The 568042-nt window shown below is 48.8% G+C and overlaps 15 protein-coding genes and 1 pseudogene across 55 annotated transcripts; 9 read left to right on the top strand and 7 right to left on the bottom strand.

Annotated features, from left to right (window-relative positions):
* The first annotated feature begins 2968 nt into the window (after positions 1 to 2968).
* On the top strand, positions 2969 to 39679 carry PPARD (peroxisome proliferator activated receptor delta). Of its 5 annotated transcripts, XM_048826513.2 has the most exons (9): positions 2971 to 3037; positions 7212 to 7300; positions 22505 to 22678; positions 26375 to 26605; positions 27648 to 27799; positions 28739 to 28877; positions 30385 to 30587; positions 33539 to 33989; positions 34421 to 39679. In XM_048826513.2, the coding sequence occupies exons 4-9, from the start codon at positions 26476 to 26478 to the stop codon at positions 34666 to 34668; spliced, it is 1323 nt and encodes a 440-aa protein (XP_048682470.1). In that variant the 5' UTR covers positions 2971 to 3037; positions 7212 to 7300; positions 22505 to 22678; positions 26375 to 26475; the 3' UTR covers positions 34669 to 39679. The 5 variants fall into 5 exon arrangements, with proteins under 5 accessions (XP_048682469.1, XP_048682471.1, XP_048682470.1 ...); XM_048826512.2 differs by lacking the exon at positions 7212 to 7300 and having other exon boundaries at positions 2969 to 3037; XM_048826515.2 differs by lacking the exon at positions 22505 to 22678.
* Positions 39680 to 48825: 9146 nt separating this feature from the next.
* Positions 48826 to 55990, top strand: LOC125625019 (uncharacterized). The gene is made up of 8 exons (XM_048826518.2): positions 48826 to 48963; positions 50663 to 50782; positions 51691 to 51998; positions 52291 to 52385; positions 53192 to 53400; positions 53875 to 53985; positions 54185 to 54317; positions 54956 to 55990. Exons 1-8 carry the CDS (start codon positions 48890 to 48892, stop codon positions 55109 to 55111), a joined length of 1206 nt encoding a protein of 401 aa, XP_048682475.1. The 5' UTR covers positions 48826 to 48889; the 3' UTR covers positions 55112 to 55990.
* Positions 55991 to 59917: 3927 nt separating this feature from the next.
* Positions 59918 to 73849, top strand: FANCE (FA complementation group E). Of its 6 annotated transcripts, none has more exons than XM_048826779.2 (12): positions 59918 to 60015; positions 63786 to 64019; positions 64650 to 65325; positions 66077 to 66121; positions 66886 to 66945; positions 67106 to 67249; positions 69389 to 69512; positions 69976 to 70051; positions 70598 to 70664; positions 71301 to 71426; positions 72277 to 72377; positions 72643 to 73849. In XM_048826779.2, exons 1-12 carry the CDS (start codon positions 59981 to 59983, stop codon positions 72644 to 72646), a joined length of 1692 nt encoding a protein of 563 aa, XP_048682736.2. In that variant the 5' UTR covers positions 59918 to 59980; the 3' UTR covers positions 72647 to 73849. The 6 variants fall into 6 exon arrangements, with proteins under 6 accessions (XP_048682736.2, XP_048682737.2, XP_048682734.2 ...); XM_048826780.2 differs by having other exon boundaries at positions 59957 to 60030; XM_048826777.2 differs by lacking the exon at positions 59918 to 60015 and adding an exon at positions 61373 to 61628.
* Positions 73850 to 78833: 4984 nt separating this feature from the next.
* Positions 78834 to 88550, top strand: LOC125625271 (large ribosomal subunit protein uL1-like; annotated as a pseudogene).
* Positions 88551 to 93199: 4649 nt separating this feature from the next.
* Positions 93200 to 120143, top strand: LOC125625175 (inositol 1,4,5-triphosphate receptor associated 1). 12 transcript variants are annotated; one of them, XM_048826906.2, is made up of 19 exons: positions 93200 to 93418; positions 94280 to 94367; positions 97969 to 98154; positions 100917 to 101100; positions 106565 to 106676; positions 108056 to 108108; positions 109056 to 109133; positions 109503 to 109578; positions 111516 to 111591; positions 112807 to 112834; positions 114326 to 114466; positions 115423 to 115554; positions 116392 to 116539; positions 117348 to 117397; positions 118050 to 118100; positions 118540 to 118622; positions 118752 to 118889; positions 119107 to 119220; positions 119845 to 120143. In XM_048826906.2, exons 6-19 carry the CDS (start codon positions 108103 to 108105, stop codon positions 120002 to 120004), a joined length of 1281 nt encoding a protein of 426 aa, XP_048682863.1. In that variant the 5' UTR covers positions 93200 to 93418; positions 94280 to 94367; positions 97969 to 98154; positions 100917 to 101100; positions 106565 to 106676; positions 108056 to 108102; the 3' UTR covers positions 120005 to 120143. The 12 variants fall into 12 exon arrangements, with proteins under 12 accessions (XP_048682863.1, XP_048682860.1, XP_048682865.1 ...); XM_048826903.2 differs by having other exon boundaries at positions 97972 to 98154; XM_048826908.2 differs by lacking the exon at positions 94280 to 94367.
* Positions 120144 to 124504: 4361 nt separating this feature from the next.
* MICAL1 (microtubule associated monooxygenase, calponin and LIM domain containing 1) lies at positions 124505 to 170725 on the top strand. 2 transcript variants are annotated; one of them, XM_048827086.2, is made up of 25 exons: positions 124505 to 124760; positions 143839 to 144130; positions 145547 to 145754; positions 146510 to 146626; positions 147456 to 147557; positions 148869 to 149024; positions 149218 to 149318; positions 150689 to 150946; positions 153146 to 153261; positions 156669 to 156795; positions 157412 to 157481; positions 158287 to 158434; positions 158953 to 159140; positions 159916 to 160025; positions 160321 to 160371; positions 160965 to 161084; positions 161948 to 162122; positions 163958 to 164040; positions 164243 to 164936; positions 165544 to 165623; positions 166055 to 166156; positions 167817 to 167910; positions 168109 to 168208; positions 168948 to 169021; positions 169507 to 170725. In XM_048827086.2, exons 2-25 carry the CDS (start codon positions 143867 to 143869, stop codon positions 169653 to 169655), a joined length of 3687 nt encoding a protein of 1228 aa, XP_048683043.2. In that variant the 5' UTR covers positions 124505 to 124760; positions 143839 to 143866; the 3' UTR covers positions 169656 to 170725. The 2 variants fall into 2 exon arrangements, with proteins under 2 accessions (XP_048683043.2, XP_074978104.1); XM_075122003.1 differs by lacking the exons at positions 124505 to 124760; positions 143839 to 144130; positions 149218 to 149318 and having other exon boundaries at positions 145618 to 145754.
* Positions 170726 to 171866: 1141 nt separating this feature from the next.
* On the bottom strand, positions 171867 to 191198 carry SMPD2 (sphingomyelin phosphodiesterase 2). The gene is made up of 11 exons (XM_048827089.2): positions 191111 to 191198; positions 185261 to 185483; positions 183606 to 183702; positions 183395 to 183471; positions 175813 to 175906; positions 175603 to 175692; positions 174870 to 174952; positions 174443 to 174575; positions 173998 to 174102; positions 173001 to 173157; positions 171867 to 172433 (listed from the first exon to the last, which is right to left on the bottom strand). The coding sequence occupies exons 2-11, from the start codon at positions 185308 to 185310 to the stop codon at positions 172099 to 172101; spliced, it is 1221 nt and encodes a 406-aa protein (XP_048683046.1). The 5' UTR covers positions 185311 to 185483; positions 191111 to 191198; the 3' UTR covers positions 171867 to 172098.
* Positions 191199 to 196279: 5081 nt separating this feature from the next.
* On the bottom strand, positions 196280 to 253458 carry TEAD3 (TEA domain transcription factor 3). Of its 3 annotated transcripts, XM_075122004.1 has the most exons (14): positions 253268 to 253458; positions 226718 to 226972; positions 217745 to 217809; positions 213637 to 213699; positions 213449 to 213511; positions 209909 to 209920; positions 209182 to 209319; positions 208684 to 208727; positions 207768 to 207829; positions 205553 to 205686; positions 204990 to 205163; positions 203228 to 203368; positions 202512 to 202664; positions 196280 to 201132 (listed from the first exon to the last, which is right to left on the bottom strand). In XM_075122004.1, the coding sequence occupies exons 2-14, from the start codon at positions 226851 to 226853 to the stop codon at positions 201019 to 201021; spliced, it is 1299 nt and encodes a 432-aa protein (XP_074978105.1). In that variant the 5' UTR covers positions 226854 to 226972; positions 253268 to 253458; the 3' UTR covers positions 196280 to 201018. The 3 variants fall into 3 exon arrangements, with proteins under 3 accessions (XP_074978105.1, XP_074978106.1, XP_048683047.1); XM_075122005.1 differs by lacking the exon at positions 213449 to 213511 and having other exon boundaries at positions 253268 to 253455; XM_048827090.2 differs by lacking the exon at positions 213637 to 213699 and having other exon boundaries at positions 253268 to 253454.
* Positions 253459 to 261920: 8462 nt separating this feature from the next.
* On the bottom strand, positions 261921 to 301192 carry TULP1 (TUB like protein 1). Of its 3 annotated transcripts, XM_048827088.2 has the most exons (14): positions 299949 to 301192; positions 294359 to 294407; positions 278465 to 278594; positions 277779 to 277928; positions 276077 to 276190; positions 274632 to 274745; positions 273241 to 273381; positions 272571 to 272668; positions 271806 to 271976; positions 269709 to 269821; positions 266922 to 267030; positions 266371 to 266469; positions 265789 to 265960; positions 261921 to 262755 (listed from the first exon to the last, which is right to left on the bottom strand). In XM_048827088.2, exons 1-14 carry the CDS (start codon positions 299993 to 299995, stop codon positions 262622 to 262624), a joined length of 1641 nt encoding a protein of 546 aa, XP_048683045.1. In that variant the 5' UTR covers positions 299996 to 301192; the 3' UTR covers positions 261921 to 262621. The 3 variants fall into 3 exon arrangements, with proteins under 3 accessions (XP_048683045.1, XP_048683044.1, XP_074978067.1); XM_048827087.2 differs by lacking the exon at positions 299949 to 301192 and having other exon boundaries at positions 294359 to 295260; XM_075121966.1 differs by lacking the exons at positions 294359 to 294407; positions 299949 to 301192 and adding an exon at positions 282775 to 283039.
* A 13623-nt stretch (positions 301193 to 314815) lies between these two features.
* Positions 314816 to 365658, bottom strand: FKBP5 (FKBP prolyl isomerase 5). Of its 13 annotated transcripts, none has more exons than XM_075121969.1 (12): positions 365585 to 365658; positions 348035 to 348176; positions 340348 to 340455; positions 338790 to 338934; positions 336836 to 336978; positions 335282 to 335396; positions 325939 to 326095; positions 324641 to 324731; positions 323194 to 323277; positions 320945 to 321130; positions 317703 to 317942; positions 314816 to 316413 (listed from the first exon to the last, which is right to left on the bottom strand). In XM_075121969.1, exons 3-12 carry the CDS (start codon positions 340447 to 340449, stop codon positions 316327 to 316329), a joined length of 1350 nt encoding a protein of 449 aa, XP_074978070.1. In that variant the 5' UTR covers positions 340450 to 340455; positions 348035 to 348176; positions 365585 to 365658; the 3' UTR covers positions 314816 to 316326. The 13 variants fall into 13 exon arrangements, with proteins under 13 accessions (XP_074978070.1, XP_048683051.1, XP_048683050.1 ...); XM_048827094.2 differs by having other exon boundaries at positions 340348 to 340473; XM_048827093.2 differs by lacking the exon at positions 365585 to 365658 and adding an exon at positions 364287 to 364421 and having other exon boundaries at positions 340348 to 340473.
* Positions 365659 to 392725: 27067 nt separating this feature from the next.
* ARMC12 (armadillo repeat containing 12) lies at positions 392726 to 399113 on the top strand. Its single transcript, XM_048826957.2, has 6 exons — positions 392726 to 392867; positions 395017 to 395165; positions 396322 to 396456; positions 396721 to 396894; positions 397829 to 397900; positions 398741 to 399113. Exons 1-6 carry the CDS (start codon positions 392729 to 392731, stop codon positions 399077 to 399079), a joined length of 1008 nt encoding a protein of 335 aa, XP_048682914.2. The 5' UTR covers positions 392726 to 392728; the 3' UTR covers positions 399080 to 399113.
* Positions 399114 to 400980: 1867 nt separating this feature from the next.
* CLPS (colipase) lies at positions 400981 to 405506 on the bottom strand. Its single transcript, XM_048827133.2, has 3 exons — positions 405393 to 405506; positions 403974 to 404096; positions 400981 to 403190 (listed from the first exon to the last, which is right to left on the bottom strand). Exons 1-3 carry the CDS (start codon positions 405477 to 405479, stop codon positions 403059 to 403061), a joined length of 342 nt encoding a protein of 113 aa, XP_048683090.1. The 5' UTR covers positions 405480 to 405506; the 3' UTR covers positions 400981 to 403058.
* A 5604-nt stretch (positions 405507 to 411110) lies between these two features.
* On the top strand, positions 411111 to 422087 carry LHFPL5 (LHFPL tetraspan subfamily member 5). The gene is made up of 4 exons (XM_048826956.2): positions 411111 to 411877; positions 420226 to 420462; positions 421363 to 421396; positions 421793 to 422087. The coding sequence occupies exons 1-3, from the start codon at positions 411466 to 411468 to the stop codon at positions 421377 to 421379; spliced, it is 666 nt and encodes a 221-aa protein (XP_048682913.1). The 5' UTR covers positions 411111 to 411465; the 3' UTR covers positions 421380 to 421396; positions 421793 to 422087.
* Positions 422088 to 423426: 1339 nt separating this feature from the next.
* SRPK1 (SRSF protein kinase 1) lies at positions 423427 to 468650 on the bottom strand. Of its 3 annotated transcripts, XM_048826482.2 has the most exons (16): positions 468289 to 468650; positions 466797 to 466857; positions 449477 to 449595; positions 444694 to 444802; positions 444148 to 444235; positions 443420 to 443507; positions 441561 to 441667; positions 440599 to 440764; positions 439296 to 439321; positions 438219 to 438432; positions 436890 to 437327; positions 435000 to 435100; positions 433211 to 433318; positions 431124 to 431193; positions 427100 to 427192; positions 423427 to 426046 (listed from the first exon to the last, which is right to left on the bottom strand). In XM_048826482.2, the coding sequence occupies exons 1-16, from the start codon at positions 468620 to 468622 to the stop codon at positions 425862 to 425864; spliced, it is 2307 nt and encodes a 768-aa protein (XP_048682439.1). In that variant the 5' UTR covers positions 468623 to 468650; the 3' UTR covers positions 423427 to 425861. The 3 variants fall into 3 exon arrangements, with proteins under 3 accessions (XP_048682439.1, XP_048682442.1, XP_048682440.1); XM_048826485.2 differs by lacking the exons at positions 466797 to 466857; positions 468289 to 468650 and adding an exon at positions 454277 to 454434; XM_048826483.2 differs by lacking the exon at positions 423427 to 426046 and having other exon boundaries at positions 427132 to 427657.
* Positions 468651 to 475841: 7191 nt separating this feature from the next.
* Positions 475842 to 507973, bottom strand: SLC26A8 (solute carrier family 26 member 8). Its single transcript, XM_048826502.2, has 19 exons — positions 507707 to 507973; positions 504026 to 504165; positions 501185 to 501301; positions 499835 to 500010; positions 498570 to 498734; positions 497924 to 498073; positions 496583 to 496665; positions 495414 to 495561; positions 494250 to 494363; positions 493459 to 493536; positions 487499 to 487594; positions 484917 to 485023; positions 483412 to 483481; positions 482617 to 482709; positions 482392 to 482526; positions 480609 to 480992; positions 479031 to 479085; positions 478714 to 478901; positions 475842 to 476276 (listed from the first exon to the last, which is right to left on the bottom strand). Exons 1-19 carry the CDS (start codon positions 507865 to 507867, stop codon positions 476055 to 476057), a joined length of 2682 nt encoding a protein of 893 aa, XP_048682459.2. The 5' UTR covers positions 507868 to 507973; the 3' UTR covers positions 475842 to 476054.
* A 3224-nt stretch (positions 507974 to 511197) lies between these two features.
* MAPK14 (mitogen-activated protein kinase 14) lies at positions 511198 to 557737 on the top strand. Of its 2 annotated transcripts, none has more exons than XM_048826498.2 (12): positions 511198 to 511895; positions 521180 to 521309; positions 531984 to 532042; positions 537402 to 537513; positions 538064 to 538093; positions 538597 to 538644; positions 539139 to 539253; positions 540056 to 540127; positions 553011 to 553090; positions 553694 to 553772; positions 554620 to 554793; positions 555307 to 557737. In XM_048826498.2, exons 1-12 carry the CDS (start codon positions 511780 to 511782, stop codon positions 555372 to 555374), a joined length of 1083 nt encoding a protein of 360 aa, XP_048682455.1. In that variant the 5' UTR covers positions 511198 to 511779; the 3' UTR covers positions 555375 to 557737. The 2 variants fall into 2 exon arrangements, with proteins under 2 accessions (XP_048682455.1, XP_048682454.1); XM_048826497.2 differs by lacking the exon at positions 553011 to 553090 and adding an exon at positions 547704 to 547783 and having other exon boundaries at positions 511200 to 511895.
* Positions 557738 to 568042: the final 10305 nt, after the last annotated feature.

Consider the following 568042-nt stretch of genomic DNA (forward strand, 5'->3'; position numbering starts at 1 on the left):
GGCCTCGTCTGGCAGGGGCCGGCAGACGGAACCCCAGGCCAGCAGTGGGCTGAGTGAGGCCAGCGGCCGGGACCCCGGCTGGCAGGGGCTGGCGGATGGAACCCCAGACTGGCAGCGGGCTGAGCGGCTCAGCGGTTCCATCTGCTGCCCATGCTGCCAGTCGAGGGTTCTGTGTGTTCTCTCTTCCCACACATGCTCCCTACTCAAAACAATACTCAGCAGAAAGCTCCTGGTCAGGCTCACGCACCCCTTTTGTCTTTTAGATGGGGGCTTATGCTTACAGTTATGTTAATTGAAGGGTGAGTTCACACCTATTGATCTCGATGGGGCTCATAACAATAATTATATTGAGATGTCCCATAGTAAGGAGAGGACAATTTGCTGCAACATAAAGATGTTTGGGTGGACTGTTGTTATAATGTATAGCACCTGGCTTTTTAATAGTTCTGTTTCATTGGTAGATCTGAAAGCATAATGCTTTTATCTTCACAACACCCCTGTAAGGCAGAGCTGGACTATTATCCCCCTTTTTACAGATGGAAAACTGAGGCACAGAGATGCTAAGTGAGTTACCCAAGGTCACCCAGGAAGTTTGTGGCAGAGGGGGGAACTGAACCTGTTACAGGCTCCATGCTACTACCCTAATCCCCCAGCCCATCCTTCCATCTGCTGATAGCAAGCCAAGAAGATGTCTGATGTGACACGAGGTTCGGCTCCAGGGGCCTGAGAGTGTGACAAGCCGAGTGATGTCTGGATGCCATACTCTGCTGTATTGTGCTCTGAGGACACAAGCTGATCGCATTTTTTTTCAAATGAAAAACATTTTTGTCAAAAAATCGTCTTGTTGCCCAAGTGCGACATTTCACACAAACCATTGTGGTTCTCAAATGTTTGATCATTTTTACTTTTAATTGATCAGTTAGGGGGGATTGTTTACGATTTCGGGGAGTTGATTTTTCCCCCTTTGTTGCTAATTAATTATTATAAATTAATAAATTCTAAATGGACCAGGACCCCACTGCACTAGGGGCTCTACAATCACAGAATGAAGAGATGATCCCTGCCCCTGTCACTATCTAAGACAAGAGACAACAGATGAATACAGACAGACAGTGGCTTAGTCCTCTGCCACTGACCTGTTGCATGACCTTGGACAAATCACTTTCTCTGTCTGTGCCTTCGTTTCCTTTCCCACCCATTCTCTGTCTTGTCTCTTCAGACTGCAACCTCTTAGGTACAGGGACTGCCTCTTACTTTGTGTATGTACAGTGCCTGGAATAATGGAGACCTCTATGCGTGACTGTAGGAGAAATAAGTCATTTGTGTCCTGATCCTGCAAGCACTATGGGACGTCAGTGGGGCTTCTCATGAATACGGTGTTCCAGGCTGTGGTTTGTCTTGCAGAATTGGGCCATGCTGGGTCTCTCCTGCACCCCAAAACAACTGAATTAGAAAAAAGTTATTTTGAAAAATTCTACATTTTAAAAACAAACAAAAATTTCAAGAGAAAAATCCACAGAAAAAGTAGAAATAGGAGCAGTTTAGTCCATTTGGAAAGCTAGTGGAAATAAATGTGTATATGTATATATATATATATATATATGTGTGTGTATATGTATATATAAAATTAATCATCCAGCCCTAGTGCTGGCATTTTGATGCACGGTAGGCATGCTGGCCCAGTGTAAACACTGGAGCACGAATGTTTATCCTATTGCATAAAAGGTGACATCCTAGTTAGTTCCTGCTCTTTTGATATCCCTGTGTTTTTCTGATGAGAGCCTCATACTAATTACCCTCTGCTCCTACCCCTACAGGAGCAGTCCCTCCAAAGCATGTATATATGCCTTTCATCTCAAACGCCTACAAATTTCCTGCTGTCTCCTATACATAACATCCCGCATTCTGCAGCCTCGCCCCAGATATATGTCCCACTGATGTTCTTCCTACCCCCTTAAGAAGCATCCCATATAGGCATGCTCTCATGGAAGCATCCACCACAGATGATTCACACTCCACCATGGGTCATTCACACATGAAAGGCATCCCTGCCTGGTTCCCTACAAGGTAACACCCCATGGATCCCCCCCCCCCCCGTATCTTCTATAGGGTATCACTCCTCTAGGCGCATCCTCTGTCACCAGCTCTGGCCAGTGCCTCAGTTTCCCTGTGGGGTGGGCGGTTTGACTTCGGGCTGACCCAGAAATAGCCCAACTGGATGACAGAGGAACTCCGACCAGGGGTAGAGGGACAGTGCAACCTTTGCAGACCCCTGTACCCCTTGCAGGCCTCTGATTTGGCTTGTGGAGGCCCAAGTTCCACCTCGCTTAAAATCTACTTGCTTACAAAACCAGACCTAAAAGGACGGAAGGGTCGCAGCTTGCTTGTACTGCAAAATGGCTGACTTTCTCGTGTTTACCATATAATTATAAAATAAACCGACCGGAATGTAAATGGTGTACTCAGATTTCGGCGTATGGTCTAGAGCGCCGGATAAACAAGTCACGGTCTGTGTGAAACGGTTAGTGCGTGCTGACTTTGCTAGGGCTTTTTCTGTAGCCTGTTGTAAAACTAGGCAAGTATCTAGATGAGCCGATGTCCCCCTGGAAGATCCCTGCGTACCCCAGGGGGACACGTACCCCCCTGGCTGAGATTGAGACCTGCTGCTCTAACAGACTCATTGCCCCCAGCTCATTCCCTACCCAGCATGCTTTGCTCACAGCCTACAAGTCCCATGATCCTCCTGGCATAGTTTCCCCGCTGACATTTCCGGCTTTGCCTGGTCCTGAGCGCCCGCCAGGGGGCGCCGGGCCTCCTCCTGCAAGGGGAGGGGGGGGCGGAACGGGCTTGGGCCGTTGCTGTGGCGATATGCTAATATAGCCCAGGCGCTGCTGATTGGCTGGATGGGGCTGGGTACCTGGTGGCGTCAGGGCGGATGCGTGTGACGTATTGACGGGGGGGTGGGGCTAGGGGGAAAAGTTCTGGGCTGAGCTGGAGCTTGACGGGGGGCGGGTTGGAGCCTCCGCGTTGGCAGCAGGTGAGGGGGGGGGGAAGGGACCTCCCCCGGGAACCCTCTGTCCTGAGCCCCACTGGGGGGAGGGGTCCCCTCTGCTGACACCCCCGCCCCCAGCCCTGTCTCCGGAGGGATCCCCCTCTGCCCGCCGCCCCCCCCAGCCCTGTCCCCGGGGGGGGTCCCCTCTGCCCGCCGCCCCCCCCAGCCCTGTCCCCGGGGGGGGTCCCCTCTGCCCGCCGCCCCCCCCCAGCCCCGTCCCCGGGGGGAGAGACCCCGCAGCCCCCCCCCAGCCTTGTCCCCGGGGGGGTCTCCCTCTGCCCGCTGCCCCCATCCCCTTCCCAGGGGACTCCTCTGCCCCCAGCCCTCTGTCTGCGGGGGGCGGGGGGGCCCTCTGTCTGCCAGTCCCTTCCCGGGGGGAGGGACCCCTCTGCCTCCAGCCCTGTCTCTGGGGGGGATCCCCCTCTGCCCGCCGCCCCCCCCAGCCCTGTCTCTGGGGGAAAGGGGGCCCCCCTCTGCCCGCCGCCCCCCCAGCCCTGTCTCTGGGGGGGGATCCCCCTCTGCCCGCCGCCCCCCCAGCCCTGTCTCTGGGGGGGATCCCCCTCTGCCCGCCGCCCCCCCAGCCCTGTCTCTGGGGGGGGATCCCCCTCTGCCCGCCGCCCCCCCAGCCCTGTCTCTGGGGGGGGATCCCCCTCTGCCCGCCGCCCCCCCAGCCCTGTCTCTGGGGGGGGATCCCCCTCTGCCCGCCGCCCCCCCAGCCCTGTCTCTGGGGGGGATCCCCCTCTGCCCGCCGCCCCCCCAGCCCTGTCTCCGGGGGGGGATCCCCCTCTGCCCCCAGCCCTCTGTCTGCCAGTCCCTTCCCGGGGGGGGACCCCTCTGCCTCCAACCCTGTCTCTGGGGGACCCCTCTGCCAGCTGCCCCCAGCCCCTCTCTGTCTGCAGCCGACCCCCTGCCCCGGGAGTAAGGGGGGAGGGGGAACCTCTCTGTCTGCAGCTCCCAGCGTTCTCCTGCTGTTCTCTCTGAAGCAGGAGTGTGAGGGAAGTGGGCCTGTCTCTGGTAATGGGGCGTTGAAAGGCAGGTGGAGGGTCTGAAGCGAGTGTCATCTCAGGTACAAGGTGCTGGGGGGAGAGGTGTAACCAAGGAGGGATTCGTGGTCAGAGCAGGGAATGGGAGAAAGAGGGTGCCTGGGTTCTAGCCCGGCTCTGGGGCAAGGGTGTGATCTTGTGGCTTGAGTAGGAGACTGCGGACATAGGACTGGTAGGTTCCACTGGCTGGCTCAGTGACCTGCCACAAATCTCATTTCCTCTCTGTGCCTTGGTTTTCCTGTCTATAAACGGAGGGTGACGCTTCCTTATCTCTCTATTGTAGTCTCGAAGCACTGTAGAACTATGTATAGAGATCACACCGCCCACCTAGGACATACAGCCATGTCTGGGGTGGGATCCAGTAGAAATAGAGCAGCTGTGTATCAATGCTACATGGATGTTTAGGACAGCAAGTAAAGAATCTTGTATCTAGATGAAACTGCTTGTAGGTGAGGGCAGAAAAACAGCCCTTGCTTATTTCCCAGGTAGGCTGCAAGTTTTAATTAATTGATTAATTATATGTTAAGGGCCTGGAGATTCTTGGATGGAAGACAAAGGAATGTAAAGATGCAAGACAGCCACCCAGCTTCCTAGATTAGAGACTGGTTTCTTTCACCCCTCACCTCCTTACTCGTTTATTGACTTAGGCTTGTTGCATCTTTTTTATTCCATGCTGACCAGCTCCCAACTCCTTGCTGCAACAGCTGACTCCTTTGTGATACAGTGTTTAGCTCTACCTCAGAACAAGAGAGCTTTCCCCATCCAAGTGTAATAGCCTCTTTCCCAAGCAGATTTCCTCCTGCCTGTCTGCTGTGGAAAGGGATGGTCAATCTGCCTTCCTGACCTTGCTGCTCTTTCGACAGCTGGTGCTGAGTGACTACCCATCAGATCCTACAAAACTGCCCTCCTCACTTTCAGTGAGAAGATCTCAAAGCACTTCAGACAGTAGAGAATTAAGCCTTGTAACTTTGATGTAGGTGTGTAGTACTATCTATAGGTGGAGAAACTGCAGCAGAGAGAGGGGCTAGGACCTGCATCTCTTGATTCCAATCCTGTGCTTTAAGTGCACAACTGTTTTTCCTCGTTCTTATTATTAAGAAATCCTGTCTCTTATTATTTTGTACGACTGTAGTTTAGTAGCTGAATTGCCTGTATTGACTCAGTCTGCCATGGCAGACTAAAACAACTTAGAGTGACCCTTTAACAGCCCATCTTGTCTGATCAGACAGGCACACAGGTGTAAACATCTTCCCCTCCAACTGCCATGTCATGGGCAGAGCCCTTGTGAAAAGGGGCTGGCTAGACAGCCACGGAGGCTGAAGATCTCTTCTGTACTGTAAAGCAGGTAAGTGGGGGCAGTAGCACAGCAGATTCTCCCCCGCCCCCTGGGTTCCTGCCAACGTACATCAGCGCTGACCTGGAGGGATCGTCTTAGCATGGAAAGGGAATTCAGTCTCCAAGGGCCAAGTATCTCTTAGTCCCTTGTTGGTAGGGAGGCCAGTGGTGATGGTTCTTGTCACCATACACGTGTCCTTTAGAGGCTGGTCTGAGACCTGCCATCTTCATTTCCCATTGGCCTCAGGACAGCTGTCAGATAGTAATGATTTCTGGCCATTCCCCACCTGGATTTTGAATGGGTGGCCCTGATGTGACCCTCGATATCCTATTTCCAATTGCTGGAACCAACTCAGCCTTCTTGCGGGGCCTGTTTTCTTACTGACGCCTTCACTTTCTCACACCAGGTTGAAGGCCCCCAGATACAAATGTGCTGAAAGCTGGGTGAGTTTCTTCCTTAACAGTTTGAGCCTGTCAACCTCGAAGAATAGAGGAAGCTTTGGGAGGAGCTGGGATGTTCGCTGAGCTTTCTTTCATGCTCTGTTGAGTTGGTGCAGGTATCGCCTTGCACCAAGTGGTGATGGGGCATGTCCTGACATTGGGTTGAGAGCAGAGCAAGGTGAACTAATGACTTAATATTGGTTTTCAAACTTGTGTCTGTCTCTGTTGGCAGTTGGAGCTCGGACAGTGTCATAAGGTGTGTGCAGTCAGGGTGTGTCGGCACTGGATCTCCTGTAGAGCTTTGTGTTACATGGTCTAGGAAGGTTTTTACTGGTAGCAGAGATGAAGGAAGTGTACTTGAGTTCAAGGCACCTAGGTGTGTGTGATTTATCTTACTACCCAGAAATAATAATAAATTTGCAGACTTGGACTTACGGTATAGTTGTTTTCCCTTTTGGGAGGAATATTCTGCAACCCTAATGTCCTGTTTACAAAGGCAATTTATTTTATGACAGGTTTCAGAGTAACAGCCGTGTTAGTCTGTGTTCGCAAAAAGAAAAAGAGTACTTGTGGCACCTTAGAAACTAACCAATTTATTTGAGCATAAGCTTTCGTGAGCTACAGCTCACTTCATCGGATGCATACTGTGGAAAGTGTAGAAGATCTTATTGTAGACACAAAGATCTTCTACACTTTCCACGGTATGCATGAAGTGAGCTGTAGCTCACGAAAGCTCATGCTCAAATAAATTGGTTAGTCTCTAAGGTGCCACAAGTACTCCTTTTCTTTTTATTCTAATGCATAGATCTTCTCACCTCCCATACTGACAGGACACTCCCTCAGCACCTGGGCTAAGGAAACCCCTCCTAACATTTCTAAGAAGCGTCAGTGTCTTTAATACCAACTCTCTATGTTGTCCTCAAGGTCTGATGTATTCAGGCTGTAGTTTCTTATAGTGTAAGTCAGTTGTGAAGGTCTAGTTGAGGGTCTTCCAACATTACGCTTGGTCTCAGACCAGTGTTCTCTTGATATTTCAACTTCGAGGTCTATGACTTCCGCTGTTGGCAGCTGTACTACAATCCATAGAAACCACGAAAGAGTCTTTAATAAACGTCTGCGACTGCTGAACAATTCTGTTCTTCTCAGGCTTTTGCCTTCCACAAGACCAGGGGCATTACCCTAGAGTTCAGTCTGAGCGTGCAGCAAGGGTGCGTATAAACTTTAGAGTGCATATACACTTCAGAGTTGCAGTTCGATCTGCTCCCATTCTTCCCGTGGCATAGAAATAGCTGGACTTCATGCACATCAGTGGAGATTTGTGTTATGTTGTTCTCTTGCAGTTTTCTTCAATATGCAGCTCTTTGTGGTGATATGGTAACTACGTGGTAGCTTTCACCAGCAGGCGAACAGTGACAGCAGCTCCAGAGAGGTAACCCTTCCCTTCATGTGCAATGTGGTTGACAAAGACTTTTGCCCTATCGGGTTTTTTAAAAACTCAGTGTAAAAATGTGTGAATTATCTTCAAGATCTGTTCCATGCATTTTGGAGGTCTTATTAGAGTCTGCAGAATTTAAGCTTTCCCTCTTTCTTTAGTCCGTTTCTATCCTTATGTTTATGTAATTTTCTGACTGTGAACTTTATGGGGCTGCATAGACAGACAGCCTGTTCCCACTCATCTCTCAACTATAATGAAGACAGGCTAAAAATTGTTAGCTGTTTTTAGTGACTGGAAGTTGAAGCTAGACTGGAAATAAGGTGTAGATTTTAAACATGAGAGTAATTAACCATGTGAACAATGTACCCAGGGTTGTGGTAAATTCTCCATCATTTGCGATTTTTAAATCAAGATTGGTTGCTTTTCTAGAAGACATGCACTAGTTAAGCAGTGATTATTTAGAGGGAGTTCTCTGGCCTGTATTATGCAGAAGGGTAGACTAGCTAATCACAATGCGTCCCATCTGTCCTTAGAATCTATGAATTTCACTGCATTTTAACAGAAACATCAGCTGTTCTGAGATTGTGGGTGGGGCCTGGGGATGTAGAAAGAGCTTAGATAAACTCTATGACTGTTTTTCCATCACTCCGACTACTGCGTATATTCTTATGTAACTGTCTCCTTTACATGAGACAAAAACAACTGAGTTAACTGCAGAGATGAAATGCGGTTTGTTAGGACATCATGGGACATGTGCTCTGAGAACTGTTGTTGTTTTCCCTAGGCTTCTGAGTTGGCACACAAAGTACAACGCAGTCACATGGGAACCAAAACGTTGTGTGTAGGCTTGATTTCTTTCTGCCACAGCGCACATCATGGTAACTTAGCTGAACGGGCTGCTGTTTGCTAGTGCACACACTTTAGGAGAACTCACATTTTATTTTACATCTGTTTCTGCTGGGTTTTTTTTTAAGCATTCAAGACATGAGCCTCGAAACATGTTTATAGCATGTGGAAAAGATTTTGTAATGATCCTGTATGAGGCTTTGTTGATCATAAAGCCATTGTTATACAAAATAGCTTATTGATGTTCACTGGTATCCTTTTTCTAGGACGCTGCTTAGGATTTCTTGTTGACAAAACTGTGTGTTTATACAGTACATCTGTTATGCTATGGGAAGTGTATATTCTGTGGCTTTAGAATTATGGATTGGAAATCTGCATTCTTAGAGACCAAGCGACTAGCAGTAAAGGAGATAAGTGGAGGCCTTTACTCAGCAGATCCAACTGCAGTTACCTTCTCTGTGAAATTCTTTAAATTGGGAAGGAGGAGGTCCTAGCATTCAGGACTGAGAGATCATTCTGCTGCCAATGAAACTCAGCCTTGTTCTGAATGCAGAACTGTGAGGGGCTTGGTTTGATTTGTGATTTGGATTGTTGTCTACCCAGGTCCAGCAGAGCAGCAAGTTTGCTGAAGTTCAAGCCACAGGTTGGAGAGATCCTTGGCTAGGTATATAGCCAATTCATTGTAAGGTACTTAACAGCAGTGTGCTCTTCTACAAATTAAATGTTCAAAAATGACTTGCCCTTCTTGCAATAAGCTCTTAAAATCTTGGAAGTCATGGAAGAGCAGAAACAACTTCTAGAGCTAAGGATTAGCAGAGATGTCTAAGAGTTGATTTTTTTCAAAGAGCTCTAAAATGCACTGGTAGATTACTTCCAAAATTCCTGTGCCACACCAGGATTCTGGGTAGAGTTAGTAGTATGAATTTGGGACCTTTGGGTCAAGGGACTATGAAATACGCCTCCCTCAATGACTTGATTGTAATGTGGGTCTGTGCGGCACTGCTGAGAGCAAGAAAGAGATTGCAAGGCAGAGAGGTGGGAGGCTGGAAGAGCATGTCAGTTTCAAGACCACTTTTCAAAATGCTGTAAAACATTTGCGTGAAGAGTGGCTGGGAATGTGGTATGCCACTTGAGGGCCTGGAGAACAGTTTGTGGGATGAACTTGAGGGCATTTGGTCAGGCATGTTCCTGAGGTACAGCATCTCCCAACCCTCTCCAAATCATTTAGTCAGTGAGATACTGAACCACACGCTGTACCAGTAACAGATGTCTGGAAGTTAATTGCTGGTGGCAGAGTGAGGGAAGGGGCAGGAGGCCTGCCGTGAATTATAATGTGTCTCTAGATACTGCGTTGTGCCCATGTTTTCTGGGCTCCTGGGTAGCGATAACTGAGTGGGATGTCTGTATTATGTGGGAAGTATCACCTTAATTCTGCATGTTCTGGCTTGCCAATGCTTGTGTTTTGGCAACTCACATTCTTGAGGAGACCAGGGCAGTGCTGGAACTCCATGTTAACAAAGCTTCTCTAGGTGTGATGGGGATGGTAGGTGGTTTATGGACATTTTCACCTCTTGTCTTTTGTGTGCATTTGGCTCAGGTTGTGAGACCATGAAAGCTGTTACCACGTGGTGACTGACATGTGATGCAAGTCAGATGAGTATGTGGATTCACTGTAGTTGTAGTAGATGCTGACAGAGCAGTTGGCACTAATTGATATCCTTGTTGGCATTAGCATCTTTGACAGAGATTTATTGTCTGGTTTCAGCAAAGAACTGGGAGTCGGAGCTCTTGGGTTGTACTCTGAGCCCTGCCACTGAATTCCTGTGTGACCTTGGACAAGGCACTTAACAGCTCTGTGCCTCCATTTCCCCATCTCCAGAATGGGGATAATACCTAAGTCGCAGGGACGTTGTGTGAGGTTTTACCAAGTGCTCTGTGCTTCTGGAAGGTGTCATAGAAATTCAAACTGTCAGGAGCATGGACAGCGATGAGAATGATTTTATGCAACTGTTCTGATTGCCAAAGCTGCTTTTGCAGGAACAAGGTAACAGAAGAGCTGAAACTTTGGTCAAACAAAACCTCCACCCCTGTTTTAAAAACGGGGAAATCCCACTCCCCTAGACAGTGTTGGGAGAGAGACAGCAAGAAAACTGCCTTACCTTCAAGCTTCCTGAGAGGGGTTTTACACTAGTGCATTTAACAAAGTAGTTAAAAACCCTCTCAGGAAGCTTTATAATTGGCTGTGCCCATATCCTTATGGCAAACGTTAATGTGCTTTTTCTCTCCTGTGGTTTGAATGGAGACTAAGTGAACACTGTGGTTTTGTTCTAACAATTTCAGTCTGTACATTCCCTGGCCCTGCTAAATCCTCTTTCTTTCGGCACAGGCATAATCAATCCATGTCAGCAGAGCCCTGAGAATGGGGTTTACCTGCTGTTGCACAGGGTATTTTGGTAGGGTCTACAAAATCAACAGCCGTTTTTGGTGAGATGAGCGTAATCTCAATAAAATCTGCAGTCTGAAGGATTTCCTCATTTGCAAATGAATGCATAGGACCTAAAATTGGAACTGTTAGGTTAGCTGCTGCAGCAGAGGCCAGGAGAGAGGGACGTATCTGTAGGAAGGGAAAAGGAGTAGCTTTACCTTACAGGATTTTGTTGGCCAACACAACAATGGTGACTGTTAGTGCAAATGTCTTTGGGACTTGCTGGCGAGTGGATAAAATTGCCAGGTTTGCTCCTGTAACTGATGAAACGGGCTCAGTGAGGTCAAAAATACACAGTTTAAAAGCTCTTAAAATGGTAACTGCCTTGGGCTTGTGAACTAGTTTTTACTGGGCTGTTCTGGGGCCTGCTCCTGAGCGTCGCTGTCCACCTACATCTACAGTCCTAGGGAAATGCCGGCACTCAACACCCTCAGGATCTAGCGTGTGTTTAGAGAGGAAGAATGGGCGTCAGGACTCTGCCTGTGTTCTATTCCAAGCTCTGCTCCTTTGGCCTAGACTCTTGTCTGCAGCTCAGTTTTCCCCATCTGCAAAATGGGGATAATGTGGAGCTAAGACTCAAGAAGCTCTTTGAGATGCTTGGGTGAGAGGGTCTTCAGAAATGCAGGGTGGTATTGTTATTGGACAGCACTTGCTGGGGATGAGTTAGCGAGTGCCATGCTCGAAGTCCGACCCAAACTGTGGCACCGAGCATGGCAGTTTGTTTCACTCACCACTTCCCAGCTTTTCCGTTCAACAACCTTGCTGCACTTGTCGTGCTCTGAGTCCCCTGTTTGCCTCAAGAAATGTTGCGGCTTTGCTTACTCGCACCTCTCCGTCTTGTTCTATAATTACTGATCTTGAAACCAGATCCTTTCACGTGGTCCGTTCAGATCTGTGAGGACAAGAGGATTGTAAGCAAGCAAATGCCTCGGAATAACACATGAGGGGCCTGCAGGAACTTCAGAAAGTTTGTTCGGTTCAAAATATCAGTTTTGTTGTACTCCTGGAGCTCCTTAGCACCCCTCTTCCTTTCGCCTCCCCCAAGACTTTAGGGAGAGGCAGGCATACATACAGTCCTCAATAGGTCTCATTGCTGCCCTCTCCAAGAGGACTACAGTGGAATCGCATCGTACGCACATTTAACTTACACGAATTCAACTGTATGCGCTTGGCAAAAAAAAAAGAAAAATAACAAGATACCTGTAAATTGTGCGGGCGATTCTGCCCACCATTCCACTCAATGAGTATATGCCCCAGAGTGAGCGTTAGATGGGAGATGTGAATCTGCTGTTCCCTCAGTCAGTCTCAGTTCCCGCGTGCCTCTCATAGTGTGAGCATCTTACCGCGCTGAGTGTGATTCTAGTGTTTAAAGATACTGTATGGATTTTTCGTACAACATGGCCCCTAAACGCCAGCCAATTACTTCATCTGGTGCTCAACCAAAGAAACCGCGATCTGCTCCAATGCTGGAGGAAAAACTGGCTGTGTTGGACTTATTGAGAGACGGTATGTAGCGCGTAAATATGGCTGCAACGAATCTAACATCCGTGCCATCAAGATTCGAGAGAGAGTAATTAGTCAAGCCGTGGCATCAAGTGCTCCAGTAACTGCTAAGGTGACGAGTCAGGTGCGTGATAAGACTTCAGTGAAGCCTGAAAAGGCATTAAACTTATGGCTGGAAGACATGAAGTGTAAACGTGTGGCTATCAATGGCAACACGTTGTGAGAAAAGGCTCTTAGCCTCTACGCACTGTTCAAACCTGCTGCCGAAGAGGGTAATTTTGACTATACGCGATTTTTGCCTTACGCGCTGACTTTAGAACCTAACCCCACGTAAGATGTGACTCCACTGTATAGCTTAAAGTATGGTTGCTAAAATTTGTAAAGCACTTTCAATATGTGAAATAGCATAATCGGGGCTGGGGATTTATGTGGATAGGTGAGGGAGAGGCAGAGGCTTGCCTTTGTCTAGTGGTCTAAGCAGAGGGCTGGGATCCAGGAACCCATGAATTCTAATCCTATTCCTGACACCAACACCTTCTGAAGCCTCCACAGGCAAATCATGGAAGGTTTCTGTGTCATGATCCCCCCCCTCCCCCACCTTAGGAGTGAGGGGAGGGCTCATTAACGTTTGCAAAGCGCTACTTATAAAGTTGCGAATGTCTTATTCTTATGGGTGTTGTAAAACTGCTGTCACTTGGAGCTCTGTGGGATGCTAGCCCTGTGACAGTGAGCTCAATCCCATATTGTCGTCGTCAAGTCCAGCGGGGAGGGCATGTTGCTTTTTTGACTCGCTGACTAGCACTGTTGGTCATACGCAGTGTGGGGTGTACTTCAGTTTGTGAACAGCCGCTGTACAGAGGTTCTCTGCCTTGCTGCTAGTGCAGTGGTAGGTAGAACAGGTAGGAAGGACTGGAGAGACAGTGCAACCAGCTGGATCCCTTGGCTGCCTGTGCATTCCAGCACCTCCAACTAGATGGGAGCTGCCTGACCGTGCCATGGAATTACTAGGGGACTGTTCCATCAGCACAGTTAATTGAAGATCTTCTACAACATTGATATTTCTCTTTATTTTCAAACACTGTTAAGAACCCTTGTGCCTCTAGTCCAGGAGTTCTCAACTTTTTTCTCTTCGAGGTCCCCCTCGACATGCTATAAAAACTCCAGGGCCCAGAGGGGCCTTGGGCATAGGTGTAGTTTGACTTCTATTTTGGGGTGGGGCTTGAACCACCTCCACATGGTGGGGTCCAGGGAGGGAGTGCCGCCTCCACCCCCTGATTCACCTCAGCCGGCCACCCAGCGTGTCTGTGTCGGGGGGTGGGGGGGTGCAACCAAAAATTATAACTCAAAGGTGGGGGGCTTAGCTCAGAAAATTTGAAAACAGGGAGGGGTTAGCTGGGGCTGTGTGCACCCAGAGAGTGGCTGTGGGTGCAGGGATGGGGGGGCTAGGGGCTATGTTCGGGCAGGGGGTAGCTCAGGGTGTAGGGAGAGGGGTATCAGGGAGTGTGTGCTGGGAGGACGTCCCTGTTCCCGGAGGGGTCTGCCAGCCACAGAGCCGGGGCTCCCAACCCAAGGGGATTCTTACTGGTCGCCTCTGCGGGAGCAAAGGGGGCTGGGAGACGAGGAGCAGCTTCAACCTGGGGCACCAGCAGGAGAGGAGGACATGCTGCTGCTGTCTGCTCCATGGCAGCAGCTTCCCCTTGTTACCTGGCTCCAGCTTCCCGCCTCCGACCTTGCCAGGGAGCGGGGAGAGGAGATGGGGGTGGAGCTGCCCCCGGGACTGCTGTGATCTTGTGCTGCAGTTTTGGTGCAGGGGGAATGCCCTCCATGTCCCCAATGCTGCCCTTGGGCTCAGGGGGTGCTGGGGATTGGAGCTTCACCCCTGCGCTTCCCGGCTTCAGCCCCATGGTGTCGGGGGCACTGAGGACTGGGGCTTCAGCTGCGGGGCACTGCGGGCCCCTTGAAAGGGATCGCAGACCCTTAGGGGACCGCAGACCCCCGGTTGAGAACCGCTGCTCTCGTCGAACGCCTCTTCTTGGCAATGTCTCGCTTATTCTGGATATTCCGGCTGTGTGCCAGTGAGACAGAACTGCCCAAACTTTCCCTCCCGTCCCTTTTTCACTGACTGCTCGTGTGGCCATGCTCCTCATTGTGAGCAATGTTGTCAAGCGCAAATACAAGAAGCAGCGAGGCTAATATTTAAACTGTTTAACTGCGAACAATGGTCCAAGGAACACTACTCTGTGTTTATAAAGAGGGAGGAGTCTGTGTTGCTGGCGTTGCTATCTGGTGGATCAAGGGACAGGGAGCAGGGACTCTTGGTGTCTATTCTTGTGACCACACTAGCTTTCTTCTTGCCCTTGGGCAAGTCTCATAGCTACCCTGTGTGTAATTTGGGAATAAACAATAACATTTGGAAATGATTTACCCCCTTGCATTTTCAAAACTCTGCCACTATTAACTAACCCTCCCCTCTCCCCAGTAAAGCAGCACTCTCCTCACTTTTCACACAGAGAAGTGAAGTGACTTGCTTTTGCACCTGGCCATGCTGCAGGAGGTTGGATAAGAACTTGGAAGTGCTGGATTTCTCACTCTTTGCTTGCTCCATTCACCCACTGATACCGCTCTTTGTAACAGGGGTGTTGTGAAGCTCCGTTTGTTACTGAAGTTGAGTTCCTGGGATGGAAAGTGTTTAGAAATGGACAAGGGGAAATACTAGTCTTTTCTAGTAACCGCCGTCTCAAGATCTCACAGCACTTTACACTCCTACATTTCCCCTCCCTAGGGTTAATTTATTATGATTTCACAATTGCAGTGGGGACTTCTAGCCTTGGCTGTAACCGAGGGAATGCTTGGACTGGCAAAGCTCTTTTAACTGCAAGGCAAAAAAGTAACTTCTGGCAAGTAGTGCCGTGGAATGTGTTTCTCCTGTCTAGGATTGTGAGTCCAAGAAGTCTTTTCTTCCCTCCTGCCAGCCCAGGAAACTCATTCAAGAGAAGAGAGCAAAGAGCCCTTGCAGGAACCTGTCCACTAGCTTCTCTCAGCCTGGATGGAAATGTGGTGTCAGGGCCTTGGTGTGAGGGAGGAGAGGATCCAGCATGTTTCGCAGTTTTTCAAAGGAGTCTTTCAGGAAGTGGGTGAATTTTAAATAAAATAAAGCAAAATGTACATCTGATCTGTGACTCACCGTGGGTAGTATCTGGTCTGAGTGAGTGAGGAAAGCTCCCTGTGCCCCATCGTCAAATGTGTCTGAATAATTGGCAGTAACATGATCATTGCAGTGTCGGCAGCTCCCTGCTTCTTCCTGTCTGGGTTCGTGCTTCACAGCAGCCAGATATAAACGTATCATAAAGCTGTACTGGGGAGAAGGTCAAAGAACTCGAGTGCACTTGTGGACAGAGAAGTGACTTTGCAGTTTCTTTGACACCCCCTCCCCCCCCCGCAGTCTATATGTGTTCGGGGCAGATTGCTCTTTTGGTCACCCTGTGCAGAGGAACAGGTTTGAACACAAACTCGTATGCTCTTCTGAAACCCGTCAACGTCTGGGCATAAGTGTAGTGACCATGTGACAAATGCTGCATGTCTTTTTCTTTTTACAGTAACATTAAAGGGAGAAGGGTGTGGAGTTTTCTGGCACAAATGTCTCTTGTACACATCGTGGGATTTCTGCAGAGGCAGTGTTGTCTGGTGATTGGAACAGGTGACTGAGCGTTGGGGGCTGGGGTGCAAATATCAACTGTTAGTGCATGGTGTAAACTCCAGAAAAAGCTTGGAGCAGGGAGTTAGGAATTTCCTGAGTTCTAGCTCTGCTACTTACTCAGACTTGGGCAAGTCGCTAGCGCGGTGATTTCCTTTGGAAAGGCGCTGAGCACCCGTGACGCTCGTTGAAATCAGTGAGGGTTGTCAATGCTTGAGGTTTCTGAACATCAGACCATTAACCTTTCTGTGCACCGGTCTGCTCATCTGTAAGATGTGGATAATGCTGACCTACTTCCCAGGGGTCTGGTGAAACTCGCTTCCATAATGTAAATTGCGTTGAGAGTCCCTCAAGAAAAAACGCTATATGGATGTAAAGAATTATTTTTCTTGGTGGGCTGTGTTTGGACGGAGAGATGTCAGCAACTATTTCTTAGCTCTTAAGTAGGGTATTAACATACCACCTCATAGCAAGTTATGCTGCTATTCGTAGGGTAGAGATGTAAGCAGTTTACAAAGTTTGAGCTTGATCTACGACCAAGTTCATTGCAGACTTTCAGACGCTTGTCTTGTCCAGTCCATTCTTTTAAATATCTGTGGTGTTATGAGCAAGAGAGAGCACCCAAAACTAGAATATCTTTGGCACTTACAACTTAAAATGTCCCAACAGATTCTTTTAAGGACTGAAACGTGACATGCCAAGTAAGCATCATCTCTGGAGAGGGCTGTATAATGGAAATGCTGAGGGAAGGAACAGTTCTAGTGACTGCCACTCAAGTGCCCTCTGTTGCAACGTGCAACCTGCATTGCAGTGACTTCCAAGTAGGTGAAAGGGGTGAGGCATGCTAGACTCTGCTGAGAATTCATCTGATAACGAAGGCAGTGTTCTGGGTTTTCAGGACTGAAAGCCGACAAACGGCAGTTTTGTTTGTCCGGGCTGCTGTTTTGCACCTTCGTTACCTCTCCTGAGTCACTCTGTTAGCTTGAGGGAGTTTATTTGGCTTTTACAACTCTGTGTGCAGGGAGCAGTACATGTTAGCATGGTGTAAAGGTTTTACCAGCCTGGGGTGGACCCCTTATTTGATGGACTTCAAATCAGCATTAACAAGTGCCAGCCAAACCCTTTTTATTCCACCACACGCCGTTATGGACTCAGTACATGCCATGTGGTACAGAAACAATTCGCTAGCGCATCATCAAGGATCTACAACCTATCCTGAAGGGCGACCCCTCACTCTCACGGACCTTGGGAGACAGGCCAGTCCTTGCTTACAGACAGCCCCCCAACCTGAAGCAAATACTCACCAGCAACTACACACCACACAGCAAAAACATCAACCCAGGAACCAAACCCTACTACGCACCCCAGTGCCAACTGTGTCCACATATCTATTCAAGGGACACCATCATAGGACCTAATCACATCAGCCACACCATCAGGGGCTCATTCACCTGCACATCTACCAATGTGATATATGAGATCATGTGCCAGCAATGCCCCTCTGCCACGTACATTGGCCAAACCGGACAGTCTCTACGCAAAAGAATAAATGAACACAAATCAGACGTCAAGAATTATAACATTTAAAAACCAGTCGAAAAACACTTCAATCTCTCTGGTCACTCGATTACAGACCTAAAAGTGGCAATACTTCAACAAAAAAACTTCAAAAACAGTCTCCAACGAGAGACTGCAGAACTGGAATTAATTTGCAAACTGGACACCATCAAATGAGGCCTGAATAAAGACTGAAAGTGGATGCATCACTACAAAAAGTAATTTCCCCCTGCTGATACTCACGCCTTGTTGTCAACTGTTTGAAATGGGCCACCTTGATTATGTTGGCCTCTGTGGGGAACGGGGATAAAGAGGGACCTGGACTCTGACATGGAAAGCAGTACTGTGGACTTGCCAGGCACTGCGTCTAACTTACGTATGCATTCTGTGAATGTCTGAATTGAAATAAATGCATACACCGTCAGGCTTGCACTCCTGGGTGGAAACTCGTTTGTGTTGGGGCCTGCCTCAGTGGGTGCAGAGAAACTGCCTGTTGGTCAAGTTCATCAGCACCAAAATGGTAACGGGAGGACGTCAGTCACTAATTGTCTTTACGTTTCCAGATGATATCGTCGTTATTACTAGCCCTTCCTTGCCCTCATCACTATGTCCGCCGGCTTTCTGGCTTCCAGCACTTTGTGTGTACATGCCTGTATGCATGTACCTTTCTCATGATGACTTGCTGATGCATTGGTTTAATCGTGGAGAGAAACTGGGACGTCACTCCATTCTTCCTCCTACGCTCGGACACAAGTGAAACGGGCACTTCCTCATTGAACTTCCAGCTGCTGCGAACCTAGTCACAAGATCTGGATGCTCATGAACTGCGACCAGCCTTAAGACCACGTTTGTGAGCTGCAGTTACTAACTACCAGGGTGAGAGCTTAGTCCTATTTGAAGTCAATGAAGTCAGTTTTGCCATTCACGTCAGTGGGGTCAGGATTTCACCCTGGGTGTTGGAAACTGCATCCTCTATGTTGGAGTCCCTCAGACCTTTCTGAATAGCTTATTACTCTTTGGAGGTGGAGTCCCCCTTTAATGGGTGGCCAGCTGTGCATCAACGTCTCTTCCCTGTGTTTCATGCCCTGGGCACAGCTGCCTCAGGCTGTCTTTCTGCATGTTTACTCTCCCGTTAGCTGGCTCTGTTCCCTGTTTGCCCTCTGATTTACCCTTTTTGTCTTGTGCCTCCCTCTCCTTTCTCTGTACTGTTCGGGGTGGCGTAGGGGGTCCATGGGTGAGTTTGCATGTGCTATTGCAGCTTAGCTGAGAGAAGCTTGGGCCAGCAGGCTTCTGCCCGAGCCCGCAGCCTTGTACAAACAGGCGGCGCTCCGGGGCTGCTGTGGAAGCAGGGAGAGAGGGTGGGTGGCTTTCGAGGATCCACCTACTGCTTTAACTACAGCCACAGGGGCCTATTTGAATGGGGGGGGGGCGGGGGGGAGGGGGAGGCAGGAGGCATGGCAGATCAGGGGTCACGTGACTTTTTCACCCCTTGCTATTTTAACTTTGGGTTTGTGTCCCCTTCCCCCCCCCCCCCCCCGCCCCATCTCACAAGCTAAGAAACAGCTTTGAGTCTGATTCCTTTCTAAACTTCCCTGAGCCTCCCTAAGGAGTCTTGAGTTCAAGGCTCCTTGGAGATTGTGTGGCTTTCTCCTAACCTCTGCACCCCCACCCCCCCGTTTTATTACCGTGCCCTTGTGTAGTTTATGTAAAATGGGTTTGTTCTGGTAGAGAGAAATCTCCCCCTGACTATGCAATACCCACCTCCCGGGCCTAGAATCCCCATCTGCTGGTCGTGATACTGCAATGGGAGCATATTAGGGCTCCTCCCTTGTCACCCCCAACCCCCTCAAGTTCTTTCCGATTGTGCTTTGTGTGCTCAGAAGCTAGACAGACAGACACTAGCTTGACTGGGTGTCTGTTGTATGTGACTTTCTCCCTGGCTTTCATTATTCCCACTGGGAATAAGCAATCATGGGATGTTACAGGTTCCCTAGTTAGCTGGGGCAGTGAAAAGCATGATAAAATACCAGCGTTGCAGAAGTAAGCTGTTGGTGTGGCACACATCTCCCCTATCCAGGCAAGGAAGTAGAAGAGAGGACCGGTTTCGGTGTTGAACTGAGCCAGGTAAAACTTCCTCAAAGCCTGAACCCACATTGCAGTTCTTGGAGAGAGTAACTTACGCTGGAAAGAAACTGGAAGATGTGGGGGAGTAACTGGATTATATTTGCTGAAAATCTTTGTAATCCTAAACCCATGGTCCTATCAGCCAGCACCATTCTTTGTGCTTTAAAGGGATTTGTGTGTTAGGAGTTCATTCTGAATTTCATTCATTCATTAGGATTTCATTCATTTTGTCCTACTGCCTTGGGACCATCTATATAAAGCATCTTTGGAGATGGAGACAATTGTCATCAGCTTGCTGGGTATTAAGGCTGCAAATGAACTTTCAGTGCGCGGTGGAAGATTCCAGTTCTGAAAGAAATGGAGAAGCTTGCTACTTTTCTCGATTTTAATTAAAGCGGACTTTGGCATCTTTTGCATGGCACTTCAAACCTTGTGCCTGACCCTTTCAAACTTGAGTGCCTAAAGTTAAGCATCTAAATCTGTATCTAGGTACCTAAATAAAAGTGACCTGAGTTTTCAGAGATGCCGAGCACCTGCACTGGGGCTCATGGCTGCTTAGCACCTCTGAAAATCAGGTGACTTATTTGGGTGTCCTACAGAAAATTGGTCTGTGATTCTGTAAAGCTGGCTGGAGAGGCAACTGAAAGGGGAGTGGTTGTTGTGCTTAGGGACCTTGGTTGGGATGGGGGCCCTGCTGTGTTAGGTGCTGTACAAACATAGAAGATGACCGTTCCTGCTCCAAAAAATTTACCCCAAGTTTTCTGTTGCTCAAATAAGTGAGAAGCCTATGGATTTTACCCCTTCCCTTGGGAGGTTGTTCCACGGAAGGGGTAAAAGATCTCACCATTGGGAAGCTTCCCTGGTGTTCTGCCTACCTCTGGGCATCAGGGGCCCCTGTTGGCTCTTAAGATTAGGCCCTGTATAATCAAACCCACATACTGAATGTCAGTCATCGGAGCAGGGCAGGCGCTGGGCCGTGTGGAGGCAGCTCTTGAAGTGTCATCATGTTTGTTTGTTAAGCCGCTTGTAACGAACACGCTTAAATATTTTCATGAAGCAACCTCTTCCTTAATGGGTTCACTACTGTGGCTTCGACTTGGTGCTGGGGAATGCGTCACGCTGACGGCCCTCTGGCCATGGGACAGGTATGGTATAGGCAGCAAGCTGCCCCCACGAGCCCATGACCTCGGGTTTTTGTGGTGCCATTTCTAGAGACGAAAAGGGACTTCAGCATCTTGATGGTTAGTTAGCCACCTAAGCTATGGTATTTGTGTTGTGGACACAATCCCCTGGGAACTATGTAATCCGAGTCTGTCTTCATCCTCATCACACCCCTGTTTGAGGCAGGGCGGTGCTATTATCCCTGTTGTACAGGTGGGGAACTGAGGCACAAAGACACTAAGGGCATGTATACACTGCGGTAAAACACCCAGGCCTGGTCCGTGTCGGCTAACTTGGGCTCAGGCTGCAGGGCTGTGAAACTGAAGTGTAGACATTTGGGTTGGAGTCTGAGCTTGGGACCCCACAACGAAGGAGTGTCCCAGGCCTCAGGCTCCAGCCTGAGTCAGCTGACATGGGCCAGCCGCGGGTGTTTCGTTGCAGTGTAGACATATACCCTAAGAGGGACTTGCCCAAGGTCCCAAAGGGAGTCTGTGGTGGAGCAGGGAATTAAACCAGGGTCTCCTGAGTCCCAGGGTAGCATCCCAACCAGTAGGCCAACCTTCTCTATCACTAGCCTGAGCCTCACCAGTTCATTTTATAGAGACCACCAAGCAGCCAGCAGATCACTCTGTCACTCCCAGCTAGCAGCCTGGAGGCAAGTCCCCACTAACCACACAGCCATGTAGAAGTCTGTTTTTTCTATGTTGTGCTCTGCGCGCCAATCATTCAAAACGTTTCACAGCTCTCACTCTGTCTTTGTGCCCCTGCTCCCCTCCACTTCCTTCACTTCATATTGATTGCTTCTCTGTTAACAGCTGCTTTCCTACTTACCGCGTTCGCTTTCCTTTGGGTGCTGTTTGGCTTTACTTTCAACCAGTGAAATTGCGGAGGTTCTTAAGTGCGTACTCCTTTCCAGTAAGAAATTAATCCCTATTTTTATCTCCTTCGTTAATTGTTTAGAATGCAGGGAAATGATGACCAGAAAATACAGGAGTATAAATAATACTGTGGAATTTCCACTGATCAGCTTAAAAAGCTCTTGGCTTTCGCTGATGGGCTAGAATAATACCATAATAGTATTACATAGACAGAGAATGCCTCTAGGAGTGCTAGCTGGATCTCAAAGCACTCTTCGGGGGTGGGGTCAGGAACATTGTCCCCATTTTACAGGTTGGGGACATGAGGCATAGAGAAGGGAAGTGACTTCCCAAGGTCACACAGCAGGTTATCGGCAGCGCGGGGCCTAGAACCAGGTTGTCTTAGCACTAAGCACATTACTGGGAGTAATTTACAACTTCCCCATAGGTTCCACCTCTAGGCTGGCAGTTCATGTCCAGCCCCCACTGATAATGACCAAAATTATTCTCAGCTCATCAGTGGCCTTTATGAAAATGGTTTCATGGGTCTCAGGAGCCAGGTCCATATTACAAAAGCTGCCATTGCAACTGGCATTAATTGGCGGGCGAGAGACCAAGATCAGTATGGGCTGTGAAGACTGATCTTTCTTCAAACCCAAAGAGATTGTGTCCCTCCCAGATGTGAAGTCCTGTAGGGAAGCAATGTGGGTTGAAGCTTGTAATATCATTCTCTCTACGTTTCCTGTGCTGTGGTTAAATAGTAGACTTCAGGCTTGTCAGTCCAACCCCTTTCACTATCATAACATTCACCCCCAAAAAAACCTTCAGGAATTTAGCTTGGCCTGTGTTGCTCTAGGCAAAACTGGCCCACTTAAAGCAATGGGTGAAGACGATGCTGTCCCTGATTCGGAGTCTAAGTAATGCCTAGCCAGAGCAGCCAGCCATCAGTGATGTGCAATATTATTTTACAGACTGCCAAAAGGTGTGAATTACTGCACGCCTAAAACACATCTGGAAGAATGTGGCAGTGTTGTTCCAGTGGCAATGTACTGTGAAGATGACGACGCTAAAGGGAACGACGTAGACGTTCGGTTTAAAATAAGTCCTCTGTGCTTGCCCTCCCAGATGGATCCCAGAGACAAAAGGTAGCTAAGCAGAGGCTGAACAATGTGCTTGTGTGTGGGTTCCATTTGCTTCTCCTACACAGACCTTTCCTCCCAGCCCCCCACCAGATGTTCCAGGCAACAGGATTTTCCTGAAGCTTGTGCATTCATTTATAGATAGATTGTGGGGGAGGGGTGTGTGTGTGTGTGTGTGTGTATACACACACATAATCTGTGTGTAGAGAGAGATAGGTATTAAAAAAAATTCCGCTCCTTGCACACAAACTACGGTGAATAGTTTTCCCTCCGCATGCGCCACATCCTAGCCGGCGGGTGTGCCAACAATAACACCACATGTGAATGGCCCCTCAGTATTCTTGAGGAGGCACTGAAAGGAGGGGTCTGCACTTGTTTAAGACCATACACTACTCTGCCTCTCTGCACGGCTCCACCGTAAAGGAAAACGGGATAGTTATGCTTACCAGGAGCCTGGAATGTACCTTCCCCAGACGCTTGAAATGTATCGGTGCATAGTGCTAAATCCCCGGGTAGAGAGAGAGTTCAGACTTTGCAATCAAAGCACTCCTGCCTTCAGCATCTTGCAATTTCTAGATCAGGGGAACTCTCCCTGAACAGGGACTGCAGGGTCCGGAACTCCTGCCTGGGACTTGTGCTCCAAGTGCTGGCTCTCTACGTGATTCAGGCATAGAGCTTGATGTGCATTTGCAGTCATCCTCTAGTTGGTCTTGTGATCTTTCACCATCATCTTGGGCTTCCTCTGTCTCACAGATCTTTCTCCTTCCACGCGAGCTGTGACCTGCCCCGTGCTGCGAGCTCTCATACAAATCAAAGGAGCTGGATGCAACCCACGTGCACCTGCAGTGGAAGAAGGGCAGTGTGCGTGCACATGTGCACGTCTCCCAGGAATGTGGGATGCAATGAGCTTGAGGATGGGACTGTCTTGTTTCCTTACTCCAAATGAATAATATGCCCAAGGCAATGATGGCATGGACCACGTACAGCGTGGCAGCATCAGGGCAAGCTTGCTTCTACTGCCCTGCCAGTGTGTCTAATTCTGCTCTGGGAGGGTCACCGCTATAGGGGTGGGGAGGTTCAGGCTCAATGGTCTGTCCAGTCCTTGGCTTCTCTGCCAAGGCTCTTGGCAAGGGGGGCTGATTAGTGCCAATTCCAGTGGTGGGCTTTTGTGGTATGGCCCCCTCTCACCTAGGACCTGGGCCAATATCCACCAACTCACTTCCCACAAGCCACCCCACTGCCAGCGGATGGCAGCCCGCTTTCAGGGCTTGTCTGTGCGCAGGAGTAGCACTGGTTTAACTTAAATGGGTTTAAAAAACCCAGTGTAGTTCAAGTGATGCGAAGCCGCCTGGGGACGCTCATTAATGGATGTAAATGGTTCTGTGGTTTAACTTACGCGTGTAAAGTTACTCATTCAGGCCAACTTGAGGTAAGGTTTCGATTGACTTGGGAGAGTCCGCATCCTGAGTCGCACCGATGTAACAAAATCGGTTTGAAAATTACACCTTCGCTAAAGCTGTGCAGCTTTGCATGTAGACCAGGCCTCTGTGGGTGTGGCACTGAGCCTCAGAAGGTGGGTCAATTGACTCGGAGTGTAGCCGCCTGGGCTCTGAGACCCTGCCCCCTTGTTGGGTCTCGGAGCCCGAGTTCCAGCCCCGCGGCCCAAGTCGGTTGACCCAGGCTAGCCATGGCCCTTGCGTGGGTCTTTGATCGCAATGTAGACGCACCCTGTCAATGTTGACATGGGCTGGAGAATGAATACGTTTGGGATACGGCGCCGATGTCCTGAAACGTCAGGGCTCGAGTCGGTTTTGACTTTGAGTTCTAGGACTTGACAAGAGGTGGGGAGTGGTGTTTGTGCACAGCCTAGCCAAGGGGACTAAGTACCCAAACCTTAGCTAATGGGCTGGCGGTGGAAGAGGTACCTGACTCTGAGGTTTCTCTGTACGAATGACGCACGACTTACACTTTGTATAACTCTGTGACCATGAGGTTTTTTTTATCAACTGTATTGTGTGGCTAGAGCACATCTTAGCCCTTGCCCCAGTGTGTCTTGGGGAGGAGATGGGGGCGTCAGAGGGAAGGGAGGGCATGGGGAGGCGAGGAGCTAGTTTGCTAATCCTCCCAAAGGAAGGCTGGGATTAAGACACTAGCTGGACTGTACAGCAGATTTTGTCGCTGTTAGACTTTGTGGTGGAGCGCGGCTCGGCAGCTGCATGGAGCAATAGGAAAATATTTAAATGACTGATTTTTGGCAGAGCAAGGGGGGCCAGTTACAACATAAATGAATAAAAAGAAACATGCAGCAATAGCAATGATGTAACTTCTCGCAGCATGACTGAAACCAGTGTGATCCCAGAGGCCCACAGGAGGCTGTCGCCCTAGCGAGTAGCCAGTAGAGAGACCTGCGGCTTCTTGCTAGCCACTGGGTTCAGTGCTATTGCATTGAGCCTTTGTCTGGCGGTGTCTGTCGCATGGGGCACTAAATTTGTTTCCCTGTCACTCTCCTAGTAACATCATTAAAGCTTTCGGCTTGGTGGGTGTGGCAGGATCAGACCTAATGAGTGGAATGTAATATGTTCAGACAGGCCTTGTGGTTTAGTGGACAGGGCATGGGATTCCCAGCCCTGCCACTAGCTCCCTGTGTGACTGTGGGCAAGTCACTGCATTTCTCTGTGCCTCAGTTTCGCTGTCTGTTAAATGTGGTTCATGATCCTGGCCTTCCCTTGTGAAGTGCTTTGAGAGCCTTGGAAGGAATGTGCAATATAATCCGGAGTAGTGGTGGCCTCTTGTATGCCTTCCTATTCTCCCTGGCCTCATCTGTGTTTGCGCTTGCCTGTAAATATAAATGAACTAGGCAGTAGCTCCGGTGTAATTCATCCATCGTGGCTGCTGTCTCAGTCCCCGGTTTCAGCAGTGTTGTTCTGGAAGGACCCAACGTGATGATATGCCCAGCTTCTGCCCCGCAGCTTTGGATAGGATTCTGCAGAAACGTGGATTGCTCTGGCCTACTCTGGTGCCTGATTCAGGCAGTCGTGCAGACCAACAAATGTATAATTAGGCTGAAGGACTCTGGTTTACTTTCTCCTTTCTTCCTTCACCCTCATCACACGAATCATTCTTCCAACTGAAGGTGGTTAGCTACAGCTCCTGAGCCACCGACTCTGGTAGCTCCCTTGTGACATCAGACCCTCCGACCCCAAGTTATAGTGGGACATCTCCCTAGCATTCCTAGTACCTGCAGATCTGCAAAGGGAGGAATGGGGCCAGGTTCTTGGGCTCCCGTCTCCTCTGCTGTGTTGCTGTGTGTTTCCTCTGGGACAGCATGCAGTCTGGAGCCATGTGGCCATTGGGCTCTATCTGGGGACTGAACTAGAAGACTTTCTGTGGATTTTAGAGTGGAGAAAATCAGTGCTTTCTGAATGAACTACATGAACATGGACCGTTTGTACTGGAAGCTCGTAATTATCCGGGTCTGGAGAGAGAAGCGTCTTTCTAAGGAGGAAGTCGGTGTCTTGGCCATAGCAATAACCTGCCAAAGGTCCCTGGCCCGGCTTCCTTTTTTGGATAGGTAGGAAAGCCAGAGTGGGACGAGCAGGGTTGTAGTCAGTCTCTCTCCTTCTCGGCTGCTGTGTGATAGGAGCTCAGCACAAAAGCTGCTGTTCTGCTGATGGCCGCTGATGTTTCCCATCTTTCCCACAGGCTAGCAGGAACAACCCGGGAGGGGTCCATCTCCGGACAGACGCGGATGATGCCAGAGCTATGACAGGGGCTGCAGTCTTGGCACTGAGGGGTGATCAGTTATGGAACAGCTACAGAAGGAAGTACTTGAGGTCAAGAAGGAGGAAAAGGAAGAGGCAGTGATAGCAGCAGGTGACACCTCAGACCCAAGTGGAGGACCAGATAGTTCGCTGCCTTCTAGCAGCTATACAGGTAAGTGGGAGGGGCGCAGCTGGGCATCAAGCAGCTGTATCCAATGAACAATGGGTGCTGGCTTCACAGGGTGAAAACCATTTTTCCCAGGGAAAATGCCTGCATTAAGGAACACATCATGCAGGGGGGCCAGAGTGGCACAGCCCTGTCAGGAGTACGTTCCCCAGCTCCAGGCTTTTGGCCGAGAGTGCTCGAACAAGAGGCTGAAAATGACCAGATGTTTGTATAACTAGGAATAGAATTTCCAGCTTAAAGTGAGAGGAATCTTGCCCTGTGCCACAACTTGTCTTGAGATAGGAAGGAATTTTCTGCCCCCTGGACAGTGATGTGAATGAAGGGCTGCAGAAAGCTTGCCTCCCTTTGAAGCAGCAGCTGTTGGCTCCTGCCAAATGTGCCGGGCACTGGTCTGTTCCTGTGTGCTGAGCTGCACAGGGACTTACGTGTGAATGGAGTCTGGCTTGTTTTAATCTTTTTTTCTGAACTGATTCATTGGCAGCCAAGCTCCTGGAAGGCTTAATCATTTCACTAAAAAGAAGGTGATTCGCTCTGCTTGGCCATTTGCTGAGAGTCAGAAGACAAAAATTAAAGGAACGCTCAAGTAATTTTAGGCCCAGAATTTAGTGCCTGGGTTTCAGTGGGGGGAGGGAAAGCTCGCTGTGAAGCAAGTATTTTATTATTGCTTAAATCTCTCTCCTGCCATCCTGAGGAGCCCAGCACAACAGCATCGGGCTAATGCCTAAGAACTGGGAATATGGAATTTACCCATTGGGTTTCATTTTCCAGCCTGAATCCAAATGCCAAAAGGAAGAAAACCTAAATGATTGAAATTGTTACATATGAAAACTGTTGTTTCCCATCAATAACGTGCAGAAGCCAGTAGCCTGACCATAGAGAGCTTCTGTCATGGGATCTGATGACCTGGAGAGGAGAGGAGAGGAGATCTTCTCTGTTCAGTCACTCTTCTGTAGGACTGTTAAATGCTCATGTGCATTCTCCACCAGCCTAGAAACGCTTTTTTCGTTTCCTCTTTGTATCCCTTTAGACCTCTCCCAGAGCTCTTCTCCATCCCTGTCAGACCAACTCCAGATGGGCTGCGAGGAGACATCTGCTGCAAGTCTGAATGTGGAATGCAGGGTCTGTGGGGATATAGCATCAGGATTTCATTACGGAGTGCATGCATGCGAGGGCTGCAAGGTACGGAGTGCATGCGATAGACCCTGTCCATTGCGAAGGCAACAGAGCGAGGCTTTGCGCCCTTCTGTGTCTCCCCTGGAGAACTAAAACTGAAACCCACTGAGTTCCTAATAGCCTGGGCTTCTGATCTTGCCCTTAACTCTGTGGGGCTGTGGTGTTAATGGATCATGATTGTGGGGGAGTGGAAGGACAGACAGTAACAGAAAGGGCAGAGGCTCTGCCTTGGGAGAGGCAAGAGCTGCCTTGGGTCCTACATTGTGCAGGAGTTGAGCAGCAACGTAGCTCTGCTCTTGTCCCCTCATTGCGCTTCATATAGCAAAACTCCGGGACCACTGGGCTCACTTTTAAAGCGGCTCCTTGGCTGATCTCTGCCGCAGGCCAGCAGTGGACATGTGTTCTTTTCGCCCTGTGAGCATGCGGCCCTTGCTTGACTGTGGCTATAAAATTCCTTCCCCCACAGCAGATGCCGGAGGGGCTGCGTTAGCCAGCGCCTGGGTGCTGCCAAACATTCCTTAGGGCTAGCAAATGCTGGAGTCGACAGGGAGGGAGTTGGGAAGTTAGAACTTGTTTTGTTCGTCTCTCCCTCCTGGCCACGTGTGGTATTGCAACCACCTGGTTTCTCGACTTGTGTACAAAACATCAAGGCCTTCCCTGGCCCTCGGCAATGCCTTCTGCGTCGTCCCCCTTGTGACAGAGGCTCTTTTTGTTCCAAGAGGACTGAGTGGAAAGTGATCTCTTCGTTTGGCAGCTTCTCTGCTTGCTGCCGGTACCTCCTCTCCACCCGGAGTGAACCTTTAAGAGGGTCAGAGCGGCACGAAGCCCGGAGCACCGCAGGCAGCCTTTTGCAGGCGTCAGCTGATGCTGTTCTGAGGCACTGTTAGTAATGCTGCTTTCTCTCTCCCGACTCCCTCTGCAACACCCCCCCCCCTTCCCCCGCAGGGTTTCTTCCGTCGGACGATCCGCATGAAGCTGGAGTACGAGAAGTGTGACCGGAACTGTAAAATCCAGAGGAAGAACCGCAACAAGTGCCAATATTGTCGCTTCCAGAAATGCCTCTCGCTGGGCATGTCGCACAACGGTGAGGGGCGCGGGTGGCGATTGTGCGTGTGGTGCGCACCGAAAGGATCGAGGGCACCCAACTGAGACACCGCATAGGGGCCAGGTTTCAAGAGGCCAGGTGCCTAGCAGGTTCTGACAGTTGGTGCCGCTTTAAAATGTCTCGAGCTGAGCTCTCAACATCACTAGTCCCTTGTGCAAACAGAAATTGTCCTGCCTGGCCAGACCTCGGTCAGGTCTGCAGTGCAGACAGAGGCAGTCTCATTCCTGAATGAAGCCAAGCAGCTACAGAGGTCCCTTCAAATGACAACAGAGCAAAAGGGCATCCAGAGGAAAAAATAGCAAACAGCATTTTACCTTCCTGTAGCTCCTTTCACCTCCAAAGCTGTGTATGCCCAGTCCAGCCTCTTCTGGGGGGGAGCAGCAGCTGTGTGCACAGAATGCTCCACGGGGGGGCGGGAAGGGGGAATAGGGGAAACTTTAGGGGGCGGACACCAGAGCAAATCCCCTGCTCTCTTAAAAAGTTCCCTGGGACTCAAAGGTTTGCCTCAGGGATGCTGAATGTTCTGGGAAGGGGCCTGGGTGGGTGTAAGTGCTTTTCTACCATATTTCTGTTCTGGTCCTGAGAGGGGCTGGAGGCCAGCTCAGGCCTGGGAGCAAATCAGAGCAGCTTCAAGGTTGCCCCAACCACACCCCTAGCATGCCCACCATATCCGAGGGGGCCAGGAGTGGGGGGCAAAGAGCTGTCTCTGCCCCCTTTACACCACTCAGGGGTTCTCCTGTGCACAGGGACTCTTCACATCTCTGGAGCAGCGCAAAGGGAATGGTGCAGAGGCCAGGATGTGGCTCAGAGTTGACTCAGAGCAGAGAGGACCCACGCAGTACGCGACTCACTTTATCCTAAGGGCTGAATTGTCTCTGGATTCAGCCCTGTAGCTCTGGCCGTCTAGCTAGTTCCAAACCCAGTGCTTGGCCTCAACTTTCCCCTTGGTCTCATTCGTCTGGAGCAGCACGGGCTGTGGTCCGAGTGCCAATCCCTTGCAGTATTGACTACTGAGCCAAGCAACTACCTGTCATTGCTGTCTGTTCCTGGAACGTGTAGCGTGCATAGGAACGGGCAGTTTTATCCAAAACACAGTAGTTTAAAGCCCAACAATCCTCCTATTGAACGAAGAGCAGTGCCTGTCCGAGGAGCAGGTCTCTGTCTCTTGAGAGCCCAAATTACCGCAGTGGAGAGCTCGCACTGTAGATCTAAACAGAGTCTTCATTGGAACATGAGGTTATAATGACCTCACATTGATGCACTAGGCAGTGTGTAGCCTGGAGGAGCTCTGCACCATGGTGCCTTGATGATTCTGTCACACCGAAGGCTTTAAACAAGAGGTTCCCATGGGAGCCAGGGTCCCGTACGCGCAGGGTGCTTACTGTCAGGAGCTGGTGTCATTGATGCCAGTGCAGATGTGTGTGTCCCTAGCCCCTTGCGGTTTCTCCCAGGACTTGTTGATCATGCCCACTTTGTTACGTAACAGCCATTCGTTTTGGCCGCATGCCAGAAGCAGAGAAGAGGAAGCTGGTAGCGGGCCTGACGGCGAGCGAGATCAGCTGCCAGAACCCGCAGGTGGCTGACCTGAAAGCTTTCTCCAAGCACATCTACGACGCCTACCTGAAAAACTTCAACATGACCAAAAATAAGGCAAGAGGCATCCTCACTGGGAAGACCGGCAGCACCCCGGTGAGTGCTCCTCGCAGGTGGGCAAACCAGAGGGCTAATAACAGCGCTAAAAGCACTGGCCTTTATTTCCAAGGCAGGGCAGGACAGGGCATGTTGCTAGGGAAAGAACAGGTCAAAGACTATTTAAGTTACAAGTATTCAAGTCAGCAGGGTCTGAACTTCACACTGCGGTACTTTGAAGCAATCTCAGAACTATTAGCGATGGTCTTTGAACTCATGAAGGATGGGTGAGGACTGGAGATGGGCAAACATAGTATCTATCATTACAAAGGGGAACAAAGAGGACCCTGGAAACTATAGAGCAGTCAGCCTAACTTTGATACTTGGAACAAATTATGAAAGAATCAGTTTGTAAGTACCTAGAGGTTAATAGGGTTCTAAGTAATAGCCAGCAGAGATTTGTCAAGAACAAATCATGCCAAAGCAACTCACTTCCTTCTTTGACAGGGTTCTTGGCCTAGTAGATGGGGGAAATTTGTAGACATGATATCTTGATTTTTAGTAAGGCTTTTGATGCAGCCCCATGTCACCTTCTAATAAGGAAACAAGAGAAACGTGGTCTAGATCAGTGGTTCTCCACCAGGGGTACGCAGAGGTCTTCCAGAGGGTATGTCAACTCATTTAGATATTTGCCTAGTTTTACAACAGGCTACATGAAAAGCACTAGCGAAGTCAGTACAGACTAAAATTTCATACAGACAATGTTCCTACAGACAAAATTCAGACAATTTTCATACAGACAATATACTGCTTTATATACTATATCAGGGTTTCTCAACCTGGGGTTGTAATTTGTTTTATAATTATATGGTTAAAAATGAGAAAGGAAGCAATTTTTCAGTACTAGTGGCTGTGACACTTTTCTGTATTTTTATGTCTGATTTTGTAAGCTGGTAGGTTTTAAGTGAGGTGAAACTTGGGGGTCCGCAAGACAAATCAGCCTCCTGAAAGGAGCACAGGAGTCTGGAAAGGTTGAGAGCCACTGGTCTAGATGAAATTACTATCGGGGGTACACACCTGGTTGAAAGACTGTACTCAGAGTAGTTATCAATGGTTTGTTGACAAAGTGGGGTGACTTACTTAGACTGATAAGTTTCAGAGTAGCAGCCGTGTTAGTCTGTATTCGCAAAAAGAGCAGGAGGACTTGTGGCACCTTAGAGACTAACCAATTTATCTGAGCATAAGCTTTCGTGAGCTACAGCTCACTTCATCGGATGGATACTGTGGAAAATACAGAAGATGGTTTTTATACACACAGACCATGAAAAAATGGGTGTTTATCACTACAAAAGGTTTTCTCTCCCCCCACCCCACTCTCCTGCTGGTAATAGCTTATGTAAAGTGATCACTCTCCTTACAATGTGTATGATTGGAAATGGCCCACCTTGATTATCATACACATTGTAAGGAGAGTGATCACTTTACATAAGCTATTACCAGCAGGAGGGTGGGGTGGGGAGAGAGAAAACCTTTTGTAGTGATAAACACCCATTTTTTCATGGTCTGTGTGTATAAAAACATCTTCTGTATTTTCCACAGTATCCATCCGATGAAGTGAGCTGTAGCTCACGAAAGCTTATGCTCAGATAAATTGGTTAGTCTCTAAGGTGCCACAAGTACTCCTTTTCTTTAGACTCATAAGTCTTCAGATATATTAAGGGCTGTTATAAAGAGGATGGGGTTCAGTTGTTCTCTGTCCACTGAAGGTAGGACAAGCAGTAATCTGCAGCAGTGGAATTTTAGGTGTTATAGTAGGAAAAACTCGCTAACAATAAGGGTAGTTAAGCTCTGGAACAGGCTTCCAAGGGAGGTGGGGAATCTCTGTCACTGGAGGTTTTAAGAACTGGTTAACCAGAGGTAAATTAATAGCACTGACTATCAAATCCATTCACGCTAGTGATTTCCAGCACGTCCATTGCTGGCAATTTTCAGACTCCTGGTGCCATGGAGTTAATGATTTGCATATGCCCAAAAGGAATGTCTTTCTGAAATAGACTAACTGTCAGGAATGGTCTAGCTGTACTTGGCCCTGCCTCAGCACAGGGGACTGGACTAGGTGACCTCTCAAGGTCCCTTCCAGTCCCACGTTTCTACGATCCTATCAAGTATTTGACATTGTTGATGCATTTCTTCGTTACTTTTTCTTTTGGGGGGGTGGGGTGAGGATAGGGGGTTGTATTGGGGAAATGTCTTTCTAGATAGATTTTCCCCAGCCTTAGAAGTGCTTTGCCATTCAGAGATGGAGTTATAACCCTGCACCAACACTCTCCACTACCTGTTGTCATGAACTGCAGCAGTTCCATTTAAAACCAGCTGGGGAGTTCACCCACTTCTCCTCCTCCTTTCCCTGCTGACTTGATTCATGTACAGCACCATGCTCCCACCATTCAAGGTTCCTGATGCTCTGCAAAGGTTTGCCTGGAGTCGCGGAGATGATCAGCATCTCCAACAACCAGGGCTAAAAGTAGCTTGGAGGAGTGATAGTTGTCCTCCGCTTCCTGACGTGCTGCAGCCCTCCTCTCGCTGTTCCCGTTCAATGGGCTTCTGGCTGCGGCAGCCCCGTGCAACATAAAACGCTGACGTGCCGGGTGGAAGCTTGCCACAGCAGTCGACCGACATGCTATTACTGTCTCTGATCTGGTGACTGTCTGGTGAGCTTTACTGTGAATGGAGGCCTTGGTGCTTCCAGGCTTCCTATGACCTGCTAATAGCACACAACCTTGGTTGCTCTGCAGTGCTTGCTGCTGGATCTCCAGGGCACAGCTGCAGGCTTCTTGCAGTTGGGAGGCCCGGAGCTGCAGCTGCCATTACTTGCAAGGGAAGGCTGGGGACACATGGGGTTTTGAATGATCTTCCACACCAGGGCCAGGTAAAAGCACAATCGCTCTGTACGGCCAGCAGCTCGAGTCCCCATTGCAGAGATCCTGACCGTTTGCTTCTCTTCCATGCAGCCGTTCGTGATCCATGACATGGACACCCTGTGGCAGGCAGAAAAGGGGCTGGTCTGGAAGCAGCTTGTCAACGGGATCCCCCCATACAAGGAGATCGGGGTCCACGTCTTCTACCGCTGCCAGTGCACCACGGTGGAGACAGTGCGGGAGCTCACCGAGTTCGCCAAGAGCATTCCCAGCTTCCTCGGCCTCTACCTGAACGACCAGGTGACGCTGCTGAAGTACGGGGTCCATGAAGCCATCTTCGCCATGCTGGCCTCCATCATGAACAAGGACGGGCTCCTGGTGGCCAACGGGAACGGGTTCGTCACACGCGAATTCCTGCGCAGCCTGCGCAAGCCCTTCAGCGAGATCATGGAGCCCAAGTTCGAGTTTGCCGTGAAGTTCAACGCCCTGGAGCTGGACGACAGCGACCTGTCTCTCTTCGTGGCTGCCATTATCCTGTGTGGGGGTGAGCTGGGGCCCATCGACCACGCACCCGTTAAAAAGGCCAGGGATGGGGCTTGGGTTGGGGGGAGTGGGTCTGAGGTCGTTCCTGCTGGGAACAGGAGGGGTGCACCACAGAGTGGATTAACGGGGGGGAAGAATAACGTACAGCTGAAACTGAAGCCTTCCAGTGACTCCCAAGATCTGTGTTCCCTGGCACCGCTGTGCGGTTGGGCCATGACCAACGCAGGCAGACAGACCGGGAAGGTGGGGGTGGAGCTCCCATCCCCAAAATGCCCAGTGAAGGGAGTTGCCTGAACACAAGGCTAGGGACCACGAACTTCTGATTCACTGTATGACCCTAACCCTAAGCAGCTGTCTGTTTCCCTCTGGGTAGCACTCAACAGGGGAGTGGTGTAGGTAGCGCTCTGAGTCACGTTAATCCTCTCCCTGCAGACCGCCCTGGCCTGATGGACGTGAAGCGGGTGGAGGGGATACAGGACAACATCCTCCAGGCCCTGGAGTTCCACTTGCAGGCCAACCACCCGGACGCTCAGTACCTCTTCCCCAAGCTGCTCCAGAAGATGGCTGACCTGCGGCAGCTGGTGACCGAGCATGCACAGCTGGTGCAGAAGATTAAAAAGACAGAGACGGAGACCTCATTGCACCCGCTCCTGCAGGAAATCTACAAGGACATGTACTGAGGAGCTTTAAAGCCATGGATCCTGAGCAAAACACTTTGAATGGTGACTGAGAAGCCTCCCCTTTTCCCCCAACCAACGTCTTCCATTTCTTCTACTTGGAACTATTTTCTAGATGATCTCTGCATCTGGTACCTAGGCCTACCTGCCACGAGACTTCATGGCTACTGCGTGCTAAGCCCGGGCTTCCGTTAACACACACTTATGAACCTCAAAGGCAAAACATAAGCGAGGCTTCTGTTTCCGCAGCCCAGCTGTCACGCCGCTCCCTTCTGCCTTCCAAGCGACCCGCGTGTTTACGTGCATTGCAGAGGTGAGATTACGGCACCAGCATTGTAACAAGGGTATGGTCTGATGTAATGAGACCATTCCATACCTCGATTATCCGGCAGATCCAGGAGCAGCACTTACATCACGTCTCCGTTGTGCATTGGTTTTGTATTGCACTCGGAAGACTCTTAGGCCAGAGCTGTAAAGCCTAGAACATTGGAACAAAAGGAAGTGTCTCGCATCCATCCATCGAGAGAGAATCTCCCAGAGAAAGGCCAGACTGTTTGATGAAGGGTACTGATGCTTCATCCGGGGAGAGACCTTTGGTTAGTCCCCTGAATTCACAAGACAGGCATGCCTTCCTCGGGAGATGTGCATTCTCCTCTGCCTTGTGAATCACTCCTGTGGGTTGTAACATGGAATCCTGTACCTGACCCCCTGCTGGGTCTGAGCTGGTCCTTCGTAGCCCTAGATTTCAAAGGGGAAGGCTGCTTTTCCTGTCTCTCCTATATTGGCTTAGAAAATGGAGTAGGGGGGATGGTGGCGGTGGGCGTTAACTCTTTAAGAACCAACTTAGTCTTCAGAGCAGATGCTAAAACTGCAGTTGCTCCCAATCTTTGATCCAGGGTGTCCAGAGGAGACTTGAAGTGTCAGAATGACTCAAGTTTCTGCTGATCTAGGAGGATGAAGGGTCGGCTGTGCTGTGAAGGGGACAGTCGTGAGCAGAGCCGGGTGAGGCAAGGGTGTCACAGAAAACCAGTAATAGTAATTTCTCTGTCTTGCTGTTTCCTTTCCCACCCCGTTGATCTTCCTACTGTAGCCTGTGGCATAGCCAGAGGAGGCCTCTCAATGTAAGGCCAACAATGGTGCCTTCCCCATCAACACAGACACTGTAGTACACTGGTGTCCTCCAATCCCTGGGGTCCCGCCTCTTTCTGCTGTGGCTGGTCGCATCTGTGCGGTTGGTGTCAGCAATGGCCGGAGCCATCACTAAGCTACGTTGTAGCATCTCTCCCCCGAACTATCCCAGCATGGGTTGCTGGGGTGACCTGGAAGCAAGTGTGACCTGTGACTGACTTATTTCGGGGGCTTAAGTCATCAGACTGAGGCCATCCAAACTGGCCCAGCTGAGGGGCTGCTTTGGTAATTTGCCAAGAGCCCAAGACCCACCACTGCAGATCCCACTATGCAACACTCCAGCTTGGTCAGAGCAGCTGTTGAAGGATGGGTAAGTGGCCTTTGGCCTCCAGGTCATGCGCTCAGATCCAGCCCCAGCCTGTAGTGAGTGGGAAATCCAAAGGCTCTTGAGTGGCCTGTGTGCAATGAGCTGGTGGTTCTCAATCCAGTTCCTGCACTGCTACCATCCTTGGCACTAATCGGCACTTTCATTGGCAGTCTCGGCAGGGATGCCACAGCGTGAGTGGGCTGAGGAGACAGAGTTCGCCTAGTGGGGCGAAGGGCGTGACCCCTCCCTGCTCAGAACTGGACATGTGAGAGGAGCACGCCGGGGGAAGCTTGCCCAGCCGCCACCTGGGCTGCCCCGGCTCTGTGGACAGGCCTTCAGTCTCTGGGGCAGCCTAGACCCTAGCCAGCAGTAAATTCACTTTGACTCTAGGTTCAGGTGCTGGTGTCGTGTGTGAAGCTTTCCACTTGCACCAATCTGCTGAGATGGGATGGGCGCGCGCAGGGGCGGATCTAGCTTTGCAGGCGAGACCTTTTGAGGGCATAGGGCGGGTGGGTCGTGAGGAGACCCTTTGCTTGCCAAGTGGTCTGCAGAATGAAACTGCTGGGGAGCCCCTGGCATAGGGCAAAATGTAGCACCCTGCAGCTGTGCCGTTCACTGAGCTCCAGCGGGGCTGGTGGGGGCTGTGAGGCCCGTTCGCTTTCCAAAGTAAAGGGCTGATGGGGAATGGGAAAGGCCTTCGTGAATGCACAGCTCGAAGCATGACTCCTGCTCTGCAGATCAGAGTGCCCCCAGCTGATCCCATAGAAGAGGTTAGAGTAGCATGGGGAGCAGTCCTGCAGCAGCCAGGCCCATGCACACGATGTGTGCCCTGTTGGAGCTCTTCCATGTCAGATTTCTAGGAGAGCGGCAGGCACTGATGCTGCAGTGTGAGGGAAACCTGCTGCTGGAGAGTGACGAGCACTGGTCTGAGATGCCTGAACTCCCGGGTCCTAATCCCAGCCCTGCCACTACCTTTTCTGTGGCCTTAGGCAAGTCAAACTATCCTGCCTCAGTTTCCCCATCTGTAAAATGGGACTAATAGTTTAATCTCCCTTGCAGGGGGGCTGTGAAGGTTAACTAGTTAGTGTTTGTAAAAAGCATTGAAGCTGTAAAGTGTGATATAAATACCAAGTATTATTTATTTTGGGGGCTGGGAAGCAAAAACACTGCATTTATCATGGTGACAAATGGGGGTTTATGATGGGGTAGAGAGAGAAGCCTGTTCGAAGAGGCCAGGCCAGGCACGAAGCAGCTGGACCCAATCTACTGCCACCTAGCAGTTCTCTATTCATTGATGCCATTTTGGCAGCTGCAAGTACCAATTTAGCTTTCAGGCTTCGTGGTCTGATCCAAGGGCTGGGCACCCTAATGAACCTAGAGCGATCTCATGTCATGACTTCCTCGCAGCTTGTGGTACTGTCTGCCTCTCCGAAATGGAAGTCCCATGTTCTCTCACTTTGTATCCCCAGCGACTCGAGGCTGAGTCGGGTTTTCTGGCTGGGACCACAGCAGTTGACCCAAGGTCCCGTCTGCATGCAGCACTTACGCTCCGCCTGTGGCTTTTGGAGTCTGTCTAGTCTTAACCTGGGACAGTTGGACCAAAGCCACCTGAGATCCAGCTCAGGACCAGTAGAGGGGAGGACGGAAGGAGGAACGCCACCTGCCCAGGAGCGGGGGAGGAGGTTGTGCTGCTGTTTGGAGCTCCCAGGTGACCGTGGCGCTGCGGTGATATTAACGCAGCACCGCTGCAGGGCCTAGTCCCATGATCGCTCTGAGATGAGCAGGTGGCTGTCTGCTTACACTGTGCTACCCAATGTGAGAGCCACTGGCTGGCACAGTTCCTAAGGTTTTGGCGCTGGGAGTTTACCTCGATGCTCTTCTCCAGCTTTCTCTGTGTATTGGGGGCAGAGGGAGGCCTGGACATGCAGTTCTCTTCTGAGAAGTGGCAGGCCAGATGGCAGCCTGGAGCTCCATCTTTGTGTCTCACAGATCCCAGAGCAAATGGGCTCAGCTTGACAAGTGGAAAAAAGTTTTCCCTGCAGCCTCAGCCTGGGATCTGAGAGCTCAGCTGGGCTCTCTTCTGCTCCTGCATCCTGCCTGGTAATAAAGGTTCTGTAACAAATCTGCTGACGCACAAGGCAGAACAGACTCCAGCTCCCTGCACAGCTAATGGGGTGTGTGCGTCTCTGTCTCTAAGGTAAGCAAAGGGACCTCTAGAGACACGCATGGAGTAGGTCCCTGGAATAAGGCAGTGCTGTTTTTGCGCACGCTTCAGAGAAGACCTGGTGGCTGTGAAAGGACTGGGCAGGGCACATCTGGTGTCCTGAGCAGGCTTGCTAAAGGACCTGGATTACACTCCTTCCCCGCCCCCTTGGGGTAACGGGTTACCCTGGTGCAATAATGTCTTACTGAAGCAGAGGAATAATCTGTTTCCCTTCCATAACTGCTTAGCAATCCCACCTCTTCTGTCCTCCCTAGTAAGCACTCATATCAGAGGTTGGGGCTGGTACAGACCCCGACGTGTCATCTGCACCAAAACTGCAGCCCTATTCCACCCTTATGCTCCTTGTCTTACACACACTCTCTCACTCCTGGGACGTTACCCCTCCTAGGTATGGTTTATGGCTGCACACACTAGTACTAAGCAATGTACATTTAATGGAAGGAGGGTTGTGTAGTGCAGCAGTTCCCAAACTTAGCTGGTTCCCTTAGCACCACCCGTAAAAATCACTGTGAAGTGAACCAATAGTCCATCAAGCTCCCAATCTGCTGTTTGGAAACCCCTGGTCTAGTGGCTAGTGCAGGAGGATGCTCTGAGTTGAGACCTTTGTGGCCTGTTCCCAGCTCTTTGCCAGCTTGCTGGGCTCCTTTGGCAAGTCATACCTCCCCTCTTGCTGCAGTTTCCCCACCTGTCTCATGAGGCTAGTCCTTTTCCTTCCCTACTTCACAGAAAGAAAAGGAGTACTTGTGGCACCTTAGAGACTAACCAATTTATTTGAGCATGAGCTTTCGTGAGCTAAAGCTCATGCTCAAATAAATTGGTTAGTCTCTAAGGTACCACAAGTACTCCTTTTCTTTTTGCGAATACAGACTAACACGGCTGTTCCTCTGAAACCTACTTCACAGAGGCGTTGTAAGGCTGGATTGAATTCCCGTTTGTAAAGCACTTTGAAGTCCTCTTGTGAAAGGAGCCAGAGAAGTGTGAATGACGGACTGATGGGTTTGTGATTGGTACCTTTCCAAAGTGTCTGTACTGACCCTCCAGTCCCCTGCTCTGGAGTGCCCCGAGGCTGTGAATGGAGAGGCTGCTGTGACTCCCCGCCAGCCCTCGCCCCCAGAGATGCTGGGCTCTCGTTCTCTTCATCACTTGAGGAACTTTTGCTCGTTGTCAATGTTGTAACAAGCCTCAAACTGAAATGTATATTTTTGCTAGAAGTACAAACCTCCAAGTGTTTTTAATATAAACGGCGTCACAGACTGACTTACCTTGAAATAAATCTGACCTAAATATTTAAGAAACTTTTAGCGCATTGCCATGCTTTCTTCAGCACTTTGTAGTGTCTCCCAGCCCTGCCTGTGGGCAAAGTTTCAACAGCTCTTTCATTAGATGAGTCACTGGGAGTTACCGTTTTTTGGCGGAGCTTTGTGAGGGTCCCTCTTAGAGCCGGATCCTGCCATTTGCAATGCACAGAGGGGTCCTTGCACCCACATTAATGGGACTCTGCGCAGGGGCAGGAGTCCATCCACGCAAAGCTTGTCGCAGGATTCGGGCCTTGGGTGCCAATCATGTGAACGCTTACTCACTCAAGTAACTTTACTCCCACGGCTAGTCCCATTTATTTCAATAGGACTGTTTGCATGTATAAAATTAGGCAGCTGGCTTGAGTGTGTGTTTCATAGAAGATTAAGGTTGGAAGAGACCTCAGGATATTCTAGTCCAACCTCTGCTCAAAGCAGGACCACCACCTAAATCATCTCAGCCAGGCCTTTGTCAAGCTGGGCCTTAAAAACCTCTAAGGATGGAGATTCCACCACCTCCCTAGGCAACCCATTCCAGTGCTTCACCACCCTCCTAGTGAAATAGTGTTTCCTAATATCCAACCTAGACCTCCCCCACTGCAACGTGAGACCATGGCTCCTTGTTCTGTCATCTGCCACCACTGAGAACAGCTGAGCTGCATCCCCTTTGGACCCGCCCTTCAGGTAGTTGAAGGCTGCAGTCAGATCCCCCCTCATTCTTCTATTCTGCAGACTAAATAAGCCCAGTTCCCTCAGCCTGTCTTCTGGAGGAGCAGGGATATGATTTATCTTACCGTAGCATGTAGGAGTCCAAGTCATGGACCAGGACCCCATTGTGCTAGGAGCTGTACAGAATTACTTCGTAATCAATTTTTTCAAGCCACTGTTGCATTGAAACAGACTCAGCCAGTCCCTTGGTAGCTGTGGGGCCATCTGTGCTGGACAGTTGTGCTAAGGGCAGTGCTTAGGAAAACAGGCCACCTGTCTAGTGGGATACAGAATATGTGCCAAAGAACGGTGTGCAAATAATATCCATCTTCCCCCTGGGGAAGTTGAGCAGGAGCAAATCTGCTGTGTTGGTGTAAATTGTGCCGACAGCGGTTTCCTGTACTACTCTCTCGTTCTTCCAACCGTGCACAAATACAGGGTTGTGATGCTCCATTTTGTGTTGGATTTTGATGGTTTAGTGACTGGCTATTTTGTGGAATTTTTTTAAAAGCATATTTTTAGAAGAGGCCTGGGAGTATCCCCACACAGGCCACCAGCGGCATTCCCTGCAAGACCTGTGCCAATCTAATACAACCTTAAATCGTCTTGTCGATGTAGCACCTCTGTCTGTTTGGTTCACAGGCTCCTTGAAGAAGAGCGTTCCTGAGCAAAGGGAAAATTCTCTGCTGTGTTTTCTCCCCACAGGCAGAAACCTCACGTGAGCAAAGGTCCATCAGATTTCAAAAATATTTTTAGGGCAAGAATTCTTTCTATTCTGCACATACGAGAGGCCCTTAAATTCTCTCTGCTGGAGTCCCAAACACTCCCCTTACCACAGACCCAGTCCTCCTCACTGAAATGAATAGCAAAACTCCTGTTGACGTCAGGGCCGGGTCAGGCCCCCACAGCATCTAAACCAGTGGTTCTCAAACTTTTTTTACTGGTGACCCCTTTCACATAGCAAGCCTTTGAGTGCAACGCCCCCCCCTTATAAATTTAAAACACTCTTTTATATATTTAGCACTATTGTAAATGTTGGAGGCAAAGCGGGGCTGGGGTGGAGGCTGACAGCTCACGACCCCCCCCATGTAAAAACCTCCCAACCCCCTGAGGGGTCCCGACCCCCAGTTTGAGAACCCCTGATCTAAACCCACCAGGTATTTTGTCACACTTTTTCATAAGTGCCCTAAGCACCTGAGCCTGTGCTGAGTGCTCCAGTCTCCCATGGAGGTAATGGGAACGGAGGGTACACAGCAGCCTGCAGAACTGGGCCCTTAACCATGCAGCTGGAAGAGCACCTGGGGAAATGCCCATTCAAACAAAGCATGCTAAGTACCAGAGCTGTTGTAATAAACAAACAAGAGCGGCTGCGTGTGTCTCTTCTGAATGGAATGGGAGCTGCTCTGCTGCGTTACATGCCCCTACACGGCTCCTGTCAGAGATTCTTTGTTACAGCAAAAAGAAAAGGAGTACTTGTGGCACCTTAGAGACTAACCAATTTATTTGAGCATGAGCTTTCGTGAGCTACAGCTCACTTCATCGGATGCATACCGTGGAAACTGCAGCAGACTTTATATACACACAGAGAATATGAAACAATACCTCCTCCCACCCCACTGTCCTGCTGGTAATAGCTTATCTAAAGTGATCATCAGGTGGGCCGTTTCCAGCACAAATCCAGGTTTTCTCACCCTCCACCCCCCCCCCCCACAAATTCACTCTCCTGCTGGTGCTAGCCCATCCAAAGTGACAACTCTTTACATAATCAAGTCGGGCTATTTCCTGCACAAATCCAGGTTTTCTCACATCCCCCCCACCCCCATACACACACAAACTCACTCTCCTGCTGGTAATAGCTCATCCAAACTGACCACTCTCCAAGTTTAAATCCAAGTTAAACCAGAACATCTGGGGGCGGGGGGTAGGAAAAAACAAGAGGAAACAGGCTACCTTGCATAATGACTTAGCCACTCCCAATCTCTATTTAAGCCTAAATTAATAGTATCCAATTTGCAAATGAATTCCAATTCAGCAGTTTCTCGCTGGAGTCTGGATTTGAAGTTTTTTTGTTTTAAGATAGCGACCTTCATGTCTGTGATTGCGTGACCAGAGAGATTGAAGTGTTCTCCGACTGGTTTATGAATGTTATAATTCTTGACATCTGATTTGTGTCCATTTATTCTTTTACGTAGAGACTGTCCAGTTTGACCAATGTACATGGCAGAGGGGCATTGCTGGCACATGATGGCATATATCACATTGGTGGATGTGCAGGTGAACGAGCCTCTGATAGTGTGGCTGATGTTATTAGGCCCTGTGATGGTGTCCCCTGAATAGATATGTGGGCACAATTGGCAACGGGCTTTGTTGCAAAGATAAGTTCCTGGGTTAGTGGTTCTGTTGTGTGGTATGTGGTTGTTGATGAGTACATACCACACAACAGAACCACTAACCCAGGAACTTATCCTTGCAACAAAGCCCGTTGGTGAGTACTCACCAACAACCACATACCACACAACAGAACCACTAACCCAGGAACTTATCCTTGCAACAAAGCCCGTTGTCAATTGTGCCCACATATCTATTCAGGGGACACCATCACAGGGCCTAATAACATCAGCCACACTATCAGAGGCTTGTTCACCTGCACATCCACCAATGTGATATATGCCATCATGTGCCAGCAATGCCCCTCTGCCATGTACATTGGTCAAACTGGACAGTCTCTACGTAAAAGAATAAATGGACACAAATCAGATGTCAAGAATTATAACATTCATAAACCAGTCGGAGAACACTTCAATCTCTCTGGTCACGCAATCACAGACATGAAGGTCGCTATCTTAAAACAAAAAAACTTCAAATCCAGACTCCAGCGAGAAACTGCTGAATTGGAATTCATTTGCAAATTGGATACTATTAATTTAGGCTTAAATAGAGACTGGGAGTGGCTAAGTCATTATGCAAGGTAGCCTGTTTCCTCTTGTTTTTTCCTACCCCCCGCCCCCAGATGTTCTGGTTTAACTTGGATTTAAACTTGGAGAGTGGTCAGTTTGGATGAGCTATTACCAGCAGGAGAGTGAGTTTGTGTGTGTATGGGGGTGGGGGGGATGTGAGAAAACCTGGATTTGTGCAGGAAATAGCCCGACTTGATTATGTAAAGAGTTGTCACTTTGGATGGGCTAGCACCAGCAGGAGAGTGAATTTGTGGGGGGGGGTGGGGTGGAGGGTGAGAAAACCTGGATTTGTGCTGGAAATGGCCCACCTGATGATCACTTTAGATAAGCTGTTACCAGCAGGACAGTGGGGTGGGAGGAGATATTGTTTCATATTCTCTGTGTGTATATAAAGTCTGCTGCAGTTTCCACGGTATGCATCCGATGAAGTGAGCTGTAGCTCACGAAAGCTCATGCTCAAATAAATTGGTTAGTCTCTAAGGTGCCACAAGTACTCCTTTTCTTTTTGCGAATACAGACTAACACGGCTGTTACTCTGAAACCTGCCATTTGTTACAGCAGTTACTGGAGGCCTCTCCTTTGGAGCAAGAAGATCTGCGTTCGGTGTGCGTCTCTGATCCGTATGTACAGTGATGGCTAGGAAGGCCAAGGGCACCATGGGCTTGTTACTGTGCTACGTAAACTTCTTAGTTTAAGAGCATTGGGAAAAACCCTCCAACTTTTCACATTTGCTTTTCCACTCAGCCCAACCAGACCCATTGCTAATTGTGAGCTGTGCCAGTGACCTGCTCCTTACGCTACCTCCGGCATGAGGTTTTTAGCCAAAGGTGGGGAGTGGGGATAGACAACCCCATAAATATTTGGCCAGGGCCCAATCCTGACCCTGTCAAATAATTCCTTGCTCTGGGCTCAGCTCTGCCCCGTGGAAGTTTTTCTGTTGACTAAACTAGGAAGAGGGGCAGGTTTGTTTTTGGAGCAGATCATCTGATTTCACCAAATAGTTTTGTCCTTGAAACCAAGGAGGGAGAGGAATTTGTGCCACAGGCTTGAGCACGACCTATGCAGATATCTGCCTGAGTCTGTAAAGAGCCTGAAACGATAGCTCTGTGTGAACTGCCCCATTCATTCCAGCGGGTGCTAAAGCCAGTGTCAAGGAGGAGTCTGAAGGGCAAAGTTGTTTCACTGCCTATCGGGGCATGTGGGAAAGGGGAGGAAGTGACATACTTTGCTCTAAAAATACAGGTAAGCCTCTAGGGGCTAAAGGGGGCATAATTGGCTTCATTTTCCTGAAGTTGAAGTTTATGTACACCAGTAACAAACCCATGGTGCCCTTGTCCTAAATGAAAGTCAGGGCTTCTCTACAGTGTGAGTTATTGCAGGGTAAGCTAAGGGCTGAAGCTACAGTCCACCAGTTTGCCATCCAGTAGTGTCCCGTGTGCTCACCGCTGCAGCTCGTGAAAGTCCAGCACGTGCCAATCCACGCAGCAAGGTACGGTGCAGCGAGGTGGTGTGCTGTAAATTCACACCAAGCTTGCTGCCCAGTGACTCACCGGGAAGAGGAGCCCTCAGCTTTGAAAAGTTTGGGAAGGGATGTGTCTCCCTTCCACAGTATCCGAGGGGCTTGGGATCTCTGTGGCTGTGGTGGTGGGGTACATGAGCTGCTGCCAAGAGTCTTGTTCCAGCACCACCCCATCTGCAAATTAAAAAAAAAAAAAAAAAAGAGCCCAGGGCTGTATTTTATTTTGGTAAAGGTAACTTTCAATCATTATGTAGCACTTTGCATTTGCAAAAACCTGTACGAATGCCAACTAATTAATCCTCACGACAACCCTGTGCACTGGGGAACTTCTTAGATCCATTATAGAGGGTGGGGAAACCGAGGTAAAAGAGGTGAAGTGACTTGCCCAAAGTCACCCAGTGAGATGAAGTGAGCTGTAGCTCATGAAAGCTTATGCTCAAATAAATTGGTTAGTCTCTAAGGTGCCACAAGTACTCCTTTTCTTTTTGCGAATACAGACTAACACGGCTGTTACTCTAAAAAGTGGCAGGGGAGTTGCACCTCTAGGCTCATTTCACTAGCGCATGCTGCCTCACTGAAGTTTTAGAAACCTGCACAACACTGTCAAAAGACAAGCCTTGGGAGCTTACATGCATGACTTTGCTAGGCACTAAAAATCATGGACTGAATAGAGACACTGGATTTATGGCCTATTGTAACAATCTATAATCCACTAAAAAATAAATTGGTTAGTCTCTAAGGTGCCACGAGTACTCCTTTTCTTTTTGCGAATACAGACTAACACGGCTGTTCCTCTGAAACCTAAAAAACACACATCACTCTTTTCTTTTCTTCCTCCATTCCCCCCACCCCCCATGACTGGAGAGGTGTTAACACTCCGCTCCACTTTAAACCACTCCTTGAAAGGTGCTAACTACTTATGTTAAACAATCTATTTCTCCCAGAGCTGAAGAAGAGCTCAGTGTAAGTTTGAAAGCTTGTCTCTCTCCCCAAAAAGAAAAGGAGTACTTGTAGCACCTTAGAGACTAACCAATTTATTTGAGCATGAGCTTTCGTGAGCTACAGCTCACTTCATCAGATGTATACCGTGGAAACTGCAGCAGACTTTATATACACATCTCTGTATGTATATAAAGTCTGCTGCAGTTTCCACGGTATACATCTGATGAAGTGAGCTGTAGCTCACGAAAGCTCATGCTCAAATAAATTGGTTAGTCTCTAAGGTGCTACAAGTACTCCTTTTCTTTTTGCGAATACAGACTAACACGGCTGTTACTCTGAAATCTCTCTCCCCAGCAGAAGTTGGTCCAACTAAAGGTATTCCCTTGTCTCCCTTAAGTTTTAGAACTCAGGCCCAGATCCTCAAAGTTATTTCTATTAATTTTAATGGGCATTCGGTGCCTTAGTCGCTTTCAGGATCTAAGGCCCTGTGAATGGTCTATGTATGGCCCCACTGGAGGTTGAGTGCCAGTTAACTTGAGTTAAAGCGAGTGTGTTTGTATGTGCTAGTCTGGATGCTCCACAGAGCTTTCTGTTCTGGAAGGCTAAGCAAATGAATTCAGTACCGGGCCTTGGCAAACAAATAACACTTAGCATTTAGCTAGTGTGCAGTACGTTCAAAGTGCTTACGATGATTAGGGCCCTGATTTTGCAAATGCTTCCGGGGCATGCTTCCGTGTAAGCAGATGACTAGTACCATCAAAGTCAGTGGAGGGAACTTTTAGGCACCTAACTCCCCTAGGCCCTTTGGCACTACTTTCGTGCTAAGGTTAAGCAAATGCCTCAAGCCTAGTTCCTCAAGGTATTGAAGGGCCTAACACCCATTGAAATCAATGGGCATTAGGCACCTAACTGCCTTTGAGGATCTGGGCCTAAGGGTTCGCAGGACCGGGGCCTGACTAATTATCAGCAGTAGCAAACACGCAGAAATAAAAGTGCCTGGGTCCAACCAGGCTGCAGCTGCAGGGATGCATGTCCTATGTGCCCATCTTTGTTATAATACACACAGACGTGCATGTGATATGATGCAAGAAGCTGAGGGCATTTCTGAGCAGGCACGGACTATAATGTAAGGTGGTGTGTAAAGTTTTGCTTTGTGCCAAACCTGGACTACTCCCTTCACAGGCTAGTAGCCTCCCCTCTTCCCCCTGCCCCTCAAGGCACAGGGTTTTACACCTCCATAAATAAATGGGGACAAACAGCAAGTCTGATCTGAAAGGGTTTGGGGAGGTAGAACTAATAGGCAGCAACCTGCTATAATGGTCAGGACAGCTGGGGCCCAAGGGCAGCGGCTAACAGGTTAGAAAAGGACAGAGCCGAAGCCATTATCCCATTTCCTTGCATTTACTGTGCTTTGTGCACAGAACAGGTGTGAAGCAGGAAGTGGCAGGGGCTCCCTGGAGCCCCTTCCTTTGTGCTGTTGAAAATTCCAGGGCGTCACATCCGATGAAGTGAGCTGTAGCTCATGAAAGCTCATGCTCAAATAAATTGGTTAGTCTCTAAGGTGCCACAAGTCCTCCTTTTCTTTTATCAGTGAAACTGAAACTCAGGCTCTATCTACATGTGAAAAAGCCACCCTGACTGACCCAAGTTACACTGACCTAAGCGCTGGTGTGGACAGCGCTGTGTGGGCGGGAGAGCTTCTGGGGCTGGAGTAGTTAAGCCAACGAGCGATCTCTTTCCCGACTTCGAGTGGTTACGTTAGAGAGCTTACAGTGGTGCAGCTGCAGCTCCTTCGCTGTAAACTCTCTGGGGCAATGCTTTCAGCTTATTTAAATCCAACCTGCCTCTCTCCCAGCCCAGTAGACACCCTCACAGAGGCCCTGTCCAGATTAGGCAGCAAAGAATTGCAACAAACCATTGCAAGACACTCGGAGTAGGCACCACCTCACTCCCACCCAGCCCTGGGGTTTCATTATTGTACTGAGGCCCCCAGAGTGCTAGGTGCTGTACATACCGGGAGTTCCTGCCCCAAAGAGCTTACTGCCTAAACAGAGAAAGGAAATGTTATCCCCACTGATCGATAAGGAACAGAGGCACTGAGAGATTAAGACTCAGCTCCTCAAATGTATTTCGGTTCCTATTGATGGATTTCACTGGAAGTTAGGAACCTCAATGCCTTCGAGGAGCTGGGCCCAAGTGATTTGCCCTCAGCCAGAGTAAGGTTTCTGTGGGAGAAGCAGGAATGGAACTCAGAGCTCCTGACTCCTGGCCCCGTGCTTTCTCCACAAGACCATCCTGTGAGGGTGCCTCAGGAGCAGCAGCCCCATGGGAGCTCAGCAGAAGATTCTGCCTTTGTTCCATTCTGTCCAGCTTTTTGGCTGGATGCTGTCCTTGGACTGGCTCGCGCTCCTCAGGCTCTGTTTATGTCTATTTCACACACGGCCCCCCTGGGAAATCAAGCCTTTTTTCAGTCCTTCTTTGTTTCCCTTTAATGCCGGTGTCACGAGGGCCAAACATCCGTGGCCCTGGTCTCGGTTGCAGTTTGAGGTGTCAATAGACTCCTTTGGTTTTGCAATGTTCTGTTTTTACAGGAAGAAGAGGAGTACTTGTGGCACCTTAGAGACTAACCAATTTATTTGAGCATGAGCTTTTTTACAGGGACATGTTGGATGGGGGTGGGGGGGAGACCATCCTGCCCTCTGCAAGCATTGGTTGTACCAGCTGGCTGCAAGATGAGGCGGTCTTTCCCTCTGGTCTGGCTCTGGCTGCAACCTAAACCAAATTCCAACCTCTCCAAGCGCAGCAACGAAGGGGTTATGCCCTGTTCGCTCGCCCATTGGCTCCCTCCTGTCCTGCCCCAGCCCCTCTGCACCTACCGCAGGTAGCCGATCAGTGGAGGGGTAGGTGGGTGGGGACCATTCCTTACTCCTGCAAACCGACAAACGAATGGGCAGCTGGGTGTGTCCTCACCTCGCTGTCTTGCCAATGGGCTCGGCCTTGGGGAAGGCTGGTTTAAACCCCTCCCCGCCCCGAAAGAGGTCTTGGGGGTGGGGAGAGGCACTTCGGCTCTGTGCTTGGGCGAGGATGGAGCCTGGCTCGCTGGTCGCCGCTGGAGGGGTTCAGCCCAGCAGGGGCCCCTGCTCTAGGGTCCTGTGCAGGTAGGGGCGGGGGGGCTTGCAGATCAGCTCGGGGGCAGAGAGCGGTTCCTGAGCTGGGGCTCCGGGCTCTGGCATCTGCCCCTGCAGCCCCACCCAGACAAAAGCCCAGGTGTGGAGGGAGGGCTGCAAGCGGCTCTCCCCGATCCCTTTCTCCCGCGCTATGGGGCGGGAATCCGCAGCAGGTAACGCCTCGTGGGGGAGATGCCTGTGGGCAGAGCCACCATTGTCTGGCTGGGGCAGGCTCTTTGCGGCGCTGGGGGGGGGGGGCTCTCGGTTTGCCTGGAGTGGCAAAGGCCAGGCCAGGACCTTGGATCTTGCCAGCTGAGTCTGCCCAGACAGCAAAACCTCCAGAAACGGCTGCGTCTGCTTTCTCTCCCCTTGGGTTTCCCCACCGACCCCGGTTCTGACTTCCCTTCTTGTGCTAATTTCAGGCAAAACCGAGCTTTTGTTGCATCGGGCTCTCTGGATGGTTTGGTGTTTAACAGCCAAACTTCTTGGCCTGCTTCTCTTAAACTTCAGGCGTCCCTTCCCCGTCCTCCCCCCCCCCCCCCCACACACCTGGGAGGGGCTCATGCCTGGGGGAGGCCTGAGGGGCTGCTGACTTTGAAACGATCAGCGCTCCCTGTTAAGCATTTGGGGAAGTTGTATCAGGTGCATTCCCAGCTCTCCTGTTGCTCTTGTTGTTGGAGCCAGCATGTCTGAGACTGGGACTCTCCCTGGTAAAATATTCCTGTGGGTTTTCCCTCCTGCCTCACCCAGCCTGGCCATGCTTCTGCTCCCTGAATCAGATCTGCTAGGCCGAGTGCAGTGGCCTTTCTCCCGCGCCCCTGCCCCTGGCTCTTCCTCTGGGGGCTCGCTGACTCCCTAGCAATCTTCCTCTACCCAGGTTCTGTTGGCAGTGGGGTGGACTCTCTCTCTGTGTGCTGAGATGGGCTGGAGGCTGGGGGATGCCCCTGCTAGCTCTCCCTGCTTGCTCAGCCATCGCATGTAACTGCCCACCCAGATCAGCCAGGCTGCTGTACACCAGCTCTTTCCCCAGGCTGTGTGATGTGCACTGTGCCCTACCTATAGGACGTGTCCACCCCCTGGGTTTCCAGTGCACCTGAGCTGAGCTGCAGCCTGAGCCTTCTGCATCTCACTAGTGGCTGCTGTCTCCACTCTCTCATCTCCACTGGCCCCTCATCCATGGGCTTCTCCTCAGTGCACCCCAGACTGTGCAGCAGGCCCTGAGGCTGGGGGTTTCATGGCAGCCCAGGGGAGTTAAGTGCTCAAATCCTGAATTTCAGTGGGAATTGGCTGCCCAGTCCCTGTCAGCTCCCTTACAAATCCCAGTCCCGTGTTCAAGCTTTGTTGATGTTCACAGAGCGCAAGGGAGCTGCTCTGCTCCCCCCTGGCATGAGAGCCTGGCGTTTGATGCCCATCACTAGGGTATCTGGGCATCTCACAAGGCCTACAGAGTGAATCCTGCTGTCAGTGCAGCCCCCGCTGAGCATCCTTTACCCCCTAGTAGGAAACGCTCTCTAGTTTCTGCAGCCTCCCCAGGCAGGGGAAGGTGCTGAACTCCTCTGGGAAGTAAGGAAGTGTCAGGGTGAGCTTGATGGATGAGTGGGAGCTGTATCCCTTGAGGTCCAAAGGAAGCTGATGTGGAGCTGGAGGGGCGGCAGCCTGTGAGTCCACATGGATTCTGTTCTCTCTGCAGGAACTTTGCCCGTGGAGCCTGCAGATGGGGTCAGAATTGCCGTTTCTCCCATGACCGGAAGTCAGCCCAGATCTGCAGGTATTTCCAGAATGGGTTCTGCGGCTACGGAGATCGTTGCAGGTAAGGATGTTGCCTGGGATGCTGCAGATCTGGGCTTGAGACCAAGGTGATGGGCCCCTTAGAAATACCCTAGACCAGGGGCAGTCACTTATTTTTTTGTCAAGGGCCGGATTAAAATGGCTGGCGGGCTGTAGTTTGCCCACCCCGGGTCACGAGCAATGGGGCGGGGCAGAAGGGGCAGAATCTCTAGAGCCTAGTCTAAAGTGGAAACCGTAATTCTCCAGCCGGGTGGAGATTTGGTTAGGTAGGTTGGAGAAAAACACCTGAGACCTGTTTCCCCAGTGGAGCTGCGTGGGTGGAGGAATACAGGGTCCACTCCTGCTGGTGTAGACATAGACACAATCGCAGCCAAGAGGTGCAAGATGGCTGTAGCAACCCAGAGCTTGGGAGACTGTAGCTTGTTCAACTGCTGAAAGCCCTCGGCTGAGGCACTGATCTGTTTTATGTTGGGCAGGGACATGGAAGTGTTTGTTTTTCCCCCTGGTGCTGTAGCTAGGCTGATAAACCCCCTGGAAGAGTGCTAATGTGGTTTAGGGAGGCGGTATGCCTCCACTGACCAAAACCCCCCCTCCTGTTGGCCTATGTGGCGTCTACACTAGGGCTGTGCCAGCAGAGGCTGGGTAGGGTAGACGTGGCCCGAGACTTCCACAGCAGTGGAGGGGCTTTAGACGCCGCTGCCATGAACTTGAATGGAAGAGGTGTCTAAATCCTTTAGACTTGCTCTGGAAAGCTCCATTGTCATGGTGACCGCTGAGGAGATGAGCTGTTCCCTGGTGTGTCTCTGTCCTCGCAGTGGCATCAGATTCTGCGTGGAACGGGGCGACCCAGTGACCCAACCGATAGGACTGTTTCTTTCCCCCCCCTCCCCCGGCCCTCCCTGTGTAGCCTGTAACCTTTGACTCCTCCAGCTACCAGCACATCCAAGACCCTCCAGCCCCTGCGTGGAGCAGATGTGGCTCACAACCTGCCTTATCGCTGAGCCGCCGGGGCTCAGAGCCAGCCGTCCGGCCAGAGGCAGCAGCTGGGAGCCGGGGAGGAGCCAGGCGGGGCTCGGAGCCCTCCGTCCCCAGCGTGACGCAGCTGAACTTCAGGCAGCTGAGCACCGAGTTTGAGGAGGAGGAAGAGGAAGGTCAAGAGACGGCCCCCGTCCCCACGTATCCCCCAAACGGGGCCGTCAGCAGAGCGTTTGTCCCCAGGCAGGCCCGGCGTGGATCAGGTGAGGGCTGCTGGCACGTTAACGGTGTCAGGAGGGAGGCTGGGTGGGCGTGCCCTAGGGGGCTCTAGCATGGATGGGGCGTGCTTCTGTCCAGCGTACCCTATGTTTCTTCCTGCTGACGAGACCACCTGCCTGGAGAAGGTTGCAGCTGCTGATGGGTCCCACTAGGGAGGTGCTGTATGGAGCCGGGATCCAGCCAGTAGGGATCTGCCTGTGCTTTTGTGGGCTGGCTTTTGAAGGCCCTCTGTCCTGTGTGAATGCATCTCCTCCGAACTCTTGTGTTGCTGGTCAGGTTCCCGACCACGGGATCTGGGATTGCAGAGAACTTCCCTGGCACCAGAGGCCGCAACTAACAAGGCGATTGTCCCGGCACCTCAAACCCTAGAGGTGGGTGAGACTCTCTGGGTGGGAGGGTGGGGGAGAAGATGATATTGCCACTCAGACGTTCTCAATGGGATGCTCTTACGATGTCTGTCTATTGTGCTTACCTGGCCCTTGTCACCATGGTATCTGAGCACCTCTCCATCCTTAATGCATTTATCCTCCTGACCACTGTCAGGCCGGGCAGTGCTATTGTCCCCATTTCACAGATGGAGAACTGAGGCACCGAGAAGCTAAGTGGCTTGCCCCAAGGTCACCCAGGGAGTCTGTGGCAGAGCAGGGAATTGATCCCAGATGTCTCGAATAGGCTAATGCCCTAGGACCATCCTTCCTCTGAGTCCTCCCCCCAGACACTTGCAGTATATGGCTGAAAGCAATTGTTTCTGTAGGGGGAAGCTGGTGCAATCCTCCCACTCCCCTGTCTGTGGGCCTGTTTGTTGCCTGGCAGGGGTCTGCGGAAAGCCGGCTCTTCTCATGCCCAGAGCTGAGGCACTGGCCCTCTCCAAAGCAGGGTGGCTATTCAGAGGAGCCCGGCCTAGGGAAGATGAGGCAGCCCACCTGTGTGGAAGGGGGGAGAGAGAGAGCTCAGGGGTTCGAGCATTGGCCTGCTAAACCCAAACCCAGGGTTGTGAGTTCAATCCTTGAGGGGGCCATTTAGGGATCTGGGGCAAAAATTGGGGACTGGTCCTGCTTTGAGCAGGGGGTTGGACTAGATGACCTCCTGAGGTCCCTTCCACCCCTGATCTTCTATGATTCTATCAAGGAAGGGGACTCTGTCTCCGAGTGATAGCTGGCTGTATTGCTCTGTGCAGGCAGCTGGTGGGCTGGGAGCAGCTGCTGCTTCGGTGGGGGAGCTGCGGAGCGAGGACGTGGTGTGCGGCATCTGTATGGACAAGGTCTACGAGAAGGCCTTGCCCGAGGAGCGCGTGTTCGGCATCCTCCCCAACTGCAGCCATGCTTACTGCGTCGGCTGCATCCGCAAGTGGCGCAAGAGCAGGGAGTTCCAGAACGCGGTGATCAAGTACGTACGGGGATCTGGAGTCCTGTTCCTGGCTATCCCACATGGGTCCCACGTGCTAACCTGGTCCCATTTCCCTTGTTACGAAGAGCCGCGATCTGATGGGTGGCTTGGGCTTGGCAACTGCACTGATTGCAGGGGGGGAGAGGAGCTTTTAGGGCAGGCCATGGAGTGAGCAACCACGGTGACAACCATCCAGCCCCCGTCTTCCTTAAAGCTGAAGCTGGTGGAAGTCCTGTTGTCTTGGCCCATCCCTGTTGTGGGAAATCTATTCTAATGGCATCTAGGGCACAGCACAGACCAGTGCAATGGGTCTAGAAGGAGGTAGCAGTGTTAGCTGCCGAGGGGCTGGCCTGGAGTCGCTGATTCCTGGAGCCGGCGCTCTGCCGGCCTGGTGGAGCCCCCTTCTCTGCCTCACCCTCTCATTCACGCTTGTTGGCTGCAAATGGCCCATGCACACTGTATCTCTGCCCACAGGGCCTGCCCCGAGTGCCGGGTCACATCCAGCTACTTCATCCCACACAAATACTGGGTCTCCAACATGGATGAAAAGGAGAAGCTGATAGAAACCTTCAAGGCGCGGACTGGGTAGGTGGCTGGCTCCTCTGCTTGCTGGGATGGGGTTTACATGATGGGCTTTGCTGTTCAAAGTGTTCCCTTACAGAGATGGCTCTTGCTAGAAGGGTGAGAGGCTGGCTCTCTGGGTCTAGTGTTGACAGGTACCTGCAGGAAGAACTAACCCCTGAATTTCCATCTGAGTTTAACACAACTCTTCTAACTCTCCCAGGAAAATAAGATGCAAGTTCTTTGCCCGTGGCCGCGGCCGCTGTCCCTTTAAATCGGAGTGCATCTACCTTCATGAGCTCCCGGCCAGGGTGTGGCCCTCTCGACAGAGACCTCCATGCAGGACAGGCCCGGTGGTAAGCAAAAGCAGCTTGAATCTCTCCTAAGTTGTGATCCCCGTTGACAGCTGTTGGCACTAGCCAGCATGGGGTGGGGAGACTGCATCCCGCCAGTCTGGCAAATGTGTTCTAGTTAAAAAAATAAACCGATAGTGGCTACCAAGGTTTTACTCTGGAGCCCTAATTCAGCAAGATACTTAAGCATGTGCCCAACTTCCAGCACCCGATCACGTCCCCTGACGTCTGTGATACTCCGTACTCGGCTGGATCAGGGCCTAGAAGAAGAGTGACCATCTGCCACTTAGCACTTGGAGGCCAGTCCTGCCTGCCACAAAGCAACTGCTGCATGTCCCCTGAGGAAGCTGCAGCCTCCTTAGCAGGGGGATGGGCTGGTGAGGAGCTCTTGGCTGTTGCTCCTAAGTCTTGCCCGGCTGGTCCTCCCTCAACATCCCGATGTCCGTCTCCTGCTAGTGGCTGTCGGGACACCCTAGTTCCCCAGGGCAGATCTGTGGGAGATAAAACTTCCACCCAAGTCGTGGCTGGTGAACAGGATATACCACACCTTGCAGGGGGTGGGGCCGGTTCCATCTTCCCCAGCTGGGCTCTGTGGGCTCCTGCCAGTGTGGGATAAGCACGTTGTTGGTGTCCTGTTGCAGGCCTTCAATCCCTCTCCCTCCGAGAGCTCCGAGGAGGAGGACGATGATGTGTGCTTGTTCCAGTGGGCTCTCACCGTTGCACTGCTGCAGGGGGATGTCGACGATCCGGACTACTACCATGAGATTTTCCTCTTGGATTCCAGTGACTCGGACTAGAAATGCCACTGGATGCTGGGCCAGGCCTGTCTCGATGGAGTCGGGGTCACTCCATGGCTTGTGAACCTATATCTTTGGGGGGGTGGGGGGGATGGGGAAAGACAATTGACTTCTTTTTTAATCTGTCTAGTTGTGTGTCTGGCAGGACTCCTAGTGATCCGAAAGCACTCTGCGCAAGCTGGGGGAGCGCGGTGCCAGCAGTGGGAAGCGCTCCCGTTCCACGGAGCGGTGGGATGCGGTTACCACTGCCAAGCTGCTCTTCCATCCATCCATCCATCCATCCTGGGGCTGATGGGACTGACAGCTGACACGTCGCACGTCACGTTTCCACTTCCCTCCCGAAACGGCACATCTCCCTCTCCACACGGGTTCCTCCCCACCATGGCTTCCCAGCCTGGGATCTGGTGGCGTCCCCAGTCCTATGGCCTCCCAGCTGCCTTGCTCTAGGAGTAGGCTGTACGCCAGGTTTTGTGGTGGTCCTGCAGTCTCGGTGGTGTGGTCGGAGGCAGAGCGTGCTTGCTGCTGAGGCCACGTTGGCGTGAAGGAGAGTCGTTGAGCAGTGCTATTGGCCACAGCAGCAGGCAGTGTCTGTGTCTTGGCAGGTTGATCTAGTATTGATTGCAGTGCTGCCAGGCATCCATAGCAGGCTTAAAAGGGGGAGCAGTCTGGGATTAGTGGGTGGGGGGTGTTTGGCTTTTTTTATTGACCCAGGCATCTGTCTCAGAGGTTTCATAATGTAAGCAGGGAGACCCAGCTCCACGTGAGCCAGAAGGGTCACTGCCTGGTCGTCAAGCTGCCTGTGCACATACTTAGCAAACCTTTTAACTCTTTCAGAAGAGATCTGGAGACCATGAAATAAAAATCAGCTTTAAAAACTAATTCGCCGAGTCTCTTCTTCCCGAGGGGTATTTCACAAACCAGCAATGCTGGCTCTTGTTCCCTCCTTTGTCTGCCTGCAACTGGAAAGCAGGCTGTTGCTAGCACTGGGGCAAGGAATGGGCTAGGGTAAGTGGCCCTTGTCTATTGTGGAGCCCAGCACTTGGGCCCAGTGGCAGGGCTGCTGTCCAAGAGGGATGTAAGGAGGGAGAGGGGGGAGTCATCCCTTCTGCTTTACCCTCCTTCCAACGTAATGCACATTGGAAAACATAATCCCAGCGATACACGTAAAACGATGGGGTCTAAATTAGCTATTAACACTCACGAAAGATCTTGGAGGCATTGTGTATAGTTCTCCACTCCATTCCAAAGAATGTTGGGAATCATTAGGAAAGGGAGGGATAGCGTGGGTGTGGGGGAGGGGGGAATCCATGGTACGCTCACATCTTGAACATGTACAGATGTGGTTGCCCCATCTCAAAGAAGACATAGGGGAAAAGGTTCAGAGAAGGGCAACAAAAATTATTAGGGGTGCGAAACAGCTTCCCTCTAAGGAGAGATTAATAAAAGGGGGATTTCTCAGCTTGCAAAAGAGATGACTAAGGGAGGATATGATGATCTATACAATCGTGATGGGTGTGGAGAAAGTAAATAAGGAAGCGTTACTTATTCCTCAGAACCAGGGGTCATCAACTGAAATTAAGAGGCCAGAGGTTTAAAACAAACAAAAGTATTTTTTCACACAACGCACAGCCAACGTGTGGAACTCCTTGCTGTGGGTGTTGTGAAGGCCAAGACCATAACAGGGTTCAAAAAAGAACTATATAAATTCCTGGAGGATAGGTCCATCAATAGCTATTAGCCAGGATGGGCAGGGATGGTGTCCCTAGCCTCTGTTTGCCGGAAGCTGGAAATGGGCAACAGGAGATGGATCACTTGATGATTCCCTGTTCTGTTCGTTCCCTCTGTGGCACCTGGCACTGGCCACTGCCGGGAGCCAGGATGCTGGGCTGGATGGACTTTTGGTCTGACTGTCCCAGTCTGGCCGTTCTTAAGTCCGTTTACACTTCACTTGGGAGCGTGTTTCCCAGGCTGAGGAGACGTGGGCTAGTTCTGCTTGCACTAGTGCATTAAACACAACAGCGGGGTCAGGGGTAGCTGCTTGAATCTACGCAGTGGGTCTAGCTGGGTTTGTGCTCGGGGGCTAGCCTAAGCTGCCCCCTGTGTTGCTCCTGGTTACACTGCTAGTTTTAATATGCCAGCTTAAGCAGAACTCCCACTTGTCTTTCCAAGCTGGGAAGCTCTCTTCCCTGAGCCGCCCCCTGGAAGGCTCGTGTGTGTCCAGACGTTCCAGGCTCCACTCTGCTCACATACACTTACGGAGGCCAGCCCGGCCTCAAATTCTGATGGTGGGACGTCTGAGGCTGGTGTCTCACCACCGAAAGTTACTGGGATCTAGGACAGACTCTCCTGCTGTGAGAAAAAGATGATAAAAACAGCCCCTGCTCTTGCCGGGGGGTCTGATGAGAAGTCTGTGCACAAGGCACTTCATTGTGAGCATGCACTGAGTTGGCTTGTCCCATGCAGTCCGTTTCATCCCCGAAGGGGCAGGATCAACAGAGGCTGTGTCCCAGCCTTCCATAAAGTATGAAATGATCCATCTTGCCCCTGTCTTTGCTGGAGCCATCGCCGGAGCCGTAAACACATATCTATGTAGCACACAGTCCAGTTCCAGAGCCTCCGTTAAGGCAAAGGGAGTGGAAAGAGAATTCTGCAAAGTGCAAGTTGCTTCCAGCCCTTCAGCCAGGGAGCCTATGGCAGCGGGGCAGGGGAAATGGGCAGGCCAGGCTGCCTCTCCTTTCTGGGAGGCTGCACCTTTCACACTGTTTTGTGGGGCAGGAAAAGGGGGATTGCTGGGGGGTGGGGCGGTGGGAAGAGGAGAGAAGCGGTAAACTACCTCCCATCCCCTGAAAACTTAGTGTGCTCAAGTAAGGCATGTTTCACTACGGTGTATCAGGGGCTGGGCCACTTTATCCGACAAGGGCTGCTGTACTTATAAATACTAACTACAGGGATGAATTACTAGCTCATGACTAGAATATGCACCCACTTCATCCACAGCCAGTTTTGAAATGTCACAAGGGAGCCAGTCTTCCTCCAGGGCGTGGGCCTGTGGTCTGCTCTCCTTTCTGAACTGCAAACATGCTCTCATGCACGGCTTGCGAGGAGCACTGGGCCAAGCTTACGGCTGCTCTTCGAAGATGTAGCAGACTCTGCCCTAGCAGCTCCGAAGCCAGCCGGGGCTGGCAGGGTAAAAACCATCCACCCACTAAGCACAGCACAGCCCAGGCCCTTCAGAGTTGAGGTTAAATATAAAAGCCATCGAAAGCTGGCACCAAATCACTGTAACTTCCCTGTGCTGCTGTTATACAGGCGTTTGGGGCCCTGCTTACATAAAACCAATTTCGGAGGTTTGTCACTATAGGCCCGAGTTATTTCTCTGGGGAGGCCCATGTAGCCTTTGGTGGGAGGGGATTCAGGGGATGGATCTTTCCTCCTTGTTGTTGTGGTGGGAGCACCTGAAGGGAACCAGAGTCTTTGGTATGTTTGGGGGTTATGAGGATGGGCTGGATCCCACAGATTCATGTGTGGGGCGAAGGGAGGCTGCTGAGTCCGATGTTTGTGGCACTTCAGTGTAGAGTTGGGTGTGTGTGTGTGTGTGAAAGAGAAACTACACTGAAAATTGGGCTGAAACACGCAATCTTTTCAATCAGGTCTCCCCCGTGCCAAGCAGCACCAGATATCAGGTCAACTTCCTACCGGAGAACGAACTGGTGAGGTGGAATTCGGGTATATTTTGAGTGCAATTTATTTACCCTCTAAAAGAAAAGGAGGACTTGTGGCACCTTAGAGACTAACCAATTTATTTGAGTATAAGGGCCTAATCACATCAGCCACGCTATCAGAGGCTCGTTCACTTGCACATCCACCAATGTGATATACGTCATCATGTGCCAGCAATGCCCCTCTGCCATGTACATTGGTCGAACTGGACAGTCTCTATGTAGAAGAATAAATGGACACAAATCAGATGTCAAGAATTATAACATTCATAAACCAGTCGGAGAACACTTCAATCTCTCTGGTCGCGCGATTACAGACATGAAAGTTGCTATATTACAACAAAAAAACTTCAAATCCAGACTCCAGCGAGAAACTGCTGAATTGGAATTCATTTGCAAATTGGATACAATTAACTTAGGCTTGAATAGAGACTGGGAGTGGCTAAGTCATGAGGCAAGGTAACCTATTTCCTCTTGTTTTTTCCTACCCCCCCCCCCCAGACGTTCTTGTTAAACCCTGGATTTGTGCTGGAAATGGCCCACCTTGATTATCATACACATTGTAGGAGAGTGGTCACTTTAGATAAGCTATTACCAGCAGGAGAGTGGGGTGGGAGGAGGTATTTTTTCATGCTTTTTGTGTATATAAAAAGATCTTCTACACTTTCCATAGTATGCATCCGATGAAGTGAGCTGTAGCCCACGAAAGCTCATGCTCAAATAAATTGGTTAGTCTCTACGGTGCCACAAGTCCTCCTGTTCTTTTTGCGAATACAGACTAACCCGGCTGCTACTCTGAAACCTGCCATTATTTACCCTCTGTACCCCAGCCTTAGACCAGTGGTGGCCACAAACAGCACCCCGGCGATCCTCTCTGCCAGAACTCTCAGCCAACCTCCCGTGGCCTGTTTGCGGGCCCCAACTCCGCTCCGAGCGATGACGCCAGAGAGCTAAACGCTCTTGTTGCTTGCCACAGCTCCCGCTGAAAACAGGCCGACGCCACACCCCCAAACAAACTACACCACAGCGAATATCTTCCAAACCGAAATCCTGCTCCGGCACCGGAAAAGAACTGAGCGAATATTACAGCGCCACCTGGTGACTTCTGTTGTCTCAGCACTTCGCATTCAGCACATCCGTTCATTCAGTAATGCGGGAGAGAAATCAAGCCTGTCGTTTAGCTGGGTAAGCTCTTTGTGGGTAAGGATTGTCTTTTTGTTCGGTTTGTACAGCGCCCAGCACAACGGGGGGGCTGCGAAGTGCAGTCGTGATACAAGTAACACTGGAGTGCTGAAGTTGTAGCTGCTGGAATAAGGGCGATTTCACACAATTGTGAGTGAGCTTAGAAATGTTTCATTGAAGTGCAGGGGGCCAAATCCTCCCCCCGGGGAGCCTTAAAGTCAAAGGTGCTTAAACTGATGCACTATGCAGATTACTAGCAGTGCCTGCGATTAGTGGAAGGGAAAGAATTGTAAACATCACCTTTCCTTTTTGGCATCTTTGCTGCCTCGCAGTCAGCTTGGACAATTCATTATTCATTTTGCAGCGATGCCCCGAGCCTCCAGTTGAGATCAGTGCTCCAATGGGCTAGGCGCCGGACACATATTAAAACACGTCTCTGGCCCTAGAAAGAGCCTCACAGCTCGGGGGGCGGGGGGTGTGTGTGTGTGTGTCAATGGGCTCACCGTTACTCCGCTCTCTTTTCCTGCAACACCACACCTGGGGAGTGGAAGAAGAGGACCTGGCTGCTCCCCCACCCGCCCGGGGAGCGGGGAGGTGAAGAGCCTCTGGAGTGGAAAAAAGAGCAGGGGTGAAGCTGGAAGAGTGGGAATTGATGTGGGGCCTGGGGTACAAAAAAAATTGGACATCTGGGAAGATCCTGAGCCCATAACACTAGGCAGCTGGGCGTGTGCACTGAGCATCCTTACACATTTCCCAGGCCAGCGGCGTCAAGAAAGGGACAATTCTGAGAAAACCTGAACAAGCTGCAATGGGGGGGGGGGTAAATAATTGCTGCATGGGGAGAAGGACTGATGTGGAGTTAGGGGGGGGCCACGGACTGAACGGATTATAATATGGGGGTTGGGGGGAGGCTGGAAGCGCCGTCTCATCAGGAGGCAGCTGGGGCCAGACTGGCCTTACTATAAATTTGGGTGAATTCAAGCTGGCTAAGTCTGTGTGCGTTGGGGGGGGGCGTTCAAAAATCAAGCAACCCGCCCAAAAAACACAATAGCAACACCCAAAAGGTCTCAATATTTGGGGGGCGGGAAAGATGAGCATGCGGGCTCTGATTCTGGGTGGATCATATTACCCCCCACCCCTTCCCACCTGCCCCTGAAACCCCTTGATCTTAAAAGCACTGCTCCCAAGCAAAGGTTTTGTGTCCTCGCCTGGCATTTCCGCAAATGATGGGGAAGTGATTGTGGGGAGCGGGGGGCCGGGGTCTGCGTGTTGGGGGCATGGGATGTTTTGCTGGGGGGGGGGGTGCGGCGGAGGGACGCTGCTCCTTTAAGGTGTGGAAGGAAAAGACTGGGCCTGTGAACCAGGAAGTGGAACATGCTGCCCCACTGGGAGCTGGGCCCTGACAGATGGAGGCCCTGCAGAGCTGCTGCTGAAGCTGATTTTGCCTCCAAGGCCCCGGTAGCCGGGGGGGGGCGGGAAATCAACCCCCTAGCAGCTACCCCCAGCGGGCTGCAGCTTCTCTCTGGGGCCTCCCCGGCCTGCTGCACGCAGGCTGCTCAGTCCAGAGCCAGTGGCCTGATGGTCAGCGCTATAACGGAGGCTAGTAGGAGCCACAGGTACGCGGCGCCTTACTGCACTGGTGGGGCTCAACCTTTGCGGGCTCCTGGCCCCCTTTCAGGAGGCGGATTTGTCTTGCGTACCCCCAGTTTCACCTCACTGAAGAACGGCTTGCTTACAAAGCCAGACGAGCATGTCACAGCCGCTGGTACGGAGAAAGGGCTGGCCGTCTCCGGTTCACCATGTAGTTATAAAATAAATCGACGGGACGATAAATATTGTACTTACTTTTCAGCGTACAGCATATCGAGCAGTATGCACGAGTCACGGTCTGCGTGAAATGTTCGTTTGTACTGACTTCGCTCGTGCTTTTTATGTAGCCTGTGGTAAAACTAGGCAAATATCTCGCTGTGTTGATGTCCCCCCCCTGGAAGAGCTCTGCGTACCCCGGGGGTACACGTACCCCTGCTTGAGAACCGCTGCTGTACAGAATCAGGCCCCTTCTGTGGCGGAGCCTAGCTCTGGATTTAGAACTGCAGATTGAACGTTTTGGCCTGAGGTTTCCCCCTTGGGCGTAGTCCGGGCTCAGATTTGGAAGGGGCTGGCGAATATGTGTACAAGGGCCTGTGCCTTTGGCATGCATGACACAGGCTGAGATGGCAGTTCTTAGCTGCTAACACGATAGCCTGCACCTTTCAAATCCTAGTCTAGATAAAGCCTGATGTGCCCTCTGTCTCCCCCAGTTCCATTTTGCAACCATGGGGGCGGGGATAAAAATGGTCACTCCACGGTCTTAAATCGTGACTGTAATCTCTCCCAGACATACAGGGCTGTGCCCCACCCCGCTGATCTCTTTGGAGTTATGCTGGGTGAATTTGAATGGCCGTGCTGGAGAGCTGACGTCTCATTTGTGGGCTGTCAGGACAGCGGCCATCTCCCTGTTCCATTCGTGAGCTGGCAGGACAGTACCCATCCACCCTGTTTCACCTCCAGAGCTGGGGGCTCTGTGGTGTCCACAGCTACGGCACCTGCACCGCCCAAGAGTCCTGAGAGTTTAGAGGCTTCCCTGGGGGCCTGGGAGCTCCCCCAGAAACCATTCCCAGCACATTTTCCCCTCCTGTCCTCTGTGCACACCACAGCAGCGTGGTCTAGTGGGTGGAACAAGGCGGATGTGGATTTGGGTGACCTGGTTTCTATGTATTTTTAAAACCCTGCGATCAAGGCCTCTACAGATTTTGTGGGTGCATTTGTGGATTCTTATTTGTAAAGCAAACAACCCACTTGGCCCCAAATGTGGCCCTACAGGTGGAATATTTTTGTTATGCATTAGATGTTCCCTGTGCCGTGTTTGCAATGTGGAGGTTGCCTCTAGGCTCCAGTAACGACCCTGCTTGACTGTGGGTGGCATGCCCAGCAGCTCCCTGCCCCTACCTCCAAACCGGAAAACAGCTGTCCAGGGCTCTATGGAGTTGACTGTCTGCTGTAGCATTGTGTGCCAGGCACCCGGTCGGGCATAGCTCTTCAGCAGTGTCTTGGGGGTAGCTGAGGGGCAGGGGGGTGCTGTGAGTGACAAGGGCTGTCTACACAAAATGAATTTGCTCTTCCACCTTTTGTGTTAGCTCGTGAGCTGCTGCTGCTCCTCTCCCTTGTGTCACGGCTACAGGAAGTCACTGAGCCAAATGCCGTGGCTGGATTTTAAAAGGGGCCGTGTGATTTTATGACCAATAATAGTTGGGGGACCTAGGAGAAGGCTAATCCAATCAGTGCTCCAGGGCAGAAGCCAACTGCCCCAGGTCAGGAAGGAATTCCTGCCCTTCCCCATGCAGCGTTGTGCAATAGGCTAAGTCTCTCGTGGGATGTTTTCACCCTGCTCTGAAGCTTTTCTGGGAGATGGGAGATCTTACTAGGCAGACCAGAGGTCTCTTCTGTCTCCTGGGGTATCTTACTGTCTCAGCTGGTACATGGAACGAGACAGGATGATTGGATCCACTGTGACAGGAGATGGGGCACTGGGCTAGACAACCCAGTGGTCTGATCTGGATGCTGGGTACCACACTAGATGCACTAATTGTCTCCTAGGCAGCCCTTTTATGGCCTGAACCAATATATGCCAAATCCTGTTTCCCCCTCACCTCTCCTGGCTGCTTGGGGGGTTTTATTGCATCGCTGGGGGGCCTTGGAATGTGCCCTACCCACACCGGCCGTGTCCTTTGCAGGGCCAATGCGATGGAAGCTCCCTCAGCGCCCTGGCTGCAGAGGTTTGACAAGCCTTCCCGTCTCCTCCTCCACACGCTGACGTCCGGGCCGTGCGGGGCGCTGGCTGCCTTCCGAGCCCTCCAGCGCAGCCGGGCCTGCGACGAGCCAGGGCAGGCGTTCCACTGGCAGATCTTCACCGAGACCTTATGTGCTGAAGAGCCCGTGCTGCGGGGGCCCGAGCGGACCCTCACCCTGTGAGTCACTTACATTGTCTATTTAGAAAACTTGCAATAACGTCTCCGTCCGGCAGTTGTTTCGGCTCTTTAAGGGCTAGATCCTTCACGGTGCTGATTGCCCTGAATTCCCATTAAAGCCAGTGGGAGATGAGGCAGCTCCGCATCATACAGGACCAGCCCTGGAGTGCCAAACCTCTTGCTCGTTACCGCACTGGGAGCGTGGGTTGAGTTAAGAGGGCAGGCTTGGCCCTGGGTGCGGAGAAGAAGCAACGTACTGGTCTGTGTATTAATAATGCTTTGCACACACGCGTCTGCATAACTAACCGCTGCAGCACCTGCGGGGGGCAGGGGGGGGCTCCCTGTGTCACGCGGGGAAAGGTGAGGCGGACAGATGGAAAGTGCCCAGTTCCAGAGCAGGGCTGTTGTGTGGTCAGAACGTTGGGGATCTTTCGGGCTCAGACCAGATCCAGTTTTCTATAACCGCTATATCTGACCCTGTCATGGCCCATCTCTGCTCCTCTGCCTGCTCCTTTCCCCCCGCAGCGGACGGTGGCAGCACCCGGGGCCTGGCCCTTTCCCTGGAGCAGATCTACAAGTGAATTCCTTTCACTCCTCCTTTTTTTCCTCCCCCTTCTGCCCCCTGCTCAGGAGACCAATACTGCTGCTGCTTCCTGTGATGTGCCAGAGAAATCTCCTCTCCCTGCTGCACATGGTGCAGGGCAGCATGCCGAAGGACTGCCTCAGCCAGCTGCTTCAGGCCACCCGCAAAGATCCCAGCCCAGACCTCTGGGTGCAGGCCCTGCGGGATCTACTTCAGAGGGGGCTGAGAGAAGAGAGGAGCTGTTGGACTCCACTTCCGCTGACAGACACGTGCCAGCAGCAGCTTAAAACGCTGTGCCAGAAGTTCGTGGGTGGCACTGAGAGCAAACCGGACTTGGAAAGGAAACAGAGCTGGTTCATCCAGGAGCATCTAGGCCCTGAACTCTGGCTTGCTGGGGATGCGACCGACTCTGCATCTCAGCTTAGGAAACGCAAGCAAGTGGCTGAGGAAAGTCTGGACCCCGAGGGGGAGCGGCAGAGGAAAAGGTCCCGGTTGGAAGAGGAGGAGTTAGACCTGGAACCTCTGGCAGGATGCGCCTTTGTGAAAGGAGCTGGTGCAGGGGAGGAGGAGGAGATCGGTATAGAGGCATCTGGACATGGGTCTATTCGGAGCCAAACCAGGGGTGCCAGTGAAAATGCCCAGCCCGACGCCGTCATGGAGACAAGAGAGGCCAGTCAGGGTTCCCAGCAGGACGCAGCAGCAAAAGTCCCTGATTTTATGCAGGTACCAGCTAGTGTTTGGGTTCCTTCTAAGTGAGTTATCTCCCGTGCCAGTACAGAACGCAGAACCCCGCCTTTCCAACAGCCAAAGCAGGCTGGCCACTCGAGCTCCCCGTTCTCCCCTGTCCACGCCTCACCTGGTGACGCTGTATCCCCTTCCCCTATGAACAGCAGACACTTGTCCTGTACCGTAAAGGCTACCAGAATTGGGCTTTGTGGAGCGACACGGGCAGGAGTGGGGCCTAGAGCCGCGGGCCTGCTCTCTGGGAATAAACGGTGTAGGTGTGAAAGGGATAATCTTGTAACTCCAGTTTCTCAGCCATTTTTTTTAGCAGCTGGCTTGCTTTCCATAGATCACTGCTACTAATGGCTGCCTTTAAGTGGAATAATGACTACCGTGGGTATACCTCCTCCCACCCACAGATCCCAAAGGGCTCTGCTGACTGATTGCAAACTACGTGGGGCATTTTTAGGGGTCCTGCTGCCCACTACCGAAATGCAGCTGCTTCTGGGATGAAGCACAGCAGCCCTTTAACAGCGCACAGCAACGTAACACAACAGTTCAGAACAGGCGAATGAAGGAAATGGCCCAGAGCACTGAGATTTGATTCTCTGCTTTCCCATGTCCCATCCCAGAAACCAAAGGGGAAGTAAAATGGGCTGGGGAATTATCTGGGTGGCTCTGGGAATTTTGTCTCCCTCCTGGAGGTTTTGTTCTTTCTAGGCTTTAACTATTTTTAAAATGTTTTTCCCAGATGCATGTGCCTAGACTTAAGATGCTGCTGGAGATGGAGTCAAATGTAAGTATTTGCATCTGCTTTCCACTAGGAGCACTTAGTCTAAACCAGCTTGCACCAGGGGCTCCAGAAGGGGAATGCATTTGATCCAAGGAGACAGGCTTTGCAGGAAGAGGTGGAGGGGGTGACCTGTGCTGGGAAAAAGACAGTCCTGCTGCTGCGTCCTCCAGGTTCACACACTAACAGCTGTGTCCAAACTGGACTACCTATTCAATATCACTGGACAGTTGATACAACACCAGTGCACATCCCCTCTCTGAAAGTGGATGCTCAGAGGAAGGCATTAAGCCCCCATAATACACAGTGTTCTCATCTCTCTACAGCTGGGGAAACTGAGGCATAAAAAGACTGAGCAGTTAGCTCAAGGTTACGTAGCGAGTCAGTGGCAGAGGTGGGAACAGAAGCTGGGAGCGGAGGCATTCAATCCTGTGTTGTAACCACTAGGCTATACTGCCTCTCAGTACTATCCTTCTCACGGCAGGAACATATCTTCCTGCCCCACAGCAGTTACCTGATTAACTCCTGACACCTGAGAATTGATTCCCTTTGTAAGTGTTCATTTGGGCTGATGTCACTGCAGATGCTGCTCTTCTTCCTGTGCATGAAGTTGGACAACTCTTGGCTTTGCTGTGCCCTGAACTCTGACCCTGGGTCTGTCCAACCATCTGCATTTAGCGGCAGCAAATGGTTTCCTTTGAAACCAACTGGGGGAACAGGGATAGAACCTATTATTCAAATGGCCCAATTGATCTCCTGCTTCTCTTTAGCAAACAGACGGGACCGCCCCTCCCGAACTGCAGATCCTGAATGAATGCACCCCTGGCCAGGTGAGCGGGCAATGGTAACACAGGGAGGGATGCTGATTGCAGCCCGTTTAAAAATCATCCTGAGGGAACCAGCCTCTAATCCCTCTCCTCGTTCTTCAGCGCTTGGGAAATGTCCCGCTGCCGTCTGTAACGCTTGTACGGCCTCTCTCCCCTCTTCCAGCTGGAGGGACTGTGCTCGTTACTCCAGCTCTCGGAGCGCCCGGAACGCACCCTCGTGCAGTTCTGCACCTGGCTGCTGGCTCTCATGCCCGAGGTCAGCTACACTAACGCAGCGGTTCTGACGGAGCAGCTCTTCCTCCAGCGGGTAGGTACCGATGGCCCACGCCTGGGGTGCTGAGCTGGCAGAAGGCCCCCAGAGACAGTGTCCTCCCGGATCCATTCTCCTGATTGATAGACCCACCTTATGGGGAGAGAAGGGGTTGTACGTTGTGTTTCATGCTGGTGAATCCTGGGACACTGAAGTCCTGCCTGTACCCACAGAACAGGTGCAGCACTGGGCAGTGACAGCGCAAACTTTCCACGTCTGGTTCCGTCAGTAGGGGTGGGAAACCCTATGGGCCCTGCCCCAGGTGCTTATACTCTGAGACAGAGCTAAGAGCTGGAACCGGAGCTGAGCATAGGGAAAGTGTGGACAGTTACTGGTGAGCACAGGAAGGATTCCCAGCAGAAGTGGATTTGAAGCAGGAGGCAGTGAGACAGTCTTTGGAGGATAAGAAGAGGGTAAAGATTTGCAGACATGGGCCCCAATCCTGCCAAGAAGCATGTACATGCTTAAAGCTAAGCACATGCGTCAGACTCAGCACCTGATAGGCTCTGGGTGAAGAATGGGGAGGAGAGAGAAAGGGACAGAGAGAGCTGAAGAAGTCAAGAAGCTGGGAGGATGGGTTGGAGCGTAAGGAGCAAGAGGAAGTGAGTGGAGATGGGGACAAGGTCACATACGGCCTTGGACATGAACCGAGCGTGAATATGTTGCAATAAGAGCTAGAAAGCCAGTGAAAGGAATCACAAAAAAACAGCCATACTGGGTCAGACCAATGGTCCATCTAGCCCAGTATTATGTCTTCCAACAGTGGCTGGTGCCAGATGCTTGAGTGAATGGAAGGAACAGGGCAATTAGCGAGTGATCCATCCCTTGTCATCCAGTCCCAGCTTCTGGCACTCAGAGGCTTAGGGACACCCAGAGCATGGGGTTGCGTCCCTGACCATCTTGGCTAATAGCCATTGAAGGACCTGTCCTCCATGAACTTATCTAGTTCTTTTTTGAACCCATTTGTACTTTTGGCCATCACAACGTCCCCTGGCAACGAGTTCCACAGGGTGACCGTGTGTTGTGTGAGGAAATACTTCCTTTTGTTTGTTCTAAACCTGCTGCCTATTCATTTCATTGGGTGACCCCTGGTTCTTGTGTTCTGTGAAGGGGTAAATAACGCTTCCCTAGTCACTTTCTCCGCACCCGTCCTGATTTTATAGCCCTCTCTCATATTGTCTGCGTCAGCTGTCTCTTTTCCAAGCCGAACGGCCCCGGTCTTTTTCATATCTCCTTACACAGAAATTGTTCCATTCCCCTAATCGTTTTTGTTGCCCTGCTCTGTACTTTTTCCAATTCGAATATCTCTTTTTTGAGAAGCAGTGACCAGAACAGCACGCAGGTATTCAAAATGTGGGTGAACCATGGATCTGTGTAGTGGCATTTTGATATTTACTGTCTTCTGACCTCTCCCTTTCCTAATGATTCCTGACATTCTGTGAGCCTTTTTTGACGGCCGCTGCACGTTGAGTGGATGTTTTCAGAGAACTCTCCCCAACGACTCCAAGATCTTTCTTGAGTGGTAACAGCTCATTTAGACCCCACCCTTTTGTCTGTATAGTTGGGATTATGTTTTCCACTGTGCATTACTTTGCACTTATCAACACTGAATTTCTTTTGCCCAGTCACTCAGTTTTGTGAGATCCCTTTGTAACTCTTTGCAGTCTGCTTTGGAATTAACTATCACTGGTGCAGATGATGTGGTCGGAGGAGGGAATGGGGTCTCCGGTAGGGGTGTCAAGCTTGGATCTGAGATCACTGCCCATGGCACTGGCTGGGAGTTGCTCTGTGAGATCACTGGTTGCTGGCAGTGCCAAAGGGCCTGAGCGGCAGAGAAAGGGACCTCGGCCTGGCTGGAACAGAGTCTCTGTCCTGAGCCCACAATGTCCCCTGACTTCAGAGAATAGAGCAAAACAGCATGGAACAGGTGCTGGTTCCTCCTTAGCTCCCTTCACCTTCAGCAGGGGAGGCTGTGCCATTTCTAAATGGTATGCACTAGACTTAATAACGTTCCCTCCGTAGGCCCCTAACACCTGGGCTTCACTGACCCGCCCAGGGATGGAAAGGGTCCAGGCAACAGGGCCTGCATTTCCATGCTAAGCTGTATTTGTTCTGCAAGCCTCTTCCATGCTCTAGGTTCTCTCGCTGACCCAGCCGGCCTCCCGTCATCTCATGGCGGCGCTGACCTCGTTCTGCTCCAAGTACGCTCGCCCAGTCTGCTGTGCCTTGATTGCTCCAGCCCTGCGGGCCCCGGGGGCAGGTGAGTTCGCAGCTCGTCCTACAGGGAGAAGGGCCCCTCTGAGGCTGGATGTATGTGCTATGCAGCCAACTTGCTCTCACTACACCGGAGAGCTGCGTTACCTGATCTGTGGGTCACCCCGTACGGTCAGAGACCACAGATCTGCTCGTGTTCGCCGTCTCTGTTGCAACCAGCCTGCTAAGTCACTAAGAGTTAGGACTCCTCAGTGCACGGGAAAGCCCTGCCAAGCATTGAGTGGCACCTCCTTTTGAAAGTGGTATCAGTTATTCCCTCCATGTGGCCCAGGTTGGGGGGAGCCAGCCTCTCTCCAACACGGCAGACAAGGCCTTTGCCCTGCAGCAGGTCGAGGAGCCAGGGCTGTGAAGACATGCCCAGTGTGCGGCGGTGGAGCTGTCTGTGGGGGCGGGCTGAAGGGGATGGGATGTGACTGCTTGTGGCAAACGCTGCCATCTCGTCCTTGCAGGTCCCGAGGGGACGAAGCTAGTGTGCGAGCTGATAGAGGACAGCCTGGAGCCGGAGTATGTGAGGCTGGTACTCAGGTAAATGCTTACAGCAGGGGAGGAATTTCCACCCATTCTGTGTCCCCTCGCACAGGAATGACTGGGGTGTGATATTGCCCACTGATTCATATAGGCACCCCTCCCTCACTACAGGCTGAGGGCCAGGTACCGTCCTGGATCCACATAATCCACTCCATTGCACACATGGGAACTGTGCGGCCAGCATGAGGGCCATGGACCCTGGAGAATTCTGAGGCCAGAGGCGGGCAGGTAGCACCGATCTGTTCCGAATAGTGCCCGCAGTTCAGCCATGTCTCTTTCTCAGGCATAGACGACACTAGAAAGGGTTTGCTGGGATAGCTAATCCAGCAAACTGCCCCTATTGCAGACACAGCTTCTCCTGGCAAAGTAATTCTCATATCTGTATAGCTGATACCAGATCCTCTAACAAAGTAAGAGGTAAAACTCTGTCTGCGCTGGGGCCTTTTGTCGGTATAGACTTGTCGCAACTACTCACACCCCTACCCAACGTTATTATACCGGCCAGAGTTTCTGGTGTAGCCCTGGCCTTAGTCTCCTCTCCAGCCAGGTCCTGGAGATGCCGTGGTCAGAGGAGCTCATCACTGTAGTGCAGACATTGCTGGGAAGGCAGGTGAGCAAACACATTCTCTCCTGATCTATTTAAATGACCCTTTTGAAATACCTGGGTGTGAATTTAGTTGTGGTGAAAGGTGCCGGCTTGATGGCCTGGAGTCCTCTCTCTCCTCAGAGCAGGACTCCATCTTGACCCAAGCCACTGCTGTTATTATCCACTGCCCGTGCTACCGTGTCTGGGCTGTGCAGCTTGAGATGGAGCATTGCGTGTCTTCATGGGCAGCTCCTCCATATTCTAGATGAGGGCAGCTGCAGTCTGTGTCCCTCCCATGCTGCCTTCAGGCACCTGGCAATGTCCCTGGGTGTTTTGGGTGCCCCTGCTGTTCGTGGGTGATGACTGCTCTTTGGTTCAATGTATCCAGAACCTGCAGTGAGCCAGTCTGGGACTGTGCGGGGAGGAATAGCTCAGTGGTTTGAGCATTGGCCTGCTAAACCCAGGGTTGTGAGTTCAATCCTTGCGGGGGCCATTTAGGGATCTGGGGCAAAAATTGGGGATTGGCCCTAGCTTTGAGGAGGGGGTTGGCCTAGATGACCTCCTGAGGTCCCTTCCAACCCTGATATTCTATGACTTGGTGTCTGAGGTGGCCCTTGTTCCTTGTATTCTCCTTGCTCCATGTCCACATCTCTCCTTCAGGTGGAGCTACCCCCTGAGCTATTTAACCTCCTGGTCCTGAAACTGTGCCGGCTGGCCCAGGAGTTTGCTAAGTCAATGAATTACACGAAGCTGATGATGGCTGTGCTGACCATATACAGCAGCAATGTGAGTCCGAGCTGAGAGTCCCATGGGGTCTTGCTTTTATGTGCACAGGGCCAAGAGGAAATTGCACAAACACTAGCTCTGCTTAGGGTGTCCATTGCTCCATCTCTTCGGTGAAAGGGATCTCAGTTTAAATACCTTTCAGTTGGACGGGATTTTCTTCTTCACTTCCTGTCTTAACTGTCTGTACACCACACATCTGGAATTCCTGAGTTCCAATCCACCTGGAACTTGGGAAACGTCACTTAAATCCTGATTGTTCAGAGGAGCTGAGCACCCACAACTCGGCACATCTGGAAAACCAGGCCCAAGACCCAAAATCAGTTACCCCTTCTGAACAATGGACTCGGTGGGTTAAGCATCAGGTTTAGAACCGCTACAATGCCTGGAACCCCAGCAAGTAGATACGCTGACTTCTATGCGTGTATACAGTCTGGGCCTTTTGGCTGAGACCTTTAAAACGGAGCTCCTGCCTGCTGGAGGGGCCTGGGAGGGATATTTTGAAATGTGGCCCCTGCGTTTGGGTGTTGCTGTTTTGGGGAGCTCTGCGTCTGGCACCAAAGGCCTCCTTTTTCAGAGGCATTGAGTATTTCTTGAACGGAAAGCTCTGCAGAACGACACCCCCCACAGCTCCAGCAGAAATCAGTGGGCACTGCAGGTGCTCAGCACCTCTGAAAATCAGTCCCAGCACGTCTCCAGTTGGGCTCCCAAATTCAGGCTGTTAACACAGGGTAACACCTAGCTCCGTGGAACTCGGTTGCCTATGAGAAAGGAAACAAATCTTACCAGCCACCGTTCCTTTAAATCCAAGCCAGAGTAACCTAAACAGCTTCTTTTCCCTCTTCCTTCACAGATTACTCCAGCCCACCGGAGACATTTGTCTGGTGCTCTGGATCTCAACCACACAGCTCTCCGGAAATCTCTGCAGGCTGCCCTGGAACAAATGGCTCCCAGGTGAAAAAACAAGTCCGTCCCCTACATTCCACAGGGATGGGAGAGCTTCATGGCCATCTGCCCCAGCCGGGAACACCACAGGCCGCCCAGGAGGGCATGTGAGAAGTTCTTAGTGTCGGTGTGATGGAAACGGGTGGGAGATACCCTGAGATGCTGACATTTGCAGGGGTGGAAACTGCACTGAATTCTTGCTTTAGCTATTACTCCATGTGTAAGTTTCCCTGTCCCTCAGCATTTTCTGATTCCTTCTCTCTCCCCCTCCCAGGTGAAGTTGCCCATGCATAAACATGAGCTATCCCAATGGAACGGAGTGGTACAAATGACTGCCTTCTCAGACTCCATCCACCAAGGGTCTGTGCAGCTTGAGGAGGACCTTCATACCTCCCGTGACTGTGATAAGCCCCCTCTGGCACAGGAGAAGGACAGCTTCCAGAGCTGGAGTTAGAGCCAGCATAATGGAGCCTCGGAGAACAGGTCAAGTAATGTCAGACTGGTGCCTGCAGAATACACCTGAAACAGAAACATCTGTTGAGTTACTCTAATGGGCAAACCTGGATGCCCCTTCACCTAAAGATTCTGTGTATGGAAAATCCCACAAAGGAAGAAACTACAATTCTAGGAGAACTCCCAGTGTAACTCCCCTTATTAATAGCCCACCTGTCCCAGGTACCCCTGCATTCCCACTTGGGCTGTTTTCTTGCATAAAAACCCTTCACACGTTGGGGGCTCACTGTATTTTTGGATCTCCCAAAGTTGAGGGTTTTCCTGGCTAAGCTAGCTGAGAGTTGAGTGAACCACCTCTCATTAGACCTAGTGAAACTAGTTTGGATTAAATAACTTCCTCTCTTTGAACTGGACCTTCCTTGTGGTTCAAAGATGGCTCGGCCTTTTAACTTTCCCTGCCTGCGGCTGCCTCCATGTTCTCCTTGGAAGTGCCAAAATATCTGATGAGGCCAAACTATGAGCAAGTGGTGCGAAAAGTCTTTTCTCATGAAACTTGCAGCCCAGTTTTGAAGGGAGATGGTTTTGATAAGCTTGTGATCTCTGGGGTGTTTATGTGACCTGGAGATGTTATTGGTTATCCCATGAGTACAGTTTATAAAGTGAGCCCTTTACATCTGCTTCTCCTCCTTTCTGCAAAGGAATGAAATGCTCTGCAGGGCAGGGCCTGCACATGGGGTTCTGAAGTGTCCGTTCCCTCCACTGCCCCCAGAAGAGGGCTTTATCCTGTGTTATCTCAGTAAAGGAGACCACTTGCCTCTGTGTGTCTTCAGGATTCTGTCTTGTCCCTTGCGCTCACTCCCTTTGGGTTCATTAAACTTCCCAAGTGCCATTAATTGCTCATGAAAGCATTTGTAGCCGTTGTGTCCATCTAAAACCTGAAGGAAAACACGTGTATTCTTTTGACTTGGGTGCACTGTCTTTTTTACTTTGTCAAAGCAGTACAATAAAACAGATCATTTCATAACCCAGCCATATTCCTCATGCTGTTCTCTCTGTGTGATACCTTGGGGCCTGAACCTGCCAAAGCCTGAGGAGTTATCCCTGAGCCAGACTGCAGAGACAATTACCATTCAACCCGGGTTCAGCCAATCCGCAGGTGGGGACCCACCCAGGCGATCCCAAGGCAGGTATATAGGCTCCTAAGGGAAGCAGACTGTGCTTGGTGTCACTACCTGGCCCGGAGCATTCCCCTTTCAAGTAGTTTTAACAGGCTGCCCTTGTTCCTGCTCCTTCTCTAGCCTGAGCCTGTTTCCACACTAGCCAGCCCCTGCTGCAGCCTCAGCTGGCTGCTCAGCGATTGATGGGGCAATGCCCTGAAGAAGTCTTGTGCGTAGCTCAGAAGCTTGTCTTGCTCACCACGAGAAGCTGGTCCAATAAAAGCTATTACCTCACCTGTCTTGTCTCTCTAATATCCTGGGCCCAACACTGCACGACTTTGTCACTTGGTCCATCCTCTGGCTCTCTCTTCTGCCAGAGGCCGGGGCAGGGTTGAGTTAATAAATGTAGTCTTGAGACGCTGACCACAGTGCAGTACGGTATGATCTCTATGGACTGACGCACGTCACATAGCAATAGCGATGGGAGTACAAAATCACGGAGCAGCTCCGTCCCTCTCTGCAGAGGACGTGATGGGAAACGGGCCTGTGGGTCTGAGGTTTTGTTAAGCCTTTTCTCCCAAAACACAGACTTCAGATCCATTGTGACTTGACGCTGTCCCTTTAATGCTGCAATTAATGTAGGCAGAGATTGCAATTAATGTAGGCAGTGTTTAAACCAGAGGATTTTAAACTGTGGGGTGTGGCAGGGCCTGAGCCAGCCCACGTTGGGGGTGGGTTGGGGGCACCACTCAGACCTGCTCTGCCCCCCAGCTCTGCTCCTGGCCCTGGCCTCTGACAGTGGCTTGGCCAGAGCTTCTGGCCCCAGCCACAGCTCCAGTCCCACCCCCCCACCAGCCTGGGCCCCCGCTGCAGCTCTGTTCCTGGCCCAGACCCGGCCCCCAGCCTTGGTTCCCTCGCTAGGATTGCTGACCCTCCAAGATTGGCCTGGAGACTCAGGAATTAAAGATTAATCTTTAATTAAAGATTATGGCATGTGATTAAATCTCCAGGAATACATCCAACCAAAATTGGCAACGCTACCTCTTACCCCTGTCTGCATTTCCTCCCCCACCAGGAGCCGTGGCCCTGCTCCCAGCTCTGGGGCATAGGGGGTGGGCGTGGGTAGGTGGGGGGGGCACTGGTTTAAACGCTCGCAGCAGTTCACACACGGCTCATTGTACAGATGGCCTCTTCCCAGAAGTTGGCATTGCTGCCGTTAACGCATTCGCTCCAAACCCATTTCATCCTTAGCTGGTTTGAGTTTTGTGTAGCCACGGGCAATGCTGGTGAGCGTTCACACACACATGCTGCATCGTTCTGCGTGCTGGGCAGGAAAGACGGAGCTGCAACAAGCAGGGTGGATTTATTTTCAGTGCTAAGAATCCTGGGGCCTCTTTGGGTCAGGGTGTCCCTCTTTTGCCTTGTCCCAGCCTCAGATATCTTTATGGTGGCTGAAGTTCTTGGGCATCATCTCCTGAAGTGGATCATCAAGGCAACTATACTAGTGTCACGGATCCACAGGATCGGTGCTACGCCCCCAGCTTTGGAACAGTCTCGAGGAGGTGCTCTTCAGTGTGCCTGCCCTCCTAGGGTCTCATTCTTCCTCCAGGGTAACCCATGTGGCTTCACCACCTCCTGAGACTGGACCTCTAGGCCTTCAGCACGCCTGCTTCACACTGCAAGCTCTGTTCCGCGAGTCCAACAGCGAGAGACTCCTGATGGAGATTTGTACACTCTTCAGGGATTAACGCACCTCACAAGCATTTGCAGTGACACTCAGAAAGCATTGTCAAAACAGACGGGTTTATTAGTCCACTGGGACACAGCAAAGCATAGCCCATTCCGGTTTGCCCAGAGCCCAGTCAAGCTGCAGTGAGCCCTGTGTTCAAGCTCTTTGTGTCTCTCAGTCCGTCCTCCTTGGTCAGACGCCACCTGAGAGCCCCGGGCCTTTCAGCAGCCAATTCTTTCGTTCTGGAGCTGGGGAATGTTGCACAGCTTCCCTGCTGAGAGGTGGGTGTGATGTTCCCCTCTGGTGTTAGCTGGACGGGTGATCTGCTAAGCCACTCCAATCCTTGACTCTGGGAGCCAGCCTTACCCTGCTCTGCTGTGAGAACCCCCCCTCCTGGGCCGGTCACGCACTGCCTCTGGCATGTAAGCTGCTCCCAGCTACTTGAAAGCGAATGACACCAGCCAATATCTCCGGTCCCAGAAACAACCCTAGGAACCTCTGTCTTGCAGTGTCCAGTTATGCCTACTGAATGCTGCAAGCTTATATAAGTTTGTCAATTTAACAAAGAAATTGATATGTACCAGGCTTATTATCCCAAGGGGAGCCTCTGACACTCTGCAAACCAAACACACTGCTTCAGGTAGAATAAAAAACAGATTTATTAACTATAAAGATCGATTTTAAGTGATTATGAATCAAAACACAAAAGGTCAGATTTGGTCAAATGAAATAAAAGCAAAACACATTCTAAGCTGATCTTAACACTTTCAATGTCCTTAAAAACTTGATCTTCTCACCACAGGCTGGCTGGTTACTTTTCAGCCAGGCTCTCCCCTTTCATCAGCATTTCAGTCGCTTGGTGGTGGTGGTGTCTGTAGATATAGGTGGACGAGAGCGAGCATGGCAAAATGGCTCTCCCTTTTGTCATGTCCTTTCTTTCCTCATGGCTTTGCGCCCCCCCCCCCCTTCAGAGTCAGATGAGCATTACCTCATCGCAGTCCCAAACTGCCCAAAGGAAGGGGGGTGAGTCCCTCAAGGGCCTAACAGATTCTTTTGTTGCTGCCTGAGCCAGTGTCCATTGTTCCTGTGAGGCTGGGCTTGTCCCATCCATCCCCTGACGAGGTATGAACTGCCTCCCTGTTTTTAGAGAGTTTTTGCTTATGGGCGTGCTTTAAGCCATGAGGATACATTTTCAGCCTCATAACTATATACATGAAATTATAACCTCTACCCTTACTGTAACATTACTGTAACAATTACTATAACAGCCATGCTCCGTGCATTATGGGCCTTCCAAAGACACCCAACATGACAAACTTTGCATTGGCTACCACACAATCATTTTATAAAGATGAACATGGGGGTGTAGGATGTTTCCCCGAGGTACAAAGCGTCACAGTGGGGAACTCCATCTCTCTCTGTGTCCTTGGGTGTTAGGTGTGAATGTCCCCGGGACTGGCTTTGCCGTTGTCTTTGTGGGTTCTCCACTGATACGGGGTCTGCCTCAGCCAGTCTTTGTCCAATGACCCATTTAGTCTCAGGGCTCATCTACACTTAAAATGCAACAGTGCCGACACTACCTATGCCAAAGGGAGGGCATCCCCGATCAGCGTAGGTCCTCTGCCTCCCCAACAGGCGGTAGCTAGCTCGACAGAAGAATTCTGTAAACCTAGTGCTGCCGATGTGGGCACTGAGATCAACTGAACTCTGCCGCTCGGGGTATGTGTGGATTTTTCACACCCTGAGAGACGTCGTTATGCGGATCTAATTTTCTAATTTTTCTCAGAAAGCCAGGTGCCAGCCATACCTGTATCTCTTAGCCAGCCTCGAGAGCAAACAGTCCTTTTCCAGCCATTGAGTAACAATGCAGCATACAGTGGAAATTGAGGCTCATGTAGGATTCATACAAATATTAGACAATTTCCATTTCATCACAACTGGCTCTTACTAGTTAAGCCTGTAGAAGTCACATAACCATGTGTCCTTCTGATGGCCCCCTGAAGTTGGTGGTTAGCAGCTAGCTTGCAGGGAGGAGAGTTCTGATAATTAACCCATAATCCTTTCTGTGTAAAACAAAGCCTGTGGGGTTGGGGGGCAGATGGTGGCATTGTCCATGTGGCTGTAATCAGCTATATTGCATTGAGGGAAATCAACTGCTCGGGATTTCCTTCTTAACCCCCTTAAGCCCAGGAATGCCGCAAAATTAGGTTTATACTTAAAGTGAAGATATCTGACCAAGGAAATGCCTGCTGGGTCCTAAATTTGATAGAAGCTGTCGGTGTCTGACAGATGGGGACCAGGTTACCTGTCACAACTCACTCGGTAACACTCATCACACTGTTGTGGTTCAACTTAAAACTACCAAGCTCTCCCCACTGCTGCTACTGTTTGCCTTTATATGAATTGTTAGGCTGTTTGGTCTAAGGAAACATGCCTCTAGTTGGAGCATTTTAATTATTTGTTGAAATAAGAACGTGCTTAAGAACAGAAGAACGGCCACATCGGGTCAGACCAAAGGTCCATCCAGCCCAGCACCCTGTCTTCCGACAGCGGCCAGTGCCAGGTGCCCCAGAGGGAGTGAACTTAACAGGTAGTGATCTCTCCCCTGCCATCCATCTCCCATGAGTCTTAAGCGAGATGTAAATTCTTGCTTGTTGTGTCTCAGCTGGGAGACGTCTCTCTATGTACGTAGTGCCGCTCTGGCTTTACCGTCTATGGGATCTCTTCCGTCAGCGATCTCAGCCAGTTAATAAGCATCCCTGTCCTCCTCTAGCACCGGGACTTCACCGAGGACATTGCCTCAAGGCAATGCTAGTGGGTCCTTGGAGGTGCTGCCAGGCTCTGGGTATTGGCAGCGCACAGCGGAGGGTGAGTTTGGGCACGCAGGGTGGAGCCGGCAGGCTGTGTACCCTGGACCACGGCAGCCCGCTCCCCAACTTGCTCCATCCCATTGCCCGGCCCTCAGACAGGGTTAAACCTCCCAGCAGAGCTGCGAGTGCACAGCTCGGCTCCCGCTGGCCTTGGCCTCTGGAACGAGGGGTGCTGGTTTGGTCCAGTGGCTCTCAGCACCCCCCCACTCTACACACTGTTCCGGCCCCCCCGGTCTCGCCCCGCCCAGCGCTGGGCATGTGGCTCTCAGAAGAGGCAGCAGCCGCGGAGGGAAGGGAACCACGCCGAGCGGCCGGCCTGCACATCAACCGGCCAGTGGCCACACGCCACCTCTCCCAAGATGGCGGCCGCACAAAGCTATTCCCCATTTCCCTCCGCCTCTACCAAAATGGCGTCCCATTGGCGCCCACGCCCAACTCTCGTGAGAGCAGGCCCCCTGTTTATGAGGCGCGAGTGGCAAAAGCTCGCCCCCTTCCGGCTAGCTGAGGCGAGAGGTGTGTCTGGCCAGGGGGGCTCGGGACTCAATTCGGGGCCTACATGAGCCTCCCCCATTGGCTGAGCCAGGGGTCAGAGTGGCGATGTGGGGAGCAGGGACCTCCCTATGGGGCCCTTGGTGGGGGCCCCTCCCCGTGCCCCCCACCCCGGCCTGGGGTCAGTGCTGGCAGCCCTCGGCCAGCCCCGGGCCAGCCCGGGCGGCCTCTGTGCAGGGGGCTGGCATTGAGCCCACCTCTGCCTTGAGCCGGCCGGGGCCAGCTGTGGCAGGGGGAGAGAGCAGAGCCGGGCCGCCCTTGGGATCGGTTCTGGGGCCGGTTCTGTTCAATATCTTCACCAGTGATGTAGGTAATGGCATAGGGAGCACACTGGTAAAGTTTGCAGACGATCCCAAGCCGGGAGGGGTTGCAGTTACTTTGGAGGCTAGGTTTAAAATTCAAAAAGATCTGCACAAACTGAGGGAATGGTCTGAAGTCAATAGGATGAAATTCTCTGAGGACGAATGCAAAGGCTGGGTGCTTTTGACACGGTCTCCCACAGTATTCTTGTCAGCAAGTTAAAGAAGTATGGGCTGGATGAATGCACTATAAGGTGGGTAGAAAGTTGGCTAGATTGTCGGGCTCAACGGGTAGTGATCAATGGCTCCATGTCTAGTTGGCAGCCGGTATCAAGTGGAGTGCCCCAAGGGTCGGTCCTGGAGCCGGTTCTGTTCAATATCTTCATAAATGATCTGGAGGATGGTGTGGATTGCACTCTCAGCAAATTTGCGGATGATACTAAACTGGGAGGAGTGGTAGATACACTGGAGGGCAGGGATAGGATACAGAGGGACCTAGACAAATTGGAGGATTGGGCCAAAAGAAATCTGATGAGGTTCAATAAGGATAAGTGCAGGATCCTGCACTTAGGACAGAAGAACCCAATGCACAGCTACAGACTAGGGACCGAATGGCTAGGCAGCAGTTCTGCGGAAAAGGACCTAGGGGTGACAGTGGATGAGAAGCTGGATATGAGTCAGCAGTGTGCCCTTGTTGCCAAGAAGGCCAATGGCATTTTGGGATGTATAAGTAGGGGCATAGCGAGCAGATCGAGGGACGTGATCGTCCCCCTCTATTCGACATTGGTGAGGCCTCATCTGGAGTACTGTGTCCAGTTTTGGACCCCACACTACAAGAAGGATGTGGATAACTTGGAGAGAGTCCAGCGAAGGGCAACAAAAATGATTAGGGGTCTGGAACACATGAGTTATGAGGAGAGGCTGAGGGAACTGGGATTGTTTAGTCTGCAGAAGAGAAGAATGAGGGGGGATTTGATAGCTGCTTTCAACTACCTGAGAGGTGGTTCCAGAGAGGATGGTTCTAGACTATTCTCAGTGGTAGAAGAGGACAGGACAAGGAGTAATGGTCTCAAGTTGCAGTGGGGGAGGTTTAGGTTGGATATTAGGAAAAACTTTTTCACTAGGAGGGTGGAGAAACACTGGAATGCGTTACCTAGGGAGGTGGTAGAATCTCCTTCCTTAGAAGTTTTTAAGGTCAGGCTTGACAAAGCCTGGCTGGGATGATTTAATTGGGGATTGGTCCTGCTTTGAGCAGGGGGTTGGACTAGATGATCTCCTGAGGTCCCTTCCAACCCTGATATTCTATGATTCTACCCCACTTAGGAAGGAACAATCAGTTGCACACATACAAAATGGGCAACAACTGCCTAGGCAGGAAAGGGATCTGGGGGTCATAGTGGATCACAAGCTAAAAGAGTCAACAGTGTAACCCTGTTGCAAAAAAACCAAACATCATTCTGGGATGTATTAGCAGGAGTATTGTAAGCAAGACACAAGAACGGGTTTCAGAGTAGCAGCCATGTTAGTCTGTATCCGCAAAAAGAAAAGGAGGACTTGTGGCACCTTAGAGACTCAATAAATAAATTTGATAGTCTTTAAGGTGCCACAAGTCCTCCTTTTCTTTTTGAAGACACAAGAAGTAATTCTTCTGCTCTACTCCGTGCTGATTAGGCCTGGAGTGTTGTGTCCAGTTCTGGGTGCCACATTTCAGGAAAGATGTGGACAAATTGGAGAGAGTCCAGAGAAGTGCAATAAAAATGATTAAAGGTCTAGAAAACAACATGACCTATGAGGGAAGATTGAAAAAACTGGGTTTGTTTAGTCTGGAGAAGAAGACTGAGAGGGGACATAACAGTTTTCAAGTATGTAAAAGGTTGTTAGAAGGAGGAGGAAGAAAAAATATTGTTCTTAACCACTGAGGATAGGACAAGCAATGAAGGTTTAGGTTGGACATTAGGAAAAACTTCCTAACTCTCAGGGTGGTTAAGCACTGGAATAAATTGCCCTGGGAGGTTGTAGAATCCCCTTCATTGAAGATTTTTAAGAGCAGGTTCGACAAACACCTGTCAGCAAAGGTCTAGATAATCAGTCCTGCCGTGAGTGCAGGGGACAGGACTAGATGACCTCTCGACGTCCCTTCCAGTCCTATGATTCTACTCCCAGCTCCTGACAGTCAGAGGCTTAGCGACATGCAGAGCATGGGGTTGTATCCCTGCCTGTCTTGGCTAATAGCCACTGTTGGACCTGCCTTCCATGAATTTAGCTCGTTCTTTTGTGAACCCGGCTATATTTTACAAACCCTTTATACTCTTGCTCCTAGTATGGGCCCCTCCTTGGTGGGGTTCAGGCTTTTGGAGGACAAAACCTTCACTGTGGCTGCTTTTCTCATCTTGGTTTTGTGGCTTCAGCATTTCGGGCGGTGGAATGAAATGGGCTGAAAAGAGAAATGGTTACTGTATTGAAAAATAGGGATTCCCCATGCTCCGAGCACCTGAGATTATTGAAGATGAAACAACAAAGGATCTAATTTAAAATTTACCATTGTTGCTGTTTAGCTATTTTTGCACTTTTCTGGGCCTGCACAGTGAACATGTCACTTCCATTTTTATCACTGCTGTACTAGCCCCTGTTATGTTTGGGTTCAAATCATTACACGGGAGTGTTTCATTCCACCAGAATGCTGCAGGCTAACCGACTACCCTGGTTGATGGGATTAAAGGTGGTTTTAGGTGCTAATGTACCTGCAGTTGCAACCTGTCCAGAGTGATTAATTCAGTTGATCCTTTCAAGTTTCTGATCTGCTCTTTGTCTTTCAAATCTCCAGCAGTAAAGTTTCCCATGACACTCTGTAGGAAGCAGTGCTGGAGATCCTGCAAGGGACTCAAGTGAAACCACAAGTAAGAACTCTCCTCTGTGCTGTGGGTTGTGCCCTTCCCCAAATGCCAACTCCATGACTGGAAATCTCTGGCGAAGAGAGAGAGGGATTTTTGGCAGAGTATTCATGCTCTGCTAAATATCACTACAGCTTTTCCTATGCATATTGATATTCATCTTGTTTTACTGGGTTCTTAAATTCTAACTTTGGGTGAATCTGCAGTTACTTGAGGCTTCTTTTGTTTCTTCTGTCTTTCAGGTTTGCGGAAACAGTGGAGCTGCTGACCAGTCTGAAAAACTATGACCCGCAGAAGGGCAAACGTTTCTGGCACAGTCAGGCTTGGCACCTCTCTGATTCCACCCAGCCTTTGGCCTGCATCCTTCTCCCTCCAGGCACTTTGAATGTATATGTGGTTGGCAACACACGGACTGCTTGATACAGTGGCAGGAGGGTGCAGTGCTGAATTGCCCGGGTCGTTCAGACCCCCCATCTCCAAGTGGTGTGGCTGGACAGACCCGTCTCCTGGGTCTTACAATGTGAGGGGAGGTGTGCTGAGGCTCCTGTGCTGATCCCTGTGACCAGCTGGAGAAGCCAGATTAGAGGCAGGTGGGTGAAGATTCACGGGTGATTGTTGTAAGGTTTCTGGGCCGCAGCTCTGCCTGTTCCCTCAAGGTGTAGGGGGCTGACAGTGCAGCAGAACAGTGTGGGGTGTCCTCTTCCCTGCCGGACAGGCTCAAGTCCTTCCTGTGCCGTGAATTCTCAGTCTGCGTGCTGGGGGTCCAGCAACACTGTGATGAGGCCAAAGCAGTCAATATCCCTCACATGAACATCGAGCCTCTGAAGAAACTCAGGAACAAGCTAGTGAAAAAGCTGGGTGAGTAGAACTATGCTGCCAATATGCCTGTGATTTGTGTGGATGGAGGCTTCCTGGAAATACCAGGTCATGTAATGCAGACAGTGGGCTGGTATAAACTCAAAGAGATGGGGGAGAAATGCTTCTGTTAAAATGTGATAGAAACTTGCCACAAGGGAAGATTGTATCTCCTGGAGGTGTCAGACTTTACATACACACTACTGTATCCAACGTGACCATTGCAGAAAATTCCTGTAGGAGTAATTGACTCCTATTCACTACATTGCTAGTGAGAAATTGTTTAAAAGTGACTTGTCCAAGGATCCGAGATCTAAAATGTAGTTCTCTCAACAAGAAAACATAGCTTTCTCAATTACTTTTGTAATCAAGATGGATTAATTCTTTAACATTGTCATGGTGTATATCCCATCATTGAGGACAAGCTGCTAATATGACCAGCCTTTGTAGAATCATAGAATCATAGAATCATAGAATACCAGGGTTGGAAGGGACCCCAGAAGGTCATCTAGTCCAACCCCCTGCTCGAAGCAGGACCAATTCCCAGTTAAATCATCCCAGCCAGGGCTTTGTCAAGCCTGACCTTAAAAACCTCTAAGGAAGGAGATTCTACCACCTCCCTAGGTAACGCATTCCAGTGTTTCACCACCCTCTTAGTGAAAAAGTTTTTCCTAATATCCAATCTAAACCTCCCCCACTGCAACTTGAGACCATTACTCCTCGTTCTGTCATCTGATACCATTGAGAACAGTCTAGATCCATCCTCTTTGGAACCCCCTTTCAGGTAGTTGAAAGCAGCTATCAAATCCCCCCTCATTCTTCTCTTCTGCAGGCTAAACAATCCAAGCTCCCTCAGCCTCTCCTCATAACTCATGTGTTCCAGACCCCTAATCATTTTTGTTGCCCTTCGCTGGACTCTCTCCAATTTATCCACATCCTTCTTGAAGTGTGGGGCCCAAAACTGGACACAGTACTCCAGATGAGGCCTCACCAATGTCGAATAGAGGGGAACGATCACGTCCCTCGATCTGCTCGCTATGCCCCTATTGTAAATCCTGTATGCGTATTGTATTGTAAATCCGCCATGCCTGTAAATCCTTCCCATTTCCATCTGGACAGGGGAAGAGAGTTACCCTGTTTACTCAAAAAGAAAAGGAGTACTTGTGGCACCTTAGAGACTAACCAATTTATTTGAGCATGAGCTTTCGTGAGCTACAGCTCACTTCATCAGATGCATACCGTGGAAACTGCAGCAGACTTTATATATACACAGAGAATATGAAACAATACCTCCTCCCACCCCACTGTCCTGCTGGTAATAGCTTATCTAAAGTGATCATCAGGTGGGCCATTTACAGCACAAATCCAGGTTTTCTCACCCTCCACCCCCCCACACAAATTCACTCTCCTGCTGGTGCTAGCCCATCCAAAGTGACAACTCTTTACATAATCAAGTCGGGCTATTTCCTGCACAAATCCAGGTTTTCTCACATCCCCCCCACCCCCATACACACACAAACTCACTCTCCTGCTGGTAATAGCTCATCTAAACTGACCACTCTCCAAGTTTAAATCCAAGTTAAACCAGAACATCTGGGGGGGGGGGTAGGAAAAAACAAGAGGAAACAGGCTACCTTGCATAATGACTTAGCCACTCCCAATCTCTATTTAAGCCTAAATTAATAGTATCCAATTTGCAAATGAATTCCAATTCAGCAGTTTCTCGCTGGAGTCTGGATTTGAAGTTTTTTTGTTTTAAGATAGCGACCTTCATGTCTGTGATTGCGTGACCAGAGAGATTGAAGTGTTCTCCGACTGGTTTATGAATGTTATAATTCTTGACATCTGATTTGTGTCCATTTATTCTTTTACGTAGATGTGATGGGGGGGATGTGAGAAAACCTGGATTTGTGCAGGAAATAGCCCGACTTGATTATGTAAAGAGTTGTCACTTTGGATGGGCTAGCACCAGCAGGAGAGTGAATTTGTGTGGGGGGGTGGAGGGTGAGAAAACCTGGATTTGTGCTGTAAATGGCCCACCTGATGATCACTTTAGATAAGCTATTACCAGCAGGACAGTGGGGTGGGAGGAGGTATTGTTTCATATTCTCTGTGTATATATAAAGTCTGCTGCAGTTTCCACAGTATGCATCTGATGAAGTGAGCTGTAGCTCACGAAAGCTCATGCTCAAATAAATTGGTTAGTCTCTAAGGTGCCACAAGTCCTCCTTTTCTTTTTGCGAATACAGACTAACACGGCTGTTACTCTGAAACCTGTTTACTCAGATTCCTTGTAAATTCAATCATGTAGCAGTTGCTCCCCTCAACTGCAGTATGGAGTACCAAACAGATGTTTGGGGTGCACGTGGCTGAGCAATACTAGAGGAGAAATTTACCTACTTGGCAATTTCAAGTCCGCAACGTATCTGACTGGACAGTAAGCAATTGAATTGCAAGGGTATGGTTTATTATGCCATGCTGCCGGGCAATGTGACTTCAGTTAGCTTGACCAGTGCTGCTTTTGCAAAGCACTTACAACAGATTTGATTTGCTTGAGTTCCGTTGTCTTAAGTCTTGTCTATATTACTATTAGCCAGTTGAGTAGTTGCATCACCGTGAACTCCTAGTGTAGACATAGTGTCCAGGTTGGGGTAAATTGCAACTGCACTGGTGGCTAAATCCTAGTGTGGATAAGACTTCAGCAACAGCCCTCAATGGTTAATAGTACCTCACCCACCTTGTCTCTCTCTCTCTTATTGGACCAACTTCTGTTGGTAAAAGACAAGCTTTTGAGCTCCACAGAGCTCTTCAGGTCTGAGTCTGTGGAGCTCAAAAGCTTGTGTCTTTCACCAGCAGAAGTTGGTCCCGAAAAAGATAATACCTCTCTCATATCCTGGGACCCACATGGTTACAACGCTGCAAACAACAAAGTGTACTCTGTTCCAGTAAATGCACAGAGCTCTTATTGTAATGAACAGAACCCTTATCTCTCACTCCCAACATCAGGTTGATGCTGATGTGTGTTGGGGGTGGGGGGGTAAGGAAAGGAGGAAATTTCCCTGGCTTGTTCCAGAAACTGTCTTGTCTGGTACTGGGATTACCTATGTTTAAGAAACATGCCAGATCAGTAGTGAGGGGCGATTACACTTGTTCAACCTAGGCTTGTCTCCAAGTATAACTTGTTACCTAATGCGAGATTCTCTGAAGTCTGTAAATATACAAACTTGTGAGCACTTAATAGTTCTTAGCAACAGTTTGCAGGTTTCTCTAAGTGAGGTGTAAATCAAACCCTGTATTAAAATAGATGTGGACAGAACTACAGTGTTCTGGGCATTAATCTTTTTTTCATAGCTAAGTAGTACAATGCCTTTCTGGCTTCAGAGTCCCTGATCAAACAGATTCCTCTTACCTTGGGTCAGGGTCTGAACAAAGCTGGTAAGTTCCCTTCCCTCTTCACTCACAATGAAAAGATAGTGGCCAAGGTCGATGAAGTCAAGTCTACTATCGAATTTCAAATGAAAAAGGTAAACAAAAAATAAATGCAGAACACCAGACCTCAGAAGCCAGTTACACAGCATGTGGTCGGAGTCAGGACTGTAATGAAGCTATTGGCTGCCTGCCATTATACATGGATTTGCACTGTCAGGGCTGGACTGCAGTTTTCCTCCAGGGTTGTTAAGGAGGCTGCCAGTGGAAAATAGCTAATCAAACTCAGTTTGTGCATTTAGGGAACACAATGCATTCAGATGCTAACCTGAGGGTGGAGGGAATTTACAATTTGTTTTAAATGACAGATGCAAGTGAAGAGGCCTGAACTTGGAAAATGCAGAGTGCTCCTGGTGCTCACTGAAGTCAGTGGGAATTAAGGCTGTGCTCAGCACCTGTCGTGATTGGCTCCTGCAGTTAGGGGGGATCAAATGGTCCAAGCTTCAGTTAGCCAGGAATTAGGATAATAGGTTTGTATTATACAGATTGATGTATGTAGTCACTGAAGCTTTATGCTTAATACTGTGTAAATGAACTTCAGTCTTACAGGTGAAACAGTGAGTTTTGAGTAGTGTTTTCTTGCATTTGCTTTAAAACTGTTTTTGTTAACTTTCAAGAAAGTTAATGGAGAGGATGGAACCAGAGTTTTAAATGAACACAGCCCTAATCCAAATTCACATTCATGATGGTCGAAACCTGATTCATAGCAAATATTGCTCGACTGAGTATTCCCCCTCAAGCTTAATTGGCCACTTGATTTTAAAACAACTTGAATGAACCAAGAGCAAAAGTGGCCGGCTTTGAACATATAAATCTTTCACTAAACAGCTTGAGCTACTGAATTCCTGACACTGCAGCATGGATCTATTGTTTTCATTTTAAACTTTCTGTCAGTCTGTAATCTGGCTATATAGCATAGATTTGAGCAAATTTGGTACCCAGGGTGTGTTCTTAACAGAATGAAAAGCAAAGCTTGGTGGCTGAGATGCAAAAAAAGCAGAAATTAATAGGATCCTAATGATTTTTCTGATATGAAAAATATAAACAAAATTATTGTAAAACGTGGGGAGAGTGTACTGGACTGGGTATTAATAAACGGGAGTTCTCTTCCCTCGTCTGCCATTGATCTTGTGATATAGAGCAAGTCACTTAGCTTCTGCCTCAAGTTTCTGATCTACAAAACAAGAACAATTATACTTATAACCTTTTTAAAAGTACTTGAGATCTGCTAATAAAAAGTACTGGATAATCAGCTGACTAGTTTCATCATCAACAAAGATTGCACCCAGCTTTTTAGCATGGTGTTTAGTTACAGCATGTGGAAGCCAGTGGCAAAGTTATGTCTGTTTTTGATAGAGAAACTGAAAAAATTAGCTTGGTAGAAAGTAAAGCTGTTCAGATCTCAATTTCACAAATGGTGTATTTAATGGAGTCTTCAAGTGTCAAATTCTGGAATTCCATAAAGCATTTCCAGGCTGCAGAGGAATTGGGGAATTGTAAACCCTGTAGTATAATATTTTATCTCTTTAAAAAAGGTTTATGAAGAGACTCAATTGCAGCCTGCAGATGGATTCCAAAGATTTAAATCAGACCTCTTAATCTAATTATATACATTTTTTGATGACTGAATTTACTTAAGCTATTGTATGGTTGTCTTTAAACTGACTGTACTATAAAGTCTGTACCACTGGAGTTGAATGATGCCCTTGTCCTTCTCCCTGCCCCAGGTGCTTTGTCTGGCAGTGGCTGTTGGCCATGTAAAAATGACTGAAGATGAGCTAGTCTACAAGTTTCACCTGGCCATCAACTTCCTGGTGTTCTTGCTGAAGAACTGTCAGAATGTGCATGTTGTACATCAAGAGCACCATGGGGAAAGCACAGCGCCTCTACTAAACTGGCAGTAATAATTGTTTCAGAGCACCCAGTCACTCTGCATCTCTCTCCTCATCTGCAGAGTCTTCAGTCCTGTTAGGACTCTTGTTCCCAATCATTCTGAGTAGTCGTCTCACTCTACTAGACTGAAACCCCTGCTGTCCCTTGCTGTTGTCTGTCACCTCCTGCATACGTGTGTGTAACTTAACCTATGTTGGAGCTGCTTGTGATTCAGGGTTTTAGAGCAGTGATTCTCAACCCCAGGGATACGCTTACCCCTGGTTATGTGTAGGTCTTCCAGGTGTACATGAACTCATCTAGCTATTTGCTTAGCGTTAGGACAGGCTACGTGAAAAGCACTAGCGAAGTCAATACAAACTAAACTTTCATTCTGGGATAAATGAAGGGCGGGGGGGAGTAGCTCCTTTTTAAGGACAGCCAGCCAGTTAGCCTTAAAATCACTCTTGGTAGCTGTTCTCTGCTTGCTTTACCTGTAAGGGGTTAAAAAGTCCCCCAGGTAAAGAAAAGGGAGTGGGCACCTGATCAAAAGAGCCAATGGGAAGGCTAGAGCTTTTTAAAATTGGGAAAGAAGCTTTTCCTTTGTCTGTTGTGCTCCAGGAAAGAGGGGAACAGAGCAAAATCAGGGCTATGACTATTCTGTAAGCAGCTTTAAGCCAGGTATGAGAAATCATCAGATTATACCTAGAATTACTTATTTAACCCCCCCCCCCCCATATGTAAGTAAATTAGGAATGTTTAGAAAGATGCAATTAGGTTTTTCTCTTTATTTTTTTAAGACTTGTGGACTCCTCTGTACTAACAGCAGATGTTTTTGTTTGCTTGTAACCTTATGCTGAACTCTCAAGAACACTATTTTGGGTGCTTGATTTTTGGAATGGCTCTTTTAAAATCTAGCAAAAGCCTAAGTTCCGGATGTATTTTCTTCCTGTTTGTTTTTAATAAATTTACCTTTTTTAAGAACAAGATTGGATTTTTGGTGTCCTGAGAGGTTTGTGCATGTTGTTTGATTAGCTGGTAGCAACAGCTAATTTCCTGTGTTTTCTTTCTCAGCTCTTCCCGGGGGAGGGCAGTGAAAGGGCTTGAGGGTACCCCACAGGGAGGAATTCCTAAGTGTGCCTTCCTGGGTCCAAGGGGTTTTTTTGCATTTGGGTGGTGGCAGCGTTTACCAAGCCAAGGTCAGAGAAAAGCAGTAACCTTAGGAGTTTAATACAAGCCTGGAGTGGCCAGTATTAATTTTTAGAATCCTTGCAGCCTCCACCTTCTGCACTCAAAGTGCCAGAGCGGGGAATCAGCCTTGACACATACAGACAATGACTTGTTTATTTTGCTCTATATACTATACACTGAAATGTAAGTACAATATTTATATTCCAATCAATTTATTTTATAATTATATGGTAAATATCAGAGTAAGCAACTTTTCATAACTGTGTGCTGTACCGCTTTTCTATTTTTGTCTGACTTTGTAAGCAAGTAGTTTGTAAGTGAGGTGGAACGTGGGGGTACACAAGACAAATCAGCCTCCTGAAAGGGGTACAGTAGTTTGGAAAGGTTGAGAACCAGACAGACATCATCTTCCTTTCCAAATGCAAACAGATGGACATCATACCAAAAGGCCTTACAATGTGTATTTTTTTCATGGTCTGTGTGTATATAAAATCTCCTCACTGTACTTTCCACTTTATGCATCCGATGAAGTGAGCTGTAGCTCACAAAAGCTTATGCTCAAATAAATTGGTTAGTCTCTAAGGTGCCACAAGTCCTCCTTTTCTTTTTGCAAATACAGACTAACACGGCTACTACTCTGAAAACTGTTTTAGAGCAACCCATATGCCATTGAGAGAGTACCTAAAGTCAAATGAGGAGGAGCAGCTGCAGTTAAATGACAGGGATCAGCAGGGAGGCTTCTCATAAAGATGAACTGCAAAGCCAGATGAGATGAGCAGATTCCCATCCTGAAGGCTCTCACTAGCTAGTCAGGAGCCTTCAACATGGAAAGATTTCTTTGATGAAACCTTCTTTAAGCCCTTCTTAGAATGATATCTTCACAGAATTTTATAAACCCTGCAGCCCCCCTGCCACCCAATCAGTTTTAAAATCCAGCCAGGAGTGTAAAAAAAGTAAACTCCAAAGTAGTCGTAGTATTTTATAGCTCAGCAAAGCCTGAGCATGGATAGACCCATAACTGGTCTTTATCTTGAGAGCACTGGGAAGTAGGCACAGGTTTGAACTAATGGTAGGGTTCATAGAGCCACCATGAAGAGAGATATTAAATCTGCCTGAATTTTGTTTTCTGAACGCTTATGACAAGAACTCAAGATATGAGAAGGGAAAATATTTTTCCCTATTTTTCAGTTGGTTTACGTTGTATATTTGACTATGTGTATTGTCAGTTTCCTCTGGTGGGTCTATTTCACAGTAAGAGTGAGAGAAACTTCCTAAAGGAGTATGACTGTAAAATCTCAGATTTGCGAAGGGGCTGAAATGACTTCTAACTAACCTCTTGGGAAAGACATGAATTTGACTGTCTATGAATGGAAATAAACATAGCAGGTTATGTTCCCTTCCCAGTGAAAATTCATTGGGAGTGGCAAACTCATCAGTGTGCCTGTGTGAAATGGGGAGGTACCTCGTTGTTATAGAAGAAAGGAAAATGGTTGTAAGGCTGTTTTACTGTACTTCATTCTAAAAGGATAAAGAAATAAGGTTTAAATACAGTAAAAATAAATGCTCACTGTTAATGGATTTTTCAAACCACACTGACTAGTCTTGGCAGAGATTTTCTGCTTCATTGAAATCCTCCCATGGTGTCATTGATCTTTTAATGCGTTTTAGTGGGTTTTTGGATTACTAGGGATCACTGGATATATTTGAATTCAAAACTGCACCTCCAGTTTCACTGGCCTGTCACCTGCTTTGTTCCAAAGAAAAAGCATGCAGAAAATCCACGTCTGTGGATGATTTGAAACAACTTTACCTGCGCTCAGTAAAGGAGAGAAAGATGGCAGGTAGCCCTACACTGTGTATCCACAGAGAACAGGACCAGAAGGGCTAGTCAAAGAAGATTCTCCTCAGCCGGCTCTGCCAATATGTTTGAATTTTGGAGGAGACCTCATGTACAGATGGCAAAAGTCAGTTGGACTCGCTTGGCTGAGACTGCCAACAACGGGGTTAATTACTCAAGACTTTTAGTGGCTTTTATAATGGCACCCGTTTCCTTAAAACTGGACTGAGCACAATTCCGCAGGCTACGGAGCAACAGTTAGTTTTAAGAACCTGATCCCTACCAATCTGCACTTTGGAACAAGGTGAGTAGAAACCCACAGGTGAAATTCTTCATGTTCTATTACCAAGTCCCTGATCCCATCCCCTTTCCTGGGATCTGTACTCTGCTTTCGCGGTTCATCAGGTCACTGATAAATCTTCACCTTCATTTCCAGAATGTACTGAAGCACCATCAAGGGAACAAAATGCCTTATTCATTTTTTGGGGTTTCAGGAGGAGAATCAGTGCTTGCCAAACACTTGCAAAAAAAGACCTATTAATCTTTCCAACATTCTCAGGAGTCTCTCTAACTTTCCAAGAGTTAGTGAGCAGGATGTACAGCACCATGCTGACAGAGGGAGGAGGTACCGGCTCTGCAATTCTCTCCTGCTGATATACAGACAATTCCTTTATTTTAAAAGGACAGACGTCAGATCCTGCTTAGTAATGTTTACTCCAGTCTCCTGGAGCCAAAAGAGTATGCCTTCTTGTAAGAGTTGTGATGGCTTCAGAAATCCTTTAGTGGCTTCAATGGGCAGCTAGTGGCCTGAGCTGAGCACTGACATCCTATGAGCTTTCAATGCTCAAAGAAAATATGGCAAGAGCAGCAGTCAGCTGTCTCCCATGGTGACTTGGGGATTATCTTTCGGCATGGTAAAAGGCTGGCGCAGGGTTCAGTCATTACCTTGACGCAGTTAACCTAGTGCATCACTGCCTACTGTTGATAGCCTAGAAAAAGGATATAGGACTACAGCTGTGTGGCGGTGGGCTGTGATCCTGTCTTCTCACCAAAGGGTTAAAGGTATTGGCTCCGTTATTCTGGCCAAACTTCAGTTTGGGTGTTTACATTCTGTCTACCTCAAGTCCCCCTTTCTTTTACACAGTACCGGTCACTTCCTGCTCCCAACTGTTAAAACAGCTGCCCTGTTCCACCCTGGCCATGGCTGCGTTTCAGTGGCAAGTACTCGCTCAGGTATGGTTTATGCCCCTGTGCCTCGGGTTCAGGTTTTGTGTCAGAATTATGTGGCATCTGCAGTCATAGGAAATTGGGTGGCGCTTAGCTGTTTTGGGGAAGTTTGAGCTGAGATTTTGTTCAGGCCTGAAATTCCAAGCAAGAGCAAGGAGAATGGGTACGTTTCCTATGGCTCTGCTAGGAACCTTCTTAATCCTGAAATTCTCTCTCCTCCTGGCTGCTTGTTTTACGGGGGCTGTTGCTGAAGGTGTGATGGCTAATAGATAGTTGCCAGCTGGGGAATTTGAGGGCCATGATAAGGTGCATTGGCTTGTTTCTTGCTTGTTGCTGAGCCATGCCCTCTGCACAGACCTAACCAATCATGCCTGCAGCATCAGCAGCCACTGTCATCTGAGCAGCTTGCTTTGCAAGCAAAGGACTGGATAATCCCCCACCATCACAGTTATTCCTGTTTGCAAGCAGGCTAAGGAAGCTTTGAAGGGAGCCTGGGAAGATGTGACTGTAGCAGGCTGCATCGGTTAAGGGGGTGGTAGATCTCGCAGCAGAGCTCGAGGCGTGTAAACCCAGAATCCAGAGAAAGCGGCTGCTGTGCTGCTCATGCCTGAGGGAGCCTGTGGAAGTCTTCTATCAGGTTATTACTGTCTCTGTTAATGATGCTTAGCTGGAATGTGTGTCTGCATGGGGTGCTTTAATGCTTTCATTTGGGGCAGGCTCCATTATGTCTAGATTTAAAGCAAGCTTTAAAGGGAAATCTTTATTACTAGACCCAAGGCACTGAGAGAGCAGAGTACAGAGGCTTGGTCTATAAGGTCTCAACCAGCCAGCCGGGCTGGTACTGATCAAGTGGGAACATCTCTTGTTCATTTCAATGCTGGGCTTTGTAAATCCTCAGAGGCAGCTAGAGCAAATGCCCCCTTCGTGCCCACGCCACACTGATTACTAGATTGTAAGCGCTTGGGGACAGGGTTTGTCTTTATGTTTGATGCACCTTCTAGGTGCTGCAAAAATAACATTTGACCCTTCCAGCAGGACCGGGCCAGCAGTTCAGCTCATGGATGGAGCATGGTACTGGGGAGTTCATGGCCTGCTTTAGCTGTTGATGTGTATTAACCTGGGCCCTCCCCTTTTGGCTTCTTGCTCACAACTAGGGTCCCCCCTATGTGGGAACAGTGTGGGTAAGGCCTGATCCAACAACCTTAATAGCAAAGGTGCTGTCTCCGGGGGATGGACTGCATGGAACTGAAACCCCCGGAGGGGTTTGCTCAGGAGTCAATGGATGTTTGGTCTTTCTTGCCCTCCAATATGGAGGTGTCTCTGCACCCCTGTGGTATTGGGGTGTGTGGGGAGGCAGGCTCTCATGCCAGGTCCCTTTGCTGCTCTGAGCCCTGGGGGGCCAGGGTGGGGGGATGGAAGGAGGCTGTCTCTACTCTCAGCTGGAGGAGAGAAGCTCTGAACCACTGCAGTGAGTATCCTGTCTTGTGTTTTGTGGCAGTTATCCATGCAAATGCCTGATCCGGCCAAAGTGGTCTACAGTGGCAAGGAGTTCCACAGGTTCCACAACACTGGACATCGAAGAAAAAGTCAGTCTACAGAAGGGTGTCCCATTTACTTTCCCTAAACCATCTATTTTATATATTTTGGTCATGTCCCCTCTTTTCCATCTTTGAAACGCCTGACCCTTCAGTTAAATCTCTCGATCCTGGTGTATCTGTCGTTGTTACCCTTAGCTGACCTCCTCTTTCTGTTGAATTCTTTAAGATTATCTATTTACTTGTTGCTCTTCCTTCACATTGGATCATGAAAACAAGCCCTTCTCACTTCCGTGCCCTAGTATGTACTCCTTTGGTTGCAACTCCTAAGGAAGTGAATATTTAAGTTTTTTATGTAAATTAAAATTGTACTAGACAATTTTTTTGCTAAATCTTACCTTTTGTGTCTAACCTATCTCACTGTGTTGCTAATTGATTAGAGAAGACAGAGTTCAGTGGAGAGGGAGCCAGATGGATGGTCTGGACTCCTGGGTTCTGTTCTCTAGTTTTGTTACTGACTCCTCAGTAATTGACTTGATCTCTCTCTTTACTGCCATTTCTCCGTTTTAAAGCGGGGATAATGATATTGACCAACCTTTGGAAAGAGCTTTAAAACAGCCAGGCACTAGATTTTAAAGATGGATGTTTAATGTTCATGTATAGAAGCCAACTGGAAAATGCGGAGAGCTACAGGTAAAAAGCACTACACAGGTGTTAAAGTATTCATAAAGAGTTATGCTGCTCTATTTTATTGCTTATCAACAGCACCTGTGACTTGGCTTCTGCCTATTGCAGATCTTGGGATTCTAACTCAGGTACTTACTTGGTTCCCCTCACCCTAATGCCTGAGCATCTTTCCTGTATTTGTCCTCACAACATGCCTGTGAGGGAGGGCTGGGCTATTTCCATTGTACACAGTGGGAGCTGAGGCACGCAGAGACTAAGTGACTTGCCTAAGGTTGCCAGTGGTTGGTTGTAAGGCAGGGACTTGAACCGAGGTCTTCCAAACCATTAGGCCATCTTTCCTCTCACCCACTTGTCTAATCATGCACTTCAGTCCTGAGCTGCAGACCCCTTCCCCTGCTTGCTATTCCGTGCCCATGCTAGTGCCCTAACCTGTGGATGATCTGGCATCTATCAGATGTTTCCTGCCTTGCCTCCAGTTTCTCCAAAAACTTGATGATGAAGGAGTGCTGTAGGGAGAGGTTCAATATTGCAAGGGCTTATGTGCTGGGAGATGACTTGCATTTTCTTTCTTGGGGCTGGGTTGCTCTCTGAACTGTATAGTGGACTAATGCAGAGTTGGTGTGACCCTAAGGCATCAACATCAAAAGAAAGGAGAGAGAGAGAGAGAACAGGGAGAGGGTGAGGAGAAATCTTGCTTTCAATAAAGACTTCAGAGTATGAAAAGAAGGGGGTGAAACTTGACAATTACGCCTTGCAAAATGTCCAAGCGAGATCTCAGTCCACCCACAGTAATTATACTTAGCTCTCATATAGCTCTGCTCAGCTCTCAAACATCTCAAAAATGTTTACTAATTGTGATGAACCCTCATTATCAATCACAAACCCTCCTAAGCTTTTATTACTAATTACTAGTATTACTGTACCCCGGGTGGCCCCCAATGATGACCAGTGCCCAGCTGTGCTAGGTGCCATACGGACAATCCAAACCTGGAAGGGTTAACAGGCCTTTAGAAGGCCATGATCTTGCAGATAAGACAATGGGCCTATTTCCAGTGCATAAGAGTAGGTCTTTTTATGATTAGGGCCTTAAGAACATTTCTGGGGTTACTTCCTCTAAGAATTCAGTATGTTCTGGCAGTCCTGCTTTTCTGGGTGGGGTGTGTGGCGTTTAAGCAGTAACCTCCCTCACCCCAATCCTCGGGGGATGTTTTGAAACCTTAATCGAGGTCTGAACATCGAGGTTGTTTTGGAAGCCTGATCCAAATTTTGCGCCTTGAGCCAATCTGAAGTGTCTTAACTGGCAGGCAGCTTTTGGGGCATGGAGAGCACGTGGTAAGCAAGTAGGTAGAAGATACAGGGACAGGGAATTGTAGAGAGGAGTTGGAGGACTGTGTAAATGGGAGCCCAGCTACCTGGGCTGTTGCTGCCTCCCCATTGCAAAGTGGGCAGGTAGGGATGTGGGCACAGCTCAGCAGGCTCTCTGCCCTACTGCCAAGCACACCAGCATGGGTTCAGTGCATGCCTACGTGTACCTGTAAGGGTTCTCAGTGTGGCTGTCTGGCAATAACACACCACGCCTACTGTACTATTTGCAGGGCTGGGACAGGTGGGTCTAGGCCTGTCCAAAAGTAAAGGCCCAGCCCCTCAACTAAAGAGGTAGGAACTGCCAAGTCCAGGCTGCAGTTGAGTCCTGGGGACAACGAAGGGGAATGAGTGAGGTCCAGAGGTTAAAAATCAGGGAACCAGAGGGGGACACTGAACAGGGGTCCCCAGGCAGTGCCCACTGCCGCTCAAAGGCGTCTAGGGAGTCAGGGGACGCCACAGAGGAACTCAGCCTGGAGGTGTGATCCAATGAGGGAACAGATACAGGCCCCACAGCTGCAGAGCACCCCCTGTCCTCCGTCGTCGTCCTCCTGCAGTGCTGGATGGACGTCTTGACCAGCCGAGAAGGTCCCACGACTTCGTGAGGCCGGGGCTGGGGTGTGCCTAGATCAGGAGGTGCAGCCAGAACCTCAGTGAGCGTTTCCAGAGGAGCCGGAAGAGGGGGCCGAGCCTACTGTGTGGACACACCCTCCAAACAGCGTGATCTTTCTGCATACTTCTTGGCTGGTCATCTGGGGAGCCGTTGGCCTGTTCCTCCCCCTGCAGCAGCACCAGGAGGGTTGAGTGTTACAGTCCTAGGATTTCAATAGCAAGTCTCAGAAAGGGCAGAGTTGCTACTCCCCTTGGGCCGGGAGGCTTGGGTGACTGTGCTCTAGGGCTGTATCTGCCCTGAGACTGCACAGGTCTCTCTCTCCTGCCTGGGGCAGCTGCTCCTCTTTAGCTCCTAAGGCCATCCACCAGACTGCAGCTTTAATCTTATTAAGGGAACAAGCTGCTTTGTGGGCTGCAATGGGATTTGATCAGTTGGGGCAGCTGCATTACGCTGCTGGCAAGAGAGTGGGGGGTTACAGGGAGGGCAGGTGCAGTGCTAGGGGAAATGAAATCTGGGGCCTGTTGTGGCAGGGGATGGGGTGAAATGGCGGGGGGCGGGGTGCACTAGGCCTGCTGCATTGCTTTGCTGGGGACAGCTGGGTTTACTGTACAGTGGGGGCAGTAGTGGTGCAATGCTGGGGGGGGGGAAGATATGGGGTTACTATGGAGACAGCTGCAGTATAAACATCTTGACTCGTGCTAATGAAATCCTTGGGAGACAAATGTCCAGTTTTCTGGAGAGAGCAGCTGGCTTCCCTCACCATTTCTCTGCTGGGTCAGTACCACGGTCTCCCCTGCGACCCGGCAGTAATGCCTCACCTTCCCAGGTGCGGAGCTTCCGCACTCTCCCCTTCCAAGTGCCACGGGCAAGAAGCCCTTTCCTGAAGGGGTTTGAGCTCTGCTGGCAAATGGCTGGAAGGAGCCGAAAGCATCGCAAGCGCGCAGTGTTTACAAGGCGGCAATGCAGCTTATAAACAAGGGGCTTCTTTAGCAGCTGGGAGCAGTGAAAGCACATTCCAAGGAGAGCAAGCCTGAGATCAGCTTCTTGGAGCGGCCTGGCCTGACTGGGAGACGTCTTGCTCTGCCCCGAGCAGAAACAGCATCTTCACGAATGCTTAATCCTTGACCGCATTAGAGCACGCTCCAAGCACGAATGCATCCTCGCGGCCCCTGGAAGGTAGGTCCTTCTCGTTATCCAGATGGGGGAAATGAGGCACAGAGACTAAGGGATTTACCCAAGGCCACAGAGACAATCGCTGGCAGAGCCACTGGGCCGTCATTCTCGGTAGCAAGCAGAACAGCACGGAGTCTGCTGGGTGCGGCGGGAGGAGAGCTCAAGGAGGTGGAGGAGTAGTCCAGTGGGCGTTACCCTGCCTGAGCCCCCCTCGCCCCCACCTGCCTGCTGCCTGGAGTCCCCTTGTCTTGACACAGTGCCATAGAATGGTATGGCACCAAATGCTTGGCCCCAGAAAATGACCATACCTTGTCCTGCTCCAGCGTCTTCCTTGGGAAGATTGCAAAGTGCCTTCATGAACTAAGATTCACGTCAGTCCTGTGAGGCAGGGCAAGTGTATATTTTAGATTGTAAGTTCTTTAGGGCAGGGACTGGTACTGACTATCCTGCACCTAGCACAATGGGCCCTGGCTTGGTTGTTACCTAAACGTTTCTACCGGAGGCAAGTGTTACATCTGGGGAAACAGGCCCACAGAGGGGAAGTGACTTGCCCAGGTCTCCTGAGTCCCAGTCCAGCGCTTGATCCCCCTATTCACCCTCCCCTGTAACGAACGCTAGCCGGGATGGGAGAAGTTAGAGGCAAAGGTGTAAGGAGGAGTTTGCAGCTGAGCTTTGAAACAAGGTGGACCACTGAGGTGACCGAGGGAAACAGGGAGGTTGCAGGCTGCATGGCAGGAGCTGCAGGGGAGGAGGGTCTCTCCCTGGTGGTGGAGAGGAGTGAGCTGGGATCAGATGACGCCAAGACTGGCTCATACACAACAAGAGAGACCTGGTGGTGCAGGGGAACAGGGGCCACTTGAGAGCGTGGGGGTGACAATGTTGCGTTTCTCTCTGTCTGAGACTCGGAGGAGTTCGATTCCTTGTGGTGGGAGCAAAGGGCTAGCAGCAGACCTGGGTTTGATCCCTGTCTCTGCCACTGACTTAGAAAGGAAGTGACTTGTCTAGGGTCATGTATTGTGTGCCTCAGTTTCCCCAGTTGTCAGAAAGGGATCAGTTGGCTCCCTCCTGGGGTGAGGGTGGGGGGAGCATTGTCAGGCTTAGTTCATTAGTCTGCCAAGTGATTGGAGATCAGTAGGTGGAAGGGGCTAGAGGGTTGTTAGCTTGCCTAGCGCCCTGCCTGCCCCCTGCCCTGGGCTTGTGGGCTTGGCAGGGGAGGGGCAGCATGGCGGTGAGCTTTGTGTATATAACTGAGAAAAAGCCAGGCTGTGGGAAGGGAGCAGCCGTAAACAGATGCTCCCACAGCAGAAGAATGTCCCACTGGGCACAGCGCTGCAGCGGCAGGGAGCTCTCCCGAGGCCCACCGTCTCCACTGCCTGCTTCTCCAAAGCCCTGTTCTAGGGGACGGTCCCTCCTCCCAGAGCCAAAGACCTGCTCGAAGGTAGGCGAGGAGGGGAGGCTGGGCGGAGGGCTCTGGGTGGGGGCATACTTGGAGGCAGGGGGTCATCTGCCGTGCACACCCAGGGCCTGCCTTGAGACTCCAGGCTTCTAGGGTGTCTCTCAGGGGGCACCCCAAACCTCAGGCCTTCTCCGGCCTCTCTGCTGGCAACAAGGGGCAGGGCTGGGCTTGGGCCCCTTCAGAGTGCCAGCTCTCTCAGGCTGGCCCCCCTTCCCTGCAGGGTTTATCCATGAGGGAGGTGGAGTGGCTCAGTGCGCCAAGGCTGGGCAGGGGAGGGATCTGGCATGCAGCCCTGGAGGAGTCTGCCCTGGGTGTGCCAGCACTCTGCCCCGGGGTGCAGGGGAGCCGGCAGGGGGGATGGCGGGGCCAGGGACGGCCTTAGAAGAGACCCTGACAGGCCACATCAGGGTACAGGCAGCTCTGGACTGGGGCAAGCGGGCTCAGAGGAATATTTGGTCCCCAGCGCTGGGAAGGGATGGTGGTGACAGCGGCCGTTGGAAGAGTTGGGGTCCTCAGCCAGGCTGCCCTGTATGTCCCCCTGGCAACAGAGACCACAGGGAGCAAGGGTAACGGGCATCGGCAGAGCAAGCTAGGAGGGCAGAGAGCTGCTCACTCCCCAGCGGGTCCAAAGAGGATCTGTAGGGCGTTAACCACAAGAGAGGCCCAGAGGGGGCCTGGGGTCTGTGGTTTAGCACGAGGAGGGCAGAGTTGCAGGTGTGGTGTGAAATGGGGTGTCTGTCACAGACTCCCAGGGCCATAGAGATGCTACAGATCACAGTGCATTGCTCCCACAGGTTTGTGGGGTGCCCCCCTAAAATGACATGTGAGGCCTTCGTCCATAGCCCCATCAGCCTTGACGGAGGTGGGGTGCCTGTGTGTCTGACTGGGTTGTGGAGGCTGCTCAAAAGGGCCCTGTGTAACCCCCATTAGGGGAGTGTGGGTCCTTACCCTGCCGCTGCTTCCGGCTGATGGATGTAGCTCTCTAGCTCCAGCAGGAGGAACCGTTTGGAGGTGACTCCTGACCTGTCCCTCCCCTCAATGAGCTGCCCACGCCAAGGCTGGCTGGGGCTGAATTGAGTTCTTGGTCTGTCCCCGAGATCACACTGGGGTTCTGCAGTGAGGGGACGGCAGGACAAACCCAGAATCCCTGTCCCTCTGGAGTAAGGGGGAACCCCTCCTAAAGGAACCCCCAGATCAGCACATTCCCTGCCTGCTTGTTCTGTTTCAGACGCTGACTTCTTCCCAGACGAAGAATTCTGCTCCCTGTCCATGGTGTTGGTACCCCTCTGACTGTCTCTTTCACCCGTAGGGCTGCGCAGCACCCGATGAGCTCCAGAGAGCGCTGTCATCCCTCTGCAGCACTCCTTCTCTTTCTCTGTCTTTAGCTTCCCACCTCACTCCACTGACGGATCCCCGGCAGGCTGGAGTTCAGGAATCAATGTAGGGTCACCCCACAAAATCTACATATTGATCCACCTGGCAGGCTCCCACAGGTAAGTACCCGGGGAGCTACTTGGTAGTCACTGAACTGATCGATAGATATCGGGAGGAGAGATTTAGGTCTTACAGATGTATTAGCTTTTGCCTCGGTTTCTCCAGCTGTAAAATGGGGATAATGATACTGACCTTTGTAAAGCACTTTGAGATCTACTAATGAAAAGTGCTCGATAAGAGCTGGGTATTATTTATTAGGTTGGAAGCTCTTTGGGGCGGGACCATCTATCTGTTCCGTGTCTATACAGCACCTTGCACCAAAAGATCCTGGGCCACGACTGGGGCTCATAGGTGCTACCGCAATGCAAATAGTAAGAATAGGCAATTTGCACGTTTCTGATCATCATACTCCACTGTACCAGCTTTGCTCGTCTCATACTCTACCATATAAGTTTGGCTTGTCTTGCTGTTTCTAGATTGTCACTCATCTAGAAATCGCCTGCTCCCTGGCCTTCTCTGCTCTAGGGACACTTTCCCAGGACTAACACTAGTTCTGCCCCTCTTAAGAACATTGGGCTGCCTGGCCTAGGCTGACTGCTGGCTTTTAAGATCTGTCGGACTGGACCCTGGGGGTCTGATCTCTCTCCCGTTGTTATCAATAACCATCTTTCCGCGAACTTCAGTGGGAACTGGACTGGGGGACAGTGGTGCTTCGAACACTGGTGGACGGTCGGTGCTAGGGATCCCAGTCTTGCTAATACCACAGAGCTGAACCGGTGTTGGCATCAGCGAGGAATTGTTGCACGGATGAGGTTTTGGTCCTTCCAAATCCTGGGCGCAACTGGCCTGAGGGCATATGGCTTGTATGCAAGTCACTGTGTAACATACCATTACACTGTCCTGCATCGACTGTTAGATTGACATGGGCTTTTTTATTTCCTTTTTCACTCTTTAAACCATTATGAAACAGATTTCCTTAAATCACATACCCAAGCTATACCTTATAAAGAGGCTTGGTAGAATTCAATTTTTTATATAATTTCAATGGATAATGTCTATTTATTTTAAAGCATTTTTTCTGATTTTTAAACCTTCACAATTGCGGGAAACTATGGGGTTGGGTGGATCAGGTAATAATTTAATGACTGTAGATGTTGCAATTCAATAAGTGAAAGCTTTATAACTGTAAAAACAAATTGTCAACATCCCATGTCAAAATATACAAGTTCAATATCCTTAAATCAAACTCCACGTTTTCAAGCAGCATTTTTCTTTCTTTCCTATCTGTACATTTTGATTTTGCATGGAAATATTTTGTAGTCGGTTGTGTGTAGGGTGAAATTGATGTTTACTGACAATTTACTGATAAAGCTACTCCTTCCAAGCCTTATAAAACATACACCAGAAATCTCACTTATTTATTCTAACAGTGGGAGAATGCTCAGCAATATGCAATACTCAGAGATCACACCTTTCCAGAATATACAACAATCCTATTCACAAACTATTCTGCTCTGCGCCAGGCACCCTCCCCACCCCAGCCCTGTGGATCTAGTTGCAGAACTGGGGCCTTGAGTCCTGTTTGACATCAGTAGGACGACTCATGTTGATGATGTTTAAAGTGGGGCCCTAGTGGAGAATAATGATACTTGGCACTTGCCAAGCATCGTTCATCTGGAAAGGGAACTTTACAAAGCAGGTCAGGGTCATTAGCCCCATTTTACAGATGGGGAAACTGAGGCACAGAAGTTTCACGTATTCGTTCATTATTAAACCTAAGTAGTAGCTTCCATCCATAGTTCCCAAAGTTCTTTCCGAAGATGATTAAGTGGCCTCATATAAAGAGCCATAGCCCTATAATGAAAGCAGTAACCTAGTTATGAAGGAAACAATACCAACTGTAATCTGATAAATACGGGGTCTGTATCTTCTTACATGTCCCTGGGTGTCCTCGTGCGCCAATGCTTCCTTCCTTTAATCCTCTCTAATACTGAAGTGGCAGAGTCCTTTATCCAACTCTTGTTGCATAAATCCTGGCTGCTGACAACTGGGATTCCCATACATCTCCTCTGCTGTATTGTATGCATGATTTAAACCCACTTGTTGGGATTAAATTAACCCCAAAGCTCCCTGGTGTTCTTGCATCAACCCAATATTGTTTGAGGGAAATGCTGCAGTGGTTTTCTGTGGGATTTTCAGTCCTGCTCAAGGAGTGCCAGACCCCATCCAGATGCCTGGAGCTGGCCTGCCCAGTACCACTAGCTCTGCCTGCCACACCTGGATGAGCTGTGGGGTTTAATCGGATTTCAGAACCAGCTGGGTATGGAGGAGTGGGCTTCCCCTGTAAAGGGCAGTAGGAAGTTGCAGAGGGAGGGGGAAGCTCAGGAGGCTGTGGGGAGACTTCAGAGCGAGAGAGGCTCCTGCAGGGAAAACCCTGAAACCAGGGGAGTTGCTCTAGATGGGAAGGGCTGGGAGTAGCCTGCTTGGGCAGAAAGGACCTGAACCTGACAGGAGTTTGGGACGGTGCACATCTTATGGCTGGAGGGGAGATTTTTTTTGTTTAATTTAGAGCTGTAAGTTACTAAACAAGACCCTAAGGAGGGCTGTTGTTCCTTGCCAATACTTTGCCACTGATCCCAGGACTAAATGTCCCTAATAGCCTTTGAAAGCCTAAGGGTCTGTCTACACTGCAGTCCCAGGGTGTGATTGCAGCTTGTGGTATAGATGTACTTGAGCTGGTTTTAATTTAGCGATCTCTGGTGCCAGGGCAGCGAAGCAGCGGTAGGACGGGCTTCAGGGTGGGCTGTCCAACCCCTCCCAGAACTGTGGGTCATTCTAGGGCGGCTAGCCCACACTAATGCCCATGTTGCCAGGGCTTACTCTGCTCTGGTACCTGAGGTAGCGAGGTTAAAGGTTGACGTGAGCTGCAGCCATGCCCCATGATTGCAGTTTACCCATAGTCTTAGAAATACATGGCTGGAAGGGACTTCGAGACGCCGTCTAGTCCAGCCCGCTGCACCGAAGTAGGACCAAGTACATGTAAACGTATCCTTTGCAAGCTACGTCCGCTCATTCTCCTGTATCCGCTAGGTCACGGACACCTTCAAAGAGCTCTAATAGGTTAGTGAGACACGATTTTCCTTTGCAGGAGCCTTGTTGGTTAGATCATAGATCAGACTCTTCCAGATGTTTTCTTAGTCTATATTTTTAATGATTGTTTTGGTCAGTTGTGCCCCTCTGACTGCGTGCCCCCTTGATGCTGTAGTCCTCCAGGTGTACCATGTTCCTCTCCCGAACAATCCTATGCCCATCACACTGGCTTATTTGTTTCTGCAACATTTTAACAAAACAAAGCGCTGATGTAAACCCTCAGCTGCTTCAGTGGGACGATATAGTTGCAGGGAAACTTATTAACGATAATACGACTAATAAAACAGCAAGAAGACCTTTGGCTCCCTTCTGTACAATACAGATTAACTCTTTCCTCACCAAGTCTTACTACCTGTCTATACCGACTCATTTACCTCCATATATACTTATCTATCTCCATCTTTTTCTCTCTCCCCATCAGTCTAGCCAACCATCCACGGATTCCCTCTTTTGTTCATCAGTATATCTATCCACTCCTCTTCATACATACTCATTGAATGTATCTACCCTGTGCCCATCCTTGGGGTATCTGGGCTCCTGCTGCATTTCCAGCTCACTGCAGAATGTGCCGTTTTTATTTCCAGTGCCAGGAAATGCGTCTGTCCGTGAGACCCGCTTCGGGGTAAACTGCTTCGCTTTCCCCTTTGTCAAGGGAAAAGGGTGGGTGCAAAGTCACCAGCTGTAGTCGCTGCTTGGAAAACACATGTGCTGGGCTCAGATGTTCATTTTGGAGCTGGCTCCTTGAGGGTGGCTGGCAAGGGGATGCAGCGCCAGTTCCCTCTGCAATGGCCGTTTGAATCCAGCCCAGGTTCGCGCAGAGAAAGTTGTTCCCACGTGATGGGGGCTTGGTGTCATGAGTCAGGTGGGCCTCAGTTCCCAGTAGACCGGTCCATGCTGCCAAACCCACCACCGCGGGGGCACTCATTCCTCCCCTTGTTGACTATCTCAGCTGCTGGGGTGGTCCCAGAGACTGAGCTCCTTTCCCATCTCAAGGGAAAGGGTCTCTCCTAGCCCTGATTAAGGCATAGGGGCAGAGGTGCATTAGGAGCTTGCCTGGTCACAGGCCAGGCTGTCCATGTTGTGGACAGACAGAGAAAGCAGGGCTGTCAGCCTGCCACCTTTCTGTCCGCACCAGATCTGCTGATTTAAAAAAAAAAAAAAATCCTCCAATTAAAGCTTTATGATTAAGCTGGAGCCATAAAGTAGACAGAACAGTAGGTACCTGGAACACACACAAGTGCCTTCTATTAGATGAATCAAAGCCATTAATCCTCTCATCCCCTCTGTAAGAGCAATATCATTACCCCACCCTCATAGGGAAACTGAGGCACACAGAGGGTAAGCACCTGAAGAAGGCCACAGTTTAAAGGAGCCCAAATTATCCATGGTTGGTGGGGTCTCTAGGACTTTTTCTGGGTAGAGTCTCTGAGGCAGGTGGCTGGCTGGTGATTTCAGCAGGGGAGTTAAACAGCAGGATGGTGAGAATGGAGCCACTGAGGGAAACTCTGGCGTCAGAGCGGCGCAGAAATCTCCCTCGTCTCTTTCCCTGCCATGTCAATAATGAATTCCTCCCTGAGGAACAGTGTGAAGCCAAACAGCAAAGCAACAGCATCCTGAATTCAAACGTCCCCCACCCCCTCGTTCCCCACTGGCGACTCCATGCTAAGCAGAGGAGTGGGGAGTCATTGCTGGGTGAGAAACAGTTTAAAAATACCACATTTGAGAGGCTTTCTCTCTTCCGTATACAGCAGAGATGTAGCTCTTGTGTAGGTGCCGTGTGTCCATAGATCTCAAAGTACCGTATAAAGGAAGGCAGCAACTTAGTCCCCTTTGTAAAGGGGGAAACTGAGGCACAGAGAGGGATGTGGCTTGCCCCAGGTCATGCACTAGTTGGTGGGATGCAATCCAGGAGCCTGGACATGGAGCTGCTCTGTTGACCAGGTTATTGGGAGGTTTACTGTCTGCATAGGTTGGTTATGTTTATAGGGGTCTGTCTGGAAAAACAAGCAGGCAGGAGAAAGCCACCCCTCAACAAATGGCTGAGAATTTTTAAGGGACAAGGGCAGAGCCAGTGGCTCTGGTGACTCAGGCATGATCTCCTGCTGGGCCTGTCTGAGGGCAGGGGAGGAGGCGTTGTCCAGAAGTGTCAAAGCCCAGGAACAGTGGGGTGGGGGATGACACTCTAGCAGGGCTTAAAAGGGGCACGCGCTCTCAAGAGAGGTGTTATGGAACCAAACTGAGCTGCGGGCACCTGCTGCGGGTTTCTGAAGATGTCAGGCCTGCCCCAGTTGCCCCAGTAAGCCGTTGGGTAAGACAGACCTGCACGCAGCCTGTCATTCTAAAATTCTCTAACTGCTTTGTTTCTATTGTTAGGGTAAGCAATACTTGGGTTTGAGAAGGCTGCTTGGTCACTCCGATCTCTGCTGATCCGCCAGACTCCTGAAGAGAAGAACGGCAGGTGCCTGAATCCATTTGGACCTGCAGGGTACGTGTAGTTGTTACGCAGGGTGCTATAGCCCAGGATCCAGCCTCGGAGTGGGAAAACCCGGGAGAGGTAAAGGCACGAAGTGGGGTCACCCACTCCTTGCCTGAGCCAGGAATAAAACCTGGGAGACCCCGGCTCTACCTGCTAGGCGTCACACTCTGCCATGGCCAGTTTTCAAATCTGTTCCCTGCTCCAACCACTAAACACCCGTGGCTTGATGAGACTATGCACTGGGGTCTGAACGTACCCATGCAAGAGCTTCCTTTGAGCCAAACGCCTTTTGGTACCTTTGTCCTTCTCTCGCTGGTGACGAGGGATGGGTGGGTAAGGCAAGGCAGCATGGTATGTGTATTGCTCCCCCCTCCCCCCCGATTGTCTATTACACCCGGTTGGCAGCCTGGCAATGGCAGTACCTGTGTGTGTGTGTGAGAGAGAGAGAGACTCTCTCCTGTGTGTTTGAACATCAGTCTGCACTCTTAAGGAAAATAAATGGCTTGTTATCAACTCCAGTGGTGAAGCACTGGAATGGGTTACCTAGGGAGGTGGTGGAATCTCCTTTCTTAGAAGTTTTTAAGGTCAGGCTTGACAAAGCCCTGGCTGGGATGACTTAGTTGGGGATTGGTCCTGCGTTGAGCAGGGGGTTGGACTAGATGACCTCCTAGGTCCCTTCCAACCCTGATATTCTGTGATTCCTTTGGGCTCCTTGCCGCAGGGCAGTGAGGTCTATGCCTAGGAAATAAGAACATGCCTGGGGGGAGATGCCTGCAGTGTGGCAGTTTTCCCATCAGATGGCACTCTTGCTCCATCGTCAGCTGCGTTGTTTTCATGCCTCCTGGAAGGACGCTGGCGCTTAAGTAGCCAGGGGATGCTAGGTCCGTTTGGCAGCTGGGTGAAAAGCGATGAATGCGAATGTCGTCGTGGGCCGGTGACTCATTCCTTTTTGGAAATGGCTTTGGAGAGCGTCTCTGTGCCTCGCTCACCGGGGAGGGAGAGGTCATAAGCAAGGAGTCTGCAGCATTGGTTGGCTTGCACCTGCTGCAGCGGGCGTGAAAGGGTGACATCGAAAGGGTAAGGACCGCGGCGCACATGCCAGGCGAATGGTGTCAGCGGAGTGGGCTGGAGAGGGGCTAGCCTCAGGCTTACCGAGAGGTGGAGGATCCAGGAGGACTTCCTCTCCCCGCCACCACCTCGATGGCATAGCGCTGCGGAATTGGGTTCACGATGGGGATGCCTTCTGCCTGCCTCTGGGCATAGGTCTGTGCTGTGGGTCAAGCCCATGGAAGGGCAGCTGTGGGGAGAATCCATCACTGGCCCTTTAAGGGCTTCTTGCTGCTGGTGGAGTGTCTTGCTCGTTAACCTTGACTCCCCCTTCCTTTCAGTGAAGAGCAACTGAGGCAGCAGCTGGCCAGACTTGCGCTACCTTCACATGCAGGTAACAGGTTAGGGGCAGGAGGGGTTTGCAGCCTGTGCTGGGGAGAAGCAGAGAGCTGTTACGGTTTTCCAGGGCAACTCCTGCCATATCCCACTGGTTCTGCCAAGCATGAGCTGCCCCCGCATTCGGGGTGCCTCCAGGCTCAGTAGGAGGCTGGTCGGCACAGATCCAGTGACCTGCCGTGCCCTTGGTTTTGGTAGGCTGGGTGTTTAACCCAGAAGGACATTTGGGTCCCTCTGTGCTCCCCAGAAGTGCCCTAACCCGTTCCCATTGGCCCCATTCAGCCGTTTTCAGTGACTCTGCCCTTGTCAGCAGTAGTTCACATCTCTCCTCCCCAGTAGGGGGCACTGTGGTGCATCAGCTTTGCCTTGCCAACAATGCACACTCCAGGTGGTTCATCTCTGCTCTCACCAGCAGGGGGCAGTATAGTTGGCTTGTTCCCAATGGCATCTGAATAGCCTAAAACCAGTTTAGAGTATGTATAGTGACGTTTGTCTCCGAGTTGGACCTGAATTTGGGAGGAGTGTGGGGGCTTAATTTCCTTCCCCCCTTCCATGGTCAGGTCGGCCACTTGGTGCAATTTGAGGTGTGTGCCTCCCAGCCACTAGGTCACCTTGCGGCCCATGATGAGCTGGTTAACTCCCATCGCTTGCTCTGTCTCATAACACCAATCAATACATTTCAATAATGCACCAACTCTGGATTTCTCCAGCCACCTTCACCTCAAAGGATCCCAAAGCACAGGGGTGTTTATTTCTGTACGGGGATTTATTTATTTCTCCACCGGCAACGTGAAGCCTACGCATTACTGAGGGCTCTTCATTGCCTGGCTGGTTTCTGGTGTTAGGTTTAGTAGGAAATGCGCCACGTGTGTTTCTCGGCTCTACCCCGGGATAGAGGTGAACTCCTTCACGTTCTCATGGGCCTGGCTCCTGCCTTCTCTCTAGGAACAAATGAGCCATTCCCAGGAAGGCTCTGGAAGGTTTTCGGCTGCGAGAAGGCAGAGCACAGAGCATACGGATGAGGTGAGAGGGTGGTGGTGGGGTATGAACCCTCCCCCCACCACGGAAGGGATTTCACTTACCTACCTAATGTGTGCTCCCCTGCCCCCATGGACTTTAGGGCCAAATCCTGCTCCCATTAGAACAGATGCAGAATGGAATTCCTCCCTCATGTGGGAACCCAGGAGCTCCGCTGCCCCGCTCCCTCCAGCACCGCCTCCTGGGAGTGGAGTAGCTGGCAGCGCCCCTCAGCTGTGTGCCCCTCATGTGGACCTCTGAGACGCGGCCTTGCTGCCCCAGCTTGTTCGCTTACAGCCTCCCCTGCCATTGTGGGGCAGGAGGCCAGATTACTCCTCGGCCCGTCGTGTTAACTGGTGTTTTTCTGCTCCCCAGGAGCAAGGCCAGGTGGATGGTGCTGGGAGAAGGGAGCTGAGCGTGCAGTTTAGGGACAGCGGTGAGAGTGATGAAGGTTGGTGAGTGAGTCTCTGTCTTTGCTGCTGCCATTCCCCTCCCCTTGCAGAGCCTTGTCTCCTTTCATCTCCCTCCTTGATCCTTTTTCTCCCTCTCTGCCTTCTGATCTCTCCCATCCTTTCCCCCTTCACTCTTTTTTTCCTCTTTCCTTTCTCCCTCCCCATTTCCTGGGCTGTTGGGTCCCATTCCTTTCCGTGCCCTGCAGAGCTTTGGGGGTGCCAATGGGGCAGGTACCTGTGAGCTGCAGGCTGCTGGGAAAGCCCGCTGCACTGGGCTGTGGCATGAAGGGTCTGAACTTGGTTGCACACTGGCTAGGAAGGAATGTAACCCGGCCTGGACCCTCTCCCCTCAGTCAGACATTCCCCCCCACCTCCCTCTTTAAAGCAGGGGGTGGATTAATCCACAGCTCCCACCCAGCGAAGGACCACCCTCTTCCCAATAACTCTCCCTTTCGCCCACCCAGTTATCTTTGCTGGGAGCAGATGCAGGTGCTTAAAGGTGTCTCTTGGACCATGGATTGAACCCCTCCGAGCCAGAAGAGCCAGGTTGAGTTTCCAAGGTGCCCCTGGCCCCACCCCATCATCCATGGTGCTTTTGACCAAGCTACCTGCCTGGATTCTTGAATCCCTTCCTTGGGGGTCAATCCTGCCAGGCCTTTATTGTTTTCTCCCTGGGTCCCCTCTGGTTCATGCGTACGTTCGCACGTGAAGGAAAATCCTCTCACGCAGCGTTTCCAAGCGTGGTGGGACCCGAAGTTGCGTCATCAGAGGCTCTCTGCACCCTGGTCCGGAGCCAGGCCTTTGCGTTCAGTGTCTGATATAGCATGATCCTAACTGGATTAGGATTAGCACCGGCAGAGCCTCATTGGGTGGGATAATCTTTGGGTAAGAAGAGACCAGATGTGGGAGGGGCCATGCAGGGGGAACTTGGAGTCCAGATAAAGATTGGGAAAGGATTCTCACACTTAGGGATAGTTCAGTGAGGAGAAGGGGCTACACCCCCAACCGCCAGCATCACTTCTCCTTCCCCCACAATGGGGCCATCCCCCAGATCCAGAAACTCCCCTGGACCCAGAGTGAGGGAGGTGGGATCGGTTGGGTGGAGGATCCGGTTGCCTTGAGGAAAAGGGGGGAATAGGCTATAGAAGAGAGTCGGAGGAGAGGAGCCTCGACAAGCTTTGGAAGGGGTGTTACTTGTCTGAACGGGGCATCCTGGGGTTGGGGCCCGTCTTTGTGTAGGAAGCCAACATGCACCGTGGTCCTCGGAGCTCTTGGCTGTGACATCTCACCAGCTGTTAGCCAGCGGCCAGGCCATTGAGGGGTAGAAGCCCAGTGTGACTCTCGCCAAAGGAGGGCGGGACCTGTCCCAGTAATGCGAACGGATGGGCCCTTCTCTATCCGCCACTGTGTAATTTGCTACCTGGGGCTGCTTTGCAGTCTAGGATACTTCCCTGGCCTCCGTTACCACGGCATCCCCACTGAGGCAGGGCTTTTGTCCCCTGCCGTTACCACGGCATCGGAGCACCTCCATCTTTATTGTATTTATCCCGCGGTGGGGTGGGGCAGGCCTGTTATCCCCCTGGTACAGATCAGGGAACTGATGCACTGAGAGGCTAAATGACAAACCCAGGGCCACACAGGGAATCTGGTAGAGCAGAGAACTGAACCGGGGTCTCTTGCGTCCCAGACCAGTGCCCAAACCACTGTGGTCCTTTACCCAGCATCCAGGGTAGGCTGGTCCAGCCTGCGCCAAAGCCCTAGCTGCTGCAGTCTCACTACTCCAGCACCTAAGCTCTGGTCACATCCCCTGATTGCAGCATGCACGGATGCTGAGTGAACATGAGAAGCAGCCTGGCCCCATGGAGACCGCCAGGGGGTTACTGTTTCTCCTCCTCTCGGGCTCTCTGGATTAACTGTGGCCCTTTTTCCTCCCCAGATCCTGACCCTCCCAAGGACCCGCTGCTGAACTCTCTGCCTGAGCTCTCGGTGCTGGAGCGGCTGGGCCTGCACAGGTAGGATTCCTGCCCTTCCTCCTCTCTGGGGTTAAACTCTGTGTGTGCCCAAGATGCTGGAAGGTTTCAAGCTTTAAGTGAGCTGGTTGCTGGGTGGGCCTTGCGCAGGCAGTCATAAGAATAGCCAAGGTGGCAATGGGGTACAGAGCCTTTCACCTCTGGGTTGCTGGTTCAAATCCCGTGCAGGGGCCCCCTTCTCCTCCTGCAGCAGATGGGAGTTGCTCATATCCTGCAGGAGGTAGAATCAGGCCCCGGGTTGGCAATGACTGGGCAGTCCCCATTTTCTGGCAGGTTGGCCCCAGGGTGAGATGTTTCCCAGCAGACAGGTTGCCACAATGGGCATCAATTGCAGGAGGTGGCTGACTGGTCTGTTTCACGGCCACTTCACAGGGTTTTCAACTTGTTCTAGCTGGAATGAAACCCAAACCTTTGGAGTCCTCTTGCGGAGACAGGCTTGTGCCGGGGGCGAGGTGCATTCACATCAGTCACTCTACAGCCTGCTGGATACGGTCCTGGTCTGGGATGGGGGGAGCCCAGGTTCAGGTCCCTGCTGTGCCTGATTTGAGTGCTTCCCAGATGACTCCAAATCAGGCAGAGCTGGATTGTGAACGTGGCCTTGCAGGCTGGGGCCCTAACAGCCCGGCTACATTGTCAACCACTCTCTGTTCCTCTTTCCCAGCCCCCAAAAACCTTCCCGAGGACACACAACCGATGCATCACCGCACTACAGCACAATGCAGTGCAAATGTCCCAGCCAGCTCTGCTCCGGCCCCAACACTCAGCAGAGAGGCCAAGGAAAGGCTCCTCCCTCAGCCCTACAAGGGGGTCCCTCCCAGGGCAGGTTTGGCTCCCACTGGTGGGCCTGGGAAAGCTTCCCTGACTAGCACCTGCTGTGTGTATAAACGCAGGACTTCTGTCAAGCCAGCCCCTGACCTGTGTATCCTGAACCACACCCAGCCTCCCTGAGCGTGCCCAGTTCTACTCGCTCGGGCCGCACTACTCTCTCCCGGGACACAGGGTGCACAGGGCTCATTGGCAAACCGTGTCCCAGAGGAAAAGGGCACTTCTGGGAACCGCCCTCTACCTGCTGGGCACCGCCAGGCCATGGGCGCTGGCTGCAACCAGGCTGGCTGGGTGCTAGGACGTAAATTCTGAGTGGTGCACGTCGCTAAGTCACCCGCGTCACTGACGGCCATGTGTGCTCTTCCTTTGCAGAGTGGCTTTGACCGAGCAGGACGTGGAGGTAAGCTCTGCCCATCAGCCGTTGCAATGAGAGACCGATGCACTTGAGAACTGTCCCCTCTAGCTGGGTGTACGGGCTTTCATCACCCAGGCTGCCTCGTGCATCTCCCCCTCCAACCCAGACACTGGGGTGCATTCTCACTGAGGCCAATGGCGACAGTGAATGGGTTAAACCAGGGTCCCCATGTGCAGCAAGAAATATGGTTACAGCCTGGAACAGCCCCCTTGGGTCAGCGCCGGCATTTGGGACATCAGGCCACTGGCCAGAGTGGAGCTGAGGCATAGCCATGCTCACCTCTAGGTCACAGGTCAAATCCAGCAGTGACCAGAATTGGTTATTATGGCCATTTGAAGGCTGTTGGGGTTGCCCTGCCCCAAGAAACCCATTTTTTGCAGGCTCACCAATTCACAATCTCAGTAGAGACCCCAAGGATTGAATGGTCTGTATTTTACAGATGGGGAAAGTGAGGCACAAGAGGGGAAGCAACCTGCCCAGGGTCCCAGAGCCTAGAGTTCGTGATTCACGGTCCTGGGCCAAAACCACAAGCTCATTCTTCCTCCTTTCGTTCATACCTGAATTCCCTTAGCCATTTCAACCCCATACAGAAATGCTCCACTTACCCTCCTCCAAACAGTGACACTGACGCACACATTTAAATGACTGCTGTGTTCCAGCCCAGAGGTGGCTGCATTTTAGTCCTAAATGAGGTGATCCTTCTGTGCACATGTACAGTACTTGGTAATTCTTTCAAGTGCTCTGAGCCTCGCAAAAGGCCCCACTAAATCAGTAGATGAGGATGATGGCTGTCCCCTGAGTGCCAGGGTGGCCTGGGGCTTTGTTTCTCAGTTGGCAGCTGCTCAGATTTCAGTTAATGAGGATGATTGGGTCTCTGGCTTGTGCTGTCTGCAGGGGAGGAGCTGCCAGCCTCCAGCAGGGCTTCCAGCACTCAGCTGCTAGCTCAGCAAAATGCCACTTTGTTGATCCAGTTTAGGCAAAGACCTCCTCTCCCCCAGTTAGACCCTGAAGACCACCCTTCCCGCAATGCTGTGTGCGCAGTCCCACTGGGATAGCGGCACTGATGTGCCGGTTAAAGGGCCCCATTCTCCTCTCCCATTACCCCAGTGTAAACCCACCGGTGTGACTGCAGTCAGGCGCACGTAGAACAGAGGGGGGCTGTGCAAACAGCTCCCAGCGCTTCCCGTTGCCTGCTTGAACAGAGCAGGAGGGGTGAGCGCTGAGGGGTGGGGTGGTGCTGGAGCTGTCCAGGATGGGGCGGTGGGATTGAGGGACTGGTTGGGGTGAAATGGGAGAAGTGGCTTCCCCTGGCTCTACCAAAGGAATCCAGCCAAACCTATTCCTTCCCCTGTGCCTAGAAACACCTGCCCCACTGCACCCTTAGTGCCCCGCTCCTGGCCACATACGGTGTCCCTGTCCTTTGTGGACATGGATCAAAGATGACCTCTGACCCCTGCCCCATTCTCCCCTCTGCAGGCAGCGTTCACGCACTTGGCACTGGCCTTCCGCTGCGACATGTTCACCCTGCGGCGACGGGTGCAGGTGGAGGAGCGGGCGCGGGACGTGGCGGAGGAGAACATTCAGCAGGAGCTGGAGGAGTGCCGGGCAGCGCTGCAGGTCAGTGAGGCCAGGTGAGGGGGCGCCTTGCTGGGGAGGGTGATCCTGGCTGTGCGTGCCCCAGGGATGCCCGGGGCTTGATTTCGATCTGATCCCAGCTCTGTTGGCCAGTCTCCCAAGTGGGGAGCAGGCGAGGTCACTCATGTTGCCCCGCAGGTGCCGATGATGCAGATTCTCTTGGCAGTTTTAAGGCTCCCCCTGGGGGGGGCGTTTCTTTCGCTGGGAGAGGTGCTGACTCCTGCATGGCCGTCACTGTCACGCCCTGCGCTCCGGATCGCCCTGGCTTCGGATGTGGCCGCTGGCGCGTTCCAGGGCGCAGGGAGTCCTCTCCGGCCTGGGGAGTTGGCTGGCTCGTGGCACTGGCAATGGGATCCCGAGCCTTTCGCTTCAAGGCTGTTGGTTCAAATCCTGCCCTGCTGGGGCAGTGGCCCAAAGCCAAGTGCGGCTCACTGGCTCTTTGGTGGCCGGTGTGCAATTTAGCCTGTGGATCCCAGCTCAGTTCCTACTGGCGAGTTGTCCGCATCCTAGCACCTTCCTTCAGTGTTGGTAACTTCAGCAGAGAGGCTTGAACGCTTCCACCTGAGGATGTCCCGCCGGGGCGGGGGGCCAGGTTCTCAGCTGCTGTGAATCGAGCTTTCATTGCAGCTGTGGTGACTCCCACTGGCCTCGGCAGTGATCTGGCTCAGTGGCGGGAGCTGGTCCTGCTGCTGCCCGGGCTGTCCTGCTCCGTGGATAAGGGACGTGCCTAGGCTCTCCTCTGGCCACATCCACCAACGCTGGATGAACGGCTGGGCTGTTGGTGCGGAACTGGCTGGAACTGGGGTGTCCTAGTCCAGCTGGGGCATTTCCTGGGCTGAATTCTTTGCAGGCTGCTGCTATTATAGTCCAGCGAGGGAGGGGCCTGGTTCCTGTGCAGATCATGCAGAGCTGCTGCTGGTTTCCCTCCCCCCCCACAGAGGCTGGGCCTGTCCTGCGTCGACCCTAAGTGCAAGGAGCTGGTCAGGCAGTTGCAGCTCAGCCTGACGGTGCTGGCGGGGTCCATTGAGCGGGCGACGAGCGCGGCGGAGAAGCTAGGCGCCGTCCATCAGGTGGGTCCAGCAGCTGCAAGAGCCCAGGGTGGGAAGGTGTCCAGGCTGCTCCCCAGCCCCATCACTGGAGAGCGTGGTACAGGGGACCAATGCTGCATTGACCGTGGGGAGCAGGGAGGCTCATCGCAACGAGGCTAACCCAACACACTCCTGCTGAGCTCTACACAACCTGCTCTCTTGGGCTGGCTTCACAGCCCCTGGCCCCCACCCTCCTCAGCTAGCTGGCAGATCTACCCCTGGGCTTGCTGGCATTAGTGACAGCTCCTCTCCTAGGCTGGCCAGCACAGGGGCAGATGCTAACCATGTACCAGCTGGCCTGTTATCTCACATGCTCCTGCCCCAGCTCCCACCTCGCTTTGTCTTCCTCCTGCTCGCTCTTGGGTCCCAGATCCTCCTTGTGCCTGAGCCCAGCTGGCCAGGGCAATGGAATCCTGCCTTCCTCTGCCCCTGGCAGTGGGGGAAGCAGGAAGGGGCTAATCTGAACATCTGCTGGCCCACGGGAAGCACTTGGGAGTCCTCAAGATGACGATGCAGCAGTGGATGTTCGCGTTCAAGGAGCTGGGGGTGGGGAGTGCCAAGGGGGAGGGAGCCCCCGGGAGGCCTTCGGGTTGTCTGAACAGCGCTGCTTTGGGCTCTGTTGGTTGGCTAATTGGTCTGCTCCCATTAAAGTCAGTGCCATTATCGGGCTCTGCGTGAGCTCCGACGCCATGGCGATGGGCCTGGTCTAAGAACCTGAATAGAACCAAAGGGGGTGGCAGTCGCCCGGGGAGGGGGCTCAGGCTTTGCAGCAGTGTCCCTGCCGGGCGGCCTGATCCCACTCCCCGCTCTCTGCCCCAGGAGGCGCGGATGAGCCGGGCAGCAGAGGTGATGGTGCAGCATGTGGAGAACCTGAAGAGACATCACTTGCGGGAGCACACGGAGCTGGAGGAAATGAAGCGGCTGATCCAGCAGAACTCCCGCAACCGGCAGCTGGCTGAGAACAGGGGTGCGGTGGGCCCAGCAGCCCCGGGGGTGGGCATGAGCAGCGGGAAGGGAGCGTGGCGTAATGGTTACATCTCGGGGCTGGGCGTCAGGATTCCTGGTGCTGCCACTGACTCACTACGTGACCTTGGGCGGGTCACTTGGTCCCCAATGGCCTGTGTGACCCGAGTCCCTTTCAGCCCAGGCAGGCACATGCTAGAACCATTTGCTCCCACTCGCACCAGGAGTCCACCTGGTCCCTGGCATCCACGTGCCGCTGGTGACAGCTGTTGGCTGCAGTCACAGGGCTGGATGTCTAAACCACAGAAGGGCCCTATCAGAGGGGGCTAACCGTGACCTCCAGCCCTGAGTGTCTGCGAGTGCTCGGTCCTGGCCGCAGCGGGCAGCCAGGTAGCACCGCTGGGAGTGCAGCAGCATGCGGGGTCAGTGCTACAGGCCCCTTAGCCCTGGGGCAGGGGGTGCAATGCATCCGATATCCCCTTCTCCGCTTCCACTCCCCAGGCCCTTGTGTGGGAGGCTCTAGGATTTCCTGGCTGAGCAGCCCTTTGCCTTGCGAGTTACGGGGACTTCGACCATCCAACCAAATGGACCTTTGGGACAACAGCCTGCTCCGTCCACACTGAGCTTCTCCGCTGGGCAAATTCCCCCAGAAGCCACTGGGGACACAGCATGTCTACAGAGCTGAGGGGGCAGCAGGGCACTGAGCAGGCCTGGGTGGTTGGTATGCAGGTGGCAAGACGGAGCTAGTCACCCAAGGCGTGAGAAGCAATCGGGCCACCTCTGGAGCAACCCCCACCCCTTTGTCTCCTTAGATGACGGAGAGCAGAGATTGAAACTGCCCCTGATGCGAACGTTCCAGCAGGTAACGAGGGCGCCTGTCTCCCAGCCTCTGTCCCTGCCCACTGCTCCGTGGGCCCGTCTCGCGCAGGGCTGTCCAGCGCCAGTATCCAGAGCGAGAGGCAGAGACTTGGCTAAAAGGAGGTGGTTCTCTAGCAGCAGTTTGAACATAATATGCAGCAATTTCCCCTGCAGCTCGAGGTGACGGGCACTGGGCCAGGCCCAGCCTGGATGGTGGCCTGCATGGGTTAGTGTAGGGGGGTAGAGTGGGGCAGTTGCAAAGCCTTTCCTGAGGTGGTAGGTATGGGGGACCGTTGTGGGCCTCTGCCTGGCCTTTGATCTTCTCCTGGGGGTTGGGCAATCTTTGCCCTTGCAGCTGAAAATCCAAGGCCCATTAGTGGCCCCAGAGTGAGCCCAGAGGAGGGTTGGCCTGGACCAACTCTTGCACCCACAGCGGCGGGGATGGTATGAGTGACATCCCACCCCCTCATCATGCCGTGCCACTCCTGCTGGCAAGCAGGGGGGAGTTAAGGGGAGGGGGATGGGGAGACAAGGATGGCAGGACCCTTGAGTGGGAACTGTGCCCTACGGGGGAGTTAGCGCCCACCTTCCATTTGCTGCCTGGAGCAGAACGGGGGGATTCAGCACTAACAGAGCTTCCCCTCCCTCCCTCCCAGGCGTCGGCACGTCGGAGAGTCAGCATCGCCGTCATTCCCAAACAGCTCATGGTAAGGAACCCCGCTGCGTGCCGGCTGGGGCAAAACCGTGCATGGGATCATGCCTGCTCACGCCATACCTACGGGTGCTGTCCCGCCACGTGCCAGAGACGCGCTCCTGTTCCATCAGCCCACTGCACGCCTGCTCATGAATACTCGGACTGGACAAGCTCGCAGGCTCACTGCCACGCGCTGTCCCGCAGCCCCCGCGCTCCTTCCTGGCGCCCCAGGTGCACATGTCAGCACGTGTGTCACATGCAGCCCCCACGCTCCTCCCCGACACTCCCCTGCGTACACACGGACACCGGCTGCATCAGCACATCCCGCTGCCGTGCGCTCCTGCCTGGCCACTCCCACCCGCCCCTCCTGGACACCCCTGTGCACGCACAGCTCTGGCTTCCTCTCCGGTTCTTTCGTTTCGCTCACGCTGTCCCTTGGGTTTTGTCTGCAGCCGCTTCCCAGCCCCGAAAGCGGGCGAGCGCCCGAGGGGGAGGCGGCCAAGGCGGCGTGGGAGAGCAGCCCTAGCACAGAGAGGTAACGTGTGACCATTAATAATAAATGTAAGGACGTGGGCGGGGGAGGGGGGGCAAAGCCCTCCACTCGCACACAGAAGGGCAGAGGCTGGTCAGCCCAGGGCGTCACTGGATCCCCTCTGGTCCGCAGGCGAACCTGCTGCCTCCAGGAGGACTCTCCTGATGGATACTTCATCCTACACTCAGACTCCTCCAGCTCCTTGCACCAAAGCCAGCCGGAGGCAGACAGACTCGAGTGTGAGGGCAACAGAGGCCGCTACGCAGAAGGGTAAGGGTGCGTCAAGTGCTCTATCAGGCCAGCTCCCTCCTGACCCTGCCCTGATTGGGCTGTGCCCCACACCTCAATGTGGTCTGGGCTTCAGTTTTCCTCTGAAGCACCTGATGTCAGTGGAGGCCAGAGAGGGGATCCTGCACTGGATGGACCACTGGCCTCTGAGGCTCAGGGGGCATTGGCAGTAACCATCCCTCCTGTGTTTCCTCCCCAGGAGCGAGCCGGAGCTGCGGAGAAGGGGAAGCACCAGCAAGCCCATGAAGGAGGAACCTGACGGGGCATCGGACAGCAGCGGGCTGACGGAGGAGCGGGAGCAGCTTAGTCTGACGTGAGCTCACGCCATCTCAGACCCACATAGCGCCCAGCCCCTCCCCTTGGACTCCAGAGCCCTCCCCCCATGACGTACTGTATACAGAGAAATTCCTGCATGTGCATCTCTGACCGCAGGAGACCCTTTACATTTCAAACATTTGTGTGGGTGGGGTGGGGTGGAATTAAAGGGATGCAGATGACAGCCTGAAATCTAGTCAGTTTCAAAAGCAGAATTAAAAGCAGTGTCAGGTCCTGTCCTGGCCCCTTGATCCTTTTCACAGTTGGGCCGTTGTACAGCTGCCTTGTCATATTCCTTCAAATCTTGCTCCCTTGGTGCCAAGACCCACACCAATTGCTAGGGCAATCAGCACACCTGACTTCATAGCAGGTTGCGTGCAGTTCAGAAGAGCTGGTGAAAAGAACTTCCTCTATCGTCTTTCATATACAGTAAGATTAGGTGTTACTTCTACATGAGTAGACAGACAGGATGTGGTCTATTTAAATAGCAGCCGGAAGTAACCCCTGCTTTTGTACCCTTTTGCCAGCTGCTTAGTGTTTTCATGGGATGGGAGATGTGGGAAGTCTATTCTATCTGCTCTGCGCCTTGGGATGATAAATGTCCTAATCTCATTCTTGGCAGGTCTACGGCATGTGGGAAAGAGACCCCCTGGCCTTGGGTCTTTCTGCCCCAGCATTATTGGCTTTTCCTGGGGCTGCTTTTCCTGGGGCTCTCATGTCTGGTTCTGATGCGGATTCTGGAGCTGCAGAAACAGCAGCCAGCACCAACCCCCAACTCCTAGCATGAGAGAGGACGAAGACGCAGCCCGCGAGAGACAGCATGCCACCCTGGGCTTAATTTTAAAAATAAAATAATAAAAATAGGGGGGAAAAGGGGTTTGGATTTTTGGAGAAACACAAACCTCCCTCCTACAAGCTGCAGGGTGGCTCCAGGAGGCTTATTGATGTGAAAGGGACCCCTGCCCCAACTTGGACCCATGAGAGCTGGGCTCAGCAGTATCAGATTGTCCCTTGTCAGCCGAATCCTAGAAGATCAGGGTTGGAAGAGACCTCACGAGGTCATCTAGTCCCACCCCCTGCTCAAAGTAGGACCAGCACCAACTAAATCATCCCAGCCAGGGCTTTGCCAGGCTGGGTCTGGTGCAAGGGTCCCTTGTACTATGATGGGCTAAGGGGGGGTGTGATAGTGGAGGGGTGGGAGGCTGTAGGTACCTCCACCCAGCTCCTGGCCTTCTCTTCTCTCCCCCCACCCCCAGGTTGAGCTGCCCTGAAGGGCCTCAGCCCCTTTCTCTCCCTTCTTGACTAGATACAGCCTCCTCTCCCCAAGCAGCTGCTGGTTTCTGCTTTAATCCTCCCCCTGGGGGAAGGGCTAGGGGCACAAGTGCCACTTTTGTCTACACGCTCTGCGTGAGTGTGTAGACTCACTTCCTCCCCATGGGGGGGAAGGGAAAAGAGAGACAGATACCCCCCCCCCATCAGGTACAAGGGAGATGCTTTAACATATGGACTCCTCGGAACAAACCGTGGTGCTACCTTTACTTCTCTGTGGATCTATCGGCTGGTTGCTATTACGATCCTCACGGGGGCTCTCACCTGAGCCGTTTGCAGAAGGGTCCCATACTTGTAACCAAGCCGCTGAAGGTGTAAGGTTCGGACACCCTGGGGGAGGGAGAGCACAGTGGCTGGAGCATTGGCCTGCTCAACCTAGGGTTGTGAGTTCAATCCTTTGGGGGGGGCATTTAGGGATCTGGGGCAAAAATTGGGGATCGGGCCTGCTTTGAGCAGGGGGTGGGACTAGGTGACCTCCTGAGGTCCCTTCCAACCCTGCTATGCTATGATTCTAGGACATCAGCTGCTTGCTCAATGGTATGCTCTGCCATCTAAATCTGTCCCATGCTTGGCCCCAGGGCTGAGCTGCTGGAAGGCAGCATCCAGGAAGGGGCACCAGGTGCATCGCACAGAGAAAGATGCTCTCCCTCCCCTAACGCTTACAATTGAGTAATCAGTGGGGGTGGGCATTAAAGGGGGCAGTTTCTCTAGCTGCCTGCGAGGAGCTGGGGAAAGCCCAGCCAGGAAATTAAGGCGATGTCCAGGCTTAATGTGTCTGGCTGAGCACAGCCCAGGACCCCTGCACTCTGCTCTCCCTGCCTTTGATCGGGTAAGAAAGAGGAAATCGCCGATCGCCTGATTCGCTCCACGCCCCGGGGATTGTCCGCACCTGCTGGAGGCTGCCCGGCCGCCGGGGCGGGAGCAGCGCCGGGGCGCGGGACGGCCCGCCCTGCGGGTGGGGAAGGTCTAATGGAGTCCAGCAGAGGATTTCGGGGCCGGCTTGACCCACAAGCTGTAAGTCGCCGTCCCGTCTTTCTCCTGGCCCTGCGTGACTGATCTCGGGGGAGCACGTGGGGCGAGCTACCCCGGGGAGGGGTCGGGGGGGGGGGGTCAGACATTCAGAAACACACCGCGCCGAGTCCGACACAAGTAGAACACCCCCCCCCCCCCAGCGTAACTTCGGCAAATAAGCAGACCAAGGAAGGGTCCCTGCCCCCCCCGCCCTCCCCCAGCTCTGTCAACAAACGCCTTAAAGTTTAACCTGCCCCTATAAAAACCCTGCAGGGCTGCTGGAGGCAGGGCCAGGAGCCAGAGAGGGGCCTACAGGACTTGGGGGGTGCTTGTGAAATTGGGGGGGGGTGATGCCTGTTAAGTTGGGGGTGCGTGTGTGTGACATAAATGTAACTGCGTTTTACAGCCAGCTGGACCATCTCCCCTCCGCCTAAGCCAGGGGCTCTCAACCCTACCCCTTGCAGGAGTCTGATTTGTCTTGCGTACCCCCCTCCCGCCCCCAAGTTTCACCTCTCTTCAAAAGGACTTGCTTACAAAATCGGACATAAACACAGAAAAGCGTCACAGCCAGGAGTACTGAGAAATGGCTGGCTTGCTCAGGCTGACCATGTAATTACAAAATAAATCCACTGGAATGGAAATACTGCACTGACATTTCGGGGTACAGCACGGAGAGCGGTATAAACAGGTCCTTGGCTGCAGGATGTTGTCATTTGTGCTGACTTCCCTCGGGCTTTTATGCAGTCTGTTGTAAAACTAGGCAACTGTCTAGGTGAGCTGAGGTCCCCCCGGGGTACACGTACTGGTGGTTGAGTACCACGGCTCTAAACTAGTCAGATGAGCACAAGCCAGGGGCGGGGAGAAGGGAGGGCTGTGGACAGTGCGGCTCAGTGGGCTGGGAGTCAGTGGGGCTGTGTTTTGTGAGAGCCGCTGGGCGCGCTGCTGCCCCTTGCCGTGCCTCAGTTTCCCCACCCCGCTTTTGACCACATTATCCATTTGGAACGGAAGCTCTTTGGGGAAGGGCTGTCTGATCCCGGGTGGAGCCCGCTGGTGCTACTGTAAGATAACTAATAATAAAGGGAAGGCAGGCTTTAAGGAGGGATGGGGGAGGGGCGTGAGAGGTCAGGAATTGGGCTAGGCAGAGCAGGGAGATCAGAGTAAGAGAGATGAAGGATGGGGCTGGGAGGAAGTAGCTGGGGGATGCTAGCAGGTCTCTGTCCCCTAGCTGTGTTTGCTGGTACACCCTTGGCCTCACCCGCTCGGAGGCATGTGGGGTACCACATTGGATGGTGCCCTGCCACCTGCCCAGAGTCACCCCCTTTCTGTGGTCTGCCTGCCTGGCAGGTGCCTCATTACACGAGGCATAGGGCTTCCCTCCTCTTAGCTACTGCCTGATCCTGCAACATGCGCTAGAGGGGGTGCCTATGGGCCTCAGCTGGGCTGCTCCCAGCCTCCCACTGAGTTCAATGGGGCCAGCCCCACAGCAGGGGAAGAGGGCTTGAGAGCACCACAACAAAGGGGCCTCACAAGGTCTCAGATGGATAAAACCCCATGGCTCCAAAGAGAGCGCCAGGGGAGGGTTAAATATGGCGCACGGCCAGCCAGGGAGCAAAGGATGAGGGGCTCCTGCGGTGGGAGGCTTCCAGATTCCTGCATGTTCTGCTCTCTTTGCCTGAGGGACAGGCCAGGGAGCAGCTCCCCAGTGCGAGGGGGTGTCTGCCCTTGTGTGTGAGCGGGGGTGATGTTGCCAGCAGCAGCCTCTCCCTGAAGCCAGAGGGGCTGGAACTAGGGGCAGTGCCCCCCCCCCGGCTTGACGTGGTGTCCATCACTGACAAGGTTGACAGTTTGGTTCAATGGCTCTCAGCACCCCCACTATCCACATGGTTCCTGCACCCCTGCCTGAAGCCCTGAGACTAGAAGGGAGGGGCAGATAAAGGATTCTAACAGCCCCACGCAGCAGCATCCTGGGCACTGGGCTTTGCATGGTCTCCTGTGCCTCCTACAGGCGGGGCACCCTGTTCCTCCAGGGGACCCTCTTCTCTTCACCTTGGGACCTTCCCCACTCCCAGGGCTGAGGAGCATGTGAGGTGAGGGTGTCCTTGGAGCCTTGTAAAAGGTACAGGCTGAGTGACATTGACAGGGCTAACTTAAAGGGCAGATGGCTCAAGCAGGGGCCTGGGGGTCAGGACTCCTGGGTTCTGTGCCCAGCTTGGGGAGGAAGTGGTGGCTAACAGGGTAGTCTGAGTGCCCAGCTGGGACTGGAACTAGCCAGATATTTTCAAACACAATTTTTTTCTCCCCCATCCCAAACAATTGCCTTAAAAAGACCAAAAAAATGGCAAAAAGCTGTTGTCTTTTTTTTGGGTGGGGGGGCTGGTATGTGTGTGTTGGGGGAAGGGTTGTGACATTGTCTGCAACATTTTGCAACCAAACCGTTATAGAAACAGTTCTCAGAAATTTGTGTGTGTTGAAAGCTGAGTTTTCTGCAAGCCAAGAATAGTTTCAGTGACAATTCTGTTTGTTTTTTTTTAAAGGGAGTTGGTCCATTCTGAACGCCGCAAAACAGACACGCTTTTGAAAAATGTTGGCAACTTTTAAAGAACTTTTTTCCAGCCAGCTCTAGCCCCGAACCCTAGGTCCTAACCCCAGCTCCAGGAGGGGAGGGAGGGCTCCTAGTCACAGAAGGGGCCAGGGACTCAGGACGCCTGGGTCCCACCCCCAGCTCCGGGCGAGGCGGGGGGGGGGGGGCTCCTAGTCACAGAAGGGGTCAGGGACTCAGGACGCCTGGGTCCCACCCCGGCTCTGGGCGGGGAGTGACAGCCCCTCGGAGGCAGGCTGGGCTAATCCTGCAGCTTTTCCATCCTGCCCCGTAAGGATGCTCCTGGCAGTAGCTCCGCAGTCTCGGCTCCTCCCCGGGGGCCGGGTCTCTGAGCTGCCGGCTTCTCCACCCCCCAGCCCGGGGGGGCTGCACAGCCTGGACCGCGCTCGCTGCCGCAGCGAGCAGGAAACGGAGAGCGGGTTTAATTTCCATTTCCTGCTCTCTTACCGAGACTCCCGCACGGTCACACGCAGCCCGGCCCTGCCCAGCCTCGGCAGGCAGGAAGCGAGCTCGGGGCGGACCCTGGGGGGCCAGGATCTCCGAGCCAACCCATGCGCCTCCGCAGGCCGGGGCTGCCAGCTCTCCGGGCGCCTCTGCATGTAAGTCGACTTTTGGGGCTTTAAGGTGGGGCCTGCCCCTGCCAGCGTTTCCCCCGGCCACCTGCAGCGGGGAGAGATCCAGGCAGCTCCTGGCACGGCAAGAGCCTCAGGGTGCCTCTGGGTGGCTGCAGGGTCGGGGTGGGGGGCAGTGATGTGGCTACCGGCCAAGTGATCCGAAAGCCCACCACAGCTCTCCACCGGAGCTGGATCCATTTGTACAGTGGGTGGGGGGCTGAGAGCCATTGAACTAAACTGTATACGATTCAAGCCAGGGGGTGCGGTAGCATCCCTCGTTCCAGCACCTCTGCGGCTCTGTGCTGAGCACCCGGGGAGTCCGGGGCCTGATTCTGCCCTGCACCTTGCGGGGCCGTGCAAAAGGCTTGCGGGTCGGCGGCTCCTAGCGCTGACTGCGCTTGGAGGAGCCAGGAGCACGCTGCACCCCCAGGATCTGGCCCCGCGTTTGTCCCTGGAGTGAAGTCCGGCACTTCCCAGGACACGCCACAGCGTGGCTATAGCCTGGAGGAATGCGGCTAGCTGGCTCAGGGATTCCTCGCCGTCCCCCTTCCCTCCCCCCCACCTCGGTGACATGGCCTAGCAGTGAGTGATGGGGCTTTGGAGGCTGAGGCTGCCAGCCCAGGTCCTTGAAGGGGCACTTGGCCCAGCTCCTCGCAGCAGGGAGGAGTGAGATGCAGGGAGGCCAAGAGCTCCTAAAGACACTGGGCTGGGACCAGAAGGAGCCTTTCCTGTCACCTCGCTTGTACCCCCAGCTCGGCCTGTTTCCCCTGCTCTGGAGAATGACTGGCTGGTTTGTCTGACTCCCTAGCACCCCGCCCGGCCTGGGCCAGGAGCCCCAAGGCGTGTGTCAGGGTATGCACACACTCTGCCGTGGGGACGGGCTGGGCGGGGAGGAACGTCAGGGCCGGGCTGCTGAGTCTTTCAGATGGCATTGTGCAGTCGTTTATCTGCCTGGACTCTGCCCACGGGCTGGCACCCACATGATCTGGGGGAATCTTTCCCCAGCCGGGCTGCCCTTTGTCTCTGCCTGTCTTTGGAGGGTAACCCTGTGGGGTCCCTGCCAGGAGCCAGCCCTGTTTTCCTGTGGGGGAGAATAGCCTCAAGGTCCCTCCCCAAGGTGGCTCCTCCCTCCCTCAGGGAACTAAACCTTCCCTTGGTGGAGCACGACCCAAAGCATCACCCTTCACTTCTCCCCCTGCGTGGGCCGAGACAAAGCATCACCCTTCACTTCTCCCCCTGCGTGGGCCGAGATCCCCTCCCGACTCCTGTTTCATGCTGCGTGTGGGGGGGAGGGTTTCTTGCCAGTCTCCCTCCCATCCCACCCGCCTCCCCCCTTCCGGCACTTTGCCCCTCTTTGCATTTGCCCCCCTTCTCACTTGCTGCCGTTTCTGCTCCCTTGGGAAAAAGGGGATATTTTCCTAGTGGAGGGGACAAGCTCCCTGCCTCCACTTCTCAGGGTTGAAGGGTTGTTATCCCTTCCCCCACAAACACACCCAGTGTTGAGGTGGGGGGCCTATTTCTCCCATCCCTTCCCCCCTCCCCTTGGAGCTCCATTCCAGGAGCCTGTTCCTAGGAGGCCGCTCCACTCCCGTTGGCATTAATGAGCTGAGGGTGCAGATGCAGGCTGGGGCTGGGGGCTCCCGTCTCTCTCCAGCCCAGGTGAGGAGCTGCATTCGCCACCTTCACTTTCGCTTTGCCCAGCCCCAGAGGCTGCAGGCTGGACTTTGCCCTGATAAAGCCACCCCTCCTGCTGGCACGTAGCTGGGCTACGGTTAAGTCCGGCGCGCCCTCCGGTCTCCCTCGCCAGGGGCCAGGCAGACCGTCCCCAGCATCACACTCACCCGCTGGGATTGCTGTGGGCCACTTTAACGATTCCCCTGTTTCCATAAAGCCCGTCTCCATCAGCTGCTGTTTTGCTAGCTATAGCTAACGTCTGCCGTGGCTCCAACCGCGAAATGGGTCAGAGGGCCGAGCCCGCTCCTGACTGGGTCTGACAGCTAGGGATGGAGGGACAGTTTCTAGGAAAGGGAGATATGGGACTGGCTTTTGCCGCACATCGCATCCCCCCGGGAGCTCACGGTGGGGGGGAAATGGGTGCAAGACAGCACCGGTTTTGTGGCGTTCAAGCCCGGAGCTCCTGAGCGTAGCAGGTATGAGATATTAATGTGGGCTGCAAGCCACAGGGTATCTCCAGCTCCTAGCAGCCCAGAGACGGCTCATCAGGCAGACAGGCCCCCGTATTTTTACGTCCATGTGGCGAGGAGCGTCTTGTGATTAAAACGCCATTGGGAACAACCGAACGAGGGAGAGCTGCAGGCCTCCCTGCCCCAGGCCCGCGCCACTTGTGTCCCTGCTGCTGAGTGGGGGCAGAGGGCAGGCAGTTCTTGTGTGGCCTGTTGCTTTCTCTGGGGCTCTCCAGTCCTCCCAGGGCAGCTTGAGGTTCTGCTGGGTGTGAGCGGTGGGGCAGGGGGCATATAGACTTTGTGCGTTGTTGCCGCTTGGGAACGGGCCATGGCTGTTTTGGCTGGAGGCTGCCTGTTTCATTAGCAGTAAGTGCTGTGGCAGGCAGGCAGAGTTGTAGGAAAGAGATCTATACTGAGCATACAGAGAGGCCAGGGTTCCCCGCGGAGAGGGACTGTGTATGTCCAATAGCCACCAGCTTGCACTCCTGAGCTCCAGGTGTCACCCCAAACTAGATCCCTCTGGAAACTTCTGGCTTCCTTTCTCCAGTCCTGTACACCCAAGTGAGCTCAGTCAAGTTCCTAGGGTGCCCACATCCCCCCAGGCCACCAGACCTGTTGCTGGCAGTCTTGGCCGGGAGGCTTAGAATCAAATGGGTCATGGAAACTGAATTCTCTTGTCATCCCCTAGAAGTGTGATTGCTCCAGAGCCAGGTAAGAGGCACCATTGATGGTGCAGGAGAAGCTTTCACTGTTCTGGGCGTACATTGGGAGATGCCATGAGAGACCAGCATGAGCCTCAGAGCCTGGATTCAGATGGAAAGATCTGGGGTATCCAGAGCCAGGTTTTTGGTTCAGCCCATCGAGATGGCAGTAGAGTTAGGCTTTGGATCTTATCTTCCCCAAAGATCAGGGGGAGTTTGGACAAGGCGTTTGTTGGAGCCCCTCCCTCGCTCTAGCAGTAGCTACTTCATAAGGGTAACAGGCAGCTCTAGCCACATCACAAGAGATAACTTGTCCTGATGCTGAACGGTAGCTGATTGCACAGAGCAGGAGAGAAAGCAGCTAGTTACAGGCTGCCTGGTTAGGGCCCACAGGAGGAAATACTGAAGAGGAAGAAGAACCAGCGGGGGAGGAAATGAGGAAAATGTCACAAAGCTCAGTCACTCTGACTTCCCCTAAAATTTTGTCACAAGTAGAAACTCCTATATGGTCCCTTTTATAGCCATGTCTTCTTAGACTGTCCTCCATGTCCTCTAGTTCCAGAGCCAGGTGCTGGTCGGTATCATCATATATAATTCACATACAAGCTATGTTAAAAGAACTTTATTAAGGTTGCAAAGTCAAGCATTCAAAAATGTTCTTGGCTAGCCAGTCCCAGTTTCCCTCTCTCATCCTGTGCCCCTTCCAGTCCCTGGGCCAGCTCATGTCAGACCCCTCCCCTCCCCCCCGGGTTCTTGCCCCGGTCTACATCTGTCCTTTACCCCGAACTTCCCCAGGTCCAGCTATTGTTCCCTATGCATTCATGTCAGGAACTCCTCCTCCACGCTGCCGGACAGACAGGCTCCCTCCTCTCAATTCAGGTGCCCAGATCCAGACCCGGCTTGGCTCACAAAAGCCCAGAACTGCAATTGCTGAGAAAGTTCTGTCCAGTCCCGGGCTGGAGCATGCTCAGTTCATGCAGAATCTTCAGGGAATTAAGCTGCTAAAATCTAAGAAGTCTGTACTGAGCATAAGTGAACTGCGATTTTTTCAAAGGCTTATAACTGGGCCAAATTTGGGCAGATTTTCACATGGCCAGCAAAAGGCAATCCCTGATGCACAGGCCACCCTTCTGCCAAATTGCAAGACCCTGTGCCAAAGCATCAAGGAGAAAAGGTCACCAGGATTTTTTAATGTGGGCAAAACAATGGATTTGTCCTTAGCCCTGTTCTTGGGTATGGCCACACTGGTTTGATTGGGATTTTCCAAAGATATTCAGCTTGAAGTGGACACCTGGCATAGAAAATTTCAGTCCAAACTGTTAAAGTTTGGCAAAGGGATATGCAACTGAAAACAGGGTCTTATAATGGGAGGCGTTGGGCAACCTTGATAGTAGGTGGTCCTACCAGCCGCACCTATCACATAGAACTTCTGAATTCATAACTTAGTGGGAGAGTCAATGTGTCATGTGGGAGACATCGCCATCTAGTGGTTAACGCACAGGCCTGTCAAGTCAGGACTCATAGAATCATAGAATCATAGAATATAAGGGTTGGAAGGGACCCCAGAAGGTCATCTAGTCCAACCCCCTGCTCAAAGCAGGACCAATTCCCAGTTAAATCATCCCAGCCAGGGCTTTGTCAAGCCTGACCTTAAAAACCTCTAAGGAAGGAGATTCTACCACCTCCCTAGGTAACGCATTCCAGTGTTTCACTACCCTCTTAGTGAAAAAGTTTTTCCTAATATCCAATCTAAACCTCCCCCACTGTAACTTGAGACCATTACTCCTCGTTCTGTCATCTGATACCATTGAGAACAGTCTAGAGCCATCCTCTTTGGAACCCCCTTTCAGGTAGTTGAAAACAGCTATCAAATCCCCCCTCATTCTTCTCTTCTGCAGGCTAAACAATCCCAGCTCCCTCAGCCTCTCCTCATAACTCATATGTTCCAGACCCCTAATCATTTTTGTTGCCCTTCGCTGGACTCTCTCCAATTTATCCACATCCTTCTTGAAGTGTGGGGCCCAAAACTGGACACAGTACTCCAGATGAGGCCTCACCAATGTCGAATAGAGGGGAACGATCACGTCCCTCGATCTGCTCGCTATGCCCCTACTTATACATCCCAAAATGCCATTGGCCTTCTTGGCAACAAGGGCACACTGCTGACTCATATCCAGCTTCTCGTCCACTGTCACCCCTAGGTCCTTTTCCGCAGAACTGCTGCCTAGACATTCGGTCCCTAGTCTGTAGCTGTGCATTGGGTTCTTCCGTCCTAAGTGCAGGACCCTGCACTTATCCTTATTGAACCTCATCAGATTTCTTTTGGCCCAATCCTCCAATTTGTCTAGGTCCTTCTGTATCCTATCCCTCCCCTCCAGCGTATCTACCACTCCTCCCAGTTTAGTATCATCCGCAAATTTGCTGAGAGTGCAATCCACACCATCCTCCAGATCATTTATGAAGATATTGAACAAAACCGGCCCCAGGACCGACCCTTGGGGCACACCACTTGATACCGGCTGCCAACTAGACATGGAGCCATTGATCACTACCCGTTGAGCCCGACAATCTAGCCAGCTTTCTACCCACCTTGTAGTGCATTCATCCAGCCCATACTTCCTTAACTTGCTGACAAGAATACTGTGGGAGACCGTGTCAAAAGCTTTGCTAAAGTCAAGAAACAATACATCCACTGCTTTCCCTTCATCCACAGAACCAGTAATCTCATCATAGAAGGCGATTAGATTAGTCAGGCATGACCTTCCCTTGGTGAATCCATGCTGGCTGTTCCTGATCACTTTCCTCTCATGTAAGTGCTTCAGGATTGATTCTTTGAGGACCTGCTCCATGATTTTTCCAGGGACTGAAGTGAGGCTGACTGGCCTGTAGTTCCCAGGATCCTCCTTCTTCCCTTTTTTAAAGATTGGCACTACATTAGCCTTTTTCCAGTCATCCGGGACTTCCCCGGTTCGCCACGAGTTTTCAAAGATAATGGCCAATGGCTCTGCAATCACAGCCGCCAGTTCCTTCAGCACTCTCGGATGCAACTTGTCCGGCCCCATGGACTTGTGCACGTCCAGCTTTTCTAAAAAGTCCCTAACCACCTCTATCTCCACAGAGGGCTGGCCATCTCTTCCCCATTTTGTGATGCCCAGCGTAGCAGTCTGGGAGCTGACCTTGTTAGTGAAAACAGAGGCAAAAAAAGCATTGAGTACATTAGCTTTTTCCACATCCTCTGTCACTAGTTTGCCTCCCTCATTCAGTAAGGGGCCCACACATTCCTTGGCTTTCTTCTTGTTGCCAACATACCTGAAGAAACCCTTCTTGTTACTCTTGACATCTCTGGCTAGCTGCAGCTCCAGGTGCGATTTGGCCCTCCTGATAACATTCCTACATGCCCTAGCAATATTTTTATACTCTTCCCTGGTCATATGTCCAACCTTCCACTTCTTGTAAGCTTCTTTTTTATGTTTAAGATCCGCTAAGATTTCACCATTAAGCCAAGCTGGTCGCCTGCCATATTTACTATTCTTTCGACTCATCGGGATGGTTTGTCCCTGTAACCTCAACAGGGATTCCTTGAAATACAGCCAGCTCTCCTGGACTCCTTTCCCCTTCAAGTTAGTCCCCCAGGGGATCCTGGCCATCCGTTCCCTGAGGGAGTCGAAGTCTGCTTTCCTGAAGTCCAGGGTCCGTATCGTGCTGCTTACCTTTCTTCCCTGTGTCAGGATCCTGAACTCAACCAACTCATGGTCACTGCCCCCCAGATTCCCATCCACTTTTGCTTCCCCCACTAATTCTACCCGGTTTGTGAGCAGCAGGTCAAGAAAAGCGCCCCCCCTAGTTGGCTCCTCGAGCACTTGCGCCAGGAAATTGTCCCCTACGCTTTCCAAAAACTTCCTGGATTGTCTATGCACCGCTGTATTGCTCTCCCAGCAGATATCAGGAAAATTAAAGTCACCCATGAGAATCAGGGCATGTGATCCAGTAGCTTCCGTGAGCTGCCGGAAGAAAGCCTCATCTACCTCATCCCCCTGGTCCGGTGGTCTATAGCAGACTCCCACCACTACATCACTCTTGTTGCACACACTTCTAAACTTAATCCAGAGACACTCAGGTTTTTCTGCAGTTTCGTACCGGAGCTCTGAGCAGTCATACTGCTCCCTTACATACAGTGCTACTCCCCCACCTTTTCTGCCCTGCCTGTCCTTCCTGAACAGTTTATAACCATCCATGACAGTACTCCAGTCATGTGAGTTATCCCACCAAGTCTCTGTTATTCCAATCACATCATAATTCCTTGACATCACCAGGACCTCCAGTTCTCCCTGCTTGTTTCCAAGGCTTTGTGCATTCGTATATAAGCACTTGAGATAACCTGCTGATAGCCCCTCATTCTCAGTATGAGGCAGGAGCCCTCCCCTCAGAGACATTCCTGCCTGTGCTTCCTCCCGGTATCCCGCTTTCCCACTTACCTCAGGGCTTTGGTCTCCTTCCCCCGGTGAACCTAGTTTAAAGCCCTCCTCACTAGGTTAGCCAGCCTGCTCGCGAAGATGCTCTTCCCTCTCTTCGTTAAGTGGAGCCCGTCTCTGCCTAGCACTCCTTCTTGGAACACCATCCCATGGTCGAAGAATCCAAAGCCTTCTCTCCGACACCACCTGCGTAGCCATTCGTTGACTTCCACGATTCGACGCTCCCTACCTAGGCCTTTTCCTTCCACGGGGAGGATGGACGAGAACACCACTTGCACCTCCAACTCCTTTATCCTTCTTCCTAGAGCCACATAGTCCGCAGTGATCCGCTCAAGGTCATTCTTGGCAGTATCATTGGTGCCCACGTGGAGAAGCAGGAAGGGGTAGCGATCCGAGGGCTTGATGAGTCTCGGCAGTCTCTCCGTCACATCGCGAATCTTAGCCCCCGGCAAGCAGCAGACTTCTCGGTTTTCCCGGTCAGGGCGGCAGATAGATGACTCAGTCCCCCGGAGGAGCGAGTCCCCGACCACCACCACCCGCCTTCTCCTCTTGGGACTCCTGGGTTCCATTACTGGCACCTGCTCTGTGGATTTGGGCAGGTCCTGTCTCTCTCACTTTTCCCATCTGTGAAATGGAGATAGAAAGATGGAGGGACAGGGAAATTAATGTGCCTTGAAGCCCCTGGGTTCTGTTCCTGACTCTGGTAGCTCTGAGGATCCAGTCCCCTTTTCTCCTCCAAGACTCAACAATAAACCAATTCTTTCTTTTTTTCCCAGCTGAACAAAGAGGAACCACAGGGAGTTCTCTGCTGAACTTCAGAGTGGTGTTGTTATTGTGGACTCCAACCAAGACTGAGGGTTTCCACACAAACCTAGAGGAGTGACAGTGGTTCTGCTCTGAACTGCTTGTGAACTCAATATTTTAGACAGACATAGGGTGCGTCTACATTGGAGATGGGGGTGTATTCCCTTCTTGGGTAGACGCATGTATGTTAGCTTTGATCGGGCGAACGCGATACAAGTAGAAGAGTAGCCGGGGTGGGACGGGCTAGCATCCGAGTCAGTGCCTAGGGTCCCTGGGAAGGACTGTACTCAGGCAGCCAGCACTCACCCCACTGTAGCTAGAGGTCTATTCTCAGTGCATTAGCGTGCATCTACCCACGCTGGAAATTACGCCTCCGGCTGGCATGCAGATACGCCCAAAGAGTCGGGGAAGGGGTGCCCGCATCCTGGCAGAACACTGGGTCGTCAGAATCCCCCCTGGTTTTAAGTAACCTCACCTGGAATGAGTGCGAAACGCTCCCGTGAGCACTGCCCTGTGAAGGGAGAGTGATGTCTTTTTGTCCAGTTTTACATGTAGATTTGAACCCACATTTTCTGCCTCGGTCACTCAGAGCCCATGTCCTCTGTGTGGGGTTTTCCTGGCCTCTTCCACCATCTAATTACTGTTCCTGCCTCTCGTCAGTTATTCATTGTTCCCGGGGCCGGTCTGACAAGCCACAACACATTCTCCATCAGATCCCAGCTAAAGACTCAGGGCCTGGTGTTCAGAGGTATAGATTATTACAGAGAGCAGTGTTTCCCAAACTTTTTGATACCAGGGACCGGCTTGCTGTCTTCCTAGACTATGTCAGAGAGATCTCAGGGACCAGCGCTGGTCCACGGACCGGTCATTGAGAAACGCTGACTTCGAGGGCCCCAGACAAGGTCAGGGCCCCATGGTGCTAGGTGCTGTACAAACACCCAGTAAGGGACATGCCCTGCTCTACATAGACAAGATAGATGAAGGGTGGGACAAGGTAATTGGCGGAGCTGGGATTAGAAGATGGCTTTCTTGGGTCCTGCTGCAGTGCCCTATCCCCTGGATCACACTGCCTTTCAGCCTGAGCCTCTGAAAGTCCAAGGGCCTGATCCAAAGCCCAGCGAAAACAATGGATGCTGTGTGCATCCAGCATCTCTGAAAAACCTTTCACAACTTCTTCCATGAGGCCTAAGAGAAATGAGTCAAGGCTGGTAATAAAATCCAACTCATTCCCTCTTTGAGGCTTGCCAGAACCGTCCGTTCTCCGTGTTTATTGTCCTAACCACAGCAAAACCGGAGGATGATAGACACGCAACATGGCCTTGAATCACAGCCCTGTCTGACAACGACTCACGCTGTCGAGGAGGCGGAAGGGGAAAAGCAAAACAGTGGCACCAGAAGCAAATGAAAGAGACTGTTCCCCTGCGTAACCCAGCTTGCTTTCCATTGGGGTGGGGAGTTTGAGGCTTGGTGACTTTGATATAATGCCATTCGCTGTTTACACTGGGCAGCATGCTCACTGAACTCCTTTAAAATTCCGTCTCCACATGGTTCGGGCCTGTCCCCATAGTATGTTGTAAACCAGTTTGGAAAATTAGAAGGGGGGGCCAGATTTTGATCTCAGTAGTGCTGCTGTGAGTCTGGAGTAACTGAGCAGAGTTACTAAGACTAGAATCTGACCCAAACCTTACCCACTCAGGGCCAGATGTTCAGCAGCTCAGCTGCACCCGCAGTGGGGGGCCAGATTTTCACAAGAACTCACCACCCTCTTGAAAAATGTAGGCCCTTATTGGGGCGCTGAACTCTTGGGACAATGTGGCCCCAGGGATGGGTCTTGAGTTCATTTGAAATGGTGGCCCTAAGATTCTAAAATGCTTTATACTGCCCCCGACCCTCGGGAAAGCTCCTTGGGATGGACAAGTGAAATGCGTTGTATCAGCACTAGGTCGTATGAGAATGTGATTTGGCCCCGTTTGTATTTCCCAGCCAAATCTGTGCTCTGAACTGGGTTAGCTGCTGGAGAAGAGTTTAAAGCCAGTTCCAGTGTAGACAGAGGCCTGGATCTGCTTGCAACGCTCAGTGTCATGGCACCTTACTTTTAGGCACCTAGAAAATCACAGGAACACTGTGAACCACAAAGTGGAGCTAAGCACCGGGGCCCCTGTACAATCACTAGGGGAAATGAGGCGTGTCAGAATGTGATCCACAAGGGCCAGCATGCTGTGGGGGGCATTCAAGCTGGCCAATGCGAGATGCCGACGAGAGGGATGTGTGCTGACCCCTGCCCCTCTCTCTCGGAGACCCTGTTCTAGGTTCCTAGAACTGCTGGGGGAGAGAGGATTTGAACCGGGGTCTCTCCAGTGTGCCTTGAGCTAGGAGATGGTCTGATGTGGTGATCCTTAGTCTCGATTGCTGAAGCTGTTCCACTGTGGATAAATAATGAAACAATGATCTGGCCTGGACCAGAGAGGGAGGGAATTAACCCCGAGTCTTCTACTTCCCTGGTGAGTGCTCTAGCCACCGGGGATAAGACTTAGAAGGTGGGTGGCTCCACTGGGTTGTCCCCAGCTGGATTTTGAATGGGACCCGACCCGATCTGGGCTGCAGCCTCTGAGCTCGCCTTCTGGATCAGGCCGCATGTGCAATGTAGGTTGGCCGAGCGCCCAGTCCTCCCCCCGTTTGTGACTCGCTCTGGGGCTTAGGTGGGAGATTGGTCCCGGGTGCCTAAGGGAGGCAGCCGTGCCCATGCCCAGAGGCCAAACCTACAGGGGACGGTGGGTGGTATGTGGATTGCAACGGAGCCAAACCTGGGACTTTTGTGGATCTGGGCCGGAGGCTGTAACGTCCAACTGCCTTTTCCCATTGTGCTTTCCTTGTGCATTGCATTGTCCCATTGTATTGTTCAGCATTCACAGTGACTCATTTCCTGGCGATTGCTGTCTGGCTGAGCAGAGCAGATGGGCAAAGACGGGGATGAGAACGAGCTAGCCCCAAATAGCCCTCAATCCCCAGGAAATGCCCTGCGCTGTTTGTTCCAAGCTGAAGAGGAGGGACAACACCAGTGCGTGGCTCTCGACTGGTTGATGCAGTGGTGCTGGAGGTAGGGGTTCTGCTGCACCCCCTGGCTTGAGCTGGTAATAACGAACACCAAATACATGGTTTCCATCAGCAGCAGCCCCATCACAAAAATTGTTCCAGCACCCCCGGGTTGATGTGGTTTTAATTGGGCTGTAGATCGCCCTGAGTGATTCAGGTATCTCCAGTCACCTCTTGGCAGCGAATTGTTCTATTTTTGTGTGTGCCATAAATTACGTTTCATAACAGCGACAAACCACAGCAGGAAGTGTGTCTCACGGCGATTACTGAGCATGTTGGCTAGCTGCTCGCTCTGCCTTTGGCCCTGTGACGCCATGCCCCTGGGAAGACAATATAATTGCTCAAGTATGTGCTGCGTGATGCTTTCGAGGCTAGAGGGCCTGCTCCTTCCTAGCTTATGGCAATGTTCTACTGCTTAAAAGCCATCCCACGGGGGGGGAATGCTGGGGCACTGGGCTGGGAATCCGGAGAGAGCTGGGGTTCAATTCCTAGCTCTGCCACAGGCTTCCTGCACAATCTTAATTTCTCCGTGCCTCAGTTTCCCCATCTATAAAATGTTTCCTTAACTCACAGAGCACAGCACCTTGGGCAGAGCGCCGATTCTGTGGCCCTGATATCTCAGAAGTCAGGGACTCCCACCACTCCAGTTGAAAAACAAGTCCTAAGCTGAATAGGTGTCTAGATGGTTCTCATTCTGGCAATGAATTGATTAGGGATGTGGGAGAAGAGCCAGGGCAGAGATCTGCCCCAAATGAGTATATTACACTGACACAGTGGTCATGCTAAGGGATGATTGTGCCTCCCTGGTATGTCTCCTCAATCTAGGGCGGCATTGCTCAACCCAAGTACTGCTGCAGAGGTAATCTCTAAGGTGCCACAAGGACTTCTCGTTGTGCGTGCTAGTCAATTACCCCATTGCTTCTGGAGGCTGATTGCCTTGCAAAACTGTTGTGGATGGAAAACTGCATTGTATTTCTTCGGTGCCTTTCCTCAAGAGCTCCCAGGGCTCTACAAACAGCAGGTAATTACATTGCATGAGACCCTGGGCTTAAAAGAATTAATAGTGAGCACCTCGTTACTCTTGGGGGTTGATAAACTCCATAATGACTTAAAAGCCCCCTTGTAAACATGGTACTTTCATTGGATCCTGAATTCTTTCCCCCCTCCAAAGTTTTGTGCCATGTTGCATTGCGCTGTTAAGCAATTGCTGTGTTTCGCCCCAGAGACACTTGCACTTTAGACTGTAAGTTCTTTGAAGTAGGGACTGTCACTTATTATTTGTAAAAAGAAAAGGAGTACTTGTGGCACCTTAGAGACTAACCAATTTATTTGAGCATGAGCTTTCGTGAGCTACAGCTCACTTCATCAGATGTATACCGTGGAAACTGCAGCAGACTTTATATACACACAGAGAATATGAAACAATACCTCCTCCCACCCCACTGTCCTGCTGGTAATAGCTTATCTAAAGTGATCAACAGGTGGGCCATTTCCAGCACAAATCCAGGTTTTCTCACCCTCCACCCCCCCACACAAATTCACTCTCCTGCTGGTGCTAGCCCATCCAAAGTGACAACTCTTTACATAATCAAGTCGGGCTATTTCCTGCATAGATCCAGGTTTTCTCACATCCCCCCCACCCCCATACACACACAAACTCACTCTCCTGCTGGTAATAGCTCATCTAAACTGACCACTCTCCAAGTTTAAATCCAAGTTAAACCAGAACATCTGGGGGGGGAGGGGGTAGGAAAAAACAAGAGGAAACAGGCTACCTTGCATAATGACTTAGCCACTCCCAGTCTCTATTTAAGCCTAAATTAATAGTATCCAATTTGCAAATGAATTCCAATTCAGCAGTTTCTCGCTGGAGTCTGGATTTGAAGTTTTTTTGTTTTAAGATAGCGACCTTCATGTCTGTGATTGCGTGACCAGAGAGATTGAAGTGTTCTCCGACTGGTTTATGAATGTTATAATTCTTGACATCTGATTTGTGTCCATTTATTCTTTTACGTAGAGACTGTCCAGTTTGACCAATGTACATGGCAGAGGGGCATTGCTGGCACATGATGGCATATATCACATTGGTGGATGTGCAGGTGAACGAGCCTCTGATAGTGTGGCTGATGTTATTAGGCCCTGTGATGGTGTCCCCTGAATAGATATGTGGGCACAATTGGCAACGGGCTTTGTTGCAAGGATAAGTTCCTGGGTTAGTGGTTCTGTTGTGTGGTATGTGGTTGTTGGTGAGTATTTGCTTCAGGTTGCGGGGCTGTCTGTAGGCAAGGACTGGCCTGTCTCCCAAGACTTGTGAGAGTGTTGGGTCATCCTTTAGGATAGGTTGTAGATCCTTAATAATGCGTTGGAGGGGTTTTAGTTGGGGGCTGAAGGTGACCGCTAGTGGCGTTCTGTTATTTTCTTTGTTAGGCCTGTCCTGTAGTAGGTAACTTCTGGGAACTCTTTTGGCTCTATCAATCTGTTTCTTTACTTCTGCAGGTGGGTATTGTAGTTGTAAGAAAGCTTGACAGAGATCTTGTAGGTGTTTGTCTCTGTCTGAGGGGTTGGAGCAAATGCGGTTGTATCGCAGAGCTTGGCTGTAGATGATGGATCGTGTGGTGTGGTCAGGGTGAAAGCTGGAGGCATGCAGGTAGGAATAGCGGTCAGTAGGTTTCCGGTATAGGGTGGTGTTTATGTGGCCATATGCAGGAAATAGCCCGACTTGATTATGTAAAGAGTACTCCTTTTCTTTTTGCGAATACAGACTAACACGGCTGTTCCTCTGAAACCTGTTATTATTTGTACAGCACCTAGCACAATGGAGGCTGTAGGCATTACCACGACGTAAGTGTTTAAATAATAATAATTTAAAGAGATGAGACCTTTTACTCCCTAAACTCAATGGAAAGGAGTCAGGACAGCGGAAGGGTTTAGAGGCAATCCCTTCTAATGCCTCTTCCTTGGAGGAGTCCCCTAATTTGTATCCTGATTGCTTTCACTTGTCAGTTCCATTCCAAGTCTGTGTAATTTGCAAGTCAAATGCAGGCATTCCCTGGCTGGAAGCTTAGCAGGAGAGCCGGAAACAATACTGACAGGTTTCAGAGGAACAGCCGTGTTAGTCTGTATTCGCAAAAAGAAAAGGAGTACTTGTGGCACCTTAGAGACTAACCAATTTATTTGAGCATAAGCTTTCGTGAGCTACAGCTCACTTCATCGGATGCATTCAGTGGAAAATACAGTGGGGAGATTTATATACACACAGAACATGAAAAAATGGGTGTTACCATACACACTGTAAGGAGAGTGATCACTTAAGATGAGCTATTACCAGCAGGAGAGCGGGGCTGGGGGGAGGGGAGGGGAAGAAACACCTTTTGTAGTTTCAGAGGAACAGCCGTGTTAGTCTGTATTCGCAAAAAGAAAAGGAGTACTTGTGGCACCTTAGAGACTATACTGTGTGCTTTGTGCTTCTTGTCTCGCCTTCAATAAAGATCCTGGAATTGGAACTTGCCTGGCAGTGAGTTTGTGTCCGAGGTAGGAGAGAACACATAACAGGCTGGGGTTTGCAGTACTACCCAGTGTAGTGTATTGAGGACTGTGTTGGAATTGCAAGCTATCATTTTAAGAGCAGGGAGGGGTGTTCCCTTAGCTTGTAGGCTAGGGGCCAGGGTTCTGTGGCAAAGAGCATGCGATCAGAGTCAGACATCGGAGTCAGTTTGGGGCCAGCCAGCCTACAGTAAGGTGGGGTGGGTCGTTCCTTGCTGTTTAGGGAGCAGCCTGCTTTGTTTCTCTCTGTTTTGGGTTCTTGTGTGTTCTGGATCAGTGGCTCTCAACCTTTCCAGACTACTGTACCCCTTTCAGGAATCTAATTTGTTTTGAGTACCCCCAAGTTTCAACTCACTTAAAAACAACTTGCTTAGAAAATCAGACATAAAAATAAAAAAGTGTCATAGCCACTAGGACTGAATTGCTTCCTTTCTTGTTTTTACCATATAATTATAAAATAAATCCATTGGAATACAAATATTGTACTTGCATTTCAGTGTATAGTATATAGAGCAGTATAAATGTATGTATATGTGAAATTTTAATTTGTACTGACTTCGTTAGTACTTTTTCTGTAGCCTGTTGTACAACTAGGCAAATACCTAGATGAGTCGATGTACTCCCTGGAAGAGCTCTGCGTACCCGCAGGGGCCTGCGTACCCCTGGTTGAGAACCACTGTTCTGGATTCTAAGACATAAAGCAGTGTTATGTTCCAAGCTTCCAGCAAGAGTATGAAATATTTTTTATCCCGATAACACCCAGAGCAGCAGTTAACTCTAAACAAAGGCCTTGGGGCTTGCTGGGGTTTCTGCACTACTGCAGTCAGGCCAAGGTGCTATTCATGCCGGCAGAGCTCTGCCCTGCTTGAAACCAGGGGAAGCTGCACCAGTGCAAATGGCAACTCGGAGCCCGTCTACACTGGGGATTTGCCCCGGGGCAGCTAAACTGGTGGCTGGACTCTCACGTATGGACAAGGGCTAAACAGAAGGCGCTGGAGGAGGGGGTAAGATTCCTGATCCCATTGAAGTCGATGACAAAACTCCCGCTGATTCTGGGGGGAAGGGGAGTCAGATGTGGGCAGCGCAAAAGGGCAACTTATACAAAGTCATTTACTCTAACCACCAGCCGCCACCCACTTTGGGTAGATTCCAGACACCTCTGCTGCTTTCTGTTCTCTTTCCTAATCTTCCCCCTCCCCAGCTGGCAGCCAGCTGGTCTCTTGGGGAGCTTGAGAGGGGCATAAATCCGCTCTGCTGTTTAGATTGTAAGGGGAGAGCTCTGCCCTCTTGTTATTCAGACCCATGAGCACCCATGGCTCTGCATACACAATATCCATAAAGCCTGCAGCACTGAAGCCAGGTCGGTGGCCGCTGGGATGCAGTAGATGCGGACTGAGAGGGGCCTGAAGTCTTTTGCAAGGCTGCTGAAATCTGGAGCTGCGGCTGGTCCCCACTCACGTCCGGCCCGCTTAGAAATTCATGCAGTAGCCCTGGGCCCCTGTCTGGCAGGGAAACCTCCTGCCCTCCCGAAACTGAATGGGTGATAAAGAGGAAGAAGAATGGTCCCTCTGATGCCACAGGAAAAGACTTTGAAACTCCCCAGATCCACTTTTTTCAGAGTAGCAGCCGTGTTAGTCTGTATTTGCAAAAAGAAAAGGAGTACTTGTGTACTTGTGTACAGATCCACTTTGTGTGTTTCAGGTGCACAGTGCACACAAGAAATTACCCAGCACTGAAGCCGACTTGCTGAAGAGGCTGATTGCTACAATTCTCTGGTCAGAACTGTCACACTTGGCTCCTAAATCCCAGAGGGGATATCCAGAGGGGCTGAACATCTGCAGCTCCCAAGGAGGTTGGTGGAGTGTGTGGGTGGCTTAGATTCAGGTGCCTAAATGTGGCCACAGGAGCCTTGCTCTGTGCACCAGATCTGAACGCTCTGCCTAGAGCTTTTTAGCCTACGCTCTCTCCGCTCTTCCTGTAGCGGATGCTAGCACAGAGCCGCAACATGCCCCCGGCACAGCCTTGTCCACACCCCCACACACAACCAACCCCTGCCGCAGTGTGCCAGGCACTATCCTGTCACCCAACCCCAACACCCGCCCCCACACACCCATTTTGCGCCTGACATCCCTGTCCCCAGAGCTGTGCCCGCCCTGCTTCCCTAGCCCCACTCACTGATGTGGTCCAAGGCCCCGGTGCAGAAGCGCCCATAGAACTTCTTGGCACCCAGCACCTGCAGGTCGTGGGTGGTGAAAGGCCAGAGGTGCAGCACGTTGTTGCGGAACTCACTGCCACAGGAAGAAGAGGATCTGGATCTTTATCTTGTGGCATATCGAAGACTGTGTTGCATCCAATGAAGTGATCCAATGAAGCTCACAAAAGCTTATGCTCTAATGAATTTATTAGTCTCTAAGGTGCCCCAAGTCCTCCTTTTCTTTTTGTGTTGGAAGTGCAAGCTATCCCTTTAAGGTGGGTGTGGGTTCCTGATCCGGCTTGCAGGCCAAAGGCTCTCTGTAGCAACAGTGTGATCCAGCACTGAGTCAGTCTGAAAAGAACCAGTGTAGAAATGAACAAGGCGGGGTGAATTGTGCCTCTCTGCCTTAGGGAGCAACCTTTGTTTTGTCTCTCTCTCTCTGTTTTTTGTTGCTGCGTGTTTGTGACACTCTGTATTTCAGGGGAACATCCTGCACCCCCGTGTTCATCCTTATAATATGATTGTGTGGTATCCAATGCAAAGTTTGTCATGTTGGGTGTCTTCGGAAGGCTCATGATGCACTTGAGCATTGTTGTTATAGTAATGTTATAGGTTGTAATTTCATGTATAGAGTTACGAGGCTGAAAATGTGTCCTCATGGCTTTAAACAAGCCCAGGCAAAACTCTCCAGGAGCAGAGGGGCAGTTCACACCTCATCAGGGCATGTATGGGACCAACCAAGCCTCACAGGAACAAAGGACACTAGCCTAGGCAGCAACAAAGGATCTGTTGGACTCTTGAGTGAGTCACCCCCCTTCCCTGGGTCAGTGCGGGACTATGATGAGGTAATGCTCACCTGACTCTAAAAGGTGGGGGGGCAAAGCCAAGAGGGAAAAAAGAACATGATAAAAGGGAGAGACGTTTGCTAGGCTCTCTCTCTCTCTCTGTTCCACCTCCACCTACAGACATCACCACCAAGCGACTGAAGCGCTGCTCAAAGGGGAGAGCCTGGCTGAAGGGCAACCAGCCAGCCTGTGGTGAGAAGCATCTAAGTTTTTCAGGGCACTGAAAGTGTTAAGATCCACTTAGAATGTGTTTTGCTTTTATTTCATTTGACCAAATCCGACTTGTTGTGCTTTGATCTATAATCACTTAAAATCGATCTTTTGTAGTTAATAAATTTGTTTGTTTATTCTACCTGAAGCAGTGTGTTTGGTTTAAAGCATGTCAGAGACTCCCCTTGGGATAACAAAGTCTGGTACATATCAATTTCTTTGTTAAATTGACAAACTCATATAGGCTTGCGGCATCCAGCGGGCATAACTGGACAGTGCAAGACGGACGTTCCTAGGGTTGTGTCTGGGACCGGAGATATTGGCTAGTGTCATTTAGTTGCACAATCCAAGCAGCGGCTGGCCAAAAGTGCTCACCCATGTATCTGGGAGCAGCTTACATGCGAGATGCAGTGCGTGAACAGCCCAGGAGTGGGGGGTCTCGCAGCAGAGCAGGGTAAGGCTGGCTCCCAGAGCCGAGGACTGGAGTGGCCTAGAAGATCACTGGTCCAGATAACACCAGGGGAATGTCACGGTGTTATCTTTCTGGATTCTAAGAATAAAAACAGTGTTCTTTTGCAACCTCCCAGCAGAGTATTTGATGTTTCTATCCAACATCTTTGTGTGTAAGCTGTGAAATGTAACATAGCTGAAGGCTATATTAGGCCTTAATCTTTTGGCACAAGCAGTAGACACTCATGCTTTTAGCTCTGAAGCTCTTGGGTTCAAATCCTGCCGTTGCCCAAATGGGGTCTGTTATAATTGGACAATTAGCTTGGTACATCGTGGGTTTCGGTGTGGGTATATGTGTGTGTCCCTTCTCTGCAGCATCAGGGGTTGGCTATCTAGTGGCAGCAGACCGGGCTATGTGGTCCGATCCGCTACAGCGAGCCCGTGGTCCTGGTTTCCCTTCCCCTGTGTCATGCCTTGGGGTAACGTCTGTGAAATGGGGGTTGTTTGAGAGGTGGCTTCTCTGTAGCGCCTCCCTCGCTCAGTCTGTGCTTTGCTCACTCTTTTCCAGACTCCCTTCTTGACCCCGAGTACCCAGGATGAACACTCAAGATGGGGAGCAGGGTAACCCGGCTCACTCCCTTTTCGAAACCTTCCTCCATGCCAGCCACTGCCAGGAGGTGCTGGACAGCTTCCAGGCCTTATGTGGGCAGCTGGGTCTGGAGCACAAGGGCCAGCTGCCATTCTACCGTAAGCTCAAGTCCTGCCTTAACGACTGGAGTGCCAAGGACCTGTGGGGCAAGCTGGATAAGAAGGCTGGACACAAAGACTATGACCAGGGAAGGGCATGTGCCAACACCAAGGTGAGAAGGGAGGGCATGGCTGGTATAACCAGGGAAGGGCCCCTGTTGAGAGCAAGGGGGAGGTATTACACAGGCTAATTGTGTGATTTGCCTCCTTCTAGTGGCAGGTCCAAGTAACTGTAACAACTTACTACTAAGTTATAGCTAATGGAGCTGCTCTTTTACCTCAAGTGGTGGGGGCTTGTGCTTCCAGTATGGGGAATCGTGGGTTCGAATGTCAACAGTGGTGTTTGTCTGAAGGCAGCTGTGGTTCGTTGCACCTAGACATTTCAGGTCAGAGCCGGGGGTGCGTGGGGCGCATTGCTGGTGCGGGGTGAGCCCAGAGCGAGGTGATGACCATGCTGTCTTCAGGGCTGAAGTGTTTGTCCTCTCCAGGCAGAGCTGAGCGGATCAGACAGGGTATCTGAGCACCCTGGGTTGCTCCTGATAGGATGTGCAGTGGCTTGCGATGTTGACACTGTGAATAAATAGGTCTTGGCAGTTCAACAACCCCACCTGTGATGCAAATCGGGCCCCTGGCTCGAAGGGCAGGCATGGTGCAGCGTCCTGGTGAGCTCTGCCTGTGCCAGTATGTTTCGGGAAATCTCCTACTTGGACCCTGTCTCCACTAGTGCTCCAGGCGGGAGTGTTCCCGAAACCCTCATGCTGGCTAGGCCGGGGTCGTACAGCGTGTTTGCTCTGTCCAAGGCCCCAGGGCGTGCAGGAGGGGTGGGGGGCTAGGAGCCAGGAACTCCCACGCCCCAACACTGATTCCTTGGGCGGTTGAGCTCTCTGCTTATGTCCCCTTGTGGAGAACAGGGAGTTAATGGCTTCCTTGCAGGCAGTGTCAGTGCTGGGGGGGAGTAGGGGGTGGTGCTGTTCAGTCTAACTTGGGAGAGATTAGATCCCCCATTATCTGTCCTTGGATGAGAACAACTGGGACCGAGACTAAAACACATTGTTTTAAAACCTGCAAGGGTTCAGCTCGCTGAATTCCCAGCAGGGGGAACGTGGGGCTTCCTTGTCTACGCTGAGGAATTCAGCCATCAGTGTGTGGTACCCCTTTAAGGGCTGAGCTTCCCAGGCAGAGAGTCTGCAAAGAGATCTTCCACGAGCATCTCGGGCACTGAGTGTTCATTGGACACCACCCAGCATAGCTGCACTGGTGCAAACCCACAGGACTGACACACCGAGCTGCTGCTTGTGCTGGGGGTAGCTCACCCCTGCTCGAATCCGGGGCTAGCTGCACGGGTGAGATCCCAGCCAGGCCTAGTCTCCCCTCCCTCAGCTAGTCAGGCCCTTCTGCCCCCCAGGGGGACAGACGTGCCCGTCCCAGGAGATCAGCAATGGGGTACCTGGTGGGCTTATTCCGACCTATAAGCGGGGAGCCCCCTGCGTTCTGCCCCGGGCACCCAGCTCTGACACTGCCCCTTCCAGTGCCTGATCATCGGGGCAGGCCCCTGCGGGCTCCGCACCGCCATCGAGCTGGCCTTCCTGGGGGCCCACGTCGTGCTGGTGGAGAAGAGAGACTCCTTCTCCCGCAACAACGTGCTGCACCTCTGGCCTTTCACCATCCACGACCTGCGGGTGCTGGGCGCCAAGAAGTTTTACGGGCGCTTCTGCACCGGGACCTTGGATCACATCAGTGAGTGGGGCTGGGGAAGCAGGGCGGGCACAGCTCTGGGGACAGGGATGTCGGGCGCAAATGGGTGTGTGGGTGTTGGGTGACAGGACAGTGCCCGGCGCGCTGTGGCAGGGGTTGGTTGTGTGTGTGGGGGGGGGTGGACAGAGCTGTGCCGGGGGCATGTTGCGGCTTGTGGGGATTGTTGCAGTGAGGGGCACCTGCGGCTGGGGTTGTGGGGGAGGCTGGTGGAATGGCCAAAGTGCCCTGTGGTTGTGGCTGGGTGAGCTGGGGTCTGGGGCCCGGCTGTCCCAAAGGGAGCCCCATCCCAGCGTGCCCCCGGAGACGCTACTGTGGATTTCAGCTCCCCCCACGCTCCGTTTCACACCAAGGGCAGCTTTGCCCCCGGCCTGCACAATAAACACAGCTGGCACCTGCCTTCTGGGGCCGAGCCCCATCTCCCATGCTCTTCGACCTGTGTCTGCACATCAAAGGGGTCCCCCCACCCCAGCGCTGCTCCAGGGGATTCTGCAGTAGCAGCTGCCCTCCCTGGTAAAGCATCCTGCATCCCATGGTGGGGAGAGGTCCGGGCCCCAAGTCTGTAGCTGGCAGGCAAGTAGCTAGGGAGCTGCCTTGGGTCAGATAGCAGGGAGTGGTCGGAGTCTGTGACCCACAAGGCAGGGGAGCCGAGTGGGGGATGGACTCGAATGGGCTTTGTCTGCGGCTGAGCTCTGGGGAGCTTTGATTTCTGCTCACTCGCTCTGTCTTTCTCTCTCCAGGTATCCGACAGTTGCAGCTGATCCTCCTGAAGGTCGCCTTGCTCCTGGGGGTTGAAGTTCATGTCAACGTGCAGTTTGAGGGGCTCATCCCCCCCGCAGAGAAGGGAAGCGGACGGGGTAGGGAAGCCGGAGCCTTGTGGCCTGGACTCATTCCAGCTGTCACTGGCTGAAATCCAGCCTGTCCTGTGCTGACGGTGCAGCTCATCGCAGAGGGGCTGTCCTGGGGTCGGGGGATGCAGAGAAGTGCCCCAGGTGTGCGTGAACTTTTCTGAGATCACACCGAGGGGTTCAAGCCGCCCCATCACACTGCTGGCACCTCCACCTAGGGCTAGGCTGTTCCCTGGAGTTCAGGGAGATCTGCCTCCAGACAGAATCATAGAAGATCAGGGTTGGAAGAGACCTCAGGAGGTCATCTAGTCCCACCCCCTGCTCAAAGCAGGACCAACACCAACTAAGCGTAGGTTGAGGAGGGGTTGGGGGATTTATCCCCTTTGCCTGCTAAATGCTGCTGACCAAGACTGAAATCTCTGCAGAGGACTAACGCACTCGTGACATGGTTTTGAGCTGTGGGTCGATTTCCCCTCAGTCCCCTGAGGTTTTTGTTTTATTTGAAATAACGATACCGGTGCCTCCACAAATGCCAATCCAGCTTCACAAACTCCTCCCCTCTCCGGGGTGTGGGGCCAATACCATTATCCCCATTGTTCAGATGGGGAAACTGAGGCATGGAGCGGGGGAGTGACTCACCCAAAGTCATGCAGTGAGTTACTGGTAGAGCTAGGATTAGACCCCAGAACTCCTGACGATGAGCCATGAGCTCAAACCACTAGACCGCACCCCCCTCGTTATGTATAAACGTTCCTGGCAGGGGGACGGGGGAGTTTTCATACTGGGGTGTCGCTCAGGCCCCCTCCGACGCCCCCCTCTCCATTGTCTTTCTCCGCAGGTGGTGCCTGGAGGGCTGCGCTCCAGCCCAGCTCCTCTCCCGTGGGGCAGTATGAATTTGACGTCCTCATCTCAGCTGGAGGAGGCAAATTTGTGCCTAAAGGTGAGGGCTTGCTCCCTTGTGAGCTGCAGCTAGCGTGTTCCCCTCCCTTCCAGCCTGGCTAGAGCGCGGCGGGGGGCACTCCATCTCCTCTGTTGCTTGATGTTCCTTCTCCTCTACCATGAGGGCAAGTACAGTCCCCACAGGGCTCGGGGGCTGATGGCGGGGCCTCTCTTGGGCCAGACGCACCCCCGGTACCCAGGGGCTGGCCAGCAGCATTGGCCGAGGAGGGGCCAGTGCTCGCCACCCTTCTCAGGGTGGCCGGGCTAAGGGAAAACAATGGAGCCTCTGGTCACGTCAGCTGGGCCGATGGGCCCCGGGACCCTGATCGAGTCTCTTCTCACGGGTGAGGGGGGCGGAGAGAGAGGCTGCAGGGCCTGCGTGGGAATGGATGGGGGTCGTTCTCTCTCGGCTCAGTTCCTCGTGGGTCCCCACCCAGTGGGGCTGGAGTCTCTCGGCCTGGGGCGGGCTGGAGGGGGGGAAATGCAGCGCTCTCTGGAGCAGGGCATGTGCATGAGCCAGGCAGCTTGGAGCCACGGCTTGTACCGTGAAGGGTCTGAAATGCAGCTGCGGGGGAAACGGGGGAGGGGGAGAAGAGGCCTTGAGACAGGTCGGCTCCTGATAGCTGGCGCTGCTCACGCTACCCGCTGAGGCGTGCCCCGAACATCTGCAAGGCTGTGGCTGCAGGGCTGGCCAGCTGCTGCCTTAAAATGCATGTAGCATCATGCAGCGGGGCATTCCCAGTGCTTGCACCGGGGCCCCTACAGCCCAGAACTGCCTGGCCTCCAGGCCCGCCCCTTCCCTGAGAAAACCAAACAGCGGGGGACCTCCCTTCCTGGGCCACTGTCCCCCCAGTCTCCTAATGGTGCTTCCCTCACTCCCCAGCGTCTGTGCTGGGCCGGGAGCTCCTGGGGGCAGGGAGCGATTCCCCCTCAGTGCTCAGTAATCGGTACGTGGTCCTGCCCTCTGGCTGCACATTGCTAGCTTGGTGCTGGCCCAAGGAGGATGGGGGGTTCAGAGCTGGGGCTTGGTCCAGGCCCTTCTCAAACCCTGCTCCTGCCACGGCTGGCACTTGCTCCAGACGCAGCGCCCTAGATGTCGGGCTGGGTGGTTCTTGGAGCAGCCGAATAGCAGACAAGGACGCTGTGCCCCTGGGGGTATGTCCTGACCCTCGCCAGCCTGATTTGGCCTGCACCCCTCTTCTCTGCCTCCACACCCCACAGGCTTTTCCCTGCGCTGCCAATGCCCCCTTTCCTGGGGGCTAGGAAGGGCCCCAGCAGGCCTGACGGGCGCGGTGTCTGTGTCTGTCCCCAGGGTTCAAGCGGAAGGAGATGCGTGGGAAGCTGGCGATCGGCATCACCACCAACTTCGTCAACCGCCACAGCCGGGCCGAGGTGGAGGTCGCCGAGATCAGCGGTGTGGCCCGCATCTACAACCAGCAGTTCTTCCAGAACCTCTACAACAAAACAGGTTGGCAGGGCCTTCCCCCGTCAGCTAATCCCCTCCCCTGTGCATCCCCCAGGGCTGCAACAACCCGCACCCTGTCTGTCTGTGAATGGAGCAGGTTGTAGGGCAGCTGCCTGTTCTTGGACGGCATTCTCACGCCAGCTCTCTCGGCCCGGCTCCACCTCAACCCTCTGTTTATACCTTTGCCCCGTGCCAGGTATCGACTTGGAGAACATTGTCTACTACAAAGACGACACCCACTATTTTGTCATGACGGCCAAAAAACAGAGCCTGCTCAGAAAGGGGGTCATTGTCCAGGTGAGGGGGCCCAGCGTGGACGTGGGGAGGAGACTGGCCGCCGTGGGATGGGAGAGATGGGACCAGATAGCTGAGTTCACCAGGGCACCGGCTTGCGTTTCATGTGCCCAGCCTGTTGGAACATAAGGAACATGTACGTGTAGGCGTGGTGCATTGTGCTACCATCCCGGCGGTGCTTGCAAGGGCTGGGGGCAGTGCCTGGCTGGGAGGCCTCCAGAGGACAGAAATAGTGCTGGGGATTCGCTGAGGGGCACTTCTCTCTCTCTCTAGGGCATGGCTGGCCCACAAGCACTGGGAGTGACTGCCGCTCCAGCTGACATACCCGAGCTAGCTTTAACGCAGGTTGCTCGGGTCCCTGCCCGGCGGAGCTGTTTCAGTGTGTGAAGTTCCAGGTGGGTGTGGACAGCTCATGCTGCCATGGCTTCAGGGCTCCAGTACCCAAGCTAGCTAGATTAAACAGCTCAAGTTGCAGTCACGCTCAGGGGCTGCAGTGTAGACGTACCCTGGGCCAGTGCATCAGTCTGGTGCTAAGAGTAGAGTGCTGCTGGAAAGACCATTTTTCAGATGAGACCTAAAACGCAGGTGCCAACCACTAACGCTCTATGGAACTCCTTGCTGGAGTGGGTGTGTCCTGGCAAATTTCCATACAGGTGTTAAATCCTGCTGACCTACATCGCTCCTTGTGGTTTCAGTGGGATACGTTATGTCAAAGTTTGACTCAGGCTCACAATTTATCAGACCACTCTGTTTTATTAGCAAAGCTGCTCTGCTAATACATTTAGAAGTGAGCCCCCCGAGTGGGGCTTGTGTCTCTTAATTTATACAGCTTGCTGGAGAACAAGTTACAGAGAAGTTACAGACAAAAGAAGAAAAAGATTTTAGTCACCACCCTTCGAGATCCCTGAGACCAGTCACGTATCTTCAATTACCTGCCACCCTTAACAATCTCCTTTAACAGCTTCCAGTTAACTTAACTAATTGCCCTTCACACCTTCCATTCTGATGCCTGCTTCTTAGACGTGCTGGCTCTATCTTAATTGCTTCTCCATTCAAAAGCTAACTGTCCCTACGTGTGCTCCCTCAGATACTTTGTAACATGTTTTGGCATGCCCTCTCATATACAATGTATCCAGCATGTCCCCTTATACAATGTTATACTTATACAATGTTATACTTCCACAGTTATAACTTTATATTTCCTGCCCATGCCTGTTGCTGTGTACTCTTATTCAGCTGCCATGTTCCACCTCAGAGGTGGCTGCATCTTGATAGGTGGTGAAGTGATCCCTTTGCTTTACAAACAAATACGCTTTTGGGCACCTGTGCCAGGAATCCCCTTTTGAGTAACACCCTGCCCCCCATTCCCGTAGGACAAAGCGGACATAGAGAGCTTGCTGTCTGCTGAGAACATCAGTCAAGAAGCCCTCCTCAGCTATGCCAAGGAAGCCGCCAACTTCTCCACCAACTACCAGCTGCCTGACTTGGAGTTCGCTCTGAACCACCGGAACTGCCCGGACGTCGACATGTTTGACTTCACCTGCATGAACCGCTCGGAGAACGCAGCCCTGGTACGCGAGTGCCACGGGGCCCGGCTGCTCATCGGGCTGGTGGGAGACTGTCTGGTGGAGGTCAGTGCCCGCCTAACGAGAGACGAACAGGTGTGGGGGCAGGGGAGGATGGGCTCTGGCCAGGATCCCTTTGCAGCCTCAGCTTGCAAGGCTGGAGGCATCTCCTTCCCTGAGAGTGTCCCCTTGGCAGCGCTGCCAGCCCAGGGGCAGAGTTTATGCAAACCCTAACTCTCCCCGTCAGGCAGCAGACTGGCCGGCCACACTCCCCACTCCCGCTCAGGGCAATGCTCGTGTTTCCCAGCTGTGGTGATTCTTCCCCTAACCCAAGACAGCATCTTCAAACACGTGCTGTAGCAATTGGGGCAGTGCGGGTGTCATGCCAGGAGCCCAAGGGCTGCTCCTGATTTAGGCCATGGCTTTATGCTTGGCCCGGCTAAGCCATGCTCTGCTGCCGTGACCTGCGCCACCATGGCTGTGCTGCTGTTCAGACTCACGCTAGCTCGATGAAAGCTAGCGTGACTGCGTGCACACGGACAGGGGAGCCCCACCCCTCACTCGCAGCGAAGGTGGAGCCTTATATAGCATGGAGCCGGCTAGTAGTTTGAGCAAGGGCTGAGTGTCAGGACTTTGGGTTGCCATTCCTGACCCCGCCTTGTTACGGAACATTCACCCCTGCGCGCCTCGGTTTCCCTCTCCGTTGAACTGGGATAACGACCACCCCTGTGAGGCCGAGCAGGTTGGTGAACGTGCGCAGTGCTGAGAGATCCCTAGCAAAAAGCCCTGTCCATGTGCAAAAGATGACTGGGCAGTGGGCCCCGAAGTGCTGAGACTACGGGTCCCAGCACCGGGCAGGGTTCTGTGTTGCCCGGCAACTCGCTGGAGCCTGGGGTCCCTGTAAGCTGCATCTGAGTCACAGGGCAGAGCCTGGCCGGGGTTTGGAAATTGTCCAGGCCTCGTTTCACTCGGCAGCTTCACACGGAGCTCTGTGCCTATGTCTCCAGTAAGCTTTTCTTTTCTGAGCCGCACCCTGCCCAGGGCCCCAGGCTCCGCTGAGTCTCTGGGCTGGATGCTGTCTCTGGATCGTGAGGCTGAGGGTCGTCCTTCCGGCCAACCAGGGAGCAAGCTGACTCTCTCCTCTAATCTCTCCCCTTTGTTTGGTCTGTAGCCTGGGGTCCCATCCTCGAGCTGGGCCCCATGGCTCTGTCCACTAGCAGCCCTTTGTCTGGGAGGGCTCAGCTCCCAGGCTGACACCCAGGTTCTGGTTTTTCGGAGGTCAGGGGTGGGAGTAAGGAGGGGAGAGGCTTGAAGCAGGAGCCCCCCAGATGCATGCTTCCCTCTGCTGACCTGCAGCTCTGACTTCTTCCGTTGGCAGCTACCCAGTTTGGCAGCAGCTGTGTGAATGCTGAGCACTGTGTGAGAACCAGCGGCGAGTTATATGGGCCCATGCTGCCTGTGCTCCAGGAATATTCAGGGCCCGGGGGCCCAGCTCCACCAGTCTGTCCCCCGGCCCTGCCTGCTGCCCCATGGTGATTTAAAAGGGCCCCGGGGGCCCCCTGCCGCCACCACCGGCAGCACAGCAGGGCTAAGGCAGCTTCTTGCCCAGCCTCGCTCCGTGCCACTCCCGGAAGGGGCCAGCACGGCCCTGGGTGTGTGTGTGTATGTCTCCGCACGCTGCCCCCATTCCGAGCGTCGACTCCGCAGCTCCCATTGGTTGGGAACTGCGGCCAATGGGAGCCGCGGGGGCGGTGCCTGTGGGCAGCGGTGCACAGAGACCCCTGGCCCTCCTGCCTAGGACCCACTGCAAGAGGGGTGTGTGGGTCGCTTTTGGGAGGTGCCCGAGGTAAGGGCTGCACCCCTCACCCTCTCCCACACCCCAACCTCCTGCCCCAGCCCAGAGCCTGCACCCAGCACCCAAACTCCCTCCCAGAGCCCGCACCCCTCCCACACCTGAACTCCCTCCCAGAACCTTAGGCAGGTGTGTGTGTCTGGTGGGGGGGACAGGACTTGGACCCATTCTGGGCACCACCAAAAATTATACAAACCTGCCACCCCTGAGAACCAGCCTGGGTGGTTCCCGATCACAGCACCAACCTTCCGGATCTGAGGAGCAGGTTGGTTTTTGTGCGTTCAATTGCGCTCGAAGCTGGAGGCTGTTGTGTGCCAGGGACCTCAGCCAGGACTCTGAAAATCCTCCCGTAGGGTTACTGAACACATGTGCAGCTCCCATCCCCTCCACTCTCTCTGTCTCGTGTTTTGTAGCCATTCTGGCCGCTGGGCACCGGTGTGGCGCGGGGTTTTTTGGCCGCCTTTGACACTGCCTGGATGGTGAAAAGATGGGCAGCAGGAACCTCCCCACTGGACCTTCTGGCTGAGAGGTGAGGACTCTACTCCTGCAAGGGTGGGGACGGGGGCTGTTCACGGGTTCCAGATTGTGTGTGTTTGCTTGGTGCAGTACAAAAGCTATCAACCCTCATGCATCAGGGCACAAGCCAACCTCTAACGATAGAGGGTCAGGAGGAAACTTCCCCTGGGGGCAGGTAATCCCATAACTGCAGGGTTCTTGCACCTTCTTCTGAAGCAGCAGGTGCTGGCCACTGTTGCAGCCAGGATACCAGTCTAGATGGACCCCTAATCTGGCAATCCCCGTGTTCTTAAATGTAAAGACAATCCCTGCTTTGGAGAACTTAGTGCCTTTGTACAGCAGGAAGGATACGGCACATCAGGTGCTCAGAGCACAAGGCGTCCTTAGATCCATGTGGCTCAGCTGTTTTGAGCCCCCTGCAAGGAAGAGACCTAGGAAGCGTGGCTGCTGTGAGGGGCTGGGTCAGGGCAATGTGGAGCCTTTCACTTCTAGATCACCCCCCGGAATCTGGCCCAGGGCAGTAACGGTGGCTGTCTGGTGCCCTGTGTGAACTGAGTTGGGTCTGTCTAGTTCCTAGTGGACAGGTGTCTGTGTGGCACAACTCACATGCACAACGGCAGCCTCAACAGAGAGGGCAAGGAGTGACTGAGTTCCCTTCTGGCTCCTGGAGGGGTCCCTGCATGGTCGGGCTCGGGCGTGGGGGAAGTCTGCACTGTTCCTGCTGACAAATAAAGGACTTTGGTCTCAAGCTGGCACCTTTGCTTAGCACTAAATTCAGCCCTTCTCAAGACCATTGACTGCCAGGAAGCGCCTGATTGCAGGTTGTGTCTTTAGAGCTGTGGTGTCTGTCTAGATCACTCACACTCTGAGCTCTTAAGAGCATAAGAACGGCCAGACTGGATCAGACCAATGGTCCATCTAGCCACTATCCTGTCTTCCGACAGTGGCCAGTGCCAGGTGCTTCAGAGGGAATGAACAGAGCAGGGCAATTTTGAGTGATCTGTCCCTGGTCATCCGCTCCCAGCTTCTGGCAGCTGCAGGGTTAGGGACACCCTCACCGTCTTGGCTAATAGCCATTGATGGACCTATTCTCCATGAACGTATCTAATTCTGAGCCCAGTTATACTTTTGGTCTTCACACCATCCCCTGGCAACGAGTCCCACAGGTTGACTGTGCGTTGGGTGAAGAAAAACTTCATTATATTTGTTTTAAACCCGCTCCTACTAATGTCATCCGGAGACCCATAGTGCTTGTGTTATGTGAGGGGTAAACAACACTTCCTTCTTCACTTTTTCTCCACACCAGTCATGATTGTATAGACCTCTATCATCTCTCCCCCCTACCCCCAGTCGTCTCTTTTCTAATATGAACCTTCCCAGAGTTTTTAATATCTCTTCACACGGAAGCTGTTCCATTCCCTTAATCATTTTTGTTGCCCTTCTCTGTACTTCTTCTTATTCGAATATATCTTTTTTGAGATGGAGTGACCAGAACTGCACACAGTATTCCAGGTGTGGGTGGGCCATTGATTTGTACAGTGGCATTATAATATTTTCTCTTTTATTATCTATCCCTTTCGTTAGGGCTCCTAACACTCTGTTTGCTTTTTTGATTGCTGCTGCCCGTTGAGCAGAGAACTCTCCACAAGGACTCCAAGATCTTTCTTGAGTGGTAACAGCTAACTTAGACCCCAACATTTGATCTGTGTCGTTCGGATTATGTTTTCCACTGTGCATTACTTTGTATTTATCAACATTGAATTTTATCTGCCATTTTGTTGCCCAGTCACCCAGTTTAGTGAAATCCCTTTGTAGCTCTTTGCAGTCTGCTTTGGACCATTTATTCCTACCTTTTTTTCTGTCTTTTAACCAGTTACTGGTCCATGAGAGGACCTTCCCTTCTACCGCATGACTGCTTAATTTGTTTTTAAGAGCCTTTGGAGAGGGACCTTGTCAAAGGCTTTCTGAAAGTCCAAGCACACTATATCCACTGGATCACCCTTGTCCACATGGTTGTTGACCCCCCTCAAAGAATTCTAATAGATTGGTGAGGCATGATTTCCCTTTACAAAATCTGTCTTCACTCTTCCCCAAACATCACTCTGGGATGTATTAGCAGGAGTGTTGTAAGCAAGACACGAGAAGTAATTCTTGCACTCTACTCCGTGCTGATTGGGCCTCAACTGCAGTATTGTGTCCAATTCTGGGAGAGACATTTCAGGAAGGATGTGGACAAATTGGAGAAAGTCCAGAGAAGAGCAACAAAAATGATTAAAGGTCTAGAAAACATAACCTATGAGGGAAGACTGAAAAAATTGGGTTTGTTTAGTTTGGAGAAGAGAAGACCAAGAGGGGACATGATAACAGTTTTCAAGTACATAAAGTTTGTTACAAGGAGGAGGGAGAAAAATTGTTCTCTTTAACCACTGAGGATAGGACAAGAAGCAATGGGTTTGAATTGTAGAGGAAATGGCGGTTTAGGTTGGACATTAGGAAAAACTTCCTAACTGTCAGGGTGGTTAAACACTGAAATAAATTGCCTAGAGAGGTTGTGGAATCTCCATCATTGGAGATTTTTAAGAGCAGGTTGGACAAACACCTGTCAGGGATGGTTTAAATAATACTTAGCCCTGCCATGAGTGCAGGGGACTGGATTAGATGGCCTCTCGAGGTCCCTTCCAGTGCTATGATTCTATATCATGTTCATCTATATGTCTGATAATTATGTTCTTTACTATAGTTTCAACCAATTTGCCTGGTACTGAAGTCAGGCTTACTGGCCCGTAATTGCCAGGATTGCCCCTGGAGCCTTTTTAAAAAATTGGTGTTACATTAGCTATCCTCCAGTCATCTAGTGCAGAGGCTGATTTAAGCGAGAGGTTACATACCACAGGTAGTCGTTCTGCCATTTCAGATTTGAATTTCTTCAGTCTTGGGTGAATCCCAACTGGTCCTGCTGACTTATTATGGATTAATTTATCAGTTTATTCCAAACCCTGCTTAATCTGCAACAGTTCTTCAGATTTGTCACCTAAAAGGAATGGCTCAGGTGTGGGAATCTCCCCCACATCCTCTGCAGCAAAGACCGGTGCAAAGAATTCATTTCGCTCGTGTACAACGGCCTCGTCTTCCTCACGTGCTCCTTTAGCACCTGGGTTGTCCAGTGGCCCCACTGACTGTTTGGCAGGCTTCCTGCTTCTGATGTACTTTAAAAATGCACTGTTGGTTTTTGCATCTTTAGCTACTTGCTCTCCCAATCCTCTCCTGGCCTGCCTCATGATGCTTTCCCACTTGACTTGCCAAAGTTTATGCTCCTTTCTATTTTCCTCTTCTGAACCCTCCGTTCCTTTACCTTCCTCACTTTTGAGATCAGTGGCGGAGGAACGTCCGTGTTTAACCTGGCTCGTTTCCTCTGTGCAGGGAGAGCATCTACCAGCAGCTGTCTCAAACGTCCCCCGACAACACCAACAAAAACACCAGCCAGTACAGCATTGACCCTACTACTCGCTACCGCAACATCAACCTCCAAGCCATAAAGCCCAACCAGGTAACTCGTCCAGGCCAGACGGAGATCCCGCCCTGCCGGGGCTCCTTGCGGCTGGTGTCAGAAGCACCAGCCCTTGTTCCTAAAGCCATTTCTCTCTCCCTGCCTGGTTTGTTACCTCCACCAAGGGATAATTGTGTCCACTTGGCCGACATGGCGCTGCACACTCCTGGGAACTGAACACGGAGTGAGGTCTCTGCTCTGTTCTCATAGGAATGATGGGATAATCCAAGTTGTAACCTCACACCCCATATTGATTCCACCCGGCTGTTGCCCTCTGCCCCAGGGACAGGTGTATATCTGCACAGCTTGAGAGCCGGTGGGTAGTAGAGGAATGAACCATGAATCCACGATGCAGCTGACTGTGCACAGGCCCAGTAAGCAAGCGAATGCAGCCAGCTCTGGGGAAGAGCCAGCGGTGAGCTGCACAGGTCGCTAGCCAGCTTGGTCTCAGAAGGAGAGAGGGCATGGCTGGGTGCTCTGTCAGAGGGCCGCACACTCCTTGTGTTCCCTCTACTGGGGTTTTGACCTCCCTTCACCGGGACCGGAGGCCTTTTCTTCTGCAGATTGCCTTGTCCTGCAATGTCAGTAACCGCTCTCGGGGTGTCTGTCTCTGCAGGTCCGTGACATGTATGTGGTGGGGATGATCGAGATCGACCATAAGAAGAGAAACAGTCGTGAGAGCACAGGCAAGTCTGGGGGGCCCACCCCTGGGCGTCCAACTGGACGGATCCCCCCACAGACCTGCTTTCCACCCCGTGCATGCATCGCCCTCCTCACCTTGGAGAAGCAGCGGCTGGTGGAGCTTCCCCCACCACCCAGCCTCGGTGCTGGGTGCCTGCCTGACTTTTTGCTCCCTTTTCTGTCGGGCTTTCCACCCCTATCGCTGACTTTCCTGGCGCCCTTTCTCCATGTGCCCGCTTATACCCAAGCCTTGGGCGTTTGGCTGAGGCTTGGTGCCCCCGGGGTGGGACTTTGTGCACCCTCTGGCTCCTCTTTTAGATCCTCTCCTGTCTTCTCCTCCCCAGGGCGCCCCCTCTTTCCTCCTGCCCCACTTCCGCTCACCCCAGCAGCGTCCCAGGAGCCTTTGGGGGCCAGAGTGTCCGAGTGCTGCAGAGGGGTGGGGAGCCGGGCATGGGGACTGTGGCTCCCTCCCTGGAGGGGACATGAGCAGTTCTTCCCTCATTTTTTGGGAGGTGGCCTTGGGAGCCACTTGAACCTGTCCTCGGCTGGGCTGGCAGGCTGAGTCTGGGCACGCTGTCGCCTCAGCAGCAGCTAACAGGAGACACGGTCTCCCCGTCCTCTCCATGAGCCCTATGCCCTTGCTCCCACGTTCTGCGGCCCAAGGAAGCGACCCACCTGCTGCCCCCTGCCCCCCAAGGCCCTTGATGGAGGTGATTGTAGGTTTCCCAGCTCCGATCCCCTGGCTGCTCCCTTTTACAGCTGTGCCCCACCCCAGTCCCAGCCCCGTGCCTTATCCTCTCTCTCCTCCAGACGTCGGCAGGGCCTACGAGGAGCTCCTGAGCTGGTGCCAGACCCACACGGCGGGTTACCGCGGCGTCACGGTGACGGACTTCACGCACTCCTGGAAAAGCGGCCTGGCCCTGTGTGCCCTCATCCACCGCTTCCGGCCCAACCTCCTGTAAGGCTCCTGTCCCCGTGGCTTGGGGACGGGAGGACGACCCCGGCTGGGCTGCCACACAACACTTGGCCCCGGGCTGGGAGCGTGTGTGTCCCTGCGGTGGCTGCCGCTGGGAATTCCTAGGTGCCGGTTTGCGGGGGGGGATGATGTGTGTTTCGTGGCGGCTGGATGGTGCCTCCTACTACCCCACCCTGCACCCCCAAGCCTCTAGTTCCCGCCACAACCTGACCTTTGGCCCCCCCGCCCTTGCTGAATGTTGCTGTATTTGGCCCAATGGATGATCCCCCCCCGCCCAGTGCCGAGGGGTGCTTCTTCCACAGAGGCTGCTTCCATATGCGGTCAGCGTGGGGGGCATGAGGCAGGCGTGCAGCTGCCTGACTCTCGTGTGCTTAGTTTGTTCCTTCACCGGACAAGGAGGGGGAAATCTGAACCGGGTTCGCCCCTGGCCGCCCTAGCTCCTGAGCAGGCATCGCCGGCTTTCCCTCCCCCTCAGCCTGACACCCTGTTTCTGTCCCTAGAGATTTCAACTCCCTGGACCAGCACAGTCCCATCAAGAACAACCAGATGGCCTTGGACATCGCCGAGCAGGAGCTAGGCATCCCGCCCGTCCTCTCCAGCACTGAAATGGCCTCCGTGGCCGAGTCCAACCAGCTCGGACTCATCACCTACCTGAGCCAGTTCTATGAAGCCTTCAAGTCTTCTGCAAGTGAGGATCCTCAGGGGCTCCAGGGCTGGATCTCTGGGGGTATCCGCTCCCAGCCCTGCATCTGCTCTCCCCCAGCCATGGTCAGGATAGTCAGGGTGGGAAGGACCGGGGGGCGCTGGGCTGGACTCTGGAGTTGGCTGCTGAGCGATTCCCTTTGCAGGGGACTCTCTGGTTTGAAATGGACAGTGGGGATCATGGAGTTGGTTTTCCCCATCTCGATTTGAGTTTCCCCCAACCCTGGGGGCTTATGTGACCTGTGGGGCAGGCTGTGCACCCTGCCCCGTGCGGACAGAGGAGGAGCCACTGGCGGAATGATCCTGTTTTGGGGGGCTGGAGGGAGGGGTTCTTCTGCCTTGCTCTGGGAACCTAGTCGAGGCCCTGTGCAGTGCAAGTCTCTCTCGTGGTTGGAGCGGGCTGCGAGCCAGCAAGGCAGGTCCCAGCACCCTGCAGAATTAGCTCCCCGGGCAGGCTGTTACCTCCAGCGCACCTGCCAGCCTCTGGAGCGAGAGCTGGACTTGAATCCTGGCCTCTCCTGTGTTGGCAGGGAGCCCAGCTATCAAACACAAAACGCTCAGCTCCCGCATCTGCACGCTGCAATTCGCAGCTCTAGGGAGGCCTGAAGATTGCCCCCCTCCTCCGCTGGCTGGAGGGGTTGCGGCTGAGATGGCACATGCTCCCTTTCCGTGGCATCCTGCCGAGGAACGTGGCCGGCCCGTGCGCTAGCTGCCAGGCTGGGCCCGGACCCAGTCACGAGCCTGTTTTCTCTCCCTTGCAGAACCAGAGGAGAGAGTGGGGAAGCTGCTAGCTCCTCCCAGCACCCGGGGAGCCATCCTGTTCCTCAGCAAGCTCCAGAAGAGTCTGAGTCTGACTCGCAAGCGCAACCAGGTAAATGCTCCGAGTGTCTCCCGCTACACAGCGGGTGCTGTCCCCGTCTACGGCCCAGGTGCTCACGAGGTCCTGGACGAGGTGTCCGGCACCCTGAGCCAACCCACTCCTGGTAACACACATGCCTGCAGCTGGCTCTGGTGACCTGGCACTGTTCCCTCCCTGAGCTGCCCCGGGTGGGCTGGGGGACCCTACTGGTGCGAGGGGAGCGGAGGAACGAACACGGCTCTACCATAGGCCCAGAGCGTCCTCCTGCCGCAGCGTCTCACTCAGGGAGCCCCGTCTGTGATTTCAGGACAGTGCCCAGCAGGACGCCAAGACCAAGAGGACGAGGAGAGAAGCAGGGGTGAGTTTCCCTGCTCCCGTCAGCATATGTGGCCGGGGCCAGTTTAGGAGCTAGGACACGGGGGATGTCGTATGAAAGACCTGGGCCCCGGGGCTTGTCACGCTGTGAGGGCAGCAGGTTGCGTCCCAGGGAAGGGAACGCTTTGCGTTGCTCAGCAGTGGCCTCTCTGGATGCCTTGAGCGGTGGGAACCGGCGCTGGAGGGAGTTTTATTATGGAGAGTGTAGAGGGGGTGATGTCCAGGCACCAGCCCATGATCTGACATCTAGGCACTGAAATCTGTGTCCATTAATCTCCTCGCCTTCTCTGGAGCCATTGCCCCAGTTCCAGAAGGGCACGTGGGCATCTGCTTCAGCGTGTGGGTGAGTGTGATGCTCTGAGTCCCGTGGCTGTGCAAGGAACACGTGTGCAATGTCTGGATGGATCAGATCATGGCCGACAGATCGTACACATGCATGTGCAGGCCACAAGCCCCTTCTGGCCCAAGGACACGCATTTAAGGGAGGGGCTCCTGTAATAGTTACTGCAGAGGCTGCTGGCCCGCTCGCTGGCCGTAGTCATGTGTTTCGCTTTCCCCCGTTGGGTTGCTGTATAGGTGGAATCAGGGGTGGGAGGCGACTTGTTCATCGCTGACCTTGGCCGGGGGACAAACCGCCAGGAGCAGCCTCAACCCACCGAGACCAGCGCTTCCGATTCCACGCTGGGCAGGCTGCAGGTTAGTCTCCACTTCCCAGGAACCGTCTGTCACACCAGCCGGGGTGGCTGGGCGGGTGGCCAGGCATCGCCTGCGTTTGCTGTGACAGGGCTGGGGGGCTTGTGAGGGAAATCCCAGCTCAGTTTAAAGAGCTCCAAGGGTGGGTCCTGAGGCAAGGAGCCATCTCCCTGCGCCGCTGGTTTGAATCTGGGCCAGACTGGTGGTGCCTGGAGTATTTCGAGGAGCGGAGCCGAGCATTGCAGTGGGTGAGGGGACATCTACGCTGAAGATGTGAATTCCAGCTCGAGGAGACGTACCCGCTCCAGCCGGGGTTGAGCTAGTGTGCTAAAAACGGAGTACAGATGTCTATGCAGCAGGAGGGGCTGGCCACCTGAGGAGGTGCCTAGAGGCTCAAGGGGGAATGTACCTGGCAGGGGAGCCTGTTGGCCCAGCGGGGCTATGTTCTAGCCCGAGTACGTCTCCTCTAGCTGGAATTTACACCTCCCGACCCAGTGCAGATGGACCCGTAGTGCCAGGCCCCGGGGGGGCTGTACTAGGTAGGGTTGGGTGGGATGTGGCTGTGCAAAGCCATGCTCGCAGGGAGGGACCCCTCTAAGCTCCTCTCCACCAGTGACTAGCCATTTCCATCCTCCTGCCTGTGTTCCTATGCCGGGTTCTGCTATCCCCACTCCGGAGCTGTCACAACCTCCCTCAGGGCTGTGGCAAGCCGGGGGTGGAGCCCTAGTCCAAACTCACAAACAGGGAGCCCAGCACAGTTCGGGCCTCACGGGCAGCTGGCACTCGGGTGGGCCCATCAGGGTTACGAGTGAGTAGCTCAGGGCAGCTGCTGGCCTGGCCCCAAGGCTGTCTGGCTTCCTCCGCAGAGCTCGCTCACCTCCCCCACGGAGAGCAGCGACGCCTGTTACTTCTGCGGCAAGCGGGTGTACATCCTGGAGCGGGTCAGCGCCGAGGGGCACTTCTTCCACCGAGGCTGCTTCCAGTGTCATCAGTGTGGAACCACGCTGCGCCTGGGGGACTTCGCCTTCGACGAGGATGACGGTGGGTCCCAGGAACAGGGCTGGGTACAGAGACGAGCCCTGAGAAACGACAGGCCTGGGGCAGTCTGGGCTTCGTGATCCAGCCAGGCAGCTCCCAGAGCTGCCTCGTAACAAGCCCTGCCAGTCTTGAGTCAGCTGAGTCCACCTATCCCAACGGAAAGGTGGCTCCATGTGGCTGAGTACGTGAGAACCACGTAACCAAGGCCCTGTCTGCTCTGCGCAAAGGGTTGTGCCGGTGTCTTCATCGGGATTTCCCACCCGCTGCCTACTTTAAAATTCCAGGGACTTAGTCTCGTATTCGCCGAGTTTTATGAACTCACTAAACTATTCATCATGGCAGAGCACCAGCAATTCCATGTAGGATATTCTGTATGGCACTTGCCCTAATGCTACATCGGTGCAAAAACACATGTGACTAGCAGAGACCAGCTGTGGGGAGGAAGGTCCGAGTTAAAGACTGGGGCAGTAAGAAATGCAGGCCTTCCGCCTCCCAGCTCCATTAAGTTTACAGCCTGCTTTAAAGCGTCCACTTAAAATCATGTGATTAACCACTATCTTCACCTACCTTACTGAGAACTTGCGGCTTTTAAAAAGGAAGAGAGCTGTAAAATCCAGTCTACCTGTCACTGTTCCTGCTGTTTGCTTCCCGAATCTTTGCATTTCTTGCAGCGTGGCCGATAAGAACCAGCCAATGTCAGTTTCCTTTTTGTTTGAGGGTATGTCTGTATTGCACAAAAGTTGTGTTCTTTAATTTGGGCTAAAGCAGCGTGAAGATGCAACAACTGGGCTGCTCACTTGGGTTAGCAGCTCAGGGTAAAGCCCATCGGGCCGCCTGGGATTGGACTCAAGCGGCTAACCTGAGATGCTGGGTCCACACTCCAATTTTAACCTGAGTTAGCCAACATGAGTTATGAATACGCTTTTTTTTTTTTTTCCAGAGTAGACAAACCCTTCGTCAGTTTCCTGCCCAGGTTTTTAGCCCTGGGAGATATTTGCCTGTCAAACAATGGCAGGGGGATGTTTGCTTAAAAACAACTGTTTTCAGTAGACAATAGTTTAAAAACCAGCCACATGGCACATTTCTGCTGGCTGTAGGGTTTATAAAAGCTGCTTTTGTGTGTTTAATGTAGTTACTCTTGGGATAACCAGAATCTCTGAACGGACACATTGTTTTCTTCCCTAAGGATTGAGACAGTAACAAAGAGAGAGGAACACAGCAGAGCTGACGCAGTGTAGGAGGGGAGCTGCAGTAAGCAGACGAATCCTGATTAGAAAAGTCGTGTGACTTATAATATTTATATATTTAATCCATTTCAACCCATTTTTGCCACCTCCCCTCGGATTCCGCTGTTAATCTAATACAGGCAGGAGGTTGCTCCATTTCTCTTAATTCTTTTATTCTGATCCCCTCCAGGTGGTGGTTGTTACTGCAACCCTAGATCCTGACCCTACCCTACCCTTACCCCTCAGCTTTGATTATTTATTATTTGCATGGCCTCAGGGCTCAGGAGCCCAGTCATGCCCCATTGCGCTAGGTGCTGTACAAACAGAGCAGAGAGACAGACTGTAAGCTCCTTGGGGCAGGGGCTCAGTATAAGACAAGGGACGTCAGATGGGGGAGGACAAGGTAACAATGAGATGCTGTTGACCATTGTGGAAGGCGGTGGCCTCTGCCCACTAAGTCGGCCCGTTGAAATCAGTGGTGGTAAACCTGTGGTAAAGGCGAGGGAGGGTAGCAGAGGAATCTGATCCATAGCGATGAGAGCATGGGGCTGAGTGCGAGTTGGCAGCATCCCCACGAGTCCTCCTATGACGCTGCCTGGTTTCCCTCCCCAGGACACTTCTACTGCATGCTGCACTATTCCAGCCCCCGTAGCATGGAGGTGCCGGACAGCGGGTCCCAGGCCGCACCACATGAGGTAAGTGGGACCCCCGCCGCAGCTGCACCATTGGGGATGTGTCCAGCACTGGCCGGCTGGGCCCGTCCCTGCAGATTTAGCCCTGTCCAGTAGCAAAGCAATAAATGGGCTCTGGGCTGATCTGGTAACAAGCTAGCAAATGCAGTTCTCCATGGCGGCTTCCCAGCTGCGCTTCTAACCCTCGGCATTTGGCCCCTGCTAGGACCCCTCCCAGGGCGCCCGATTCTGCTCTCCCTCCGACACCAGCAGCCTGGGCTTGGCCACTGAGGCGGCAAAGCTGAGAGTGGATTCTGATGAGCAGGGCCCTCCTGGGAGCCCGTCCGCCTTCCCGAAACAGCTGGCAGCGGATCAGCCTTCAGAGCCGTGGGAGGGAGCTGCAGGAGCCAGGGAGGGCGGCGTCCCAGCCAGAGAGGACAGAGGCGCTGGCATGGCAGACATGCAGCAACCTGCTGCTCTGCCCTGCACTGTGCTGGCGGAGGATATGGGAAGGCCCGTCTCCTCCCATACGGCAGGCAGGGCCCAGCCTCAGGACCCTGGGGCTGGCCGAGGAGATGGGGTCAACGGCTGGTCTCAGCAGGAGGAATGGAGCTCGGGTGCAGCACTGTGGCAACCCACCCCAGGGCCTCCAGAAAAGGGGCCCGCACCCCCCGGCTTCAGGCAGGCCGAGGAGGAGGGGGAAGACACCAGGAAGAGGAAGAAAATTCAGCTGTCACCCTCGGAAAAGCTCAAGCTGTCCACGCTCAGCCTGGACTCCGAGACAGAGAGCCAGGAGGGTCCTGGGACGCACCGGGCAGGCTCAGAGCCGTTGCGAAGCGCCGTCCCGGCGAAGGACCAGGGTGCTCCGGAAAGAGGGCAGGTCTGCTGGGCTGAGCCCAGATTCAGCGAGGAGGCCGAAGGTAATTCCCGCCTCTGAGTCTCTGGTGCAGCTGAGTGCTCAGTTATCTAGCCAGGCTGTGAACCCCCCTCCCGCCTCTCCTCCAGCACCATGTGTCTAGATGCTTTCTCCCTCTTCCCCAGAGCACCTGTGGGTGCCCCCAAGAGTTACAGGGCAGAAAGCTGCCGTGGTGGTGGCTGATCTCCCTTTGCCTGCAACTATACTGCACAAGGCTGGAATTGAGGCCCAGGAATTTGGGTGGGTCCAGAGTGGCCTGTGAAGGCTCCTTCCCCTGCTGCTACTGTCTGAGGTGCTGTGTGAGGCGAGGGGGGTGGGTCACAACCCAGTTCCTCGTGGACAGGCACCCAGCTCACAAAACCCACCATCACGCTTGGTTCCAACTGGCTCCCCAGCCGGCAGACTCGGGCCCTGAACGAGCCATGGAGAAGCCTGGCCAAATGAGACTGAATGTGCTGTTCCCATTGCCAGCCAGTTCCCCGCTCTGAGCCCTGATGTTCTGGGTATCTCGGGTCCACCAGCGATTTACAGCTGGGAAGGCGAGTTGTACCACTGATTGCCAGGGGACCTGCCCAGGGTTAGTCCTAAATCAACTGCTCTTCTCTGCCCAGACATAGAGGAGACTGACAGTGATGGTGAAGAGGAGGAGGAAGAGGAGGAGAGCCAAGATCTTGGATACTTAACAAAGAAGGTGAGTGTGATGAGTCTGAAGTCCATAGAGGTGTTCATGCAACAGACTAATACTAATGTGGCTACGTGGGTGTGACTGTGGGGCTAAGAGGACTCGCCCAGGGGCCCTGTCTACACTACAAGGTTTAACTTGCAGTAAGTGGGTCCCAGACTCTGTCTCGCCCTCCCCCCCTTGATCACTTTTCCTTCTGCCCTAAACTTCACCTGGTCTAACTAGATTGTAGGCTCCCTGGGGCAGAACCCTGCCTCTTGCTTGTTACTAAAGGGCTGGCTGGTGGGCGATGCTTTAAGAACAATAAAGAATAATCGTGGCTCATTCAATCAGCCCCAGGCCAAGGCCAGCCCGAGTCTCTCAGGGCTTTGTGGCTGCTCTGTTGAGCCCCATGGGACATGTGCCCCCTTCTGACCCTGGCTCTTGTGCTGTGCTTCCAGTGTCTCCTAAGTTTGGGCGAAAAGGAAAAATATTCCACCTTGAAGAGAACGCTGACCCGCCGCGCCAAAGAGGCAGAGATGAAGAGGTTCTGCAAAGCCCAGGTAATGCCCATGCCCTGGAGCTGGGGGGAGAGGGGGCCCCTACCCACTGCCTGTCCTAGTAAGGAATGACGGGGGTGGGAGAATCTCCAAGAGTCACTGCAGACACTGGGCTAGGACAGCTCTCAATAGGCCAGTTCAGAGCTTCCTCAATACCAGCCACCATACTGTCAGGGATTTTCTCAGTCTGGTCTTCTGTTCCTGTCTACACCAGTGGCTAGAGCTAGGAACCTAGAAATGGCTGCATGAGAACAGACCAACGGTCCATTGATCTAGTCCCAGTGAGTAACGCTGGATGTTTCAGTGGAAGACGAACCCCTCACCATCCCCACTGATAGTGTATGCAATTGTGCATCATCCATTTAACATGTTGTGTTAACTCCTGAAGTTTCTTGCTAACATTCCTCCCCCCAGCCCCCCCCCATTATTCACTCACTCTCTTGGGCATTGATTTGGAGAATAGACTGGAGAGGGTGCTTATAAAATTTGCAGATGACACCACACTGGGGAGGATTGCAGGCACTTTAGAGGCCAGGATTAGAATTCAAAATGACCTTGACAAATTGGAGAAGTGGTCTGAAATCAACAAGATGAAATACACTCAAGACAAGTGCGAAGTACTTCACTTGGGAAGGGAAAATCAAATGCACAGCTAGACAGTGGGGAATAGCCGGCTAGGGGGCAGTCCTGCTGAAAAGGCTCTGGGGGTGATAGTAGATCACAAATTGAGAGTCGTCACTGGGGTGCAGCTGTGAAAACAGCTGAGGCGTGTTAACGTGAGTGCTGTAGTAAGACATGGGAGGTAACTGTCCCGCTTTACTCAGCAGGAGACCTGGGTCCTATTCAGGGCGCCGCGCTTTAGGAAAGATGGGGACAAATTGGAGAGAGTTCAGAGGAGGGCAACGAAAATGCTAACAGGCTTAAAAAACCTGACCTGTGAGGGAAGATTAAAAAACAAATACTGGCATGTTTAGTCATGCAGGGGGATCTGATAACGGCCTTCAGATATGTGAAGGGCTGTTAGGAAGAGGACAGTGATCACTTGTTCTCCGTGACCACTGACGGGCGGACGAACGGCAGTGGGCATCATCTGCAACAAGGGAGAGTTAGGCTGGCTATTAGGAAAACTCCCTAATCACAAGGGTAGTTACGCTCTGGGACAGGCATCCAAGGGGGGTTGTGGAATCCCCGTCACTGGAGCTTTTTAAGAACAGGTTGGTCAAACTCCTGTCAGAATTAAGTTTACTTGGCCCCACCTCAGTGCAGGGGGCTGGACTCAATGACCTCTCGCGGTCCCTTCCAGCCTTGCATTTCTATGATTCTACGACAGGGCTTCTGGGCTCCGTTCCCAGCTCTGTGGCTGACTTGCTGTGATCTTGGCCTAATCCCCGAGCTCTGTGCCTTGGCTAGCTGCAGTTTACAGATGGGGAAAGTTAATGCCTCCCTCGCAGGGGTGCTGAGCTTTACATGATTAAAGGTGCTGTACAAGGGCGACATTATTATTAATTCCTGGGGAAGTTCCTGGCTGCTGAGAATTGGCCCTTGGCATCTGTTCCCCCTGGCCAGCAGCTGGAGAGGTCATAATTTGACGCTTCCCCAGAGGTTACAGTTGATAGGAAAGGAAGACAAAGTATCCAAGTGACCTTTCCCCGGTGCATTCCAGTCCATCCAGAGGCGTCTGGAGGAGATTGAAGTGACGTTCCGGAAGCTGGAGGAGAAGGGGATAAAGCTGGAGAGATCACTGCGGGGCGAAGGAGGTAGGAGGGATCCCCACGTACCAGTGCCTGCAGACAGGCACCACTAGGATGCCCTGTCTCAGTGTCCCACGGGGACCGGTATCATCACCCCAACCCCCATTCACCAGCCCTTGTCTCCGGATCAGTGACATCCAGTTTGTCTCTGGGGCGCCTCTCTGTCCTACCCATGCAGTCTCCCCTCTTCCCCTCCGCCCCCAGGGACCCAGTCTGAGCTGAAGACCCAGTGGATGAACCAGTTACTCTCTCTGGTGCAGAAGAAGAACAGTCTGGTTTCCGAGGAGTCGGACCTCATGATTGAGTAAGACGCGGTTGTGTGTGTCTGGGGGTGGTACACTGGGATTCATTGGATCAGTGCAATTCAGTGCTCCTTCAATAGCCCCACCTATGCTCTGCCCCCGACCTGCCCCAGCCAGGATTGTCTCTAACAGTCCCAGCAGCTGCCCTTTTAAACAGAACTGCAGAGAAACCCTTCCTCTTCCATTAAAATTGAGTAGCCTGCAATGTGCCTGTCCCTGACCAGTGGCATGGTCTGATGCCCCAACGGTGGAAGTGAGAGGAGCTCTATCCATTAGAAAGGCCAGGGCTCTTCCTTGCTGGGGGACGGTATCTAGCTCTGGCCAGATTCAAGACTGAACCTTAAAATCCCAGCAACCCATCGCAGTGGCCTAAAATGGCGGTTTCTATTTTCCAGCGTGCAGCTGGCCTCCCCCTCACTTGCATCTCCCCAGCCAGCGGAGGGTGACCTGAGCTCCCCCTTTTGTGCACAAAGTTGTTACACGTACGTTATGCCAAACGTGCTTACAGTATTGCACAGTTCCAGCCACCCCAACGTCCTGCCAATCCACCCACCCAGCTGGGAGCGTTACCAGCCTCCGTAAATGCACCTGCTGCCTCTGAGAGAGAGAGAGACCCGGGGCAGAGGACTTCCTTCAGGCTCTTGCTCTGGGGAGTGGAGATCTGCCCAATAGTAAAGGCCCACGGGCTGCTGCAGTCCCGGCCCTGGGGTCTGACACAGCTCTTATTTTCTCCCCCTGCAGGGTGCAAGGGCTGAAGCTGGAGGAGAAGCAATGCCAGCTGGACCAGGAACTGCGGCGGTACATGAACATGGAAGGTGAGAGGGAGCATGGCCTTGCGCCTTCCTTTTCCGGGCGGTCTGGTCACACGCGCAGGCGCCTGGGGAACGGAGGCACGAGGCAGCACGGCTCCTTCCTGCCTCGCCAGTGGAAACGGGACGGTGGCACAAGCGATCGGCACGACTGGATGTGATTCCGGACATCCTCCAACCAGAGGGCTCCTGGCGGCCTGTCTCTGATTGCTGCCTCCCTTGCCCCCGCTGGGAAGCAGGAGGCTCCTAAGTGCCAAGTCGATTCACTTTTCTGGAGCAGTGCAGATGAGCAGGGCAGTTGCATCCCATTCAGCCTGAATATGTGTCCTGCCCCCCTCTGCTCCCGTATCGCTGCAGGGAAGGAGGGCGTCTGTGCAGAGGGACAGATTTCCCTGCCACGCGGCCTTGGCTTGCACCGCACAGCGCCTCGGGGCGGGAGAACCGAGGTCGCAGGGCGTGCGAGGCACTCACTCCCTGCTCTGTTCCTGCAGAGACGCTGAAGATGCCCCAGGACAGGCTGGCGGAGAAGGAGATCCTGGCCCAGCTGCTGGAGGTGGTGAACCAGCGAAACGCCCTGATCCATGTGCTGGACGAGAAGCGCCTTAGCGAGCTGAGCGAGGCTTTCCCAGGGTCGGCCTGATGAGCCGCCGGCCCGATCCCTGCCACGGACCGCTTCCCCACGTCAGCCTGGCTCCTCGTTCTGCCAGGACACGATGGGACATGACGGCCCAAGAGACAGTGCGGGCCTCTCCCCAGCAGTGTGAGAGCTGCTGGCAGGGTCAGGTCACCCTGGGAGAGGTAAGGGGGCATGTACGGAGGCAGCATGCCCCTGACACTATGGCTAAAGCCTCACTGAAGGGGGTGAATCTGCTGCCTGGAGCGCCAGGCCCCTCTTCCGCCTGCTCTGGCAGAATGCAAGGACAAGCCCAGTTCTTGGAACGGGGGCTTCTGTTGATGGGGCTGGGCCCCTAACCCAACAGGCAGGCTTAGCAGGTTCCTCTCTCGTTTTAGTGCTGGAGCGCTGCTCCCCAGACCAAAGGGGAGCAGATTTGGTTGCGTGGCAGAGTTTGCCTTAGGCTTCATCTCCAGTAGGTAACAAGGCTGACACCACACCTGGCTTGTAGCATGTTAGAAATGCACAAGGCAGCTGTCCTGTTAACCCCGTGTTGCCAGGTGGGGGTAGAGCACTTAGTGTTTTAACCCCGTAGCTGATGGATACACGAGACTCCCCATCAGGGTTTACTCCAGCTGCCTTGCAGCGTGGATGTTTAAGCCAAGTTAACTAGCCCCTTTTTCCCCAGTGAAGACACAGCCTTGGCTTTAATGCTTTATCGGCACGATTAAGTTATTCAGGGCATGAGTTCTCAGGTTCCTTTTAAGCCCAGTCCTCAGGGAGTTGCTGGATTCCTTTCAGATCAGTCCTGTTAGAAATGCTCTTGGTGTCCCCCAAAATGTTTTCTTCTGCAGCCCAGACAAGGGGGCCTATCCAGAGCCAACCAAACAGCTACAGGCTGCAGTATCTGGCGCACAGCGCCTCCTGCTGGTCCCCCTCCCTGCAGATTCCTGTAACTTCTCCTGCTCCCTGTCGTATGCAGTGTTGTTGTGGCCATGTGGGTCCCAGGGTACTAGAGAGACAAGTAGGTGAGCTCTGGGTAAGCTCAAACTTGTCACTCCCTCGCAGAAGTTGGTCCAATAAAACATTTTACCTCACCCACCTTGTTCCTCCCCTCTGTCAGCAGATGTCTTCAGTGTCCATGGAAACTGGTGGGACTTACTAATGCTCAGTGTGATCTCCGGGAGGCTAACAGGATCCAGCCACAGCCAGCGAAAAAGACTAAGGAGCAGGAATTGAAGGGTAGGGGGAGAACGGCTGGGTTTTGTCCGCGGGTGCGTCACACACAGGGTTAGCTTTGATCTAGCTAGCTCCATTTGCAGGGAAGCTGTGGCTGCATGGGGCTAGCCATCCAGTGCATACCCTGGGCAGGGTCATATAGCCCGTGGTGCTCCTGTGGTTGGAGCTAGCGAGATCAAAGCTAACGCCAGTATATCTACGCACCCCGAGAGATGGGGGGACAGGCGTTGTAACTCCAACTCCTTAAGGCTTTGCAGACAAAGCTACACCATGTGCCTCTCTTATTCCTGACTAGGGAATTGCTCACAGGTGGTTCCCTCTTTGCAATGAAGCTTCACGGAGCTACCCCTGAGGGTGCCTGGAGCCCTGCCCACCGCTGCCGGGAGCAGTAAAGGCAGAGCTGTAACCATCAGGAATCTCTGGCCAACCCTGCCCCCGCCCGGCGTAGATGCTCTTTTAAGATCGCCATGGAGGCGTTTGCTCTAAAGTGCTGCTGGCCTCAGTGCGGCGCGTTTGCTGATCTGGCGCGGTCACGCTCTGCTCAGTCTCCCCAGTCCAGAAGTTACGGAGCCGCACTACCAGTCTGTCTACACTGTAGACATGGGCAGACATACGCAAGCTAGCTGTAACTGACCCAGCTTGGGTACTGGAGCGGGGAATCTGGAGCGGCACAGGCAGTCCGCACCGGCCCAGACCTGACTCGGGTTTCACTGCCCTGGTATCTGAACTAGCTGGCTGAAAGCTAGCTCAGGTATGTCTACACACGCTACAGTCGCAACCAGCAAAGGCCGTGTAGACACGTACACTCAGTCACAGCCAGACAATCCTAACTGTATTACCAACCGTCCTGTCCTATCCCCGTGTGTGTCGAGGGGAAGAGCAGTCTCTGCTCTTTCCTATGAAAATGCCCCTTGAGGGCAGCCTTCGCGAGATCTCCCGTGACTAAGCCCCCACCTCCTGTTAGCTGTGTTAAAAGCACTCCGTCTCTTGAATACAATAATCTGTTCAGAAAGTTTATTTAACTCTATAGAAAACCTGCTGTAATCGGTAAGATACCAAATGCCTCTTGTTTAAAAATCAAGTTAACCATGAAAAGCAATCTGTGGAGCAATCCAGGGCCAAGGAAACCGCCTGCCCTCCCCCTGCTCTCGAGCGCAGCTGCCGCCAGCTGGCAGCGCCATCCACTGAGGACCCAGAAGCCTCTTGATCCCCTTACCCCCCCGCTGCTGTCCTACATGGAGCTGAGCTTGTCCTGCAGCGCCAGCCGCATCTGCTCCTCGGTCCCCTGCAGCATCCTCACCTCGATGGTGTGGAAGATGTACAGCCCCATGGAGAGCAGCAGCACCACCGTGGCCAGCAAACTCAGCAGGGAGGAGGAGAACTTGGGGAAGGGCTGCGGGGTGTCCCAGCCCACCAGGGAGCTCAGGCCCATGGCCGCCTGCAGGAGCAGCAGGAGCAGGGCCAGGCTAGCCATGCGGCCGTTGGAGTCACGTTGACACTCGGCCGCGTGCAGCCGCGCCCTCACCTCTGTCCGGGCCTCGTTCACCACATCCACCAGCTCCGGCCCTGCAAGAGAAAACAGGGGCTTAGCCACAGCTTGGGACGGCTCCTCCCAGCCAGCCGGGCCACCTCGGACACAGCCCCAGCCTCTCAAGGGGCTCAAGGCATCTTACCCGCTGGAGAGACACACCATGCTGATACGGCAATCCGTGGGACAACTAAGGCCTTGTCTGTGCGGGGCAGGGGGCTTAATTCTGGGCAGGTATCCCATGGTGCTTTGCTTCGCTGCTGGGCTCTGTGCACCCTGGGTCTTTTTCTCGCCACGCGGGGTGAGATCCCTAGCGCCGGCTGGACGGAAACGATTGGGCTGTGGGATCAAACCCAACCATTCACCTGATGGCTCTCTCGGGGTTTTCAAACAGCCTGCACGGTCCACTTGCCACCGTGGCCTCCTTCCTGCAGAGCCTGGAAGAAGGAGCCCCGAAGCGGCTGCGGTCGGAGGCCCAGCTAATGCCTTGGCAGGCGGGGCTCTCTCAAGATCCCAGCGCTCCAGGTCCCAGGCTGCCGCCTGAGCTGCCCTCCCTGGGCCAGCTGCGCCCCCGTTGCCGAGGTCTGAGCGGCCAAGGCACTCACCGACATTGCTGCCACTCGAGCCCTTGGCCTCCTCTCCTCGCCGCACGCTCAGCGTAGCGATGACGGCTTCGTGGTCCGAGTAGGGAATGCTCTTGCCGGGGGCGGTGCCCGTGGTGGTCACGAGGCTGTCACACTTCACCACGAAGCGAGACAGTCCCTACGGGAAGGGATGGCGATGGGGCACAGCGCTACGCAGGCCCCGGGGCCATTCTCCCCGCAGCCCCTCCCCGGCCTGCCATGGGACGTGGCCCACACGATGGAAGTGAAGTCTGCTGCTCTGTGGCCCAGACGCTGCAGTGGGACCCGGGAGGCCGAGTGCCCTGCTCTAACCACACAGAAACAGCTCGAGATAGGGAGTTTTTACTGGCAACACTGCCCCACCGTCCAGAGGGCTGACAGAGCTGAGCTCCGGCTTCAAGTTACAGACAGACCAGGGCAGCGACGTCGCTCAAGCAAGTGGCAGGAGCTGGGATTATAACTAAGGCCTTCCTGCGTCCCAGGCCTGTGATCAGTCCACTGTGCCCACCTGCTCAGATCTAAAAAGCAGGAAGACCCACACAGTACAAGGGCTATGGCTAAGGGACTTCAAAACCAGCAAGATCTACTATATAATATGGGAGGCAGTGTTGCCTAGTGGACAAGGCCTCAGAGGTCTATTCCCAGCTCTGCCCCTGGCCTGCTCAGTGACCGCGGGCAAATTGCCGCCCCATGCCTCAGTTTCCCCCCTGTAAAATGGGGCTAATGCTATCGACCTCATTGGTAAAAGCGCGCTGAGGTCTACGGGTGAAAAGCACTGCACGTAAGAGCTCGGTGGTGGGATGGACCAGACCCGGACAGGCCTCTTCCGCCTCTCCCGTCCAACTCGCAGTGGTAGCAGGCGGGAGGCAGTGCCCAGCACCAGGACGCAGCCCGGGGCCCGGTTCTCAGCTCTGTCCCAGACGCGGCCTGTGGTTCGGGCGGGTCACCTCCCCTCGCCGCCCCGCCGTGCTGCACGTACCTTGTAGAGAATGTAGTCGATGCGGATTCCCAGCGGGAAGGGCTGCAGCTCCTTATTGACCGTGAAGCAGTTGGCTGGGACCAGGGTGTAGCCGTCCTCGCAGCCCTGGGAGCCAACACAAGGTCAGTCAGTGTCCCTCCAGACAGACCAGACCCTGCCCTTCTCCCGGAGGGGGCCGGAAGGAGAGCCAGCGTCCTGCTGAAGGGCAGGGGCTCTGGACTCTTACAGAGATGGCAGCCTGGCTGGTGGCTGGGAAGGGAGGTTGAGGTGCTGGGGGACAGCTGGCCGGGGCGAGGTGCTGGGGTGCAAAGGAGGATCAGCAGGTGGGAGGGGAAGCCCAGCTTCTGGGTTCACCTGCTGCAGGCATTTACTGTCTGTGCGCCAGGCCAGTCCTGAACACACGCCCATCTCCCTCCCTGCCCGGGCCCTACAGGGAAGCGCTTACCTCGAACCTATCGGCGTCGGCGAAGGAGTCCCGCAGCCCTGTCCAGCCTCGCAGCAGCCGGATCCCCATGTCTCCAGGGTGCATGTTCAAATCCCCACCGAGCAGCACCACATCCGCTCCCTTCGAGGTGTGCCTTAGGGGACGGGACAGAGTAACTTGGCGGGGCCAGAGCGAGCGAGCTAGCCCCCACCCCCGGCACGCTCCCTACAGCACCCCCTGCTGAGAGAGGCAGGGACTGGAGTAGCTGGGGGTTTCTCCCACAGCTGACGCACCCCCGGCGTTTTCTACAGCGCCCCCTGTGGGGCGTGGCTGGGTCTGGGGCAGTTCCAAGCTCCCCCGCTAACGCGCCTTCATTCCCTAGATGAGACGCCGGGGCACACACAAGGCCCCACTGGCGATGAGCCCGCGGCGTCTCTGCTCTACTCACTGTATGAACTGAGCCAGCTCCCAGGCCTGCACCACTCGATGGGGGAGGTAAGCGTCCTTGTCCCGGCAGTACTCCGCAAGGAGCTGGATGAAGGGAGAACAGGCAGTGAGTCCAGGCGCTCGGGGACAGACACTGGAAACCTAGCTCTTATCCGCCCTATACCAATGCCAGGTGTGCTCCCAGGCTCCAAGCAGTCTGGCTTTAGACGTCTCAAACCAAGGAGACGAGGCAAGAGGCGCTGGATGGAGAACGAGAGGTGGCTTTTCACCTCTAGGTCTGAATCCAGCCCTGCTGGATAATGACTGGATATTGCCGGTTAGTGCTTCGTACAGGCTCCCATCACACCTGGCACTAACGGAGCGCCTCGCTGGCTGTCTTTTGTTTCCAAGCTCTGTGCCGGCAGAGGGTGCCCCGAGCATCCAAACTTCTTTCCTGTCCCATGTCAGAACAGCAATGCTGCTGTGTGGGAGGGGTGACTGTCAGGGGTGGGGGGGAATTGATCGTCTAAGGGGGCTCAGCTGGGGCTAGTGGGGTGAAATTGAGCAAAGAGTGATCAGGAATCCTTTCCTGCTGGTGAGGTAGATCCGTTTGTGGAACGGTCTTCCAAGGGAAGTAGTGAGAGACCCCTTGGCTTGAGGCATCTCAAGCTAGACTGCACTGTGTTTTTCCAGTGACTCCCAGTCTCTGTCAGATCCTCAGCCCTCTCCCCCACCTTCCCCGCAGTGAGACTCACGTGGGTCACGTACACATGGAAGATAATCCCACAGATCTTGATGATGAGGAGCCCCACGGCCTTGCCGCAGAACCAGTCCCCGTGCTGGAGCTGCCGGGACAGGAGAGGAGAGAGAGAAGGCTGGTTACAATCACAGTGTCACCGCAGAGGGCCCCCCGCCTGTGACTTTGACATAAGCAGACCCTGTGGCAGCCGGCCCCCTGCACTCACCATGTAGGGGTATCCGTTCAGGGAGTACTGGTACAAGAAGGTGTCCAGGATTGGGTATCTGGAGAACACGCAGAACCCACTGCCAATCACCCCACTATGAAAGAGAAACTACAGTCACCGTCTTCAGTCACTCAACCCTGCCCTGCCCTTGGGGACTACTAGGTGGGGTTTCTGAGCAAAACTCCCGGAGGAAAGGAGTGGGGGTCTAGTAGTTAAAGCAGGGGCTAGGTGTCAGGACTCCTGGGCTTTATTCCTGGCTTGGGGAGGGAGTGGAGCTGGGGTTATATAGCAGGGGACTGGGGGTCAGCAGTCTCCCAACCAGATTTAAAAAGGGGTCTTCTTAATGAGTTAGGGTAAGCTAACAGCTAGAAACATATCATTGCTATCACATGTGATACACGTATCTGGTGGGCATCACCACGGTGGATACAGATGCTGGAAGTGGTGCAGTTTTTCTATCTCACATAAATGTTTAAACGTTGCTGGGCATCGAGTCGGAACAAAACCCCCACGAAATCCCCCAAAAGGCCGTAACTCGAAGAAACACAGTCTTAATTTTGACCAAAAGTGGCGGAAAACTTCTAAGTACAATTGGTAATGCAACTCTGTACTCACAATGGTATTGTCTGGGAAATATTTAGCACCAGGTGATATATTTGATGCATGTTCCTGTACCTTTTTTGCCTGCGGTTAAAGCAAAAGTCTGTATGTACCATGTAACGCATCCAAATATTTGTCACTATTCGTAGAAAGGACTGATTGGAGAAAAGTTTTTGTGGCTGTTTTATGTTTTATGACTATTGGCTGCCGTCCAATGCTTGCTGCTCCTGCCACTGGTATTAATACAGCGTACACCCTGATGAAATACTTTCTGGGTGTGTTCTGCTCTCTAGGTCAGGTCTAGACTTATGATGAAGCAACCTCCTGCAAAGCACAGTTGATTAAATGGAGGAATCAAAGGGAATTTGACAATGGCCGCCTTGAGACGGGAGGCATGCATCGTGCAATGAATTTCATGGGCGATGCAGGCAGCGTGATGCAGGAAAGTGGGTTTGAAGACATCCTTGCATGCTGTGTCAGTCACGCTCTAAGAGGGACAGCATATAACCCTGGCGTTAGAATCCACAAGCTTATGAATGAGGCAACGCATCGCTGGAAATGGATGGCACCTGGCGAGCCCATGAACAATGTTCTTCCGGAAGAGGAGACGAGCCACATCTTGGGGAGACAGAATGCTCTGGCAGAGCACCCAGCCACTCTACCAGCTCGTGGACACACATGTTATCCAAGGGGAAAAACCGTTCAGAGACTGTCAGGAACTCAGCTGGTTCTGGGCTCGGGTACCTAGCAACCTAATGAGCTTGGCTGGGCCCAGTAAACCCTCACTAAGTGACTGTGCTCTCTGATTGGACAGAAGGGCCAACCGCTCCCTATTTAAGCCTGGTAGATGAGCTTCTTGTCCGGCCCTTGCTTCATCTCATGCCTCTGATCCCTACCTCCTGGCTCTGACCACTAGCTTGTCTCCTGACCACACCTCCGGTTCTCCCCTGGCCACTAGGCCAGACTTCTGCTTCGACCACCGAGTCACACCGCCTACTCCTTAGCGTGGCTGCTCTGGGAGAGCTATGTAACATAATTCTCCCAACTGCTAGTGGATGACGTAGCAGCAAAGAGAGATGATAACAAGTCCACGGAGCTTGTGACGTTGGCAGAGATGATTCCACTTGACTTCCAGTGTGGTCATGTGAATGATGCAAGATGGGGTTGTGTAAAGGTAACAGAAGACAGACTTGTGGGGAAAGAGAAACCAGATATCTATCCTGTCCTAACTGATAGAGAGCAGAGTCCTGGACTGCCAGGCCCTTCAGTGGTGTATGGCGTGAGATGGCTATCAAGCAATCTCTCAGCAAGGACTGTGGGAAGCATCCGCATCTTTGCACAAAGGATAAGGCTCTGACCAAGTATTACCTGACTACGCATTTTAAGGCAGCTGTAACAAACAAAGGTGTGGAATGCAGCCTGCTGCAGTAGATCTCCACAAGGAAGCTACCACAAAGTGCCTGGCAGCTGCTGTCCCAAGATATTATAAAAGTCAGGACTGAAAGAATGACCCTGGAACAAGCCCAGACAACAGCCAGCCACTTGTGAACGCTGCAACGTCTACTGTGGCCCCCACTTGAAGCTGCAGAAAGCTTGTGCATGACCAGAGAGAACGGCACACAAGAAACAAAGCAGTTTGTAACCAGGAGCCTACAAAGGGCGGAAGTAGGCCTCCTTTGATCCATAAACAGGCATAATCGCAAATCACTTGGTAATCACCGTCGAACAAAAGAAGATGCAGACAGCACAAGCAATTCTTATTGATGGTCAGATATCCAGCAAGCTGACAGTTAGTGTCCAGTCCAGAGATGCTGATAACCAGCGTCTGATGAAATATGAGCTGGCACCTGCCCTGCTTTCCCTCTTCAACTTGGATGGATCTCTGAGAAACACCCAAAAGAGCAACATACCCTGTTGGCTGGAGAAAAATCTGTCAATGGTTAAGCTACCTTGTATCACAGGTTGGCTGTACATTGTGTGAGGAGGTACCTGCTGCCTGTCAGTTTCATCAGGCGACCTGGTTCTTGTGTTCTGTGAAGGGGTAACTAACACTTCCCTAGTCACTTTCTCCACCCCAGTCCTGATTTTATAGACCTCTCTCATATTCCCCCTCAGGTGTCTCTTTTCCAGGCTGAACAGTTCCCAGTCTTGTTAATCTCTCCTCGTATGGACGCTGTTCCAGACCTTTAATCATATTTGTTGCCCTTCTCTGCAGCTTTTCAACGTCTAATGTATCTTTTTTGAGAGGGGGGCGACCAGTCCTGCACGCAGCATTCAAGGCGTGGTCAGCTGCTGAACGGTGTCCATGGCTGTCGTTGGTGACAATTACACAAATGAAGAATCGATCACATTTGGTGAGAGCACCCCCAGGTGCAATGTCCAAATGCAAGACGTTTGGAACCCCACTGTGCTAGCAGCATTACCAAAGCATTGCGTGACGATGATGCTGTATTCAAAGACTAAATCTAACTTGCAAATTTTCTCTTCACGGGCTGGATCGTGAAGCGTGAGCAGATATTGTCAGCTGGACGGGAAGTGCCCCTTGCCAGTGGGTTTCACGGCATCGAACGAACAGCACAGGTAGTGCCTGGCCACCATTCTGCAATACCAGAACTCGAGGCAGATCACGAGGAAGCAGATTCACAGATGTTCTTGCACGTTTCTCATGCAAAGCAAACACCCAGAGTAAACAGGGTGCTTGGACTTAGATGCGGAAGCTCCGTGCCAAAGATAACGCTCTGTTTGTCAGGCAGCTGGTGTTGGCCCAAAGAAGAGCTTCATTCCCACGCACAGAGAGGCTATGGAGCTGGGCATGGACGTGTGTCTTAGGCAGCCAAACCGTTGTGCCCTCAGTGGGTGTGACTACTTCAGCGATCAGTGGCGTGGGAAAAAATAGCTGGCTGAAGACAGCAGCTGAGCACCCGGAGAAGTGGGTGGAGGAGGAGTTTAGAGCTCTTCTTCCCACCCGTCGCAGCAGGAGTGTGGAGGAAGGGGAGCTCTAGAATGTCTCCCACACACACCCATTTGGGCACCCCACTCCCCAGGCTCAGGGCTCTGTGTCTTATGGCATGCATTGCGATTGTTTGTTCTCAGTTCCCCACTGTGTTCTTGGGACTGAGGCAGGGGCCTGCGCGGTGTCTATGCTTCCCTCCCCACCCTGAGCTCAGTGCTTCTGGCATTCACAGCACCCACCCCGCCTCGGCTCCCTGGCTCTCAGGGAGACGTCTGGCGTCTGAACCGAGCACGTCCCCGCTGCTGCTCTCCGGGCTGCATGCCTAGTCTCCGCTCCCTTACGGTCATAGCGCTGTTTGCCTGTAATATGGACCAAGTCTACCCACTCTCAGCTCCCCGACTCAGCCTTGTGGCCCAAAGGGAATCAGGGGAGGCAATACTCAGCACTGCCCCCCCACACACACTTTGAGATGCCTAGAAAATCAAGCACAACAACAGGACCCCTTCAGGCCTGAGTTAGGTGGGGCCGTGCCTTCCTCAGTGAATAGGCAGAGACCGACATTAAGAATGGGCTTGTTGGCCTAAGCTGGGAGTGGGGGCTCCCTCCCGCTTGCCTGGTGTACCTTTTCCACTTCCACTAAGTAGGAGTTAGGCCACCAGAGGGTTAGAATCACCCGCTAGTCCAGCGGTGAGGGAATGATGCTCATTCAAATCCCCGGGCTGCCTGCCGAGGAGAAGGGCTTTGCCAAGGGTGCTCCCTTGAGCTTTCCCTTGATGCTGGTCCACTTTAACTGGAGGGCCAAAGGCAGTCTCAGGGGCTCTGCTATAGCCCTGTGGTTGAGGTGTGGGCCTGGGGTGTTAGAGGCCCTACTTTGATTCTCCTTGTGCTGGGGGGGGGCTTTGGTCTTTCCTCTTGAAATGGTTCTACTTGAATTAAATATTAGTTGAGCCACAGGAAGAGTCCACTCTCTCTAGGCCAGTGGTGAGGGTATTGGCTTGGGATGCTGGAGGCCCTGGTTCGAGTCCTCTGCCCACCAGAGGGGGCAAGGGGATTTGGAGGGGGAGCTCCCCTAGTCTTTCCCTCTTGAAGCGGCTCCACTTTAATTAAGTATAAGTTCCACAAAGGCTAGTGCTAGGATCACTCTGTAGTCTACTGGTTTCGATGTTTGCTTGGAATGGGGAGAACCAGGTTCACGTCCTCCCACTGCCTGTTAAGAGGGGACTGGAACGGGGGTCTCCTTCCCTCCCAGGTGATCTGGCTGAGAGGTGGGAGCTCCCTGTTTAAGTCCCCTCTTTCTCCCAGGAGGCCATTGTTCTCTTGGGAAGGGGAGAGGATTTGAACAGGGAGCTCCCACCCCTCAGCGGGAGGAGGGAGATCCTGGTTCCAAGCCCCTTACGGATGGGGGCATTGGAACAGGAATCTCCCACGGCCTGGGGAGCGTTGGGACCAGCGGGGACAAAAGAGTGATTTGTATTTTGTCAGTGGCTCACTTAATATTTTAGCAAGAGGGGCAAAACCTTTTACTGCCCCCAACAGGAATGGAACCAGGGCCTTCAACATGCCCAGCTCACCACCTTAACCATGGGACTACAGAAGGCTGCTTACTTTAGCTCTTGCTCTGGCCCATTAATAGTGAATTAAAGTCCAGTCACAAGAGGGGGAAATTCTCCCCCCACTCTATAACTTCTTAGTGGTTGGTAACAATGACGCTAAGCGGTGGAGGAGGAAATGCTGAGATGAAGGTAAACACAGTGGGGCATGTGTGGGGTCAATCTACTACCCCTCTCTCCCCAGAGAGCCTGTGGTGATGCCCCATCGCGATTCCCTCCAATGACCAAGAGTTACTCCCTGTAACATTGCAATGGGAGGTAACGCCAGACATGCCCTCCAGGCCACAAACCCATAGACTTCCCCAGGACACTAGTCCAGTATCCTTAGGCTTGGAAGGGCCAGATTTTTATCAGTAAACGTCGCTTTCACCACGCACACACAAACTGATGGAAAGAAATATGCAATAAGTGAAATCTACAGACAGGCGGAGTCAGACAAATGCTGCTTGAGAACTTCCTAGAGCTTGACTTAAGGATAGTAACTTTGTAGATTTCGACCTGTGGTGTTGACAATTTGTGTTTTAACGGTTATAAAGCTTTAACTTGTTGAATCTCAGCCTCTACTGTCATTAAATAAATTATTGTCTGACCTCTCCCCTCAAGTTCCAGCAAAGGAGATGATTTCAAATAGATACCACACTTTAAAAATGCTTAAAATCATAATTCTGTGCCACTGTGAAATTTTAAATCAATCATTATTGACAAAATAAATATCAACACTACTGGTCGAAAGGATAAACAAATCAACATCGAATTCTGGCCATTCTAAGTATCCTTTAAGCATCCTCTTCTGGCAGAGGAAGATGGGAGAGACACATGGGACGGCTTTAAGGCTATTCTATCAACTCTAATTGTTATACCTCTCCGCATGGGAGAGTCTCCAGGGGAAAAGGGGGGTTCACTCATGCAAATGCCCAGACAAGTAAACAGATCTGGAAAAGGCTCAAAACCCCACCGCCCCCAGCCTGGGAAATTGCACAGACTGGTTTGAACAGCTTGAAGGCAGTGACCAAATAAAGAACTGGGAAGGGTAGGAAGCGACCAGTCTGACATGGAGAAGGGGGTCACTCTCACTCGACCCAAGAGGGGATGTGTCACTGTGACCAAGAGGCACAGACCCGGTGGGGAAGGTCTAAGGGACTCTGTTCCCATCAGGGTGTCCGTGTGGAAGGCAGGTGACACTCCATAGCAATTGACTAGCTATATATTCACACCTCAGTTAATCCTGGATTAACCCCTTACAAGCAGACCTTTAATATCAAGCCTGCCCCAGGCTGTATCTGATGGGGCAGGAGACGTAAGGGCTGGGTTAGCACTAGAGGGGATGACCCTGATTGCCTTTTTCCCTGACAAAGTCCGCTTGGGTGCTCCTGAGAGATGCTGTCTCAGCAAGTAGCTATCTGCTGCCTCCCGTCTCTTTGTGCCTGCTTATTTATGGCCATGCCACAGCTACCCCATGGGCCAGCTCCGCCCAGAGAACGCCAAGAACCTAGGGTCACTGCCCCTGCCAGTGCAAAGACAGCTGGAGAGCGTCACTTTTCCCTGCTGGGATCTCAGGGGAGCCTCAAAGGGCCCGTGACAATCTCCTGAGATAGCAACATTCAGCCAATACCCAGCCCTCGGGTGATAGGCTACCCGGGGGGGGCGGGGAGAACATTCACCAGTCCCCACCCTAAGGCTCTGTGCCAGAGGGGCAAAGGCTGCTCACCTGCCGTGATGCCTTGGGGCGGGGACACAGCATGGAGCAGGCTGCCAGGGTTAGTATAACAGCAGCAAACTTGGTTATGATTAAGAGGCGATGTTTTCTGCTGAGCAAAAGCCAGGGTGTCTCCCATTGCCAGAGACCCTTTCCTCCCAGTGTGCTTCACAGACCACTGCATTCAAGGGTCACTGAAATGCAGCCGTCTCTGGGGTGGAACGTGACAGCTGTTTAACACTGCACCCCATCAGGTTCCTCCACCACCTGACATCTCATAGTGAGCTGTAGCTCCATAAAGCCAGCCTGAACCCATGCAAACTCCAATGGCTTCCTTCGCCCAGAGCTCACACCCCTCGGCATGACGCCGCACTGCCGATCCCAAGGGTTCAAAAAATCACGAGCTCAGCTTAGCAGCCATGAGATCTTTAAAAATACCTTCCCGGTTCTTTTCAACTCCCGGTGTCGTAGCTACCAGGGGCTACGTTTTCTGACTTTTCTCTGCAACCACGAGAGATGGACTCCCCCCCCCCCCTTTTTTTTTAAAGCCGAGATTCTCAGAGAATCTCACGGGTTGAGGAGCTGGGACTTCAGAAAAACCATCAACGACCACAAGGCTCTTGATAAGATCTCGAGAGTTTGCAAAACTGAGGACGACCTGCTGCCAGGGCCCCTCTGATACACCGATAAGCAGCACCCGGGGACTCCAGCCGTGCCTCTTACCTTTTGAAGTAGTGGGAGTAGGGGTAGCAGGCAGTCAGCTTCTGTTTCAGCTCACAATAGTCCCTCTCGCTCCACACCTGGAGAAGCAGGAGAGAGCCTGAGAACGGCGGGGACTTGAGTCACGGAAGAGAAGCCAGCCCAGCCCACCCTGCTTCCATGGCCCTCGCCCTCTCCCTCCTTCACCCCCACTCCAATTCCCAGCCCTCATCACCTCCTGTAAGAGTGCCAGGTCGAACCCCTCCTGGCTAAGCGTGTCGCCAATCATCCCAATGCGCTCCTGCCGCACCTTGCTCAAGTAGCGAATCGCCCTGGGGGGGGGAAGAAAGCAGAGGCTGTGAGGGGCATCCCTGACAGAGGCTCGCCTCCTCCTCCAACCAGTGCAGATCAGACTCCTAGTGCCTTGAGCAGTGATAGGGAAAGGCATCTAGGGAGGGGTGCCCATGTGCTGGGAGACCCCTGAGTGGCAAGGGTCACCCTCCAAACTCGCGGCGGTATAGAGCCCCAGCCCTGTCCTGCTTGAGACAGGGATGCAAAAGGGATAGGAAGTTTCCCTCAGCCTCTTGCATGCTCACCTCAGCTTCAAAGCAAGAGAGACACCTCCAGGGGTGGCCTGTGGGGACAGAGGGGCAAGCAGGGTGGCTGCCCTGGGCACCAATTTCTGGCATGCGGGAGGATGCCAAATCGGAAGTTTTGGGGTTTTTTTGGCTCAGCCATTCGGGGGACATGGGAAGCATTTTCTGCCCCAGTTAACAAAACACCCAGGGCCGGCCCTGGACACAGCGAAAGGAGAGGCAGGAGGAGCCGGGTTTAAAATCAGACCAGCCACAGGACAAGGAACGTAGAGAGGAGGGGTGGAGGAGATTTGAATTCAATAGGGTTTCATGGCCCTGGTTGCGTCTAATGCCTACGATTCCACGAAGCCATGCACAGGATGAGAGCCCTCGTGGGAGGCCGTGTTTGCAGGCCTGGCCTGGCTCCTGCATGGCTCATGGCAGGTGCTTTGCATGCATGCGTGGGAATCGGGAGCAGCATGTACCCAAAACACACTAGCTGAGCTGGTTCCCTTGCCCAACCAGCAATGCGCACAGTCTGCCTGCAGGCAAGAGCTGCCGTTGCATGCAACAGGAACCAAAGATCGGCTGTGCCCAGGGCAGGACTGGCAGGCTGGCACAGAGCCCACAGCAGCGCCGAGATGAGGAGCGTGAGGCTCCCTGTATGGGGGGGTGGAGGGGGGCCTGCTCCAGGAAGGCAGCTCGTTGCAAATGGACAGGGGAGGAGCGACCAAGGTGGAGCAGGATGGAGATCCCGGGGCTGAGTAACTCCTGACTGCAGGGTGCAGATCTGCAGCTAAGTTGGGAGCGATGGGTTATCCGAGGCCCTGCTTTGCCCCTGGCCACAGATCCCTCTTCCCCTCAAGACAGGGGCATCCAGCTTTTTGACACTTCACTCACACATCCCAGTGGCCTGGTTGTGAACAACGGGCACCAGGTCCCAGACCCAGGCACCTGCTCCTCGGGGAGATGAGGGAGATTGAAAAGATCCAGAGAATGGCAGCTCCAGGGCTTAGAAGTCTGGAGGGGCTTGCGTATGATAAATGACAATGCTGACACGGCCAGTGTCTCCCACCCCAGGAGCTCCCTACACTTTGCAATGGCCTTCGAGTCCTCTGCTTTAACCCCTAGATGTAATAACTGGGAACGTGCTGAGAGAGATCAGAGGGACTCCCTGGCTGCTCGTCATCCCTGTGCTAAGGTATGTCATGACTCTCCTGGGTGAAACTGCACCCACTGCCCAGGAGAGCCACCCTCCACCAGTCTGCTTTGACCTCTGCTCGGTCAATGGAAGAGCAAACAAACGACAACTTACCAGCAATTGAGGTCGAAGACGCGTAGCTGCAGTGGCGGATCCGTGTCCATCGCAGCCAGCTGGTGGGTTGCCGAGCCTTCTTGCCGTTCAAGGAGCAGTGGGCGGAAAGCGAGGGGAATCCTGCTCTGAGGACAAAGCCAGCGAGCAGTGGGTTGGAGGTGGTTTGAATCAGGGTCCCCCCTTGGTCCTGGACATCTACAGGTTCTCCGTCCCCGGAGCGGAGCTGAGTGAGGAGAGAGGCGTCAGGCTTCAGCAGGCAAGAGAGATTACGGTTGCAATAGGGTAACTCAGACTGCTGCGTTAGCAGGTTAGCTGGAGAGGACAAGAGGGTGGGGCGACTGCTGGCAGGGCACTATCTCAGGGCAAACACCTGTGCTTATGTATGCACCTCTCCGCTGAGACCTGCAGGCAGCATATGGAAGGCGACAGTAGGAGGGAAAGATGCAGACCTAAGACTGGCATCTTAGAGGGGTTCAGGAATTAAAGGGACATGCACAGGTGAAACGGGGCACATTTACACTCGCTAAACCTGCACGGACACGCTGCACGGCTTCTCTTTTCCAAGGATTCCAGCTGAAGCAGGTGAAAAGATGAACCGCAACCCAGACGCACAGCAGCCCGGCAGGAGAACCAGGCAGTGAAATGGATTATGCTCCGAAGTGAAACTGACCGGCCAGGTTTCCCCCCCCCCCCCCCCCACCAGGCTGAGAGAAACAATCAATCAGGAGAAGTGTATTGGATTTTTAAAACTATTCCGGTTTAAATCTTCTCACAGGCGATTTGTAACATAGGGGAGGACTTTGGGTTTTCCCCTGACAATGTCAATTTAATTGTAAATGGAACAGTTAGGATGCTTACACAGTAATACAAGACCCACGGAAAAGCTGCCACTGGCCCAGGGCAGATGACTTGGGCTTGCAGGGCTAAAAATGGCAGTGCAGGGTACATCTACACAGGAATTAAATGCCAGCTGGCCAGGGTCAGCGGGCTTAGGCTTGCGGAGCTTGGGCCCTGGGGCTAAAAATGGCCGCGTAGACGTTTGGGCTTAGACTGGAGCCCGTGCTCTGCGACCCTGCAAGAGGGAGGTCAGGTTTACACGGTGTTTAGGTGCCTAAAGTTGCAGACAGGCACTAAAGTCAGCTACTGTTAATTTGTGCCTAGCACCTTTCATCTGGGGGACCGGAAAGCGCTGCACAATTCCTCCTTCTTCCCCATCTACACCTCTGTCACCACCAGCAAGGATTAGCACAACCTGTTCTTTTCAGGGTTCCCCTACACCAGGGCTGGGCAAACTTTTTGGCCCGAGGGCCACATCGGGGTTGCAAAACTGTATGGAGGGCCGGGTAGGGAAGGCTGTGCCTCCCCAAACAGCCTGGCCCCTGCCCCCTAACTACCCCCTCTCACTTCTCACCCCCTGACTGCCCCTCACGGAACCCCCAACTGATTCAACCCCCCCTGCTCCTTCTCCCCTAACCACTCCCCGGGACCCCACCCCCCTATCCAACTGCCCCCTGCTCCCTGTCCTCTGACTGCCCGAACCCCTCTCCACACCCCCGTCCCCTGACAGGCCCCCCAGGACTCCCACGCCCATCCAACCTCCCCCTGCTCCCTGTCCCCGACTGCCCCGCAGGGGCTGTGCCAGTCAGGGCATCAGTTTCAATCTGTAAAGCCCTACGTGATTTGGAACCTGGCCATGTGTGAGACTATCTCTGCCCCTAAGCACGACTGCAACTGTGGGCAGTCCCTACACATGAGCTCCCCACAGGCCCAAAATGCTCTCAAATAGATGGTTCTGTGGCACTGAATCCTGCAACCAGAGCCCAAGTTTATTTGCCTTTGGAGCTTATTGCCAGGCTCGTCTTTTCAGACAGCGCTAGTTAAGAAGTTGCCTTCTTTTCCACTCCCAATTTCTTCCCAGGTAGGGGGCTGGTTAACTGCGGGAGGCTTAACATTTCTGCCCATTGAAAGGAAGTGAGACATGCCACGGAAATGGGCAAACCATAGATGGTTCAGACAATACACACATGTACGTACAGCACATATAAGTGCAAAACCTTACATTAATGCAATGTTGACATTTGCACATTTAAACACAGGCCATGCAGGGAACGAAAGAGTTAAAATGAACCCAGTCACGTTAATTCACTCAACACGGCAAGCACTGTATGAAGTCAGGGGAAAATATGAAAAGCCTCAGTATCCAACAAAATGACAAGATACGAACAAGGCGGTGGAATTAACGGTGCGCTGAGATCAATACACGTTTTCGTTTCCTGACCTGCCTGTGTTTAAATTTGCAAGCTCTATGGTGTATTAACACAAGCATTTGCATTTATCTTCTTTAGTTACAAGAAAGAACCAACCTGACACGTGGGACGACGGGGTTGCGTAACTGCCTATTGGTACAATTTCAAGGTTTTAACTCAATTATCCACAGACACCGCCCCCGCAGCATTATGCAACTGCGCTGTACATAGAACCCCACTACTTCAATCACAGTAAATATTCTCACTGTGCATGTGTAAGGCTAACCTTTCAACTGCTTGTAAACTCTCAAGGCGATATTCCTCCTTTAAGAGGAACCACAGCTTTAACAGCCTAAAGCGGTGTTATAGAACAGGACCACCTCCCTGTCCTAAACTATTGCAACAAGGGTGTCGCTTTGCAGTGTGAAACAGCTTCTCTGTTCCTCCCCAGAGGTGGCTGCATTTCAGGGTCAGCTTGTGAAGCACCTTGTCTCTCTTTCTACCCACCCCACCGCCCAGAGCATTTTCAGAGCATTCTAAAAAAAGAATCCTTTGGCCTGGAGCTTTCTTAGCACTTGGCCTAAAGGTGACTATTTTCACAGAAAGTTTGAAGACCATGTGATCTCCAGCAGGCTGCCATGCACACTGGTAACGAACGCATGGCTAGTCGGAACATCACGGTCAGGGATGGTCTTCTTTAACGGCGCACCCACAGCCAGCGGACGCGATGTTCAACAAGACATGTACCTGTCCACACTGGCTGCAAAGTCACGAGTAACACAGTGTTAATTAACACAACGTAGACAAGTGTAGACAAGCCCCTAGATGGGCACAACTTTTCCTGAGCAAAAGGACAGGCCCTCACCACTATAGATAGGAGATTCTCCATTAGCTATAGGCAGTGGAGGGCTGATGCCACAGAAGTGACTCCAGCCGGCAGCAGGCAGTGATTGCCCCTACCAGTTTGTTACCGTATTTTATTGTATCTTAGAGCCGGTTGAGTTACCCCTTATGGATGCCATTCACTATGAACAGAGTCCCGGTTTTGCTCAGTGAATCATTGAACTAACCGAACCCTCTTTTCTCAGGCTGCGTTTATGACTCAGAAGTACCCAGGCTTTGCAAGCCACCATTTGTGTTCTGCGATTGGTCACCTGAAACCACAACACATCCCGATTCAATCACAAGCGTTTGCAAGAGGAGAATGCCACCCCGTCCAGTATGGATTTTGTGCTAACATGAGCAAAATATTTGCATTAATACCTAGTGCGGGGAGGGAGAGCTCAGGGGTTTGAGCATTGGCCTGCTAAACCCAGGGTTTTGAGTTCAATCCTTGAAGGGGTCATTTAGGGATCTGGGGCAAAAATTGGGGATTGGTCCTGCTTTGAGCAGGGGGTTGGACTAGATGACCTCCTGAGGTCCCTTCCAACCCTGGTATTCTATGGTCTTCCGACACTCAAATGATGACTTATAATACAGGGGAACCACAGAGTTACAAACACCTCGGAAACAGAGGTTGGTCGTAACGCTGAAATCTTCGTAACTCTGAACAAACGTTCTGGTTGTTCTTTCAAAAGTTTACAACTGATCATCACTTTCAAATTTTACTATGCAGAAGAAAAACGCTTCTTTCCCTTTTTTTTTTTTTAAAGTAGTTTACGTTTAACATAGCCCAGTACTGCATTTCCTTTTCTTTTTTTATTTTGTCTCTGCTGCTGCCTGATTGTGTCCTTCCGGTTCCAAATGAGATGTGTGAGTCTGGTTCACGGGTCAGTACATTACTCCGGCATCTGTAATGCTGAGGTTCTGCTATAATCATTTTATAGATGACAACTGCACCCTAGCCAAAATCAAGGCCTCACTGTGCTGGGTGTTGTACACACCCCAGGTAAGAGAGAGTTTACAATCCAAACACCTACACAGCTTACAATCTAAATTCACAGAGGGTGGGAGGAAGGAAGGATCATTATTCCCATTTTACAGAGGCCAACTGACGCACGGAGAGAATAAATGACTTGCCCAAGGTCACACAGGAAGTGAACCCTAACTTCCTGAATTCCAGTCTGTTGACATAACCATCCTTTCTCCACATGACTCATGCATTGCACTGAATTAAAATGGAGGCTTTTATTAAAAAGCACAAGATCTGTTTGTGTTCCTATCTGATCGACCGTACTATACATTATAAACAACATTAACATCTTAAAACAAGACAGAGGGACTTGCCCTGGTTACTAACACACGGTGTCATGCACAGTCGTAGGCAGGACTATGAACCCCAGCTAAAAACTGCTTTTTTTTAAAAAACGTCACGTGAACACAGTTAACCATGTGAGCTACAGAAGTTCAGAGCCACAGTGTAAACGCTCAGAATGGAGCGAGCTGGAATTCTACGTTGGATCTGTGCAGAATTTGGTGTCTAACGAACCGTTTAAACAATTACGCCTCGCCTGCTTCTGCAAGGGCAGACCTTGGGTAAAAGGGCGTTACAGAGATTTATTAAAAATCCACCCCCGTGCAAGGAGCGGGGCTGCTTTAAAGCTGCCACAACACGTGCAGGGGAAATATGCAACCGCCAAAAGTTAGCAGGAGGGGACAGGTTTGAGAGTAGCAGCCTGTTAGTGCATCCGATGAAGTGAAAGCTCAGGCTCGAATAAATTGGTTAGTCTCTAAGGTGCCACAAGTCCTGCTTTTCTTTTTGCAGGAGGGGACGAGTCTGTAAGTGTCCCGGGCCCGGTCTGCACGGAGGCTGCAGGGGCGTGATTTCTTGTTTAAAACCAAAACTAGTCAAAATCAATCCAACACCTATAGCCTGCTTACGGAGGTATAAAGGCACCTTACGGAAAAGCTTATCCCCCCGCAGTGCGCATTCTCCCCCCCACACACACAAACACACACCCTCCCCAGCCTCCCCGGGGAGCGGCTCTAGAAAGGAGATTTCTGGGCTGCAGCTGCACCCACGTCAAGGGCCAGCATCGCTTCAGCCCTTGGGCCTGGCCGCTCTCACCGCCGCTGAGCCTTCGCCCATCAGCGAGCCGGGTCCCTGACTCCCGGCCCCGCCGGTGCAGAGCCACCCCGGGGCCGGCACGAGCGCTCGGGCTCATTCGCACGCGGGCCCCCCGGGGAACCTGCTGCCGAACAGGGGCGCGTGCAAGCGGGGCCCCACAATCCGGCCCCGGAGGGTTTTCAGAAGTGGCGGTGGGGGGGGGGGGGGGAGAGGGGGAGAGTCACCCCCCCCCCCAGCCACCAATAATTAAATCTTTCCGAAGTAGGGACAAAAAACGCCTCGCGCTTTGCAAGCGCTAAAGCGATGCATAAACTCGATGCATGGGAGGGATCGGGGCGCGGGGGTGGGAGAAAGGAGTAGAGAGCCCCCCCCCCCCGCGCCCCCCCAAGGCAGGAGAGAGACGCGCTCCGGGCAGAGCTCGGAAGCCAGCGGACAAAGGAAGCAACAGCGTCTCCCTGCGGCGGGCCCCGCGGCTCTGCCCTGGCGCCTGGGCACGGCTGCCGAGGGGTGCCCGCAGCCCCGCCCCGCCCCGCCCCGCACGGGTGCTCCTGTCCCTCCCCGCCCCGGGGCTGGGGGGGGGGGGGGGGGGCGTCTCACCTGCTGCGGGTGCGCGCCAGCTCCCCGGGCTGCGGGGCCAGCGGCCAGGCTGGGCGCGCGGGGCACGCTGGGGCTTGGAGTCCTTCCCGGCGACCTCTCCCGCGGGGCGGCGCTGCCGGCGGGGGCGGGGAACTACAAGTACCAGGGGGCTGTGCGGCGGGGGCGGCGCTATCCGCCAGCCGGGGGGTGCGCGGGAAGCGAGGGCGGGGTGTGTGTGTGTGTGTGTGTGTGTGACACACACAGGGGATGCACGTTATGGGGTGTGCATGACCCACTCTGGGGGGCGGGCTCCCCCCAGGCTAGGGGATGCACGTTATGGGGTGTGCATGACCCACTCTGGGGGGCGGGCTCCCCCCAGGCTAGGGGGCTCTCGTTTTAGGGGGTGCAGGGGAGGCTGGGGAGGGTGTGTGTTTGTGTGTGTGGGGGGGAGAATGCACAACTCTTGCACTTCAAAAGCGAGAGCCTGGCCTGCCCACAGGTGCCTCCCTTGATAGGGACATGCCCTCCCCTCCATGGTCCCCCCATGCCCCGTTCTAAACAAGCCTCCGGACGGTGCAGGCCCGCCGCAGATCCTTGAAACAAGCGGTTCAAAACCTTTGTGGTGAAAATGGGAATTCTTGAAATGTGGCTTGCTATGAGCGTCAGCACTAAGCGGTAGCGGTCTCCTACTTCCCTTTCTCCGCGGTGTGGCTGGGCCTGCTGGGGCTTCCACCTGCCTGCGGGTCAGCTCAGCTTTTCATGATGCATTTTAAGGTTTCAGGCTGCTGTCTGTCAGCTGGGGTTTTATTCCCAGGGGAATAATAATAACCCTACCTCAGGGCTGAAAAGATTGTGATCTGTCTTTAATATATCATAAGTTCATATCCATCCTCTTGAGTAGTATATTTCCAGTTAGATAATCAGATTTGTATATACCTCCATGGGAGATGGACACTTGACTCGTGTTTAATACTTCCCAAGTTTTAATTCGTAATGCAGCCTGAACAATCACAAAACCAAGTGATCTCAGAGTTGTTATGCATGTACCGCTCTTCATCGCTGATATCCCTGTTATTCATAATTTCTCTTCACTGTTGATTTTACTTTTAGATTTTCTTCTGTCTCAGATATATTCCTGACCTTTTGCTATGCTTTCTCTGGTAATACTTTGGGTTGGTCCCTTAAAACTATAACAGGGTTTCCATTTGGTTCCATAATTACTTTCCAACCTTTATTTTGTTCAAACGGGTCACAGGTCTCATAAACAGGTACTTTTGTGTTGCACTTTCATCACCAAGTTTTGTGACTGCACATTATATTTTATGCACGTTTGCAAAATGGCTCCTTCTGTTTAAGTTTCTACAAACATTCCAATATGCAGGATACTTACTGTGGAAGGAGGTGGATTAGTTCTGTCTCTCTCACAAACCCTGATTTTTATCTTAGCTCGTTAGTTCTGCTAACTTTCTGAAATCCTCTTTTCGGAAGAGTGCGACCTCACCTGGAATACTGTGTGCAGTTCTGGTCTCCAGTGTTAAAGAAGGATGAATTCAAACTGGAACAGGCACAGAGAAGGGCTACGAGGATGATCTGAGGAATGGAAAACCTGTCTTATGAAAGGGACTCAAGGAGCTTGGCTTGTTTAGCCGAACCAAAAGAAAGTTGAGGGGAGAGATGATTGCTCTCTGTAAATATATCAGAGGGATAAATACCGGAGAGGGAGAGGAATTATTTAAGCTCAGTATCAATGTGGACACAAGAACAAATGGATATAAACTGGCCATTGGGAAGCTGAGATTTGAAATTAGACAAAGGTTTCTAACCATCAGAGGAATGAAGTTTTGGAATAGCCTTCCAAGGGAAGCAGTGGGGGCAAAAGACCCGTCTGGCTTTAAGATTAGACTCGATAAGTTTATGGAGGAGATGATATGATGGGATAACATGATTTTGGCAATTAATTGATCTTTAAATATTCATGATAAATAGGGCCAATGGCCTGTGATGGGATGTTAGATGGGGTGGGATCTGAGTTACTACAGAAAATTCTTTCCTGGGTATCTGGCTGGTGAATCTTGCCCATATGCTCAGGGTTTAGCTGATCGCCATATTTGGGGTTGGGAAGGAATTTTCCTCCAGGGCAGATTGGAAGAGGCCCTAGAGGTTTTTTGCCTTCCTCTGTAGCATGGGGCACGGGTCACTTGCTGGAGGATTCTCTGCTCCTTGAAGTCTTTAAACCACGATTTGAGGACTTCAATAGCTCAGACATAGGTGAGAGGTTTTTCACAGGAGTGGGTGGGTGAGATTCTGTGGCCTGCGTTGTGCAGGAGGTCAGACTAGATGATCATAATGGTCCCTTCTGACCTTAATATCTATGAATCTCTGAATAGGTTAGATCAGGAGGGCAGGTGGAAATGAAGAGGAAAGATTGGGATGGAGAAAGAAAGAAAACATGCTGGAGGTGGAGACAGGGGAAGAGCAGGGTCAGTTCAGGTTTGTTTACACACAGGATTTTACACAGCAGTTTAGCTCAAGGGCTGCAGACACATTTATTGATTTAAAGCGGGTTATATCTGTTTAACTTGCACCTGTACATTTACTGACACAAGACAAGGCCCCAATTGTAAGAAGATAATGGCCGTACTAGGTCAGAGACCAATGGTCCATCTAGCCCAGTATCCTGTCTCTAACAGTGCCCGATACTTAAGGGGGAATGACCAGAACAGAGCAATTATCAAGTGATCCAACCCCAGTCATCCAGTCCCAGTCTCCAGCAGTCAGAGGTTTAGAGACCCTGAGACTATGGGGTTGCATCCCTGGCCACCTTGGCTAATAGCCATTGATGGACCTAGCCTCCAGGAACTTATCTAATTCTGTTTTGAGCCCAGTTATACTTTTAGCCTTCACAAGATCCCCTGGCAAGGAGCGCCACAGGTTGACGGTGCGTTGGGTGAAGAGGTACTTCCTTTTGTTTTCAACCAGTGTTTGGACGCTCAGCTCGGCCAAGGGGAGGTTTCACCCACACAGGCTGGTGGAAATACGAGTGGAGAGCCAGAGAATAGCATGCAAGGGGCTAGGAATGGGCTATCAGGCCATCCCTAGCCAAACACCACCCCATCCACAGCCCAGCTGATACTATACTAACCCTGAAGCTCCCAAGTTCTGTGCGTCTCCACTGGGGAAACATGCACACAGTGAGGGACCGGCTCTTCCCCACCATTGCCTGAAGGAAAGGGGAGGGGGATGGGGCACGTACAGGATCCACGTCTCTGATCCTGCTCCTCCTTCCCCAAGCAGCAGAAGTAGATTGTCATTAAGGGGCTATCCCACTGTAGATTGAGGGGGGGAGAATACCTTTGTGTACAGCGCCTAGCACAGTGACTGCCTAGGCCCTACACTAATACAAATAAATTAAAGCAGGGACATAGGCCTGGATCAGTGAGATTCCCTCCCTCCAGAGTATTTCATGGGTCTGCTCACTCCCCCCACCATTTCCTTCTTGTCCACGGAGTCCATCTGCTCCTCCTATACCATCACTCCTCTCCCCACCCTGTCAGTCGCCCCCCCCCCATATCAACTCCTCTCCCTACCCCAGTTGCTAGGCCCACCATAACATTCTCCCCACCCCTCACACAATGGGGTCTGCTCCCCCCACATTTCCTCCACCCCTCGTTTGATCCCACATGACCCCCCATCCCAGTTTTTCCCCTCCTCCCCCATTTTCCCTCCAGACCTGCCCCTCTTCCCCTAATACCAGCTCCCCATTCTGCCCCAGACCTATCTACCAGCTGGAGAATGAAGCAGTCGGTCCCAGAGCTCTCCTGGTCTCTGGTGGGCTGCTCCTGAGGAGCTGGGCAGGTGCTATGATGGCCGGGATGGGGGTGGCTGCATGGGTGCAATGATGGCACGGGGTACAGAGGGCTGGCAGCTGTGGGTATGTCAGGCCACAGGTTCTCCTGCCTTTTTCAAAACCGCCCTGAGCGCCGTAGCTTTACACGCTGCCTGGATTGGCCAGTCTCCATCTATGCACGGGCCTGGCATTGGCATGGATATATGCATGGTGATTGTGTGCACTGTATGTATCTGAACAATCTGTTTCACCCACTCTGCATCCATGAAGCCTAAGTAGAAAAGATCTCTCAGTCCAGGGCGATCGTATCTTTTCTGGGGAGCCCTCTACCCAAGGATTCCAGGGCCAGCAACATGGTAGCCTGTCTCCAGGAGACACTCAGTGCAGATGGGGATGCTTTTAGCCCCACTTAGGGCTCTTAGTTTTCAAAGGGGAGGGGGATAGGGGACAACAAACAAGCAGACAGACTCTCAGACTTCTGACATTCATGGCCCAAAATGGAAAGACTCCCTCTGACATTCAGAATGTGAGTACCAATACATTTACGGCTGTCTTGGGTTGGGGTCTCTTGAAACAAATGGAAAAGGAGTACTTGGGGCACCTTAGAGACTAACCAATTTATCTGAGCGTAAGCTTTCGTGAGCTACAGCTCACTTCATCGGATTCATACTTTCCACAGTATGCATCCGATGAAGTGAGCTGTAGCTCACGAAAGCTTATGCTCAAATAAATTGGTTAGTCTCTAAGGTGCCACAAGTACTCCTTTTCTTTTTGTGAATACAGACTAACACGGCTGTTACTCTGAAACTTGCAACAAATGATGACCCAAGATTTAGGAAGAAAAATACTTCTCTGATAAATAGGTCTTGATATTTATCTAAACGTTCTCCCCCCTCTTACAGTTGGGGAAATCAAGGCAAGGAATATGTAAGTGCCTTGCCTGTTGACGATGATGGATGGATTGTAGTAGATAAACAACAAAAATGCACCCTTACCAAACAAAACCCCATCACCTGCAATCCAAGAGATTATAGAAAATCGGAAGAAGGGTGATAATGTAGATAAAGACTGGATCCACATCTGGGTTCAATCCTGGCTCAGACACAGACTCTCTGTGTGACTTTGAGAAAGGAACTGCATCTCTCAATCCCCCACATTTGTAACATGAGAATGATGCTAGTCCCTTTATCTTGTCTGTTTGGCCTGTAGGCTCTTTATAAGGCTCTCTCTTCCTTTGTATATGTACAGCACCTCGCGCAATGGGGTTTGATCTCTGTTAGGGTCTCTAGTCAGTGCAATGATTCAAAACAATAGACAATAAAAATACCAGCTCGGGAACTGTGTTGAGCCAACCCATGAACAAATAATTTTAATGGTTTTCAGCAGACCCATCGTTTTGTAGGCGCTCCACTGTCTCACCTTGTTGAAGTTGGACAGATCCAGTAAACACAACAAATATATGATACAACCCATCACAGCTGGATTAAAAAAATACACAAAAAATATAATACATAAAAAATGGTTTTACATTGTGGACTGACACAGCTCTACAAATGGTGACCATAACCCTGGTAAGCTTTACAAAGTCTTTAAAAAAATAAAACAGTACTTCATGTGAAATTCATAAATACAATGGGGGAGGAGGAGAGGAAGGGGCTTGGTTATTGATTAAGAGTCTCTGGGTACCTGTTTAAGTCCCATTACGGGAGAGCCAAGCACTTGGCATCTCTACCGCTGTCCCGTAGGAGTGAGTGGCAGCCGGGCTAACGGGCAGCACGTGGATGTGTATTTGTGTCCGCAAACCAGAGGTCAGAGGGCGTGTGAGAACAGCCAGGGAACTAGGCAGCGGATCTACTGCATGATGCTTTGAGATTACAAGGGAGGGAGGTGGGTGGGTTGCAGATGAAGGGCTAAGCAACATAAAACAGTCCAGTTTAAGAAGAGATTCTTTCCAACAGGGCTCTGGCCCAGTGTGGGAGCGGGGCAAACACAAAGGTGGGGCGGGGTTGTGTTGGGTTTTTATAAAGCCCAACTCGTCTAGCAGAGCAAACTCCCCCCACCCTCCCCTCGGCGAGGGGACCGGAGCCTGCCGCAGGAGTGTATACAGAGCCCTCTGTCTGGAAGGCAGGTTAGTGAGGGAAAGAGGGGGGCATTGTTATGTGTCTCTGCATGCTGACGGGAATGCTTGGAAAAGGGAGGGTTGAACCTCAATTCCCAGAGTTTTAGATCTGCGAGTGAAACAAACATGCTACATATAAGAAACCCAGCCAGGTCTCCCCACCACTGGAACATGGGCACAGAAAGGGACTATGGGGATTCAGGATTCTCCCCCTCCCGAACTGCACAGACAGCAGCTCCCCACCTCCTCTTTCTCCAGCTACTCCCTACCCCACAGCTAGAGATGGGCCGAAGTGTCCCAGAGGTCAGTGTGCTCGGCCTTCGAGAATCAGCCAACGATGACTGAATCTTCCTAGGAACGAAGCTTGTGCCACTCTGGGGGACAGCTACTCGCCCACGCCAAGGGGGACAGGGAGCCTGGGACATTTGCTCCACCCACCCAGGGGGACTGGGGGACCAAGGTTCAGAATAACTTGAGGGTGGAAGTCCTGGGAGTCTCCATGCGCCTTCGCTCTGAATTCCACGTACCATCAGTTCTTGGAACTTCAGCGCCTACTGTTTGCTCCCCAGCACTGCCGTGTATGCTCTGCATTAAGGTTTGTTTCCTGAGCTAGTGCACTGGGCTTTGCCGTATTACTGCTCTGGTTCCAACAGGCCGCCCCGTCAACGGTCCCATGCAGCTCCTCCGGCTCACGCGGGCATGGGTGTGTCCGTCAAGACTCCCCGGGGAGGGGTTTCCAGGATGCCCACAGGTGGCACCAATCGCAATGTTATTAGAATAGTTAAATATGTTGTACTAGAAAAACTTTGACCAACAGATGGTTTCCTTCAAGGGTTGGAATCTTCACAATTCCCTCAATGCTCCTGACAGCTTCCCCCGGTCACAGAAACTCAGGGCTGCCATATTGGATTCAAAGACCCATAACTTACTTGCCTACCTCCCTGCCTGCCTACCTCCCTAGCTATACAATAACTGTACACCTGGCCACCAAGCAATGTCTGGGCATCTAGCCTTCAGAACAACATGCTAATCAATCCCTAGCTCGAGCAGAGGGGGATAAAAAGGAAGAAGAAACGGGTCAAAACTGAAGATTCAGCCTCTTGAAAGCGAGGCTAAGTCCACTGGGAAAGACAGGGTATGAAGCAACAAAATGTCTGTCTCAGGAACATCCCCTTCCCCTCCCTTCTGCCTCCTCAACCTAGCACTGCTCTGCTCTCACTTTCCTCCCAGGAGAGAGGGAGGAAGGCAGCAATGGAATGACAAGCCATTAACCCACCAGTTTAGGAAGCAGCACAATGCAATAGGGCTCAAATGTCTGTGAGATCCCCTCCTTGTCCCCCTTCATCAGGAGCAGGCCCCCTCCTGAAGACAGAGAAAGGAAGAGAAGTCTGCAGAGTGATGGGGAGGAAGGCAGAGGACTCTAAGGACAGTGTCCCCCCTGCTCTCCTTCCACTACATCTATGCTACCTACATGCACCAAACCCTTGAGATCTGCCCAATCACCATCTGCCTGATATGGCCAGTCTCTTCCTTCAGGCACCATCTCAAAGACCCCCGCTCTCTTTGGGCCCCTTTCCAGAGATCTGCAGTCTCCTAGAAAAAGGACATTTTTCCAGCACTGGGACCTCCCCTTGCAGCGGCCTCGCTGGGATCAGGCCTACAAGCTAATCTAGCTGGGCAACAAGGACCCTTGGATTCCAGCCATCAGCGGGCCCATCCATTCACCCTCTTTGTGCTAGCGATCTCTCTCTTGCTCCAGCCTCCGCCAGAGTCACTCGCCTTAGTGGCAAAAGAAGCAGGTTCCAACTCCTAACTCCCTCCTGCTATACGGCCTCCTCCCCGAAATGCAGCCACAGATCGCTTCCCCCCGTTAGTCACAAAGTTCTCAAAGGAAATCCCCATGTCCAGTGACAGGCTCTGAGCTCCTCAGTGGAAAAGCCACGTCCCTCAGTGGGGATTGGACAGGGCATAGGAGAGGCAGTTAAGTGTGGGAAGGGCAGGTGGGGCAAGGGAAAAGCATAAACTGAAAAAAGTCAGACCGAAAATGCCAAAGAGGAAGAGATGGAAAATTTACATATGTAAATTAGGGTGGGAAAACACAATCCTGTTGCCACTTCCCTATTACTTACTATTAAGCCACAAATGAATAATTAGAGGAACACTACTGAGTAAAAACTCCTGGGCCTGAGCCCGGATGGTGCGGGGAGCCCAAACTCCTACGTACTTCAGCAGGAGAGGACGACATTCATCACCTTTTATTTTGCTCCTTGGTGTGTTCCTGCATCTGAACTGACACTGTACGAGTCAGTTTCACGTTGGTTCTAGTCACTTTCACAAGGCTGGGCTGCAAAAGCTGCAGGGGCAGGAGAGCTCCACCCCAATTAAAAATATGCTCTCTCTTTAAAAGAACATGTATTTTAAAACTTAGTTTTAAAAAATTATGAAAAAAACGTTTCCATTCAAGTTTGGACAACTCTCCCGACTGCCCCTTTAAATGACAAACCCTACATTTTGGACCTTCACTACCCAACAGTGTCCCTTTAAGCTGTACCCCAGCCATACCACCACCTTCCATTTTGTCACAGCCATGTGGCCAGATTTCAGCCAATGCGACACCCCTGAAGTCCAGGGAGTTGTGTGGTTCACACCATCGGTGGATTTGGCTAATGGGGATAACGTGAGGTGGGTTATAAGGTACCACTGTGGTGGATGGGTAGACCCCACTCCATTGCCTGCAGATAGGAACGATCAGGAAAGCAATGGGAGGCGATAGGGAAAGTTAATACCCTGCTAAACTGATCGTCCGGCTTTGGTCTAAGCTTTTCCTGCGTCTCTGCCATGAAGTCAGATGCCAAAGCATCGGCAAGAGCTGCTTAAAGCTTCCAGTCGCTTGGGATGTTTGAGAATTTCCTGGGTGATCCCACCTTTCCCAGCCCAGGGACTTTCCCCCCCAGGCCTCTCAGACTCTGCCTGGGTACAGCCATTATACTGCTGGTCTCCATAGCCTCTGAGATCTCTTTTCTCCAGCTGAGCCCCTTCCTGTCATTCTGCTACCTTCCTGCCCTCCCACCACCTGCTCTGACCTCCCACAGCCATGCACTTAGGATCCTCTTCTCTCAACTGGTTGAACACACGCTCCAAGGTGATGCACCCACATTCCCAAGGCCTGGGACACTGCCACGGGACCAACGCCCCCACACAAACCATAATGCCAGGCATACTGCTGTGGGTACCTCCATAACCGTAGCTCCAGGGACAGTGTTGCAGGATCACTGCACTCCTGAAACAAACACAGTGCTCAGTGCCATTGCTGTGATAACACTTTTTACAGTCACCATTCCCTCTTGCAACTAGCTGACGGGGACGTTACACACAAAGACCTGACCTGCGTCTCTGTGGGCCATGCTGGCTTTGCACATCGCCCACTGCAAAGAGTGGGGCAGAAGAATTCTCCCTTTCCCTTGCCTGTTTCCAGACCAGACCATGCCTTGTTGGATAAACCAGGCAGCATCCACTTTCTCATCCCACTCTGAAAGGCCATTTCAGCACCACCCACTCATCAGAACGAAGCCAGGCAGAGCTGGGCCGGGACGCACGATCATTTATAGCTGAGCAAGGAGGTGCATCTGGGTATTAAGAAGGGGTTGTCGGTCGACGTGGCAACATGCTGCTCTAGGACGGCATGCTGAGAAAGGCACACAGGCGGTAGGCCTCAGGAACGACGAAGGCCAAGTCTTTCCCCTTCCAGCTCTGGATGAGCCCCTCCTTTCGCTCTATGGTTTCTTCTTCTTCTTTTTTTAAAAAAAATTGTTCCTAAGTAGAAAACATCTTTGATTGTGAGTCAGTCTTTTTGGCTTTTCTTTTTCTCGTTTTCAAAAGACTTCCACCGAGGCATCCTGCATGGGCAGCTTCTCTGCAAAGGCCTCTCCCCCCCCCCCAAGCCCCACCCATCCCACAGGGCCTCTAGTCTTTGACCAACTTGTACACGTGGTGTTGGGCGCCATGCTCGCTGGTGGATACCTCAAAAACAAAGGCTATACAGAGCAAGGTTTCCTGGGTATCCCTATTCGTAACAACCTGGGTGGATAGGAGAGAAAGAGGAGTCAGGAGAGTCCAGAGATGGGTTCTGTGTTATCTTGTAAGGGACAGTTTTACCATGTGGATAATTTATTTTATAGATCTGTATCCACATGTATGTACACACACACACACACACCCCCTGAGTCTCCGCTGGCTTGTACCTTGTGAAGCCACTTACCCCAGTACAACATAGGTGAAATCTAGAGCTGGTGCAAACGCCAAACTTTTGTTTCATGGGACATTTTTGACACTTTACAATTTGTTTTCGTTCTGAACCGGAACAAAAACAAATGTTTTCAAAACTTCCCATGAAACAGAAATTCCGCCCCCAAAAAGTAGTGTTGGAAAAATGTTGAAATTTTATTTCAAAGTGAAATTTTTCTTTAGAAATGTATATGATGTTTAAAATGTTTTTAATATTACTTTTTTTTTTTATATTAGTTCTGATAAGACATGTAAGAATCTATAACGACATGTGATGTCAGATTAGGCTATGACTTGACATAGCGTAGCATATTTTACACTATTAGTACCGGTCATGAAATAATGTGCAAATGATAAAATCTACAAATAAACAAATACATTTCAAAACAAACATTTCCAAAAGAAATTTCATTTGGAAAATAAATTTTCAGTGGGAAATGGCACTGAAATCGACACAATTTCTCAGAAAATTTCAGTTTTATCTAAACAGTATTTGTTTTGAGGACTATTTTGTGACCAGCTCCAGTGAATTACGTGTATCGGGGTACACAGCTGCATATATATTTATTAATATGGGTGTCTCTATAGTGTCTAGTCACATTACATTTTAACGTATTTTATACACACACGCACTTTAGAAGGATAAAATTCGTGTGAACAAAAAAGGATTAACCCGCCTCACCCCCCCAAAAAAACCTCTCTCAAAATCCAGTTGTGATTTTCCCTCAAACTTTCCCCAAAGTGCCACCTCGGCACAAGATGTGGCCTGTAAAAATTCTAGGTTCTAGGAAAGCTGGTTCGATCAGGAAATGGCTTTGAAGAAATTAGAGCCTGTGTTTTCAAAATAATTTTAGGTGCCCAACTTGAATCACCTTAAACAAGCCTGATTTCCAGAGGGCAGGTGCTCAGCACTGTCTGACTATCGGGGTTCTTTAAGGCAACCCAAGGAGTGCACCCAGAATAACTAGTCACTTCTGAAAGTTTAGGCCCTGGTCTATAACGGGGGGGACATCTTCAGTCTTAACCATGCGGGGGAGGGGATTTGCACCGACATGCAACAAAGGGTGGTCATATGATTGTGGTCATCAGTAAGTCATGCGTCACTTATGAATGGTGAGCCTGGAAGTGGAGAATGGGGATGGAAGAAGAAGAAAGGAGGCAACGTCGGGTACCTGCAGGATGGTGAAATTCTCCAGGACGCTGTTCATCATGTACTTCTCCGGGAGATGCTTGAGTTTGTGGATGAAGTTGATCATGTATTCGCACATGGGGGATCGATGGATTCGATAGACAAACCGGCCATTCTCCAGCCGTGCGTACTCTGTCTGCAGAAGAATAGATCCAGGTGCTCAGTGTTACTACACAGTTAGCACGTGGCTGCTGTCAGAGTGTGCAAGGGAGCGTGCGGGAGTAGGAGCATGCAGGACGGACGATGTAGGTAGCAAAGACACTGGGATCTGCAGCATGAGTCTAAGCGAACTGGGATAATATCACTGCAGAAGGCTGAAATTTACTAGCTCAGGTACTAGATGCTCCCAGATCTGTTTAAGGAGCAGCTTTCATCCAGCTATTTCCACTCAATCGTGCCTTTAAGGCTGTTAGCTCTTTGGGGCTGGATTCTGTTAGCATCTGGCACATTTTACCTGTGACACAGCACTGCACGTTCCTATGATAATTAATAACGGCACAGATCTCTATTAATTCAGCTCTGAATTCCCAGGAAGGTAGGTACCCTCCCCATTTTACAGATGGAGAAGCGGAGGCACAGAGGGACAGTGACTTCATCAAAGGACACAGGGAGCCAGTTGCAGAACTGGGAATGGAGGCTTGACTCACCGGCTCGTGCTCTAGCCACTAGCCCGCACTCCCTCATGGGCGTGGGACTCACCTCTACCTTCTCGACGACTTGCTTCCCAAAGGAGCACACCTTGGTGGAGACAGTGACGGTCATGTTCTCTGCGCTGCTGTACTGGCTGCTCACGCCATAGAAGGTCCCAGGACCGTCCTGGATCGTGCTGTTCAGATCCGCCTAAAGCAGAGGGAAAGGGAGGGCGTTACCAGGAATTGAGCTAAGCTTTGGCTGGAGGCGGGAAGGTCCAGAATGTGGAGCTTTCAGGGACAGAGACCTGGAGGTAAAAAAAAGTCACTGATTTACAGAAATACCATCTTTCTCGACGGACTGAAGGCACAGAGAGCATGTCAGCCCCTCCTGAAATGCAACTACGTCTGGGGAGAAAGACAGAAGCTGTTGAACAGCGTGCTGCAGGAGTGCATGCTAGGTTAGGATAGGAAGCAGAAAATACCATATAAGCCACTGCAGCCGGGCTGGGGAGAGAACTGAGGGACGCAGGAGGTAGTTACCTCTGTTGGCATTTGGCCAGGACATCAGAGCTAAATACCTCTGCTCTTGCAAACACTGCTGCCGGATATGAAAACCAAGGTCCTCACCCTTGAGGCCGTTCCTGTCTCAGGAGGACACAGTACCGACAACGCTAAGAGGTCAGAAATCTGGATTCAGACCCACCCACCCCGCCCCAAACCAGGAGACTTTTAAAAGATAGCGTGTGTTTTGGTCGGTCTTGATTTTTGAACTCCCTCATGGTGCACCAGCGTGTGTGGGGTGGAGGCAATTAGTGCAGCTAGCTCCCCCAAACGTATAGAGGAAGGAGATTTTTGCCCCCCTGTGGGAGACACGTTGCTCCCTGATGGCTCAGAGCTTCCAGCTTCTCTCCAACCCCCACATTCTAACTCATTAATTTCATGCCTCCCTGCTCCCCACCACCTGCCCCTCCTCCAGCTCAGCAATTAATTACGTGGCCCTCCCCTCCCAGCCCCCACATCAGTTCTGCCCTCCCTGCAGCTCCAAAGGCTCTTCTCCTCCCGCTCCTGGGCCTGGGGGGGAGGGAGGGCGACTGGAATGGGCTGTTCCCAGGCTGGAAGGGGGATACAATTCCAGGGGCTCTTCATGCCCCCTCTTCCCAGGCCCGGGGTTGCAGGCAGAGAGGGACAGAGAGCAGACTGACCCACTGCTTACAGGATGAGGGACGGTCTCCCTCCTGTGCCAACAGTGTCGGCTGTGCCTTTGTTCCCCACCCCCTCCACACTCGTTGAGCAGGGCTGACGTTCCAGTGAAGGCTGGAGCCTTAGGGATCATGGGGAGACTGGCTGCAGTGGGAGGCAGAAGCACGTGGCTGAGGCTGAAATGGCAGCTTTGAAGATGGCACGTCACTGAGTTCAGCAGTGCCTTAGAGGGAAGAGCCCCCTGCCAACACAGCCCCCCTCCCAGCACTGCACTGACTTGGGAAGGAAGTGTGCCCATCTTCCGACTCACCCACACCTGTTCTTGCCGTTTCTAGTGACCCTGGAAGATCTCCCACCCAAGCCTGGACCCAACCCAAGCTGGTGTGGCTTGTAAGGACAGGCAGCATCACCCCCGAGGTGATACGGCTGATAAAAGCCCCTGCATGTCTGTCCACAGCTGCCAGCTGCCACCCTGGCTTCTGCTGGGGAACAAACTTCTTCTGGCTCAACTCAGATCATTGTACAAACAGGTTTGCCAGCTCCTGCCCACCACAGTGTGTGGGAGCATCTGCGAGGGGCTCTAGACACACAGCTGGGCATTGTGGGGAGGGTGGGAGCATGGTTCTTACCCAGAACTTGACAAGGAAGAAGGAGTTCTGGGGTCCTCTCTCGTAGAGCTCCTTCAGGCCCCCCTTCTTCTCAGGGAACTTGTCATAGATTTGACGGATGTCCACGGCCTCCAGCAGGGGGTCGCTGTATGAGGGGTTCGTCTGCCCGATGTGCACGAAGAGGTGTTTGCTATACTGTAGAGGAAGCAGGAAGGGTCAGCGATGTGGGAGCTATCATCGGTTGCCCTAGATGCATGCACACCACGGAACCACAGCCACTACGGTGATGCTGTGTCAGACGCCGGAACCCAGAGCCCTCCAGCCTCCCATCACCGCCTGGGCTAAGAGATCACAGGGACCCAAGCTATGCCTAGAATCATTCTCCACTCCCCTCTGCTGCACAGGGGCATAGGAGGGACAGCTCTGGGGGACACCAGACTTGTCCCTGGGCACCGATGCTTGGTGCTAAGAAGCATAGGGACAGCAGAAATGTCCCCTCTGCTCTCTGGGATCCCCATCCCCGTCAGTCTATTTGGAAGGGCAGGGTGAGGGGTCAAAACTCCCAGCGCCCCCCACAGGGTTACCGTTTCAGCATCCCGCGGCACCTCCATGAACGCTGAATACTCCAGGAGCCGCAGCTTGGCGGAGGCGATGGTGCGGTCCTGCCAGACGGGCACGGCTGAGGCAGCCGGTGGGAGAGGAGCCAGGGGCTCGTAACCTAGAACGGAGAAGGAGAGACCATCCAGCAAGCCATGGGATAACCCACCACTCCCCTGGGGAAGCTCAGGGAAACCTGTGCCCGCAACGTCGATGCGGAAAGAGATCTGGCAGGTCTCCGCAAGCCCAGCCGCCCTTCCTCCTAGCCGACGCTGGGCTGGTTTCCTATGCTAAGGGCAGGTCTAGATGGCAGGTTTGCTGTGCACTGACTTGACATGCAGTACGTAAGCTGCGGTGACAGCATGAACATGGACAGTGGTTTCCATCCGCATCGTAGCGCACACACGATAACTTGGAGCGCCGTAAGAGCGGGGCATTTGGCGGGGACCTCCAGCCTGGCTCTAGAAGTGTCATGCAAGGGGGCTGCCAACCCCCTTCCTTGGGGGCCTAGTCCAGTGGCAGACACACACACTTCTCTATGTGGTCTACCACTAGAGAGGGATACAGAGCCACAGCTCGTTAGCATTGCCAGGAAGCTCCCCCGGCGTACAGCCCAGTCCGACTCTCGGCCTGCCCACGCTGACCCCCCGTGGTGCTGACTCCCTTCGGATATGTGAGACCCACATCAGCTCCAGACCGAGGTCTGCGCGTTTAAGCCTTTCGCTCTTTCTGTGAACACTGGGGGAAAACAGAGGCCTGTCCCACCAGGGAAATCCCCCACTCTCCCATCCCTGCTAAGATGGTCAACTTCTGGGGACGGGGGCTGACGGTTATTTAAATTACACACACGCACAGCACCTAACACCACGAGGCTTTGATTCTTGATCGAGGTGCGTCAGCACCGCAGCACTGTCAATAACAATTGCCCTCCCTTCCCCTAGAGCAGTGGTTCCCAACCAGGGGTATGCTGCCCCTGGCGTACGCAGAGGTCTTCCGGGGGTACGTCACATAATCCAGCTATTTGCCTAGTTTTACAACAGGCTACAGAAAAAGCTCTAGCAAAGTCAGTACAAACTAAAAATTTCATACAGACAAGAACCTGCTCTATACACCATACTCTGAAATATAAGCACCATATTTATATTCCAATGGATTGATTTTATCGTTACATGGTCAACATGAGCAAGTCAGCCATTTCTCAGTACTCCTGGCTGTGACGCTTTTGTATGTTTATGTCTGCTTTTGTAGGCAAGTCGTTTTTAAGTGAGGTGAAACTTGGGGATACGTCAGACAAATCAACCTCCTGAAAGGGGGACAGCGGTCTGGAAAGGTTGAGAACCACTGCCTTAGAGGAACACTGGTCTTGGCTACCAGCCCTCCTGGGATCTGTTGTGGCTAACTGGTCTTCCTGGCTAATGAGATTACACTTTGTGATAACGGGGGATTTCCACCTGTGTTTCTTGTTCAATATGTAACAACGCCGCTGGCTGGGTTACCCACAAGGGTTGAACCTAGGACTTCTGGAGCCAAGATCATGAGCCTCTACAGCGTGGGCTAAAGAACAGACTCCCTTACCTTGGAAGCAGTAGCAGACTCACTAACCTCTATATATGGTCTAGCCACAAGGGAGGGATAAAGAGCCACGCTGTGTTACCTTTGGAAAGGCTGAGGGGTCAGTGGGTGTGCTGGGAGGCTGCTTTATTTCTGGGCCCACCGGGTGGCAGAGCGTTGCTCATAACAGAATTAAACAGGGCAGGTTCTCGTCTCAGTGGACTGCGGAGACTCAGGATCAGGGGCAGTCTTGGGAGCTTTGCATCCTGGTGAATTACAGACTATGATACGGAGGTGACACCCTAGTATCTTAGGCTTGGGGCAGGTGGGGGACCAGTTCTCAAGGTGGCGCCTCTGATGCAAAAGAGACAATTCTGCTGTCAAGTGTGAATCCCTGGTGCAGGAGGTGATGGAAAGAGGAGGAAACAGCCCCTCAGAAGTTAGAGCTCGGGCGGCCATAGCAGAAGGACACAGAGATGCATATGTGAACATGCACATGAGCAGTGGGCAGAAGCTGGGGTGGTGGAGTTTTCCTCTGGGGGAGGAGCCAAGGGCAGGGCAATTAAGGCAAGCAAACGAATATCTCTGCGCCTCCAAGAGGCGATGCGGAAGAGGTGAAAACCTGGCCACCAGTGAAAGTGACCCACTTACTGGCTAGTGATGGAGGCATTGGTGGCTGGATGGGGTAGGCTGGTTGTGCAAATGGTTTAATGCTGAAAAACAAAGTGCATCGTTAGGCAGGTTAATGCGAATCTCGTTTATAAAGCGTCCTCCCACCCCCCTGCCCCACCTCCTCTCCGTACGGAGCTTCCTGGACAATTAAGACAAGAACATCTATATCCAAATCCACACAGTGTGCCTCTGCGCACGCACACAGAGAGCAACTGCTAATTCTCATCTCCCTACATCTGCCTGCCCCGCTCTCTCCTCCCCAAATGAAGAGGCCTTCTGTGCCCCTCCCACCACTCTGCCCCAGCAACTGGGATATGTCCAATCCTCCCTCCCGACACACCCCCTTAGTCTAGTATAAATGCAGCTCATCCGGAGGCCCACATTCTCAGTGCACACAGCGATCAGCCAGACACCAGCGCTGGCCGGACCCCAGAGATCATCAGGAGCAAGTCATTAGCAGCCAGATGTTGGTGGATCATCGCCACAGCCCCAGGCCAGAGATACAGCAGTCCTTCATCCATCAACACACTCAGCCTGGGCAGTGGCCAGACAAATGTTCCCCACCCCCCACCCCAGAGGTAGTGGGGAGTTCTGCACACAGGTTTCTGACCCTCTCCTGACTACACGGGAGCCAGCTGCATGCATCAGGTTGTTCTCCACACACTGCTCACATGCAGATTTAAAAACATGCACACCAGTGATTTGCCTAAGCTGGCAGAGTTGGGCATAGGACCTAGGAGACCTGGCCCCCCAGTCCCTGCTCTCCCCGTAACAGCACACTGCTTTCCTGACCTCTGACTGACACAGGAACTTGAGGGGAGAAAACCAAGTCATATTAAAGCATCAGCAGCCATAAATACGGTCTGATTGAGACTTGAGGTGCCTCTTTACTTACTCCTGAGAGGGTCCAGGCTGTCCTGGGATAGACCCGCTCCAAAACTGGGGAAACAAAAGCACACACAAAGGAACAGTCAGGGACTTAACAGCAGCACATCCCAACACCCTACGACACATCTTACTGCAATTTGAGCAGGTTACTAAACAGCTCGAGGGGCTTTAAGGTTACACAGCAAGTCTACAGCCAACCTGGAAACTGCGTCTTCGGCAAGAAATCCTCTAGGGGAACGCCGTAGCTGTGAGCTCCCCAAGGGTCAAGTCTCCTGTCCCTTTCCTCAACAAAGCCGCCTGTCGAGACAGCCTAGGACTGGAGTAGCTGTGAGCTTCCTTGCAGCCACCCCTCCCCTGCTGTTCCCTGTATCAAGTCCCAGTGTGGCAGGTGAGCCTGCAACCTCCTTCCTAGATAGTGTTCCTAGCTCATTCCATGTGGCAGATCCTGCTGGGCTGGGAACACAAGGAGAGCCTTCTTCCACCTGGGGAGAGCAGAGTCCCTTACCCTGGGGGGAGCAGAGAAGACCGCCTGAGGAAGAGGAGGAGGAGGGCTGAGTTTGTTCTGCAGGACGCTGGCGGATACTATCTGTGCGGATGACATGGAGGCCATACTCTGAAGGGCCTTGTCCTTCGAGACCTGGTCCTTTGAGAGAGGAGAGGAGGAACAGAAAGCATGGTTACCAACCCAAACTGACAGGGACGCAGACAGACTGACCCTGATTACCCCCTTCAGTGCAAAGGAGCCCAATACACTTTACAAACTGGATCTATACACGCAAAGGGAGCCCTTCAACTGCCCCTGAAATGCAGCCACCTCTGGGGTGGAGCATGGCAGCTGTTTATCATTGCCATGCATTGTTACACAACAGTTTAGGACAGGAAGTCACGGAGAATAATGAAACAGCAGGGAGAACTTGGGAAGGAGAACAGAAACCACCCCCCCCCCCACCCAGACTGGAATTTGCTCATGTTAACATCCCAAGGGATTGTCGAGCACAAGTGGCCCGGGCCTCGGTTTTAAGTCTCACGTGTGAGAGGGCACCTTTAGCAGTACTGGTTGGGTCCTGACTCAGAGAGAAAACAGGACCCAACCAGGACCCCCCAACGAGTCACTGATACCAGGGATTTTTCCTTGGGGGCGGGGGGTCTCAGTCCATGGGAGAGGGCCAGGGAATATTAAAGGGATAAAGAGAAGTTTAAAGAAAGTAACTGCAAACTCAAGCACTACTTACCAAGTTCATGGCCTGTACGTAAAAGAAAGGAATAGCAACGGTTAGTATGTTTGCAACAATCCCAGAGCAGAGGCTCGTCTGCACCCTTATAGGAGTCATTAACATACTGACCCTTCGAAGAACCAAGGAAAGACGGGTTTGACTTTGGAAACAAACCAGATCTAAACCTGGGTGGTTTCTAATGGACCTGGTCTCCCTGGGAATGGGCACAACAGATCCGTGCGGGCTGGTAACCTCTTCTCGGTTAGGCCCCACTGAGTAGCGCACGGGCCGCCAGTGAAATACCAGAATAGGCTGCACTCGTATGTGAAGCTGTGGATAGGGAGCCCCGGGCTGGCTGGGCACGAAGCAACCTTACCCAGCTCACACATGTACGTGTGTGACGTATGCACCAGCAACGGTTCTATATGTGCACACAGCAGAAAGGTGGGGAATGAGATGTGCATGGCTGTATGCAAACAGGGGCGCTGGAGCCATTTTTATAGTGGGGGTGGTGAAGGTGGAAACCATGTACTTGGTTGGGAACTGAGTGGATGTGCGCATGTAGATCTGAGCGGGGATAGGAGCGGGAAGAGTGCTGGGTAGAGGGGATTTAAAGGGATGAGTAGGAGGAAATGATTCTCAGCTGTTTTACGACGGATTGATTTGTGAATTTCCAGGCCTGCACATAGATCCTCATTTGGGCTATTGGATCTTCTGTGTTTTGAATATAATCAAGCCTTTCCCATTCACCATCTCTTAAAAGTTTTAAAGCTGGCAAAGTGAAATGAGAAAACAGGCATCAAAAATAACCTCTGCTTATCATGCTCAGCTCCAGGGTCATTGGGAAGGAGCCATAGGAGGGAGAGGGTTAAAACCAGGAAATCGAAGTGGCCACATTTTCAGACGGGCCCAGTGCAATGGTTGCGGAACACTAGAAAATCTGTCCCTAGATGTCTGTGTGTTTATGTGAGGCAACTGGCAAAAGGAGCAAGGTTTCCTTTTAGCAATAACTATTTGGCTCACTCAGCAGGAACAGAGGGTTCTGCAATCTTTCCCAGCACATCTGTGGTCATCCTAGCGCAGGGGTTCTCAAATTGGGGGTCGGGACACCTCAGGGGGTCACGAGCTGTCAGCCTCCACCCCAAACCCCGCTTTGCCGCCAGCATTTATAATGGTGTTAAATATATTTAGAAGTGTTTTTAATTTATAAGGGGGGCGGGGGTCGCAATCAGAAAGGGGTCACCAGTAAAAAAGTTTGAGAACCACTGTCCTAGTGTGCTTATTACATATGTATGCCCTGATCATCAGATCATATATTGCTTTTCCGCCTCAGAGCTTAACTTGAGGCTTGATTGGCCAATTCATTTTGAACCAATTTTAAGAGCCCCCAGAGACTCAGGAGATGGATGTATTTTAAAAATCAATATTACACAGTCCTGTACGTGGGGAGCATAAAAGCAACGTGCACGGACACACGTTTGAGGCATAGTGAGAACTGAAAGGCTGTATTCAAAGAGGATCACAAAATGGAGATACGGCTGTTCCACACAGAGGCCCTTTTGGCCCTTTCAAAATTGCCCTCAAGTGCCCCTTGTAACGGAGTAAGCAGGGCTTGTTAAGTACAGCCTCCTTCCGCACCAGTTACTGAGAGTCCCCAGGGGCAGAGGAGTTACTGTCCTTATGGAAAAGTCAGATGGAATTTAATAGGGACTAAATTGATAGGGAGCTATAGAAATGACTCCCAAACCCTATACTAGAATTGAACAGCAAGCCAGAGCCTCTCTCTAGGTTCTTTTGAACAATCCTCTAGACTCTACAGTAGGGACAGAATTCCCTATTAAATTCTACAGGGATTTTCTGCCTGGACTTGTTAAATGGGACAGGAAGACAGAGGGTACTGGAACAAACAAATGCATATGGACCAGCAGAGAGATTTCTCCGTCACCTGGGAGCGGCCCCTGCGCTGTGCAGGCTAATCATAGTTATTGCACTATTATGGTGCGTTCTTCCCCTCTGTTTGCGGCATCCACCTGTTGTCTCTCGTCTCCTACTCGAGCTCTTCAGGGCAGGGTCTTTTAGTTAAGCGTGTGCACGTGTGCCGTGCCTGGCACAATGGGGCCCCGATGCTGGGGCTCCCACAAAACAAAATGAACAACAACCACCAAAGGAGGAACATCCTGATGAGAACTTTCGTTTCAGCTTCAGTTGCAAAACCCCTCCCCGCACCCTGCCTTGTGACACCACCCCACCCACATGTGCCTCTGGCACCCAGCAAACAACAATACAGAGAACACACAGTGGAAACGGTTACTGAAAGGTTAGTCAAACTCCACTTAGAAAGAGGGAAGGAGAGAAAGAAAAGCCAACCAGAGAAGAGACAACATTCCAGTTTTATCCTTGCTCTGCTCCCTTGGCTCCTGGATCCCTAGCATGACCTGTAGGCAGCCAGAATGAACTGGAGCAGGGTCTCCATGGGAAGCCCCCAAAGCTCCTGGCTGAGTATCCCTGCACTAGCGAGTACGCCCCACCGTATGAGCCCTGTGGCTCAAATATCCCCCACCCGGCATCTCCCTGTGCTGGTCCCACAGCCCAACTGTCCCCCTACAGACTAGAAGCACAGGCCCCAACACCCCCGTGTCTCCTTATGGGGAGGGGTGAGGGGCAGCGTCACAGTGTGCGGGCCCCATAGCCTGAGCAGCCCAACACCTTCTGGGCCAGAGTGGCCCACGCAGCCTGAGTGCACTAGAACCAGCTGGGACAGCATCACTCTGCACGGCCATGGGACCAACTCATGAGCATCAGCATCTGCTGGGGGAGCATCACCCTGCAAAGCCCCTTGCTCCGGGCCCCCAGCCTCAGCCACAGGTGTGGGCTCTGCATCTCATTCCCGCCCCTTGGACGTTATGGCTTCAACTGGGGAGGTGCCCAGCATGCTGTCCTGACCCCCTAGCCCAGTGCTACTAAACTCGTCTGGAGCAGTACCTAGCTAGGTTAGGCTCCAGCCTGCACTGCTCCCTCACCGTCCTGCAGTGGCCAACTTCTGATGCATCTCTGCAGCCTGGGGGAGGCCCTGACTCTCCCAGCTACAGGGAAACATGCAGAGCCTTGCCCAGCGCAAGAGCTTGTGGGAAGGAGGAAGAGCACTAAGGGGAAAGCCTAAGAGCCTTGCTCGCTATGTTACTGACTTTGGGATACTCAGGCTCTGGCCAGCCCTTGCAACCTACCAACCCTACACTCCCCGCTCCATGCAAAGCAGGTCCCAACATGGGCAGAGCGCTCACCATCCTGCAAAGGGCACACGGGAGGAGGTTCTCCAGGGAGGCCTCTATCTGACCTCAGGAGCTTCCTAGCTAGACTCTCCAGCTGGAGAGATCCTGTTGCAGTCTCTTCCTGCCACCCCTTCCCCAGGGAGTGTCTGGTTCCAGGAACGAAGGGAGTCGGGGAAAGACATAAAAAGGAAAGAGAAAGCAGCACACCACAGAGCTGAGTGTGTTAGTTGTCAGCACGGCCACTGCTCGGGGGCAAGCGGGAGGTGGGGGGAAGCCGGGGAGCGCGTACCTTCAGCTTGGACTGAATCTCGCGAGATTTCCGTCTGGCTAGAACCTGCAAGTGGCTAGAGACCTGCAGAGAGAAAGCAGAAGGAGAGGGGAAAACAGCAGAGCCGTCAACCAGAGCAGAGGAGAGGAAGGAGAGGGGCTGCCCCATGCTCACACACCACGGACGCATGGGCAGGGTCTCCAACGTACCTTAATGCCAACCTGGTACTCCCGCACCTTCTTCCGAGCTAGAACCTGTATATGGCTGGACACCTAATGCCCGCCAAGCCGTTCAAAAAGGAAAACACAAAGAGAATGAAGACATGATCCCGCACTCCGCTGCGCTCGAGATACACGGGGCCAGCCTGGGGGTCAGCGGAGGCTCCTGGCCTGGCCGAGGTTCTGGAGAACTAGCACTCCTCCTACGGAACGCGAGCACCAGTGGCCAAAAATATTGGGCCAGATCCTCAGCTGGTGTAAACGTTACACCGGTTTAGGCCAGCCGAGGGTCTGGCCCATAGAGCGGCATGTGCCCCGCGAGCACACCCCTCTCGTTTCATTTTGCAGTGTGGTTCTAACTCTGCAACCAACGGTGGTGTGGACGCCAAGGCTGTTGGCGGCTTCTAAGCAAAGGGGGCACACATCTGACCGACATAGAGATGGTTTCTCTAACCGCCAGCCTGGCACGCTCAGCCCGGGCTCTTTCCTTCTCGTGCGTCACTGTCATGGAGGGAGTTTCTGAAAGGCAAATTTTGCCCTTCCACACGGCCATGCCAATCCATGCCTGGCGGGATACGGCCCTGCAATTGCAGCACAGCTAATAATTCCACGGAAGACGCAGGAGCTGGAGCAGACTCCGGCAGGCTCCCCAACCTCTCTGTGAATTGTGCTGTGCAAAGAGGAGGAAAAACGTCGGCAAAAATTTTCAGGGCCAGGTTCACTCAAAAAAGTGAAGTCGACCCAGCTACGTCACTCAGGGCTGGGAAAAATCCACCCCCCGGGGCAACGTCGTTATGCCCCCCTGGCCCCTGGTGTAGACAGTGCTTGGCAGACAGAAGAATTCTTCCATCGACCTAGCTACTGCCTCTCGGGGAGGTGGGCAGGGATGGTGTCCCTCGCCTCTGTTTGCCAGAAGCTGGGAATGAGCGACAGGGGATGGATCACTTGATGATTCCCTGTTCTGTTCACTCCCTCTGGGGCACCTGGCACTGGCCACTGTTGGAAGACCGGATACTGGGCTAGATGGACCCTTGGTCTGACCCAGTCTGGCCGTTCTTATGGATTAACTACACTGACAGAACCCCTGGCATCATTGAGTGTCCACACGGAAGCGCTGTCAAGCGTAGACAAGCCCCAAGTCTGGGCATTTAAATAAAAGGCGGCTGCTTTTGTGAGAATCCACAACCCTCACTGAGGCCACTGAGAGCTGTCAACCCTGGAAAATCAGGTGCATGCAGTGTCGTTATAGCTGTGTTGGTCCCAGGGGGGCGAGGTGCTAGGTTTTATCGGACCAACTTCTGTTGGTGAGAGAGAGAAACTTCCAAACCACACAGAGCTCTTCTCCAGGCTTGGGAAAGGTACTCCGAGCATCACACCTAAATACCCGGTGAAACAGATATGCCCTTAATACAGGTTAAAGAGAGCATTCAAGGGGAAGCGGGCATCAAGTGGGGAGTTAGGAACCTCTCTTGGGTCACCCAGAGCTGGAAATTTCGGCCTCATCTGTGTCATGCTACGGAGCAGGCAACACTGAATCCAGCCTGGGAGCAGGTCTGTGCAGCAAAGTGGCGTCATTTCCCACATGCTCCCTTCTGACCATCAGCTGCCCCTACATCCTGCTCTCTTGCATCTAGTCCCAGCCCCTAGGCTGCTTCTTCAGCGCAGAGACGGTCTGCTGTGCATCGAGGTGCCTTTGACACATGGAGGAACATTTCTGATGGAGATCACCAGGTTCAGTTTGCTCTTGGTTCAAACCTCTGTCTCCAGAGGGAGCCAGTGAGGGCTGCACGCTCCCTAACAAAATTCCCCTCTATTCATCCGTTCGAGCGGCACCTTCCACTGCCCCCCCCCCACCTACTGCCAAGCCCAGATAAGTTTTCAAGGGATCATTTCAAACATTTAACACACAGGAAAAGTTCTACTACATGGCGCCAACGTGGCCTTCAGTCTATCCATGTCTCTAGACAGCCCTCCCCCCAGTAGGATCCAAGCACCTTATTATCAATCAATATGTCTATCTACGGTGCTTATACTGCCCCCATCAATGCAGTAGCAATCACTCATGGATTTTATCCTTCCTGGGAGGTAGAGCAGTGCTGTTATTCCCATTTTACAGATGGGGAGCTGAGGCACAAGGGTAGATTAATGATTTGCACAAGGTGTGTGTGTCTGAGCTGGGGATCGAACCCTTGTCTCCTAAATCCCAGTTCATTAGACTGTCCTGCCCCCCATCACAGCTCCTCTTGCCAGCCAGTCTAGAGCTACCTGTTGTCACAAGCCAGCGGGGAGCAAAAGTCAGATTTCCAAGTTCCTTTCCCCCTCACATTGGCAGGAACCCCGCTACAAACCATAGCCAGTCACAGCACCAGTGACCCGCTCTTCTAATCCCATCACAGTGCATGCACTGGACACAGCCAGAGGGACTTTCTCGCATGGGGAGCAGCAGGATGGCTGTTGGCAACCTGACCTGTTGCAAATGAAAAGAGCCTCTTCAAGGCTTATGGACAATCAGCTCCGTCCCTGGACTGGTCCAGAAGCACTCATTGACATGGTCATGGAAATGGATACAGGACTCCTGCTCCCTTGGTGCCACGAGGCAGGTAACACCCCAGAGCTCCCACAGCAGGTGTGATTCGCCTCCAGCTGATTTTCAATGCTGCCCTGGCGCTCGTCCCCAGTTCTGCACACCTCACCCAATACAATGAATGGGGGCAAGGAGCATGGGGCTGGCTGGAGGGAGGGGATGCAGGTAGCCAGTGGGAACAAGGAGCTCTATGATTCCCCTGCCACTGAGCCTTACAACAGTCTGAGCTTCTGGTGGGGGTGGGAGAGAGCTCTTTGCCCATGCCCACGGCTGACAGGACAGATTTCTAGTGCATCAGCACTGGGGTATCTGAGGCACCTGGGTTATACAAGTGCCCCCTGTCCTGGTAAAGAGTACTGGCAGAGAGGGGCTCTAGAACTGGATCTAGAAGAGAGGGGTGAAAGACGCAGGATTTCACTAGAGATCTCACACACCAGTGACCGTTCAGAGCTGGAGGCTGGCCTGGCCTAGTAGGAAGAAAGGGGCGATGTGCATAATTCAGATCCAGGTTTGAAACTAGAGGTGTTTGGGTTCAGGCCCAGATTCCTCCAGAAGCGATAGGGCCGGGTGTGTATAAAACAGGAAGACCCCATGAGCCCTAGGCCCAATCACAAGCCAAACCCCAAATCAAATGACTTTTGAAGGTTCAATTAACACTCCCTATGCCCCACTCGCCATCACAGCTCCCCCCAGGAGGGGAGGCGGTCATGTCGCTGCCCCATGCAGAGGGCTGCTCTTGGGACGTGGCTGGGCCCATCGGGACTCTCAGGAGGCTCAGGGATGGGCGACGCTGGGCTATGGAGGCACACACCGGAGGGCCGATCCCAACGGAATCCCAAACTCCAGGGGTTCTGACACCTCACGGTGGGACGTCAGCAGCCGGGAACCGCGGGATCTTAGCACAAGAGCCTCTACTGCACCAGCTAAGAGAGGCTGTTAGCCATTGCTGCAGGAGACTCATCAATCTCTAGTTGGCCTGGCCACACCCAGAGGACCATAGAGTGCCACGCTGGCAGGCACAGTGTACAGGAGGCTCACCCAGCCCCGCTTGCCCAGCGAGCTGAAGCCCACGGGAGGAGATAAGACGACTGTGCAGGAACAGATCAGTTCCTGGAACTCAAGCATCCGATAAGCAGTGGGGTGGTGGTGGGGGTCTCAACGATCACTATCCCTCCCTTTGCTGGGCTGTAGCAGCTCCCAGAGAGCTTGACTAGCTGTATCCGAGCCCCATAACCTCCCCCATGACACAGCTCAGCGTGATCCTCATTGCACTGATAGGGAAAAAGGGGCACAGCGAGGGGAAACGTAAGACGTGCAGCAAGCCAGCGGCAGAGCTGGAAGCGGAACCCAGGCATCCGGACTGCCACACAGTCCCTCCTCGTCCTCCCAGGGCGCAACGACAAGCCGAGCGGAGCGAGCCAGACTCCCAGCACTGTCCTCGAGGTCGAGCCTATCAGCCAAAGGTCTCACACTCAGACACTTTCTTCAAATAAAGTAAAGCAGGGTTTTTTTTACCTGTTTTCTCGTCCGTGTTTTCCCCGTCCGGAGCTTGATGTATCTCGCTATCAATTCATTGCGACCTAGAGCAAGCCAAAGTAAGAACAAGACTAAGAGCAGAGTAAGAACAAGATCAAAGCAGGAGCATCTTGCCAGGTCCTCTGCCCTGCCCCCGACACTCAAACACTTCTCTTCCCTAGTCCAAGTGGAGCCTTCCCCCCACATCCCAGCCCTGGCCTAACCAAGGTTTCTCTCCAAGCCACATGTCAAGTGACAAGGCTTTGCCAGAAGGTGGTGCTGTCCTGGCAGCTGTCAAGGCAAGACTGAGCCAGCTGGTGGGGCAGGCTGGAAGGGTCTGTGAGAGCCCGGGTGACAGCGTTAATGGGAAGAAAGGGGCCAGGACAGAATGAAATAACCACAATGGAGGGACCGTTCCGATTGACGGCACACACCGAATGGCGGGCGGTTTGTGCCGATCAGAGAGCTGGGCGCAGACATGGGACACCCAGAAACTCCTCCCATTTTGCATCTGCGGGACGGGATTCCTTCCCTCCCGCTCTCGGAGGACACTGCGAAGAGGGGCAGGAGAGCTTTCTGTGCTCGCTCCACCGGGAACCTGGTGCTTTGGGAACACTGCTCTCGGAGACACCCCTTCCCTTCCCTCCCCTCCCCCCGGGAGGGAAACGGGCAACTCTACATGCTGCGGAAATGGGATCTGGCTTCAGATATGAGTCACATTGGCAAGCCCCCCATTTTCTCCCATTGCCCAATCCGCATTTCCAGCAGTGCTGGCCTTTTAAACAGCCTTGCCCGACATCCTCGGCCTAATCCGAAGCAGAAGTGCTTTTGCTCCACATTTTACAGGCCAGCTGTGGCCAATCTAAATTCAACCCTCGAAGCAGCTGGGAGCTTTCTTCTCTCTCCTCCCCCCCCCCCCCACTCCCAACCGATGTGGGGGTGGGGAAGCATGCCAGATTTATTTTAATGGACCAGATGGTGGTGGTTGGAGCTAGTCGAAATGCCCTTGGAGCTAGTTTAGGATAAAAAAAAAAAAGTCAAAAAGCCAAACAACTTTTGTAGCAGCGCCGGACGCCCCACGCTTTCTGGGGACAGGGGGAGGGGCTCTCCGAACAGGCCTCACACTGTAAGGGAAGAAGCACGAGTGCCCCTCGCCCCCTCCTCATGCCCCTGCAAATCCCGCCAGCCGCAGGGCGACAGACAGCGCCAGGTGCTGTGCTGCGTCCCATGCCTCCCGGGGAGGGCAAGAGAAGGAAGGCTCCACATGTGGGAGTAACAATGCTCCCTCCAGAAAGAGCAGCTGGAGCACGGACCCTGACCCTTGAGGGGGGTGCAACCCCTTACGGGGGTAGGGCAGACCCCCCCCTTTTGCCCCCAGAGCACTCACGCGCCCTCTTACTGGTGACCTGAGCAGGCCCTCATACCAATGGGGGCTAGCACGCCCCTACATGGTGGGATGAAGCATGCCACCCTGGTGCCCTCACTGTAGTTTGTGAGGGGCATTAGCCAATCCTCACTTCCCCTGTGAGACCGCTTTACAGATGGGGGAAACTGAGGCACAACAAATGGGGCAGTGACTTGCCCAAAGTCAGCCAGCAGGACAGGAACAGAGCTCCTGTCTCCTGAGTTCCAGCCCAGTGGCCCATCCACTCGGCTATTCTTCCCTCACACACACAGGCAAGCTTGCCTGGGAGTAATGGGGCTCCCCACAGGGAACAGCTGGAGTGATTCCCCGCGCCCTGGGTTAACACTGGCCCCCACAGGGTATGGCTGGACTACTTCCCCTTAGAAGGCAGCTGTAGCTAATCCTGCATTCCCATAAACGCCCACAACCAGGGGCTCTGGTTTCCTAGTCTCTAGCCACACAGAATCAGGTGGGCCGAGGCCCAGCCTGACCTGCCTGTACCTACTGGGCTACCCCAAAGATGTGAGGGAGAGGAGGAGATTCCAGCCCTCAGCCTCTCCCCACACTATCTGAGGGGCCCGGTGAGGCTGCTCCCTTGGGGGGCTGGCACGTTGGCACTGTTAGATGCATTTCCCCTTGCAGCCTCTCCATTGCAAACTGCACATTAGAAAGAAACGCAGCCCAAGGAGAGTCATCAGGGAACAACTGCTAAGTACCTGGCTTGACGCCGCCATTCCCTTCTTGTTCACCCCCGGGGTCTGAGATCTGCTCTTCCACCCTCCAACCCCGAGCGCCCCAGACGCCACTTCTCTCGGCCTCTGCATCGCTCCCCTCACAAGGCGCGGCAGCTGCCCGGTTGTTATTGGTGCCCAACGCTAGCTATGCCCTGGAGAGGTGCTGTTGGAAGGACATGGCAGGTGCCCACCTGCTCACCCTGGCAGCGTGGATCTCATTCTTGACGCCCCGGCGGGCTGTCAGAGCACAAGAGCCTGGGGGTTACAGCTAGGCCAGGACCTGGGAGACAAGCAACCTGAAGGATCCAGAGTCATGGTGGGCCCTGGCCTAGCAGGGAGGCCTAGTGACCTGAAGAGGCTGCACTCCAGGCAGGCCTGGCCCCACAGCATGGTGGGAGGCATGGGAGGAAGCAGAAGAGGGGCGGCAGGGTGTGTGAGAGAGCAATGGAGCTAACCCTGAAGATCCCTGGATCTGGACAAAGCGTGGCAAGGGAGGAGATGCTGAGAGGAGAGGGCAGCGCTGAGCGTAGAGGCACGGGGGCAAAGATGAGAGGAAAAGGAGGGTGGAGAAAGGAGGACAAGGGGTGGGGTGGGGAGAAAAGAAGAAAAAGTGACCCCAGTGGAGGAGAGGGATTTCGGGGTCAGTAGGCGTCCTACAGTCCTACAATGTACAGCAGGAGCCTGCCGGGAGGGGAGGACTGTGGGGTGGAGTGGGTCAATGTGAGGTGATTGTATTTCCCGCCCTCCCATTGTGGGGACACACCAGCTCTCCTATATCCCCACCATCCTCCCAGTCTTGAGCACGGCTCAAGGAACTACAAACACAGCGCAGCCATATGGGGCAGCCCACGCCCCGCAGTGGGGCACAGCACAGACGGTGCACTATGGGCATGGGACACTGGAATATTTTCAGTGGGTATTAACAGTCCACCTCCGGCCCCGCCATCGCAGGGTCCTCTGCGCAGTGGGAGCCTCTTCCAGGTGCTCTGGAAGTTTGCAGAGGCCTCAAGGGGTCATCATTCCCCAAGCACTGTGAGCGGGTCTCCCCCTCTGGGACTGAGCTTTGCAACTGTGTGGGTCTCCCTTTTGCCCGGTGTGTCCTCTCCCCTCACCTCTATTTTAACAGCATGTGTCACTTCTCCCTTGGCGCCCCCCAGCACCCTGTGGTTAACTGTGCTGTGGGTAACTCTCCTCCCTCTGCATAGCTGTGTGTGCGTGCGTACCATGGAGCTGCGTGTGTCTCTTTCTCTGGTACTAGCGCACACTAACCCTATTCTCTGCTCCCTGTGTGTGGTACCAGCAGGACAGCTCTGTGTGGGCCCCACTGTCTCTATGGTACCTGCGTAGCTAAGTCTGTGCGTGTCTGTCTCTGAGAACAGCGGGAAGGCCCCTGTGCATGCCCCCCCTCGCCGTCTCTATGGTACCAGGTAGCTAAGGGTCCTGCTCTCTCACTCTCTGGTACTGGCAGGCTTTGCAGGGCTGTCCCGGCCCCGTGATTCACCAGAGGTTGTGCCATTCCCTCTAGGAGGGCACGTCCCTCCTCCAAATTACCACATTCCCCAAATTCCTCTCCCCTGACACCACCACGTGAACCAGTTGGACGGCTCTGTTAAAAATAACCTAGTGGGACAACCTTCCAGCCAATCCACGCGCCGCAGCATACCAGCCCTGGCCGAGTCCAACTCAAGTTACACCTGCTGTCTGGGGGCAAGGCGCAGGCTCCCTGAGTTCCTGGCAACAACCCCGAGAGACACCCCTTGCCCAACAAGCCCCGGCCCTCCACTGTCTCCCCATGCTCACAGCCTGGCTACAATTCAAATGCTAGAGGTTACCAGAGGTCAAGGTTGCCCCCCTTCCACCGCTTCCCTCTGCTTCTCTATGCTGGGAGCTCAGTCCCTCTGCAATCAGAACACCCCCACCCTGCAAGTACCACAGCAGAGCTACAATGCTCTGGGATCCCTCTGGAAAATCCCATCTCTAAGGCCTGCCTGGATAGGTAGCCATGCTGGTGGGCTGGAGAAAGTCTCACCCAGGGAAGCTACAGAATGCCCTGCCATGTCCTGTCTAGGCCCATCGCCGGCAAGAGCTCTGATCCTGTCAGAGCACAGTGGCATCCCAAGGAAAGAATGCTACAGCAGGGGATTGCAAGTGTTTCAGGGCAGGGACTGCTTCATACTGCGTGTCTGTACAGGGCCCAGCACAAAGCAGTCCCGGTCTCAGCTGGGACCTCTAGGCCCTACTGTAATACAGCTAACAACGGCCAGCAATACTGTAGGGAGACTCATGTAAGCTGTTGGGAGCGGATGTTACTGCAGAAATCCTCAGAGAAGAAAATACTACTGAATGCTGTAGTAAGGGTCCACGACGTTACTGGTTCCAATGGAGAGTCTGGGGCTAGTGGTAGAAGAGTATTCTCTTAGTGGGATACTGGAGTACTGGGAGGTAAGCAGGTTGGGCAGGAACAAAAGGCAATGGGGTAAGAGTAGATGAACAGCACCCCCTTTGCCCAGATAAACAGTGGGGTTCCCTGGCTCTACTGGGGTTAGTCTCCCTCTGGTCACGGCTGACCCAGCCCTGGTTCAGGGAGCCCTCTGGGGCTATGTGACCTGGAGAACCCGCGCCAGGTGTGAGCTAAGCCCTTCTCCTGTGGAGAGGACCCCCCTTTCCCCTTGGATTATGCTCAGCCAATGACTCATTTGCCATTGCTTCCACTATTCCAGCATGGAGAGCCTTGGCTTCTCCATGGGGTTTCTCGTCAGGGGGTCAAACAGGGCGCTCATACATGCTGGAAATAACGCCCATGAAAAGGGTCAACAGCCCTACCAGGCAAATGGGGAAGCACAAACCCAGGGATTCATTCAAGGCCACGCAGATCATAGACCTGAAGGCCAGAACGGGACCATCATGATCATCTACTCTGACCTTCTGCACATTGCAGGCCACAGAATCTCTTCCACCCCCTCCTGTAATAGACCCCTCACGTCTGGCTGAGTAACTGACATCCTCACATCACAATTTAAAGATCAGAGGCAAGGGTCATGGCGGTTTCAATGCCTCCTCTCCCAGAAGAACTAGGATTGGGGTAGGAAAGCACGCAACCTCCCCAAGCCACACTCCTGCAGGCGGATTGGGGTGCACAAGGACTATGAGCTCGCCCGGCTATTCTGAGCCCCCTCCCAGACTAGAGGCAGACCGGGGCCCACTGTATGTTCGGTTCAACAGACCCCCTCCTTGCTCTCTCCTCCAGGAGGGAGACTAGGAAGGTTTCCCGCAGCCCTGCCTCCAGTTCTAAACACTGCCTACAAAAGAGAGCGGAAGTGGGGAGGGGGTGAGGCAGAGAGAAAGTGTGTGTGGGGGGGATGCAGCGAGATAAGAAGGTGAAAATCAGTTTCTGAACCAAGTGAGGCAGTGTGGAAGAAGAAAGCAGAACTGGGCTGCTGTCTCTTTAAGCAACTGCCAGATGTCTCCCAGGGGCTGGAAAAACCAGTTTGCACACTTGGGTTTGTTGAGTGGAGGCCAAGCTCCCCAGCGGCACTCCAACTATTCCCAGAGAAATCCAAACAATGCACCCGCTTTGGAATCCCCGCGCCTCCGTCCCTGATGCCCTGGGCTAGAAGGGCCCCCGCCGGGTGGCATGAGTGAGGAGCAGGGGTGCAAGGGCTGAAAGGCGGTGTAGCGAAGCAGGTCCCTTTGGGTGGTCCAGAATCTTGGGAGCAGGGGTGGGGAGAAGTCTTGCTTTGCTGCAGGAAGATCTGAGAACAGGGGGAGAGGCGTGGAGAGCCAGTGAGACCAGTGCACGGGAGGGGAGCAGTTAATGGAATGGCCAATGCTTAGGGAAGAACTTAAAAAGGCAGTGTGCTGGCGACTGTCCCCCTCCCCAGAGGTGGCTGCATTTCATGGGTGCTCTGTGCCCAATTGGTAAGGTGCTTTAGGGTCTTTTGCAACTAGAGAGAGAAGTCAGGCATTACCAGCAGTCTGCAATTCCCTTCAGCTCAGTGCTGATTCCAGAGGGATTGGTACAAAGACGTGACTGGCCAGTTCTGATCGGGTGTAAGAGTTGTGCCCAGTTTCTCAGAATATGATCAATATAAAACTATCCTAATCCTTAGCCCTTCTCTAGCATCCTCCCAGGATTCCAAAGTGCTCTACAGAGACGAACACATTAAGTGTAAAGTAGGTATTCTAGCTATTATAAGGATGGGAGAAACTGAGGTAGAGTGGGTGGCAGTGCTGGGAACAGAACCCAGATCTCCTGAAGCTTAGTCTTGTACCTTAACCACTATTAGACAGTGTTCCTCCCCACCTCCATAAGTCATCCTCTGAGGTCATAACACAGTGTTTATGACAGTCCATTCCCATGGAGACAGGTCTGAGGTCACAAACACTGAGTTGTGACATCACGGGAGGACTCAGCCCAGAGCAGAGAAGGAGGAGACCATGTGTGTTTACACACAGCTCTAGTCATCAGCAGCGAGGGAGGCAGAAAGCCCAGAACAGTTTGAGGGGGTTTAAACCTCTATTTTCCATTTCATTAGAAAGGCCCCGCTCCAGTAGCGTATCCCCCCTCTCGCATTGCACAGGGGCTCAGAGTGGCCCATACTGAAATACTGGTGCCATTCCCACCAGCTCCCTGCGTTTCCTTGGAGCACTGAGCAAGTCCAACCTTGTGCTGAGCTGTTGAGACTTGAGAGATCTCAGCAGAGGATGCTGGAAACGGGGTTGGACTTCCTTTTAGTGCTGGAGAAGAGTCCTGGATTGACAACCCTAAAGACTGCAGGAGCATCCCGCGTCTGCATTGGAAGGACCGTCTCGAGGGGAGCGGAGTTTCAATAGCCTCGCTGCTGACAACACACGTGAAGGTGCCAGTTGCGAAGGTGTTGATGTGGACAACTGACCTGCCAGGAACTGGGCTGAGAGTCACCCAACTCACCGCACAAAGACACTCGCCACCGACCTGGGCCGAACTCCAACTGCTGGCCTGTCCTCGGCGCAGACTCACTCTCTTCTCAGGCAAGCACTTGTTTAGCTTGTCACGCCAACAAAGCAATGGAAACTGGAGCGTGGGCACTGCATCCTAACCCCCTAAACCGTCAATGGGTGGAGGCAGGTACCTGTATCCACAAGGCTTCCTGCTTCCAGCTGAAGATGCTTAATGCGCTGACTTGGGCACACTTGCCTATCTTGTCACACCAATAACGTATTTAAAGTTGAACCCAAGAGGCGACGGGCCCCACTACCCCAAAGCCATCAGTGGGTACAGACTTCCCTCGGCCAGACCCTGTATTGACAAGGCGACCCTGTTCTAGTGGGAGACACCAGGCCAAATCCATGACTTTTTTGGATGAATGTGGCCCATTGGGTTGGAAATGGAAGTGGAGGAGCTTTGAATGGAGACGTGGGGGAAGGAGAAGGCTCTGGGAATGTAGTTAGCTCCCCTCAGGTTGTGGCCCCGAAAATTCAGAGCTGGGGAAACCATCAACATAGGGGGAACTTCTAGGCCAAGCCGCAGTTTGAAAACACAAATCCAAAGGTGGTGCCGAAGGAGCCTCAGAAGCAGAAGGAAGTGTTTTGTTTGTGACCTGCACGAGAGGCTAGACACACCAGCTTTCACGCCCAGCCCCAGGTGTGTGGACTCCCTGCGCAGAGCCTCTCTCTGCCTGCAACTTCACCAAACCAGTCAGGCAGGCAAAGCAGAGAGAGGGAGGGAGGGAGTGAAAAAAAAGAGGGAGGGAGGGAGTGAGAGAAGGGAGAGATGTCACAGAGACTGTGGATCCTCAGCATGGGGAACAGAGTTCAACACCACTTGACAGGTCTCAGCCATTCCAAGAGGGCCACCACTCCTGCCCCAGTTTGGCTTCCCTTTCTGTGTCCCCACAGGCCGGTAGGGACACGGCCCAAAATACTGTGGTTGAGACATTAGGTTAGTGCCCCTGGTGCAGACAGCAAGGGCCAAGCCTTGGAAAGTGACTGGGCAGAGGGGAAGGCACCGCTCATACCAAGAGCTCCTAATGCCTCCGTGTCAGAGACGTCCAGGCTTGGGACATCTGGGGGCTGAGCCTGGAGGAGCAATTCCCCTTCAGAAACTCACTTTTACCTTCTCTCTCTCTCTGCCACCCTCCACTCCCGTCGCCAGTCAGCAGTCACCCAGATGAGGTCAGAACACGGGGGGCTGACACAGGGGGATTTCAATCATCTACTGGATGCGAGAGACTGAACATCAGAGCCTCAGGTGCTGCAGAACCCGCCCCACACAGCTCTCCCAAGGCAGCTCAGTCCCGACCCACCCACCGCATCCCCAGCAATAGGCTCCCAACTTGCTCTGCTGATCAATCTCAATCCTGACCCAACCTGCTTTGCTAGTCAAGGTCTGGGCTCCCCCCGTGCTTGCATCTCAATCCTGAGCCCCCAGCTACTGCCATCTCGGGCACCCGTTATCCCCACTTGGACACACACACACACACACACACACACACACACACACTTCCGTCAGGCTACACGTATTCTGTGAGCAAAGACAGGACTTTCATCTCCAGAGCCAACCACCGAACGCTGGCAGCAAACCCAAGGAAATTCCCTACTCTACCCCTGAACTGGAGTCAGAGATAAAACAGAATAACCGAAGGGATGTATCCTCAATTTAATTGGACTTTGGAGTGGGAATGCAGGGGCAGCATTTGGTTCTAAGGGAGGTGGTGAGCTGCTCTTAGTCATCTTAACTGGATGTTCACTCTGAAACATAATGATGGATATTTGAATAAGCACACAGTGTCTGCAGTGTCCGTTGGGTCAAGCCTGGATCCCTTCTAAAACCAAGTGCGGCCTGGTCTTACTCACCGTACATCTTGCCTTCGTCCGAGAGGATGATTTTCCGCCGGCCGCAGGGGGGGTAGATCGCCAGTGCCTCCTGGAAGCTCTGCTCGATGTCTGGACTCCACACCCCCTCGGCATCATTGTCCAGACTCTTGTCCATTCCCTCCTGTCCATCTTCCTGCCCCTCCCCGGGGCTGCCGCTGGCGTTCCAGCTGTTGGACGCTATTGTGATGGCTGCTCTGGGCTCCGACCCTGAGCCCCAAATGGCAACTCGACAACCTGAGGGGACAAAGCAAAGGTCAGCGATGGATGTCTCCTGACACCCTGCCCCCAGCCGTACACACTAGAGCACACTGCCTCTGACCAGCCAAAGAAGAGCAGGGGGGACAGAGGGGCTGGGAGGGGAAGTTCCTCCTCTGCTAGAGATGCCAGCAGTGAACGTATGAGACAAAGGGCTGGGGTGCCGAATGCCGCGGAGCCAGACTGGGCCCTAAACGCTCGCTGACCAGTGAGCCCAGGGGAGCACAGCCCTCCTCCCCCGCTCCAATACTGCACCAATTCGGGTGGGCTCCAGAGACAGGATGGAGAAGGTGGAAGCAAGGTGCATTGCCGGAGTGCTGCGCTCAGAGCTCAGGGCCCTAGTGCTGGCAGCAACGCCCCTACAGAAATTACTGAAGCCAGAGGAGAGATGGGTCTGAGGTACATTACAGCGCAGCCCATAGGAACCTCCACCCCGGAGACTCGACCACGTCCCCTGCCCCACATCACAGCCCAGCCCTCCAGGACCCTGCATCCCCAACTCTGAATCCCTCTTCTACCCATATCAAGAGAGGAGAGCAGGGCTTTACTGGGCAATTATCGGCCCATCACGCAAGAGCCAGCTGCCAAGCGACTGGCTCTCAAGGGGTAACTGCACATGGCAGGGAGCGGCTCTCTGCCACCTTGAATGCAAAGACGGAAAATAATCGAGCTGGAATACGGCAGTGGTTCTCAAGCTTTTGTACTGGTGACCCCTTTCACATAGCAAGCCTCCGAGTTTGACCGCCCCCTTATAAATTAAAAAACATGTTTTTATATATTTAACACCATTATAAATGCTGGAGGCAAAGCGCGGTTTGGGGTGCAGGCTGACAGCCCCCCATATAATAACTTTGTGACCCCCTGAGGGGTTCCAACCCCCCAGTTTGAGAACCCCTGAAATACAGGCTGGTACAGGGGTTCCCAAACTTTTTTTGCTGGGATTCCCCCTTGAAAATATTTCAGGCTGTGATGACCCATACCAGGCCACCCTTACTTCTGCACTGCTGCTGACGGCGGCGCTGCCTTCAGAGCGGGGCAACCGGTCAGCAGCCGCCGCTCTTGCAACCCCCCATTTGGGTTGGCCCCCCCCCCCCCAGCATGAGAAATGCTGGGCTGCTACATATTGGGCATTAGAGCAGTGGGTATCCCTTCACTGCGGCCCCCCTGCTAGTTACACCATCACCCCACTACTCGCAGGCCATGCCGCTGCCTTGGAGCCCCCCCCCCGGCCTGCTGCATTTCAACATAGTTGGGCCTCAGTGCAGGGACACAGCACAGGCAATGCGGGGGGGGGGCTCAGCCTGGTGTGTCTGCCCCCCCCGCACAACAACACAGAGCCTGTGCCGGCACTAGGCTCCTTTGCTGAGCACGACACCCCTGCTGGGGGCCCTCTCGTGGCCCAAAGCCCAGCCTCGCCAGCAAAACCCTCTGGGGCCAAAGCCTGCCCCCACCAAAGGCTCAACCCCCCCAGTGGCTGCAATGGGAAGAGTTGGAAGCGAAGTCTGTAGACGGGAGCAGGGTTTGAAATCCCCAGCAAGGATTTTGGGCGGCACCCAGGAGATTTGGATGCCCAATTCCTCTTGAGCTGAATGGGGGCCAGGTGCCCGGATCCCTTAGGTAGCTCTGAAAGACTCAGCCCCCATCTCACTTTGGGATTCTGGTTCAACGTGTCTATTTGGATAAGCCTGACCCTCCCCCTGAAAGGTCGCTGGGTGTTGTGGGTTGGGCGCAACGCGCCCATGGGGGGCCTCCGGGGGGAAGCTCCGCTGCCCGGACAGGTTCTGCCAGACAGGCCTCAAACCAGCGCCTGCAACTTCACCTCCCCTCTCGCTCCCCCCTTTCCTGCCCAGCTCCCAGAGCAGGCTCGGTGCACGTTTGGCAGCAGCTGCTGCTGGTGGGGAGCTGAGCGCAGAGGTGTCTCCTTCGGCTAGAGGCTTCCCAGAGGGGCTGTGAGAGCGCGCTAGAGGTCTCCAGTACAGACATCTCCTTTTAAAGGAACTGCAGCAAACCGCTGGTTCAAGTGCGCAGGGATTCATTTTTTTTTTTTAAAGTAACTTTTTTCCTGTCTCTCCCCGAGCCCCGTGATGTCACCCAGTCTCTCCCGCTGCTCCCCCCTCCCCGTCCTCCACCCGCACCCCCCCCCTTCTTTGGGAGCAGTGTGGCCAAATAAGGAGAACAGAATTGGAGCAGTTAGCCAAAGAGAAGGGGGAGGGATGGAGAGGGAGGCTGCTGCGGCTGTTGTGTAGCTTCCCTGCTCCCCAAACACACACACACACACACACACACACACACACGCCCGGTTGTGGGTACTGCACTGGGACGGGGGGGGGGAGGGACAGGAGTTTTTTGGGGGGGAGCATGGGCATGTGAGAGCTTGCAAACCCAAGGGAGGGGAGCGTAGGTGCAGGCAAGAGCTCGTTAGCTCAGGAGGCAAAGGGGAACAGGGTCAGGGAGCTGCTTTTGAAGGCGGCAAACGGGCTACAGAGCAGCAGGGTAACGCCTGCTAGAGACCGAGAGAGACTTCCCCCTCCCCGTTTCTGCACAGGGTCAGGATGTAGCAGAATTTCTTCTTCTTGCAGCGCACGGAGAAAATATTGAGGCCTTCCCCTCCACAACACCCGTCCCTTGGAGACACCAGGCTTCCTCCCACCCCAGGGGGGCACAGGAACCCCCGTGGCTGAGCACAGGACCCTGCAGCACTGTGCGGGGGGGAACACGCTGAAGTTTTCCGGGCAACTACTGCAAAATATTGCAGGAGGGTCCTAGAAGGGAGGTTTGGAAGGGAGGTGAACCCTCTTGCTTCACTACTGGGGGTCAGGAGGAAGCTGCCTCTGTAGGACCGTCCTCTGAGCCGACTGGGACTGTTCCCTCTTGGAGACAGGATGCTGGGCTGAAGAGATCCTGGGCTGATCCAGTCTGGCAAGCCCTGTGTTCCCAGGAGATCCCACCCAGGATGCTCTAGCCAAGCTCTCCAGCCAAGTCTCCAGCCAGCCATTACTGTTAATATGATAGTAGCTGCTGAAAGCCCCAAGCAGGATGGAGACGGTGTGGTGCTAGGTGCTGTACAAACACACATGCAGGCCTGTGTTAGTACCCAGGTCTCCCATCGCTGCTTACGGCTGAATTAGTATCCACACACATCTCCTCCTGCTGACCCGACTGGTGGGGAAACCTCAGAGCTCACCCTGAGCTCTCCTTCCAGTCAGGTGACAACACAGTCAAAGCTCTGAGGATTTGGGGCTGGGGGGGAACAGAAGACGATAGAGCAGGAGTGCGCTCTCTCCTCGCTGGCCTGCCCCACCCAGTTGGAGACACGAGGAGGAAGATCCAAGAGTGGCCCGGCCATGGTGTGAGTGGTAGCCACTGGGAAAACAGTGTCTTGCCAAGCCAAGCAACTCCATTTCCTGGAGGGAGGGTGCAGGCGAGCGGCGAGTCATAGCTTTGACGTACAGTGCAAGAGATGATGAATCCAAGGCTCCACCCAGCCCTTACAAAACAGCGGCCACAACAACAACTGGGAAACAAGCAATGCCGGGCTTTCTTTGGAGGTGTGGGGCTGCCTAACCTGATCAGGGTGGGGGAGGGAGGCTGGAGCAAAACATGTCACTTTCCTTCTTTTACATCAGCTTGTCCTTGGAGAAGGCAAAGGGATTCCTTCCCTCAAAATCAGGGCCATGGCCCGCTCCTCTCCCAAATCCAGGAAGCCAGCAAGTTCTGCAGGTCCCTCATATCAGTTCTCCAGTAATGTCAGGGGCCTCGCAGGATCAAACTCTGCTCCCACAGCTTAGTTTGCCATCTTTATCAGCTCCCTCCAATGTGGTCAGGAGTTTGGCTGACCTTTGCAAGCACGCTCTCTGGAGGGCACAAGGAGCTGAAAGCTGTCGCAAAGAGCTGGGGTGAGATTTTCCCTTGATGTGCAGAAAGGTTTCAGATTTGACCAAGATGCAAGACCAAGACCTCTTGAGCGTGAAGGTCCCCATTTCTCAGACAGGTCCCTCCAATGGCGATCCTCTTTCCTGGGGCTCATCCAAGCCTCCCACTGCCTCTTTGAGTGCGTATGAGATGGGGTGACCTCACCACTCAGAACGGAGAAGTTACCTTCTCTGGAACCAGCATCCTAGGGGAGTTCTCATTCTCCCAGGAGCTTCAGTAAGTTTTAGCACAGCCCACGAGAACTACCTGCTTCCATCACCATTCCCCAGAGAGATACAGTCATCCACTTTTCGCCTTCCTACCGTCTCTCTCTTTCCCCTCCCTCCCTCCTCTCTTCCTTAATCTTCAGGTGCCCTCTTAAGTAACCTACCAAACATCCCACTCAAAACACAGACACAGGGCCAAGAGCTCAAGTAAGGGGGAGGCGAGGAAGCCTGGGGAGCTTAGCTCCCCCATCTCCACTCTAAGCAGAGAGGAGTTCCTGTTTCAATCTACTTTAATCACTGCGTTGGGCTGGATTCTCACCAACGTGGTGAGACCACTTTGTGCTGTATTACTAGTAGACTCTGACATTAGCATGACATGACCAGCCCATCGCAGAGGGATCCCCTGGCAGCACAGGGCCAGTGAAGAACAACTCTCCCCTGCTGGTATCAGGGTAGCAGAGATGGGGGCATGACCAAAGGAAAGGGCATGTGACCTAGATATGCCAATCACCAGCTGTGGGGGGCAAATTTGTGCCCTGGGCAGCCAGTGAGAGTCTGAGCAGCCTTCAGGAACCAGCCCTAAGCAAAGGCCACATCAGGATTTGGGGGTGGGGGATGCAAAGGGGGGCTTTAAGGACATTGTAGTGCAGGCACACACATGTGCACAAATACACACCTCCTGACCTGCACTCTCTGCAGAACAGCTGTCCCACCACGGGACCTGTGCAGGAAGAGTGCCCAGGACTGGAAAAGCAGGGATGGTACAGGTCAGAGCTGGTACGTACAGCAATGCCAGCACGATACCTGGGCTCCAAGGGGTGTCTATAACCAACTATATCTAATTCATCAATGCCAGCTGTTTATTCGTTAGGCCCATCACAGTCTCTCTCCCCCACTATTTTATTTTATATTTTATTTTGAGAGCAAGTTTTCTTGCCTGCCTTCATCTCACTTTAGCTCCACACCTGTTCTTGTAGCCGCTCCTTAAAAATCCAGGTAAAAATAAGGAAACAATACATGGCACTGCAAACTCCATCCCCAAACACCAGCACCCCCGTCAGTGCACACGAAGGAATACACATGGCGCTGGGGGGTTCCAATCTCACAGATGCAGCAGTGGAGGGAGGGAACGCTTGCGTTTGGGGGAGAATAAGCATGGGGGAAATAGAGGCATACAGAGAGTGTGATCTTACAAACACCAGGGTGACTGTAATGGAGAACGTTCTGCTTTATCAGAGGAAAACTGCGCCCCCAGAGATGGAAGGGACCTATTTAGCCCGAGTCCACACCCCTGTACAAGGGCAGGATACAACAGCACAAGAGATGCTGCATCAAATATTAAAGCAATGATGTGTCTGATCTCCGGCTGCTTAGGAGTCATAGGTTGGGAGGGAAACACGGATGCAGACAGGAGCTATAGCGTGCCATGGAGCCAGGTCCTTAGCGGATGGAAACTAGTGTAGCTCTGGTGACTTCAACAGAGCGACATGGATTTACAGCAGCTCAGAGTCTGGCCTCGGGAGGCAGGTGTAGTGGAAGCTATTCCTGATGGTGGGGTCAGCTTCTGCCTCCTTTACAGAGAGAGGGGAGGTGGGGACAGGAACAAAGGCCCGTGTTTGAGGAGCATTAGCAACATGCTGCCGGGCTGGGAGGCAGGAGGACGGAGGGTGAAAAATCCAAGGATGAGGTTGGAAGCTAGGAGCGGAGCTTTGTCCTGGAGACTGGACATGCCCCTATTTACAGGCAAGGGCAAGGTTACAACACGATACAGAACGAGATGATCTCAGAAGCTCCCAAATACATCTCGTTTTTAACCTGGGGAAACTCATTGTCAGGGGATGCTGTGAAGGCCAAAACTATAACAGGGTCCAAAAAAGAACTAGACAAGTTCCTGGAGAATAGGTCCATCAATGGCTATTAACCAAGATGGGCAGGAATGCAACCCCATGCTCTGAATGTCCCTAACTTCTTGTTTGCCAGAAGCTGGGAGTGGATCACAGGGGATAGATCACTATAATTGCCCTGTTCTGTTCATTCCCTCTGAAGCATCTGGCATTGGCCAGCCAGAAGACAGGACAGTGGGCTAGATGGACCTTTGGTCTGACCCAGTCTGGCCGTTCTTATGTTAAGCTGGGTCTTCTAACGCATGTGCAGGTTTGTTTCAAATTGCACTGGAGACCATCCCCTACACAGCCTGCTTGCACCAGAAGCCCCAGACACTAGAGCCAGAGATAGACCATCACAGTTCCTGCCTAGCAGCCAGTGCACGGTGGCATCTGGTTCTCCAGCGCTTTGTCCAGGCTGCTTTTAAACCAACCCAAGCAGTGGTGTATTCACCCCTTCCCCAGAGAGCCTGTTCCACCTCCTGATAAAGATCATAGCCAGGAAGGCTGTCCTGACATTCAGCCTACATTCTCCTTTCCTTATTTCCATCTTCTTACTCCCTTCTAAACAACCCATGACCCTCCTTGGGAATTAAAATACTTCCTAAAGTGTCTGCAGGATGTAAGTCCTTTCCTCACTGTTAACTCAAGCTATGCATTTAAACTCTCCTTCTGCAAGGATCTTGCCTGCCCCTCCATTGCTGGGGCTGCCCTCCTCTGCAGTGACATTGGGGCTGAGACCAGCCTGCACAGGTGGTGTATGGCTCAGCCAGACCCTGAATCTCTCCGGACACTGCTGTCAGGGAGAGATCTCCCAAGAAGCCTCTGCACCTAGCATCTTACTGCAGCAGAACTGGAAGGAGGATTCTCACCTGGAGCGAAGGTAAGAGGAGACGGTTCCTGCATTCCGGAATTAACTAGGAGGAGAGGCAGAAGCATTGGGAACAACAGCCTCTAGCTCCCATCCCGGTCTGCGGGTCCCCCCAGCTCTGTGCCACACAATTGGAGCACAATCAGGTTTGCAATCAGGAGAGCCTCCTGCTGCTGGGGAGCGAAGAGGGGAAGCTAGCTAGGATGTATTGGAGCAGGGGTGGAAGCAGGATTTGCTCCAGAAGAGTTGGGAAGGCAGGAGGATCTGTTGACATAGGGGGTAGGAAGGGACAGCTGGAAGTAAAGGGAAGCTGCCCTGTGAACTGGTTCAGCTCCTGCCTTATGGGTCAGTCCTTGCTGGGCCCACAGGGGAGCCCTTCTTTCCCCGGTCCCCACCCCCCCGCATTTAAAGAGGATAAAAGTTCACAGACAAGCCCAGACAGGAGGCTGCTGGCTGGGAGCTAGTGCAGCGAGCTGCACCTCTCACCTGAAAGACAAAAAGTTTCAGCTTACAGCCTGGGCGTGACCTCTCCTGGTGCAGAATCCGCTCCTGCTGACAAGAAAGCCAGGGGGAGAAATCCAAGGCTGCAAGTTCCACTTCGATTTCCCCCTGCGGGGAGTTTCAGGCAAGAGCTCACACCCACCTGCTGCTCTCTGCCTAGGCAAGGGGGGAGGGTGGGGGAGATCCCGCCAGAGCAGCAGCCCTGCAGTTAGAAAGGGGGCCCCTAATGTGGGGTGCGGAGGGGAGAAGGAGCAGAGGGGAGAAACTGGCTTCCCTGCTCTGTGCCAAACCTGTTCACGTGGCTCCAAACACCCAAACACATGGCTTTGTTGTCTAAGTACCACGTTCACCACTCTTAAGCCTACAGAGTTCCATGCAGCTGACGCGAGGTCCTGCCAGGGGAGGATTGCCCCAAAACTCACCATTGTGCAGGGCCAGCCACTTTCCTCTCCAGAGGTGGCTGCATTTTGGGGCTGCGTGTACATCTTTGTATGACCCTGTGGGATCCTTGAGGACAAGAGGCATCACACAAATGCAAACTACCATCAAGTGAAATGGGGATAGCTGGGATCAGCCCTTGCAGTAACCCACAGGGTAGGAGAGGAACAGGAGAGAGAGAGATGGAAGGGAAGCCATGGGGAGGGTGTATTATATTGCCACAAACTCCTATGGGGAGAATTCTACCAAGCCCCCTAAGGGAGACATTCACCAGACTCCACCACAGGTGAAGCAGCCAAACGGCAGGGCTGGCCTGGCCTGGCCTGGCCACGGTCAGACACCCGAGCAAGGAGCTGTACAAAGGGCCTGAGAAAGAGGTGGTCACCGTGACCTTCGGGAAGTCAGACAGACTCACTCCCCATTCCCAGCCCCAGAGACAAGCCAAGGCCAGGGCATTCAGCTACCAGAGCATCCGGGAGGTTTCCCAGCTCGGCGGGGCGAGCTCCCACCGACTCCGCCTGCTCCCTCGCTCTGCGGCCCCATCCTGGGGGAGACAGCATTGAGTATATTTATAGCACAGGGGGAGGGATGGAATTCGATTGCCAGGTTCAAGTCTCCAGCGCAGCAGCAGCCTGCTGGCCTGGCACAGCTCTCTGTCAGAGGGGCCGGCGAGCGGAGAGAGGCCTGGGCTGGAGCAGAAATCCAGAGGGGCACAGAGCAGAACCATCATCCAAGTGTCCCCCGCACCCCCTGGGACATCAGGATTTTAATGGGTCACATTTAGAGCTGCTCGTGTGAGCTTCCCAGTCAAAGCACAAATCCGAGGGGAGGTTATCAGGAAATGCACCAAGCAACCCACCCTGTTTGTGGTGTGAAAGTTGTTTGGGAGGGGGCTTGAGAAAGCCTGTATAGATCCCCCATTGTCATGGGAGCAGGCTGGGAGGGGGCCTCCAGCCCCCCATGGTCATGGGAGCTCAGAGGTGAGGGGGCTGGAAATACTTATAGAACTCCCCTGGGCTCACCCTCAGGCAACACGGACATCGACCCAGCATTGCCAGGAAGCAGACACACACTATAGATCCTGTGTGGTCATGGCAGGCTCATCACCATGGGTGTGGGGCCCTCAGTAAGGCCCGGCCATTTGCGTAACTCCAGGATGATGCCCCCCACAGCAACGCCAGCAGCAGGCCAGCAGCCCGGCTTTCTGCCCGAGGGGAGCCGCAGATAGCAATTTGGGAACAGGAGGAAGCAGCCTGGTGGTCACTGGGCCCCTGCCACTCGCATGCCCTGCACTATCGCAGTAGAGCTCCCATCCTACCAGATGCTGCCCCTGAGCCCCAGACTACTCCACAGGAGAGCAGGGCACTGACAAAGATACAAAGATGCCCTGGCTGGGGAAAGCACTGGGGCAGAGCTGGGGAGAGACGGGGTCTCAGCGGGACTGACAGGAGTCTTTGTGCCTTGGATTATTCAGCCCAGCCTGTCCCTGTGCTGGGATCAAGCAGGCACTTCAGGGAGCTAGGTGATACAGAGAGTGGGTAGCAGCCACTGAGGACTTTGCAATCAACTAAAATCTGAGGGATGGGACAGGAGGGTCCCCTCTCCCAATTGTGGGAGACTCTGCCTCACTGGAGCTCGAATGCAAGGAGCACTTATTCAGAGACCCAGCAGAGCTGAGGTCCTGCTCACTCCATGAAGGACCCCCCAATGATTCCTGCAAGAGCTGGGACATTAACCCCAGCAACCTGACTGCAGTTCCAGTGCGGCTACCTGAACGAGCCCACCCCATTGTCTAGAACTCCCCATCTCATTCGTCCCTTCCTCTCCTCAGGGCTGTAGTGCAGCAATGCTGTGTGCCGCCAGACAGCTGCTGCATTCCACCCCAGAGGTGGCTGCAGCTCAGCGATGCCAAGGTATACACAGCCCAAGGAGGACTTTGGGATCTTTTGAGACAGGCAGCACTACTGGAATCCAGAGTCATCGGGGGCGCAAACATTTCCCTTCGAGAACCGTGTGCCCGTGTAATGGCCCCAAGCCATTTCACACAGCAGCTCTCCGGCCCCTCCTCATGCGTCAGAGTGCTAGCCAAGAGAATGCACAGCCCCAAAAGCAGGCTCTGAACTCCAACAGGAGGAAACAATTTGCAAGCACGCAGAGGACTTCTTTAATATGCTTCTAATTTCTGGAAGGAGAACGCTTGCCGGGGGCACTCTCCATGATACTGCCTCTCAGCCTCTCCCCCACGCCCCCTCCCCAGCCTTCTCCCCCACCTCCCCCCCCCCAGCTCTTCCATGTTTGTTTTGTCTGCATGTTAATACATTTTATCCGACTGTGTGCACGGGAAGGAAATGGGGGAGGGAGGCAGGGATGGGGCGGGAAAGCCAGGCTGCCACCTGCAAAGCCTGAGGGGGAAGGAGGGGGCAGTGCAGCTCAGAAGGTGAGAAGGTGGAGCGGTTTCAGGGGAGCCTGTAGGGAGAAGGAATCCCCAGATTCACAGTGCTGCATCCTACAGGGGTGGCAGGGAACAACAAGGGGGTGTCCGTGAAGGGAGGGTGCTTCTAAAATCCTTGATGGCGAGGGATGTTGGCGTAAGAAATTAAAACAGCCACGGGAATGACCTGCTCTGGTTCTTTCACTGTCTCTACGGCCTGTGGGCTGGGATAGGCCACATCCGATGCTCTTTACAGGGCACACAATGGTCGATTCTGTCCACAGTGGGGTGAGAAGCGTTGTCAACACCAGCTTGGGGAGAGGGGAGCTGACCTGCTTGACACCCAGCGTCCAACCTGGCAGCTCTCGTGAAAGGCCCCACACATCCTGGTTCCCAACGCCACTCCTGAGCCCCTCCGCACTGTCCCAAGCATCGGTGGAGGTGGGGGGGACTGCCAGTACTCGCCTCTCCCCAAAGACAGAGTGCGTGTTATTGCTGCCAGCCCAGGGATCTCAGATCCTCACTCGTGGTGACTGAACCACCTGGCCAGCCCTCACCAGGAGATCTCCACCCAGCAATCACATCCTCAGCCTGCAGCCCTATCACCAGGGCCTGTAACCTCACGCGCTGGGGCTGGGGGATCCCCAGGTGGGAGAGTTCCAAGGATGCTGCTGGCAGCGCTAGTGGCTCAACAGATGGCACCCCAGTGGAGCACTAGGAGGTACATTGCCTTTCAGAAGTCCTGGCCATGAAAGACCTCACGGCAGTTTTTCCAAGAGTCAGGGTGTTAATCCTGGTGTCCTGGTCAAATGGCAGGTTGGGTGACCACATTCTGCAGACCCTAGCCACCCCCCATCCCTGCAGTTTCCATGGGAGTAGTTTCCGGTCACTACTTCCCCTCCTGGAAAACACTCCCACACGCTCCACCCCAGAAGTGGTTGCCTTTCAGCAAGGAATAGAGCAATCCCTGCCTTTAGCTTGAACAGCAGTATGGGATCCTGGGGAGGGTGGTGGAAAGCATTATATTCATCAGCAGAGCACACCACCAAGGTATTTCTACCCAACAGCTCTCCCACAGGGACCAAACCTCAGAGACTAATCGATACTAATGGTTGGGGGCTTGTGATCTTTTTCTAAACTGTTACCGAGCTGCAAGGCCCTTTGATATTTAGGGATTCCCATTGCTCAGAAGCAGATTTCACTTCTACCACTTGCTACCATCAGGGTATATCCCTTTGCAAGGAACCTGCCTGCAGAAGGGACTTAGAAATCCAAGCCACTGATGTGGCACTATAGGCTCCGTAAAAGCAAAGTTTCAGAGGGAAGTGTAGCTCAGTAACAAGCCAGTTAGCAAGTGCCTGTCTCTCTTGCCCACCTCTCACTGGATCCATCCTCCTTTTCTGCATTCCCACCCCACCACTCAGACAGACAGGGGAATGGATGCCGAAGGGCCCCCGGACGGTCCAGACTTGGAAGTCCTGGGACTCTCCCAGACACCCCTCCCCCCGACTCCTGCTCCCTTGTGAGACAGCCTGAGTAATTTCCTTTCCTCTATCACTTCCTGTCTTTTCCGGCCTGGCATGGAGCTCAGGAAGCAATCGGCGTGAGGAAACCACAAGAGGCCACGTGGCTGTGAGGCCACGAGGGATGCAGCGCCGATGAATGGTGGCTCCCAAAGTGACAACAGACTGGAGAAAGGGCCTGGGTCTCCCAGGCAACCACCAAGTCCATCCCTTCCCCTTTAGGCTCCTTGTGTCCCCGATGCGCTGGTCACCTCCTACCCACCAGTTACAAACAAGGGCCCAGCCCCCAGCCCGTGCACAGCGAGGCAGATGGCCACCAACCCCATCCTAACAAAGTTGCTCCTCACAGAGGAACTTTCCTGCCCAACACTGGCCCTCACCCACCAGCGGGCGGTCTAGCAACACCCCACAGCCTGAGTGGGCAGGCATGGCACCCTCAGAGACCAACCACGGCCGTACCCCATTTGCCAACCGGGGCCACCCCTTAGGGCTCTCAAAGCGCTTTATACCGGGGGTAGAAGTACTATTCTCCCCATTACATGTATGGGGAAACTGAGGCACAGAGCGAAGAAAGGGCAGCCAGAAACAGAACCCCAGTACCTTGCTTAGTGGCCCATCCCTCCCCTGCTATGCACCAAGCTCTCGCTCGCTGAGGAGACAGTACTAAGGGGTCTGCAAAGCTCTGCAAACAAGACCTGGCACGCCTCTCCTTTTTTCCTCCATTTCCATGACACCCCACATCATCACAGGGCAGTCGAAGGATGAGGCGGACCCAGCATGGACTCTCTCTACATGTCCCCTCTGTCCTGAAAGCCGCTTCTCCCCAAGGAGGACACTATCTGCTCAGTGCTGCCAGCGTTTCTCATGCCCTCCCACGATTAGCTTACCGGCTGCCACATCATCCCAGCCTCACTCCTCCTGTCCATCCGCTTTTGTGCCAGCCCGACACCAGCGAGGCGTGGAGACGGGACACCAGGGAACCGAGGCTCAGAAGGAATGGGGCTTAGGCCTTTTCACTAGGCCCAGCACCTCTCACCAGCTCAGGAAATGTATCTTGAATGGGTCAAACCCCACAGGGCCCCTAGTCCCCCTCAAGTCAACGGGGATCTGCCTGGGGAAGAACCGAGCCGGGATTGCAGCCTCTGGTCCATATTTTTTAAAGCAAAGCAGCTGTTTCTCCGAGCCTCGCTGCTAGGTAGCGGGGCAGCTCTCTTGGTTCGAACTTGACCACATAACCTGGCAGCGGGGGTGGCCCATTTGCTTTCTATCCTGCTTAACCAGAAGAGGAGCTTCACTGATTTACATTTTAATAAAAGCTTTTAAAGCATTAATTATTTTATAGATTATGAAACTAGTTGGAAACTAAGTCTTGGACTGGCCTCCTCCAGCGTCACCAAGATGGCCACCACCAGGAAAGGGATCATCTTATTTACACAGCACCCTTGGGCCCAAAAGGCTTTACAAACTGTAGGCCTGTTCCCAAGAGGCCCGACACTCCCACTGTATCATCCGCCATGAATTAATGGTGCTCAGCACACCTCGGGATCAAGCTCCTACATACTGGAGTCACTTCACCCATCACTGAAACGCAGCCACGTCTGAAACATGGCAACCGTTAAACAGTGCGTGGTTAGGACAGGAAGTTTCCAGTTGAAATTGCCAGGGGAATGAGTTAGACCAGATGTAATTTGGCCAGTAGCATGCTGAGAAACATCATTACAAGTTAAACCTTTATTTCCAATTATAATTTGCTGTTTGCCGACGGTGAGAAGCAACTCTGATCTACTGAGCTTGAGAACCTGCCGATCCAAGCAGAGAAAGTGGCTTCAAGCATTTGAATTCCCAGCACAGCTTACAAGCAAAGCCAATTTCCCAGAGATCCCATAGGCTTAAACTGCACAAGACTCAAGGAAGAGATCCGGGAGGTTGAAGCAGAGAAGCAGCCTCTGCTGAAAGTGTTCAGGCAATCAGCTCAGCAAGCCCATGGTCTGGCCAAGGTGATTAACTACGTATTCTAGCCTGAATAAACGGGGCCAGAGCTGGCTTTAGGGATGGGCTGTCCTGGTAAGAACGACAACGTCTACTCCACAGACGCACACCAAACAGCCACCGAATACTTTGCTAGGACCTGGTCACAAGAAGGGGTTGGAATTCAGAGGAAAAGGCAAACCCATAAATCATTCTCCTAGGATATCTTAAGCTAGAAACAACCATTTCTATAAGATCAGGAAAAAACAATAAGCCCAGGAAACCAGGAACATCAAGGGAGAGGCGGGGGTATATAGGTGGGGGTATCCCAGATGTTCTCAGTACAACAGATGTGGACCAGCTCAGGGTTCTCTCGCTAGCTCTTAGTCATTTCAGATGCTCTGGGAGGCAAAGGACTCCAGGTGTCCATATAAAGGAGTGTCCTGGTGCCACTGAACCCAAATAGGGCTCGTGCCCTAAGGCTTACCTTCCCGAGGAAGGGATTGGACTGGCACATTCCTCCAGCCCACTCTGGTCTTTGCATCTTCTCTCCTACTGCCCCCTCTCCCACCCCTCCATGTCCAGAACTGTCTCCCCTCTCCTTGTCCGAGCTCCTCCTCCTTCCAAACCCGCATTTGGGAATTCTCCATCCCAACAACTGCCCACACCCTCCCATTCCTCAGCAACTGTTGCGAGTGTCCCAGCTAGCTCTCCCTTGGGCCCAGCCTACAAACAGCATTGTATTGGCTTAACTAAGGGTGTCTTTTTAAACCGGGGTCGCTAAATCAGTGCCAACTCCTGTGTGGACTCTCAAATCCGTGTGAAAATGGGCTAGGTCCATTTCATTCCCTATTGACTTAGACAAGGCCTTAGATCTGTGGGGCGGGAAAAAGTGTCTTACTGACTCTGTGCAAACGTACAGACTGTGTGATTTTAAAGTAGCCAGTCTAAAGCCATAAGGTGTCTATAACCCCTGTGCAAACAGGAAGGCTCCAGTTCTTTCACACCCACTCCCTCATCCCAGGCTGCCTCTCCCTTCCCTCCACCCCGTGTAACCCAATCCTCACCATGGAAGCAGCTGCAATCACTGCCCTCACCCTGTGCCTAGGAAACACAGCCGCCCCTGAGGCACCAGCCCTGATTCATAGCTGGGTGCTGCGGGTAATCTGAAAGCAGCACCTTACCAAACCAGAGCAGCCCTGAGCACAAGCCACTGGCCTACACATGCCAACCCAGCTCCGGGATGGGGAATGGCCTTCGCACCTTTCTGAAACCAAGAAAAAAGCCATTCCGTCTGGCGGAAGCCAAGCACTCCTCGCCATTCCAAGTCACTTTCCCCTCGCATGCTGTCCTGATACCATGGGAAGAATCCCTCCACACAGATGGCATCACGGGATAAAGGTCCCCACAGGAGCCCCTTCCAGAGGGTTTCCCCTTCTCACACATTTGCAGAAACCATAACGGAAGTATGTATTTCATATGCCATACACTGTACATACAGGAAACAGCAATGGGCCCTGCGTGGACAATCAATGCACTGTGCAATTCCATACATTAGGGCTAAACGGATGACTCATGAATGAACACCGCACAGAACGACCAAAGGGGAACACGCTCTGCAGAGGGGCCGGTGAGGAAACGAACAAGAACCGGTATCCCCACCAGGAGGCAGCTAATGCGGAAAAAGGGAATCCTACAGGGTCACATATATTTCTGCAGCCCAGAGCCTGGAATATGTTTACCTAGACTGACAGCCAGAGGGCTGGCTCGGTGGTCTGTGTATTTCTAGGCTCCCACCATTGTGGCCTTTAGGTTTCTGGTCTGGAGTATCCAGACCCTTTTCCCAGTGAGCTTCCGCCTCCCCTGTAAGTTAAGAACCATGCAGCTTTCAGCATGCGGGTCTTTCTGATGAGGCCCCAAACAGCAAGATCCAATCCACTGAGCAGGGACACTAAAACATCTTAGTCCCTGGCAAAATTTACCCAGCCATGACCTGGAAGGTTGCTATCCTTTGCGCTTTGCGGGGGTGCTGTGCACACACAATTTATTAAGCTCTTGAGATCCTCCAGGATGAGCCTCGTATAAATTATTCTTGCGTGTCGAGAACTGGACAGTAACGGCTCTTATTATTATTTATACTGCAGGAGAGACTGGGCCCCAACTGAGATCAAGGGCCCAGTGTGTTCGGTGCTGGCCAAACATGGCGAAAGACCATCCTGAAGAGTTTAAAGAGACAAGCCAAAGGAAGCCTTATCATCCTCAGTCTGCAGCTGGGGAACTATGGCACAGTGAGATGGAGTGACTTGCCCACGATCACACAGGAAGCGTACGGCAGAGCTGCGAAGCGAACTCTGATCTCCCGAGTCCCAAGTCCCAGGCCACTGCCTTCACCACATCCTCTCCCTCTCATCTTGCTCTTCCAAGCAATTTCCACTCAACATGGGAGAACTTAGCTCGGTCACTTCTAGTCACAGCGCCGTGTGCGGTGAAAATTTCTGCAGCTTTCCAATACAGGAGGAAGCCTGCTAAGTACCTACCGATTAACAGGACCCCTGCTGAAATAAAGGCAGCATTAGGTACTTGGACCCGAAAGTGCCTATCTAAAACCCATCCTTTGGGCAAGCCACACAAAACCAGGAGCCTGATCTCTTGCAGACGTTTAAGATCCCATAGCACTGATCACAAGAGCGGGATACCTCTGGTGTCTTGGTCCACTTCCGGGGTTGATTCATTATGTCCTGGCCATCTGAACTCCCCTTTCACACTTCCAACGGGAAGCAAGCACCTCCTTCCCTTCCTGCCCTAAGATTCAGCCTTGCAGCTCTGTGCTGTTAAACCAGCTGCTACGCCCCCACTGCTGAGGTGGCAGCATGTCAGTGGTGGGTGAAGTGCCTCCTGCATATAGAGAATGTAAGTTGCTAAAAATACTGATGGCGATATTATTCATAGAGAAGGAGTTCCAGACGAGAGCACAGCCCAGTCGTTAAGCTGATCCTGATCCAATGCATCAGCCCCCCCCTCACCCGCCCACAATTATCTAACCAACCCAGTAATCACAGACTCTCTGCCCCCACCATTCCCTCCCTCTTTGCTCTACCACGGCAGCTTCCCAGTCTGCAGCGAGTGGGCAACCTAGAGATGGGGAGGCCTTTATGGCAGTATTGCAGCTGGTAGACTGGTAGCTTACGTCTCAGGTGAGCTGTGGGGAAGGACTGACCCACAAATGCCCTGCTGGCCCCTGAGCATGGCTAATCCAGGTGAGTTCTGGAGGGAGTCCTGTGGGGAGGGGCATTTATGTTACGGTGAGGACCCTAGCACAAACACAGGGGAAGCCAAAAAGGCTACATAACCTCAGGCTGCCCAGTTCTCGGGGGTTGGTCTGAGGGTAAACCTGCGGGGGGGGATGGGGGGGGACACTCAGAGCAGAGGGCCACACTCAAGACCCTGCTCCTCACAGGGTGGGCAGTGGGGCTATGCAGTGCCCATACCTTCCCACTCATAACATTAATGCTGAGTTTAACTAAAATAAAAGGACAGTTGCCTAAATGTCAGCAATATGAGCTCCCTGCCTCTGGGGGTGGGGAGAAATGGCTGGCGAGCTGGCATGAGAACTACAGCCCATCCTCCACTAACTCAGAGTTGCTCAAAGTTTACAGGCTCAGAACATCTTCTGGGGAAATTAGTGACTATTGTGAACAGCTGGATCTAATTTTACGAGGAGCTAGGAAGAGACACTCATGAAGAAATAACGCTTAGCGCTCCAATCCAAGGATCTCAAAGCACTTTAAAAACTGTTACGCTTCACTACAATCCATAGAAGTCGGGATTATGAGGCCTATTTTACAGAAAGGGAAACTGAGGCACAGAGAGGTGAAGCAACTTGTCTGAGGCCAGGTGGAAAGTCTATACCAGTGGTTTTCAACCTGTGGTTCATGAACCCCGGGGGGTCTGCAGACTACGTCTAAGATTTCCAAAGGGGTCCGCACCTCCATTCAAAAATGTTTAGGGGTCCGCAAATGAAAAAAAGGTTGAAAATCACTGGTCTCTACCAAAGCTGAGAAAAGAACCCCAGAGTCCCAACTCTTAGGCCGCTAAGCACATGGTATCTCAGGGCATGTCTACATGAGGATATCCAGGAATATCAATCCGAATTAACTAAAGGTGTGAATCTGAAGTGGATTAGTGAAACTGCATTAAATCCCTGTGTGAACACCGTCATTCAGAATTGAAGTGGCCCTAATTTGCTTTAGCTTAATTCACTTAGTCCTGGTCGACACTTAAAATTTAGGTCGACATAGCTACGGCACCCAGGATTGTGAAAAACTCACACCTCTGAGTGCCGTAGCTATGACAGCCTAACCCCTAGCATAGATACAGCTAGGCTGACAGAAGAATGCCTCTGTTGACCTAGCTACCCTTGCTCAGGGAGGTGCAGCTCCTATAGTGGCAGAAAACCCCTTCCATCATCTTAGCCTGCGTCTACACTATGGGACTAGAGCAGCGTAGCTACAGCACCGCACCTATCCCGCTACAGGGGCGACGTGGCCTTCCAAACTCAATTAAACTAAACTGAATTACGGCCACTTTAATTCTGATCTACAGTGCCACACAGGGATTTAATGAGGTTTCACTAATCCACTTCAAAGTCACACCCTAGTTAATTCAGATTAAATTTTCCTGGATGTTTCCATGTAGGCAAGTCCTCAGATAACTAATGGGACCTCTACAAGTTCAGACTGACCTATCGCTAGAAATGGGTCACAGGTGGAGTCCATATCTGACATTCCTCCTTGTGTTTGGATCTGGGGTTCTGGTTCTAGCCCTTCTGTATACATTCAAATCACTTCTGATAATCACAGCATGTAAAGCTGTTCCTCCTGCTTCTCTGCCCAGCTCTGCCTCCCCCAGCTCCCCCTGAAGATGCTGGGAGTTTTGCTGACAAACTTTGGGTTCCGCACAGCTTGTGTGTTTAAAAGGTGGCGTTTTTTATATTGCTCACATTTTATCTCTTGGGTCGGCACAAAAATATTCATTGTAAACAATTTTTCACTCCTCTTTATATGGTAGATACCCGCCCTCATCTCGCTACAGACATGCACTAAGATCACTTCAACCAGCCTGACCATTAGACTAATTGGGATGATTGCCAGGGACCAGAACTGATTGCTCTATTTCATGACTTTAACCTGTGGATACCTGCCATGCCTGATGCCCAGTAGTCTAGCCACAGTCCTTTACACACAGGAGGGGTGATTTGCAGGCCTAGCTTTCCCAAAGTGTGGCCTTCTGCTGTGCTATCAAGGCTGCGAGATGGGTCGGGCTCTCGTGTTCGTTATGGTTCTTCAAGACTTTTAATGCTGCCAAAGATCGTGTTTATTTCATACGTTGCTTTTGGTCCTGTGGTTAAGACACTGGACTGAGGCTTGGGCAACCTGGGTTCAGTCACAGCCCTGCCACAGACTCCCTGCATGACCTTGGAAAAGTCACCTGTTCTCTGACTCTCAGCTCCCCATCTGTAAAATGGGGATAATACGCCTTCTCGCCTCCCACCCTTTGTCTGTCTTGCCTATTTACACTAAGTTTTAGGAGCTGGCACTCTCTCTCACTATGTGTGTACAGCCCCTAGCAAAATGGGTCCCAGGTCTTGGGGCAGGTGCAATTGTAATAACTTAATACATAGTATCATGCAACACAAGGTATCCTGGAGCAGTGGCTCTCAACCTTTCCAGACAACTGTACTCTTTTCAGGAGGCTGATTTGTCTTGTGTAACCCCAAATTTCACCTCACTTAAAAACTACTTGCTTACAAAATCAGACCTAAAAATACAAAAAGTGTCACAGCCACTATTACTGACTTCCTCATTTTTACCATATAATTACAAAATAAATCCATTGGAATATAAATATTGTACTTAAATTTCAGTATATAGTATACAGAGCAGTATAAACAAGTCATTGTCTGTATGAAAGTTTAGTTTGTACTGACTTCGTTAGTGCTTTTTACGTAGCCTGTTGTAAAACTAGCAAATATCTAGATGAGTTGATGTACCCCCAGAAGACCTTTGTGTAACCCCAGGGGTATGCGTACCACTGGCTGAGAACCACTGTTCTAGAGTCTGGGAGTTTCAAGACAGCTGTTAAACTGGGCTGCTTTGGTTTCTGCCCAGAGATGGGCCAGTTAAGGGGATTCACTCTTTATACCACTGGGTGGTAAATCTTTACAAATTACTGCAATCGAGTTCACTTTCATCCAAGGGGATCCCAGAGTGTTTTACCACTGTACCAATGCAGCACCACTGAAACGCACCCACCTCGGGGACAGAGTGGGGGGCAAGTAATGGGATACTGCATAAACAAGGAAAATAGGGGAACATGTGGTCAAGGACACTCGGGCAGTGAGAACTTCAATATTCACAACCAGTAGACAGGACCTCAGGCCTATGTGCCTAAATACCTTTGAGGCTCTAATTCCTATAAATTTCAGTGGGAGTTAGGCACCTAAAGACCTTTGAAGATGTGAGCCTCAGCGTTTAAGGTCTCACTCAGACTTACCCATAGAAATGGCATGGCCCCTAATTAATTAACATCACTTGGAAGAGTGAAGGGCTCAGCTGATCCAAATGGGATTCGAACTCATGTTTCCAGGAAATCTGCACAGTCCTAAAGCTAAGCCCACCAGGCCACACAAGGAACAGCAAAGACATTGTCCATGTGGCTATTGTCTTAGAACAGTGGCAGCTGCGCAGGAAAGACACAGGACTGCTCCAAGGTCTGCATGGATCTGGGATGGCCCAGATGCCATTTTGGATGCACTCTTCTGAGGAGCAAGCGCTCGTGTCCCTTCTCAAAAGTTTGGGAGCTTTGTTCGACTCTCAGCCCAATGTATGCACAGATGAGGCTCAAACATGGATTTACAGAGGGGAGGAACTTGGCATTTTCCTGTTCAAAACCAGGCACTACCCACCAGGTCTCACCCATCAGGAGGGAGAATCCAACATGGTGGCCGTGAAAGGTCGGCGTAGGATTTTGCAGCACTGATGATGCAGAGCGCCACGTAAGCTATGCTGGGTCTGTAGAGGCTTCCAGAACAGCTGCCCTGAATGCACGACCCGATGGGCTGAGAAGCACAAGATAGGAGGCAGAGAATGCCCCCACTCAAATAATTCATAAACCCTCCCTCACTGGCTCAGCGTGCATTACCGTGCTTTCAGAATCACGCTTCCATAGCAATTTGCTCTGCTCCGCTGTGTTCCAGCAGGGATCGCCAAGTGCTTCATAAGTATCAGTGAGCAGGACCAGTATCACTTCCATTTTACATAGGGGGAAACTGAGGCACAAAAGGGGTTTAAACGACTTGCCCAAATCCAAAGAGAACCCAACTCTTTTGTGCTTTAGCAATGAGGTCATCTTTCCACGTGCGGGTTACAGGCTCAGTGACAACACAGCTTAGGATCCTCACCCATCATTAACTTCCCTCCCTTGGTCCAAAAAGTTTCATAAGTCAACACCATCATGTGACAGAAACACTGGGTGCTCACACACTTCAGGCACCTTCCAACACTCTAGACATCCAGGCTAACCGACTCTCAGGAAAGGTGCGATTCCCATTACAAAGGGAAGTTTCGCATCTATTGTCTAATGAGCCCAGATGAAGGCACCCACACTGAATAATGCCTCTCATAAAATCAAGGGTCAAATCCAGGACTGGGAGAGCAGCACATACTCACACTAGAGCATAGTGATCCCTCGGCGCAGCTAGCCCTGTCTGGAGAGTCAGTTCCCTGATGCTGCATGATGGATGTCAATAATTTACCACAATACATGGGGCGAGCACCAGGGGTGTCCTTGGGGTGGTTTGAGTCTGCTGCTTAGCGAAGGGCATTCAGAGGGGTACAGACTACATGGTCAGTCAATCAGATGTCCTTCAGCCACCTTTCACATGCCTCTCCCAGCAAGGACTGACTGACTGACCAATGCTTAGCTCCCATTAAAGCCAGTAAGAATTTTATCACTGGGTTCAGGCTCAAGACACCTTTTTTTATTAAACACTTAAAGGAACTTCCAGGAGATTGTCAGCTCTTTGCAGACGGGGCCATCTTTTTGTTCGGTGTCTGTACAGCGCCTAGCACAATTGGGTCCTGGGCCATAACTGGGCTTCTACGCACTACCATAATACAAATAATAAACAACAATCATCATAGCAGGGCCCATGTTTGGAAGGGCAGATCTTAGGGGCTCAACTCCCGTGCGGTATTCCTCCGGTGCCCCAAATGCCACAGGCACCCTCCACTCCAAATGCACTCACCCCTAGCTTCCGTCGGACTAAGAACATGCAGTAAGGAGGAGGCTGAGATCCATGTCTCCCCTCTGCCCAGAAGGATCAGGCATAGCCGAACTCTGCTCTTCACAACATCTATAAGTTATTCCAGCACAAGGGATCCCCTGCAGCTGGCCTCGTGTTCTGTGTGTGTGTTCGACAGAAGTTGCGTGGTTACTTAATTTTTAATGCATTAATTATAGTTGATTGCCCACTTCCACCCTCACCTCCCAGGAAGTGCAGCTTTAACTTGTTCTCACATTGGCTGGGAATCATTTTTCCTCCACTGTATTGCTAGCCGCCGCTTGCACCATCTCCCGCTGTCACCAGCGTGTCACAGCCCCAATTAGGCTTTCGGATGCACCTCTCTTACTGGGTCTCCACAGGCCTGGTACACCTGGGGGAAGCAGCACCCGCTTCCGGCTGTCACCAAAAGGAGGTGCTGCTTTCTGTTCATCGCTGCTTACGGGCAGTGCGATTGAAGCAAAAAGATAAGCTTCGTGCCTCTGATGGCTGGGAGCAAAGGGGTGGCTGGTACAATCCAGCTGTAGGCTGCCTGGGGTTTTAGAGTACCCAGTATAAAGGGGATGAGGAAGGTAGTAAGTAACGTACCTGCTGGTAGATTCTTCTCAGCACAGCAGGGAGGGGGATCCTCTGCCTGCACCTTACCAAACAAAGCCACTGGCGCTGGGCCTCACCTGCCAGCACCTCAGCCAAACCCCTCCTCCTTCCCCCTGCACACTCAGCTAGTCACAGACACTCAATATTTCCACAAAGAAATGCCAGGTATTTACAGAGACTCAGAGGAGCAGCCCTGCACGTGGTCTGGAGCACCAGAGTCAGACAAGCAGGGCCTAGTGACGAGTGCACCAGAAATACCCAGGACATACAGGGCGATTTCCCCCGCCCTATTTGTTAGGAGTTATTTTTATTAAAGGCATATTCGGTGCCAGCCCGACAGCCCTGGCAGAACGGAGTGGTCTCTCCACAGGGCAGGTACAGCATGGGCAGTGGCAGAAGAAGCTACACACACACGCAAACCCTGAGCCCCAAAGATCCTAGTAGCCGCGAGAAGATATTCCAGTCTCCACGGCACAGCAAGTCCTTGGGCTCACTGCTGCAACTGCAAGCATCGAGGGCCATTCATTGCCTGCTAGGAATGGAAACTCATCCAACTCATTTCACTAAGGCCACCAAACTGACATCAGATGGAGTCAAGTTGTCGCTCCCTGCCAGCTTGGCTGGATACAGTTAGATGACACAGAGGCCAAAGGACCTGAATCCCTGTATGCCAAGGCCCTGAACTGTCAAATTCTCCTTTGTATCCATTCCCTTCCCTCCTCCCCCCAATCTAAGCATATCAACAAAAAGGCCCAGCCAAACCTTGCTTTCTTTTATGATCTGATCATCTTAGTCTATACGCTTAAGTTCAGATCCAGAGTTTCTTTAGGGTGAAGAGCGATGCTATGAGACGGTGGTTTCCTTGAAAGCATTTTGGTATGAAAATTGCCAGGCTGAATGATACCTGCCCTTAGCTGTTAGAGATTATATTATAAATACAAGATATCAATACATACAAACACACCCCTTCTTATCTTTACCTAGTATTTAAATTACATTGTGTGACTACTTACATAGAATATATCTACTTTATACTACTGATTCTTCTACAGGAGAGTTATACTCCAGCCGCTGAGTGGGGTTATGAAGCATGGCAGGTGCTGGAGATCCTTCCTAACACTACCCTTATGATGGTTTATTAGCATTTATCCATTTTAAGAGCTAAGAAAGGACAGACTGGTATGTAGATAAAGCACAGGTCTGGGAGTCTGACCTGGATTCTAGTCACAGCAGCCCATGACCTGCTCTGTGACCTTGGGTAAGTCACTTCCCCCTTTCTATGCCTCTCTTTCCCCATCTGCAAAATGGGGGTCACGATACCAGCCTACCTCACAGGAGGCAGAAAAGTGCCTGGTGAGAAGCGTGAATGTTTTGTCACAACAGGGTTTGCACTGGGGGGAGAAACAACATGAACGCCTTTAAATGGCTCCTGAAGACAAGAGCAGGGCACTTGGATATCACTCCACAGCATAAAGTGTGACCCAGCTATTGCTTTCTAGAGAGGCATTCCCTGCATGGTACAAGTGCCTGCGTGTCTGGGCCTGCTCGACCGGCAATACGTCCCTACAGAGCCGTGACCAGTTATCTACAGAGGCGGCAACCTGGCTACGAGGTCTCCCCCTAAGGCAGCACCTCCATTGCAAAGTACTTCAGCCACCACTACAATGTGCTTCCTTAGAGCCACCTCACAAACGCTCCCTCTCCACATACAAGCCGGGGGTAGCAGAGACGGGAAGACGTTCTCTGTTGCAGCATTTAAAACCCTGACTCACGCCACACGGCTCTGCACACAGATCGGCGGCAAGATGGGGGACAGGGCCACGGCCACTTACCTCAAAACTATCCAATTTAGACTGACTCTCTTTTCTGGGGGAGGAACAGACAGCCACTGCCCTGCCCCCAGCCCCGCCACCTATGTACCATTGCTCTTATTTATGATAGACAAAAGGAAGCCCCACTGGGACCTCACACTTTTCTTCCCTGCCCTCTGTGCTCGCCATTTCCCTGTTTGTTAATTCATTAGAACTATGGGTCAGCTGCCCAGAACTAATCAATCCGAACTGTATTTTCTGTGGAGATGGGGTTGGTTTTTTTTTTTTTTTTTGACAAGCAATGTTGTCCAACAAGGCCTCCAAAGCCATGTTTCTGGGCACCATTCCCTTCCCTCCCCCCGGCACACCACCCCCAGGGCCCCAAAATATTGATGTTCACGCCTGACTCCGAAATGACACCCACTATGCCCTTTCTGTGTATGCAACCTAGTTTACACAGAGTTAACCCAAACCTGCATGGTTACCTACGGAAACGCATACACAAATGAGCATGTTATTTTGGAGATTCATATAACTAAGTTTACTTTGTTTGTTACCCCAAAAAGCAAGAGTATGAAAAAATATTGCAAACCTGATGCACGGCTGAAAATTACGCATCTAGTTAATGACTCGTTAGTACTGTGACTGTGTGACTAGGCACAAAGTGTGTAATACACAGCCAGCATATTATCTTCCAGTGTATGTGTGTGATATGGATGTGTTGTACATGCATATACACAATGCAGTTGCTAAAGACAGACATAATACCCTCCGGAGTCAGAAGGGGAAGCAGTTATATTTGGGGGAGCTACTGCAGCGCGTTGGAGGGAAAAGGAGGCAGTTTATATAACGCAACCTATTGGCTCTACGCACGCTATCTATGGATCATATATTGCACGCAAGGCCTCTTTGGAACTGTAGCTCCAGCAATCACACGGTCAAAGCCCAGAGGCGCAAAGTAGAAGCAAAAATATAAATTCAAATCTATCACAGGCCATTGACTTAAAAACTTAAAACTGAAGTGAGAGGCAGGCGCAGGGCAGAAAGCGAGAGCACCCGAGGGAGCGATTGGATGTTTTGAAACTGAAAACTGTTGAATTATTTGGGGTGGGGGTGGGGAGAAGAGAGAGAATCCTGGGATTTAAAAAAATAATAATCCACTAACCAGAGGGGAAATGAGCCCCTCCAGGCCGAGGGTAAACACTGAGGGGGGAGGAGGCAGCAGAGGGGGCCATGGATACAATGTCCTTCCACAACCAAAGGACCCCAGCTAATACAGAGTGAAACCCACCAGCTTCCCCGGGGGGGAGGCTCAAACCCACTGGGGGGTGGGGAGAAGGGGCTGGGGGCAGTTCCACCCCCTCATCCTCTCTAGTGTTCCAATGGGGCTGATCCCTTCCCAGGCCAGGCCCCCGCAAGCAGCTCCAGTGCCCAGGCAGAGTGGGAAGGGCTGCCCCATGCAGCTGCAGTTTCGGGGTAGGGATTGCGGGGGGCTCTTCCCCCTAACTAATCTTAGGACAGGGCCCCCCAGGACAGGCGAGCTCAGCTGGGGGAGCGGGGGGGGGGAAGTGTTGGTGGAACCTCCTCCCCACAGAGAGAGATCAGCTGGGGGCGGGAGTGTGAACCCCATGGGGGAGCCCCTCCCCACCCAGAGCGATCAGCTGGGGGGGGGGGAGAAGAGTGTGTGCCCCCCCCCGGGGGGGGGCAATGGCTAGCAGCCGCCTCTCGCCTTTCAGCAAAGAAAGACCCTCCCGGGCTGGGGGGCGCTTACCTGCCCCGTGCTCCGGAGCGCTCGGCCGGCCGCGGGCGAGCAGGGGGTGCCGGAGCCGGTGGGGGTGACAGGGGCAGCAGGAATGCGGGGAGCGCGGCTGGCTCCGGAATCCGCGCAGGGAGCCAGGCGCAGGGAAGGGAAAGTTTGTGCAAGGGAGGAGCAGAAAGTTGGGAGTCAATCAGGAGGCAGCTGGGCTGGGCTGCGCCCTCCCCCTCCCTCCCTTCCTTCACATGGCCTCCAGCCCCGGCCGGCCCTCCCCCGGCCAGGGACCGGGACAGCGCCCCCCGGACCGGCTGGGCTATGGGGGTCCCCCTCTGCTGGACACGGGCTGGGATACTGGGGTTCCCCTCTGCGGGAAGGAGGGGACGGGACGGGGTCCCCCTTGTTGGAAGGGGGGTGGGGCATGGGGGCTGGGGTATTAGGGTCCCCTCTGCTGGAAATGGGCTGAGATACTGGGGTTCCCCTCTGCGGGAAGGAGGGGACAGGGGTCTCCCTTGTTGGAAGGGGGGTGGGGCATGGGGGCTGGGGTATTAGGGTCCCCTCTGCTGGAAATGGGCTGAGATACTGGGGTTCCCTTCTGCTGGAAGGAGGGAACGGGGGTCCCCCTTGTTGGAAGGGGGGTGGGATATTAGGGTCCCCCTCTCCTGGAAACGGGCTGGGATACTGGGGTTCCCCTCTGCGGGAAGGAGGGGACGGAGGTCCCCCTTGTTGGAAGGGGGTGGGGCATGGGGGCTGGGGTATTAGGGTCCCCCTCTGCTGGAACTGGGCTGAGATACTGGGGTTCCCTTCTGATGGAAGGAGGGGATGGGGTCCCCCTTGTTGGAAGGGGGCTAGGGTATTGGGGTCCCCCTCTGCTGGAAAGGGCCGGGATACTGGGGTTCCCTTCTGCTGGAAGGAGGGGGCTGGCGTATGGGGGATTGGGGTCCCCCTCTGCTGGAAAGGGCTGGGGTATTAGGGTCCCCCTCTCCTGCAAATGGGCTGAGATACTGGGGTTCCCTTCTGCTGGAAGGAGGGGACGGGGGTCCCCCTTGTTGGAAGGGGGCTGGGGTATGGGGGATTGGGGTTCCCATTTGCTGGGAAGGGCTGGGGGATTGGGGGCCCCCTTGTCGGAAGTCTGCTGGAATACTGGGGTTCCCCTCCGGTGGAAGGGGCTGGGCTATTGGGGCGCCCCTCTAGGGGCAGGGGAGGGGATAGGGGGATATAAGGGGTCTCCCCTCGGGGGGATCCTCTCATGCATGGGCGGTGGGGGGGGTCTCTCCACGCTGGAGAAGGGGGTGCTCTCCTGGGGGGGGCAGAGACCCGCCCTGCCAGCGGGCGGGGGGCACAGGCCTGGCCATTGCCCTGGGGCTGCAGCAGAAGAGCTCGCGCCCGCCCCCCAATCACGGCCTCGGACTGCGCTGCTGACGTCAGGTCTGGCGCCGCGCCCGGCTCCAGTTCCCGGCCAGAGAGACCGGCTCGCGCCCCAGCCCACGCCTGCCCCGGGCTTACGCCAGGCCCCGCTGCTCAGCCTCCCCCGGCAGCGCCCCCTGGGGGAGCCGGCCGGGAGCCGGCGGGGCCCAGGCCGTCAGCTGCTCAGCCCTGCGTTCCCACGCTGCGCCCCTGACCCAGGCTTCAGGGCTGGGGGGCGGGGAGCTGAGCCCGGGGACCTCGCCCTTTCCCCGGGCATCTGCTCTGACCCCAGCCTGCTGGCCTCCCCTTGCCCTTCCTGGCTCCCCGGAGCCTTTCCCAAGAGCAGCCTTGTGCACAAGTCAACGGCACCCCAAGGTGGAACCAGACCCCAAACTCCCCCCGGATTAGCTCCTGTCTCCCTGACTACTTAGCTGTTGGGCCCCCTCCACTCTTCCCCGCACACCGCTGAGGGTAAACCCTGGGAAGTTCTGGTTACCGACCCGCTTCTCATTTGGGGAACATGGAGTTTGCTTGTTGACCAACTTTTTTTTTTTTACCATTACACCAGTGCAGGACACCTAGGCTTGTCTTCATGTTGTCCTCCCCTTTCGCACACACCATCTTATTAACATACCACTTCAGACCCAGGTTTTCAAGGCGCACTCAGGGCTGTATTGCCTAGTGCCCAGCACCCACAAGTGGGGCTGGATCTTCCAGGGCCCAGCTCCCATTTAGGCACTTTAATAAAGGACCAATTTTTCAAAAGCATGCAGCAGCTCCCACCGTGGCACCGATGGGCAGATTTTTTCCAAAAAAACTCATCCCCCAGTGTGCTGGGCTCTTCTGAAAACCCGGCCACTAATTTTGGTGCCTAAATAGGAGCTCAGTTCTGTGGAAAATCTGGCCTTGGTTGCAGATGCTGAGCACTTGGAAATACAGCCCTTGCGGTCTAGTTAGATTGTAAGGTCTATGGGGGCAGGGCTTCGGTGCTGGAACTAGGGGTGCTGGGGGTGCTGTCGCACCCCACTGGCTTGAAGTGGTTTCCAGCACATACAGGGTTTACAGATTGGTTCAATGGCTCTCAGCACCCCAACTATACAAATTGTTCCTGGAGCAGGGACTGTCTTTTTATTCTGTATTTGTACAACCCTTAGTATAGTGGGGTCCTGGTTCATGACTGGAGCTCTAGGCAGTACCAAAATACAAATAATAATTGTAAATGCTTTCCGTGTAGTTGGTAAAAATTCACAGTTAAATGACTGCTCACAGATTGAGCGTTTCAGGCCATGATCTCTTGTCAGTTTATAAGGCTTGGGCTTTGCTTTTTTAGTTTTCATTTAGAACTAGTTTTATTCGAGTGACTCAGGACTAGACAAACACTACCAAGGCCTGTTAAGCTACAGCCACCCCGCACATTCAGCAATCTAACATGATGAATAAAACAGCATCAAACTCTCCTGCCCTTGACAGGTGCCTATTGCTAAGCATCTGGTCCAAACAGTGTAATAAAGGCCTAATCCTGCAAAATTTAAGAACCTGAGTCATTTTGTGTATGGGAAGAGCAATGGGACTATTTGTGTGTGTAAAGTTAAACACATGCATGAGTGGTTGGGACCTTATTTTGTTTAAAGAATCAGATTGAAACTTCTGTGTTGTTTGGATCTGCCCCTTATAGAATGAGGCAAAATTCAGATCCAGTGGTTTGATCCAGTCGTGGGTCAGAAGTCCATAATACTTGCCGCTGCTATTTCTCTTCCATGGGTGGGAAACAGCCACTTCCATTTCCAAATTATAACATAAAAGTGAGGCAAGCAATAAAGCCATAAATAATATTTCCCTGTGGCTGGAAAGTCCGAATCTAGGCAAAACAACAAGACTAACTACAGCATTGTAAAAAAACCAAACTTGTCCTGACTCGATTAAAAAGACTGTATTTTAAGTCAGTAACAAAACATTGGCTTCCCAATTAGTCCTGGTAGTTCATGGCAAAAAAGGAAGCGACTACTCTAATCATCCAGAAGGCCAGAGATCAAGATTGGTGGCCAGAGGATTCCCTTCCTCTTCTAAGGATTTAAATTACAAAGTATATTAAAATAGACAAACCAGAGTAAACAAAACAAAAACACAGCCTCTAATGTTTAGCCCTGGTTAAAAGTATTGGAGTGAGATACCTGCTTGCTGAGAAACAGCATGGTCTAGTGGGGCAGGCACTAACTTGGTGCTAAGGACCCCAGGGTTCTAATCCTGCCTTTGTCACTTATCTGTTGGGTAAGTTTAGTCAATTACATCTCCTCTGGGGGCTTTTGTTTGTCTGATCTATTGAGACACTAAATTCTTCAGATCAGGGACTATGTGCATGTCCAGTGCCCAGCCCAGTGGTGCTACTCTAGCAGTAATAATCAAGTGCTTGTCCACCGAGCAGGTACCACACGAACAGCCCCAAGTACAGAGTCTGAATTCCCTATGCCAGTTTAACTCCATTTGTTCCAGTGCCATTCCTCCTCATTTACACCGGTGTGAGAGAACCAGGCCTCTCCCCAACCTGCCTCAGGCTTATGGAGCTGCCACCCCTGTTCATTCATATATTTCCATGCAGTGGAATAACTCCCCATCTGTCACGTTGAACCATTAGCACAGGGAGTGCTGGATGGCATTGCGTGAGGACACTAATGCACGTAGGCCTTGTGGAACCGGGTTTAACTAGTGGCAGAAAGGGGCCTGGCCAGTGATGATTGTGAGAACAGGGGGTGGTGTGGGAGCATCACCAAAAGGGGGCAAATGAGGAGCAGGAGCCACCAGGAGAGAGGTTTGGGCAGCGCACGGGTAGAACTGAGGACCAAGATGTAGGCTGGGCAAAGTGATGAGAAAAGAGGCCTGGTCATTTTCTGTGGCCTACAGTATGCGGAGGTTGTGCAGGATCAGGACCCAGACACAGCGGCAGGCCAATCACAACCAACTTTCGTGGTGGGCAGGCTGTGAGCATGAGGCCTTGAACTCATCGCTTCCTGCTTACTGGTAGAGCTGAAATTTGCCTGATAGGCAGAGCATCTACTGGGGACTCCAACCACAATGTTCTGAGTGACCCTGTGGCCACTGGCTCGAAGAGCAGGAGCCTTGATTAACCAGCCCTGGGAGGTAAGGCTTTACCCTACCTTAGAGTGTAATATTTTTTTTTCCACTTTCCATTGCGTGCAACTGTCTTAGAATTGTGAAACTAAAATGCATCTCCCTTCTGGTTTCCCCACCCGCCCACGCTCTGGGCCTCTAATGGGAGGCATGCCATTAATATGGCTGAGAGTATTTCGCTTTGGGTGAAATTCAGCCCTGTGGAGGGAGTATACGCTGCCACACTTAAGACCTCCAACTAGAACTTAAGTGAGGCATAGGCCTCATGCTCAGCACAGGAGCATCGCTCAGTGTGAGTTGTAAAACCCTTTAAAAGAAAAATATTTTAGGCCTAAACTACGTTGATAAGGTCTCTTATTTTTTGATCTTTCCCTGCAGCAAACATTCCTTTTGCCCCTCCCACTATCTTCATGCATTGGTCTTTCTTTGCATCCATCACACTCTCGATAGCACAAAACAGATGCACATTTCAACTGCTTCAACCCTTATTCTCTTCTGCTGTCTCTGGCACTAGCAGCCGGAGCAAACAAAGGACCAAGTATCTCCTGCCCTCCTAAATTGTTTTCAGTTGTTTCTTGTAGTGCAGTTGGTTTCAGTTTTGATTATTTGCAAGTGTAACCGAGTTTGAGATTACTGGTGTGTGCGTTAATTGTTGTTGGCTGCATGCATGTGTTGCTAGAATTGTGCTAGTTGTTTATACACTGTGGGGTCTGTTTTTCAATTGGCTTTGTGTTTGCTCTCTGCGGTAGTGTTACAATAATTGTTTAGGTTGTGTTGGGCTGGTATTTGGATTAGGTAAACATATTTTTCTAGGGATCAGAGGCAATAATGGATAAAACTGAAAAAATTCAGATGTTTGACTTGGATGGTACTCACCCAAAAAAAAAAAACAAAAAAACACACACTCTAGGGAAAGTTTTGTGCCAGGCCTTTTAATGAAACTTATAGGTGCCCCCTTTCTGATGGATCCAAATAGCACTGAACTGCTGTTCTTGGTGTATTTTGGCTCTTCGTTTTCCATCTATGCTCAGGTAATCATGAAGAGCATGAAAAAACCCACCCTCAGAAGGTATCCAGACTTTTTCCAGTCTCGGCAGAGGTTTGGTTCCAGTTTGGAATCTGGGCTGAAAGTTCTTACTTTCTACACTTTGATTATCCCTAATCAGAGGCTGCAGGCACAGAAGAACAGTGAATGTAATGGGGACAGAGCCTCTGATCTGGAACAATGCAATCCGACCCTCTGATCTAGAACAGTTGGGTCTGACCTGCCTAATGCTCCACCTTTTAAGCACACAAGAGGTCCTCAGCTCTCATTGTGTGGTTGTAGGAGATAAGTCTTGGAGGTGCCCAGGTTGCCTGGTGGTGGTAGGATGAATTATCCCCACCATCTCCTCCATGCTTAGGCCCTACCTTTTTCCTGATACAACAAGGCTACATCCTGGTAAAGGGGGATGAGCTACAAAACTCTCTAGTGCCTCAGACAGAGGGTGGCTGATAGCAGCCCATGGACCCACTCCCGGTGAGAACATGGATGGCTGTTGCAAAAGACGACAGTTCTTTGGGAGTTCCTCTGAAGCACAGCCTTTGTTTGGTTTTTTTAATAATTTGTCTTTAAAAATCAGTCATCTGGGATCACAAACATTACTATGTGTTAGTCATTCTGATTATTGCACGACCCCACATGGCACAACAGGGGTAGGAAGTCAGGGTCTGGTACCTACCTACCCCTGACAACCCACAGGGTAGGAAGGGGTGCAGTGGCTCAGTGAAGGCTGCTCTCTTCTTTGCACTGTGAGCAGTAAGGAGGTACTTTATACCCCGTTACTACACTGTGTGGCTGGGCTTACGTGGACCTGCCTCAGTGCTGGGGCCTGGACTGGATGACTTCTTGAGGTACCTTCCAGTCCTACATTTCTAAGATTCTATAATTAGCACTGGGTCGTTGCCTCTCCAGATTTTCCATGGGAGATCAGAGGCCATGACCCCCGGCTCCCTGCTAGTTTTGGGGCTGCAGCTCTGGTTTCTTCCCCCCCCACCCCCAAGCGTTCATCACCACTGCCTTATTCATGGATTTGCTTGGGAGCCTCGCCATGGCAGTACAGTTGAGTTGTCACTCCACCGAGGGAGTTTATGAAAGAGAAGCAGGGATAGAGTCCCTCCCCCCCCTCAGAACAATGACTGTTAAAGGAGTGGAAAGGGTGACAGCTTAACAGTTAATAGTGACTTCCTTACTGCGTCAATTTACAGAGCACCTTCCAATCCTCCTGATACACCGACCTGCATGATTCACTGACAGACAACAGTCATCTGATGCCCCACAGCACTTGGCAGCAGTTTAGGACAGGAAGTGAAGAACAGCATGGCATCCAATCGAAGCACAAAGGAGACTGTTCAGTAGGCAAAAGCTCGTTACCCAAATTAGCCCTGGTGTCTTGGCCAAATTTCAAAACGTACCTGCTCTTCCAGAAAACACCCTGGAGAGCTGAAGTGACGAGTGGTCAGAAGGCTGGGCTGGGAGGACTTCTCAGAGAGACAAGGCCATGCCACTAATCAATACACAAGGACTGACTCAGAAGGAAGAGCGCCACGCCTTCTGAGTCATGACCAGCACTTCCTGGAGCACCTTGCATTTCCCCCTTGAGGTCTCTTCTCCAAGTAAGGACCCAACCCAATCATGCTCAGCTTGTCAGGTGGAACCGGATCCCAGCCAGCGGTGGTGTGGCTGCAGGCTGCACTGCCTGCTAGGCAGGGAGGCTAGAACAGGGGTAGGAGCGTTTGCAATTCATATTCATCCAATAAAGGTAACTCAAGGCCCAGTCTGTCTTTTAAGAGAGTCCCCTCCCATTAGGCATTAGGAGGGGGCTGGCTCTGAATCTTTCCTTTGTGGAGCAGCCCAGCTGCGTTTACCTTCCATCCACTTGATGCGAGAGATTTTACATTACTGTGGCCTCAGCTGGTTGCTTCAATATTTGCAGCCATTGGCAAGATTTGGACACTCAAAGCAAGTGGCGCTGGGGCCATTCTCATTCAGAAAGGCCTGTAGGGAGGGAAGGAGGGAGATGACATACACCATGCAGAGGGGATTTGGAGTTCCTCAAGGGCCGACTCCTTGGCGCGTAAGGAAAGGTTAACGACCTCGAAGCATGGACAGAGACTCAAATTGCTCAGCATTTTATGTAGCACAGCGAGTGCTCAATGGCACCTGCTCACAATGGCAGCATTTTATATCCCGTTTGTGCTGCTATCAATGACTATGCAAGACACAGGGCAATAGAGAATCAGGCCCTGGGTGTAAGAAGCAAGGCAGGAGGGGTCAGAGCTGGGGCCGTTGGGAACCAGGGTGATAGGATACAGGGAGTGGATGAGGCTGAGGGTGGGAGCTGGGAACAGGGTAGGGATCCGGTACAAGACTAGAAGTCAGGTAGCAGACAGCAGGGTCTGTGGTAGCAGCAAACCAGGACTCACCTTGTTGCACAGACACCTTACTTGACAGCTTTCAGAGTAGCAGCCATGTTAGTCTGTATCCGCAAAAAGAAAAGGAGGACTTGTGGCACCTTAGAGACTAACAAATTTATTTGAGCATAAGCTTTCGTGAGCTACAGCTCACTTCATCGAATGCATTACTGTGTCTCTTTCTAGCTTAAATAGTGTACTTGGCCCAATCAGGGACTCTGGAGCTTCTCCAATCAGGTCCCTGTGGGTGACACCTTATCCTTACCCCAGTACTCCAGTCACTAGTAGACCCGTCGGGTGGTGCTGGTGTTGTGGATGCAGGCCCAGGTTCAGGGCCTGCAGATAGTCACAAGGGGCCACTTCCCAATGGGTGCACCGGGGGGAGATGGTAATGCCTAGGTTTGGAATTAGGTCCATCTCTGCTCCTACAAAATCCAGGCAAGCTCTTTACAAAGCTTGGGCCAGGTGCTGGTTAGAAGTGCCTTCACAAGTACATACCATGAACCAGCTGTGTCTGCTGCATAGCTAGAGGCCAGAGTATTGCTCTTCAAGAAATCAATACATCTTCTGCCTGGAGAGGGAGGAATCACATTGGCTGGACAGTGCGAGTGAGGGATACTTACCCTTCCATTCCCTTGCTGTACCTATTCTGGGGATAGAGAAAGCACTCTGATCCAGCACGAAGTTCAATTTCATTTTTTTAATGAACAGAGACTTGTCACCACAGTTTTTCATTTATTGACCGTTATCATACAAAGAAAACAAATTAACTGCCTCCCACACTCCTTTGTTATTTAAATCTAATGCTACAATATATAAAACAGAATCTAAAAACCTCTAAAAAAGTACTTCCAGGACTCCGAGGAACTTCCTGAAAGGATGAAGTCAGAGTAACCATTGGGCTCATCTGCTAAGTATATAGAGGGAGCGATTCTGCTTTGTGGTCTGGGACCAGTGACCAGTTCTGAACCACCCAGAGACTCGATGGAGACAAGAGTACATGATATTCTGGTATTCTACAGTAATGATCCAACCCACTATAGCTTAAAAGAGCATCCCTGCAGTGCTTGGGGCCATCTCTTCCATCAGGGTGGAAGCTGAGGAAGACAGAACAGTGACTGTGTGATATCTGACCTGCTACACCCTAATCGGTAGATACATATTTGCATTTAACGACTCCACTTGGTCTCCTTCAGCACCACTGTCCAGGTGTGCACAGGTAACATTAGTAATACCAGTCCAGCTGTTATTCACATCTGCAGAGTGATTCACGGGTTCTCGATTGTCAGCACAGATCCCCGTATTGTAGGCAAACCCCTGTCTAGCTCAGCCCCTCCGACTGGCCTAGGCTCAGGACAGCTCAGGGACGTAGGGCTCCCAGGTGTGTTATTCACAGGCCAGCTTCCCATCAAAGCTGGACAGGGCAATGGCGAAAGCCTGCACGGCGCACATGGGATAGTTGTAGTCCATGGTGAAAGCGTCGTCCGCCACGCGGCCGAACTGCATCACAATGTAGTCAGCTGAAAGAGAGGAGGTAAGAGGCCACCAGGGCAAACATGCACACAAACAGGTTCCTGGGCTGGTCGGAGTGCCAAGGGTCAAAGCCCCACACCCTCGACTCAGCCAGGCAGCCAGAACTCTGGCTTAGGAGACTGCCCAAGGCTACGCAGTCTCTGGCAGAGGCCAGAACAGAATTCAGATCTCCAGCGGCCTGGTCCCTCCCAGTCACTTTGAACCTTGTGAGCCGCATCAGTTTCCCCATCAGTGACCCAGGGATAACTGAACGGGTTGAGAGGCTTGATTCATTAATGCTTTGAGATCCCTGACGAGGAGGAGGCACCAGATGAACTGCTCCTCTATAGCATCCAGAAAACCCACGAGGAAGTCCATCTGGTGACATTTCCAGCTCAGTTTTTCAGATCCCAGAGGCTGAAGTCATACCCCTAGGGATCTGAATGCCAAGGGGCTCAGTTTGAACCCAACCTCTGCAGTTTGTCCATCGAAGGTGACCTTCCAAAGAAGCAATGTCGCTTGCGTCACGTCTCCGCGTTTGAGTGTGTGGGTCCTGCACCTGCTGCCAGCTCCCAGGCGGTGGCTGAGCGAAGCACCGCGCCATGGGGGACTGAACGGCCGCGGGGCTCTCGCTCAAATGTCAAACCCAGCAGAGCAGGAGGGGGCTGAGCAGGGTGGAGGCAGAGCTCAGCCACCTGCCTGACAATAAGCGTTGCCATTTAATCAGCAGAACCAGCCCTGCCCCTCTCAGCGCCGCTCCCTTACTGATAGGGTAAGAGACCACAGGAGCCCCAGACCCTGCCTCTCCCAAGGGGAAACTGATCCCTTGCTAGAATTCCTGACCTGACCATTCTCAGCACTGCAACTCAGTGGCACTCCCCCAGCCTCTCCTTTTTCCTTTTGTTACAACAGCGAGGGTGACAGGAAAGCTGTAAAAATAACCGGGAGGCCCCCTGACAGGTTCTTTCTGTCCTGTAATCCAACACTCTGGACACAAACGTCCCCTGATTGGACTGGACAGGTGACAGGCAGAAGAGTCTCTCACTGCTTTGCACACTTCATAAAGCCGCTGAGCTGCCCTCGCTCACATATTCGCAGGTGGTCTCTGCCTTGAGTCTGGGGCACAGGGTGGGTGGAGCCCGACAGCCCCCAAGCAGTCAGCTGTCTGAACTTCGAACCCTCTGACTGATCCTCAGGGACCTTCCAAATCCAGCCAACTCATGAAGCCAACCAAGTAAAATGTCGCTCTGTCTCCAGCATCAGCCGAGTTGGAACGGAGCCAACACAGGATTGTTTCGCCCTCTGGGTGAGACTCCCCCGCCCCGGAGCAGAGGCTGTACGAGGTCTGTGGATTGCTGAACTCCCACTTATGCCCAGGGGCCAGAATTTTCAAAGAGTCTCATCACACCCCCCAACTTGGGGCCAGGTTTCCCAAAGAGCCCAGCTTCCCAAAGCTGATCACCTACCTAGCCTGACCTCCGGAAAAGCACAGGCCCCCGAGAACTGCCCCAAATCATTCTTCCCTCTATGGTCGTACATGGGATGCGGGGAGTTCAGATGCCATGGATTCAAAACCAGCCACAAAAGGGGCCCATGTAACACTGGTGTAAGCAGGTGCTCAGCTATTGGCATCGGTGGGAGCTGGGCTTGCTTACACCAGGGCTGGATTTGGTCTGTGACCCTTCCCGGGCTCTACCCTTTGCTTATCGAATGGGTTTCGGTGCGGGGTGCTCACTGCCTCTCTTGTCCCCCTTCCCCCAGCTCAGGACCTGGGCCCAGCGGGCCCAGGTTGGGGCAACCTGCTCCTGGAGCTGTCCCCGTCAGCGGGGCCCCCACCAGGAATGGCCAGCGGCACCGACGGCCTGGGTGGGGACTTCTGGACAGCTTCGTCCTAGGGCCTTATCCTAGTTATTCATCCAGTGACCAGCAGCGAGAAACTGAGCCAGGAGCCCTTGTTTAAAGGCCAGGAGGGGAACAGTTTCCTTGCAGCTCGAACCGCGCCCAGGGAAGGTTCCAGGCTCAAGCTGCACGAGCCGGGCTGGGGAATGGCAGAACTTGGGCAGGCTCCCCCGTCCACCAGATCCAGGTAGCCCCAGTCCCCTCGCACAACCTGCCTGGCCCTCTGGCTCCCCCTGGTGCTCCACTCCAGCACGATCCACACGGAGCACGAATTTGGCCCACCATGGGCACAGAGCTATGAGTAGCAAGGCTCCTCAGGGGTACCATTCTGCTTGGACAATGGGCCAAACACTCCCTCGGAGCAGGTTCCTTGCAGAGCGTAGCCCCTTATTTAAAGTGAGATTATGGTCCGGAAACTCACACCCAGACTCCTCTCAGATCAAATGGACTGCAAGTTTCCAAGCGGGAGCAGGACCTCTCCAGCTGCAAATCCCACCACTCAGCCTGCTGGGACCGTTCCTTCTCCCCCGCTGTAAAGATTCTGCCCCCACCACTGGCTGCCTGACTCTCCGGCTGATGCCTGAAGCTGACAGACTCAGCTGACCCTCCGGGGTGGTGCTGGCTTTGAAGGGCCGTCAGGAGCGGAAACTCGCTTTGGCTCAGATGCTGCCTACGCCCAGGGAGCAGAAAGGGCGAATGACGTGACCGTGCTCAGTAAGGTGCGTGCCCAGCACCGGAGCTGCCATGTCAGTAACGTGCGAGCCCCAGAGCAGGGCGCTAGGACTGTGCTCCGGGGACAGTCCTCAGCAGCCCACCTCCTGACCTCAGCGGGAAAAGCTGCCGAGGACACCACATCCTCCACAGGCTCCCAGTTCCTGTCTGGTGCCAATTCAAGGCCCAGATCAGCTTTCCTTTCAGATCCCAGGGACACAGATACTCTGCCCCGGGATAATGCTGCTCACAATGACCAGACTGAAGCTCACAAGCACAAAACCTAAGCCAGAGAGATGGAGTGAGAGCCCTCCAGACTGACAATCTCCACCTCATCTTGCCATAGCTTGCTCAGGGAATTGCCTGTGTCTCGCACGCTGTTCCCTGACCGGGGAATTGACCTTGCATGGTGACTCTCCCTATGGACTTACGATCGTTGCTGTGCACGATCTGGAAGTTCTTGACGGAGGCATGGGTGACTCTGCCATGGAAGTTCAGGACGTAAGACTGGGTCTCATCATTCCATACCGGGGCCTTGTTGTGCAGCTCGATCAGGTTGTCCATGTTCTTGTTCTGCCATCTCGTAAGCAGCCCGTCATTATCCTGGGACCAGAGAGAAAACACGCTCAGGAGACAGCACAAGAAAGGCGTGTGTGAGTCTTTCTACCCCTGCGAATATTTCCCAGGATGTGCAGGGTCTGGATGAGGCTGTGTTTGCACACCCGTGTACTCCTCCCAACATCAAGGGGAGCTGGCCACGGAGATCCAAGGCGGTATATGGTCCCATGTGTCCATCCGGGCACTTGTCTGGACCTTCCATGCCCCTTTAAATCGTCTCCATGCTGTAGGCTTCTGCCATTCTGTTCAAGTTCTTATACCATGCCTGTCCCCGTGGCATCTGAGTGCCTGGGTGGGGAACTACCAGCTCCCTTAGGGATTGCTAAGAAGTGGGCTATGCCACGGAGGAAAGCGGGGGCCTGCTCCCAGCATTGCTGGCTGGTGCGCCAACTTACGTTTCGGGGCCGGATTGGCACCCGCTCATTGTCCGAATTCATTCCAGGGATGATCACGGTCATCTTCCGGGGTCCTTTGAACCCTAAAACGTTTGTCTCCTGAAACAGAAACCCCAGCGGTCTCCTCAGTACGTCACCGGAGGCTCACGCATGTCGAACAGGGAGAACAAACATCCCACTCAGGACTTAGCAGCTCTTTCCTGACCCACTCGTACCAGCAGCGCGCGTCCGGGACTCCCTATCGTGACCTGGATACGCAGTGCTCCACACTGCCCTGCCTCCCATCCAGATGTGCACGCAGCGCAGCTGGGATGCGTGTACGGAGAAGCTCATCCTGCCGCCGCCCAGGCTGTGCCTGCCCGGTGGCTCAACCTCTGCTCTCCAGGACAGGATGCAGGACAGCCGCGTTTACTGGCAGTGAATCCGGGAATCTCTCAGTCTGGCACAGACTGCAGCGGGCACAGGAGTCTGAGTAGCCACTGTGGGCTGCTGCCCAGTGAGCGCGGTTCTCTACCAGGGGAAGGTGGAAGGAGCCTATGTCTGTTACTTACATACACGACGGCTGACAGCTCCTGTCGCACGTTTGACCAGTCGGCATTAGCTCTGTCGGGGTTCACACCATTATCAAACACGGTAAACTTAGTCCCCATTAAGTTGGATCTACAACAAAAGACAGAAATCGGGCTGAGGACCTGGGGGAGGGGGGTGTATGTGCCACCGTCACCCCTCTCCTGATCCTCTATTTGTCCTTCCTTAGGTTACCCTCTGTGCTGCTCTGAAAGGGGTCTCCAGGGCACCAGGGTATCTCAGCAGATGCCCCCCAGCAGCACAATCAAAGGGAGGAAACAGGAGGGAATGTGGGGTCTTTGCAGTGGTCCCCAAAGCCCAGATCTCTGTGCAGGGAGCGAGAGGAGCAGCTCTCCTCTACCAGAGTCTGTCAAGGACAGTCACTTACTGACAAGCACCTGATTAATGGGGAGTTGGGAGGGGCATGGGTTGTATCCTGCACAGGGAACAACCTGCACCAGGCCCAGCTCTGTACGGCCACATGAGACTCCAAGGCATGGAAGAGCTTCCTCCAGACCCAGCTGCCCCTTGCACACAGCTCCCCTGATCCATCGCACCCTTCAGTTTGCCTTGCACATTTGTGTAGATTGCTGGCATTTCCCTGGATAGCCAAGTGGGGCTGGATCTAGGCACAGAGGAGACTTGGGGGTCCCAATCCCACCGTGCTTCCCAATGACCCTTTTCACCAATGCAGCAACCAAGCAGGTCTCCTAACTGCAAATGCACCCTGGATTCCTTTACACCAGGGTTGTCGTGCTTTGAGGGGCTTTGTGGGTAAGATTCTGGATAGGCACCTGCTACACACAACTGAGCAGAAACATACACTCTGCAGCGGGAGAATAGCATGTCACAGACACTGGTCAGTTTGTGGGTGATTCCCATGGCCCCTGCACTAGTCCTGCTACACCCCCATATAAGTGGGGGCTTGTGTGCGCGCTGGTTTAACTTAAAAGGGTTTAAACAAGGGATGCAAAGTCTCACGTCGACCCTCGTAAATGGGTTTAAACTGGTTCTCTCTGTAACTTGCACCTGCAAAGTTACTCACTCATGCTACCTCGATGTAAGACGACGGGTTTGCACTGACCGAAGAGAGTCCACACACAGTGTTGTGCTGGTATAACAAAACCTGTTTGCAATCACACCTTTAGGTAAACTGGTGCAACTCTGCATGCAGAGCAGGTCTGGACTCCCTGGGCAGCTCTGTGCTTAGCCTACGCTTGAGGTAGCCCACCTCCGCTAGTCACTGCATTGCACTGAGCTAACATCCTGTCATTTATGGGTGCTCGCAGGGTGGAACCTGTCTCTGAACTGCCATACACACAGCTGCCTCCCACCCCCTGCTCCAACAGACCACAGTGAACTCCCCTGGCCGGCAGCGAAGGCTGCTGGGACGTGCAGGACTCCTCCCTGCTGAAAGCAGGGTCAAGAGGTGACCTCTCTCCCCTTCAGAAAGAACCAGACGAGCCAGTTCTCCCCTCCCTGCCCCCCAGCGCCAGTCCAGAAGCCAGATCTAGTCACAGGAGGCTCCAGTTCCAGCCAGAAAAGCTGTGACCCACAGCTGCAAAGTCAGAAGGACTCAACTGGGTCGCAGTGGGAAGCAGCAACCTAGACAACACGTGCACCCTCTTCGGCTCCTCGTTGTGTTTCCAAGCAGCTGCCAATCTTGGGTCCCCTCCCGCCAAGAGTTGTCTTTTGGGAGGCTGAACTGTGTGGGACTCATTCCTCCACCCGAGGGATTCAGTGCAAGCCCCGTTCCCCCTGCCCCATGTCCATGGGGGACATGTTCTCCCCACATCACCCATCGAAGGACCAGTTTCCACCCTATGTGCAGTATCAGTGCAGGGCCTGCACTGTAGATAGTAAGCCAACCTGCCCGAATGGAGCTGGGGGGGAAGCTGAATGGTGCAGTGTGGACCACATCTCCATGTAGGAAGGAGGGTACGTACATGGGGAAACTACACCTGAGCCCGGGAAGTGAGGGAAGCAGGGGTGGAAGGATCACCCCTTGCCCACTGTCTCCTGATAGCTTTTAGACATCAATTTAGTGCGAGTGAAAGGAGCCAGATGGACAGTCCTGGAGTCCTCTCTGTATCCCTGCAGCAGGGACAGACCAGAGAGGGACAGGGCTGGCTGCTCTCACGCTGCACCCACCAAGGGCCCATCCTGTTCTGGACGGACCCCTCTAGGGCTGAGATAAGAGTTCAGTCCCAATGGCCCAGACCGCCCCTGGATGCTCTGCCGAGGCTGCTAGCCAGGGGGCTGATTAGTGTCAAGTATGAAGGCATTTTTCATGATCAACTGTCCATGGGGAACACGATTGGGACCCACCAAATCACTGCCTGCAGCCTACCCAACAGCCCTCGGTTGGTGACCACTTGCACTCATTACCGACCAGGATGGGATCTGAACCCGTGACCCATCCCTCCCAAAATGGGCTGTCAAGTTCTGTCTGGAGGGAAGGGCCCGGGAGCCCTCCACTTGCCACAGAGCATTCACTTCACCATGCAGCAGCGTTTGCTAAACCAGGGTTTTACACAATCCCAGCAGATGGGGCTTCAGAGCCGCAGGAACAGGAGAATGCAGGAAATCGCCCAGGCAGCAGGAGACCTAGGCTGGCATGATTCCAGCCGTACAGGGCAGACGCTGCAATATAGCAGATATTCTCACTTCACTCCCTGGCACAGTCACCTGCTGAGAAATTGCTCTGGACTCATGGAAATGGGAGGCGGGCCCGGACTCCATTTTGCCTGGTGCCACAGCTTTTCTCATACCTCAACTTCCCAATGAAGTTCTCTCCGCCTCGGGACAAATCAGTGGGATCAATGGAAATCAGGTAGTTCGAGGTCTTGCTCTTTTTCCGCTTCCGACCAGCCAGCAGGAACACCTGTCGGAGACGGGAAGGAAGGGGCGGGATTACAGGGGCTGAGCGGGGGTTGCTCAATTGTTGCAACTCACGGTAAGTAGGACTGAAGTCACACACCTTGAAGAACTTCTACCTGGCTCAAAACACACTCAAGATGCTTACTAACAGGCTGCTGGGAGTACAGCACCTCCCTAGTAAATACAGAGCTCAGTACAAGGCCACTGTCCTGATATGCAAAGCCCTCTTGGTGACCTGCCTTAGCTACCATAGAGATCACATGTCTCCAGGACCACCACCGTCTGTGACGGTTGCCTTCCCTGGAACAATGAAACACCACACAGGAGAAGCTCGGAGTGCTCTGCAGGAGGCAGCTTTCACAGGAGCTGGGCCTAGACCCACTGACGCAAGAGATGGGAATGACTAGGGAGCTCACCATGTTCCAGACTAACTGCTAGACTCATGTCTGGGACTTAGATTTCCATGGATCCTTACCTTCCTTTGGGGGGGGTCTTTTTAAAGTCTCTGGGGATGGTGGTTCTTGGGCATTCTGGCTTGTGCAATAGGACAAGCTCATGAGGGCCAGTCTTGTGACATTTACGTGACCCATATTGCAGCAGAACAAGATACAAGAGGAGAGGGTGGCAGCCCAATGTCACCGGGCTGTGATTGTGATGACATCTTATGGGTCTCCCAAATGGAGACACTCTCAAAGACACTGGTTACGCGGTGACCCTGCCTGGGGAGTTCGGTTCTGTGCCGGGCCTTGTATTCACACACTGGGTATGTCTACGCTGCAAATTAAAACCCATGGTGCAGAGTCTCAGAGCCTGGGTTAATTGACTTGGGCTCTCAGGATATGCCTACACAGGGTATGCGAGGTGGGAAGGCCCCAAAGTCTACATAGCAATGGAACAGCCCCGCATCCCGAGCCCAAGTCACCTGGCCAGCCACGGGTTTTTCTTTGCATTGTAGACATACCCCCGTGGCGAGGGCTTTCTAACTGCACCTGCTGAGCGACAGAATCGCACTGGATGTAAAGAGCCTGGGGTATCTCCCAAGGCGGACTGTAGGAATATGGACGGAAGGGAACAGATCCATCAGCAGACAAATGCATTTCAAATCGCAAGCTGCAGCCCTACTCCAGGAGCAGCGTGAAAACTGCACCACTGAATCAGCATCACCATTGGAAATGGGGCATCAGCTCCTGGGAGGGGTGCATCTTCAGGGAGACACAGTGGGCCTGAACTGAACAGGAGCGCTGACAGTCACCCTTCTCCCAGCAGTACGCAGGCACACACCTACATGGCTGCCGCATGGGTCCGTGACACTGCTCTCAGGCTGCAGCAAAGAGGGGAAACCACCATGGAATATCAGGAGGCAGAGATGGGAAAGACTCATTGGGACAAACTCAGCCTTGGTGTATCTCCAGTGATGGCAATGGGCTTACGCCCGGGATGATTCTGACCTGTTAGGCCATTGTTCATCTCTATAGTACTTTGTCCAGCTTTAAGTGTCCCGACCAGCTCTACTCAGGAATTCTCCAACAAAACGTTTTTCGCGCCTGAGCAAAGGTTGGTTTCAACCAATCTCCCGAATCGAAGAACGTTTGAAACCTCCTGAAGCTGCCAGGATGGCTCGTTCCACAGGTCCAGAACAAAACCTTTCACTTTACGATTCAAAATGACATTCCCTTTCGACATCTCTGTCAATTCAACTGACACCAGGTTAAAAACCAAGTTACAAGGTCTGAGTGGAAGTGAAACATTTCAAACTTCGCGAAAAGGAACACTTTGATGGATGCCGGCTGAGATGATCATTGGCTCACCACGTTTTCTGAGATGGGGACTTTTTGCCTCATTTCAGGGTGGGAAAAATTGTGCAAAAACTCTCGCGGGGCAGGAAAACCATTCCCCACTGAGCTCTCACCCTGAGTGAGGGGTTTGCCCCGATCCCTGGGAGGCATACTCCACAGTCTAATAGGCTGGGACCTCATTTCACTGCTTGCCTTTTTCTCATTGTCCAGGTGCAGGTAATATGTAGGGTAGAGGCCCCGGTCCATCCCCTTCTTGTCTCGAGTGACCCGACACTTGATGGTCACCCCCTGAGGGGCCGGCCGCAGCACAAAGTCCTCCAGGTTGTCCACTTCGATGACAGGGGACGGCGGCCTCTCCTCCTTCTGTGGTCCAGCCAGCACCCAGGACGGAAAAGGGAGAAGGCTTTAGGGAGGGCTTGTTTCAGGCACACGCTGCTCTAGGGCTTTCCAGAAAGAAAGCATTAGCAGCCAGAAACACACCCACCGCCAAGTGTTGTGTGCCCAAACGTATCTCGCTCTGGCACTTTCCTTTCCCTTCCAGTCACAAAGCTGCTCCCTGGGCCATATTCCTCATCTCCCCTGGGTCTGGCCAGTCAAGTGCCAGGCTCCTCAGCATCTCCCTTCTCTGAACTCAGTCCCCCCAGCCACTGCGGGAACCTGCCGGGGCGACCCCCTCCCCCTGGCCACTGCAGGAACCTGCCGGGGCGACCCCCTCCTCCCAGCTGTTGTGGGAACCTGCCGGGAGCCCCTTTAGGCAGCCCCACCCTCCATTCTTTCTGTGGCCCTGCTCTGCGAGATGGGCTTCCTGCCCATCCTCCCGCCCTCCTTCAGCATTAACACCAGAAAGCTCCTGCGACTGCCCCTGGATTTGGCTCCGGGTCTGCCGTACCCCAGGGGTGAGGGAGCTTGTGAGGAAACCCCTGTTCCCAGTGCTGGCCATTAGCCCTGGCCTTTTACCTTCTTGGACTTCTTCCCTTTCCCTTTCTTATTGGAGTTCTTCTGAGGGCTTTCCGAGGCCTCTCCCTCGCTCCCCTCCCTGGCGGCTTTGGGGAGAGCTGCAGACAGAAACGCGCACAATGGGCATCGCCCGCTTTGCTGCCCAGAAGTGGCCCAGACCCCATCAGCCCAGCTCCGCCGGCATCGCAGCGGGATGGCGGGGAGGAGCTGAGCGCGCTGGCAGGTGGAGGGCACCGGTGGATTGATTGCCCCCCGGGAGCAGAGCATGTGGAATGGCCCGCACAACCTACCGGCAGTGGCAGGTCATGACTGAAGCAATGTGATGGGTACCCTGCTAGCAAAGGGAGGGCAAGGGGATCCTAACTCGGTCACATTGAGCTGCTGGCCTGGACAAGCAGCCACTGGGGCATTTGTGCACGAGGCAAGTCAACGGACATGGCCGATTCCACTAGTTAAAGTAGCCAGCAGGGAGCAACACATTCTCCTCCTCTAGAGCCCAAATATATGACCCACAATAATACCCCCACCTGGTGAAGATGGAAGAGTTTGTAACCCCAGGGGTCCAGTATCTGCCCATGTGCTGCCCTGCTGCTGGCCCTGAGCAATGGGACTTGTACCTGTCTGTGCCCAGAGCCTGCCATGGTGCACCCCCAGCTCAGGGAGCACCCACCTTTCTTTTTGGTCTTCTTCTCTTTGTGGTTGTCGCCTCCCGCCTGGAACATGGAAGCTGTGTCCTTTTTCGTGTTGGGTTTGATTGGCTTGGTGCTGGAATCGGAGTCGTCTTCTGCCTCACTGTTCGTGAGAGCTGGGGCTATGGGGGGAGACACGCGCACAGAGGAATCAGTCAAGAGAGGGCTACGGATGCCTGTGCTAATGCTCGTGCCTTTCGTCTGAGAATCTCAAAGCCATCGAGAGACGCTGAAGATGGAGCCCGTATGCATCTGTCATGACAAGGGAATATTTCGCTCAGGAGAATGGAGTTACTCAGGGTGGGTTTTGGTCAAGATCTGGCTGGTGGCAGTCAAAAAAGCGACCAGAATGTTGGGAATCATTAAGAAAGGGGTAGATAATAAGACAGAAAATATCATGTTGCCTCTCTATAAATCCATGGTACGCCCACATCTTGAATACTGCGTGCAGATGTGGTCGCCCCATCTCAAAAAAGATATATTGGAATTGGAAAAGGTTCAGAAAAGGGCAACAAAAACTATTAGGGGTTTAGAACAGCTTCCGTATGAGGAGAGATTAATAAGACTGGGACTTTTCAGCTTGGAAAAGAGACGGCTAAGGAGGGATATGATTGAGGTCTATAAAATCATGACTGGTGTAAAGAAAGTAGATAAGGAAGTGTTGTTTACTCCTTCTCATAACACAAGAACTAAGGGTCACCAAATGAAATTAATAGACAGCAGGTTTAAAACAACAAAAGGAAGTATTTCTTCACACAACGCACAGTCAACCTGTGGAACTCCTTGCCAGAGGATGTTGTGAAGGCCAAGACTATAACAGGGTCCAAAAAAGAACTAGATAAATTCATGGAGGATAGGTCCATCAATGGTTATTAGCCAGGATGAGCAGGGATGGTGTCCCTAGCCTCTGTTTGCCAGAAGCTGGGAATGGGCGACAGGGGATGGATCATTTGATGATTCCCTGTTCTGTTCATTCCCTCTGGAGCTCTTGGCACTGGCCACTGTGGGAAGACAGGATGCTGGGTTGGATGGACCTTTGGTCTGACTCAGTATGGAAATTCTTATGTTTTTATGTAACACCTTCACTCTTCGGAGACGTGCCATGGGTCTATTACTGATCGCACGGGCCTCATCCAAACGTCATACAGCCACATGCTAGGGGAACTGGGTCAGCACTGAGGCAGGGCAGGGTGCTTCCCCTGCTGAAGCATCACCAGAGTTCCTGGGAGGTCTCTCATCCAAGTACTGACCACCCAGCCCTAGCCATATCCCAAGGACTCCTGTGGTACCAGTGGTGACTCTTTGTGCGCCCTTTGTTGATGACGAGAGCTCTGGGGGCCCAGGGGATGTATGGGCAGTTGTCGCCCTTCACCTTTCTTTTTGCCTTTTCTCTCCTTCTTGTCCCCGCTCACTTGGAACATGGACGTCGGCTCCTTCTTCATGGGCTTGGCAGCTCTGGGCTTGGCATCACAATCACTTTTGTCTCCTATTGGGAGGGAGAAAGGAGGAGGGAGAAAAGGGCAGAAGCAGGGAGGGCGGAGGGAATAGTGAGAGGTAAGTGATGGGGCGGGGGGGGGAGAGAGAGAGAACAGGGAGGAGTGGGGACAAGCCCGGGAGCAAGGAAAGAGGGAGGGGGAGGAATGGGGGAAAAGCCAGGTGTGTTGAGGGGAGAGCGCAAAGGGCAGGGAGGAGATGAGAGAGAGAAGGGGGACACAGGGATGTAACTTTGGGGCCTCTGGAGACGCAGACACAGGAGAGCCCCAGCCCTCTGCTGCCCTCCTCCCTCAGCCACTTCCCTGGAGGCTTGGGGCCTCAGCTGGCCAGTGGTCCCTGTTCATTCCCAGCCTGGGTGTTAACTGCTCAGTCCTGCTGACTTCCCTAATAACCACCCATTGCAACTCACCACCTCTGGCTGGCACTTCTCTCAGGCCAGCCCTGAGCCAGGGCTCTCCCTGGATCCGAGCTGCCCTCTCCATGCCCTGCCTGCGTCCAGGCCCCCATCTCCTGCTCTCTAGCAGTGTGTGTCCCTTAACACCCAGGCTGAGCTTGCTCCACTGACCCAGGGGGGAGAGAGATTCCCTGTTGGCCCCTCCAGGAGAAGGCTAATTGGAAGACAATGCTGAGAACACCCTGCCAGCAGAGGGTCTCTCCCTCAGCCATATGCTGGCGGGGAACTCGGACTCGGGCTCTGGCTGGGAGAAACAAATCCCCTGTGGTTTAGCCTCAAGGGTGCTTGATTGGAAAGAGCCTCGTCCGCCCCGCCATACACGACGGTGGATCCTCAGGCTCTGGAAGCTCAGCTCTGCGAAGGACTCTAAATGCTGAGGTCCATCTGACTTCCGGTCTGTCCGCTTACAAGGCGGAGACATCCCGAAGCCAGGCAAAGAAACACCAGCTCCAGCCCAGCTGCCTCGGTTGACAGGGAAATGGAAATATGCAGCAAAAGGATCCTTCCACTCCTGTCCCCTTGGGCATTTCCTGGAGAGGGACTCTGATGTACACACACAGATCCCCAGAGACAGAGGGTACCTCACCTGGCCTTGCCTCAACATAGCATCTGAGCACCTCACGCCCTTTGACCGGGCGGACTGTGGTCCCCATCGCACAGAACAGGGACTGAGGCTCGTAAAGGGGGAGTGACTTACCCAAGAGTCACACCCGGAGTCTGCGGAGGAGCAGGGAATTGACCCAGCTCCCCCAAGTCCTAGTCTAGCACCCTCACCGCTGAAGCATCCTTCCTCTCACTCACACAGCAGGGTTCACTCCCAGGGTTCACCTCCACATGCCAGCCCTTTCTCCGGGGCTCCAGCTGCTGACCTTTCAGCTTGGGTTTTCTCTCCCTGCTTTCTCCAGCTGGGATTTCTTTGGGGAGCTTCTTTTTTGGCTTCTTCGGCGGGTCATCGTTCTCCGCCTCCTCCTCCTCAGAGTTCTCTGGAAGTTTGGGGGTGGGGGGGAGCAGAGAGGGGATGAAATGAAGATTAAAGAAAAAGGGACACTGCCACATTACGACGGCTCCGCCTGCCCTGTTTAGAGGAACTTTCTCCACTGCTGGGGTCTAGCCTGGGGCCCACTGGACCTGGACCTACCCATTGCCGTATGTCAGCCATTGCTTACACCTCACCCATCCAGTGTCTGGGAGTCTAGTCCGTGCTGGGGCTCAAACCAAATTTGATCACGAATCCTGGAAAACTGGTTTCTAACCAGCTTGGCCAGCCAGTGTAAATGGATCAATCCAGGTGAGAAGAAAGCTTAAATGTGTGCTTAAAAGCCTACGTAGGAATCTCCAGTCCGGAGGGCTGCTCTGACTTCACTGGGCCCCCGCTGGGAACTCCCCCGCCCCCAAGTCAAACCGCTTTGAGAACCAGTTTGGGCAGCCTGGAGCGTGGCCTCCACTACACCAGCTGAACCAGTTTCAAACCTGGTTGGAAATGCTGGGGTGTAGATCAGGGCTTTTTACCCTAGGAGTTTACCCTATAGGAAATAGTAGGTTAGAAAATAAAGGCCGCTGTATTTGTGTGCAGGAGAGCGAGAGTTTGGGGTTGCGGAGGGCGTGTGGTACAAGGCTGCCACCTAGTGACTGTCTTGCCTCCTGGGCTTTTCCTAGGAGTCTGTGTAGTACACGCATCCCATGGGGAGTCATTTCCTCTATCCCTCGCCTCCTCCCTCCCTCCCCAGGAGAGACAGTCACAAGGAATGGAGCCATTGCCCATAGACACCCACCCTAGTGGGTCAGGGCGGGTGAAATATTTGTCTGGAAAATGGACCTTGTATGCATGAGAGGACAGGCATTAGAATGGGGCCGAAAACTGCAGCAGCCATCTGCCCATTCTGTGCAGCTGTCCTCTGAAAGCAGAGACGGGTGTTACTCACCCTACGTGGGAGCTGGGGGACTCTCTCAGGACATGTCCTTTCATTGCCTTTTACGGGTGGAGGGGGGATCGGTTCTCCAGCGGTGCCAAGAGTGTTTTCAGGAAGGCTTTCAGATGGGTTTGGATCGAAAGTACACAGCACATGTGGGAGGGCTGGGTTTGGACTGGGGCACATGGTGCTGTTTTGGGTTTGGATGGAGATTGTGTTGCAGTGTGATTTTTGGATTGTGGGATATGTGCAGAGCTGTGTGCTGGATTGAGTGAGTGAGTGAGTGAGAGAGAGGACTACATCTGCATGGCGTAGCTGTGTTTGGGTCAGGTCCTGCATGCAGAGCAGTGTGTTGGATTGGGAGCACAACGTGAGTGTACGAGGGTTGTGTTTGGCCAGGGACACGTGGCGTAGCTGTGTTTGGATTGCAGTGATGCGAGGGTGCACTTGCATTGTGGCGTGCATGCCTGGCTGTTGTGTTTGGGCTGAGAGTGTAAAGCGAGTGTTATGTGGCTGGATTGTGACACGGGCAGGAGCCTGTGGCCTGTATGCTGGTGTGTGGCTGGTCGTGGCTGTGTGCTAGGTTTGGGTGCGGTGGGCGTGAGGGTCTGCAGCATGCATTAGAGACCCCCTGGGCGGAAGGGGCCCAATGCCTTCTTACCTTGCTTCTTTTTTGAGGCTTTGGCCACACTGAAATGCGACGTGGGATTTTCCTTCTTCTTCCTGGGCTCTTTGGTGGATTTGGGGTAGGGCTGCTTCTCGCTCTCTTCCTCCAGTTTCTCCTCCTTCTTCTTCCTCAGTTTCCTGACAGCTGCATGTGGAGAGAGTGGCCAGAGTGAGGACAGAAACACAGACCGGGACAGGCGGGGAGCTGGCAGTGGGAGCGGAACAGCACATGCTCTGTGTGGTGGGGCTTGGAATGAAGTCAGACTCCATATACCCCATAGCACATTGGCAGAGGGGAGAAGTGGATGGGGGTGCGTCTCACCGGGGAAGGATGTAGGGGGGCCGTTTGTCTCTGGGAGGCCATGGAAGTGAGGCCCCCCAGCTGGGATTCTCAAGTCCTAGTCCCAGCGCGGGCACAGGCATAGAGAGATGGCCCGTGCCTTGTTCTGGGGACAAACCCAGGGCTTTGCTGGCTGCCCCTGTGCTGCTGGAGAGAAGGAGAGAGGCCGGAAACCAGCACAGAAGGGTAAGTGGTTCAGTGAATGCACAGCCCAGAGGGCAGCAGGTGTGGGCTGCAGTTGCATGTGTGATTCAGAACCCTCCCCGATTTATTATCACCCCATCCGCAGCTCCCAGGGGCTGCCTGTCCCCAGCTGTGGCCGAGCCGCTCACGTCTCTTACTCTGAGAGGGGGCACTGGGCTCCTCTGTGGGGCTCGGATCGTCCAACTTTTTCACTTTCGATTTCTTGGGCTTGGCTTCCAGCGTGGGCTCCTGGTGCTTCTTTTTCTGCTTCTGCCTTGGCAGGAGGCGCTGGATGGAGGGACACATCATTTACAGGCGTACAAAAGACCCAGTAACAGAGCCCCAGCCCTGGAGACCCTACAGTCCACAGGCAGGATTCTGTGCAACCCACTGCAATACAGAACATGCACGAGGGGGCCAGCACCCCTCTGCATGGGGGTGCAGTCTGCATAACTGGAACGCTTCCTGGGACAAGTGGGTCTCCACCGAGCCTCAGAGAGGAGGGGCAGGGTGATAGGAGGACATGAGAAAACCACAGTGGGCAGAACAGAGAGAGGCTGGAGTGGGCATGGGCAGGGAGCAGTGAGGAGAGAAGGGACGTGCAGGGAGGGGAAACTGAGGCGAGAGATCTAGGAGGGAACAGAGCTGCCAGGTGAGGATGAGAAGAATGATGCACCATGAGAGCAGGAGGTTATGCAGGCAGGAGAGGGGCAAAGGGTCCAATACAGAGACAGAGGGAGAGTGCAGAAGATAAAGGAAAAATCAGCCCAGCCCAATCTGTTCAGTATCTGGATCTACCTTCAAAACCAGACACACTCGCCAACTGACTAAGCAGAGATTTGAAAGAAATGCTCCAGTGAAGCACTGGCAAAGGTGAGGGCCAGGGATGAAGGGGCAGATGGAGGGGGCTAACAGAGCATGCAGGGAAGGGACCTAGCTGGCTAGGGAAGAAATCCCTATCCTAGATATCCCCTTCGCTGCTTGAAAAAAGCAGTTTTTCCTTAGTGGGTCCCGCCTTCAGCCCCTAGAGCCCGATTCCCATCTCGCCCAGCCTGGTATAAATCAGGAGTCGTTCCACAGGGCCTGATTCCCATCAGGAGTAACTCTGCTGAAGTAAACGGAGTTACCCTGATGTAAAAGCAGAGTGAATGAGATCAGAATCATGCCTGATATCTTTCTCCTGTTCTCAGTCCTCTATTCAGCAGTAACATTTTCCCCCTCACAATTTTAAAAAGACGTGGCCCAGCTGGTTCAAAAGTAAAGTTTTGTTGGGGGAAAAAAAAAGATGATCAAACAATCTTAATACACTGATTTCATCTTTTTTTAAACCTTTCCCCCCTTTCTTAACAAAATGAAAAGCATCGTTGTACAATAACGTGGATTTCTTTTCATCGTGCCCCTGCACCATCCACAACCCAAGCATTGCCCCGTTGTGCAAGGGCACGGGAGCCAGAGTGAAATGATCTGATCTGAAATGTCAAAAAGGAAACCACCACCACCAAATAAGAGAATTAGATTTTTTTAAAAATTTTAAACAGACTCCAACAAGAAACTGCTGAGCTTGAATTAGTATGCAAACTAGACACCATTAACTTGGGTTTGAATAGAGACTGGGAGTGGCTGGGTCATTACATGAAAGCTTATGCTCTAATAAATTTGTTCGTCTCTAAGGTGCCACAAGTCCTCCTGTTCTTTTTGCGGATTCAGACTAACACAGCTGCTACTCTGAAACCTCCATCTTAAACCATTTCAGGGGTTAAAAGAAACACAGGGCCGGACCCCTTGGCTTTTTTTTTTTTAATTGGATGTTTAATCTGATAGTGTTCCTTTAAGAGCTAACCATTAACACCTGGATCTTTCCTTCACAGTCATTCTGCCAGCAGGCTAATGTTGAGACATGCCCAGAAACAGGAGCCAGACAAGCCTTTCCTAGCCGTGGTTGGTGTCCAGAAAGAGTCACAAATCGCCCAAAACTCAAACCAGGCTTCTTTATTACGTTCTATTCCGTCTTGTTTCATAGGCAGCCCTATGGATGGGGATGGAACTGCACCGTGGTCACTGTTTTTGTCGTGAATTTTGTGCTGACATAAGGGGAGAGATGGCCAGCCCTAGAGACTGATCAACGTCCTGCTACAGACCATGATCGGGCACATGCTGCCTTCACGCCATCCCATCCGGGATCTCCAGAAACCATTCCTAGGCTTGGATGGGCGCTCCCAGGCCACTTCAGACTTTGATCTCTTTGTTGAGATGGACAGTTAGTGTAGGCTGACCAGATAGCAAGTGTGAAAAATCAGGAAGTGGGTGGGGGGTAATGGGAGCCTATATAATCTCCTGGAATCTCCTTCCTTAGAAGTTTTTAAGGTCAGGCTTAACAAAGCCCTGGCTGGGATGATTTAATTGGGGATTGGTCCTGCTTTTGAGCAGGGGGTTGGACTAGATGACCTCCTGAGGTCCCTTCCAACCCTGTTATTCTATGATTCTATGATAAGAAAAAGCCCCAAATATCGAGGCTGTTCCTATAAAATCGGGACATTTGGTCACCCTAAGTTAGTGCTAACTGAGGGGGTGATGTCTGTGTTCAGAAACCATCCACTAGAGCCAAAACAGAGCCACTACCTGATGTCACAACCAGCCACTTGGTTACAACACCGCGGAACCCTCTTGGTCACTACCAACCTGCCATGATTTGGACTGGCAGAAACCATCCATAGGGCATTACCATTCCCCTGGGCTACTCGGCCACCTCTGTGCTCTTTCATTGTCTCGCTCAACCTGCTCCAGCGGCAGTTCTGCTGTTGTTGTGATGGGTGGGGATTGGTTTTTAAACAATCCAAAAATATCCTTCCAAGAATTCCTTGGGCCTCGGGGAAACAGCTTCAAAGAACAAACGAAAAGTCATATTGGGCTACATTCTTCTAAAAGTTTCTCCTGCCAAAATCATTTTTTTGAAGCCATCCTCCCGCTGAATTTCGTACTTTGCCCGCAAGTCTTTCGGGCACCTAGAGGGCTGTGTGGATTACGCTTCTTCCACAGTCTTCAGGTCGGAGTTTCCCCAAAATCTGTCCTGCTAGAGAATGGAATTCCTGAGAAGGCAGCATCCGTCGGCTACAGGAGCAGGTCAATTGGCAGTCGGAGTAGTTGCCTCCGGCCCCAGAACCAGCACATCGGAGCAATCTCCCCAGCACAACACAATCATCTCATTACATGTCAAGACCCTGTCCAGAGCCAATATGATACAGAGGAGAGTGACGAGGGGCTGCTGGCCAAGAGCCCAGAGCGCTGATGACTCAACCTTCTGGAGAGTTGATGCAGGTCAGTCTCTGGGGTTTAGTGATCACACAGTGTCACTAGCTGTTGAAATGCCCAGAGTAAATTGGAAAGGGAGCACTGCAGCCTTCCCACTCCCACTGGTGTAAGTCAGGAGAGATTCTCCGGAGCCGAGGGAGTTACCTCAGTGTAAAAGTGGTGGTAACAGGCTCAAAGCCAGGGCCAGGAGGACATGGGATATGCCGTCACGGGATGGGCCAGACAATTTGTGATGTGATGAAGGCGAAGACTATAACAGGGTTCAAAAAAGAACTAGATAAGTTCATGGAGGATAGGTCTGTTAATGGTAGAGATGCTGTCCCTAAGCTCTGATTGCCAGAAGGTGGGAATGGGCAACAGGGGCTGGATCACTTGATGATAACCTGTTCTGTTCATTCCCTCTGGGGCACCCGGCATTGGCCAGTATCGGAAGACAGGACACTGGGCTAGATGGACCTTTGGTCTGACCCAGGATGGCTGTTTGTTCTTATGGGGAAAGAGTGAAGAATTAAGCCAATGGATGGGGCTTGGCTACAGGTAAAACATCTCTCTGCTCAACTCCAGAACTGCTAGGCTGGGCAGACCAGAAGCCCGTCTAGCTCAGTATCATGTCTCTGACAATGGTCAGAACCAGCTGTTTGGAGGAAGATGTAAGAACCCTGCAGGAGGCAGAGCCGGGATAACCTGCCCGCAGCACTGGTCTCTAAGAGGTTGGCACCTCTAAAGCATGAAGTTGAACAACTACAGAATCATCGAAATGCGGGGCTGGAAGGGATCTCAAGAAGCCTACTCCAGCCTGCTGCGCTGAGGTGGGACCAAGTAAACCTAGACCAGCCCTGACAGGGGTTTGTCCAACCTGGTCTTAGAAACCTCCAATGACAGGGATTCCACACCCTCCCTTAGAAGCCTATTTCAGAGCTTAAACTACCCTGCCAGTGAGCAAGCTTTTCCTAATAACTAACCTAAATCTCCCCTGCTGCAGATTAAGCCCGTTACTTCTTGTCCTACCTTCAGTGGATGTGGAGAACAATTGCTCCCCGTCCTATTTATAACAGCCCTTAGCATATTTGAAGACCGTTATCAGGTCCCTCCCCCCACCCTCAGTCTTCTGACCATGCCCACTTTTTTAACCTTTCCTCACAGATCAGGTTTTCTAAACCTTTTGTCGCTCTCCTCTGGACCCTCTCCAATTTGTCCGCATCTTCCCTGAAGCGCGGCACCCAGAACCGGACCCAGGATTCCAGCTGACGCCTCGCCAGTGCCAAGTACAGTGGGATAGCTGTAACACTGCGTATTCCTGATATCGATGTAAACAGCCAACCCCTTCTCTGAGCAGAGACAAGAGCAATAGAGGTTGAGGGGGGTTCATTAAAGGTGCAGAGAGTGATAAGGAAACAGGTTTGTGAGAGGAATTGGAGATCTCACAGCAGTTCCTAGTGGTCTCCACAGCTCAAAACACACCAGCTGGCCCTGGTTTGCCGGCACTCTCAGCAGAGAAGCCAAGGAATAAATGGCTTCTGAAGAATATGCTCCCCTCTGCAGTCCCTCCAGGTGCACACAGGCACCTTGGTGGTAGAAGTTTGCAGCTCTGGGACCTGTGCTGTGCCTACTCTGGGGATAAAGGGAGGGTTTCAGTCTGCAGGGCTGGTATTACCTTTGCTTTAAAATAAAAATGACAACAGGCGAAGGGGACGAGGGGGTTTAGTCACATGGGCCATTGAAATGAATGGGAGCTGTGTGTCTAAGTCCCTGTATCAGTGCTAAAACTCTCAGCCCAGCAGCTGAAAGCTTCTGAGGGTAGAATGTGCCTCATGCCCAGTTGCTAGCGATGGCTATCTCCCTCACCAAGAGAGGGCAGCATAGAAACGGGTCCGGCTCCAAACCTCGCCCAGCTCCTGGGGACGCCTGGCTCCGGATGTAAAAGCTCAGGCCCTTCTCTAACTAAACACCAAAATGACAGAGCAGGGAGGGGCGGCTGAGAGATGCTTACTCATGGCAGAGTCTGTATCGCGTCCATCACAGTAGTCTCTGGGTGCGTTCCCAGAACAAAACAAAACCAGCGTTGCCCCAAAGCCAAGCCAGTCCCTGCCTCTGCACTGCACCTGCTAGCAAAATAATACTTGTGTGTGAAGTACGCACTGCATATGTGTCTGGGCACCCCTCCAGCGGCACAGATTTACAGTTTTTGGGAACCAACAGGGCTTGACTGCCAGGGAAGGACTCTTTGGAGAAGGGAATGTTCTGGCTTTCGTTCTAATCACAGGCCTGTTGTTTCTTTGCTCATCTGGCTATCGCAGCACTAACAGCTTTCTGCCCTTCTGTCTTGCCCTCTCTGAGGATCTCCGAGCTCTTTACAAACAGCTTCACCTTCTAATGCAGGCATTACTTCACACATGTGATTAAATGAAGAGTTAATGAGCCTACAGATGTGGTCACCCCATCTCAATAAAAAATATACTGGAATTGGAAAAGTTTCAGAAAAGGGCAACAAAAACGATTAGGGGTCTGGAACAGCTTCTGTATGAGGAGAGATTAATAAGACTGGGACTTTTCAGCTTGGAAAAGAGACGGCTAAGGAGGGATATGATTGAGGTCTATAAAATCATGACTGGTGTAAAGAAAGTAGATAAGGAAGTGTTATTTACTCCTTCTCATAACAAGGGGTCAGCAAATGAAATTAATAGGCAGCAGGTTTAAAACAAACATAAGGAAGTGTTTCTTCACACAACACAAAGTCAACCTGTGGAACGCTTTGCCAGAGGATGTAGTGAAAGCCAAGATTATAACAGGGTTCAAAAAAGAACTCGATAAATTCATGGAGGACAGGTCCATCCATGGCTATTAGGCAGGATGAGCAGGGATGGTGTCCCTCACCTCTGTTTGCCAGAAGCTGGGAATGGGCGACAGGGGATGGATCACTTGATCATTACCTGTTCTGTTCATTCCCTCTGGGGCACCTGGCATTGGCCACTGTCGGACGACAGGATACTGGGCTAGATGGACCTTTGGTTTGACCCAGTATGGCCTTTCTTATGTTATTTCAGCACGTGGCAGATTCAGAAACAGAACCCAGGAATCCTGGCTCATGTTCTCTTCTGCTCCCTGCAACTAAGCTATGTGTCTGCAGTGACAGGGTCTTCATTTGTGTTACCTCTATCAAGGGCACAACATTTTAAAAACCATAGAAACAAATTTTGGATGGAAAACCCCTTTGGCCCTGTCAACCTAACTGAGCCTCTGTTTCACAGAAGGACAGCCGCACCTCTCCCCCCATGTAGCCAGAGATGTTGGGAGTTTGAGGTAATTCTCCATTCTTGCCTTAAGTTCTCAGCTTCTACAATTCTTTGCAGATTTGTTGTATGCAGTGTTGTTGTAGCTGTGTTGGTCCCAACAGGACACGAGAGAGACAAGGTGGGTGTGGTGATATCTTTGATGGGACCCACTTCTGTTAATGAGAGAGACACGCTTTCGAGCTCACACAGAGCTCTTTCTTCAGGTTTTTTCAGATTCTTGCCGGTTAGTTGACAGTTCAGCGAGCTTTCTTCTCAGAGAAGGAGCCTCTCCAGATATGTAATCTAATCTCATGTCACCCAGGTCTCAGAGCAGGTGGTCTTCTCTCTTCTTCTGGTTCAAAATGTGGGTCCTTAGGAATATAGGAACTACCTGACTTGATCAGACCACCTAGCTCAGGACCCTGGCTCCAACACTGGCCAGCACCAGCTGCGTCAGAGAAAGGCGCAAGAAACCCTAAAGTGGGCAGTTATGGGATAACCTGCCCCTAGGGGAAGTTTCCTCCTGACCCCCAATGGTTAGAGGTTGGCCTGGGCCCTGAAGCAGGATGGTTATAGCCATTCCAAAACTATTCTAAATCTAAATAGCCTCATTACCCATACAACCATCCAGTCCTTCTTTGAAGCCTGCTAAGCTCCAGGCCTAGGTATCTGCATACCTGTTGGCTTGCCAGGTGGGTCCAAATTCAGGCCTTTCTTCGTCAAACATTCCCTTTGCCCCCTGGATAAACCTTGCTGCCATTCACCAAGGTGTCACCAAATTTAAACAACAACAGAGGTTGGCCCAAGCTGCAGAGTTTGGGCCTGTATCAGAACGTCCCTGAAGCTCAGGTGGGTTCAATCCGGGATTTCAGCCCAACCTGCTAGACAGTAGGACGGTGCTAGCACCAGAACAGTCCCAAATCTGGAGGAGGGGGCATCTGGATCTGTGGGCTGGTTCTTACCCACCTCTAAAATAACAGTTTTGAAACAATGGTTTGTAAAGCGGAATGACTTACCACCGAGTGGCCCAAAGAATGGAAGCAAAGGGGGGAAAAAGAGAAAAGGCAGTTAGTAAACAGCCAGGGGAAGGGAGGCGGAGAGATCACTAGCTAGGGGATACAGAGCATGGCGTACTCAGGTTCCATCTGCATCCAGGCCTCCATGGAGGTCTGTAGCTGGTACGGTACCAGCTGGTAAGGTGGTGTAGCTGGTCCTGCCAAGGCACTATTCGTGTCAGGAGAGAAGAAGATCGGAATGCATCCTCAGCCTCATCTGATAAAGCTCTTTCATCTACACGGCACCTGGCAGAGAAGGGATAACTTCCCTGGGAAGGGCGTTTCAGCCACTCACTCGACCAGGATGCTCTCTCAGGTGCGTTCCGTGTATTGTAACAAACACAGCCACCATCTGGGTGTTACAGGTGAGCGTGGGAGGCCACCTCTTGGGAGGAGACCAGGCTAGGGCTGTGCAAGCAGCAGGGGTGAACATGGCGCCCCCTGTGGGCATCAGTGTTGGGGCTGGGAGCAGCAGCTGGGAAGGGAGTGTTTCTTTTTCAAATGGGAAGACGCTAGAAGGGGAGAGAGCCAAGAAAGTCCTGATGGGGCAAAGGAGGGCTGAAGAATAGAGAGCCATCATGTGCGCTGGCCAATTCACACCCCTCCTCTAAAACAGCAAAGCACCGCTCTGCATGGGCTGGCCAGGCTCATGTCACACATTCCCCCAGGCCCAGCATAATCACGGTGCCCCGACAGCCGTCTACAGCGGAGACTGTGAATGAGGCGTCTTGCTTCACAGTGAGGGAGTGACAGGAGGAGCCTGTGCTAAAGAAGACTGGGGTCCCATGGAAAACTGGTGGCAGGTAAAGAGATTTCAGTGACTCCAAGGTGTCCAGAAATAGCTTGTGAGAACCAGTTCCTCTGAGATTAAGGTCACCCAGAGCCAGAGCACAGAGGAAGCAGATGGATTAGATGTACCACACCTAATCCCATTGAGCCGGGGCTATAAATAATGAGGATTAATCAGATAAAGACCACATGGCTTGGCAATTAGCTAGATAATAAACATTTGGGAGGTAGGTGCTGATTTAGAGCCCGCTGCCTGGTGCAAGGTGATGTAAATAACACCAGCTGAAGCCTCTCGCTGGATTGCTGGTATATTCACCATTAGATCAAATCACCTTTTCTGTCCCCACCTACAAGCTGTGCTCCAGAGGTTTCATTCTGAGCTATTATTCTGTGCTGCTGCGTGGGCTGGGGCTAAGTATAAATTGATACCGAAACGAAAAAGGAAACAGAGCAGGTCTGAGTCACTTCAATGAAATAGCGCCATATTGTGATAATTAACGATCTGCTGGGATATTTTGCAAGAGAAGGGGTGTGACCTCCACTGCCCTGGCCAGATTGCATCGTTTAGTCTGCCTCCCTACTTTCCCCTGCAGCTTCAACGGGCTACTGGTTTCTCCTTCCCCAAACTGCCATGTGTGGTTGCTATGTGCTGCTAAACAGCAGATGTGTTGCACCCCAGAGGTGGCCGCCCTTGAAGGATGTGCAAAGTAATTTGTGCTCCAACTATTTTTGTAGCCCTCATGATGAGGACATTATTATCCAGACTACTGAGAAGATAAGGCCTTTGTGCTCCTAGTTTTCATTCCAGAGAGTTTATACATATGCAATTCACTTATTTAAAAAAAGATTTTGATGGACAGAAACTCTTCTAGCTCCGTCTGGATGAAAACTGGAAGATCAGTGTCAGATCCTAATGAGAAAAGCAGCTCCCTGTCCGTCTTTGCTCTATTGACCACGGCATCGAGTTCCAGCAGAAGAGGAGATTTTGGTAGGCAGAATGCAATTACCTTCATCGGAATAAGACCTTCCAGGCTAAGTTTCAGCTGTAAACCAACTGTTACGAAGCGCTGGGGAAAGGAGCATGTTGTCACAGAAATACGGACAGACCTGTAAGCGCCGGAATGGGGCTGCCAGCTGCTGCTGCCATGGATCAGAAACCGTTCCACCCACTGAGGAGTCATGTATATATCAGCCCAGACCTTGAGATAGGCACACTGAGCGTTCACTGACAACCAAATTCATTCTTGGGCACAGAGGGCGTCTGCCTCTCAGGTGGGCCTGCTCTCCCAGACCTCTAGTGTGTTTTAGCTGTGAACACCCCTGATGCTCTGAGAAGAGGCCTCTGTGTCTAAGTCGGTTGCGTGACACATGTGAAGTGACAGAGGAGCAATAGCACATCATTTCGAGACATACAAGGTCCATGCAATTCCTTTAGCCCCCCCTCCCCCCCCCCGAGATCGTTATGACATCCCCAATCTTTTAAGCCAGCCCGTCTCAGGTTCCTAACTGTGCTGAGACATGTCTCCTGACCTACCGTACGACCATTTGATTTCTGTCCATCAAAATCTTTTCCTTTTTAAACAAACCTGAATTGCCTTATGGCATCTCTATTCATTGGTCCGCCCTGTCGGTTGTAGGAGCCTTCATCTGTGCAGAGATGGAAACCTGTTTCTCTTTATGGCATCAGCTTGCTCATTTCAAACCTCACCTTAAAAATCTTCTGCTCTTCCTAAGACCTCTTACACAGCAGGGGAGGGGGAGCTAATTAACCTGGTGCCTTCACACGTGAAAGCATTTTGGGGACATGCACTTTGTATGAAAGAGGATTCTTCTTGCTTGTTACTGCAGTAGTGGCTGGAGCCCCCATTCTGCCAGGCCCGGCACAAACAAGGCTGTATCAAAGAGTCCCACTGAGAATTCAGGTTTCAGAGTAACAGCCATGTTAGTCTGTATTCGCAAAAAGAAAAGGAGGACTTGTGGCACCTTAGAGACTAACAAATTTATTTGAGCATAAGCTTTTGTGAGCTACAGCTCACTTCATCGGATGCAATGCAAATAAATTTGTTAGTCTCTAAGGTGCCACAAGTCCTCCTTTTCTTTTTGCTGAGAATTCAGTGTTTGGTCTATAGTCATTAGTAGCTGTGGTTAGACATTTTCTGTCTCACCCCTTCTGAAGCACCTGGAAAGTGAATCATGACTGAAAGATTAACAGAAGAGATTACGTCAATTAGGAACCGTGAGATCCCACCTCGCTAACAGAGCTCATGTGTAGCCTTAATAACGATAAGAAAAGACAGTTTTAAAAATGGTATAAAATCACCTGTATAAAATCATCAGGTGTGATGTGGATCTGTGTAAGATAGACTCTAATCACCTGCGGGGACAGATTTAATTTTTTTATGACTTTGTATAGCTCCGTGCACACTTGATTCTGCTCTCAATTACACTGGTGCAAATAAGGATTCAAATTCGTGGGAGGTTAGAATCAGGTCCTTCCACTCTGCAGGTAATAATAAGGGAGGTGCAGCCAAGGTTTTCACAACTCCCATTGAAATCAATAGCTCCCAGCACAGTCCTGCTGGGTGAAATCTAGCTGCTCCTACTTCAGAAACATGTGAAAGGTGAACTGAGACCCCTTTCAACCAACCAGGACCTGAGTCCTGGGTTCAATATTTCCCTTGCTAGAGAGTCAGATTATGAATTTAGTTGCACCAGAGTGAATCAGGAGTCATTCCACTGTGGCCCATTGATGCAGACTCTCAATTTACTCCGGTGGAACAGAGATCAGAATCTGGCTCTCCAGATCACAGCTGAGGCACTCTGGAAGAGAAACACACCCTGTAACAACAGCCCACATTGCACATTGCCAGGTAGTTTTGTGGTTAAGGCACTGGGCTGGGACATGCCTCTGCCACTGACTTCCTGTATGACTTGAGCAACTCACAGTGCCACTCTGTGCCTCAGTTTCCCCATCTGTACAATGAAGACAATGGTTCTCCACTTCCAAGGGATCTGAGAGTTGATCCATTAATATTTGTGAGGTGCTCAAGCACTAGAGAGAGGAGTAAAGTTAAGTTGATAAATAAAGTCCAGCCTACAAGGCTGTTGATCTTTCACCAACACTAAATTCTTTTAGAATAAAGATGGAAACAGCCTCCAGGAGTAACAGTCGTTCTCTCTGCACAGGGGAGCTGCATTTTATCACCCTCTCTGCCTGAGATACTGAGGTCAGCAGGGATAATGCACTAGTCCCATCTTACAGGTCAAAGACCTGCTTTACGCAGCATCCGTGGGCACGACCAGTACTGTACACAGGGACACCAAAGTGCTGCTCTACTTAAGGGCCGGGCGGCATTTCTGGGACTACTTTCCCCGGGCGCGAGGGACTCTAACCTGGGTAGATCCCACCATTTCCCCGATTCAGCCGCTCCCCTGCCCCCAAGCCCTGGGCTGCGGCAGCCAGCATCATTCCACCATGGGATACTGGGGCCTGGTGTGGCAAACCCTCCCCTCTCCAGCCTCCAGGTGACCTGAATGGCAGTTCCATGCATGCAGGTGGTTATCATTCACCTATAGAGCTTCACCCATGTGCATGCGAGGGGCTGCCTGGGGGGTGCCTACACGGGCGTGTAATTCACGCTAGTATGGCTCCATCGATGGTCGCAGTTCTAGTGCAGACAGGGACTGGGCCGGCTCAGCAGGATTGGCTGACGTGATGGTAGAGACAGGTCTACACCCTTGCTGGAGCTGCACCGGTGGGGATTTCTGGGTCGGCGTTTGCCTAATGTAGCATTTTAGTTAGACCTCTTAGGTCCTTTGGTCTGGCTTGTTGTAATAGTTTAAGATTCATCAATTTTCCATACCCTTTTGTGACTCCTGACTTAAAAATCAAGAAAAACCCTTCCCCTGAGGATTTCACACCACTCTAAAGAAGCCTGCAAGGTAAGGAAGGATCGGTCCTTCTATTGTGCAGATGGGGAAACTGAGGCATGGAGCAAGGAAGTGACTTGCCCCAGGCTACGCACCACATCAGTGTCAGAGCTGGGGCTAGACCTCCATCTTGACTCCTACTCCTGATCTCTAACCCTTAGAGAACATCTCCAGCTCACCCGATAAATATATATAACCCAAATATTTGGGTTTATAAAGTGGCTCCTGGGAAACAAAGGGGCGTATTTTCCCCACTGACCCTTACCTTTCCCATGGACATTTTTAGATAGGTCTTGATTAATTTTAGCTTGCTGAAACTCCCTTCGTTAGCAGCCACGGTTACAGGAAGACAGCAACACACGCGGTGCTATTCCTGTGTTAGGGAAACTCACATCTAAAGACCTTTTGCGAAAGTAGCTAAGGAGATCAATGGGCATTTTCATTTCCAAGTCATCCATAAAGATTCACTGGCAACACCCGGTGAAGTGCTCAATCTCGTTCTCAAAACTCAGTTTAAATCTCAGGGTAGCTGCTTGCTAAGTTTCAAGCGTGCCTTTCTAGGGCTTCACTGATGAGACTTCCCAGTTTCTTGCTCATACTTCTCCACCTCCACTGTACTTAGGCCTCCTCTCATCCAGTTGTGTTAATACTGTGTGTAAGACAGGGTTTATTCCCCCCCACCCACCCCACTGTTGCTCACACGTTCTTGTCAACTGCTAGAAATGGCCCACCTTGATTATCACTACAAAAGGTTTTTTTTCTCTCCTGCTGGTAATAGCTCACCTTACCTGATCACTCTCCTTACAGTGTGTATGGTAACACCCATTGTTTCATGTTCTCTGTGTATATAAAATCTCCTCACTGTATTTTCCACTGCATGCATCCCATGAAGTGAGCTGTAGCTCACGAAAGCTTATGCTCAAATAAATTTGTTAGTCTCTAAGGTGCCACAAGTACTCCTTTTCTTTTTAAGACAGGGTAGGAAACCTTGCATCCAAAAACTGTTTCGGGCTCTGATGAGCTTTCGTCCTTTGCAAGTTTGCCTGGAATTACTTTCCTCACCTCTCTCTTTGAGCTGCATGGATATTCCTAACGTTTCGGTCTGCGAAGCAGCAGCTCCCATCCTTACACCTAACAAACCCAGAAAACCTTAATTCCAATAAAGCGTCTCGAAGGCCAAGTAGTAAACCACAAGTCATTCGCACACCAACGTCTGGTCTCTACCATTTTTGCTCACAACATTAATTTTTGGTAAGATAGCAAATCACATCTCAGCTGCGACAAGAAACCAAAACCCTGCAATGGTGGTTTGTAAGCAATCAGCTTCCGACTTAAGTTCTGCCATAAGATTGCGACCAGTTTTGTTCTCATCTAAAGTGGCAAGAACACCCTCGACCTGATCTTGTAGCAGACAGGCTGCCTCGATCCTTGCTGACCATCTGGTTGTGCTTTGGCACTTTAATATAATGCTCATATGTTTTTTCAACACTTCCCTGCAATGAACAAAAGCGGCAAACAGGGTCTACAATCTTTGAACGATTCCACAAAAATAAGACAACTTGGGGAACACCTGCTGACCAAGATTCAGTGAGCAGGCAGCATGTGGGATGAAAGATGTAGACTGATTTCCCAGCTGAATTAGATTTTGAACACCTTTGTATGCTGAAGCCAGGTGAGCTCTGTTGCCGTAGTTTTGTCCCCAGCAATCAGTCATATCTAAACCATCTTTTTTCAGCTTCTCTAAAATAACCTCAGTAATCATAGAACCATAGAACATCAGGGTTGGAAGGGACCTCAGGAGGTCATCTAGTCCAACCCCCTGCTCAAAGCAGGACCAATCCCCAACTAAATTATCCCAGCCAAGGCTTTGTCAAGCCTGACCTTAAAAATCTCTAAGGAAGGAGATTCCACCACCTCCATAGGTAACACATTCCAGTGCTTCACCACCCTCCTAGTGAAAAAGTTTTTCCCAATATCCAACCTAAACCTCCCCCACTACAACTTGAGACTATTGCTCCTTGTTCTGTCATCACCTACCACTGAGAACAGTCTAGATCCATCCTCTTTGGAACCCCCTTTCAGGTAGTTGAAAGCAGCTATCAAATCCCCCCTCATTCTTCTCTTCTGCAGACTAAATAATCCCAGTTCCCTCAGCCCTTCCTCATAAGTCATGTGCTCCAGCCCCCTAATCATTTTTGTTGCCCTCCACTGGACTCTTTCCAATTTTTCCACATCCTTCTTGTAGTGTGGGGCCCAAAACTGGACACAGTACTCCAGATGAGGCCTCACCAATGCTGAATAGAGGGGAATGATCACGTCCTTCAATCTTCTGGCAATGCTCCTACTTATGCAGCCCAAAATGCCGTTAGCCTTCTTGGCAACAAGGGCATGCTGTTGACTCATATCCAGCTTCTCGTCCACTGTAACCCCTAGGTCCTTTTCTGCAGAACTGCTGCCTAGCCACTCAGTCCCTAGTCTGTAGCACTGCATGGGATTCTTCCTTCCTAAGTGCAGGACTCTGCACTTGTCCTTATTGAACCTCATCAGATTTCTTTTGACCCAATCTTCTAATTTGTCTAGGTCCCTCTGTATCCTATCCCTACCCTCCAGCGTATCTACCTCTCCTCCCAGTTTAGTGTCATCTGCAAACTTGCAGAGGGTGCAATCTACTCCATCTTCCAGATCATTAATGAAGATATGGAACAAAACTGGCCCCAGGACCGACTCTTCGGGCACTCCGCTTGATACCAGCTGCCAACTAGACATGGAGCCACTGATCACTACACACTGAGCCCAATGATCTAGCTAGCTTTCTATCCACCTTATAGTCCATTCATTCAGCCCATACTTCTTTAATATGGTGCCCTGCTTTGGCGTGGAGAGCAATGAAATCTGCGAAGCATTAAAGAGGGCTCTGAATGGTCCATTTGGGGCACTTGTTGGAAGGAAAGAGCAAAAACCAAAACAAAACATGGGGTCCTGTACATGCCTGGTTCTACTGGAACCATTTGAACCCCCGTTCACATGGGCCTGCTCAGGCCCCAAGTTCAGAGCTGGACAAGAATTTAGCCAAAGTCTTGGCTGCGGGTGGTGTAGGGGAATCAAATGGGGCCACACTGTGCATAGGTGTGTTTGGGTAGAACCTGCTAGTACAGACTGCAGAGAGGGCAGCGTGTCATTCCCAGAACTCACCGTTAGTTCTAAGAGCCTCATATACAAACACAACTGCTTTATCAGAGCACAAGAGACTGGAGAGTCCCTCAGTTCTGGGCTCACAACCCATATCCACAGTTTAGCCCATCTCTGCAAAGCACCTTCTCAGTCACAAAAAGAAAAGGAGTACTTGTGGCACCTTAGAGACTAATCAATTTATTTGAGCATAAGCTTTCGTGAGCTACAGCTCACTTCATCGGATGCATACTGTGGAAAGTGTAGAAGATCTTTTTATAGACACAAAGCATGAAAAAATACCTCCCCCCACCCCACTCTCCTCTTCCCAGCCCTGCCAGCAACCTCAGTCCAGGAACACAAATCGGTACCCGAAACAGACGGCATGTCTGAATCTCCTGCATTCTCATCAGCTACTCTCCGAAACTGTGTGAGATACTGCTGTGATGGGAGCCATAGGAAAACCTAAGGCAGGCAGATGTACAGGGGCTTAGCGTTAGGCAGGAGAAGAGTGGGAAGATTTTCTTACCTGCTTGTTAAGTTTCTGCTTCTGGGGGCTCCCAGGTTCCTCAGTCACACTGTGGAGGGGAAACAGCGCAATGAGATGAAGGCCTGTGTCTCCAAAAGCCACAGTGACTTTGCATGGCTCCATTTTCGAGGGCCCACCTGGAGTGGCCTTAAAGGCCGTACTTAATTTGTGCCAGGGCTTGGCAGTTCATAGCCCCAGCACCTCTGGGCTTGGCAGTTCATAGCCCCGGCACCTCTGGGCTTGTGGCATCAGTTATAGATGTAAAAAAATTGCTTGAGCCCCGGCACCGCTTTCATTACAAATTAAGCACTGCTTAAAGGGGCTTGATTGTCAGTGGATGGATGCTCCGTGCTGTCTGATACAGCATGCCTCAAGCTGGGCTCCCAACAGTGGAAGCAGCCAAAGTCACCAGTCCTGTTAGAAAATCGTGGTGAGGGAAACAAACTTTGACCCTTAGGTTTACATCAATCCCAGCTGAGAGAGAAGGAATCCACTGCCGGCTCCCACTCCCCCGTACACTCCCTGCCCACCTCTTTCTTCTCTGGGGGCTAGAGGGAATACACCTTGTCATAAATATAAAGGGAAGGGTAAACCCCTTTGAAATCCCTCCTGGCCAGGGGAAAGCTCCTCTCACCTGTAAAGGGTTAAGAAGCTAAAGGTAACCTCGCTGGCACCTGACCAAAATGACCAATGAGGAGACAAGATACTTTCAGAAGCTGGGAGGAGGGAGAGAAACAAAGGGTCTGTGTGTCTGTCTATATACTGGTTTCTGCCGGGGATAGACCAGGAATGGAGTCTTAGAACTTTTAGTAAGTAATCTAGCTAGGTATGTGTTAGATTATGATTTCTTTAAATGGCTGAGAAAAGAATTGTGCTGAATAGAATAACTATTTCTGTCTGTGTATCTTTTTTGTAACTTAAGGTTTTGCCTAGAGGGGTTCTCTGTGTTTTTGAATCTAATTACCCTGTAAGATATCTACCATCCTGATTTTACAGGGGGGATTTCTTCATTTCTATTTACTTCTATTTTTATTAAAAGTCTTCTTGTAAGAAAACTGAATGCTTTTTCATTGTTCTCAGATCCAAGGGTTTGGGTCTGTGGTCACCTATGCAAATTGGTGAGGCTTTTTATCCAACATTTCCCAGGAAAGGGGGGGTGCAAGTGTTGGGAGGATTGTTCATTGTTCTTAAGATCCAAGGGTCTGGGTCTGTAGTCACCGAGGCAAATTGGTGAGGCTTTTTACCAAACCTTGTCCAGGAAGTGGGGTGCAAGGTTTTGGGAAGTATTTTGGGGGGAAGGACGCGTCCAAACAGCTCTTCCCCAGTAACCAGTATTAGTTTGGTGGTGGTAGCGGCCAATCCAAGGACAACGGGTGGAATATTTTGTACCTTGGGGAAGTTTTGACCTAAGCTGGTAAAGATAAGCTTAGGAGGTTTTTCATGCAGGTCCCCACATCTGTACCCTAGAGTTCAGAGTGGGGGAGGAACCTTGACACACCTCTGTACCCAGAGAGCATTCTGCAGACTGGCGTATTACAGGTCACTAACACAGGATCTCTGAGCAAGAGGTGGACAAGCCACAGAGGCACCCTGTGTGCCCTAAGTTGCCACATGCTGTTTCCTATCTCCTTTATTTCCCACGGGTCTCAGTTCCCATTCCCATCCTTGCCTGTTCTTCCGGCTGCTCCCAGAACCTATGGCTGTTTGTCACGGTAACAGAGAATTTGGGAACATTTACAATAGAAGAACCAGCAAATGGACCCCTAGCAAACCCAGCTGCGCAACAAGGCAGTTCAAGGACATGCAGAACAGCTGCACCAGCTGTTAAGGCTGGGGGGCGGGGGGAGGAGAGGGAGAGAGATTCTGCTTCTAGTTTATCCCAGAAAGTCTAATGCTGCTCAGAGCTGGAGATGTGGAGTGGGGTGGGTGATGGCAGACGCCACCGTCCTCTGGAGAGGTGACCCTCTCATTCCAGCAGATGGCACTGCAGCCTGTCAATGTAGCTAGTAATGTTTATTGTTAAATACACACACACACACACGCATGCACACACACAACAGTGGCTGTTGGGAGAAGGGATCCTTTGGTAGGCTTGTAGCCCAGTGATCAGGCAGAGGAACCCCAAGGGGCATGTTTTCATGCATTTTCAGACCAGCAGGGATCAACCAGTCTGCCCTCCTGCCTAACCCAGGCCAGAGAATGTCACCAAGTGACTGATTCCTGCATCAGGCCCACGAGTGCTGGCTGAGCCAGAGCAGATCTTTTAGAAAGAGACACCCAGCCTGGATTTAAACACCCCGCCCCATCCCCGAGTAAGATATTCCAGGGGTTAATTACCTTCACTGGTAAAATAATCAATACCTAGATACAAATTGCACCTCATATCTAATCTGAATTTGTCTAGCTTCAACTTCCAGCCATTGGATCGTTGTCTGCAAGATTCAGAAAGCTTCTCTCCCGTTACAGAGGAACAGCCGTGTTAGTCTGTATTCGCAAAAAGAAAAGGAGTACTTGTGGCACCTTAGAGACTAACCAATTTATTTGAGCATGAGCTTTCGTGAGCTACAGCTCACTTCATCAGATGTATACCGTGGAAACTGCAGCAGACTTTATATACACACAGAGAATATGAAACAATACCTCCTCCCACCCCACTGTCCTGCTGGTAATAGCTTATCTAAAGTGATCAACAGGTGGGCCATTTCCAGCACAAATCCAGGTTTTCTCACCCTCCACCCCCCCACACAAATTCACTCTCCTGCTGGAGATAGCCCATCCAAAGTGACAACTCTTTACATAATCAAGTCGGGCTATTTCCTGCATAGATCCAGGTTTTCTCACATCCCCCCCCACCCCCATACACACACAAACTCACTCTCCTGCTGGTAATAGCTCATCTAAACTGACCACTCTCCAAGTTTAAATCCAAGTTAAACCAGAACATCTGGGGGGGGAGGGGGTAGGAAAAAACAAAAGGAAACAGGCTACCTTGCATAATGACTTAGCCACTCCCAGTCTCTATTTAAGCCTAAATTAATAGTATCCAATTTGCAAATGAATTCCAATTCAGCAGTTTCTCGCTGGAGTCTGGATTTGAAGTTTTTTTGTTTTAAGATAGCGACCATCATGTCTGTGATTGCGTGACCAGAGAGATTGAAGTGTTCTCCGACTGGTTTATGAATGTTATAATTCTTGACATCCGATTTGTGTCCATTTATTCTTTTACGTAGAGACTGTCCAGTTTGACCAATGTACATGGCAGAGGGGCATTGCTGGCACATGATGGCATATATCACATTGGTGGATGTGCAGGTGAACGAGCCTCTGATAGTGTGGCTGATGTTATTAGGCCCTGTGATGGTGTCCCCTGAATAGATATGTGGGCACAATTGGCAACGGGCTTTGTTGCAAGGATAAGTTCCTGGGTTAGTGGTTCTGTTGTGTGGTATGTGGTTGTTGGTGAGTATTTGCTTCAGGTTGCGGGGCTGTCTGTAGGCAAGGACTGGCCTGTCTCCCAAGACTTGTGAGAGTGTTGGGTGGGGGGGATGTGAGAAAACCTGGATCTATGCAGGAAATAGCCCGACTTGATTATGTAAAGAGTTGTCACTTTGGATAGGCTATCACCAGCAGGAGAGTGAATTTGTGTGGGGGGGTGGAGGGTGAGAAAACCTGGATTTGTGCTGGAAATGGCCCACCTGTTGATCACTTTAGATAAGCTATTACCAGCAGGACAGTGGGGTGGGAGGAGGTATTGTTTCATATTCTCTGTGTGTATATAAAGTCTGCTGCAGTTTCCACGGTATACATCTGATGAAGTGAGCTGTAGCTCACGAAAGCTCATGCTCAAATAAATTGGTTAGTCTCTAAGGTGCCACAAGTACTCCTTTTCTCTCCCATTAGGTACTTACAGACAGTGATCAGGTCTCCTCTAAAGCTACCCCTTTGTTAAGCTAAATGGATTGAGCTTCTTTAGTCTCGCTGCAAAGGCAGGTGGGTTTTCCAGACCTCAGTCGTTCTTGTGGGGTTTTTTTTTTTTTTTTTGGTCCTGAATCTGTCAACATCCTTTTTGAACTGTGACCATCCTTCCAGCCAAGGATGGACAGAACCCCTTTCGGAGCCTGGGAATGCCAGAGGGGGTGGTGCTGATCCCTGAGAAACTTCTCTGTCATCGCTGGCCCAGGAACGGATGTTTGGGTCTCTGACATGGCAGGCGACAGCCAACCTTTGGTCCTTTCCGGCCCATTGTGGCTGATGGAGATGGTGAATGGCAGATTACTGGCTTCACTCCCTCCTGGGTTTTGGAGCAAGCATCTGTTTGCAGTCTCACAGATTGCTGCTCGTTTTGGAATGGACTAGGAAGCACCAGCTGGCCCAAGAAAATTCTGCAGGCCTCTCGTCTAACTCAGGTGTCTGGAGCCCATCAGAGCCCAGTTTCCTGCGGGACATATAGGAGTCCAAGGAATATGTTGGCTAGGGCAGCAACAAAGAACTGGGTTCTGTAATCAGACTCACATGTCCAGAGCGTGCCAGTGACTCGGAGGGTGTACCCTGGGGGTGCGTAGGGGCTTGGGTACTAGCTCCATGCTCCCAGGTACAGCCAGCCTCTCTGGTAGGCGAGCCTGATGACAAAGATCCCTCAGCACAGTGTTTGCATGCAGCCAGCCCCAACAAACCCCTCCGAAACAGGAGACCTCTGGAGCAGGCCCCTGCCCCCAACCCCCTCCATGAGCAGCTCCCGTTCTTCATTCTTTGTTCAACAGACTCTGCCTGCTTACAGGCAGGAGGGTTTCCCGTAAGAACAGGGCAAGTTTAGTCGAAACCAAAACCTTTCCTCGGAGATTTCAATAAAAATTTTGATGGGCCCAAAGTCGATAAAGTTGATACAAAATGTGTTTATCGTTTCAGTTCATTCCGTTTAGACTAAATTTGAATATGAATAATATGATTATATATATCATACAGCATCCTGTTTTGACATGATTGAAAATAAACCTTTTGATGGCCCTGAATTGACGTATTTTAGAATTTTTGTTCTCTGGCCAATTTCATCTCGTTCTTCCGATTCCAGATGAATAGTCCCTCCCCCCAAAATATTGAAATTTCCCAGGGAATGGAAATTTCCCTCTCTGGACACTCTAGGTCTGCTGACTGATGACTGTAGAGTATCCCTCCCCACAGGAGGGAGTGGGATGGCATCTCCCCAGAGCAAGAATGAGGTACACTAATAGATTGTGGGGGAACCCTAAAATGGTAGGCTCCCATTGGGGTGCGTGGGAAAGCCTCTCTCGTCTTCCATAAGCTTTGGATGAGGCCCTGAATGAACATGGAGAGACTGGTTTCCTGGAGAGCAAGGTTCGTCCAGATCAGGGGTAGGGTCTACACTAGGGAGACGTCTGTTTGACCGAGGCAATGCTCCCTGACTGCTCAGGGGTACAGAAGCGCCGAGGCTAGAAACCCAGGCTGCAGTATTCCGCTGTGACCCTGGAGCCTGATCTGCAGACAAACACTAACCCCCTGCACCTTCTCCCTCCAACCAGGACCATGTCAAATGTGTGAGAGTAGCCAGGGGCAGAAGGAACCGAACACTCACCTGTCTGAGGTCCACACCTCATGCAGGATCTCCGATTGGAGGGGCATGGCAAGCTGCTGGCAGGGCTCTGACTCACAGGGAAGCGAGGCTGGCCCAGACCTGGAGCACAGAGTCACCTTATTGGCAGGTGTGAGGCTGGAGCGCTCCCCTCTCCTCGCCCTGATGTTCTTCCTCTCCGGCACAGACTTGAAAACACCGCACACAGACAGGGGTGGGATTTTAAATGCAAGACATGACCAGCTACAGAGTTGACCCTGTCTGGCTGGGGAATCCCCACTCTGGCTTGCCCATTAATCTGCCCCAGCCTCACAACATTTGCTTATTTCGATGAAGTCGATTAGCCGGTCAAATTCATTTTCTCTGTTACCCACCAGCACTGCAGCGGCCCAGCCTTCAGCGCAGGCAGCTCTGCGTAGTGCTTCGGCGGCCGCGGAGAGCCACAGAGAGGATTAACTTTTTATTTCTCTTGAAACTCGGTAATAGGATTTTAGGGGCTCATGGCCAGGCAGCCAGGCCTCCGGGGAGGTTCTATAGAACGCAGCAGCTGTTACAGCAATTCATTCAAACAGGGGCCAAGAGAGCTTGATGGATCCCACGCTATACCGCTGTGCCTCTGGATGAGCGAGCGTAAAATGCACGTGTGCCGTGCACAGAGAGAGAGACACACACACACAGGGTGTGCGCGTACACCGTTAGTGGGTGCGAGTGCACAGCACACAGATCATTTCAATGGCACCTCTCTGTGCTGAACGAAAGCTGGAGCAGGGCATAGTGTGGCCCACGCCAGGCTGGGATGGAAAGAGAAGGGAGCTAAAGCCGGATACATGATCAGCTATAGAAGCAGGGCCATTCACAGGGGAGAAGTCCCTGTGGGTTTGTCTCCACTGCGATCCGAGGTGTGACTGCAGCATGCGTAGTACCAGACTAGCCTTCATCACAGCTAGCTGTACAAGCCTATGAGGGATCCCTGGATATGTGTTGGAGCAGCAACAGCAGGGAGGGAAAGCACCACAGGCTGGCTGCGTAGATTTTAAGGCCAGAGGGCCCATTCTGAACATGTCTGAGCTCCTGCATCGGGTTCATCATTTCCCGGAGTTACTGCGGTGCGACAGAGAGTCCGGTCTGCTTCCCCATTGACTCACACCGTATAAACTACTGTCAATCAATGGCGTTCCACCAGTACGAAACCCGCGCGAGAGGCAAACCAGGCCTAGGATGTCTTCGGGTCAGTTACGCCTCGCCCTCTCTGGCATCACAGAACCCCCCCCCACCCATTTCCATATGCCCACACTGCAAGCGGAGGTGTGCCCGCAGCACACGCAGACATATCCAAGCTGGCTTCCATCTAGCGTGGCGACCTGCAGACAAAGCCCTCAGCACCGCTGGGTCGTCAGCACTAATGATTTCACCCACGTGGCCCCTCCCTCCCCTCATTTTGGTGGCCTGATGCCAATCGACATGGGCAGGTTCATCTTAAACACAAGCAGGCAGCAGGGGATTGGGCAAGCTATTCTGGGCACTCCAGACCCACATCGCTCAGCCTCGGAGACAAGGGATTTCAATCCTGATCTGCTTAGGAGAAACAATCTGACTGAGCTGGGCTCCTGATGTAACCGCCCTGCCAGCCTAGAATTGCTGTGGAAGACAATATTCTGGGGCCTGATCCTGCACTGCCTTACCCCAGTGCTTAGGGGAGTCGAGTCTGACTGGTGTGCAAAACTTGCACGAGATATAGCATCGGGGCTACATCAAACTGAATCTTCAGCTGCTTTCCAGCGTCAAACCCCGCGGGCCAGGGGCTCGGTTCTGTGTAGCTAATCCCTTTACCTAACTATGCCACGCTCAGCACTTCGCATATTCAGGCCCCGCTTTCCGCTAGCAGAAGCCGAGCTTGCAAGACCTGGTAGCAATGAGTCTGCCCGCACAGGGGTTCCAGCCACCAGGGCTGGATTAACCCACAGGCTAATAAGGCTACAGCCTTAGACCCTCCTATTTTTAGGTCCTACTGGTCAGGCAAGGGCTGGGGCCATGGCCAGGTCCAGGTGAGGGAGAGAGAGCTTGTTCCTGCAGCTCTGCGGGAACGCTTCTGCCAGCAGGGAAGGCAAAGCAGCCCCCTGTGGCTAGGAAGGAGCTCAGCCAGCCAGCAGCCTGCTGTGTCTGCGAGAACACACTGCCAGGGATCCGGTTCACACTGGTGACTGGACACTAAAAATCTGGTTACCATGGGGACCCGTGCCAGCCGCAGGCGTCGTTTGAGCAGGCATTGCTCCCCCCAACTCCCCCCATCCCCGATTTCTCCGGAGCACTGCTTGGCTGTCAGGGAGGGAAGAGGCTCCCTCTGTCCCTCTCTTGGGTTGAGGCTGGCAGGCAGCTCCAGGACGCTGCGGCCGGGGTCCTACTGCCCGTCACCGTGTTCTTCCATGTGTGCTGGGTCCCGTTTCTGGACAACTGGTGAGTGCCGGGGTGGGGGCAGGGCAAGGGGGTGGCGGAAGGAAGAGGCAGTTCCAGAGAGGCAGAGTGTGGAAGCTTGCACAGAACCTGGACACACGCTATCCAGCTCCTGTCAGGACTACTGCCCCTCCCACGTAGAAGGAACGAATTCCCACACATTTGTAGGAAAACCAAACCAAACCATCCCATTCTGGATACCAGTCCTTTAACTTTTACAGAACCTTCCAGCGAGGGGCTTCAGAGTTACGATGCACTGTATGCAATACTGTATAGAACTGTACTAAAAATCAAAGACATCCAGCCTTTTTCTTTGATGTATTTTTCTGTACTGGGATGCACAGGTCACCAAGTTCTTTCCTTACGCTCAGCCTAGCTCCACAGGCCAACGCATCTTTGTACTTTTAAGAGGTTGCAAAAGCATTGGAGGAAGCTCAACACACAATGTTGTAGGTTTCTCCCTCCCCGCTCCCTCAAGGATTTTAAATCCACTTCTTAGCAGGCTATGATAGAAAGACTGGCTGAATAGGCTAGAGGCTGGTTCTCTAGCAGTTCAATCCATCATAAAAGTACCTCACATTTGATTTCTTTGGCGTTTCATTCCAAAATCTTAAAGCTAAATAAACCTGAAGTTAGTCCTCATTTTTCTGCCCCAACTCAAACTAGCTTCTTCCCCAAGTGGAAAACGTTGGGTAAGCATGGGATGTGATTTGAGAAGGGAAGGAGAACACAGGCCAACTCCTGCTCACAGTTACCTGTGTAGCCTTATTGACTTGAGGGAGAACAGATTTTTGCACAAGAATAGATTTTAGTCCCTTCTGCTTTTTCACACCTGGTAAAAGCAGAATCTCATTCACTTTCCTCCCCTAAACTCTGAGCACTTTAAGGGAAAAAAAAAATAAGCAAGGTCTGCTTGATTTACACGTGCAAACGAAACAGGAAGCTCTCCCTTCATTCTACACCAGCCTTAAACAAACACCAGACCTGATGTAACAAGGGTGTCACCACAGCAGCCTTGGCTGGACTGTTCTTTTGAAAGATCCTTAATGGTTCTTTTAAGATGCTGATTTTTAGTGAAGTCTTTTTGTTCAGGGGGGCAGAGAACACAACAGGGAATAGTCTGTTTTGTCAACTCCTCATCATTCAAAAGCTGAAAGGCTTTAGATTAAGTTTGTTTAATGTTTGTACAGTGATTCTGAAGAACTAACATAGCACAGAAGTGCTAAATATTATGACTGGGCAGCCATCTGAAGATCTGTGTCACTTCTATCTGTTACCTTTTTCTTACAGAAAGCTTAAAACAAACAAAGGCAAACTGCAGGGGGCTGGTGCACACGGAACTCGTGCTTAAAAAACCGCATGTCAGAGCTGCTGATTGCACATCTAGAATAGATGATACTTAGCCCTGCCACGAGTGCAGGGGACCGGACCAAATGACCTCTCGAGGTCCCTTCCAGTCCTACGATTCTATTCTATGATTCTCACTGTGGCAGAGCTTGGTGACAGAATGGCCTGATGTGGTGAATCACTGCAGTTTAACTACACAAACTGGGTATCATCCCACAAATACTATTTGGGTTCACCGTGAAAACAGTAATTCATTGTCCTCAGCCAGTGCAACATGGGGAGGCAGCTTTCAGAGCAAGACAGCCTAAAATACAACACCACCCAATGTAATTTCCCCACTACTACTTCCTCTACTTCAGTGGATTTTACACCTGAGTGGTTTTCTTTTACATAATAAAAGCTGGCTGCCTCCCAGAGTGAGACAGGGCCTGTGGTGTAGAGTCCATAGCTCAGAGGAAACACCTGCAGGGCTTGGCTTTGCACTCTGCCATGTGGAGAGCTGCGGGTAGAAGCACAAGGCTGAAAAAGGTGAGCAGGATGGAGCATGTTGCAGTGTTCATCCTCATACAGACGAGCACTCTACTACATAGGAGGAAGGAACCCCAGGAGGACAGCGTAGCATCCCCCGTGCTACCTCTTACTCAGAAGTATCTGGAGAGAAATGTTTGACGACTTCCCTCCCATTAGCCTTAGGCCCCTCATAACCTTAATCCGGCCCTGCCAGCCACACCCTGGGGCTCAGAGCCAGCCGGAGAAGCCCAGAAACGGGGTGGGTGCCGGGCACGGAGGGCATGTAGCCAGAGCACCCATACAACGAGCTGAATCGGGGCTCTTTCCAGGCCTGGAACCTCTGGGAGGAGGCAGTACCTGTGCCTGCCCTCCGTCAGCGTGAACACAGATGACAGGACAGTCGACAGGATTCCATCCCTCTCTACCCAGGGGGGTGAATGGATCCCAGGAAATGATACAACCATTCAGTGCTCTGATCGAAGACAGAACTTTCTCCCCTCTTTTCTGTGTAACAGCATCACCAGGAACCCTGAAGAACAGACAGGCTAGTTGCTAGCAGCTGGCTGTACTATCTAATCCATCTATGTATTTACAGGGGTGCAACTCCATAGCATCTGGCATTCCCTTTGAAGTTACTTCGTTTGCATATTATGCAAGCAATCACATCTCTGCCTGACTGAGCAGGGTCATTGGGTCTTTTTTACCTGTTGAGGTGACAGAGGTTTTGGTTTTTAAATCTGATGCGACTCAGCTGTCAGGGCAGATCAATGGTATTGTTGACTTTCCCATTGTCACGCGACTGTCACGGTTGAGTCCCAAAGCCAGCACAATGTGAGTGAGAGATGGTATAAAAACTTACGGAGAAATGGGATGGAAACAGACTGAAAGACGAAATCTATAGCATGTGCAGCCTTCAGTAGGTTTGTAATGGAAAGTCAGGCCCTGATCCTGTCCCCTGCGCCTGCGCAGAGCTCCAGCGAAATCAACAGGGCTCTAGCCTCGTGCATCCGATTTGGGAGTCAGGGTAGCGTTTCTTGTGACCACTTGAGGGTCTGCACAATGCAACAGAAACCTACTCAAAACAAAAAACATTTATCAAGAAATGCTATGGGGAAAGCTCCAAAATTCCCTAGGTTAGCCCGAAGGGATGCAAGATATCATGTCATTGCACTTAATTTCTTGTATTCGGCTTCATTGTCAGCACCGATGAGCTATTTTTCATTCAGCAGGCCGTGCATCGTCTCTCAGGGCTGTCTGCTGACGTCAAGAGTTGGGCGCCCTAGAGTTTTCTGACTGTGAATATGAAGACCAAGGCCTTGTTTACAGGTGGTAGGAGTCAAAATGTCTGTCCACTGGAGATAAACTCTTCCCCTATTATAGCAAGGACCAGAGTAAGGAAATCGCAGCCACTGATTCAAGCCTAACGTATCCTGAGCCGTTCCACTGTTAAATCATGTTGGTTTCATTCATTTAAATGTGTTAGAATAGGAAACTTTCATACCATTTCCACTACTAAACCATGAACGACTCCCTGAGTCATTTCTCAGCTCAACTCCTGCAGTGGCTTCACCCCCAGATTTTGGTTTCTTTTCTCCATTTTATCTTCCAGAATCCTGTAGCCTGGAGGACAATTTGGGACTTAGCCACTGTTTTTCCCCATCTGTTTAGCCAAAGAGGCAAGTTTCTGGCCCCATTCCTATTTCTCAAGGCGACAGAAGCATTGTCACCGAACTGGAGCTGTAGGAATGGGATCAGCTACTCCCTTGGTTCAGCCATATTTCAGTGGAGTTACTTCTGATCTACCTTGGTGTAAGTCAGAGTTGAATGGTGCCCTGTGTGCTAATCACCGAAGTCCGAATCCGTGCATGTTGGGGCAGAATGTGAACAGTTCAACAGAACAAAACAATCTTGGAGGAAGAATATTCCTGTTGGGAGGGGAATGCTCCCCTAAGCCCACATTGCTACAAGCAACACTTGGTAAAATCCCGGGGGTCTAGAGCTCAGGAGATGCTAAGGCCATTGGCTGCTAAGGCAGTGATGGTTTATTAACGAAGCGCAGGTAACAGCAAGGTGGCAAAGACAGGAAGCACCGAGACCACACAACGCATACGGTGACGCTCTTGAAGCCTTCTCAGCTCTGCTGGAGTTGAGCTACGCAGCAGCACTGCTTCCAAGAATGGGCCACGATCCCTCCTCGAACCCAGCGCCTAGAGCTGAACTCTGACCCTCAGGTTAGTACAACTCTGACCTATCTGCAGCAACCATCCTACTTAATGCTCATGGTGTGTTCTGCTGGGTCTTATTTCCTAACCAGCTGCATCTTGTGCCACCAGGTGGCATCACAATACCATTTATCTATTTGAATGTCGTGGTTTCGAAGAGGAAAGGGGACCCGTGTGATGGGCTGAGGCTAGGGAGGACTGCAGTGTGTAAGCCCTTTCCCTCCACATCAAACACCCTCTCCAAACCAATTGCTCTTGTTATTCTTTGACCAGGCTAATGCATTATTCTTAGCAAGCGATTCACTCTGACTGGCATTTGGCAATCACAGCTTACAGCTTCCAAACCAGCAGCTCCTTCACCTACAACATCCTCCCACTCCTTCAAATCTTTTTTCCAACACTCGCTTCCTTGCCACCAGAATCCTTCCTCCACGCCTCTCCACAGCCACCTGCCAGAGCACAGAAAACTCTACCCCAGCTCCCCCATGTTCAGTCCCTCCAACCCACCGCTTCCCCAGAAGCCAATAAAGGTGGGCATTGCAGGAAGGCTAACAAATCAGGGGGTGCTCTCCCTTTTGAGCCAGTCCTCAGCCAACTGCCCAGCATGGCAGTAGAGTGATGTGCTGCTGATGGTATCTCCTCCAGCAGGGGATGTCACACCAAAATTGCTAAGCAGCCATGGCCCTTAGACATCCATCATATTTTGCACAAGGGTAAGGGAGTTAGCCCAGGCATCCTGATTGAATTCCACTCATGTGCATAACTACATTCTGCCTAACTCTCTCCTTCGTGTCTCATTTTAAAACTGCTGTGTAGTGTCGCCGTGCATCATTAGACCGTCCACCCCAGAGGCAGCTGCATCTCAGCAGTGGGTGATGCTGTACACAGCTTTCAAAACACTGGGCTCCTTTACTGTTGTACCTTTTCACCCCGATGGCAGCGATACTTAATAAAATAGCCAACAGGCCTTCACTCAACTGACTGTCTCAGCACCCTGCAAAATGGTCAGTTAAACACAGACCAGTGCTCAAGTTACATGAGGTCAGCAAAGCAACACACTCATTTTTCATTACCCGAATGCTTAGTAAAAACAGACAACCGCAAGTAAAACCCAACCATGCATGCACGGCTTCTCGGGGGTTCAGTTTCACTTCTGATCTTATTTTTACAGTCATTACGTATACACTTCTAAGAAACTGTTTGCAACGTAGGAACAGACTGCCACTATAGGAAAAGTTTTGCTATAAATTAAGCAAGAAGTCACATTATGAGATGTTCTCGCTTGACACACAAACACTCCTCTCCCCCCACACCCGGCTTGGTGAGTTTTACAAAGCATAGCATGCAGCAAAGTGCTTCTTAGGTGCTTTGACACTGAGGTAGGAACCATGTCATGTACAATGGTGACAAATCAGTGCTTTGACCTGTATTTTCATGTGCTGGGTCAAACTGATCCATCACCCGTGGTTATTGTAGAGGAGGGAATCCAAGTCAGTAGTTGAGAGACTGGAACTAGGAGGTCTGGGTTTTTTTGTCCCAGTTCTATTTAAGGCTCGTTGTGTTAATTCACTCAGCCTCTCTGTGCCATCTTGGCCCCCATTTATAGAAGAAGCAGCAAACACACCCCTACCTCTACATCTTGTGAAGCTTGGTTTGTATTTGATGAAGGGCATGGATAGCCTCCGCGCAAAGCATTTCTTATGTCGTATATAAGAAATAACACTAGCAAGATTGCACCTTGTTCATGCTAAAGGCATCCAATCCAGCTGACTGGTTTTGAAGAGCAGAATTTGGCCAGTAGGGAAGCTTTTAGGAGTTTGTCAACTCTCACCTAAACTGGGATAAGTGTAGTTGTCAATACTTCGGTGGAAGGTCTCATGGAGTTAGTGGCCTCTCCTCTGAGTCTGGACCAAACCAATGTGCCAGGTGGCACCGTGCTGGTGGAAGTCACGTCTTTTGGAGATGGTCCCGATCACATCTGTAATCATTAAAGATCACATGGCGTTTTTCATGAGACAGGATGTGAATGGGACACTGGCAGGCCAGGTGCCAGGATATGCCGAAATCCCCATGTCTCAACTGAACGTTGACAAGGACGTTGCTGGAATCAGTCTGGCTCACCTGCATGTTACCATCATTCAAATAGGTATTAGCCTTCTAAGAATGTATTTAGACTTTACTGAATGCACATGAATTGCTGCATGCTTTAATCTCACTTAGAGCATCTGTAGCTTTTGGAACGGGCATTTCCTTACATACCATCAACAAGAGGACAAAAGGGTGGGTTGTTCTGCCCTCCTCCCCTGAAGGTGAGTCAGGCAAGTGGATTCTCCCCTCCCACCATCAGCTGAGCTTTGCAGCTCCGGGTATAAAACCTCTTAAAAAAGGGAACTGATTATTGCTATGCTGCTTGGATTCCATGGGGCAGGGCTTTTCTAGGCATAAGCAAGAGATCCTCAGTTGCTTAGCCTGGGTTAGCCCTAACGGACACACAGAGCTTGCAGATCATAGAAGCGTCTATGACCTTTTGAAACTTAAGATTGGAACTCATTTGTCTCTTTACGTTTACCTGCTTTAACCTTGTAAATAATTCTCTAATTTCCTCTTCCCATTCATCATGCTGTATATAGTTTATTGTAAGATTGGCTATAAGCATCGTCTTTGGTGAGAGATCAAAGGTGCGACTGACCTAGGGTAACTGACAGGTCCTTTAGGACGGGGACTAACCTGAATAGTGCTGTGACCCTTGGTGGAAAGGTCTATATCTATCACAAAAGTGTGCTTACCTGGGTGGCGAGATCAGAGTACCCTAGGGGACTGTCTGTGACTCCTGGTTCAGGCTGTTCTAGTCCATGAGGATTTACACTTGATAAGTGGTTTGTGAACTCCAAGTGTAGGACTCACCACCAGTTTGGGGTTTGTGCCCTGGTTCTAACAGTTTGCCCTGACGGTGGCAGTCATGCTCTCGAGTCACTGAGGACAGCCTTACAGTCAGCTAACAGATCCTGTCTGAATTCCAGTTTCTGGCCCATACATCCTGGCCCCTTTAAATTCCCCTCTGCAGTTTCAGTTCAATACAGGATTTTTCGTCATTTCCTCTCCTATATGGTTTCATAGCTTTGCTGTGCACTAGTAGGTAGCTGCCAGGCTGTATGACGACACCTCCATGATCCTGCCCCTTCCTGGTAACACAACCATCTCTAAACAGGGCCCAGAGAACCTCTGAAACCATTCATGATGAACACTGGGGCAGATCTCTGTAGGCAAGTGGGAATTTAGCTAGGACGCTGGTGCTCAGACCTCCTATTCTTCAAAAAGGTGCAATAAGATTTAAATTGGCCACATTCATTAAAGCCAAGAAACTGACTGTATCATCCATAAGTTTGCACCTCTAGAAGCGCAGCATCCCCAGCCATAGGAGGGGTGGGCGTGTTTATGATTCAGCAGTCCAAGGGAAGAGAGCAGTTTGCTGAATAACCAGTGCCACCACCTGAACAACCAAGGTGTACCCTGCCAATCTCCCATCCACATACAGACCAAGCCCAACCCTATTTAGCTTGCGATAACTGACAAGACTGCAGTCAGCAACGTTACGCAGCAGACACTCAGAAGACTGTTGAGCAGATTGTGGGTGGCCAGTGTCGAGAACCCCACCTCCACAGGCAGAGGTGTTTAGGTGCCATATAGAACATCTGAACAGTAAACAACACACAAGAAAACACTCCTTGGCAGCAGGCTTGGCCTAGTCTCTACCCTGGTGGCCTGCAGGGTTGTGGGAGGAGAAAGAGAAATTTTATATCCTAACTTTAAAACAAAGACTGATCATATTGTAAGTGATAATTAGATCTGCATTTATGCAAGCGATAGCAATGATACCCAGGAAACATCCAGGGCCCTTAGGGGTAGTTAGAAATTTCTGCCCTTAGGCGCTCTCTCTCCCTGCTCAAATGACCAGATGCAATACAGGGCTCCCTCTTCCTGAGCCATGTCAGGAGCGGAACAGAGGGTTCACAGGAGGGACACTGGGCTTCAAGATCACTTTCTAGTTCCATCCTGTTGTCATCCAGCTGCTGGTTTCTTAGCAACCCCTCCTCCTCCGCAAAGACATGCAGGAGAGAACCAGTCCGTTTACAGAAGTAAATAAGGAAAGATACCGTGCAGCTAAGGGGCTGATCTACATATGCTTGCCCGCTGGGAATCGATCCGCTTTTACAGTGAGCACGCTACCCCCTCCCCCTTCTATGCTCACCTCAGAGCACTGTGGCAAAGAGAGAGAGAGAGCTATGAACAGGTGCTGAAATCTTGCCAGGTACTCTCTAGCTAGTGTGGTGGGGGGGAAGCCCCAGGAGCTCCAGCAGGAATAGCAATTCTACAGCATGATGATGTACAATTCAACATCCCAGCCTAACTGGAGAGCAGACACTGGTGCAATGCACGACAAGGAGGTGGCTGCAGGGTGATACCCAACCTACAGAAACACCGCAGATAGAAGGAAGGCTTCTAAAAAGTATAGCTAACCTTCCTCGCAGTGTTTTCACTCCTGGTATAGGATGCACGCCAGTGGTTCTCAATGGGTACGTGTACTCCTGGGGGTCTTCCCAGGGGTACATCTAGATATTTGCCTCGTTTTACAACAGGCTACATAAAAAGCACCAAAAGTCAGTACAAACTAAAATTTCATAGACCATTATTTGTTTATACTCTTACTGCATACTATACACTGAAATGGAAGTCCGATATTTATATTCCAACTGATTTTATAATTATATGGTAAAAATGAGAAAGGACAATTTTTCAGTAGTGGTGGCTGTGACACGTCTGTATTTTTAGGTCAGATTTTGTACGTTTTTACGGGAAGTAAAACATGGGGGTACGCAAGACAAATCAGACTCTTGAAAGGGGAACAGAGTAGTCCGGAGAGGTTGAGCGCCACTGATCTACACTTCAGAATTCTGCTGGCAGCTCAGACAGCTTCTCCCATTGGTGAGAATGAGCAGTTTAGGGGGACGGCAAGAAAAGCGAAAGGAGAATCAGATGCAGAGAGGGGAGCCGGAGTGACGGAAAGCACAGCCGCCTTTCCCGTGGGGGAGAGCTGCAGATGAGCTGGGCGGTTGTAGGACACCAGACGGCTGCTGCAGGACACAGATAGCAACAAAGAGACAGAAAAACTGTCCAACGTGATGAGTGTTTCCAGCTTTGACACACCCAGGGATGTAACGTCCCCCCTGCCCCCAGGATAATAAATGCTTTAAAAACACTAACAGGCATGGCCAAGAGCCCTGTAGCCCCTCTAGTGATGAGGGGAGAGTTGCCAGTAAACCTCCCTCAGAACCATCTGCCTCAGCAACAAAGTATATGCACCAGTGGCAAGGGTCACGGACTTGTAGGCTGCCCATTCCTCACCTCAGTGAGACCTGGATAGAAATTAAACCAAATCCAAGCTGAGGCACAGGAGGAGCGGAACACTAGGGTTGTGTATTTCTGCAATATATTGAATTGAGAGACACCTGGTGGTGCTCTCTGCCCAGCCGTCCACAACGTGGCAGCCGGAGCTGGAAAATGACTGGCGCCGTTCGTTTGGAGATTTTCTTTAGTAGCTGTCCAAGTAACATTGGCTTCAAATCCTGCAGTTTTGGCTTCACAAAATAAAGAGAAAAGGGTTTGCTTTGCTTTCAGCTACATCTTTATTATGATGTAAACAGAGGAACACACATGCTTTTGACCAGGCTCCTAGGACTATAATAACCAGGAGCATGTGCCATAAATACAGCCCCACTAGCCCTCTGGCGGAGGAACCCTGCCTCGGACTGAAAGATCCAGATGCCCTTATTTTTTCATTTGAGGCTATTGCAGTTATCAAAACAGGGAAGCCACGTGGTCACTTGTGGCTGTGTATCTGTGTCTCCCCTCTCCCCAAGGCACCAAACCTACAGTAGCATGGAGGATCCAGAGGCCAGGCTGAGTGCTGGGGAAGTCTCCAGCAGGTGAAACAGATGAGCTCGAAGGATACTGCAGCTTCAGGCAGCGTTTGAATGAAGAGTAAGAAAGGATGCTGAATTCATCTGGTCTGTGCTCTCCCTTTAAAGTGATGGGGTCTGGACTCCCACAGCCTTTGCAGTGGGGTACAGGAAGACCACCACCACTTACAGATACACTAAATTCCTCCCTTCTTGCTCTCTACTCCCTTTATGGCCTGCAGAAGGGACAGGCTGGATGAAGCAGCATATGCTGAGCAGAGATGGGGTCCACTACCATGGAAGGGGAAGAGTATCTGGGTAACCTCGTGAGACAGGCTTTAAACAAGGTTCAAGAGGGGCAGGAGACAAAAGCCCGAAGGTAAATCCAACACATGGAGAGCTGGGTGAAGGGTCAGACTCTGGGAGGAACATGAGTAATCATAACAGGGAGAGACAAGAGAGATTATAGAGGGGAATCTAATGAACATCTTAGATGTCCGTATACGAATGCAAGAAGTATAGGGGAATCAACAGGAAGATGTGCTCGTGAATAATCACAATTATGACACCTGGCATCACAGACTTGGTGGGATAATTCACATGACTGGAATATTGGTACAGAAGGGACAGGCAGGGAGAAAAGTGCTTTGGATAGCAAAGGTGGACACTAGGGAGCAGTTTATGACAGAGGATTGGGCAAGTGGATTGAGTAAGAGGCTCCGTTACCCTAGAAAGGGAATTTAGATGAGAATGGGGAGAATCTTGTGCATATTACAGAAGTGATGTGAGACCACGTGACCTGAGTCACCTTCATTCTTGTAGCTACAGCCCACTTAACCAACTACTGGTGATATGTATGAACACAAGTGTGGCATTTAAGGCTGGGTGTCCCAGGGCCACGGCAATAAGATACAGCACCTTCCATCTCTGTCCCCAGTTGAAAAGTGGCTCAGTTGCACATATATAACAGATAACTGTTTGGCCCTCAAGGAAATCAGTCCGTCCAGTCCGGATCACAAATGGTCACTTAAGCACACTGGTCTCATCCAAGATTCAGTACTGAACGGGCAAGAAGTCTTACCTCCCTGCTCACTCCTAAAGATGGTACCTTTACCACCAGGTTGGTGTTAGGCATACTGGAAAGACTGTGAATTGTGGGGAGGGGAGGGACCACTTGCCTGGCTGGATAGAAAGTTTGTCTCCAAAGCCCTGTCTACACTAGAAACCTTTCCTGTGGTGCAACAGGCGAACTGAGGTCAGTTGCACATGCACATTGCACATGCAGACAAGGACAAAATCTACATTCAGCCAAACATGGTTTGTCTTTCCCATCTCTTGCAGATACACTGCATTCGGCACTCGTTTAGCCATACAACTTAATGCATGCATGAACTTTAGAAGTTAGTTTGCAGATCCCTGTAGAAGCAGAAGTCCTTTTATAGTGGCAAGGAAAGCTTTCCAAGGACCAAACTGCTCACCCATCCACCGGGTCAGATCACCTTTGCTGTCCAAAAGCATGCAAACTGATGATTAAAGCCTCCCAAAAATACATTCAAAATGAGATGACAAGGTCTGACTAAATTGACACAAGAGGCAGGACATTCAGTGTTCAGACTCAAATGCTATATTGAATCTACTTCACTGTGGAGCTACCATACAGTAGATGGAACAGTCACTCAAATCCCTGCAAGGTTTAAAGAAGACAAGGACAGATTTTAATCTTCCCTGGTTTGTGGGTTGAAGTAGCGTTCTTCCCATTATTTAAGTGTCTTGCTTCATGGTGGTTTATATATATATTTTAAAATACAGTCGTAATAAAAAAGGGTAAGTGCAAGTAAAGAATTTGAGTCTTCCCTCCCGATGGGCCCTCTAGCGTATCAGCTGATTCATTCAAGGGGCACTGCTCTCCTGTTCAGGACAAAAATTCAGACTACTTTAAAATGTCTATAAAGTGGGGTTTGGGCTCTAAGTTCTAAATATATTTAACATTGTTTAAATCCATTACCAAGTTGTTTTTTTAAAGCTGCTTTCCGTTTTGATGGGATCACACTGAAATACAATTAAATGCAACCAACTCCCTCTACTATGCCCACAGGAGAGGCTAAATTCTGCCCTTAAGTACATAACTGCCAATGAAAGTCAATGGCACCTTTGCACGGGTACACCAGGGCAGCATTAGCATGTGCCTTTATATAATGAACGGACTCCATCACTAGGATCAAGCAGATTTTCAAATTGGTTCCATCATCAACCATGCACATTCCCCATGTCACAATGCAAGGCCGAGAGACTGAGAAGTGAAGAGAGAGAGCCTGCTGGTTTCTACAGCATTAAGGAAAAAGAGCAAAATAAAATCCTGTATTTGCTAAATGGAGAATAAAACTGATAGGAAAAGAAGTTTTATTTTCAAGCTTCAAAAGGGGGTATTACAAACAAAGGAGAGTAAATAAAAATTTAAAAGCTGTTTTAAAAAGGTAGTGACAGTGTCCCTTTAAGGTAGAAGTATGTACTAGGTTTCAAAGGAGCCATAATAGTGTATGCTGAGAATGTGTATTCCCAGTCAGATCTGTAAGTCACAATGTATTTCTGTGCTTTGTAGGTTATTAATAAACAAATACAGCTCTCACCAAAACACCAGTGAGTGCTGGATAAAAGCTATACATTGGCAAGCTATGATTCCTGGTACCACGTATGTGCAGCAAGAGACCAAATAACCGTTTTGAACCACAATATTTCATCTGCCCTTTTTTTTTGCACAACCCCCTAATAAGCTGTAAACGCCATTTAAAAAAAATTAAACCTGCAGGTTGTAAATTAAGCATCTGAAAACAGCAGCTTCTGAAAACAATTGTTTGCACACCACCAACATTAAAACGTGGTGCAATTTTTTTTTAAAACGTAAATAAATTAACTTCCAGAATGAAACACTTTTTAAAAGCCAAATTATAAATCCCTAAGAAGAGAGAGGAGTTCTAATGGAAGTGATGAAAAACGTAACTGAAGCAGCACTAGTGGGAGTGCCATTGTAACAGTTTCCGAAAAGGAAATGGGAAAGTCATGATGAAATGCAGGACTTTAATGCCGGTTCCTGTCACCACATTGTAACATCCCCAGAAACGTATCCAAGAAACCTCCCGACAGAAACCAACCCCCAAGAGGTCATCACCACTGAACGTAACCAGAAGAGCTAGATCGTTCAGTCCCCTGTGCTACAGAAACCTATTTGAAGTCTATACTGGAGTGAGAGAGAAGAAAGAAATTACAGGAGAAGGTAACCTCTCTGCTTCTGGCTTTCAAGTCCATAACACTGCAGCACACAAACCATGGCACGCTGCCTTTCACTTTGTTCTAGTAGGTACAGCAGGATACCCTGACTTGGTAGCACGTGAGTCAAATTTGTTTTTAAACAACATCATAGGCCCAAGTTGTGCTATTACAGTACAACCAAATGCAATACTGAATTGTACAACTGATAGCTCCTACATTCTAACTCATTTCAGAGGACCCTGCACATTGTATGGAAAATTGACATGAGCTGAAATAAGCAGGACTTGAGCCGTCTCAGTCAACCCTCTTAGTGCCAAGTTTTGTTGTTTTTTTTTTTGTTTTTTTTGTCATTCCCCCTTTCTTTTTAAAAAATATTTGTTCCACTTGGGGTGGTCCCACCGTCCCTTTGCTTCTGCTCCGCTGCTGACCATGCTCACAGCAGAAGGGCTGTTTAAACATTTTTGTTTGTGAAGCTGTGGGTTAGGCATTTTGCTTCCACGATCACACAAACTGTAACAAGCTTTACAATAAACACTGTGGAGTCCTGAGTTCCGCAGAAACCTGTTTTGGCGCAGGCCAAGTTCATAAGGATCAACTTTCCACCTTCTCCTCCATCGGATGTGCCCCTCAGACTTTGCCTTCAGCCACTGGAGTTTTTAGCCCCTCTTCACATGTTGCTTTCTCCGCCTCGTTCTCTCCCACGGCTTTGCTGGCCTGCACAACAGCAAGTAAACCACGCACGGTTAGTTGAGACACAAGCAGTAGTCAAGACAAAGGGAATCCAAGGGTCCTCACATGCTTTAGTGAGGACAGACAATCCCTGCAAACACATGGTAAAGGAAATCTCTTCCTAATCGCAGATTGCCAACGGCGTAGCAGAGGTAGTAATACAGTGTGCACAGACTGGGAACGTGTACCTTCTTGGCTAAGAGAGTTAGTACATCATATGCAGATTACACTCCACTCCTCTTGGCTAAGCGAGATTAGGTACATTATAGAGGGTACTGGATTCACCTCTTAGCACCTTCTCAACTAATTCACAGGAACAGGATGTTGTATCGTTCACCCCTCCTCTATGGACATTCGGTCCCATCACTGAGGACTGTTACCGAAGTGGGTGTTTGGGGACATGGGGGAGTAGAAGAGGGAAACAAGGTAAAACCCCTCAGGATAGACTGTGTGGATTTATGGATGGCGCTATAGCGAATGCTCAGATACCTTGGGCCAACACTATAGAAGCAGAAGAACATTATTCCTGGGAGAGCAACTCAACTGGCTAAGTTCACTTCCTCTGTGTGTCACAGTTAATAGCCCTGAGTATTAATTGATCCTTATGTAGCAATTTCTGGCAGAGTTAATTATTTGGCAGGGTTCTTTCTTTCTTTATCAGGCACTAGTTCTGAAGGTAAGGCTGTAAAGGATTTATACAAATTGGTTTCATAGCTCATGTATTCCCTCCTGCTAGAGTACTGTGTGCATCAGGTACTTGTTTGTTTAGGCGACTTCACAGCCTGTTGTGGCAAGAAAGAGACATTTATATTATAGATAGAGGGAATGGAGTCTTATGTTGCAAGACACATGCTTGATATCCAGTGGATTTTCACTACCAACTCCTATCAGACATTTCAGGCCTAGCATTAGAACTGAATGACATCTTCAATCCAGCAGAGGTCAGCAGTGACCAGGAGCATGCCACCAAACAGCTGCTAGATGGAAATCATAAAATTAAGTCTTGGTCCCAATCCCATTCCCAGTTGGGAAAGGTTCACATTGCAAATACCCTTAACAACAACTGATACCTGTGATATCAGCCTCAGCTGTAGAGAAACCAAGAATGGACCATCAAGAAATACAAAGACTCTCTTTCCATAGACTTATCTTCTGTTAGAAGAATACAATCTGCAGTTCTGTTAATCTGGTCCCTTTCTCCATCAAAGTTCACTTAACTTGAGTCAGCTATCAAGTCATAACGGATCCGCTCCAAGTGTCAACACAGTACAAACCTTTGCATCTCTCTCTGCAAACTTCTTGAACATGTTGGCATATATCCTCCGGTCACGCTCATTGTGCTCCTTCATCTTCTTCTGGCAGACCGTGATCTGGGACTTGGCAGCTTTGTTCTGCGGGTTTACTTCCAGTACTTTTTGAAAGTCACATTTCGCCAATTCAAATTCATTCATTAGTAGTCTGGCTTCACCTCTCCTATACAACCCCTTCTCGTTGACTTGATCCAGTCCTAATGCCTGCGAACACATATTTCCACATTAATGCTGGATGCCATCTTAAACTTTGCTAGTTACCCTGGGGTTTTCCTTTACTGTACTCCAGTTAACGCAGGCAAGGACTGCGCTGGAGGGAATGATTTTAGCAAATATGCACCAGGCACAATTTATAAAAGATGTACATGGCCACAGGTGTCATCGGGTATTTTTGTGCAGAAAAGTCTGCCACCAAAAGGCACAAAGAAGAATTCCATTACCTAGCTATCTGTTAGGTTGCACAACAAAGGAAAGCCTGGTCGCACGCTACTCTTTGGTAAGATGGAGTGCTCGATTCTGATCTCACACCAGTGTAACTTCACTGACTTTGCTGAAGTTACTCCAACTAAGATCAGATTAAAGGGATAAATACTTCCACAACTCAAAACCTAACCCCCTAAAATGAGACATTGCTGTAAGACACCTCAATAATGTTGAGCGCTCCTTGCCCTGGAGTCCTATGCAATGCTGGTTCCTAAACGCTCTGCTTACGTGAATTCGTCTCTCTTTCAGAGGCACTGCAAGTTTTAAAGCCTCATGAAGCATGATGAAATTGGAATGGCAGGAAAGGCTTGAAATCTCTACAGTGCTCCTAAATTGCCCTACACAAAATGGCACCGGCCTCCAGTATTGGTTGAAAATCCACATACTTATACTGCAGTTGATTAATATTATAACTGGACCTCCCTCTCCCCCCAGAAAGTAATCTAGTCAGTGGGAGACAAACCCACAAATGCAAGAATTCATGGTTAAGTACCAAACCCAAGCCTAGAGGAGCACATTAAAGCGACACTCTCAGCACCCACTAAAGTTTAATCCTTAGCAGCATCTTTGTTTTTTCACAAGTTTGTTTCACAAGTTTGTTTCACTGTGTTAAGCACCTTCCGGAGGCAGCTGTATTACTTTCTCTCCTTCTTTAAAAATGATCTTCAGTTGATTTACACTTAGTTGTGTATCTCTAATAGAATTCCCTATGACAAGATTTTTATCTTGCATATTATTATATATTACACACACACGCCTATCCAAGGCAGAATTTGGCCCATTGGTAATTGTGAGTAACTGCATTATTAGTACATGGAAAGAATGTAAGACTCATTTAAAAAAGGCTTTGTTGAACAAATGTACCGTGACTCATGATTACACGCAGAAGCTGATATTTAAAGGTTTAAACTTTATTTTTTTCCAGTTCAAATGACTAACTTATACTACAAATCAAGTCTGCAAGAGTCCTAACCACAGAAGTCTAAGACAAAACTTAGACAAAGTTCAAGTTAAGTTAAGTTTAAGTTAAAAACTTAGCACAAGACAAAAACTTTCAACACTCTAGCTTCTAGTTTACACAAACTCCTTTATTGCTGCCTGCATGCCCAATATGCTTACATGTCTGCTGACAATGTTGACATTCCAAAAGGCTGCTGGTATGCTGAAGAATGTCACTGATGCACAGGCCAGCACCTAGGGGCTAGATTCAAATTAGCTGTGCCTGGGTAGAACCCCACTGAAGTCACTGTGGTCTATCCACATGGATCCAGCTGCAGGATCTGGCCCTAAAAGTCATACCCTCTGGCTCCAAATTTCAGACAAAAACACTCTTTTTTAAAAGAGCAAAGGGCTAAATTTTGAACACCTGAAGATTGGGTGGACCACACATCCCCATCTGAAATGCTTTTCACCATCCAACCAATCTGTACCAGGTAGTTACTTTGGATGACTCATCTCCTGAACGAATTCTGTAAAGCATTTTATTTTAAACAAAAGTTTGCATGAAAGACACTGTTCAAAATAAAATTATACCAGCATTACAAAGGAGCTTAGTAAAAATGAAATCGTGTCTCTTTAAAATCTTTGGGACCAAAACTCCCCTGGACAAGTGCACATAAATTCCCTCATGAGGGTTCACAAGATGTGCAGCACAGATCAAGAGAAATAATCAAACATCTGAAATTGACCTGGTTCAGATGCTTGTATGTTCCTGAAATTTAACAGATTGGTTTCAAGTTACTTTAACTTCTCCATCCATAAAGCAAAACATCACACAAGAAATACTGAGATTCTACAAAAACAAGTCTATACTGTCCAAGTGCCATGATGAAAAAGTACGTTAGAACAGGACACATTATAACAGGTACAGCAGGAGTAACACAACACTCTGCTAGCATTTTTCATCTTTTAAAAAAACTTCAGTTTAATGATCTCTAACAACATTGCTAGACAGAGCCAGGCTCAGTAAGAAAGATTTGTTCGGCTCTACTTCGCACCCTTCCAGAGATATAGGCACTTTGATATGAATAGGTTGATTTGTATGCATGTTGTACGAAGGGATGGATTACTGTAACTATTTTCAACTTTCGCTGTTAAATGACTAGCAGCAGAATACTGTTTCAAGAGCAGAATACATACAAGAGTAATCTTATTTAATCCCAGCACTGGGATTTTGAAGTACACTCGTTAATCTATAAGGTTATTAATACGGCAAGTCCACAGAATGTTTCAATTGCTTGTTTTCCTGATTACAAAGATAGTCTGGTCATCCTAAACATACGAAGGCTGGCACATTATAAATAAGACAGATACAAAATGCAGTTATTTGGACTGAGGTTGTTTGGGAATTAAACACTAATCAACTTCTGAATATTTGAGAAGCCAAAATTGCTCTTAATTCACATTTTAATTGAGAAGATTCTTGTTTGATGCCAGCCCTAATTTTGTTCTATGTTGCTTTTAATTTTGTTTGAGTTGTAATGTGTCCAAGACCACTCTGTGCGTAACTTTATAAAAATGTGCTACTGATCTACCCCTCCAAAAAAGTAACATTCAGAAAACCTTAAGTTTCAGTTATCAGCCCATCAGAGAGGAGACTAAACTTACACTGAAGTTTGGAAGTTGCCTCTGGAATGTAGAGAAATTCAATATAAGGGAAGAGGAGAAAGACAGGAGAGGTAATGGACAGAAAAACAGCCTATTCTAGCCAGGTGTACCTTTACCTTATCGCAGCACTCAACAGCTTTGATGTACTCCCGCAGCTTCAGGTAGCACATGGCCAAGTTGAGGAAGGCTGCCAGCAAGAAGGATTCAGCTTCTTTAGATTCCCTTTCTGATAAGCCATACTCCATCTCTAACCAGGACACAATCTTCCCATATTGAATCACTGCCTGCAAGTACTTGCCTTCCTGGGATGAAGGGAAGACAAGGCTAAAGGATTGTTATTTGGCAAACTGAAGCGGATGTGCTTCTGGAACAGTTTTAAGACAGTTTAACAATCTGAACCACCTTGAGTCTTTTAAAATTAAAAACAAGGGGGTTGATTTTCAGAGGTGCCGTGCACCCACAACTCCAGTGAAAGTTAACGGAAGCTGCAATGCTCAGCACCTCTGCAAAATCAGGTCCTGTTTTCTACTCCCCACTCCCATGAGTGCTAGGAGGAATGCCCACACATCCCACCATCCTAGGCTTTCACCTGCCTGAGGAAATGAACTCAGCATTAGCCTGGTCCAAGTGGGAGACAGTGCTTCTCTCCTGTCCTTCCCTTTCAACGGCCATCTCTCTCTTTTCAGGGTTCCAAGGAGACACTCCCCTTGAAGCTAGGAGGGCAGGATGCTTGCAAGCCATCACCACCTGATAGGATGCCCACTGTGGGAGTAGAGAAAGATTATGCCCTTTCCCCTGCCGGACAGGCAAAACTAGAGTACAAAAGGCAGTTTCCAGGGACCCAAAAGATGGGTGTCCCATAGTTCCCATGAGATATAGACTGAACAGAGAACTGCTTATTCAGAAACATGCTGTAATACAGGGGGAGAAGGACCAATGGTGTTCATCCAGTTTCAGAAATTAAACAGCTTCACAGCTGAAAGCGGAAGGCTGAAAGGCAAGGATATGATATGAAAGGCAAAGATATGATAAGAGATCTTCATTAACTCAAATACAAATCCATCAAAACAGCCAACTACATTTAAACAACATGACTTGTAACAAATAATCTTAACTGTACAGATAAAAGATGCTAATATCGCCCGACAGAGCAAAGTCTGGAGACTAAAACATCTTCTCCAAACCCGCTGTAACCTTGATGCAAGCGATCTGTTTTTCAAGGTCAGCTATATTTTGATGCGTCCCTGAATTCAAGTAATTTCTTTCCACTTACAAAATGGACAGTGCGTATCTTCCTTTCAATAAAGCTCTCTATTATTAGGAACTATTAGAATGGTCATGCCAGATAAAGCCAATATCCTGCATGGCACAGTGGCCAGTACCAGATGCTTCAGAGTAAGGGATGAGAAACCACACAGCAGACAGTTTAGAATAACTAACCTATACAGGAATTTTCTTGGCAATTCCTCTCAGTGTTGAGCTTATATCCTGAAGCAGGAGGGTTTATAGCCCCATAAATTGTATTTGGCATAATTTAAATGTGGATATTCTCACGAGTCATATAACTGTCTAATCCTTTTTTTGAATCTTGCTAAACTCTTGACCGTAATATCTTATGGCAATGAGTTCCATGTATTAAATTTGCACTGTGTAAATAAGCATTAGCGGTATGAAGTTTGGAAGTCATAAGGCTATACCATACAAGTGCCCAAAAAGGCAGACAGTAGTGTTAAACGAAGAAACCTTTTCTTAGCGATACCTCCTTATTTAGTAGGAGCCACTTATCAGGCAAGAACAGTCCAATACCAAACTGTTGTCCTACATTGCAGCTCCTTCCTCAGGCTTCTGTGCTACGCCAAGATGGGAAGCTCAAGTTTTCAATAGACCATATTGGTCATTTGAAGAGGAGGGTAGGCAGGAGAGGGGCAATATTTGCCTTGCCTAGGGCTAAAACTGTTTGGGAGGGACAAACTGTGACATTTTATGCCTGTTCAATGATGTTTTAGAGCTTGTCTACACAGGGAAGTTAACACACAGCAAGCTCACGTGTGAATTTACAGCATGCCAGCTACTTCACATTAACTCCCCATGTGAACACTCTGCACACTAAAAGCGCCCTCGGGCAATTAAGCTAAAGCACACAAAGGCACCTTCAGTGTGCTATGAGTGTGCGCCCAGATGGGGTTTAGTGCACAGTAGCTCGTGCACTGTAAAGTCAAACTCCAGTTTGCTGCACATTAACTTCCCGTGTTGACAAGCCCTTCAATTGTTTCTCTGAAGGGTCCACCAGCAATTTAAGAAAATGTTAGACTGGAATCCCAGTTTCATTTCTTGGCGACCCAGTTTCTACTAAGTCTTTACAAACCTTGAAATACACTGTCCCTTTCTCTTTGACAATGGCAGCCTGCTCAAGTTTCTCTTTGGTGTCCATCTCCCAGGATTCTTTGGCCTGTGTGCAAACATTTATAACAACTGTTAGAAGATGAGACAGGAAACAATATCAGCTGGAGTTCCTGACTTCTAGGGCGGCTCCTTATCCCAACTTGTTTGTCGTGTTGTTGTAGCCGTGTTGGTCCCAAGATACTAGATAGACGAGGTGGGTGAGGTAATATCTTTTATTGGACCAACTTCTGATGATGAAATAGACAATCTTTCGATCTACGTAGGGGACCTGAAGATCTCTGTGTAGCTTGAAAACTTGTCTTTTACCAACAGAATAAAACAAAAGGCATCACCTCACCCACCTCGTCTCTCCTTATCCCAACAACAGAAACTGACTTCTAGAAACCCAGATTTCAAGACATGCTGACTCCAAGCCACACTGCTATTACCAATTCTTTGCCATGCCAATGCTCACTCATTATCTGAAGGAGTTTGTTCTCTGGTGTCAGGAGGAAGCCACTTTGCCCACTGGAGGCAGCTAGGAGGAGTGGATCACAAAAGCAAGTATGGGTCTATAGTCATAAATAAATCCTTTATCTGTCCACCAGATACATTCAGCTTTAGGAATTAAAAAGGCAATAAAGTCAAAATGAGTGGTCAGTCCTGTAACCTGAGACTCAAGTCCTTCACATCAAGTGGACAGAGCTGTCTAAGATTTCTCCTTAACTGGCTGGGTTCGTCAGTGCTGTGTGTTAAAGAAAGCCATTCTGTGTCTAGGATCAGGTAAGAGGACACTTGTTTAACAAGACTGGTCCATTCGAACCCCATGTGCTCCAAAACCCCATTCAAAACAACATACCAGCCAGCATCGGAGGGGTGGGTAAAGTGTCTCCACAGGGAGAAGGGAAATTCTGTCCTCTCCCTTGTTAAGAGATGGGGGAGGGAAGCCAGACACAAATGCCTACCTCCCACAAACATGCCCCAGGACAGAGCCTGGCAGCATCTGCTCCACCCCATGTACATATTGTTCTTCATTAGCACTGTACAAACACGGGCACATTTTCCGGCCTCCCAAAGAGGGCGCAGCCTGTTCAGCAGCCCAGCCCTGCCCTCCTTTCAGAGCAGTTTGGCAGGACATGAACTTTTTTGTCTGCAGCCCAGTTAAAAAAAAAAATAAAAAGAAGTACAAAGAGAACAGGCCTAGGAACAAATAAAGGAACAAGTCTTGAAACGCATCCAAAAAAATAAAACAAACCAACATAGGAGAACAAATTAAGAACACCGAGATCTTTGTTGCTGTAACTGCTTTACCAGGGCTGCGTTACAGCCACACCAAAGACACAGTGTTAAACGCTTTCAAGGCAGAACAGCTTCCAGTAGTCTTTGAAAGTGTGTGTGTGTTTGTGTTTTGAGAGAAATTCTATTCTCACCTTTTCAAAGCTTTTAAGTGTAACTTCATACACAAGCTCAGCATTTGCCTCGATGCCAAATTTAGGCTTCCCTGCCTCGCCAAACCCATATCTGAAACACAGCATAAAAATAAAGCGTCAGAGGAAAGGGTGTGTGATCAGGCACTTCATTCAATATTCTTATTATTCATGCACACATGGAGGTACGAGTGGGGAGCTACACACCAAACCCTAGAGACAAGCCAGACATTGAATAGGAAACTGTGCCAAGTTTCTTGTCAGTGGCAATGTTGTTTTTAGAAACAGGACTGCATTCAATACTATTCCCCTGGCATTCAGATGGGATGCATCACCCATACTGGGGGGGAGGGATAGCTCAGTGGTTTGAGGATTGGCCTGCTAAACCCAGGGTTGTGAGTTCAATCCCTGAGGGAGCCATTTAGGGATCTGGGGCAAAAATTGGGGATTGGTCCTGCTTTGAGCAGCAGGTTGGACTAGATGACCTCCTGAGGTCCCCTTCCAACCCTGATATTCTAGGATTCTACTCTACTCAGCTCTGCTGTTTCTTGAATTAATTGTATATTTCCATTTTCTTTTAGTATCACCCTTCAAGGGCGGTGCTCTTTTTCCTGTGCCTCTGAAAGGCAGGCTACTTAAAGTTAAACACCTAAATCCATATGTAGGCACCTGACCCTGCAAACCAGAGATTGTCATTTTGGCCTAAATTTATGTCAGTAACTGGATGCCATTCCAACCCTCTCCCAGCGTTTAAACATGTCAGGATAGGATGATTTTATTCCATAAGAGCAAAATGAAGGTATGCTAGATCATAGGATGCTTTGGGTGCATGTGGATATTCCTATCGTCAACCACAAGGCATGTGATTTTGGTCTATGTAATATGCGGAAGCTATAAGGCTGCACAAAAACAAGCTGTGGATTGCACTAATGGTGATGGGTGCATTTCCTTTAATAGTTCAGATACAAATATCTGAACAAGAGCACTCACTCACAACTCAACTCTCCTTAATCCTACGTTTGTGACAGCTTGTATGAATACTATGAACAAAGCCAAATTAGATATGATTATCTATTCAACAGACAGTTTCACACAGGTACAACAATGCTCTTGTCAAACTTTCCAGAAACTGAAATTATCAGTTTACAGGTTTGGTGGCTCCTAGGAGATCGTAGGGGTGGGCATTTGTAAAGAAGATCCTATGAAAGAAACATATCCTTTTCAGTAACAGTCTGCTACTGAGATTGTCTGCAAGATGCTGAGACAGATACTGCTCACCCAGACCAAAAAGAGTTTCTTACCGTGGTCCAAGGTACAAGATACAGTATTCTTCTCTCTGCATTTTCTCTAGAGCTTTGTCAATTCCAATTGGAATGTCATGGTCTTCCCCTTCTCCAACAACGAACGTCACATCTCTGCAGTCAAATATTCTGCCACTACAAAATCCTTCCAGGTGGACTGCAGGGAAACAAAACAGAGTAAGAGATGCAAGGAAGGCACACAAAATTGCCAGAAAAGTTTCACTGGGCCGACAGAGTTGCACAATTAAAGACTTTATTTTTCTATCACTGTCCCCTGCCCTTAAGGGCTTAAAGTACAAGATTAACATTTTTTAATCTTCAGGGAATAACCCAGCTCTATTTTGAGACAGAGACAAATACAGTCTCAGGTGACAACAGTATGCAGCTTCTGGCTACAGGTAAGAAGAATCCTGTCTATAGCATCCATGTTTGTTTATACATAAAGTGAAACCTCTTGTAAGCAACCACCAAATTGTCTTTAAAAAGTTTGCTGCCTACTCCCCAGGTAGTGTCTCAAACAGTTACCACAATGCTGCTAAAAATCTTGGTGATTACTTAAAGTGGCCACTTAAGACAAGGGAGTACCTATTAGTGGTCAGTGATTTTGTGTAAATTTCACTACAATCTGGGGAAAGAAGTGTTTTCGTTTTTTTGCAATATAAAGTTGAAAATCATTTCTTGTGAAAATATCTTTAACATTTTGGGGGGGAAGCTGTCCCTAACCCATAGCTGAACAAAATGTGACAGGCTGAATCTGCAGACTATGGAAAAAGCATGAACTCCCTGCTTGTTTAAGATTCACGTGCTCTGTGCTCTCAAAGTGGTACCAACACCCACAACATCTCCTGTAAGTTCAAATAAAAGTTACTAAGAATTGTAAAGCCTGGAGACTCAAGAACCACATTGGTTTAGACTAAAAGAAAAGGAGGACTTGTGGCACCTTAGAGACTAACCAATTTATTTGAGCATAAGCTTTCGTGAGCTGTAGCTCACGAAAGCTTATGCTCAAATAAATTGGTTAGTCTCTAAGGTGCCACAAGTCCTCCTTTTCTTTTTGGGGATATAGACTAACACAGCTGCTACTCTGAAACTTGTCATTAGTTTAGACTGGGTTTCAACTTGCAGATTCTCAACAACGAGAAGTGTATTCATACTATTGTGCCTAGTCACTACAGCGAGGGGTGCTTTAGAACTGTTCAGGGATATATTCCTATTCCTAGTCTTCATGTAGTACACACCCTGCACTGAGATATGCAACATGGCCGTTCGCTTTCCTTGGGTTTTGGAAAGTTCAGCTCCTCCCTGCTTATGTAAAATCTAGCCAGCTACTGACCATGTGGCCCACATTTCTGGTGGTGAGGAGGTTCAACATTCCCCTCTCCCCTGCCCAGAAGAACTGCAAAGCAAGGCAATGGGAAAGTAACTGAAGGTGTGTTTTCCTTTAATACCTCTCCTCTAGAGAATTTCAATAGGCAGCCTGCTCATGGTCTGATCCCACCATCCTTAGTCAGATACGAGTTCTACTGAAGTCAACAGGACCCTGGTCTGAGTAAGGAAACTGACTTACAGCCTGTAGACCCAGGTATAATTCCTGTTCAGTGCTAACTGGTGCTCAGCTATTCACTTTTGAAAAATTATTGATTTAGGCAGTTTTAACAGGTTTATAAAGCCTTGACCGGTAAACATCAGACAAAACAATCATCATTACAACTCTGAGCTTCTGTGTGGAGAAACATACATGAATGTAACGATCAGGTCTCTCTATCCAATAGGCGTAGGGTGTCCCATATGGTACATAGGGTGTAAGCATCTTCACATGACCCACTACATGTGGTTTCTAATCATTTTATTAAGTCCACTGAAATCTCTGATCACACACATTTAACAAATCAGGCGTGTCTAACAAATGTTCAAGTTCAAAGAAGTTGGACAGGTGTACCGCTATTTGGGGTAGGGGGGGTAGGGATATGTAATGTGTGCATTAATTTTTCCATAATCACCCACCATTTTTTTAGCCTTTCCTTTACAGCTAGACTAATTTCCTTTTTCCAGTGAGAGGCTATCAGTAGCCTAGCAGCTCCCAGCAGATGAAAGAGTAATTCTTCATTTCCTTTCGTGGGACCATTTTTGGCTAGGAAGCCCTGGGAGGTTTGGTAATAAATAACCAAATTACAAACCATCCCAATGCTCTAATGACTAGACCCGGCTGCCATATAGTCATAGAATCTCTTCTTTCACCACAATTTCCCTCCACGCTTATCCCCATTCAGTCACACATATTTTTAAGCTGAGTGGTGTGAGAGGCCACTGAAACAGAAGCTGAAAAAAATGTTATTTTATCATGCTACAGACTGAGGTTGATTGTCCCCTTTCTGAGATCAAATCCCATTCCTCTGGGATAATTTATCTATCCAGATGCTTTTCCCAGCGTGGCCTTTTTTTTTTTTTTGCACTTAGGATAAGCTGTCTGCAAAGATGGATATAATTAGTTATTTTTGTTTAATTGACCAGTCACCATCACGTCTATTAAAAGTTAACTTTCTAGGAACGTTGTTTTATATAGAAAACTGAGAAACATAATGCCTAACTGGAATATACTGGTACCATGGGAGAGTGAGCCAATTAAAGTTAGTTTTGATCTTTAAACAGGTTAGAAAAGTTTCTTTACCCAACATCTGACCAACCGTGTCTATTCCATGGGCCTACCCAATCTTTAAAACTCTCTGGTTCTATTCACATATTTCTCGTGATCCTAAATCAGCACCACACTCTGCAGGCATTTTCCACAGGTGCTGCTGCACCAGCCCAGATGTTTCCCATAAGGGCTAACAGATTTATACATTTTATTAAAGCTAATGTTAAAAAATTATATAGTACACAGGTTAAGAAAAGAGTGTCCGTAGATCTGAGTATAGTGCTTAGATTATCCACAAATACAAAAAGAAAAGGAGGACTTGTGGCACCTTAGAGACTAACCAATTTATTTGAGCATGAGCTTTCGTAAATTGGTTAGTCTCTAAGGTGCCACAAGTACTCCTTTTCTTTTTGCGAATACAGACTAACACGGCTGTTCCTCTGAAACCTGTCACAAATACAAAGTTTGTTTTTAAAGTCATAAGATACATATAGTGCATAATCAGAAATGACCCAAATTTAGGTGAATAAATTTAAGAATACAGTTTAGATATTAGCATCCAAGTATTCAGGTACATCCCTCAGGAAATGTTATACAGAGAGTTGGTTGTGGAATGCAAATACAGCAATGAGTGAAGATGGTCCCTCAGTAATTGAGAATTTAGGGTAGGTTGTCCATTTAGAAAATACAATCCACGAGGAAAGTTACTACAAGTGGTAATGAATAGAGAGAAAATATCAAACTAAAATGCTCTCCAGGACAACCTGAAGGAGAATCCATTTCAGTGTCAGAGGTTGATAAAATAGACAAATAGGAGTAACATAATGACACACAGGAAGAACTACTGAGCTCTCTTGTAGAGAGCTGGCAAACCTCTGTCATGCAGAGGTTATCTTGCTTTGTGCCCTCTGCCTGGCAGGAACCACCCCAGTTCAGCACACAGCAGTTAAACAGCCTTCTGATGAGACAGATCCGTCTTTGAGCACTGGGTGAACCTGCCATTCTTCTTGGTGCTATCGCTGCATCTGCACGGTTGTGTGGTTTTGGGAAATTCCAGCCCACAACATGGATGACTAATCCAGTTTCCATTTAATCACAGTTAGAGGCGTTTGGAACTTTTACAAAATGCGATCACTAGAGAGAGATATATGCATCTTTATCAGGTTAACAAAGCCACATCTTAGCACTGATGCTGCACCTGGAATACTGCAGAGAAGGACAGGGATTGTGATGACGCTCTGGAGTTGCCTAACAGCCTCGGGACATGTCTTGCATCGGTCATCTATAGCTAAGAACTAGAAGAGCAGGCCAGTGCGTGGCTGGCCAGTCACTGAACTAGAAAGCACAGCGTGACAAGTTTCGTGCAATTGGTAACAGAGGTCCTATGACGATCAGGGTCAAGAGACTCCAAGGGGAGAACGTAAGGTTGAACCTTCCCCAAAACCAACAGCTGAACCAACTGACTGCAAGCTGTATTTTATGAACACTTGCCGTGTTCTGAACTGGGGGGTCACTATGAGATACGTATACAGACTGTGGTTATGAACGTAGGTATTTGTGTGTATACAAAATCCTGCACATACTCTGTGTTGCAACATTTCGTTACCCCTCGCAGCAGGGCTGGGAGCAGTTAAGCGGGGAGGGGCACCTCCCAAACCAGGCGTTTACACTACCCAGTTCCAAGAAATGGCTGATTGTGCAGCCTAGGAAAGGACAATGGTGGACCATTAGGAGTTAACCGGAAGACACTGAGACATCCTCAGCTATCAAGTCAAGAGGGAATTTCCTCTGCTCTGAATAAACATGAAAACACCATGGACAGAGAGAAAAAAAGCCTTTTAAAAAGCAGGCTTGTGTCTGAGGTTTGTCATTCAGGTCAAGGGGTACGCTGGGAAACAGCTCCCAAGCAACAGGAAACTTGCATTTGAAAAGGGATTTTATTTAATATGGAAGTGTAAAGCCTAAGGTTGTGTCTTTCAGTTTATTTTCTTCCCTGACAATTTCATTTTTCAATCTGGGGTTTTTTTATTAACTAAACTTTTTGTTTATTTTTACCCAATCAGGTCTCTGGTGTGCAAACTGTGTGGAGCACACATCCTAAAAGAAGCTGGTGTCAGGGTGGCTGGTTTCATGCCTGGGGGCAGGGGACGGGGGGGTGACAAAGCAGAGAGAAAAAGTCCAAGTGTCTCGTACTTAAGAACCCTGGAAGGACAGATTTGGGGGGACTCGGGACTGGATGGGCTGCAGGTATCACCCTGCAAAGAGTAACTAGGCTGGTAGAAGCTAGGGTGAGACCTTTTGCTTGTGGGAAGGCTACCAATGTGAGGGCCTTGAACCAACGCTGCACAGCATAAAGGCACCCAAAGTTACCAGACAGGCAGTGACAGAACTCCTCGTTGGTCGGAGCAATCCACTAAACATCACAGTTCCCTACACCACAAGACAGAGCTACAGGAAATCACAGATTTTTGGCTTATCCCACTGCTGAACGAGGGCCCCTATATGAATGATATGAAAGGGCACCCATTGGAGAGAGGAGAGCTGGTCAGGACGTTTTTGATGAAATGTTTCTGTGGGAAAATACCAATTCCTTGAAACTGAAACTCTTTGCGCAAACGTATCAATTCTAACAAAACTTTAGTTAGGAAGGTTTCTCGGGTCCAAAAACGAGAGCGCAAGAGACAGATGGGAACACCGCCCCTCAGAATAGCCAACTGCCCAGTGGTTAGAGCACTCTCCTTGTATGTGGGAAACCCAGGTTCAAGCCCTAGCTCCAAATCTGCTCCCTCCCCCCACGCCTTTTTTTTGCAAAAGGGTTCGAAAGGTCTGTGGGGGAACATAAACAGATTTAGAAACCTCCATTTTTCGTGAAAAGGAATCCTTGTTATCCCAGCCAGCCCTTGCCGAAAGCTCGGTGACTCCTGACCTACACTCTTCCATTACCGCCAAGTCACCTTGGTTTTCTGCTTTAACAAAGAACAGTGCACCTCACACACTCCCACAGCAATTCTCAGCGTACATTTTGAAAACAAGTAAGCTGATAACCTTACAGTACCACGTAAAGCCTCCCTCCTCCTTTGCTTTGGCGCAGATATCTGGCCTGCTATTGCCTGTAAACACCAAGCACAATAATGGGGCTATCCAGGTTATTATAATCATTGAAACCAGCAGGAATCACTGTCGGGAATAAGCCAAGAGACTGAGCTGGAGAGGGAGCTCCTTGCTACTCCAATTCCATGCTGCCTTAAGGGGGAAAAGAAGGCTCATTGAAACAAGCGCTCCCAGTTTCCCAAATCCTTGCCTTCACCAGAATAATTCTGTGAGTTTGATGTAAGAGTCCTGGTTCTAGCAGTATGGCATTCACAGTTAATCTGTTGCCAGCCTCTGCCAGCATGCGAAGACAGTGATCTAAGGTGCAAGCTTTAAGAATAGAACATACAGGATGGCATGAAGCTTCCAGCTGGCCTTTCACAGACTTGCTACGAATTCAAGCACAGTAATTTTATTCTGTTTTAATTATATGGAAATATAACGGCAACAGGAAAGTCTCCTGTTCTGTTTTTCCAAGTGCATTTAAGAGGTATCTAAAGCAGCTCGTTTGGATACAGTTACACTTGGAGTACACAGCAAGAAACCCCAGCCCGGCTGCAGAACATCACTTCAGCTGCAGCGCTGACTTATTGTTCTCTCAGTGCCTAGAGCGATTTTGTTTTGAAGAGCACAGAACGCTGTGTTCTGAATGTGGCTGGCACATGAACCCAATGTGCTGACTGCAATTTGTACTCCTATTAAAACAGAAAAAAGGCTGTAACAAAAGCTAGAATGCAAAAATTCTACTCTAGGCTGTGTCTTAGGAAGTGGGACTCTGAATTATGCCCTATAACTCAAGCTAATTACATTGCCTTTGAAAATCCAACCCAGAGATGTCAGTTCTGGTAAAAGCACGTTTTCCTCCAGTCTAATTATAGCAGTGATGGCAGGTACCTTTGTACTAGTTTCTGAGTTAACACTGGGTTTTTACTAGAACACAATGGAAATATTTTAAGAGTGAAAATGTGGCTGCTGTCTGGTTGAAAATAGATTATTATGACAGATCATTGCTATTCCTCTGGTTTTGTGCCATCCTAATCCCACTACCTGTGTCTGATCCTACCACCTTGTGCCAGATATGGAGTCTAGAATGGGACACTCAGAGAAAGAGAGAGAGAGGGAGAGGGAGAGACAGACAGACAGCATGGTAGCAACCAAAATACTGTTAAGAGGCTGCCAGGTCTGAAATGTGCCCCGTCCTTAAAGCACATTTAAGGAAACCCAGGCCCTGGGCAGCTCGTTAGATCAGAATGAAACTGAAGGCCACATTGGTAACTTGCTCCGAACCAAACTGCTAGCACAGCGCAACTTTTGGGAATAGGATTAGTAAACAGTTCTTGACCTCTGCCTTGCACAGGCTGCATGTGTTATGCAAAACTGCCTCAGAGGGCATTAATCTCCACTATCCTGACTATGCCTGTGTCCAAATTAATGCAATAAGCTAAGAAGAAAGTGTACTTTTTAAATAGTTAAAAAAAAATTAAAGGAGGATTTATAATCATGTGCCATGAGAAGGGCCCACTACTAACCACCACTCTGAGGGAGTCTTTAAAGAACTGCTATATCAGGATGTTTTAAATCAAGATTGTATATTTTTCTAAAGGATCTGCTCTAGCGATTATTTTGGGACGTTCTATGGTCTGTGTTATGCAGGACGTCAGACTAGATCATCACTATGGTCCCTTCTGGCCCTAGAATCTATGCTTAAGGAAGAGCCAAATTGCTGATTAAATTGATATGTTTTCCTCTTTCTGACAAATCAAACCACTTCCTAGCGATTAAAAACAAATTATTTGTGCTCTAAATAAGAACAGTGCTTTGTTCTATTTGTTACTTTGTGGCGTAATAAACATAATTGTGTGTCTCGTTACAAACTTCCTGAGCACACAAAAGCATAATGGGTTTTGATGTTTAAATGAAACCAAAACATAAGCAATAAAAAGGAATGCAGCAGTCAGGACTATTAAACTGGTATCTACTTTGATTTATTTTTTTTAACTTGGCCTCTAGGTACAATAAAGCAAGCTTGAAACTTTACACAAAACTTCTCTCAGTACACATAACCATGACCCAAAACATTCCATAGGCAGAGTGAAATTAGAGTCCAAAGGAGTTCTCTCTAAAATCAGTCCCGCTAAAGGACTAGACATTTAAATTAATAGGCTTAACAAGTTGAATGTGACAATTCAGATCAATTTCTCCCCTCCCAAAAAGATTCATAAACTCATACCGTACAGAAGCTCTGACATAGGGAGAAGGGGGACCAGCTAATCCTAAATGTACAATTTAGCCATTCAAAATGGCCAAGGCTTCCATTTCTCTCTAATTCTATGGTTCAATTGTTCTCTTTAAACTTGGCTTCCTTCATCCTTCCACTCCACATCAAATAGCTGCTTTAGAAGAGAAGCTATAATTACTCCATCATATTGATGGAAAGAGTGCTATAAGAAATCTGAATGGGATTTCAGATCACTGCTTCTGGGCCAGATTAGGACTTCAATTAAACCCATAGAACAGTACTGACTTCAGTAGGCCCTTCTCATTAATCTATGCCTACTCGGTAGTAGCCATCCAAAGGTAGCAGTAGTATTCTGGCCACAGGGAGAGGGAAAGAAAAGCCTTAATTGTATTATAGATGCAACCCAAACATTGTAAAGGACTATGAAAATAGGAAGCTACCTAGTTTAGGCCAAGACATGCATGCCTGTAACATTTAATAAATATTGGACTCAAGTAAAAGCTACAGTAGTAGCTAAATAGAGGCGGTGATTTTAATCACATATACACAAGAAAATCCAGAGTTTGGATATACAAAGCAGCCCACACATGGTCCCCTACTGCATTACAGCGGCTTTCAGACCGCAACACGAGAATGGAAAATCTTCAAAAAAAAAAAATTAATGAATAAAGGAAGACAACCAAGGAGACAGAACTCATACCGTACATGCCGAATTTTCTTCAAAGTTTCCACATCAAACTAAGGAGAACTGGTTGCACAATTTAGTGTTGGTTTGTTTATCAAAGCCAGAGGGGGCCGTCGACAAAATGAGGACCAGGGTGACTCAGAGAGAAAAAAGCCTGAGTTATACCTCAGTGGTCATTTCATCAGCACCTAGCTGCTTTCCATTAAACCCTTATGAGTCAGTGGCTCTGGATTGGCTAAGGAAGGAAGAATTGTGTTAACATATTAAATGCTGACACTCTCAGGCTGAGAGTTAACTGCCTCTCTCTTCGACTTCCTCCTCCCCCCCTCCCATGTCACCCTGTCTTCACACAAAACCACACAAACCATGGCCAGTGTCCTCTACATAGACATCTTGTGTGCTATTGGACAAATGGCACACTCCAGTCTTTGAGCTAGAACACTCGCTTTAGGAACCCCCTTCTGGCACAGCTGCAGGGTCTGATCTGGTCACACAGAGACGGTACAAAATATAGACTGGCAAACAGATGATGGATGACTCTCCCAGCACTCCTCAGAAACAACCCTGTCAACCTGCTTCATCGTCAGAGATGGCTACAGTGCTGCAAATCCCCTGAAATGCTATTACACAGGCTTCATTTGCACTTGGCTGTTAAGGTGAGTTTAGTTACTCGGGAAGCCAAGCCGGTACTCACTTTCTACGGTAGCTCCTTCATTTGGGTTGGAGTATCCTTCCCCTTTCCGTTTGATTCTCCGGATGATTCCTCCATCCTCAAATAAATCCTCCCCTTTGAAATTAAGAAGTTCGATCTAAATAAATAAATAAAAGATAACAGTTGATCGTAGATGTGGAAAACCAATTCAGCTGACAACTGGAAGAAGCCCATAAAAGCCAGCTCTAAGGTAGGGAACAGGTCCGATTTATTAAAAACTGGAATGTGCATAATATCTGAAAAGTAGCACAGAGAAAGAATAAAACTAGAGCATACTAATCCTGTAAGGATGTAATTCAAACAGTGATGTGCGATTCTGTGAAAACTGCCCTAGGTAACAGACCATAAGAATGGCCACATTGGGTCAGACCAATGGTCCATCTATCCCAATATTCTGTCTTCTGACAGTGGCCGATTCCAGATGTTCATTCGAGGGAATGAACAGAACATGGCAATTATTGAGTTATCCATCCCGCCATCCACTCCCAGCTGCTGGCAGTTAGAGGTTTAGGGACACCCAGAGCATGGGATTGCATCCCTGAGCATCTTGGCTAATAGTCATTGATGGACCTATTCTCCATGACTTATCTAATTATTTTTTTGAATCCAGTTATATTACTGGCCTTCACAACATCCCCTGGCAAAGAGTTCCACAGGCTAACTATGCGTTGTGTGAAGAAATACTTCCTGATGTTTGTTTTAAACCTGCTGCCTATTAATTTAATTGGGTAACCACTGGCTCTTGCATGCTGTAAAGGGGTAAACAACACTTCCCTATTCACTTTCTTGACACCATTCATGATTTTATGGGCCTCTATCACATCTCCCCCTCTTAGTCATCCCTTTTCTAAGCAAAACAGTTCCAGTCATGGAAGCTGTTCCATACCCCTAATCATTTCTGTTGCCCTTCTCGGTCTCTGCTGGCCAGACATAGCACCACTAAGAAAGAGGCCATTAAGCCTGCTGACAATGAAAACAGGCACACTGAGGCCAGTGGCTCTCCAAGGCAATTAATTGCAGCCAGAGCTGGGACAATCTGAGCCTTAATTAACTAAAGATGCTTTACTTCTGTTGGGTTTTGCACACTTTTATTTGAGAGGTTTTGCCAAGTGAACACGTACAAAATGTGCTCAGTTTGGCTGACCAACAGCTGCTCCATGCCAACTCTTATTTTGATTTAGCTCACTGGTATTAATGGATTTTTATGATGTGAAAACATTTTTGAGCTGCCCTCCCCCTATTTTATAGATGTACAAACACCCCCCCCCCCAGAAAATTAACAGAGTCTGGGTCCTATTTGTGTAGGTGTTTTCCATATGCTTCCAAGTTAAGGCTTCTTTTCTGGGCTTCGTAGCTTCAGATCCTGTTTGGGCTCTGCTTCTCTAGTTTAGACGTATATTTCTGAGAAAGCATGCGCATGAGTTGCTGAAGGTGGGGGGAAAACAATTCAAGAAGCCAACTGCTGTGTTGAATTGGTTTATAACAGCATGTCCCAAGGGAGGGAGTTTCCATACCAACACTCTTACACATACTTGCCTCGAAAAAGAGGGTTGCATTGGAAGGGATTTTCGGGACGCTGCCAGCCGAGCCATACGCATATTCTGGTTTACACAGCAAGTGGCAGATCTCCCCTTTCTTCATGGTGGCAACCCCAATGTCCCATGCCTTGATTACCTGGCCTAAGAGAAGGACATGATTCAATACGGGGGAATGATTTATAACATGAAATTGCCAAAAACAAGTTCTAGACACAGTCCGTTTTCTTTTTTCAAACGCTCTGCTATATCTGTGCATTTACGGTCTTTACTTGTGGTCATGAAACCAATACAATAAGAGTCACAACAGCTACACAACTCAACTACTACAAGGAATCCATCAGATCCAGCGGTCATCATAATCTAGGGACACACTGAAGCGTACGTCAGAAAAGTCGGTCATGGAAACTTGTTGCAGCCCCCTCCACATTAGTGGAGAACATCACCCCAACACGGAGAGCCTGCATAACACTCTGTGTTATTTAGGTGCTAGAGTGGGGCTGTGGAGGGGATATGGCCAGAGTGGCTACAAAGGGTGTGTTGACGCCCCCTGGGAGTGGAGGGCAGCTCCACACGAGTTTCCCACAAGCTTGCATGAAAGGCCCTACAACAGAGTTCTAGGAGGGAAGGACTATTGCACTAAGCTGTTCTTCTGGCTTAATACCCCAAATTCTATAGAGAGAGTTACATAAACTTCACAGTCCAGGAGTCTGTTCCATGTTCTCCTGTCCACTTTCTACAGAAGGATTTTGAAGCTGTAAGCCATTACAGGAGCAAAAGTTTCCATTCTGTAAGCTTAAGGGCCATAAAGGGGAATGCAATCTTAGTAAATAGAGGCCGTTAGTAAATGGTGGTCCTTAATTTAAAATAATAATAATAATAATTAAAAACCATGTACTCCAAAACAATTCCTTTTTGTTCTCAACCTGCCACATAGCAAACAGAAGGTAGAATTTCATTTGTCTAAGCGTAACTCCCTTTGTTGCTCAGGAAGGCCAAAACCAAATTGCCTTGAAGGTCTGCTGACATCTCATAAGAGCTTTGAAAAGGAAGCATTCTAATTAGAAATAATGCCTTTATATTTTTAATTCAATATAGCTATACTCTCCCCTCTCCCCATGTTTATGTTACTAGTGACATCTGCCTGACAACAGGAACTCTAAAACTTCATGATAGAGTTCTTCAGTCATTATTCAAGCTGGGGGGTATAAAGGTTACCACTGGCTGCAAAAGATACAAATAGGCAGGTATGCAGTTCAAATCCTGTCACACTCAACATGAAGCACACTTTAAAAATCCATTTTGCCTAGGGAGGTGGTGGAATCTCCTTCCTTAGAAGTTTTTAAGGTCAGGCTTGACAAAGCCCTGGCTGGGATGATTTAATTGGGGATGGGTCCTGCTTTTGAGCAGGGGGTTGGACTAGATGACCTCCTGAGGTCCCTTCCAACCCTGATATTCTATGATTCTATGATTTTGCAAAAGGCTATAACTATGTGGACAGCAGGAATGGGTAAAGCAGCACACAAAATGAGAGGGGAAGGAAATATATATTTCCATTGTGATCGGATTTTGAGCACCCACAGACAGATTCTCAGAGGTGCTGAGCACAAGCATCAACCATTGACTTAATGTAAACTGCTAGATATTAGACACCTACAGTCAGATTTCCAGAGGCACCCAAAAGCAGGAAACATTTGGAAATTTGGGCCTATAAAATATGATCTCAACACCCCAGGGGCCCTTAACAGACACACACAGTGACAATCACGCACAGCCACATCTACTCAGCAACAGAACCAGTATTACAACCTAAAATTTCCTTATTCCCAGTCTTGTGTTCATTCCGCTTAATCATGAGCTCTCTCTAACAATAGAATTATGTATCAACAAACTGACATTATCCAGAGAAAATGCACTTTGGATCCCTGAGATTGCATTTCCATTTCACTCCTTACCTTTCCCCAGACTGAAAATAAATGGCTCATTCCTGTCACGGCTGGAATCAAATTTTTTTCCATTGGCCAGCTTTCCTTTATAGTGAACATAAACCTTGTCTCCAATCATAGGGGATTTATCCTCATTACCAGGCCTCTTCACAACCTAGGAGAGAGAAGGACAACTAGGATGAAGATGGGAAGAGTCCATTTCAACAAACAGGCGGCTTCAGTTGACGGAGTCCCACAGCTTTTCTACTCTAGGCAAATGTCTAGGTTCTAGACACAACCATGCAGCTAAGCTCCTCTTTCCAACAACTCCAAACTCCCAGAACACAAAGCATATTTTGAATAATAAGGCACAGCTGGCGCACCCCAGCCTCATTGGTTCCAGCAGCGCAACAAAACACCCACCTCACAGTTCCTTGCACAGTCCCAATCCCAGAGAACAAGCCCAATGAATGTTGCGTACTAGCCAGCAGGCCTATAGTTGGTAGCACAACAACACGGTCTTGTTTTTCAGTTTAAGTAGTACCTCTGATCCAGTGTTTAAGTAAAATTGCTGAGCTTTCACAGGTATATTCAAGGGAAGATTTTTTTTTATGCCACGTTTGAACCCAGAGCACGTTTTCAGAGCACGTTTTTATTTCCATGGCGATCTAGGGATGCTGATTCGGCCTCCCAATGGCCATGGCTATTCAAGCTATCTTCTGCAAGAACCAGATCTCTAGATCAACCCTGTCTTCCAACTCATGATGGCAGAAATCTAAAGAGGTAATGACTGAAATAACCTTTTTATTAAATTTGTCCCCCCAAAATAAAAATCAATAAATAGCATTAGTTGTTTCCCATCACATATATAGGGATTTGTACAGGCCACAATAGGGAGAGCTATAGAGGCTTTACAATTATACAGGGATGTGTTTAAGTACCATATTTAGGAATCTAGTCAGTAAAATAATATTTACTTGCTGCCAGTGGAATGCCACATCCATAGGGGTAAAATCATTCCATTCGTTTTTGGTCAAAATTCTTTTATGCTACTGTTTGGAGAAGGCAGTTCTTCAGCTAAAAGGAGCGGGGAATGTGCGCAGAGGAGATATCACTGGGGAAATCGTTATATTCAACAGATAGGATGAAGCCCTCGAAAATATACTGCAGAACAATCCTGGATTTGCCTCCAGTAGGAAAAGGGGCTGAGCAGCAGACTAGATGACCCAAGTAATAGAAATTAGATCTAGGGAAAAGCCTATGAGTAATACATACATATACTGCATGGATGTACTGCTAAAGATCTGATTAGACATACACTAGCAGTGAAATTCACAGTGAAGGCTGATATCTGTACTGCAGTTGTGATCTCCATGCCATTTAAGTCTTCCTATTTTTGTAAAGGGAATTGGACAACTAAATCCCCTACACAACTTTGAAAAATCTCAGCTTTATTGTGCTGGAAGCTGTAAGACAACCCATGCCACTAACATTCAGACAGTTAACAGATGTGTACGTGCTCTAGAGTCACTGAATTAGGAGTGTAGCAGCTATTGAAATGTGCCATTAGCTTTGGCAATGACCTCACCTTCAGAACCCCTCGATCTTGATTGGGTGTGATGTCCTCTCCTTGTTCAGCAAGAGCTGCTGTCTGGACTTCTTCATTCTTTGTGGCCTCGTCAGTTGTCATTGTCTACTTTCATAAGCACAGATGCTGTCAAAACACATACAATACACCACGCTCAACTGCAATTTGTATTTTCACAGGTCTACGCTCCTCTAAGGCACCCAGTGCAAGAGCACTGACCCATCTGACCTTTGCAGGAAAGAAAATCTATTAGCATAAAACTGGTCTACATATGCAAAGTGGAACATCCCTTTCTATGGAGGACAGAAGCCACGAATTGTTAAAAAGAAAATTCGTAAAACACAGAATCTGCCTTGTATACGCAAACAGGACTAGACCAATCTGATCTCCCATTGCACTGTTAGTGACTGGGAACAACTTTTTAACAGTCAATGAAAGCCAGATTTCTCCATGCAAGGTTTCCTCTGAATAGCCAGTATGACTTCACCACCACTGCCATCTCTATAGGAGGATTCCAGGAGTGTCACTCGGCAGCCTAAAATGTCTGTTGAATCAGCGTGAAGTGATGAAACAGCTACAAGCATGGTGGAGAGCTCTTTTTGATAGAATATCACCAGGTTCAATCATCAGTAGGACTGGTAGTCTGTTCCTGTCCAATTTAAGTTTGCAGCCATTTTTGGTTTTTAATAAATACAAGTTACACCTGTGTGACAGCATGGGTTTTCAGCTACTAAAAGTCTTGTTAATTCTTTGAGGATCTTTTTAGCAATAGAGATCAGCGATAACCTCACACAATCACTCAATACATGGAGTCACAGAGAGGTGTAAAGTTAGCCTGGTTTCACATCCTTATGTTCTGTCATTGTCAATCAATCACTGCCATGTTTTGAGGCAACACTGTGACATCACAAATCAGCGTATCAATCCATGGAACACCCTCAGATGAGTTTTGCCATTGGCCCTGGAAGGTTGAACACCAGGGAACCAGAGCAAGAGCTAGATAATCAACTCCTATGATGGGACAAAAAGTCAAAGAGTCTCAGGCAGATGAACTCCAGACAATTCTGGGTTTGAAAGATTCGCACCGACGTGCTGAAGTGGAACCCAAGCAGAGCAGAAAGCCAGGACAGAGACCTGAGCACCAGAATTGTATGCCCCAAGTGTCCCATTCTGGTTAGCTAACAGACAGCTGTGTTCTGCATCCCTAGATTGCAAGAGTAGCACATTATAGTAGAAGCTTAGCAGAGTGGTGACAAAGGCATGGATGACAGTCTCGGCCTCCTGACCAACTGTAATAGACAGGCACAAGCACTGCCCCCGTCAGAGATACACTAGCCATTCCTTCCAGGATCTTAGAGAGGAACACATTTTAGACAAACATACAGCCTGGACCAGCCCAGCGTCCTTGTTACCACGAAGCTTCCAAACACAAGGTGATCAGCATGCGTGTTAAGTTTACTGATCAAGATGCCAAGTAACATAGAAAACGCCTTCATTCCCTAAAAGGTAGACATTTCTGTTTACAAGGGCATGGAAAACCATAGATGTGCAAACTCCCTCTCATCCATCAACCAAATAAGCCCAATCACCGAGGAGCTGTTTCAGGGCCCACAAGCGGAGAAAGTTATTTAGAACACTAACCTTTTTGTGCATTGTACTGCAAATTACTTTACGCCCACAGTATATGTCAACCATTTCCCATAGAGGATTATTTTCTGTGTCTTTGGAAAATCAAAACCAAAAGCTATTTTTAAAAGCAGCACCACCACCCCAGATTCCTTGTTGTTTCTTCTTGCCCATCCTCCTGGTCCATCTCATTTTTTGAAAAAAAAATTGAGATCTATATCCAAAATACGCTCAGCACTGTACAGACATGCAGGGAAGTATAGTTCTTGTGCCAGTGAGCTGACATCCTAAAATCTCTGCATGACTGTTGCCTTTTAAGACCCACCGCTCCCCCTTTTTGTCCTGTCAATGTCTCTTCTTTTTCCCTGTGTTGCTGACACTCGCAGTAAAACAAGTCACAAGACACTTGGTATTTTTCTTTAAGCCCCAGTTCCTGGAATCCTCTGCTTACATACAAATCTCAGCTTTTTTTTTAGAATAGGGTTTAACCCACATGGCTGCAGAGAAAAGCTTGACAACGTGACTGAAGTGTGCCCTTGGGTACATCTGCACTGCACCTGGGAGGTGTGATTCCTAACATGTCGACAGAGTCACATTAGCTTAGCTTGAGTTAGTGTCCTAAAATAGCAGTGTTGATGCTACAGAATGAGCAGTGGTTTGGGCTAGCCACCCATGCTTGGATGTAGGAGGTTGGGCAGGCTTGGACTCAGATGGCTAGCCGCTGCCCAGGACACGACAGCCACACTGGTACTTTCAGCGACCTAGGTCAAGCTAAGCTACTGCAAGTCTGAGTACCTGGGCTGAGAATCACACCCCCAGCTGCGCAGAGACATACCCAAAAAGGTTCAAAAGCCAAAAGTCAAATAAAAAGAACCCCATGTTTTTTGTTTTGGTTTCAAAACCCATGATTTGTTAAGCAAATCGCACAATTTCAGGGGTCCTGACTCATGATTTTTGAACACTGAGGGCTGGCAATATTGCTTTCCTTCCCCTCGATCTGGTATCTCTTCTCACCACACATTATTCTTTTTGCCCTATGCCTCTTCCCACTTCCACCTCCTTCATTTTGCTCTTCCATGTTCCTCTGCTTTCCACTGCTCACAGACTACAGGCCTCAGAGAAAGATTAAAATAAGTTTGTCTTTTAAACACACAGTTCAGAGGGGGATTGCAGAGAAGAGACACACAGGGCCCAATGCGCCTGGTAAGCTGGATTTCCTGTTGGAGCCCATTGCTGCAAACAATTCTCGTTGAAAAAGATACAGGACATGGACATTACCTGAAAGAACACACCACTCAGGGTGGGGAAGGTAGAGGGGGAGGAGAGTTCAAAAATCATGAATCATGCCCTGCCAAAAAAAAAAAAAAAAATCATAAGGATTTTTTACCATAATAAGTGTGGGGCTCTTTATTAGCCTTTAGGGTGCATCAGGTCATGTTTTGTGGTTCTCACTGCAACAAAAAAGGGCTAAAAACTTGCCCTTGTTAAGAAAGAAAGATGAGATTCTCACATATGTGCAGAACCACAGGGGCTGGAGCTTTAAGAAAAATACCAAATCTTGCAAGCTGCATGAGACAATAGTGACAGTGAGTTGGCAACAAGGTCAGAAGGATGGAGGATAGAATTTGTGTAAGCACAGACAGCCCTGCAAAAACACCGTGCTCGTCTGGACTCATTGCGCAACCGGCTGAGGCTTTGACAATAAGGCAATTTTCTCCATCAAGGACACATGTTTTACAATACCCCCCTGATGAGAAAGGAATTGCCTGAAGTTTTAAAAATATTTCCTGGCAATTTCCTTAAAATCATTATTCTATTTTGGTAGCTGCACTGCTGTGCAATGCATAATCAAGGAAATGCATGACGTTGAACTAGAAAGCAATTGTGTTTAGACATAAAACAGATCTATTAAACTAGTTACAATGGTGAAACTTTCCCACTGCCTTTGGGGTTGAGGCTAATAGAAATCAGTGGGAGAAATCAGTCATTCAGGGATTTATAAACAGAAAACGGAGTTTTCAAGTTTAAGAAGTAGAGAAATCATTTGGTAAGGATACATCCACCTTTAAAGGCAAACATGACTTTGAACTCATGCTAACAGGGGAAACTGACTAGAGACAGTGTTGTTAAATACATGTTATAAACAAACAAACAGAAAAGTAAAAAGCAGGTGTTTATTTAATTTCCTCTGTAATCTGTGGATTTCGCAGGCTGCAACAGGGGGAAAAGAAAAACAACAATCTTTAAATGTCCTAAAGCCAGAAACCTCAGCAGAGGGACTTAGTGGCACATAGAACTGTGAAATTATCTAACTTTTTTAAAAAACGGATTGCATTTTAGATTGACAGTGTTCCTTCAGAGCTCTCTTTTCCAGTGATATTCATCTTTATACTCTGTATTTTTTTTTTAAATTATAAATATTTTGTGCACTATACACTCAAAGAATCAGTTAGGGCAAAGCCACTCCTATCTCTCTCTCTCTCTTTTTTTTTTTTAGTTTTAATTGAGAAGGGTTTTTTTTTCCTTGGGGCATCCACCATAAGGTTTATTCAGTATTTAAGAGCTCATCTGTAGCTATGGATATTAATCCAAACAACAACAAAAAAGCTACCAACCAAACCCTACTGCATCCCAAAAAAGGGGTACTTACCCCAGCCAACAAGAGGGTAGCCTTTTTCTCTCTCTACACAGCTTCTATAAACCGTTCTACAGCACTCACATCCAAGGATCTCAAAATTCTCTACAAATATCACAAAGCCTCAGAACTCCCCAAGCCAGCAGTTACACATTGTCCTATTTTATTGGTGTGGATGATGAGGTACAGAAAGATTTATGTGACTTGCCAAGCGTTACAAAAACGAGCCAGTGGCAGAGCCAGGAATGGAAACCCAAAGTCCCAACTCGAAGTTCTGTGCTCTAAACTACTGGACAATTTTGCCATGTGCCCGCAAGTTACTGCTGGGCTCTCCCACAGTTCCAACAAGCACCTATCACAACAGAATAAGCACTCCCTTATTGCCTACATAATGCCAACGTTCAGGCAGTTCCCATCACCACAACCAATTAACCAGGGGCAGAAGAATTTGAAAGGAGATCATTTATTAAATCAGTCCCGGATACCAACCTCTATCACCAGGCTATGGCCAGCCTAATCTCAAGAATGATCAACGGTCTAGTGCAGAAACCATGGCCAAAGGACTGCAGCAGTTGCTGCCTGTCTGCCAAGAACTGGTTGGTCAATAGATGCTGGCTCTCTTTATTTCCAGTTGCTCAATCACATTAAGAGACTATTAAAAACACATTCAGTACATCCTCAGTATTACTTTTTTATGTAAGCAATTACTGTCGTCACCACAGGGATGTTATACAACTGTGAATAGGAGGGGAGGTGGTCTGCATTACAGCAAGCAAGAGGGGAGATGCTCACAAGATTCTCTATTAAAATGTGGCCCACATTATGAAAGAGCCCGAGAACCCCTGTGTAGTGAAACTGCCTTTTGCTATAAAAGAGGGTGTGCTTTGGTCAGGCTTATCTGCAATTTATAGCAGTCCTTTCAAAGACACAAACGTAGCCAGTCTAGCTTGCTACGATCCACGTTTTCCATTCATTTGAAACAAGCAATGACAGAAAATCTGCCACTCACTGAGCATTTAACTAAGTCTTCTGGCAGAGAGAAAGAGACGCTTGCACAGAGTCTAGTAAACTGGCTTTGAGATGTCAAAGCCTGACTTTTTTTTTTTGTGGGACCATGTGTATTCTGGCTAAAAGAAGGGAATTAATTATCTGAGACAAAGGAAACTGGCATTCTGACAGACTTACATCCTAACCAGGTCCTGTTCTCCCACCACTTTGACTACAAGACTAAGATATTGTTAGTTTAATGTCAGACTGTCAAAAAATATTCCTGGAAGGTCCTAAAAATTAAAGCCAAGTGGAAAGATAAATTACTTGGCAGCTTCTAGATCGGGGTGGATAAACTATGGCCCGGGGCCACATCCGGCCCTTCAGATATTTTAATCCGGCCCTTGAGCTCCTGACGTGGAGTGGGGTCTGGGGCTTGCCCCGCTCCACACGTGCTGTGGCTCTGCATGGCTCCCAGAAGCAGCAGCATGTCCCTCCTCCAGCTCCTACATGTAGGGGGAACTAGGGGGTTCTTCATGCTGCCCCCACCCCAAGCACCATCCCCGCAGCTCCCAGTGGCCAGGAACCATGGCTAATGGGAGCTGCAGAGACGGCGCCTGCGGATTGGGTAGCAAGCAGAGGCACCTGGCCATGCCTCCATGTAGGAGCTGGAGCGGGGATACACTGCTGCTTCCAGGAGCTGTTTGAGGTAAGCGCCACCTGGAGCCTGCACCCCTGACCCCCTTCTGCCCTCCAAACACCTCTGTCCCAGCCTGGAGCTCCCTCCCGAACCCTGACCTCCCCATTTCTGGTCCCACCCCAGAGACGGCACCCCCAGCCAGGGCCCTCACCCCCTCCCACCTCCTAATTTCATGAGCATTCATGGCTCTCCATACCCAGATGTGGCCCTTGGGCCAAAAAGTTTGCCCACCCCTGTTCTAGATGGTCTGTACATCTAGATAGAACACAATTGTTAAGTTACTCAATGTACCACACATCCTGATATGCCATTAATTTAAATGGAATGTTGATATGTGGGAGGTGGGGGAGAGACATAACAGGTGCAAAGGAAGGGATAATCAAATTACATCAATGTAGACATCTCCTTCCTGAATAGGCCCTGATCCCCTGCAGCGCATATCTATTAAGTAATCACTTATGCACATGTTTAACTTTAAGCGCATATTTAAGGACCACTGAAGTCACAGGAACTCATGAATGTGTTCAAAGTCAAACATATTCTCAATTGGAGAATAAAAGTTTAGATGTAATGTGATATAGCGGCGTGTTTCATTCTCTACTCTATCTAGCGACAATAGTAAAGGTTCGTTTTATTTAACATGGGCCAGTATTGCAGAATTTGATACCTTTCGTTCTGAAGCACTGTCTAGTTGGCAGCCGCTAACAAGCAGAGTGCCCCAAGTGTTGGTCCTGGGGCTGGTTTTGTTCAATATCTTCATTAACGATCTGGACGATGGCGTGGATTGCACCCTCTGCAAGTTTGCAGATGACACTAAACTGGGAGGAGCGGTAGATACGCTGGAGGGTAGGGATAGGATACAGAGGGACCTAGACAAATTAGAGGAATGGGCCAAAAGAAATCTGATGAGGTTCAACAAGGACAAGTGCAAAGTCCTGTACTTATGAAGGAAGAATCCCATGCAGTGCTACAGACTAGGGACTGAGTGGCTAGGCAGCAGTTCTGCAGAAAAGGACCAAGGGGTTACAGTGGATGAGAAGCTGGATATGAGTCAACAGCGTGCCCTTGTTGCCAAGAAGGCTAACGGCATTTTGGGCTGTATAAGTAGGAGCACTGCCAGCAGATCGAGGGACGTGATCATTCCCTTCTATTCAGCATTGGTGAAGCCTCATCTGGAGTACTGTGTCCAGTTTTGGGCCCCACACTACAAGAAGGATGTGGAAAAATTGGAAAGAGTCCAGCGGAGGGCAACGAAAATTATTAGGGGACTGGAGCACATGACTTACGAGGAGAGGCTGAGGAAACTGGGATTATTTAGTCTGCAGAAGAGAAGAATGAGGGGGGATTTGATAGCTGCTTTCAACTACCTGAAAGGAGGTTCCAAAGAGGATGGATCTAGACTGTTCTCAGTGGTAGCAGATGACAGAACAAGGAGCAATAGTCTCAAGTTGCAGTGGGGGAGGTTTAGGTTGGATATTAGGAAAAACTTTTTCACTAGGACGGTGGTGAAGCACTGGAATGGGTTACCTAGGGAAGTGGTGGAATCTTCTTCCTTAGAGGTTTTTAAGGTCAGGCTTGACAAATCCCTGATGGGATGATTTATTTGGGGATTGGTCCTGCTTTGAGCAGGGGGTTGGACTAGATGATCTCCTAAGATCCCTTCCAACCCTGATATTCTATGATTCTATTAAGATAGAAGAATGCAAACATACAGAAAAAAAACCCACATTCTAACTTACTGTTTTTAAACTGAGGAGACCAAAAGTTTTGATTCAGTTTTTAACCTCCAGATTCTATTAACGTCTCTCTCACACCCTTCTCTTTTCCTGCTCCACGGCCCACCAAATCAGCTGGTAAACAAACTGTTTGGGAAATGGCTTCCTGTGGGGAATACAAAAAACAGTTAACATTTACTTTGTACAGCCATTGCAATTGGGCACAAAGCTGCTTAGGAATTCAAGAAAAGGGGAGTGGGGAGGGTGTTTACTTGTTTTTAGCTATTTACCATTACAAAGATTATCTGAAAATTTAACTTGGCGGCACACAATCTGTAATGTAGGAGCAACAACAAACAAGTTTAAAAAAAAAACAAGAAAAAACTGAGGTCTAAATATACCCGTCAAGTGTGACTATATAAACCAAGTTCACAGAATATGAAAGAATAAGAATCTGCCTAACTAAACAAAACAAGAGTTAAGGCTGTCCCTTCCACCCTTGAATCAACACGTTGCGCCTGGACTACCGTATACTGAACATTAAGCAGGAACACACAGTAATACCCAGTCACAATGGGTCTAGCCAAAAAGGACCCCGTGCGGACTGCAGTCCTCAGATTTAACTCCGCTAAATCATTGTGAATTCTGGAGTTGATCAAAAGCAGAACTTGTTTCTGCATCTTTTATTCTTGCAAATCTGTTGTTTCCCCAAACATAATCCAGCACATTAGTGTGAGCAGTGGAAAGCATTGGCTTTCATTTAACATTTTCAACTCTCCAGTCTGAGAATGATGGTAATCAACGCACCCAGGCAAATGAAGTAGGCCACAATAGGCATAGATTACAAGCCTGTGCTCGTGTGCCTAGAATCCAGAACATTTAGTCACCACTATGAAATGCTTTTCTTATCCAGATTTTGAAACAGTCATATGTACAGAAGTGAATTCCGGCTCTTGTTTTAGAAAAATCTTGGGCAATCATTACAAGCACGATAGAAGACAATTTTCAGCTGTGAAGCAACTTTCTGGAATGTTCTCTACATCCATGTTCTGTGGTTGCAGACATTTTTTTTTTAATTTTCCTCTATACTTTGATGATTTTTCAGACTGTCTAAAGCCACTGCCAGACATGTGGCATCACATATGTTGTCATGGAAAAAATGGCCGTCTAAAAAATATAGTGGAACCTTCTTAAAGTTGTTTTTCTTCGAACCACCCCTCAGCTACCACCCAAGTGTTTACTACCAAGTGGAATTTTACTACAAGCCATTTGCACTAAATAGGTGTTGCTAACATCCAGTGTACAGAAGGTTATGCAAAGCTGAGGACAGGATGCAGCTGTATAATCTACCTTATGAAGACAGACAGGTATTACACATGCTAGGATTTCAACGAAACAAACATGACATCAGTCCTGATTCACACTTCCTAGAAATCATCACGCCAGACTCTTTCAAGCTCCAAATGGAAACTGGACTTTGTAAATCTCCGCTGGGTGTTTGTATGAACAAAAAAGAAAGGACTTTATGTTAAAAGAAAAAAAAGGAACAAAATGTCTAGCCATAAAAACATATATAAATCAAAAAAAGATTTCACCCTAACACAATATAACAGTTGGAATTGTCTGAAGTAATAATGATTTTCCTCTACGGGAGGGAAACTGCCAATAGACATGACAGGAATTTATGACAGCAAACAGCCAACTGCTATATAAAAATAAATGCATGGGATTCTTAATCCTAAACCATAATTTACTTAAAAAAAGAAGTAAATAGAGGGCATAGTTTTAAACCATGAACCTAACCTAAGCTGTTAAGGGGGGAATATCATTTGGTAGCCTTTTTAAAAATTTATTTCAGTAAGTAAGGAATCTGTAAACCCCATGTTTATTGTATTATGAGCCATTTTATTTGTAAACCAAGTGAAAGCCACATCATATGCACCCCCCCCTCCCCAAAAGAAAAACTATGTTAAAAACAAACAAACCACCACATTGGTATGTAGAAAACCAGCTTCTATTCAAAGCCAGGTTTAAGTTCAGAATGTGCAAAGAGAGTATTACAGAGCCTAATTCAAATGCTCATCCAAACATATTGTAATGCTTGCCTTTACCGAATTACAAGAACAACATTTTAAGAATGCAGATCTCCTGCAGTTTATTTCCCATAGGCTAAAGAAAAAGGTTTTTTTGCTACTTCTGTGCAGCATTATTAAATAAGGGACACCATCAACCTTAAAAAAGGGCACAATTCTGTCAAACATTTTCAACTAGTACAAGTCACTGAAGATTAATATAATTGAGAAAATAAGAGGAATATCTCTTTGCAGCATTTTGTATAGCCAGTTTCACTCTTTTCTGTGCATAGACAATTTTGCTTCCCACAACAAACCATGGCCCCCAGCATGTCCTTCACACTGCAACATGGGAGACAAACACATTTTTTAAATAAAAAAGTCTGCGAAACCACAATAATAAAATAAAGTAAACTGACAGAGGGAGTCAGGGGCAGGACCTCAAGCTACTTGTAACTTTTTTGAAATTGACTAGATTTTGAGCAGAGGTCCCTTTAAAACCACAACCATGTCAGTTAGCAGAGTAGCTATAGGTACACAGGGTCCATTAAATGGCACTCAAGTAATTAAGCAGCTGTGTGTTGATTAGATAATGAAAACGGAAGGGGGTGGATGCAACAGCTGAAGTTTCCCTTCACCGTTTAATGTGTTTTTGCCTGCCTTTGATTGAGAAAGCGGATTTTTTTTGTTTTTAAAGAAAATTGACTGACCAAAATGTTGACATACACCAGGACAGAGGGAAAGAAGTGATTTTCCCCCCCTGGTGACAGGCTTTTTTAAGATGCCTGTAATACAGCCCCTAAGTTACATTCTCTGCAGAGTGAAGTCAGAGATAAATTGTCTTTGATTCCGTAACCAACTGCAATTTGGATTTGAGAAAATATAACCTTTTTAAACCTGACACTGGCTCTCTGTCTTCCAAACCAAATTATGCAGCTGCAGGGTTTCAGATCTGTATTGGAACAACAACAATGAAATAAATAAAATAATTTGCACTCTACTTGGTTGCTATTAAGCAACAGATTTCTCCACTAGCCTTGCTGTGCAAATCTGATAAAAAGAAATCTTTAGTACTGTATTACTTCATTAGTCATTTATTTTGAGACCTGACTCAGTTCCCAAGAAGGCACATAGTGTTCTTCCTGAAACCACTTCAGAATTAGAGACACGAAGGCAGCTCCAAATAAAGTTCAATTCAATCTTAGCCATGCATCTGCCCAAATGTTACATTTGGGCCTCTATAGAAAAAAGTTCTCTCTCTCTCTCTTTTTTTTTTTAATTACAGTCATACTATTTTTGGAACTCCATTTTTCTCTATGTACCTTTAAGCGTTTGTATCTCTAATTCAGATCAACAAAATTCCATTAAAAACAAGGAAATAAGTCAGGTATGTACTTTAAGATGTGCCAGAATTTGAATTCAAAGATTCACAACTTTGTACAGCAATTTTCAGAATAGCTTTTGGACTAACATTCATATGTTTTCTTCTAAGAACGGGGGGAAAGCTTCTAAGAACAGGGGGAAAGCTATGCATTGCAAATTAACACCAGTTTAATCACATTTGTGACAGTATACTTATCTCCTAGTGCGGGCGTTATGCAAGAAGCCAGCAAATATACCACACAAAGTCATAACAATCAAAACAGCTCCTTTTTAATGAAAGTTGCAATGTACATTGTTGAACCGAATGCACACTGTGAATTATGAGTCACTGGGCTAAAATGAACCCAATGCACTTCTAGATTATCATCAGTTAGCTCATAGTTAAGGCTGGCTGTTTCTCAAGGGGAATCACAGAAACCAGGACTACATGCATTTTTCAGGGGCCCCTGTGCAATCTCCAGTTTATTCCTTCCCAGTCAGGGGAGCAGTGAAGGCTCACTACCTCGCCTGGGAAGTTACAGCTACCATCAGAGAATCAAACACCTGGGTGACCCGGAATCTTTCAACCCTATAACTTGTTGGTTTTTCAGGTGCCTACTAAAGATATGCACAAATGGTAAAAAGCATTTTTAAATGCTCATTTTTAAAGCAGCCAACAGGTATTGGGATCTCTTTCTTCTAGCAATTAGTCTCCTGGCTGATGTTTTCTTAATTTAGGTTGTTAGCTTTTAAGATACATAGGACACAGAGCCTCCTATTGGGGAAACGTATCCAATTGTTTAGATTATATACAATGCACTCACATACTACAGTGGATGGGCATCTTATAAAAAAGAGTGTATAACAGCCAAAGGAATCCCAACAATACTGATGGTGCATAAGAGCAGCTCTTCAATCAAAGCTCCCTTTCATTTATATTTAGAGGTCTCAGCCACCAAGTTGCCTGCAACCTTATCTGAACTTGTAATTACAGCACCATCTATAGGCGACCATTGGCATTTTGGCATAGTTACATTCATGGTTTCATTTCTAATCCAAGAACAATTAAACTAATTAGGGAACACTAAAAGGAGCATTGTGCCAGGTTAACTAAACAGTACCACTATCATAAGAAAATAGAAGACAGAAAGGGATTCCCATCCTCCCATGTACAATAATAATTGAATAAGCGCATTATGGATTTGCCTTCCTCCTAAGTACCAAGCACAGTGTACTGCCAGAAGCAAAGTATCAATCATCTTATAAACCTAGTGTGGCAAATCTTATGTTCCTATTGTGCTTTACAGTTTTCCCAAGAAGCAAGGATAATTGGAAGTCCAACATTAGCCAGGATTGCGGGGTCGGGGAAGACCTTAAATACATGCTACACTCCATTGAGAAATACCCACTTCCCTGGCAGTGTTTTCCATCCTGCACAGCACACCATATTGTGGGACTAATTACAGCATACAAAACTATTTCAGCACAGCTGCGAAGACTTCACTGAGGACCCATGCACTAGCACTGGAATTTCCCTGGTCCTGGTGATCTGCTTTCAGACTACAAGACTATGTGGCAAGAGGCAAATGTAATCTTAGCTTACGGTACCTGACAACTGTACTTAACTATATACTATTGCCAACCCTGTCTGTTCCCAAATTGGCAGGAAGTACAAATTCTGAAGAGAACTCAGTGCAACAGAAGAGCTACCTACCAAACAGTGCTGAAAGCAGTTTAAGAATAAAGAGAGCATGAGGAAGCACAGTACATGTTGTGCAGCTAATATGAGAGCATGTGTCCTAGCCACAGATGCTAATCATTCTGCCCACCTAATATCCTTGTAACTTTCTAGTGGTTTTAGTTAGAATCCAAGTCAGAACCAGTTTTTAAAAATATGTTGAATAAAAAGCCACCCTCACATTTAAGCAATAGGAGAAAGCGAACGGTATAGCCCAATATCCTGCTGCTCTAAGAGTACCCACCATACTGTTGCCAACAGACAGCAGAACTGGTGGGGTCTGCCTGCATCCCTAAGAAGGATGGACTAAAGACAGTACTAGCCTTACCTAATCACACCAACAGCAGTGACATTTTAAAGAGGTATAGGAGTTATATGGATGTGTAGTTCAAAGTACAGTACAAGCCTAAAAGAATAATTTGCCTACTTATTCAGGTGTTGTTTAGAAAGCCACTTGTGCCAATAACAAAAAATGCACAAACAAATTCTGTCTTCAAGTGGATCCTTGATTTTAAATTTTTCCAAATTGTTTAAAGATAAAGGACTAGCATGGGCAAAGTTCCTTGTGACTCAACCCATTGTATTCACGTTACAAGGATCCCAATTAACAGGCATATTCTTACATAACATTCAGCATGCTCATACCCAGCCGAGACATAACATCTTGGCTCAAGGAAGGAAGGTCACCTTTAATTTTAAAAACTAAATCTAATGCCAGATTCTTAATGTTATTTCATAATGTCAGTTCCTTTAAGGGAGAGATTTATATTACACAAGACAAAACTCCAGAAACATCCATGGTCAATCTTTCCTCCAAAAAAAGAGAGAATTTTACAGCTTCCACCAATGAGATGGAATTTAAAATCACCTGTGAAACTTCCTGATTCCCATTTTGAATTTCCATCAGCATGGAAAGGTTACAGAAGACAGAATTTAAGAGCACCCACACACATGCAATACAATATGCTATTTCCTGAACCTCTGGTTTTCAATTTCTTGCTTCCTGAGTGGGTGAGAGCCTGGTGAGGATGCTCACATAAAATATATAAACACGGACACCACACCTGTTATTCCTGCCATTGGCAACTGTGGGGGTAATTATGAACCCAGCATTACATTATGGCATCATGCTTAGCAAACACTACCTAAATATAAATACATAATAATAGGGAGTGTGATTTCAAAGGTTTTCACAAGTTAGGAATAATAACATTATAACAGGCAGCCCAATCAGGTTACAGAAGGTCATCTTTAAAAAGGTGTGAAAATATTTAAAATATCTGACTACCCTCTGCTTGCTATTCTGTTACTGCAATCTTTTTTTACCATCTATTCTGGTTTGTCTTCCTTGGTCACTTTTTCTTAAGAATAGCTCTAGATTATTTTAATTTCAATGTCCATAATCAAAACACAGCCTCAAACGGAGTACAGCCAGAGGAACACGAGCACACATGCACGTTTCTGGACGCTGGAAAGAAAGCTAAACCTAATTCACCAGAGGAACAATGCGTATCTCCAGTGCCTAACCTGGGTGAGATTTTCAGAAGCACTCAGCGTTGACCTAACACCGCTCCTGCTGAAATCCAGGATAAAGATTCCCAATGAGACCAATTAGGCCAACACTGAGCACTAGTGAAAAGCCACTTGGTGTGAGGAGATTTCATATTTATTTATTATAAGCCCCAACTTTATTACCTTTTGTTTGCAAATTCCATATCCATTTAGTTTTTCCTCTGGAACAAGTGTTTCCAGTTAGTTTTAAATTAAAAATAAAAAGGTACTTTAAAAAGAATTGCTCAGTACCAGCCATCTAGCATTCAGGAGCTACACTACAGCAAGCCAGAGTGCTGCTAAGTGGGGAATAAGGACTCTATTCTGTATCAGATGGCCAAGAAGTTACTGTATAAACAGTAAGAACCAAAATATATGAAATGATGACCACCTGGACATTCTTTTAATACACACATTCCAGGAAAACATCTAACATACTTTGCATATGTTTAGATATACAATTATAAAATAGACGTTATGAAAGGATACATTTGCTTGGGTGGCAACTATTCTGGCTGTGGGGGTTTCCATGTGTAACAACCACAGGTTGGGATTTGTTAACCAATTTACCAACCTCAAACTCACTCTACCTGGGAAAGGGCAAGGACATGGAAAGCCAGCAGAAATCTCAGGAGTCAAAGCAAACAGCTCAGCAGAGAATTAGAGTGAAAATGAGCACAGGCCATCTGGGATGAGTATTTTAGTATGGTCATGAATTTAATCAGCATTAGCACAGAGCAGCAGCTCTTAAAATGAGAAATCCACAATGATAAGGAATCTCTTCAGAGCTGCTTTAAAACGGAGGACGAGTTTTGAAAACCCAGTGTTTCAGTTTAAAAAGAAGAGAGAAAATAGCAAGACTCCATCTGGAGGAACTCTGTTGCTGCTTGACAGGCCACAGCCAGTCCCAGAGAATACACTCTACAGATTCCATAGGGTAAGGAGAGCACAAGGATAGGAAAGAGTTTAGCCCGGGGATATAAAGGGAGACTAGAAGAAAGCTAATGATCACTAAACCCCAATCTGCAAAGACTTACACATGTGCTTAACTTTAGGCACTGAGGTTAAGTATCCGCTTTAGTATTTGCAGAATCGTGGGCCTCCCAAGTGGTTTGATCTGTAATTTAGGGAATCCTAGCTCCCGAAACGCCTGTTATATTAGAAATCCTACACTCTGCTACTATAATATTGTGCACATATACTGCACCTTTAATCCAAGGATTTCATGGTGACTTACAAACTACACGCATAAGAGATCACTGAAAGGCAAATACTACCCATTTCCCAGAGGGGCAAATGGAGGCCCACAGATATTAAGTGATACAAAGGTTAGTGACAGACCTGGCAATAAAACTTATGCGGACTCCTCAGGCCTCTGCTCTAGCCACGACACTAGAGATCAGTGGTCTAGTTGACGTGGCTTATGAGCGTAAATTAATCTTATCCTACAATCATGAGGGAAATTTGCAAGTGAAATGTGGTAAATGACTGGCTGAGATGCAGACGCAACTGAATATTTTAAAGTGTTTACAAGACAACGGAGGTTGGTATAAACGGGAAGGCTGGATCCACAGTAAAAGTAGTTCCCTGTAAAGTCAGAAGAGTCTGTACTGTTTAATGGTGAACTTAGGGCTCGAGAAAGACTGCAGGTGTAACCACAAGGAGGAAAAGTAACTACCAATTAACCCAATGTTTTTCCATCACAGCAAACTATAGCACCACTGTTAAGCAATCTGACAGGAGCCACCAGGCATTATGGTGGGGCAGCCCAAGTAATAGCTGTACACCTGAGACTTCTTTAAGCCCTGTGTACATAAATGGTTTAGTGTTGATACTGAATCCTAAGCACCAGGGCGAACAATAATTCCTGTATATACTGAAATACAAGATTGTTGCACGGCCAAGTCATGCTTCCTTTGGGAAGGCCCGGAAATGCCATGAGTGTCAGCTCAGTTTTCTCCAAATCAGACATGGGACTTGGGAAGGGTGGGTAGTGCAGCTCGGCTCCAATAAGCTATGGATGTTCCAAAAGCCACAGAATTATCTGCACAGATCCTGGTAGCATCTTTAGGATGGTATGTTCACTGTGTCGACATTACTGACTCTCCACCAGCAGCACGGTTCCTTCATGATGACTCTTCTTCATGCCTTCAGCTGGGCCTCCCTCCATCTTCCTAGAAGAGTCAGGGGTCGACAGCAGAGCACATTTTTATATCTATCTCTCTCTCAAGCTGAGAAAGCATTACCATTATCTGAAGTGGAAAGATCTCTGCAGGGAGGTGACTTTCTCCCCAAACGAGCCCTCCCCTCCACTCATATGGAGATTGCAGAAGCCACCCCTCCCACTGGCTCAGGAGGTGGAGGGATGATATTTTCAACCAAATTTGGTCAAGAAGAGCAGGTTTTATACTAATTTCCTTCCTCCATGGTAGGAAGTCCAGAGGGGATAATCTCACCACTGATCTCCACACAACACAAGGTGATTTTTATATTTATGCACTCAATCAGGTGTACAGCAAAACCTCTCTCAGATGTCTTTGAAAAGTAACATACTGCAAATTTAAAGTCTAATTGGAAAAAAGGGGCATTTTCAGCTCTCTATACTGCCAGCAATATGGGAGGTCTTCAATACCTCAGATGATGCTCAGGGACCTGAGTGTTCTCATGGACATGCACATTTCATCGTTGGATGGGAGAGCATGTTTTAAACTTAAAAACCTCTCTTTTTGAAACAGCAACTAGTTCACAGAGTCAAGGCAATAATCGTTTACACTGGGATCGGAGTGGCAACCCACATGTCAGAAATCTTATCAACTGTATCAGAGAAGAGGGGACACTGGCTGTAGTTTGGCTGAGTGAGAAGTGTTTTTATAACTACTCTTCTTGTATTCTATTTTTCATCATTAACAGGAATACTCTTTGTGAAGTTGAGGGCTATAGTGAAAACTACAGTCAGTTTGGCCTTTTAACGAGAGAGTTAAGCAGAGCGCCTGCATCATCCCAAGTCTGGATGGCCCAAAAAAATTATTTCAGTTGCAATTGCTGTTCAGAAAAAAACCTTGTTACTCATATGACTGACCAGACCAAGTGCAACCAGTGCTTCAGGCTTTATAGAACCCCCCACCATTATTCTATGTCCCAGTAACCTACAGAAAATAAGTTATAGCTTTTTTCTTGCTAGTTTTTCCTGTTTCCCATTTATTTGAATGGAATCAAAGCAGGTATCTGCAGTTTAAAGCTATTATAGCTCCCCCAAGTGGCGGTCAGAGCTGCTCAAAACCCTGAAGGGTATTACCAGCAGGAGAGTGAGTTTGTGTGTGTGGTTTTTGGAGGGGGGTGAGGGAGTGAGAGAACCTGGATTTGTGCAGGAAATGGCCCACCTTGATTATCATACACATTGTGAAGAGAGTGGTCACTATGGATGGGCTATTACCAGCAGGAGAGTGAGTTTGTGGGGGGGGGGGGGGACAGAGGGTGAGAAAACCTGGATTTGTGCTGGAAATGGCCCAACTTGATGATCACTTTAGATAAGCTATTACCAGCAGGACAGTGGGGCGGGAGGAGGTATTGTTTCATGGTCTCTGTGTGTATATAATGTCTACTGCAGTTTCCACGGTATGCATCCGATGAAGTGAGCTGTAGCTCACGAAAGCTCATGCTCAAATAAATTGGTTAGTCTCTAAGGTGCCACAAGTCCTCCTTTTCTTTTCGCTAACTCTCTTGACGCCTTATTTTCAAAACAGACCACACTGTTTTTAAAAGTAGTTTTTGCAAAGCTTCCCTCTGTGTCAGTGTTGCTGTGCACCAGCGCTTCATAAAATTCACTCATGCAACAGGTTTCAAACAAGAATACACAACCCGCCCACTTGTGAGGCTGGGCCACCGTCACTTGATTATTCTATACCGTTGAAATACAAATACTACAGTAGTTTACACCACCTTGCACAACGTGGCTCAATCCTGGTCAGAGCCTCTGGGAGCTATTAGTTTACTATCTGTGTTCTAATCAAATGTCTGAACGCTATACTTTTGGGGAAAAACCAAGTGAACTTTTAAATAAGGGACAGTCCGTAGTTCTGGATTAATAATAATTGTATAATCTTACTGCCCGCAAATTGTTCTTGATTAATGTAATTTTAAGTAGTCCCTGTACTTTTTTGGACACCGTGTCTGAAAAACAATTTCAATCACTGACTGAGGACCCAACGGTGCAGGGGATCAGAGCTTTTATACATAGAATTCTGTAACTACTGGGGATGCTTTCAAAACATGTTTATGTGGTTTTTGTCATGACAACAACCACATTTACACAATCTCAATATATCAAAAATAGCCCGTACATTTTAGATGTAAATTCTTCAGGGGCTGTTATTTCCATAAAGCACTGAACATTTACAGAACCATGTAGCTACAGACACTTTTCCATGTCACAATACATTTTTTTAAACCAATTAATCTTTTTTTTTGGGGGGGGGGGGGAGAGGAGGTCCAATATCAGACACAAAATGAAGGGTGAGATTTAAAAAAAATAAATAAATTAAAAGATGTGTAGATTAGTTAGGTGCTCGGCTTATAGTATTTCAGCAGGAGTTGGGCACCTAACTACTTCTAGCCAACATTGGCAAGCGCACCCCAAGTGTTATTCAATTAAATAAATTAAGGCAGCAACAGCCCCGGAACTTTTTATTCTCCCTAATTTTATACAGCTAAGTGTACAACAACACTTAGAGAAATTCGGAAACTTTACAGAAGTATTAAAGGAGATTCCCCTTTAGGGACCTGAAACATCACTACAGGGGGAAGTACCAGACCACCTATAAGATTTCTTTCAGTCTTAATAGCGAATACCCATGAACTAATCCCCCGGGCAAATGCTCCTTCCTAGCCTGGCTCACACACAAAACTTAAGCAACCTTGCCGTTAAAGCCCACTTTGTTATGTAGTAACATATTGATGTTTATGAATGATACAGTTTGATTTGTGACTGCTCCCATTAATCTCTTTTCAGGGGTTTATTATTTAACTGTTTGAGCTTAAATTTAGGATAAAAGTTCTTTCTTGGGAGCATATTTTTACTCTCTATTACATCGCACAACATATGAAAAAGCTTTTAAAAAGGTGTTCAAAATAACTCAGAAACGCTCCCCATATAAATATCGATTTAGTAAGCTAGAACATTAAATAGTCTAACAACTGTATTATAAATAGATATTAAATAAAACTGCTATTACTTAATTCAAAGGATGTTAACACATGGGGTCTCACAGTTGCCTAACAGACAGAACTGTCGTGAATTCAAATGGATACACTAGGTACTAGTTAGTATCCCAAGCCTTTAGCGAAAGTCCTAGGACTATAGCAGTTTCTTCCTGTCTCCTCTCAAATCTATCTTTTTCCCTTCCACACAACTCTCCTTTTCCCTGAAAGACTCACTTTACTGGCCCTTCCCTGTCTTCACATCTCTCCTTAAAATCATCCTTCCCTGGCCTTCTCCTCTGTGTCCCTCTCGCCTTCTGTTGTGTGGACTTGTCTTAGATTGAGCTAGCATGTTGTTTAGACTTTGGCCTTCTCCATTGAGGGTACTGTGCCTTCCATCACTGACAACCCACTCCCAGCCAACTCAAAAGGATTCTTCTCCCTTTTTATCATTATGTCTATACTGCAATCAAGGGGTGTGACTTGCTCAGGGTTCTGGGTGGGCAACACCTGCCTTCTTTATCATTGAAAACTTCATCCTTCCTCTTTCCCATACTCACAACTTTGAGATCATCCGTGATTCTTCTTCCTATGTATGCAGTCTCTCACTCAAATTGTTACTTATTCCAGTAACGTCTCACAAAAGTCCACTCTTCCCTCACTAGTCTCACCGATAAGCAAGGTGAGGACAAGGGTTTTCAGCTCTTGCCTCATTTACTGTAACTTTCCCCTTTCTAGCCTCTTCAAAAAGCTCATGCTGAAGTCATCTTCCTTGGTCATTGCTCTGATTAAGTTACCCTTCTCCTAAAATCCCACCCTTCCTTACACGTATCAAATCCAAGCTTGTTTTCCTCAACTTCAAGTCCCTTCATAGACTCAGCCCCAATGACATTGGATCTAATCTCCTCCTACACTTCCATGTCTTCCCTCCCACACCTCCTTCCTACATTCCTCCCAGTTCTCCTGCCTTGCTGCTTCCCTCATCTTTCTTACTATCAATTTTACTCTCGCTCTCACACTCTCCACTGGCCTTAGAAAAATCTGCCAGCCCCACCCTTTATTTTTCTGAATCCCTCCTCCCCAAGAATCCTCATTCTCTTCACCAACTAGCCCTCCTCATTCTCCTTCCCTCATCTTTATCTCCATATAGCCTTGCATCTGTCTCTGTCTCGTCCACATTAGGATATAAGTTCTTCAGGATAAGGATTATGCCTTGTTTTGTAAAGCCATGTGTAAAATGTACATCACTGTGTAGAGTATAGTTGTCTACACTTCCGCTGTTACAGCAGCATAGGTATGGTGCTGCAGCTATGCAGCTGTAACCCTGTAGCATAGAGGTGGACTACAGCAACGGAAGGGGTTTTTTCTCATCACTGTAGGAATTCCACCTCCCTGAGCAACAGTAGCTAAATCGACAGAAGCATTCAGAGTGCTGTAGCTATGTCAACCTAAGTTTTAAGTGTAGCCCAGGCCATAGTAAGAGTCAGAAATGGAACACACCTACAGTGTTATTTTGTCCCTTCCCTGCCTAATTAGGGCTTTTCTCTATAGTACATCATCCTTTAGTGTTTTGTCCAACTCAGTTTGAAATACTTTGTAAGTACAGATAATTTTATTAGAGGCTCTCAAAACACTGCATAGCCAAATGGGTATTTAATCCTGTTTTATGGATGGGGAAAACCAGAGATAAGGAGTTGAAGTGACTTCCCTAGGGGACAAAATGTAGTGACAGAGGCAGGCACAAAACCCTGCTCTGTCTCTCAAGTCCCCTGCTCTAACCACTAAGCACATTTACCTCCTGGATTCAGCCAGTGGGGCTTCAACCCCTTGGAAGATTACTGCACAGTAACTGATCCTACTGTTTGGTATTTTTTCCTGCTATTTAACCTAAATGCCCCAAACATTTTTTTTAAAGTAACTCTAATACCAAGACATGTTTGTGCCTAAATTAAGTGTGTGATCTTACTGCAACACTTTGTCCTTCCACTCCCCTTCATCCTCCTACACCCTAAATATTTGTTGCCCTCATTCATGACTTTGCATCTAATATTACATCATAAGATCATCAGGGCAGGGACTACATCTTTGTTCTGAAAAAAAAAAAAAAACCCACAGCACTGCAAACAAATTGTTCTTTTCTCAGTTTCATCCCACCGCTACTTGATACTATGTTTTGGATCTCAGTATCATTTCTTCTGCCTCCTTGTTTTTTATACCCCTCAAATGCTTGCTGTAATTCAAGAGCCTGTGACGTATATTACAGTGTTTAAAATTGAATCTAAATAGAATTCAAAAAGATTAAAAGCCAGAACATACAGGACTCAAAGCAGAATTTGTAGATTGAGAGCAACATCCTTTGCCCTCATTCATTTTCCACTTAGGAATACCTTATTTTGACCCAACCCAACTGCATCTTTATGAAGTCTGCCAAAAGGAGCCAGTCTTGTTTTAACCTGTGCCAAACAGCATTTCTCTGGTTCCTGGTCCACAATTATATTTATGGGGCAGTGTTCAGACATGGTTCCAGGTAACCCTCTCTCTAATACAACTTGATTAATCAATGAGGATGGGGTAAACAGTATTTTCAATCCTATTTATGGTGCCACAAGTACTCCTTTTCTTTTTGCGAATACAGACTAACACGGCTGTTCCTCTGAAACATTTCTAACACAGTCACCGTGGATAGTGCCAAACCTAAGTGTTTGAAATCAAGTATAAGCATCTTTCCCAGCACCATGTAGAGAAAGTTTTTGAGTTAAATGATCTGTCAAAAAAAAAGGTTGATACTTGAGGAAGCAATATTTAAATGGAATCAATTCACTCATCTGATGAAAAGACACTCCCCAAACTGGCACCTTAAGGGCATTGTCTACACTGTGGTACTGAACATAGCAAAGCTCGGGTTTGTTTAAGATGGTCAATTTCACTCACAGACAGGATCAATTAAATGGTGCATCAAAGAAGGAACCTTGAATATAGCACTGGAAATATGAACCAGAATTAATTATCTGGAGACATTACATATTATTTCTGAATTTACCCTTCAAGGGCTCTTACAGCTCTTCAGGTAAATAATATTCCTTTGTGGCACTGATATGCACGTCTGAATATGCAGTTAGCAGCAGGAAAATAGCAACTTTACCCGAGCTATTTGGGCTATGGAATGAGAGAAAAAGCAAGGGCAAGAGCCTTCAATCATGTTTATTTTGGGTTATATATGATAATTGCACTGAGTTATATTCTCTATGCTTACTTTAAAAATCCATGGGACATTTTTAGGTAAGTGTCATTACACAGGAACCTCATTTTGTGACAACACTGTGCTTTCATAACTGGATTAAAAAACATCCTCTCCTAGTGCACCATTATCATGGCTGCAGACCATGTTCCGATTCATTGAAGAGCACTGCTGTAGGAAGTTACAAAACAGTATTTCAGCAAAGGATACAGGGCTGCCTATAGTGAAAGTAGACCACTTCTCAATCAGTTGATCTAAAATTGTTTGACATTTCAGTCTGAAAACAGGTGAAATCTCAGATATAGGACAAAGAAGATTAATCTATATATAACTTTTTAAATGACTGGAATAATAACAGGGTGGATGCAGAGTCAATTTAACTTAAAATTTCCAGATCAAAATGATATTTAAATATCACAGTTGTAACACAATTAGACCAAATATTCAAAGCAAAGACTCTTAACTCACTTTTTTTCCGTGCAGAGTGAGATTAAAACAGATTCTGCATCTACTCTGATTTTGCTGGAGGCACGCACAGGGTAGATCCGATATGACTGTACTGTGAAAACTGAAACATACTTCCCCCTCACCCTCAATCATCTGTTTAAGGTTTGATTTAATCCGGTCCTTTCACCTGGCTCTTTCAGAATTCAACAGCACCCGCAGATTCTGCCTACTCTCCAAGAGTACAAAGGGCACATCACAAGAGTTTAAACTGACTTTTTTTTTTTAACATTCCGTTCCCCCCAACAAAAAAAAGTAACCCCAGCCAGCAGATCCTAAAGCAAAAAAAAAAAACCTAGCACAACCAACGGACACTGCCTTCCCTATCCTTGCATAATTGCATTTATACAGATAAAAGTGTTTTGTAAAAAACAATTTGAAATCCTTGGTTAGGAGCAGAGCATAAGATAGAGCTACCTCCCAAGGGTAAGGACCACGACAATTACACAGATACTCCAATCGCACACACCTTCCATACACAGGAGGCTCCTCCTGTGGTACTTACCAGGGATCCTTTATCCACAGCACAAATAACCCACCCGTTCTCCAGGTTCTTCCTGATCCCACATCCCACCAAGTTCCTTCGTCCCCTTTCCTCCATGCCTCCTCAATTACCTTCCTCCAATGTTACAATTACCACCTGGCTCTTACACAGCGCTTTCAATAAATATACACAATGCAATAGTACAGCAGTTCTGTCCACAGTTCTTCATGACCTCCTAGACCAGGGTCTCTATGTTACTGGTTGGTTATTGGGGGGGAGGGAGGGCAGGGGAATTATATCCCCCCTCACTTTCCTCTCGGCAGAAATATTAAAATGGAAACCATCTCATTTTATAAACTTCCCCTATTGGAGGGGGTGTAATTCATCCTCCCCCTTCCCCCCCAAAACACCCACACTCCCCATAATGTTCCTTTGGGTGATGTAATTCTTCTCCCAACATACATCCATGCAGAAGTCATACAAGGTGGAGGGGAGGGCGCGGTCTGCGAGTGTAAGGGGTAAGGAGGAGGGTTTGGGGGAGACAGGAAGGGGGAAGCAGGGGGCTGTTCTAGGGGAGGGGAGAAACTTGGGGTGCAGTGGGGGGGAAGCCTGGACCCAAAGTTGCCCATGAAGCTGCCCCTCACTATGGGGAGGGGGCTGCCCCTAGGGGGCGGGGGGGCCCTGCCCCTCACTATGGGAGGGGGCTGCCCCTAGAAGGTGGGGGGGACCCTGCCCCTCATTATGGGAGGGGGCTGCCCCTAGGAGGTGGGGGGGGCCCTGCCCCTCACTATGGGAGGGGGCTGCCCCTAGGAGGTGGGGGGGACCCTGCCCCTCATTATGGGAGGGGGCTGCCCCTAGGAGGTGGGGGGGGCCCTGCCCCTCACTATGGGAGGGGGCTGCCCCTAGGAGGTGGGGGGGGCCCTGCCCCTCACTATGGGAGGGGGCTGCCCCTAGGAGGTGGGGGGGGCCCTGCCCCTCACTATGGGAGGGGGCTGCCCCTAGGAGGTGGGGGGGGCCCTGCCCCTCACTATGGGAGGGGGCTGCCCCTAGGAGGTGGGGGGGCCCTGCCCCTCACTATGGGAGGGGGCTGCCCCTAGGAGGTGGGGGGGGCCCTGCCCCTCACTATGGGAGGGGGCTGCCCCTAGGGGGCGGGGGGGCCCTGCCCCTCACTATGGGAGGGGGCTGCCCCTAGGAGGTGGGGGGGGCCCTGCCCCTCATTATGGGAGGGGGCTGCCCCTAGAAGGTGGGGGGGACCCTGCCCCTCACTATGGGAGGGGGCTGCCCCTAGGAGGTGGGGGGGGGGGGCCCTGCCCCTCACTATGGGAGGGGGCTGCCCCTAGGGGCGGGGGGACTGCCCCAGAGGCGGACGGTGCCGGGGGGACCGCCCCCGCTTTAAGCCGCGGTCCCGCCACCCCGGGGGCGCCGGTACCTGCCGCCTCCTCCCGCTCCCGCCGCTGCCGGGCTAGGACTGACACCAAGCGCCGGGCCGGAGCCGGCCCCGAGACCCCCGCCTGCCCCCGCTCGGCCCCGCCCCCTCAGAGCGCCCGTAGGCCGCCGAGCCTGCCCGTCTAGGTCTGGGGCACCCGAGACGCTTCTTCATTGGCTACCGCTCCTCCCGCATGTAAATGAGGCGGCTTCTTCCCAGCCCCTTTGCCGCGAGCAGCCCGCAGCCTCGAGCTCCCTGTGCAAGAGCGGGGAAGCGCCGGAGCCGGACAAACTCAGTGCAGCTCCCCCATATCCTCAGTGCAACCCCGTGCAATGCCCCCAAATCCTCACTGCAGGGCCCCACGCCGTCGGTGCACCCCGCAGCCTACCTGTAACGCCCCCAAACTGTGTGCACCCCCCGAAATCCTCCGGGCAACCGCTCCGCCCCCGTGCAACGCCCCACATCCTGAGGGCAACCCCCTCAAGACCTCGGGCAACCCCCAAACTGTCAGTGCAGCCTCCCAGCCCCGGTGCAGCCCTCCCCCAAACCATCCCTGAAAGTGCAAACCCCTCAGACCCAGTGCCTTCCCCGCAACAGTCGATGCAATCCCACCGCTCCCGTGCAACTCCCAACCCCCGGTGCAACCCCCAAACCGTCGGTGCAACCCATCGTCCCAAACCCACAGATCAGCCCAAGCCGGTGCTGCGTGGTACAACGGAAAAACCCAACCCAACGAACATGAAACCTATACGAAAGCAACGGTACGGAACTCAGCGGTAATCAAGCAACCCACAACTTGAAGCAGCCCAGCCGCACACGGCATCAAATCAGAAAAGTGTTAGTGACAGGCAGAAGGTAGCGAAGATCCTGCACTTTGCACACACATTCTGGGCTCTTACCTGCCTGAAGCCCATTATGACTGAATAGCACAACGGTTCAGGGCAAAGATACGACCTTAATGGGCATTTAGACTGGAAGATCAGCACAACTTTCCTCGCCTGACAGTGTAGCAAGAGTAAAAAGAACAGGAGAACTTGTGGCACCTTAGAGACTAACCAATTTATTTGAGCGTAAGCTATCTAGTGCTGGAAGTCTGGCGTTTTTAATGCCCTGCATTATTACTTGTAACATCTCAAATTACTGCAGCTGGAAGATTGGATAAGTTATTTTGTGTCCCTTTTTCAGCATGACAGCACTTGGTACATAGTCAGTTTCATGGTTTCCCCTGGATAGTCAGTTTCGCCTGGGGTTTGTCTGGGTCCTTGAGGCAGCACCAGCAGAAAGAAAAACATGTTACCACGTTTCATGATCATGCAGAGCGTAAGGCCACACAAGGGGGCAGAGGACTCAGCAGCAGGTATAGAACCTGCAATTCCTAGATAATTATTTATTTTCTGTTTGCGAGATGAAGTGGCCCTGTTCCTTTAAGCAATTTCCTTTCACTGGAGCAAAACCAAGCAACAGGCTCGTGGCTTCCATTCCTCTGATTTTCTCTTCCCTCCATTTTTACATACAAACACAGACACTGCTGCATTTTGCTGCCATTATTTGGGGGAAGTGGGTGGTTGGGTAAACTACTCTCTACCTAGATCCGCTGGCCCAGATTTCTGGTTTTCAAAAGAGCTGAGGACCCAGCAGCTCCCCCACGGTGACACCTTATGGCCAGGTTTTCAAAGGAGTTCAGCACTCAGGGGGGGCCTGAGCTCTTGTGAAAAATTGGGCCACTTGTTTGGGCTGTGGACACTGTTACAGCAACAGCTATGAAATGGCTGCTCCAGGACCGGGGTGGAAGGAAAGGGGGGGGGGGGGAAGAGTCCTTCTAAATTCTCCTTTATCAACACAAAGTTGGTGAATAAGGGGCCCAATTTAAAGCCTACAGGACCCTGTCAGTGTACCCCCCCTCCCCCTTTCAAAGCAAAAACTCCATCCTCAACCCACCTCTTTGCATGTGTCTGGATATTGCAGCACCCATGGCATGTTATAAACACAGTGAGGAGACACAGCAACGGTAGAGGGGGAGAATGGAGGTAAACACGAACTGCACTCTCGATTTCCCTCCTTACTGTGGGTTTAATATTAGACTAGCAGCACCCTTAGCTGGACATATGTTTTCCCTTGACTTTAAAAAAATAGAGCTGTAGAGAAATAAATCGTTTGTGACTCTCTGAAAGTTAATGATAGAAAGGCATTATTTCAGAGCAGCCATGGAGTGTTGTAATAGTCAGGGTAGCTATTGTTTGGATTAAACAAGAAACTTGTTGAATGAAAACACTAATCTGGGCTGGAGAGCCGCCACAGATTAGAAAAAAATAAAGCTTTTTTTTTTAAACTATCTTTTTCAGTACTGTTGAACCTGGTTTATCTTTTTGTATCACTCAGCCTGGACAAGGAAATTAGCCTAGTTACTTGTATTTCTAGTCAGTTTCACTTTCAGGTTTTCTTGCAATAGCACAAATGCTGCAGTGTTTGGGTTGGACACACTGCAAAAGGCACCTAGATAAGAAATATTTCATGAAGACGCTAAGGCCATGCGTTTTCAGCAGGAGTTAGCACCCACAACTAGAGTCAGATTTTCAAGACAGCTCAGCTCTCACTTAGGCACCAAATTAGGTAGCCAGATTTTCGATCATGCCTTTGACCCCAATAGGCTGAACTCTTAAAAATCTGTCCTCCAGTTGTGGGTAGTAAACATTTCAAAATCTAACCCTGATGTCTTTTGAAAATGTGTCTCTATTTGAATGACAATCAGTACCCAGACAGAATCAGAATCAGGACCCCATTGTCTTGAATGCTGTATAAATATGAAATAAGGCATTTCTGTTCATATTAGGAATGCTAGTTCTTATAAATCTGCATTTTGACCCGGCTATTTCCCTGTATTACGACAATAGATGACCAAGGAATGTGCTTAGTTGTCAATGGATTTATAAGGTTTATCCAAGTCTTCCTTAGAGCTTCTGTTCTTTGATACAATGTTGAATAACATTAGGTTTTTGCATTTTTAATTAGACACCACCAGAACACGCTGGAAATGAGGAGTTTAACTTGAAGCTGAATGTTCAGATAGCTAGTTCACTGTAACAAGGACTCACTCACTTTAACAGCGCTTTCCCTTCTTTAAAATATAGTGGGGAAAATATGGATCTTACTAAATTTGGAAATGAAAATATGGATCTTACTAAATTTGGAAATGAAATATATGAGAGAAGAAAGTCTACCATCATGATTTTTACTCTGAATTTAAACATTTTCTAGAAGATTGAAAGATACACTCTTTCCCCGTCCGTGTCCCAAACAGTTTTAGTTTTCCATTTAACAAGCAATTGTGTGTTTTTAATAAAAAAAAAAACAAGCAAACACAGACTGATCACTTTATTGTTATTTTTGTTCAGAAAATATGCATAATTCTAAGAGTCCACAGCTTTTTATCCTAGACACCAGTAGGGGGAGATCACTCATGGGGTTTGTGTTGTACCACAAAAATGGTCGCTTTTTTACAATTCCTTGGCGAGAGGGTGATGGAATTTTCTTTCAAAAGGATCTTTAGAATCCAGATGACATTCCATACCAGAGTCTAGCTACTTTAAAGACAGATACAGCGTCCATTTTACTCCTATTTCTCCCCCCTCTTTATTTTATAGTAGCATTTAAAAAGGAGATTACAGTTTAAAAAACACATTAAAATAACAGTGAGACTGACGTAAGCTCACAAAAGCCAGGAAATTCACAGTTAAGGCAGCCACTCTGTCCTCGATTCACCCTATTTGTGCCAGCGTATTGCAGCACATACGTTATGTAAGATCACAATGTTCCGAGCCCTCTGCAATGCTTATGTTAAAGTGGTTGACTTTAGAGCAAAATAGAAGCCTCAGATTGCTTGTTTTTCTCTCAGGCTTTCATAAGTGAATTTGGAGCAGATGAGTAAGTGAAGCCTTAATAGCAACAATTTCAGCTAGGTATATAGCTGACAGGCTTCCCCCCAGAGATCTACCAATGCACCATTCCCTTGACCAGTAGTGATGCTTACCACTCCAATCTTGGGTTCACATAAAGCTCTGGCAGTGGGGCCCCCCTGCTATGTTAACCACATTTTTCAGTCCTGCCCATCTCCCTCTCCCCTGCTCTCCTCGTGCACTGAGTCATGACCAGCAGCAGCCTCTGCTACTCCAGTCCTGAGCCCAGACAACACATTCGACTCCAAAGCACCTCGATCCTAACACAAATACCTTGTTATTCTAGTGCTGGGCTTCTCTTGAGCAGAGCTTGCCAGTTGTGTAAGCCCCAATTTCCTGGCTTTGGCTGTTTAGGATATAACCTTAATATAATTTAAAACTTACTGTAGCTTCTAGTATTTGCTATGAAAAAGTTATTTAACGTTAACCACAGGAAAACACGGGATAAGAAAGTACATTGGATATTTGTACGGGAGCACATATAATGTAGCTCGTAAGTTTCATATAGTTACAAGTACCCAGGAGTCTATCTATGTATACTTAGATGCTCTGGCAATAGATGGCGTGGGGCGGGGGGTGGGGGAGGGGATAAGGTAGTTCTAGCCATGGCATAGCATTATTTATTATTAATAAGGATGCTGTTCAGAGCTTCTTAGTGATGGTGTGTAGGAGATGTGGTGGTTCTTTGCACAGAGTAGAGCAAAACAACTCGTGCAGTAACATCAATTTTACCAGCTCATCCTCCATCTGATGTCAGTACCCCCGTACTGGCTCGGGTCATAGCTACACCTCTTCCATTGTGAGTTGCCATTGCAGATCAGCTTGCCTGCTCAAGTTAACCATCATCCCTATGCATGGTTAGGGCCTGGGGCTGGGAATCTGGAACAGGGGGAGGAAGGGGAAGAACCTCTATCACTGAAAGCTGCTTCCTCTGCTGGCCTGACAGAGCCTAACGTTGTTAACCTTACTAGCCAGTGTGGCACAACTTTCAGCCCCTACCAGCTGGCCCATGAGGTGCCCAAGCTGACTGGTACCATGTGTGGAACAGAAACCATGTATAGCAGGAAATGATGTGCAGTATGTTGTATCTAGAAAGAGTGCAGCCAGGACCTGCTCCCTTGTCATGAGTCTAGGCCCCATTAGTAACCTTGGACCCTAAACAAGTAATATTTACTCTCTATTCCATGCACAGTACACATGTTCGAGTCTTCTGGACAGTATGTGCCACACACGGCCCGTGTTAAGGAGTGCCTCCATTTATACACTGTGCATCTCTGTGCTGTGGCTTTGGAACTCCGGCAAAGCTTTTAGAAATATAGGGACCAACTCAGGTGAAACATGCACAAAGATCAACCAAAGGCATCTGGCAAGCGTGTAAGGAAAGAGAGGAGTAACAACGGCCACCCCACCCTAACCCCCATCCTAATTCCACGCAAGCCCTGAATGTGAATATCAAGTGGTCAGGGCTCTGTCAAGCAAAGGGGGCAGGAAGGGGAGAGGAACACAGCTAATCAGCATCAGAGAGCGCAGCGCCCCCAGGAAGTCTCTGTGGGAATTAGTTCTGACCCCAACGGTGTTAAAACTTCCTGCTCCAAAGCCACTTGGTAGGGGTCTTGGCCCAGGTGCAAGGAGGGGGATTAGATCATCTCAGAAATGAGCTGCATGAGGTGGGACGGGGAAGCCAGGGTAGTAATGCTGAAAGGTTGGCCTTTTCATGGAGTTGCTCCCAGTCTTCCATTGTTACACCGAGTCTGCAGGGAAATCCTATAGATCTCAGGGCAATGGCTTTGTTAGGTGAAACTGGCTCCCCTCCATCCTTTAGACAGCATGGGAGAGATTGTCAGAAGAGCTCAACACGTTGGATGCTGAGCTGCTTTGAAAATCTGTCCCTATCATGAATGCTTAACGCCGGCCCTATGAGGTGGGGTGGGAATTCCACAAATTTCACCTCTCAAAGAGTTTTCCTGCGGGAGCATGTGGTGCAGCCAGGTTGGTCCTTCATGCTAACAACAGCTCAATATCACCCTCTACCATGAACTACAGCATCACCTCTAGAGAAAATCTCTGTTCCTCCCAAGCTATGACACCATAAATAATCTCCCAATACTTTGCTACCATAGGGACTGGCTGTTCTGCCTAAATGAGACAGCTGGTCTTGATGTACTACCTGATTGCATGAGGCAGAGCTGTCTAGGTTGACTCCAAGCTCATTACCTTGGCTCCAGTGTGTGTGTGTGGGAGAGGCCTTTGAGGACAAGCTCAGGGTTAGCCAGATCAGTTTGTTGCAAGAATTAATACAGCAGAACCAACCCCCATTTATAAGACCTCTCTCTCCCTTTCGACATAGACAGGATCCTGTCGCTTTTTTGTCTTTGTGGCATTGAGAATCTCAGCAGCATCTGATATGACGTGAGAGTGGAGGTACAAGGGATATTTTTATTCATCTGTGTTTCATTCTAAAAATAGACTGTGTTATCTGCCTTAACCACTTGAGATGGAGGAGAAAAAGAAGGCCCTGCTATGCTGCTTTAAATCTAAAAGCCACATCAGCAAATCCCTCCAGCACATTTTAGATTAAAAACAAATAGGCTTCCTTTTGGTTTCCCCCTCACCCTGCGCTGTTAAGTTGGTAAGTTTTGAGTCATGTTTACCAGGCAAGGTTTCCATTCCTCAGTATTCGCTTACCGGAGGGGGAAAGGGGAAAAGGAACCCCCAAAATGCCTTGAATTTGATCGGCGACACTGTCAGGGGGGTTCAGCTCTTTGCACTGGTGCCTCGGAAGGTGGCTGCTTTGAGCCCCAAAATAAGAACCAGGTTAAAACAGCAAAGTAAGTAAGCTGATGTTCTGATCATCCAATTTGGAAGTGCCAAATAACTGAGGATTTGGCAGCCAGTTCTCATGCATCCCATGACGTGTGTATTGTTACATATTTGAGAAGCTGCATTGCAAATGAGCTGGCCTGTTTCTGGAGGTGCCATCCACTTCCCATGTAAGGATACGCCGGGTGCCTTTTGAACTTAACTCTAGCATTGGATTGCTTTCCGCTGGTAGAGGAGGTGTCGATTGCACAGCCTGTACAAGCGGTTGCCTCATTCATACACACCAATTCCCTTTCCTCCTTCTTTTTTCTTCTGACGTTTTCTAAATATATTTGTTCCAAGGCTGCCATTGCACTGTGCCAAGTTTTAACCTGAAGAGGGGGGAAGTGATCTGGTTGCACAAGAATCCTTGACATGTGGAGGTCAACCGTGGGCATGGCCATTCGGTGGCAGCACTGCCTGCCATTGCTCGCGTGAACCTGGGTCTAACCCAGCGGGACTATGCAGTGTTTACTGCTAGATCGGTCTCTGTATTACACAATAGCCTGCCTACCGCAAAGCACATTCTGTACTAGCTGCCAGCCACGGGCGAGGCTGCACCCGTGATGACAAGGGTTTATCCTTGTCTATCCAAGCACTTAAACCATTTTCAATGCCATGTCAAGACCGCCTGTTTGGAGCAGCTTGTCTTGAGACTACCTAAAATGGTGCAGCCCCATTCACGCTCATACTTAGCTGTTGTCAGTAAGGGTACAGAATGTGCTAGCTTAGACAAAGCTTAGAAATACAAGCTCTGCAAGAGCTGGTGGTGCATGCTGCAGTCTGTCTGCTTCCAAGATTTCTCCACCCCCTGCCTCTCTCTCTCTCGTGTGCCCGATTTCCATGGGAGTTTGAGGGTGTAAGCAGTGCAGGATCAGGGTGTTTAATATCCAGTTGGCAACGGCTTTATTCAAGGTGAGAAACACTTGTAGTCACTGCATGAAAGTGGTGAGCAGCATAGGCTCAGGTGCGAAGAGCGTCCCCGCATCTCCCTCCCCAAAATCTCCACTGACACCAGCGTCAGTGAGTATCTGCAAAAAGAATGAGGAGCCCGTGTGGCACCTTGGAGACTAACCAATTTATCTGAGCATAAGCTTTCGTGGCCTACAGCCCACTTCATCGGATGCATAGACTGGAACATATAGTAAGAATATATATATATATATATATACATATACAGAGAACATGAAAAGATGGAGTAAGAGGCTAATTAATTAAGATGAGCTATTATCAGCAGGAGAAAAAAACTTTTGTAGTGATAATCAAGATGGCCCATTTAGACAGTGGACAAGAAAGTGTGAGGATACTTAACATGGGGAAATAGATTGAATATGTGTAATGACCCAGCCACTCCCAGCCTCTATTCAAACCCGAGTTAATGGTATCTAGTTTGCATCTTAATTCAAGCTCAGCAGTTTCTCGTTGGAGTCTGTTTTTGAAGCTTTTCTGTTGCAAAATTGCCACCTTTAAGTCTGTTACGGAGTGGCCAGAGAGATTGAAGTCTTCTCCTCCCAGTTTTTGAATGTTATGATTCCTGATGTCAGATTTGTGTCCATTTATTCTTTTGCGTAGAGACTGTCCGGTTTGACCAATGTACATGGCAGAGGGGCATTGCTGGCACATGATGGCATATAGCACATTGGTAAATGTGCATCTGTCTGCCACTGCCCTCTGCTGGATCGGATCACAGCTGCTCAATTGTGTCCTAGGCACGAGGGTACTACCAGCAAACTGATATTTTCCTTTGAGTTCAAGTGACTACAGCCTGTGTTTTTGAAGCAAGAGGCCAGAGTTCTATTTCCATTCACAGGCCAAGGCTATGCTCCCTGAGGCAGGGCTGACTGCGAACTCCTAGCTACCCACGGACTGGGTACAATATTCTCATTTATTTTTGCTGATTCACATTTCTGGTGATGATATTTCAGGTGTGAGAAGAGGCCAATAACTCCGGTCCCCATGGGGAGGGCACTCACACTCGGTCGAACCTTGTTATCTGAATGTTCCATAGATTCCGTAGTGCAGTTTTTAGGTCTCCAAATAAATAGCATGACCTACCTTGCAGTTGGGAAAATGAGGTGTGAGTTGCGATTGTTTACAGGAGGGTTCTGCTCCTGCTGACGTCAGTGAACACAGGATAAAGATTTACAAAGGCGTTCTGGATCCATAAACTTCTGGTTTAGGATCCTGTCTATTTCTATCTCAAAGAAGTCCCCTAATCAAGTCCCCTAGAATCAAGAAGCTATTTTGCCATTCCCCTAGTGCTTTCCATCTGAGGCTCTCAGTGCAATGATTTGCACACACACTCTCCCTGTGAGGTAGGCCTCACTGTACTCAGTGGGAAACTGAGGCACAAACTGGTTACGAGACTTGGTCAGGATTATACAGAGTCGCTAACAGAACTAGGAGGCTGGTCTTACTCGTATTTTTTACTCACTAGAAAGCGCTTCTTCTCTAACAACTTCCACCACATGAAAGGGCAAAATATTATCTTGCTCTATTTTAAAAATGGGCTTGTAAAAAATTTACAAGTCTGTAAATTAATTGCGAGTTAGCAGCCTGGAGAGCAGACAGGCAGGGTACAAATCTATTTCTATGCATTAAATAGTATGAATGGCTTTTTAAGACCAGATCATCCCCCTCGCAGATAAAAGCAGAAGTAACTGACAGCAGGATGTAGCTGAGCCTGGAGCAGGGAAGTATAAATAAAGTCCGGCTTCTGAGTCCTGGCCTGAGGCCATTTGTAACACAAAGTACATTCCGGCCTGAGCGTAACAAACTGTACCAACCTCCTCCCAGGTCGTGACTTGGGAATTGGAGGGGAGGGAGAAGGGGGGTGGGGGGGGGAAAGTTTCCTGCTGATAGCTGCAGTGAGATGACAGGGCAGCACCCAGAAACAGTAGAACTCAGAGTGCTGGCTGGCTGGCAAGTCGCAGCGCCCTCCTTTAGAGCAGCTCTGGCAGCTGGGAAAACTCCTTTCCGCACACTGCTCGCCTGCCTCCTCCTCCCCAGTTCAATTTTGCTCGGTACGCTTGGCCACAACGGAGTCTGCCATGGCAAGATGCAGCTGATGGGGTGGGCACGGTTGTGGTGCAGGTACTGGCTAATGCCCTGGGATGAGGCAAAAAGATTCCCGGCACATCATGGGTGGCACAACGTCCTGTTCACACTCTTCCAAGCTAGCCACATCCCAGCCACTTGATGCTAACTTGGCCCCATGGCTCACGTGGCTTGCGATTTAGGCCCTGTAACGGCAGGTACGTGGAAGTTAATCGGACTACTCATGCGACTAACATTAAACACATGCTTAAGTGTTTCCAGGCTAGGGCCAGGTCCTGCAAACTCGCTGCACCTCGTTGGGTTCAAGAGGAGCGGACAGGGCTAACGACCACGCAGAATCGGGCATGCACAGTACTGCGTAGACAAGGATTTTAAAGCACTTTACATTCAGTCATGAAGCCCATTCGGTCCTCAGCTTCCAATTTTACAAATTGTTGACCCAGAACAATTAACCCTACCATCACGTGAAGAGGGCGCACACAGCACCATTCGCAGCTAGGTATTCACCAAAACCAGTGTTAAAAATAATGCCAAGATTTTTTTTTTTAAACCAAGACAGTCAGGGAATTCACAGCTAAGAATAAAGAAAAGGAGGACTTGTGGCACCTTAGAGACTAACCAATTTATTTGAGCATGAGCTTTCGTGAGCTACAGCTCAAATAAATTGGTTAGTCTCTAAGGTGCCACAAGTCCTCCTTTTCTTTTTGCGAATACAGACTAACACGGCTGTTACTCTGAAACAGCTAAGAATAAATCCACTGGTCAGCTGCACGCCACCAGTGAGGTTGTCCTCCTGTAACTAGCTGCTGGTGGGCTCCTTTGAAGTTGGTTGCCTCTTTAGTCACACATTCTGCATTGAGAAGGAGGACTTGTGGCACCTTAGAGACTAACCAATTTATTTGAACATAAGCTTTCATGAGCTACAGCCCACTTTTTGCGAATACAGACTAACACGGCTGTTACTCTGAAACCTGACATTCTGCGTTGGTCTCTGAGTGTCTCTATAGTTTTGAGTCAGAGCTTTTCTATCCAATCCTATCTAAGAGACAGAGCTTGGAGAATAAATATGATTTTCCAAATACATCCAGCTGCACTCTGGAGTCAATAGAGCCTCTAAGAGGGAATTTGGCCTTATGAGCAAGGCACTGGGTTTTGACTCAGGAGATCTGGATTTAAGTCCAATCTCTACCACTGACTTTGTGTGACCTTGGGCAAGTCCTGTGAGACCAGGTTTTCAGAAGTGTTCATGGCACATTTCCAAGTGCTCAGCATCCAGTGTGCTGAGCTTATTTGAAAATCGGGTCCTTGACCTCTCTCGTGCCTCAGTTTCCCCATCTGTAAAATGCGGGAAATGCTTTCTTTCTCCATCATGTCTAGTTAGATTGTAAATGGGGCTGGGCCCTGGGGAACAGCTGGCTGTGCAGCTCCTGCCCCATAACTTATGGCTTCAAGTTTCTGCAGAAGTGAAACCCCATTTCTGTGCAGCAACAGTTAGGGAGAGAAGGGGGGGCTCCCTGGGTTCCTGCTGAGGGGCAGGCCCCCCAGCCCAAACGCTTGAGCAGGGGCAAGGGGGCAACTAACCCTCACACTGCCACACTGAGCAGACTGGGCTGTGGCATAGGAACTGTCTCCTAAGGATATGGACAGCACCTAGCACAAGGGGCCCTGCTCTCTGCTGGGACTTCAAGGTGTTCTGTAAGCGTGGTGGAATTTCTCCATCAAGCCACCTGGGTTATTGCCATGACCAAGGTTGCTAACACAGCCATGGGGCTGCCCCAGACTTTTCAGAGCACCCCGACAGACCCTCCGCAGCTAACTACATCCAAAGGCTGCATCTGCTCCTGTCTCCGGAGCCATGCTCTGTCTGCACTCAAAGCCCTTAGTTATTGTGAGCGGGTTGGATCATTCTGTGACATTTTACACAACAGCACCTGGAGTGTTAGAACAACATTTGAATGGCTAGTGAAGCGAGCTACCCGGTCAAGGGCTAAGGGCCAAATCCCCTCATTCAGGTGCTCTGGGAAATGACACAGGGTGATGCAAAAGGAGCAGAGATCTTTATATGACCTGGGGTCCTTGGGAAACATTTGCATTCGACTGACTAATATCTTGAGTGTGTAGCAGATATACGTCTCCCTTGAGATAATTACGAACTTGCATGTCATATCTACATAATGGGTCTCGTTATTTGGCTGGCTAGCCTCATAGGAGACGCGGGGAGGGGGGCGGGGGGGAGCTACAATAATATGTACTCGGTGTACAGATGACCCTGGTTAATCTCTTATGAAACTGGCCATTCATTTTTGAGCCACTTCTTCAGCCCCCCCCCCCCCCAAGCCCACCGTGTCAGAGGTGCCCCTGCTAACCCGCCCACTCACTCCTCCTCTCCCTATCCCTTTGCAGCCAAGGAGAGGGGTGGGCAGGGGAGGGTTGCTGAGCTGCAAACCAGCCCTCAGTGCAAGATGAGAACACAAACAAGAGTGAGAAGCTGATGTGAGCTGGGCCAGGTGCCAGCGTAGCAGAGCTGGGACACAATGTACCCGAGCTGCGAGGCAAGCAAAGGGAACAGCCTGACTCAGCAGCCGGGGAAGTGGGTGTGCTCTGTCTCTAGATAAACCACTCCTGCAGGCTTGCGGTCAGCCACAAACCTGACAGACAGAGAGGCTGAGGGCTTCGGAGCAGAGCGCTTGGGGCTGCAGTGAAAAGCCAAATCCATCTCCCAGGGCTCTCTGTTCTGCACAGTCGCATGAGCCTGCTGGTCTCGTGGAAATGGGACTAGGCGCAAGGTGCACACAATATTCAGAACTCCTGGGTTCCGTATGCCCAGCTCTGGCACCTCACCATGCCTAAGTTTCTCCTCCAAAATCAGAGGAAAAGTCTTGCAATCAAACAGTACAGGATCCTCCCCCCCCCCCCCACACACACACACGACCCTCAGTCCTTGTCCCTGGCAGTGCATGGTGGTTTGCCAGCATTTTGTTCAATTTAGTGCTAAAAATGCCAAGCAATGTTGATTCCATTTCTTCCCTCGGAGAATGTTCCATGGTCCAATAGATCAAACTGTCAGGAAGTGTCCAGGTTTTCCCCAGGCAAATTCCATCCCATTCGTTTTTACTTACACTGCCTCCTACCTGTCACGCTAATTCCTAGACCAGAGCAAACCATTCATCAGGAATCTTTTTTTTGCTGGAGACCCTGAGTCCATCCAGTTCATCAGAAAATTTCTGTTGCGGCTGGTGATCCTGAACACTGCATTAACTCTGAATTCAACGTTGGATGACTTCAGCGCTTACTTTGCAATGAAAGAGGTGCCAGGGCTCCAGCAAAAAAAATTTTTTTTTTCACTTTCATAGCTGACGTGGCAAGCCCAGAGGTGCTGGGGCTATGAATTTCCAAGCTCAGCCCTGGCACAAATAAAGCACTGGATTACGTCAGTTACAACTGGGCAGATGAGCCCCATGAGGGTGTTCCCATTTGCCCGGTGGGTGAGGATGCAAGTGTAATCCACTGGTGAGTGTGTGTTACAGGGCAGCGGGGGACTTGTAACATGCCCCTCTCCCCCACACTGGGCTAGGTACTTATGTGACTGCTGCTGTCTTGGCCAACACACCGAGGACTGAACTTGGGGACCTCCAGAGCTGAAAGCACCTGGAGCAAAAGAGGCCACTGCCCTAGCAGGGGCTGTAACAGACTCCTATCCTCTGTGGATTGGCAGAGAGGCGGACCTGGCCCACACACTCACCCAGCCCAAATACTTGCACACACCTCTTTGAAATGTTTCTTTCTGCGCATTGCTGTGGGTGAAACTCAGTCACTTGAACGTCCGTAGAAAGCAAACACAACCCAAATGAGCGAATCGTAAGATAATAATAAGAATGAATAATCTTGGCAGCTTATTCACCCTGTTCTCATAATTCCTCCCTCTGCCCCTCCTTGGCGCTTGTGTTCACTTGATCCACTAGCCGCTGCAAAGCATTTCAAGGTCCTTGGATGAGAGATGAGGTAGAAGGCCAAATATTCTTTATCAGCCTCCTTGACATACTCCCAGAAGATACATGGAGTACACAGTAACAGTCGGCAGTTCAGATGGAGGCAACGTTCCAGTTCTCAGACACCCTTTACTCTTTGACTACAAGCCCATCTAACCGAAGCTAGCGTTTTAGAGCAGGGGTGCTGGAACGATCTGTACAGTGGGGGGGCTGAGAGCCATTGAACCAAATTGTAAATCCTGGATATGAGGGAAACCACTTCAAGTCGGGGGGCGCAGCAGCACCCCTAGTTCCAGCACCTATGTTTTAGACCCACTTCAGTCTGGATTCAAGCCAGGACACAGAACCGAAATCACCTTGGTCTCACTAATGGATGATCTCCTGTCAATGTATAGAGGAGAGACATCAACGCTCATCCTCCTGGACCTCTCTGCACCATTTAATGCTGTTGACCAGGAGATTCTGCTGTCTTGCCTGAGAGCTAAATTGATTTCTTCCTGAAGGGACGTACCCAGTGATTAGAGATGGGAAACTGCACGTCCACTACTAGACCCCTCTCCTGTAGAGAACAACAAGGATCAGTTCTCCCTCTGGGCCTTTTCATCATCTACATGCAAGCACAAGGTGACCCGGTCAGGAAATATGGATCCAAGTGCCAGCAACATACAGATAATTCCCAGTTCTACCTATCCTTCACTACATACGACTGCACCATTACCACCTAGAGGGCCCCGTGCTCGGAGGAGATCAGCTGATGGCTGAAGAACAGCTGGCGGAAGCTGAATCCAAGCAAGATGGAGGTGATGCTGGTGGGCAGAGGAAAGAATTTTGAAGAGCTTTGCAGCCACTGTGCAAGCATCTTCGTTGATGCAAACCCACAACTGGTCAGTGCAGTCTGTATTCAAGGCGAGCTCTTGGATTTCTTGCTGATGCTGAGCTCTCTCATAGCAGTCTCCATGAGTAACACTTTCTACCATCTGCACTTGACTAGGAGACTGCATCTCATCTGGGTGGACAAAGACCTGGCCTCAGTTATTCAGGCCTTCATCACCTCTCTGCTGGATTGCAGCACTGTGATATACGTGGGCAAGAGCTGATGCTTTCATAGGAAACTCCAGCTAGTACAGAATGTCCTCAGCCACACAGGCTGTGAGCAGATCACACCCGTCCTCCACTCCGGACGCTGGCTTCCCATAGAATTCCAAATCATGTTCAAGGTCTCGGTCCTTATCTTCAAAGGGCTTCATGGCCTGGGCCCAGGATATTGAAAAAAGCATGTAAAGCTCCAGGACAAAGGCCGTGGTCAACAGCTTGGCTCCTCCAGCACAATGAAACTCTCATCAGTAAGATCAAAGCTCTTCTGTGGGGGAGACAGAATTTTCTCCGGGGGCTGGTCTGAGACTGTGGAATTAACTCCCCCCAGAACGAAGGACCATCACAGACCTCACCACTTTCCACTCCAAGTGCAAGGCACGCTGCTTTGACCTGCCTCCTCCAACATAAACACCCAGCAATGGGCATATTCATTAAAAACCTACCAAAACCTGGCACTCTACTGCACACAATTCTGCCTCTGGGGAGAGGCTGAGAGAACAAACAACACATGACAGAGGTGTGGTCGCATTGTCTGATGCACTGTTGGAACGAGCGCAGATACTACTGTGGGGAGCGTGCTATAGGAACGTATCCAGCCTAGAATAGCCCATGGAAACAAATTTAGCGTTCGTGGCAATTCAGGAGAAGTCGGCTGGGAAGAGAGAGGGTGTTGGGAACTTGCCTTCTCCCGGAGTTATTAGACATAACTGCGCCACTGCAATGATGGACGTCTTAGAGGATCAAAGCACTGTACAGAGGTGAACTAAACCTCACAACACGCCTGTCATGTAGAAAGCACATAGCCTCATTTCACAGGCAGAGAAACTGGGGGAGAAGAGAAAGGGACTTGGCCAGAGACACACAGAGCAGAGCTGGGTGTAGAAGCCTGGCATGCTGACCACAGCCCCGCCCAGCGAAGGCTGGGATTGTGCACCTTAGAAAGGAAATGAATGAGTGGGGACGTGATAAAAGGTAGACGGAGAACAGCAGTTCCCAGGCCCAAAACCCAAGAACAAGAGGACATTCAATTAAATTGAAAGGTGGCAAATTCAGAACCAATCAATCAAGAGGACACCTAATGTAGGGGGGCAAATGATCCCACATCTGTCTACTGTGGGGGTCTTGCACCTTGCTCTGAAGCACCTGGTGCTGACCACTGTAAGAGACAAGACACTGGACTAGATGGTCCCTGGCTCTGATCCAGGCTGGCAGTTCCTATGTGCCAGTGGTTCTCAACCCATGGCCCACTGGCTGCTTGCGGCCCAATCAGCATGCACCTGTGGCCCATGTGACATCCTCAGGGCCATACATGTAGGATATATATTGTGTGGATGCGGCCCACATAACACACAGAGAGCTGCATATGCGGCCCATAAGTTGAGAATCTCTGCTGTGTGCTCATCCAACTGGACCAGATAACCATGTGGCAGCAGCCTCTTGCCCACCACTCCTGTTCTCATCCACCCTTGTCCACCTCAGCGGAGGGAAGCCTTTTATCTGCCGTTCTTGAACGCAGGAAATGACCCTTCTAGGCTAGACTTGCATTCCTGCTCCCAGGCTCTGGATATGGGTGGCAGGGCACAGCAAGCTCCCCGGGGTCCCAGCAAGGCTGCGGGAGCAGGGTCGCACCAGCGTGGCGAGAAACTAGGACACAAAGTAGCCATTATGTAGTCCCCATTCACGGTCCACAAGGGGCGACCTGAGCTTATTGCCCCATCTGGGCATGTCTCAGCACAGGGAACAGTGGTAACACAATTGTAGAGCTTTCAAGTACTCATGCCTAAGGCAGAGCAGAAACGGAGCTGACCTGGGGCAGCCATTTCAGCCTCGTCCTGGTTCTTTAGAGCCAGCCGTAAGACCCCCAGGCACGAAGTTTCATGGCTTTGTTCTTGGCTCCGTGGCTGTCAGCATGGCAGGTGATTGGGCTTGGGCCTTGAGCTGTCAAAGAAGTTTCAAACTATAAGATGCTGTGGAGTATTTTATGGAGTTCAGTACTGGGGGAAAATGTGTTAATAGGCCGTTACCTCCACTGAAAGCCCCTTATGTGTTTCCCCCAGTGCAGAATGCAGCTGACCATTTCCTTAGCAGTATTTCATGCATGCCGAGCTTTTCCCTGTGTTTCCACTAGTGAGTGAGAGCACCAGTGTGGGAAGGAAATTATTCCTTGTGTTTAGTTTTTTTTCTCCCCAGAGGTAAGGACATGGGAGGAGGCCTGTACGCAGTGTTTACCTTCCTGGGTTTGCATGGAGAAACAGGGAGTTTGCTCTTTGGGGTAGCAGGATCCATAGGCAGTTTTCTTTCCAGGGGCTGGAGGACATTGCTCGAGGCAAGCTCTGGCCTCAAGGGCGGGTTTGCTCACTCACTGAGGGACCTTCTGGGAGCTTGCAAGCTTGCAAGAGCTTGCAAGGGTGGGAGCCGTGCAAGACTTCCCCGTTTGCCCTCGGCGGAAGCAAGGAGCCAGTGGGACATTTAATGGGTTTGTGATGCGTCTGGGCTGGAAAGAGCTGTGGCAGACAGAGGTCAGAGGAGTCACCCAACACTGCAGTCTGAGGTTTCAAATTGCAGATGGATCTGAGCAGAGGAATAAGCATGGACCTGTGTCCTCCACGCATGTGGGGGGATAATGAAATATGGGGGTGACTGAGATGGGCTGGGAGGCCTGGGAAAGGCTCAGCGAGACGTGATGAAGGATGGGAAGGGGAGCGAAGAGCTTGAAGCATTGGGTGAGGAGCGAGAGGCGAAGAGCAGGGTGACGGGAAAAGCAGGGGGCTGGTGCATGCACCCAGGGCTGAGGGATGGCTGGAGGGGTGAGGCTGGAGGGACAGTAATAGGTGGGAAGAAGCGGTGTGGACCGAGGTGCTTAGCAACTTGAATACACAACCAGGGCCCCCGGCAGGCTTGTACGGGGCAGCCAGTCTGCGTTGAAGTCTACGCCACCACATCTTCACTACTATTGTTACTGATTCCCGTGCCACAGTTACACCTTAATTTGCAATGTCGGTGTACTGAGCATATAAAGGAATGTGCCCAGCTCAGACAATGGGAGCCCAGAAACAGGAGACTGACAGGGTGGTTCTACCGTGATAGAACATGAGTGACTGAGAGCTGCAGGGCGTCAGCAGGCTCCTGCAGAAGACGCCAGGTCAGCGGAAGGACTGTGACTGAAGGAATAAAGTTAAAGCCCTGCAGGGACTGGAGTCCCATGGCAGAAGCATGTTCTTTGGTGCAACAGCCAGCAAATTAACCCACGCTCTCACAGGCAGAGTTGGGACTAGAACCAAGGAGACCCCAGTCCTTTGCTCTAACCACTGGGCTAGACAACACTGCCAGCTGCAAAGTCACGATGAAACACCTAAATGTCTTATGGTGACACAATCATCTCTGCCTCCGGCCTCGAGCACCGTGGGGCCAGGGCCGCTCAGAGGCCAGAAACAGACACCTGGAGAGCACAGACCTTCATTCTGCAGAGAAATCCATTTCCTCCAGCAGCTCCATCTGCCATCAGCTGCTCCACGCACACACTCCCTCTGCCCGCTTGCCCCTCCTCGAGGCCAGCTGCTGTGCTTGCTGTATTATCCCGTGGCCCCGGCTAGGACTCTGTGACCACAGGAATGTGCCAGCAGTGGGGAATGATCTTCCCCTGCAGAGCTGCAGGGTGAGTGGCTGGCAGCTTCCACGGTGCAGATTGCTCTAGGACTGGGAGGGTGGGGGATGTCCAAAGACGCCTAATACCCAGTCAGCAGCCTCTCCTGAGAAGCAGCGCTTGATACCCGTGCTCTTTGTGTGCATAGCCCAACTCTTCACAAGGGATTCTAGGCTCAATTTGGTTCCCACTGGAATCCGCAGCAAGGTTCCCGTTGGCCCCAGCATGAGCAGGATTGGGCCCAGCTAGCAACTCCTGGGCTATTGTTTTTTCTAACTTGTTCTAGGTCACATTAGCCTCCTCTGCTACCAAACCCTTTAATTACTCCTGGATACAGCAAGCACGCACCACTAATAAGCCCGGGGACGAGAGACGTACAGGCAAATGTTAACAGCCCCGCTCCCTGACTTGGCACTCACCTGGTCTGTGGCTGATCCTAGTCCAGAGTTGGGCACCAGCTTCCCTTTTCCCCTCCCCAAATCCCATTCACAAAGAAGGCCTGGTGCTTTTTGCAGCCCGAAATTCTGCAGCCAGCCAGGCTTTACACAGCTTAAAGCCAAGTTCCTAAAGACAGCAGTGTTTTATGGAGTTCAGTATTGGAACAACGTATCAATAGCCAATTGCCTCTACTTAGAGATCCTTTGAGAAGCTCTTGACAGTTTCCGTGAGTGCAGAATGGAGCTCAGCGTTTACTTGACAGTGGTTTACGCCTGCTCCCCGTGCCCCCAGAGAGCCTTGACTGCAAACACGCAGTGAAGCCAACTCATGCTCTGACCCATCAGCGGGGTCACACACACCAACCGTCCCCATGACTGCAGCCACAAGCTCTCCAGCTCCGGTTCACCCACTGATCTCTTCTCGTGAATGGTGGTACATATCAATACAACAGGCAGCTGCAGGGATTGGACCCCAGGCATTCAGCACCAAGAGCACAGACCCCCCCACTGCTGGCAGAGTTCCCGTAGCTGTTAGCAAGCAGCAGCCTGTTCGAGTCACCAGGGCCAGTCACATGCCCCAAGGACCTGGCTGGGAGTCAGGACGCCAGGGTTCTAGTGGAAGAGTGGGAAGGACCCCATCATTTGACCTTGGGCAACTCACTGCCCCTTGGTGCCTCAGTTTCCCCAATATGAACAGGGCTGATGCTGACCTACCTCGTGCGAGCAGGATAAAGCTCATCAGACGGGCGATGCTATCCAGGGGCAAAGGGTTACAATTCTCATTGTGAGGGAGCTACCATACAGCACATTGATAGGAAGGGAGTTGGGAACAGCTGGTGTGCTATCTCCCCTCTGACTCTTTGCCAGCTGCCATGGCTGGGCTGATGGGACGTTCCTGAAGGACAGGGAGCAGGAGCCCCCGCAAAGAGATCTTCCCTCCAACTCCCTTCTTTGTCTCTCTCTCACACACAAACACACACACGGCCGACTTGACGGGGCCCACTCAGAGCCCATTTGGGGTATAGATCTGGTTCAGAAGAGGGAGCACACATCTCATCTACCCCAAGGCACTGCCTGGAAATAAGGCTCCTGGGCTCTGATTCCATCTTTGCCACAAAGGCCTGCGTGACCTTCTTGGGCAACTCACTTCACCTCCTGGCCCCGTCCCGTCACACTTGCCTGTTGCTCAGGGCTCGTCTACAGACGGCATAATTTTTCAATATGGCCATATCCATGCGTGTCTTGTTCTGGTTTTGCTTAATCCACTTGAATTTAGATCATTTGCAGTTGGAGTTACTCCAGAATGGCTACTGCACTTTAAATTCACACCCTACCTTAATCTGAATTAACATTCAAGTGTAGACAGGCCCTCCTAAATGGTTTTGGGAGTCTAGGGTGGAAGGGTTTAGAGAAGCAGGAGAGGATTACTACTTTGTGGCTTTGAAGGCCAGGTCTACACTAAAAAAGTTAGCTACACCCAATACTAAAAAGTTATGTTGACCCAGCTACATTGCTCAGGAGCGTGAAAAATCCATGCCTCTGAGCAACAGAGGTAAACGAACCTAATCCCCGGTGTAGCCAGTGCTAGGTCAACAAAAGAATTCTTCTGTTGACATAGCTACTGCCTCTCAGGGAGGCAGATTAACTAGAGAGACTGGGAGAACCCCTCCCATCAGCACAGGTAGTGTCTCCACTGAAGTGGTGCAGGTGCAGTAGTTTAAATGTAGACAGAGCCTAAATTCAACAAAAAAAGTGTGTGATTTGGGAGGGAGAATTTTAGAACTAACGTGGCTCAAAGGCAGCCCTGGGGGACATCACAACTTGAGAGAGGCTGCAACTGGAACCTGTAATGTGAATCCCTTTGAATTTAGAGGGAATGTAGGGTAGAGGGAGAGATCATCAGATCCGCCCTCACCCGCCTGGTGTTCTGGTTTTGAGCTGAAGCCCCAAGGGACCCTACTTTCCAGACTAGATGGAGCCAAAAATCTCTTGGGAGATACTGACCTACAGACAATGGAAGACTCCTTAAAAAAAAAAATCTCACCCAATTTCTACCATTTGGTCAAGTCAGTCTCATACAAAACATTTGCAAGCTTTTGCATCTTTGACTCCAAGTGCTAGGAGCCCAAATCCAAGCCAGCTGTGGACCAAACACCCATTCAGCAGCCCATCAGTAATTACAGCATGATTAGTCATGGTGGAAGGTGCTATATAGCATTTATAGTGCAACATGGCGCAAGACTGACCCGTTTTGTTAGTCAGTGTCACCTGCTAATGGGCGGGGGGGAGGGGGAGAAAGTGCTTTAATTAGCCATTGCGTTTGGTTTGTAAAATTTCTGGTCATGCCTAAATGTCCTTTAGCAGGCCCATTCTAGATTCATATGTATCATCAATAAACATTCCCAGAAGTATACAGAGATCACACTGCTTGCACATCACAGTCTTCCCAGACAAACCACAGGATCATAGAAACGCAGGGCTGGAAGGGACCTCGGGAAGACATCAAGTCCAGCCCCCTGCGCTGAGGCAGGACCAAGTAAACCTAGACCAGCTTGACAGGTGTTTGTGGGACAATTACCTCCTGTGTCTTACATGCAACACTCCTGTTAATGCACCCCAGAATCATATTAGCCTCTTTTGCAGCTGCATCCCACTGACGACTCATATTCAACTTGTGATCCACTATCCCCCCCCAGATCATAGAATCACAGAAGATCAGGGTTGGCAGGGACCTCAGGAGGTCATCTAGTCCAACCCCCTGCTCAAAGCAGGACCAATCCCCAACTAAATCATCCCAGCCAGGGCTTTGTCAAGCCTGACCTTAAAAACCTCAAAGGAAGGAGATTCCACCACCTCCCTGGGTAACACATTCCAGTGCTTCACCACCCTCCTAGTAAAAAAGTTTTCCCTAATATCCTTTTCAGCAGTACTGCCCCTTAGTCAGTTATTCCCCATTGTGTAGTTGTGCATTTGATGTTTCCTTCCCAAGTGAAGTACTTCGCACTTGTCTTTATTGAATTTCCTCTTGTTGGATTCAGACCAATTCTTCGATTTGTCAAGGTCATTTTGAATTTTAAACCCATCCTCCAAGTGCTTGCAACCCCTCCCAGCGTGGTGTCATCTGCAAATTTTATAAGCATCCTCTCCACTCAGTTCTCCAAGTCATTAATGGACATATTAAATAGTACCGGACTCAGGACAGATCCCTGCAGGACCCCACAAGATACACCCTCCCAAACGGCAGCAAACCATTGATAACAACTCTCAGAGTACGGTCTTTCAACCGGTTGTGCAACCACATTATAGTGATTGGATGCTTTTCCTCAAAGATCTGCTCTAGTTCAACCACGGCTATTGGACTGCAAGCAGGAATTAATAGAGCGAAGTCCCATGGTCTGTGTTATTCAGGCGGTCAGACTAGAGGATCACAGTGGTCCCTTCTAGCCTTGGAATCTATGAATCTGCGAGGTCAGAATTAGTAATTCTGCAAAGAAGGGTGTGTTTGGAACAAGTGCAATTTAGTGGGACCCAGCCCACATGTGCATTACAAAGGCAATGGGCCTGATTCGCCACTCACTCCCACTTGCTTTATCCCAGAGTAAACAATGGAGTTTTTACCCCATTGACTTCAGTGGAGTTACTTCTGATTTGCACCAGGTGAGTGAGGAAGGAATCGGGCCCGGTGGAGTTACTCCTGATTTATGCCAAGTGAGTGAGGGGGGCATTAGGCCCGGTGGAGTTACTCCTGATTTACACCAGGATGAATGAGTGGGGAATCAGGCCCACTCTATAGATTTTGGGAAAACAGAAGAGCTGATGTGACCAGTGCTGCCTACTGCAAAGACAGCGGGGTCATGGGGATGCAGAGAACACAGGAGGAGGAGCCAGGACTCCTGGGTTCTATTTGACACTGGCATTGACTTGCTGTGTGACCTTGGCCGGGTCACTTAGGCCAAAGTATTTTTGAAAGCGGCTGGCTCAGGGGCTGGCTCCCCAGCTTTAAACACAGACCAGATTTTCAGAGGGGCTGAGCAGCCCACAGCCTCTCCTGGTCACCACCCTGGAGACGAATCCAGCTTATAAACCCCGGGTCCGAGACACCCTGTCTGGGGAAAAGGCGCTCCTGGCTCCAGCAGGGATTTTCCCAGGCTGAAGCTAGTTCTCGCCCAATGGTCCCCGTCTCCATCCGGCCAGGCCGTCCCCTCCCCTTGCCCTGACATTCAAGCCTTGGGGAGCGAAGCAAGGGGCTGGGGGAGAGGAGTGTAGCAACTACAGGCACTGGGCAACGGGGAGGGAATTTCCACCACGGAGAGGGGAAAAAAATACCCTCCTTGATCACATAATACATCCCAGGCTGCTTACTGCCCAGCTCTCCCCCACCACCATCAAAGCAAACAGAGCCTCTGGCTGGCAGCAGGCCTTTGCTGTGGGCTGCCGGAGCCATCAGCTGTTCAAAGTGGGGAGGGCGAGCTTAGTCCCTCTCCTTAAAGAGTTAAAAAAGGTGAAGGCCACAAGCCCAACAGGAAGGGGTGGGGGGTGGGGGTGAGAGAGAGTGAGAGAGAGAACAGAACATCCTGTGCCCTCAGCATTAAAAACAGCCCAGCGAGGGGGAGGGAAAGTAAGACAGAGAGAGCGAAAAGTCTTCAGGGAGCCGCTCAGCGGAAGGGAGCGCGAGGCCTTGGCGTGCGTGTGCGTGTGTGTGTTTTTTCAGAAGCACAAACAGCTCGCTGCCAGTGGGCCTGGGCGGGCAGGCCGGGGAAAGGCAGCCTGTGGCCACACCCCGGCCCCTGCCATGCCCTGCCTCGGAGCCTGGCGTGTTGGTGCCCACGGGTGCGTGGCTGGGTGCAGACGGCTGTGAGTGGGCAGGGTCATGGACGGGGTGTATCTGCGCGGGCATGCCTCGTCCCATCAGAGTCATGTCGCACTGAGCCTCCAGGCATCGTTACGGCAGCTCCTGACACCTAGGGATGAAGTCATCGCCCTGAGAAAGCTCCAGCCAGGACAGGACGTCCATCTGCCTAGCAATGCAGGTCGCCGCAAGCAAGCCACCCTGCGTCGCCTCCCTCGGGACGGGGCCAGGTCTCTGTCCTGACCGGCAAAGTGCTGCCGGGGACTGGCCCTCGATCCCGGAGAGCTCCCCGTCCTCCGCACACAGGGCCTACAAGTCACAGCTCCGTTCCCCAGATACGGGGAGGCTCACGCGTGCAGGGGACAGAAACGCCAGAGGAGCTGGACCTGCTCCTGCAGTAGAGAAGAGACCGTGCCCCTGCCAGGCTCGGACCTAAATGCAAACCCTATGGACTGAGCTCGCCCTCAGGCAGCTCCTGTCCCTCAGCCCCACCCTGGTGCACGCATGGGCCCTGCTCCTCACCCCACTGCTTTGTGCCTGCCCCTGCTTGAACAGCTGAGCTCCCACCCTGGCTGCTTCTCGTGCCCAAAGCCTGGTGCATCCATTTCTGCACGAGCTCCGGCGATGCCCCCCTGGGCCAGGCTGGACACTCAGGCCCCCTGCATGCTGGGTGTGACTTGCCTGGGTCCCCGCCCCAGCACCCCGCTCTGCCAGGCTCTGCCTTCCTTGCTGCCTGTGTGCCTGCCCCCCAGGGTGCCCCCCTGCTCTGAGAGGTCCCCAGCACCTCCCTCGCCAGGGCCCCTTCCTGCGTTTGTTAAGGCTCCCAGAGTCGGGCGTCTGGTTTTTGGTTTAAACCAATATTTACTGCAGCAGAAGCTGCCAGAATAAAGCTGCAGCCTCCCCAGTAAATATAGGTCCGAGCTGGAAAATCCTGAATGTATTTGGCGCCGGGCCAGATCGCTCAAACCCCCTGCCCCCTCCCCCCACCCCGCCCATTCCCACGTGCTCCCCCGCCCTTCCACTCCTGGTCTGCAGGGCTGAACCCCCAGCCACCACAGCCACAGGAGAATCCCCACTAGAGTCTGCAGAACAGGACCTATGGCACGCAGCTGAGACGTTCACATTCCAGCCAGCCACGGGGGGCAAGGGGACCGAGGGACAGCCCTAATATGCTGGCTCACTTCCCCCGCTGCTGAAATGCAGCCACCTCTGGAGTGGGACGGGACGGCCGTTTGACGGGGTACTACCACGTTCCCTAACCGTTTGAGACAGGAAGTGAAGAATCCTGCCCGCAGTTCTAGGGAGAACCCGGCGAGGCCGAACGTGACCCAAGCTGGGGTTTGCTCAGGGCACTGGGACCAACACCCACACCGCTGATGTGGCACAGAGCAGCCAGGGGACGGGGTCAAGACGTGGGTGTTACCTCTCACCTGAGGGAGCAGGGCCCCGGCAGCACAGCACCCCCTGGGCCATGGGTTCAGTAAAGGGTGGAGGGGCACAGCACCGTTCCAGGCGGCACCTTCCTGTTTCTGGGACGCCCCGGGGGTGAGGTTGGGGGCAGGGGACGTTTGGAAACACTTGGAGCGTTTGCAGTAAGACGCGGGTTTGGTGGGAGAGCTGGGGTGCCCTGCGGCCCTCTGTGCAGCGGGCAGGGAGTCTCCCTCCAGCCCACCCGCTTGGTCCAGCACGCTGTGGAAATGGTGTCAGCCTTCGCCCCGGAGGATCCCTCGGAGGCTGGATGGCGGAAACCCTCTGGCCATCTCCAGGATTTTGCTGCCCTCCACTGGTGCATGCTGGATCTGCCTCAAGGGATCCAATGGCAAGATTCGGCCGGGGCCCTTGGGTTCAAAGAACGCTCCCAATCCCGCACCTTTGGAGAGATGGAGGTGGGGCAGAGTCACACTCTCCTCACGCAGGTGCTGGCTCCCAGTGACGGCGACACCTTTTAAATAAATACTCACACCTTGCTGCAATACGGTGCTTTTCATCCGCAGACCTCAAAGCACTCTACAAAGGCGGGCAGTGTCACTATCCCACTTTACTGCTGGGGAAACTGAGGCACGGCATGCTGCAATGGGCCAGCGACAGAGCCAGGAATAGACCCCAGCTCTCCTGAGTCCCAGTCTAGTACTCTACGCTCTAGTCAACACTGCCCCCCCTTTCATAGATCACACACACCTTGGCCCCCAGGCTCTCCAGAGAACACAGTCTATAGGGCCTTGTCCTCCTGGCTCCAAGCACTTCTGGCATCCTGTCAGGGGTGCTAGACAGTCACACAGGGGCCAGAGCACCATATGGTTTAAAAGACACCGGTGATTGATTCCCACTCCAAAGCAGCAAACCCCCCCCCCCCCACTGGCAAACGAACAATCCCCCATGGCTGCATCCCCAGCAAACAGCCCAAGGTTTCAATCGCACGGGGAGAGCGCGCTCCATCACCCCGCCTGTGACCGAGGTGGGAAGGGAGGGGGAACATGAGAACAGTCGGCCACTCCACGACCAGCATTCAGATCCACAGCTGGATCCAGGGCCGGTTAGACTCACGACAGAGAAAGTTGATAGCTGCACAAGTTGGATCCTGACCCAGCTGCGGATCTGAATGTCCTCAGAGTCTACAGGTGTTTGGATCTGGGATGGCTGTGGTGAGAGCCCCTTCCTGATCGAAACAGTTGAAGGGTTCAGACATCAGGGAGAATTTAATCCTGGCAAAGGGAAGTGTCTCTAGGAGCGAAGGGACCAGCCGCTGCAAGGGACCATTGAGGCTCACATCAGAAAACCTCCTGATGGCGAGAACTGTGGCATAGCCTCCCAAAGGAAGAGATGGGAGCCCTATTGGTTGAGCCATTTAAAACTGGACTTGGCCAATTCCTTGTCATTGTACCGTCCCGCGCTGGCCCATTCCCAGCACTTGTCAGGCGTGGATCTCAAAGCACTTTACCAGGGAAAGGGAGTATCATTGTCTCCCTTTCACAGATGAGGGAAAGGGTTAGGGTTAGTCTGAGCTAGGAACAGAACCCAGGAGTCCTTCCTCCCACCCCCTCCCGGCTCCCCCAGCCAGTAGGAAACAGAGGTACCACAGATGCCAGGATGGACTCTGGTGACATCACAAACCATGTGATGAGCAGCTGAGTATTTCCAGCTGGGAGGCCTATCTGAAGCCACGGTTCTGGGCCCCTGCGAGTTCCGGTTCTAGAGCACAGCTGCCCCCCCCCCCAGCGGGTTCTTGGTGTTTCCCTCAGATGCCGCCAGGCAGCGAGGCAAGAAGATGGAGTACTTAGAGATGTGCACCCGTAAAAACATGCTCAGTGTGGCCACAGGAGCCGGGGCCATCTATCTGCTTTACAAGACCATCCGAGCAGGACTGAACAGCCCCTCCTTAAGCCTGGAGCCTGTCAGCATAGCCAGTGAGTAGTGGGAGCAGCCACCTGCTTCCAGGAGGTCTCGGAGCAGCGCCGTTCACCGGCGCCGTTGACAGCAGCTCGCCCCGGCGGGAGGACTCGGCGCACTGGGCTAGCAGAAGGGATCGGGCCCCCCCCAAGGACAAGTGACTCCTGTCGCTGATACCGTGAGCCTCCTGGCGTGCTTGCTGGAGTGGCCTCGAGCAAACAGGCGCCCCCGTGTTCTAATCCCAGCTCTGCTGCTGGCCGACCCTCTCAGCACTTCGCCGCTCTGTGCCTCAGTTTCCCCATCTATTGGAGAGGCGTCCAAGCCAAAATCCTGGATTCAAACCACCTCTGGGGGAGTTTGGATCCCGAGATAACTTTGCAGCCCAGGCCCCTCTCTCGTAATGATACTTGTCCCCTCTCATCAGGGGAACCTGAAGCCCTCCGTGTTAGCTTGCTAGTGTCAGGAGGGCAAATAGAAGTTTTAAAGGGTCAGATAGCATCATGCTTATCTACGATTAATGTTTCTACTGATGGCACGTGCCGTGGATGTATTGATTAAAACAGTTCAGAAGGCAGAACATTTGTTCTGTCACCTCTGTGTTGTTATTGTCAGGATTGTAAATTGCACTTGTTTGCTTGTTGCCTTAATTTTGAGTGAGGCCTCGTTAAAGGTCAAAGCCCACCTCTCTTGCTCCCTTCACTGAAAGTGTCATTCCCTCGCTGCCAGTAGGGGGCCCCCTCTCCCAGGTAACCTACGTGGCTGATCCAGGATTGAGTTTTTGCCAGCACGATCACATGGCCTGATGCCAAGGCTGCCCCTCTCGGCTATCTGACCAATCTGCAAAACCTGCAGCCCGTGGCTATTCCCAAACGGCTGGCCCCCGTGGGTTTGTAGGAGGATCTTTGTTTCATCCCCTTGCAGAGGGCAGTGCTGGTACCGGGGCCCACTCCAGCTCTCTAGTCTTTGTCGGTTGCTGTGTTAGGCTCTCCCCGCCCTGCCGTAATGATAAATCTCTGTGCTGGGCCAGGGTGAGCCACTGCTGTCCACCTCCCATCCACCTGTGCAGGCTCCGACCCATCACGGCACGGGTACCCCTCGTGCCACGGCAGGTTAGAACAGCCCCACTCATGGAGAGGCAGTGGGTACAGCAACTCAGTCTGGGGAGCTGGGATGGAGAACTGGCTCAGGGCCATAGGTCAAGCTCCCCAACGGGACACACGACTGAGAACTGTTCTGAACAGCTGGATTGTTTGCCTTGAACTCATGCTGTAAACTCCCCACACCCCCTTTCACATGCCAGCGTGGTGCCCTGGGCATGTGGCTCTCTCCTGGAACCCTTCCGTTCCCCATTGGCTGATCAGACTGCTCGGGGCTTGGTGAAAAGGGACAAAATCCCAGTTCCCGTTGAAAGGGATGGGAGACGGGGATGGCCCAGGAGAACAGGGGCGCCTGCTCGCCCTTCTCCACCCAGCCGGACCCCAGCCTGTGGGATGCTTCAGTTTCAGTTTGTTTGGGGTCAATGAACCTTTGGTTTATTGGGTCTGGCTCCTGTGGTCTCTTTGCACCCCCAGCACCAGCCTGAAAACTCAGAGTAAAACTCAGCCGGGAGCAGAGCATATTCTGAGCACATCTGGGATAGATGCTAAATCCTGGGGCGGGAAGGGAGCTCATGTGGAGCTCAGCCTAGGTTGCCTGAAAGGTCCAAGAACCATGGCAAAGCTTCTGGCAAATCAGAGCCCTTGGCCTTGTCTGGGTTTGGGCTTTGTCACACATAGCCCAAGAGCTGAGCAAGGAAATGTCTCTGTCTGTCTCATAATAATAACACCCCCCTCAGTAGATCTCACAGTGCTTTACAAAGGAGGACAGTATCATTATCCCCGTTTTACAGATGCGGAAACTGAGGCCCAGAGAAACAAAATGACTTGCCCCAGGTCACCCAGCAGCAGAACCGGGACTAGAACGCTGGTCTCCTGAGTCCCCAGCCAGTGTTTTAACCACTAGGCAACATTGCCTTATGGTATTAAAAGCCTCCCCTGGCGGCTCTCCTCTTGGAGCTCAGCTTGCAGGCTGGGTGGCTCCATGCCTGCTGCCAGGGTCTGAACTCTGTTCCCTGTGCCGTGCCTTCCCCTCGGCGCTGGGGACTCATTGCTGGGTGATTGTATCTAGGACTCGCCATCGAGCCTGGGAATTTTGCTGTGAAAGATTCTGGGGAGCTGCGGAAGCTCCTGGTTTCCCTGAGCCAGAAGCAGGACGATTACGCCAAGAGCATGATATTACACAGCATCACCCGCTGCGTTTACCTACTGGAGTCGGAGGTGAGAGCAAAGGCCAACTGGTCCTTTCAATCAGAGCTCTTTCCAAACCTGCTGGGTGTGGGGGGGGGGGGAGATTCTGGGTCCGGGGGAAGGCGGGAGGCCGAAAGAAAGAATGGGGTGCAATGCCTGAGCCAGGCTCTGATCTCAGCTGGCATAACAGAGTTTTCAGGGGACTCTGCTTGCTGTTCCATGATGCCAAAGAATCTCGCCCAGACGGGGCCAAGAAGGCCAAGAAGGCGGAGATGCTGTTTAACGAGAGACGGGCCCAAGCTGTAAAGCCTGGCTCTGGACCGAGTTGGAAGGGGTTGAGGATTTGGTTAGATCCTCGCTCCCATGTTTATTAACAGGGTGAGGCCGGTTTCTTAGTCGTTTCTCCAAGTCTGGGAGGACCCTGTTGGAAACCAGGGCCCCCCTGGTCTGTGCTCACAATTCCCTCAGCTTCAACAACCTTGTGTCTGGGCATGGACAGAGCCCCCTAATATTCCCAGTGGCTGCACTGGTCCAGCTCAGCGAAAAGCCAGGAACGCCGTCAGACATCTCACTCCCCACAGCAGGCCACAGGCAGCAGGTTGAGATGGAGCGGCAGACGGGGTGGCGCAGGCCTCTTAACGTAACGCGAGCCCCACAGCAGAGCAGAGGGGAATGGGATAAACTCGTGGGGCTGGGCTAAACCTGTTGCTAGATCTGTTGTACAAAATTAACTAGACCAAGTGCCCCAGAAGGGCGATAGACATGGGACATCCCTCTCGGGGCCTCTGGGTCCTTGCCGGTGTGATTCAGTGGGAGAGATGGGATGGAACAGACACAGGGGCAGAGTTAATCCGATTCTTGTCCATCACCCCAGTAAACGGTGGCCCTCGCATGGCAGGGTTGCTCCCCTGGCTGGCACATAGCCGGCATTAAGAGACAGCAACAGGGCTCCAGCCCTGGGCTTGGTGGGGCTCTGCCCGGGGTTAAACAGCTCACTGCCTACTCACCCCATTGGCAGATCGATTGGAAAGGAAGCTCTGCTGGCGCCCCTCCCTGCCCCCCGCCCCAGGTACTTACATGGCTCCTGGCCCCCCAGCACCTACATTTGTGGGCACAAATAATGACTCAGATGTCCCTGCATGTGTTTTAATTCACCTCTACCCATGTCTGTGTCTTACTTCTCCAGGCCTCAGCCTGTACCTATGAGGACATCAGACTGGTGGCCTCAGCCTTGGATGACAAAGATAAAGGCATCAAAATCCAGGCATTGAACGCCCTCAAGGCATTTGCTGGTATCCGGAAGTTTAAAATTAAAATTCAGGTATTTGCTCCCCTCTCTGCCTCTCACTCAGTATGTCTGGCCTCCTTTGGCTCCAAGGTTGCCCTTTGCCTCTGGGGTCGGCTGCATCGGTTCCCTGCCTGCACTGATATTTCTCTTTGAAGGGAAACGTGTGGGGGTCCTTCTTTAGAGTCACACAAAGTACAGAAGCAGGCACCCTTGGAGGGTGTTGCTAGGGAGCTGCGCTTGCCCCAGGCCTTTGGAGTCAGGTGAACAGCTATGGGGCCGCTCCATCTTCCCCTGCAGGAGTTCGTGCCCAAGATCCTGGAGCTGGTCACCACCATCTGGGACACGGAGCTGCACATTGCTGGGCTGAGGCTGCTGAATGGCTTGCCCTTGCCGGATCACACCCACCCGCTCCTAAGACGGATGATACCTTCCTTGATGGAGATCCTGCAGACGGGGAGCACTTTGACCCAGGTATAGAAACGGGGGCATTCCTTCTCCTTCCAGCCAGGAGCTCCTGCACCATGATGGATGGGGAGTCCCCATCTGGGACAGGAGTCGGTGTGAGCTGCTTCCGCACCCTGCCCTCGAGCTGTTCCCTAAGGGGGCCGTTGGGCTGCTCTACCATGCCCTCAGTAGCACAAGCGCTAACGAATTAACTGCACTCCCCTCGCCCCTCAGACCGGATTTGCAGATGGGAAAGTGGGACTTGTCTAAACCCACACCGTGTGTCCCTGTCCCAGCTCAGCTTGGAACGCAGGGGACATGGGCTCCCAATCCTGAGCTTAGGCCACTAGGCTGGTCTTGTGCTTCTACAGTCAGTGCTCCTGCCCCATGCCCAACAGCGCCCCCTGCTGGATGAGGCTGGGACGGGAGTAGCCAGGTGTGCCCCACAGCAAGTGCTCCTGCCCTGTGCCCAACAGCGCCCCCTGCTGGGAGAGGCTGGGACGGGAGTAGCCAGGAGCACCCCACAGCAAGTGCTCCTGCCCCACGCCCGACAGCGCCCCCTGCTGGGAGAGGCTGGGATGGGAGTAGCCAGGTGTGCCCCACAGCCAGTGCTCCTGCCCTGTGCCCAACAGCGCCCCCTGCTGGGTGAGGCTGGGACTGGAGTAGCCAGGTGTGCCCCACAGCCAGTGCTCCTGCCCCGTGCCCGACAGCGCCCCCTGCTGGGTGAGGTTGGGACTGGAGTAGCTGGGAGCTCCCCCACAGCCAGTGCTCCTAAGCCCATCCCCTACAGTGCCCCCTGCTGGGTGAGGCTGGGGCTGGAGTGAGCAGCTGCAAGTTCTCCCACCTCATTCCCTTCAGTGGCTCCTGCTGGACACTGACCTTTGCTTCAGCAGTGCCGGGGCCTGGCGTGGTGTTGCCCTCCCTGAGTCCTGCGCTCAGACACCCTGCCCTGTTTCCTTAGGTGCAGGTGCTCAAGCTGCTGAGCAACCTGGCCCAGAAAGAAGACCTTCTGTATGACATCATGAACTGCCAGGTAAGGGCCAGCCTGCTAGCAGGGCTGGGAGCATCTGGAAGAGCTGGGCCCGGGTCAGAGGGGAGCAGGGAGCACAGAGGAGGCAAGGCCAGGGCGGTCTGGAGTCCTCTATCATAGGTGGTACAGGCAATGCCTGGCATTTTCCCCTTGTAAGACCCAGTTGCTTATAACTTTGCCAAACTTCAGCTGCCCCGGCCGAAGTTTCCACGCGGGGGCTCTGTGCCAGGCCGAATACACTTGGAAGTTCTGATTCTAATTAGCCCTGGTTTGGATACAGTTGCTGATTTGGACAAAAACCCAACCCACCAAAAGAAAACACGCTCTCCCTGCTGTCCTGCACCTGCAAACGCTGAGCGTTAATGTGGGGCAGGGCAGCAAAGCGCTCCCTCCCCCCCCAACTCTCTGCTCCAGGCCCTGGAGCTGAACCACTCCCATTTGCTGAGGTTCATAGATGCCTCCTTAACTTTCCTGCCCCATCCTTCTCCATCAAGAGGCGGGTGGGTCTGGGATCCCCCAAGAGGCTGATCTCAAAGTGTTTCAGGCCCAGCAGGAGCAGAAAGCCAGCACCTGAGAGCACTCCACACACGCTGGGCAGGGCTCCGGGGTCTGAGCACCTGCTGCTGTTGGTCCTTCTTTCGAGGCTGGCAAGGATGAACAGAGAGATACGGCCCTGGCTAAACCAGAATCCCCCCAGATCCTCGGGACCCTGTGCAGGGCCTTTGGGGCGGGATCTTCCACCCTCCCTCTCACATTCCCATCTGGCAGAACCATGGAGGGGAAACATGTATGGGGGGGCGGAGAGGAACTCAGCCCAAAGCAATACCTTCCTTGGGCCCCCAGGTGCACTCTGACTTCCTCAACCTCTTCCACGCCTCGCTGCCCGGCAACCTGCTCTATGAGATGTTGGTGTTTGTGGAGAAGCTGAGCGAGGGGCGCCTGACCCCGCAGTACCAGTCGGTGCACTGGGAGTACAACGAGCTGTCCCTCCACGAGGCGCTCTTCGGAGAGGACTCCCGCTTGGCCGACCGTCTGCTCTCCCTCATCATCCACCCGGAGGAGGAGGTGCAGATCCAGGCCTGCAAGGTCATCCTGAGCCTCCAGCTCTGCAAGGAGGAGGAGGCCAAATGCAGCAGGCAGCATGTCGAATGCTCCTACTTCGATGAGGATGACAACCCCTGAGCTGGCTCGCGGCGGGGATGGGGTAGAACCAGATCAGAGCAGTAAGAATCACCAGAGGCTAATAAAAGAGCTCAGGAGCGATGGGCCGTTGCTGTCTGTCTCTGTCTTTCCCCAGGGAGAACCCAATATCACTGGGGATCTCACAGGACCTGGCTCCTAGCTCAGCTGTGTAGCCCCTGGGAAACATCCCCAGCACCCCTCCTTGGTAACTAAATTCAGGCCTTAGCTAGGCTGGGGATTTGCCCTGATTCACTGTGCAACCCCCCCAGTGCAGACAGGCAAAGCTGCTATTTGCCCCGTGGGAGGATCAGGGCTCACCCCTGCTAGAAACCGGGGTAAGTGTAAACTGTGATGGCTGGAATCAGGGCAAACCCTCAGGGCAGACAAGGCCTCTACGCCCAGAGTGGTGGGATCTGAGCTTGGGGATATGATGTTTCCAAGCCCACGCTTGAGCATCCACACTGCCTTGTAAAACCGGACGGGTCATTGTTGGACCCAGGTCTCACAGCTTTGCCAACGCGGCCAGACTGCAACGCAGAGCTTCTGACTTGGGTCTGTGGCTCGAGCTGCGTCCACGCTGCAGAAGGGACTTGGGCCTGAGTCACGGTGAGACGCAGGCTCCGACCCACCTCCAGCCGGGTCCTGGGCCCTGAGGCCTACGTGCTGGCTGACCCCAAGGCAGGCCGATTGGTGCATGGATGGAAGCGGGGCTTGGGCTCAACGCTGGGTCACAGCATGGGGTTAGTATGGGGCATAGACATACACTGGCCCAAATGCTGAGCAAGGAGGACTGGGGAGAGGCTGTTATGCCTACACGCCAGGCTGCCTGCCCCACAGCTCCTGGGGCAAATGCAAGGTGCTAGGTCCCACCAGCAAAGCTCTAACTGGCCTAGAGCCCAGCTGCCTCCTGGGCCCCTTCTCCCCCTATTCTCTGCCAAAGGAAAAGGCCTGAGGGGAGGAGGGTCTCCTGCAGAAATTGCTCTCATTTCAAGTACATGGAGAGCCAGCCCTGGCTCTGGGCTGCACCCTATGTCCCAGCTGCTTGGCATGGACCCAACTGGCCAATGACAAGTGCCACTCATGCATCAGGAAGGGCAAAGATGGTCACATGCAGGGCTGTAACTGGCAGTCTGGGGTGGACAGGACACCCGCTGGCCAGTCTGTTGCCCCTAGAGTCTGCAGTATCCCCATAACCTCCTGAGGCAGGTGTGCCCTTGTATGCTGACTGACCACTCACTCAGCACAGAAGGAGCTGCCAGTGAGTGGATGAAGAATAAAATCCACCTGCCATAAGACATGTTGCTCCCAGGAAATTGCACGTGGCTCAAGCTGCCTGCACCTCTGGGCCACACGGCCAGGTCCAACCAGGCCTCGAGTAGGAACAATCCACCAGAAGGAAACCACCGTCCACCCACATTGCTAGTGAAAACTTTAGTGCCAAGGGGAATGCGTTCTCCCTCAGATCCCTCTTCCAGCTTTCAAACCCTGTGTCTGCCTGGGGACGCCGGGCACGGTCACCCCAGTAAATCCCAGCCTAGGTGCCCAGATTAGGACTGAGGATCAGGTACAGGCCCGCTCCTGGTAAAAGGAATGAGATTTCACAGATGACTGGTCAGTTCAAGGACACCTGAGAGGCACTCAGTTACAGCAGAGCAAATACAGGCTAAGCTCTCATTAGAGCAATGCAAATAAATAAGCCACAAAAGGAAGGATAGTTTAGTGGTTAGAGCTAATGGGGAGTCAGGAGAGCTGGGCTCTGGGTTCATGGCTCTGACACTGACTTGCTGGGTGCCTCTGTTTCCCCTTGTGTCCCTCTCTTTACACAGTAAACAATATGCAAGAACCACAGGGCATGGTGGGACCCAAATAACCACATTTACTGAAGAGTATACACAACATGCAAAGCCTAGCCACACAGACACATCACTGCTGAGCTCGGATTTTGGAGCCTTCTGAAACATGGGATACAATGAGCACCACTAGAGGGCAGACAACCTATTTAAAGGGGTACCGCCCTATTCCTATACACTACTCCCTTTCTAAAAAAAGAAGAAAGCCAGGCAAAGCCCCAGTGTGCGCAGAAGTGTGCAGCGCAGAAGTGTGCAGCAGGGGGTGAACTGCTGCTCACGGCCATTGCTAGCGTGACACAACAGAGGAGCAAACAACTCTCACTCCTGATGCTGGATTAACAACAGTTGTGAAGAGCTTGCACTAAGAAAGCCATTTGCAAGGCACAAGGCTAACAAGTTTTATTTGTCCTACAAAACCCAGGGACTCTGCCCGCTATTGGCCCCTTATCTATTAACTATTTACACGATTACGGATTATGTACACATGCATAGAGCTCTCGGGTAACACCACTTAGGAGGTGGCATCACTAGAGGGGGTCAGAAAATGGGGGGTTTCCCTGCAGAAAAATTTGACTTTTGGAGAGAAAGAAAAATCAAAGTCTGAAGTATTTTGGCTGAAAACCAAAATGGTTCAATTCTGAAAGGCTGCTGCGGTGCCTCATGGGAATTGTAGCTTGGGTGCCTCATGCTCCCATTCACCGCTGTAGACCAGGCTCCCTGGTTGGACTCAGTCTTCCACAATGCACCCTGATCTCCTCTCAGGGGGAGGAAAGGCAGTGCATTGTGGGAGTTGCGTGGCCAGGGTGCATCCTGGGAGGTGAGGTCTTGCTGGAGAGCAAAAGAAAGCTGCTAGTTGAATGATTTCAGTGATGGACTCAATCGGAGATAATTGCAATCTGCCCTATGTAGTCCACAGGGAGAATGACCGGCTGAGTTAACCAGCTACAGTACTGCCCGCAGTTCTATGCCCAGCACGAATACTGAGCAAGCATCAGTCTAGGAGATTAATTCACCCCGGACCAGGGCTTTTGCACCACCTGAAGTACCCATTGTGCAGGGGTGGATTTCACCTAGAGAGAGGAAATCCCTCTCCAACCTTGTTCTGCCCAAGGCATGAGCCTTCTTTGAGTTGGTCTGAAGTCCCCTCTACCCTACCTTCCACCCAACCTCTCCCTTCCCACCTGCTACAGGCCCTTTGCTCTCTCTATCTTGGTCCCTGGAACAGATCCTGGCCTAGCTACCTGTGTATTAACTGGAGGAGATGGGGAACGATGCCTGATCTCACGTTACCCCAGGAGAAGAAACGTTTTAGTGGAAAGTCCAACAAGAGCGCCTTTCCCCCGGCCCATCCCCAGCCAGATCGGTTAGGGTGACATGGATGGGCACAAGAGTTGCAGCAGTCCCATGAAGAAGCCGGGCTGTTCTTGCAGAAAGAGAGACAATGATGTAATCAGTGGGAAGTCAGGGCCAAGGCTGGGTGAGGTTGGCACAGCTTATGAACAATGGGATTCAGGAGGGGGCACCAGAAAGGGGGCTGCAGCCCCTTTTGCAAAGTGTCAGCTGAAGATACAGTGCGCAATAGAGGCGGGTAGTTATTTTTGAGGGCTGGGGGAGAAACAATAATGGCTCTTGGAGGGTATTGAACTGATGCGTTCTTGTTTCACCCAGGGTGCTCTGAATTGTCAGACCCAGCACAGAGGGACACCCGATAATCAAATGTCATTCAGGATCCGTGTGCATTACTCCAGCAGAGCTGAGTGTAGGTGTGTGCGTGTGTGGTGTGGATCGGTGTGGAGGGACGGGTGCAGGTGTTGGTGACAGCAAGAGGGATCAGTGTGTGGGCTGGGTGAAAGGGGTCTGGGGACAACGAGCCAGATATCTGCATGGTGTGGAGTGAGAGGTGCAGAGAAAGGAGAATGGGAAGAGGTGCCTGGTGTATACAGTAGATATGGTGGAGAGGAGGGGTGCATGCATGGGAAGGGGTGATGGCTGTGGGGCGCGGGCGTGGGAAGGGGGTGACGGCTGTGGGGCGCGGGAAGGCGGTGACGGCTGTGGGGCGCGGGCGTGGGAAGGGGGTGACGGCTGCGGGGCGCGGGCGTGGGAACATTTCCTATGCCGTTACTCCACTTTTACTTGGACAAGCTCCCAGGATCCTGGCAGATGCCATAGTTGGTGTTGGTGATGGATCCCACGATGCTCTTATCAGTCTCGCAGGTTAAGCCATTCTCACAGGGACACTTGTAGTAAACCCCGTAGATGCTCTGCACGGGACACAAAGGTCTGGGTCATAGTACGGCACACTGCAGCATGCCCAGTGCCGCCTCTGGTCTACCAGCAAGGCCTCAGCAAAGCAGTCTGTTGTCTAGCAGGCTGTTACATTGATACCTCCCTGTATTGACCCAGAGGTGGTATTACCCCTGGTCCCGTACCCTTTGTTCGTCCAGGATCAGGCCTTCCTGTGCGATCAGACAGCACAGCCTGGAAACAAATCATCAGCCTCACCTGCCAGAGGCAGCTAAATGGAAAGCCCTAGAATTGCCCAGTCTTTGAGTGGGGTGTTAGGAAGGTCCCGCAGAGGGGCTGCTGGTCTCCATCACCAGGTAAGCTCCTGCCAAGAGAGCAAGGAGCAAGTGAGCCATGCAGCCTTCCTTCAGAAAGCAGCTGTTACTAGAGGGGGGATGAGGGCTACCTTGGAGAGGAGGTGTTTCAGAGTGGGAGGGACCTGCCTTGAAGATCCAGCCCTAGCTGCATGGAAGGTGTTGAGGGCACCCAAGATTTTTAGAGGGGGTGGCACAAGGAGGAAGAGCACTAGGGACTATCGGCAGGTCACAGAAAAGGGGCCACAAAGGTTCAAGTGTTTGGACTGGGATCCCCAAGCTGCTGGGGCTTTGCCCCTCCCCATTGTTGTTACCCACAAACAATTTGCAAACGTGGGTCTCTATCAGCTGCCTGCACATCCGGTCTCAGCTGCTTTACCCGCCGCTTAAGGAGGAAGGACAAGGCACATCTGTGGGAGCATGAGCCAGAGCTAGCGTGCCACGTACCTTGGGGGAACACTCCTGATTCTCGGCTGCTCGGTTCGCACAACGAGCCAGGCTTAACATGTCAGTCCTGTGGCAACACCTGCTTTTGCACTGAGCGCTTTGCAGACACAGCTCCCCATTGTCCTGGAAGGAAAGCACAGTGAGAGCCGACGCCTGGACCCCCAAGGGCCCCAGAGCTAAGGTCAGTCTCCCTGTGCCTCTTCCTATCACAGACGGGGAGCCACACCTTGCAGCTGCCCTCTGTCACACGCACGCCAGGCGTGTCTCCGCTGGCAGAGAACAGAAGTCCTCTGGTGGTTTCTTATGAGTATATCTCGGTGCGGAGCGTGTATCTATAGGCACGCACATACCGCGTGGAACTTTATGGACACACACACACACACACACACACACAGTCTAAATGAAGTTTTATTTCATCCAATTCACTATAGGCCAAATCCTGAAGTTTTTCTTCAGTTCTGACTTAAGTAAGACGCCCAGGGAGGTCAATAGGAGTTTGCCCTGAATAAATCACACGTAAGGATAGCAGAATCCGCCCCCAAAAGTGAGTCCATTGTGCACGCTTGCACACACACACAATCTGCCATTGCCAGCTCAGGGTAAAACACTATTTCACAGACGGGATGTGCCCAGGAAGCTGCGTGTCCCGTCCCCAGTGTCCTACTCCAAGAATCTGACATTTCCCCCTCTTCACCCTGAATCCCACAAAGGCCCTGGCTGTGGTTTCCAGGGCTTGGTTCGGGTTGCACATTCTGACTGGCTCCATCACCTTTTATGTCCCAAGCCCAATGAATTGGCTTATGGTTAAGGCAGTGTGTGGCAACTGCCATATGGCTAAAGCCCTGGACTGGGACACCAGAAACCTCCGTTCTGGCTCTGTTCCTGGCTCTGCCATAAGCTTCCTTTTTGGCCATGATACGTAGTAATGGCCTGATATTCAGAGATGCTGATCCCCACCCCATGGCTTCAATGGGAGATAGGATTGCTTGACACTGTTGCAAAGCAGGCCATTAATCGCTCTGTGCCTCAGTTTCCCCATCTGTAAAATGGGGAGAATGATAATTCCCTGCCACATGGGGAGTGGGGCAGCTAGAATTAATCCATCTGGGGTTTGTGAGTCATTGCCCTATGAGTATGGGGAGGGGCCACAGAAATGCCCATGAAGTCATTAGAATGAAGGAAATAAATTGAAATGAAGTACTAAGCTGCAATAGATGCCTTTGAAAACCTCTCTCCTCCAGCACAGGAAATTCCCAAGGAATCTAACTGAACACAGAAAGGAAGCCAGGGGATATTCTGAGCCAGAGCCTGCAAATCTGAAGGGCAGCTAATTCCCCTCCACTCCAAGAGACTTCCCCTCCCTGGAGAGCACATGGGATCGAGCCCAGGCAAACTCTGCATTTTCCAGCCTCCTCTTACCAAATTGAAGATGAGGCCTCGCTGGTGAGAAAACGACTGGGCTGAGGCGAGGGAGAGCAGCAGCATCAGGAGCAGGGCGCTTGCCATCTGGCCTGAGGGCAGCCAAAGAACCCGTCTGGGGCTTTCAGGGCAGGAATAGGTGCGCAGCAGTGTCCCAGGGCTATAAAGCAGGTCTGCCACCACGTCACCAGCCTTCTCCCAATCAGATAAGCACACCTCCCTCTGTTGTTAAGGCCAAACCAGACCACGAATTCTCTCATGGTCTGAAATATTGAAGGTGGAAATAGAAGAGTAGAATCAAGAGTAACAAAGGCAGTCCCCAGTCCTGCAGTCTTTTTGCAGGCAATCTTAACCCGAATTTGCCTGTGTAGTTCACCGCCCCCACTTGGTAAAGCCTCCTTATACCATACAAGGACTTAGAGCCTGTTACTGAAGTCCTTGCTTGGGCACAAAACCCACTAAAGTTAATGGGAGTTTTGCCACAGTGGGGCGTGCAGGATCAGAGCATTTCTCTGCTGTTATCTTATCCTCGAGGTTCCTGTACCGGCTAAGAAACACCTGGTTTGTTCTGGGGTCTTTCTGATCATTCTCAAAGGCTCTGGAGATTATTCAGTGCACCTGCATGTCCTTCACAGGCTACGTCAGCAAGCTCATGGCAAGCACAAAGCAGGGAATGATCTCACCCTGTTGGGTTCTGATGAGCCAGCACTGTTCTGTCTGGGAGCTGAGAATGCAGAGAACCAATGAAAATCATCTCACTGAACCAGGACCATCAGTACAGACAGGGAGCCCACCCCATGACAACACATTTTGGTTTTAAAAGAAAGATTTTACTAGGGAATTAAGTTGCCTTTTCCTAGTTAGACTCGCCATTGTAATTATTTTTGTTTGAATTTAAGCAAGGACCTTCTGCTCTAGCCATGATCCAAATATTGGAATATTTGGGGGAAATTTGGAAAATTTTTCTGATGACAAAGGGAAAATCTTTTGTTAACAGAATCAAAAGCTGGTCATATCTCCATCAAACAGATCTTTGTACAGTTGGGTTTTGTTGTTGTTGTTGTTTTTTTAACAGAGAGATCAAGAAATGAAATCTACTACATGGAAATAGGAGATCAGATTTTCCAGGATTGGCACTTAAGATCTTCCCAAGCTTTTGGGGGAGTCATGGCTTTGATCCAGCCCTTGATATATATATGGAATTTAGACTTAGAGTTCAGATCAGGGCCCACCTCCATATATCTGCATTCTTTAGGTCATTCCACAGGGAGCATTACATTTTCCAGACTTCCACTTTCATATTCACTGGCATGAGAAAGAAGGCAAGTGAGCTAAGCAAAACATACACATAAGTGATCAAGCCACGCTTGCTCCATAGCCTGAAGAAATAGGCAAAGGGCCCACATGAGCTAATACAAATAGAACCCAAAGGTTTCACCAGAAAAGAGACAATTTAACACCACAGAATGAATTCCAGATGCTACCATTGCTATCCAATGAGTCCTCCTCTGAAAAGTGGGAATGCTGTCTCGTGGTTAGACCACTGGGAGTCATTGCTTGTGGGTTGTATTCCTGGACTCGAGTCACCTTGGCCCAATTGCTTAGGCTTAATTAATATTTGTAAAGAGCTCGAAGACTTATGAGATGGTCTGAGCAGTTTTGCTGCATTGACTCTATTTTGCTCTGCAGTTATATCGCACCTCTCTTCCGAGGACCTTAGCACGCTTTACCACCAGTAGTGAATTCAGGCCAGGGAGTTAGGGAAGCACTGTCACCCCATTTTACAGAAGGGGAATCCAAGTCACGAAGAGCTAAAGTGACTTGTACACGGTGACTTGGTGGCCAAGCTGGGAACAGAATCCAGAACTCCAGGCGCCCAGTCCCATGATCTAAGCACTGGACAATCCTCTCTCCCTTATTAGCTCATTTTAAAGGGATACGATAATAAAATGAAAGTAGATTCTGCTGCTTTGCAAACCTGTATCAGTAAATCTCGTCCACTTAACCACTTCAGTGCCAAACAATGTGCCACAAGGGGGCGAGGAAACTTATTTCTCCAGTAAAGCCAGATACATCTAAAAGAGTGTAGCATCTGAATACAAATTAGCCAGGGCACTGTGACAAAAACCTGTAAATATCCAGCCCACCTTCTCTCCTCAGCCAGTCCAGTTGTATCTTGCGCTCCCGTAAAGTGTCTGCTAGAACTCCACAGCGTTACTAATAAACACTTGGCAGCATTTAGCCTCGAGAAGGATCCGGCAAACAGCACCTGTTCTTGGATATATTTGCTTTAAAATATATTTCAGTGACTCAGGTTGACTTGATGATAAAAGGAACCCAGCTCTGGGACCGGCGCAAGTTTCACACCTGTTACACTCCGTCTGCTTTGAACAATGATTAACTCGTTTGCTACCCTTTCAGTTTGCAGCCTTTTTATTAGCCATCCTGGGTGATAACAGACGGTAAGCAGCAGGTGAGTTTTTCCAGCCCCCCTTTTTATTGTCCTTACTGTTGAAACGGATCTTTAATGGCCCTCAGCTGGGCAGATTGTTACCGGTACCAGTGAAAATTCACATACAATTTGTTCAATGCACAGCAATCAATTTGAGAAAGAATCACACAAGCAGTAAAAGGTTATACAATACGTCTTCTTAATAAGCCTCAGTTCCCCAGGCATAAACCCTCAGGAACTACATTGGCCCTACACAGTACCCTGATTGGCAAACAAAGCAGGTATAGCTACCGGTCCTCGATGGAGACCTCTTCTCTTCTCTTCTCAAGTACTTGGTCTGTCAAAATGTCCCTCAGAGCAAGGTTTTGGCTACCCTAAGGCCCTCTGGTCCAAAAGTCCCACAAAAAGCCCTCATATAGCAGGGTGTTGGCTACCCTGAGACCCCATCCTACAGGGTCACAGGCTTCTTAAGATATTAATTGGGGAACTGCCACTGCACATACGATATTATTAGTAATTTTACTCCTCCCTCTCAAAGGAGTTACATGCCCCTGAAATATACCCTCTGGCCGGGCAGCAGAGGTTTGGGTGTGGGAGGGGGCTGAGGCCTGGGGCAGGGGTTTGGGGTGTGGGGCAGTGCTGTGGTTCCTGGCCAATGGGAGCTGCGGAGCAAGTGCTTGTGGCTGGAGCAGTGCGTGGAGCCCCCCTGGCATTCCCTCCTGCTAGGAGCTGCAGGGACTTGCTGGTCGGAGCCAGGTAGGGAGCCTGCCAGCCCTGCCAACCCGCCCCCCCAACACCCACTGAGGGCCCAGGCTGCGCACCGCTGCCTCCTCCCCATCCCCCAGCACCAGCAAGGGTCCTGGGCCACACGCTGCTGCCTGCCTCCCCCCAAAGACTAGCAGGGTTCCTAGGCCACCCTCCCACCACCTGCAGCACCTCTGGACTGCACCCCCCAGAGCACCTGTGCGCCCTCCCCCCCCAGGGCAAGTTTTAGTTAGTGGTATATAGTACAAGTCATGGACAGGTCACGGGCCTTGAATTTTTGTTTACTGCCCGTGACCTGTCCATGACTTTTACTAAAAATACCCATGACTAAAACGTAGCCTTAACCGTGATCAAAGTGTCAGCTAAAATACACACACACAGAGCCTCTGGTTAACCATTCATTATCCATAGTTACATCAGCATTCAAGTGCAATTTCAGCGTACTATCTGATGCTGAGAGAACCCTGCTCCCAGAATCCTTGAGCAAATTCAGACGCACCAAGCCTTACTCCATTCATCTCAATCACAGCCATTCGTAATAATTCAGCACCATCCCAACACTTACCTCGGCCGTCAGAGTCAACACCATTCTGCTCCTGGTAGCGGCAGTGCCCTTGGAAAACCAGAAAGGCAATCCCTGTGGGGTCAGACACATTTCTGGTGTCACTCTCTTCCCCTGTCCTCTGAAAACTCTCCCAATCAGTGCAATCTTCTCAGATAACAGTAAAAACAACGCGGAGTCCTTGTGGCACCTTAAAGACTAACCCATTTATCTGGGCATAAGCTTTTGTGGGCTAAAACCCACTTCATGAGATGCATGGAGTGAAAAATACAGTAAGCAGTATATATTACAGCCCATGCAATTATCCCTTCTAAATGAGGTAGACAGCCAAATATTTCCTCCCAGCTCACACTGGGGTGTTAATAAAGTTCTTCCTTTTAAAGGAGTTCAGACAATATTGAAAGCTTGCGCCGAGGTATCGATTAAGTCCCTCCTCCCAGGAAAGCAACAACGGAGTTGGGAAATCATAGAATCATAGAATATCAGGGTTGGAAGGGACCCCTGAAGGTCATCTAGTCCAACCCCCTGCTCGAAGCAGGACCAATTCCCAGTTAAATCATCCCAGCCAGGGCTTTGTCAAGCCTGACCTTAAAAACCTCTAAGGAAGGAGATTCTACCACCTCCCTAGGTAACGCATTCCAGTGTTTCACCACCCTCTTAGTGAAAAAGTTTTTCCTAATATCCAATCTAAACCTCCCCCACTGCAACTTGAAATCTCGCTGTGTGTTGCACTGCACTCAGATTGTAGGTCCCTTGGGGCCTGGACTGTCCTTTTGTTGTAGGTTTGTACAGCACCTGACACGATGACTATGGCACCTATGCATATGGCAAGGCAAATAAATAAACAAACAACAATGCTGCTCTGCCCCGGTAGCAGCCACAGAGCAGGGTTAGATGAGACAGGCACTTATCCTGCCTCCGCCATTTGCTGTGGCCTGTGAAGTGCTAGCAGCACTGAGCTAGGGCAAGGGGGGGAAGATTTCCCCCCGAAATGCCAGCATAGGTACAGCTACGTAAGGAGCAGCTAGGCTGAGTGAGAAGGAGAAAACTCACTGGCGGTGCCTGCATTGTATCTGATCTGCGAATAAACAGGACTTCCCCATCCGGGATGGTCAATCCAGCACTTTCCCCAGAACTAAAACATCAAAACACAGGTGCTGGAATTGGGGGGGCTGCCACCCCCCCCCGGGCTTGAAGTGGTTTCCATCATGTCCAGGGTTTACAGTTTAGTTCAGTGGCTCTCAGCACCCCCACTATACAGATTGTTCCAGCACCCCTGTATAAAAAGGGTGCTTCTCTGTAGGGCTAAATGAACCATTAACGTCAATGGAGCTGCCGTGATTCCCCCCCGCTGAAGACCTGGCCCTATAACCACGTTGTCCTTCCCCCCACAAGCCCCAGAGCTGGTTGGCTGGTTCCCCACCTTTCCTGGCCCTTGTTCTAGGCACAGCCCCCTGCCCCCATCCAGGGGCTAGCCCCTGATTGGTTGCTTGGACAGGGGCGGGGCCCCCAGCTGATGTGCAGTGGACGATGGACGGAGGCAGAGCGTGTCTGGGAGGTGGGGGCTTGGCTGCGGCGGGGGGGGGGGGCCGCAGGCACCTGGGGGTAGGAGGGGGCAGGGCCATGCGCCATGGCTCCTTGGCTTGTGCTCACCCTAGATCTCTCCACCCAGCCCCACCCGCGGGCTTACAAGGGCGCGATCGGAGGGGAGGGGGCGCCAGTGACGGGCAGGGCTCCCCCCCAGGGCAGCTTCCCCCCACCCCAGGGCGAGGATCCGCCGCGCCCTGCCCCTTTGCGCAGGCCGGGCTGGGCGGCTCCCCAGCGGGAGCTCTCCGCGGTGCTGAATCGCGCGCCCGGAGCGCAGCGCGCAGGAGGCTCCGGGCCGGGGGGCGCGGGGCGCGCAGGGGCCCCGCGGAGGCGCAGGGGGCCGAGCCCGCTGCCGGAGGACGAAGGGGGCGGAGGCAGCGGCGCCGGGAGACACGGGGCTGGAAGGAGCCGGGGCGAAGCGGCTGGTCCCCCGGGCGCGCAGCTGGGAGCCGGGCAGCCCATCCCCGGCCGGACTGGGGCTGCAGCCGAGAATCTGGACACGGAGCTTGCTCGCCAGAGCTGGGCCCTGAACACGGGGCTCTGGGGCCAGAGCCGCCCCCTGGGTCGGGGGGTGCAGGTGCAGGGCACCCTCCCCCCTCACTGACTTCCCTGGGTGCCCACCAGGAGGCAGCCCCCCCAGCCAGGGAGCCCCCGGCCCCACGCTCCCAGCCCTGGGCCAGCCCAGAAGCAGCCCACCCAGCCGCGCCATGGGGAGGATGCTGCCAGCCCAGGAAGCAGCCCGGATCTACCACACCAACTACGTGCGGAATGCCCGGGCCATGGGGGTGCTGTGGGCGCTCTTCACCCTCTGCTTCGCCATCGTCATGGTGGTGAGCTTCATCCAACCCTACTGGATCGGTGACAGCATCGACACCCCGCAGGCCGGCTACTTCGGCCTCTTCTCCTACTGCATTGGCAACGCCCTGACCGGCGAGCTCATCTGCAAGGGCAGCCCCCTGGACTTTGGCACCATCCCCTCCAGTGCCTTCAAAACGGCCATGTTCTTCGTGGGCATCTCCACCTTCCTCATCATCGGCTGCATCCTCTGCTTCAGCCTGTTCTTCTTCTGCAATTCAGCCACCGTCTACAACATCTGTGCCTGGATGCAGCTGGCGGCAGGTAAGTAGCTCCAGGGGGTACAGCCCAACCCCGTCCCAGGGGCAAAAGTGCACCCGTGGCCGAGGGCCACCTCCTTACTGTTTGTGTTACCACAGCCTCTGCAGGGCCCATCTGAGATCAGGACATTCCCAGAGCTGGGGGAAGCAATATAAAAGGCTGGCAACTGCAGACCGAACAGAGAAACTTACTCTGTATTTTTTCTTCTACAATTTGGGTCAATTTAATGCTGGTGAAAGGAGCCAGAGGGACAAAATTAGAACCTGATCTCCTGCCCGGCCACAAAACAGGCCCGTTCAGGTATTTGAGATCCCCATCTACCTTTGTGTCTCATCCCTGCCCTGGCAGGGTGACGTCCCAGGGGAAGAAGGTAGTTTATCGTCTTCCTGAGCCACACACTCATGGGGGTCTCTGCTGAGACGGCCAGTAACAATAGTAATACCTAGCTCTTCCAGGGCACTTTTCATTGGTAGATCTCAAAGTGCTTCGCAAAGGAGGTCAGTAGCATCACCCCTATTTTACAAATGGGGAAACTGAGGCACAGACCAGTAGTGTGACTTGACCCAAGTCACCCAGCAGGCCAGCGCCAGGTCGCCGGAGGTCCAATTCAGTGCTCCATCTGCTAGGCCACATTACCAATAAAGGTACCATTTAGGGCCAAATGTGAGAGTGGTTTTGCAACATGGAAACCAGGCCCTAGGGAAGCGAGCTCAGACCTGTTAGACTCATTGCACCTAGGGAAGCAATGCTCTTGCTGGTGCAGTAGCTGCACTTGCTGAAGCATGAAGGGGAGAACTGCTCAGTCAGAGCCATCTCCCCTCTAAACGTTTAGTTGGATCTAGCTTTACTTGAGGCAGATATAAAGGGTCACATTCGAATACTTTACTCATCATGAGAAGCCCCATCCTACGTGAACTCCCCTATTGATTTCAGTGGGGCCTCCCCTGGAGCGGGGCACTTTTCCACTAGCCCTTTCTGCCCAAAGTTTAGTTCTGTAAGGTAGGAGCCAGCTCAGAGAAACATCAGCTTGCAAGGCCAGGCCAGTTCCGGACTGAAAGATGCTGGGTGAAGCAAACATGCATGGGTGCAGTTTTCCTGCGCTACTTAGAGTGGAAGGACAAAATCCTTTCCAGTTAAACAAACAGGTGAGAAAGCCAGGAACAAATGTGGGTCTGAGGCCCAGAGCACCCGCCTCTCTCACCGCCCCCTCTGCCATTGGAGGTGGGGTGGTTCCCTGCCTCTAAAACTCATGCCCTGTAATTGGTTCCTGACTTGCAGAGAACAAATGAGGAGCATGAGTTAAAATGGGACACGAGGTCAAGATTTGCCATATTAGTTCAGACTGTTAGTCCACTAAGCCTCTCCACCTTCTGCAGAAGCCAGTAGGTGATGCTTTAGAGGCATATGAAGCAAAGCCCGTAGGCACCCAGCAAGAGGTGCAGTTCTGTGGGGGGAGGGGGAGGAAATTCCCTCCCAACTGCTATGGCGGGCACCTGATGCTCTGAGGTATGGGACTTGATTGGCTTGCGGTAAGGCAAGCATTATTGGACATAAAATTATCCACCTAATGAACTCAGGTTGCAGCTACTACAGGCCAAGCAGATGCCAGGGCAGGGAGCTGATAAGCATGAGCAGACTAATATGGTGAGGCAATTTACAGCCACTGTTGGTCAGTGCACCTTTTGTTTACCCAGCACATCAGAAAGTAGGGCATGCATCTTACCGTAACACTTGGGACAGAAGGATAACAACTTTCCAGGCTACCCAACCCATTCAGCTTAGCCTGGGGTTTACTGGGTGGAATTACCATTAATTAAACCCTGCCAGCGATGCTAGTCCTCAGAGGCAAGGGGCATGGTGAAGGCTGTGTGCTTTCCCTGTTGCAATGAGAAGCTGCTGAAATCCAATCCTATCATCCCCAGCCTCCTGAAATATTGATGTCAAAGAGGAAGGCAGCATCCTGTTCCAGTTCCTGCTTGGCTCAGCAGGCGGGGAGCCTTGCTCGTGGTGAAAATGCCACGGAGATAGAGAAAGTCGGGCCAGCTTCAGCACTGGTGGAAAGGCCCTGCAGGCAATGGAATTGCAGCAGGGCAGACTTTAGCCCTTAAGGTATCAGCTAATTCCAACTGGTCTAAAGGAAACAAACTCAAAGATTAAGATAAGAGGCTTGGAAGCAGTTCAAAAGTCCAAGGAACCTGAATAACCAAAGGTTTCCTGCCCCAGAGGATTTGAGTAGCAATTTCTTATATCTTTGCTTCTGCTGTTAGCATGACACATGGGGAAACAATGCAGCACATGGGAAGGAACTTGGTTTTCTAAAGAAAGCAGTGAAGTCTTAGTCCTTTCTCCCCATCTTTTCCCTTTGGAGGCAGACAGATCAGAGAGGGAAGGGTTAGGAGCTGTGCTCTGTTCAGTGACACATGGCAGATTAATAATAGAGAGAAACATGGCGAGAGAGTTAAATCTCCTTAATAAAATAAAGCCTTTATCTGATTAGGGTAAAGGAGGGCTTGGGATATGACTGACAGCCAGCCAGCCACCTTCCTCTTACATACCATCAAAGATGAAATATGGAGGCTAAAAGTTATTACCTGCCCATGCCAGTTAAGGTAAAACAAATAGACAGAGGACAGCCAGGCTGGGATGCCTTGGCTTTTAACTCTCTCCGAGAAGGGCTAGGGTATTAGTGTGCTGGAGCTGGGGGCACTGATGGAGGATTTGGGTTTGGACATTGGAAATCCCATGGTGAAGGAAGGGTTTCAGGCTGTGCATGATCTGGCTGCTAGCAAATGGACAATGCAACCTGCCCCAGAGAGGCAGTGGCCCTGCAGCCAGGCCTGTGCTTTCCTAGGGAACACATGTTTCAAACACACCGCCAGATTTCCTTCCTGCGGGGGGTGAGGGGGTGTGTCTTTAGACAAAGGCAACCAAACTCATCCATGCCAAGGAAGCCATGATATTGTCCAGTCCAACCCACATCACCCTCGCCCTGGCCTGTGCTGAACTGTTCTTGAGAGTCGATATGTTTAGGGCTTTGCCCACTCTAGTTTTCAATACTGCAAACCATGCGGGTGCACCAAGTCCCACGGTAGACTGTTCCACAGCCACAAAGACTCTTATATTCCTTGTACAAAAGGAAGTCACAGAGGCCCCGGCCGCTGTGCAAGCAGACCGCGAGAGACTCCCGGTGCTGAGGAGATCACAACGGAAGTAGACCAGACATGACTATCCCCATTTTACAGATCGCAAACTGAGGAACACAGAGATTAAGGCCAAGATTTTCAAAAGTGATGAGTGGTTTTAAGTGCCTAACATGAGACACTTTTAAGGGGTCTGGTTGTCAGAGGGTGGGGGGCTCTGCACTTATGGAAAACCAGGGTCTTTTTTAGATGTCTCAGGTTAGGCACCCAAATGAACTGGGCAGTTAGGACAATCTTGGGCTACGTGATTTGCCCAAGGCACATAGGCAGTCTTTTGGCAGGATGGGAATTGAACCGAGATCGCCCGAGTGCTTTAACCACACAGCCATCCTTCCATCTCACACAGTCTTAGTTTTCCTGAAACATACACCTGCCACCAAGCCACCTCAGCCTTTCACCAGCCTGTTGTCTCTGTTGACTGAGTCACAATCTGGGTCTAGCAGTCCAGTAGCCGCCAGTCTAACCTGCAGTCCTAGCTCCGCTGATCAGCCCTGGAGGCATGGCTGGCCGGCCTCATGTCAGGGGCTCTCCACGCCCGCAGCAGATTGTGTTAGCACCATGGACAGAGCCTGTAGCTTCTCTCTGATTTCTCTATCACATCTCAAAGCTGGTGGGGGTCGTGGAAGGGACACCAGCGGCGATAAAAGGTTCCAGTGGCAACTGATGGGCTGAGAGGAAGGATTGTCTGGGTTAAAGCTGAGACTCAGGTGATGGGGGTTCAATTCTGTGACTCTGCTACAGACTAACGGTTTGTTGACACTTAGGGTTTCAACCAGGCCAGTAAGGAGTTGTGTCACCCTTGCCCTGCAACTCTGGGTGCCTTAAATGGTATTCTGCTGTGGCTCACAGCCCTGACACCATCAGCCAGCCCAGTAATTCAATGTTGATAAGTGCAAAGTAATGCACAGTGGAAAACATAATCCCTACTGTACATACAGAATGTTGGGGTCTAAATTAGCTATTACCACTCAAGAGATCTTGGAATCATCGTGGATTATTCTCTGAAAACATCTGCTCAGTATGCAGCAGCAGTCAAAAAAGCTAAACAGAAGGTTAGGAGACGTTAGGAAAGTGATTGATAATAAGACAGTAAATACCATCATGGCACTTAAATCCATAGTGCGCCCACACCTTGAATACTGCATGCAGTTCTAGTCACCCCATCTCAAAAAAGATATATTCGAATTGGAAAAGGTACAGAACAGGGCAACAAAAATGATTAGGGGTATGGAATAATTTCTGTATAAGGAGATATTTAAAAGACTGGGACCGTTCAGCTTGGAAAAGAGATAGCTGAGGCTGGGGATAGGATAGCAGTCTATAAAACCACGGCTGGTGCGGAGAAAGTGACTAGGGAAGTGTTATTTACCCATTCGCAGAACACATGAACCAGGAGTCACCCAATGAAATTATAGGAAACACGTTTAAAACAAACATAAGGAAGTACTTCACACAACGCACAGTCAACCTGTGGAACTCATTGCCAGGGGACATTGTGACAACCAAAAGAATAAACTGGGTTCAAAACAGAATTAGATAAGTTTATGGAGGATAGGTCAATCAATGGCTATTAGCCAAGATGGTCAGGTATGCAACCCGGTGCTCTGGGTGTCCCTGAGCCTCTGAGTGCCAGAACCTGGGACTGAACAATGGATCACTTGCTAAGTGCCCTGTTCTGTTTAGGCCCTCTGAAGCATCTGGCATTGGCTGCTGTCAGAGACAGGACCCTGGGCCAGATGGACAATTGGTCTGACCCAGTATGGCCGTTCTTACGTTCAGACTGAGCAGGCACCAGGCGGCTAGTTATTTTAGGTGCAGGTGGGGCAGGGGCATAAAGGGTGGGAAGGAACCTCTATTTTATTTGTATCAGGATCACATCTCAGCCCAAGATGTAGGTATTCCTTTAAAGCTTCCCCGCCCATCCCCCTCCTCCTCCACACTGAGCTGCAGGGGAAGGTAATTAAGTGTACCGGAAGGCACAGTTTCTAAATGAAGAGAGATGGCTTATGGAGAGCCAGTAAGATGCACAAATGCCCTTACTACTGTCCTCCCACAAGCCTTTGAAAAAACCCTCAGCAAACCGTTGCCAGGCAGCAGCTATCCACCGTCCTGAGAATGTTCTCTGGCCTACAGTGATCCCAGTGACAGAGAGACATGGAGGCTTCAGGGAAGGGGGGTGTGTGTGTGTAGGGGGAAGGCAACCGCAGCATCTTTACACCACTGAATAGCAAGAAGGATGGATGGGGCTGCTGCTAACCTGCTGTCACCTGATGCATCAGAGAATTTAAACAGCATAAAGTACAGTAACTACGAGCGCACAGCGACTTCAGGGAACCATTAGCTGCGTGTCTCTGGAGAGAGGGTGTGTGCCATGGAGAGAAATAGTTTCTCATTCCAGAGCTCTTGGCCCAGGAACGGTCCTGTAGCGTACGAGGGAAGTGCATGTTTCTGGCAAAAGGATGTGCATTGAAGTTATATACGATGTGGATTTGCACTGGATATAACATTTGCACTATAGGCTGTCCGTCCCCTTGTGCTAGATATTGTATAAACATATTGGCCCCGACCCAGAGAGTTGGGGGGGGAGGGAGAGTGAAGAGCAGTGAAGTCTCTTTCAATCTGCTCAGAAAGTTGCTTTGTAAAGCTTTTGGTGGGAGCTGTATGTGGACATTTTGAAGAACTCATTGCAGTGGTATTTGTATTAGGGTAGCTTAGGAGCTCCAAATCAATCATTGTGTTAGGCACACACATCTGAAAAGAGAATCCCTGCTCGGAATCTGAAATGCCTACAACGCCTATTGGTTAATTTAACCATGGCAAGGCCCTTGTTAAGTCCTCTTGTGGGCAACTGGCCAATACCTTTGGCCAAACGTGACAATCCCTGTCTCACATAATAGTAACAAGCCTTTGCTGCCTGTCAGGCCAAGCTGGCGTGGCCCCGCTCTTGGTTGGATAGCATTTCCCGGTTTGTCTGTGCAAAGCCCCGGAGCAGAGGAGAAGGGGAGACAGTTGTATGGGATGGGGACATAGGAGACAGAAAGAGCCCCTGGCATAGGGGGAAGGGCAGAGGGAATGGCAGGGAGCCCCTGAAATAGACACAGATAGGAGGGTGGCACACAAGGAACTAGTGGGGAAGAATACAAGGAGTCCTTCATGTGGGCACTGAGGTCAGCGTCCCCACTGCCCGCCTTTCCTCTCAAAATATTCATCACTTGATGCCAGGAGCCCACACATGGTGCTAGGCATCATACAAACATTAGTATGAAAAATTAAACTCCACAACTCCCCCCAACCACTTCTTTACAATCAGCCAGTGGCAAACTGGGACTAGGACCCCAGGCATCCTCCTCCAAGGGCTACCACCCAAGAGTCACCTATAATGACTCTTCAGAGAGACTCTAGACCATACTCAGCAGCCAAAGCCCCTTTGTGACTTCAGCAGACAAGCTACCCGGCCGAAAAGGAAAATGAAGCCACTGCTGCATTTGCTCTAGTTAGCAGCAGGAACGGGTGTCTTACGGTGCAGACATGGCACACAAGCGAAAGCAGCTCAGGACCAGGAACGGATCAGACCACTGGGTCGCGTACACTCCCAGCGGTAGGCTAACTGTTTACAAAAGGAGTTGACCATGGGGGATTCCAAGTGAACCCATTTCAAAATTAACCTGGGGGTCAATCCCTTGGGCTGCAATAAAATACACCTAGACAGAGGTTAGCCGAACACTGGTTAAACAAAGGGTAAGACAAGTTCCTCCAGCCCAAACAAATCCACTGAAAATCTGTTTTAAGCCATTAGGAGGGGACAATTCCTAGGGAGGGAGATGGTGCCTTTGACAGGATGCTGTTGCATATTCATGCCAGAATGGAAGGGCATTGCCAAGGCGACCAAGTTACTGGGAGGTTTTGCAGAAGCATTTCCTGTCGCGAATAGCGTTGTGCTCCTGGCCTCACGGGTTTGGTGCCAGTCTGACTGTGTGGGTAACCAAAATAGTTACACTGGGACAACCCCAACTGCGGATAGTTACACTGCTAGAAAGGTAGTTCGCACTACTGTAGCTTATTCGCCTCCTGCTGTGGAAATAAATGACACCTGTATATTGCTATAACTTCATGCACACAGGGGTGTGGGGTGGATGATGTACCCCTTTAACGGTACTGTTCTAGCTGCACTTGGGTAACTTTTCTCTTTAGACCTGCCCTTGCTCCCATATAACTAGGCTCCAGGAAAGTGAGATCACACCAACACCGTGCACTGGATGCAAAACTACAACTGCGGGGCGTTAACCCACTTACGCCTCACGATGCATTTTAGTCCTCGAGCTTTTGATTCTCTCTCTCTTCCTACCTCAGTGCCTCACTTCTCCGACTGGAAGGATAAATACCCACCTGAGTGGAGCACTTTGAGGTTTACAATAGAAAAGTGCAACCTGGTTATTATGGGAAGATGGTTTGGGGGGAGGAACTAATCAGATTGGTCGGTAAGAGGCTGAACTACCTGTAGCTGCCTGAGTTGGAGACCAGAGCTAAACCATGTTAATAAATTCATCATTTAGCACAACTCAGCCTTCGAGGGTGGGTCTGGTATTGATGCTAGAATGTAGAAACAGCTTTGTAGGGTATTTTTCAGCCAAGAAACTGCTTTACAGAGGCAACTTTCCTCTCCATTTCACCAGCCGCGGAGAATAAGGCACGGAGCAGTTGAAAGGGATGTTCTGTAGTTTATTCAGTAGTGAGCTGTTCGGTGATGTCCATTTAGCCCGCAGCTCGCTCTTGGGGCTGGTGGTTCGTAGTCATGGGCACGTAACAGACAGGGCTGGTTCTATTCCGAGCCAGATCCTGTGCCGTCAACAGCAGTAGCTCTGCCGTTAGTGTCCAGGAGCACCGCCTGAGGTGCTGCATGATGCTAACGGATGATTAGGTTCCAGGAGAAGAGGCTCACAGAAGATCCACTTTGAGCTGTGAACGGTTACGCTTGCGGAACCTTCGTGGAAAGGGGAGTGGGCACAATGACTCCATTAAAAAAAAAAAAAAAGGATGAATTAGGATCTAGGAATCTTTTTGGGTGGCGCTTTCCTCCCAGCTCCAGTCCAGGGGGCAGTGCACTACCCCTGTGCAACTGGTGCTCACGTCCTGTGTTTTTTCCCCCTGCAGCGGGCGGCCTAATGATAGGTTGCCTGATCTACCCGGATGGTTGGGATTCCAATGAAGTGAAGCGCATGTGCGGGGACAAAACTGACAAATACACACTAGGGGCGTGCACCGTGCGCTGGGCCTTCATCCTCTGCATTATTGGGATCCTCGACGCCCTCATCCTCTCCTTCCTGGCCTTTGTTCTAGGGAACCGGCAAGATAACCTCCTCCCAGACGATTTCAAAGTAGAAAATAAAGGTAATGGCCTCACTTTGTTCTCTCCCCTGCTCGCCCAGTAGAGTGTACTTCAAAACCCCTGAGTGGTCACTGCCACCTATAAAGCCTGCAGCCATGCCCATGGGGCCCAGATACCATGATAGGTGTGAATTATAGTGACTTGGAAAGTGCTAGAGATGGGAAATAAAGGGGAAGGGATATTCAGGAACAAGGAGATCAGGTAGGTTCTACAGTACAGGCCAGGTCAGGCTTCTGCCCACTCATTGTGGCTAGCTGGCTAATTGCTTTCTAGAAATTAGTACTTTCCCACCATTAACAGGCTCCAGGCCAATCAGGTAGGAGAAGGCAGACATTACCCAGGGAGCTACCCAGGGCAAATGTTACCCAGACATGGCAACTGACACCACCAAAGAGGCTAGACCAGGAATGGCAGAGAAAGTCAGTTCATTTCATCCAGGGAAGAAATTGGTTACAAGGATCCTAAGACTTGTATTTCATCTCAGTAGTGGAGAGATTGCTATCCCATTTCACACACCAGGTGGTGTATGTTAAAAGCACTTGGTAATGGATTAGTATCCAGCACTATCTATCCTGCAAACAGCATTTGGATTCTGAAGCACATGGGCATCATGTATTAAACAAGTGTTAAGGGAAACCTCAGGCAGGGGCTAGTCCATTTCCACAACTATTAAATGAATGCAAGGAGACTGCATCATTAAGTAGACACTGAATGAGGTTGGTCCACGATCAGTATGCAGCAGGGCATGAGACACAGCCTTCTCATTCATTAGCCACCTTAATGAGGTCACCTTTTCCCTTAACACATGAAACTGATACAACTTTTGAAGACAGCTGCTCCTGTTCTTTCCCTCCATTACACTCCCACTCACCCTAGTATAAAGACAGCTCTTTGTTTTACAGAGGAGGGCCATGAATGAAGAAGCTGAACACCACAGTAAGTAATCCTATTTGAAATTACTGCTAAACTTGTTCCAAGTATATGTAATCTAAGTATATTTGGCAGGATTCCTGAAAGATTACTGGTAATTTTTGGTTTCAGAGTATCAGCAGTGTTAGTCTGTATCCACAAAAAGAAAAAGGAGGACTTGTGGCACCTTAGAGACTAACAAATTTATTTGAGCATAAGCTTTCGTGAGCTACAGCTCACTTCATCGGATGCATTTCAAGACCCTGTATTCCCATTGCTTCTAGTTATATCATCTTTGCTTTAGTACCTTATGGCACTAAAGCAGCAATAACTTACTGCACACAATGGGATTTAAAAACCCTTATGTTGATCTACTTTAGAATGCGACAAAACTGTAATTTAACCTTTTCCTTCTCTTTCCAGGGACATCTAGAGCCCCACCAGGTAACTACCAGAAACTTGATGCTTTTCTTACAGGTCATTTTGAAGGAACTCTATTCTCCCTACAAATTTCTTGAAAAGATTCCATGCAAGGGGCTGCTGGAGACTCGACCCCCTCATGGTGTTTATTTGGAGGGAGGGACCCTATCAATTACAGAAGGGGGAGTAGGAGGGAGGAGCCAGTGTGTGCTTTAGCTACTTACAGTCACATTTTGTACTGGCTTGTTGCAAGAAAAAATTGCAGAATAAAAGGCAAAGTTGCAGTGTCCTTGGAAAACTTACTTCTTACCTGGCTTCTTCTCCTGCAATCTTGAGTATTGTTCTACAAGAGAAACCATTCAACACCCACAAATTCCAACAAAAACTCAACGGGCTTTTTCCTATAAAGCTGCCCCTTGAAATTACCCATAAGAGGAGAGACAAACAAAGCCACAGTCCAGTTAGTAACAAAATTCAGCAAGAAACTGGATTAATGTGCAGTGAAAAATTGGCCTTAGGACTCAACTGGCTCCACAACCTTTCACCATACTGAGCAACATTAAAGGCAAAGCATGATAAAGCCTCTTTTCTGGCACAAATGTGCTGGGCTCCAGCATGATATAGCAGGTAATTCAGAGAATATTCACAAGAGCAGATGGTGTCACTCAAAATCAGCTCAATTCACACTATCACTGCATTGTTGGAACCACCTGCATAACCTGATTTAGTTACCAGTTCATGTCACACTGAGAACACCCACTTGCAGCAGTCTTCTGCATATTCACATTCTGCAGATTGCCCAGGACTGTGATCTCTTCTGATCTGGGTATCTTAAAGACAGCACTGCCAGCTCTAAATCCAAAACTGACAAAGCAAAGCTGAACTTAAGGTTTGTTTCCTTACAGCTGCTAGAAATCAGGTCCCTTCCAGCAAGGCTGCACCCTGATCTTCCAATTTCATACTTCTTTTGCAGCAGGGGTTCTCAAACAGTGGGTTGCGACCCCATTTTAATGGGAGTGCCAGGGCTGGCGTTAGACATCCTGGGGCCCGCGACCAAAGCCCAAGCCCCAATGTCCCGGGCCAAAGTCCCACTGCTGAAGGGTTCAGGTTACAGGCCCCCACTGTCCTCGGGCTGAAGCCCTCGGGCTTTAGGATCCCCCTCCACCCTGGGCAATAGGGCTCGGATTTTGGCCCCCCCCGGCCTGGCGGGGCTCAGGTTTTGGTCCCCGCCTTCTGGGGTCATGTAGTAATTTTTGTTGTCAAAAGGGGGTGGTGGTGCAATGAAGTTCGAGAACCTGTTTTACAGTAAGGAAAGCTCTAGATGCCTCAGTTAAGGCTCCCTATTAGGGACTATTAAATGGAAAACCGTGGCAAAGTTTGGCACATGGCTATTTAAAGGGGACAAACTATTATAGCAATGTCTTCGTGTTTCCTAGTTTAGAAGATAGCAAAATAAGGATTTTGCTACTCATTTTGTGATTTCATCTACCTAGATCACACAATACTGCATGTGAATGGGGTCTCAAGACTAAATGTGTGAACCCTGGCTCCCTACTCTAGCAGAATACAAAAGTTAATGGACAGACAATGGCTCTGAATGAAGTTACCGAGGGAACATATCAGGAATAGAATAGATGTGGGTTATTAAATAATCTGTTTTATTGTACGGCATTTACAAAGAAAAGACAATGCACTCAAGTAGAAAGAATAAAAATGTATTTTCCTTCAGGTTTTAGACGAACACAGCAAGTACAAATCCTTTAGTGAGCACTTTATGGCAATTTGGAAGTTTAGTGAACCCCAAGTGAGTGAGCACGAGGGACAAGACTGAATCCTGACAGCTGCCTCTCTGTGTCTTCAACCCACAAGCTGGCTCTTTTACTGAGCTAGAGGGAAAAAGTCCTCTTCTGGCGGTGACGGGGGAACGGATACCTCAGAACCCAACGTGCAGACCCCTCTATGAGGATCTCATTCCTTTAGGTCAGTCAGGGTGTGGAAATGCACAGGGCGGGGTGAGCTCTAGTGACGCCACCAGAAGTTCCATTCACCCTTCCAAAAAGTCTTCACAGTATTAAAACAGAAGGTCAGCAATACACAGTCCAGTCCTGTCTGTAATCCCTTTACAACAGAAAAAGAAGCGACTCTTGGAGCTGGGGAAGGAATTCCAGATTCCAGGAAAATCATTCAGCAGTCTTAAACTGTTTTGGTATATTTCCTTTAATCTTAGATTATGCATAGAGAACCTGACTTAAGAACCCCTAAATGGACATGCAGCCTGGATTTCGTCAATGGCCCAGGCGGTGTTAGGCTGGACAAGCAAGAAAATATAGGGCAAGATGGTTATACCTTTAAAGTGGATTAAATAAGGACACCAGCTTTTGTGGATGGAAGGTTGCGATGAACTGAGATTTCAAACACACACACAAGAGTGACATGTAACAGCCTCACTGGCAGCTTTGGTGTTACTGTCTCAAATAGTGCCTTCTTGGCCTTCTGGGAGTTCCAGAGTCCTGAGGCAGCTTCTGTCCTCTGAGAACTTCTTGATCCCAAAGGCCCGTTTGGTCCATGGTGAGGAAGGGCTGTTCAAGTCCCTACCCTGCCAAAACCTTGCTTTAGAGTAGGACGCAATGAATCTGTAATCGCTTAGGAAAGCCTAGGAGAGATGCATCGTAAAACTAGCAAACACTACAATGCTTTAACTTTGCATTAAAATAACCGCCCCCACAAACCTGTTACACCCAGCCCCCTCTGAGAAGTTTAAAAAACTTATATAATATTCTACTGGGGCAACCATATTTGGGGTGATTTTAGGAAACAGAAGCTGACCCTGTGTCTACAGGAAAAAGCCAAACTAGGTAGTTCAGCTGTCCTTGTGTTAATCCCCAAGTACTCATTCGTCTCAGAAAATAAAAGGCAATCCCATTGGGGAAGTTACTTCTAAAGGCCAGCACCTAAGGCAAGCTAACACAGTAGAAATCTTTACATTAAGCTTTGGAAATGTGGTGTTTCAAAGTCAGAGAACACAGTGTGGCTGTGACACACAGATACCACCAACCCCTCTTCACAACTGAATGGTCCAAATAAGAGAAAGTACATTCCATCTTTCCAGACGGAAGACCAACTGCTCACTGACGCAATGACAACTTCAGGGAAAGCAAAGGAAGTGCCAGTATGGGCAAAAAACCCCCAAAAAACTTACAGCTCACTCAAACGTCTAGGAAGAGTTGCCTGCATCCAACTACCACTCTGCCAACAAAGCACGCACACATCTATTCTGCAGATTGTGCATTTAACCAGTCCCAGCTTCTGCTTTTTTTTTTTTTTTTTTTTAAATTGTCCATGTGAAGTTTTAGTCCAAGGGCTCAGGCATTTGAGGGAGCGTAGCAGGTTTCATTGAATTCAGAAACTAATCTGAACGCTGGGGAAAAATAATGGTATTAAAAATAGTTTTTAAATACAGCTTTTCATAGGATTCAGTGGCTAAAACTAAAGAAAAATTATTTGACTGGAAAGAATGTGGGAAGTCACCCAAGAAACGCGACAGACACCTGGGGATGGGTGGAGGATTTCAAGTTATCTGTTCCACATGGAGTTATCACCCAGGTACCAATCTGCCATTTCACATCCTCCTGCTGGCTACTGGCCGTGCAGTGGAAAACTGACTCCTGGAGTCAGGGAGCGAAGGATGGAGTCACAGATCTTCATATCCCCTTCATGGGTGTAATTTAGTTAAGGGAACATACACTAATGCAGATCAACTCATGCCTACGCTAACAGGTAGGAGACTTGGGGCAACTTTGTATTCCAGTCAATTAATCTTTGGCAAAGCCCAATCAAGGCAAAGCTCACAGGATGCCCACTGGCTGAGAAGAGTCTCCGCTTAATCAAATAAGCAAACTCAACTGAACAGGTTAAATTTATCTAAAATCTTGGAAGCCTTGAAGGAAGAGCTTCACACTGAAAAGGAACAAGGGGGGAAAAAATGGATCTGGGGAGGGGCAGTTGGAACACCTGGGTGTACGTATGCTATGCTGTAAACCAGAGTGTAGGGCTGCGGTGTTGGGTTGAAGCCCTAGGAGTTAAGCCAGGGGTGCCTGAGACACTCAGCTGCTGTAGCCCGTTTCTCTGGAATCAGCTCCAACATAGGTAATAAGAAGTCTGTGAATGCAGCTGCCTCATCTTGGGACCACTCGTATTTCTCCACCAGAACTTCAAAAAGGCCCCAGGGCTTCAGTTTGGTGATGTGTTTCAGATCCCCTGAAAACGAAATCAGATACATCAACAGTAAGTCACCAATGGTACCAGAGGGGCTTACCAAGTTACTCTGGTAGGTATCAGGACTCTGGTGTTGCTTTGGTAAATGCTGTCTAGGGGCGTAAAGGGTTGAATTTTAACAACCCAAGTTTCCCTCTTTATAAAGCTGCCCTTGGAGGTCAGCCAGTTTTACAAGAAGGTCCTATCTCTCTCCTCCTACTTCAGCTCCACAGTTTCAATACAACATGATTAGTCGCTATAACTAAAAAATACAGACACTAACACAAGGCCACTCACTACTTGTACTGACTTGCAGACACTCAGAACCAGTCTGAGGGGAGAGGTTCTGCATGTAGCAGACAGGTGTTTCCAGTTCAGACTGCAAAATGTGAAGGCTGCCTGACAGCAGAGAACAACACACTTCAGTCCTCATGCCCTACCCAAAGGGGAGAAGACGGGTGCATTTTAACCACGAGGTAGCTTTAAAGAGCCCTCATCATGCCAGAAAAGTATTACTCCAAGAGATTCTCGGCCTGGCTAATACAATTCTGCCAGCTTCCTATTGCTCAGCAGACTATCGCTTCCTCAAATAGTGTTGTATCGTTTCAGAAAATCCATGGAAGAACAATCTTTGGGGTTTGAAACAGCATCTCAATATTCATGACCACAGGGTACTGCTGCTCTGGCAGAATTAGAGTAGTAGGCCAGGAGCTGAGCAAAGCTGTCTAGACAAAGGAATTCAAAAGCACGTTAAAGCCATTTGTTGATAAAAAAAACTGACTGTATGATGCCAAATCAGCCGACAAAGCTGACAAGCTGACCACAGCAGTGCTCTCCAACCTGCTTATGGCTGGGGAGCATTGAGATGAGGAGCATTGGTATGCACTCAATAGCCAGATAAGAACACACATACAGAGCAGCACCTTGGTCCTGTGGGAATCTTTGGTGCAGCAGCCAGAAGATTGAAGATTATGGCTTTGCTGTGGTCTAGTTACCTGGTAGTTCCAGCAACAGGCATTAGGGCACTCCTAGAAAAAACTTGCCGTTTCCTTTTACCTTTTTTGGTGAAAAACTCCTTGGAATATTTTCCTGCCACAATGAGCTTGCGAGGTATTTTCCCCAGAAGTTCTATGATCAACGCAATGTGATCTGTGTGTTCCAAAACATTTCAGAAAGAAGAGAGACATACACAACAGATATCAATGCAAGGCACTCCATACAGAGCAACAGCTCTGGACACCGACAGAGAGAGCAGCATGCACACCTCTATTTGGAAAACCTGTCATTCTTGTTTTCTTCACTAACTGGGAGGGAATGGATGAAGTCCAGAGTTAGATTCCTCCACTAGGAGGATCCTTGGATTGTAGTTCCCAGCCCTCTAGGAACTCAGGGACCTGGGGAACCCTATTCTTCATTGATAGGTGGGCTGGTGTGGAACAAAAAACTGGTGTGGATGCTCCGTCTCCTGATTGTCTGCATCCCTGGTGCCTGGAGGAGGAAAGGGTGGGGGGAAAATACTACCTCTGTGATCGAAGAGCTCCTGTGAATATTTCCCACATAGGGCAAAGTGCCTTGGAATTCTGCCTAGAAGCTCTACAATATGCGCAATGTGGTCTAAAACAGAAGGGGAAGAATAAAATAAAAGGGACAGAAAGATGGGAGAAAGGACAAGTGGCTGTAAAAGGCTTATTTCAACAACAATCTTGTGGGACAGCGGAGCTGTTTAGAGGTGATCTGCTGAAGGGGAAGGAATTTTAACTTTATGATGTATAAAGCGCTAGTGGTTTACACTTTAGAAATATCAGGAATATCCAGTTTGGTCTCTCAGTTATGCTGGAGGAGTCCTCTGAGTCTAAAGAATTACCCTGGAGGCACTCGCCCCTCAATTGAAGAGACAAGGGTGCCTGAGAAGTTGAGAGCTTTTCTTCCAAGTGTTTGAAATTTGAATTTAAACCAATTTCAAACAGAGACTAAAAACACTTTCAGTCCACACTGCTCTGATTTCAGTCCTGTGATGGACAGCAGTGTGGGCTAGGATAAGGTACTAGGCTGAGACTCTGAGAATTAGGTTTGCTCTGAGTTCCGTCACTGAACTGCTTTGCCAGCATCAGAGTTTAAGGCCAGAAGAGATCTAGTCTGGCCTCCTGTATATCACAGGCTTCCTACACCACCCACTACCCACACACTAAACCCAACAACTTAATTTAGACCAAAGTATTATAGCCCACAGGAGACAAGACAATCATGTGCCACAGGAAAGTCACTTCACGTCTCTTCGCTTCCACTTCCTCTTCCATCCTTGTCTATTCAAGTTGTAAGTGCTTTAGGGACTGACCATGCATGCTATGTATATTATGTGGATGCACAAAGCTCCTTTTCTGGAGCCTCTATACTCTACTGTTAATACAACGAATGTAATGTCACTAGCTTTCCATCTGCCTGAAAAGTCCTGCACCAAACAAAAAACTCTAACCAATCCCAACGAGGGTAGACAAGACCTGATATTTATAATGTAAAACAAACAGAACATTTTTAAACACCTTTGAGGCCTTTATACACTATAAAGAATAAAACAGCAACACGTTCCCCTTCGCAGGTGACTTTTAAACAAGACTATATTCAGGGTGAAAAAAAGAAAAAGTAAGGAGCAGATATAAATTGATCATTTTATAAACTGCAGTTATGGGACAACCAAAAAACCTGCAGTCCAGATAAAAAGCTTGTGATCTTTGGAACGCTTATCAGAACCCCTGACTACTGAACTGGGCTGGAAATTTCATGAGAAGAGGCTTGCATGAAATTTCTCAGCTTAATCCAAGCAAACTTTCCTCCCTGGAAAAGTGTGCTCTGGAATGTTTGGAAGAGGTTCTTGTCACTGATGCAGATTTGGCATTTTTCCAGTGCCTATTAAGGCTGCTCAGAGACTCCTAGATCAGGGGGATTTACATATATTACACACACCAGCGGTGTGATGTGATTGTGCTTTTCAGCATACAGACTGCACCTGTTATAAGTGTCAAGGGAATTTACTGGTGCAAATAGATGCCTCTGGACCAATTCAGAGACATTCGGACCAACCCAAGAAATGCAGAAAAACAAATCTACAAAAACGTTAAATAAAGTTTACTTGTTAAACTAAACATGGATTTAAAGAAATTACTACTCCTAGGGAGTCGTCTTACAGAGAGGGACTAAAGTGACAGAAACAGCATCTGCACCATGAATTCTTGACAAGTCCATTGAGAGAAAACAAGGTGAGTTATTTCTTCAATGTATGCAGTACAGAGCAAATGGCAACAGAAAGTCAGAACCAAGTGGTAGAGGCACCAGAAGTGTTCCCTCTATTTAAACTACTGGGAAATGGAATGAAATATTAGCTAATTCCACTGCTCACGTAAGGTCTATCTATTTAAAATGTGAAACAAAGCCAGCGGCTATCAATGAAACTGTCCATGATTAATTATAGGTGTGGTGCTGAACATCTTACTAGACAAAGCTCCGTTTTAAAAAGTGTATTTCTTCTGAACAAAGCCTTATAGCATCTGCTTGAAATTCAGAGCTCTGAAATGGACACAGTACAGTCATAGCTCAGCAGCAAACCCATTATCTGTAAATTCTAAAATGGGCAAGAGAAAGTTAAGGTAACACTAGGAAAGGCTACACTCTGATTAGCTATTAGCCAAAGTTCCCATTACACTGCATATTTATATGTAAAATTTTCACTTGTTGCTATAGCACGTTTCTAACATTTAGAGATGGTCACTTTATTTACCTTTCTTTGAGACAACTTGGTCCAGTGGCAAGAGCACTAGACTGGGACTCAGACAACTTGTATTCTATTCCCTGCTTTGCCCCTGGCCTGCTGTGTGCTATTGGGGAAGTCACTTTCCCTCTCTGTGTCTCAGTTTCCCCAACAGTAAGTGAGGATAAAGGGATTTACATATGGAGATCCACGGATGAAAAGCGCTACTTAAGAGGTATTTATATTATAAATAGTTCAGTGTCATGTGTTTGTGGAGGTACTACTAGGTCTTTAATCTATGTCTAATGCTGACTCAGAGGGTCAATAGCTTAACCAAGCACATTTGGAATATGGAATCTTAAATCAGAGATTATGTATATACAGGGACAACTCTAGGCACCAGCAAAACAAGCAGGTGCTTGGGGTGGCACATTTCTAGGGGCGGCATTCCGGTGCTGGCCATGCTGCCCCCAGAAATGTGCCCCCACTGCCCCAGCTCGCCTCTGCTCCGCTTCTCCCCCCTCCCTCCGAGGCTTGCTGCACTGTGTGGCAAGCCTGGGTGGAGGGAGGGAGACGCCGAGAGGCGGCGTGCTCGGGGGAGGCGGTGGTGGTGGAGCGGAGGTGAGCTGGGGCAGGGAGCAGTTCCTCTACTCCCCTCCGTTACTTCCTGCCCTCCCCCCCCACTCTCGCTCACCTCCGCTCCGCCTACTCCCCTGAACACACTGCCTCTCCCTCACCTGAGAGGGAGGGGGGAGAAGTGGAGCAGCGGCGTGTTCAAGGGAGCAGGCGGAGTGGAGGTGAGCTAGGGCAGGAGGTTACAGGGGGAGCCGCAGGAAGCAATGGGGGTGGAATGCGGCATGCCTGGGGGAGGAGGCAAGGCCGGGAGGGGGCATGAAAAAAAGCGGGAGTGGCCAACAATTTTTTTTGCTTGGGGCAGCAAAAATCCTAGAGCCGGCCCTGTGTATATAAATTTTACAACAGACAAGGTTCAGATCAGGAGCAGAGGAAAATGATTAAAGCTGTTTAGATCCTATTTATTTTGAGCAGGAAGGTACCCATCTTAAAACAGATGTGAAAGAGGCAGCAGTAAAGACAAGAGAGTGTTTGTTAGGTATCCAGTAACAGAAACTGAACCTTTACTGCTTAGTGCCTGAAATTAAAGACTCAAGTTTCCCTCCAATACAATTAACCTGGGACTTCTTTACTCAAGCAAGCAGACATGTACCCAAGCAAGGAGCCTCTGCTTCAGTGACTAATAACACAAAGCTCTCTCCACCCACCCACCACCACCTTTGCTGGTATTCCATTTTAAAAGGGTAGACACCTAGACACACTCACCTTCATCCCGGGAGTAGTCTTCTCCAGAGTGGGGCTCAAACAGGTAGTCTCCTGTGGCTAGTTCAAAGGCCTAAACAAGAAAAAAAATGTGTTGAATCATTTTTCAAGCTGTCACTGTTAGACTTATGTATGAGTACTGCACAGTAGGTGTGGCAGTTTGAATGTGAAGGGGAAACAATTCCTTGTGAAACCTAGAAAGCCATTAAGATCCATTCTGAACTTTTGTGATGAAGGCACTGCACATTGCCATACATTACGACAGATCTATTAGTGTATCTCATAAGATCATCTCACTAAGCAAAGCTGGATCATGGCAAAATGATGTGTCAATAAGATGAAGTTCAACTATTAAGATACTGTACATAACCAAGAATTCACCAGCTTTACACCTAGACTAGACTTTGCTTTGGTAGTTAGCTACCAAGAGCACATAGGATACTTGAGCTAAAAAGCTGTTTTCATGAAGCTTCCTCCAAAAAGGCCATTTTCCCCAAGTTCAAGGCTCTTTGCAACCACCTTCCAAGCACATTTTCTCCAATTCTCTACTTCTAGATTTGAAGAGACAGAATTATGTAGTATTATAACTTCTAAATCTTCCCTATGCAGCCCACAACCTGAGCCAGTGCAAGACAGTGTTTCCTGGCTGTCCTGATCCCAAATTCTATTTGTTTTACGCTGCCTCCAAAGTTTAGATTTTTGATGTGCCTCAGATTTTTGCGGATTGAGAATGAAGCTGCATTTTCTACAGTGTTCATATCTTAAGAGCTTGTTTAGTGTCTTTAGGTAACTGTACTAAGGGCTTTCTATGCTCTGATTATGGAACACACTGCAGAATCCCCTCTTGCTTGCCATCTTAGCTTTTATTTACAAATAAAGTAAGTTTGTAGTTCTAATGGCTGTAAAGATGCCCAAAGGCAAAGTGTAAACTGACCATTTTCTTCCTGAGTTGGCAGAAAGCCTGAAACAATGGGCTTATTGAACTAAAACTGGGTGTTAAATATGGAATATAATTTAATACAATTGCCAATAACTGCTTTAAAAGGGGCATCCACATATAGTGAGCTCATCCCACAACCTCAAACTGCTTCACATGTTCTCTCAATTGCCAAGACCCTCAAGTCCCCTTAGCAAACTGTCACAGCCTCCAGCTTCTCTTCAACTGAGTGTGTCATGTATTATGCCTCAGTACAAGAATTTATAATACAATGAACAAGAGTACTTGTGGCACCTTAGAGACTAACCAATTTATTTGAGCATAAGCTTTCGTGAGCTACAGCCCACTTCATCGGATGCATAAAGTGGAAAATACAGTGAGGAGATTTATATACACACAGACCATGAAAAAATACACATTGTAAGGAAAGTGATCACTTAAGATGAGCTATTACCAGCAGGAGAGTGGGGTGGGGGAGAGAAAACCTTTTGAAGTGATAATCAAGGTGGGCCATTTCCAGCACATTTCCAGGAGTTAACAAGAACGTCTGAGGAACAGTGGGGGGAATAAACAAGGGGAAATCGTTTTACTTAGTATAATGACTCAACCACTCCCAGTCTCTATTCAAGCCTAAGTTAATTGTATCCAATTTGCAAATTAATTCCAATTCAGCAGTCTCTTGTTGGAGTCTGTTCATTATAATACAATGAAAGTCTGAAATCTGAAGACAGTGTAAAACAGAAATCAAAACAAACAGGAGACACCATACTGAACTGGCTCAGGTTGTGGGCTGTATAGGGAAAATTTAGAAGGGTACTTCTGCAAATTCTGAGGTTCCTGCCACATTTAGGTCTAATGTGCCACACAGAACATGGGGACTTGGCTATAAATCTTTAGTTTTAAATAGCATGTTGAAAATTAACAGGGGAGTTCTCCTTAGAGATGTCAGATCAGTGTCCCCAAGAGGAATGAAATCAGATACCAACTAAAATCAGTGCCTGAAGATGAGAAAAGAATATTCTCTAAAGTGCCATTATAGCCAGAACCAGCAAAAATGATTCTGTGGTCCACAGAGTACACAGCATGCTGGAATTTCCCAGAATTCTCTGCAACTACTGAATGTTGAGGGTCCATCCTGCATGGCCAAACTCACCATACAGGCTGTGCTCCAAATATCAGCTGGGGTGTTATACCCAGATCCTATCAGCACCTCCAGGGACCGGTACTGCCTTGTCTGAATGTCCTCAGTGAAGTGCTTGTGCTAAAAAAATTTAAAAAAAGGTACTTTATTAACTGGTTGAAATTGCTAAAGGAAGAGATTCCTTCAACTAAGACCAGAGAGGTGCTATTTACCGAGATATCTCGCTGATGAAACATGACAGACTGGTTTTTACATTTCAATTAAGTGGTTTCTTAAATTTCAACAATGATTAAAATGCCCTAACCAGAGGCACTTTTCCTCAGACAAAATAGCCTGACAATTCAGATGATGGCAAACAGTAGCAGCAGCTGTGGAGAACGTCAGTTTTAAAGTTAAGGAGTACTTGTGGCACCTTAGAGACTAACCAATTTATTTGAGCATGAAGTTGAACTACAAGAGTGTGATGAATGTTATCAAGTGACTTCTGACAGGTAACCTATTTCACGTCTCTCAGGCACCAACAGTTTTTGTCAGGCATGAAGATGTGCAGCCTAAACACTAGGAATCATGTTTAAAAACGGGATGTATTTCACAGCTATCAATTTCGGCACTAATGCTAGCGGATCGAGGGTTCAAGTTGACACCTGACTAAATCATGATCGTGCAAAGTTAAGTGAATGACAAAGCTTTTGTAAACAAGTTTTAAATAAAGGTTAATAACCTACATTAATGACAGGTTTCAGAGTAACAGCCGTGTTAGTCTGTATTTGCAAAAAGAAAAGGAGTACTTGTGGCACCTTGGAGAAAGCTCATGCTCAGATAAATTGGTTAGTCTCTAAGGTGCTACAAGTACTCCTTTTCTTTTTGCAACCTACATTAATATACCCAGAGACACACATTTCTATTTTAATCACTTTTGAGAAGCAGTTGTCAGTTACTTCAGAAGTCCAACCTTCCCCCTTACTAGACGGTGTGTTGCAGCACCCACCTAAAGCAGAGCAGCAACACTCTTCTAGGATATTGCCTCATCAACAGTTGCAATTCAAAACAGAGGATCCTGAAATTAGGACTTTTCAAGGGACTAAAGACCGTTCCAAATTGTTTTGCTATTTAAAATCATTTAAATAGATGTTCTTTCCTGCTTGAGATTTCAAACGGATTTAGAAGCACTGCAGTACAGCCTTTAAAGGCCAAAACTATTTACAGTTTATCTTACATGCTCAGAAATCACAAATGAAACGGTTCCCTCAGAGTGTATGATTTGACAGGCTGCAAAACTAGCTGCAACAAGGTACAGTAGAGGAACATCAGGAGGACTGTCTAAACTTAATCCTTGTAGGTTTCAGAGGAACAGCCGTGTTAGTCTGTATTCGCAAAAAGAAAAGGAGTACTTGTGGCACCTTAGAGACTAACCAATTTATTTGAGCATGAGCTTTCGTGAGCTACAGCTCACTTCATCAGATGTTTACCGTGGAAACTGCAGCAGACTTTATATACACACAGAATGTATATAAAGTCTGCTGCAGTTTCCACGGTAAACATCTGATGAAGTGAGCTGTAGCTCACGAAAGCTCATGCTCAAATAAATTGGTTAGTCTCTAAGGTGCCACAAGTACTCCTTTTTTTTTAATCCTTGTATTAAGTTTTATCCCTCGTGACATTGCAGGTGAACCATAGACATTTTGCACCTTTTATTTTAAAGTAAATAAAGATTGTCTTCTTCAGCTTCCCCCTCCACCCCCAGGCAACGGGAAACCGATTAGTAGCTTTGGTCACTCAACACTGAAAGGTTTACACTTACCACCCAGCAGGCATTTCCTAGGTCAGCTATCTTCACTTTGAGCTTATCTGCATTCCTGGGCTCAAGGGGATTAAGGAGAAAATTCCCAGCAGTGGATTTCCCTAAATGCAATATGCACAACAGCTGATTAAATCCACATGGACAGGGCCACCATCTGCCACCCAAACCCCACAGGCATCGTTCTATGCAGGAAGGATACGGGTCAATGATCAGAACTATCCGCCATGCAGTCTAGCTACAAACCATCAACTCTAGTCAATATCTGTTAACCCCCCAGAAGGGCATTAAGATAGTAAATTGATTTAACTAGTATATTCTGCCCAGTATACATATGTGCAAAAGCTCCTCCCCCTGTATTGCACAATAAAAAAGACACTGAAATCCTAGCATAACAGAGGATGTGCAAGTGCAGGAAGATGGCTGTTTTGTGAGCTCTGTTAGCTTGGCTTTTTTAAAATAGTTTTTATTAAGACTGGCTGTTTGACAGTGCAGTCACCAGCAGAATTTAGAACGCTTTCTGCAGAGTTGGTAGGTTCTGATAGTGTCTAAGAGAGCCTCAACCCTAAAGAAGCCTTCTTTAAAGTTACAAGAGTTAAATTCCAAGGATGGCAGCATTGCTTCCCAGAGCAGCAATGCCAACTGCTGCAAAGTTTAAAGTGTACAGTTAGAACAAGCCAAGATGGATATACTGGAGAAATAAAAAGAGGGGAAAAAAAGTCATTAAATGACTATATCTAGTAAGGATTCCTAAATGTGCCAGGAAAGGCAGTTCTCTAGTAATCCAGAGAGGCATCAATAGACTCAGTACAGGCCGAGTTTTGATACTGTGTTGAAATTTCTTTTTTAGCTCTTACATTCACTTACATTTCCCTGGTTGCATTTTAATGGGGTAATGCGACAAGATAAGAGAAGTACAAGGATTGTTCCCAGTTTTCTATTTTGGGCTGAGATCTTTGACTTGACCCTGACTCAAAGGAGCCATGGTTTAACTGAGGGATCTATGTGATTTAAATTATACCAAGTCACACCTTTAGGTATGTCTCAAAAGAATTTTGTTTCTGCATTATACAGAATCTGCCATCAAACTAGTTTTATAGTATGTTATCTCTGTTTTTATAACCCTATAACAAACTTGAAGCCCTTTCCTCCTTACAAGTTTAAAACTACCCCTCCCCACCTGCACTTTCATTGAAGTGGATTTATTGTTCTGGAAGGGAATATTACTTAAGGAACTTATGCTAGAAAAGTAAAGCCCAGCTATTCCTTGCGAGGAAAGTTGATTTTGGGCCCTGTCATGGCAAAAACTGAGATGTCAATACAAGCTTTTCTATATACCCTATATTCTGTCAGCCCTCTCCTCTCTCACTCTAGTTTAGGTATCTGATGCAACCTTGGGTTGAACAGAAAGCGGTGCCTTTGCGGTCATGGATTCCAGAATGTGTAAACTGCAACCCTGCACTCTTACCCAATTCTTTATGTAAAATACGGTTCTTTATGTACAGATATTTAAAAAACAAAAATATCTGAACGAGAGTGAGGGAGCAGGGGGAACGTTCCCATTTAAGGTATGACTATGATCATAAACAAACATACTTGGAAAAGAAAGTAACTGGGTGCTTTTTAAAGTTGGGAAGGACAGAGTGAATTGGATGAGAGTGCAGGGTAGCAGTTTACACACTTTGGAATCCATCACATCAAAAGGCATAACTGCCTGTCAACCCAAGGTTGCAACAGTGAAATCCCCAAAGGCAGATCAGAGTGGAGAGTGATGTCAGGACAGAGCTCAAAGAGATGGCCTCAGGTAGAGTCAGGTCAGCCAATATAAAGCTTCCTATTAATGCCACATTACAGACTCCAAAGGACAGATCTCCTAAAGGAGTCCTCTGGTACCTTTGTTCTCAGATGGGCCATTATTCTCATTCTCATCCTCTGAGGGTATCTCTGCACGTATACTCTCTTGCAACTGGCTGATCTCCTGCTCATTGAACGATTGCTCTTCACTTGAAGTTGGTTGATACACCATGGAATCTAGCACCTCAGAAATTAAGGGCACGCATGAGTCCGACATTACTTCTTGTGACCTGTTCTCCGAGTCTCCGTTACGCTGGCTGTAATTACAGCTATGGAAGCTGTCCTCTTCCTGTGCCAGAGGGTGCTCATCACAGTCATTGGCATTATGAAGGTCCTCCTCAAGCCTCCCAGACCCTTGGTTGCTGGAGTCTGAGAAGGCAGTCATTTGTACCATGCCGTTGCAGTTGATTTCCGGTATGCATTTTTCCATGCTGCCTTCCATTAGGATACTTCGCTCTTGAACATGGGCAACTTCATCTAAGGAAAGGGAAAAGAAAGAATCAGAAGACTCTTAAGGGACAGGGAAACATAACACATGGACTGAGTAACAGCTATAGCAAGACCTTAAGTAAGCCCAAAAATCTAGCACATTCGCACAGAACAGCTGAATGCAATGCTTCTTTAACCCATTTTTACCAGCACAAGACTCCGTGGTCCCTGCTCAGACTCAGGCCTGGTCTACACTTAAGTTAGATGAACACAGCTATATCGGTCAGGGGTGTGGAAAAAACCTAACTCCTGACTGACGTAGCTATGTCAACGGAAGTGTTCTTTGGCTGACATAGCTACAATTTGGGTCAGGTCGGCATAGTGAACTTTGTTTGGGGAGGTGGTGTTTGTACGCTGATGGAAAAACCCCTTCTGTCAGCGTAGACTGCGTCTACACTATGGAGTTATGCTGGCATGGCTGCACTGACATAGCTATACTGGAATAGCTGCCGCCTGGTCTGCACCTAAAAACTTAGGTAAACCTAGCTATACCCCTCAGGGCTGTGAAAAATTTAATGTGCCATGTGGCATAGTTAGGTTGTCCTAACCCCCAAGCTAGGTCAATGGAAAAATTCCTCTACTGATCTCACTACAGTCTTGGGGTGGGGTGGATGTACTACGAGACAGAAAAATGCCTTCTGTCACTGTAAGCGTCTACACTACAGCATTTGCAATGTAGACTACTATCCATAGCATGGATACGGAGTTAGTGGAATGCGGTGGCAATTCAACTGCAGATCAGCGGCCAGCATTCAAGGCCAGTAGAGATGCTGCAGAGATGTACACTGCAATTTTAACAGTGTGGTTGAAGGAATGTTACTGTGCTTTTAAGCACACACACACTTGCATGCAGGCCCATGTGATATTCTGGATCCATACCCAGGTTTCCTGGTACCCCTTCATCAGGTGGGCTCTCTTTTAAGAGCATCTCAAGAGGGTTCCGAGCTTCTTCCTGCTCTTCAGGCTGTGTTTGTACAGGGCTTGCCTCCTTTTCCATCTCCTCTATCTCCTGCATTCGCTTCTCCAGTAGCTCTGCCTGCCGTTTCTGCTTTTTCTTCAATTTTTTTTTCTTATTCTTTGACATTTTGTCAGCCTGCAGGGAAATGACAACTCTCTCACACATCTGGCTTGGTATTTATTCTAATAAAACTCCAAGCTACAGTCAGGTTTTAGTTTTTAGTGAATTCTTTCAGAGCTTGTGTGAAGTCTTCACCTGACAACCCTGGAGACTGAAAAGTCCTGTCCCACCCACAGAACAGATACTGCAGCTGGGAAGGCCTTCACCTACTGCTGAGCCAATGGGCTTCAGCCCTGAATTGAAAAGGCCATCCTGACCTGAAAGAGCGAAGGGAGTTCAGTCTCCGTAACCCATGCAATCCTGGGACCATCCACTGGGAATGCCATGACAGGTATCAATCCTGGTGGCATTTTTGAGATGTAAACTCCGATGATGCAACCTCTCTCTCACAGGCCAAATGCCGATTAGATAGCAACAGCTTTGTCATAGTACATGGAACAGATTCATATCTGCAAAATAGCTGACATTACTAAAGATCACTCATTTTTAAAAGCTTCATCCCACTTGGGCCACTTTAATAGCACACAGCCTCATTAACCACAGTTAATGATTGATGATGCTCGAGGAACACTGAGCTCTGGAAAATGCTAGTGATCTTGGGAAGCTGGTATTGTACAACTACTGTAATTGGACGTTATTCTGTGACTAGCTGTACCTGTAACACAGAAATTTAAATGTTCAGTGTGTTAACAGCCATACACTGAACTTGTTCACACTTCAAGTTCTTCTATTCGGGTCTCAAAGTAGGATTCCCTACCACTTACCGTATTATAGAACAAAAGCATAAAACAATTCTAAACAAGCTGTACACCTGAATGTATGTAGACCGCACACATTTACACTTGCTTATAAAGGAAGAAAAAAGTTACCATACTTACTGGTTTGGGCTGAGGTGCAGTACTCACTGGAAGAGAAAGAGAAATAAGTTAGTATGCTTGTATTATAGATTGCAATCACACTGCAATAAAGATATCACATGAGCAAAAATAAAGAATGATTGGAAGCCAGGAACATCTTCCACAGAACCCATTTTGTTTCCCTGTGGATACTAGGTACTGTTGAAATGTAAAGCTGTACTGAAAGAATAAACAGTGATGGCTTCCTTCTTTCCCTATGTAGATAGGGAATACATCAGTGTCTTATTTCTATATGGATTAGAAACAAAACTCAAGTGCATCCTCCAATTCTGAAAGCCTCAATTCTCAAAAAAGGGATAGCAGCAACCTGCCAGAAAGAATAGACTGCAGAACATTTGTTAGATGAGTCAAGCTTCAATTAACCAGACTGGACAGCAGACTCACTTAACTGGTGACCAGAAAAAGGGGACGTAAAGCGTGTAACAGCATGATAGGATATTTGCTTCATGCACTGTACACCTTGCTTAAGCCAAGATGTCAACTGGGACCCTGGCAGTCAGAAAACCAAAACTGTGAGGGAGCCTAGCCAGCCCAAGCTGTACTGTGCTGGCCCCAGTTGGAAGCTGCACTTTGCATATCATAGAGCCTGCCAGCAACCAGCAGTTCCTGGGGACTGTGCACTGGCACATATGAAGATGCCAAGGAGGAGCGTTGAGAATGTACGTGGAGACTCCAAACAAGAATGAAGCCTGGCCTCTGCCATAAGCTACATATTGCATTCACACAACCAGGAAACCACTTCTAACAGTTTAATCCCTTTTCAGGCCTGTCCTGCAAGATGGTAAATGGGTAGCGCTCATATCATTTCATCAAGAGTTTGCCAAAATACATCCATAGAATTGTATAAAGAAAGGAATTTTCCACTTTCTAGAGCACTCAAGGAGGTAAGCTTTTATAGAACACACACGAGTGCTGACCCACCACATGCACTCAAAACAGCTCTTAAGAAAATAACATGACATTTGTAAAGCATTCTCAAAGTCTCCTACAGAAAGCACTATATAAATGATTATTTTACCACATAATCTATGTCAGACCAACATTAAAAGTGGGTGTTAATGATCATGTCCTCTGTTTTTACACTGGCAAGCTTCTTGTGGGAACACATGACTAGTATTGCAGTTTACAACTGGCTGGCTTTATAGAAATGATTGGCAATGCTGTTCCTTTGCTTCCCAATGCTGAGACAACTACTAGAGAATTTTCCTTTGTCAGCTCAATTACAATCTCTTTGGACTCTGCAAGTTTTCCATAGAAAAGGCACCTGCAGAGCCAGAAGGAGGGGGCGCCCCAGATCTCTGCCATTCTGTTGCTTCTGCAGCCAGCCTGCGGATGTACTGTTCGTTAACACACAGCAGAATGTTCTCGGGTTTAATATCTGTATGGATTATCCGACACTTTGTGTGCAAGTAATCCAGACCCTGTAGAACCTGCACATAGGAGAGAAGAAAACAGATATTCAAAGATGCACATAATGAGCAAACCAGATGTGAAAGGGTGAGAAAATAATCGAAGTTCTATAGTTATCTAGGTAACAAACAGGAAGTTCTTTTAAGTTAAACCTCAAGGCCATTATCCCGGAGCATGGTTACTGAGTTAAAAGGAAGTTTGCATACAACTTTAACTAGGCAATTATAATAAAATGCTATCTTCGCCTCTATTCCTCAACCTACAGGTATGTAAGAATTAAGCTCCTTGAATTTTAATACTCTAAGCCTTCTACCTCCCATCTGACCTCCCCAGAAACATTTCTCCCTTAGTTATTTACAAGGGTATGGGGAAAGTACATGGTCCTCCTTCTCCCCCATAAACAAGTGCTGCAGTCAGTGAAGAGTGAGCTTATAAATGCTATTATAAAGCTATAAAGGGAACTACTCATTGTGGGAAAGGGGAGGGGACTTACCTTCCCCCCAGGGACAACAAGATTTGGAGGGGACGGGGTAAAAAGCCAAGCCAGCCAGTTTTGCGCTATTAAGTTTAAATTGTTATAGCTAGCATGCAGGGATTTATGTTACGCACACTCACTGTTCAAAGCAGACCTCGTCAGCTAAACAGAATGCAGGTACTGACCACTGAAACCACTTATTTTAGTTATTTTGTGAAAACATGTACCACTATGAATTTGTCTTCAAGTCTCATTCCCTGCATTTGATGGAAAAGCAATTACAGTCACAAAACAGTTCTCACTGGGGTCAGGGTATTAATTCAGTGAGAGCTGGAACGTGCCTGTTGGATGATTCTTTTGACACATGGGAGTGGAAGGCCCTGGTAATTTGACTTGATGATCCACTTCAGGAGATGATGCCCTAGAACTTCAAACACCATACAGATATCTGCAGTAGGGTCAAGGAGAAAGTGGAACATCCTGACCCAAAGAGCCCCCAGGATTCTTAGACAGTGCTGAAAATAAATCTAACCCCAAGAAACTACCTCTGCCTCCTGATGTTGCAGCTCCTACCAACTCCCTTTCCTTCCAAGCACAGGTAGCCGTCTATGTATTTGGAGCAGCAAATGTGTGAGAAAACAATGACTGGCACTGTTAGTGGCAATATAAAACTTAAAATAGCTAAGAATGCAGCTCATTTGGAGCAACGGTGTTATCATAGCAGTAATCCCAAATTCTGGGAAGAGGCCATCTGTACAATGGGCTATGTCTGAACTGCTGCTAGCATTTAAACACACGGCCTAGCTGAGCCGACAAATTCCCAAATGATCTTGGCTCTCGCCCCAGATCTCTTTATAGCAAAATTTGAACTCTGACCAAAGAGCTGAATTCTCAATCCATAAATCAAGCCACGTTATTTCTCTCCCAGCTTTTTTTTTTTTCCCCTAAAGCTACTTGTAGCTGACGAAAGCTTATGCTCAAAAAAATCTGTTAGTCTCTAAGGTGCCACAAGTCCTCCTTTTCTTTTCACAGGCCCGAACTTCAATACTGTGTGTTTCATAGGTAAAAATGGCATAAACTGATGAGGCCACTTCTGCAACAGATTCAATATTAAGAATTTGCTGTTCAAAAGCCTAGCTCTTAAAGTTCATGACATTTTTCTTCATCTCATAGGTAGTGTGTATATGCATTCTTCTTGCTTGAATTTAAAGCAACATAGAAGGAGCAGCATCGAGTCGAAATTAGACTCTAAGACTCTTCTTTTTATATAAGGAAAGATTAACAGGAATGTTTCCATCACTTTCTTTGCAGCAATGGACTGAGCTGCTCTGATTTTGTGCTCTCTAGAGAATATGCTTTCCCACTGCAGCTAAGCAGCAGAGCTGGACTTTATTCATAGTGCTGTCCTGTGTTTCGCTTTAGCTATAAACATTAGAAAGCTTACCATCTAGGATCGGATTCTCCCTCTGCAATATTACTCCCAGCGAAGTAAATGAAAGTCACTCATTCTGAAAAGGAGGGATGTAGGGTACAAAGGAAAGTTCTGGGGCCAGAATTGTAGAACACACTTTATGGAGAACCCCAGTAAAGTGCTTCATGTCATGCAAAACACTTGAAAGTCTGCCTTTGTTCTTGATACTACAAACATACATGGGATCTTTGACAATCCAATATTAAGAGCTCCCAAGCAGGTCATAAGGTTGCGCTTTAGAAACTATATTGGGTCTGTAAGGCTGCCAAAGCAGACCCTCTGAGTTAGAAGCTCACCTATGCTGCTAACTTATAAGCCTACAGTTTGCATTCAGCACGAGCAGATAAATCTCTGATATCGTACAATGCTTTATTTTTTAGTCAGGGATTTTAATAAAAGGCTGCATGTGGCCTGGTCAAGGATGAAAGAGGAAAACCCCAAAACACTGTGCCACTCAGCTCTAATCAAGCGCAATCATGCTGTCTTGCATATTAAATCATGACTCAGCAGCACTGTCCTTCACAACCTACGTGGTGATGGATTATTCTAGGCCTATTCTCTGCAGGGAGCTATAAGGCCCACTGGGAGAGATCTGTGTTATTGGAGATTTGTTTTGGACAGTAAAACAGCTGCATGGACATTGTTCACTTCCACTGGCAAGAGAGCTGCACAAGAAACTCCTATACAAATTCAATTTTGTGCTCTGTCATTTGTTCTATAAAAGGATACGGGAGCCATTCACTCCTGAGATCTTGAAGTCATCTAATAACTGAACCACCATCTCTCTATTTGGATCATTGGGGTCAGTGTTGCGGACCTGCGTGGATGAAGATAAGGAACACGAGATACATCATTTCATAAAATTCCTGGGCTAGACATCACTGAGCGTGTAACATGTTTTCCCCTCTCTTCAGGGGCCCTCAGGAAAGGGGGAAGTAGGAGCTGTGCTAAGCAGCGCTGGTGGATCCCAGAATGGTGCATACCCACCTCCAACCTTCCCTACAACCCATTAAACAGCACATAACATTAATATTTTATCATCTGACCAATAAAACTTAAATGAAAAGCAAAGCCACCAGCTCTGGGAGGTGCGAAGTGGAGATTAGGAGGCAAGGAGTTTCAATTATTGTATGACCATGGGACCTGGCCATAACCAATATTCATGGTAGTCCCTGATGGAGGAGATAAAGTACCACCACGTAAAAGAGGTTAAAACCTGGACTGTGTTCCTTAAGTAAATCTGTCAGCTTTGTTCACTTTTACCCCTTTATGGATCAAACAAAAATAGGACCCAGTCAGAGACTACACTAGTCAGTTAAGTCTGTAACCCACTCCTCCCATGTACTATGGAACCAAGAGATGATCCTTGAGTACAGGAGCCATTTTCCAAACTGAGTGGGGTATTAACTCTGAAAATGGACAAAGCTGAACAGAGCTTTCTGCCTTCAGGCACTCACCGACTTCAGCAGTTTGATTTCATCCAGGGCTGTTTCTGTATAGTGCTCAGCACTCTTTACTACTTTCATCGCCACAAACCTCTTCCCCCTTAAACACAGACATAGCAAGTTAGTGATAACTGATCTCCTATTCAAAGACATGGTCTCCAGAATTCTCTTAATTCATGCACATCCAAGACCCGGTTATTAAGGATTGCTTCTTTAGTAACACAGGAAGATAAGTTCCAATTCACTCATGTGAAAACTGTCTCTAGGGCTCTTACAACACCCAGTTAGTTTTCCTTGCCTTATACATTTAAGGTAAACTATGCCTTGACTGGCCTGAAGTGCTGGAACAGAAACAGCTGAACACACAAGCATTCTTTCTGCATACATGCATGCAACATAAATATTAATACTTGTGCACAAGCTAATACAATAATCTTTTTTGACATTGTCTGCACAGCACATGCAAGATCATAAGGGAAGTCTGCTAGTCTTATCTGTGCAAAGATTATCTACTCTGGATTCTTGGCAGAAATGCCAGCAAAAGAACAAAAACCTTACTGAATGTCCCAAGATAGCCACACAGTGGAAAAATGCCCCCATCCTAGTTTCCGGATCACATGGTATCGCCCATTGAATAGATCTCCTATTTTCACAAGATGATAACCACCTGGAAGAAGTAAATGGGAAGTTATCAGTTCAAACCATCATATGGATGTCAAAGAACAGACAGATGGAGCAAGAACCAAGGCTTAGGAAAAATTCACTCAACACATTTTGATAGGCTAGTTAAACGTAATGGGCACATAAGTGTTTTCTCCATGTGAATGCTGCTAGAGTAGCCTCACTGCTTCCTCCTTGGCATTTTGTAAAAAACCCCATTAAGTTTATATGAAAATATGCTCTAATTAAAGTTGAACTAGAATGCTTTAGTATGAAGGTGCTTTTATAGGCAAAGGAGGTGGTCATGCTGGTTTCAGAGATGAATCTTTTCCTACCCCAGTGGGGAAAAAAAAATCCCCAAATTGGACCCAACTATAAGCCTCTGAAAACTGTTTGCAGATGCTGAACAGAGATGTGTTAAGAGTTCAGCAGCTAACTTCTCTGAAGGTTTCAGATGCACTAGTCACATTAGTCACCTTATGTCAGCATGGAGCACACTCTACAATTTACATTTGCACAAGGGATCTGTTTGATTTTAATGGAAGGCCATAGGATGTGAAGGCAAGTTTCACTTAACCCTTTCCCATGCACATGCTGCACTACTCATGAGGATTTCAACCTTTTTTTATATAAAAGGAACGAGGCAATTAATTTTAGGAGCCTATTAAGACTTATGTAACTGCTATCAGAATTGCTGTTCTCCAGAGAATCTGACAGTTGATCTTGTGTATTTTAGGGCATCATGAGGCCTAGGGCTTTAAGAATTCAGCACTTAACAAGTCATGCAGATCACTGGTCCTGAACTGTACCACACGAACATTTCCAGCAGATCCTGTGTGGGCTGGACTGCACATGTACTATCCTCACCAGCAAAATGAGCATGAGTCATCCTAGGATTGATTAGAACTTTCCCTAAAATTGCTCCAGGGAGCTGTGGCATCAGACACCAGAACTGAGAGCAGGGATATTGTCTCTCCTGTATTCCCAATGTCTTCCCTCCTGGTGTCTGGGCAGCATGGGAGAAGAAAGTAGCATCACTGAAATATGCTGAGAGATGAAAAGCCAGGGACAGGGAAACTAAAGAAGGCGGGAGGGGACAGGGACAGAGGGGTCTCTATAACCATTAGAACACACACTCCTATAGAACTTGGAATTGAACCCTGGATTCCAGATTCTAACATACTTGCCGATGACAAGTATCTGTGGAAACCCCCTAGAAAAATGTAAATTTCATCTCCCTCTAGTGGCTGATCCACAAAGATGACAGCCTGCTACTGCTATCAGCTACTCCATTAGCTCAAGTGGCAGAAGTTTGTGCTGTGGATCTAAAGGGTCCAACCATTCTCATGACTCATGTGGGAGTCCAGCTTCTTTTCAAAATGATGTTCTTCTAACACAGGAAAATGTATAAAGATATTAAGGGTGCAAAATCAAGCATTTGGAATTTGGAAAATGCTATAATTAAGATTTCCTGTGCAACATTTCTTTGGTCCACTTATGCATATGCATTGAGTCTCTTTAGTAACATGATCACATACTATTTCGCCCCCCCACAAAACGTCTGCCTCATTCAATGCACAAAATTGATGTTGCTCAGGGATTAAATCACCACTGTGTAGTGAATGAGTTGCTGTCTGTAGAGCCCCTACTTCATTTTGTTGCAGAATTGGAGTGAGTGTTGTGAAGGAGGCAGGAGACTGCAGGAAGGGAAAGGATGGTTAAGGAAGTTGAATGCCACTTTGGAGAAGTGAATTCTCTCTGCTTCTGCCATAAAGTTTCAATAATATACTGGGCAAGTCACTTAAAATGAAATCTCTCCTAAGTGGCTATTAATTTGTTCCTCATTTCCTGAGTACACAATTGGAGATACCTGGGGCTTGAGCTGCAGAAGTGCTGAGCATTCTCTGCTGCAACTGAAGGCCATGGAGATCTATTCTAAATAGATCAAGTGTATAACCCCCATAAGCACTCTGGGGGGAAAATTAGACCCTAGTGGTCTCAAATTAGGCACTCAGATTAGCAGATACTTTTGGCCTTAATCTCTATGCCTCAGTTCCTCATCGGTAATATGGGGGTACCACCACCTTATCTTGAAGGTGTTGTGATGATAAATTTGAAAACTTCTTCTTTGGTGATGAGTGTCATTAAAAAGCCCACAAGGAAATTAATAAATTCTGTATTCAAAACAGGGTCAGAAGGGTGTGCAGTAAATAAGATACAGACACTGGTGAACAGTAAGGATAAAGTAAAAATATTCAATAACTATCCATACAGTGAGCAACATCCAATACCATGTATTGGACGAGACACACGCCTGTGAAAAAAGTGTGATCATAATTCAAGACTGTCACAATACACACGCACAAGGGGGCTGAATTAATGTTGCATGGACAACCTTATTTCTGGCATTTCCTAACCTCTGAAAGCTTGACTTTTCAGTCTTAACACTCCTTTTAAGACAGGTGTTTGTAATTAAGCCTATTTAACAACAGTTTGTCAGTGTTTGCACTGTTATTTACCTGGCCAAACTCATCCAGGGCGCGCTCTCTCTCGCTACCATTTGTGCCATCAACACCAAAAGCCATGCACTTTCCTACATGTACTGTTGATACGTGCTCCACTGTAACTTGTGCTGCCTTGGGTCCATCACAGTAGGACATCTACCCCATGTATTTGTTTTAGTATATACAGTGCTATGCAGTGAACTCCCTGCTGGTGTGGTAGAGCCTATGGATTACTACACCCATTCCAAAATGTCAGGGACAGCCCCCGTGGACAAAGTATATAAATATCTACGGTCACCAGTGTAGACTTAACACTTGTTCCCTTCTTTGCTTTTTCCCATTGCCTGCATTGAATGGTTCTGACCTGCATGAAGAGCTATCTGTGGGCTCAGAGGTCCAGAATATGCTACAGGGGGGAAGAAGTTTGATTGTTTTCATTCATTTCTTTGATAGTTTCTCCCCCCCACCCTTTCATTTTGTTTTTATTTTACTATGTAGCTGAATTAAGTTTTTCATGGGTTTCCCTCAGGATCCAATGACAGGAATGCTCAGGGTCTCTCTGTATAGCCAGAGTTCTTCCCATTCCCTTAACTACTCCAGAGGAGCTCTGCAAGGAGAGCTTGGTAGAGAAGTATGGTGGGCATAACCGACTCCACTCTATTTTCCAAAACGTGCAAGCATTTCCTCTGATCTTTTCAGGAGAATCCCAAGGGAAGGGGACAGAGGAAAAAATGAAAACAAAAGGGTTCTCAAAATTAGAAGGTGCTTTTTTGTTATATTTGTGTCTTGTTGATCTTTTTTCATGTAGCCATCTTGACAGAGTCAGTGTCCTGAGCTGTCAAAGACAAGTTATCACTGAAGAGTGGGCCGCAGCTTTCAGGGATTGCACTGGGAGAACCAAATGCCCTGGATCAGTTGCTAGGCAAGTGTTTGCTGGCTACATTAGCACTTCACCAGTGCAGATTAACACAGAAGGAGTGAGCACAACCAGCCTTAGAGCACGGTTTCCAAAGCCTGTGAACTGTTGCTGCCAGTTACCTGTAACACACCAAAGATTCTCACACACATGTCAGTGGGCTGCAGAGCCTAGAGGGGTACTCAAAGGCAAAAATAGGAGGTAGGTGCACAATTCCCATTGAAAGTCAAAGAGAGCTGGACACCTAGGTGTGCTGTTTTAGAAAATATACCCATAAATTCATTTGTGGGAATAATCTGAGCACTGGTGACATCCTTAAATGATGCATTAAAAACAGAACCCTCAGGTCTGGACAGGTAAAGAGCCTTTCAGATGACCTTTAAAAAAAGGGGTGGCGGAGGGGACAGACTAGGTAGTTGCAGCTGCATGGCTTTGCCATCTTAATGTGACTCCAAAAAAATGCTGCCATAAGCAGAGATTAAAGTCTCAGAATTTAGACTCATCTCCCTTCCACAGCTGACAAACACGTCTTCCAGGAAGAGCTCAGCTAATTCTTTCCTCCTCAAGGCAGATGGGTAATGGGTTTGTCAAGTGTCCTGATGATCAGAGTGCAAAGTATGCAAGTTAACACAGACAGAACAGAGAGGACCAAACTTATCCCCACATCTTAGAGGTAAAAATTTCAAGCTGATCCTGGCTTGGTTTGGTAGCCAAAAGGAACCTCTTCCTGAGTGATGGGAGACCTCACTAACAAGAGTGGAAAAGTTGAAGAATCTTATCGACTGACAATTCTAATATCCACATCACAGTAGTCACAGATTAGCTTCCCATTCTGACAGATTCTCTTTATCCACTCTCTCCTGCTCTGCATACCTCTTAGGAGACAAGGGACAGGGTCTACACTAACTGCATTGGCGCAGCTGCACTGCTGTAGTGCTCAAGTGGAGACGTGCCTATGACTACCGGAGGACAGCTTCTCTCGTGGGCGTAGCTAATCCACCTCCACAGTAGCTATGTCAATGGGAGAAGCTCTCTCGCCAACATAGTGCTGTCTACATCCGGCGGTTAGATCAGTATAATTGTGTCACTCATGGGGTGTGGATTTTTCCACACCCCTGAGTGACAGTTATACCGATATAAGTCTGTAATTGTAGATCTGGCCAAGAAAACATATCAGATTAGACACCACAGTTTAATGTCCTCTGGGGAGAGAACGCCACCAAACTGTATTTAGCATGAGTCTAAAGAGGCAACCTCTCACCTTTACAGTAATCATTTGGATCCTCCTGTTCATCATCATCTGATCCCAGGATTTCCTCCTCTTGTTCAGGGAGATCATTCTCTGAATGAGTAGCAGGGCCTCGATGCTGAGTTTCAGGCCTGAGAGAGAGCATGAACATAAAGTTGCAGACACATTAGGTTTCCATTCAACAGCTTTCACTTTCTTCCATGAGAGAGACTGGAGAAAGGGGAGAAGAGAACGACAGTAAGTGGCCTTCAGAAAACCTGCTCTCGCATTTAAAGGCTTTTACTCCCAGGTTCTGAAATGCCAGGTAGCATATAAACAGCAGCTCTTTCTTCTTCATATCTGAGAAACGCAAGTGACTGTTCTCTAGAGCATTTTTTATAGAGAGAACAAGAAGTGTGCACAATTTTCACAATGAGTTAAAACCCAGCTGATCCCCTGAGATAAGTTACTGCCCTCAGGAGTTCTTCCAGTCTCTTTTCACACTAAAGATTTCAAGTCAGTGAGGTTTTTTAGCAATTTTTATTTTAAGGCACAATTTATATTGAATCTGAGGACCATAAATGAGTAAAAAATGTTAATTAGTTTAAGACTAACATTATGCCCATTACATTAAACCATCCCAGATTAAGAGGATTCAGTGACATTTCTTCGATAATGCAGACCCTTCTCAGTGAAGCAGACTTTCACCATCTGCTTTGAGGAGCAGTTGGTATAAAACAGATCTTAGGAGCTGAAAAGATATCTTGTAAGGAAAGAGGAATTAAAAACTTGCCCTTCAAGAAAATTATTAAGTGGCTGCCATTTTAAAACCTGTGCCTTTTGTACTCCAATACAGAAGATGAAAGTAATTTAAAAGATCCCTCTTTTCTCTTACTAAGAACTGAGAGGTCTATAGATGAAAATTTCAGAGTCTAATTAGCTTTTCACCATATATGCTGTACTGGGTCAATTGCAGGAACAACAGTTAAGTTGGTCAGTGTCACTTTCTGGTTCTCATGCATCAGCACAATATTTTGGTTTCCAATGCTGTAAAGGGGTATTTAAATGCCCAAAAACATAAGTTAAAATTTGAGTGTATGACAGTTTCAAAGCCACACACTGAAACTAGCTGTTAATGTCCCTTTAAGGGATGATATCCTCTAAATCCAGAAATACTCAAAGGAACTATGGAAACTGGTTCAGAGTAACATTTTCTCCCCACTTCTCCATTAGTTGCTAGCTGTCAGTGTTCAGTTTATGCTTATTAACTGAGGGCTGCAGGAAGGTTTTCATCCCCTTGTGATAAAGTACTGGGAAATGCAGAGAATAGGTGCTTTATCAGTTGCATTAACTGTGCCATTAGCAATGGCCAGTTAAAGTCCTGAAAAGGGGAAGTCTTTCATCTGTTTTAAAGCAAATAAAAAAATACTTAGACATAAAACCTTACAGAGCTAATCAACCCCCTTCACAGAGTTATCCTACCAATCTTATATAACGCATGAGTAAGCATGCGGTCTCTGTATCAGTCATGTTTATTATGGTAGTACTTGGTTCATCCATTAGAACGGTGCCCTGTTTTAGGCACTGTACGAACGCTGTAGTAATAGAAGATATAACATCACTAAGACTGCATTTTTAGAAGGTAAGTATAAAACAAAACTACAGTTGACAAAATATATCAATGCATCATCTTTTCTTTATAGCATGACATACTAAGACAAGATTCAGTAATTTACAATGAATCTTTTACTCAGTGTGAATTAAAGTTCTACTGTATTACAACTATTGTTTTCGTAAGTTAGTAATTGATGCCTCCGATCCACCTTGCTTAAAATTCTATTCCCACATTGCTAAAAAAAACCCAACGATCACGAGGGCATGTCTACATTAGAAACGTTACGTTGACTTATAACCACCGCAGTGGTTCATGTCAACACTACCCTCCTTTTGCCAGTGGTGCACTTCCACACCTGGAACACTTCCACCAGCTTAAGAGGGGTGGTGTAGGGGGCTGAGAGCACATCTGGCTCCCCACTCCAGGATGGGAAATTGACAAGTAACAGTTTCTACACAACACTGCGTCGCCCTAATTACACCGACATAAGCTGCTCGTGGAGATGGAGTTATTATGTTGGTGTAGTAGGGCACTTACATCAGCAAGAGCAAGGCTGTAATATGTACACTAACGTAATTATGTAGATAAGTTGCCTTAGGTTGACCTAACTCTGGAGCGTAGACTAAGCCTGAGGCAAGTGCTGGTTACTTCAGTCAATACAGTATTAGATGTGGACTGCAGTTTTAGCTGTTCAGAACTGAACTATAGGAGTCACATTAGTCACCTTATGACAGCATGGAGCACACTCTACAATTTACATTTGCACAAGGGATCTGTTTGATTTTAATGGAAGGCCATAGGATGTGAAGGCAAGTTTCACTTAACCCTTTCCCATGCACATGCTGCACTACTCATGAGGATTTCAACCTTTTTTTGTATAAGCTGAACAAGGCAATTAATCTTAGGAGCCTATTAAGACTTATGTAACTATCAAAATTGCTGTTCTCCAGAGAATATGACAGTTGATCTTGTCTATTTTAGGGCATCATGAGGCCTAGCGCTTTAAGAATTCAGCACTTGACAAGTCATGCAGATCACTGGTCCTGAACTGTACCACACGAACATTTCCAGCAGATTAGCACACTACCGTGATGCATCTATCTGTATTCAATAATCAATGATTCCCAATACTGTCGTTTGGCCTAGTTCAAGACTTTAAGCTAAAAATAAACGGAAAAAACCCAAGCAGTTCTCTGCACCCTGCACAGCTAGTTCAAGTCTGTCACTTTATTTGGTGAAAATTAGAAAGGGAACAAGTTTGTATGCTACCCCAACACTAGGGCAGGTAGCAAATACAAGAGGACAGAACCAAACCGCAAAGGAACGTGGTGTGGCTAGGGCTGTGTTATTTATATTATCATAGCACCTAGCAATACTCCTTATGGATCAGGAGCCCAGTGGGCTCGACGCTGTACAAGCATAGAACGAAAAGGTGGTCCTGTCCTAAGACAGGACACAGATGGATACAGAGATATGGGGGAGTACAAGGAAACAATATTGGTCAGCATGATAGGTAGCTGTCTCAACACACCAGCAGACTACCTGTTAGCAAAGTGGAGTTTTAAGGATGGATTTGAAGAACAACAATGAAGTGGCTTTAAGGATGTTGCTCCTTTCAACCAGTTTGAAAACTTAGCAAGTGGATGATGGAGTGAATAATAAAATGATGGATAGGAAGGGGATAGGCCTTGAAGAGGCCTGAAAGTGAAGACAAGTTGCTTATATTTGAGGTGCTAGAGAAGGGGAGCCAGTGGAGGGATACAAAGAGGGGTGAGATGGTCAAAGCAACCGGCTAGGAAAATTGTCTCTGCAGCAGCATTCTGAATGGATCTGAGTGGGGAAAGATTGCACAGTCAAGGCCAGAAAAAGAGGTTTCAGTAATCCAGATGTGCTATGATGGATGGGAGCCTTGGGAGCTGCAACAATGAGAAGAGTTTGGGTGCTAATAAATACCCAGTTTACAACCAGGGAGACAGACTGAATAGGGAATTTAAATCCAGCAGCCACACCCATCACATTCAGTCTCCTCAATACTGCCCTAAGATTTTTTTTCCTTCATGTAACCAAGTACCACATGGTTGCTTCAGGGAAGGTATGGGATACGGATGAGAACGTGGGGCCACAAGAAGATTCATCTTAAATGGTCCGTAACAAAATGTTTGAAAACCACTGATGTACTTTGCAGTGCTCTTCCTGCAGTGCTCTTCCTGCATCAAGGAAGTTATCAGAAACGACTTAGGCCATTCTGCTGGAAATTTATGACGCCCCTCCCCCCCCCATCCTAAATGGAACTAACATGTCATGGCTATTGACCATCTGGTGTCTGATGCACCCTATAGTTTGCATCACGCACTGTCCCACAGCTGAGATTCAGTCTTGCAAGACATGACCGTTCTACACTACAGTTAATTATTCCCCTATTATTAGCCACATATAACATGGAGACAGATCATCATACCATTTAAAATTTAAAAACTCTCTCCTCCAAACCATCTTTGCTCTACTACTCAAATTCATTAGAAGGCATCGGACTCCCCATAATAGCCTGACTTCTAAAATGCCAACTGCAGGGCCAGATCAAAAGGGGACCCTAATGGTCAAAGTAAGTAACAAGATTTAACTCTCTACTAAATAAAGAACAAGAATTCAGTCAAAACTAAACCCCCAAATATTCACACACAAAAAAAAACCTCATAACATCCACTCTGTCTGCATCCTTCACTCAGACAGCCTAGCCTACAAAGAGGCAGAAAGGGCTGCAGGAGAGAACGAGAGCCCCATTGCCTGTATTTAAAATGAGGGAGTAAGAAGCAAATAGCTGTCAGTACAGTAAAAATGCTAAAAGAAGCCTAGAAAGAAATCACACTTGGGTGATCTATAGCTACTCAGCAGAATTTAGAGAGATTGTGATTTTTATAACTACCATGCTCAATACTGCACTAAAATGCACCCTGAATTTTTATATTTGTTCCCTCTACCTCTTAAATTAATCTCAAGAATTAACTAGATTTGCAGCCTGCCTCTGCAATCACATGATCAGATAATATTTTAAGGAAGAAGAAAAGATGACGTCGAGCTGCAGTATTCTAAGGCAAGCTTGAGAGCTTTCATGGACTTTTCATCCACAAAAGTCTTCATCTAGGGACACAAGTCCTCCCCCCCCCCAAGGAAGCCCTTAAGAAGAGCAGTAGTTCACATGAGACAAAAGAAAAGCCTACCTGCACGAAGCACGGACTCCCATTGATAAAGATACCCCTGAAAATGAACCAACAGTTTTCGAAAGAGCCATTAAAAAAAAAAAATCAGATCAGCTGGCAGATTGTTCAGGCAGCAGAGGTGCCTACACCACCGGTGGAGTGCTGGCTCTCTCTGAAAGCAGCAAAGCTTTGTGCGAGAGAGAGGGAGAAAAAGGATTTGTCTCCACCACCTAGCTGCAGTTGCATAGCACTGCATTGCAGGTAAAGGGCCTTGCAGCAACACGGAGTGGGTTGTTCTCAGCTGATCTTTCTGCAAATTTAGTCATACTCTGGGCTGAACATAAATCGATTTACCACATTTCCTTGATGTTTACCCGATTCTACTGTCTTCCCCCGAGGAAATGCTGAATTCCATCAGATTCAGTTTTATCTTCCTGAACTGGAAAAAGCATCTCCTGATTTTATCTGCCTATTTGACAGCCTTTTATGGGACCAACTTCTGTTGTGGGGGAAGGGAGAGAGAAAGGCTTTTGAGCTTACAGAGAGCTGAAGACCTCTGTGGAAACTTAAAAGCTCGTCTCTCTCAACAACAGAAGTTGGTCCAAAGACATCTCACCCAACTTGCCTCTCTGTCATCCTGGGAATGACATGGCTATAACAATGCATATTCAACAGTCCACTAGATTCACAGCTTCCAATGAGCATGAGTGTTAACCGCTGATAGTCCAACCCTTTTGATATAGAAACCCCAGAGCAATAAGGCAGGAAATGGAGGCTGATCAAGGTAAGAAACATTTTCTGAAGTTATTCCGAACTCCAACAGCTGTGGTTACAGACAGAACTCCTCATCCTTTGTTAAATCACACAAAGATGTGAGAATGTTCTAAATAGTTTAAAAATATTAACTGGACATAGCTTTCTAATGCCAGGTGATCAGCATCTTTCTTGGATGCCATAAAGGTATGTTGGCACACTTATCTTCTGCTTGGTGGAATACACAAGGGGAAACATCAGCAGAAGTGTGACATTAATGTACAATTTCAGAGTTTTTTGGCAATTAATAATGCTTTCTGATAGAAGTACTCAGAATTATATACTATAGATCTTACTCTGTGTACTTACTGAGGCAAATCTCAATCAGTCAAAGATTTCCTCTCAGTAAGGACAGTAGGATTGGGCCCTAATCAATATTTAGCTTAGGGTCAACATTGAATACTTAACTCCCTCAGTTAAATAGTCTTTAGTAAATTCAACACTGCCTTTTAATTTAATAAAAGCTGTCAAAGCCACTTGGCAACATCTACATATTAGAAAAGTCTTAGTTAGATGCAGTATTTTTAACACAATAGCCACAAATTACTGTGTATTTACAGAATATAACAATTACTCCATCAACCTCAGCTGTTCGTTGCAAGAGAGTTTGGCTCCTCAGCTTCTTGTGAGAATCTACTAGAAGGGCATTCAGGTTTGGCCATCTGGTGAGAGAAGGCTGAAAGGGATCCTTTCACTTGTCCCCTAACTGCTTAAACTAGCCCAAATAGAGAGGTAAAGAGAAGATAAAGTCTTTATCCATCAGACACCCTGCTTGCATGGAACCTTTTCTTATTCTCCCATTCTCCACTGATGTTATCAAGAATAGCCAAGCACTAGAGTAGATTGGCCACTGGTACCATCATGCCATCTACCTCTGTTCTGAGCTGGCCTATGTTAGTGCTCTCTATGCTGTTACTATCAATAGACTGCACTACAGCTAGTACGAAGGTGCAAGATTTCTAGACTTGCCAGCATACACAACCTGAGTTTACTTGGCTATTTTTGCATTTCATTATCACATCTAAGAATTTATTTTCTGCACACCCACTAGTCAGATTCCTAAGGAGCTAGAAAGGCATTTAAACCTTCCTTAAGGTGACCAAGAATAAAGGAAGGACCGGTGCCTTTTTGTAGCTGTTTTGTACGAAAAATAAACTTAAAATATTTTCGCCCCTTGGAAATATCAGAAATGCTACATCGGTCTTCGATTGTGTGTACCTGTTAGCAGCTCAGATGTGAAAATGGCGCTTGTGCTAAATGGAGGGCTACAGTGATGAAAGCCAACAGCTTTTCCCCCAAGTGTTGTTACACAAGTGCTAACTAAAAAGTCACACCACCCTTCTCTTAACCTCCTTGTCAAGTACTCGGGTTTCACTTCTATAGTAGCTGCAACTGAACTGTGCAACAGTTTCACAGTAGATAAAGAACCCAGCCTCCCCATTTTGCAGGTCACCTCTCAGAGGCCATCAGCCCCATCTATACAAAGGTGATGAAACCTTTGAGCCATTTGCTAGCTGTGAGTTTAAGTTTTATGTGAAAGGTTTTATCCCCATTACGAGAGAGACTTCAGTTGAGCAATCTTCAGAGTGTATTAAATAATCCAGCATAAACTAAGGCCGGCCTGCACTTAAATTAGATTGACAATAGCCATGCTGGCCAGGGGTGTGAAAAAAAATTATGTCAAGTGGTGTAGTTTTGCTGACCTAACTCCTAGTGTACACACAGCTAAGTTGACAAAAGACTGCTTCCATCAACTCAGCTACTATCCCTTGGGGAGGTGGTATTCCTTCACTGACAGAAACAACTCTCCAGTCGGCAAAGGCGGTGTCTTCAACATGGTATTATGCTGGTACAGCTATAGTAATTTAACTATGCCAGTCTAGTCTCCACATCAGAGTCAAAACCTAAGAGTTACAAGGATAAGATATTGCTACCGACTCATCCTGGAGTTCTTCCAAAAGTTTTCCAGTCAGTTTTCACCGTACTCATCTTGCCCATGTTTTCTCATGTCTGCATGCCCTTCGCAGCAAGATCTTGCTTCACAGACAAGGTGTTAATAAGGTGTTTTTACTTTTTTCCTGGAGGAGACTAAAGCCTTTGACTAGGCTCTTAAACCTTGAATACCAACCCCAACTTTGCTTTTGACATTAGTACATCAGGTCAAGTTCTCCCCAAGAGAACTACGTCTGCCTAATTGCTGTTTCTTAGAGCACCTGCAATGAGTGAGGCAAGATCTTATTAATATACATCCCGTCAAAAGAATGCCTGCTTCTGTTGCCAGCCTCCATTCTTTTCTTCTCCACAAGGTTTGCAGAGCAACAGCATTGAGATCTCTACATAAATTTGACAAGTCATTATTATTTAGATTCAGTCCTGTAGTAGAAATTCAAGTCTGGCATTACAGAATTTGTTTCCAGGTTACCCCTCCCCACCACCTATATATATATAATACATACATACATACATACACACACACACTCCTCAAAATTGTGTATATATATAATATATATTAAAAACTCACACACACACTGAAGTTGTGACACTGGTACATTTTCCTACCATTTTCCTACCTTGAAACCTGCATATGTACCTTTGTTACAACTGCTTGCTAGTCCGTTTCAGCTACATCCTTGAAACTTTTTAAATTTGAAGGAGCTGGGGAACCAAATATAATTCATACTTTATGAAGCAAAGTTACCATCTTGTAGTTCTTGTTCTTAAATATTTTGTAATTATAGGAGATCCACCCACTCTCCCGCAAATTCGGCATAAGTTTTTATTCTCCCTCCCTTTTATTCAAACACAGAATTGGTAGTTGCAAACAAAAGCAGGCCTGTGACATCTATAGCTTTATACTTCTGAAACTGTTAAACTACATCAGCAGGAGTTCTATTGTCAGGAGAAGAACTCACAGGTGGGGAGATATTCTTATAATTCTTTTTGAAAAAGCTATATTTCTCATAGCAGCCAACACATACAAGCACTTTTGTTTAGTGGGAGTTCAGTGTGAAGATTAGAACCCCTGAATTCCACATTAAGATTGTGCTAATGTACACATAAGTGAAATGATTAAGTTTCTTGTTCCTCACTCCCACTCCCTGCACAAGCATTTAATAGTTCTACAAAACAGAACTGTGCCATATCAGCTGCACAAGCTGTGAAGGGCTTCCATGGAAACCAGCAGAGTTTAATTTATGTCTTGTCATGTGCAGTTTGATAATCACTTTTGTATTTGAATGAAAAATCTTGTGGGCAAGTCACCAACTTTTGACATGTGTTCTGAATGCTTCTGGAAGGTTTTGCATTGGTATTAACTAAAAGAGCAATAGGAAAAACCTAACCCAAAGCCCTGAGGGAGGGCAAAGCCTTTAAGGAAGAAGCTGAGGACAAACTTGAGAAGGTCAGGACCAGCAGATATTCCAAGGGAAAGAGAAAAGAGATGTTGAAGAGATGTAATATACAAAGTGAGAAGCCACCATAAATACCATTCTCCTGTGCCCCTGATTTCAGTGAACTCCCTGCTTACCAGGGTGTGAAGATGGGGAGAGGGAAGCTGACTGACTTGCATCTTGTGAGCCCTCAATTAAGTAGTGTTTGTTTTGGGGGCAGAAAACTGACTGATCAGACCCCAATACATCCCAAGAGCCTTACTTGTAGGACTATGGGAATTGTGCACCACTATTTAGATTAAATAAATGGGAGACTGTTTTGTAACACAAATGCTGTACCTGTTTACGCTAGCTGAGATGTTTCCTCATAACTGTACTACAGTGGTCCCCAATGTGGTGCCTGGGGGTGCCATGGCGCCTGTCAGAGCATTTTTGTGTGCCCGCAGGACACACCGCTGGAGAACCGGCTGCCGAAATGCTGCCGAGAAGCGTTCCCATTTCTCGTTGGCGACGCTTCCTGCCGCTTTCCAACAGCCGGTTCTCCGGCAGCCGTGCTCATCAGCGGCATTTTGGCGGCAGAGTGTCTGGTGCCCGCCACAGCATATTGCTATTCCCACAGAAAGGCTGGGGACCATTGCTGTACTACCACCTCTGCATCTCCACCAGGGGTGGTAATGGTGGGGTGACAGGACACCGACACCCTGTTTCTATCCCCAGTCTGCTCTCACACACCTCCATTCCTGCCACTCGGAGCAGACACCCACACTTGGCTCTTGTCTGCCCACTGACCCTCCCTGAGCAATCCCCTTTCCTACTTCTCTGAATTCCAACGTCGCTGCTTCCTCCATCTCCTCTTTGCTGCCAGTGATGGGGTGGGGAGAGAGCTGGTGAAGTCTGATGGCATTAGACTATTTCAGTTAGCAATAGCAGTCAGATTCTAGACTAATTTAAATGCGTTTGTGGATTAAACAGCATGATAGCTGAAGTTTTACTTAGATAACTGATGCAGATCAGAAAATAATAGAATTTTCTCATTACAGTGATTGGCTCTCAACTGATAGAAGCCTCTTAAGAGTCATCATTGGCTCAAATGAATGTGTGGGTCCACTGTAAAAGCCTTTAGAATACCTACAAGAGTGCTTGGGCATGCTAGGAAAGACTGAAAACAGAAGAATATTTTGCATTGACAACATCTGTCAGAGACTCCCAATGGGCTTCACATGGAAAGCTCCCCCTGTTTTACAGATGGGTGAACTGAAGCACAAAGATTAGTGATTTGTTTGAAGTCCATGTGAACCAGAAGTATCAGGAAGAGAACTCAGACTCAACTCCATTCCCGTTTTAGCCACTTAGTCATGTGGCCCCTGGCGTATCAAACAATAGTACACTCCAATCCAAGTACTGCATTTATTTTTAGTCCCTGTACTTCAGTGCTGTTTAGAGTAGGGACCATCCTTTATTCTGTGTTTGTCAAGTGCCCACCACAATGGGGCTCTCCTGGTCCACCACTGCACCTCCCAAGTGCAGTGCCCATCCTCTGGAAGTCAGGTCCCTTTAAGGTATCTCACACTAGGCATTCAAAATTAATCACTTTTGAAAATACAGGCTACAGTCAATATTAATAAAGGACAAAGAAGAGCAGATGACCTTCATAAAATGAGATTTCAAAACCTAGGATCATTTAACCTGTAAGGGAAAAATAACTAGGTAGAGAGAACTCGAGGTATTAAGCTATAAACGGTACAGGGAAAAAAGTCAACCCCCCATTCACCATGTCCCATGACAAAGGATCACTCAATTAACCAGTACATTCAGAAATCAAAAGGAAATACTGCAGAGGATAATCTACAGAAAGACAAGTCAAATACTATAGCTATATAGTCACCATTATTAACTTTGTAGTTATTCATGCCAACGGTAATGAAATGCCATGCTTCAGGGTTGAATTGCTCATGCTGCAACCCTTTCACTCCCTGCATACACAACACTAGAGAACTAGAATGCAAAGTACTCACTTTTTCTGAAGCATCAGATATAAACCACTGCAGGAAGCAGGATATCAGATTTGATGAACCAGTCATCTTATCTGGCATGGGAAAGCCAGTGTGTTAGTCAGTATCTGGACATGCACCTGACTAGTCAGGTGCAGGTCTGTTTCAACAGTCTGACATGAAGAAAACTAGCGATCAGGTTAAAAAAATCGCGTCTGTTTATACTGTGCTGTGGTTCAAGGAATTCAATATGAAACAAAAAGAAGAAAAGGCGTACTTGTGGCACCTTAGAGACTAACAAATTTATTTGAGCATAAGCTTTCATGAGCTACAGCTCACTTCATCGGATGCATTCAGTGGAAAATACAGTGGGGAGATTTATATACGTAGAGAACAGGAAACAATGGGTGTTACCATACACACTGTAACGAGTGCCATCACTTAAGGTGAACTATTACCAGCGGGGGGGACGGGGACGACCTTTTGTAGTGATAATCAAGGTGGGCCATTTCCAGCAGTTGACCAGAACGTCTGAGGAACAGTGGGGGTTGGAGGGGGGGAATAAACATGGGGAAATAGTTTTACTTTGTGTAATGACCCATCCACTCCCAGTCTCTATTCAAGCCTAAGTTAATTGTATCCAGTTTGCAAATTAATTCCAGTTCAGCAGTCTCTCATTGGAGTCTGTTTTTGAAGCTTTTTTGTTGAAGAATTGCAACTTTTAGGTCTGTAATCGAGTGACCAGAGAGATTGAAGCGTTCTCCGACTGGTTTTTGAATGTTGTAATTCTTGACATCTGATTTGTGTCCATTTATTCTTTTATGTAGAGACTGTCCAGTTTGACCAATGTACATGGCAGAGGGGCATTGCTGGCACATGATGGCATATATCACATTGGTGGATGTGCAGGCCACCGAGCCTCTAATAGTGTGGCTGATGTGATTAGGCCCCATGATGGTGTCCCCTGAATAGATATGTGGACACAATTGGCAACAGGCTTTGTTGCAAGGATAGGTTCTTGGGTTAGTGGTTCTGGTGTGGAACAAATAGTTCTTTCTACAACTGCTTTGAATTTGAGTGAATTTTTTAGTCTCATTTTTAATCTCGAGTTTTAAGTTCAGCAGCATCACACAACAGATCTTTCCTCACAACAGATGGAAGAGAACAGTTGCATCTTCTGAATGTTTGCGATATAAACTGCACTGAATATCAAAGTTCCCAGAAACAGACCATCAGAGACCTTGTATATCTAGTTCTATTATAATTTACAGGAAGTACACTTAATGCTCAAAGATGACACACAGCATCACAATTACAGGTGTAATCTACACTTCAGTGAATATGCAAGCCCAGAAATTTTCAGTTAAAATTGGCTCCCTGTTAAATTGACTTTACAACTGACGCATTTTTGACAGCTACAAAGTGACAACAGCTAACATCTGTGGGCTGATATCACCTTGACACCCTCCAATTCTAATTCTAAGTACTAGAACTCCTACAACAAAAGCAGGATGTAGTCCAACAATAGGATACAAGTCTCATCAAATTAACCTTGTAACATGATCAAAGAATGCTATTGCCTTAGACATGTTCTTACTATATCTCACTGCTGTTATAGCTAACTAAGGATACTCAAGATTAGCAGAGCTGAAATTAGATTTTCCCATTGTATTTTGATTCACTGGAACTCATGTCACACACATATATGCTGATTTTGCAGCATCTCCACTTGCTCTGTTTCACATGACCCAGCAGACTAGTGACAAAACTATTTCTTGCTGAAGCACAGAGTTTTTGCAAGTTTCAATGCACTAAAGAATCACAAGCACTAAGCTTAGCAGGGGTAATGTCACAACCTGAATGCCCTTGCTCCAAACAAAAGTGTTGGCATTCAAATGCATTTTAATTACCAAGTGTTCTATTGATTATGGAAGAATACATATAGAATTTTACTGGAAATATATTGCGAAGTTCTCTCAACCTCAACTCCATCATTACCAAGGATTTAATAAAAAAAGACACTTTGTAAAACTGCTGTTGTACAGATGGTGCCTTGCAACAATGTAGGATAAACAAGGAGGGAAAACATTGAGGGCCAGATTCTACTAATCAATTTCAGTGTGATTTCTCCTGGAGTAACAAACTCAATGAAAATAAGGGGAGTGGGGAAGGGAGGTGGCAGGCAGAATTTGACGGGGTGACAGGATTCACTGGAAAAAAAACCACTAAAAAACTTAACAGTCAAACAAATGCCGGAACTTCCTATAGTAAGCAGTGATGGAATTGACTGACTAAAGACATTATATACGGTCAAACATTCAGGACACCCTCAGATACTTTAATGACTTTCCTGTTTGGTCACCAGTTACTAAAAGACACTTCTGTGTATTTGATTCCTTACTTCACTCTGTATCTGTTCCTTCACCCTAAAGTATATAGTATAATGGTTAATATATCTAGCAGCCTTCTCAATTAAAAACCTTTCAACTGATAGCATCAGAAATTTACCATCTATGTTGACAGTTCATTTCAGTTTATAACTAAGGGCTAGTAACTTGACTTTTTACATGTAAAGAGCTCTCCCTACCCATTCTTTATACACACAGTAGTTCAAAAAGTTAAAAAGCAAGCCCTGGAAAAAGGTAGTAAAAAGATTCAAATTATTTTCAAAGCAAGAAGTGGCCACCTTCTGGACAATCATAATCTAAATGGCTCTAATAAGTTACCACCTGCTCCACCCTAACTGTGTACAACACTACCACGGGATTGCACCCTCCCACTCCTTTGCCCCTCTTAAACACATAGGAAATACCATAAAGTGGAAATAGTATTTGTTGGGTAACTTGAAGCAACAGGTAAAAGTTAAAGAGTGGATATTGTGAAATCTGTAACATGACTTGTTGCAGAGTAACAGCCGTGTTAGTCTGTATTCGCAAAAAGAAAAGGAGTACTTGTGGCACCCTTAGAGACTAACAAATAAATTGGTTAGTCTCTAAGGTTAGTCTCTAAGGTGCCACAAGTACTCCTTTTCTTTTTATAACTTGTTGCAAAATACGTCATTAATTTTTCCGTTAAGTATAATCTCTGTTCCACCATTTGAGACATATCTCAACAAAGTATTTGCTATTTCACTAACAGTTTATACCTAGTATATTTTAGAGAATGATTTGCACTAAAAATTGGCAAAACATGAGTGACAAACTAATTCCTTAACCATGTCAGCCACTCTCTAGCTAGGGACCGAGTCCAACATGCATGTTGATCAACTGCAGTAGGGAAAATGCTTTTAGAATTAAAGCTGCTTAGCCAGATGTTCAAAAGGTTGCTAATCAGACAAGAGCCACCATCCTCCCAGAGTAAGGACAGGAATACACACACCACCAAGTTACAGTATTTTATGATTAATCCCAATTTGTTCTTCCACTGCAACCAGCAGCTGTGTCTCCTCAGAAGTAAAAATATTTTTCTTCAATTGCCCTTTCGTCTCTCCTCCTTATTAAAGATCTGACCCTACTGGATAGAAAGCCAAGAACCAATTTAAGTAACGGCCACTATATTTACACAAGGCAGGCTGGTTAAAATGGACACTGAACTGTTTTACTGTAACATTTAACCTCAGAACAGTGAGATCCTTTACTGCAGCTCTTCGATTATTACTTCATGCCAACTTATTGCAAACATCCCACAGATATTACCTGGTGTCTAGACCTGCTCTAGAATACAAGCATGCAATTAGTTCACAATGTCTCTGCCTCAACACTACACTTTCTACCTTCCTAGCAACAATATATTTTCTACAACTTCTGTGTTCCCTTCATCCCGCAAGCAGGACAGGTCCAAGCAGAAAATCCTTTTCTGTGTGATGTCATACCAAATAAAATACAGGCAGGGAGGGGAAAAAAGCTTTAGAGGGCCTCGTACGATACTAGTGCCACTTTGGACATTCTATTTAAATCACTACGTCAGTTAAGAATGCCGAACTTTATACAACAGATCTGAAGACCATGCCTTGGCATGCAACTAAATTCAGTAAAGATATACAATGTATGTGCAGAGGACAACATTTTAGAATTCAGCTTGCAGGAGGCCTGGGTATTATTGATGACTATCACTGACTCACTATGTGACTTTTTTAAAAGCAATATGTTGTATTTAATTTTTCACTTGGGTTCTCACAGCACTTCATAAAAAGTAGGTATTATTGTTACCACTTGCCCACTGTCTGATCAAGGCAGAGTCAGGACTAGAAATTGGGTTTAATGACTCAACCCCGAGAGCTCCTCCTCTTCTTGGTCTATAAGATACGGATACAAGTTACTCACCTTTGTAAAGTGCTTTGAAATCCTTCTATGAAAGATGTTAAACAGCTACAGAGTATTATAACAGAAGAAGTTCCACTGGCACAAAAGCATGAGTTACTGAAAAGCCCACCTCCTCCAAGAGAGAAAAAAAAGTATATTTTTATTAGTGGGCTAAAAATCAAGTGGCTGACCTCCAGTACTCAGTTTCAAAACAAATTCAGGACTAAGCAGCGTCCTGATGGAGGCTTTCTGCATTTAAACCTTAAATTTCAATTTGCTAGTATACTGGTATGCATTTTATCCTTAAACCTTCACAACCTGTTAATGTACAATTTGCAGATCTGATTAAATGCTTGTAGAATTGAAGTCAATGCTTGAAAGAAAGAAAATAGTATTGCCGATAATGAAAGATGGTAACCCATGCAGCTCCCTGATTTTTTTAACTCCCACACAGAAATATTATGTATGTCTAACATACCCTGCCTCAGCACAGGGGGCTAGACTTGACCTCTTGATGTCCCTTCCAGCCCTACATTTCTATGATATAATGTTTGCTTTGTAGACCTGGACTCCAGACGGTTTAGTAATCCTTTTAAACAAGCGAGCTGCTGTCTGCTCCATTTCTGACAACCAGATCCAAAAAAATCCATCTAAAGATACCTCAAATGAGCTCTGTCCAGTTGAAGAGATGTGGTCACGCCTTGAAATAAGTTTATGAAAGATCATAGAAAGGAAGTTTATAAATGTGTACAAGTAAAAAGTTAGTACTTTGGTGGGCAGATTTTTCCAGTGAGTTAGATAATTGTTTTGCTTAATTTCTTTTCTCTATGAAATCTTGAAACCGAAGGAAGGAAGGAAGGCGAGATACAGAATCAAGAGCTCCGCAAACCAACTCCGCAGTATAATGAAAGTGATATAGTTATTTTGTAGACACACAGATCACAATCTTTGTAGATACAATATACAAACCTCTATGGAGGCCACATTTAATTCTGTAATAACTCAGATATCCATCTTTTAGACAGAACCTAAAGTAAGAACTTATGATTGATGGGGAATAGCTCAAGATCAGAGATGTCAATCCCTTTTCTGTACCTTCCGCAAAAAAGCATTACTTTGATTCCCTCCCCCAATTTATTTGATATTAAAACTGTTAGATTAGTATTTTCAGTACCACCAATACATCCCCCCCCACCCCGGAAGGCGGTTAATTGTCTTGTACTTGGAATAATAATAGTTTAGAAGAGTTATAGTTTCTAAGTTAGATATTCTTTAATACAACATGATTGAATGAATTCACCTTACAGAAGCTGTTCTCAAAAATATATATGTAACAATTATAGGAACTTCTTCCATATTTTAAAGTTAGTTGAATTCCTAGAGCTACTTAAAATTTAGCCTCTTGTATAAACAAACAGGATTTGTAGCTCCCACTCCCCAGAATCCACAGTGAGTATATGAAATATATTTTGAACACTTTAAAAAGATTTATGGAGCTACTATGGATTTCTGCAGTGTAATAGATGTTTCTTTTAATCTCACTTACTAAAAGGAAGACTTTGGACAAAACCATCCGCCTCTAAGAGGTTAGTAAATTTAGTGAAAAGCATTATTAAACTCATCTGCAAATCAATCAGGATCCTCATTTGCATATGTCATCCTATAGGCCGATAGTTAAACTGAGATGCTTTTCTAGCCTAAATGATCAAGAGTCAATGGACCCCTCTAAGGCTCATAGATATGGTCCAGTTCTTACATTAACAGAGAATGGGGTGCACAGGGGACTTTTAGGTAACAACACTGTGGGGAACCTCAGACTTTACCCTCCAGGGATGCCCTATAGACACAAAGAGGGAGGAAATTCCTTGCCTTCAGAGCCAAAAGGAGATCCCTTCAGTTGCCCACATGGAGCCACCAGACCTTACACCTTACTCCTTCCCACCTAAGCACAGGAAACCAGGGGCTGTGTGCATACAATAGAAGCACAAGTCCGACACCCCACACTGGACACCAGTTTCCAGCTGGCTGGCAGTGGGGTTCGACTTACTTTTTCTGGGCCTTGTCCTTCTTAGCTTTGGTCCGTTTCTTCCGGGCCTGAAGTGCCAGAACTTGGGGAGAGAAATGCAGACTGATGAGATGGGGTCGGGTGGAAGAGGTGGGAGGTGCATGCTAGAGGAAAACAGAGGTTTGAAGGGGCAGGGAGCATGAAGTGGGGAGAAAGCAGAGATAAAGGAGAGAGCACAGGGCATAAGGCAGACAGACAGGAGGAGTCAGAGAGCATGTACGGGGGGGCGGAGCAGCGGCGCCAAGGCAGAAAGACAGACAGGAGGGGCCATGCCCCTGTGGGGGGTAAGGTAGATAGGAGACAGGGAGGCAAGCCAGACAGACTAGGGGGAAGCAGGGAGCATGCCCATGGGGGCAGGCCCACGGGGGGGGGGAGGGGGAACGACAAGGCAGACGGGCGGGGGGGAACGGGATAAAGCAGACGGATGGGGGGCAGGAGGCATGCCCGACGGGGGCAGGGGGCGCACCCCAGGGTGGGGGGACGGGACAAAGTAGACGGACGGGGGGGCAGGGGGGGCAAGGCAGGCAGACGGGGGGCGGGCAGGGGGTGAGCCCAGATGGGCGGCAAGGCAGGCAGACGGGGGAGGCAAGCAGGGGGCGCACCCGGGGAGGGCGGCAAGGCAGGGGGCGCGCCCGAGGGGGGGCGGCAAGGCAGGCAGACAGGGGGGGCACAGGGGCATGCCCGGGGGGGCAGCAAGGCAGGCAGACGGGAGGGGCGCGGGGGCAGAGGGTGCTCCGGGGGGGGCGGCAAGGCAGGCAGATGGGGGGGCGCGGGGGCAGGGGGCGCGCCTGGGGGGGCGGCAAGGCAGGCAGATGGGGGGGCGGGCGGGGGGCGCGCTGGGGGGGCAAGGCAGGCAGACGGGGGGGGCGCGGGGGCAGGGGGCGCGCCCGGGGGGGCGGCAAGGCAGGCAGACAAAGGGGGCGGGCGGGGGGCGCGCTGGGGGGGCAAGGCAGGCAGACGGGGGGGCGCGCGGGCAGGGGGAGCGCCCGGGGGTGGCGAGGCAGGCAGACGGGGGGGGGGCGCGGGCAGGGGGAGCGCCCGGGGGGGGCGAGGCAGGCAGACAAAGGGGGCGGGCGGGGGGCGCGCCCGGGGGGGGGCAAGGCAGGCAGACCTGGGGATCCGGGCAGGGGGCGCGCCCGGGGGGGGGCATGGCAGGCAGACGGGGGGCGCGCGCGGGCGGGGGGCGCTCCGGGGGGGGCAGGGCAGGCAGACCGGGGGGGCGGGCAAGGGGCGCGCCTGGGGGGGGTTGGCGGGCAGGGGGCGCGCCGGGGGGGGCAGGGCAGGCAGACCGGGGGGGCGGGCAAGGGGCGCGCCGGGGGGGGGGTTGGCGGGCAGGGGGCGCGCCGGGGGGGGGCAGGGGACGGCCGGGCGGCGCTGCCTGCGAGGGACGAAGGGGCCGACGCGCGGCCGCGGGTGCACGTGTCGGGGACCGGCGGCCCGCCAGGCCCGGCCCGGGAGAAGGCGCCGCGCTCACCTTTCCGCTCCATGGCGGCCAGAGCCGGTAGCCCCCACTGCCCTCCGCGCGTGCGCTCTAAATCATTCGCCTGCTTCTGCGCCTGCGCCGAGCTGGGCCGCGCCGGGAGGGGCATGCGCACTTTCGGTATCTTCGCGCGCCTCTGCACGCGCCACCAGATGTCCTCGTCGCCCTCACTGGTGCCGCTCGAGCTCGAGGCCGAGCTCGTGAGGAAGGCCGCGCCCCCTGGCTCTTCCGAACGCGTCCGGCAACGCCCCCTCCGACGGAGGGGGAGGAGCGGGGGCCCCAGGGTAGGCTCCACCCCCGAGCCCAGCCCCGCCTCCAACGGGTCCATGGTCCCGAGTGCATGCGCAACCCCCGGAGGGCGGGGACGGATCCGACGGACTGAAGGGGCGGAGGGCGGGGCGGTGCCGGCACCACCAAGCACGCGCCGGCCTGTGAGCGAAGCGCTGAGTGTGACGCAAAGCCGGCGTTGCCCCGCCCCCTCCCCGGCCCGCACAGGGGGGGGAGGGATAGCTCAGTGGTTGGAGCATTGGCCTGCTAAACCCAGGGTTGTGAGTTCAATCCTTGAGGGGGCCATTTAGGGATCTGGGGCAAAAATTGGGTATTGGTCCTGCTTTGAGCAGGGGGTTGGGCTAGCTGAGCTCCTGAGGTCCCTTCCAACCCTGATATTTTATGATTCACTGCAGTGCCCCCCACTCTGCCATGCACACCGCAGCGTGAGTGCACACAGCCATGCTGCCTGGCCACGCTGAGTGGCACACGCTGCCTGACACCCTACTGCACACCGTCCATCCCACAAAAAGCAAAAGACACGGTACCGCCACACCCAGGCTGCACACTACAATGCACACAAGTCATGATACACATTACACATGCAGGACAAGGCACAAATCGCACTATAGAACGCAAAACACACATTGGTTGATCCCTTAGGCATTACCACAATAACCATGAAGAGGTGAATCCCACAACAATACAACCACGTAATATATGAAATACACAGAAGGCATCTTACAGTATGTCATTAATCATACACAAGTCAGTGAATTATAACTTTTAAGATGTGGTTTTTATTGATACGGTTTCTGTTGATCAAATGTTTGTTTGCTTTTATGTCCATTTTTATTTCCATTTCAAGCACATTTGTGATTACGTCCTGTGCCAACATTAAAGGGACAGGGCTAGTCTACACTACAAAGGGGTTGCTGGTATAACGCCCTAATGGAGATGCAACTTAAAAGTTCTTTCGCTGGTGTAGCTAAACCACCTCCCACAACGACAGAAGGTATGCTGTTAAGTCTACACTGGAAGTTTTGCTGGCACAGCTATGTCAGAGTGAGAAATGTGATTTTTTTTTTCACGCTCCTACAATAATTGTGGCCCTAACAATTTGTAACATAGCCCTGGCTACCGTCAACTTGAAATCTCGCACATTCTTTTTAAGGCTTGGTCTACATTTGTACATTTTGCTGATCTAGCTACGTCAATTAGGAGTATGAAAAAGTCATAACCCAGTCAATATAGTTAGGCCGGCAAAGGTCCTAGTGAAAACTGCAAAAAAGTCTTTTTGCTGGTATAACTTATTTCATTTAGGAAATTGGTATAAGTAAAAGAGGGTTTGCTGATATCTACCTACTGGTATAGTTATGCCAACAAACCCTTGTTAGTGTAGATAAGGACTAAGTTAAAAGTAGTTTTGGGACTTAGACCTTTCTCCTGATTAATCTTACCAGTTTTTATGGATTTATCACTACATCTTCCTATTTTTAAAAATGTCCCCCCCTTACTTCAATTAACCACATGCAGCAGATTGTCTACACCACAGAAAACACTGAAATTGCCTATAAACCAATTGCTATCAAATGTACAAATGTAAGTAAACTAAAAAAATTTTTTTACTTATGCTCAGTTATAATAATCTTATATTTTGCTTATGGCTGTTGTAGGTAAAGAAGTGTTCAGACAGAATTATGATTTTTAATTTGACAGTATCCCTTTAAATTAAAAAAAAAAACAGAATGCATAGAGGTCAATATGACTAAAATGGAGTCTTATGATTTCTGGATTGCCAGTTATAGCAGCCAGGTGAGTTGTTGGCCATCTCCTACCAAATGAACTTAATGTAAATCCTTGTATTCTAGTACATAATCAATGTCCTGGTCAGAGTATCTAGTATTTGCCCTCTTAAGGAATTCACAATCTCTTCCTCACTTTTATAAATAAAGTTTATATCAAGGTGATTTATATATAATCCGCATCCCTGAACAGATATGGGCACCTATTGGTACAGGTGGTAAATAATAAGAAATGGTAAACTTTGTCTCCAGGGTATTTAATCAGCCACAGAGTAAGCAATTTTAATTTAAATGTTGGGAGTTTTAATATATTCAGTGTTGTTGCAGCTGTGTCGGTCCCAGGCTATTACAAAGTTTAAAGGTGGGTGAGGTAATATCTTTTATTGGGCCAATTTCTGTTGGTGAAAGAGACAAACTTTCAAGCATACACACAGCTCTTCTTCAGATCTGGATAACATACTCAGAGCATCACAGCTAGTTATAAGGTGGAACAGATTGTTTAGAGTAAGTAGTTATCACATAATTTAAGGGACCATTCACGGTGAAGTGGCCCATTAACACCCTTTCAGTCATAAGGGTTAGTAGGTTGTAGATTGTTTTAATAAGACATAAATCCAGTGTCTCTATTCAGTCTATCATTTTTAGTGTCTAGCAAAGTTATGAATTTAAGCTCCCAGGCTCGTCTTTTGAAAGTGTCGTGCAGGTTTCCTTTGAGGATGAGGACTGATAAGTCAGAAATGGAGTCATCACTTTGTGCAAGTGTTCACCCACAGGTGATATGATGTTTTGTCTTTTATTATTTTCCTGTGTGAATTCATTCGAGAGCAAAGTGATTGTCTGGTTTCACCTACATAGTTGTTCTTGAGACATTTAGCGCACTGGATGAGGTACACAAGTTGTGATAGGCATGTATAGGACACATGGATCTTGAAAGGTGTGTTGTAGAGGGGTGTTGGACACTGTACCAGTGGGGTTATGTCTGCATCTGTTGTTCTTCAGCCATATAGGGCTGGCAGAGGGGGTTTAAAACATTGGGTTGGTAAAATCTGTATATGAGCAACGTGTATTTTCTTTTTATTTCTAGGCAACAGAGTTTTAAAAACAACCCAAACCTGGAAGCCATTGTAGGAGTAGAGAATTACATTAGATTATAAACATTTCCAAGGTAAGGCAAGTTTAGAGGCCAAGGTATGTCCATACGTAACTTTAAGACAACAAAAAGAAAACGAGTACTTTTGGCACCTTAGAGACTAACAAATTTATTTGAGCATAAGCTTTCGTGAGCTACAGCTAACGCTTATGCTCAAATAAATTTGTTAGTCTCTAAGGTGCCACAAGTCCTCCTTTTCTTTTTGCGGATAGACTACCACGGCTGCTACTCTGAAATTTAAGACAACAGTTAAAGTATTTTTCACTGTTTAAAGTTGTTGTTTTGTTGCTGCTTATTACAAGCTCCTGGGATCCCAAATCTATTTCCTTACAAAAATGTAGCTTCCCATCTATTAAATAAATGTATGTACTGGTCTCTCTAATCTCTATAGCATACTGTACATCTGATGGCACACTGAGGCCCTGTTCCTGCAATGGGGTCTGCTGTTCCTGCATTTGTAACCAGTGACTGGCACGCTTGGTGGAAAGAAGATGTGTGTTCACACACAACTTGATCAATATTCTGTTAGTAACCATCGTAGCCACCTTTCTTTCACGTTTCTAGCAGCTTGGGCGAAGATGTGGTTTTCTTCCTGCCACCAGTTTGGCACAGATTTTTTTAAACAGTGTAGATGGCCCTCTAGCTATGCCTGTGTGTAACTGGTTTGACTGGTCCTCCTCCCTCCCAGCTCCCTGTGCAGTATGACATACTAGAGTGCATTGGTCCCTGAATTTCTGCTGCCAGTCTGCGTGCATGTCCCCTTCACGCTGTGGGGCCTCTGGATTGCCTTTTCTCTTGTCTCGTCATTTATTCAGTTTATTCTGTCTGGTGGCATTTGACACCCTCTTTGCATTGGACTAAGTTACTACATTGTACAAAGCAATGGAAATTCAGGACCTGAATCTCCTATTTAGGTGCCATGGGATAGCTGCCCAGACCTCCCCAGCACATAATGATACAAATAGTTAAACAGCACGCTAGCACTCACATGGTGATGTGTGAAAAAAGTTGCGGTGTCAATAAAACACAACCATGTTTGTTGTAACCGGGTGAGAAGAGACTGTCACAACCTGTTTACAAGCATAGGATTGTGTAGACAGACCTTTGGACCCTGACTTCCATTAGCCTGCCTTTTAAGTGGTACAGTCAATGGTGAGCTGGAGCCGGTTCGCACCGGTTCACTAGAACCGGTTGTTAAATTTAGAAGCCCTTTTAGAACCGGTTGTTCCGCGAGGGAGAACCGGTTCTAAAAGGGCTTCTAAATTTAACAACTGGCCAAAAGTGACGCCTTAGGTGCCAACTCCGTGGGTGCTCCAGGGCTGGAGCACCCACGGGGAAAATTTGGTGGGTGCAGAGCACCCACCAACAACTCCCCACCCCGCCCCGCACCTGGCCCCAGCTCACCTCCACTCCGCCTCCTCCCCTGAATGCGCCCCCCTGCTCTGCTTCTCCGCCCCCCCGCAGCTTCCCACGAATCAGCTGTTCATGCGGGAAGCGGGGGAGGGCTGAGAAGCAGGCGGCGGCTTCGCGCTCAGGCCCGTGGAGGTGAGCTGGGGTGGGGGGAGTGCGCGAGGAGGGCCACCCGCGCCGCAGCAGGTAACCTGGGGGTGGGGGGCGCGCAGGGGAATCGCTCCCCACCCCAGCTCACCTCCGCCACCCTGGGCCTGAGCACGAAGCCGCCGCCTGCTTCTCAGCCCCCCCGGCTTCCTGTGCGAACAGCTGATTCCCGGGAAACCAGGGGGTGGGGGGGGCAGAGAAGCGGAGCGGGGCGGCGCGTTCAGGGGAGGAGGCGGAGCAGAGGTGAGCTGGGGCCGGGCGCGGGGTGGGGAGCTGCCGGTGGGGGCTCCAGCCCCAGAGCCCCCATGCAGTTGGTGCCTAAGGCACCACTTTTGATGTGATCAGTGGGGGGAGCGGCCACTCCCCCTGCTCCCCTCCAGCTACGCTCCCCGCCCCTAGGAGCCAGAGGGACCTGCCGGATGCTTCCTGGGAGCTGCCCCAGGTAAGCACCGCCAGGACTCCCCACCTCGCCCCCTGGCAGGTCCCTCTGGCTCTTAGGGGTAGGGTGGGCACCCATTATGGTGGCCCACGAGACCCTCCTGCCCGGTTCTGGGAGCAGTCAGGGGACAGGGGTGGATGGGGCAGGGGCTCGGGGGGGGAGGGGGGCGTCAAGGAACACGGGGGGTTGGATGGGGCAGGAGTCCCGGGGGGCGGGGCACGAGTCCTGGGAGGCGGGGCACGAGTCCTGGGGGGCAGGGGCAGGCCACGACCCCCTCGTGGGGTAAGGAGGGAACCGGTTGTTAAGATTTTGGCAGCTCATCACTGGGTATAGGTGGAGTCTTTTGGTGCAAGGTACATGCTTTCTCACACCACAAAACTCTACCAGGTGATCTGTGCCTTGGTTAAACACAGGAACCTTGTGCACAGTTTTGGGATTAGTGTTAAGGCATTGCAATGACTAGACAAGAAAAAGACCAGGAAATCAGAAAGTGCCTGGTCTCCCACTAACTGAAAAGTACATGCCTTGCACAATTAATACACACATATTTTAGAACTGTTTTAAAACCATGTTGATGTTTGAAGTTAGGACATCAGTGCACCAGTTGTGGAGTGGAAAGGGCACAGTCATATCTTTGCTGCTGGTATTATTTATTCTTTGCAAGGGCCAAGAGTACTCCTCTGAAATTTGCAATGGGAAGGTTCTTTGCATTGCAAAGGGCTAGTAACACCACTCATCTTAAGTCAAGGGTGCCACAGTACAGCCCATAGATTCTGAAAATTAAGGCCTTGCGTGTTGCAAGTCGGTATTGCTCTGTTTTGATTGGAGCTGCCACTCAGGAAGGGACTTGGCTTGAAGCCACTGCACAGAAACACCACAAGGGAAGCCTGTGTACTATGAGAGTTACTCAACACTCTTAGGTTTCAGAGTAGCAGCCGTGTTAGTCTGTATCCGCAAAAAGAAAAGGAGGACTTGTGGCACCTTAGAGACTAACCCATTTATTTGAGCATGAGCTTTCGTGAGCTACAGCTCACTTCATCGGATGCACTGTTAGAAAGACAGGAAGAACTGAAAGTTCCATTCACAAGTGTCAGAGCTGTGAGACTGAAAGCTTCGTCCACTGTAAGAATGCACACATATATTGTTTTAAAAAACCTTTTACCATTTCACCTTACACAGATACAGTACCATGTCCTTCCTCCAGAAACTCCCTGGAAGCGGTAAGAATTTAAATTTAAAAGGTCTGGAGGATTTACTAATGCAGGTGACATTACAAATAATTAAATATTAACATTTCTATGCACCCCCATATAGTTAAAAGTTAACCGCCAGGAACAGCCCAGCCGTGGAAGAGTCCTATATAGTCTCCCTGCTACATGGACCATGCACACAGCAGAAGCTGGAGATGCTCTCCCAGACTGAAATTCATGCTGGAGCACAGGACCAGTACAGTAGTTTAAATCTAATTTATGCTCTCACAAAAGGGCTTAAATGGTACATGGACCTTGTGCTGATGAATTTCACCCTCAGTCCTCACTCTCGGTACTGAGGCCAGGGAAGAATTCCCTCAATGTACATACGGTAGGATGGGATGGGATGTGCATCCCTGATATAGCAAGACTGCTCCTGTTCCAAATAAAACCCCAGCATGCACCATTATGGTGATGTCACAGTTTCACCAGTCTATTGAGTATGAGCTGGTACTCAGATAACACAATTGAGAAGTTTGTTTTTTTCCACTTGCCACCTATATCTTATTCTAAAGCAGCCATTTTCTCAGCTCTTAATAACGAAACTGAACTAAATGTCTCCATTTATTGCTGTCTCAGTGAATGTCTACCAAAAAGAGAAGCAAATAACATAATTCACTGGTAGGAGGTTATAGCAGGACTGGAAAAAAAGTCACAGTATTGAGTTTTTACTGAATACACTAGGCAACTTTAGCAAAGTATCAGTGATTAAATGCTTTCTTCTAGAGCAGTGTTTCTCAGTGACCAAGTCCATGTTTCCAGCACCGGTCCCTGAGATCTCCTTGACACAGTCTAGGAAGGCAGCAAGCCCTGGTATCAAAAAGGTTGAGAAACACTGTTCAAGAGTGTCACCTAGTTTTGCATGCATCTGAGGTTAATGAAATAGCAGGTGTGCAATCTGCTGAAAACTGCAAACGAGATTTAGTCCCTAGAAAAACAATATGCAAAAGATGTGCCATGTTTGAGGACATTTAAAAAACTACAGAGAATTTCAGAAACATGTAAAAATTCATTTAATGGCTCCAAGCTTTATAGTTAATTCAGTACAAAGGTTAAAATTGCTGCTGAATAGTCCCTCTGTTTGAAAGTCCTGAAGAATAACTTCATACACTGTGCTAGTTTCCTTAAACCAGCAGAACCATTGGATGGACTGGCTAGTTGGCTATTTCAATAACTTTGAAAGAGACAAAGGCAAAAAACCCCAAAATGCAGGCAAGAACTACCTCAACTGTGCTGTAGCAGCACCTCTCCCCATATATTGGACTAGGATTTCCTGTCCGCTCTTGCGCATCTCAGGGATCTCTGGCATATTTCCACTTCTGCTCCCACTCCTCATCTCTGTCACCTGGCTCAGGAGGTGGAGCATCATACTGTTGAAATATGTTCATCTCTGCTTCACTCTGGAGTGAATAAGCGCGGAAGAGATCTGATATTGGCTCTTCATTTAAGAGTTCGCTCCCGGTAATCTTTAAAGAGGAAATATCTTTGTTGTTACCGGAGTGCAGACTTCTCTCCTGAATAACACACACACACACACACACAGTGCCTTCTAGTGAGCTGCACAATGCCCGACATATTGGAATGAAAAGCCCCCCTGCTCCCTTGCACTTCCCTTGATAAGGCTGAAGTGATCCAGCAATAATTTAGAAAAGAACAAAACTTCTGAATTGCCCTTACAGGGTCCTCAATCTAGCAGTCAAGTGGAGACGCATTAAAATTATGTCAACAACAAGACCATCTTCGCCATAACTCACATACTGGTTCACCCCCTGCCAACATACACAAAAAATGATTTCACCCTAATAATAGTATCTTCTTACACTTCCATTGTACTTGTCATCCAAAAGGATCCCAAGATGGCACCACAAACTATACATACATAATGGTCACTTTACCAACCAATGAAGTGCAGCAACCTCTTACAAGGGGAAAGCAGGAGTGAGGGCAGGTCTACACTTAAAACACTATCCACAGTAGCGCTTTCATGAAGATGTGCTCCACCGACAGGATAATCCACCTCCATGAGAGGCAAGAGCTATGCTGGCGGAAGAAGCTCTCCCACCAACACAGTGCTGTCTACACTGGTGCTCAGGTCAGTATAACTACATCACTCCAGGGTAGGGATATGAATGATTTACAACCCTGAGCGATGTAGTTATACTGAACTAATTCTGTTGTATAGAATTATACAACAGAATTGTATAATTCTAGGCCAGGGTTTAGTTGTTTAACAACACGCATCAATAGTATACACCAGTTTAGGAAGGGACGGGAAAACAGAATGCTGTTTCTAATTGAAATTGCAGGATAAGTGTAGGGAGGCTGAATTTATGTAAGTAGGCAAGGACAATGGGATTAGTTCCTTGTTTTTTCAGAAGTGTCATGGTATCTTTCCCGAATAGGAGTTGTCTTCATTGCAAGACAATAATGCGTTATACTGTTGTCAGTGAGATAAGCCAAAATTCTGAAGGCTTACAGCAGGGAATACTTCCATTGACTTCAGGGGAGTTTTGCCCAAATCAAAGACTTCAGGATTTGGCCCACAGTGAACAGAAATTTTTCCAAAATTCATCTTTGGTTTGAATTTAAGCAAGGTAAATTTAATTTCAAGGATTTTTTCTGGGAAAATTAGAGGGTATGGAAAATAGAGACTGACTTCTAATATCCAAAATACCTCCCGTCACCCTTAGCACTGTGAATATTTTTTAAGGACTATGAAACCTGTGCTGATGTGATCTTTAAAGAATAATACTTACCTAATTATCTCCCAGGGAAAGTAGATAAGTCATTCCTGTGAGAATTAATTGGTTAACACTCAGCACTTGAGTACTGCTTTACAAATATTACTATTTGAAACCTGGCGAGAACCCAAGTGGAATCCCAGTTAGCCAGCTTCTTAGTCAGTTTCAACATCAGCAGTTAAGTGTGTAATGTGACAACACATGAAAATGTATACTCCAGTTGATCTACCTTAATTCTGTAGATCAGAGTATAAAGATGAAAAGACTTTTTAGACGGATTCCCTCTCTCTGTCACCCAACATAGCCCACAGTCAAGACATCATTTTTCCTCAACAATATATTTTCTAGTGCTGACAGAACTTATTGCTAGGAACTTTTTCTGGTATTCATGCTAAATTTATCTTTGCTTAATTTCATGCCATTACTCCTATGTGACTCTAAACAATTTCGGTCCAATTCTCCTCACTAACACCACTTTTACACTAGTGTAAATCCATTGACTTTCATGCTTGTGATTTACACTAGCATGAGAGAAGAATCAGGCCTTTCCTCTTACTTCTTGAGGTTTAATAATGCTTATCTTATATATATAGCCTGTTACAGGGTGGTACTGTTTTCCTGAAACAGCTACACTTATGTTTTGATCCTGCTGGGAATGGATTAAGTGGTTTCTGATGACTCAATACCGCAAATGGTTCATTATCTCAACTGCATATCAGAGAGCTAGCAGAGGTTTTTTGGAGGGAGAGAATTTAGGTTGTGGGCTAAGCAGTCCTGAGGTAGGAATCCTAAGAGCAGCCAAGCTTGGGAAAAGGTTTTAACAGAACTTGATCTTATTGTTAATTTCTTTGTTAAAGCCAATCCCCAGGAAGTGTAGAATTTGTTTTAAATCAAATTGCGAAAGGCACCTGGTCACAGCCCTATACATCTTAAAACTGCTCTGCAAACATTCATTAATACAACAGGCAATAACATAGGGCAGTATTATTACCCTCATTTTACAGGTGAGGAAACTGAGGCACAGACTGATTAAGTAACTTTCCCAAGATCACAGAGGGAGTCTACATAAGAGTTGGGATTAGAACCCAGGAATCCCTGGCTACCATATGCCCATACTCATTCCCGTAGCTCAAACTGCCTTTCTATGTTTACACCTTCAAATCCTTGTAGGATCACTCGGTGGCATCTAGATTTAAGCGGAGTACCACACCTTCTGTTCCTCTGTGAGCCCTTCATCTAACTCCTGTTCAGGGTCTCCAACGCTGAGTTCCACAATCTCTGGCCTTTGATTCTGTTCCAAAGCGGCCAGCACAGCGTCATGCAGGGTTAGAAAGAACCGGGCTTTGGTGACGCAGCCATCAAAGAAATCATTCTTCTCAAAGATTGCTATTACAGAGACTGTAAAAAAAAACAAAACCACCAGGGCAGACACGAAGGAGCACAGTTATAGCATTTCACCGAGGTTTAAAAACGTATCTTTTTCTTACAAAAAGTGGCTAAATACAGCATTACCCATACTATACTCACGGTGGCAGCTGGCTATCAGGACCGAAATACCAAGATTCTGAAACATATGGAACATCTGTAGAGAGAATCCCATATTAATATTAGTGACACTCTCATGATCTATGCAGGAACGGCCATAGAACCAGAAGGCAGGACATGCAAGGGGGAAAAAGCTTTTGCTTATAACTCTGCTTTTCTGAAGATACCGTTCTTCTAGAAGACTTAGTCCGGGGTTATAGGTCAGTGCAAGACCAGCAGAACTCTCACAGTTCAAAGAATTCTGGCTCCAAAGAGCCAGGCCCCACATTGGACATCCTGTACCACAGCCTGCAGGATATAAATTTGGCCTTCCCAGTATTCAGATCAGTTGCTTTGGTTGTACAGGAAGTGGAGCTCCCATGTTAAGTCAACTGGAAATGATTCAATGCCCACACACCTGCGTGCACACATGCAAAATATGCCCCAGAGTAAACAATGCAAATAAGGACCTACGTTTTCAAACATAACCATTAATTTTGAGTGCCTGGTTTTGGGTGCCCATCTTGAGACACTTAATTTCAAAAGGGACCTGATTTTACAGGGCAGGTGCTCAGCATACCTGGAAAATCAGGTCCCTTTATGATTAAGGTGGCTGAAGTTGGGCACCTCAAAATTGAGGCCCTTAAAATCATTAGTTGCTTTTGAAAATCCAGGTCAAGTGTAAGTAGAGAAACTCCTTAAAAGATCATCTTTAATATTGATGGGGGACCGGGTGAGAATCCCAGTGACAGGGTATCTTCAGAGAACCGCTGCTACAGGCAAGTCATTTTCTCTACAGATACGGTCTGCCAGGGTTCTCACTTGACGACTAAGACGCTAAAGAGCTGTCCCAAAGAAAAAGGTAGATAAGGCTGCAATGAACAACAATAACAAACCAATGTCAACAGAGAGAACAGACATTTTTTATCTACTCTTCCTGTCTAGGACTAAAATAACTCTTAAATGTCCAGACAAACCAAAAAATGCTCACGTATGCTAGAGACAAAGACTTCCTGTAAGAACATGCTAACTTGCAATGAACTTTTTAAATAACTTTTTAAATAAAACATCTCAGGGAATGAGAGCGTTTATCCTCTCCTACTCTGGAAACAAGAACCAGCCCTCTGAGTGTCCCAGACAGGATTTCCTCCTGGAGGCTGAAACGAAGTACAAAGCACTGAAGTTCCAAAACAACCGGCACGAAGTACTACGGAAATATGCCAAAGCTCCCAGTTTGCTGTGTGAAGGGCAAAACACAAACAGCAGAAATGGGGAAAAATAAATGAAAGATTAAAAAAGTCATCTGAGTTGACATAATCTCAGATATTATTAGTGAGTCAGGTAAGGGCATTTCTGCATGTGTTTTTTAGATCTACAGTGTACCTTTAAACAAATAGCCAGGGAATATATGTGGATCTTCGAAATTACACATTTGTGAAAATACAAAGATCAGTCTTGCTCCCATTAAAGTCAATAGTAACAGGGCAGGTGCTTATATAATAGGTAACTTTAGGGTAATGGGAAGCATCTGATGTTGGGCAAACTTCAGTTTCTGCTTTTACATGCATTCAAGTGACTTGCCTGCCTCAGTAAATCTGAAGCTTGCAAATCCACAAACTGCACCATGCTGAAGTCTAAAATAATAGTGTGGACTGGATATGTTGAAAACTCTGTGGACCGCAACTGTGTTGCTTCCTGGCACAATAGTGTTGTGGAAGTATCTACTCCAGGGTCTGAAGAATGCCATGTTCTCTCCCCTTCATCCTTCTTCTTTCCACTCTCAGGTCTTGCTGCCCTGAGCCTGATGGCTGTGGACTGAGCATGCTGTGTTTGCAACATTCCTGTTGGGAGAGTCCCAGAACTGTGCTTGCTTTCAAACTTTGACCAACGTATCAAATTCAGGGAAGATGATGAAGACTCATTATCCCTATGAAGTCGCTTCACCAGTTTCTCAGTATAGGGTATCTAGAATGGAAACGTGGAGAGTAAAGACAGTTAAGAGAATTGTGTCTAGAAGGTTGCAGTTGCAGTTATGACAGCATTGTAAATCGTTTGATATCTTTCCTCTCTCATGGTAGAAATACCTTTGAACTTGTGCTAAATATAGCACTAAGCCACAACAGTACATAAATTAGAAGGAGATTGATGCAAGCCTTGGTTGTGGTCAGCAGAGTACCTTCAGCTACCCTGGAAGTGCTGTGTTAGCTTAGTCCTGCACGCCTTGAAGTTGCTTATTACCATTGGAAAGTGGGCCACTAATTTAATATTCCATTTTTTAAAACAGAAGCAGTTTTTTCAGGTTTTATGTACCATATTCTTCCCCTATGAAAAGTAGTTCCTAAGATAAAGTGATGAGAAAACAGAGACGCGGTTATCATTTTTTTCCTTAATAGTTTGAATATATGCTTTTGTTATTTAATTTTTAAACCCAACCCTTTCTTGTGATGGTTCCTTGGTCTCTCCACCCCCTGCCCCTTCTAAGCCTAGCTGCCCTTTCAGCAATAGTTGGTCACCCAGCCAATAATTTTAACTCAATTCCTTTTAAAAAAAGTTAAGTTTGGAATACTGAATAGCTCCAAGTTTGGCTTTTGCACTAGTAAAAGAGTTAAAAGCAGCTGAAAGGTTCACACTCTGCAGCTTGGTACTTTGGAAGAAGATGGCTGTTCAAAGCGATCACTGACTTTCTTCAGAAACTCAATCCCGCCCATCCTTCCAAAACTGCTTCCCTTCATGCCCCTTCCGCATGAGGGGCCTTTGTTATCTTTTACGAAGTGCATTAGATAGTTTAGAGAATTAAGAATATTGCCCTGAAGCCTCTTCCATCCATTTACCTATGACACTGTCAAATTCCAATTATGGGGCGTGTGACTGGCTGTACAGAAGGCGTTCGTAATAAGGAGAGGAGAAATCCTCTGATCACGGAGATTGTGACAGGTAGGATTTGACGTATTTAATGATCATGCATTTGTGGGTATCTCACACTAGGAGTGGCTAGAATTCTGCAGGCAGCCAAAGACAGTCTTGGACTTGTGTGGGAAAAGGAAAGCAAATCCCTGTTGAGGCATCTGACAAAGTTAGTTCTTTCAGCCCCAGAAAGGAAGGCGAACATGTTGGGTTTTCCCACTGCTGGTCAATTCAACCAACAAGCAAAATCTCAGTTCATCTGCCAGGGAAGATATAAACAAATATAAGGGTTGAGAGCAAAGAGAAGGGTTGTGCCTGCTTATTTCTGGTTTGCAAATATATGCAAATGTATATGCAATTAGGTATGGCCTTCAGGCAAGCTAGTGACATGGCTCTCAGTGTCACAAAGTCTGGGTTTGTTTATTAAAAAAAAAAAAAAAGAAAAAAAAAGGGAGCTGACCCTGGGTAATGGCTCAGGTGGATCACAAACACAGGCACACTGAAAGTCCTTTTTCTCCATTCCAGTGCTAGACAGACTAACGGAGATTAAAGCTCTCATTTCGTTTTCATCGAGGGGCACGGCTTTCACATCCATCTGAAAAAGACAGACGGTATCTCAGAGAGGGTTGTGTGCTTCCACTGGAGGAGGTTAGAAGCTGATGGTGATTGGAAAAGTAGCGTTTACCTTCTCTAACAAGTAGCCTTTGAAGTGTCTCATATTTGCAAAGGAGATGGAGGAACAACACTGGAAGATTTTCACACCTTCAATCTCCGCTGCCTGGAAGACAAAACCGGAGTCTCTGAGGTTTGTGCCTATGCTAGAAAAATGATCCACCGTTGACATTGACAATGGGTCTTCTCTGACCAGGACAAGCCACATTGTTTCCAAAACTCATTAGTGAAAATACCCTATGCCTTGTCTACACCAAACCTTTTTTTTTAAGTTCTTCCACCTTTGCAGCTCCATGAGTTCAGCAATACGGGGAGAACTAATGTAGACATTGCTGTTCACTGCAGCATTATCCAGATCTGCATAAAGTAGGGTCAATAACATTATGGTAAAAATATCAGTGCCCTGCTCTTGCTACCACTGCTGGGAGAATTTTTAAGAAACTCTAGTACAGACACAGCCATTATTGACATCTGTTGTGAAAAATGAGTCATTTTCCTAGCATAGACAAGACCTGACTAAGGACAGCAGATCAGCAATAAATTCTATATAGTTCCAGCAATGACAGGGAGCAAGCCTTTCATTACTGGGGGAGCCTGGATCGATTGAATGAGCTCCCAAAATGACAAGTCAGACTGATCTCCTGATCTTTGGGCAATTTGTATTACTCTTCGCTGCCAATATTCAAAGATCCTTACAGATTTTCAAGGCTTGAAGTGAATGAACTGAGTCTGATGGATCACTCCCAGGTGTCCAAGTGAAGAAGCTGGATTACAGAGAGGAACTGAGTATTAGGTTTTGTTCTCTTACTGCTTTGTAGTCAGATAAACTTCTGTATAGATCTGTGTTTGGAATCTGGCCCAGCATCACAATCTTCATTCTGAAATAAGATGTTTATTAGGTTTTCTTAGAGTAGAGAGGAAAAACTAGCACCACCCAATATTTTGGTCCCTGTCCCTATCTTCTTTATTGGGGACACCCAAGCACCTGTGCCCTTCACATCAAACCTTGAACCGTCTAGAAAGCTCTGTTTCAAGCCACGGAACACTCCAGGCAAGGGTATGTAAGAAGGCATGTAGTCTCTCCCTCTCCCAAATCCAATATATTCTCCAAAGAAGGGAGGAAGGAGGATCTAGATCGTGGCTAGTGTCAGTGTGTAGCGACACTGTACTCAAAGGAATCCATTTCCTGGTAACTTTTCTCATTCTTTAGAGTATTGTCAGTACACACACCCACTTTTGAGAAATTCACCAGCAGTAAAAAACCACCAACATGGTATGAATGCGGAGGATATTTAAATGAACAGTTATCCGGAACTCTTTCTCAAAGTGCTCATTAGATGTCAATGCTAGGTCACGAAAATGATGCTGCACAGAAGTATGAGCTAAATTCCATGTCGCAACTTGAAATATTTTCATAATTGTGACATTCTGAAGGAATGCCTTAGAAGCTACCTTGGATCAATTCAACTGAGGGCTGTAATACTTTGGTCTAATTCCGGTTGTTAGCCTGGTATGGGGGTGGCTGGATGGTATTTAGTAGCCTGTGATATACAGAAGGTCAGACTTGAGGATCTGGTGGTCCCTTCTGGCTTTAAACTGTATGACTCAATAAATGTCTTCTGATACTTTTAAGGACTGGGATACCTGCTAGCTCAAAGCATGTTTCTGTACAGAATTTAATGTCCTTTGATAATCACTGGGAAGAAATAATCTGTCCCATAAGTCTATCAATGTAAACTTTAAATAACTGGAGGTGGGGAGGGGGCGGGGAGATTTTACAGAAGAGTTTTGTTCTGTTACAAGAGTAGAGAAGGGTCCATTTAGTGTCGATCTTGAGTAAGCTGATCTCCCCTGGCTGTGAATGCATTTAGTGAGAAGAAAGATACGTTGATGGACAGAGTCAGGTGAATATCAATGACCACTTTAGGGATAATCTTGGAATGAGGACACAGTGTACCACCTTACTGTTATGGAAGACTGTGTATAGAGGGTAGGTGATTAAAGCAAGCAGCTCACTGACTCTCCTGGCTGATGTTATCATCACAATAAATGGTCTTCAGTCAGATGACAGAGGCACCCTTTCCAGAGACTCAAATGGATAGTCCATCAGCTAGGCTAGGAGGTTAAATTCCCCAAAATGTACCAGTTCATGCGCAGATGGGAAATCATGAGACCTGAGAAAAACCTTGACCGAAGGGTTTACCCCACAAGCACAAAACCACTTCTGTACTGGACTGTGACATACTGCTATTCCCAAAATAACAACTTTAGGTACACTTAGTGCCCTGCTCTGAGGGTAACATGACCCAGTACCTGTGTGACCTAACAGTGATGATGAAGAAGGTGAATCCCATTGCGATGGCCAAGCCGATATCGAGACCAAGACACAGAACGGCTGCAAAAGTCACAATCCAAATAACCTTTGAATAAGAGGCAGGGAGGACAATATTAGCTGCTGAAAGGGTCAAACAAGAACACACCAACAATGCACCCATGTAACCTGCTCCATCTCAGCCACCAAAGACAGCAGCTTTCACTGAGTCAAACCAATAATTCAGCTGTGTCCTGTACTGATGAATGTACTTGGGACGACTTCTCTTGTGCAGAGCTACTGTAAACCTCAGAAAGGCCCTAATGACTTTTCAGTTGAACTGTTCTGGGCAGCACCATCAAGCTAGATTTATTATTATATTATTTGTATTACAACAGCCCGTGTGAGCCCCAGTGATGGCCCAGGAGCCCACGGTGCTAAGGACTACACAAACACAAGCAGAATGAACTGTGTGATGGCTGCAAACATCATGTTAGTTCTGCAACATTTTTGAGAAGGGAGATTTGGTGGGTTTACTTAGGAGGGGATCAGCTAAATGGAAAGAAGGAGAATGGGACAGGGCAGGGGAAAAGGTGTGAAGGGAAGCTGAGGTGAAGATACTGTGAGAAGGAAGTGGAAGGCTGGAGCAAATACCCAATCAGCCATAGGGCAGAGAAAGTCAGAAAACATTCTACAGTGTTGATTGGGCTGTCCAAAGGCCAAAAGGTCCCTGCTTTGGCTTCTGCTGGTCCTACCACATGGCATCTCTGGCTGGCTTCTCACTGCAGCTCACTTGGTTGCTGTACGAAAGTAGAGGTTAGAAATGGTAGCATAGGTGAAGTGTCTCAACTTCACTCCTGGAACATTTCTAGCCTGGAAGTGGTGACAGACAGGGATCAAAGCACAGGGCTTCAGAACCTCCACCACAGACTCAAGCTACAAATGCTGATAGATTTACTCCCCCTACTCCACCAAATATACAGGCACCATACATTTGAGGATGCAGAATCCAAAGCCCATAATACACTAGGGAAAGTGTTATGTGTAACTGCAAGGGGATCCAAGTTTGCATACATAATTGTACCCTACACCAAGAGGACTATAAGGATAAGAAGGCCTCACTGAGACAGGGTGCTGAGAATTCCCAGCATAGGTCTGGAGCGCCATCCCCAATGGCAGAGAAACTGTACTGAGTCCCTGGGTACCAAGACCCGTCTCTCCCAGAAGGAGCTCATGTGCTAAATCCTGGAGTGGAGTAACAGGGGAAAGAACCCTGCTGTGGTCAACTGAAGAAAACACAACTACTCTCGTTGGAAATGGAGGCACAAGTGACCCAGATGCTCCATCCTTTCCAGTGATCAAAGGGAGCATTGACCGAGGTTGACACCAAAGTCTCCACAATCTGAGGAGAATGAAAAGCTGATGCTCAGTCAGAATCTCAAGCCTCCTTAACAGGGTTTCAGTGATGTGAAGGTATTAAATGGCAATTGGGGTCATGCTCCTCTGAGCTCAGACTCCTGCATGAGGGGAGAGGGGATGTAGGTCCACAAACGGTGGGAAGACATCATGGCTCCAATGGACACTGCTTCTTATAGGTTCAGTAGTTCAGTCACCAAGAGCACACTTCTGCCTACAGTGTGAATCTACTTGGCTAACACTTTTTAAAAGCAGAACCTGCATTTAAAGGGAGAGGTTGGCTATAGGTTACAGGCTGCTTTTACACCAATATGTGTTTGAATAAATTACAGTTCAGCTAATGTATTTTTTAATACATGTATTTTTTAATAAGCTGTTTTAGTTCAGCTGGAAATGTTCTAGGTTCATAGAATTTTAGAAAATCTTGTTTCCAGCTATAAGCCTTGCCAAGGAGTAGGTGAGTCAAGTTTTATAGTGTTTATAAACAGGCTACTAAAGTTATGGGCCTCTTTTGTCCCAGCTACCAAAACCACAGCACAGGCTGAGAGCATTAAAAACAGAATATATGATCTGGAAGCAAACCTCCTCAGGTAAATTTCCTTTCCTTAACACGCAGAACACTGAATGAGGTATCACATTTAGTTTATCTTTTTATCAGTTAGGTGTGTATACAATGCTCATCACTGTGGGATCTCAGCATTCAACATTTGTCTACTTCAAACATATGTGGAGATAATTTTGTTGATTTTTTCATTGCATATATTTTATTTTGGGAGAAACTTTCTTAAATATATTTGTTCTTTTTAAAAAAACAGGATACAAAGTAATCTATAGGTGAAAGAGGGCGTGGGCTGGCTTGGGTGCAGGTGAGAATTGTTTCCCTGCAAACATCCAACTCTTCCAGCCTGAAGTCACCCACATGGTACCTGAACAGTTTGCCTCCCCTAACATTTTGAGGCCATAAGCAATTCTGCCTATACTGAAATAATTGCAAGTTAATTTGTAAAACTATTTCGCTGCATCAAACAGCCCCTTTCAGTAATTCAGCTTCCTCTGTGCAGCAGAGGACCATCTCTCCAAGAGCACCTGAATTGTTTGCTCTGCATCCTTCCCTGAAAGCATACACACACCCCCGCTCCAAATCCCTGTGTGAGTCTTTCCCACTTACAAAATGATACTTATCCTGTCTCCACAGGGTGGGGACATCCATAAATTTTTCAAGAAATGGGAACATGTTGACCATTACAATCGCAGCTAGTACAGCCTATGGGAGTCAGAGAAAAATAGCATTTATTCTCCTGTTAATTCGTTATGGGACTCTAAACATGCTATGAAATGGATACATAGACCATGGCTAGATAAACTGCTAAGTTAAGGTGTTAAAATACCTACAGTTCAGTAATTACCGTGTATACATATGACTAACAATTTTCTTCTGATCTGTAAACCCATATTAAATTTGTATATAATCTCTTGTCTAATTTCACAGGAATGTCTGCAAATATAATTGCATCGTCTGTTGAAATATGTGTTAACTTCCGCTGCAGTACTCTTCAATAAACCACCGCAAATATGCTTTTGCCTCCTGAAACACTAAGGGAGGGCCACATCACCACCACAAAAATACTGCTTCGATAAGGAATGCTTTTAGCTAGCCCGGACAACACATAGCCAGACAGGGGAAGCTGTCTGACACCATTTGTCAAAAACACCCCTTTTTCCTAATGCAGACAAGAGAATTGGGGGTGGGTAACATCCAATTTGTTAGCTAGTTCTGGGAAAGGGCTTGGTCTTCCTATCTTAGGCCATGTCTACACTTACAAGCTGATACAGCTGCGCTGCTGTAAAAGCGCGCGTGTAGCTGCGTTATGCAGACGGGAGAGCGCTCTCCTGTCGACATCATAAAACCAGCTCAACGAGTGGCAGTAGCTATGTTGGTGGGAGAGCGTCTCCCGCCGACATAACGCTGTGCACACGAGCGCTTATCCTGGCAACATTTATGTCGTGCAGGGGTGTGTTTTTTTCACACCCCTGAGCGACAAAAGTTTTGCTGACATAAGTGTTAGTGTAGACATGGCCTTACAGAGAGGCCAGGGGACATTGAAAAATAATGCTCGGTCTCAGCAGTTCCCTAAGTCCTGGTCTACACTAGGACTTTAGGTCGAATTTAGCAGCGTTAAATCGATGTAAACCTGCACCCGTCCACACAATGAAGCCCTTTATTTCGACTTAAAGGGCTCTTAAAATCGATTTCCTTACTCCACCCCTGACAAGTGGATTAGCGCTTAAATCGACGTTGCCGGCTCGAATTTGGGGTACTGTGGACACAATTCGATGGTATTGGCCTCCGGGAGCTATCCCAGAGTGCTCCATTATGACCGCTCTGGACAGCACTCTCAACTCAGATGCACTGGCCAGGTAGACAGGAAAAGAACCGCGAACTTTTGAATCTCATTTCCTGTTTGGCCAGCGTGGCAAGCTGCAGGTGACCATGCAGAGCTCATCAGCACAGGTGACCATGATGGAGTCCCAGAATCACAAAAGAGCTCCAGCATGGACCGAACGGGAGGTACGGGATCTGATCACTGTTTGGGGAGAGGAATCCGTGCTATCAGAACTCCGTTCCAGTTTTCGAAATGCCAAAACCTTTGTGAAAATCTCCCAGGGCATGAAGGACAGAGGCCATAACAGGGACCCGAAGCAGTGCCGCGTGAAACTGAAGGAGCTGAGGCAAGCCTACCAGAAAACCAGAGAGGCGAACAGCCGCTCTGGGTCAGAGCCCCAAACATGCCGCTTCTATGATGAGCTGCATGCCATTTTAGGGGGTTCAGCCACCACTACCCCAGCCGTGTTGTTTGACTCCTTCAATGGAGATAGAGGCAATACGGAAGCAGGTTTTGGGGACGAAGAAGATGATGATGAGGAGGAGGTTGTAGATAGCTCACAGCAAGCAAGCGGAGAAACCAGTGTTCCCGACAGCCAGGAACTGTTTCTCACCCTAGACCTGGAACCAGTACCCCCCGAACCCACCCAAGGCTGCCTCCTGGACCCAGCAGGCGGAGAAGGGACCTCTGGTGAGTGTACCTTTTAAAATACTATACATGGTTTAAAAGCAAGCATGTGAAAGGATTACTTTGCCCTGGCATTTGCGGTTCTCCTAGATGTAGTCCTAAAGCCTTTGCAAAAGGTTTCTGGGGAGGGCAGCCTTATTGCGTCCTTCATGGTAGGACACTTTACCACTCCAGGCCAGTAACACGTACTCGGGAATCATTGTAGAACAAAGCATTACAGTGTATGTTTGCTGGCATTCAAACAACATCCGTTCTTTATCTCTCTGTGTTATCCTCAGGAGAGTGAGATATAATTCATGGTCACCTGGTTGAAATAGAGTGCTTTTCTTCAGGGGACACTCAGAGGAGCCCATTCCTGCTGGGCTGTTTGCCTGTGGCTAAACAGAAATGTTCCCCGCTGTTAGCCACAGGGAGGGGGGAAGGTTGAGGGGGTAGTCACGCGGTGGGAGGAGGCAAAATGCGACCTTGTAACAAAAGCACATGTGCTATGTATGTAATGTTAACAGCAAGGTTTACTCTGAAAGAGTGTAGCCACTGTTTTATAAAATGTGTCTTTTTAAATACCGCTGTCCCTTTTTTTTTCTCCACCAGCTGCATGTGTTTCAATGATCACAGGATCTTCTCCTTCCCAGAGGCTAGTGAAACTTAGAAAGAAAAAAAAACGCACTCGCGATGAAATGTTCTCCGAGCTCATGCTGTCCTCCCACACTGACAGAGCACAGACGAATGCGTGGAGGCAAATAATGTCAGAGTGCAGGAAAGCACAAAATTACAGGGAAGTAGAGTGAACCAAGGGGCGGGGGGTTTCATCAAGGAGAAACAAACAGAACTTTCACACCGTAGCCTGGCCAGTCATGAAACTGGTTTTCAAAGCTTCTCTGATGCGTACCGCGCCCTCCTGTGCTCTTCTAACCGCCCTGGTGTCTGGCTGCGCGTAACCAGCAGCCAGGCGATTTGCCTCAACCTCCCACCCCGCCATAAACGTCTCCCCCTTACTCTCACAGATATTGTGGAGCACACAGCAAGCAGTAATAACAGTGGGAATATTGGTTTCGCTGAGGTCTAAGCGAGTCAGTAAACTGCGCCAGCGCGCCTTTAAACGTCCAAATGCACATTCTACCACCATTCTGCACTTGCTCAGCCTGTAGTTGAACAGCTCCTGACTACTGTCCAGGCTGCCTGTGTACGGCTTCATGAGCCATGGCATTAAGGGGTAGGCTGGGTCCCCAAGGATACATATAGGCATTTCAACATCCCCAACAGTTATTTTCTGGTCTGGGAATAAAGTCCCTTCCTGCAGCTTTTGAAACAGACCAGAGTTCCTGAAGATGCGAGCATCATGCACCTTTCCCGGCCATCCCACGTTGATGTTGGTGAAACGTCCCTTGTGATCCACCAGAGCTTGCAGCACTATCGAAAAGTACCCCTTGCGGTTTATGTACTCGGCGGCTTGGTGCTCCGGTGCCAAGATAGGGATATGGGTTCCGTCTATAGCCCCACCACAGTTAGGGAATCCCATTGCAGCAAAGCCATCCACTATGACCTGCACATTTCCCAGGGTCACTACCCTTGATATCAGCAGATCTTTGATTGCGTGGGCTACTTGCATCACAGCAGCCCCCACAGTAGATTTGCCCACTCCAAATTGATTCCCAACTGACCGGTAGCTGTCTGGCGTTGCAAGCTTCCACAGGGCTATCGCCACTCGCTTCTTAACTGTGAGGGCTGCTCTCATCTTGGTATTCATGCGCCTCAGGGCAGGGGAAAGCAAGTCACAAAGTTCCATGAAAGTGCCCTTACGCATGCAAAAGTTTCGCAGCCACTGGGAATCGTCCCAGACCTGCAACACTATGCGGTCCCACCAGTCTGTGCTTGTTTCCCGAGCCCAGAATCGGCGTTCCACAGCATGAACCTGCCCCATTAGCACCATGATGCATGCATTGGCAGGGCCCATGCTTTCAGAGAAATCTGTGTCCATGTCCTGATCACTCACGTGACCGCGCTGACGTCGCCTCCTCGCCCGGTATCGCTTTGCCACGTTCTGGTGCTGCATATACTGCTGGATAATGCGTGTGGTGTTTAATGTGCTCCTAATTGCCAAAGTGAGCTGAGCGGCCTCCATGCTTGCCTTGGTATGGCGTCCGCACAGAAAAAAGGCGCGGAACGATTGTCTGCCGTTGCTCTGATGGAGGGAGGGGCGACTGACGACACGGCTTACAGGGTTGGCTTCAGGGAGCTAAAATCAACAAAGGGGGTGCCTGTACATCAAGGAGTATTTCAGGCAGGACTGCACGGAGGGTTCCAATAAGAAATGGTGCACCTAAGTTATCGTTCTTATTGGAACAAGGAGGTTAGCCTGGCCTCTGATTGATACATGGCTAGATTTACCTCGCTGCACCTTCTCTGTGAGTGACTGCAGTGTGATCTAGAGGAATGAGTCCCCTAGACAGGGGAGGAGGCAAATGAGTACAAAACAAATCTGGTCTATTTCTTGTTCTGAGCCACTCCATCTATCTTTTACATCTTTGGCTGGCAGCAGACGGTGCAGAAGGACTGCATGCCATCCACATCTCATGGCTGCTCGGCAGAAGATGGTACATTACGACTGCTAGCCATCTTCATCTCTTGCGTGCCTGGCAGAAGATGGTACAATACGACTGCTAGCAATCCTCATCTCTTGCCTGCCTGGCAGAAGATGGTACAGTACGACTGCTAGCAGTCCGTATCGCCTGCCCGCTCACCATAAGACGGTTCAATAGGACTGACTGCAGGACTAAAGAGAATGACCTGGTCAAGTCACTCCAAATTTAGTCCCTGCGCCCATGTCTGCCCAGGCGCTCCCAGCCGACGTGGCCAGGAGCACCTCGGACACGACGAGGACGACTACCAGTCATATTGCACCGTCTGCTGCCAGAAGGCAATGGGTTGCTGCTACTGTGCAGCAAAGCCGTACCGCGTCTGCCAGCACCCAGGAGACATAGGGTGACGGTTACCTGAGCGGGCTCCATGCTTGCCGTGGTATGGCGTCTGCACAGGTAACTCAGGAAAAAAGGCGCGAAATGATTGTCTGCCCTTGCTTTCACGGAGGGAGGGAGGGAACGGGGGGCCTGACGATATGTACCCAGAACCACCCGCGACAATGTTTTAGCCCCATCAGGCATTGGGATCTCAACCCAGAATTCCAATGGGCAGCGGAGACTGCGGGAACTGTGGGATAGCTACCCACAGTGCAACGCTCCGGAAGTCGACTCTAGCCTCGGTACTGTGGAAGCGCTCCGCCGAGTTAATGCACTTAATGCACTTAGAGCATTTTCTGTGGGGACACACACACTCGAATATATAAAACCGATTTCTAAAAAACCGACTTCTATAAATTCGACCTTATTCCGTAGTGTAGACATACCCTAAGTAAAACTTTCCAAAGAATGGGAGAGCCAGAGGAAATATTAAGAGATGAATGGAAATATGGGTCCCTGAAAAAACAGTATTTTATTAGAGTCTCATAGGGCAATGAAAGATCTGGGGCAGGCAGTTTAGGAGACCATTTGGTTTTGGAATAAATCTCAAAGTCCAAGCTGGTATCACACATACTAAAACCAAATTCCAGTTGGAGGGTTTTGTGTCCTTTAGTGAAGTCTCTGAGGCACCAATCCTACAAACACGTACACATTTGTGTCTAAGAGTACTTCATGGAAGCGTATAGCCCTGTTGACTTCAATGGGACTACTCAGTGTAAGAGTTTGCAAGATAGGGGATTAAGATAATAAGCAAAACCTTTATTTCTAAATGATGGATTCTGGCTATGACGTTTCATTTATGCTCCAGCCCATGAGACCAAGCTCTTTCTAAACAACCAGAAATGGGCCTCAGATGCAAAATTTTCTATCTGGATTTTCAGCCCCATAAAGTTTAGGGGCGTTTGAATCTGTGACTTTGGTTTGGTCCCATCCCTAGAAACCGTTAACTGTTGTGTAATCCCTAATGCATTCTGGAAGACTTCTGTATTATGCTTAGTTATGGGAGCAGCCTACTTACATCCTGTTTCAAATTCACTTACATTAGGCAGAGCCTGGAAAAAGTGTCCTACTTTCATCACTACCACTAGCATTACGGATGCTCCAATTAGTGCTGCAAACTGAACAGAGATATTGTGTTAGAGATGCATTCCCGACCTGACCATGTGTTGCTCCCCTGCTGAGCTCCTCAGATATCGAAGGCTGTATGGCCACCAGCCACGCATCTTATTGAGGGAAGAAACTAATGCAGGATTTCACATTACAGCGGGAAATAGTACTGCAAAAGTACTCTTGCTTTGTCCAACCCTCCAGCTCTAAAGCGCCAGCTTTCACTGTGCGGTTCAACCCATTGGACTAATCCCACTCAGAGGATTCTGAAAGAGTCTGGTGACGTTGTATGTCACTCAGATACACTCTTCTTTTCAGCTGAAGGACCATTTGCCCACAAACAGTATACGCAGGGGGATTTGAGACCGCCTTCAAGTAAGGAAAGGGGCAAAGGAAACTGTGTGCTTCTGATTGCAAGATCACCACTATTAAGCCCTAGCACAGGAGTTGCAGCAACAGTAGATGACCCATCATGTTCTGCTCCAGATACTACAGAACTAGCAGTCTATGATCATGTAATTAAAGACTACATGTTAATGCAGAAGCATAAGGGGACGGAATTAACGTTGCACAGGCAGAATTGTGAAAAGTGGTGTTTACAGAAGTCTGTAAATTGCTTGGATGAAAACCAGGGCTCTAGTGGAATTATATTGATCCTAGAGGAGGGTCTGGAAGCTTGACCTCCTGATCAGGTATCGCAGCTCATAAAACCAACCCAACTCACCTGTGTTTTTCCACCTGTCTTCTCCTGAATGACAGTCCCTGAAATAGCACAGCTGACGGCAAAGCTTTTGAAAAATGAACTGAAGATATTGCATAGCCCTATAGCCATGAGCTCCTATAAAGCACAGACAAAACAAAAACACACAACCCCAAAACTTACTTACTTATAGTAACTGTGGTTTTTTTCAAGAGTGATATTACTGTCTGCTCCCGTTTATTGGATGCCCACCTGTACTGCTTGGCTTTGGGGATGTTTTGAAAAGCAGGGCTAAGGCGCTCCCTTTCATTGTACCACATGTTCACACCTGAAGCACTGACCTCAACAACTTCAGTTCCTTCTTCTAAAAGAGTCCTTTGAGAGTGAACTCTAGCCCCCTGAATGATATGACACCCCAGTTAACATGCACAGCATAATGTACCTATGCAAATGCTGGGTGCAAATGACATGCCCTTTGTAGTCATCCCCGAAGGCTACAAGAAGTCATGCTGACTTCCTACCTGCCTTAGTTCCATCCTAATAAAATCTCAATGCCTTCGTAAGAAGCTAAATATGAAATGGCGCAAGCTTGCTAGTTACTAACCAGAGTACACTAGAAATAATGGAGTTTGAGGCCAAAGACTTCCCATATCATCACTCCAGACAGAGAAGATCCTTGCACCAACAGGTGGCTACAGAAAGGAAGGAAATGAGGCTATTCAGCCCTTTTATAACCTTGGCTATTAATGTTTGGGTGCTGTGCACTTTGAACAGGTTCCAAAATTCATTGGCATAAGCGGGGGGTGCACCCCACAATTAGGAACATACAGAGGTCAGGTTGTAGAAGAAGTAGCTGTTTTAGCCTGGCCTCTCCAACCCCTCTACCATATCCCATATCTTTCTTCAGGGGCAAACAAACATCCGTATGCATGTGATTGGTTTCAGGCAGGGTGCTGGAAGTCACCCATTGTTTTAGCCTTTCTCAGCTCGTACACTGCTTCAGATAGTTGTGATTCCAGTGCTCTTCCTCCTGTTGGGAAGGTCGCTGAGTTGCTGTAAAGCCACTGGGCTGCATTTCTGCTCTGCCCCTAGGACTCCCCCCACACTCCGAGACAGTTAGTGGCTTTGGTAAGTGACAAGTAAGTCCGGGTTGGCCGGCCTAGGAAGCATGTGAGGTTGTGCTCTCACCTGGTTGCTGGAGATGTTGTAGTTGTGAATACAAGCGTACCTCTTTCCCACGAAAATGAGAAGGAAGTAGCTTACAATAGCCAGGGAGAAGGCATGGGCTACAATCCTGCTCAAATTTGATAAGTCTGGCAGCGTAGGAGGCAGAAACCTGGAATAGCAGAGAATAAATTGTCTTAATCTTGTTCTGTGCCTTACGTACAGTTCCCCTGTTCAGGCCCTCAGCCGACGGCATTCAGAACTCTTCAGGGGATGCTCTGAATCTTGTTGGGGTGATCACTGCCATCTCACGAGAATCCCTTGATGGGTCTGTGCACAGTAAATGTAAGTCAGTAATCTGTGGAGAATACTGTTTAAGAGAGGAGCAGATGGAGGGTGGATCAAAGAGCATGCAAGTAGCCTCTTTCTAACCAGCATAGCCACAGGAGCGGGGTAGGATGCCAAGCATTACCTTAAGCACTAGGCAGAGACCTGGCTAACACACAGAGTAGCATTTCATGGCCCTATGGGAGGTGGGAGAGAGCTACTAGTTGGGGTGTGTCTAGGCTCCCCTATCTACATGTTGCCTTCGGCAGCACACAATGAAGGGAGCACAGACTGCATCTATTTTCAGCAGCAATAAGGATCGTTGCTGAATGTGTTTCACCCAGAGCCCTCCTCTCAGAAATATCCTGCACTGCACTTTCCACTTGGCTTCTACTGCTGGTCTATAACCTCTTGGGGCCTGAATTTCAACCTCTTGTAAAATAAGGATATTTAATATCTCAATTGCAGGGATAGTGGGAGGTTTAGTTCATTAATGTTTGTAAAATACTTTAAGTCCATTGCAAGGCAAGCCCAATGTAAAGAAAAATGACCAGGAGGGAAAAAAAAAGACATTTGGAAAAACAAAACAAAAAACCCCCACAAACAAGAACCTTTCTCTACAATTTAAAATAAAATTTAATCTAAAATGTAAATAAATAAAATTAAATTTGTGGATGGTAAATAATGGTGAGGAAAGGGCAGACATACAGAACAATTTGGATTACTTGGTAAGATGGGCCCATTCAAACCAAATGTTTTCATAAAGCCAAATGCAAAGTCATACATCTAGGAACAAGGAATACAGACCATCTCTCTCTCTCTCTCTCTCTTGAGTACGTTTTCATTCATAACTGGAAATTACCAACCTGTGTGGAACCATTTTGGCTGCAAGCATACTGGATTCGGCATGCAGATGCACATGGTTAGCAATAATGGTGATTGTAATAATCTGGGAAGGAAAACAGGAAAATTATATTATAGATAGTAAATTCTGGGGGGAAGGGGGCAGAGACTGTCTTTTCATACATGTTATATAATACTTCCTTAAGAAATACACCAAAAGAAATGCAGTTTCTAGTGTGTGATAATGGAAGATGAGGAGAAAGCTAAACACTTGCTTACAAAATTCCATCATAACTTAACTATGGAATGTTCAAAATTCCACAAGAATAATTACAGAAGCTACCTACAGATTCTTTCTGCAAGTGGAAATATATGAGAACCTTGAAATAACCTGTAAAATGTTCTTTTCAATAAAATACATAACTACTGGCACTTCTGAACTTCTTGCAGGTGACCATGATTATGATGTGGCACTACATAAGGAGATATTACAATTAACTTTATTATTGACTTGACAATTTTTGAACACTAAAGAGTTAAAGTGTTCTTTCTCCAGTTGTTAAATTAATAACAAAGCAGGATAGAAACCAGTTTACAATCTCCAATCTTGGATTCCGACATGGCCATTGTCACAAATGCGCCCTATTCTACGAAGTGCTGAGTAACCTCAACTTCCGCTAACATCAATCACAGTTGGACTCTAAGTACCTTATTCCTGGGGAAAAGTACCTCTGACCCGCTGAACTTTCAGACTTCTGGCTGAGCAAAATGGTCAGAGTTTTCCTTTCAGCCTTTTTTAAACTATTTTTACATTTAATATTTTTGATCATTAAAAAAAAAGACGCAGGAGAAGAAAAAGAGAAAGAGAAAAAGTAAACGAAAGATGACACCAACAAAATCTGACTCCACAGCTGGAGCCTGTCTCTAAAATAGAATGAGTCTGAACATCCCCAACATCTGGGAAGGTTCAGACTCAGACCCGGATTTAGAAACCCCAGTGAGTGTTTGGATGCAAGGTTCTAATTTTGCTCACAATAAATAAAGATAAGAGGTTCAAACTCTGATCAAGACGGGAGACCTGGTGTTTTGATTTGCGCCAATTTCTGAATAATACTTTGCATTTATACAGCACTTTACAGACATTAGTTACTCCTCACAGCATCCTCAGGAGGCAGGGATGCAGAGATTTAGTAATTGTCCAAAGCCACTCTGCAAATCCGTGGCAGAGCAGATAATGGGACTTGGGAGCTCCTGGTTCACAGCCCTGTGCTCTAACCACAAGACCAAGCTACCTCTCATATAGTGAGACTTTGCTGGTTTCTGTTAATTTTAGTTATCATAGTGGACATATGGAGAAGACTTACCAGGAGAAGTTCCATAGGGAATGCAACAGGACTGTGCTTGTAAGTTATCTTGATACAATTGCTGATCCTCAGCATGACTAGGCCAACCAAAAATAGCAATATACTGGTGGCATTAGCCTTTGGGAGAGCCACGCAATACTGAAACAGGTTCTGAATGGGAAACATCACAGAGAGGATGAGAAGGGGATATTACAGCGTTTTTTATATGAGCTGGCATTTCACACTCTGTAAAGGATGACAAAGGATGCCCTTGTATTTCAACTAGTAGGCCCTTCTGTGACAAAAGTATCTTTAATGGGAAGAGGGAGACAGCTACTAAGAACACAGCAAGATTTTAAAAATATGTTTTCTATAGAGAGCAATACAGAAAATAACAGCACAGATATGGCTTTGTACTTCTCATTGTATTTTCTAAAGTGAGTAGAGAACCCTCTCCAGCCCCTCTCTCCTCCTAGCATCCAGAAAATCTGCATACACTGTATAGTACACCCACCTACGAAGAGTGAACGTAGCTACGGTTGAGACTTGCCTAATTTCTCCCCTAGCAATGTGCTTATACTGAAATTATCTTAATTTCTGAAGCTGTTCATTCCCTTCCCCTCCAAGGGGCAGGCACGTCTCTGAACCAAGTGTCTGGTTTACTCACGTAGAAAATGGCCAGGGGGCCCATATGGAAGTTGATCACAATCCCGAAGATGAAGGAGAACTGGGATACGATGACATGCAGCGCTGCTGCAGTGAGGTAAGAATCAATGAGGGTCTTTGGCAGATAGGTTGTGACAAACCCCAAGCAGAAGCAGCCTAAAAGCAACTGAAAGGAAGGCAAGAGAGGAATGAGAAGTGGTGGCACAAAGGGGACTGAGCCTGACACTAAGTGATCAGCTACTTTGGAACCTAATCCTTAACTCTCCAACACCCTCCTTGTCCTTTATACACCAAAGGCCTGATTCTCCACTGCTTTACACCAGGTGAACTCATTTGTACCTGTTGCATCCATTTTGCACAATGAGTAAAACACTACTAAAGCAGCTTGATAGCATTTTTCATCCACTTTGTACAGGTATAAATGACTACATAAAAGTGCAAGCAGTGGAGAATCAGGCTGCCAAATGCAAAGCATTTAACTCTAACTATCCAGTATCACACAAGGAGATTCTCTGGCCTCCACTTTTGATCGGATGGATTAGAAATAATTCCAAGACAAAAAACAATGTTAAAGAGAAATTAAGAGTCGGTATAGAAATCAGTACATGTAAGGGTAAATCCTTATAAGAACATGGCAGTTAAGAGAAAAATCTACTAGAAAAGGAAAGACATTCAGATTTAAGGTTAAAACTTACAAGAAACCCAAATATTTGAAAGCATGGAAATCCACAGATAAATTACCAAAACTACCAGGCATCACTGGCAAGAGACAAGAACTGACAAGTGGGGCGAGGCAGAGCAATAAAGAATCTTAAAGGTGGAGTCAAAAAGCTGAAATTTGATGCAGTAGAAAATGGAGAACCAGTGAAGAGATTGAACTGGGGCGTGTGTACAGGTGTTTTGGAGGGACTGAACAGAACAGGCAATCACTGAGTGATCCATCCCCTGTTGTCCACTCTCAGCTTCCAGCAGTTCTTGTGTGGACAGAAAAAAATCCTGATTCAGGAAATATTATGGAGGAGGATGTACCAGGATTTGAAAATGAATTGAATGTGTGGGTCAAGGAGTAGAGGCACTTTAACATATCTTGGTCGGAAATCCTAAGAGGAAAAAGATCGAGAGCCCTGTGTTCAATGCACTGCAAAAAATATATATTCAAACGTGTGTGCTGGGAAAGTTTAACCTCTTGGTAGTTCTAGTTCCCTGGTTTGTACAATGTCCATCAAGGCCACATCCATCGGGAGCTAAAAGGAATGCAACTTCTACCTGGATGATCCCAGTCAGAAATGTCGTTGATGCAGTAAGTGTCAAGGCTTCCATGTAACTTTTCATATAATTTGCATCTGAGAAATTGGCAAAGGTTCCATTAGCAGTCAATATAGGGCTGAAATTCAGAGTCTTCAGAACATCTGCCACCATTGCATTCAGAATGCTGAATGAACCTGTGACCAACAGAAGCAGAGAACAGAGAAGAAGGTTGTGTGATTCCCTGCAACCACAAGTCCATTTTTCACCCCCACCCATGCACTAGAAGGTCTATTTTCACCATCTGTGTGTGTTTGTTTGTGTGTGTGTGTGTGTGTGTATATACATTCACACACACTTCTTAATAGCTATATAAAATGATGTCTGAAACACTGATTCTCACACACCTCCCTCCCAAGTATATGAAATTCCTGATATATCATTCAAAAGCAGATTACATCTACAACCTCACAAACATGAACTATCAAGTTGTTCAGATGCATGACCAAAGATTATTTCAATACAAACTCTAAACAAGCTTTTACCCCACTGTCAAATAGACTGAAAAGTGAATGTGAAAGAAGTTAGCTGAAGAAGGAAGTGTAGCTCTGGCTCAAAGACTAGAGGGCACCCTATACCCACTTATTGTGATACAGTGGCCAACCTTTTCACCTGAAAGGAAGGGAAAACAAAGAAGGAGGTTTAGGATCAAAACCATTGCCAAAAAATAAATTGCCAGGACTCTGTTCACAGATTTATGTCTCCAGTCCATTTGTTTGTTGATCTCTTTGTACAAATTTCTCTCTTTCTCGTGTGTTTGTATGTATTGTGAATATATAATTCAGAAGAGTGCAGAACCATGAAGGATGTGATGGTGGCAAGCAGCTGTGTGACCCCCACGAGCAGACCAGAAGCCAAATTGTGACTCTCAGTCTGGTTCCCCACTTGCTCTCGGGGATGGTGGGGGAGAGAAGGAAGGAAGAGTATTCTGCGCAAGCCCTGCTGTGTCTGGTGCTGATTACTCTTCCACGGCATTCTGGCTCTCTCCTCTGTGCTGGTACTTGTGATGTGGATAGTCCATGCAAGGAAGTAAGTGGACACCTTACTCCCTTGTGCGGGCATACAAGGTAGTCCACAGTTGAGTCCTAAGTGATTTCCTCAGGATCATACAACAAGACAGTTACAGAACTGGAACCGAACCCAAGCAGGTGACTAGGAGTGAGGATGCTCACTCCAAGACCATGCTACCAAGTAAGATCAAATAGATGAGACAAAGATAGATATAGGCACCTCCCACACCCTTTAATGACAACTCTGCACATGACCCCATAAGTCCTGGAGACCCAATTCACAGAGCAGAGTAAAACTTACCAATGGAGATATGGTGCGAAGTCCCGAATATGACATATGTTAATGAACAGCAGAATGCAGAATAGAAGCCATTGACAACCGGTAGTGGTAACCTCGTTAACAAAACTCCTGACAGTCCTGGAGGAGAAACATACATTTCTAAAAGCAAAGTGTACCTGGCAAGATTTTATCTTCTACTTTTATTTTTGAAGTGAAACTCTGCTTGTGAAAAAGTGCCTGCCTGGCAGCCTTGAAGAATGAAGCTCCGTATTGATTGACAGAACAGGCACAGCACAAGCAGCAAAGCAAGGTTCCCTCATACTGACCCAGTACTGTCTCCATCTGTGTCTGGAGAAGCCACCTCCACAGGTGACAGGACAGTTCAGCCCCCATAATCCATTCTGCCGAGAAGGCAAGAATTGAGACTGACAACTATGGGGCCAGTTAGTGTCAAACCTCGTGGTTGTTTTGTGACATGGGCCCCTGTTAACTAGAAACTGGACTTAGAACCACAAACTCATTTCACTTAGGTCACCTAACGATGATCAGATGCTAAAAGTTTTATGACAGGTTTCAGAGTAACAGCCGTGTTAGTCTGTATTAGCAAAAAGAAAAGAAAATGGCCCAACTTGATTATCATACACATTGTAAGGAGAGTGATCACTTTAGATAAGCTATTACCAGCAGGAGAGTGGGGTGGGGGGGAGAGAAAACCTTTTGTAGGGGTAGACACCCATTTTTTCATGGTTTGTGTGTATAAAAAGATCTTCTGTACTTTCCACTGAATGCATCCGATGAAGTGAGCTGTAGCTCATGAAAGCTTACGCTCAAATAAATTGGTTAGTCTCTAAGGTGCCACAAGTACTCCTTTTCTTTTTTAAAAGTTTTATATATCTGGCCAATTAAATTGCACTAAAAAGTATGAAAAATATGATTCACAGCAGTCTGATGTTTTGTTCCTGCTCACTTGAAGCAAGCAGTTCAGCAAAAGCAGGTGACTACCAAATTCTCTTTGTAATTCATTTAGTAAATTATTGGTGGGCATGGAGGTGGTGTTCAGATACAGTTTGGGATTAGATTTAAAATGAGGACTGGGTTTGAGGCCAGATCAGGGCTTAGGGACAGGTTCCGTTTCAGAATGACTAACAGTGAAGTCTGAGCATTGTTTTTTGAGATTTTAGGCCCAATGGACGGAAATCTTGAAAGCTCAGTTGTTCTCATGGTATCTGAGACATATCTGAATATAACTGGAAAATAAGTCCCTTCTGGTTTTAGATATGACCCAGGAACTGAACCATGTGGTGGATTCTATCAGGATTCTAACAGATTCAAGTTTCTGGCTCAACATACCATCTTCTATATAGGTCTCCTTTCAGTTTTACCTCCAGAAGTTGGAGATAGGTCATCCAGAAAGGTCCTAGAGGGTCCTGATCAACATTATTGGAACCTGTAGCTGAGCTGTAAACCTCATTGTCACAAAGAATACTAATAAAATACTCAAAAAGAAAAGGAGGACTTGTGGCACCTTAGAGACTAACAAATTTATTTGAGCATAAGCTTTCGTGAGCTTACAGCTGAGCTGTAGCTCATGAAAGCTTATGCTCAAATAAATTTGCTGTGGTACCTTAGAGACTAACAAATTTATTTGAGCATAAGCTTTCGTGAGCTTACAGCTGAGCTGTAGCTCACGAAAGCTTATGCTCAAATAAATTTGTTAGTCTCTAAAGTACCACAAGTCCTCCTTTTCTTTTTGTGGATACAGACTAACACGGCTGCTACTCTGAAACCTAATAAAATACTGAATCTTAGAAGGCGTACATGTGTGTATGCATATTTGTTTGAGAGCACATGTGTGCCTCTCTGTGTATGTCTAATATTGTGCATAAGAGTAAATGCTGAGTACAAATACAAACATATGTATGCAGATGTTTACAGGCCTGTACATAGCAGGCTATAAATTCAGTTAAGGAAATTTGATGTCAACTTGAAGCCCATTGTATATTCCCCAATAAAAGCTATGTTAAGATGGCGGTAAAGACTGAAAGTATGTATCAGTAATTTAGGGGTAAAATACATTACAGGGATGTTACCATTATTCCAGAACTAAGCATTATAAATCCTGGAAATTCAGAGTTCACGTCAAACTTTAAAAAAATACAAACATGTCAAGGAATGGAAACAAACAGTCAGGGCATTCAAACAATCTTAATTCTGCCCTGTATTTAAACCATTCAATAACCATATGATTTTTATTAAGGCATTTTAGTGTTTAGATTAAAGTAAGTTTTAGAGACAAATTAGTTTTTTTCCCCTCTCACAGCATCCGTTGTTTAAGAAATTTTATCTCAGCTCATTAATTGTAAATTCTCAGAAAATGTATTCTGTAATCAAAGAGTAAATGCTGTAACTTTGGGGAGAATACATTGTGTTCTTCATTCATAACAAAGTGGTTGAATCCCTACTTTAAGCAAATAAACAAACAAACAAGTAAACACAAACTTAACTATGGAACAATGAGCAGTGCTTCCATACTAGGATAAGCATATGCAAATGTACACAAGCATACACATGTGAGCTGAAAAAGCTACTTTCAAATTCATCCCCCAAAACTAATTCTGCAAGTGCGCATACACATGCATACCCACGTCAATGTGTGCATATATGCAAGATGCATACCTGAAAAACAGGCGCACTTGCATGTACAAAAAAGCACGCATATACAAACTCTATCCACTTTAGGACCCTACATGACTGGAGAATAAACTTCTGATCAGCCTAGGGAGAGTGGAGGAAAAATGAGGTGTGAATAAAAGGAAAAAGATGGAACGGGGAAGACACGCAAGAATATTTTTCTTTGCTTACCTTGTGGAATCTGGACCATCCCCACACTTAGGCCAGCATGTATATCGTTCAGGAACCATTCTCTGACTCGATATGCACACAACCAGTTCAGGATAGGAAACATCTTGAGTATGATCTTTCTGAATCTTGCCCAGGAGAATCTGAAAGGAACCAGACAAGTTCTGTGTGCACTGTTGTTCAGTAGTTCCACCTCTGTAGCTTCATACCAGGCCTTTGTCCTTTTTATGCCCAGAATTCATAGAGCTATGATTAACCCCTTTCAGGTCCTGTAGAGACATATAACATGAATGCAATGTAGTGATTCCTATGTCTGGTTCCCTTGCATTCCATTCAAATCAACAGCAAACATTTTATGTGTCACTCACATTAGTCTTTGAATTAAGATCCCCAACTCTGGACATACTGATTTCTTATTTTTGGTACCAAAGAGGATAAGCGGAAAACAGTGCTTAGATTCCTGCTATTCTGATGAGGGTGGAAAACTGGAAATGATAAAATCTTTGAAAACTGAGGTGAAAAAGACTTATTAAGTCCCCATGTCCATCTACCACAGGGAACAGTCAAATTTGTTTCTCGTACTATATTCGGTAATACGGGGATGTCAAACTGATGGCCTGCAGTCAGGATTAAGAACATAAGAATGGCCATACTGGGTCAGACTAATGGTCCATCTAGCCCAATATCCTGTCTTCCGACAGCAGCTGGTGTCAGATGCTTCAGAGGGAGTGAAGAGAATAGGGCATAGAATATAAGAGAATAGAATTATTGAGTAATCCATCTGCTGTCATTCAATCACAGCTTCTAGCAGGCAGAGGTTTAGGGACACTCAGAACATGGGTTTGGGTCCCTGACCAGCTTGGCTAATAGATACTGATAGACCTATCTGCCATGAACTTATCCAATTATTTTTTGAACCCAGTTATACTTTTGGCTTTTGCAGCATCCCCTGGCAATGAGTTCCACTGGGCATTGGGTCACATAATGCATTTATATGGTCCACATATCTTTATCAGAGTTTCTAATAACTAAGCTTTCATTTAAAAAAAAGAGCAAGTTTCTAGTCCTCATGTATGCAATAACGCTCCAAAGTGAACCAAATGTAATTGATGCAGCATCTGCCCAAGTCTGCAGACAGCCTGAAACAGTGACTTTGAGGAGTAAACTTCCATCTTCCCTATTAATCTGATTGGACTGTCAACTTTAAAGCCCAGTTATGACACTTTGATGTCAAGATTAACTATTTAATCACTGATCATTGTCGTGGACAGAATGGGGGCATGGGGAGTGATTGAACTTCAATGAAGAAAAGGAGTACTTGTGGCTACAGCTGTAGCTCATGAAAGCTTATGTTCAAATAAATTTGTTAGTTTCTAAGGTGCCACAAGTACTCCTTTTCTTCTTGCGAATACAGACTAACACGGCTGCTACTCTGAAACCTGAACTTCAATGGTCTGGCAGCTAGGAATGAAACACAGAGAAGGAACAGAAGAGACTCACAAAGATAGGGAAGTGGGCCAGACACTGTGAAAGGAGGATGAGGAAGCAAGAGAAACAAAAGGCAGAAACAACAGGCCTAAAGGGGGGCAGATTTTCTCAATGAATGATGAATGCAATAATAAAGCACTGAACAAATAATGTTGAGCTACTGCATAAAGGCCATATTCTCCTCTTGCTCTCTGTGCAAATCTCCTACTGACATCAGGGGGTAATACACAGACCTCAGTGTAAACTCCAGCTCTCAGACCATAACTAAATAGAATTCGACCCTCTCCTCCAAATAACTTTGATACCTTTGTTCTAGTACTTTGTCTGATCTCTCTTTTATTTAATATCTCATATGATGGAGCTTCCTTGATCTCTGTGAAGGACGTTTTTCTTTCTGATTATTCCTAAAGGTAAAGGAAGAGCTAGAAAAGGAGGCCAGGGATAAAATTGCACTCTTATTTACATCAATGTAAATCTAAAATGCCTCCACTCACCTCAGTGAAATTACTCCAGATTTACAACAGTGTAACAAAGCTGAATTTGACCCACAGTCTTAGTTAGCTTTGAACCTCAAGTCACACCAGGGTCACAAAACAGCAGGTGAAGCTTCAGCAGTCACTTCAGTTCTAGTGAGCAGTTGAAACAGGACACCAAGAAGTGATAATTCAGTGATGTTTCAGGAGACTTGGTCTCAACTTCTTTATAAGAACAGTGGTATGTAGGTGCTCCTATTAAGTGACTCAAGAATAAGGAACTCACCTAGTCCACTCACAGTGCTCTTTGTCGGCCAATCCACAGAACAATAACTGGTATTATTTCAAAAGGAAGCCCCTATCCTGATCTCCATATGGGAGAAAGGAAGTGTGCCCACGAAGAAAACCTACCACACGCAACCCCCTGATGAACCCAAATAAATCCCAATGACTGACAGAGTAAAGCCTGAGACAACACGGAGATGACAGTTCAGTCTGGGTGACAGAGTCCCACAACAAAACTAAAGGGAATGTGACAAATGATTTTCCAAACTTTGATTGGTTACTTTTTCCATGGTGGAAGAACAAGACATCCTCTGATGCTGCTGAAAGAGGCTCCTTTGTGGTCAGCACCTGCAACATCTCAGCATAGATGACAGGTTTCAGAGTAGCAGCCGTGTCAGTCTGTATTCGCAAAAAGAAAAGGAGTACTTGTGGCACCTTAGAGACTATCCAATTTATTTGAGCATAAGCTTTCGTGAGCTACAGCTCACTTCATCGGATGCATTCATGAAGTGAGCTGTAGCTCATGAAAGGTTATGCTCAAATTAATTTGTTAGTCTCTAAGGTGCCACAAGTCCTCCTTTTCTTTCAGCATAGATGGGTATTTTGAGTCTTTGTGTATATACTCTGGAGTGCAAGTCCCTACTGGGAAGAACAGGGTGGGGTTATATTAACTAATGCTGCATTTGCACACTCACCTCGCCCATCCTAGAAGGGAACCTTAGAGTGCAGCAGCAAGCAAGGCAGAATGAGGTAGAGCAATTTCTACCATACTCTTAGGAAACCTAGTCTCTTTCTACTCTAGGCAGGAACTGAAAGTGATACCTGGGAGAATTTAAACAAAAATAGCAAATACAAATGCCAGAAAAACCAGATGTAACCTTGTGTCTGCCAGCTAGGGTGGAAGGAAGCACCGGAGGGGACTGAAACAATTAGTAGAATCCCTCCTCACTATGCATAGCTGCCTCACATTACCACAACTGTGAAATGAAGAGAGACTCTTGTGGTCTGTAGGCAGGAACTCCCCCAGTGTTCTGGTAAACTTGACACACATGCAGGGCTGCCCCTGGCGGTGGGTGACACCCTGTGCACCAACATTTGGGGGCACTAAACCTTTGCATTCAGGGGTCCCAAATCCCTGATTTTGTGTGGGTTTTTTTCTCTCAACAGTTTTGCTTGATGGCTTTTGTTTTGCTCAGTCATCTGGAGGGCACCAGAAACATTTTCCATCTTTGGTGGGAAAACAGATACAGATGGCCCTGCTTACCTGCTCTAGACATGGGACTCTACAGTTTGGTGCTTTGATTAAGCTTCTATCAGTCACCTCTGTATTGTAGTACTGAGTTGGGGCTGCAGGAGGGTCAGTCGCTGCTTTTACATTGGTACGTGAACAGGCTCCTCAGTTTCTTCATACCTGCCAAATTCCTGGTATATTACTCACCTGCACTGGACCCTTCCTTGGATTCTGAAGTCCCTGTTCCTTGGGGAGGGAGTGTTTCTTTCATAGTTTTTCTGGAACTGCTCTTCAGTGTATATGCCTCTCTTGATTCTGTACTTCCCTAGCTGCCTGGGAGCGCTGACCGTCTCAGCATCTGGCTCCATGAGGTCACACTGATAGTGGGCAGTCAAAAACGTGGGAATAAGGGCAGGCGAGAGAGTGAAATCAAAGTCACTGTCCTTACCCGTGACACTGAAGGGAGGAAGGAGGTCACAGAACCGGACTGTCTCACTGAAAGAGAATGTTTAACTGGCTAAGCCGGGGATACATCCATCCCTGGTGTAACCCCATCCAAGCAGGGACGCCGGAACAATTTGTTCAGTGTGGGTGCCCAGAGCCATTAAACCAAACTGTAAACCCTGGATATGCTGGAAAAAAACCACTTCAGGCCAGAGGGTGCAGCCGCACCCCACTTCCAGCACCCAGGCCACTGGGAGCAGTGGTGGCGCTGTTATCACCCCCTCCACCGCAGCAACCCCCAGGGCCACTGCGGGAAGATTGGGACCCTTGCTCCCAGATCCCTGGGGCAGCTCTTCAGAGGGGCTGGGGGCCGAGTGCCCCCGGGGGGCCACTCTCAGCCTCTCCCTCCCCTCTCTCGACTCGCCCACGGCCCCTCCCCTTATTCTCCCCGCCAGCCACGGCCCCGCCCCGGGACACCCCCCTCGCTCGCCGGGAGCAGGGGGAGCCCAGGGCCCGCTCACCCGCGGCAACCTGAGCCGCCGCCGCCGCCGCCCCGGCTTCGAGACTCGCGGGGGCGGCCGGGCCTCGCCAACTGCCAACCCCGGGGTGGGGCGCGAGGGGCACGGGATGCTGCCCCCAGCTGGCCCGGGGGGGGGCCTGGGCCCCGCCTCCAACCCCGTGGGGTGACTGGGTCTGATCCCCTCCCCGCCCTCCTCCAACCCCATGGGGTAACCGGGTTTGATCCCGTCCCCTCCAACCCCATGAGGGCACGTCTGATGCCCTCCCCGCCCTCCTCCAACCCCATCGGGGGCACGTCTGATCCCCTCCCCGCCCTCCTCTAACCCCATGGGGGCACGTCTGATGCCCTCCCCGCCCTCCTCCAACCCCATCGGGGGCACGTCTGATCCCCTCCCCTCCCTCCTCTAACCCCCTGGGGGGCACATCTGAGCCTCTCCCCGCCCTCTTCCAACCCCATGGGGGGCACGTCTGATCCCCTTCTTCCTCCAACCCCATGGGGTAACCGGGTTTGATCCCGTCCCCTCCAACCCCATGGGGGCACGTCTGATCCCCTCCCCGCCCTCCTCTAACCCCATGGGGTGACTGGGTCTGATCCCCTCCCCGCCCTCCTCCAACCCCATGGGGGGCACGTCTGATCCCCTCCCCGCCCTCCTCTAACCCCGTGGGGTGACTGGGTCTTATCCCCTCCCCGCCCTCCTCCAACCCCATGGGGGGCACGTCTGATCCTCTCCCCGCCCTCCTCCAACCCCATGGGGTAACCGGGTTTGATCCCGTCCCCTCCAACCCCATGGGGGCACGTCTGATCCCCTCCCCTCCCTCCTCTAACCCCATGGCGGGCACATCTGGGCCTCTCCCCGCCCTCCTCCAACCCCATGGGGGGAACGTCTGATCCCCTTCCTCCTCCAACCCCATGGGGTAACCGGGTTTGATCCCGTCCCCTCCAACCCCATGGGGGTACGTCTGATCCCCTCCCCTCCCTCCTCTAACCCCGTGGGGTGACTGGGTCTGATCCCCTCCCCGCCCTCCTCCAACCCCATGGGTGCCACATCTGATCCCCTCCCCTTCCTCCTCTAACCCCATGGGTGGCACATCTGAGCCTCTCTCCGCCCTCCTCCAACCCCATGGGGGGCACGTCTGATCCCCTTCCTCCTCCAACCCCATGGGGTAACCGGGTTTGATCCCGTGCCCTCCAACCCCATGGGGGGCACGTCTGATCCCCTCCCCTCCCTCCTCCAACCCCATGGGGTAACCGGGTCTGATCCCCTCCCTCCTCCAACCCCATGGGGGGCACATCTGAGCCTCTCCCCGCCCTCCTCCAACCCCATGGGGGGCACGTCTGATTCCCTTCCTCTTCCAACCCCATGGGGTAACCGGGTTTGATCCCGTGCCCTCCAACCCCATGGGGGCACGTCTGATCCCCTCCTCTCCTCCCCCCGGAGTGACTGGGTCTGAGCCTCTCCACTCCAACCCCATGGAGGCCACGTCCGATCCCCTTCCTTTCCCTCCCCTCCCCCGGGGTGACCTGGGTCTGAGCTTCTCCCCTCCCTCCTCCAACCCCACGGGGGCCGTGTCTGTGGATATTGCACAGATACTGAAGAAAAGCGCATGTACAGCTCATAAAACTTTTCATCCGCTGCACGGTACATAGTGAAGCAAAAAGATCAGGCACCTTGATAGCCCCAGTATTTTAATGGCCTCTTCTAGGGCAGTTCTTTGGTTTTTCTTGCATCCACCTACTTTCTCAAACCCAATTTTATGTAATTGCAAAATAACCAGCGTTTCATGCATTTGCCACTCAGAAGCAGTTTGGTGACTCCCGTCTGTCTTGAATAACGTAGCGCCTACAAAACTCGCCACCTCAAGTGAAAGATAGCATGGTCCAGCGCTTAAAGGGAGGGGCCCCTGCATTCAAAGGCTGACCGCCACTTATTTGTTGTTGCGTGACCTTGGGGCAGCCACTTCACTCCGTTATTTGGTGCCGACACTGAGCTCGAGCTCCATTTCACAGGGCATTTCAGCGCATGCTGCACTCTCAAGCAAAGGCTTACATCCCCCTGCTTCCCAATTCTCAGACCCGAGCTCGGCGCAAAGCCCCTACACAGCTGCTCGCTCCGCTGCGGATCCTTCTGCACCGCCCAGCCCCCAAAAGGCGGCTCCCCCGAAGCGCCTACAGCCCAGAAGACAGGGCCACAAGGCACGGGAAATCCTGGAGAGGATTTCGCAGCTTTCCTCCGCCCCATTATTCCGTGGGCTCCTGCGTGCAGACGGCCCCAGGGCAGAGGGCTGAGTTGGGAGAAGTCAGTCACTGGGGGGGGAGGAAGTGAAATGAATCCCGAGGCACCAGACCCACAGGGGCCGGTCGCCTCTGATGTACCAGAGCCAGCTAGCCCCATGCCCAGCAATGACCAGGCCTGGCCCCCTGCCTCTCTCCCCCAAGCCCAGCCGGGCCCAGCCGCCCCCGGCGCCGCTAGCAGCAGCCGGGCCCAGCCGCCCCCGGCGCCGCTAGCAGCAGCCCGGCTCCAGGGAGCCGAGCCGAGCCGAGCCGGGCCCAGCCGCCGCTTCCTCCGCGCCAGGCTCGCCGCCCACGCCGCCCGCCGCGCGGCTTCCCCGCGCCCCGCTAGCTCCGCCCCCAGCCCGGTCTCAGGCCGCTCTCGCGAGAGAGGAGGGCGGTGGGCGCTGGTTCCATATTGGGTCATCGCCGCGCTGTGCGCCTCAGCTCTCGCGAGGCGGCGGCGGCGGCGGCGGGGCGCGATCGATTGGTCGGGGTTCCGGGAGGAGGCGGAATCGCCTGGGCAGTGCCACTGGGCACGGGCGGGGGAGGTCACTCCGGAGTCGCCTTCGCCGCCTGCCTTGCTCTGCCTGTGAGAGGAGTCTCCCTCCCCCCCCGCATCAACATCTGGTTCCTTTCAGGACCCCCCCCCTCCCCTCACACACGCGCTGTCCCGCCCCTTGGGGTGACAGTGGGGAGCACGCAGGGGGCGCGTGAGGAGAACCCTAACAGTCGCGCGGGACAGCCCCCACTTTTTGGGGGGTTTTTTTGGGGGGGGGAGGCGCTGCACGAGACACCCGCGGCCCCTGCGGGGGCAGCAGCGCGCGACAGGGGAGGGGGGGGTCCGCGGCGGCTGTCAACGGTCACTGGCCCGGGCCGTGGTGAGGGGGGGGGCCGGCGGCGGCCCGAGGCCCCCCTGAGGGGAGGGAGGGGTGCAGACCTGCCCCTCTCTCTGCAGGGGGGGGGCGGGGGAGGAAGAGCCGCTGCTGGGGCCGCCGGCAGAGTCCCCCCTCCCGCCTGGCCGGGCGGGGCGGGCTGCGGAGCCGAGATGTCTCAGGAGCGGCCCAAGTTCTACCGGCAGGAGCTGAACAAGACGGTCTGGGAGGTGCCCGAGCGCTACCAGAACCTGTCCCCGGTGGGCTCCGGGGCCTACGGCTCCGTCTGGTGAGTCCGGGGGCGGGGGGGGGGGGGGCGCAGGACGCACGGGAGGGAGGCTGCTTGGATCGGAATCTGCCTGTCTGAGCTGCACCCCGCCCCCCCCCCCGCTCTCTCGGGGGGTGGAGGGGAGGTGGGGAATCTGCCCCGGCTTCTCACCCACTTCGGGGGGACCGTCGGTGTTGCACGTGCGGGGGCGGGGACTGAGTTAGAGGGCGGGGGGTTCCCTGCCCTCGGTGGGGTTCGCCCCCTTCCTCCTGCCCCCAAGATGGGTGAATCGGCCTTGCCCACGGGTGGCTTTTATCCCTAGATTAGTGGAGAAACCGCTGCAGAAGCAGCGTCTCCGCGGTGGGATGCAGCAGATTGCACCACATGGCAGGTGGTGGTAAAGTCAATTTCACAGAAGATAGTCTTGTCCCACTCTTCCTCCAGGGTATTAATCCGCACACTTTCCTCCCTCTCCCCCACCCCCTTTAGTTACTGAGTGGTGGGGCGTGCCAAAGTCTGCTTTGCAGAACAGGTGCCTGGTAGCTCTTGTTCCAGTTTCAGCTGGGAACTGCAGAGCGGGTGGCATTTGGGGTGATTTTAAAGAGAGGTTTGTTGATACTAGGACGGTGATGTGGTGGGAAAGGCTATGAGGTGATCTCTTCTGCCTTGCCCTGTCTGCCAGGAGTGCTCTTACAGGTAACAATTCCATACCACTGGCCATGGGAGGTTAACATAGGGAAATTCGTGGTCTTTCCTGAGTGAGAAAATTATGTGTAGATGCCTATGGTAGCAAAATCCTGCTGTCAGAGCTGTGAAAGTGTGGACATAACTGTCAGGAAAAAAAAACATTCTGGTCTTTAATCTTTTCTTAAACTAATACAGATAAGATGTGTATCTGCAGAGCTTGACTTGCCTGTAGTCACAGCAGCATGATTAAAAAGGTTGTACTCCCTTGTTGCATCAAGTATTTTTGCTCATTTCATAATGCAACAGTGCTTATTAGTTTTGGTCTTCAAAATATAGAATAGGAAATGAATTTGTCTACTTGACTAGCCTCAGTTTTGCAGTCAAATCACAGTGATGCGTGAAAGCTTTTTTAGGCGGCTTTGCCCTTTTTTAAAAGAGAGAATATGTAAAACATGAATGTCTTATGAATGCATATAGTGTTTAAAGCTTTTCTGCACCCAGTATGTCAGACCCTGATGAAGATTTTGTAATAGTGTTTCCACACTGTGGTCTCCTCGAATGTGTGAAGTGAGCATGCGTTAATGAATTTTTATGCAATATGTAAATTTATATCTACAGTGTAGGACTCAAGTAAACAATACTAATGAAGAAAAGTAATAGTCATGTATACACTGTAGCTTTTAAAAAACCCAAACTGTCAGCTGTTTGTTTTTTTAACAAAGGGTGATTATATTATACTAAATTGTTTGCAAAGTTCCATTTAAATAACCTCTATTAAAATTGTTATGTACTAAAAGTATACTATACTAAAAGTATATGAGCATTTGTCCTTTATCTTTTGTATAAAGGTTAAACAGGTTCTAATAGTATGAATGTGTTCCCCCCAAAGTTTTACTGTAGAAAGGCTGAGCTTTATTGAAGTAGTAAGATAAGGGCTTGACCTTGTTGGTTGGTTGATATCTCCTGAGATGCTGAGTGTTCTGATTGCCCACTACAATCAATAGGAGTTGAGGGTGCTCAGTGCCTTGTGGCAGGGTCAATCCTAAAAATAAAATAAAAAAAATAAAATGAGCAAGGTCTGCTCCTACCCCCAACTCCTATTGTGCTTTCCAAAATGCTTGCATTACTTCCAAATATTTCTTTCCACTACCCATATAACATAAGGGTTTGCATCATGAACTTCCTGTTTTGCTGTGTCAAAACCTTTAAAGATTGTGCAATTGCATTAGTAGCAGAGGAAGTTGTATTTTCTGTTGGAAGCAGCTTCAAACATGTAGCTAATAGTTGCAGATTATCAAAGTTTATTATATTCACACAAGGACTTGCTCTGGTCTGGCACATCTTTTCCTTCCTGATCCGAATGTAAAGTCACTGTGTTGAATGAGGCATCAAATTAATTTTCATTGTACCAGATTGAGACTGCAAACACAGGATTATGATTTTAGTGTGATTAACACCCTCAAGATAGAAAACTCCCCAGGCAGTGATGCAGATAAAATGTACTAGCATGCATCACTACTTGCACACCAAGGTGAGGGGGTTAAATTGGATGAATGTCTAGGCTGTTAGGGAGAAGACTCTTACTCAAACATAAATAACAGAGCTAACAAGTCCTGTAGATTAGTGTTTTCCAAATTATGGGGTGCAGTAGTTGGGAGAGAAGGCACAGGCAGATCTCTGTTTGTTCTTAAGTCTCGTCCTTGATTTAAAAAGAATAGAAGAAAGATGAAAGATGGGCAGCTCAGTTTTCAAAAGTCTGGGAAACTCTGGTGTAGTCAGTGAAGTTGCCTATTCTGACTTATGAAACCATTGCAGTAACACCTATTGTGTGAAATGCTTATGCTGCTTGCTCTTACAACAGTTTAGCATCTTCATGCAACATAGCTGTTGTTGTTTGTATTCTTATTGTGCATTCACATGAAGTGCACTCTACAATCATGTTGGCATCAATTCATTCTGGGATTCCTGAAGCATCTGTTTCAGAATGCTTCCATGTGGTTGTTAGGTACAGGAGATTTTGATTAACTTCCAAATGCAAGGTACATTGTAGAATGGAATTGGGACAAGTGACAGAATTGATGCTGGTGCAACTCTTTTGGCTTCCTGACCATATTGAGGAGAAATCATTGGTTACAGCATGGGGTCAGCTAGATCCAAACTAAACTGTCCCAGATGTTTCAGTCACTTTATGCAATTGGTACTTATAAAATGTGTTGAACATCTGTTATGTGTAGATACAAAGTGTTGCCCAGGCATTGCAAGTTCAAAGTGTTCCAAGCAATGTGTTTTTACAACAGCTTTTTTGCCTAATGTATAAAAGGCCTCAGTCCGTAAATGCTCTAGATTGCCTCTTTAAGGCCGTACTTAGTTTGGGGAAGAATGTTATAGGTTATGTAGCTCTTCGAAAAGAGGTATTCTTTATAAAGAATAGTAGACTGTAAAAATACACAGTACTGAGTTTATCAGTTGAGAGTCAAAAATCAAAGGCTCAAACCCAGACTCTGAGTTTCTTGCATGTTATGCTACACAGCTAATTCCCTTTAGTTTTAAAGAAAAAAAAAACTACCGCACATTTAAGGAACTGTAAATGTTAAATTTTTAAGGGGAAATTAAGTAAAAACCTCACATCTCTTCAAATAGTTTTCAAAATCATTGCTACTTTAAAGTGTTTTTTGGGATAGCATCTATCTTCACGCTCACCAATCCATCACCAAAGTATCTGATCACTTCTGAATTTAAAAATAAAATAATAAAATAGAAATCATTATTTTTACCTTTCCAACCTGTAGGAGAAATAACTTAATTGGTTTATCGGGTGGTTTGATTTGTTTGTGAATGGTTGTAGTGTGTCTATATATGAAGTATCCATGTGGGGTGCATGTTACATGGTGAAAGACAAACTCATTTCCTCTGGCTAATGGGAGGGACTTGGAAGAAAGCAAGGTTGCTGGGGAAGAAGGGTGTTTCTGGTGTGGGGCATGGCATGAAAGGAGCCATGGAGTTCACTGGGAGGAGCCTGAAAACAATTTAGTAGGGCAGGTGGCATTAGCAGAACATGCAAGCAGGGGTGTAGCAGGAGACAAGCCATACACATGAGGAGGTGCTGGGCAGAGCCTTGAAAGTGAGGTCAAGGAGTTTGAACTTGTTATAGAACTTGAATTTTAAGAAGTGGAGGAATATTGTGAGTCATTTTCCATCCTGAACTACTCACTGTACAGCAAAGTAATATTCATGGATATCTGGTATTGTAGCTTTTTGCGAACTGATGCTGACTTAATATGATCAAACACAGGCCGGGAAGAGGTGCTGAAATACATGCTTTTTTTATAGCTGTATGCTGGAGTTGTGGTGTCTGCCATATATATAGGGACTGAACTTGTAAATGGCTGTGGTCTTAGTAATATGTAAACAGGACTCTCAAACATTTTGAAGGCCATAGATTTCCTGCTTACACAATGGGGTTGGTGGTCTCTAAAACAGTCTTCAGGACAAAAAAGAGGATACCACTAACGGGACTCGATGAGTAGCATGTTTGCTTGCATAGCAGCTAGTGATACGCAGAACAGAATTAGTGTGAGATTTGAAAGAGACTGATAATGTTACCCAGTTTCTAAACAAACTCTACTTGAAGAATAGTTTTGCCAGTTCTTTAGTTTCAGACCGCTGAAAAAACATATCTTGTCTCGACAGTAGTTCTCTGGATTTGTTCTGAGATTATTCTTAGAGGGTTAGCTTTGTGTAAGTGACATACAATCACAACTCAAAGTGGTGTGTGTTCTGGTAAGTTAGGAGGTAATGAGGCAATTTCCTGAATTGCATCCATGATAGAGCCTAACTGGCTGTGAAACTTGCAAGCTGTGATTTATGACAGAGGCATGTAAATCCTAAACTCACGTTTATCATTCTTAAAAATGGGATTTATAGTTTCTACTTGTCATGAGCTTCTCTTCCTCAACCGTCTTTTTCAACTGAAATATAATGGATAGATTTAATGCAACTGTTCTAAGGTTGTAATAAATGCTGATTTTAGGTAGTGTTTAAAAAACACTTTCCAATGTAACAGCCGTTGTGTAGCTCTGTGTTCTTATTTGTAAAAGCATTAGGCAGTCATCTACATCAGCCAAAAATTACTCAGCATGCTCAAAAATCTTTAGAGAAGCTCTGTTTCTAGGCCTCAGATATGACCTAACTTAAAACTGTTATAATTTGGGGGTAGAGAGTATCTCTGTAGTACTGACATCTAATGTTAATTGTTTTTATGGTGTGTGAAAAGTTATTGTACTGGATACATTGACACCTCTCTTGGGATTCCTCCCTTCCTCTTCTGGCTCTGCAGCAGGGATGACTAATATTTTAAACACAAAGCTGGCTACAATGTACAACTTTAAAGTCCAGTCTGTTGAGATATCTTGATTCAAGTGGATACAGTCTATTTGTTTATGTTAATTGGGTGCTGCCCTGGGAGTCATGACAAGTTGAGCAAAGTTGTGGCTCCCTTGCTTTGCAGTAGCTTTTTACAAACATTGTTCCCAGAGAGCTTTACTGCTAATGACATCAACTGATGATGCTGTTGTACCACAGTGATTTGTTTTTATGAGGGCCAGGGGGAGAACTGTTCTGTAAGTTAAACATGTGAAGTGCAAAATTAAAGATATATTGTCAGTTCCCTTAAAGTTACATAGAAAAATATAAATTTTACAAGTAGAAAAGGGCAAAATTGGTAGGTTTGTAAAAAACCTTATCTTAATATTTAGAGTGTTCTAAATGTGGAAAAATTTTTCTAATATAGGAGCATAAAAGAATATGGTGCAAAGAAAACAAGAATTGAACTATTAAAAATAATTTGTATTCTGGTACCACCTAAAGATTGTAAGTGACGTTGGGGCCCTGTTGTCCTAGGCACTGTACAAACCCCTAAAACAGAGGTCCCCAGACTGTAGGGCGTGCCCTAATAAATGTAAGCTCTTCAGGGAGGAAACTGTCTATTTAGGGCTATGTCTACACTAGCACTTATGTCGGTATAACTTACGTCACTTAGGGGTGTGAATAAGCCATGCCCCTGAGCAACTTAATTTAGCCAACCTAAGCGCTGGTGTGGACAGCGCTATGTTGGTGGTAGAGCTTTTCCTGCAGACATTGCTGCTGCTGCTCGGTGGGAGTGAATTAAGTCGATGGGAGAGCTTGAGTGGCTGCACTAGAGAGCTCACAGCTGCAGTGTTGCACCTGCACCACTGTAAGCTCTCTGTTTTGTCTACTTAGGCTATGGCAGTACTAAAGTGTGGGTGAGGTGTCTTTCTGTAAAGTTTTCTGGCTTATTGCTCTTCTCCATAAAGAAGGCTAACTGTAAAGAATAATGTAGAAATTTTTTAAGGATAAAATATTCTCCAGTTTGAGGAGCATATTGAAAGGAAATATATGGAGTGTAGGGACCTTAGTTTGGGTCAGGATCTTTACTTCTAGCACTGCTCAAGTACAAAGTAGGAAGACTCTTGTCACACTGAAGCCATAGGAGGTTTAACTGTCAAGTAGTTGTCGTGTTTTCATTTTTAACTTCCCTGGACCCTGTTTCCTTCAGGTTATTGGAGGCATCTGATCAATTTATGTAAGTTCAAACTAGATGTAGCCTATATGTGCTTGTTAGGAACAGAACGGTGGCCTAGTGGAGGTAGAATTAGTTTTAAAATTGTATTTCCTCCCTCCCCATCACACATCACTATTGCACCACTGTAACTGCATCTGTTTAACTGAAGTTATTCCTTATTTTCTGTGGTAAATAAGGAAAACCTAGCGAAGAATTCCAATCCCTTGCTTCCTTGGTTGGCAGGGTTAGGGATGCTCTGGAAGCAGTATATTGTGTTCTGGTAAGTGAGAAGTGTGGTAATAGTGATTGCAGTTGTGAAGGTGAAATAAATATGCAGAGGATTCTCTTTTTTCCAAGGCAAGAGAGATTGTTAAACTGTGTTGTATGCTACCTGTTGCAGTTGAAAGAGATGGAGCCTTAAAGAGGATGACCAATTGACATCCGTCTAGTTTGGATTATGATGACTAAGATTTTATTTTGGAGCTGTGAAGTATATCTGGAAAAAACCTCATGTCTCATTAAAATTATGCTGTTGTGTGTAGACCCTAAATTCAGATTTTGTGTGTAGTATTTTTTTTTTAAAAAAAAGCTTGCATGAAACAGAAAATGAAAATAGTATTTGAAATATTCCCCTGCAGGGTTTGCTACTTCAACATTGATACGTTGTAATTGTGCTTGAGAACTTGAGATGAAAAAGCAATCAAAACAAAATAAAACCAGTACTAGTTTATTTTGATTGTCCAATTTAGTGAAGTGTAGGAAGTAATACACACAAATGATGAAGAGCATAGTAGATTTCAAACGCATTTTGATTAATTCAAAGCATTGGGGGTTAGTAATTCTACTACAGCAGTCTGAGGCTTCTGTGATCTCTGGGAGACTTTTCCAGCTTTATTTCCATATCTTTTTCTGTGAGCTGTTTCAGTGGAATGTACTCTCCTGCACAGAAGGGGCTACTGTTGTTCTGCAGAGAAGGATTAGAAGTACTCTCTTCATATCGCAATAGTACAAAATAGAGAACATATGGAAGATGATGGTTGCTGGTTGAAAAAAATTTAAGTGTTCGGCTACATAGTTGCCAAGTTTTTCATAAGCTTCATTTCAGCACTCTGAGTGGAGAGAGCACACGGATTTTAACAGGGGTATTTTTCTTAAGTGAAACTTAGCAAGTCACACTAATAAGTAATGTGACTTCATTTTATAGAAGATAAATAGACTGTGGTTTGGAGCGGGTATATATTTAGTTTTTATTTCTGACTTGTATAAAGCTGTGGATTTAGTATGCATATGCTTTTCCTGCTGTGACTTCTCTTCTGTGAGATGTGGTGATGGACTTTCCATTACTGGCCTTGCTTCCCACTTTGAACTTGTAAACATGAGCTTTCCCTTCCTTTTCATGATTATCAAGGGAAATGGTCTTTATAGATCTTAGTTGAATCGAGAGGCAGGCTGGTTTGAATAAATGTTCTGTGAAATGGGCAAATTATGTCCTAATACTCTTGGCTTCTCTTCCATTCTCTGTACCCTTTCTCCATTATCTTACTATTAAGCTTAACTTCATCAATTTCACATCCTCTACCTCTTCCTCTCTCTTCTTTTCAACAAACAAGAAGAAGTTAGATTTCAAAAACATCCAAAGGGGGAATAAAGCAGAAGTGGTATTCAGTTGTTCACAGCTAAATATCTATCTTTTGTTGGTGCTTGGAATCTAAAATTCTCAGCTAGGGCTCTGGAATATTGTGTGGGGATATATCTTAGGTGTAATAGAATAATGCTTTTCATCTATGTCAAAATCTTTTGTGATAACATTCAGGATGGATTGATTTAAATCAAAGCAACTTAAATTATCAGGCAGGAAACATTGATTGTAAATCAGTTTTAAACTTGTTTTGCATTTACACCTTTTTTCCCCTAAAGAGAGGTTGATTCTCGTTAGTTGGTAACCATTAAATCATGTTGATTTACAACTAAGTATAGTCTTTACATACATTTAGTACTACTTTTTGCCAACCAGGAGGATACATTAAATCTGTACACATTTTTAAGCAATTATATAGCTTAACAGACACTTACTCAGACTCTTAAGTTTTATTTGTTTTGTTATGTTAGAAAATGGTGAATGATGCATTTTTTAATTTGGAGATTAGCTTTTTATTCTTGATTCATGTCAAGCTCTGTTTGGATGGAAACTGGAATTCATTTAAAATGCCCGAAACAGTTATGGTTTGATTAGTTAAATAAAACTACTTTAAATGTGCTGATACATAAGAAAAAAATATCAAAGCATGTTTTCCGTTTAAAATTGATTTTATTAAAGGTAGCAGTGTATGTAGTTAGTGAATTGAATTGATTTTGTCTGGTCGTCATATTGTTCAAGATTTTAGAACTAGTATATCTCATCCTTACACTAGTATTTTATTCATAGATTGTAAGAGGGAATACAAGCTTTCCTACTTTTTCAATTCCCAATCTGTTTCTTAACTTGGAATGAACTAGTAATCGAACTGAACTAGTTGAATAAACTGAAATGAAGCTTCGTAAGGGATTTCTCATTGAGCTGTGAAATGTTCAGGGAATCTTGCAGGACACTTCCTTGTAAATTACGTATTTTTGCAAGGCCAGGCTCTCCAACTAAAAAAGACTTGAAGACTTTGATTCTCTCTTACTGTATTGATTTTTGAGAGAGAGAGACTGCGTGTGTTTGCCACATCTTAATTCTAAAGTAAATTAAAATGTTCTATACAAATATTTTGAGGGTATGCATCAGACTGCTTTCTTAAAGAACGGTATACACACCTCTTCTGCAAAACCCCTTTCCTGTCCTCCCTTCCACTGATCCTGATGCAAAGGATTCATCTAGCTCTTTGCCACTTTTCCTTGGAAACCAAACATAGGTATGGAAAGGTGGCTTTTTAAAATGTGGCACAGGGTACTTTGGACTAATTTCACTGGGGGAAATGAGTTATTTCAGTCTCAATCCCTAGTTATTTTTAAAGTATTTTTTACATTTGGTAACTTTATTTTTTTTAAATTGTAGCTCTGCCTTTGACAGAAAAACTGGGCTGCGAGTGGCTGTGAAGAAGCTGTCCAGACCATTTCAGTCCATCATCCACGCCAAAAGGACCTACAGAGAACTACGGCTACTTAAACATATGAAACATGAAAATGTAAGTTCTAGGATAGTGGTTGCAAACTGGGGTTCGTGAAATGTTACAGGGGGTTCTCGGGGGAAAAAAATTCCCTAATGGCAGACAGAGCTGTCCCTAGGCACCCTGGACAGCACAGGGCCAGCAGCCCAGAGCCCCTGGACTTCCAAGAGCTAAGCAGATCAAAGCAAGCCTATCTATCACACTGAGGAGATTTAAACTTTAAGACTTCTTATAAAAAATGGAAAGGGAGGTGGATATATTTTGCTGTTTTTAAAATTAAATAGGCAGCTAGTGTTGTTTTTAAAATTACTATGAAGAACAAGTTTAAGATTTGTTGTAACGTGCGTTGTTTGCCTGGACTGCTCAAGACCTGAATGCTTGTGTAGGAGGAACTCTTTGAGTTGGCTTCTTAAATCCCTTCCTGCGGTTTCACATCTGATACTCCTTGATGAAGCATAGGAGCCTTGTCTTATAACAGGCTTATTCAAAGTGATACAAGCTATGAAAATGAGATCTTGGAAGAGTGTAGCCATTTTCATAATGTAATAAAATACTGTAATGATAATAATAGTAATAAATAGTGTGTAATAAACATGTCATAAAAACAATTTTATATTTCCAAGATCACTGCTTTTATAATTTATATTCAGGTCAAGGAGAAAATCCCTGGAAATACTCATTTTTAGGAGGGGGTCCGTGAGACTTGACATTTCAGTGACAGGGGTTCACAGGTTGTTAACATTTGGAAACCACTGTCCTCGGAGATGCCCAGAGACATGCAATGTGTGGGAAATTGGATGTTCATAGCTGTGAAAAGCTTGATCAAATGCAGACCAACCCAGTGATAAGTAAACTGAACCTCCAGCATGACTACATTCAAAGTCTTGTAGTATGGGAATTTAGGTATCAATTAAAACGTTTTTTAGTACTTTGAGAAGGTGACAGAAGTGAGTCAGAAGAATGGGTACTTTTTTTAGTAGAAAATTAATTAAGGTTAGGGCTGTCAAGAGTAAAAAAATTAATTGTGATTAATCACGCTGTTAAACAATAGAATACGATTTATTTAAATTTTTGGATGTTTTCTACATTTTCAAATATATTGATTTCAATTACAACACAGAATACAAAGTGTAAAGTGCCCACTTTATACTTATTTTTTATTACAAATATTTGCACTGTAAAAAACAAAAGAAATTATTCACCTAATACAAGTACTGTAGTGAAATCTCTTTATTATGAAAGTTGGACTTACAAATGTACAATTAATGACTGCATTCAAAAATAAAACAATGTAAAACTACAAGTCCACTCAGTCCTACTTCTTGTTCATCTAATCACTCAGACAAGTTTGTTTACATTTGCAGAAGATAATGCTGCCCTTTCTTGTTTACAGTGTCACCTAAAAATGAAAACAGTCATTCACATGGCACTGTTGCAGTTGGTGTCGCAAGATATTTACGTGGTAGATGTGCTTAAGATTCAGATGTCCCTTCATACTTCAACCACCATTCTAGAGGACATGCTTCCATGCTGGTGACACTGGGGTTCTGCTTGATAACGATCCAAAGCAGTGTGGACTGACATGTTCATTTTCATCCTCTGAGTCAGATGCCACCAGCAGGAGTTTCCGCATTGGAGTATTGCTCTTTTAAGACTTCTGCAAGCATGCTCCACACCTCGTCCCTCTCAGATTTTGGAAGGCACTTCAGATTCTTAAACCTTGGGTCTAGTGCTGTAGCTATCTTTAGAAATCTCACATTGGTACCTTCTTTGCGTTCTCAGATCTGCAGTGAAAGTGTTCTTAAAACAAACGTGCTGGGTCATCATCCGAGATTGCCATAACATAAAATATATAGCAGAATGCAGGTAAAACAGAGCAGGAGACATACAATTCTCCCCCAAGGGGTTCAGTCACAAATTTAATTACCGCATTACTTTTTTAACAAGTGTCATCAGCATGGAAGCATGTTCTCTGGAATGGTGGCTGAAGCATGAAGGGGCATGTCAATGTTTAGCATATCTGGCACATAAATAACTTGCAATGATGGCTACAAAAGTGCCACACAAACACCTGTTCTCGCTTTCAGGTGACATTGTAAATAAGAAGCAGGCAGCATTATCTCCCATAAATGTAAACAAACTTGTTTGTCCCGGCGACTAGCTGAACAAGAAGTAGGACTGAGTGGATTTGTAGGCTCTAAAGTTTTACAATGTTTTGTTTTTGAGTGCAGTTATTTAACAAGAAAAATCCAACATTTGTAAATTGCACTTTCATGATAGAGGCTGCACTACAGTGCTTATATGAGGTGAATTTAAAAATACTGTTTCGTTTTTTTTATTGTGCAAATATTTGTAATCAAAATAATAATAGTAAGTGAGCACTGTACACTTCATATTCTGGGTGTTGTAATTGAAATCAATATATTTGAAAATGTAGAAAACATCCCAAAATATTTAATTGGTATTCTATTGCTTAACAGTGTGATTTAAACTAAGATTAATCGCTATTAACTTTTTAAGTTGCGATTAATTGTTTTGAGTTCATCTCATGAGTTAGCTGTGATTAATCGACACCCCTAGTTAAGGTCTGCTACAAGTCTTTTGGGGGGAGGGAAGTGCTGATTTGCAGGATGTTCAGTAAGTGTTGGGAAGGAGGACTGAGGGAAAAAGCAATGGTGTAAATGCTTTTGAAAGTGACCAAACCTCCTTAGAGTAACCTGATTGAAAACATAAGATGGGAGAAGTACCTGATTATTAAACAGATGACTGTTGCATACTTGTTGTAGTTGATTTTGGGTGTTAAGTATATTTTACTGGGCTTATAGAAGATCCTTAATAGTAATAAATTGGTCTAGTTTCCTGTAACTCCACGAAAGTTTAACGGTTAAAAGGGTATTTTGAGAGAACTAACCTTCAGTAATGAAGAAAGGCTTGCAATATAACTATTTCTTAGTAAAGCCTCAATTTGATTCACAGTATGTTAAGTAATAAGATGAGCCTAATTGATTTAGTGCTCTGTCTGACATTTGTGCTTTTAACACGTTTTACGATATTCTGGGAGGTTTGGTTTCTTCCATCCACTCTGAGGTCAGTCTTTGCATGTGAGGTAAGATAAATGTCACTTGACTTTCCTCCTGCTGTGCCTATTCTAGTCAGGGCTTCAGTAGTGCTGCTGAACCCCAACCCCCCCTGCTGCCTCCCCCCTGCCCGGTGGCTCCAATTGCTCATCTTAGCATTAGTTGCCACTGCCCTTGCAAAGATGGATGTGGGGAAAGTGTCTTGAGACATGATGACTTATCTTCCATGATGCTGGGACTCTCCAAACATTAGGAAGAGGTGGTTGTCTCTTTTTCGTGTTCCCACTGGGTGGGTTTTATTGTGAATTCTGTGTCTCTTCAGCTATTGCATTCTTCACTGACAAAGATTGTCCTTGGCCCCGACTTTATTATTTGTATTACAGCAGGTCTCAATCAAGGATCATGGCCCCATTGTGCTAGGCACTATAGGAACCATATAGTTTTGTTCTTGTTCCAGAGAGCTCACATCCTAGGTTAGGGGAGGAAAGCCTAACCTTTGGACTGTAGCATGGGGAGAACTTTGTCCCCCATTTTCTTACCTTGTACCTGGGCCATGAGACTGAGAGGGGGAATACAAACGCTATCTTTCATACCCACTGCACTTCGTTCCCTTGCCCACATCTTCGAATTCCTTCACTGATTTTCCATTGCCTCTGTATCAAGTTCAGGCTTCTCATCCTCATGTTTAAGGCTCTGCATAACTCCGCTCCATCTAATTTCTTCTGTAGTCTCTTCCTACTCTGAATTCTTCCTCATTTCCTCTGCTTTGGCCATACCTTCTGTCTTATTGCTTCCTCTGTCCTTCTCCCACTTTCATCCCTGTGCCTCTTGTCACGCTATCCCTTCTGCGGAGAATGTCTGTGGCAGTGTGCCAAACATCTACCCTTCTTTCGGATCCCTTCTTAGAACACAGTATGAATCATCCTAATAGTGCAGTTGTGTATCTATTGTAAAAAGAAAAATATTTGCACCAATATGTGATAAATTGATCTATCCTGGTTATTGGTGCTGTGTTTTTTGTTTTTTTGTTTTTTAAGCTATGTATGTAGAATTGTGATTGTAAGTGCCTTTTGATAGAGACATTGTCTTAGGCCAGGTCTACATAACACATTTCGGTATAACTGTGTCACTCAGGGGTGTGAAAAAATCCACACCCCTGAGCGATGTAGTTATACCAACCTTAACTCCCCGTGTAGACTGTGCTGTGTAGGCATGAGAGCTTCTCCTGCTGACATAGCTACTGCCTCTTGCAGAGGTGGAGTTGTTAAGCTGATGGGAGAGCTCTCTGCTGTCACTTTAGAGAGTCTTAACCAGAAGCACTACAAAAGCACAGCCATGCCAATGCAAGTTTGTAGTGTAGACCTGCCCTTACTATGTTCTGCATCATTGAGCATGCTGTTGATGATCAGTAAAATGTACATTATTTTTGGAGTTAGATACCTTTTTAAAGAAGCTAAATAGCAGTATTTCTGCCCTCTCCAATTTCTTGTGTTGTGCAAGAAGTCTTAAAGTTGGTCCTCTGGGAGAGTGGATCAGGTAATATCAGAGGTTTCTTGCAACCCTAATATCCTTTAAAAAATGCTCTCCAGTTTCTGTATCTAACTTCTGTGCACAGGATGCAGCAAGTCTTAGCAAGCAAGATAAGATTTTTCTGGGAAGGTTAAACGTAAACAATGATCCCAATCTGTGTTGAATTTCAAATGCTGCTTGTCTTAATTCTCTCACTTGTGTAGTATCATGTATACCTTGGGGATTATTTTCTTTTCTCATCAATTTATGCCATGAACTCCTCCAAAAAGTAAGAGAATGAATACAATTCTGACTTTTTGAGAATATATCCTTGGCATCCTGGAAGTGTGTGTGTGGAACTTCTGTATTGCCCTAGGACACGATCTGGTTTTGGATGAATAATTCTCATTCACTGCAGCGTTAAGGCACCAGCACATCAGTGCCATACTCTATTTTGAGGCAGCAAAATCACATGGCTGAACGTTCTCCAGCTCTTTGTACAGCTTCCAGAATGTTAAGAGGGAGACTTCTAACTTACATTTTATATGAGCTTTAGGTTGACATTAAGAAAATTCCTGAAATTTTGGCAGTGAGCTGAGCCTAATCTGCTTCCAGTGCCTCTATCTAGTGAGGAAATAACATCCCAAAACAACTTAATTCATGGATTCTCTTGGGCATTTTGACTGGAATTTCTCATATTTTTCATTCCAGTGTGTGTAGTTGGCTATCAGCCATGTCAGTCAGCTGCCAGGATCACCAAAGGCTCTGACACTTCAGCAGTCCTTCTTGACAGTGTTCGTATTGCTAACTGAAATGGAACTTTTAAAACACGGGCATATTATGAAGAATATTCCCCAACAACACCTGCTTCATGCCATGGTGAGGGTAGAGCTCTAGTGTTGATGGTATTGCCCTAATAGACACACCTACCAAGTTTCTCTGGAACCTTTTTGGGCTGTTTTTTTCTTCCCAAAATTGCTGTGGACTGCTGCAGAAACCTTCCCTCAAGATAAACATTTTATTTAACTAGTTCTGGGCATCAGCCACACACTGGGCTGAGTTAGTAGGAGTAAGCAGTGGAAATTAGAGTAGAGATTTTATCGCTAATTATGTTTATCATCGTGTACTGTTACTTTTGCTCTTCCCAATTCTTTTGTTTCATTGCAGTCTTCATCTACTTTGAGTCTTTCTCATTCTAAACCCTGTGCCTGGAATAATCTCCCTGTTCTAACCTGGCAGGCACCTTCTTTCTCCTATAAATCTCTTAAAATACATTTCTTCAAATAAATCCTCCTTCCTTATCAGTAATCACCATATCATTCCTCCTCTGAACTATTGTCCTATCTTGTCTCAAGATTGTAAACTCTTTTGAGTAGGAAATAAATGTCTTATGTTGGTAAAGCACATCAAATGTCTAATGCTATATAAAAAGAAAAGGCGTACTTGTGGCACCTTGGAGACTAACAAATTTATTTGAGCATAAGCTTTCGTGAGCTACAGCTCACTTCATCGGATGCATCCGATACATGCATGCATCCGATGAAGTGAGCTGTAGCTCACGAAAGCTTATTGTCAAATAAATTTGTTAGTCTCTAAGGTGCCACAAGTACGCCTTTTCTTTTTGCGGATACAGACTAACATGACTGCTACTCTGAAACCTGTCATAATGCTATATAGATTTACTTTAATTCTCAGAAAATCTGTTATGTACTGAGTAGTGCTATAATTTTGAGAATGTGTTGCATTCCTCATGCATAGAAGTGGTTGAAGTGTAAAACTGAACTCTGCTTTAACTGCTGAACCTGAAGTGGCATATTCATAATATTAAGTGTTCTAGAATAGAATTAGAAATCAGTATTTGATAATTTTGTCTCACATAGATTAATCTGTGAAATATTTTACAAAGTGAAATGCCGTTGGGCACCATGATAGTACTTATATGCTCTGATTGGATTTTGGTTGTCTTTGAGGCTGTTTGCGAAGGGTTATGTAATTGGACGCAGGATTGTAGGATAATAATTGTATTTCTAAACAGCCAGTGTGTGAGGGCACAGTCATTGACTATACCCCTTACAGGAAAAGCTTTTTCCTCTGAGCATCTCCTGCTATGAAATACCTCTGCTGCTACAAACAACTGGTTATATAATTGGGCATCAGAGCATCTTGGACTATGCTTTGTTCTTTGATCAGTCTATGTACAGATAGTCCACTGTCAGGCTGGGGCTCTGAATGTAGTAGTGATTAAATTTCCTCAGAATTGCGTTAATGATACACTGCAGAAGGAGTGTATTTAAGTGTTGTAGATAATGGGTGGCTGTAACTTCTCTGATGAAAGATAAGGGTAGACTGTAACTTGTCACTTTAAAATGTGCAGATTCAAAGTGATATGGTCAAAAGGAAAGTTGGAATGAAAAAGGCAAGTTCTGTCGTCTTGTGCTAAACTGGGGGCTGATGCAGATATTTGTCAGACTAATTCTTACGTAAGATGGAAATACCCTCTGAAGAAACCTTACAAGTGTGTGATGACTTTTGTAATTCTTGCTCCCTTGCACTATTCAGGGGATGAATTTGCTGTTTTCGTCCTGAAAATGAAATAAGACAGTTAATGTGAACAGAGGATTGGAACAAGTCTATCTAATAATGTATTTATTGTAGTGTAGAAATTGAGTAATCTTTGGGATTCAGCATAGGGCAGATCTGAGGAAGTTCAGATTGTGACTTGTTTCATTTATTCTCTAAATATGTTCTTTCCAAAAGCATAATCTTGGCTCCTCAAAACTTGTGCCCTTGAAACCATGTGCTTAAAGTTGACTTGTCCAAATTCTGCCTTTGAAAGTGGAAGAACTAAATTCCACCTCTAGTTACACATGTACAATTAAACTTCATTGGTGTTGCAGGGGTGTGAATGTAGACAGAACTCAGCAAATCTCTGTGAGAGAAGAGAGAAACTGAACTAAAATTGGAGAAATACGTAGTGGAACGCCGTCCCTTTATCAGATATGCTTTTAGAAAATCTGCCTGTTGAGAGGGGAAATATAAACAAACTGGCAAAAATTAGAGCAACCTTAAAAAAAACCCATCAAATGAATTTACCCTCTAGTGTAGCGATTCTCAAACTGTGGGTCGGGACCTCAAGGTGGGTTGTGACCCCCTTTGAATGGGGTCACCAGGGCTGGCTTAGACTTGCTGGTGCCCGGGGCTGAAGCCTAAGCCCCACTGCCCAGGGACAAAGCCAAAGCCCAAGAGCTTCAGCCCAGGGCGGCAGGACTCAGGTTGCAGGATCTCTGCCTGGGGCTGAAGCCCTTGAGCTTCAGCTTTGTATCCCATCCCTGGAGCGGTGGGGCTTGGGCTTTGGCCCCCCTACCCGGGGCAATGGGGTTTGGGTGGGCTCAGGCTTCGGTCCCACCTCCTGGGGTCACAAAGTAATTTTTGTTGTCAGAAGGGGGTCATGGTGCAATGAAGTTTGAGAACCCCTGCTCTAGTGTATCTGAGAGCTGTTAGTCTTATGACCCTGTAAATAGATTTTTTTTCCAGGAAGTAATGCAAGTGTACTAGTTCGCCCTGCATTTAGGGGAATGAGGATTTTTGATCAGTAAAAATTCAAAGGTGAGGATGGAGGTTGCATAGGTAGGAAAGGTACAAGTGAGGGTACGAATCTGAACTGTTCTTGCAGACTGGCTCCACCTTGAACGTACTAAACAGCAAGTTCTTTTCCAGCCGAGTTAGACCTCGCAAAAGGAAATTAAAACAAATAGTAAAAAGTTCTTCAGTTATATAAATAAAAAGAAAACAAGGAAAGAGGAAGTGGGGCTACTTTGCAGTGAAGATGGCGTCGAGATTAAAGATAATTTAGGTATGTCTCAAAATCTAAATGAATACTTTGACTCAGTTTTCAACAGGGTGAATAAAAATCAATGATTTTTTTTAAAACTGCTTTTATTTATTTAAATTGGATTTTTTTGGTTAGGTTTTTTCCTCAAAAAGCATTTTATCTAAAGATGGTTTTAATTAAGATACTTTATAGCTCAAAGATATCTTATAATGGAATAGGGATTATAAATTCTTTTGTATGAGACAATATATTCACGTAATGTTTAAGAAAAGTTTTGTAAATAAGTTCCAATAGTTCATGGATTAGGGACCCAATCTTATGGGTTTTCAGGGGCTTCTGTATAGATTATTTAGATTAATCTTTTCATCTACCCAATGGGACTCAGTACTGAGTCTAGAAGATACCATCAGAGATGCTTAGTTTTGCAGTTCTCAAACTGTGGATTTATGTCTCCAGAGATAACATGCTTGTTAACAGCAAAATGTTTTAAAATAAATAATATATAGAGGTGAGAAATAACAGACCTCAACCCTATTGTCCCTCTGCAAATTTGTGTACCTAACCTCTCTCTAAAAGTACAAAGTTTCAAAAAGTTTAATGAATAGAAGATTGTTGGGGGCGGAATAGATCTGGACAAGGAGAAGACTGAAGATAAATGTGAGAAGGGAGGGACAGACAGTTGAAACAAAAGTGAAACTGTTTGGGCAGTAAGTCTGAGTATAGCCTTCATTGATTCCCGTACCATTTTCTCACTAGAAGGGAAAACCTATAATGGCAGCAGGTCGTAAAAGAGACCCAGTTTGGGAATAAGAACCATTCAAGAAATATATGTTTGCTGCTGATGTTTTAAAGAAAGTCACTCGAGTGAACTGGTGGAAGTCACTTAAGCACTTGGATTCAGAGACTGTTGAAGTGATAATCTCACTTTTAACAGCAGTAGCTTCTTCTGCTGTTGTAGAAAGAATATTTTCTTCCTTTGGACCAATTTGTTCCAAACTGAAATATCGTTTGGGACCTGAACAAGCAGGAAAGCTTGTTTTTCTTTTCCAGATTATGAACAAACAGGAAAATGAAGGTGAAGACGACTGAGTTGGCTGCAGAAGCCAATATTTTAAATTTCTCATGTTGATCTGGCTGACAGTAGTTTTCTTTTTTTTTTAATATTTCATTTAACTATTTTAGTTAAAAACAATTTTAACAAAAACAAACCAGATTTTAAAAAACTTGAATGTTTAACTAAATTCAAAAATTCAGATGCTTGTTTTGTTAAAATATTATATGTTTGCCGTTGAAGAAAAAAATCCAGAATACACAGCGTTGCTAGAAGAAAAGGAGTACTTGTGGCACCTTAGAGACTAACAAATTTATTTGAGCATAAGCTTTCGTGAGCTACAGCTCACTTCATCGGATGCGTTGCTGTTTTAGTTAACTAAAACAATTTAAATGTCTCTCTGGTGGTGATCTCCTCCTAATACAGCCTAATAGTATTTCATGTAGCATTTTAAACTTGCACAACACTTTCAAAAGATGCGTCTGGGAGCTTAAATTCATAACTTTGCCAGACACTAAAAATCACAGACTATATAGGGACACTGGATTTATGGCTTATTACAAAAACCTGTAATGCACTAACAACTGTCCCTCCCACCAGCTGCTTTCCCTTTCTCCTTTTCTCCCTGTGACCAGAGGAGTTTTTAATTGCCAACTTCACCTTGAATGGTCCCTTTCGGTATGCGTCAGCTACTTATGCAAAACAATCTGTTCCACCTTGTATTTAGCAGTGACGCTCTGAGTACCTTTCCTAGACCCGAAGAAGAGCTCTGTGTAAGCTTGAACGTTTATCTCTCTCGCCGACAGAAGTTGGTCCAATAAAAGATATTCTCACCCACCCTGTCTCCTAATATCCTGGGACCAACGTGGCTACAACAACACTGAATATAGCATTTGTGTCAGTTGATAATATCAAGTTGCATTACTTGATTTTTCACCTTTCCCTATTTGATTCTTTGGATGGATGATTGGGGTAAAAATGGCAACCATATGTATTAAAACTAGAAACTTTTTCCCCACAAGAACATAAGCTGTATTCAGGATCATGAAAACTAATTTCTTCCCTCCTCCCCTGGCCTCTTGATGTGTTTGGAAGAAAAAAGTGAGATGGAGTGAATCTTTTCTACTCCAGTACAGGAACTAACCATTTATGAAGTAGATCAAATTATATTACAAAATATATTGCACATTTTTCTCATTTTTTGCCTTTTTTTTTCTTTATAGGTGATTGGTCTGTTGGATGTGTTCACACCTGCTAAGTCACTGGAAGAATTCAATGATGTGTAGGTAACATCTTTGAAAACTGCAGCCCAAGCATACGATTATAGAAACGTAGGGCTGGAATGAACCTTGAGAAGTATAATCCAGGCCCTTGACTGTGGCTAAACCATCACTGAAAGGTGTTTGTCCAACCTGTTTTTAAAAACCTCCAGTGATGGGGATTCCACAGCCAGCTTTTCCTAATATCTAACCTAAATCTCCCTTGCTTCAGATTAAGCCCATTACTACTTGTCCTACCTTCAGTGGACATAGAGAAGAGTTGATCATTCTCTTTTTATAACAGCCCTTAACGTGTTTGAAGACTGTCACATATTCCCCTGCTCCTCTTCTCCCTCTCTCTCTCCTGCTTTCCCCTCCTCCCCCCCCACCCCCCCATAAGCACACAAACTACTATAGTAGTGCTGGCTGCACTTGGTACATGGTTGAAATTTGGAAGGATTGTGAGGATTATAGTTAAATTTTGTTTTGGAATCACAGGTCTTTTCTATCTCTAATTTCTTATTAATCATCTTATCCTTCCTCCTGCCAGTGTAGGATTGTTCCCTATAGTGCTTTTACTAGCACCTTGTCTAGTCTAGTTTTAAACCTCTGAAGTGTTGGGACTTCTTCTACATCGCATGTGAGATTATTTCAAGGCCTAATCATTCTCCTTGTCCAGAAACTCTCACTTCTAATTATATCTCCTTGTTATGCCATAAACAACTCTTCCCCTGTTTTATATTTACACCCTTCAGGTACTAGTAGGCGTCCTTTGTGTTCCTCCCATCACTGTTTACTCTTTACTGAGCCAACCTATACATATTTAGGCTGGGGTTTTCAAAGGCACCCAGTTCCCTTTAGTGCCTTTTGAAAATCCCCATTTTAGCTCCATTAGTCTCGTCTAATGATGTAAAATAATCACCCTTTTTAAATGACAAAAAATCAGGAAAGGGGCAGTGCATTCACGAGTTCTTCAAAGCCATAGCATATAGAGTGGGGTGTCCTGGTCAGCTCCCTTTGTGCTGCTCAGGCAATGCAGTCGATACCTGCCTTGGGGGGTATGAGTGCTTTGGAAGAGATTGACAGGGTTGGGAAATTAGCATTTACCTTATCTGGAATGAGACCACCTGTGCCAAGCCATTCATACATTTTTTAAAAGATATGATCCAGTAGATATTTGTGTCTCATGTTGGATTAAAGATGAAACCAATCAACTTTGAGAAACAGTGAGTCTGTGCCTATAGATTGAAATTAACCTGGAAAGAGAGTATGAAAGCAGTCTTTTTTGGTTACTTTAGTGACTCCAAAACTGCTATAGTTTATCACCAAATTCCAGCCCCGTATGGAACAGGTTTATATTTCTGGAATCGTGATGTTCCTGGGAATGGCTTGTAGCAGGATACAGCTGTGAGCTGCTGCAAGCAGTTGACAAGGTATTGTCATATGCTGTATAAATACAGTCTTTGATCCTGACAGATGGAGGGTGAGACAGAGGGGAAGTGGATAAATGGATATCTAGACCCATAAGTTGTTCTTGGATTCCACACAAGTGTGATTCTGCAGCACAAAGGACAAGAGAGCGTAAAGGACATTACTCTGTTGACTGTTGTATGCCTAATGTGGAGTGCTCTTACAAGTCTGCTTTCAGCTAGTCCATTGGCATATGAAGGATAGTGGTCTCTGGGGCCTGTGACCTCCTCGCTGGCTTGCAGATAGTAGCATTTGACAAATGGGGTATTTGTATTTTCTTCAAAGGCATATTTAAAGCAGATCTTTACTGTTGAGTCTGTGCTCCATTAACATGTCTTGCAGGATTCTCCTAGGTAAAATCCGTTACCAGACAATACTTGGTTGGCTCATTCCTGCTCCTGCTAAACAGGCCAGGATCTCTTGTTTCCAGCCATGAGTCCCTTACATTACTATGCACTAGCTAAATGGAGCCACAATAGCTATTTTATCTTTCAGTTACTACTTGTTTATATCTCTCTTTTGGCTCAATAAAACTGTGATAAGTGTAGTGCCTTCAGCTTTCTTTAAATAAAATAGAATTTGATCGTTGTGCCTCTTTCTCAGTCATCTGGTCTTACCACTTTAGGTCGCCTGCCTCCATTTTATTTTTCTTTGCCCCTCCCCATCAAAAAGGAAGCAGCCCTTTGGCTTGCACAGTGGCGAATACACTGGTTCAATGGCCAACAATATGGTTGCCATTTTCAATGTTTAGGGAAGAACCACAGCTGTCTTATCTGAATTCCGCAAGTCTAGTCAAGACTTGGGGTGAGCATTTAACACTTTTCTGGGCACCCGAGTCCAAGAACAAGGCTAAGTCAGCTAGAAAGTTTAGAGGAAAAAGTATCTTATAATGCCATAGTTGAGCGAGCTGGCTGGGTGTTAATTGTGTGCTTGGTTTCAACACAAGTTAGGCATGAAGTCCTAAGGTTGCACTTTGACCCCTTTGAAGTGTTCAGCTGTGTCATGCTTTAGGACATTGAGGTCACCTCAAGTCATGCTCACTTCCATGCTGGGTCATATCCCCACACCAGGGGTACATGGGTAGCTGTTTATCTCCTTCATGTCCTTTGTTCCATCATATTGCCATTGCTGCAATTCATGCATATGGACGTATCCCCTCTGTGCCTCTTTTTCCATCTACAGAAGATGGTGGTGGTTTAACCACCTTTTTATAAAGCAATGTGATAGAAATGGATGAAAGCAATGTAAGAGCTAGGTGTAACTTGTGATTCAGGGTGCTGTACTAACGCCAGTGTCCCAGGCCCTGATGCATTGACACAACATTCTTTGCTTGCCACATGGAATGAAGGAGACGTTATGGTAACAAAAGAAATCCCTGTTATGTGAATGCTGCTTAATGAGCCTGAAGACTTTTCAGATACATTGCAGATCTCCACAGGAATTGAATTAAAAGCTACACATTACCACGCCTGAGAGTCCAAGATAGCTAAGGGATACTTCTTCAGCTAGACAATCAAGGATTTCCGAGTTAAGACCAGTGGAGTGCTTTGAACTTAGGCCACACAGAAGAAAGGTCGCAGTTGCCCATCAGCTCAAACCAGACTGAATGAGTGGCAGTATTCCTCATACAACACTAACGTTTCTGAATTGGTAGGATACAAATGCACTATGCAAAAGTGACTATGGCAACAAGGAAAACTGCCCATGGTTTGATGCCCATGATTTTAGATGTGGGTTTGCCTTCAGCAGGGAAGGGTCTCCAATGTGAAGAACCTGGCTTGCATAAACAAGTACAAAACTATACTATAGAAGATCTCCAATTTTTAGATTCTCTCCCACAGAGATTTTTCTTCTGAGCAAGCCAATTTAAAGTTCTTGGGTAAAATTTACAAAAGTGACTAGGAACTTAGGAACTGAAATGCCAAAGACACTTCTGAAGGTGGAATTTAAGGTCTCTTAAAAACATTACTTCTGGTGTTTTTAAGGTGCTCTTGATGCCATAATATAAACATCTGCCTTCAGGGTAGAAGTCTCTGCATTTATGCGTGGTTGCTAATTGTCAGAGACTCATCCCCCTTGGGTTTCAGAGCCTGGGCTCTAGCCCGAACAGGAATGTCTGCAATACTATTTTTGGCCCCATAATTTGACCTCAAGTCCATTGACCCTGGGCTCTGAGACTCTCTGCTGCAGGTTGTGGGGTGGTTTTATTTTTGCATTGTCGACATACCCATAGACTTCTGATGGGGGAGAGATCTCCAAGTTTTATATACTACTATACAGTGAGAGTTTAATGTAATTGGCCCCTGCCATCCTTAGCACTGTAAACAAAATCTGTACCATTCAGAATTTGACAAAACTCTTGCTTCTGAGCTTGGTAAAGGACCTTTGCTACCAGAGGGAATAGGGGAGAATATACCTCTGCTCATATACTACTTCATAGCAAAACATTGTTATGTTCTTTATGGGTTTGTGGCAGCAATGTCTATTAGGAGAAGCACTACAGAATCAGCAGAGTCCAGAGTATCTTATTTGAGGTACTGTGGGAACCAGCAGAGAAGATTGCTTCCACAATTACAAATTAAATTGAAACTTTAAAAAATTTCAGCACGGTTTTTTTAACACTTAATTTTATGAAAAATACTAAACTTCTGAAGTTAGGTGGTTTTGGGCTTCCTAATGTAAAACTATTACATTGCAAATGGTCTTTCACAATCTGCTCTTTCTCTTGGATGTACTGAATCATGTCTTTGGTACATTTAGATGGTCTAGAAATGGTACTCTGCCTGTTTGCACTAATGGAAAAAGAGGACCAAGTCAGTATGAAAGTATAGTGAGACTGTGTGGGGGCATAGCTTCTAGTTTCACTAGAATTTATTATTCTTTGATGTAAATTTCTTACTGAGAAGAACAAAAATAGAAAGTATTGGTGGGTTTTTTTTGTGCATTTATATTTGGATGGCTGGCCAGTTACCTATTGTGTCTTTGGAATATCATTACTAAGGTGCATTTATCATTGAAAGTAACTAGCAATAATTAGAGTAAAATCCTTATACAGAAAATTATTGTTGGTGTTTAAAATACAATTTCTTGGCTTTTTAATCTCTTTGTAGTTGTTACAAGGTGGAAAAAAAGGCAGACTCTATGGACCCCTGAACACCTTTATTGTTAGGGTGTCATAACTGAGGAAAACCTTGTCCAATCATTTTACATTTGATAGAACCACATCTGCATTAGTAAATTTGGCCGGAATAGCTAAATCAGCAAATCCTCCTAGTGTAGACTCAGTGTATCTTATTTTGCTCACCGAACATATGGGATTGAAGTAGTGTAGTCCAGGACTTTACAAACCAATATTTTTGCTTGTTTGTATGGATATGGGTAGTTTGGAAAGCAGTGGACACTTCATATCCCAAAGAAAACTGGCATTCAATTTCATGCTTCAGGTCATAAGCCGACATTGCCACTGGGTCAGGGAGGAGTTTCTTGCCCCACCCACTATTCCATCCCACAGTTCAGCATGGGTATTCTGCTTTCCTGTGAAGCATTGGTATGGCCACTCACCTGGACTGGCAAATGTCCCAGTATGTTCCCAATGCCATGCAAATGAAGAAAATCGCTCTGCTATTTCAGATATTTCTTAGTTGAGGAAGGGTTATGGAAAGAAAAGAGGAGTCTTAAATGGAGCTGCCTTTTAGTCATGTGTATTGAACAAGAAAACATGTTGTTCAGGAGTGTGTGAGGAACAGGAAGGATGTCTCCATAGTGGTCAGTTATTCTAATATCCTGTTCCATATGAAGCAAAGCTTCATTTAAGCCCTGTGGGAATGCTAGTTTGCTTAGTAATTGTCTTTCGTGGGAGAAAAGGGTATTTCCTGGTGGCTCTCCCTGTCCTACCTTTTCTTTTGTTTCTAGGTACCTGGTGACCCACCTCATGGGGGCTGATCTGAACAATATTGTGAAATGCCAGAAGCTCACAGATGACCATGTACAGTTTCTTATATACCAAATTCTTCGGGGTCTGAAGGTACTTGTACCAGTCCTATCAAAATACTGAGGAGATGGAAATTCCTGAACTGTACAATCCCCCTTACAGAGATTAACATGAATGGATTGTGGAGTTTATTCACTCTCTTAGTTCATGTAGGGTAACCTTCTGTTGCCCTTTCTCCTGTCCACTTAATGATTCAGTATTGTTATAGTGCTCCACCAGAAACTCACAATGTGAGTACATTCTCACATTATGCACAGCAATGGGCTGAGTCTGGAAGGTTATGAATAAGAGCTGTTCTGTGCACTATCATAGTGGATCTTTTATCCCTGCAATTTATATCATTATTCTAGTTTCATTGTTGGTAACAGTGAATTCTTCAGTGTCTGGAAGGAGACAGACTAAGTATGAAACGCCTTTGTGCATATGACCCTTGGAAGGCCTATGCACCACTTAAGTCCCACTTAATTCCTGCTGCAAATTAATTGTGTGTGCGGGGCGGGGGTTAATATGCTCTAGTAGTAAGGACATGGGAGGATGTTTACTCCATACTGATCTGTAAAATATCTGTCATCTTGTGTTACAGTACATCCATTCGGCTGACATAATACACAGAGTGAGTATTTGTACTAGGATAACTTTGTTTAAAATGTATGGAAATCAATAATTTAAAAGGTGTGACATTGAATCCGTTCATCACAGCAGCTTTAGAATTGGGATGAAAGCTTTTGGGGAATATTGCAGGAAGTTGTCTTGTAGTGGGGAAAATGACATTAAGATTCCTGGGTTCTGTTCCCAGCTCTGCTTTGACTTGCTGTGTCTTTGGGTAAATTGCATTACTCCTCTCCATTACCTTAATAGAGGTATTGAGGCTTAATTAGCCTTTTATGAAAGAATCTTGAAAAGACTGACTGCTGCTTATACAGAAGGCCTATGAGAACAGCAGAAAACTCAGTAAAAATTGGCTCTAGAATGAGACCCCCCCACACAAAAAGAAAGTTGCATTCTTATTTAAATGGTTGTTAATGCCAAATGCAGACAATGCATAGACTCTGCTGTAACTGCAGATAATACGTTATTATGCAAGGCTGATGCTAATATTGTTTCCTTCTTTTTTAGGACTTAAAACCTAGTAACTTAGCTGTAAATGAAGACTGTGAGCTGAAGGTAATCTGGTGATAGTATGCACTTAGTTTGACTTGTGGTTTGAGTAGTTATGGTGGACATTGAAGATGCAGAAGTTATATAAGCAAATCAGCTTCTTAGTAGCTCAACTTAAAATGCCTGGAATACTTTAGTCCTCACCTGTTGTATGTTTTCAAGGGGCTGAAAGGAAGTTTGTGCAAAACTTCTATTGAACTTTTTACGTGTTGTGTGAATTTAGTGCTCATGAGAGTAAAAGCTAACAACTCTGGCTTGGAATTGAGTACAGTAGAGTTAGAGGCAAGTTATGCACACACAACTCTGCATAAATGCTGGTACTCGAGGTCTATTGTATTTTTGTCTAGTGCCTTAATTTGTGTTCCATAATCTACTCTCTGCATCATTCCATCCAGTTCTTTCTCCACCCAGTCTCAAAACTGCCTGATTATTTGTTCTAAAGAATTTAGGTTTCATTTTTCCATTACAACAATGTGCAGCTTTCTTATATTGTTCTGCAGATTCTGGATTTTGGTTTGGCCCGGCACACGGATGATGAGATGACTGGGTATGTGGCTACCAGGTGGTACAGGGCTCCTGAGATCATGCTGAACTGGATGCATTACAACCAGACAGGTACATTAGCAGAGGGGTTCTCATTTTTTATCGTGTAGCTCTCATCTTGATAGGGATTGTTTTATGGACACAACCCCCCCTCCCCTTCCATTTGTAAATGAACCACTGGGGCAACTATAGCAACTGTACTTGAGTAAAGCTGAATGGGAGGAGGCAGTGTTGTGTGGCCAGCCAGCTGTCCATGGACCACAGCTTGAGTATCATTACATTAGCATTCACAGGATTTCATTTAAATAATTCACTTACAATTCTTGAGATTATAATGAGCAAAATATCTGGCCTCATAGATATTCCTCTCATTTTGCCAGGTCATGACTTCCTATAGAAATAGATAGTATAAATCTGCTCCTTTGATTTCATACCTCTTATTTCTTTTTGTGTTCTCCTGTCACGCTCTCCTCTTTACTTGTGCATACATCCCCCTGAATGTTTTTGTGGCTTTCTCTTTCCATCTGTTTCCATTTGGGTATGACAGGAGTAAGACCAGGCCCTCTTGCAGCTGTGCAAATCCATCCCACAGAGATCTGTCTGCCTCGAACAGGCTTTTCCCTCTTCGTCTGTGGACTTTGATGCCTGATGGGCATTATGCCCAGCTGGGGAAACTTTCATCTAATTTGGTATTAGGTTTGCTTCGTCAAGTATCAGCTGATGGTCACGGAACATTGTTGGCTGGCCTGGGACATGGTATAATTTGTATTTAACGCCAAAGCATGGAGTTATTTCTACTTATTGAAGAAGGTAATTCTGTTGAGATTTTATTTTTCCTAGACTACATTTATTTTTTTGTTTTTGTTTTGTTCAGTTGATATTTGGTCAGTGGGGTGCATTATGGCTGAGCTGTTGACTGGAAGAACATTGTTTCCTGGTACAGACCGTATCCTTTTAAAAACTTTATTTTGTCTTTTGAAATGTAAATTAGAGCTCTTCACTTTCACACATTTCACAAGGAAATAAAATTTTCAGTGATGACTTCTTGTGCTCCAGACATGGCTAGGTGTGTCCCACATGAGAAATCATTACTGTGCAAAAGGAGGCAGAACTCTTCCTCTTTATTGGTACCTGTCATTACTAGAACTATCTTGTTGTCAATTGCTGGGAGTCCCACACCTTGTCAGTCTGGCAAAATTATTGCGTTCTGGGTTTGGTCAGTGGCACAATATGCCCCATATCCCTATTGTATCCTTCTTGTGCTTATTGCAGATTCCTTACAAGTATAAAATATCCCTTATTTCTCAGTAAGGTGATCACCTCTGTGTGTTTAAACGGGGCGCTATTAAAACAGCGATTCTTCTGCTTCTTTAGGTCAGGGATCCCTTGCCAATTTGTTCCAAATATCCAGCTCCCTTGTCAGACGCTTATTAATTTTAATCATTTGAGTTCCACTCCCCCTTTCAGTGTGTGCTGGGGCAGATGTGAGAGCTCAGGCTCTGGTAAGACTTGTTTCAGAATTGTTTTGATAGCACCAAAGTGGCCTGGGTGAGATCTTTTGGCAGACCTACAAGAGAGGGTAACTTGTTCAGAGGAGAATAAATCCTTTGCAGGAGCATCTTAGGACAGTGGTCACCGGTCGATTGCCATTGACTGGTCAATCCTAAAGGATCTCCCAGTCGATTGCGATCTCCAGCAGCACAGTATGGCTGCTGCTAAGGCAGACTCCCTGCCTACACTGGCTCCACGCCACTCCCGGAAGCTGCCAGCGCAGCCCCGGGGCTGGGGTCTCCCTCCGTGCGCTGCTCCTGCCTGCAAGTACCGCCCCCACAGCTCCCATTGGCTGGAAGAGCTGCGGGGGCGATGCTAGCAGAGAGGGGCAGCATGCGGACCCATGGGCCTACCACAGGGGCGTGTTGCTCCCTTCTGGGAGTGGTGTGGGGCCGAGTTAGACCCTTAGCCTCGCTGCACCCACCACCAACTGGGTGCCGCCAGAGGTAAGTGCTGCCCAGCAGGAGGCCACACCCCAACCCTCATCCCTGAGCCCCCTCCCGGGGCCTGCACCCTGAGCCCCAGCCCTAACCCAGATCCAGCACCTTGTACCCCCGTCTTGCACCCCAACACTCTGCCCAAGCCTGGAGTCCCCTCCCAGAGCCAGCACCCCATACCCCCTCAACGCCCTGCCCCAGGCTCAGCCCAGAGCCCCCTCCCACACTGCAAACCCCTCGGCCCCAGCCCAGAGCCTGCACCCCTTCCCAAATGCCAACCCCCTCTCCCAGCCCAGTGAAAGTGAGTGAGAGTGGGGGAGAGCAAGTGACCAGGGGTGGGGGGAATGGAGTGAGTGGGGCGGGGGTGTGGGGAAGGGGCGGGGTAGATCCTGGGTTGCCCTTAGATTAAAAAAGTTATCTTGGGCATAAAAAGGTTGGAGACCACTGATCTAGGAATATCTTCCCCAGGGAATTAGAACAAAAAAACCCTACTGTTTGGAACAAATTGGTGTATTTCAAAGAAAAAACCAAAACTTTAGTACAGCCATTAAATGACTAGGGATAAAAATCATCCCTGGCAGAGGTGATTGAGTAACATCTGAATATAGGGATGAATTTTGCCAGAGATTAACCACCTTTCGCCAAAACTCCCCCCACACCATACTCTCGATTGTAGTGTGTCTGCATAAGCACTAACATTTACATCTGTTTACTGGAACATATTGTCATTCAGTTTTCTAGTAATGTTTAATATGTTAACGTACTATTTAATATGTCATCTTGGAACACACTTTCCTAGGCCTTAAAAAAAACCAAAACCCAATTGCTTTTTTCCTTTCATTACCCTTGTCACTTTCTGTTGTATGTTTTCTCTTCCTCCTTCAGTGTGTCTAACTATTCCATCCGTCTTCATCTCCTTGTTTTGCATTATCTACTTCCTTTCCTTCCCTACTAACTGTGATCTTACTCATCCCTCTAAATTTGCTAAATATGCTCTCATTCAACATCAGTCATCATCTCTCCCCTTCTCCTCTTTTCAGTTCAGTTGGGCTACTTGAACCCCAGTTCTGCTTCTCTCTCTCTCCTCCTTGTCTGGGGTCTAGAAGAGAGAAATAGACAAAAACTACTGTCTCCCCATTTTGACTACCTAATTGCTGGCAACCAATTTATCAGGTGGTCTGGCTTGGACAGTTGGCTTTTTGCTGCAGAAAAAGAAACCAGAATATCTGATTCAGCAAAAATATCACTGCTGTTGACATTTGACCCTGGAAGCAGTGGTACCCTGAATTCAGAATGTAAATAGGAGAATACTGATTCAGAGTCTCTAACAAAGGTTGCTTAAACTTCAGGTGCTTCAGATGAGGTCTCTTCTGCCAGATGTAACCAAAAAAGCTACAAAGACGTGTAATTAAAATGTCTCAAATAGGATTTGCAATATAAGAGAAGCAGTGTGGCCTAGTGGATAGAACACTGAACTGGAACTCTCAGGACCTGGGGCTGCCACTGGCCTTCTGGGTAATCTTTGGCAAGTAACTTCAGTTCTCTGTGTCTCATTTTCCCCCTCTTTAAACTGGGGATGTTACTTCCTTTATAAAGTGCTTTGAAATCGACTGGTGAAAAGTGCTGCATAAGAGTTAGATGTTTTGTTAAATGCCAGGAAATAATTCTCAGTGTGTACTTTACTGTACCGAGCAAAATAGATAAATCTTTCCTTCCAAGTCTGAGAGTCTTTCCTCTGACTTTTTAGAATGTGCCTTATAGGCATATAACTACTGTGCAAAAGAAAGTTTGATTTTAAGAAATCCTGTCCTTTCCCGTGTCATGGTAAGGTACTTTACTAGTTTATATATATTTCCTGCAGATACTTGCAATTCTCTATCTTGAACACATGCATTCTTTCACACATGTTGATAATTTGTCACATCATGAAGTTTTTCTCCTAATCAAGGCTTGATTTTTATATAAAGGTATTGAGGCCCTTCCCACACCACCTCCACAGATATAGAAAGCCTATAGTAGTTCGTTGAGCATTGCCTGCATGGATCCCCACCTTAAGTGACATGAATATCCTATGCACGTGAGATTAGCACATTCTGGAAAACAGTATCTGTTGGGGGTTATGTGTGTACCTTACCTAAGCCTTTACGCCCCATGCCAAAGATATAAAAGGGGGCTAACACCCTCCCAAACCTCGACTTGGTCCTGCATAGACAGCAACAAGGAACTAAAGGTAGTGACTCACCCAGATCTGCATTTGTTAAGATCAGTGCCCTGAGCTCCCAACATGTTCAGCATTGGGGGTTATTATTCAAGTGATTAGCCATAGTTTCTATAATTATACGTACAGTGGGAACATTAAGTCTCTCAAGTGTTATCTTCGTCTTGGTTACCTCTGCGGTGAAATTCATAGATCAACTGTGAGGTTCTATAGTTGTTAAAATCTTTTTTGATGAGGGAAGAGTTGTAGGGAAATCGACAGATGCAGAAAATTTTGGGGTGATGGGAATAAGATCAAGGAGTGTATTTGACTGAAAACCTTAATTTCTCACTACCACACACAATTAGATTAATCATTCACTGTCCTCTTGAAATTCTGTCATTTTCAGAAAATGAATTAAGTGATTTCAGATATTTGTAATCTTCCCTTCTGTTTAATACTAATATATGTGCTTTTACAAGCATATTTTCCCATTGATTAAAAACATTTTTATCACCTCTTTTTTTCAATGTGACTAGTCCACTCAAATAAGAGAGGAAGCTGATTTGCTGTTTTCCCTGTACAAAGTACTGTCATGTGCAAAAGGAAACAAACATTTCTTTCACTGTTGGCAATCTTGGACGTTTGTTACAACAATATAGACAAAATTATATTTCTCTGACTGTTAAATTGACTGTATCCCTTTAAATTCTGTGATGAAAATATATATTTTTGCCATCCAATCATGTGCTGTTCTACAGAAGTTCATGTTGAAAACGAACCATTTGGAAATTACATGGTCTCTTGGTACATTTTGCTCTGCTTGTCTAGTCTCTCAAGTATTCTTTGGACATGCTTTGCGTGGATAAGCTCTTGTAATCTTGCAGTGTCTGCTGTTGATGATGGAAGATTGATTGTTTTCTGCATTTCAGGATCATTGGGACTTGAGTCCTCGGAGAGCCTGTGGCGATCCCTTTTGAGGTTTGCATGCTCTGCTTTCCCTTTCCATACACTACTTTTCTTGTGAGTGTTTTTTTGTTTTGTTTTTCTTGTTTTTGTTTTCCTTTTGCTTTGTGTGTTTACTAACTTTGTTAGTTTGGTGTGTAACTGTTCAGAGTTCACTTCACTCTGGCACCACTTGCCCCATTAGTTAAGGCTATGCTTGTAATTCAGTGGGATACAGATGGTAGGCCTAAACTAGATGCAGTAGTTCACATGTTTGCATGCTGCAATGTCCACTCAGCACATTAGTTTTGGGAGCTACCAAGGTACTTGAAGTGTAATACACTTCGGAAATTTCTGGTAACTTCTAATACCTTGCTGTCTCCTGAGAATAGGGTTGACACAGCAGATGGCACACTATGTGCAATAGCGTCATTTGCACACCTGTGTTCACACGCCATATCAAAGCCAACACTCTGGGTTTGTTGTGAATGGGTAACTCAGTTAAGGAGTTCAGACCCTAGCAGTTCTTTTTTTGATCATCTTTTCTTTATCAGGTAAGATTTAAAAATAAGAGCATCTTAAAATTTAGACACAATTAAATATTTTTCTTTATTATAAAATTATATATTGGATTTGTGTTTAATAAAAAAGATCAAATCAATTTTGTAAGTGCCAGCTATTTAAAAACTCAATAAAGTGTAACTACCAAAATAAAAAAATGCTTCTGACTCTCACTTTAGTTCAGTTCTTTCACACTTATAAATCAAGTCCTTTTAGTATCTTAAAATAACACTGGGCAAATTTAATATTAATATTTCACTTTTCTATCAAGATTTAGATGCCAAAATACTTGGGCTTGTCTAGATTAGGGATAACTGTGCAGGTGTATCCACACAGGTGTAAACACACTGATGTAGATTTCCCTAAATGGTCATGTCCTGCATTTGTACATTATACATGGTTATCTTTTCTTGCAATCACAAGAGCACAGCAATGCTGTAGTAGTTTAGGACAAAAAGTAAGGATCTTGTTCAGCTAAAACTTCAGATCTTTCAGAATACTTTTGACATTTTGAATTTACTCAAGACATCCAGGGCATCACTGTTTCTCTTAATAAAAATCATGGAGTCTTTAATGATCACAAGTGGTCATGGCCTCTGTTTTGTCCTTAGTGACTGGCTATTATACAGAAGGGTCCTATGATCCTGTTAGGTCTTAAACTCAATGAATCTACATTTACAGCAACTGTTCCCATATTTCTTAATGTGCATAAACATACAAACTTCATTCTGGCTCTCTATTTCAACTTCAGTACCATAATGTCTCCTTTTGGGTAACGTGTTTTAAATAGCGGCCTTAATCCATAATTCTGATAGGTGTAAGCATGATTCTGAAACACACTTAAAAAGGCATTTAAATTAAAAAAATACAAATAAACCAAAGAATATCAAACTCAAAGTGAAGGCACGCAGGCAGTCCTTAGCTTGCAAAAGAGCATGAGTGAAGGGTGTAATGGCTGTCTTAAATTGGCTTTCATCAGGGCCATTTAAATATAGCTGATTGTATTAACTATAGCAGTCTTCTGCTATTTATATGACAGAAATGTCTGCTTCCATTATAAGTTTTGATGCCTAAGAGTTTGCAATTCAGTGATTACAGTAAATCTGTCTAGGTACATGTATGTGACCATTAGCTGTAATGTTTGAATTCCTGTTTTGATTCAAACTTGATAAACAGTTTAATCAACGTGAACTTTTTGATAGTAAATGAAACATCAACTCATCTGTTTGTCCAAGTATATTATAGCATAGATATATTTTTTTATCCATTTTAGATGCATTTATTGTAGACCAAGCTTTAGTCAAAGTATGGCTTTAACAAGTAGAATTGGACATGCAAGGAGTCCTTAATATCAGCAGATGCATTTTGGGAGTACAAGGCTCCTTTTTAAAAATAAGTATTTGAAAAACAACCCCTGAGCATGGGCAAAATTTCATTTAAATGTTTCCACCACTTGAAGACTTTTGTAGTAAGAATTGTACTCTAATTTGTGCAAAATGATGTAGTAAGAATACTCAGTAGTAATGTATGCATTGTGGCATTTGAGTAGAGAGATGCCATGTAGTGAGATACAATTGCAACTGCATTTATGAGATCAGAGTGGCATTGTTTCTCTTGCCGTGAGCCATGCTGCCTAAAAAGATTATCTTGTATTTAAAGAAAACCACATAACTATGTTAATGTAATTTTAAGGGTATGATATTCCAGAAACAAACTTGAATGGTGTAGTGTGAAATCACTAATGGGATTTGGACTGCAGCATATTAGAGCAATTTAGAGATGGAATAAGATTGCTCCCAATTTTTAAAAAAGTTGACTTCCAGTCTGGCTCTTTATTCTTGTGATTATCAGACCTGTAACAGTATTTTAACAGATTTCTCCATGTACATTTTTTCAGATTTCTTAAAGATTTATTTTCTACCTTTTCAAAGAGAGCAGCTCAGTTGTCTAAATGACCTCATGGTAGCTCTGTTTTGGACTGGGCATTGTGTCTATTCTAGATCAGCAGTCCCATTGGAAGCACAAAGCTTTTCATCATACAGATATGCAGCTTTGGGGACTTTCAGGCCCTATATGTGCAAAGCTTCTGCCTGTTAGTTTTTGTTTTATTTTGGCAGCAGTGTTGAAACAAGATGATGTAGTCCGCTTCATATTTTCTAAAAGAAGCCAGTAGGAAGTAAGCACCCTCTGCTGGCTCTGTTGGCCACTTCAGTGTTCTGCAGTTTAGCGTGCAGCATGGGAAGTGGGAGACAGGTGCAGCAGGTCAGTTTTTAGGTTGCCAGAACAACTCTAGACAGCAAGCAAGTTCCAGTCATTCTGTGACATCCGGAGTTTGTCACAAGTGGTCAGACTGTCTCAGCAGTATAGTGCAAATGGCCATGTATTGTTGCATACTAGCACCTACACTTGCCAGCCTTCTGCTTTACTGCATCTATTACTAACGTGCTTAATACTGCTAGCTACTAAAGCTCTGGGTGGATGTGAAAGGGTGGAGTGAGCATGTGAACTAAGCCTTGCCAGTGAGACAAAAGTTTTGTCTTCAGTGTCTGCTGTGCATTGTTCATGGCAGTCAAGTGTAAGTGACCAACTCTGCTCAATGCATGTGTGCACATTTGTGGTCCAGTTGTTTAATATAAATGATTTAGACACAAGTGCATTGTGTGGGGATGTTTAACTTTATACAGAAGGAATGTATAAAGTTTGCTTAAAATGACTATTCAGACAAGGTCTTGTTAGACCTTAACTCTCCAGCTTCATTAGGCTGATACTCTGAACTTTTTTTTTTTTCATTTTGATTTGTCCCAGCATTTTCCTTTATGGTTCACCATTAGATATTGATCAGTTGAAGCTCATTTTGAGACTCGTTGGAACCCCAGGGCCTGAGCTTTTGAAGAAAATCTCCTCAGAGTCTGTGAGTTTATACTTTGATTGTAATACCTGCCCTTTTGGGAGTCAGTGTGTTTTCTACCTCTGTTCTGCCCTCTCGTAGTCTGTCTGTACTTTGTGATCTTTTTCCTGGATTTTTGGTCTCTTCCTTTTTCATTTTTCTCTCTTGGGGTGTCCATGAGTCCATATTTTGCCTGATCTCTCTTCCTCCTGCCCTACCTATGATGTGAACTCCGCTTTCCCATCTCAGTTTACATTTTCCTGATTTCTTTTTGTGGGTCTATACTTCACAAAGGATCACACGGGCAGACGCTACTGGAGAAGCACCTCTCATGGTTGGGATCTTGGGACTTACACCAATCACTGGTTCTCCAGATTGACTGTCCAAGGGACTCTCTATGGGCAAATGATCCCATCCAGAAATGAGCATGACATCTAAACGTGTGCAGTTTCTCTATGGGAGTTTGTGTGTTCTTCCCAAAGAAGTCTTTCATATGACAGCAGAATGAGCTGCTGCTGCTGCCACCACTGAGACTCTTTGGTTTTCAGTGCATAAAATCCAAACTGCATTGCAGGTGCTAAATTATGAGAGAGATGATCACCATGGAAGAAGTGCACAGCCAGCCTAGCCACTTCAAACAGTCATGCTGTGCTAATGTATGTGTTAATTTGCACTGTACTTTTGCCAGCATGTATGTTATCTATGACCACTGAAGCTTTATTTAGATAGACTTCTATTTAAATGGTGACCAGTGTCTTCAGTCTTTCCTGCTGCCTTTGCCATGTAAAAATGTTTGTTCCTGGATTAGGAACCTCTTTGGGGAGGCAAAGTATAAAATAAATCAGACTTAATTTTACCTGTTCACAAAATTAAAATCCACAGAAGTTACACCAAGGAGATACGACAATAAAAATATTAAAATAAAAAAAGAGTATATGGGGAAGGGGGGAGTAGCAGAAGCTAATGGGTTGCTAATACATAGTAAGTGCTGATGTAATGAACTGGCTTACAGGTTTCTAGTGGCAAGCTGCAGAAAAGTGGTATTGAGGTACTTGTTAAAGAATCAGAGGATCAGTTTGGTGGGGGACAAGTAGACTATTTCATATATCATATATCTGGGAGCAGCAAAGGCTTGTCCTCTTATCAGACATGTGAGAAGTCAGATGAGCAGGTCAGGTATAGGGAGAGCTAGAACTTGGTGGCCAAGAAGTGTCCTGAAGATATGGTGGGCTGAAGCACTGTGAATCAACAGAACTTTGAGTGTGAGCAAATTTGGGGGAGGACATAAAAGGACTTACAATAAAGCATGAAATCAGTGAGCAGTTCATAGGAGTGTCACTGTAGCTGTTGTTTTGTTGAAGAAGTTACAGTACTTTGACTTGCAGAGTTGCAAAGAAAATGTATCTGAGTGATTGCAGTATTACAAATCTGAGAAGTGAACTCATGTTCAGAATTGAGATGAGCTAGATAGATGTAATTAATGGTATTCCCCTTATCAAGTAAGAGGATAGCCATCTTTTATGGTGATTGAAGCAAGTTAAGCTAGAGCTGAGTGATATGGTCGAGCAGGTAGGCAGACTGTAAACTGAAAAGGGACACTTCGCTCAAGTTTTCACAGACCTCAACATAAAAATGGTCCTGGAATGTCTATGAAATGCTGAACTCTAGTAACGGGTGGTAGAGAGAGAGGAAAAGAGGGTTGAGAACAAAGCCTTATGGGATCCTTCTATAGTGGTATAGTATTGTCTCCCTTCAGTAAAGCAAAACCTGGGGTGCAGATACACCAGAGGTAGTATTCTAGGAGCATGGTATGGTCAGTAGTATCAAACATTACGTTATAGTCAAAGATTGAGGGAAGGGTATGTAACTAACTGGCTTTCGTGGATGCCTTACATGGTGAAGCTATTGAAGAGATGAGATTTTTCTCCAGTATTGTGCTGAGATAGCTAATAGCAATTGGATTTGGTGGGTTTCTTTGTGATGTGATAGCTGTGGTTTTTAGCATGACAGGGATAGTTCTGCTTATGGGAGTCATGAGGAGATGTAGAGATATGGTCTCTAGAGTGGAGGTGGCTAGCTTAGAGTGGAGCAGTTTTGGTGGGGGAATATTGGCAATTTTAGCAGGAGCTGGGTGGAATTTAAAAACTACAATTTAAATGAATTTGTGGGGAAAACAGCATGAAAATGGCAATATATCTCCTTCAGAAAAAGCCTGAGTAAATATGCCTTGCAGGATCTGGAAGATCAGTAAGTAAAAACACTGGCCTTGTCTAGACTAGAGAAATAGGTTGTTTTAAAACACAGTAGGTAATATGGGTGTATTAACACTGGTTTAGACAAGGTTTAACATTTTTAAAGATGTGTTAGTTTATCATGGTCAACCTTAATTTCTTTGTGTTTAAAAACATGTTCGATAAGGTAACACATTTTAAAACGCAAACTTTCTTCATGGTTTAGCCAGGGCCACAGCAAATAATTGAATTCCAGACTTGAGGGCCCTCCACTGTCACCAGCTCCTGATATCTCATTTACAGACTGTTAGCTCGAAGATCTCTTCTCAGACATAGGGCTGAAGCCCATTTGGATACACTTGCATATTTGAATATAGAGAAGCAGCCTAGGATCTGATAAGGATCCTAGGTCTCAAATCTGAGTTACAAAAGATGGGTGGACCTTCTCATTCAGCTGAAGGGTACCTTCTCCATTTCCTTTGATAGTTTTCTTCAGACTACCATTATCACCTCCGACTAATTTGGAGTGGACTTCACCCTGTTAGCCGTGATTTTCAGCCAGACACCGAAAAAGCAGTGTGATTGAACTTTCTGGAACTGATGAACGATGTGGAGCTGAATTTCAAGGATATAGTGCGTGGGTTGCAACCCATTGATATCTCACTAGCTTCTCCATCAGCCTGATGTAAATGTTGAATAAGAGACGTAATAGATTGTAGGATCTGGCTGAACTTCATGTAAGAGAGCCCTTGGGGTTAACTAACTATCCCCATACTCCCCTCTGGTAGGTCTACTTGAAGAGAAATAAAGTTAGGAGGATAGAGATGATTGTGATGTGATTATGAATGGATGCTGCTTACATGGAGTAAAGTATCCAAGTCTTTGCAGTGGGTGGCAGGAAGGGTGGAGAAGGCAGGTAAATGAAGGCATGCAATGAGAGCGTTTGAAGAGTTGAGTGAGGAGTTTTAGAAATTGCAGAATGATTAAAATGTTACAGATTAGTGAGGGGTCTTATAGGACTAAGTGGCCTTTCCAAGCCCTTTACTAAACTATATGAGTTTTTTTGTTTGGCGAATCAATATTTCCCCTGTTGATGACCCGAAGTCCTGCAGGGTTGAAGTTCACTGTTATATTGGGACTTACGGGAGGGTGGACTACTGTGTGCCTAGATTGTCAAAGTAGCTGAGACATACGCAAGCATGTTGTAGTGTTCTGTACTGGGGAAGTTTGGGAGAAGAATCACCGAGGGATAGGATTTGACCCAAAGGGCAGAAGGTATAGGGTACTTGAGGTGACCGCTATAGTAGTGTGGAAAAGAGGGCAGTTTTGGTGAATTGGAGATTAAATTTAAATTATGCGTTGATGACTAAGCAGTTGATCCTTCAGGAGAAATCACTGATCTGGCCAAGAATGTGGTTGATTTTGTTTGGTGTCAGATTGGGAGAAACTAAAGGTGCGAAGGGGAGGCGAATATTTTGGCTGTCATTGAAACTACCACCTGTAGGCTGAGTAGAGGCTGAATGAGGTGAAGGAAGGAAGGATTAGGTTAAACAGTTAGGTGAATAACTCAGGGCTTGTCTAAACAAACAGTCTGCAGAAAGATCAAATTTTCATCTGCCATGGACTATCTGTGTGGATACTGCTGATGCACATTAAGTTTGTTAGTGCACTTTGATCTAGTCCTGTTTCAATGAGAACTAGCTCAGAGGTCATTAACCAATTGTTAATGGACATCAGCAGGGTCTGCATGGACAGTTATCAGTGGAAGGTTTTAAGCATGATAGATTCACACACACCAGGTTGCTGCAAACTAAATGTTCATGTGAACAAACCCTGAATTTTAGATTTAGAGAGAGCATTAGGAGAAAGCGACAGATATTGGGAAGACCAGGTGGGTGAGGTAATATCTTTCTTTTTCTTGGACCAACTCCAATAAAAGATATGACCTCACCCACCTTGTCTCTTTAATATCCTGGGACCAACACTGCAAACCATATTTTGGGAAGGAAGAAAATGAAGTCAAGAGAGAATGTTTGCGGCATGATTTGAAGCTGGCGATTCCACTCTCTGCGCCAGTGGCGTGAGAACAATGGGTGTGAGAGAGGCTGGGGAAGGTCAAGGGGACTAGATTAGTTTATATCAGGAGGGACTTTTCAGAATATAGGCACTGAGTTGAGCAACATGGGTTTACTTCTATGAAGGAAAAGCAGAGTTCCTTTTTATCTAAGTCTGCACTAAGAATCTTTTCCATAAAATACAGGAAAGTATTGACACTGCTCTGTTTTGTACTGTATGAAGATAACCACTAGCTAAGTGGATGGGGATTTATGTGTGGGGCAGGGGTGATGTTCTTATAACAAGCTCTGATTTGCATTGTTCTTTGCACTTGTCCCCGGCAGGGTTTTCTGCCTGATTTTAGTTGCTGTTAAACTCTCTCCACTTTTGTTCAGTGACATCAGCTAATATTTTATTTTGTGCAATGCTAATGTCTTGCTAACCCTGCATATGTTGTCTACCATCACCTCATCCGCATATCACACTACCTGCGTAGCTGTTCAGAGGGAAGGTGCCAGTTGCTGAGCTAATATCACCAGCATCTAGGCCACAAGGGTCTTGACAGCTTCCTGTGCAGTAAGTCAATAAAGCTATGCATTTAAAGCCAGTTCAGAGGATCAGTTTGTTCAGAGGCCACATGTGAATGCAACAGCCTGGGTAAACTGTTGAGAAGTTTGAAGGAGGCAAATCTGTAAATTAAGTTTGAGTTTGGCTGTTAAACTCGTGCCTGTTTGTGCTGACAGGCTATTAGCAATTGAGAATTAGGAATCACTTGCTTTAGCTGCTCACTAGTCCGCATCACTAAACCTCACAAGTATGTCTGACTGATTGAGTGGTTCTTGCCTGTTTTGATCTGTGCCTTGGGTGGGGGGGGGCAGAAGAAATAGTTTGTATGCAGCTGCGTTTCTATGTTTAAAATGATTTTTTGCACTGTTCTTAACAAAGCCCTTGACTAGGCACCTAAGATATTAACCAGCTTCAGCAGATCATGCGGCTGACGGGAACACCCCCTGCATATCTGATTAACAGGATGCCCAGCCATGAGGTGAGACCTGACAGGATGTACAGGGGTTTGCAATTCAGGTCACCGCTTCTTGGGTTCACTAAATGCTCGCATGAGGCATGGGATGGGCACTAAGATAACTGCCTGCTACTGCAAGACTTTAAAACAACCCTAAAGCAAATCTCAAACTAGAATAGTGCAGACTAAACTGTTGGCCTCTGGGACGTAGGAGAACCTGAATGAGTTGTTGTTTTTAGAGCGTCATTTAACAGTTGAATGATTTACCACTGGATACTATGAAGATGTCTATATATCATAGCAGTGTATGATATGCTTCTTATGCCTTTTAGAGGAGGCAGTAAGCTTTTGCAATAGGTCTCTGGGCTGTACTTTGTGTTTCCACTTTTGCACAAACCATGGAGCAAGTCTTGATTGTCAATATCTCTAACCCCTTCCCCCCACCATGGATGGTTGGTAAGTGAGAGAGGGTAAAATTGATGTGCCTAATAAGAGTCTCAGAGGTACGAGCAGGAAAATCAAAGTAGGCAGGCAGTATATACACAACAAAATACTTCTGACAAATTGAGGCGCGCTCCATATCTTGGTGGCTGGGAGATGTTCTTTAACAAACATTTATTTCCACAGGCAAGAAACTACATCCAGTCTTTGTCCTACATGCCAAAGATGAACTTTGAAAATGTGTTTATTGGTGCCAATCCACTGGGTAAGGCTTGCAGCACTTCTCCTGGGAAGGGGATTTAGTGGCAGATATTGTTAGGTCTTGCTCATTGGTTTGGAGACTTGGGATTTTCCCTTTGGGTTAGTGTGAGGATGGATTTGTTTAGATGGGCTCTGGGTGGTGGAGAGGTGGAAGTGAGTGAATCAGCTGTTCCATCTACTTTCAGGAACACCATTCTAATAGACCATTAGGAACTTTTTTCCACAGCAAGGTGTATAGAATAAACATTGCAACCTGCAGCATGATATTGCAACCCTGGTATAAGTCACTAGTTAAATATAAAATTTAAAGTCCTTGACGCTTTTATTTGGGCCTCTAAAGTAGGAGATATTTACCAGTTAATGTTTCAACTAGCTGCTTGGCACTGACTTCCTGGGAGATGCTTCTGCATTGTTTTAATACAGATCTTAATTATAATCCGGAGTATTTGCTCAGGAGAGGGAGAAACACTTGTTCTTGGCTTTGTCCTGTACACTTAGCTTGTGGTGTCTATATTAAAAGTAGAATCCACTACTGTATATTTTTTTAGCTAATTGCCATTTTAAAACCTATCACTCTGGCTGGCTGTAAAATCTTGAAATGAGGAAGTATGAACATTAATTCTGGCATATCTTGGAATACTGAGATTTGTTCACTCATGTTTGTTTTTGACTACGGAGTAGTTCAATATGGAGATGCCTCATATACCTTGAAAGGATGGGGGCGGGGTTTCATAAAAAACTACAAACTTCCTTAGGTGGTACTTATATAAATGTGAGCCTTAGAATAAAGTGTTTTGATGGCTCCCTGTGTGTAAAACGCCATTCTTTTCTCTGTCTCGGGGTTCTGATAGCTGTGGACTTGCTGGAGAAGATGCTGGTGCTGGACACAGACAAGCGAATTACTGCAGCTGAGGCACTGGCCCATGGCTACTTCTCTCAGTACCATGACCCAGATGATGAACCAGTGGCAGACCCCTATGACCAGTCCTTTGAAAGCAGAGAACTTGAGATTGAGGAATGGAAAAGTGAGTCCTGTGAAAGGTGGAATCACTGAGGCAAGCTGCATATCTTATGGCAGATGTCATGAGCTAACATCGAACTATAGCTTTTGTGGTTGGTTGGAGCAAACCTTTGGAGGTGGAGAGCATGAGAGGGAGCTGATAGAAACATTGTGTGTGCTGACAGAGGGTCTCATCAGTTTTGTTGCCTCTTCATTCATTGGGAATACCTTGTACTGTTCTGGTGACATGCTGTGTATAGAATGAATACAGTCATCTGCTAGTGGTAATACAAATATCAGTTCATGCAGACAGTGCCGTTCAACCCTTTGGAGACTGCAAAAGTATATCATGCCGGCATTCTGGAAGTGGCATTCCGATGTAGACTGATTTGGCATATCAACCCATTGGCTTTTTTGCTCAGAATAGCTAGAGCATGTTTTCTTTTTGAAATGTGGCTCTAAGGATTGGAATCCAACAGAAGCTGTGTTATAAAACTGCAATCTTGCTGTATTAAGTCTGTCTCTCTTTCCCCTCCAGGTCTGACTTATGATGAAGTAGTCAGCTTTGTGCCACCACCGCTTGACCCAGAGGAGATGGAGTCCTGAGAAACTGCTTCTCTTCTGTTTGTCCCACTTCACTGTGAGGGGAAGGCCTTTTCATAGGGACTCTCCAAATATCATTCAAGTGCCTCTTGACACAAAGATATTCTCCTTGGTGGAGGGGTTTTGTGTGTGTGTGTTTGTGTGTGTACTGAATGGGGGGGAGGGAGGAAGGCTGACTGTATGTAAACATGCTGCATGCTACCGTGTATTCTGTGTACAGCTAAGGACAAGCCTCTGAAGACCTATTTGTGACTTTTTTTTTTTTTTAATTTTTTTAGCCCTTCCAGAGTAATAGACAGCAACCAATCTGCACTGCTGCTGGGGCAAGGCAGACATAATGCGGGGAAGCTCAGTTAATTCTCAGTCACATTTGTTGCCATTAAAATGGTTCTCCTCTGAGGAAGTGACTTTACAGATAATGGAAGGTAGCTGTATACTTGAACAGAGCCCCTTGCTTTCTGCAGCAACAGATTTAGGGTGATGTCTTTTCTATTTCATGTTAGATGGCTGATCTACATCCAAAGCCTCTTTCCAGTATTGTGTACCAGCAGAAAGTATGAATATCTCTGTTTAATTCTTGAAACATGAGAAGGATTTGTTTGAAAATGTAAATATGTTTTGTGCCTTAAATGAATGGGAAAAGAGTGAAAGTGAGTTTGGAGTTAACATTCTTGAATGGAATTCTGAGCCCACTGCTTTCTGTGGGCTGCAGGTAGCCAGGCATGAACACTATAACCAGGAAGTTTACTGTCCAAGGCAACAGACTGTGTGCCCTTCGATTGGGAATCACCATATTTCTCCTCCTTCTATTTCTCTCATTCTGAGGCTTCCCAGCATTAGCTCCCAATAGACACAGGCCAAAGCTGGAGATGATTCATGCTGTGTCTGTGTGCTTGTGTACTTTATTCCTAACAAGATGGGGTGGTGTTTTTTTTTTTTGTTTTTTTTTAATGTAGCTGTATGTGCATGTAGACCTACTTTTGTTGCATTATCTTGACGGAGGGCACTGGAGCAGTAAGTCTGCCAGTGAAATACTGTACTGAGTTCCTCTGCTGTAGGAAAATCACAGCATCCTCCCTCTTGTAGCACAACTCATTGTGAACATATCTGCCATTCTGGGAGCTTTGATAAAATATATGGGACAGATAAACATGCACCTCTTTCTTTTTTCTGGGTTCAAAAGATTTGGATTTATAGGGTAAAGGATAAATAAAGTCCTTCAAAGGAGCAGCTAAACGTGAGACAATTTAATTGTCCAAACTTAGATGTTATTTTGCCCCCCAAAAGAAGTTTCTTAGAAATGCTGGAGTCCAAAACAAAGAATAAGCATGCGTGAAGTCAGAACCTCCCTTTCACTGTCTGTATTGTGTGGGTGTGTAATTAACACTTTAATAAGGTGATTTTATTTTTACCCTCCTGGGAAAGAGCTTTTTGGCTATTTTAGTGGGTTGGTCTCTGCCTGAGGAAACAAGAAAAGGGAGTATGTTTAAAGACAAAGTTGGTTAGACTATTTTATATTTTACAGGGATCCTGTGTGAATGAAATGGCCATGTTTAGGGACTGGGGGGAGGAAAGTGTCTTTCAGTATTTTGTATACTGCAGCTGTCCTGGGTGGCTCAGAGGCCCTTTTTTTGTTTTTTTGGGATATACGGGAAAAGGCATTTTCATAAGTTCATGTATTGCAGGCATCTCCTGTGTGGGAGAAGCCGGGCTTTTGCAGTATTTTGTATCCTGATGGATCTTTGATATAGGAGTTGAGAGCGGCTGTTTTAATGTATTTATTCCTATGCATAAAGAGGCAGCACAAAGGGGTGGGAGGTGGATGATAAAGCCATCAGTTTTTCCTAGAACACTTTCCAGTGATCTCTCTTCAGGTCAAACCCTCTTAGAGAAGCTTGGGATAGGGTGGAGAGAGCAATTCTTTCATGCCTTGGGTACAGAACTCTCCCCCTGACCAAATGAAATTGACAATAGAAAACCTCCTTCTCTCCTGGATCTGCAGTCCAGGTATTTAAATGGAAATCTGTAAACCTACAGCAAGACTATTTTTATCAGCCATGTTATGTGTAGACGCTACAGTGTGATTTCATGCAGAAATATCGCTAAAGATTTTTTTAAAATATAGACATTGCATGTATGAGTGGGAATCTTTCGAAGTCCAGACTCTAATGGGAGCTCACGTGGCACGCACTCCCTGTTTTCAGAGCGGTGCTGTTCTTCTGCCTGAATTCTGAACAGAAGTACACACTTCAAAAAAGAAATTCTGCTATTTTGTTTGTATCCATGAACTTTGCTGTAATCAGTTATGTCATATAGGAGGTCACACAATACCACTGGTTTAAAATAAAACTTATTTTTCAGATTTACTGGCTGCTGTTGCTTACAAACTTGTAATGTTAAATGTTTCATTTAAGAGAGTTTGGCTCCTCCAAGAGACTGCATGTTTGGTTTCATACTGGATCCTAATTGATATAAAGGCTCAGGATGCATACCTTTCCTCCACTTACTCTGAAATCAGTATCCACAATCCTTTGACTTGTCTTCTCCAACCAATACAGAGACCGTTTAGAATTTGACCGTGAATGTTGTCTGCCAATGAAAAGTGTGCTTTCTAGTTCCTAGGCAGCTCTGTTAGTGGAAACTTAAAAAGTGTTCCGTCCAACATAATGGTCCAGGTTTTGCCTCTGTTGCAGAGCTGACACTAGGGAGGTTACCTATGGAGGTGGTGGAATCTCCTTCCTTAGAGGTTTTTAAGGTCAGTCTTGACAAAGCCCTGGCTGGGATGATTTAGTTGGGGATTGGTCCTGCTTTGAGCAGGGGGTTGGACTAGATACCTCCTGAGATCCCTTCCTACCCTGATATTCTATGATTCTACTCAGCCCTCTGCCTGCCCCTCTTCTAAGTAATTCTGATTTTTGTTTTCTTTCCTCTTTTGCTATTTACAGGTGAGTGTTCTCTGGTTCTTGTATTGTCACTTAGATGGTGCAATCACGGGAGCATAGTCTTGCAGCTTTCTGCGTCTGTAGGATATAAGGTTCCCTAGTATACCACTCTTGCAGAGGTGCAATTACTTGTTGATCAAATCAAGCTGCATTTTTGGAAATCTCTAGGAAGAGTCTGACAATAGCTGGCTATTACCAAAGAGAAAACTTTATGGGGAAATTTTATTACACAAATGTAAAGAGTGAACTCATTCAATAGATGCACTATGCTAACAAATAAATGTATCCCAAAGTACTGGCCAGTATACTGTATGGTACAGTTCAACTGTACAGGAACAGGTTAGGTGAACTGACTGATGGAGAGACCTACCCTCTGAGCTTGGCTGTGCCAAATCAAAGGGAACGACAAGTTGGGGAGTTCGCCGTACTGGAAAAAGGATTTGCTTGGTCAGCCCTCAGAGGCTTCTACACTAGAAAACTTCATAGCTGTAGTTCCCCTTTTTGTGACAACAAACATGGCAGTTGTAGTACATTCAGGGCTTAGGCATTTTTATTACAGTGTAATGTATCCCTGGCATAGAAAAACCACGGTGGTAAAAGCCTGAGCCCTGTTTACCCTACAGCTTTTACTGTTGCTGCACCACGGTGAGCTAGTATGCATTACAGCATATTAAGTATTTTGAACACCATGTCTACTACTGTAGTTTAATTTTTAAGGAATCTGCTAAGTGTGTACATGTCCAATGCACTACTGCTAGGAGCTGCAAAACCCAATGAGCCATAAAAGGGTTCTAAGCATTTCTAAAGCATTCTGAGATTCTCTGAAAGGCAAGTGAAAAGGATGATCGCTGCAAAGAATTTTCAAAGCCATCAGCTATCCTTGAGGTATTCTTCCTACCCTCAATGGACACTCCATTCTGACCGGCTACACTAGCAAATCTGTGTAACATAAGACCTCCCATTTTAGATATTTCTGTCATTTGTTGTCTTTGTTTCCATCTAAGAGGATGAAGAGGCTTGTATGTTACTTAGTCTAAAGAGGAGTTTGTGCATTTGTAACTTAGACCAGTTTGGCTTTAAAGCTGCAGTGTCATCTATAGGCAGCTACTTTATGAGCAAGGTCAGCCAAAAAGACTTGCCTTTCAGGGATTAAGTATCTTTGGTTCCATACTTTTTTTCCATTCTGTGGACAGATCAGTTTAGTATGGACTATTGCCTTTGCCTTGACTGCAGTTACAGCTGTCACTGAAACCACTGCATGTATGTAGTGCAGTAAGATGCAGTCTTCAGCAGATTCCAAGCGTGGCTCTTGCTGAAGCACTGACTGAAAATCCTGTTCACTTCAGCATATAAGTATAAGGTCTCTAAGTATCCCTTTCCATACCACACAGACCTCATTCAGAGCGGATATTTGTTCTGTGGAGGCTCCTAGGAACGTCACTGTGAGTGGAGACCCCATATATCTAAAGGACAGTCTGTTCCTCATACCTCCATAACTTTGTGAGCAGACGTTCCTTTTAGCATACTGCAATATTAAAAAATAAATGGGCCACTCATTTTGAGACTAATATATTTCAGGAGATTCCCTTGAAATACTTTGCCTTCTCATTCACTGAGAACTGATTACCCACCTGTAGGAAAACGGGCGGCATCTCCGGTGCTGTAGCTCCTCGTATCGTGACTAGCTGAAATCTGTGAGTAGTCATATCTGTTATGGAGAGGTAAACCTACTGACTAGAAAATAATTGGACAAATTAGGACCTATCCCTAGACCGAACAGTTCAACAACAACAAGATGTGGTAGCTGTGAAACATCTTAGACATTTGTAATGTCCTAATCACTTATCTAGCGACCCATATCTGCACGTCATTGCTTGAGACTTGTTTAGCTTTGCTTACATACATGAGCTGTGGACTTGCACATGCATAAGCAATATTTTTTATTTCTTTTGCAACAACTTCTTTAGTTGTATAAATACACAGGTGAGTAATCTTCTGCATATTCTCCTCTCCCACCCTTATACCTGTGCTGTGTCCACTTGAACAAAATATAGTAATGGCCATACTGGGTCAGACCAATGGTCCATCTAGCCAAGTACCCTGGCTTCCAACAGTGGCCAACACCAGGTGCTTCAGAGGGAATGAACAAAACAGGCAATCATCGAGTGATCCATCCCCTGCTGTCCGCTCCCAGCTTCTGGCAAGAAGAGGCTAGGGACACTCAGAGCATGGGGTTGCATCCCTGACCATCTTGGCTAATAACCATTGGAGGATCTATTCTCTATCTAATCTTTTTTGACCCCTGTTATAGTTTTGGCCTTCACAAGATCCTCTGGCAATGAGTTCCACAGGTTGACTAGGTTTTGTGTGAAGAAATATTTCCTTCTCTTTGTGTCAAACCTCTACTGCCCATTAATTTCATTGAGTGACCCCTGGTTCTTGTGTTTATGTGAAGGGGTAAATAACGCTTCCTTATTCTTTTTTTCCACATCATTCATGATTTTATAGACCTTTATCATATCCCCCCTTCGTCGTCTCTTTTCCAGGCTGAAATGTCCCAGACTTTTTAATCTCTCCTCATATGGAAGCTGTTCTATACCCCTAATCATTTTTGTTGCCCTTCTCTGAACTATTTCCAATTCAGATATTTTTTTTTGAGATCTGCAGGTCACCAGAACTGCACACAGTATTCAAGGTGTGAACGTATCATGGATTTCTATCGTGGTATTATGATATTTTTCTGGTTTAGCTCCCCCTTTCCTAATAGTTCCTAACATTCTGTGAGCCTTTTTCGACAGCTGCTACACAGTGAGCAGATGTTTTCAGAGAGCTCTCCACAATGACTCCAAGATCTTCCAGGAGTGGTAACAGCTAATTTAGAGCTCATCACTTTGTATGTATACTGGGATTATGTTTTCCAATGTGCATTACTTTTGCATTGATCAACATTGAATTTAATCTGCCATTTGTTGCCTAGTCACCCAGTTAATGAGAGCCCTTTGTAACTCTTTGCAGTGAGTTTTGGACTTAACTCTCTTTAGTAATTTTGTATCATCTGCAAATTTTGCCACCTCACTGTTTTACTCCTTTTTCCAGATTATTTATGAATATGTTGAACAGCACAGGTCCCAGTACAGATTCCTGGGGGACACCACTATTTACCTCTGTCCATTCTGAAAATTTACCATTTATTCCTACCCTTTGTTTCCTGTCTCTTTTAACCAGTTACTGATCCATGAGAAGACTTTCCCTCTTATCCCACGACTGCTTACTTTGCTTTAGAGCCTTTGGTGAGGGACTTGTCAAAGGCTTTCTGAAAGTCTAAGTACACTATATCCACTGGATCCCCCTTCTCCACCTGTTTGTTTGACCCCCTCAAAAAATTCTAATAGGTTGACAAAAACCGTGTTGACGCTTCCCTAACAAATTGTGTTCATCTATATGTCTGATAATTGTGTTCTTTGCCATAGTATAAATCAATTTGCCTGATACTGAAGTCAGGCTTACTGGCCTATAATTGCCAGGATCACCTCTGGAGCCTTTTTTTTAAAATCGGTGTCACATCAGCTATCCTCCAGTCATCTGGTATGGGGGCTGATTTAAATGATAGGTTACATGCCATAGTTAGTAGCACTGCAATTTCATATGAGAGTTCAAACTCTCGGGTGAATCCCATCTGGTCCTTGTGACTTCTTATTGTTTACCTTACCGATTTGTTCCAAAACCTCTTCTATTGACACCTCTGTCTGGGACAGTTCCTCAGATTTGTCACCTAAAAAGAATGGGTCAGGTGTGGGCATCTCGCTCACATCCTCTGGAGTGAAGACTGATGCAAATAATTCATTTAGCTTGTGTATAACAGCCTTGTACACCTTCCTTTAGCACCTTGATTGTCCAGTGGCCCCACCAGTTGATAGGATTCCTGCTTCTGATGTACTTTGAAAAAAAAAATGTATGTTTGTAAAACTTGTGTATTTATGTAAATGATATATAGACATATAAGACCAAACTGAACACAATACTTTCCAACCAGTAATTATTTTTATATAATAAAAAATACCAAAGCCCTAGCCTGAAAACCACTGCTGTTTTATGAACTTGACCACTAGTGAATGGATGTTGTTTCGTCATTATGGAGCATAAGAGCAGAAAATTGAGGGCAAATAGGAACTGCTGATGGAACCCTATGCTCTACATTATACTTCTGTATTTGAACATTCAGGGGACCAAATGTGGAAAGTGTATAGGGAAAAGATTTCTCAAAAGGAGACGTCTAACTCAGGCCCAAGCATCCTTTTTTTCCCCCTAGCAAAAATCCATTTTCTATTGACTGGAACTAATTTGTATGACAGCTGAGCTATTTCTTGATTCCTGTGCATGATCCTGGAGAACGTGATCCCTGGTGATGTTCTTGCCTCTGTTTTTCCTCCTAACTAGAATCAGAGGGGAAATTTTAGAACTAATACATTTTGGGGGATTTTTTTTTAACTGTTCCCCTTGCTCCTTATCTGTGTACCTGTCTTGTCTGTCCTTAGAGTGAGCTCGATAGGACAGCGTCCCTTGAATCACTGGGAAGCCCAAGCACATTGTAGTTGCTACTACAAACAGATAAATAACAAGCTGCTTCATTAGTAATGTATTTATTTCCAGATGGCCTAAATGTCATGTAATCTCTCAAGGTGACTGAGTTATGGACTTTTGCAAAGGAGGATTGAATGTAACCAACAAGAGCTTTTTCTTAATAATAATAATAAAGAAAAGAAAAATTGTCTAGCATAAAAGATGGTTGGGGAAGTAGGAATGAACTATCAGGTTTCACCATGACAACAGGTTTTGTGCTAGGATTGGTAAATATATTAATGATCTGGGACAAAGGAGTGAACAGTGAGGAGTCAGTTCACAGATGACCATTATTTAGGATAGTCAAAACTAAGTAATTCTGAGAGACCTAAAAGAGCTAGCTGAATGGAAAGCACAATGATGTATAAAACTCAGTGTTAAAAACAAGGGAATGCACATTCATAGAATCATAGAACTGGAAGAGACCTCGAGAGGTCACCTAGTCCTGTCCCCTGCACTCAAGGGAGGACTAAGTATTATCTAGACCATCCCTGACAGGTGTTTGTCCAACCTGCTCTTAAAAATCCCCAGTGATGGAGATTCTACCATCTCTCTAGGCAATTTATTCCAGTGCTTAACCACTCTGACAGTTAGGAAGTTTTTCCTAATATCCAACCTAAACCGTCCTTGCTGCAATTTAAGCCCATTGCTTCTTGTCCTATCCTCAGAGGTTAAGAAGAACAATTTTTCTCCCTTCTCCTTGTAACGAACCTTTTATGTACTTGAAAACTGTTGTCCCCCCTCACCCTTCTCTTCTCCAGATTAACCAAGCCAGTTTTTTCAATCTTCCCTCATAGGTCATGCTTTCTAGACCTTGAATAATTTTTGTTGCTGTTCTCTGGACTTTATCCAATTTGTCCACATCTTTCCTGAAATGTGGCACCCAGAACTGGACACAATTCTACAGCTGAGGCCTAATCAGCATGGAGTAGAGTGTAAGAATTACTTCTCGTGTCTTGCTTACAATACTCCTGCTAAAGCATCCCAGAATGAGATTCGCTTTTTTTTTTTTTTTTTGGCAACAGTGTTACACTGTTGACTCATATAACTATGACCCCCAGATCCCTTTCCGCAGTATTCCGCCGTAGGCAGTCATTTCCCATTTTGTATGTGTGCAACTGATTGTTCCTTCCTAAGTGGATTACTTTGCATTTGTCCTTATTGAATTTCATCCTATTGACTTGAGACCATTTCTCCAGTTTGTCCAGATCATTTTGAATTTTAATCCTAGCCTCCAAAGCACTTGCAACCCTCCCAGCTTGGTATTGTTTGCAAATTTTATAAGCGTAATCTCTGTGCCATTATCTAAATCATTGATGAAGATATTGAACAGAACCGGACCCACAACCGATCCCTGCGGGACCCCACTCATTATGCCCTTCCAGCATGACTGTGAACCACTGATAACTACTCTCTGGGAACAATTTTACAACCAGTTATGTACCCAGGAAGGAATAATTTGATCTACACACATTGCTGGGCTCTGAATTTTAACTGTCACCACTCAGATGGCACTCTAGGCAGTTAATAAAAATGTTCAGAATATAGTGATGATCAGAAAATAAACAATTTTGTAAAATGCACAAGAAATGGGATTTAAAAATACTAAGTATAATCTTACCTAGAGCAGGTAAATTAGGTGATATTTACCCTCTAATGCAGGAACAAAGGGACATTCAATGAAACTGAATGGCAAACTCAAAACTTATGAAAGGAAATACTTTTTTACAAGCTGTATACGTAATCAGTCTGCGGAATTTATTGCAATTCGCTGTCATCAAGGCCCAAATAATAGGATATAAAGAAGGGGTTGATATTTATATGAATGAGAATAGCCACAGTAACATAAAATTTGTTTGGGATAAAACCTCTCCTGCTTCAGGGACAAACCACTACTTGATGATGATTTCCTTATGGGCAGGGGATTCCAGAATTGCCCACTCTGGAGTTCTTGGATCTTTGAATTACCTGGTGCTAAACTATAGGGACCACTGATCTGATCAACTTCCTGTGTTTCTATAACTATTTCTGGAGACCTTTTTAACTGAGGATTCATTATTATCGTTCAGTACTACTCTTTCCTTCTCCCCACCTTTGATAGTTGTGTGGATTGTTCTTTTCATCTGTGGCAATTTTCCAAAATCTTTAGAAGAAACGGTTTGGTTTTTTTTTTTTAAATCTGAGAATAGCTCATTGTAGATTAGCACTTTTGATCCCACGCTTTCAAGGAGAAGTCAAATACAAAGTCCTTTAGTTTTACATTTTTGGTCTTTTCAGGTCCTTGCGCTGCCCTTCTGCTTTTCTAGGTAAGTTTCTTTCAAAAGTTGAAGGCAGCAGCTACCAAAATATGTTGTTGATTTTTTTTTTAACCACAGTAGTTACAGAATCCCGCTAAACAGGGAGGGATGAGAGCAGCTGAATGTATTTTGGCTGGTTGACACCTTCAGAGAACAAGCTTTCCAGGAAAGTGTGTTTTCCAAAATTCCAGAGACTCCCTGAATTCCCACTGTTTGAGATTTTAAAACTCAAGGAGTTTGTCTGTAATGAAAATGTAACATACTTTACAAGTACTCACACAAATGCTAACATGCCTTAAAAGTTTAAACACAGCATCTGTTTTTGTATATGTGAGGGGCAGTATTCCTCAACCGTGTGAAGAACAAATGAAGGGTAAGAAAATGAGAATCCTAAAAGAAGGGGCACCATCAAGACAAGATTCTAAGATTAAAATTCTAGGAACTGGAGAGTTTGGCACGCCTAATGATCTTAAACTCTGTAGCATGCTAACCAGAACCTAGGTTCCTGTTTATGCAAGAGGCAGAGAAGACCGGGTATAGCAGCTTTACAGTCCCCTCAAGAGATGTATCTGAGGCTGGCTGCTGAAGGCACTCCACTCCAAATACAGTGAGTCTAGCTATGACCTTCAGGCTGTGGGTCTGCCAGCTTGTAGCCATATTAGATGAAGTCAACTAGCTCTCATCGCTTCTCAGTTTTTCTGAGGCACTTATTAACATTCTATCTCAGAGGTGGTCAACCTGAAAATGAGCCAGAATTTACCAATTTACATTGCCAAAGAGCCACAGGAATACATCCGCAGCCCCCCATCAGCTCTTCCCCACCCCACCTCCCCACTTCCAGCGCCTCCCACCCACCGGCAGCCCCGCCGATCAGCGCCTCCCACCCACCGGCAGCCCTGCCGATCAGCGCCTCCCCCTCCCTCCCTGCACCTGCCAATCAGCTGTTTTGTGGCATGCAGGAGGCTCTGGGGTGGAGGGGGAGGGAGCGAGGGCACGGCAGGCTCAGGGGTGGGAAGGGGACAGGGCCTGTGGCAGAGCCAGGGGTCGAGCAGTGAACGCTGCCTGGCACATGGGAAAGTTGGCGCCCGTAGCTCCAGCCCCAGAGTCGGTGCCTAGACAAGGAGCCGCAGAGTAACTCCTGAAGAGCCGCATGTGGCTCCCGAGCCACGGTTGGCCACCCCTGGTCTATCTAGATGTCGGGTATTCCTGATGAAAGTTAATTATTAGTGTCTAAAGGTACTAAAAGCTGGGTCAACTTGAAGGTTCCATTTAGTTGGCTCTGTCCTTTGCTAGATGAAATGTAGGTAAGATGACTGACTTGTTAAGATAAACTCCTTGGTTCCCTATGGAAGGTATTTTGGGTGCACCCACAGCACCACCTTATCCTTCGGGGGATCATCCAGTAGATTCTGAAGCTCCTTCGTTATATACTGAAGTCTCTCATACCAGGAAAATGACTCACCATGTAAGATATATGGGCTTACTGGACTGTAGTGACTCAAATTGACTCAACAACGTAAACTTGCTTCCCTTGCTCTCTGTATGGCTGGAGAAGATGGGGATCTAGACTACAGGCACAAGGAACAAAGGTTACGACGTATGGCTTTAGTCTCCTTAGCCTTTTTCTGGCCAAAGGAGATCAAGTGTGCGGAAAGATATTTTAAATGGAGAAAATCTGACCTAGCATGGCAGTGCAGGATACAGGCTGAAGGGAAGAGTTGTGAAGGCATCAAGGATTGCTGTGAGCTGGGATGATCCAGCAAACTGTAAATGGCCCCTACTGTGCTCTTTCACTGACTGTGGTCAGAACTAACTCTGGAGTGCAGGAAGGAGGCTACTTGCTTGACTGAGGATACATATGATGCCTCTAAGGCTGTTTTAAAACCAGAGGTGGTTTCATCTGCCCTCTGCTGAAAGCAAAGACCCATGAACTCACCAGTGACACAATTACTGTTGCTTACTAACCTATTGAGGGATGGTCCTGTTTCATCCCATTCTTCTCTACAACCCTCTGTGCTGGAGAAGGTCCGTGTACCGTAGAAAATGGTATTTCCTCTTCTCCCCTTTCTCCCCTGTGTCACCCAGCATAAGTGAGCAGACCACGTTCCCTATTGCCTTTTAGGTGCTTCAGTAGGAAAATTAAAAGCAAATGGCGGGGAAAAATAATGGGGAAATTACTGGGTGTTTTTAGACGGGCGGAATCATTTATCTTCTATTTATCTGCCCTATTATCTTCAATATTATTAGTTCAAAACTCTCCCTCTCTACAAGCAGCCCCAACATGAATGAGATCTGCTCCCCTCCCTGCAGGAATTGGCATGTGGAAACTGGTCAGCTTGAAATTAATGGAAGATGGGAGATTAAATACCTTTGAGGAGCTGACCCTTAGTTCTTCACTATGGTGATCAAGAATTCCCAAATACAAATTGTATATGGTTCCTTCCATTTAAGGCTCAAAAAGCACTTTACAAATAGAGTATGAGCCTCATTAGCACCCTGTGAGGTAGGTCAGTTTTACCCTCGTTATATACACCCGCACACCCAAGCAGGGAAACCAAAGGGAATAGAAGTGATTTGATCAAGGTCACTGAGTTAGTGCTAGAGCTGGGAATAGAATCTAGATTTCCTGACTCTCAAAACAATCCTGATCTATCAAGGTACAGCTCCTTGATTTTTACAAGACCCATTTAACTGCATTAAGGGATTTTTAAATGAAGAAAATGTGTATTGGTGCACCAGGGTGGGCCCATATTCTCTCTTCCTAGGAAGCCAGAGAGTCTAGGGTGTTCCCTAGTTTTAACAGCAGTTTCCA

The sequence above is a fragment of the Caretta caretta genome, chromosome 21 (genome assembly GCF_965140235.1).
Source record: "Caretta caretta isolate rCarCar2 chromosome 21, rCarCar1.hap1, whole genome shotgun sequence".
Lineage (NCBI taxonomy): Eukaryota > Metazoa > Chordata > Testudines > Cheloniidae > Caretta > Caretta caretta.

Coding starts and splice junctions, on each gene's coding strand:
- PPARD (XM_048826512.2), top strand. CDS start 26,476: ATGGAACAGCTACAGAAGGAAGTACTTGAGGTCAAGAAGGAGGAAAAG. Junction 26,606..27,647: donor GCCTTCTAGCAGCTATACAG/GTAAGTGGGAGG, acceptor GTATCCCTTTAG/ACCTCTCCCAGAGCTCTTCT. Junction 33,990..34,420: donor TGCCATTATCCTGTGTGGGG/GTGAGCTGGGGC, acceptor CTCTCCCTGCAG/ACCGCCCTGGCCTGATGGAC.
- LOC125625019 (XM_048826518.2), top strand. CDS start 48,890: ATGGAGCCTGGCTCGCTGGTCGCCGCTGGAGGGGTTCAGCCCAGCAGG. Junction 52,386..53,191: donor CGGCACCTCAAACCCTAGAG/GTGGGTGAGACT, acceptor TGCTCTGTGCAG/GCAGCTGGTGGGCTGGGAGC. Junction 54,318..54,955: donor CATGCAGGACAGGCCCGGTG/GTAAGCAAAAGC, acceptor GTCCTGTTGCAG/GCCTTCAATCCCTCTCCCTC.
- FANCE (XM_048826777.2), top strand. CDS start 61,387: ATGCTGCCCCACTGGGAGCTGGGCCCTGACAGATGGAGGCCCTGCAGA. Junction 66,946..67,105: donor ATGAATGCACCCCTGGCCAG/GTGAGCGGGCAA, acceptor CCCCTCTTCCAG/CTGGAGGGACTGTGCTCGTT. Junction 69,513..69,975: donor CCTGCGGGCCCCGGGGGCAG/GTGAGTTCGCAG, acceptor TCGTCCTTGCAG/GTCCCGAGGGGACGAAGCTA.
- LOC125625175 (XM_048826906.2), top strand. Junction 111,592..112,806: donor GAGCGGCTGGGCCTGCACAG/GTAGGATTCCTG, acceptor CTTCCTTTGCAG/AGTGGCTTTGACCGAGCAGG. Junction 112,835..114,325: donor TGACCGAGCAGGACGTGGAG/GTAAGCTCTGCC, acceptor TCCCCTCTGCAG/GCAGCGTTCACGCACTTGGC.
- MICAL1 (XM_048827086.2), top strand. CDS start 143,867: ATGAACACTCAAGATGGGGAGCAGGGTAACCCGGCTCACTCCCTTTTC. Junction 158,435..158,952: donor CGCTTCCGGCCCAACCTCCT/GTAAGGCTCCTG, acceptor TTCTGTCCCTAG/AGATTTCAACTCCCTGGACC. Junction 161,085..161,947: donor CCACGCTGGGCAGGCTGCAG/GTTAGTCTCCAC, acceptor CTTCCTCCGCAG/AGCTCGCTCACCTCCCCCAC.
- SMPD2 (XM_048827089.2), bottom strand. CDS start 185,310: ATGGACACGGATCCGCCACTGCAGCTACGCGTCTTCGACCTCAATTGC. Junction 183,472..183,605: donor ACCTGGCACTCTTACAGGAG/GTGATGAGGGCT, acceptor CTGCTTCTCCAG/GTGTGGAGCGAGAGGGACTA. Junction 173,158..173,997: donor TCGACTACATTCTCTACAAG/GTACGTGCAGCA, acceptor CCCTTCCCGTAG/GGACTGTCTCGCTTCGTGGT.
- TEAD3 (XM_075122004.1), bottom strand. CDS start 226,853: ATGGACAAGAGTCTGGACAATGATGCCGAGGGGGTGTGGAGTCCAGAC. Junction 208,728..209,181: donor TCTTCTCTGCTCCCCCCAGG/GTAAGGGACTCT, acceptor TTGTTTCCCCAG/TTTTGGAGCGGGTCTATCCC. Junction 202,665..203,227: donor AAGTCGTCGAGAAGGTAGAG/GTGAGTCCCACG, acceptor ATTCTTCTGCAG/ACAGAGTACGCACGGCTGGA.
- TULP1 (XM_075121966.1), bottom strand. CDS start 282,984: ATGAACCCCCCTCAACCTCTATTGCTCTTGTCTCTGCTCAGAGAAGGG. Junction 274,746..276,076: donor GAGAAAACCCAAGCTGAAAG/GTCAGCAGCTGG, acceptor CCCTCCCAATAG/GAGACAAAAGTGATTGTGAT. Junction 267,031..269,708: donor AACTTCATTGGGAAGTTGAG/GTATGAGAAAAG, acceptor CTTTTGTTGTAG/ATCCAACTTAATGGGGACTA.
- FKBP5 (XM_075121969.1), bottom strand. CDS start 340,449: ATGACAACTGACGAGGCCACAAAGAATGAAGAAGTCCAGACAGCAGCT. Junction 326,096..335,281: donor TGAAGGAGCTACCGTAGAAA/GTGAGTACCGGC, acceptor GTTTCCCTGCAG/TCCACCTGGAAGGATTTTGT. Junction 317,943..320,944: donor CTGTTGAGTGCTGCGATAAG/GTAAAGGTACAC, acceptor ATGTGTTCGCAG/GCATTAGGACTGGATCAAGT.
- ARMC12 (XM_048826957.2), top strand. CDS start 392,729: ATGGAGTACTTAGAGATGTGCACCCGTAAAAACATGCTCAGTGTGGCC. Junction 396,457..396,720: donor AGTTTAAAATTAAAATTCAG/GTATTTGCTCCC, acceptor CTTCCCCTGCAG/GAGTTCGTGCCCAAGATCCT. Junction 396,895..397,828: donor CGGGGAGCACTTTGACCCAG/GTATAGAAACGG, acceptor CTGTTTCCTTAG/GTGCAGGTGCTCAAGCTGCT.
- CLPS (XM_048827133.2), bottom strand. CDS start 405,479: ATGGCAAGCGCCCTGCTCCTGATGCTGCTGCTCTCCCTCGCCTCAGCC. Junction 404,097..405,392: donor GAGGCCTCATCTTCAATTTG/GTAAGAGGAGGC, acceptor CTTTCCTTCCAG/GACAATGGGGAGCTGTGTCT. Junction 403,191..403,973: donor ATCAGGAGTGTTCCCCCAAG/GTACGTGGCACG, acceptor TGTCCCGTGCAG/AGCATCTACGGGGTTTACTA.
- LHFPL5 (XM_048826956.2), top strand. CDS start 411,466: ATGGGGAGGATGCTGCCAGCCCAGGAAGCAGCCCGGATCTACCACACC. Junction 411,878..420,225: donor CTGGATGCAGCTGGCGGCAG/GTAAGTAGCTCC, acceptor TTCCCCCTGCAG/CGGGCGGCCTAATGATAGGT.
- SRPK1 (XM_048826482.2), bottom strand. CDS start 468,622: ATGGACCCGTTGGAGGCGGGGCTGGGCTCGGGGGTGGAGCCTACCCTG. Junction 438,433..439,295: donor CTGCACCTCAGCCCAAACCA/GTAAGTATGGTA, acceptor ATTTCCCTGCAG/GCTGACAAAATGTCAAAGAA. Junction 433,319..434,999: donor TAGGAAATGCCTGCTGGGTG/GTAAGTGTAAAC, acceptor AAATTTTTTTAG/CACAAGCACTTCACTGAGGA.
- SLC26A8 (XM_048826502.2), bottom strand. CDS start 507,867: ATGGAGCCAGATGCTGAGACGGTCAGCGCTCCCAGGCAGCTAGGGAAG. Junction 498,735..499,834: donor TTCTGACTGGGATCATCCAG/GTAGAAGTTGCA, acceptor CCTTCCTTTCAG/TTGCTTTTAGGCTGCTTCTG. Junction 495,562..496,582: donor GCCAAAATGGTTCCACACAG/GTTGGTAATTTC, acceptor CTGCTATTCCAG/GTTTCTGCCTCCTACGCTGC.
- MAPK14 (XM_048826498.2), top strand. CDS start 511,780: ATGTCTCAGGAGCGGCCCAAGTTCTACCGGCAGGAGCTGAACAAGACG. Junction 511,896..521,179: donor GGGGCCTACGGCTCCGTCTG/GTGAGTCCGGGG, acceptor TTTAAATTGTAG/CTCTGCCTTTGACAGAAAAA. Junction 537,514..538,063: donor AAATTCTTCGGGGTCTGAAG/GTACTTGTACCA, acceptor CTTGTGTTACAG/TACATCCATTCGGCTGACAT.